Source organism: Panthera onca, chromosome A2 (genome assembly GCF_046562875.1).
Source record: "Panthera onca isolate mPanOnc1 chromosome A2, mPanOnc1 haplotype 2, whole genome shotgun sequence".
NCBI classification, from domain to species: Eukaryota; Metazoa; Chordata; class Mammalia; order Carnivora; family Felidae; genus Panthera; species Panthera onca.
The window spans coordinates 114,855,082-115,353,342 of NC_138340.1; the positions used below are offsets into that span (position 1 = coordinate 114,855,082).

Genomic DNA, 498,261 nt, shown 5'->3' on the forward strand with positions numbered 1-498,261 from the left:
CCCCTCCTTCTAACATCCTCTCCTAATAGCTTCTATCTTCCCTAAGTCTCTGGGGCCAAAGCAGCCTTCTCAACCTGTAACATTCCAGACAACTTTGACTTCACCTTCCTTGAAAACTACTGTTCTTGTGAAACTTCTGGGTAAAGAAGGTGGAGTAATATATCCTACTTCACTGGCCTTTCTCAAATTTTCCTAAAAATAACAAAAATGAAAAATTGATGGAAAATAAAACAAAACAAAATAAAACAGTACATCAGTGAAGCAGAGAAACAAACAGAGCTGCTGTCTGCAAGTACAGTGCCCCAGGTCTGGGGAGTCTGAATGGAGATACAGGAGGAATGGAGCGCCTGCCAGTACCTATATCCCCGAAAGGAATTACCAGCATTCTGAAGGGCCTATCCAAGGATCTTTAGATCAGAGTAACAAGTCCTGGGAGTGGCAGTGGCCCACAGAGTGAGGTATACAGTCTGTTCAGATATAGTGTGTGTTTCTTTCATGAGAACTAATTCAAACACAACTGGTAACTAGGGAAGTGATATAATATAATGCAAAAATTGTATGGGTTTGTATATGAACTTCCCTGGTTGTTTAGATGCTACCAGGAGCAGGATTCCTCACAATTAAGGAGAAAGCGTTAACAGTTTAAAAAAACCCTAAAAGGGGGAGAGGGGCTCAAATCCTTTACAAGTTTAGTGACTGGTTTAGTGACTTCAAAAGCCTCTACATTTCCTACTACATTAAGTATTTAAGGGAACTGAGAATGCAGATGTCAAACTGCAAAGGTATTTGTCCTGTGTTTAAAAAAAAAAAAAAAAATCAGTGAAGAAACACCTGGGTCAGATTTTTATTTGGATACTGTTAGAAGAAAAAGTTCTCAAGGACCTACACTTCAGTTTAAAGCTGCAGAGGATCTAATGAATAATGCTGGATGCAAATGCACATGGCAATTTAACTGTGCTACTGGATTGTTGCTTGTTTGTTTTAATTAGAATTGTTACTGGTTTTATGTTGTGCTAAATAAAAAATTATAAAATTTTGAGTGGTGTTCTAATTCATCTTTCCCAGAAGCCCTATGTTTAGAGTATGATTTGGCAGAACACAAGGTCTTTCAGTAATGTATAAATGGTGTTATAGCAGAAATGCCTTTAGGCCTATGGAGAGGCCGGCTTCAACTCCAGTGATGGCAAAGAAGAAAGGGCAGAGGAAAAGGAAAAACCATGCCCACTGTTGACTCTCAGCATCCCAGCCAAGGGAACTAGGGGTGAAGGGGGTCTCCAAATAAGGAAGAGCGAATGAGTGTGGTCTGAAAAGCTGAATGCTAAGACGCTTTGGTCTCATCCCCCACTCAGGTTCAGAATACTGGAAGCAAGGCAAAATATTAGAAGAATATTCTCTGGGGAATTTGATAGAAGAGTAAAGATGTAAAATGCTAATATCAGGAACTTTCCAACAAATGGTCCACCCATTATCTTGCAAAGTTTAAGAATAATGAGCCCTGCACACACATGCTCAGAGCTTGCAATCAGCGTTTTAGTTAATTCTCTAATATGAGCAAACAACCAAACAGACATCTAAGGAAACCTCCACTATAGAAGATAGGAACAAAACAAAAACAAAAACAAACAACAATTTGAAGGAAACAGGCAACTGGCAATGAAGAAAACTTCAAAAGTAACATTAATATCCTCAGAGATATAAAAGGAGACATTGCACCCATGAAACAAGAATGGGAATCATCAAAGACCAAAAAGGAGCTACAACTTGAAAAAAATTTAAAAGGTAACCAGCCTACGAGATACAACTTCTAAAACAAACAAACAGAAATTACAGAAAGGACAGAGAAAATGAAAAGATGGGAATCAACAAAATAATTCAAGATAATTTTTCAGGATGAAAAGATACAAGTCCAAATTGGAAGGGTCACAACATAATTTATTTAAAAAAAAATACCAACAGTGGTGCCTACTTTGGGGCACCTGGGTGGCTCAACCGGTTGAGCATACAACTTCATCTCAGGTCATGATCTCATAGTTTGTGAATTTGAGTCCCACATCGGGCTTACTGCTGTCAGTGCAGAGTCCTCTGTCCTCCTCTCTCTGCCCCTCCTCCACTTGCACTCCCTCTCAAAAAAAAAAAAAAAAAATACTATATCAAGGCATATTCTTGTGAAATTTGAGAACTTTGGGTACAAATATAGGTTCTGCATGCTTCAGAGGGGAAAAAACAGGTCACATTCAAAACAACAGGTACCAGATGGCTTTAGACTTTGCAACAGCAATACTAAAAACAAAAAGACTGAAGAATAAGAAGAATTGGAGAAATGTCTTCAGCATTCTACTAAATTCAGCCAAACAATCAAGTATGAAAAAAGAATGAAAACATTTTTAGACACTCCAGGAGTCCAAAAATGTATATACCATGCACTCTTTGGGACACACTACTGAATGTTGAGCTTCACCAAAGCAAGAGAGTAAACCAAGAAAAAGGAAGATATGGAGCAGAGGAAAGAGGACAGAACTGAAGGTAATCTCAAGGTAGAATGATGAAGAAAGATCCCAGGTCAATAACTGTGCACCAGGTTTAGAGGACAGTGGTTGGATTGAAGCAGTGTCACCAAAAGAAGCCATGTTGAGGGCTGTCATCACACAAATACCAGGTGCCTTGTATTACCTTTTTAATCAACCATTGAATACCAAGTGAGCCTGGCTCATATTATTATCTATACTCAGCCTATCTTGACTATATGGTAATTAACTGTGCTCCTTCTTTCCTTTCCATATCCTACAACATAGCTCAACTGATGACATGCAGAGTATATGCTTTTATCCACTACATCTCAGTCTTTACCATGTATCAAAATCTTTGATGGGCTTCTTAAAACACAGATTGTTGGGCCCCAACCCCAGAGATGTCTATTCCATAGGTCTTGGCAGGACCTAGAAATTTTCTAACAAGTTCTCAGATGATCCTGATACTGCTGGCCAAGGAACCATACTTTGAGAACCACTGCTTTTTACCTACCCTTGAGTGCTAGGGTTGATCATGGAGAGTTGGGAAGCAACACAAGAATACCACTCTCTCTATCCATTTTTTCCTCTGAACACCCTGGGCCCATACGCCTGGCCTGCCAGATGTTCTGACTTTCCTGGAACTCTTTCAAGCCTTTGCCCAAAGACTTCTCCAGAAGGGTTCCCTGTAAAGCATGTCCAAAATACTCAGTTCAGTTTATTTTATCCCAGGAAATTTTTTTTCTTTTCTTTTTTTAAAGCTTATTTTCATTTGAGAGACAGAGAAAGAGAGAAAGAGCAAGTGGGGAAGGGAAAGAGAGAGAGGAAGACAGAATCCCAAGCAGGCTCCTTGCTGCCCCCACAGAGCCCGACGCAGGGCTTGAACTCACAAACCCTGAGATTATGACCTGAACTGAAAACGAGTCGGACTAACTCTTAACCACCTGAGCTAGCCAGGTGCCCCTCCCAGGAGACTTTTCTAAAAACAGCAGGATAGCTCTTTCCCTATTCAGCCAGGTTTGTACTGACTGATTATGTTTTTATGTATGCTTAGGCATATATACATACATAGGTGACTTTAAAAATTGTTTTCAAGTGAGGAAATAATGAACACAAAAGTCAGCAAATGGTTACCACCAGGAAAGAATGGTATGATCAGGGCAGGGCCCACAGAAGGTTTTTAAGACACTGGCATATTCTATTTATACATCAATGTTCCTTTTATTATTAGCCTTTAAAGACTAATTAAACATATATCTTATTTATTCTTCTGTATGAATTATACAGTTCATAACTTTTTAAAAAGAAGAAATAACACCTTCCTATTGAATAGTCTCTCTCAGTGAAAAGGTCTGGGGGAGAGAAGACAACTAAGGGAAAATGTTCCTCTAAGATGAAGGCAGTAACAAATTTGATGAGACGATGTTTGAGACAATAAACCCAAGTTGGGGTTCAGATTACCACAGTTCACTACTCCACCCACTCCCTTCATCTGGTGGCCAGCCCATTCAAAGATGTGCAAGAATCAGATGGCAATCAACACAGAACCATACACATAAAAATTGCAAAAACATGAATAAAGGAAAAAAGAAATGTAAGCAAAGAACTGATGACAAACAGATGTCACAAAGGGAACTACCCAAAGGCTGCTGTTACTGAATTGACTAAGTACAAATGCTGACACTGATAGAACTTCCTGAAAATCATTGATCAAGTACCCAGAAATAGGGGCAGTGACCCATTTAACTTCCCCAAGCAAAGAGTGGAACAAAAATTCACCAATGTCTTTAAAGGTAGGAAGAAAAAGAAAGTAGTTCAAAGGTAAAATACCCTATGGTAGGTACCCCATGGGGGGCTGCCATGGTTGTATGAGTTGGGTGCTCAGCTGCATTATCTGGACTCGAAGCTATCCCTGGCCACAGTCGATGGGTCCAAGGGGAAACTCAAAAAATGGCTCAAGCCAAGTCTATCCAATTCTCCAGAAATAAACAGAGACTGTGGTTTGCTGAAGCATTGAACATTGATAGCAGAGTTCCACAAACTCCTGCTACTGAACCATCATTCCCTGCTCTTCCCAAGGTCTGCCTGGTCAGTGATTTCTTAGATGGGTGAGATAATTCTGTGCCTGTCCAATGCATTTTCTTTTGGCTTAAGCTAGCCGGAGTCTATATTTGTGTCTTACCACCCAAAGACTCTTAATTCATGCAGCCTTGTAACTATTTTCAGGAGAAGCCTCTCAGAGCTTAACTTCCAAATACTTAATTTATTTTATTTTTTTTTTAATATTCTAAGCCAAACACTTGAGATTCCTGGAAGCTGTATGACACATACTGTTCTCTTTATAATGAACTCATTTTCCCCTAAAGAGAAAGTAATTCAGCTGCACAGCAGCCTCATGGGTAATGGGCTGATAACTCAGCCTGGATAACCTCACTAGTGTCTGATCACCTGAATCACTCAGAGGCACACTGGAAATGGCATCCAAACAAGAATCATTATTTATACTGTGAAAAATGTTCCCTGAAACCTGGTGAACCACTCAATCCAGCTTGCTTGTTTTATCAATTTTATCTTTACTATTTAAATTTTCCTTTTAAAAAACCATGTTCATTTATTTTGAAAGAGAGAGAGAGAGAGAGCATGTGAGCGAGCAGGGGAGGGGCAGAGAGAGAGGGAGAGAGAGAATCCCAAGCAAGATCTGTGCTGTCAGCATGGAGCCCGATGTAGGGCTTGATCCCATGAACCTGGAGATCATGACCTGAGCTGAAATCAAGAGCTAGATGCTTAACTGACTATGCCACCCAGGCGCCCAATATTTTCCTTTTATTATAGGAATGGAATGGATTAAGATAGAGTAGTGCTCATAATTAGCTAGTTGAATAAACAATTTTCAGATGTTATAGTGTATTGATATATTCACATAACTCACAAGTAAACCATATGTAAATAAGAAGCAGCAATTTAATAGTTGATAGAGTAGTCCTCAGTAATTCAGAATTTGAGCAGTTTGGATATCTTAGTCTAAGAAACACTCTCTCCAAACACTACAGTCCCCAGTCCACATGGGTCAGGGATTAAGGGATTAGTGTATATTAACCCCCCTCTCCGGCCATCCTGTCTCCCCACATAGACACACGCATGTTTCTCCCTACCAGAATTTGAGGGCACGTCAAATGTAGATCGGGTTACAGATCAAACATAACTGGAAAAAAAATATTTCACACACATAAATCCTGTCTCAACTCACTCTTCTAAGTGTTAACACCTCTCAAAACGGGCACCCATGAGAGGAAGCTGAAGACAATATACATTCCAATAATGATAACAGATATGTTCTGAGTGCATATTCTAAAGTCTAGCACCATGCTAAACATTTTTCACACTTACTTTAGTCTTTCCAATACTCTGTGAGGTAAATATTACCACTTATGGTGAGAGGAACTGAAACTTAAATGTCAGTAACTTGCCCAAGGCCACACAGCTTGTCAGTGATAAAACTGGACCTCAAGCCTAGGCCCCATAGCTATTAAGTCTCGGAGCCTGAATTCTGTCTCACTCTGTCCTAGTTCCAAGGACACTTCTTTACCTGCCATAGGATTAACCATTCCCAAGATGACAGAGAACTACAGTTGCCTTCAGAAAAATGCCACCCCTTTACCTGAAAACCCCATCTAAATTATTTTCTTGTCCTTTAAGTTAAAAATCTTCACTCTTGGGGCGCCTGGGTGACTTGGTCGGTTAAGCATCCGACTTCGGCTCAGGTCATGATCTCACGGTCCGTGAGTTCGAGCCCTGCGTCGGGCTCTGTGCTGACAGCTCAGAGCCTGGAGCCTGTTTCAGATTCTGTGTCTCCCTCTCTCTCTGCCCCTCCCCTGTTCATGCTCTGTCTCTCTCTGTCTCAAAAATAAATAAATGTTAAAAAAAAAAAATCTTCACTCTTGACGTTAGAAAATTATAATTATGTTATTATTCCAAAAAAAGTTAACAAAGCCTACATTCCCTTGTAAAAGATACAAAACTTTCCACCCAGGGAGGCTTCTACCAGCTTTTCCAACTCTTCATGGCCTGTGTGGCCAGTTCAGTAGTGCTGGCCCACTCAGAACTAACTACCCTCTGGGGACTGGCTGATGGATCTGTCACTCAGCACATCCAGAAATCCAGTGAATAAGCCAGATGTGAAGACCAGGTAGAGACACAGCTTTCACCTCATGGATCCATCTCAAAAATAAAATTCCTACAGTTTTCATGTTATTTTATAGAAACATAAAGGTTACAATTTATACATACAGAGAGAGAGAGGGGGGGGGAGAGATTTATTAAGTGCAGTCTCCCAAAATGAAACTACCTAATCAAGGGCACTTACCATATGATGTTCAATGTCACCTGGGGTCTGGGAGCCTTGGTTCATTCCTGCAGCCCCAGCTAGGAACTGGAGCGTAAGTCAGCATGATTGGGTGAAACCACGTTCCCAGTATCACTCATGTTCCAAAGCTCTGTTACAACTGTTTCAGAAACTTACAAACATAGAAATAAAATATACATGAGCAGTTGGAAGGATGAGGTTGCCATTAAATGATATGGAAAACCTACAGGAGAAACAATTTTCAGGGAAAGATCAGGAGTCCAGTGTTGAACATGATAAATGTGAGATACCCATTAGATATCCACGTGGTGATACTGCAGAGCTGATATGTAAGTCTATAGCTCAGTGCAGAAGACCAGACTAAAGAAATACATATGACCATTGTAAGTCTGACAGATGGTAAGCAAAGCCATGAGGCTGGAAAGGATCACTAAGGGAGAGAGAGAAGCAAAGAAAATCAAGGGCTGGGCTTCAGGGCTCTCCAACACTAAGTATCACCAAGGAGAAAAGAAGGAACCAGCAGAGAGTGAGGTGGACCAGCCAGTGTGGCAGGATGAAAACACAGTGGTGCACAGAAGCCAAGAGAAGAAAATGTTTCAAAAGGGAGGACTGATCAGCTGTGCCAGGAGCTGCTGAAAGGTCTAGCAGGAACCCCTCTGAGAAATGATATTGCACTTAGCAACAGAGACATTTGGGAGCAATCTAAGAAAAATATTCATGACCTGAAAACCTCTATTTCAAAGAAATATTAAAAACAAATATTTGTTTTCTAGGAGCCAGAAAAATAAGTTTTTAAAAATAGGAAAAATTATTTTTCTGAAATCATAAATTAATCAAAAAGGAAAAAGAAAAACCTATAATCCTAGCCTAGATAATACTGAGATGGTTCTGTAAAGATACCAATAAATGAATAAATAAATCTCTGGCAAGACAGAACAAGAAAGAGAAAACACACACACACACACACACACACACACACACACACACACACACTTAATGTTGAGAAAGTAAACATTAACCTAGTTTCAAAGACTTAAAAATTGTAAGAAAACATGTCATGTACAATTTCAGCCAATTAATGTTTTTATTGATAAAATGGATTCTATTTCAGGAAATTACACATGACCAAAATTAACTTAAGGGGAAAATGGAACAGTTCAACAATCATTAAATAGTTTAAAAAGACTACTAAAGACATGTATCTTGAAAAACATCAAGCCTAAACACCCACACTCTTCCAAAACTCAATCAGGAGGAAATAGAAAGCTTGAACAGACCCATAACCAGCGAAGAAATTGAATCGGTTATCAAAAATCCCCCAACAAATAAGAGTCCAGGACCAGATGGCTTCCCAGGGGAGTTCTACCAGATGTTTAAAGCAGAGAGAATACCTATCCTTCCCAAGCTATTCCAAGAAATAGAAAGGGGAGGAAAACTTCCAGACTCATTCTATGAAGCCAGTATTACTTTGATTCCTAAACCAGACAGAGACCCAGTAAAAAAAGAGAACTACAGGCCAATATCCCTGATGAATAGGGATGCAAAAATTCTCAATAAGATACTAGCAAATCGAATTCAACAGCATATAAAAAGAATTATTCACCATGATCAAGTGGGATTCATTCCTGGGATGCAGGGCTGGTTCAACATTCGCAAATCAATCAACGTGATACATCACATTAATAAAAGAAAAGAGAAGAACCATATGATCCTGTCAATCGATGCAGAAAAGGCCTGTGACAAAATCCAGCACCCTTTCTTAATAAAACAAAGTCGGGATAGAAGGAACATACTTAAACATCATAAAAGCCATTTATGAAAAGCCCACAGCTAACATCATCCTCAATGGGGAAAAACTGAGAGCTTTTTCCCTGAGATCAGGAACACGACAGGGATGCCCACTCTCACCGCTGTTGTTTAACATAGTATTGGAAGTTCTAGCATCAGCAATCAGACAACAAAAGGAAATCAAAGGCATCAAAATTGGCAAAGATGAAGTCAAGCTTTCGCTTTTTGCAGATGACATGATATTATACATGGAAAATCCGATAGACTCCACCAAAAGTCTGCTAGAACTGATACATGAATTCAGCAAAGTTGCAGGATACAAAATCAATGTACAGAAATCAGTTGCATTCTTAGACACTAACAATGAAGCAACAGAAAGACAAATAAAGAAACTGATCCCATTCACAATTGCACCAAGAAGCATAAAATACCTAGGAATAAATCTAACCAAAGATGTAAAAGATCTGTATGCTGAAAACTATAGAAAGCTTATGAAGGAAATTGAAGAAGATATAAAGAAATGGAAAGACATTCCCTGCTCATGGATTGGAAGAATAAATATTGTCAAAATGTCAATACTACCCAAAGCTATCTACACATTCAATGCAAACCCAATCAAAATTGCACCAGCATTCTTCTCGAAACTAGAACAAGCAATCCTAAAATTCATATGGAACCACAAAAGGCCCCGAATAGCCAAAGTAATTTTGAAGAAGAAGACCAAAGCAGGAGGCATCACAATCCCAGACTTTAGCCTCTACTACAAAGCTGTAATCATCAAGACAGTATGGTATTGGCACAAAAACAGACACATAGACCAATGGAATAGAATAGAAACCCCAGAACTAGACCCACAAACGTATGGCCAACTCATCTTTGACAAAGCAGGAAAGAACATCCAATGGGAAAAAGACAGTCTTTTTAACAAATGGTGCTGGGAGAACTGGACAGCAACATGCAGAAGGCTGAAACTAGACCACTTTCTCACACCATTCACAAAAATAAACTCAAAATGGATAAAGGACCTGAATGTGAGACAGGAAACCATCAAAACCCTAGAGGAGAAAGCAGGAAAAGACCTCTCTGACCTCAGCCGTAGCAATCTCTTACTCGACACATCCCCAAAGGCAAGGGAATTAAAAGCAAAAATGAACTACTGGGACCTTATGAAGATAAAAAGCTTCTGCACAGCAAAGGAAACAACCAACAAAACTAAAAGGCAACCAACGGAATGGGAAAAGATATTTGCAAATGACATATCGGACAAAGGGCTAGTATCCAAAATCTATAAAGAACTCACCAAACTCCACACCCGAAAAACAAATAACCCAGTGAAGAAATGGGCAGAAAACATGAATAGACACTTTTCTAAAGACATCCGGATGGCCAACAGGCACATGAAAAGATGCTCAATGTCGCTCCTCATCAGGGAAATACAAATCAAAACCACACTCATATATCACCTCACGCCAGTCAGAGTGGCCAAAATGAACAAATCAGGAGACTATAGATGCTGGAGAGGATGTGGAGAAACAGGAACCCTCTTGCACTGTTGGTGGGAATGCAAATTGGTGCAGCCACTCTGGAAAACAGTGTGGAGGTTCCTCAGAAAATTAAAAATAGACCTACCCTATGACCCAGCAATAGCACTGCTAGGAATTTACCCAAGGGATACAGGAGTACTGATGCATAGGGGCACTTGTACCCCAATGTTTATAGCAGTACTCTCAACAATAGCCAAATTATGGAAAGAGCCTAAATGTCCATCAACTGATGAATGGATAAAGAAATTGTGGTTTATATACACAATGGAGTACTACATGGTAATGAGAAAGAACGAAATATGGCCCTTTGTTGCAACGTGGATGGAACTGGAGAGTGTGATGCTAAGTGAAATAAGCCATACAGAGAAAGACAGATACCATATGGTTTCACTCTTATGTGGATCTTGAGAAACTTAACAGAAACCCATGGGGGAGGGGAAGGAAAAAAAAAAAAAAAAAGAGGTTAGAGTGGGAGAGAGCCAAAGCATAAGAGACTCTTAAAAACTGAGAACAAACTGAGGGTTGATGGGGGGTGGGAGGGAGGGGAGGGTGGGTGATGGGTATTGAGGAGGGCACCTTTTGGGATGAGCACTGGGTGTTGTATGGAAACCAATTTGACAATAAACTTCACATATTGAAAAAAAATTAAAAAAATAAAGAAGGATTGATGAATTAAAATAAATAAATAAATAAATAAACAAATAAATAAATAAATAAAACGTTAAAAATTAAAAAAAAAAAAAGAAAAAGAAATATCATAGATTCCACAAAAAGATTTTCGATAAAATTTGACATTCATTCCTGGAGAAGACAGACAGACAGAGACAGACAGACAGACAGAGACAGACAGACAGAAAGAAAGAAAGAGAAAGAAAGACCAGTGCTCATATTCATTCTCTCTCTCTAATAAATAAATAAATCTTAAAAAAATAAAATAAATAAAATTGTAGAATAATATGCATTGCATGATGCCGTTTTTGCTTAAAATGTGTTTGCTCCTAAATATAGAGAAAAAACAGTTTAAAAGGCTATATATACCAAGTCATTACCATGATTACCTCTGAGCAATGGGAATGGGGAACATATTTTCTCTATTTTATTCATTTACTCAACAAATATTTATTGAAAGCTTACCTTGGGCCACAGAACAAATGACAGTTCTAAATTACCTGATGTTTTTTGTATGCATTACTTTAGGTCTAGAGGAAAGTGTTTTCTTGTATTCATTGTTTTAAAATATAACAAATGCACATGGTATAAAATTCAAGGCTGAAGAGTGGAAAGGGTGAAGAGTGAAGGAGTTTAAAGTGAAAAGCCTCTCTCACATCAAGCCCCAAGTCATGAATTAACACCATCCAGAGGCATTGGCTGAATGCAAGTTTCTTAAACAGTCTCCCAGAGATACTCCACATATATAGGAGCATGTGTGGGTTGACAAGAGAATTCCCCTTATCTGAGGCAGATTTGTCTTTTTTCTGTATGTCAGTTTGTGAAGACCGGAAAGCTCTTACTAAGGTAAATAGGAAATACCAGGCTTTGGTGGAATCATTCATAAGAAACATACCACATTGTCTCATTAGTCAGTCTCAGCCACACACCATCACTTCTGTGAATTCATTTAAAATGATCCTTCTGCAGACCCGTCCTCTAACCCCTAACCTCCTGGTAGGGTAGGGCAGGCAGATGCCAGCAGCATGGAGTAGGAGATAGAATGCAGCTTTTCAAATAGCTCTCACTCATTCCTCCTCTACAACTCACCCTAAGAGCTGAGGCATCTTGTTGTTGCCAGTTAACACCTAAGTACCTCAGGGATCTTATCAATTTTCTCCAATAACAGCTCAAAGTTTCACTGTTCATGATTACTCATTCAGTTACCACTCATCTACCTGCTTTCCAGCTTCTAAAATACGATTTTTGTTTTGTCTCCCCCAGTTCTTCCTGCCCTTGTGGTCTATGACCATTTTAAAATCCCTTTATGTTAGGTCTGGTGAAGTTCTGGGAGGCACAAAAATTAAATAGATGTATTAAAGCTGCCATCATAACCCCAAAATTCTCATTCCTTTTTTTTACATAAAATAATTTAAAAATAGAATAGTATAAAGAACTTCTATAACTCAACAAAAACCGAGTAATCCAACTCAAAAATGGGCAAAAGACTGGAAGAGCCATTTCTCCAAGATACGCAAATGACCAATAAGCACATGAAAATGTGTCCAACATCACTTGCCATTAGAAAAGTACAAGTCAAAACCACAATGGGACAGCACTTCACACTTATTGAAAGGGCTATTATCAAGAAACAGAAAACAAGGGTTGATGAGGATGTGGAGAAATTGGAATCTTTGTGCATTGCTGGTGGCAATGTAAAATGGTGTAGCCACTATGAAAACACGTTGGCAGCTCCTCTAAAAGTTAAACAAAGAATTGCTATATGATCCAGCAATTCCACTCCTAGGTACATACTCAAAAGAACCAAAAGCAGGGCTTCAATCAGATACTTGCTACACCCATGTTCATTGCAGCATTATTCACAATGGCTGAAAGGCAGAAACAAGCCAAGTGCCCGTCAAAAGATGAATGAATAAACAAAATATATACACACAATGAAATATTATACAGCTTTAACAAGCAATGAAATTCTAATACATGTTATAAAATGGATGAACCTTGAAAACATGCTAAGTATGACATAATATGACATGAAGATGTGAAGGGCAAATATTGTATGATTCCACTTATATCAGGTACCTAGAATAGGCAAATTTGTACAGACAGAAAGTAGAATATGGGGTACCAGGGGTTGGGGTAAGAAAATGGAGAGTTAGTGTTTTTTCTGTTTTATTTTTATTTTTTTAATGTTTATTTTTTAGAGAGAGAGAGAGCACGCACATGAGCAGGAGAGGAGCAGAAAAAGAGGGAGACACAGAACCCAAAGCAGGCTCCAGGCTCTAAGCTGTCAACACAGAGCCTGACACAGGGCTTGAACCCACAAACTGTAAGACCATGACCTGAGCCGAAGTCAGAAGCTTAACCGACTGAGCCACCCAGATTCCCCAAGAGTTAGTGTTTAATGAGTACAGAGTTTCTGTTAGGAATCATGAAAAAGTTCTCAAAAATAAAGGACTGCCCATTTTGAATATACTTAATGTCCCTGTACACTTAAAAGTGGTCAAAGTGGTAAATTTTATATTACATGTATCTGACTACATGCAAAAAACCAATTTTTTTCCATAGGATTACACACACTCCAAACACCAGAGTAATCACAAGGGTACACTGTTAACTAAATTTTCTAGCAAAGTTAGAGTAGAAAACTTTATTTCACCACTTGTTGAAAATCTTTTTTAAATTTATGATCTCACTTTCCTCCTGATGACCCTAAGTGGCTAAGAACCTTCAGCTGAATAATCTTTAGCTATTGTGTATTGTGAATACACAATAATCTCTGCAAAAGCCAGCAGTAGATGACTGGCTGGTAGCTCAGTCTGCCTGCAGCTGGGTTTCACTGGACTGCACAGTGTGTGAAATATTTTAATTTGCTGCCAACTTTGAAAAAAAAATCTAATAAAAACCTAGATCTCCAACTTCTCTTAAAAATCAAAAGATCTAGTGGCCCCAGGCTCATAGTCATGCATGGTCACAGGAACTAAAGGTGAGCCAGCAGCTTCCCTATTTAAATACAGTGCCCTAGGCAATTCATCATAATTTCACCCAACCTACTTCCCTCCTTACATTACCTGCCAGGCCCTATGGGCATTTTAGTTTCAACCTCTTTTATAAGAGGGGGTCAAAAAATAGAAATGATAAAGTTAATCTATAAAGCTTCTGGAAATATAATAATGCTAGGATACCTGTTTTTAACACCCCGTTTTTCATTCATGCACATAAATGATGGGGGTGGAATACATTTAAGATACATTGAGAAAGATGAGTAAGATTTCATTTTTATAAAGTGACAGTGAATTTATTTTCCTAATTGTATTTTAGGATAACAATAAATTTAGAGAACAAAATTGACTCTAGGACTTTTTAAAGGATCACAAATAAAATCCACTCAAATCTATTTAGAAAATGAATCATCAAAAGAGACTATGCATTCTTTCAGAACTGAGTTGTCACAGCAAATAGCTAGCTGGGAAGAAGTAATAACAAGTACATATTATTTAGATACTTGGGTATCGTGTAGGTATTTAGGAATTGTAGATGAGAGAGCACATTGGACTGGGGTTCTGATTATCTGAGAGTTTTAAGTCCCTACTGCTGCTTCCTAGGTGTGGGAGATTTGACAGCAGGTGGAAATGAGAAGATAGTGCATGTGACAATCTCTGTAGGCTGTAATGTGGTACTCAAATGGGAGCCATAACATGTGTACAGTGTTCTGTATGTTGATAGTTTCCATCAGGCCAGTACTACTCTAAGTGTGGTCCATGAACTGATGATGGCCCATGAACCCTTTGTTACAGGTCTGCAATATGATAAATACCAAAGTTAATTGAGTAAACCTTTGGAAACATCAATTTGGTATTGCTGCATCATCCAAGCATGTGATCAATGGCTCTTCTGAGCAAGATATAGGCCAGTCAATGTTAGTGAATTAATTCACGACAGGAGGTGCATGTGGCATGAGCTACATACATACAGGTGGTTCAAACTGTTTCATGAATGTATAGCAAAAAAATGCAAAACCATTTGTTTTAAGGTTAGTTTATCAACTGAAACCCCAAAGTATATAAAAACCTGGAAAATGTAAGCATCATTAATAATTTATTTTTACAATTAATTTACATATTAGTCAAGCCTTTTTTATAAATCTGATGGCTAAATAAGCTCCACTGGACATTTTTGCCCCCAAAATAATATACTTCTTCTAAATGTGGCAATAGTCATTAACCAAATGGTGACAGTAGGAGTGATTCCAAAAAGAGAAAGGTTAAAAGAGATTGTACCTATTTTATTTGGAATATGATCCCTCATATACCGGGTTTGTTTGGTTTTGTAGCCATAATTGGTGGTCAAGGGCTAAAATCGCAGTGTGTTATCTGTCGAAACATAGCTAGTAAAGCAATAGAGCCACCTATATGCTATACTTAAGTGGTATTTGCACTAAAAAATTAATTTCAAAACCAAAAAAGTAATCTATGAAAAAACATATTGGATTAAAAAGATGACATAGACAAATGTTTAATATTTCATACACAAACATTTGAGCTTTGAGAACCTCTTATAAAAATAGTACTTCAGGTTGTGAAAACTAACAAACTGTATACAACTGACATTAAGTCAAGGACATTAGTGAAGGACTGAATCAAAGACATTTGCTTCAAACTGTATCATGAATGTACAGCAAAAAAAGGTAGCTCTGGTACCATTTTTTTCTAGGGGGAACATAGAATGATGTTTTCAGAAACTGGCTAATGATACAGAAGACTACCTTAATGAATAAATAAAACTAGCAAAGTATTTTTCGTTGCAAATTGATGAATGCACAAATATAATTAACATGTAAAGTCTTTCTTTTGAAGCTGTATGTATTTAATGTATATGACTTGATGAGTTTGGAGAAAAGTATACACTGTGAAACCATCACCACAAGTAATACCATAAACATCACCTCTAAAAGCTTCCTCTCACCCTTTTTATTTTTTTGTGATAGGCACTTAAAAAGCCTTTAAATACATATGCAATTTGAACATGATGGTGATATGAAAGAAGAATTGTCTTCAGCTTCCTTGCCAACAAACACAACTAACTCTTAACTGTATAAAACTATGAAAAAATTACACTGTCTACAAGTGTGTCTTGGAGTTTAAATTTCAGAGAGAAGTACATTCTGATGGCATAGCCACAATGACAGGAAAGCATCCAAAGAGTTGCCCAGACGAAGGGGCATGCACAAAAGTCAATTAACTGCATCCTTTACCAAAAAAACCCTATGAAAAGAATGTCAGAACTAAATATGCTTAGTGACCTAATAAAAATTTTGAGTCATTTAAAATCTAATGCATTAAATTCACTATTAATCTCTTTATTACATAACAATATGAAAGCTGATCATAAGGAAGTATTATTGCTACAAACATATAACAGTCACTGAGAGGAAACATGGAGAAAGTCTGAGGTATGAATAAATCCTTAGTGTTCCTGAAATTAAAAAAAAAAAAAAAAATCAGGGTGCCTGGGTGGTTCAATTGGTTGAGCATGTGACTCTTCATTTCGGCTCAGGTCATGATCCCAGGGTCATGGGATCAAGCCCTGCATCAGGGTCCGCACTGAGTGTGTAGCCTGCTTGAGATTCTCTCTCCCCCTGGGTTCCCCTCCCCCACTCATGCTCTCACTCTCTCTCTCAAATTAAAAAAAAAAAAATCTATTTGGACAGAACATCTTACAGATTTGAATTGAATAGTCTTGCTTTTGTGTCTGGTATCTTCAATATTCTTAATGATCTTCCTACTTTCATGCAAAGAAAAAAGTCAACATGTTTTTGATGGCACATAGCACTGAAGGGCCAAAAGGGAAATTGAATGCCTTAAAAAAAAAAAACCCAAGCCCCTTGGGTGGCCACCTGGGAGCTACTCCACCCAAACCCCAACTGAGTGGGCACATACTACTGGGCTGAGCCAAGTCATTCTAAATGCTGCATGAGGCAGAATGGGATTAGATTGAAAACAAGACTGGAGAGTCAGATCACATTGGATAACTTCTAAAATTCAGGAAAGAGACTATACTGTAGTAGTTTAGACTAAGGTAGGTAATAGATTGGAGAGTTCTCAGAGGGTAAAACCACAGAGTATGGCGAGTGGATGAAAGGGAAAAGAGCTAAAATGACCCAAGTTTCTGACTTACACAAATGGGAAGGTGGTGGAGACATTTACAGACATGTTGGAGAAATAAGGTTAAGGAAGAAAAATGTTTCATTTTTGACATGTTCTTTTTAAGATGTACTTGTAGGATACCAAAATAAAGACATTCATAGAAAGGATTTTTCTTACTCAAAAGAGAAATAGGAATTTGAGGAATGTTTAGAATTCCAGTATTTCATAGCTGACTTCTAAATTAGTTTTATCTAGTGGAAAAAGCTGGAATTCACATATCCTGTATTTTTGTACCAAATATGTTGCAAACTAGCTGTTTATCTGGAGATATCACCCAACCTTTCTTAGCTTCCAGTTTCTCATGGAGATAGAAATCCAACCTCATTCATAGGGTAGGTCATTCAACAATAAGCATTTTGAAAATGGAAGAGGCAAACCAATGTCTAGAGTTAATACGTCTCTTATGCTTTTGAATAACAAAACAAACAAGCCATTTATTTTCTTTGTTTCTATAGGAATATCATTCCCCAAACTGAATGAAGCAAGAAGAGTTTTTGACATTTTTAAAAGAATCCTTTAAAAAAAAAAACCAAACTTTTAAGAGTGATTTTATTGCAATTATTTTTATTTTTTTTTTCAACGTTTTTTTTTTTGTTTTGTTTTGTTTTTTTTTATTTATTTTTGGGACAGAGAGAGACAGAGCATGAACGGGGGAGGGGCAGAGAGAGAGGGAGACACAGAATCGGAAACAGGCTCCAGGCTCCGAGCCATCAGCCCAGAGCCCGACGCGGGGCTCGAACTCACAGACCGCGAGATCGTGACCTGGCTGAAGTCGGACGCTTAACCGACTGCGCCACCCAGGCGCCCCTGCAATTATTTTTAAAGGACTCAGTAACAATTTTAGAAGTCCAACAAATCACAGACTTTAAATGAAAAGCTTTCCTGAGTTGTTTTATTAAAGCTTTTCACACATTTTAAGAATTAGACTGCTCACCACATATTTTTCTGTTAGTATTTTGCAAGATGTGGGAAACATCAAATACAAAAGATGTCATCATTAATGAAAATAGTTTGTAACCCCCAAAAATGGTTAGAGTTATCTGCATGTACTTTTAAGTCACAGGGTCTGAGTTCTAATTCCATCTCTTCAGTTAATAGCTACCTGAACTTGGGCCACATTATTTAAATATTCTGAGTCCCAGTTTCCTAATATGTAAAATGTGAATAATAGGAGCATCATCCTATAGGAGTGGCTAGGAGGATAATATGAAATATGTAAAGAATTTAGCACTATGTAAAAGGGCTTGAGAGCAATTAGATAAATAAGTAATGAAATCAGAATGAAAAATATTGACCAGCCTCAATAGTAATCAAATTAACAAGAGTTTTTTGTTTCATTTTGTAGTTAATAGCGTTCAATGCTGGCTGGCAAGGACAGAAAGGAAAGGATTCTATTATTACTAACATGAGAGTAAATGGATAAAACCTTCCTGAAAACAATTTCATAATATGGGGTCAAAAGCCTTAAAAATATTGATACCTTTTGACTCATCATCCTATCTTTAAAAAAAATTTTTTTAACGTTTATTCATTTTTGAGACAGAGAGAGACAGAACATGAATGGGGGAAGGTCATAGAGAGAGGGAGACACAGAATCTGAAACAGGCTGCAGGCTCATCATCCTATCTTTAAGAACTGCTCTTTACTGGCGTGCCTGGGTGGCTCAGTCAGTTAAGCATCTGACTTCTGTTCAGGTCATGATCTCACGGTTCTGGTTTGTGAGTTTGAGCCACACATTGGGCTCTCTGCAGTCGGGCAGAGCCTGCTTCGGATCCTCTCTCCCTCTCTCTCTGCCCCTCCCCCACTGGCACTCTCCCTCTTTTTCACTCAAAAATAAACAGACATTAAAAAAAAAAAAAAAGAATTGCTCCTTAGAAAATAATCAAATACAGAGATAAAGAATTATATGTAAAAAATCAGAAACTACCTAAGTGTTCAAGTATAGATGAATAGATTCATAAATTATGGCCCCTCACCTTTCTAAAATGATGCACCGAGAAGGTCACAACATTACTTCTGTGGTATTTTTGCCCAAATGCATAACCTGAATTTAATCATGAGAAAATGTCAGTCAAACACAAACTGAAGGACATTCTACAAAATAAGTCAAAGTAATGAAAGGCAATGAAAGATGGAAGAACTATCCCAAATTAAAGGAGACAAACACTACAACTAAATAAAATGCATGATCCTAGACATTAACAGAACACTCAGTGAAATTGGATAAGGTCTGGAGGTTAGTTAATAGTATTATATCATAGCTAATTTTCTTATTTGGACCACTATATATGATTATGTAAGATGTTAACATTTCCAAAAGGTAGGTGAAAAGTATAGTGAAAACCTCTGTACGATTTTTGTAACTTTTGGTAAAACAAGTTATTTCAAGGTGAAAATTTTTTAAATAAAAAATTAAATAATGGTGCTTATGCAATCATTAAAATGTTTATAAATCTTAATAACATTTGAAAATCCTCACCATACAGCATTGTGGGGGAAAAAAACAAAGACAAGAATGTGAATTTGCTTATAAGATACAAATTCAACTAAGTAAATTATACAGTACAGGCACTTAAAACTAAAGGCCAAAGAGAATCCACTAAAATGTTTAAAAAGTAGTATTCTCTAAGTACAGGATTACAGGTGATATTTTCTTTATTCTTTTTGTACTTGTATGTTTCCCAATCTTTTTCTTCAACAAGCATCTATGACTTTTAAAATTAGAGAAATGTATTATTTTTAGAAACACACTATGAACTTTATATCATAAAAATTCATTTAGACACATTTCTTCAGTTTTGTTGTAATAAAAAATTGTTTCAATACTTTGAATTTTTAAAACTATGGTTTTGAAGAGCCAACAATGATCAATCTTGGCTTATGTGTTTCTGAATTTAATATCAGTCACCAAAAAAGCTTAATGGTTTCACCAGCTGTTTGTGAAGATAAAATCTTGGCATTATGCTCTCCTCTCCCCATCCTTAAATCTTGTAGAACTCATAAGTTGAAAGAGTTGCTTCATTTCCACTAACTGGAAGTGGTGGAAAAGTGGTGGTGAAGAGTGCTTCATTTCCACTAACTGGAAGCATTCCCCAGGTCATCAAAGAGGCTCTAACCTATGCCTGAATCCCAATCAAGAATATAATAGAAACCTAATCAGTTCTCCTCAGCCTGCCACAAGTCAAGAGAAAAATGTATTTGTGCCAAAAACTGGAGAAAACAAAAACAAAAACAAAAAACAAAACAGATCTTGCAGAGAGACAATTCAATGTGTCTTGGATGCCTTTGCTTCATATGACAGCCTTCTAAGTAATCAGGATAGTTAGCAATGCACTGTTGAGGGAGTATAAAGAATGGCTCCGTATCCCAAAATACCTCCTCTGTGAGATAATATATATGACAGCTCCTTCCATCCAGTTACTGGGCATTCCATATATACTCCATAACAGTCCCTAAATATATTCCATAAACATTCCCCCATCCTCACCATGGTAAGTTTAAGACTAGACCTCAGTTCATCTCTCCAGACTTCACATTCCCTACCTCACAGCCAACTGTAACCACAGTTCTGAGCTTAGTCCACCTTTGCATCCTTACCCAACTACTCTTAGCTTTCAACAGCAACTGCATCCCTACTACCTCTGTTCCAACCTCATCTCTGCAGACCAAACCTGATCTACAGGCTCCCAGGGCATGCAGTAACTGCTTGGTAATTCAGTCCATGGTTACCCTGGTGGACCCTCTTGGCTTCATCAGCCTGTCTCCTCACCCTTCAGTGCAGCTCTCCTGGCCCATCTCCACCATCTGCTTTCTATACTCTGCCTTGGAGGGGCCCAGTCACCCTACATGTAACATGCTAGGAAAGGACTAATTTATACTGTCTCTTATTTTCTGTTTTTACTTATGATTGGTCTTGTTCTAGAAATGACCTAAGATAAGATATACTCAATTTTTGTAGAACGGATTCTTTTGTTTATTTTTGAAAAAGCACAAGTTGGGGAGGGGCAGAGAGAGGGGGACAGGGGATCCAAAACGGGCTCTGCGCGGACAGCAGCGAGCCTGATGAAGGGCTGGAACTCACGAACCATGACATCATGACCTGAGCCAAAGCTGATCATTCATCCAACTGAACCACCCAGGCGCCCCAATGTCAGATGGATTTTTTTAACTCATGTGGCTTTTCATTGGGCTTCTTACCCCTTCTTAGACAAGCCAACAATAGTGACAGAGGCAATTCTCTCACTCAACGAGAAACAAAAGCAAAGCACTGATCATGAACTACAAGCTAGGAGCCAAGTAAAATACTGAAAAAGCAAAGACAACACTCTAGGGTCTATAGCTCCGTCCTTTTTACCAGGCAAAATGTTGCTCTCCCACTCCCCCTGCTGGACAGCCAGGTCCTGTTGCAACTTATCCAAAGCCCACAGCCCCAGGCTGATCTGACACCTTTATGCCTCTAATTGTATAAACTAAACAATGTTTTTTAAGCCACACTTGCTAATCACATTTCACTAACTTCAATGCCATATAAGAGAAAGGGAGTACCCCACAGTGGAAAAAGACACGAACCACTTGTTAGACAGACTGGCTGTGGCAGGCATCCAATTGTTTTCCTCTCCCATGACCTCTGAATGGCACCCAACTTCTTGGCACCCCAGTGACTTTATCTATGAAATGATGATAATTCCTCCTCAATCTACTGATGAAGGTTGGCTGGGCCAAATGAGAGAACAGATGTGTGTCAAAGAGCTTTGTAAATGATGTGGTGCTATGCTAATAAATCAGTGACAACAACACCTGCCTGACATTTTGCAGAGATGAAATTGATGATGCTAGTTTCCATCTTGTGCAGTTTTATAAATCTGTGGATGAAAGGAGCCTTCACAAGAGTAACTATGCTTCAAAGCAGAGACTAACTGACATATTAGTTCCACAGAAAAAGAACAATGGGATCCCAGGGTGGGAAGGACTGGTTTTTGTCTGAGGTAGAGGGTGGGACAAGAATCACAGAAGGCTTTATGATTGTGTTCACAATGGACCAAGTTCTAGAGACAAGTAAGATCTGAGGTAGCAGAAATGAGGAAAGGGCCTCCCAGACTCAGGAAGGAGTGAGTGCAAAGATGCAGAGGAATGGAGAACACTGGGCACACTAAGAACTCTAGTTTGCCTGCAGCACGGGATGAGGGGCCACAGTGGAAAACAATGTTAGAGAGACAGGTTGGAACAATATAGTGTTCTATTGGACTGAACTTAGTAGCAGGCAAGGATGAGCCATTTAGGATTTGTGAGGCAGCGTGTCTGAGGGAGTTTACTGAAGACAATGCGAAGCATGGCTGAGATGGGAAGAATGAAAAGCAAGAATTGTGATGGTCAAAGAAAGATGAGGGCCTGAAATAATTCAGCAAGGGCAGGGGCAAAGAAAGAATTATAAGGAAGGGACAAATATAAATGGCAGACATTACAATCACAGTATTAAAGACAGAGAGCCACATATTCTCACTCAGGTTTTGCATATGCCAAAGAAAAAAATATGAAAGATCTCATGAGCTCAAATTGGTCCTGTTCTTGAGTCATCTACAAAAAAAAAGAAGTAGTGAGAAGTAGTGAGATAAACTTATAAAGTGCTTCTCTACAGATTTCTAGAATTAATAGGGCACAAGTACAGAGTGTGGTAGAATTACTTAGCATCTGAGTAGGTGAGTTTCAGAAATAAATCTCAGCAATATGCATGACTTTGATATCTGCTTCTGACTAAAATTTCAATAGTGTCTTACAAATTATGTTATTCTTAAAACAGATTCACATGAGAGGAGCAGCATATCTGCCTGTAGCTCTCACGATCATCCTGCACAATGAGTTTACCTTGCTTTTTCCAAGTAGATTGGAAAATGACCAACACAAGGCAAACATTCTCACTTCATCAAATATTATTCACCCTACTGACTGAATTGAGAAAACAAAGACAAAAAAAATATGAAATGGCCAATTTATAACAGCAAGGGGCTCTTACTTCTTCAGCACAGTATCTAATATGTGAATAATGATTAACATATTTAAATAAGCCATCATCTCATTAAGCAAATGCCTCAAATTAAGATCGCTGGTTGCTTATTCCATAACAATTCCACAAGAAAACATATTCTTCAATATATTGCAAGTTTTTCTTTAAAGTCATATCTGTTTAATGTAGAAACTAAGGAGGAAAAAAACTAACAAGCATCATCCAATATACCATGATCAATATGCATTCATCATTTGGGTATACTTCCTTCTAGTCTTTTTCCTATGTTTTTTAAAGCAGCATGTTAAGATCAAATTTTATATATATACACATATATACATGTAAATATTATATATTCATTTGTATATATTTATGTACACATGTTTATATACCTGTTTTATATACAAATGTATATATATATTTTAAAATGTATTTTAAAATATTATATACTATACATAAAACGTCTATATAATCCTATTAACATATATTTTTAATATATTTTAAAACATATTTATATACAATATATATTATATACATATATCTTATATATGATATATATTATGTATATTATATGTTCATATATTAAATTATATAACATACATCATATATAAAAAGTCATCCTAAGTGGCTCAGTTGGTTAAGTGTCCAACTCTTTTTTTTTTCTAATGTTTGTTTGTTTTTGAGAGAGAGAGAGACAGAGTGTGAATGGGAGAGGGTCAGAGAGAGAGGGAGACACAGAATCCGAAGCAGGATCCAGGCTCTGAGCAGTCAGCACAGTGCCTGATGTGGGGCTCAAACTCAGGAACAGCGAAATAAGACCTGCGCCAAAGTCTGACGGCTTAACTGACTGAGCCACCCAGGCACCCCAAGTGTCCAACTCTTGATTGCAGCTCGGGTCATGATCTCACAATTCATTAGATCATGATCCACATCTGGCTCTGCACTGACAGTGTGGAGCCTGCTTGGGATTTCTCTCTCCCTCTCTCCCCCTCCCTCTCTCTTTCTCTCTCAAAATAAATAAATATTTTTTAAAAAGTCACCCTGCTATTTTATTTTGCTTACCATTGTAATAAATATTTTCCCGTTGTTGAAAACCACAAGAGTCCCCTCAGAATCCATATTGCTTTAAGAACATAACTGAGGGGTGCCTGGGTGGCTCAGTTGGTTGAGCCCCACATCAGGCTCTGTGCTGACAGCTCAGAGCCTGGAGCATGCTTTGGATTCTGTGCCTCCCTGTCTCTCTGCCCCTCCCCAACTCATACTCTATCTCTAGCTCTCTCTCAAAAATAAATGAAACATTAAAAAACAAAACAAAACATAACCTAAGAAGCTAAGGTTAAAAATAGTAAATGCAGCCTGCCTCCTAGCCAGATAAACAAACTTAACACTAAAATCCTATTAACCTCAGTTCCTCTTATCCAATATATCATGTCCAACTATCAACAAATAATTACAAGACACACTGAAAAGCAAAACACACATTCTTAAGAGACAAAGCAAGCATCAGAATCAGACTTAGATAGGACAGAGATTTTAGATAATTTTGGAATTATCAGACAGGAAATTTTAAATAACTATGATTAATATACTAAAGGCTCTGATGGAAAAAGTGAACAAGATGCAAGAACAAATGGTCATTAATGTAGGCAGAGAACTGGAAATTCTAGGGCAGAAGCTATAAATCAAAAACACTGTAAGAGAAATGAAGGGTGCCTTTGTTGGGTTTATAAGTGAACTGGACATGGCTGAAGAATCATTGAGCTTGAAGATATGTCACTAGAAACCCCTCATACTGAAAATCAATGAGAAAAAAGGAATGAAACAAAGGGAACAGATTATCTAAAGACTGTGGGACAATTACCAAAGGTGTAACATATATGTAATGGGAATACCAGGAGAAGAAAGAATGTAGAAGAAATATCTGAATTAATAATGGCTGAGATATTTTGCAAACTATATGACAGACACCAAACCCTAGATCCGGGAAGCTCAGAGAACAAAAGGATAAATACAAAAACCCTACATGTAAGTAGATCCGATTCAGTCTGCAGAAAAACAAAGACAAAGAGAAAATCTTGAAAAAAAACAGAGGAAAATAACATCTTACCTGTAGAGAAAAATGAGAATTACATCAGACTTCTCTTCAGAAACTATACAAGCAATAAGACACTAAAGTATTTACATTGTTTAAATAAATGTAACAGGGAAGTGTTTTGGGGGTCCCCAAGACCACCTTCATGTTTCATGACTCAGCACAGGGACTAAGAGAACCCAGAAAAGTTACCATACTAATGGTTATGGCTTATTACAGTGAAAGTAGAGAGATTAAAATCAGCAAAGGAAAAAGGCACATAGGGCAGAGTCCCAGAGAAACCAATACAAACCTCCAGATGTACTCTTCCAGGGGAGTAGGAGAGTGCTTGATTCTCTCAGAAATGATGTAGGACATGTGTGAAGTGTTGCCTATCAGGAAAGCTCACCTAACAGTTGATATCCAGAATTTTTATGGAGTACCCACATAACTGACCTTAGCAATTCCCAATCCCCTCCAGAGGTCAAGCTGATACAGTGTGGCCCAGGGTCCCAGATGGAAAAAAAAAAAAAAAAAAAACAGATACCAAATCACATTGTTCATATATAACTATCTGGCCTGGCCAAGACCCCAGATATATAAATACACTCTTTTCAGGTAGGATATTCCAAGGGCTTAGAGATTATCTCTCAGGTAATGGTCAAGGACAAGTCCTAAAGACATTTTGAATGTATGGGATTTGGACAACCCAGGCCTGATGAATTAACCCTTTACTACACAAGAAGCCATCAAGGAAACAGTTGCCTAGATAGGAAGAAGCTCACTGGATAGTATTGCAATTGGGCACAGAACTCCTTGGTTCTGTGTGCCCCATTCCCATTCAGGCAATATGCCTCCAGGAACATACACCAGAATATGGCCAGTCAGGCAGGAAGAGCCTCAGTGTTCCTATCATCCTTGCTGAAGAGTCCATTGGAAAGAGGACTTTATAGAAGCGGCAAAGTCCAGGTAAGGTATTAGGTAGGACATGGGATTACTGCCTCAGGAAGGCAATGTGATATAGAGAAGGGAACTGCAGGCTCAAAATGTGGACTCCTGATCCTACATCATTTTGTCTAACTGGCTTTAGGGTCCTTATCTATCATATTTTCCTACTTAGAGGTAGGAAGCAATATTGTGTACTAAGTAAGAATATGAACCAGAGCAGGCTTAATGGGCAACAACCTATGTAGTCACACAGAGCCCTACACTCAAAAAAGCCCTCAGCTTCATTTCATGCTCTCTGTCCTAAAAATTTTTAAACGAGAGCCCCACATTTTTGTCTTCCACTGGGCCACACAAATTAGGGAGCCTGTCCTGGTACCAGGTCTGAAGTGAGCCTATGGGTTCAGGCCCCCCACTTAACACCTTTTAGGAGCATGACCTAAGGCATATTACCTAATTCATTTTAAACCTTGTTTCTTTTATGGAAACTGAGAACCAAAAAAAAAAGAAAAGAAAAGAAAAAGAAAAAAACTGGTTGTCATGAGAATTAAAGAAGATAGTGTATGGAAAGAAACAGCATTATACTACACGTGACTAATTAGCCCATGAGTGGTAACTTATTTATTCTCAGTGGGAATGTATTAGCCATTCAATGAGAGTGTATTAGCTACTCTCATTGTACAGAGTTTATAGACTATAACAAAATATATTATTTTATGAGAATATATTAGCTTCTCAATGAGAGTATATATGCTGCTCTCATTTTGTAGAGTTTATAGAAACTCTATAGAAACTCGATATATATATATACATATATATCTATCATATCTTATTATTTTATATTATGAGTGTAACAAAATTCAGTGGCTTGAAACATTTGTCGTCTCACAGTTTCTATGAGTTAGAAATGTATTGCAGTTTAGCTGGGTCCTCTAGCTCAGTCTCTCACCAAATTGCAGTCAAGGTGTTTGGTAAGGCTACAGTCATCTCAAGGTTCAAATGGGAAAGAATCTGCTTCCAAGCTCACTCATGTGGTTATTGGCAGGATACCATTCTTTCTGGGTTGTTGTGGACAGAGGGCCTTAATTCCTTGCTGGCTGTTGGCCATAAGACACTCTCTGTTCCTTGCCAAGTGGGCTTCTCCATAGGGCAACTCTCAACTTGGCAGCTTGCTTCAATTAGAACAAGTAAACAAGCAGAGCCAGAGAGAGATTGAGCAAGACAGAAGTAACAGTCTTTTGTAACCTAATAGCAAAAGTGACATATCACTTTTGCCATATTTGATTTATTAGAAACAAGTCACTAGGTCCATCCCACACCCCAGGGGAAGGAATTATATACAAGGGCATTGTTATGGACTGAATTGAGTCACCCTAAAATTGGTTTCTAAACCCCATTAGTATGTGACTGTATTAGGAAACAGAACCTTTAGAGAGGTAATAAGGTTAAGTGAGGTCATGTGGGTGGAGCCCTAATCCAATATGACTGGTATCCTCCGTCATAAGAAGAGGAAAAGACACCAGGCACATGTGGGCTAAGGAAAGATCAGACGACAATGAGAAGACAGCCATCTGCAAGGCAAGGAGGAAGGCTATAGGAGAAACCGAACCTGTCAACACCTGGATCTTGGACTTGCAGCCTCCAGAACTGTGAGAAAATACATTTCTGTGTTTAAGTCACCCAGCCAGTGGTATTTTGTTATGACAACCCTAGCAAACTAATATAGGAATGAATACCACAATGCCAGGATCATTGGAAGCCATTTTAGAAGCTTCCAAAGAGGATATTGGACTAGTTTATAGTCAAGGCCCTTTTATGCAATAATCTTTTAGAAGGATCCTCTGTTTTTGCAGAAAAGGACACATTGGCATCCTCCAATATGCAATACTAGCCTGATAGTCATTAAAGCAATCTTAACCTGTACTCAGGAAATTGTAAGGTCTGTGATTTATGCAGTCATCTGCAGAGATGTCATTTGCTAGAATTAACATTCTTGAACATTCAGAACTTAAGTAGTCTCAGAGAGCAGAACATTAAAAATGTGTTTAGATTCATCCCTATGTGTCCTGATTTGTTGTATTTCAAAAAGAAATTTTGAGATTACACCTATTTCGTTTGCCACCATTCTTAGATAGGCATACCCTAGGAATTCTCTGATCTAATCAGAATGCAAAATCAGTCATATGCCTTCAACCAACTGTGTTTTTTAAAAAGGGGGCACCTTTTGGGATGAGCACTGGGTGTTGTATGGAAACCAATTTGACAGTAAATTTCATATATTAAAAAATAAAAAAAAATAAAAAAATAAAAAAAATAAAAAGGATTGACGTATGCTGAATTTCCTACAGCTGCAGTCTTTCAGAGAGGAGTTTTGCTTTGTAAGAAAAAGAAATTGAACTAACAGTTCTATGGAAACCTTTTCAATGTAAAATAACTTGTGGGAGTTCTCTTCAAAGCATTTGAAAATTCTTATAATCCAGCTACCCACCCACATCGACACTGTTAATTAGAGCCTCTTTTTACTTGAAAGGAAGTTAACCAAAAAAAAAAAAAATCAAAAGAAAAATAAGATTAAGTCAAGCATGTGCACCAACTCCACATCTCACTAACAAGTGTATCAACTGAAAAAATTAAGTTGTCTTGGCCTTTTGGTTCCAGCCATGACAGAATGGCTGGTATCAGACTTAGCCTTCCTGACATAAGCTAGACAAAATTTATAAAATAACTATTTTTAGGATAGAAAAAAACAGAGCCATGATACTTGAAAGAAAGAAAGAAAGCAAAGTGAGCTTTACGTTCACCCTGCTTGGGAAGTTGATTCCAAGCAGGAAGTTACATCTTCATAGGGCAGAGGAAACAGAGACTGCAGTTTGAGATTACTGCAGTGGCTGGGATTCGGAGGTCAGGTAATGGAAAGGAGGCAAGTGAAGAAAACTTCAGAGGAAGAATTCCTAAAATTTTACAGAAATCTCATGTCCTTAACTTCAACCTGTGTGAGCACATGGTAAGACTCTGGAGGCCTAGTAGAGAATAGCTGCTGGGAAATAGGAGAGCTGAGCAAAAATTTCAGAGGCTGCACAGGGCTGGGAAGAGAATGGAGTTCAGATCCAGTCAGGGTAGGGGGATATTGGTTCCTAGACTTTCAGATGAGTGACCAAAAAAGGTCATGTCCTAGAAATATAGATCATGCTCTAGAAATAAGGGAGAAGGTCAAAACTGAAATACCACCCCCCCCCACACACACACACACCGTAAGATTCTAAATCCAATCTTCACCAGAATCTAAGTGAAACTCCAGTAATTTACCTGGATGCTAGAATAGAATTCAATACTTTTTTAAGGAAAAGAACATAATCCAGAATTTCTACAAAGTACCACCCACAATACCTACCACAAAATAAAAATTTACCAGGTAAGAATCGTCAGAGTAAAGTTACTAATAGCCAAGAGCTAGAAACAGGCACAGAGATGATCCAGACATTTTTGTTAGCGGAGAAGATTTAAAAATAACTAATGAATATGTTAAAGAAAACCGAAGTAAAGATTGACAATGAGGATGACAAGATAGGAGTACATCAACTGAGGATTAAAATATGTAAAGAGATTTTGGGGGGGGAATGCAAGCTGGTGCAGCCACTCTGGAAACCAGTATGGAGGTTCCTTAAAAAGCTAAAAATAGAACTACCCTACAACCCAGCAACTGCACTACTAGGTATTTATCCACAGGATACAGGTGTGCTGTTTCAAAGGGACACGTGCACCCCCATGTTTATAGCAGCACTATCAACAATAGCCAAAGTATGGAAAGAGCCCAAATGTCCATCGACGGATGAATGGATAAAGAAGATGTGGTATGTATATATACACACACACACACACACACACACACACACACACACACACACACACAATGGAGCATTACTCGGCAGTCAAAAAGAATGAAATCTTGCCATTTGCAACTACGTGGATGGAACCGGAGGGTATTATGCTAAGTGACATTAGTCAGAGCAAGACAAAAATCATATGACTTCACTCATATGAGGACTTTAAGAGACAAAACAGGGGCGCCTGGGTGGCTCAGTCGGTTGGGCGTCCGACTTCGGCTCGGGTCATGATCTCACAGTCCGTGGGTTCGAGCCCCGCGTCGTACTCTGTGCTGACAGCTTAGGGCCTGGAGCCTGTTTCGGATTCTGTGTCTCCCTCTTTCTCTGACCCTCCCCCGTTCATGCTCGCTCTCTCTCTCTCTCTCTCTCTCTCTCAAAAATAAATAAATGTTAAAAAAAAATTTAAAAAAAAAGAGACAAAACAGATGAACATAAGGGAAGGGAAACAAAAATAATATAAAAACAGGGAGGGGGACAAAACAGAAGAGACCCATAAATATAGAGAACAAACGGAGGGTTGCTGGAGGGGTTGTGGGAGGGGGGATGGGCTAAATGGGTAAGGGGCACTAAGGAATCTACTCCTGAAATCATTGTTGCACTATATACTAATTTAGATGTAAATTTTAAAAAATAAAAAATAAAATAAAATAAAAGAATACGTGTTCACAGATTCTAGGAAATCAGGACTACTGAACAAAAATTATTGTTCACATCTATAAAGTTCAAATAATCAGAATTCCAAAAGAAAATATTTCTCTGAGGGATTTTATTGATCCTGGCATTCCAAATATCTACAAACTCTTGAAGTAAAACATTATGTGGTAATTTTATTAAGTATTTGGGGCTAGCAATGAAGTTGTCCAAGTCTACCTATATCAGAAGTGAAGCATTAAGACAAAGAACAGAGCCTCAGAACTGCCTAGAAGCTTCACAGGAAGAGCTGGGGTCCACCCAGGAGAAATAAGTTTCTATTAAAATACAACAGGGTATTTGGCTGCACTGATCTACTCTCTTTGGAGATACATTCGATGGGAAGTATTAGTGATGGAGCTCTTTTTACTTTAAAAAATGCTGTTCAAAGCTTTTTTCTCCTCAAAGAATTTTGTCTTGCTTTACAGGCAATATCCACAGAGAAATAAAAGTTACTTTCTGTGATATTACATTGCATTTTACATTCAAGGACACTGTAAGGATTTGTGAATTGTATGAAAATTAAAACATTCCTTTTCTTTTAAGGACAGATAAAAGGTTGAACAATGAAAAAAAATTTTTAACGTTTATTCATTTTTGAGAGAAAGGGAGCGAGAGAGACAGGGCATGAGTCGGGGAGGAGCAGAGAGAGAAGGAGACACAGAATCCAAAGCAGGCTCCAGGTTCAAACTCACAGACCAGGGCTTGAACTCACAGACCATGAGATCAGGACCTGAGCTTAAGTCAGATGCTCAACTGACTGAGCCACACAGGCGCCCCAAGAATTACAATATTTTTTAAAGAAATCAAGTACACAGGGCACCTGGGTGGCTCAGTCGGTTAAGCGTCCAACGTCAGCTCAGGCCATGATCTCGTGGTCCCTGAGTTCAAGCCCTGCGTAGGGCTCTGCACTGACAGCTCAGAGCCTGGAGCCTGCTTCGTATTCTGTGTCTCCCTCCCTCTCTGCCCCTCCCCTGCTCATGCTGTCTCTTTCTCTCTCAGAAATAAACATTTAAAATTTTTTAAAAAAGAAAGAAATTGAGTAGACATCCAATAATTGCAAAATTCAATATCAGAATTAAGAATTTATCAGATGCATTAGCAGCACAATAGAAAACACAATTAATGGATGTGAAGACAAGTCAATAAAAATATCCACACTGAAGCAGAGAGAAAAAATAGAAAAAAACAAGTCATCTTAAATCCATTATTGGGGAAATACTCTCTTATTTACCTCTCTTTTTCTTCTCCTTTCTCCCAAACTAGTTACTTTTCTAATAAGAGAAAAAGTAGGGTTAGGAGTGGGATTTAAAATAATACTTACCTGGTAAGAAATATCTAATATAATAATTAAGAATTAGCCTTGGTTCTGCACAGCGAAGAAAACAAAAAACAAAACTAAAAGGGAACCTGCTAAATGGGAGAAGATATTTGCAAATGATATATCCAATAAATAGTATTTAAAATACATAAAGAACTGATACAACACAAATCCAAAACAAATAATTAACTGGATAATTAACAAATAATCCAGTTAAAAAATGGGCAAAGACATTTCTCCAAAGAAGACATACAGATCGCCAAGAGACACATAAAAAGATGCTCAACATCACCCATCATCAGGAAAATGTGAATGAAAACTATGAGACAACACCTCACACCAGTTAGCATGGCTAAAATAAAAAACACAAAAACAAGTGTTGCTGAGGATGTGGGGAAAAAGGAACCTTCTTCCACTGTTAGTGGGAATGCAAACTGGTACAGCCACTGTGGAAAACAGTATGAGGGTACCTCAAAAAACTAAAAACAGAACTACCCTACAATCCAGTAACTGAAGTACTGGGTGTTTACCCAAAAATACAAAAACATGAATTCAAAGGGATACATGAATCCTGTTTACTGCAGCATTATTTACAATAGCCAAACTATGGAAGCAGCCCAGTGTCCATTAATAGATGAATGGATACAGAAGGAGTGGTATATATAATTCAGCCAAATAATATTATTCAGCCATAAAAAAAAAAAGAATGAAATCTTGCCATTTGCAACAACATGGATAGAACCAGAGAGTATTGTGCTAAGTGAAATCAGTCAGAGAAAGACAAATACCATGTGATCTCACTCATATGTGGAATTTAAGAAGCAAATGAGCAAAGGGGAAAAAAAAAAGAGACAAACCAGAAACAGACTCTTAACTATAGAGAACAAACTGATGTTTACCAGGGGGGAGGTGGGTGGGAGGATGGGTGAAATAGATGATGGGGATTATAGAATACACTTACTATGATAGGTAGGTAGGTAGGTAGGTAGGTAGGTAGGTAGGAAGGAAGGAAGGAAGGAAGGAAGGAAGGAAGGAAGGAAGGAAGGAAGGAAGGTAGGTAGGTAGGTAGGGGTGCCTGGGTGGCTCAGTCAGTTAAGCGTCCGACTTCAGCTCAGGTCATGATCTCACGGTTCGTGGGTTCGAGCCCTTAATAGGACTCTGTGCTGACAGCCCAGAGCCTGGAACCTGCTTCGGATTCTGTGTCTCCCTCTCTCTCTGCCCCTCCCCTTCTCACACTCTGTTTCTGTTTCTCTCTCTCTCTCTCTCTCTCTCTCTCTCTCTCTCTCTCTCTCTCAAACAAATACACATTAAAAAAATTTAAAAGAAGAAAGAAAGAAAAGAAAAAAAAAGAATTAGCCTTGGGCATAGAATTAAGCAGAAAGAATGTCTGGACAATTCAAATTTCCCCCTTTCCATCCTCTCCACATCCAGAAGCCAAACCATTCCCTCATCTTCAACAGGTTCAGGACCTCTACTGGACTGCCTGCTCTCCCAGAATTGGGTCTTAGACCCTCCATTTAAAAAGATGCCCATCCTGTGTCACAATCCTGGAAATATAATGCATAATATAGAGGAGTGAATTACTGAGGTTGGGATTTGATACTCTGAGACATGCCAGTGAAGGATGGCAAAATTTTAATATAGAAACTATTTTAAATAATAATGGTAATGAGGATGAGAATGATAATAAAAGTGATAATACTTCCCCTTTCACTATGCTAATTCTGCATAAGCTCTTGATCCATGTGGCATTGGAACTGATTAATATAAAAAAAATGCAAATGACATAATCTTAGGTATTTTATTTCCCTTCCTTCAATCTAATACTCAGAAGACCCAAATAATAAAAGAAAAAAATGAATTTTGGAAAATGGTCCTGTTAAAGATATTCAGTATTAATGTCGTATCACAGAAAAAGGAGTTCTACAAAGACAGTAAGTACATACTATTACAGAATTTTTAAACTGAACAAATTATTTCATGAAGTTTTATTCTAGGTCTAACAAAACACACTTGTAGCTCTTCTTTCTAGTTTTTAACAGATAACAGCTCTCCAATGCCTATCAGAAGACATCCAGACTCTTCCCCCTGCCATTCTAGACTCCCCATTGTCTGCTTCCATCTAATTTACCCGTATCTAACTACAGACCCCCAAATATAGTTCTCCTCACATTAGTGCTGCACCTGTTTATTGCATATACATCTCATTTAAAAAACATATTAAGTGATGAATCTTTATAGAAACTCTTCTCCAATCCTTGGCCCCAAGCTGTTCAAAGAGCACAGGGTGAGACTTCCAAAGGCCCAACACAGAACAGTTGCTGGGACACCAGAGAAGTGAGCTGAGCAAAGATTTCAGGGACTATATAAAAATGGATTTTAAGTAGACAACTATATTCCATGCCATGTCTGCTTCTTTGCTTACCAAAGGAGTAAGATCCCACTATGTGCCATGCACTAGTCTAGGTGTTAGGGGATATAGCAGTAAGCAAATTGACCGGGTGTTTGCCTTTATGGTAAGAAATCCAAGTAAATGGGTAAGATTGGGAGAGGGATAAAGAATAGTGAGGAAGAATTAATTAATGGGAATTTGTTAAGGCCCAAAGGCAAGAGACAGTATGATGCCCACAAGATATAATGATTCTTTTGGAATTTATTACTAACATCTCTTCTCACTTTACTTCGCCCACACCTTCTCTAATATATTCTATCTATACTAAATGATCTATTTGATCTTATTTCCTCCCTGGAACAATAAGTCAAGTAGATAAAGGTCACTAAGAGAAGTTATGGTGAAGTAAAATGAGAAACTGTCTTAGTTACAATTTAGAAATGGAACAAAATATAGGAATGTAAACCAAAATATAGCATAGTTTGGGGGAAATATTTCTTATAATCTCAAGATAGAAAGACTAGAAGTATGATTTAAAACTCTTAAGGGATTTTAAAAAGTCAATAATCTTATTAGTAAAATTTAAAAACTTCTACGTGGCAACAATGGTCACAATTCAAACAACAAATGGGAAAATGGTCTACAACTCCCATTACAGATATAAGTTCCCTAAAATATCAAGTGCCTATAAATCAATATGGAAAAGATCAGCACTTCAACAGGACAATGGGCTAAAGGAAACACAAATGGCCCTTAAATATATGAAAAGATGGTCTACCCCACTCATAAGAAAAATGCAAATTAAAACTACAAAACACCATATTTCATTTGTTTGGAAAGACTAGTAAAGTTGAGGACACATGAGTCAGCAAAGGTATGAAAAACCAGGGGTTTCTCATTAAAGTCTTCAGAGAACTAGGGACGCCTGCGTGGCTCAGTAGGTTAAGGGTTCAACTTCAGCTTGGGTCATGATCTCACAGTTGGGGAGTTCGAGCCCCGCATCAGGCTCTCTGCAGTCAGCACAGAGCCTGCTTTGGATCTTCTGTCTCCCTCTTTGCTCCTCCTCCCACCACACCCCCAACACACGTACACATACTCTCTCTCAAAAATAAATATTAAAAAAAAAAAATCTTCTGAGACCTAGACTCCTAACAGCAAACCACTCTGCCATTCATAGGGCCTGGTCTTTATTTTCGCAGTCCAGAACAGCTGTAAGCCTGTAATTTCATGTCCATTCCAAGAAACATACTTCCCCAAGGAGACTTCTCAGAAGTACCACACAACACTTCTGCTTACATCTCAAGAATCAAATTTTAGTCACAAAGTCACAACTAACTGCAAAGGAGTCTGACAGCCTTTTAGCTTGATTGCAGTGAGCAGCTAAATGTGACAATTTGAAACATAAAATGGACTTTCGATAGACATTTTCTGACATATCTACTTTGCTGACCAAATATTTATACATACTAATTCTCATATATTAAACACAATAAATCCTCTCCTAAGAATACAACTCTCAAGTCTCATCTAGACATTGCATCCAAAGATTAGGAATTCAGGGAAATGTGAACCTCTCATCTGCTCCAAATGGCTCCCCATGGTCCAGCAATCTAAGAACTTAAAAACAAGTTAACTGCCCCCAACTTACCTAATGTACAGAAAGGTGGCATAGAAGCAAGATAACCACATTTAAATTGTGATTCAGAAAAAGGGAGAAAGGAAAATCCGCCATGACGACTGGTCTGCAGCAATATGAAATTCCGTGAGGCACAGAGACAGCCTTTCCTGGCAGTTTCTGAGGCCTTCAATTCTGCTTTCTAGAAAACTTTCTGGGGCCTCTAATTTTGCTCCCTAGAAGGTTCTTTCCAGTCTCTGGCCTCATTTTCAATAAGCATTAGGGAGCACCAGGGAGCTGCTGACATATCATAGCTTATTTCCTCTTAGTGGAACAAGTCTCAGTTTTCTTACGGAAAAAAAAAAAATGTCTTTTTCCTGTTTCCATACCCTTTTCCTTACTTCCTTTTCTGGACTGTCCTTGACACAACAGGAAAGAACTGCAGTACCGTTCTTTTTCATCATCCCAGTTTTGAGTAAAGCTCTATTATTTACCTTTTAGTATCTTTGCTTACAGGAAAGAGAGCATTAATTCAAACTTCCCTACAATTCATCTGTCAGTCTCAAAAAGCCTTTACACATTGTATCAAAACGTTTGTTGAGCACCTATCATGTGTGATACACTAGGGATCCCAGGTTCAGAGATCCTGGTCCCCATCTTGGTGTGGTAGTCACAAGGTATATAGAGTTGACAATACTCATCAAAATATATATTTAAGATCTATTCATTTTATTGTAGGTAAAATGTACCTCAGTATAAATGTAGCCATCCAAGGAGAGATACAAAGAAATGTTTAAGGTTTCTTATAGCAGACTTAATAATTTCAAATAATTTAGGATGTGAATTTGACTACTCCATGTGCTATTGTGTATAGGGCCCTGGATATTGGGTAAAGATGTGCCCTCTATGGAACTTGAAATGTGAACATTTTGTAGTTGTGATTGTCTATTGTATCATTTCATCAGGTGCAAAAATTATTTTTAAATTTGGCATGCATCAGTACTAAGATCATATGCTTTTAGTTAGCAAATCTGGGTTTAAATCCAAGCTGTCTGTGATTTAGAGGAAATGACCCAAGCCCATTTCTTTTGTGAAATGGAGAGAATCCCCTGCTTCACAGGACTGTTGTGGCAATAGAATAAGTGCTAAGTATAGCAAGTGCTTTCCCATGTTACCACCTCCCAAGATCTTTTGATGTCAAGTCCTTGGCCAGGATTGTATTGACAATTATGACTAACACAGAGAAAAATACTGGCCCTTTACAATGATCCATGTTATGAAAGTTTCCTGTTCACAAAGCACTTTAAACTTAATACATACAATCCCATAATTCATTCATTCATTCTTACTGAACATCTACGTACTAGGACCTGTACTAGCCTCTAAAAATACAGTCCTGCACTTATGAAACTTATATTCTAGGAGCGAGAGTCAAGATTATTTACATACAAACATACAAAATCAGGCTGGTTAAAAATTCTCTGAAAAAAGTTAAGATGAAGGTAAGGAAAACATGATGGGAAAACAAGACAGGTGTCGAGTCTGCTATTTTACATAAGCAAACTGCATCAAGGTGACATTTGGGCAAAGATTAAAGAGAAGAAGCCAAGTATGTGGATATTTGCAAGAAGAGTTCCAGCAAAGAGAAGAGCAAATCAGACACCAAGGTAAGTATGTACCTGGCCTTACTGAAGAAAGAGAGAGCAAAACATTAAGAGTGCAAGTGAATGTGGAGAGAAGAGTCCTAGGCAATGAAGACATCAAAGGCACATAAGGCCGGATTACAGTCTTGAAGGTCACGGAAAATAAAAATTCAGAATTTTACTGCCAGTGATAGGAAGCCACTGCAAAGTTCTGGTGAGGGTATGACGTGATCTTTTAAAAGGATCACTCTGGACATTATGTAAGAAACAGACTTTAATGTGTGGGGGAGGGAGGAAGGCTACTGCAAGTCTAGGGCAGGAATTCTCTAACCTGAATTGCATCAGTCACCTGGAGGACTTGTTAAAACACACACTGATCACACAAAAAGCTGTACACAAATGTTTGTAGCAGCTTTATTTGTAACAGCTAAAAACTGAGAAACCAGATGTCCTCCATGCATATCCATACCATGGTACACTACTCAGCAATAAAAAGGAATAAGCGATACACACAACCTGTGACTCTACAAATAAATATGCTGAGTGAGAAAAGCCAATCCCAAAGGTTATTTGGGTGATTACACTTATATACCTCTTTTGAAATAACAAAGTTATATGGACAACAGATTACTAGCTGCCAGGGATTTGGGATGGGAACGGGGTGTGGGTGAGGAGGATTGGCTATAAAAGGGCAAGATGAGGCTTCCTTGGGGTGACAGAAAAATTGACTTATAGATAGCAATACCCTGACACTGCGCTATAATTTTACATGTCGCCATTGAGGAAAACTAGGTAAAGGGTACAGGGAAATTTCTGTAAATTTCTTACACTGCGTGCAACTCCAGGACAATCTCAAAATAACAAGTTAACAATTCAAAATAATGGTTGAAGTAATTGAATCGCAGAGATTGCAAGGCTTCAACGTTTCCAGACCTAAAAATATACGCTTCTAACAAGTTTCCAGGTGATGCCAATTTGCCAAGAACCACCAATTTAGAAAATAGCACCTTGGGGCAAGTATTATTATTCCATTTTGTGGAAGAAACTGAAGCCTAAAGATTAAGTGACTTCACCAAGGGCTAGGAACTAGGTGGAGGGACAGGACTCAAACCAGATCCTATCAGTTCAGTGTTTTTGCCTAAGTCCATCAAGGTCAGGAATCATCTTAATTGTAAGGACTCTCTAGTGTCTAACACAGAAGAGACCACTGCTTGAATTCGATTGCACTGCCCTAACAATTAAAATTTAATAAAATGTAGCTTAATTGTAACCATCTCACAAACTTTAAGACCTACACACATTCGAGTACGTACGTAATAGTCTTAGTTCTTACCTGTGCTTTGAATCTCTGCTTAAACTCTGTTCCTTAGCTTCCCCAGATGGGAGATCAAGGAACTAGTCCCTTCCTACTTAACTCTGGATTTCTTACTTTAAAACCTACTGGGTTTTTACAGCTACAAGTTAACCCTAAATGAACACAAAACCCTAAATTGCTATTCCTATTAGCATTTTATCAAAATGGACACCTGACATAGTTTACTTTCTCAGTTTCTGAAAATCTTGAGCGAGAAAGGGAAGTAAACATGCACCACAATTCTAACTAAACAAAAGTTCATAAACAACATTAAATTGTAGCCAGGCTGGCGGGCACAGTCTTAAACAATTCTATGGGATTTAAAAACTGCTAAGAGGTTTTAGCATTAAGTGCTTAGCTTTCAGATGTTGAAGCAATTCATTAAATGCTTGCCAAAAATGACTTTCTTGCAGTTAGCTCTCAAAAATTCCACTTTAAAATCTCCTTATGCAATAAGCCTCCATAACAGTCTCCTACGTCTCCATGGCAAAGGTAACAAAACTTAAGGAAATAGGCTTAAACAGCTAAGAGGGTTTTACATCGGGAGTAAGAAAGAACTTTCTGGGAATGATAGCTCTAGTCACCTGAGATTACATTTCATCATCATTCCCTACTTAAACACTGGATGCTTAAAACATTGAAGCCAATGGGCTCCTCCCAAATGGTCTATCTTGTTTCAGGCCTACTTTCCTATGTTAATTACAATTCTCAAAACTAAGAAAGTAGAGCTATTTTGTTAGGTTTACGGAAACAGCTAAATAAAAATAGGATTCAAAAACAGGTAAAGGTCCCAGGAAACCACTGAAAGCTAATCCCCATTAACTGCTTTAGTAGAAAGCTACTCTTCTATTTAACTATCCATGGGCTCTTGCCCAGCCAGTTCTAGTTTCCAAACACCAGTGGGGAAAATCTTAAGATTCAAAATTTAACTGACAAATATATCAGACACACAACTCCCAGAGCCAGTCGCATCCCCTACCAACAGAGACACAGAACCCCTATTTCTTTCAATGACAATTTTACCTCAATGAAGTGCAGGAAATAGGGACATTTTGTCACAAAACTGAGAACTGTTTCCACTTTTACTACCTTAGAACACCCCAGAGGGAGTTATTAATTCAATGCAAAAGGAAAGTGGAACCCCCTTGTTAAGTGAATGGCCAGGATTGAACTTGAAAGTTCTATTTATTTGTTTGAGAGAGAAAGTGAAAGAGAGCGAGCAAGCAGGGGAGGGGACAGAGGAAACGAGCAAAAGAATCCCAGGCAGGTTCTACACTGAATGGGGAACCGGATGCAGGGCTCGATCCCACGACCCTGGGATCATGACTTGAGCCAAAATCAAATGTTGGACACTCAACCGACAGAACCATCCAGGTGCCCCGAAAGTTTTATTTTTCAAGGTAGCATCTAGACACATATATAGATTCACTGTTTAGAAAAAGTACAAAAGGCCAAATTTTTACCTAGTGGTCCATTATATTCAATTCAATAAGGACTCAAGACATAACATTGTTAAAAACATTTATTTAGATACAGTCTATGATAAATAAGTCGGTAGAGGTTCCACTGCCACCGATTCATCTGAGAAGAGCCCTGTGCCATTCAACTGGCGAATGTCTGAACGATGTCCCATCTCTCATCCCAGCCAGAGCGCACACCTTCCATGTTGTTCCTGTTCACTGATTGCTTCCAAATCCAGATGACCTTTATCCCCAAAGTAAGCTAAAATGTTTGCGAAGAGGAGAAATAAATTAAACCCCAAAGTACAAAACTTGAACATAGTTTAAGAACTAGAAGATTTTATACATTTATGTTTGTGTTTACTCGTCTATCAAAATCAGAGATACTTTAAGACAAGGATCAATCTCACCGAGCCAAAAAAAAAAAAAAATCAAACATAGAGACATATATTTAAAGAAACACAGGTTTGTTACTTTTCAGTGTGGTTACCTATTATAAACAAAGAGGAAAACAAGTTGAGATCAATCAAAAGATAAATGACTCATAATTTTCATTAACATGAAGGACTGATGAACCCACAATACAAAATGGCATCAGTATTAGATACCATCTCAGTAAAGCTGAAAATAACACTTACTGAATGCTTTCTATGGGTCACTACTGTGTGGAAAGTTTCCAACTCCCAATTATGACCTTTATTTTAAATACATGGAAACCAAGGCTTTGAGATGGTTACCTAACTTAAGCAGCAGAGTGGGATGTGACCCAGGTGCTCTTAACCTTTGTACCACACAAATCCCAGGGGCAATTATTAGCCTCCATTTCAGCCTCAACTAACTCTTACCTCAATCATTCCAGCCACTAACTTGCCCAAACTTCTAAACTATTTCCTAAGAGGATTCTGGAGGAAGACAAAAGGTGTTTTTTGTTTTGTTTTTGTTGAGGTGTTTTATTTCTATGCCTTGCTGATTAAAAATGTGATTTCTAGTAATATGTCACGTTAAATGAAATCACATTACAAAATGATAACTTGAACATTCTATTTTTAAAAAGTATTTCCCTTTGCCTGGGAAAAAAAACCAACATGCATCTATTTCCAATTTTCAAAAGTGTATTAAAATTTTCCATTAAGCCCCAAGGATTTTTGCATACACTTAAGATATAAAAATAAACTACTCAAGGGAGCCCTGGGTGGCTCAGTCTGTTAAGCATCCGACTTTGGCTCAGGCCATGATCTTTCAGTTTGTGGGTTTGAGCCCCATGTCAGGCTCTGTGCTGACAGCTCAGAGCCTGGAGCCTGTTTCAGATTCTGTGTCTCCCTCTATCCCTGCCCCTCTCCTGTTCATGCCCCATCTCTGTCCCTTAAAAATAAATAAAGATTAAAAAAATTTAAAAAACAAAAAACAAAAAACTATTCAACTACTAAGGGCTACTCCTCTATGGTAAGGAGTATCCAAAATAAAGAGAAAAGAAAATCTTCCTTGGCCTTACACAGATAATGGGAACAATGATCCTCTTGATTAAACCTCAGTGTTCATATATTTTGCCTAAGTGTTTTACTCATTACTGCTCTGTGTTTATTAAAGTACTGCATTTTGAATATAGACTCCTATCAACCAACATTTGCTGACCACATATAATGCACCATCTGGGTGAAAGAGGACACTAAAATAAATATGGTCCTAATCCCTAGGAACCCTATAACTTAGCAAGGGAAACAGACCAGTAAATCATGAACTATATATAAGCATTATAACAAATAAATTTCGGGTTCTGTGTTGACAGCTCAGAGCCTGGGGCCTGCTTTGGATTTTGTGTCCCTCTCTCTCTGCCCCTTCCCTGCTCATGCTCCGTCTCTGTCTCAAAAATAAACATTAAAAAATAATAAATTTATATATAAACTTGACATTAATGAACAAATTTTATATTAATAAAACATTTACATTAATAAAAATCCTAGCTAATTCTGTTCCTTTCAGGGTATAGTACAGGCAACACAGGAAGGTCTCTCTGTCGGCCTCCATAGCACAAGCAGCACGGTATATGAAATTCTCTAACTGAATAACCCTTTTCAGGCCCTCAACCAATTCTTATCTAAATTACAAATATCCCTGGAAGGAAACCAGAAGACGTCCCTAATGACAGAAAAGAATGAGAGAGCAGCAAAGAGAGAGGAGCGCTAAGGCAACACATGGTGAAGAAATGAAAGAGCAGGGGCTGATTGCTTCATCCAGACTGTGGTAGCTGTGAAGGGTCAACTCTTGGTGGGACAATTGAAGCCAAAAAGAAGTACAACAGAAGAGCACATTCTATTCCCATCTCTGGATCCTCTATCACCTGACCTGGGGCACATAAAATGCTTTACCCCAGCTTGCAGATCCATTCTAAAAGTCCTACCACAAGAGCAATCCTACATCAATTCTTATCCAAAAAGCCACTAAGAGGTCAGCGTCATTTAATTAATTCGACTCTTGTTGACAACTACTTTAGGTACTTATAGGACAAGACGTACTTTAAATAAGCAACAAGCATAATATAAGGCAGAGAATGATGCACACAAAAGAATACTATGGGAATGCAAAAAAATGGAGAGGTCTCAGCTAGGAGAAGGGGGAAAAGATTTAAGTGATGACATTTGAGACTGGGCTTTTCTAGACATAGGTTTTCATCAAGTAGAAACAAGGGAAAGAGCACTCTAGGCTGAGGGAGCACAAGCACTGGAGCAAAGGCACAAAAATATAGTTTATTCTGGGAAGCATGCAGTAGCTTGTGCTAGACCAAGTTCTCACATGATAAAGAACTGAAGTAAAGAAGATGACACAGAAAAGATTAAAAATTATTAACAGTATATTGCTTACATATTACTTGCCAAGTACTCATACTTCATATACAATATTTTTATTCAATCCTCATGAAAACTTTATGAAGCAGATATTATACACAATTTATATAGAGGAAACATCACCCTAGAAAAGTTAATGGCCTCTTGGGAAAAGGTATTTGATGGTAATTTCCAGTACTTGGAAAATGTTCACACAGCGTGAGCAGGCAATCCCATCTCTGATGCTTCCTAAGGTAGTTAGTATTTCCCTGTGAAAATAACTGGTCTGAGTTCAATCAGCTAGTAAATAGCAGATACATTACCTCAAGTCCCCATTTCATAGTTCAAAATGTAGAGGCTAAGAAAAAATCAACTTCGTGGGGACCATTTGAAACCAGTTTTAAGCCAAACCATAAATGGTTAAAAGGAGAGCAAAGTGAAGAAAAACAGCAGTGAAGACCATTTATTGAAGAACTTTATCAGGGAAGAAGAGAGTAACTGCAGAAATGGACAAATTGAGGGCATATACAGTGGAAACTTATAAGAAAAACCCCTTCCAGTGAGAAAGGAGAGGCTGGTAAGGTAGAGGGGATGAAGGAAATTCGTTATCAGATGGCAGTGTGCTAAGAAAAGTGGTAAGATTATCTGGGGGAGCCCACATGGCCCAGTGGAAAGAGTGTAGGCTTTGGAGACTGACACACTCCACCACCTACCGACTCTGTGACCTGCTCTCAAGTACTGAAGTGACAATTACAGACACTGTAAATAAACCACCTAAAACAGTGGCTAATGCATTGTAGGTGACTGTTAGAGATATTACTATTATTTTCTGACCATTCTAGGAAAAAAAAAAAGGCTTAGAGTAGGAGTTTGAAGGAACAGAAGACCTAGAATAGCCAGTGAAAAGTCTGTTAGAGCAATCCACAAGAAATATCTGTAAGACAGAAAGTCAAAATGAAATCACGCAGCACCCGGACAGACCCTGGTCATCATCATGCCACAAATTATCAGTCCTTTACAGCAAACCTGCCTATTACAGATTCTGCCTTTATATATAAATACACACTTGTATACAGAAGATGTATATATGTATGTTCATGTGTGAACATATACATACGTTTGTGAGTACACAAACATGTATACTGTGGGTATGTGAAGTTTTCACAAGTGCTTATCCACTACTGGCAAGACTTTCTGACATAGAAATTTGACAATGCATTTTCAGAGCCATAAATGTTCATACACTTAGACTTACTCCCTTGAGAATTTATTATAAGGAAATAAATCAAAACCTATAAAATCTTTCTTAAAATGTTCACTATACTATTATATAAACTACTGAAAATTGAAAACCTAAATGGTAAGTGATCAACAAGTTGAAAATATGAGACATCAATTGTAATTTTAGGTGAAGAAAATAAAATCCTATGTATTCTTGTTAAAATGACATAAAAGGCTGAATGAAAACAGAAATATGGCTAATTAAAAAGTTTATTCACCTTTCAAAGTGGTAGGATGATACGTTACTTCTTTTTCTTTTAAATACATTTAATTACGATTATAACACAGTACAGTAAAATCAAATTAGGAAGGGGAAAGAAAGTACTTACCTGATAACACAAGCTAGACTGGTCTACAAACTGCTGCAATTTCCCAACAGCCCAAAACTGTACTGACTAGTACAGCTCCATTTACAATGCCTACCACTACAACTCTTGCTTCCTAGTGATTCAGTGCTAACAGATGAACATTTGCCCTGCAATGTTTATTTGTAAGAGCAGTACCTCAAAACAGTTGGTTCAGGCATTCCAGGATCTGCACCCCTCTTGAATCCTGGAGGGAAAGGGAGAGGAGAGAGAAACAGAATAAATAGCAATTAAAACCGTAGCAGACAAAACATTTGTAATCAAGAATTTTTCTTTTCAAATCAACCTAGGGTAGGCTAGAATGATATCCACATCTACTAGCACCATCTAAAGTTACCTGTGTGCTATAGAAGTCTTGAGTCTTAACTAGGGTATGAGATTATGTCCAGGACTAACCAATAAGGAGGACAAATAACCTTATCCTTATTATATACACAATTAGCACGTAGCCCTTAGAACGCACTTTCATTATTAGTCTTTACTAAAAAAAGGTGCCACGACTACCATCATACTGGGTAAAAGACTACAAAGAACAAAATGAATTTTTTTTAAATTTTTTAATGTTTATTTTTGAGAGAGAGAGAGAAAGAAAAAGAGAAAGAGAGCATGTGCGCGCGACAGAGGGGGAGGGGCAGAGAGGGAGACACAGAATCTGAAGCAGGCTCCAGACTCTGAGCTGTCAACACAGAACCTGATGCAGGGCTTGAACCCACAAACTGGGAGATCATGATCTGAGCCAAAGTCAGACCCTTAACCAACTGAGCAACCCAGGCTCAGCTTTTTTTTTAAGATTTTTTTTAAACAATATTTAAAAAACTCAATTTTTAAAAAAACAATTGAGGATATCTTATTTTATCCTCTTTTTGATAAACCTCTTTTTATAAAGCAATCAAAGACTGGAAATAAAAAGAGAGGAGAAAACACCAAGTTATTGTTTAACAATCTAATTAAGTCAACACTCTTGTTACAAGCATGATCAAATAAACCTTTTACCATTTAAAATATATTTATTAACTGGATAACATATATCTAATTTGTTGATTAAAATTAAAGTAAGCATCAAGAACTGTGAGTGGTATGAAATTTTACCCCATTTTCAAGACAACAAACTAGACTGCCAGTTTCACAGATGCTGGTAGAAGACACAAGATCGTGAGTCAAAAACAAAGGACAGTTCATTACTCCTAGCAATAAGTATAGTCAGAATATCATCATTTTTAGATGAACCCTGAGTTTAGGGAAACAGTCTTTTGTGATGGGTAGTGACGTTGCTTCCCCTTTGCTCTAAAAGGAGATACTGTTTTCCAAGGCTGTTCACTCCACAAACATCCTTAAAAATATGGAACAAAAGGTGGTCAGAATCTCTACTCACAAGATTTGTAGAAATTCAAGACACCATGGAGAATTGTCTTCCAATAGGTAATTCATTAAAATCTTCCTACTGGTTAATGTCCAAACAGATTATCATCATGCCACTGTTCTATTTTATGGCACTATATTCCCATGTACTCCCTGAAGCCCTAAAAGTTATGTTTAAACCTAAATTCAATCCACAGTTCTAGGTTTTACTGAGAGCTGAGGGGGAGAAGAAAAAGAAACTGCCTGGAAACTAGGTTGGACACAAAATTAAATTTCTATAGCAGCACTGTCAACAACAGCCAAAATATGAAAAGAGCCCAAATGTCCATCGATGGATGAATGGATAAAGATGTGCTATATATGTACAATAAAGTATTACATGGCAATCAAAAAGAATGAAATCTTGCCATTTGCAACTAGACGGATGGAACTAGAGGGTATTATGCTAAGTGAAATTAGAGAAAGACAAATATCTCATGCCTTCACTCCTATGAGGGCTTTAAGATACAAAACAGATGAACATAAGGGAAGGGAAGCAAAAATAAAAACAGGGGGAGACAAAACATAAGAGACTCTTAAATAGGGAGAACAAACTGGTTACTGGAGGGGTTGTGGGAGGGGGACGGTCTAAATGGGTAAGGGGCATTAAGGAATCTATCCCTGAAATCACTGTTGCACTATAAGCTAACTTGGATGTAAATTAAAAAAATTTAAAAAAATAAAAAGAAAAGAAAAGAAAAAATTAAATTTCTACACAGTGAAAGGAAAAAGACAATGATTAACAAGGAAGAATTACTAAAAAGATAGCTCTAACATTACTGTCAACCTGAGTTGGAAGCTAGGGTGAAAAATCATCATAATGGTAGTGCTAAGAAAGAGAATACCTCCAGTGGGCACAATAGGAAAAATAAACTCCGGGGGGGGGGGGGGGGGGGGAAGGGAGGGGGTGAGTAAGGGAAGCATTCTCTTCGGACCAAAGCCCTTGATACACAGAATGTAGCAACCAGCTACAACTTTCTAGCTATAGAAAAGGAACCACAAAACAAAAAAGGGAGGAGCGAAAGATAGATATAAAGATTTATAGAGCAGCAAAGAAATCAAAGGGTCCAAAGTGCAAGCTAAAAAAAGGACCCCCTACATGCATCAATGGAAAAAGGAGGCACAAAGAAGGGGAAGGACCTAAGTCCTCATAACTTTCTTAGCTAAAAGGAGAGCTCGTCCTAGTGTTTGACTAAGTAAACTGGGTCCTTCTACCATTAAATCAAAGTTGGGGGGGGCAGAGAAAGAGGGGGTACACAGCTTGTAAGAGCAGGCTATCACAACTATGTGTTCTAATCCTTGACACCTATACAAAGTTGCTAAACTCCAGAATAATGCTTAAAAACAAACAAAAAAGCATTCAAAATAGGTAGGAAAAGATCTTTTTAAGTCTTTATACCAAAGTATCCCCAGATTACTGGTAGGTTTACATTGCATGGGGAAATGGGAGTGACAGCTACCTGGAAAATATCCAGCAAAATTAAGGGCTCTGTCAAGACTAAGAGTGAACGTACTTTATCTTGAACAATGCAGTACACCTAAAACAAACAGGAAGCAGCACCTTGTTAAAATCACAGGGTTTTAAAAGTGTGAAACTGAGTTTTAGAAAATATCAAACTGTATGCTCAACTGATAGAGCTGGAACCTTTCCTTTCCACCACATTGTACACCTGAAATATAACATTGTGTATCACCTATACTTCAAAAAAACAAAAAAAAAACCCCAGAAAAACAAAAAACTATCCAAGACTAGAAATAGGATAAAGTCCCAATGTACAGCCCTAGGTGTCAATATTTGCCTAAGTACTTAAATGCTTGCAGTACAGCACAGTGGTTAAGAGTATGGGCCTTGAAGGGGTGTTTAGGCGGCTTAGCCAGTTAAACCTCAGACTTCAGCTCAGGTCATGATCTCCCAGTTGGTCTATGGGTTCCAGCCTCCCAGTAGGCTCTGTACTCGGGGCCTGGAGCCTGCTTCTGATTCTGTGTCTCCCCCTCTCTGTTCTTCTTCCAATCGCACTCTCTCTCAAAAATAAATAAACATTAAAAAAAAAAAAAAAAAAAAAAGTACGGGCCTTGATACCCCATTACTTGAGTTCATAGTTCCCCACTTAACAGCTGTGTGTCCTTCCGAAAGAAATTTCTCTCTGATTCCATTCCCTCACCTATAAAATGAGATCCTAACAAAAATCATCCAAACTCTTCACTGTGCAACTAAGAAAGCAAAAACTATTGTCATAATCATGCTTCAGGACAGGGGCATATCCACGAGGTCTACAGGCCTCTTTCTATTTAGGACCACCTGTAGAAGTGAGGACAAATGCCAGGAAAACCCACCTAATGACAGAATGAGGGGTCGCTTTCAAATATATCAGGTCGCCTAACTCTCCCAACAATCCTCAAAGGTAGGTCACCTCCATTTTATAGATGTAAAAATAGAATGAGAATTTTAAAAACTTGTTAAAGACCATTAAAAAAACAGTACAGACAAGAACTTGAACTCAGGTTAGACCGACCCCACTGACTAGACAACATCAAAGGACGTGCACGGCGTGGTCCGGTTTCTGTCTCCCGCCCTAGAAAGCCAAAAATGGAGGCAAGGCCTCCGCATACCCTTCCCTCCCGTCTCCTTCCAGGTTCTCCTCCTACTGACCCAGGTAAATCACGAGAGGAATAAAGCCCCAGCGGATGGCAAACTGGCCGCCCTTAAAGAGCTGCTGCAGCCTCTGCTTGGCCTCTTTGCTCAGCTTCACCATGGCGACAGCCGGAGCGGCGAACTGAGAACACTTCAACACCAGCAGCAGCTTAGGGACTCCGAAAAGGAAAGACGCGCACGCGCCAAACACCGCATTTACGGTAGAAGTCGTGACGCCGCCAGCAGAGGTCGTAATTCATCGCCTATCCAGACAAGACGCCTATCCGCGGCGCTACCTGTGGACGGCGCATGCGTGTCTGGTTCTTCCCCGCCCCGCCCCCCCCCCCCCCCCCCCCCCCCCCCGAGTCCTGATTTTACTTTCCTACGTTTTAGGAATCGCCGGGGTTTGCTGATTACGGGATGCCCGAGGCAGTGCTTCGGGGCTTCCTTCAGCCTGGAACGCACTTTATCCTTACCCATGTTTTATTGTGCACCTCCAAGTGTTCCTCTCCTGAAAAAGAAGGGATATTAACTAAATTCCAAAGGACTATGTTTTAGTCCCGACTCCCATTCTGACTTGCTGTGCAGTCTTGGGCAAAGTGTTAAATAACCACTTTCAGTATCAGTTTGCTGCTTCTACCCGCAGGTTGAACTGCAAGGGAGGTTATGAACTGGTGGCCAACTGGGCCACTATCCATGTTTTCTTTGATTCCCGCGGGGTTTCGTTGTTTTTCTTCTTTGTTTTAACATTATAAATTACTTGCCAACATTTTTAAATTTGGGTAACTTCACATGGAAATTTGCACTTTTACAAAGAAGCTGGCAGATACTATTGCAACAATCAGCAGGAGAAATGACACACCTGTTCACCTATCTTGCCCTCATTGGTTTTAGAATTGCAGTGGATCTCACCCCTGGCTGCACATTAGACTCACCTGAAGAAATTTAAAGACATACTCGTGTTGGGGACCTACTCCTGGAAATTCTGATTACTTCAGGATAGGAGCTGGCCCATTGCTTTGCCATCAGTTTCCCGGGTGATTCTAATGTGTAGCCAGCGTTCCCAATTTTTTTTTTTTCACTAGCTTCCTGACTGACCACTGTTGTTATTTGAACTTTTGATCCTACTCCAGGACTTCTGGATTTCTAAGGCTGTAGGAGATTTCTAAGTCCTTGTCCCTGAAGGCTTTCCTAGATTATCCCCAAGATACATTATGACATTTTCTGTCAAACTCTGAAGGTGCTCAATGACACCTGAAAATTCCCCCTGCCTTTATGGCTTTTCCTGTATTTGGCTCATCTTCATGACAATAACCTGTGACTACTACACCTGTCACTGTGTTAAGTGTTTCAAATACAATAGTTCGTTTTAATCCTTAAAAGAATTTAAGATTGCATTGCATTAAAGTTGTTTTACTAATTCTTGTAAAGAAAAAAATATATATTACAGGCCTCATTTTACAGACAAGGGAACTGTTTCTAATCTTTTTATCCAAATGCCTGATACATATTTCTGCCAGTTGGGCTGAACAAAACCAAAGTCATTTGCCTTCATCAAACATTCATTGAGCCTTACTGTATGCTAGGCGCTAGGTATATAAGATTTTGTTTAAAGGCATTGCCATTAAGAATTTCATGTTTGAGTAGAAAAGACGAGTAAACAGATGATTCCAATGCAATGTGAATGTGCTAAATTCCATAGTAAATTATACACATCTGAGAGGAAAGTGGACAAGTTTTAGGAGGGAGAGCTAGCATTGTGATCTCAGATGATTAGAAAAAAACTTCATAGGGAGCATGGGACTTAGCTGGCCTTGATGAGTATTTATAAGTCCAGAAACTCAACTTTATCTATTGAGGCAGAGATTGCCTCCCTTTCTCCAGCCTTGGCGCCTCAACCCTACCCCCAGTTTTCCCTCCAAACTTAATATCCTGCTGAAAAACTTCGATACTAAATCATTGAAAGATATATAAAAAGCACACAGAAGATATTCTTCTCCTGTTATAATAATAATCACCATATATTTGTTACTGTGTGCATAGAGAGAAAGAAAAATAGAGAAATATACTCCAAACTCTTTGTAGTAATAATTATTTCAGGGGACAAGGGAAGGAATTATTGGAAATCTTCAGTTTCCATGCATATACCTCTGTAATGTGTTACTTGTCTTTTCATAATGTGCACATACGACTTTTATCAAAAGAGGAAAACAATAAAGGTAGATTTTAAAACAAAAGCACACCCCCCCCCCCAAAGACTCCACATTGCCTTTAGGATAAAAGATTAAAGATCCATTGCACAACCTACAGGGTTCTTGAAAGTATCATATTATCTCTCATCTCTGCTGTTACCTCTGCCAGAAATGCTTTCCCACACCCTGTTCTTTATTTAGGGCCAATCAAGTATCTCCTCCAAACTGTAATCTACTTTGACGTGCTTCTGCCCCTGTCTAGGGCAAGTTGAACACTTTCTCTGTTTCTCTGTGCCACCATTTTCAGGTTGATTTATTATTATTTAGATGCCTATCTCCCCAAGTAGATCACAGGTAGAGACTCTGTCTAATTAATCTTATATTCCCAATGACTGTATTTATAAACACTTGTAAAATTGATGAATGAATTTCATCAGGAAATAACAGCGTTAATAATCATGCTACTTCATGTGTCACAGAGCATGTATCTAAAAGCTCATTTGTAAATTTATAATTAGAGATATCCTTAGCAAAAACTGGCATTCTCCTTCCTAGTGAGCAAAAATCTTCAATCAATTAGAAATAACTAATACTTACCAGGCACTTACTATATGCATGCCCTGTGCTAAGGGCTTATCCACCTGAACTTTGAATCCTCACAGCTCTATGAGGTAGAGGCTATATTTTCATCTTCATTTTACAATGAGGAAATTGAGGCATAGGGAAGTGAAGTAAATTTCCCCAAGCTTGTTATACCTCGTAAGTGGTACAAGTAGAGTTTAAAATAAGACACTTTTTTTTTAATTAAAAATTTTTTAAGTTTTTATATTTATTTATTTTGAGAGAGAGAGAGAGCATGGGAGGGGCAGAGAGAGAGGGAGAGAAAGAGAACCCCGAGCAGGCTCTGCACTGTCAGCGCAGAACCTGATGTGGGGATCAAACTCACAAACCATGAGCTTGGGACCTGAGCTGAGCCACCCAGACACTGCGAAACCCAGATACTCTTAATCCAGAACTTGAATGTTAACCGTAACACTAGACTGCCTTATAGAAGAGACATAAACACAACATTAGAAGAAAAGTCATTATATATTCGCAAAGAACATTTCTTTCAAGGCAGGATAGATGAAAAAACTGTTTCCATTGTACTGGAGTAATATACGTGATGAGACCATAAGCTGGTCAGTAACCTAAAGGGATGCTTGACTGGCTGAACCAGGTCAGATTCTAAGTGAGATTTGAACTCAAGACACAAAAAAAAATACCAATTTGACTGAAACTGATAAGACAGAGAGAATAGATGACATTAAGTAGTAGAAGACACGAGTACACAGAAGCCATGAAGTACTCAATATCGAGTTATAATGTTCACAGCCTTCAGAGGGAGAATAACATGGTTTCTGGTGAGAGGGAAACAAGATAATGCCATCTAGAGTCTGTTGTATGCTAAACAACCTTCCATTCCCAGCTTTGGGAATGGAAGACCTGACACTCCTGGCTATGTCATGCTTCCTGTTCTGTGATGTAGAGAAAGTGGAACTAATCAATTACATTATCACCCCTGTGGTCTCATCTAACTATAAAATAGCACAAGAGAGGTGAAGGCATAAAAGTGAGAAAATAAGGGGGGAAAACTGTCAGGGTTTCACAGCACTATCCAAAGAAAAGATGCTACAGACTCTTAGAAAAAATACCTTTAGCAAAGATTAGATGCAAGGCACCTTGTGGCTCAGTTGGCTCAGGTCATGATCTCACAGTTCGTGAGTTTAAGCCCCGCATCAGGCTCTCCACTGACAGCATGGAGATGGAGACTGCTTGGGATTCTCTCTCTCTCTCTCTCTCTCTCTCTCTCTCCCTCTCTCCCCCTCCCCTGCTTGTGCACAGGCTCTTTCTCTCTCTGGAAGGAAGGAAGGAAGGAAGGAAGGAAGGAAGGAAGGAAGGAAGAATTCGGTGGTTGAACTCTTTTTGGTTGTAAGAAGGAAAAAACCCGTGGAAAGAAATACAAGTAGTCAACATATCTGACAACACAATCAGGCTTCATGGAAGAACAGGACCATTCCTTTGAATATCTATTTCCCCATTGGTAAAATGGGAAAAGTAACTACTTATTATGGACTGAACTGTATTCCCTCCAAACTCAGATGTTGAAGCCCCAAGACCCTAGTAAAAGGGTTTGGAGATAAGGCCTTTAAGGAGGTAATTAAAGTTAAATGAAATGCCAGAATTCTTCACAGAGCTAGAACAAATAATTCTAAAATTTGTGTGCAACCAGAAAAGACCCCAAATAGCCAAAGCGATCTTGAAAAAGAAAACCAAAGCAGGAGGCATCACAATCCCAGACCTCAAGCTATACTACAAGGCTGTAATCATCAAGACAGTATGGTACTGGCATAAAAACAGACAGTCAAGGGGCGCCTGGGTGGCGCAGTCGGTTAAGCGTCCGACTTCAGCCAGGTCACGATCTCACGGTCCGCGAGTTCGAGCCCCGCGTCAGGCTCTGGGCTGATGGCTCGGAACCTGAAGCCTGTTTCCGATTCTGTGTCTCCCTCTCTCTCTGCCCCTCCCCCGTTCATGCTCTGTCTCTCTCTGTCCCAAAAAAAAAAAAATAAATAAAAATTTAAAAAAAAATAAAAAAAAAAAAAACAAAAAAACAAAAAACAGACAGTCAAATCAATGGAACAGAATAGAATAGAGAACCCAGAATTGGACCCACATATGTATGGCCAACTCATCTTTGACAAAGCAGGAAGGAATATCCAATGGAATAAAGAGTCTCTTCAGCAAGTGGTGCTGGGAAAACTGGATGGCGACATGCAGAAGAATGAACTTGGACCATTTTCTTACACCATAGGCAGAAATAAACTCAAAATGGATGGAAGACCTCAAAATCCTTGAGGAGAAAGCAGGCAAAAATCTCTTTGATCTTGATCTTGGCCACAGCAACTTCCTACTCAACACCTCTCCAGAGGCAAGGGAAACAAAAGCAGAAATGAACAACTGGGACCTCATCAAAATAAGTAGCTTCTACACAGAGAAGGAAGCAATCAGCAAAACTAAAAGGCAACCGATGAAATGGGAGAAGATATTTGCAAGTGACATATCAGAAAAAAGGTTAGTATCCAAAATTTAGAAAGAACTTATCAAAGTCAACACCCAAAAAACAAATAACCCAGTGAAGAAATGGGCAAAAGACATGAATAGACACTTCTCCAAAGAAGACATCCAGATGGCCAACTGACACATGAAAAAATGCTCCACATCACTCATGACCAGGGAAATACAAATCAAAACCACAATGAGATATCACCTTACACCTGTCAGAATGGCTAACATTAACAACTCAGGCAACATCAGATGTTGGCAAGGATGCAGAGAAAGAGGATCTCTTTTGCACTGCTGGTGGGAATGCAAGCTGGTGCAGGCACTCTGGAAAACAGTATGGAGGTTCTTCAAAAAATTAAACGTAGAACTACCCTACAACCCAGCAATTGCACTACTAGGTATTTATCCAAGGAATACAAGTATGCTGTTTCAAAGGGACACATGCACCCCAATGTTTATAGAAGCACTATCAACAATAGCCAAAGTATGGAAAGAGCCCAAATGTCCATCGACGGCTGAATGGATAAAGAAGATATGAGATAGATAGACAGATATATACACACACACACAATGGAGTATTACTTGGCAATCAAAAAGAATGAAATCTTGCCATTTGCAACTACGTGGATGGAACTGGAGGGTATTATGCTAAGCGAAATTAGAGAAAGACAAACATCATATAACTTCACTCATATGAGGACTTTAAGACACAAAACAGATGAACATAAGGGAAGGGAAGCAAAAATAACATAAAAACAGGGAGGGGGACAAAATAGAAGGGAGTCTTAAATATGGAGAACAAACAGAGGGTTACTGGAGGGGTTGTGGGAGGGGAGATGGGCTAAATGGGGAAGGGGCATTAAGGAATTTACTCCTGAAATCATTGTTGCACTGTATGCTAACTAATTTGGATGTAAATTTTAAAAATAAAATTAAAAAAAAAAAAAGTTAAGTGAAGTTGTAAGTGTGGGGCCCTTGTCTGATAGGGCTGGTGTCCTTAGAAAAGATGCCAGAGCTCTCTCTCCACCTGCAAGCAGAGAGGAAAGTCCACGTGAGGACACGGTCATGGTGAGAAGGGAACTACCTGTAAGCCAGGAAGAGAGGCCTCACCTGTCTGCACCTTGATCTGGGATGTGGAGGAGTCTCCAGAACTATGAGAAAATAAATTTCTGTTGTTTAAGCCACCCAGTCTGTGGTGTTCCGTTATGGCAGCCTGAGCTAACACGCTACCTAACAGGTTTGTGTGTGAGAAAGATTAAATCATATAGTATCACTGTATTAACTAAGTACCATGTATCAGATACCTCCCTGTGCCAGGCACTCCACAGACCTCATTTCCAGTCCTCCAAAACTCATGTTCTTTGTACCACTTCACACTGCCTGCTACATAGTTGGTTTAATTTCAAATCTGAGTATCATATTCTTATTAACATCACATTTATAAGCCACAGTTGTTTTTTATGCATTTTTCCATTCTGGGATATTGAGTTCAGACAATGTCCAGAAACCTGTGCCATAGACAATTATGTGTGAAGAAACAAGAAAATAAGGCACAGCCTTCCACTTGAGGATTTCATGATCTAGTTAAAGTAAGACAAGTATATTGGTAAGTTACTTGTCCATGTGACTAATCTTTGGGAAAATAATAACAACAAGTCAAAATTAAACATAGGGACCCAGGGGCAAAATCTCTGCACTTGAATCCTGGCTCTATCACTCAGCTGTGTGATCACGGTCATGTCTCCTATCTCATCTGCAAAAGTGGGTAACAATAGTGCCTGCCTTAATCAGTTGCTGTCAAGATAAAGAGACAATATAGCTGAAATACAGAGTCTAGTGAAGATTTCATCAAAGATAAGCTGATACTGTTACTGTTTGTTTGTTGTTTGCTTCCTCATTCTTATGGGTTTCAGATTCAAAGATCTATCTTCTTCATAATTTTTTTTCTCTAATTCCAAGGCTACCTATGAAGAGCCTCCTGACAACTGGCTACACTTACTGCATAGCCATCAAATGGGCAAGGGCCAGACAGATGCAACATGTAATCAAGTGGAAGTTCCTGGAGGAATCTATTTTACACTTCGTCTCCATTAAGTCTTAATACAATGCTTTGCAATGAAAGGAACCCAACAAATATCTGTTACTATGACCGGCTAGAAGTCATGTAGCTCCCTGATCTGACCTGCCAAGACTTGAATCCAATTCTGCCATTTACTGAAAATGAGGATGTCAAGAACCAGTTCATAACATATCAAAAAAGCTAATTAATTCACCATGGTTACTAGGAAAATAGGGCCTGTTTTCCAAAACGCATCCAAATACATGAGCCAAAATGCAAAAGAAAAAAATGTTATCATGTATCTTGTTTCCCAGGAATGTTATATTTAAAAATATATCAATATTCAAACACCAGGTGCTTTCTTGAATTTGAACTCATACTTTATCCTCTTTTATCTTTTATCTGCGAGGGTGTTTTTGGATGGATACACAATGTCTTATTGCCTCAATACAGCCAGGAATTCTTTTTTTTTTTTTTTTTTTTATTATTTTTATTTATTTTTATTTATTTATTTATTTATTTATTTATTTTTATTTTTTAATATATGAAATTTACTGTCAAATTGGTTTCCATACAACACCCAGTGCTCATCCCAAAAGGTGCCCTCCTCAATACCCATCACCCACCCTGCCCTCCCTCCCACCCCCCATCAACCCTCAGTTTGTTCTCAGTTTTTAACAGTCTCTTATGCTTTGGCTCTCTCCCACTCTAACCTCTTTTTTTTTTTTTTTTTTTTCCTTCCCCTCCCCCATGGGTTTCTGTTATGTTTCTCAGGATCCACATAAGAGTGAAACCATATGGTATCTGTCTTTCTCTGTATGGCTTATTTCACTTAGCATCACACTCTCCAGTTCCATCCACGTTGCTACAAAAGGCCATATTTCATTTTTTCTCATTGCCACGTAGTATTCCATTGTGTATATAAACCACAATTTCTTTATCCATTCATCAGTTGATGGACATTTAGGCTCTTTCCATAATTTGGCTATTGTTGAGAGTGCCGCTATAAACATTGGGGTACAGGTGCCCCTATGCATCAGTACTCCTGTATCCCTTGGATAAATTCCTAGCAGTGCTATTGCTGGGTCATAGGGTAGGTCTATTTTTAATTTTCTGAGGAACCTCCACACTGCTTTCCAGAGCGGCTGCACCAATTTGCATTCCCACCAACAGTGCAAGAGGGTTCCTGTTTCTCCACATCCTCTACAGCATCTATAGTCTCCTGATTTCTTCATTTTGGCCACTCTGACTGGCGTGAGGTGGTATCTGAGTGTGGTTTTGATTTGTATTTCCCTGATAAGGAGCGACGTTGAACATCTTTTCACGTGCCTGTTACAGCCAGGAATTCTTAAGCACATCAGGCAAGCATATGCATAGAATAAAATCGCTACAAAGAAGAGATTTAGTCAATATCACTGGGCCATCAACCTAGTGTAAGACTCTTCCAGGAAAGGGGAATTTCAGAAAACTCACATACTCAGCCACTATCCACAAGAAGTTGGTAATCTTATTTGGGGACAGAGTATGCATACCCTTGACAAGAGAATATGGGTGAAGGGCCAAATGTGTAGGGCAGACAAGACATTATAGGAATTTGGAAGAGAGAGAAATTCAAGAGGTCTGGACCACTGGGGGACAATGTCCCAGAAGCGAGCTGATTTCTGATGGCTGGGGAGCAGGAAGAGAATAAAGAAAAGTGCATATGAGGAGAGAAAACAAAACACAGTCGGTGAAACAGAAAGCTTCAGGCAGGAAATAATGAGACCGAGTTATAAAAAGAACCTAAATGTCAAGTAAAGAAATTTGGATTTTAGCCAGAGAGTAGCTGAAAAGCCACTAAATATTTTAAAGGGAGAAAAATTACAAGGTAAAAGCAATTTATTTCAGGGTTTGTTTTTTTTTCAATTTCCTTTATTTTGTTGCAAAGGAAATAAATTCACATAGTCTAAATTTAAAAGGTACAAATTTAGAGGTACAAAAGGTCTCCCTCCCACTTCTGTCTGCCCATTTTAATCCCTGGAGGCAAACCAATGGTTACCAGTTTCGTACCTATCCTTCCAGAGAAATCTGTGCATATGGAGGCGAAAACACACAGCTCCCCCCCTTCTTCTTTTTTTTTTTTTTTTTTGTAGATGGGATACGTACACACTTATTTACCTTGTGTTTTTCATTTAAAAATATAACAGAGATTATTTTGTATGAATACATAAAAACTTTCCTCATTCCCTTTTTAAAAATAGATAGATTGGTACAAACGAACACACGGTTCCAATACTCTCTATCCAGAGCTGCTATCCAGTTCTTCCTGGAGGCAACTCAATGTGTCTAGCTTCTTATATAGCCTTTAAGAAATCTTATAGGTATATGGAAGCATATAAACACACATGCACCCTTTCCCCTCTCTTTTAAAATAAATAGGATGCATACCATACCCCCACTCTCTCAGATATTTAAAACTTTCTGAGAAACCCAAATGAAGTATTTATATGAATTAATAGTATTGTACCAATGTCAACTTATGGTTATATACAATGCTATTATTGGGGGAGCTGGGTAAAGAGAGAGAGTTCCTGGCAGACAGGAACTCTGTACAAATTTTGAACCTTTTTTAGTCTTAAAATATGTCAAAATAATAAGTATTAAGAATATTTCTGAGCTATGTTCATCAGATTACTCCTTTCTGCCTGTGGATGCTGCTAAGTAATCATCTTTAAATCTCCCCTCCACGACTGTCATGTCTAAGTCAGAATCTCCCAAAGGGCCTGAACAGCTGCAGAAGCTTTTCATCGGAGGTTTGGGCTTTGAACCAACCGATGAGAGTCTGAGGAGCCATTTTGAGTAATGGGGGAACGCTTACAGACTGTGTGGTAATGAGAGATCCAACACCAAGCGCTCCAGAGACTTTGGGTTTGTCACGTACGCCATTGTGGAAGAGGTGGACGCAGCCATGAATGCAAGGCCACACAAGGTGGATGGAAGAGTTGTAGAACCAGAGAGGGCTGTCTCAAGAGACGAGTCTCAAAGACCTGGTGCCCGCTTAACAGTGAAAACGATTTCTGTCGGTGGCCTTAAAGAAGACCCTGAAGCACACATCCTAGAGATTATTTTGAACAGAATGGGAAAACTGAAGTGACTGAAATCATGGCTGACCGAGGTAGTGGCAAGAAGAGAATTTTGCTTTTGTAACATTTAATGATTATGACTCTGTAGACAAGATTGTCATTCAAAAATACCATACTGTGAATGGCCACGCTTGGAAGTGAGGAGAGCCCTATTTAAGCAGGAGATGGCTGGTGCTTCATCCAGCCAGAGAGGTCAAAGTGGTCCTGGAAACTTTGGTGGTGGTTGTGGTGGGAATGACAACTCTGGTCGTGGGGGAAACTTCAGTGGGCGAGGTGGCTTTGGTGGCAGGCGAGGTGGCTTTGGTGGCAATCGAGGTGGTGGTGGACGTGGTGGCAGTGGGGACGGCTGTAACGGATTTGGTAATGATGGAAGCAATTTTGGAGGTGGCGGAAGCTATAATGATTTTGGCAATTACAACAATCAATCTTCAAATTTTGGACCCCTGAAAGGAGGGAAGTTTGGAGGCAGAAGCTCTGTGCCCTATGGTGGTGGAGGCCAATACTTTGTCAAACCAGAAACCAAGGTGGCTGTGGCAGTTCCAGCAGCAGCAGTAGCTATGGCAGTGGCAGAAGGTTTTAATTACTGTCGGGAAACGAAGCTTAGCAGGAGAGGAGAGCCAGAGAAGTGACAGGGAAGCTACAGGTTACAACAGGTTTGTGAGCTCAGCCAAGCACGGTGGTGGCAGGGCCTAGCTGCTACAAAGGAGCCATGTTTTAGACAATATTCACGTGTATGGGCTAAAACCCGAGGACTACATGACTAATTATATAACAGTTTATTTTAGTTTCTATTCTGTGGAAAGTGTAATGCACTCCAACAAAGGGTTTTAATGTAGATTTTTTTGGTTTTTGTACCCATGCTGTTGATTACTAACTGTAATTGTATGATCATGACACTGAATAAATGTGTCTTTAAGAAAAAAAAAAAGAAGAGCACCTGGGTGACCTGGGTGGCTCAGACGGTTAACTGTCCAACTCTTGATTTTGGCTGAGGTCATGATCTCGTGTGAGATCAAGCCTCATGTCAGGCTCTGTGCTTGGGATTCTCTTTCTCCCTCTCTCTCTTCTGCCCCTACCCCTCACACACATGTTCTTTCTCTCTCTTTCTCTCTCTCTCTCTCTCAAAATAAATAATCTTAAAAAAAGGGAATATTTCTTAGTGGTCATTCCATATCAATACATAAATGCCTTCCCTTTTTATAGATGCATAGTATCACTTTTAATAATTTCACAGGGCACCTGGGTGGCTCAGTTGGCTTAGTGTCTGGCTTCGGCTCAGGTCATGATCTCACAGTTTGTGGGCTTAAGCCCCGCATCGGGCTCTGTGCTGACAGCTTAGAGCCTGGAGCCTGCTTCGAATTCTGTGTCTCCCTCTCTCTCTGCTCCTCCCCTGCTCATGCTCCATCTCTCTCCTTCAAAAAAAAAAAAAAAAAAAAAAAAAAATTTTTTAAATAAAGAAAAATAATTTATTTCACTTGCCCCTAGGTAGGCAAAATACTTCAGATTTCCTTATAATTAACAAACACTAATAGTATCCATCTGAATGTGCACAGTCTTTGACTCTGTGGTTACGAGTGGTCTATACACCGGGGCGCCTGGGTGACTCAGTCAGTTAAGCGTCTGACTTTGGCTCAGGTCATGATCTCCCACTCCGTGAGTTCCAGCCCTGCGTTGGGCTCTGTGCTGACAGCTCAGAGCCTGGAGCCTGCCTCGGATCCTGTGTCTCCCTCTCTCTCTGGCCCTCCCCCCGTGCATGCTCTGTCTCTCTCTGTCTCAAAAATAAATAAATGTTAGAAAAAAAAAAAGAGTGGTCTATACACCAAATGATGTAACCGTCATAAAGATTCCGTAGGCAAGGCCCAGTCAGGCATCAGAAACGCCCGGCCCTCCTCCTAGTCCTGCTGCTCACTAGTGGCGTGACCTTGAGCAGGTCACTTAATCCTCCCGTCATGGTTCTCTTCAAAACAACATTGGGATTACCTGTCCTGATTACCTCCCAAGTTTCTTGAGGGTGAGAGGAGATAATGGGTGGAATACTACTTACATAAAATCCATTGTGCAAATAAAAGGTTTGGCAAGTATGACTATTCCCTAGAGCCTAGATCATAATCCTCTGTCTACAATCACAAGCAGAAGTTTTCTTGGGGTGCCTGGGTGGCTCAGTCAGTTGAACGTCTGACTTCAGCTCAGGTCATGATCTCAGGGTCTGTGAGTTCGAGCCCCACATTGGGCTCTGTGATGACAGCTCAGAGCCTGGAGCCTGCTTTGGATTCTGTGTCTCCCTCTCTCTCTGCCTCTCCCCTGGCTCACACTCTCTCTCTCTGTCTCTCTCTTTCTTTCTCTCTCTCAAAAATAAATAAACATTAAAAAAGAATTAAAAAAAAAAGAGGTAGGAGTTCTCTCATGGCAAATTCAACCTCAGCTTGAGTTTCAGAGAGCTGTATCCTAATCCATGTGATTTTTCATTTAAAATAGAATGACTCTCTGGGCCCTTCTGTTCTCTAATCTAGTCCTTAATGGCCATCAGAAGGTGTGCTACACAGGAATAATGAGAAAGGACAAAATGCCAAGACAGGAAATGAGTGGGGAACACTCCTATTAAACCCAGAGGAGAGTTGCAGCAGACCAACAATGGTGAGAAAGGGTATAATGGAGAAAAACCAGTGCTCAAAAGCCATTCAGGGAATAAGAAGCAACCTGGTTGCCTAGCAATACCAGAAGGTACACTGGAGTTAGGATCTTAGAGGTGACACCTGCTAAGAACTGTGCAGGTCTGAAATTTTACCGTACTTACAAGCTTGCAAATTAGTTTTCCGTGGATGCTGGCAAAAGGCATGAGACCTTTGGGTCGGAGACCAAAGATTTTATTACATATGGCAAAAGAAGTAGCCAGTGCTTTGTGTTGATTTGCAGGCATTCCCTATGCCCCTAAAGTCCATAATGATGACACAACTGACCCATCCAAGATGCCTGTACATGCAGAACACTGTTAAGGGAGAGGAACACTGAGCTGGGGAATTCACTGTTTTTATAGTGAGCAGAAACAAGCCTGGTCTCTGTCTGGGAGCCTCCCTTATGGCTGCCTGCTGCAAACATAACCCTGAATGATGGCCTGGGTGAAGAACCATCAGGGCCTTGCATTCTTGACACACTCAGAAGGAACGTGCAGGGATGCTCCATGCCTATGCTAGACTGTCTCTCCCAACAGCACTTTGAAAGCAGGAGGGAAACTTTAGTCAAGATCAATTCAAAAATGAGGCTGAACTAGGTCAAAAGGAAGGAGATTCCAAAAGTCCAAAAGTAAGGAGCTGGAGGGACAAGGTGAGTCAAGGGCTGACTCTGGAGCCAAAGAGAGACTGGAGACAGGGATAGGGATTTATCTATGGTAGAAGCAGAAGAAAAGATAAAATCTGTGAGGGAGACAATATGGAGAGATAATGTGGCCAGGAAAGCTGTCACATAAAGGGCCCAGTCAAGAGAGTAGGACAAGATGGCAGAGATGGGCAGGTGGCCCGGAAAGGATGGGCAGGAGGACCAATGCTGCTTGAAATTAGAAGCAGAGCACGCTCACACTCAGAGGTCCAGGGAAACCTTCCCAGCAACCACAGGCCAGGCGGGGAAGCCTCCTGCACTCTCCCTTAGCTCCCCCTGAGCCTCAGCTGCCATCCCCACTGGACTGTGACTCCTCCTAGAACAGAATGTGTGTGTGCGACTCTCCTCCATACTCAGCATTTGCATAGGCACCTCTCCATGGTTGGGGCTCAATGTATGCGCTTTGAATCAATGAGTGAGTTAGTTGTGAGGTAGTCAGTCTCTGGAAGCATTACGTGGCTCATCGTGTCAGATCCTGCAGATAAATCATGTAGGATGAGGACTAAGAACAAAGCCATTGCTTTGGGAAAAGGTTGAGTCACAGGTCATGATTCTGGAAGGCAAATCTGACAAATTAAAGGTATGCAGACCATATCTCCAGCGACTGGGGGCTGGGAGCAGGAAAAGTCAAGGCAGTATGCTATTATTCTCTGTGTCCCACTCTCCCAGCCTTTGCCTTGTATGTGACTATAGATAGCCAGCTGGAGGCATTCACACTATCTCAGAGAAGCAGGATTGGTATAGCTGAAATGAAAAGATATAGAAACAATTTCATCTTTTAAAACAACTTCTATAAGTGGCCTTATGAATTAAAATTTTAGGGGTGGGGAGGAGGGAGGATCAAGGTACAGAGCTAATACCAAAGCAATGGAGTCTGGAAGAGAGAAGAAGAGGAAGAGACCCCTGCTTCCACGAGACTTGGGGGAGGGCACGGGAGTAAGAAAAGAGGTCAGAGATGGGGGCCAGGACCCCTGATTTGGAGAGAGGAGGGCCTGCTTCAGGGCCCCAGCTTGGGGGAATCATATCCAGAGATCACCATGCTCTCACCTCCCTACCTCAGGGCCTTTGCCTTTACACCCCTCTGTCCGGTTTCCCATGGCTCAGTCCCGCACTGCCTTCAGATCTCCTCAGGAAGATCAGCTGCTCATAGCTGACCATCCTGTCTAAAATAAGAAGTCCCTTCTCCCATCTATCTCTGTTCCATTTCCCTGATTTTACTTACCTTCCTAACGCATACAGAACACATCAGGGGATCCGTGACCACCAGAGTTCCTACGATCTTATTTTCTATTCCTAACAAAAAAGATATGAGAAAGCAACAAAAATATGACAGGTTCTATAATATCACTTAACATTTTTCTCTCTTCTGAGGAATTTTGCAAGCTTGCTACAGGGTAATGTTTCTACAGGAAGGCAGAATTTCCCCTTTCAGGACCCCAAATGAAGAAAGAAAAGTTGAAATTAGATGTCATTGCAGATGGGAACTTTGGTTTTTAAAGAGAAGGTAGGGTCACCTTGTCCTTTTGGAAACAGTGGCCAGGTCACATCCACAGAGCTCCCCATGGAAGACCTTCCGTTTGCTTCTTGACAGGAGTCTGATGGAGAACAGGGATTCTCCACCGTACAGGCTTTAAAAAAAAAAAACAACAAAAAAAAACAACTCAGCAGAGGGCAAAGCACCAGTGTTGTTAACATCGATGCATAGTCCCTCAGGAAAAAAAACCACATTTTTTTATTTTTAATATTTATTTTATTTTTATTTTTTAACAACTATTTTTTAAATGTTTGTTTATTTTTGAGAGAGAAGAGACAGAGTCCAAGCAGGGGAGGGGCAGAGAGAGAGGGAGACACAGAATCTGAAGCAGGCTCCAGGCTCTAAGCTGTCAGCACAGAACCCGATGCGGGGTTCGAACTCAGAAACTGCAAGATCATGACCTGACCCCAAGTTGGACACTTAACTGACTGAGCCACCCAGGTGCCCCAATAACCATTTTTCTTTGATTGCAGAAAATTTTATACATCTTTCTCCCAGAGAGAATCCATCTCTCACTGTCTTTTAAAAAGAAACAAGTAATTAATAGTGTAAAACTCTGGTAATGAGAAGAGGGGCTCTCTCCATCTCTGGCTACATGAACCTAAACACTAAGCCAACATCTAAAGACCAGCCTGTGCCCATGGACGGAAAAGTCGATTTAATCATTTCTGTCTTTGCTGTGGGGTGAGAACCTTCTGTCAACAGGGGCTGGCAGGATGCCTGTGGTTTTTCCAGCAGAAGAAAACCTCTTATACCTCAATACTTTGCTGATCCGTACCTAACTTCCACATGGGAACTCAACTTTGGTGCCCCGGGACACCCCCGAACAGAATCAGGACCCTTAACGCCCAAAGCGATGGAGCCCTAACACTTCATTTAGGTGGGACCACACAGTGGTCAAACCCTCCCTTGCTACATGTGGGGGCCACTTCCGTGTCCCGTGGGCTGGTTACAAACTCCTACTATAAAAATTACATCAAGGTGGGGCACCTGGGGGGCTCGGTCAGTTAAGCGTCTGACTCTTGATTTCGGCTCAGGTCAGGTCACGATCTCACAGTTCGGGTTTGTGCTGCACTGACAGCACAGAGCCTGCCTAGGGTTCTCTCTCTCCCTCTCTCTCTGTCCCTAAAAAAAAAAAAAAAAAAAAAAAAAAAACAAAAAACCCTGCTCGCTCTCTCTCTTTCTCAAAATAAATAAACATTAAAAAAATTACATCCATGCAATTTTAAACATTTTTCTAAATGTTTTAACTTATTTTTGAGAGAGCCCAATGCGGGGAGGGTAGGGAGAGAGGAACAGAGGATCCAAAGCTGGCTCTGCACTGACAGCAGAGAGCCTGATGTGGGACGTGAACTCACAGACTGTGAGATCATGACCTAAGCCAAAGGGGGATGTTCAGCTGACTGAGCCACCCAGGTGCCCCCATCCAAGGAATCCTGCAGAGGGCTGTGCCACGTCCCATGGAGGCAAAGAGAGGAAAGCCAGCAGAAAGAGGACAAAGGATTCATCACAATTCAAATTTGGTTCAACTTCAATGTGATTGCTTGGGGTTCTAAGCCCCTCAACAAAAAGGAAGTTCATTTGCCTAAGCAGCAACTCCTACCACTAATGGGGTGACCTGGGGCATATCTGGAACAAGAGTACTAGCTAGAAAGTCCAGAAGGCACAGTGGCTAGTGCCACAGAGCCCTGGGGAGAGCTAGCTCCACCAGGACCAAATCTCTCTGCAGCCCAGACAGGTAAGGCCAGAAACCAGGAAGAGACCATCTGTAGAAGGAGGAAAGGAGGCATGGCTGGGAAGATGGCTGCTGATAAGCTGTGAGAGCTGCTCATTGTCATCTGCCTTCCCTCACTCATACACACACAGACACAGATGCACACAAAAAAACAGGACACTTGAAGCACCCCCTCCCACTTCCCTCGGAGTGGGAGAGAACAGCGTTCATGTCAGTGTGAGGAAGCAGCCAAACTCAGTGAGGAAAGAGTAGGACTCCCGAGTACCAAGGGGTAGGACTTCCCCCAGGACCAGGCTGCCCAGCGAGCTCGGAAGCCCTGGGATGGGTAGTTTGGGGATAGAAGAATTCATTAATGACTAAAATCTAGTTCTCGCCTTCCTAGAGGCTAGGAGAACACTAAACAGGAGCAAATCATCTTGCGCGCGACATAAATCTTACCAGACGGAGTGTGAAAGGGTGATAATAGTTTTTGGAATATGTTGTGTTCTTTTCATTTCGTGATCCATTCATTTATTCATTCATCTGACAAATGGTAACTGAGGGCCTCCCCGTTACGTAAGGATGAGGAGATATAACAATAAAAGAGGCAGGCAAAGCTTCTGCCTTTGTGGACTTCGCATTCTAGCAGGAAAGACAGTCGGTAATAAATAGTGGCAAATACTTCCGTGGAGCCTTCCGTGTGTCAGGCCCTCTGCTAAACCCTTTCCAGGTAGGAGCTCATATGTTTACTGCAACCTATGCGGTAGCTACTGTTATCCTCATTTTACAAATAAGGAGCGTGAGGCATAGGTGGGCTGAGTAACTTGCCAGATGTGTACAGCTAACAGTAACAGAACAAGGATTTGACCCCAGGAAGGTGAAATTTAGAGTCCGTATTCTTTTATTTTTTTTAAGTTTATTTATTTATTTTTGAGAGATGGGGGAGTGTGTGTGAGCAGGGGTAGAGAAGAGAGAGAGGGAGAGAGAGAATCCCAAGCAGGCTCCACACTGTCACCATGGAGCCCATACAGGGCTTGAACCCATGAACTGTGAGATCGCCACCTGAGCCATGAGTCGGACGCTTAACCGACTGAGCCTCCCAGGTGACCCTTAGAGTCCATGTTCTTAATTGATATAGATTAGCGTGCATATGGGCACAGGCATGGAGACGGGCATAGAGACGCAGACAGTAATAGAGAAGGATGTAACTGTTCACATTTCCAAGGGACAGAAGTAAAGTATCTTGAAAGGGACTTAAAGTTTTAGTAGAGAAAGCCAGTCGACACCGGTAGATGGATGCATAAATAAGTGCTATAAGGAAAGCAATGGGGTGGGGGTGGATAGGGTGGCCAGGGCAGATGACACTGCAGTTGTCCAGAGCAGGTTCCTGAGGCCTGCCCAACTCAAGAGCAGATGTGACTATGAGTCGCCAGGCCCCAGGTTTCAGTCACAAACCCCAAAGAGCCAGGACTGGGAACAGTCACATCTCAGTGGTCACTATCCGAGGACAGCCCCCACTGCAGCAGAGACCAGCTGGAATGCAGACTATTAGTGTCATGCCCTAAGTACCCCCCATGTACACACACCAGACGTCATGGAGAAGGGAAGGGGAGCAGAAACCTGAAAGGCTGGGCCTTTTACAAAAACAGACTACATGTTTACCTCAAAGGCTCGTGTACATTACCGAACCTGAATAAATTGTCTTGACTCACTAAACACAAAGCCCTCTAGGCACCTCACTCCCTGTCTAGCAGAACACGGGGTCTTGAGATACAACATTTGTGATGCCACTGCCCCACCATGAAGGCTACATTTGGCGAGCAGAGAAGAAAGGACACAGGGTGATCGCAAGAGAAGTGAAACAGTTCCTGTCTTTTCCCTTCCAGGCGGAACAGTTACAGTGGCACAGATGGTCAGTCACATCAAGGGTGAGGAATGAAACACACGTACTATGTGCATCTCTGGAGAGAACAAAAGGATTATTCATTGTTTCATTATAGTTTTTTAAAAGCTCAAAGCATGATTTAGGAGAAGTCATTTGTGACATTGCTGCATTCAATTACCCAGAACAAATTTGGACGAGCCTCACAGCTATTTCTGGGCTTCCAAATGTGGGTCACAAAGACACGTTAATCAAAAAGGACAATGCAATCAGGCAGCTTCACATATTTATCATCATTTCTATGAAAAGCACTTACTAGCAACTGCCTGCTCAAGGTGCAGGCAGCCTGGGTTTTATATAGAGAAATTAAGCAGTCACAATCCCTACCCTCTTGAAATTTCAGCTTGGCAATGTTGATTTGAACAATCACGTAAATAGACAACTGAACAAAACTCATCTGCAATTATTCTCTGTCCCACATGTTCATGCTCTGTGGCAGTCCGTGCTCTCACCGTCCATTCAGGAGTTCTGTATGTGCTGTTCTCACTACAGAAAACTCCGTCCAGATTAAAGTAGAAACACGGAACATGGTGTTTGGGGCTACATTCTTTCAGGATTGAAAATTGAGGAAATTGGTTTTCTTGTGCAAAAGAAGAGGCTCACACTGTTGGATACATACACAATTTCCATTACTCTGTCACTTCTTTTCTACAAAAGCACCCCACTTTTCTTCAGGGTGGTAATATGCCCAGCTTTTTTTTTTTTTAATGTATTTCCTAGTAGCATTTGCAGCTAGAGGAGGACATGTGATATATTTCTAGCCAATGAGATATGAGTGGAAGTCACCAAATAAGGCTTCTGGGAAAGTGCTTTTTAAAAAAAACTACCTCTGTTGGCATTTGCCTTTGCCCTTTACCCTTCCCAGTCATTTGTTTGTTTGTTTGTTTGGTTGGTTGGTTGGTTGATTGTTTGGCCCTTCCCAGTCATCTTGCCTGGGATGTGGATGAGATGCTGGATATGCAGCAGCCATCTTGTGACTGAAGAGCCAAAGTTATATCCTACAGATGGCTAAACAAAAAGACAGAAAGAAACAGGGTCCCTTTGCACCAGTTCTGAATTGTTATGTGAGGAAAATAACATTGCCATTTAGTTGAGCCCTAGTGTATTTATTTAGCATATGCAGCCATATACAATCCCTGATTGATTCTAAGAATTACACAGGTGAGGCTGTATAAGTTAGGGGTCCATTGTGATTAAAGGCCACTTTTTGATAGGATTTTCTTCCCTCTGAGCACTGGTAGTTGTCCAAGGAATCTGGAGCAATTTCAGCATACGGAGGATTTTGTCCCAGTTCAACCTGGAGCATTTAACAACCATTTAGTGAGACTCTAAGATGTGCCACACAAAGTACTGGGTGCTGGTGGGCACAAGTCTCTGCATTCACAGCACTGATACTCTATTCAGGAGAGAGGAACAATAAACAAACAAGAAAAGGAGGTTAAAGCCCTGCAAAGAAAAAACAGGGTCAGGGGGATAGGCCTGCTGGGTGATAGGAGGGATACTGGCACTTTCCACAGGGTGGTCAGAACACGCCTCACTTCTAGGGGGGATGTGTTAATTGGCTTGGGCCGCCATAATCAAATACCACAGACTGGGGGACTTAAACAGACATTCATTTTCTCACAGTGCCGGAGGCTAGAAGTCCAAGATCAAAGTGTCGTCAGAGTTAATTTCCAGTAAGGCCTCTCTTCCTGACTTATAGACAGCATCTGCTTGCTGTGTCCTCACATGGCCTTGCCTCTGTTGATGTGGACACAAAGAGAGAGAGAGACAGAGAGACAGAGAGATCTGGTGACTTTCTCTTTTCTTATAAGGACACTAGTCTTGCTGGATTACGGCGTCATCCTCATGACCTCCCTTAACTTAATTATCTCCCTAAAGGCCCTATCTGCAAATATAATCACAATGGGGGATTTGGGCTTCAACATGAATTTTAGGGGAACACATTTCAGCTATAACAAGGGGCTTATGAACAGAAACCTAAAGGAAGAGACAGTGAAGGCCAAAAGGAAACCTGGGGGAAGAGCATTTCAGGCAGAGGAACAGCAAGTGCTAAGCCCTGTGGCAGAGTACGTTTGGCATGTTGGAGGGGCAGTGAGGAAGCCAGTGCAGCTGCAGGGGGAGATTGTCAGGGGGAAAGACAGAAAAGAAATGGAGGCTACATCCTGTATAGCCTTGTAGACTATTGAAAAACTTTCCTTTTACACTGAAAGAAAGGAGGGGCCAGCCACTCAAGAGGTCTGTGCAAACGAGCAACATGATCTTCCTAATGTTTTAAAGAGTTCCCTCTGGTCATTGTGTGGAGAATGGACTATAAGTGCAAAGACGGAAGCAAAACATCAGCTAGAAGCCTGTTAAAATAACCAGGAGAGAGATAATGGAGCTTGGACTAGGATGGTTGAGAAGTGGTCAGATTTGAGGCAGAGATGATGGGATTTGCTGTGGATCGATGTGTGTAAATGCACAAGAGAAGAGAGGAGTTTGGGACACCTCCAAGATTTTTGCCATAAGCACTAGAAGAATAAAACTGCTATATACACCAGTGGATTAATGGTGGCATGATCAGTTGTAAGTGATGAAATATCAAGAGTTGAGTTTCAGGCACATTCATTTCAAGATGCCTTTTAGAAACCCAAGTGCAAACCTTCAGTGTGCAATTGGACATATAAGACTGTAAGTCAGGGAATGGTCTAAGCCTGTGACAGAAATTTGAGTCACAAAACATATGAGGACTTTAAGATACAAAACAGAGGAACATAAGGGAAGGGAAGCAGAAATAATATAAAAACAGGGAGGGGGGACAAAACAGAAGAGACTCTTAAATATAGAGAACAAACAGAGGGTTGCTGGAGGGGTTGTGGGAGGGGGGATGGGCTAAATGGGGAAGGGGCATTAAGGAATCTACTTCTGAAATCATTGTTGCACTATATGCTAACTAACTTGGATGTAAATTTAAAAATAAAGAAATTATTTTTTAAAAAAAGAATAAAAAGGAGCTGTATAGTTTATATGACAAGAAATCTGTCACAGGAAGTGAGTATGGAGAGGTCGGTAGGGGTAACTCATTTAGGTAGTTGTAGAATATAGTAATTGAAAAAAGGAAAACAGGAACACATGGTCCTAGAATAATGCCTTGCTTGAATGGAGGGTCACTAGGTAGAGTACCTCAGTTATGTGCCCTGCATACAGTCACTTTTTCAAGCCTATCACCAAGGATTGGTGGGCTTTCGAGGTGGTCACCATAACTTGAAGTCATGTGACTCTTCATTTCTTATCTCCATCTTTTTCAAATTAGTTACCATGTCCTGTCAATTCTACCACACAGTATGGAAAAGTTTGAGAGAAAAGTGAAATTTTGAGTCCAAAAACCACTTCCAGTAACCTTCAAGCATGAGAGAAAAGGGACAAAAAGAGCACTGCTTTGTGTTGTGGGTGTAAGAAGTTACACTGACGTTCTAACCCCAGCACCTATGATGGGGATTTATTTGGAAATAGGATTTTTAAAAATGTAACAAAGTTAAGATTAGGTAATACTGGATTAGGGCACCCTACATCCTATGACTATTGTTCTTATAAGAAGGTCAGAAGAAGACACAGGTACACAGAGACGCACAGAAGAATGCCATGTGATGACAGATGCAGAGTCTGGGGCAATAATGCAGCTGAAGGCCAAGGATCGATCATCACCACCAGAAGCTTGGAAGAAACAAAGATTCTCCCTCAGAGCCTCTGGAAGGAACCAACCTTTCTGACACCTTCATGTTGGACTTCTGGCCTTCAGAACTGTGAGAATACAAAATTCTATTGTTTAAGAAAAAAAGAAGAGAAATTTGAGTCACAAAGCAAAGTCAAAACAGTATTTAAAACTGTACATCTAGATGACATCATTACCTAGATAGGAGTAGATCAAGGAGAGTTGAGATCTGAGGACTAAGCCCTGGAGAACTCCGCACAGTAAAGGTGGGCAAATAGAAAGGATCCAGTAACAGGGGCTGAAAAGAAGCAGCCATGAGGTTGGGAAAAACAAAAACAAAGTATGGTGACCTGGAAGACAAAAGAGAAATGTTTCAAGAAGAGAATGATCACACTTGAACTGAAAAGACAACTAAGGTCAAGACTAAAAGCACCTTGGCCCTTGAAAAGAGTTGTTTCCATGGAGTCATGGATTGATGCATCAGTTATCCAGTCCCACATAACAAATTACAACAAACTTTAGCTGTTTAAAGCAATAAGCACGTGTTATCAAACAGCATCAGTGGGTCATGAATCTGGGTGTGGCTTCCTGGTTGCCTCTGGCTTAGGGTCTCCCACAAGGCTGCTATCAAGACATTGGCTAGGACTGGAGTCTTCTCAAGGTCTGATGTGAGAGGATTCACTACCAAGCTTGCTCATGTGGCTACTGGCAGGCCTCAGATCCTTGTTGGCTATTAGCCTAAGACATCTATTCCTTGCCAATTAGTTCTCTCCATAAAGCAGCTCCCAACATGGCAGCCTGCTTCCCTTAGAGCAAAGACTCTAAGAGAGAAAAGGTAAGAGACAGCAGCCCAAGATGGTAGCTCCAGTCTTTTGTAACACAATCTCTGAAGTGACATCCCATCAGTTTTTAAAAAAGACTTTATTTTTCAGAGCAGTTTTAGATTCACAGAAAAATTGAGCAGAAACTAGAGAGATTTCCCACTACACTACCAACATTCCCCACCAGTGCAAAACAGTTTTTACAGTTGATGAACCAACACTGACACATCATTATCAACCTAAGTCCATTACATTAGGATTCACTCTGTGTCGTACATTCTATGGGCTCTGACAAATACATAATAACACGTATCAACCTTTATAATATCATATAGAACAGTTTCACTGCCCTAAGAATCCACTGTACTCCAGCTAGTTATCCTCCCTCCCCCAAACCTCTGGCACCCATTGATCTGTTCATAGATTCCATAGTTTTGTCTTTTCCAAAATGCCATATAGTTGGGATTATATAGTAGATAAACTTTTCAGATTTGCATTTAAGTTTCTTCCATGTATTTTCATGGCTTGATAGTTCATTTCTTTTTTAGTGCAGAATAATATTCCATTGTCTGTATGTACCACATTCCATTCACCTGTTGAAAGACATCTTGGTTGCTTCCAAGCTTTGGCAATTATGAATAAAGTTATGATAAACATCCATGTACAGGTTATTTTGCAGATACAAGTTTTTTCAGCTCCTTTTGGGAAATGCCAATGAGTATGATTGCTGGATCATATGGTAAGAGTATGTTTAGCTTTGTAAGGACTGCCAAACTGTCCTTCAAAATTGCTATGTCTTTTTGCATTTCCACCAGTAGTGAGAGTTATTGATGTTCTACATCCTCACCAACATTTGATATTGTCACCGTCTGGAATTTAGCCATTCCAGTAGATACATAATGATATCTCATTGTTTTAATTTGCAATTCCCTAATGACATATGGTGTGGGGCATCTCTCCACATGCCGACCTATAACTTATGTTCAATTCTATTCAATGGAAGAAATTCACTAGGTCCAGACCACGCTGAAGGGGAGGGGACTATACAAGGGCATGAATAACAGGAGATGAGGCAATTGGAGACCATCTCAGAGGCTGACCAATATAATTAGATTGAGAAATGAAAGGAGGAGACAAATTAAAGACCAATATAGACAACACTTTTGAGGAGCTGCACTATAAAAAGAAACAAAGACCTATAGAAGTATGTGGAGTTAAAGTAAAGAATGTTTTTATTTTCTTTGCTTTACAACAAACCAGATCATTCTTAGCAATAAAGGTAATACATTGGATATGTTGAAATGTAAACAAGTAGAACTCTATTTTATACGTTTATTCATGTACTTCTTAGAAGTATTGTGAACAATGCCAAAGTTTGTAAGTAACACACCTGAAAGGGGATTTTGTTTTCCTTCCAAGATTTTATTTAAATTCAAGTTCGTTAACATGTAATATAGTATTGGTTTTGGGAGTACAATTCAGTGATTCATAACTTACATATAACACCTAGGGCTCATCCCAACAAGTGCCCTCCTTACTGCCCATCACCCATTTAGCCCATCCCCCCACGTATCTCCCCTCCAGCAGCCCCCAGTTTGTTCTCTATTGCTAAGACTCTCTTATGGCTTGCCTCCCTCTCTGTTGTTATCTTATTTTTCTGTCCCTTCCCCTATATTCATCCACCTATTAGTGGATTAGAACTATTAAATTCTACCTATTAGTGAGATCATACATTTGCCTTTCTCTGACTGATTTATTTTGCTTAGCATAATACATTCTAGTTTTAACCATGCTGTTGCAAATGGCAAGATTTCATTTTTTGATGGCTGAGTAATATTCCATTGTGTGTGTGTGTGTGTGTGTGTGTGTGTGTGTGTGTGTGTCACAAGATATATCTTCTTTATCCATTTATCAGTTGATAGACATTTGGGTTCTTTCCATGATTTGGCTATTGTCGATAGTGCTGCTATAGACATCAGGGTGCATGTGCCCCCTTTGAATCAGTATTTTTGTATCCTTTGGTTAAATACCCAGTAGTGCAATTGTTGGGTCCCAGGGTAGTTCTATTTTTAATCCATACTGTTTTCCACAGTGCCTGCACCAGTTTGCATTCCTACCAACAGTGTAAGAGGGTTCCCCTTTCTCTACATCCTTGCCAACCAACATCTGTTGTTTCCTGAGTGGTTAATTTTAGCCATTCCGACAGGTGTAAGGTGGTATCTCATTGTGGTTTTGATTTGTATTTCCCTGATGGGGAGTGATGTTGAGCATCTTTTCACGTGTCTGTTAGCCATATGGATGTCTTCTTTGGAGAAATGTCTGTTCATGTCTTCTGCCCATTTCTTAACTGGATTATTTATTTTTGGGGTGTTGAGTTTGAAAAGTTCTTTATAGACTTTGGATATTAGCCCTTTATCAGATATGTCATTTGTAAATATCTTCTCCCATTCTGTAGATTGCCTTTTAGTTTTAATTGCTTCCTTCACTGTGCAGAAGTTTTGTTTTATTTTGATGAAGCCCCAATGGTTCATTTTTGCTTTTGTTTCCCTTGCCTCCGGAGATGTGTCTAGTAAGAAGTGCTATGGCCAACGTCAAAGAAGTTGCTGCCTGTGTTCTTTTCTAGGATTTTGATGGTTTCCTGTCTCACACATATGTCTTTCATCCATTTTGAATTTATTTTTGTGTATGGTGTAAGAAAGTGGTCCAGTTTTATTCTTCTGCATGGCGCCATCCAGCCTAAAAGGGTTTTTGTTTTTTTTTAATAGTCTGTTTTGTACCCATGTGGGGAAAGAAACAAGTGCATCTATATCTCAGTGCTTCCAGGACATGTACAAGTACACCTTTTAATTGCCAAAATCAGCCACCCAAGTTTATTTAGGCAGATGAAACCAATAAACTTCAGTGGGGGCAGACATTCTCTCTTGGCTTGAAAACAAGCCTACAGCTGCTTGGAAAAGGTAGGCTGATAGGCAGAGACCTGCATGTGGCAACTGGCCCAATGATGCCAATTAAAATGTTACCCAACTAGAGTAATCATTCAAATCATAAATAATGTCTGCAATTGCTTTATCTCCTGACTCTCCAACACAATAAAATGTGCATTCAACACAAAGATGAAAGTAAATGAATGGGCCAATTAATTTGTGAAAGCAAATGCCCTAGATCTGTGTCTGATGTCAGTTCATTGCGAGCAAGTAAGACTTGGGATCTCCTGGGGATAGGATCAGGCAATTGCAGGGTTTGAAGAGGGTGATAAATAAGTTGCTTTCTGCCCCTTCTGCATCCAGAACCAACACAGAATAAAACATAGAATGGAAATTGAAGTGTTGGCTTTACTACTAATATTTACTAGTGTTAGTTCTTCAGAGTTTAGTCTGTTCTTCTCAGGGTCCCAGTCTAGACCTTGAGTCACCATTCCCTTACACTGATCCTGGGCAGTGAGGGAAGAAAAAACACGAATCTTCAGTTTATAGCCTTCTAATGGATTTGCTCTTCCTTGAAGAGAATGAGCCACTGGATGTTATCTGCCATGACATACTTGGGAGCCAAAAATTTTAAATGTGTAAAATGCAGGATCATTACTGCATGGTTACGAGAAATACTACCTTTCATTTAGTTAGGACTATAAAGAAAGCACAGAGGTAAAGGTAATGACACTTACAATGTACCCAATTGACTGTATACTGAACCAAGAAAACCCTCAATGGCTTCCAATGGTCACTTCTTACGCCCTGTTTCCCCTCCCATCAGAGAAGAATCTTAGACTCTTCCATTGAGAACAGAGGACAGGTAGAGAATGAAAGTTAACAAGCCTACCCTAATTTGCATGCTCTCAAAATTCATATTAACACTGGATTTTATTGAAATTCCTTCTTGTTCTGAAAAGGAATGAGAAAAGGATAGGTAGAGGTTTGCGGCATTATCCAGCAGAAGTTTCTCCACAGAGAATCATGGCGGTGGTGGGGATAAGGTTCCCCTCTAGCAGCAGCAAAACTAGCCAGAGAAATGCCCAACACCTCCGGAGGCCCCAGGATACCTTCTCTATAAGCGTGTTTGAACGACAGGCCAAATACATGCCAGGAAAGGAAATTCAGCATGTTTTATCAAGCCCTTACAGCACACCAAGCCCTTGGCCATGTACTGGAAATGCAGAGATAAATTCACATTCAAGGTGACCCAGGAAAGTTACAGCCTAGGATAAGACCCCATCACTACCACCGTTATGAGCCTTCAAGAGTTTGATAGCATGAATACTCAACTATTTGGGGGGATAAATGGCGAATGTCTTTTCCTGGAGTAATTTCCTCCTGACCCAAGTATATTCCAGGCACTGTGCTCAGTTCTGGGGAGCCAGCAGAGAAGGAAACGGAGTCCTTATGGAGCTTACATTCCACCATCATGACAACTCTGCTTCTGGAGATCACCCTAAGGCTGGCTCTACTCCACTAGAGAAAACTCTAGCTGACTTATTAGGTCCCTTCTACTCTATACGTCCTCTTTAATTCTCTTGGCCTCTTTGATTTTTACCAAATATTCTTCAATATTCGAGGTGCAGTCAGATTCCTGCTGGTAATGCTAGACGCACCATCAGTACCCCTCCTCCAAGGTGCCCTCCCTGACCCCTTAGCAGGCTGGGCTCAGTGGTCTGTGCTGTGCCATGGGCACAGTGGGTGGGCTTCTATCAACAATTGAACGTCACTCTATGTTTTCTGAGGGCAAGTGCAGTTTCTCATTCCACTTTATACCCCCCAGCACCAATCACATTGCCTGGCACAGTAAACACTCAAAACATACCTGTCATACTAAACAGTCCCTCCAACCAAAATAATCTCAAGTGCCCCAGTTTAGGAAGCCTCAAATCTCAAAATTCGAAAAACAGATTAAGGATAAAACTCAACGTAAGCACAAGGCTGGAGACTGCGGGTCCTGTCCGGCAGTGCCTTCTTGACTTGCAGACCACCCTGGGGGAAGGCATGGAATTCGGGGCGGGGCGGGCGGTTACATACCTAACATTATTTGATTTGATGCCAGGAGCTTCATGAAACCTGCAGCGTGGTATAAATGAACACCCACACAGAGAGGTGTTCAGGCAAGCGTGCTGAGTCCACCGGCTCCGAAGCCAGGGCTGGGGAACGTGAGTCGCCGGCAGGGGGCGCGCGCGAGCCTATGGGCAGCGCAGGCGGGGCGGTTACTAGGCCGGGAGGGGCGCTGGGGATAATTTTTGGTTGGTTGTCTCAGGGTGCCGACCGCCCAAGCCCCTTTTAAACTTCGTCTCTCCAGCGCCCTCCCTTTTCCGACTCGGTGTGCGACTCGGTAAGTGTCTTCGGACCGGCCCGACGCCGGAACCGGCCACGTGGTCTGGGGTCTCTCTCTGGGTCCCTGTGCCCGCCTCGCCCGGGCGTCCATGACGCGGGTTCGGCCTCAGCTTGGCGCCCCCTCGGGAGAGGCCCCCGATCCCGGGGAAGGTGCCCCCGTGAGGGCTCCTCTGGGGTGAGGACGTCCTCGTGGAGTCGGGGACCCTTACTTCCTGGGAAGCACCCTTGTGGCGCCTTCCCCCGGCCCCCAGCCTACCGCGCCCCCGGTCCCCTCATCCCTGGTGCCTGTGGCCTCGATGCTCCAGGGTTCCAAGCCACAGGGAGTTTCAAGTGCCCTTTTCAAAGAAAAAATAACATTTGGAGAATGCAGCTGCGGGGCGGAAGGCGCCCAACCGGGTCGGAGTGGGCGCTCTTGGCTCGCTCTGGGCTCCCGCCTGCCTGGTGTTACCATGACCCCGACGTAACCAGTTTGGAAAATGAGCCAGATCGTGGATCTGAGCGCTTTAACTTTGCGTGCGGAGCAGCTTAATTAGTGTGCTAGCAACAAACGGCGGCAATTGCTCTCTGACAGCCACTCCCCACAAATGCCTTTCAGTTGCCACTTTGCAGGGTGGTTTGGCTTTTTGAAAGGTCTGGAGTTCGTCTTGCGGGGGCTGATAACTGCTGTGAGTCCTGCCTGCAGTTTTCTGCCCCAGAATCACCTTTTCTGGAGCGACCAGTACCGTATGCAGCGCAGGACCCTCTTCCAACATTTTCAGGGTGCGAAGCCCGTCATGGTTTTCTGTCCCGGGAAAAAATGAACCATTGGGATTCTGATTTGTGTCCACCAAGACGCTGGCACCCATGCTATAGAAACGGTTGTTCTCCGGATTTAGTAAACTTTGTAAAGATCTAAATTTAGAGTAGAGTGAATGAAGGAATCTTTGTAGATATCCTAAGTATCACTTAGCAATCTCTTGAAATGTGAGGCTTCTGGGGGTTACATGTTTGCCCGTAGAGTTATGAAAGACCTTTTTACCTCTTAGGAAATAACTGATATTACTGACCAGGAAACTGAATGGGACATCCATTTTACCGTGCTTTTAAAGGGGCGGGGGGAGCAAGCTGTGCTGTAGGCATCCCTTTTCCAGCCATATCTATTACCCCAGAGCACAGGGACAGATATCCCTGTCCTGAGTCCCTCAGTCTGGTGACTAGCACTGCAACACGGGGAAATGTAATGGTCAGGCTTTGGTTTACAATTGCTTTATTGGGGGGGGGGGGGGGGGGGTCCTCTTGAGCCAAACTGTTTCAACAGTTCCATGTGAGAGAGAAACACGGGCTGAGGGAGCCAGGCACCATGACGAGGAAACAGTAGCTTGAGCCAGTGTCTATTTAAGGGTAGTGGAAACTGAGCAAGTGCCGAGAACTGTTCTCAACTTGCTGGGCTCTGTCTGCTTCTGCTTGGTCAACAAGTTTCAGGCTTCCTTTGGTTTTTAAATCTGTTGAGAGCTTGTTTTAGTGTTTCCTAGGTACAAACTGTTGCCAGTAACATTTCAGGTTTGGTTTTGTTTTTTTTCTAAAATTGATACTGTTCCATGATAATGTAAAGGTCAAGTTGGACAGGTCGTGGGTGCTGACATTATATTACATAGAATTCCAGATGATAGGAACTTAATTCACTGTTCTATTTTACTCCTGGCTGGAAATTACCAAGGAGATTTCCCAAGTGTGAGGAAATTTGGAGAAAGCCTTTATATGGGAATTCTATTCAAAGGTAGCTTTTTAGTCTTTGAGGTAACTAGTAGGTAACCACAATAAAAGATGCTCTTTACATAACAAACGAACAAAAAAAACCCAAATCATAAAGAGTTCATTGATATTCTTAACGTTGTTCTTCTCACTTTTCTATCAGGCACAGTCCAGTTTAAGATGCTGATGAGCTTCAGGTATGGACCAAATGGAGATAATTTGTTATTAAATAGCTGAATTGAATTCTTGGCCAAGGATGAGAACTCTTAATCTGATCGGATATGCTTCTCTGATGGGTTAAAGGATTTACCTGAGGCCAACTTCATAGGAATTGGTTACCTGCAGTCACATCCCTCCTCCCTTTAGAAAGTATGTTTTAGATATGAAGGGGGCAAAGCCTGTAATAAATAGGCAATACTTTATTATGCCAAGAAAAGGTTATTTTTAATGGATTTTTAAGTAATTGGCATTTAATCTTTCAAAGTATCTTTCCCTATGGTGACCATTTTGAGCTTTTAGTAAGATAGGGTTTGAGTTAAAAATTCACTTTTATATGAGAACATTACTAAGTCTGAGTTGAAAATGCGTAGTATGTTGGGGAATTCTATTAACTTACCTGCTGCACAGCTTTTGTAAACATGGTCTAGAAACCACTGTTTATTTTCTTAATAGCACATCTTATTTCATAATTGCCGATCTAACTACGTGTTGTGATACTTCTTTTACAGGTCTGGTGCTCGAAAGACAATAGTGGTGTTTGAAAGAAGCTTTTCAAGTAGATACAGTGTATTTGAACATATGGCGATTGAATAGAGGCTTTTGCTCTCTTTGTCCCTTTCATGGTAGTAGCAGGGGTGAATTTTGAGAAGGTGCCAAATATCTGTAAGAACATATATCTACCAGCACCATAGAGAATTTTGTAGAATTCTGTTCTATTATTTAGCCTTTCTGCCAACCAGCCCTAGCCTGAAGCTTGACATAGTAACTAGACTATTCTACAACTGTCTTAACAACACTGTCACTTGTGCCTTAATTTGCAAAGATTATTTTTAAATTCTATTCCTTTGACTGCCCTAAAGATACATTTCAAAGCATCCTTTTAAAAATACAGTTTTAGGGGTGCCTAGGTGGCTCTTTCAATTAAACATCCAACTTCAGCTCAGGTCATGATCTCATAGTTCGTGGGTTCGAGCCCCACGTTGGGTTCTGTGCTGACAGCTCAGAGCCTGGAGCCTGCTTCAGATTCTGTCTCTCCCTCTCTATCTGCACCTCCCCCACTCACACTGTCTCAAAAATAAATAAATGTTTAAAAAAGTTTTTTTAATAAAAATAATTTTATATGCATACAAATTTTTCCATAATACATTATTTCAACAATTAAATTTGATCCTTTTGACAGAAAACAGATAAATGGCTTAGTAACGATCGGCAAGGGTAGGTTGCAAAGGGGCATGAGTGAGTTTTGAAGAAGTGTTTTATATCTTTTTTAAAAATATTTATTTTTGAGAGAGAGAGACAGAGTGTGAGCGGGGGAGGGGCACAGAGTGAGAGAGACAGAATCCCAAGCAGGCTCCATGCTCTGAGCTGTCAGCACAGAGCCCAATGCAGGGCTTGAACCCACAAACGTTGAGATCATGATCTCACCTGAAGTCGGACACTTAACCAACTGAGCCACCCAGGAGCCCCGGAAGTGTTTTATATCTTGATTATGGTGGCACTCGCGTTTGTCAAATTTCAGGGGTGTGTTTTGCTAAATGTAAACTACACTTCAATAAATGTGATTTTTAAAACTTAACTTTTCTGGCATCTTAATGACATTTCCAGTGAAATCTATGAAAAGATGGTCTTGGGTCAGCACTTGAATGATTTAGGGAGGTGTTAAAAGTGGCAAAAACATCAAAACATTTTGGGGTGTAAGTCACATAAGTGACTTGTGCACACAATATAATACGTGAGAAAATCAAAAGGTATATGTTGGTTCACCTGTCAAGGATATAGAATTTCTCCTTATGGATATTCCAGACAACACATTCCTTGTCTTAACAGCTGCATTTTCAGTCTCATTGGGTCTGTCATGGCACTTTGCCTTCAGTCTCTGGACTGTCCATTCTTAGTGGCCCACATGGAGTGTGGAAATTGCTACCCTGTATTTGCCCTGTAACCTGCTCGGCACCATTTCAGGTTCCTGATAGCCTTGCTTTCCACACTGGCAACTTCCCATTCCAAGAAAATTTAGAATGGCCTTGACTGATAAATGACTAGCCAAGGGATTTGGGAAATGAAGTGAGGTTCTAGCGGCCAAGTTATTGGGCTTGGGTTGATCTCAAAGCTTAATACCTAAGTCACGCGGTTTACTCCTGGAAAAAACCAGTCTGCGCTCTCCCTTTTTCTCTGCGGATGTTCAAGGACGCTTTTGAAAGGAAGGATGGGCCGGGTATTGGTTGTGAGTCATTGTTCTTTACTGTAGGTAACGAGGAGGTGTAATCTCAGAGCCTGTTGCGCCCTGCCCTGAGACCACGTGGACTTCTGACAGCTGTTGCTGTGCTGTGTTGCCTGCAGGAAGAGCCAGCAATGCTCTTCAGATGGCCAGGCTTGAGAACATTCCCTGCTCTGTCTCCCCCAAACCCCCTCCATGATGACAACACAGTTGCCCAATACCTTGGCTAAATAAGTCTAGTAAACCGCAAAGAAGATGGGCTGAGGAGCTGAAGCCTACCCCACAGTCCTGCAGAGTCACCTTGCCCTCCTTGGCACAGCACACACCTGCGTGTTGAGCACAGCTAAGACGAGCCGAGGCCAATAGGACCGTTCTTCCAGCCAGTTTGTGCTCAAGTGCTCTGAGAAGTGAAGCAAGTCTGGAGTTGAATGAAATGTTTTCAAAGAGGGCTTATTAACTCCAAGGGAGGAGGCTGGGCTTGAAGAGAATCTTTCCTTATGACTACAAAAGAAGATGGGATTGAAATATAACTTTATGCCAATCATTATGCTTTCACTGAAAATGAAGTATCTTAAGAACTCCAGTCGCTATCCTCAGATATTACTTGCCCAATATCACAGTTACTTTGTTGTTCTTGTTGGTTCAGGTAGGTAGGGCCCCATAATTTGATTTCAAGAATGGGCATATCCCATTTTTGACCTAGACACTCTATAGTGTTACTTACTACCAGTAATTTTGGGTTCTTAAAAGAAAAACCAACTGTTTGTAGTTCAAGTGAGTGTTCCAAACTCAAGTACTTTTGAGGTTTCTGAAACCTAAAATATTTTCACAATTCGGCAAATATTTATTGTGTTTCTCTTGTGTGTTGGTTAAGCCCTGTGATAGATGATTCCTGTTTTATGGTGCTTTCATGGTATGACTTAGCCACATCACTATGTCAGTTGAAGCCAGTTAGAATGTGCCCCCGTTAACTTCTGTTAGAAGGAAAAATTTCACTTAGTATCTGAGTCAATAGCTGAAAGATTCAGTTGTTGGGACAAGCTATGAAGAGATGATTATATCTATTTTTACCCGCCCTCCCCCCCATCACTACCACATTCCCTGAATGTTAGGGTGGTTTCTAAATAAACAGCAAATAATACAATAATTAGAAAAGGGGATAAAAGCTCAGCAGGAAGAGCAGGATTATAAAGCCAAGCCATTAGACCTCCTGCATTAGTCTCCTGCCAGCTTGGCTCTGAGCCTCCTAGGAGCTGGAGAAAAGAGCCAGTTGGCAAATTTGTTATTTGGCACTTAAATATAAATTTAAAATGGAAAAGGAGGAGGGAGTGGGGTCATTTGCATTCTAGGCTCCCTGGAACCTGGAACCTAAACCTAAAAAACCTAATGCTTTTTTCCCCTCATGATCTCAAGTACCTTGAACAAAGTAGAACAGAAAAGGTGTATGCATGACTAAACAAGGATACAGAGATGGTAGAGACTGATGGATCTGAGTTGTGAGGTCAGTCGGCCAGTGACCCCAGCTCCTTGCCAAGCCAAAGGGATAACACCTCTTTGGAGAAAAGCCATGTTGAGATTGTGTAAACAGCCAGATATGTATTTGAAAGGCTTATTTTTATTTTGCACTCATAAAGTTTCCCTTTCCAAAATTTACTGCGTATTCATGAACTGAAAAGTCCTGATTTAGATATATTGTTATAAAATTGTGATTTATCCCAATCCGGGACTATGCAACCATTGACTAGAGGGCCCCCTAGTGGAGTTTATCTGTATTGTGAGGGGCTAATTTCTTGAGGTACTCCCCACCATCGCCATCTGCATTTCCAGAAGGACAGCTCCACATCAATCTGTTTCAGAGATAGAGGCTAAATCCAGTCAAATCAGGCTGATGGACGTCACAATGATTTGTTTCTGGGAGCAGAGCAGAATGGTGCAGTTAATGGATCGGAGCCTCATACCATTGGTTTCCCAGTTGAACAAATGCCCTGGCATGTTACCCCCACTCTTTAAGGCAGAGTAAAGCACACTGTATCATTTATAGACCTTCTGTGCAGGAGAAATATGTGGAACTTTGGGAATCATCATAGAGTCCAAACTGCAGTCTAATACAGTAGGCACTGGCCACATGTCACTACCGAGTACTTGAAACATGACTACTCCAAACTCACATGCACTGAGGTCTAAAAAACATCAGCTTTGGGAGAATTCACATTAAAAAAAGAATGTAAAATATCTCAATTTTATATTGACTATAAATGATATTTTGGATGCTGGGTTAAAGGAACTGTATTATGAAAATTATATAAATGCTATTTGCATTATATTTCTGTTTCTTAAACATGAATCAAAACATTCATGGGAACCACAGGGATAGTGGTTCCACAATCCAATAGAGAGAAGGATGTTGCCATCCTATTACAGGACCTGGCGGAAAAGCAAGAACAAAATTACCACTTACAACACAGAACTGACAATAGGTAGGCAGCTATTCTTTCCAGGGTGCAGGAGGAGGGAGCCAGTGCCACTTACAAGACTTGACATCAGTTCTACCCTCAGGCTGCTAGCACTTCTGGGGACTGTAAATAAAAGGCTTCAGGATGTATTTATTAAATACTGTTGTTCTAAGACTATGGGCAAGTACTTGTGTGTTCATTAGAATCATCCAGGGACTTGGTGTGCTACAGGTCCACAAAATAAAACTTCCTTAATGAAGAATCCATATGAAGGACATATGGATTTCTAGGTCTGTATGTTTCTGGTTTCTTGACCTACTTAGTTTGGGGCTTGTGTGTGTGTGTGTGTGTGTGTGTGTGCGTGCACGTGCTTGTATCTGTAGTAATCTTTCACTTTTAATGGAAGAGTCAAGACTGGGCGGGGGAGGTGACATCATAACTATTACCAGAACTTTACATAAAGTACAGTTTTTAAAAACTACCTTAGGTTAAGCAAAATGTTCCACAAAATTCTCCCCTTCCCTCATTTCACTTAGGTCTAAAAAGCAGATCTGTGTGTAAAATCCCCTTTCGTAGTTTCCTTACTGGTAACAATGACTTTTTATCATTTGTCTCTTAACAATAAGTGGATTCTTCCCTTGAGACATTACTCTTAAGCAGTGATTCTGCTGTCAAGCACTGAGCCCGCTTTGGATCCTCTGTCTCCCCCTCTCTCTCTGCCCCTTCCCCGCTGGTTCTCCATCTCTATCTCAAAATAAACAAATAAGCTTAAAAAGGGGTGGGGGGGGGCGCCTGGGTGGCTCAGTCAGTTATCCGACTTTAGCTCGGGTCATGATCTCACAGTTTGTGAGCTCGAGCCCCACATCAGGCATTGTGCTGACAGCTAAGAGCCTGGAGCCCGCTTGGGATTCTGTGTCTCCCTCTTTCTCTGCCCCTCCCCCACTCACACTCTGTCTCTCTCCCTCAAAAATAAATAAACATTACAAAAAATAAAAAAAAAAGGAGTGATTCTTTAGAGGAGATGGGATGGGGAAAGACATTTTCACCCTCCTTTGTATTGGGATGGAGACCTTTGTATTGTCTGAAGACACTTTTGACTCTCACAATTGTGTGGGTGAGGGGTGCTCCTTGTGAGCAGAGGCCAGAGATGCTGCAAAATATCCTATAATGTGCAGGACAGACCCCAAAAGGACTGTCTGCACCAAAATGTCAATAGCGCAGAGGCCAAGAAACCCTGTCTTAGAAAATGTCATTCCCGGGGTGGCTCAGTCGGTTGAGCATCTGACTCTTGATTTCAGCTCAGGTCATGATCTCAGAGTTGGTGAGTTCAAACCACGCATCAGGCTCTGTGCTGACAGTGCGGAGCCTGCTTGGGATTCTCTCCCCCTTCTCTCACTGTGCCCCTCCCCTGCTCCCGTCCCCCTCCCCCCATCTCTCAAAATAAACTTTAAAAAAAAGAAAAGAACATGTCATTCCCAACAATACCGGCCCGCTCAGGTGCTACTGAGTGTGCTACAGGCCAGACCCCACACGCACAAAGCTTCTCAGATAGACATACAGGCCTGTAGAGGCTTATTTGCCAGCTTCCTTGTTTTCACTTCTAGGTGAACTTGTATGGTACAACTCTTACAAAACAGCAATTCAGTGTTATTTTAAGCAAATATATATATATATATATATTTTTTCTTTTTCTTTTAAGCCTCTCAAAAGCTAGTTTTACTGTTGATTGTAAGCAGCCAGAAATTCAAAATTTGCTCATCACAAATTTGTGCTTTTCTTAGCCAGAGTTGGCCGAACTGGAAGTCTTAGCTTGCTCACTGAGGCGGAACCTGCCCAAGTCTGCTGGGGTACCATCAGATCCCTAGTTTGTATCCCTAGTTAGATTGTTACAATGATCTACTTCTTCAATAAATAGCTTCAGGCCTCATGAGGAGCCCCTACCACATCAAAGAACATTCTCAATCCACCTGTAAAACAAAAAACTCGTATTAGGGGCACCTGGGTAGCTCACTAAGTGTCTGACTTCAGTTCAGGTCATGATCTCACAGTTCATGGGTTCAAGCCCTGCATCTGGCTCTGTGCAGACAGCTCGGAGCCTGGAGCATGCTTCAGATTCTGTCTCCCTGTCTCTGCTCCTCCCCCATTCATGCTCTGTCTCTGTCTCAAAAATAAACAAACATTTAAAAAAAATTTTAAAATAAAACCCCATATCCAAGGAATTGAGACCAAACATGCTCCACTCTCTCTAGTTTTAGGATTGTCCAAAAGACTTTGACTAATTTTAGAACCCAAAGAACAATAAAAACCTGGGAACACTGTTGGCAAAAGTAAAACAAGCCCCTCCCAGCTGTCTGGAGTGGAATCTCGGTTCAGTTAACAGGCATGTGGTGAGTCAGACCCATTTCCAACTCCCCATCACTGCAAAGGTGCATTTGATGCGGGTGCTCTCTGATGGGGCAGTAGAACAAGGCAGGTCCCCGGCAGCAAGGCGGGGACATCACTGCAAACGCTCAGAATGAGACGGGGCCAGGGTTACCGGAGCTCTGAGCACTCAGAGGTGCTGCCTACCTGTCAGACTGAAGTGCCCTTCTTCGCTGTCTTCTGAGAATAGCCATTTGTAACATTATACTTCCTCGCATAAAAAAAAAACAAGTACAGCACGTGCCCCATGGTTACAAATAGCAACCCCAGTGCGCCAAACTGCTGAGGCCGTGGGGCCAATACGACAGGGACAAAGTGAATGGGGTCCGTGAGGTAGTTCAGGGAGCACTGCCCACCATTCACAGCCCCTCGCTCTGCTTCTGGAATGTTCTCCTGCAGAAGCTGGGTCACAGTGAGGTCAAAGGACCAGAGACCTACAGGGACGCAGTGTTGGGGGAGAGTAAGTGTAAACAGGTATCCGAGACTGCGGAGAGAATTTCAGCTCTGACACTGAATGGTATTGTCTTGTGGATAAATGAAGCTTTCTGTGGCTCTATTTCCTCATCTGTGAAATGGGAACGTTTAGGGCACTATCTCACTGGAAGATTATATGAAACGGTGTTGTGAAGTATGTAGCATCATGCCTGGCCATTTCTGCATGTTACTGTCATAATTTGTGGTGTTGTAAGTATTTTTTTTAAATCACCATCACCACGTCATCACTACCTCACAATATAATTTCATGTGGGGTGTATTTACTGATGCCTCCATTCCAAAAATGGTTAGGACAGAGAGCAACGTCTTCACCTTCCAACCTAGTTCCAATTCCAGACTTTGCCTCATTGCTCCTGGTTTAGCACAGCAAGGATTAGCCTCCACTCTCCTTGTACCCCCACTTTCAACCACACTTTTAACCACTGCTGTCTGTGAGTGACAACGCTAGGGGTTCTCACCCCTGCCTGCACGGGCACTGTCACAGCTGCTGTCTGTCTGGTAGGTCTTCCAGTCAGCTGGCCTTCTAGATTCTCCCAGAGATCCAGCCTTGACTCTATAGAGGCCTCCTGGTTGCCCCTGCCCTGATTCCTGGACTTAGCTCTGAACTCAAGAATTATTTGGATTGAATATGCTTGTGTCCTTCAGTACCTGCCTTTGCAAAGCCCTGGCCAGACCTTCTGTCCTCCTGCACTGCCCTTGCCATTCTGCTGTGGCCACCACCTGGCTGTGGCCAGCCCCCCAGCCTCAGGGATACACTGACCACCCAGCATGGCCTCTCAGTCTTTGGGGGTGTGGACCGCCAAAGGCCTTGCCCTGCCCTAGACTCTGACCTAGAACTTACCAGTCAAATCCCCAGCCCCAGCCCTTAGCAAGCAGTGCTTACAAAGGTAGAAAGCATTTGTAAAATGCCCCGGTGGTACAATGGGAAGCGCCCACAGAAGTGAGAGCTAATTATGCACTGACAGAATTATTTCTACAGTGAAGGCATAAAGAGTTACAGTTCCTAGATTTTAAAAAGCAAAGTGACTTTTGGGCAATGTGCCCAGTCTTCTTGTAGCCAGAGTTCTGTAACTTAGTTTCCATCAGAATGGAAACAAGTATTTACTGAACAAATGCCTCGGATGAACCTGGCCTGGGGATACCCAGTCGAATGCCAAGGCAGGCCACAGGCCACCCGTCCTGGTGAGAGAACCAGTCACCACAGAGACCTGACCATTCTGACCATGCCAACCCACACACAAGCAAGATATACTTTTGGGCACTGGTGCTTTTCACGTGTGCAGTTTCAACAGCACACAACCCCAAGGTCATTTGTGATTCTGCTAGGGATAAATGTCAAGGGCACCTGTGGGCAGTGAGTGTGCAGGAACCACACAGCATCCATTTCACTCAGCATCGTGGTTCGGTCTCATGGCCCAGACCACACCCACCCTTACACAGCAACGCTTGTGAAAGCACCAGAATTACAGCCAAAATAGAGTAATGATGACGACTGAAGATGAGACCTCATATTCATTCTAATAAGTAGCTCCTCTGCTTGTCACTTCCCTGACAGGTAGGCACTCTCATTACCACCCCGTCTGACGGAGAAGGAAATGGTGACACAGGGAATGTAGGCGACTTCCAACATCATCAGGCAGGCTGGCTTCAAGTCCTGAGCTGTCTCCTTCATGAGTGTCAAGAGCGTTCTGTGCCTCTGGAATCCTCATCAAGGGCTGGCAAAGAAGAACTGCTATTGTGAGGGTGCCTGGGTGGCTCTGTTGGTTGGGTATCTGACTTCAGGTCAAGTCACGATCTCACGGTTCGTGAGTTCGAGCCCCGCGTTGGCCTCTTTGCTGACAGCTCAGAGCCTGGAGCCTGCTTCAGATTCTGTGTGTGTGTGTCTCTCTCTCTCTGCTCCTCCCCCACTCACACTCTGTCTCTCTCTCTCGAAAATAAACATTACAAATTTTTAAAAAAAAGAACCACTATTGCAGTAGAGAAAAGCCAGAAGCTTCTGTCATGCTGCCTCTCTAGATTACAGGCATTTCTGATTATATTTCACATTCTCCAAATGTGATCATTTCCTTTGATTCAGGAAGAGTCAAGTGGACTTCACTCCACCCCCCCCCCCCTTCGAACTAGTTTATTTTCACAATGTGAATTGCCTAAATCTTAAATGGCCAATCTGCTTTCAGTAGTTCATGCAATTAAAGGCTAAAAGTGCAAGCCAAATGCCCTACTAAAAAAAATAATCTACTTGTCAGGTACTTCACTTAAAATATCTTTTTAAAAAAAAAATTTAATGTTTATTTTTGAGACACAGAGAGACAGTGTGAGGAGGGGAGGGGCAGAGAGAGAGGGAGACACAGAATCCGAAGCAGGCTCCAGGCTCTGAGCTATCAGCACAGAGCCTAACATGGGCTTGAACCTGCGAACCGTGAGATCATGACCTGAGCCAAAGTCAGACAGTTAACTTGACTGAGCTGCTCAGGCACTGTCCCCTTTAAAATATTTTAGAGGTTAGGTAAACTCCAGATGAATGAACAGGTTTCTAATCAGTCATTTAGAATTAGGAACACAATTTCTTTCTCACACACATATTTTACATCAGAGGAATGGGGTTTCCAGGCTAGCCCATGGTTCTATAGTCTCTTGAATCTGATCTACAAAAACCTCATTTCCCCTCTCCCAGTGTTCCAAAGCTTCTGTGGACCAAGGGTTTCTGGGTCTCCCTGGCAAAAATAATGAAAATATCCCCCAGCCCCATGCTCTCACTCCACTATGGCTCCAGAGGTGAGAAGGTAAAGCTCTGAGTCCCTAGAGGTCAGGGACCTTCCCGAAACCTAGGACCTAGAGTTAGCAGATGAGGTTTGTTGAATGAATGGAGAAGATAGATTTGGTTTTCGATCCACACTTTCCACCACCCACTACCACACGTTCCACTCCTTGCATTTCTGACCTGCTTGAGGAATCCACTGTTTCTGGGCTGCAACCTCAGGGAGGGGCTTTGAAGGTGATGACTATGGATTTGGGGGATAGAACAAGGTTTGGGTGGAAACAGGGATCCCATGTCTAAGAGCAAGGCCCAGATTCTGCCCAGGCTGGGAATCTGCAGGTCTAATCGTTGGGTCTAAACACCTTATGCTGTTAAGCTGTTTCCATTGCCATCACTGCTGATCCCAACGTGTCACTGATGGAGTCACCATGCATCAACAGATCAAACTTTAATAAAAATTTAGGGGCGCCTGGGAGGCTTAGTCGGTTGAGTGTCCAACTTTGGCTCAGGTCACGATCTCACAGTTCATGAGTTAGAGCCCCACATCGGGCTCTGCTGACAGCTCAGACCCTGGACCCTGCTTCGGATTCTGTGTCTCCCTCTCTGCTTCTTCCCCACTCATGGTCTGTCTCTCTCTGTCTCTCAAAAATGAATAAACATTAAAAAAAAATTTTTTTTAATCTAAACACCCTTACCAAATTAGGTAAGTTCTCACTGCCACATATGAACAGCATGTGGTTGGTGGCAAAGTTCCAAGACCAGCTTCTTAGAGCAGGCAAGCTTGTAGAGCCTCAAAGTTAGGCACCTTGTCCTGGGAAAGGATTCCCCTCCATTCCCCTAGGCAGCTAAGGAAGGTTTGAACTCCACCAAGCTGCCCTCTTTCCTGTCCCTCCACCCCAGCTCCATGGAGAAGGATCCAGATCAAAATCCTCCTTTCATGTAGATGCCATCTGGAGCATTTATGTGCTTGACAGCTAGGAAATAGCTACTTTCACTTCCCCAAATTTCCATGTCTTCACATTTCAAAAAGCCTTTGTACAACTGTACAACTGCCTGTCTGGTCTAGAGCACTCTTTCTTCTCCATGTCACCTGTCCAGCTTGTTCTTCAGGGATCTCTCAATTGTGCCTCCCTCTAGGAAGGCTTCTCTAATTCCAAAGACCAGGTTTGGTGTCCCTCCCACATGTCCTCAATCTTCTGCCCTCCCCCCAACATAGCTCCGATCACTTCATATTGTTGACTGTAGTTAACTATTTACTCAATGGCCTCCCATCCAGAGTGTATGCTCCGTGGGGCTAAGACTTTGTCTGATGAAACCACTCTAGTATCCCCAGTGTCTAGGACAGCTCTTTCCATGTAACATGTTCTAGGTGCATGAATGATAAAGACTTACAGTGCACAGTGGTGAAACCATCAAATGCCTCTAAGATTCCTCAACATCATCACAGTCTGCAGAATCCCATGTCACACATGACCCATACTCACCGATTCTTGCCAGGATCATACCCTAGAGTAACGACATGGTGGAGATGTAAGACTCGGAGCTCCAGGTCCTGCCTGCCTTCAAACAGAAATGTGATTTGGTTCAACGGATGGAGGAGCAGTCCAGAAGGATAGGCTGGTTCATGTTTCTTCCAAAGAAATAAACATGTACCTCATCCTCTTTTAGCAACTCGTGGTTGGAAGAAGAATTCTGGCTTAGTGCAAGTGAGAAAACAGATCTAAAGGACTTCCGGTAGCAAAGACAAAGAAGACGCAGTGTCAGACAGCCTACCTGGGGCCAGCTGGATGTGATTCCTGTGCTGATCAAGCCATAGTGCCCCTGAACCTGCTGAAGAGCATTGTGCCCGGCAGGCCGGATAAAGCTGAAAGGGCCCTGAGGATGCTAAGCAGGGAGTCTCCAATCCCTTGGGTGTAGACATAGCCGGTGGTGATGCAGTTGAATCCCAGCACCGTCATGTGGAGGAAGTCCAAGCCCAAGCCAGCCAAGAAGACAGTCCGCCTGCAGTATGCGTCCCATCCCTCCTGGCACATGCACAGCAGTTTTGGAGGCAGAGAGGAAAGCCGGTAGTTGAGGCCTGTTGTCCTGCAGGGGTAGACTCGTGGTCCTTCAGTGTTCCCAAAGTTTTGGGCTTGTTGATGAATCCATCAGTGATTTCCCAAGAGTCTTTTTTACCCAAAATAAAATCCAATAAGCTTTACATCGGTGCCCTGCCCAAATGCCCTCGGCCCGTCCGAGGAACCACATCCGCTTCCTTGTTGGGCAGTTCCTATGTGCAACAATGGCTTCCTATCCCAAGCACTCATGTCTTTCTAGTGGAGAGTCTCTCTCCAGCCTCAGGAACACAAGGGCAGGCTGTAGGTGCCCAGACATCATACCTCTGGGAACAACCCTCCACTAATAAATGACACCACTTGGAGAAACACACCAGTTTCCCTGGCCCTTGGTGGGACAATCCTGAGGTAAATCCTACACAGTGTGTCCCAGGACCCAAACAAGACTGAGGCCCAGTGGTAGTAACCTGTCCATCAACACATTCTTTATCAGCTCTCTTCCCTTCCCTGTCTCATTTCCCATCCCCCCTCCATGCTTCCTAGGGTCACCTTCCAAAAAGATTACTTTCCACCCCGAGTTCCTCCTCTCAATAATTGCTTTTGAAAGAACCCAAATCAAGACACACAGTGAAGTCAGGAAGGTAGCCACTGACAGGAGAGAAATTATAGCAAAGCATGAAAGATACATTTTCACATGCTTGAAACATGGTAATAAACTCTTAAAAACAGTGATGGATATTTTCTTTGGTTATTTTTCTGAAGAAACAAATACTTAGAAAAAGCAAATGATAACAGCTTTCAGTCTTCCAGGATGGAACAGGCAATGACTATAAGCAGATTGAAAAGACATTATCCTGAGAGGTGTTTAGCACAAATTAAGACAAGCTCTGAAAAAAAAAAAAAAAAAGAAAGAAAGAAAGAAAAGAAAAGAAAAGGAAAGGAAAGAAAAGAAAAGGAAAGGAAAGAAAAGGAAAGAAACACAACAGAAGTCAAATAGGTCTGTGAAGGAAGGAGAGAGGGTCAGGCCAATCCATTCTAGCCCAAGAACTATGGGGAGGGGGAAGCTCTTGGTTATAGAAAAGAAATTATTGCCAGAGCAGCTTTGAAAAAAAAAAACTAATAATAATAATAACAATGATGAAAAACAGCTATCAACTTGTTTTACTAGATGCTAGGGAGCAAAACGGGGCTTTGCATAGGCAATCTTTCTGTCACAGCATTCCTGCAATCAGTTCTGCTATTGTTATCCTTACTGTACAGATAGTGAGACAGGGAGTCTGAGTAGAATGACTCTGCATGGTTACACAGCTAAAAGTGACAGATGGAAAGATGCCGTACTATTTATCTATTTGTGTATATCTATCTATTTGTGTATATACCTCTATAAATACATATATTTTATTCAGACAGTGAGATCTGGTGGGCTTCAATTGCAAAACAACTTGAGAGAAAAGGTGCAGAAAAAGAAACTGATGTCAGAAGTAAGGCCTGGTGTTATGACAGGCAAATGGGTAACACTGTCAGCAGGCAGGAGAGTTCTTATCTTGAGGTCATATTTATTGGCAGGTCTCCTTCTTCGCATCCTCACCCTAATGTTAGGGAACCTCTGATTGAAAAAACACTGCTGATAGCAGAGGTGGTTGATTCATTATATTCTTTTGACCCAAAGACCAGTCCATACTCACTGAGATGGTTGTCTTTCAAACTTAGCATCTTTAAGGAAGATTATGAGTGAGAAAGGGAGAAGTAATTTGCCCCCAGGACCATGAAACAGGTTGTGCAGGTTGAATACCCCACAGTCCCATGGGAGTGCTACTCACATTGGAGTCTCTCTAAAAACAGCTCCTGGAATTGGGCAGTGTAAAACCTGTGTAACTGCACCTGACAGCCCCACCTGTCCCACCAATGAAATCAGCCATATGAACTATATGACCAATGGCACAGTTGGAACCTTCTCATTTTTTCACTGTTTCTAGACACATTTGCAGACAGAATGTGGAGATTATAATCAGACATAAGTTCTGGAAAGAAGAAATGAAACACTGACATAAAGGAGAAAAAAAGAACGAGAGCTGTCTCTGAGTTTATATTACCTTGAATATTCACAGCTTCCTGTTGCCTTTTTTGGAAGCGCCCCTCTGCTTGTTGCTGGGTTTTTACAACCAAATGGGGAACTAGGTGATAAATCCTGGACCGAAATAGAAACTCCACAAGAAGTGAAAGCAAGTTCCATCCAAGAATGAAACCTCAATTGATCACATGAGATGCCCATGTCATCACCTGGCCCACGGACAGGAGAACAAATATATTGATGATCTGGTCCAGCCACCAGACCACTGCATTCATCCCTGTAAGTGAGGGGAAAGGAACATTGTGACTCAGTGGCAGAGTCCTTCCTCCTGGTGAACGTAACGTCGTGCATTTGCTAGATATGTCAGCCTTGCCCTGGGTGAACTGAGGTCAAAACAGAAAAGATCCCTTTCAGTCTAACAATGAATTCACCATGGGATTTTCTTTTTTTTTTTTTTTTTTAATCATAGGATTTTCAACCTGAAAAAAAAAAAAAAAAAAAAAAAAAACCTTCAAGATCAGTCCTATTGAATTTGAACAGTTAATAGATGAATAAGCTGAGGACAAGGTTACTCAGAGCTAATTATTCCAACTCCTGTCTCCTGTCTTCTCTTTTCTATCACATCCTGCCATCTTAACCCCAACAATATTAACTAGTCGTAATGTTATTACGACAACATGCTAACGAGGAGAGGAGGATGAAGGACAGAATGACTAAAGCTTCTCAGTGCCAGGTGCCTAGTTCTAAGCCTTCTCCAGACATCCGGCTCGCGTAACCCTCACAACAACCCTAAGAGGTCGACAATAGCTGCCGTCCACAAATTAGGAAGTAGGGGTGCAAAGACGTGAGCTTATTTGCTCAGGGTCACAGAGAAGGTGAGTGGGGGAGCTCAGAGTCAAACCCAGGCAGTCTGACTCCAAAACTTACTCTCTTAACTCTTCCACCACCACTGAAGAACATATTCGCGGGATTGCTTAAAAAATCATAGTGAACCTTGAGCCGCAATCTGCGTTTTGCTTTAGATTTCTTTGAAATTAATTAACAGAGGCTAGGAAGATTTTCTCTTCCCCAGAGACAGAGGGCAATTTCAACACCATGTCACCTGGCTTTTATCCACATAGCCGTTGTGTTTTGGGTGGTGTTATTGAAGCCGCAGTACATCCACGAAGACATGATTTAAGGGGCTTCTACTCTTTGTAAGGAGTATATTTTAATAGACTTCTCCATGAGAGCTTCCTTTATCTTGGCTACCAACTCCAAACGTTTTTTAGCAGAGCGTACCAATCACACAAATAGAGGGTTGGACAAGATCTCCAGCTTTAAGTTGGCAATTTGAATATATCACAATGTGAATGATCCAAGTTTTATAAACGGAAGAAAAAACAAAGATGATGCCAGATTCTTCCATTTAGCTCCATTGTTGAAAAAAATTCTACCTCTCACTGTCAGTGATAAGTGATAATCAACAGTCAGATTTGGGGATGAATTTTTCTGGGGGCGGGAGTAGAAGCTTATCACTGGCCAGAATTAAGAAAAATTTTAATTCACTTATTTTCCATGTCTAAAATTGCCATGGAACTTCTGTTATGTATTCTGAGGGGCTTCTCTCCTTCCTGAAAGTACAGTTTATATATCTTTTTAGTAATAACAATGTTACCATTTCTTCCGGTGCGCAGATATACTACTAAGTGCCTTACAAATCCTTTATCTCACAGAATTCTTCTTCAAACCGAGCAGGCAGGGGATGTGGGCATCAGGTCTATTTCTCCCATTCTACACATGAGGAAAGTAGAGTCTGGAGAAGCTAAGTAAATGCAGCTGGTAAGAGTCATAGTTGGTTTTACCTGGACTCAAATCTAGGTCTGTTTGTCTCTAGATACATTTCTGTTAAGGGCTACTTACTGCCCCTCTCAGAGCCCTAACTGACTCATCAATTCTGTTCACTAAGCCAGGTCTATTTCTCAACTGATTAGAGGACCGTGATGCCCAGGGTGACCCAGCTCACCAGCCAGGTGGCCTCTGTTGTCACCTGTGAGGCTCACAATCCAGGCCCTCTGAATGGTGATGGTCAGTGCTGTCCTGGCCAGGTGGCCAAGGCCACCATGGGTATCACAGCCACATAGCAGGCCACCTACAGAAGGGTGGTAAAGGGAGTTTGGAATCAGCCCATTGTGATACACTCCACAGTTATTTATCTGACAGCTCAAGTACATCTACAATGAACATAAAGATCTTTGGGAGGGGGGCGCCTGGGTGGCTCTGTCGGTTAAGCGTCCGACTTCGGCTCAGGTCATGATCTCGCCGTCTGTGAGTTCGAGCCCTGCGTCGGGCTCTGTGCTGACAGCTCAGAGCCTGGAGCCTGTTTCGGATTCTGTATCTCCCTCTCTCTGACCCTCCCCTGTTCATGCTCTGTCTTTCCCTGTCTCAAAAATAAATAAAAAACGTTAAAAAAATTTAAAAAAAAAAGATCTTTGGGAGAAAGTTCAATGTAGGTTTGAAGCCAAGTGTTATGTGTTGTTTCTACTCATTTTCTTCTTCCCATCTCCATTAGCACCAGATCTGATGCTAATTTGTACCCTGCAGACAAAGACTCTGCTGTTCTATTGCCTTCATGTCTGTGGGATTTAGGCTCTGACTCACAAATTAGGGGTAAGAAGAACACTGACTAAAGATTAGCCAGATCCAAAACCAGTCAGCGGGACCATACGGAGACGACTCACTGAAGGGTATTCAGGGCTCGTCTCTGACACTCACTCTTACTGCACAGCATGCACAGTGAGCTGGCCAGGCCAGACTTGCTCCTTCTCCCTTCTGTAGGAGAGCACAAACATCAGGACGACACAGCAGGCCATAAAAGAGGCATTCTGAGTGAAGAGCAAGGTGTGAGCAACTTGGTTTTAAGAGACAGGTCGGGGCTACCTCATCATTTAATGCAGAGTAACTACATTTGGCCAAATCTCTGGGCCAACCAGAGTTATTGTTTTCATCAGTAATCAAGGGTTTGAGTAGGAGGCAAAGAGCAGGCTGATATGCTCACTAAAGGCAAAGCCTTTGCAACCAAAGGAAAACAAAACAAAACAAAAAACAAAACAAAACAAAAACTGAGCTTTATAAGTAAATGAAAACATACTTTGAGAGAAGAATTATATGAAAAGCAAGATACTAGATACATCAAAGAACATTTTAAAAAAAGAACATAAAGTTTTTCTATTGATACATCATACTTTAATTTGTGACTGAAGTTATCAAAATGGCCAAAGGACCAACTTGAAATAAATTAACTTTTCCAACAGCATGGCTTCAGAGAATGCCTTTCCAAGCCTCCTAGCCAGAATGGAAATACTCATGTCCACTAGTAATCAAAAGAATAGGAAAAACTTTAAAAATCCTACATTCTTCCTTGGTAAAGGAGGGTTAAAGAGCTATTAGGGCCCAAAATTAAAAGTAAATCTACATTTGAATGACTAAGTCTCCAGATATTAAGTCCTAATTTAGACAGATTACTAGGTATGAAAGATACTTTTTACACATGGACACTGCCTTTAATAAAAAAAAAAAAAAATAGTAACACAAGTATATTATACATAGGTAGTACCAGAGTGTTAAAAAGAAAGCTTGTTTTCCAGGAGTTTGATATTAAAAATCTGTGATGGGCAAGAATCTAAGAACTCGAATAAAATATTTTAAACATAATATCAGAGACTATACAAACATGTATAACTCTTCTTCTAGTTTTTAAAAGTTATGCTCTCTTTCTCTTAAGTTGATATCTGTATTTTATTTCACTAAATAAACCAAAAAAGCTAGTGAGATCATAACTTACCTCATCATTATACATCATAGTTGAAAGTATTACCTTTGTTTCTTGGTTTCCTGTTGATCTAATCACCAATTAAGACCCCAAATATTAATAGAGAGCTAGCCACCACTAAGTCAAACAATACTAGTAGAAGAAGATTATGTCCATATAATTCTATCAGGAACACAGAAATGGCAAAGTGCCACATTTGGTCTCCTTGCAAGGCAATGAAGCAAATCATGTCTTAATTATTGAACCTAAAAGATGGAACAAACTTAAAATCCAGAAAGATGCATTTCTCCTAAAGGACATGTAACATGCAGGATATAAAATCAGAATATCAAAATTATACTTTTATGCAGTACAGCTATAATGTACTTTTAGAATGCAATGTAGTTATACCTTAAAAAGCTGGACAGATTATTTTTAAAACCTTAAAAAGAGCCAAGAACCCCATGAGAAAATATCAGATAAACTCTTCTGAGAAGATGAGAGCCCCAAGAAGGAAGCCCAGGTCACCCTAAGGTATCTGCTTATTCAAAAGAATGCTATAAAATGCAAGTGCAGTTTGGGTGATATCAGAAGGTCAGGTTATAGAAACCCATGCCCACCAAAGATGAGACAAAGACAAAATAATTTCTGCTTTAAACTGAGATCCCATATAACTCTACCCTAAAGGTAAGAAAGGGTAAACTACAAGAAAACCAGCTCATTCCTGGACTTGTAGTGCAGGCCTTACCTTATCTGGATGGTCCAGGAAATCACAAGCCTTGAACTTGGGTTAAACTGGCCCAAATGGCTAGTGCCCACCATGTATCAGGTAAAAGCCAATTAAAATACTCTCTAAAGAAAGATACTATCACCTTAGGCTTCAAAATACTCCTACGATAATTTTTAAATACAATGCCCAGTGCATAATCAAATATAACCAGTCATACAAGGAAATGAAGCACCATGAGCAAGATCTACATAAATAGAATAGACAGACCATAGAAACAGACCTATTGAGACTTCAGACATTTAACTTATCAGACATAGGCTGTAAAAAAAATAATGATTATTATATTTAAAGAAATAAATCCCAGGTCTGAAAATCTGAACAGGGAATTGGAAACTATAAAAAGTGACATAGCCAGTTTGAAAAAGAACTACATAGAAATTCTAGAACCAGAAAAATGTAACAATAGAAATTAAAAATGCAATTGATAGGTTCTATATAGCACATTATAACTAAAGAAAAATCAGTTGACTATAGATATCTGTGAAGAGAAATCCACAATACAACACAGAAAGACAAATTGAGGGAAAAAGTGGTAAAAACAGGGGACTCCTGGGTGGTTCAGTTGATCAAGGATCCAAGTCTTGATTTCGGATCAGGTCACGATCTCACAGTAGTGGGATCAAGCCTGGTGTCAGGCTCTGCACCGACAGCATGGAACCTGCCAGGAATTCATTCATTCTGTCTCTCTCTCTCCCTCTCTCTGCCCCTCCCCTGCTCACGTGCACATGCATGAGTGTGCTCTATCTCAAAATAAACACTTTTTTAATGGTAAGAACAGAAGATGAAAAAGAAGAGAAAGCCATAATGAGCCAGACAAATAGAAAACACAAAACATCATGGTTTGTTTAACCTAAATATAAAATTAGTTATCATTAAATGTAAATGAATTAAATATTCCAGTTAAAGGATAAAGATTAAAAGGGTGTTTGGGTGGCTCAGTTGGTTAAGTGTCCAACTTCAGCTCAGATCACAAGTTTGTGAGTTCGAGCTCCCTGTCGGGCTCTGTGCTGAGAGCTCAGAGCCTGGCGCCTGCTTTGGATTCTGTGTCTCCCTCTCTCTCTGCCCCTCCCCCGCTCACTTAATGCAGTACAGCTATAATATTTTTAAAATGCATTGTAGTTATACCTTAAAAGCTGGACAGAATATATTTTAAAACCTTAAAAAGAGTTTTGTCTCTCTCAAAAAAAATAAAAAATAAACATTAAAAAAATGTTTTAAAAGGATGGATAAGGATATACTATGCCAACACTAACCAAAAAGAATTCCTGTCACTAAACTACTATCAGACAAAATAGAGTTTAAAGAAAAACAAAAGAGCATTACTTAAAGTAAAACAGGACCTATTTCATAAGGACAAAGGGTCAATCCATGAGATAGATCAATCGATACATAGATAGTATGTGTGTACATGTATTCTACCTAAAGATTACATAAAAGACACTGTACCCATCAATATCAAAATACACATACTTTTTTAAGCACATGAAACATTTGTAGGAACTGGCTAGGTAAAGGATCATATGGCAAATCTTACTCTCAAAGTATTGAGCCGCACAGAGGATATTCTCTGACCTCAAGGCAATTAAGCTAAAACTCAACAAGAAAAAAATCAGAAATTCCTTATATGTTTGTAAATTTTAAAATATGTTTATAAATAATCTACTGGTCAAACCAGCAATCTCAAAAGACATTATGAAATATTTTTAAGCAAAGCATACCATAATTTGTTAGATGCAGCTAAAATACTGCTTAAAGAGAAATTTATACTCTTAAATACAGATATTAGAAAAGAAAGGCTGAGTTTAATGAGCTAAGTTATCTATATTAAGAAGTTAGGAAAGGAACAGCAAATTAAACCCAAAGAAAATAGATGAAAAGTAATACTAAAGGTAAGAACAGTAATTAATGAGCTAGAAAAATGAAAATACAGTCAAAAGGCTTCATAAAGCCAAAATTTGGCTGTTTGGAGAAATAACTTGTGGTTTATTATACAGTGAAATACCAAACAGCAATGAAAGTCACCAACCCCAGGGCTAATTGAACAACATGGTTATTACAAAAATAATGCTGAACTGAAGACACAATAGAGTATATATGGTAGGATTGCATTTCTCCAACATTCAAATTCAATTTGAACTAAACTCAACCATATCATTTAGGGATGCCTACACCAGTGGTAGAACCACACAGAAAAGCAAGGAAAAGTGAGGGTCCTGGCTCCTTCTCATTGGGGAGGAGGGAGTGTGATTGGGAAGGGCTCCCTGAGGGACTTCTTAGGTGCTGGCTACTTCTTATGGTTTTCTCTTCTTTATATGACGGGGTGGTTTCATGGATTCGCTTTATAATTATTTATTATAAGCATTCCTCATACATATGTGTTTTATGCACTTTCCTCTCTATGTACTATAGCTGGTAATTCAAAACACTTTTTAACAAAATCTACAGGGACTTTATATCAGATATTTTGAGACATTCTAATTGTCTATTACAGTTCTCTTAACCATTCAAAACACATCAGTTTCAATTTGAGTGATCTTACTCATATCGATAAGGCACAGCTTACATAAATCAAAAATCTTAGACTCAAGAGGTAGATCAAAGTTGCTCCTAAAACACATGTATCCAAGTGATAAATGTTATTAAGTAGTAAAATATATGTGTATATATTTCTTTAAAGAAAATATGGCAGTTAACTCAGAGCGAGTAAAATCCTGCTTGATGTGAATTTGCTAACTAAAAATACAGGCAACAGAGAAGCACGTGGTTTTATTAAACACGTTAGGGGATTCTCAGGGCTTCTATCTTGTTTTTGTTTTGTTTTGTTTTGTTTTTAATTATTTTATTTTTCATTATGGTAAGTGCATACTTTAATCCCCATCCCTTACCCCCCTCCCCCATCCCTCCACCTTCCTCCCCTCTGGGAACCATCAGTATGCTTTTTATAGTTTACAGTCTGTTTCTTTTTTTTTATTATTCAAGTTAGTTAACATACAGTGTAGTCTTGGCTTCAGGAGTGGAACCCTGTGATTTATCTGTTACATATGACACCTAGTGCTCATATGAAAAGTGTCCTACTTAATGCCCATCACCCATTTAACCCATCTCCCCACCCACCTCTCCTCCAGCAATCTGTTTGTTCACTGTATTTAAGAGTCTCTTACAGTTTGCCTCCCTCTCTGTTTTTCTTTGATTCAAAGCAGTCTTCATTCCCCTGAGTGACCACTAGGGAAATGTTCAACCATATCCCATTTCTCTAGTCCAGCGATAGAGGCAGAGAAAGGAGCAAGGGGTTACACTGCAATCCATGATTTAAAGGAAGTAAACTGGAGTGTAATGGAGTAATATGGAAACAACAGCAACTCAAGCTGGGAAGCCAGAACAGCAGCATACAGTGGATGTCACCCTTGAGCAAAATCTGAGTACCAAGAGGGAGTTGAACTCATAAGGAGGTTCAAGGGTAGAGATAGCTTTCTAAGTTGGGAGAATCATGGGCACAAAAGCCAGGAGGAAAGAGAAAGCATAGCTGCAAATAAGAAAATGCAGAGGTTGCAAAGTGCAAAAGTTAGAGTGGGAAGTAGGGAGGCTGAAGCAAGTCCAAAGGGAGGTTCCCTCTTTCCCAGAAGGAACAGGGAGGGGAGGTGGGTCATCAGCTGTGCCCCTCTGTGGATTCCCAGCAGCAGGGACCCTATCCCTGCAGAGCTGTGAGCCAGAGCCTGCCTCAGCTGTTAACACAGGAATCCTCTCCTCTTCTTTCCTGACCACCCTTCCTCATTCTTGCCCTTCTGACATTCTCACTAAATTGGCACCTCATCCCCATCTATGGCAGCCACGGACAGCCCAGGCTTCCTGGTCTCCTCCTGCAACCCCCAGTGTGTCTTCTTTGTTTTAGCAGCTCTGTTGAAAGCCCTGTTCATCTGCTCCCACTACTCTCTCCCTGCTTGCATTGCTATATTTTCTTTCTTTCTTTTTTAATGTTTATTTTTGAGAGACAGACAGACAGAGCCAGCAGGGAAGGAGCAGAGAGACAGGGGGACACAGAATCTGAAGCAGACTCCAGGTTCTGAACTGTCAGCACAGAGCCCAATGTGGAACTTGAACTCTGAATGGTGAGATCATGACCTGAGGTGAAGTCCGAAGCTTAACTGAGCCACTCAGGTGCCCCGCGTTGCATTATTTTCTATAGATGCTAACACGAGTTCAGATCCATCTTTGCCACCCTCCCCCAGAATATCCCTGGTATAGCAGCAGGGATTCCATGTCTAATCCTGCCTGCCTGCTTGCCTACCCACCCTCTTTTATGTATTCATGCATTCAAAATTTAATGAGCATCTACTATCTTTCAGGTGTTTTGCCAGGCACTGGGGATAAAGTGGTCAAAAGTTAGACGAGTTCTTAACTCTTCTGTTATTTAGGGCTAACAGACTTTAGACAATGAGTTATAACCCACTATGATGAGTTTCATGTGAGATGGGGCTGGGTGCTATACAGTCACCCCATAAGCCAATCTTGGAGGAATTACGGAAGGTCACTTAAGAGGTCCTCTGGAACCCAACGGCAGCATAAGGCACTGAGGAAGGACGTTAAAGTTGAACACACCATCTCCTGACACAGAATCACTACCCAGCAACCCACCCTAAAGCTGGAAGACTACTACCTTGGTCCTTCGCATCTTAGAGACCACTAGCCCTGTGGCCTGTTCCCAGGCCAGCCCCACTGGCCCCTAGCTGGTAGCAAGAACTTCTTAGAAGCTGACCTCTCACATTAGGAATTCTCTGGAATGTTTCCAGGTCTTCCATTTGGCCCATTCCGGGAGACAGCGTCTGGGCAGTGGTAGATTACCTCTGCCTGGCTGATCTCACTTTGAATTCAAATCACTAACCATAAGTGCTCCTCCAGCTGCCCCACCCTCATATGGCATTTCTCTTGTGCATTTACTTTCCCACTCACCCGACTTCTCCTTTTTCCTGAAATCTTTCCCACCCTTACTGTGCTGGTGACCTTGTTTCCTATGCCATTAGATACAAAAGCAGGGGCTCCTGGGTGGCTCAGTCGGTTAAGCGTCTGGCTTCAGCTCAGGTCATGATCTAGCAGTTCGTGGATTTGAGCCCTGTGTTGGGCTCTGTGCTGACGGCTTGGAGCCAGGAGCCTGCTTTGGATTCTGTCTCCTTCTCAATCTGCCCCTCCTCCGCTCATGCTCGCTTGCTCTCTCTCTCTCTCTCGCTCTCTCTCTCTCAAAAATGAATAAACATCTTTTAAAAAAAAATACAAAAGCAATGGAAGAGGACTTCCTTATTCCCATCACCACACCTGCCCACACCTGTGATCTACCTTCCTTCCTGTTCCTATGGGCTCCTGTCTGCTCCTAGAAAAGTCAACTCCTCACCACAACTCTCTACCCTCTCTAGGACATATACCCCCTTTTTAAAAAGTGATGTCTCCTTATTATATTAAGGTTAAATTAAAAGGAAATATTTCATATAAAAGATAGGATAAAATCACTTGAAATATTTATCCTAAGGGTTAAATCTAAGTTTGGAGGTAGAGGAGTCACATGGTTTCCATCAGGGACGGGACAGCTCCAAGGGGCCACTGAAGGGAGACAGACACGTCATAGGCTACAGGTGCAGATCCAACAGGACACTTGAGTCAGGAAGCCTGGTAGGCCCTGCAGCAGAACCCCCATGTAGTGGTCAATGTCACAGTCACACGCCAGAGGTTACCCAGAAACAGGGGAGAGCCAGCTATGGTATACTTGAGCACAATGCCAGCCATTAGTATCAAATGCTAAATTGTCAAACAAGCCATTATAGTGGTGAGGGACTCCTGGACACTAAAAGACCTTCTGAGCCCAGGCCATACAATTCTGTGCCTTCCAAGGACACATGGCAATTGATCCCAGTCACGGCTAGGTGGCTATCGTTGGTCTGGGAATTCATTCCCACACATCTACCGTGAGTGTGCCCATTCCTTCTAAAAAGAGAGCTTACTTTTGTACGAAGGGATGGGGGAGGGGACAGGAGGGAACTCTAGTTAGGACTATTACTTGCTATGGTCAATAAATAGGCTTCCAATTGAAGAGTCCAGAGGTCAAGAGTATCCTATCATATCGGCCTCATGCAGGTTGAGGAGAAAGTAGAAACTAGAGCAGTTACTGAAAGCTTTCAGTTTTCTCTTTCCTGATTAAGCCTGATAACTCAGACTGAATTGGGGCTTTTCATAACAGGCAGACACATCTTTCCTGCACGAACAAGAGAACATGTGGCCCACCTACTATAGGGCCTTGCATATAGAGGACACTGGATCAACTCCAGCTTGTGATATAATAAGACAGTATGTATTCTATTCTGCTGTATAATGTCCTTCACAAGGAGAACAACCTTTAAAAGTAGACTGTACATTGAAATTTATTACCAAACTTGAAAGTGAAACAAAAGATAGTTTTCATGTATGGTTAAAACGTTTCTATTGCACTGGGCTGAAAAGACCGTGAGCAGAAAGACAAGAAACCTAAAGTCTTTTTTTAGATACCATTCATCTTTCTCTTAAACAGCAACATGATGAAGAGTGAGTTTTAGTTTTACTTTCATCTAAAATCATTTCTGTTCCCTAGAAAAAAGAGCCATTTCCCCTCTAGAGAAAAGGGGCATCTGTTCAACAAATGGAAAGTAGCTGCCATTTTCCCTTTTTCTTGTTAGGAGAACATCAACTTTGTTCAGGGAGACAGCGCATCCATAGCCAAGAGGATGAATCACAACGGACCGTGTTATTCACTGTGATGCTATTTCCTAGACTCTCTGTAGCTAGGATTGGTCTCTGACTGTTCTAGCTACTGAAGTGTAAGCAGAAGTTTTGGGGGGTGGAGGGTGCAGGGGGGGCTTCTGGGAGAGATTCTGTGTTCTGATAAAAGAGGCAAATGCAAGAGGCCTTAGACTGTGGCTATGATGCTTAGAGCTGCAGCAGCTGCCTTGCAGTCATGCACTGACAGTCTCAGAAACCAATCGGCTGACAGTGACAAGGCAGCCTGGCAGCTGGGATCTTGCTGGCATCACTGAGTTGCTCGGACACCCCTGAAGGGAAGACTTCAGGACTTCTTATGTAGTAAGTAATTAAATGTTCTTGAAGTCTCTGTCAGTTGCGTTTTCTTTTACTTGCAGCCAGAAACATTTCCAAATGATACACAGACCTTCAATTGCAGGTTCCATGACTGCCCACATACCTGGTATCAAAATTTAACTATTACTAATATTTACCACATTTGTTTTATCTCTGTGTGTATGTGTATCTTCAATATATGCTGAAAATAAGTTGTCATAGATCATAACACTTTAACACTTCAGTACACGTCTCCTGAAAATAACCACATTTTCCTTCATGGCCACAATGCTATGTCTCCTAAAAATAATACCAATGCTCTGAGAGCTAATTCATATTCGGTTTCCCCCATTTCCCCCCAAACATCTTCTTGTAGTTGGAGAAAACTTCCATTTAAATGGTACAAGTGCAACCTGAGATTTTGTTTTACTTTTTCTTCTTCTTTGAATAAAAAAGATTTACCACTCCCTTCCCCTTGTAAAAACTAAGTTTCACTCTCCAGCCCATTATGGCTTCCAAGACCAGAAGAGTCCCTGAGAAGATGTGAATAAAGCTTTGGAGACTATAACCAATCACCTAAAAGCCTCAGCCAAAGGTGCATTAAGAATTCCCATTTGGAAGCTTATTTCAGATTGAGTTCCTGGTGAACTAATGTTCTTGTCAGTTGGTGAGGCAAAAGACTCGGACATTTAGTGTGGAGTAAAACGTCCTCTTTCTGAGGCAAAGCTGCTCTAGTTTGGGGACCTAACTTTAGGCCCTCCTACCCCCCTTCCCCCTGATGGCCCTACACATCCACTCCACAACTCACATGTAACTAAAAAAATGGACAGGAGATGACATTTTTTACCCACAACGGTGGTAATAACAACATTAATTGTGTAGTTGAACTACCAACACTCTAAAAACATAATTAGATAAAATTAAGATTCACCCACACTCTGGAAGAGACAGATGAGAAAACAAAGCTAATTGTTTTGTGACATTTAAATTAGTGAAATCAATTGAGATTTTTGTAGAACACTGTTATGTAAAAGGACAAATGTTGCTTATCTTTGCTGATTTTCTTAACCTCCCATTTTAATTGAAACCACTCTGCTCAGAAGAAGTATGCAATTTCAGATTGATGATGTGAATGCAACAGTGTCCCCCGACCCCCACAGAGGCGATGTGACCCCTTTCTCAAGCAGAGCTAAGGGGATGTCTAACCAGAGACTTACCCAAATGACTCTCCTCTCTTTTCATTCCTCAGGGGCTTGCATATTTAGTCAGCTTCCTCTCATCTCTAGAGCTTTCAGTGTCATTTAATTCTCCATTACTATGTACTGCAAGAAAAAGATTTCAAATATTGAAAAATACATTTAAACTACTGTACTATGGTCATAAACTGGAAGAAGTTAATGTGCTTTAACTTACTTCCAATTGGATTCCTCTAAAACCATTAATATTTCATTTATTTCAATGGCAGAGAGTTAATTGTGTAATCTATTAGGGCTTTATTGCATACGAAAAAAGTCATAGCAACTGCTCTTGACAGAAGCTTATTATTAATGTTCAAAACCAATTATTTGGGGGGAAACATTCAGCCAACTATAATCAGAGACTCAAACTTATCACACACACACACACGGTTAAAGCTATGTTTAACTAAATTATCTGTGTTGCCATTCAACTCAAGAACAATGGTGTAAATAATTTGTGCTCCTTTAACATGTTAGTTTTCCAACTTTAATTTTTCAAAAGGGCAAATTTATTAAGCTTGGTATAACTAATGCAAATCATTAATTAATGCTTTGATACATTTTCACGATCATATATCCCCAAGAGCAAACGCTTGCTTCTGAAAATGACTATTTTACTTCTAACGAGAGTTTTAAAAAGAAAGGAATTTCTAAAACTTCAACATTTTGCTTACCGAACAGAGACAGCAGGAAGGTTTGGATCTTTCAGTGGACTCCCCACGGCGTTATAAAAAGGTGAATTACAAAGCACTGTGGGAAGAGCTTCTGATTCCACATGGGCATAGCTACTGTGGACCACTTTGAGCACGAACGTGCTGGAGGTGCAAACGTTCCCTGCGGCTGTTGAAAGGGAGGCCGGAAGTTTCTGCCACCTGTGACCTTGCAGCACGATATGCTCTGGCAGGGGCCCTTCTGGGTCCCCTCATTGGGAGAAGCAGACACACCACGTCTCTTGCCTCAGCTTGGACAAGGACAAGAGATGCCCAAAACATTCCTGTGGACACATGCAGGAACCTGGGATAAGATGCACTAACACCCATTAAGATTCTTAAAGAACAAAGTTTTGTATTGCACTTTAAAATAGGTCATAAATCGCTTAGAGGCAAACAAGAGCTGGCCCTCTGCAGAGTTCAGTGGCAACAGGTCTGCAGATTGCCTCCATGCTAGAGAATGCCCCTCAGGGCTCTGGCCCCCCACACCTTTCTCCCTCCAGGCTTTGAAGCATTGATGCCCATCTGTGGTGCCTCTTTCCCTCAGCAAACTGCTGGCCAGGCCCTGCACAGATCAATCCAATAAAGGTTAATGCCAAGCATAAGTTTGGGGCTGGTCCTCCTAGGTTGACTCACCCTCTTTCCAACAGCAATGCCAACCTAACCAAAAGGATTCCATTTTTTAATGAGCATTTCAGGAATCAGGCTTTTCTTTTGGGTGGAGAAGGGTAGGATTGGGGAGGTTTCTGATTCTTTGGTTTATAAGGTAATGAGTAACATTCAGTTGCAGCTGTGGCCCAACAAAATCTTTTTGTGTGTTTTTTTCAGTCCCAAGACCTTAGAGCACTGGGTAGACTTGAAGTTCTGATTTACTTCGGTAACGAGCTAAAATACTTCTCTCAGATAGGCTCAGATTCTCGAGCCCGCCTCCATGTTTAGTCCATACATCTTGTTTGCAGTTAATGGCAGACAGTTGGTTGAGAAATCCAAGATAACAAAGCTTTTACTTTATAAAGCTTCTACCAAAGGATGCCAAAAAGATATCTTAAAACATTCAATCTGACAAATTCCAGATAAATTATTTAAATTTTGCTGCAAATGCTTCAGCCTAAAATAAATGGCTTTGCTTGTAGAAATGTGTATGGTACCACACATTTGTCAGAGCTCTGCAGCCGTCTGAAAGTGCTGTAGTCCTGGCCACTGGAAAGCTCGGCTAGCTGAAAGTCCTGCAGCCTGGCAGGGTGTGACCTAAACCCCATGAGGGCAGGGCTCACACCCACTGAACTCCCCACCCTTTCTCAGGTCCCAGGCTCAGGGCCAGGCACAGAGCAGGCACTCAAGAAACGAGCTCAGGGGCGCCTGGGTGGCCAGGTCAGTTAAGCGTCTGACTTCAGCTCAGGTCATGATTTCACAGTTCATGAGTTTGATTCTCACATCGGGCTCTCTGCTGTTAGTGCGAAGCCTGCTTCAGATCTTCTCTCCTCCTCTCTCTGCCCCTGCTCTCTCTCTTTCAAAAATAAACATTTTTTAAAAAATGAGCCCATGGGGCGCCTGGGTGGCTTGTCAGTTAAGCGTCAGACTTCGGCTCAGGTCATGATCTCACAGTTTGTGGGTTTGAGCCCCGCATCGGGCTCTGTGCTGACAGGTCAGAGCCTGGAGCCTGCTTCGGATTCTGTGTCTCCCTCGCTCTCTGCCCCAACCCACTCACCCTCTGTCTCTCCCTCTCAAAAAATAAATAAAACATTAAAAAAATTAAAAAAAAAAACCCATTTGCCGTATTCACAAGTGTAATACAATAGCAATATACATACATAGCATGCACATAAGTGTATTCATGTGTATTTAAACAAAGATTCCTGTGATTTACCTCAAATTGTCTATGATGAATTAGAAATGCTTTGGTCACAAATAGAGAAATAATGAAATAATTCCCAACGTTTGGACAAGAGTGGGGGCGGGGAGAAAACGGTTCCTTATTTGGCATAAGACGACCAGCTACCTGAAGAGTACCTTTCTCTACATAAACTATAAAAATCACTTCAAAACTTACCACTTGATGGCTTTTCATACCTTTAAGGAACAAAACTGATATAAATAGAGTCAATATTTAAAAAAAAAAAAAAGGAAAGCAGTTATTCACTGACCCCTCCCTGTCCCCCCGCCCCAGGAAATTAGCCCTTCTCTCTTTTCAAAGCTGTTTTTTTGTTGCTGCTGTTTTAGGTAAGAGGAGTTGGCAATGGAGAAATTGTGAGGCTTGTATATGATAGTAGATGACATTTTACTCTCCAAAGGAGACTATTTTTCCCCTCATTATGCATTGCCTGATAGAATTATTCACTTGATGTAGTAACACAGCGCCAATTGAAACCTTAAATTAAAAGGCTCAAAGGAGCACAAGGAGGAAGCAGTGGAAAATCAGACTACACAGAAGGTCTCTCCAAAGGCAGGCACATTCTAATTCAGACCAAGTAAATTTTCCAACCTGGAGGCACTCCTCCCACAAGATGCTGGCGGTGGGCGTTTCTCCAAGCACAAGAAGGCTAACACCTGTGCCTGAGCACGGACTCAAGTCAAACTGTCTGGGTTCTGGCCCAGCCTCCTCCACTCACCAGCCAGGTGTCTGCAGTCAGGTTCCCTGATCTCTTCAAGCCTCAGTTTCTCACCTCTAAAATGGGGATAACAATAGTACTTACCTCAGAGTGATGTTAATAAAGATTTAAAAAGAATGATAATGCATGAAGGTGCATAGCTTCCAGGATAGAGTTAGTGTTCATAAGAGCATAGCTATTGTCACTTATTATTATAAGTACTTGCATATTCAATTACCATCATCATCATCATTATTATATTCAAGGAGTTTGGCTAAACCTGAGGTAAAGGTGTGAAAGGGCAACCATCATGAGGAGGAAAGTAACGTGTAGTTCTGAGGAAAATAAAATTCACACTCTCTCACTTCCCCCCATATCAGACCATCAGCCCTAAAACTTTGGGATTAATCAGGGTGCCTGGGTGGCTCAATGGGTTAAGCGTCCAACTTTGGCTCAGGTCAGGATCTCACGGTTCGTGGGTTTGAGCCCTGCGGCGGGCTCTGTGCTGACAGCCCACAGCCTGGAGCCCGCCTCGGATTCTGTGTCGCCCTGTCTCTCTGCTCCTCGCCCCCTCCCCCCCCCCCCCCCCGCTCATGCTCTGTCTCTCTCAAAAATGAAAAAAATAAACATTAAAAAAATTTTTAAAACTTTGGGATTAATCTAGGCCTTCCACCGGGATAAAGGTTAACAGAGTGAGTCCCTCTGAGCATGATCCATGGTGGTAGAAACAAAGCCATCAGGGTGACATGGGGTATAGCAAAACAATGCAGCTTTACTCTTTGGAATTAATTCTTAAATAATTACTCCCTAAATAGTCACTCCTCAGAAAAATTCAAACAATACAGATAAGGAAAGACAAACTTTCCTTTGACTGCTATCCCCTACTTCTAGAGTTCTCCCCTGAGGTAATTATTGTTATCAGAATGGAATGCATCCTTCAGATTTTGTCCACAGAAAATACACTACTCGTTTTGGTTCACTTAAATGGACTCCTACTCTATGTAACATTTGGCAACTGCTGTTTTCATTCAATAATGTCTAGAGGTGTTTCCATGTTAGCATGTATAAATAGTTCTACCGTTTTCATTCTTCTCAGCGTGTATCTATCCCTAATAACTGAATGGATTGCTTTAACAGGTTTGATGACAGCCCATCTCTTGCCCCCTTCTGTCTGTTCTTTGTGGGAGACATGACCCTAGCTCGAGAGTCTGGAGATTTGTTCTTTGATTCTAGTACTTTCTTAAGAGTTTATTTTTTTAAATGTTTATGTATTTTTGAGAGAGAAGGAGAGACTCAGAATCTGAAGAGGCTCCAGGCTCTGCATTGTCAGCACAGAGCCCAATGTGGGGCTCGAACTCATGAATGGTGAGATCACGACCTGAGCCGAAGTCAGATGCTTAACCAACTGAGCCACCCACGTGCCCTGGTTCTAGTACTTCTAACTAGAAGTAAGACCTTGAGATAATCATTAAAGCACTCTGAATTTCAGGTCCCTTATCTACCAAATGAGAAAATTGAAATACATGAGTTCTATTTTCCAACACAGCTACAATAATCAGTGTTTTGGGTACTGAGACAGAAAAGCTGTCTCTCCACAGCTGTGGAGAATGTGTCAGAATAAGGAAAGTTGTGGGGGTGGGCAAAAGCTGATGATTTCTGAAGAGTTTCTTCCTGCAAATAAGTATATGCTTTCCACAGAATTAGGTCCATTCTTAAACTAAAGTCTGGTTTCCCTCATTCTTTTAATGTATGCATAATATTTGATTATTTATGGGCTTTGTTTGATATTACAAGAGTTGAGATATTTTTGAGTAGTCATGGATACATAAGTTAGTCTGGTAGAATTTTGTTGAAAATATGTGCATCTAGGCTGGTTATTGGGGATGGAATTAGGATGTGAGAGGGAAGGTTTGGTGAAGTGAGTACTAAAAGGGAGAGATCTGAGTGCCCTAAAAAGGTTTGTGCATTTAGTCAACATTTAATGAACACCAACTATGTCCAGTGGTGAGGAGATTAAAAACAAAGAACGAAGATGGTTAGCCTTTGGCTTCTAGAGTCTTAGCCCATGCCTGTTCCCCACCTGAAGGGTGTCTGCCTTATGGAGTACTTTCCTGGCTTTCCAGTCCTTCACCAAGGTACTTTGCTGCTGGATTGTTCAGATGAGACCTTAACTGCTGCTTGTCAGCATGTCTTTTTAATGAGGTTCCCTTCAACCCCACCATTGATGTTTAAATCAGTAGAGAGGGATGGTTAACAATAACCATTTTATTACTATGAGTGTTACGGGGATATATAAAGAAATGATCATGATTGACACCAAAAAGAAAGATGATTTCACTAGGAAACACAAAACCAGAACCTGTTATGGCATGGATGGGCAGTGATAGAATTTGGAGTGCATGAGAAGGTTGAATATGAAGACTGTGTTAGAGGAGCTGGAGAGGAAGACTCAGCAAACCATCACCTACCTTTTCCCTTTATCCTCTGAACTGCTGTGGGTTGTAAAGACTTGGGGTGTCCTTAGCATGACCCGTGCCACAATGCCTGGTGCTGAGCCCTCAGGGAAGCTAAGTTCTGCTCCTTTGCCCCCCCAACCCCTCTGATATTCTGTTGGACCAGCTCACATCCCCAACCACGTCCCCACTCCCTAGCTGTAGTCCCAGAACTCCAAGACTGGGGTCTGTGGAACTTACTTCTTACTTTATTCCCAGGATCAGCCTTGTCTATGGAGTTAGAGATACAAAGCACAGAACCTGTCAACCCCATCTTGTTCTCTAGTTGACTAAGGAATTCATTGCTTAGCCTCCACCCCTTAGACTCCTTACATCAAGCAGTTACAGTTAAGTGGGCATTGGAATAAGCTCTCATTTTTTTTCCCCACATAATGCTAAACATCAATTCATGAAAACCTAAGCAAACCTTCCCTTCCTCCAACTCCCACCACCGTCCCCCCAGCCTCCTCACACTATTCACAACAGTTTAGAGGCTGCAGAGATCAAGGCTAGTCTGGAGTAAAACTATAAGGTAGCCCCGTGCCTGGATGGATTTGGAGCCCCCTTTCCCTTGCAGTGACTTGCCTCTGCTGTCCCACTGCAGAAGATCCCTGAGCCTCACCAGTCATCACAGGCCCTTCCCAGAGTCCTTGGTCATGTCTGGACCACCAAGAAAGGATGGCCCAAACATGTATTCTCATCTCCCAGCCTTGGGAAAGGAGGCCTGCCCTATACCCCCAAGGGAGTGCCACTGTAGAAGAGGGTCCTTGGAGGCCAACAATGTTTTTAAAAATTTTGTCTTTAATTGTATATTTCAAACACTATGGGGTGAAAAGGGGTTGAAGTTTTTTTAGGTGGTGGAACATTTCAAATCTCCCCATGTTACCCTGCTAATAATGGAAATTCATTATTCTATAAATTTCCCTGCTATCTCTTTTTGTCCTTAGAATTTGAGGGCTAAAATCAGGGAGTGAAATTGCTCTATGCCTATAGTTCAGCAAGATAGAATAGACTGCAAGCTATAAACGATCTTTTATGTAAACTGAAAAGCTTAATTGTGAGCAAGTTAAAACTGGATTATAGGGACGCTTTGGCAAAAATACTCAGGATTTTAAAAAGTAGTCATTAAAACTACTGTGTCTGTGTTAGGCTGAAATTCTCAAAAATATTCCATACAGATTGCTTATGTACAATGCACTCCTGATAAATCATTCCTTTCATGATTTATCATGAAAAAGCTTTTACTGGCTTAATCTTGATATTTCCTTTATAAGTGAAAATGCTTGAATTATTGAAAACAAATTTCATTTTGGATAGTTAAGCATGCTGTTTATATTGCATGGGTGTGCATGTGTATTTAATAATCTCTTTAGAATTGCAGTTCATTTCCTCTGTGACTAAGTAGAGCATTCTAAGTATGGTGGGAAGATGGGCATGTGAAACTGAATAAATGTCTAATGTGATTTCTTCCTCATTTTTATTCACTTGCAACCCTTTCTACAGTACCGCTCTCTGTTAAAATTTAGTTCTATTTGAGGCATTTATATGGAAATGATATCTTGCCAAGACATCTTCAGAGGTGCTGGAGGGAAATTGCAGAAACATAAAAGCTCTGCCAATAGTCCAACAAGTGCTGAAGCCCACCACGTCATCCTTCTGGAAGCCCAGACCCCTGAATCCCACAGGTGTGTGGGCCACCTCAAGTCAAAGGCTTTCCTTATGCCTTTAACCCTCCCTGTGAACTGCTTTGCATTTTTGTCTTAAACCCTATGTGACATTCAGCCATTCTTACCACTTTTTTTTCCCTCACATAAACTTTTTTTTGCCCCTAACAGTGAGGCAAACAACCCTGAAAAGTTTTGGAAGCATCATTTCCATATTGCAAGTCCTCACATTGCATCGGATAAAATCCAGTCCTTGCTTCTTAGCTAGTCATTGTGATTTAGATCTTTCGTGCACACTGCTATTCTTCTAAACAGTAACATGCGGGAGACGGTGTAGGGCAAAGATATCACCAAACACCAGCAAGGTAGAGAGGCTGTTTTTATTGTTTTGATTTCCTTTAGGTTGTGCACTCTGTGATATCCAGCTAGAGGAGCTCTGTGGTTAATATTATATTTGAAATGAAAAAGATTCCAAGTTCTTCAAAATTTGCATTTGCAGAGGCTGTCTTCTTTAATTTTTATATTTTAAAGGCAATCTTCTGACAACTAAGATCATGCTTAAATCGGCTTTGCAAATTCCAGCAAGAAACTGGGTCCACATCACTTGAGACTCTATTCTGTCGGCTTCCCTTGCTTCCCCCTGGTGAAAAAAATAAACCATTCTATTTATTTATTTATTTTAATTTTCTGTATTTATTTTGAGAGAGAGGGAGGGAGAGAGAGCTCAAGCAGGAGAGGGGCAGAGAAAGAGGGAGAGAGAGAGACTCCTGAGCCAGCGCAGAGCCCGACACAGGTTTCAAACCCACAAACTGTGAGATCACGACCTGAGCTGAAACCAAGAGTCAGACACTTAACTGACTAAGCCCACCCAGGCATCCCAAGATAAACCGTTTTAATATTTTATATAATTAAAAAAAAATTAAGTATTCAATATAGAGCTAGCTAGGCTCCCCAGGGATTATGGTATGGAAGGAGAAAGGGACAAAAAGACACAATGCCAAGAACTGAAAGGGGAAAATTCATAAATTGAATATAACTCTAAAGCAATAGAACAAAGCAAAGATAAATGGGCAGACTGCAATTCTGGTTTTGTTATTTTTTAACTAAGCCTGAATTAATTTGTTCAAAATGACCCCTACAGAGCTATTTTAAGGGCACACAGCTCCCAGTTGCAATAACTCCTTTAATATAACAATTAAGGACCAAGGCTGAAGCATACAGCTATCTAACAAAGTGCACAGCCCAGAAAGAGAAATGGGCTTTAGTTCTAGTTTATCTGCAGACTCCTGACTTGAAGTCTGTGAAAGTGTCTTCACTTTAGTTTTGACTTTTGTACAAGTCTCTCTTGTTGAATGGACTCAATTAATCAATCAATCAATCAATAAATAAGGAGTTCCTCTGGACATCCCTTGGAGAGAGGAGAAGAAAGGCCTTGTTCTGTTCCTATCTCCCATCCTAAGCTTCTCTGCCATCTGTAGTTTTTTTTCTTCCTGAAGAAGAGTCTTCTCTGACATTCTTGGGAGTTCACAGGGCAAATCTACCCCTTATTGGCTCCGAATATGTGGCAATAAACTTGACTTCTCTAAGCCACATGTATTCAACAAATATTGAGTTACTATATGCCAAGCAATTTTCTAAAGGGTGAGCAAGACAAAACCCCCACCTACCAAATTCCCATTCTTATGAAAGGAGGAACAATGAGCAGATGGATAAAGAAGCAGTCTTTATAACGTCAAGTGACACCAAAAGCTGTGAAGAAAAGTAAAACAGGATGATGGGAAGAGAGTGAAGAAGGGAGGCAATTTTAGAGGAAGCCTTCAGGAAAGGGCTCTCTCGGGTGTCAGGTTGGGTCAAAGGCTAAATACATGAAAGGACTGTGTCCTATCTTGGGGAAAGAACATCAGACAGGAACAAGCTTTGAAGTAGGGCAAGGAGCTGTTGTGGCTGCAGAGAGGTCCATGTGAATCAGAGGATGAAGACAGGGAGGGGTGTGGGGCAGCGTATGTGTGCCCCATGGGCCATGGTGGAACTTCAGATTTCATCCAGTGACAGGAAGTAATTGGAGAGTCTTAACAAAGGAGTATTATGATCTGATTTCATGTGATAAAAATGGCTCAGATTGATTTTGTGGAGAATGGACTACATGGGAGTAACCATGGAAGTAGAAAGACCAGAAAGGAAGTTATAGTAATGGCTACAGCAAGGGATGATGGTAGCTCACTCTTCTATAACATGAGGACAATTGTAGCAACAACCACATGGTGCCGTTGGGAGACTGAAATCAGATAATATATGTAAGTGGCTTACCACAGCACCTATTACATAGCAATAACTCGATGTTAGCATTATTGTTGTTATCATCATGATTATTTGGGGGGTGATTCTTCTAACCCAGTTGGTAGCTTCATTTCTAAACTTTGGCACTCCTTTTGCTTAAAGGATTTCAAATACTCCTTTATTCCCTCTAATCATGTCCTCCTGTGTCCTAGAGCAGTCTTGCAAACAAGAGGGTATATGTGTTGGGTCAAAGATGTTCAAAATGCTTTATCAAGGCGGTTTTTATTCATTGTGGTTGTCAGTCCTGCCATTTATGATGACAGAGAAGCAGCCTGGGGGAGAGCTCTGGAACAGTGTTGCTTCCCAGGGGGCATCAGCAACGTGGAGGCCATATCTGGATGTCATAATGACAGGGGGACAGTGCTGGCACTTAGTGGGTGAGGTCCAACAAAGCTAAGTAACAGAACCCTACACAATAAATGATTTCCTACCCAAATGGCCCATGCAGTCCCTCTAGGAAACACCAAGGTGGCAGGAGAGTATCCATCCAAACTGTATGCAGCCCAGCTCCAGGAAGATTGTGCAAAGGCAGGGGAGAGGGGCCTGAGGATGCTGGGGTAGAGGACAGAGTATTGCGTTGAAGAGCCAGTTCCGGTTTCAACCTGAACAATTCAAGTCATGTGAATTGAAATTTTTCATTCATTGTTGGACCTCAGCTTCCTTATCCATAAAGTTGGAGAATTCCTTGGAACGTTAAGGAAATTCAATAAGATTACGCCTGTGTAAGCATTTATTAAATTGTAAACCATCATGAGGCTCAACAACCTGTCTCTCTGCACGCATAAGTTGTTAATGAGATAGAAAATACAGTCTCTGCCCTAGATAATTTATAATTCAATCATCATTGATGAAGAGCTGTAAGCTTCCATTAGAGAAGAAAGTAGGAAATGTGTTTTCAAAATCACAGGCCTGGTTTTCACAAGCGAAACATTTTATATTTAATTAAACTTTACAAATGCCAATGCTTTTGTCCCCCCATTTAAGCTTATTTACTTATTTAAGCTTATTTACTGTTACTTACAAGTAACACTGTTTATAACACCTACCTTCTTTTAAAAATGGGAAAGGAAACCACCCACTGGCACAAATTAAGCTTTTTTCCTGCTTTGTTTTTGTTTTAACTATGACTGTCTCCTATATAACAAAATAATCTCATTGGAAGAAATTCTGATCCACTAGGATAAATTTGATCTTTTATCAAAATTTATTTTTATAGTCAGAAAATAGCTGTTTATATGCATCCATTCATCGTTCACTCACTCATTAATAGATTATAATTATTGTCTGCCATAGGCCAGTTTTGTGCACACTTTGTTCCAAAAAAAATTTTTTTTTAATGTTTATTTATTTTTGAGAGAGATACAGACAGAATGCGAGTGGGGAAGGAGCAGAGAGAGAGGGAGACACAGAATCCGAAGCAGGCTCCAGGCTCCAAGATGTCAGCACAGAGCCCAACGTGGGCTCGGGCTCGAACTCAGGAGTTGTGAGATCATGATCTGAGCCGAAGTCAGACGCTCAACCGACTGAGCCACCCAGGCGCCCCTGGACACACTTTGTTCTAAATGTCACTCCTAACCCAAACAAACAACACTGGGAACAGGAAGTATAGTGCCAACAAATACTAAAAGCTAGAGTTTGTATAGTACTTTGAAGAGGATAGCTTTCCTTAGTAAAACAATTATTAATAACAAAAATTAACAAAAAAAGAATTGTGTTAAAATGTACTGAGATTAAACATTTGGCAAATCAGGTATATTATATAAGATTAATCACTGTGCCAGGTGCTGACTCTTGTTTATCCTATATTCACTCCCCTTCGTTCCTGCTAGAAAACACCAGTTTATTCAGGTAGCAGGTAGAGACCCCTCAATTTCAGTGTAGATGGATTGCCCTTCAGAATATGAATTTTAATTTGTCTAATCTAGTCACTACCCGTGGACAATGATTGCTTATAAATGGGCAGAGATGAAAACCAGTTTTAGTCAATGAGATATAAATAGACATCTGAGGTGGGTTTCCAGGATAACTTTTGATCCACTGTATTAAAACAAACTCTGATTAGGGATGTATATTTTAATTCCAAGAGCAACGACTAAAAATAGTAATAACATAAAGGAGTACAGCCTAAATGCAAGCAGATAAATTAAAATGGAATACTAAGAAAAATTTTTAAAAAGCAAAAATCTGAGAACAGAAGAACAAAAAAACAGGCTACAAATGATGAGATGACAAAATGATAGATCTAACTCTAACCATGTCAATAATTACATCAGATTTATGATCTAAACACATCATATAAAAGGTAAAGATTGGCAGAGTGAATAAAAAAGCAAGACTCAACTATATGCTCCCTACAAAAGGCACACTTTAAACAAAAAGCTATAAAGAGGTTTAAAAGAAAATAGAATTTTTAGGGGCACTTGGGTGGCTCAGTTGGTTAAGCATCCGACTTCGGCTCAGGTCATGATCTCACAGTTCGTGAGTTCAAGCCCCGCATCGGGCTCTGTGCTGACAGCTCAGAGCCTGGAGCCTGCTTCGGATTCTGTGTCTCCCTCTCTCTCTGCCCCTCCCCTGGTAATGCTCTGTCTCTCTCTGTCTCAAAAATAAATAAAAACATTAAAAAAAAAAAAAGAAAATAGAATTTTTTAAAAATGTGAATGAATTCTAAAATAATGTTTAAGCAACCCAGGCTAAGTAAAAAAAATAAATATAAATAAAAACAGAAGAAACTGATAGAAAACAAATAGAATGGCAGACTTAAGCCACAACATATCAATAATTACAGTAAATGTAAATGGTGTAACACATACCAATTAGAAGACAAAGATTGGGGGGCAACTGGGTGGCTCAGTCAGTTAAGTGTCCAACTTTGCATCAGGTCATGATCTCATGGTTTGTGGGTTCAAGCTCCACGTTGGGCTCTGTGCTGACAGCTCAGAGCCTGGAGCATGCTTTGGATTCTGTGTCTCCCTTGCTCTCTGCCCTTCCCCTGCTCATGCTCTGTCTTTCTCTCCCTCCCTCCCTCCCTCTTTCTCTCTCTCTCTCTCTAAGATAAATAAACATTAAAAGAAGAAGAAGAAGAAGAAGAAGAAGAAGAAGAAGAAGAAGATTGGCAGAGTGAATTAAAAAACATGATCCATCTATATGCTGTCTACAGTGGGTGCAGAGCATTGGATAAAGGCCAGAAATTCTGTTAAACACCTTACAATGTACAGGATAGCTCTTGCCTCTCCCACAAAGAATTATTGGAGCCAAAATTCAATAGAGCTGAGGTTGAGAAGCTCTGAGCTACAGTAATCAAGACAGTTTGTTATTGGCAAAGATGTAGTCATATAGACCAATGCAACAGAATACAGTCCATAAAGAGAATAATACATATATGGTCAGCTGTTTTTTTGAGTGCCAAAGTAAGTAAATGGGAAAAGGAAAATCTTGGGATTCCTGGGTGGCTCCTTTGGGTGAGTGTCCGAGTCTTGATTTCAGCTCAGGTCATGATCACAGGGTCATGGGATCAAGACCCACATCCAGCTCCACACTCAGCGTGGAGCCCGCTTAAGATTTTCTGTCTCTCTCTTCCTCTGCTCCTCTTCCCCACTTGCACTCTCTCTCTCATTCAAATTAAAAAAAAAAAAAAAAAAAGGAAAGGAAAGGAAAGAAAAATCTTTTCAACAAATGGTGCTGGAATAGTTGTGTATCTATATGGGGAGAAATAAACATGGACCCTTTCTTCAAATCACACACAAAATCAAGTCAAACTTAAATGTGAAACCTAAATCTATAAAACTTCTGGAAGGAAACAAAGGAGTAAATCTTTTTTACCTAAGGATAAACAGTGTTTCTTAGATAGGAATACTAAAACATGGATCATAAAGGGAAAAGTAATAAATTGTACTTCAACAACCAAAGAAGATGTATCAATGGCCATTAAGTACACAAAAAGATCCTCAATATCATTAGTCATTAGGGAAATGCAAATCAAAACCATAGTAAGATACCACTTCATATATACTAGCATGGCTAGAATTTTAAAAAAACAGACAATAACAAGTGTTGTTAAGAAGGTGAAGTAATTGCAACTCTTCTAACTACTGGAGGGTGTGTAAAATGGTGCATTCATTGTAGAAGAGCTTGTTGATTTCTCAAAAGGTTAATCATAAAGTTACCATACAACCCAGCAACAGCACTCAGCTATGGCCTAAATGTTTGTGTATCGCCCCCCCCCACCCCCAATTCATATGTTGAAATCTTAATGCCTGATGTGATGGTATTAGGAGGTGGGGCCTTTGGAAGGTGGTTAGGTCATAAAGGTGAAGCCCTCAGGAATAGTATTAGTGTTCTTATAAAAGAAATGCCACAGAATTCCCCATCCCCTTCCACCATGGGAAGACACAATGAGAAGTCTGCAACCCTGAAGAAGTCCCTCGCCTAACATGCTGGCATCCTGATCTCAGACGTCCAGCCACCAGGACTATGAGAAAAAAATTTCTATTGTTTATCTCAATCAGTGGTATTTTCTTATAGCAGCCCCAACAGACTAAGACACATTCCTAGGCATATACCCAAGAGAAATGAAAACATATATCCACATAATAGCTTGTATACAAATATCCATATCAGCTTTATGTGTAATATTCAAAAACTAGAAACAACCCAAATGTCCACTGACAGCTGAATGGATAAAAAAATTGTGATATATCCATACACTGGAATACAATTTAGCTATCTTACCTACAAAAAGGATAAACTATGATTCCCACCATAAAATAGATGAATCCCAAAACAATTATGCTGAATTAAAGATGCCAGGAAAAGTATGCATTTTATGATTCCATTTATATAATTCTAGAAAATAGAAACTTATCTTTAGTGACAGAAAGTAGATCAGTGATTGATTCTTGATGCAATTGGACAAAGGAATATATTTTTTTAAGATTTTTTTTTAATTTTTAAGTAATCTCTACATCCAACATGGAGTTTGAATTTACAACCCCAAGATTAAGAGTCACATGCTCTACTGACTGAGCCAGCCAGACACCCCAGAAGGAATACATTTTAAAAAGGCACAAGAAAACTCATCTAGTTTTCCTTTGAGGAAAAAAAAAAGTGTAGCAGCAGTATTTAAGCTTTTGTAGAAATTAAATAATCTGAATGCAAAGGAATTGATTAAAATAAAATGTCGTTTGGCTAAGGTTCCTTTTTAAAAAAAATTTTAAGTTTATTTATTTATTTTGAGAGAGAAAGAAAGCAAACTAGGGAAGGACAGAGAGAGAGAGGGAGAGAGAGAATCCCAAGCAGGTTTTGCACTGTGAGCGCAGAACCCGATGTGGGTTTCAAACTCATGAACCGTGAGATCATGATCCGAGCCGAAATCAAAAGTTGAACACTTAACCAACTGAGCCACCCAGGCGCACCTGGCTAAGCTTCCTTTTAAAAAAGATAAATATTTCACACCCCTATGTTTACTGCAGCATTATTTACAATAGCCAAGATGAAACAACCTATGGGTCCATCAATAGATAAATGGATAAAGAAGATGTAATGTATATAAACAGTGGAATATTACTCAGCCATAAAAAGGCTAAGATCTGGCCATTTGGAACATGGATGGACCTAGAGACTATTATGCTAAGTGAAATAAACCAGACAGAGAAAGGTAAATACCATATGATTTCATTATATGCAGAAGCTAAAAAAACAAAAACAGCAGAAACAGACCTGTAAATACAGAAAACAAACTGATGGTTGCCAGAGGGGAGGAGGAGGAAGGATGGGCAAAATGGGTGAAGGAGAGTGTGAGATACAGGCTTCCAGTAATGGAATAAGTCAGAGGGATAAACGGTACAATGTAGGGAATATAGTCAACGGTATTGTAATAGCATTGTATGGCAACAGATGGTAGCTACACTTGTGATGAACATAGCATAATGTATAGACTTGTTGGTTCACTATGTTAAACACCTGTAACTAATGTGACCTTGTGTATCAACTTCATGTGTGTCATACTTCCATGAAAAAAAAGATAAATATCTAGATTCAAAAGAAATCCAATAAATCTGATGCTTTCAAAGGGCATCTTAAAAACCAAAATACATACAGGAAGTAAAAACTAGGATGATCTAAATTGAAGATGAAGAAAATTGAATTTTTTTGATACAAGAAAAGTAGGGATTACTATCATGATAGTGAATAGGGTAGATTTCTTACCAAAAGAATTATGAAGTAAACAAGCTCCTTATATAATTATATAAGGTATATTAAAAAGAGTTGAGGGAGGGAGGCAGAAAATAGAGGCAAACCAAGAAACAGACTCTTAATTATAGAGAACAAACTGATGGTCGCTGGAGGGGAGGTGGAGGGGGGTGGGTCAAATAGGTGATAGGGATTAAGGAGGGCACTTGTGATGGGCACTTGTGAGGGTATTGTATGGAAGTGATGAGTCACTAAATTCCACACCTGAAACTAATATTACACTATATGTTAACTAACTAGAATTTAAATAAAAACTGGAAAAAATAAAATAAAAAGAGAAAACCTAACAATACTGATATTACATATCTCAAACAATATAGTAACAAAATACATAAACTAGAAAGTGCCTGAAGTGCAAAAAGAAATAGGAATAAAAATATACTTAAAAGACTCAATACTCCATTATGAGAAAAAATATGACAAGACAAAACACATAGACAAATGTTTTCTTAAAAACAGAAAGTTGAATAAAATAATACATTAGGTAGTAATAGTCCAATTCACTTTAAAAAACCTTAATGATAAGGCAAGAAAACATATTTTTTCCAAGCTATTGTAGGCTTTTCCACAAAAAGTAACCATATTTGGGAAACAATGATATAACTAGGAAATGCACAAAGGCAGAAATCTGCAAACCACATACTCAAATCACAACAAAATGATACACAACAACAGTAGAAGTTAAAAGTGTTTGGGGCGCCTGGGTGGCTCAGTCGGTTAAGCGTCCGACTTCGGCTCAGGTCACGATCTCACGGTCCGTGAGTTCGAGCCCCGCGTCAGGCTCTGGGCTGATGGCTCAGAGCCTGGAGCCTGCTTCCGATTCTGTGTCTCCCTCTCTCTCTGCCCCTCCCCCATTCATGCTCTGTCTCTCTCTGTCTCAAAAATAAATAAAAACGTTAAAAAAAAAAATTAAAAAAAAAAAAAAAAAAGTGTTCAAATAGAAGGGGTGCCTGGCTGGCTCAGTTGGTGGAGCATGTGACTCTTGATCTTGGGGTTGTGAGTTCAAGCCCCATACTGGGTATGGAGATTACTTAAAAATAAAATCTTCTTAAAAAGTGTTCAAATAGAAGTATATTTCTATACGCTTTCCTAACGTTTAGCTAAATTACAGAATAACAGGATATACAAATGCATTATGTCAAAATTTATGGACTATTGCAAAAGCAGAACATTATGGAAAATTGTATTGCTCTAGAGGTTTCCAGAACTAAGAAACAAAAAGAAACATCAACTGGGTTTCTACTTTAGTTTGAAAACAAAACAAAACTAAACTAAACTAAATAGCAAGCCAAGAGAAAGTAGGAAAAGGGAAATAATAAAACTAAGAATAAACATATTTTGAGGAGAGATAAAATTAATAACACCAATAGCTGATTCTGCCAAAAATTTTAATAAAAACCCTATTAACTCAAATAATGAAAAAAGAAAAAGAAAATCGAATCAATGAAACTAACTTCTGCATTATTAAATATTTGTTGAAGAACAAATTAATGAGAGAAAACAGCAAATACAAAAGAGAGTTAAAATAGGAGAAATATAATTTAAATGGGCAATATACATAAAGTGAACATAAATAATAATTGTTGATTCTAGGAATCAACATTTCTGAATCAATCAACTTCTTCTCATAAGAATTTAATAATATCATTAAAGAAAATTTGCCAAAAAGGAAAAATTACTGTAATCTCCTAAGCCTTTACTTTGTATAATTCTTTCTAACCTTTTCCAAAATGCAGATATATTTTTTACACAGCATTATGTATTCTGGCTTTTCACATAGGATACCAAATATGTTTAATTTCTACATGTTATTTGATAAAAATGAAATACATAAGTTATGAAAGTCTTCTTTAACCTGATTATTTCACCATCTAATAGAAGGGACTTACTTACAAGAAAACGCAAAACTCTAATAGAGGGAGGGCAGATAAATTTATGAAGACGTATGACTTTTTCCTATCTAAGAAGTCTAAGTAGAATATTAACATGTTAGATTAAATTTAAGTTAGATTAAATTAAATACCAGTTACAGTCTCCAGCCCATTCTCTTGACAAATTAATACTGAAATTTGTCTAGAAAGAATAGTGAACAAGACTATCATATGGTGCCATTATTTGATGATGATGATGATTAATAATCATAGTAGTAGTGGTAATAGCAATATTATCATCATAATCTTAAGGCTGGCATCCTTTTTTTCCAGAAAGACATTGGTACTCACTGACTCAGATCAGTTAATGTTTCCATCTCCACAGTCTCCTTAGTAAAGAAGAGAAAATTCGCATACCACTGAAAACAAAGAGGAAGTGTAGGGCAGAAATAATTCAAGAAGAGGGATAAGAAATTTTTTAATACATCAAAATTTGATGTACTAACTCTGAAAATAATTCCAAGTAGTCTAGCATTAAACATTGAACATTATTTTTAAATCTAGAAGGGAAAATGGACTGATGTATTTATTTACGCTATGGAAGAACATGACAAAATGGGAGTCCATTTTCAGATATACCTAAAATATATAACTTTTGTAAAAATATAGAATATTAAAAGAAAGTTAGTCAAAGAGAGAAACGTGTAATACAATATTGATAAAGGTTTACTATCCAAATTATTGAGCAAAAATCTCAAATGTATAAGATCAGTACGTTACTCTACCTGATTTACAGTCAACATGGACAAACCATTTACACATGCAGACTTGCAGACATCAGCTTACCAAAATGAAAAATGCAGTCTTGCTGGGTTTCTTTAATAAGGAAATGGACATTTGAGGGCACAATTACATATCTATTAAATATTAAAAGTAAATTAAAGCTTAAGATTGGAAGCACTTGTTGGTAAAAGGGGGGTTGGAGGGCAGAGGAGGAATGCATAGTTGCTAACACATAGATGTAATGGATAATTTGCAGCAATGCAATTTTTTTAGTTTTCATAAAATCTACCCTAGCAATAAACCATAAAAGAGCTAATATCCTTAAGCTGGTAATTCCATTTAGGGGACTATGCAGGTAATCATTTGAACTAGTGTATTCACAAAGTATTGATATAACCCTGGACAAGTCATTTAACTCTCAGTGTTCACTATACATGATGTGTTGGTCTAAAGCGATGTTTCTCAACATTTAGTCTGCAAGTCAATTACCTGGCCAAGGCTGGTCCAAGCTCCCACCAAAGAACAAGGGTGTCTAAGAGAAGTGAGGAAAATTCCCTCATCTCCTTACTCGCTTTAGTAGGTAAGACATGCCTGGGTTTGTAAAAAATAAACTCTTATTATGATGAAATAAAGGTAAAACGTAACAAGAGTATCACCACCTGGTGACATCTAGGCAGAGACTGAGGCTAGTTCATTACCTTAGTCTCTCCAGGTGACCTCAATACAGAAACCCTCCACCCTTCTGTCTAAATCCTTGAATCTAGATCTGTTAGGAGAGTTAACTGAAAACACTTACTGAGGGCTTTCTAGGTGTCAGATACTCCATTGAAACAAATATTTTCCTGAGGCTTGTCTAAACAAATCATCATGAGGAAGTAATTGTGTGCATAAAATATTTTGAAGGAGACATAGGTAGAATGAGAGTGGCATGCTTATGAAAATGGAGATTGCTGTGTTCCATCCCCAACCCCTCTCACCTGCTGAACCAGAATCTCTGTGGATGAAGCTGGGAAATCTGCCCAGAAGATTCTTACACAGGAAGTTCGAGGGCCAGCTTTAAAATAAAAATTGGACTTAAAGGAGCTTTAAGACCTTTCTTGCTCCCAAATTTTCTGAGTCTAAAATTTTGTTTTTAACAATTTATAACTTAGAAATAGCTTAAGATGAGGGGTGCCCAGGTGGCACAGTTGGTTGAGCTTCCAACTCTTGATTTCAGCTCAGGTCATGATCCCAGGGTTGTGGGATCAAGTCCTACATAATGCTCCATGGTGAGCATGGAGACTGCTTAAGATTCTCTTTCACTCTCTCTCTTTCTCTCTCCCTCTGCCCCTCTCCCCTGCTTACACTCAATCTCAAATAAAAAAATAAGGGGCACCTGGGTGGCTCAGTCAGTTAAGTGTCCGACTCTTGATCTCAGCTCAGGTCATAATCTCACATTTCATGAGTTTGAGCCCCACATCAAGCTCTGTGCTGACAGTGCGGGTCCTGCTTGGGATTTTCTCTTTCCCTCTCTCTGTTCCTCCCCTGCTTGTACTCTCGCTCTCAAAATAAATAAATAAACTTTAAAAAATTAAATAAATAAATAAAATAAATAGCTTAAGATGAAAAATGAGGAAATGAGTAAGACGTATTTCTGTACAATGGAGTAGCACAAAGATCCATTTGACACATTTTTTTGGAGGATTTGGTGCTTTTCATTTTATCACATAACAAAAGCTTTGATGCCCATTGCTGTAGCTCTTTGATGTTTATTTCTGAGAGAGAGAGAAAGAGAGAACGTGAGCAGGGGAGAGGCAGGGAGAGAGGGGAACACAGAATCCAGGGCAGGCACCAGGCTCTGAGCTGTCAGTACTGAGCCTGACACAGGGCTCGAACCCATGAACCACGAGATCATGACCTGAGCCAAAGTGAGACACTTAACCGACTGAGCCACCCAGGCACCCCTTTAAGTTTATTTTTTTGTTTTGAGACAGAGTGAGAGAGAGAAAGAGAGAGAACCAGCAGGGAGGGGCAGAGAGAGGGGAATAGAGAATCCGAAGTGGGCTCTGTCTGACAGCAGAGATCCCAATGTGGGGCTCAAACTCACCAACCACGAGACCATGACCTGAGCTGAAGTCAGACACTTAGATCGAGCCACATAGGTGCCCCATTGCTGTAACTTTTTGCTATAAATTCCCTTTATGCTCAATTTAAGCAGCTTTCCTTGTTTAGATATTCTGTCATGGCACTGTTGTAAAACACATACCCCAATCCTCTAGCAGAGATACAACTTGGCTCTTCTTTTGCTTGTGATTTTGGTTTTATTATATCTCTATTGTGGTCTTCCTGACACTATATTGAGGGAAGTAATGATAAAAAAAAGCTGATTAATTCCATGCATGTCTTTCATCTATGTCATGTGTTAATGGCATTTATCCCTTCTTCATTTGTCACCTCATCAGTAATTCTCTAACCTGCCACTAGCCACCTTTACACTCGTGAATACACAACGCACTCCCACCAGCATGGAAATCTTCACACTTTGTGTAGTAAAGAATTAACCTTGCCCAGAAAAAGGTCTGGCCTTTGCCCTGAGCTCCTGGAAGGTGATCTCTAATCCCTTGAAATGCCCTGCCTAATAAGCGTCTTTGTCTACCTGGGTGCCTTGGACCACACTGGATAGTCTCAGAATGTGATTAAGAGCCGAGGCTTCAGCCCCACTGACTTCCAGAGGGACTGTGTGCATGTCCAAGGAAGTGCCCTCCAAAGACTGATACCACACAGTGAGAGAAAACAGACCTTACTAAAACAAGCTAGCTAATTCTCATACACACACCAATCTCTACCACCACCACCAAAAATAAATAAGAACAAAAATAGGCCCCGGAGGGAGAGGAGGGAAATCAGAATCCATAGCCACAAAATATTACCCAAAATGTCCAGTTTTCAGAAAACACATTGAGATATGCATGCAAAGAAAGAGGAAAGTACAGACTACACACGGGAACAAAAGAAACTGACTAAGAGGGATGAGATGTCAGATTAACAGACAAAGACTTCAAAGTACCTCTTATAAATATATTCCAAGGACTCAAGGAAATGATGTATAAAGAAGTAAAGGAATTTATGATGACAATATCCCATCAAATACAGAATATCAATAAAGAGATAGAAATTATGAAAAAAACCCAGAAATTTTGGAATTAAAAAGTGGAATAACCGAAATGAAGAGTCATTAGAGGGTCACCTGGGTGGCTCAGTCAGTTAAGCATACGGACTCTTGATTTTGGCTCAGGCCATGATTTCATGGTTCGTGAGACTGAGCCCTGAGTCAGGCTCTGCACTGACAGTGCGGAGCCTGCTTGGGATTCTCTCCCTCCCTTTCTCTCTGCCCCTCCCCAGCTCACACATGCACGGGTACTCTCTCTTTCTCTCAAAATTAATAATGTTTTTAAAAGGAGAAAAAAATCGAAGAAATAATGGCTAAAATGTACTAAATATGTTGAAAAAATATTAATCTACATATCCAAAACTCAATAAACTCCAAGTAGGATAAATACAGAGATATAATCTGGCATACACATATTCTTGCCTTCTTTGTCCGAGATTAATTGACCATATAATTATGGGTTTATTTCTGGGATTTCTATTCAGTTCCATTGATCTATATGTCTATTTGATGTCAGTACTATACTGTTTTGATTACTATCACTTTGCGGTATAACTTGAAATCTGGCATTGTGTACTTCCAACTTTATTTTTCTTTTTCAAGTTCACTCTGGCTATTCAGGGTCTTTTGTAGTTCCACACAAATTTTAGGATTATTTGTTCTAGTTTTGTGAAAAAATGCTATTGGTATTTTGTTAGGGATTGTATTACATCTGTAGATTGCTTGGGCAGCATGGACATTTTAACAATATTTGTCCTCCCGATCTAAGAGCGTGGGGTATCTTTCCATTTCTTTGTGTTGTCTTCAATTTATTTCATCAGTGTTTTATTGTTTTCAGAGTGCAGGTCTTTTACCTCCTTGGTTAAGTTTATTCCTAGGTATTTTATTATTTTTGGTGCAATTGTAAATGAGATTGTCTTCTTCATTTCTCTTTCTGCTGCTTCATTATTAATGTATAGAAATGCAACAGAGTTCTGTACGTTGATTCTGTATCCTGCGACCTTACTGAATTCGTTTGTCACTTGTAGTAGTTTTTCAGTGGAGTCTTTAGGGTTTTCTATATATAGAATCATGTCATCTGCAAATAGTGAAAGTTGTACTTCTTCCTTACCACTTTAGGTGCTTTTATTTCTTTTTGTTTTCTGATTGCTGTAGCTAAAACTTCCAGGACTATGTTGAATAAAAGTGGTGAGAATGGACTTCCTTCTCTTGTTTCTGACCTCAGGGGAAAAGTTCTCAGTTTTTCCCCATTGCCTGTGATGTTTGCTGTGGGTAATCTAATAGCTATGTTCTGGTTAAGGAGATTATAAAGAAGGCATTACACTGCTTTCTGGCCCTGCTGAAAGTATCTAGTTAATGCGTATTTAAGGGTTGGGTCCTGCCTGTGCTCACAAATTCCTTAGACCATCTTATCTATGGAATATCTTATCTTGTTCACCCTACTTTCGGCATCTGCTCTTTTGTACTCTTGGGAATGCCTTGTTTTTTGCATGCTTTCTATAGTTCTTACTGGCACGGACATATTGCACAATGTTTTCCCTATAATGTATGACTAATAAATACAAGAGCTTGAATGCAACTCAGAGAGTCTTCCCTTAGCCTCCCTCTCACCTCTCTTGACTTGCATGGAGTCTTGAGTAATCCTTTCTGCCGTCCTTGGCTTTGCTGGACAATGTTGAAAGCTGAACCCACAATTGGTGACCCCAATGTGATAAGTCAAACCCACAGTTGGGGACCCTGACATGGTCCTACAGTTCGCTGTGGGCTTTCCATATAAGGCCTTTATTGTGTTGAAATATGTTCCCTGTAAACCTACTTTGTTGAGGGTTTCATCATGAATGGCTGTTGTACTTTCTCAAATGCTTTTTATGCATCTATCCAAGTGATCATATGATTTTTGTCCTTTCTCTTATTACTGTGATGTATCACACTGATTTGCAAATCTTGAACCACACTTGCAAACCAGGAATAAATCCTACTTGATCATGGTGAGTGATTTTTTTAAATGTATTGTTGGATTCAGTTTGCTAATATTTTGTTGAGGATTTTTGCATCTATGTTCATCGGAGATATTGCCTGTAGTTCTCTTTTTTTGTGGTGTTTTTATCTGGTTTTGGTATCAGTGTAATGTTGGCCTCAATGTAATGCTGGCCTCATAAAATGAATTTGGAAGTTTTCCTACTTCTATTTTTTGGAAAATTTTAAGAATAAGTATTAACTCTTCTTTAAATATTTGGTAGAATTCCCCTGTGAAGCCATCTAGTCCAGGACTTTGGTTTGTTGGGAGTTTTGGGGTTTTTTTTTAAGTTTTTTTAAAAATTTATTTTATTTTGAGAAAGAATGAGAGAGAACAAGTGGAGGAGGGGCAGAGAGAGAGGGGGACAGAGGATCCAAAGTGGGCTCTGTGCTGACAGCTGAGAGCCTGATGCATGACTTGAACTCAAGAACCATAAGATCATGACCTGAGCTGAAGTCAGACACTTAACAGACTGACCCACCCAGGCACCCTAATTCGTTGGGAGTTTTTTTATTACTGACTCAATTTCATTGCTGGTAATTAGTGTGTTCAAATTTTCTATTTCTTCCTGCTTCGGTTTTGGTAGGTTATATGGAATTTATCTAGGAATTTATCCATTTCTTCTAGATTGCCCAATTTGTTAGCATATCATTTGTCATAATATTCTCTAATAACCTTTTGTATTTCTGTGGTGTTGGTTGTTATTTCTCCCCTTTCATTTGTGATTTTGTTTGAGTGTTCTCTCTCTCTGTCTCTCTCTCTCCCTCTCTCCCTTTTTTAATGAGTCTGGCTGGAGGTTTATGAATTTTGTTGAGGTTTTCAAAGAATCAGTCCCTGGTTTCACTGATCTGTTCTATTGTTTTTTAGTTTCCATATCATTTATTTCTGCTCTAATCTTTATTTCCTTCCTTCTGCTGGTTTGGGGTTTTGTTTGTTTTTCTTTTTCTAGCTCCTTTAGGTGTAAGGTTAGGTTGTTTGAGAATTTTCTTGCTTCTTGAGGTAAGCCTGTATTACTATAAGCTTTCCTGTTAGAACCACTTTTGCTGCATCGCAAAGATTTTGGACACTTGTGTTCTCACTTCCATTAGTCTCCATGTATTTTTCTATTTCTTCTTTTATTTCTTGGTCGACCCATTTACTTAGTAGCATTTTATTTAACTTCCACGTGTTTGTGTTCTTTCCAGGTTTTTTTCTTGTGGTAGATTTCAAGTTCATAGCGTGGTCAGAAAAGATGCATGGTATGATTTCAATCTTTTTGAACTGTTGAGACTTGTTTTATGACCTAATATGTGATCTATTCTGGAGAATGTCCCATGTGCACTTGAAAATAATGTTTATTCTTCTGTTTTAGGATAGAATGTTCTGAATATATTTGTTGAATCCATCTGGTCTAGTGTGTCATTCAAAGTCACTGTTTCCGTATTGATTTTCTGTTTAGATTATTTGTCCATTAGTGTAAGTAGGATGTTACAGTCCCCTACTATTATTGTATTACTATCGATTATGTTTGCTATTAACTGTTTTATGTATTTGGGTACTTTCATGTCGGGGACATAAATATTTAAAATTGTTATATTTTCTTATTCATTTGTCCCCTTTGTTATAATAATATAATTATATATAATCCTTCTTTGTCTCTTGTTACAGTCCTTGTTTAAAAGTATTGCTACCCTGGCTTTCACATCCATTTGCATGACAAATGTTTCCCCTCACTTTCAACCTGCATGTGTCTTTAGGTCTGAAGTGAGTCTCTTGTAGGCAGCATATAGATGGCTCTTTTTTTTTTTTTTTTTAAATCAACGCCATCACCCTATATTTTTTGATTGGAGAATTTAGTCCATTTACATTCAAAGCAATTATTGATATGTATTTATTGACATTTTTATTTGTTTTGTGTTTGTTTTTGTGGATCTTATCTGTTCTTTTCTTCCCTTGCTCTCTTCTCTCACTGTAAATTGGCATTCTTTAGTGATATACTCGGATTTCTTCCTCTTTATTTTTTGCATATCTGTTACTGGTTTTTGTGGTTAACATTAGGTTTGTATATAGCATCTTCTGAATATAGCAGTCTATATTAAGTTGATAGTCACTTAGTTTAGAACCCATTCTTGACTCCTCTCTTTCCCATGTTTTAGGTACATGGTGTCCTGCTTTTTGTCCTTTTATTTTGTGAGTCCCTTGACGGAGTTTTACAGATATACTTATTTTTACTGCTCTTGTGCTTCCTACTTTTTGTACTTTTACTTACGGTCTTTCCTTTCCACTCAAAGAATCCTCTTTAACATTTCTTGTAGGGCTGATTTAGTGGTCATGAACGCCTTTAAATTTTGTTTGGGAAACTCCTTATCTTTATTATAGCCTTTATCTTTATGATAGGCTTGCTGAACAGAGTATTCTTGGCTGTGGATTTTATTCCTTTTAGCACTTTGAATGTATCATCCATTACCTTCTCGCCTGCAAAGTTTGTTGAAAAATCCACTGATAGCCTTATGGGATTTCCCTTGTATGTAACAGTCTACTTTTCTCTTGCTTTTAAAAATCTCTCTTAATCACTACTTTTTGCCATTGAAATTATTATATGTCTTGGTGTGGACCTCCTTGGGTTGATATTGTTAAGGGATCTCTGTGCCTCCTGTATCTGAATTTCTGTTTCCTTCCCCAGATTTGAGAAGTTTTCAGGTATTTTTTCAAATAAATTTTCTGTCCCCTTTCCCTCTCTTCTTCTTCTGGCATCCCTATAACGTGAATGTTATTTTGCTTGGTAGAGTCCCTGATTTCCCTAAGTCTATTCTCATTTTATGTATTTTTTTTTTCTCTCACCTGCTCAACTTGATTACTTTCCATTGCTCTGTCCTCCAGATCACTGATTTATTCTTCTGCCTTCTCTAATCCACTATTTATTCCATCTAGTGTATTTTTATTTTCAATTATTGTGTCTTCATCTCTGATTCTTTTTTATCTCTCTGTTAATGGTCTCACTGTTGTCCTCCACTCTTTTCTCAAGTCCAGTGAGTATCTTTATGATTAGTTTAAATTCTCTATTAGATATATATTTCTGGTGTGGTTTTGTCCTATTCTTTCATTTTGGAAATATTCCTCTGTCTCCTCTTTCTATACCTTTTTGTCTAACTCTCCATCTTTTTCTGTGTGTTTGGAGAGCCAGGTGCATCTCCTGCTCTTGAAATTAGTGGGCAGGGCACATTTTTAAAAAGATGCATGCTGCTCCTCTTCCACAGGAGACATGCAGCCTTTGCCTAGATTGGAGCCAGCTGGGACTGATCTGCCAATGCACATGCAGCAGGGTGCTCAGTTTTGACAAGATGAGGGCTGGTCTTCCATGGGAGGTGACTGGTGGCCACCACCAGGACCAAGACCCTGCAAAGTATCCGGTCAGGAGATGTAGTGTTGGCAAAGTTTGTGCTTGTCTTCTAGGGGAGGGGATGCACAGTGCAGCAACTGAGGTAAGCCCTGCAGGAAGGGCAGGACACAGTGTAAGCAAATTAGGTAATGAATGCCGGCACAGATTGGTTCCCACAGGTGGCCGTGTGTGTACCGTGGTGGTAGGGGAGGGAAATGGTGCCTGCTGGCAACTTTGTTCCTAAAGGAGTCTCCCAGAGATCTCTGTTCCTCTGGGACACACTCTGAGGGGAGTAACTAACTCCCTCCCCTATGCCCCAGGCATTTTTTCAAATTGCTGTTTCTCTGGTGTTTTTCTACGTGCTGTTTGTTGTGCAGTCTCTTTAAGGGTGGGGACTTTCCTATCACCTTCCAGGCACTCCCAGGACCTAGCTAGCTGATTTTTAAAGTCACGCTTTAAGTCCCCCTGGTTGTAAAAACTCACAAAATTCAGCCCCTCTGGTTTTCAGAGCCAAATGTTATGGGGATTTGTCTTCCCCACAGGGGCTCCCCAGTGTGAAGGTCTGTTTCTCTCCCCTCTCAGCAGTTTTGGCTATTTAGCTCCTGACCACATCTCCACCCCTCTTACTCTCTTTGATGCGGCCTCTTCTCTACATTTAGTTGTGGAATTTGTTTTGCCAGTTCCGGGTGTCTTCTGGATTATTTACACTGATGTGATTGTTGTCTAGTTATATCTGTGAGACAAGGTAGCTTAGGGTCCTCTGGAAGTCAAATTTCTGTTGTTTTAAGCCACATTTTTGGAATTTGTTATAGCAGCTCTAGGAAATTAATACACCAACCTTGAATTACTAGGGCAAATTCTTGTTGATCTTCTGCCTCATCATTATATCCATTGTTGAAAGTGGGCTACTGAATACACCTGAAACTAATATAACATTGTACGTTAATTATACTTGAATTAAAATAAACAAGAAAGCGGGGGTATTGAAGGCACAAACTCTTATTGAATTGTCTATTTCTCCCTTCAATTCTGCCAGTTTTTACCTCATAGATTTTGGGGGTTTGTTTTTAGTGAATATGTTTATAGTTGTTACATCTTCATGATGGATTGACACTTTTGTCATTATAAAATGCCTTCTTTGTCTCTTGTAACATTTTGTTGTTTTAACATCTAATGGTTTGATATTAGTGTAACCATTATGGCTTTCTTATGGTTGCTGTTTGCATGATATATCTTTTTTAGATCATTTTATTTTGAAATTTTTGTGCTTTTGAATCTAAAGCATATCTTCTGTAGTCATCATATGGTTTTATTTAATCCAGTTTAACAATCTGTCTCTTTTGTTTAGAATGGGTTGTTTAATCCATTCTCCAATCTGTTTACACATATATATTGAGTTCTTTTTTTTTTTAAGTTTTTTTTAATGTTTGTTTATTTTTGAGAGAGAAAAAGAGAGAGCCGGGGAGGGGGGTGTGGGGGGTGCAGAGAAAGGCATAGAATCTGAAGCAGGCTCCAGGCTCTGAGCTGACAGCACAGAGCCTGATACGGGGCTTGAACTTATGAACTGCAAGATCATGACCTGAGCTGAAGTCAGACGCTTAACTGACTGAGCCACCCAGGTGTCCCAAAACATGTATATTGAGTTCTTAATTTTAGGCTTTGCATTTTTCAATTGTACAATTTCAAATCAATTTTTTTAAAAAAAGATACTGGTTCTGAATATATCTGTTAGATCCATCTTGTCCAATGTGTCATTCAAAGCCACTGTTTCCCTGTTGATTTTCCATTTGGATGATCTATGCAGTGATGTAAGTGGGATGTTAAAGTACCACTTTTGTATTGTATTGTTATGGTTTGTATTGTATTGTATTGTATTGTATTGTAAATGTTATTGTATTACTATCAATTACTTCCTTTATGTTTGTTTATTAACTGCTTTATGTATTTGTGTGCTTTCATGTTGGGTACATAAATATTTACAATTGTTATAAAAAAAAAAAAAAGATACTGGTTCTCATGAAATTCTCCATCTTGACTCATTAATCAAAGCTACTTCTAAGTCTGCCTCTGATAACACTAATAACTGGATCATCTGTGGATCTGGTTTTATTGCCTATTTTTCCTCATGGTTCTGCTCTTTGGTATTCTTTGTAATTTTTTACTTAATATTAGGTATTGTATATGATATACTGTACAGTCTCTGGATGTTACCTTCCTACAGAGGGGGATAACTCTATTCCCTGGTAGGAAGACAGTGTAGGCAAATCACATTAATCCAATCTATAATTCAGTGAATGTGAAACTAGATTGCAATGTTATAAGGTTTAATTTACTTTACTTGGATTCTTTCCTGTTCCTAAGGTGTAATTCTCAGAGTTCTTATATGAGATTCTGGAGTAGACACCAGTGCCTCTGTTGATGGGTTCTAGAATGTAATTTTTGCTTCATCAATACCATGATGCAATATACATTTTAAAAAATCTTTGTTTTGGCCTTCAGGTTTCTGCCTTTTTGTTTTTTTAAAAATCCTTCTGCTCTGACCAATCCAAGAATTCAGCAAATACTCAAGGGAGGGAATCAGCAGAGTGTGAGACTCACTTCTCTGAACCTTCCTGCTTTATGAGGATTTTAGGTCTCCCAAGTGCTGGTTGGCTCAATTATCCTAAACTTTTTATCTCTTCACTCTTGTGGGGTTGCAATAGTTTGTTTGCTTCTCTGATTCTTAGCAGTAACTTTCTTCCTTCTACCCAGATTTGTATCAAAAACTGGCAATCCTATAAAGGAAGACATAGCTGAAGAATGTTTACTCACTTCTCTGCTGTGTTGTAAATCTCCAGGACAACCCACAGGTTCAGTGATTCAGAGGGACTCACAGGACTCAGCATATGGTCCTACTCATGGCTATGCTTTATTATAGCAGAGACATACAAAGCAAAATCAGCAAAGGGGAAAAGTGCATGGGGTAAAGTCCAGAGAAAACCAGGCATAAGCTTCTAAGAATCCTTTCCCTGTGGAATCACACAGGATGTGGAATTGTGATAACATATGTGAATTGTTGTCTGCCGTGAACACTCGTTAGACTTGTTGCCCAGGGTTTGTATTGGAAGTTGGTCATAGGTACCTTCTGCCTAGCACGTATCATAATTACAGACCCCCAGAAGGAAAGTAGGTGTTCAGCATAAGCCATGTTGTTTGTGTAAATAGCTTACACTTAGTAAGCTACCTTCTCAGTTAAAGAATGGTAGGAACATTCCCATATTCCAAATTCGCAGATGCTAGCCGAAGACCAACCTCGCAAGCAGGGCTTTCTAAGGATAGTGTCTTGGGCCTGCTGTGTTAATTCTTTTCTGCATACCTTCTCTCTGAGCTTTTTGTTCTTAGAGTCTTGTTTGCCTAAAAGTTCTTAGATGGCTTCAAACACTGGTTTAAAATAATTTTATCCCATGTCACTTGTTATCATTGAATGTTGCTGTGCTGTACAAGTGTCTGGTTATTTTTTCTTCTCTGTTGGACATTTAATTTGAAAACTTACAGAACTTGAGGCTTAAGATGATGGTTTCTTTGTTTGTTTGTTTTTTCCTCCCACCAGGGAGTATTTATTTGTTTATTACTGGGCACCTAGGGGATTACTTTAATTCAATTTTGGGAGCTGTTATGATTTGAGGTTTCACTGAATTCCCTTTGTATGTGTGTAGGGGGGGTTAGTGTAACTTCAAGTCACTTTTACTTCTCTGATGGAGCTTTATGGGGTCTAGAACCCAAGCATGGGAGTTTTCTAAGTTCTCTCTCATAACTTGGTAGGCACTATCCAAAATTTGTCTTCCTAGCCTCCCAAAGGTAGTAAAACCACTGTTTATCCCCCTCTAGAATCAGCGAATATTTCCACGTAAGAAATGGCCCTAATGATGGGCTTGCCTTCCTAGATTTTTATATTTTAAAAAGATTTTTTCCAGATTATCTGGTTGTCCATAGAAATTTTGATGTTAACTACATGGTTTGCCATTCCTGGAAGTGGAATTCCCCCTCTACCTTATTTCTTATGTAATAAGCTCCTTAGATGCAACATTTTGAGGAAAATCATGAAGGTGAATAGGGTGCTTAGCACTGCACACAGATATACAACATACAGGTAAGGCAAATCCAAATCCAGATTCACATTGCCCATTTTATGAGGAAAAATAGCGACCTCTCCATGAGAAAAGAGATTTAATTAAAATCAATCTGGTACTAACCAACTATTTGGTCACCCTAGGGCATGATATCTAAGGGTTGGTCCCTCCTGCTTTCAGACTAGGCTTTTAGCAGTAGCAGCCGTTAGAGTAGCCTTGATGAAAGAAGAGCCATATTGTTGAAGTCCATGTATAGCCCCAATCTTTCCAGGATAGCCACGTTGTTCATAAGCTGATTGAACATGGATTGAGGTATTTAAAAAAAAACAAAAAACTGTCAACATCTTCAGAATCAACTTGACCATCTGCTTATGAAGCATCTCCTTCACAACAGGGCCTTTGCTTAGTATTTATGTGGGAAATGATTATTCTTACCATATGAGCCCATTTTGAGAAGTCCAACCATACGTTTACATTTACAATTAGTCCAACCATGCCCAAATTTTATCACTCATCTTCCAAGGTTACTACCATGGAATTTACCACCTGGTCAACATGAGTCATAAAATGGTGTAGACCTAGAAATCTCACCTTCTGTGCAAAGCAGACAACAAAAAATACTGCCCACATTTATTCTCACTGTAAGGAGTTCCTTTTCTTACTGTCCTCCACACCATCATTGACTGACGTTGAAGTACCACAGTCTATTTCTACCTAGTACTAGCATACTGCGCAGTACCACTTGTATAACCAGACTCAATTTTTTCCTCCTTGGTGAACTGGGAAATATAGTGTTCTCTTGCATTATAAGTGTATAGTTCATGGATTTGCTTGCTTGCTCTTTTTTTTTTTTTTCTCCTTTCAAGCATCCTGCCTCATTAAATTCAACTTGATGGATATAAATGGATATTGAAACAAGATTCTACACTAGAGTAGAATTGGAACAGAAGAGGAAGTGGTGACATGTTGTTCCTTAGGGTTATATTTTACAAGATTTGGAGAAGAAAATGTTAGTAAAAATTATAGTGTGGGGGCAAGATAGAAGTAGAAGCATCTCAGCTAAATGAGAAGAGTAAAAGTTTTAAGATAAATGAACTACGAGCCTTCATGAGGCAGTAGTGGACCTGGGATACAAAGTTAAATATACTTGTAGCTTCTATAAAAGGAAGCAAGTGAAATAAGAAGTGAGGATTTATAGTGTTGAAGTTAGGTCTTCCCTACTTAATTTTCTGAAAAGTATAGACATCACTCATGTATACCATAGATACATAGATACCATATATACATGAGATTCCTCATAAAATGGGCAATGTGAATCTGGATTTAGATTTGCCTTACCTGTCTTTATGTTGTATATCTGTGTGCACCCTATTCACCTTCATGATGAAAAGAAAAGAATCTGATAGAAGAAAAAAATAAATTTCAAATGCTAGACCAGAAATATCTTCATGCTATTCATTACTTTAAGTAAAAAATCCATGATGTAATGTATCATAATTTGCTTCCCAAAGAACTTTTATGCAGATACACTTTAAAAAACCAAAGCAGTCAAGTTTTATAACTTTCACCTTTATCTCTGTGTGGATGTATGAAACAAAGGAGTTTCACATACTTCTCTTGAATCGAAGAAAAGTAACACAGATCTCCTATTTGCCACCCATTTACTGGATTGGATTCACATAGTATATAGTAAAACAAATCTTCATTTACTATCATATAATAGGTTTATACTAAACTAACACACAGGGCAATGGCCTAGTGTGGAAGAGTGTGAAGAGATAATTATTGTGATGATGATTATGTTGGAGCACACACCAACTATGAGCCAAGTGTGATATAGGAGTCAAGAAGCTTCAAAAGAAATCTTTGATATCTTCAGTAGAGCCATAAGAAGTCACTAAGGGACATTATGAATATGCTGTGTTTATAATATTGACATACAATTTGAATAGGGAGAGATAAACAGATCTGAAACCATCAGTGTCAATGTGACCCAGATAAGACTTTAGCCCACCTATGTCAACAGGACTTAGTTGTTTATTCCAGGAAACCTTTGCCTAGGAAAGACAGGATTGTAAACTAGGCAAACAAAAAACAAACAGAAGCAGTCCCTAATTTTTTGTTTGTATAAGGAAATTCCTATAGGATGGAGACAATAATTTGCTTATCTGGACAAACAGCTGGCTTATCAAACAACAGTTTACCAAGACTTTTCAAGGCTCTTGCTTGCTGTGTCCACCAATCCTAAACCATTTCATTAACTTTGCCAAATCCAATCAGTTTTCTCTCTTGACAGACATGCCTCAAACCATTTGAGCACAGATCCCCAAGTTCTATCTATTACCTAATTTTCTGGCTCTGAAGCACAGCTATGCACATCAAGGCAGTGCACTCTCTTACTGCAGTCAGTTTTCATACTTAGTTTTACTTAATTAACAAGATCTCTTCAAGAAGTTTGTCCTTTCTCAACAACCTAAGTGTCCATTGATGGATGAATGGATGAAGAAAATGTATACAGCTAACTCTTGAACAATGAAGGGGTTAGGAGTGTTGACCTTCCCCATGCAGTCGAAAATCCACATATCACTTTTGAATTCCCCCAAATTTACTAATAGACTACTGTTGACCACAAATCTTACCAATAACATAAACAGGCAATTAACACATATTTTGTATATGTATTATGTACTGTATTCTTAAGATAAAGCAAGCTAGAAAAAAGAAAATGTTATTAAAGAAATCATAGGAAAGAAAGAATATGTTTATTGAAAAAATTTGCATATAGTAGATCCATGCAGTTCAAATCTGTGTTATTCAAGGGTCAACTGAATAACACACACACACACACACACACACACACACACACAATAGAATATTATTCAGCCATAAAAAAGGACACCTTGCTATTTGCAACAACATGGATGGGCCCTGAGGACATTATGCTAAGTGAAATAAAGTCAGAAGGTGGGGATAAGAGAGGGTAGGCAAAATGGGTAAAGGGAATCAAAAGGTACAAACTTCCAGTTATAAAATAAATAAGCCCTGGGGATGTAATGTTCAGCATGATGCCAAAAGTTATTAATATTCTACTATATGTTTGAAAGTTGTGAACAGAGTAATCTTAAAAGTTCTCATCACAAGAGAAAAAAAAATCCTGTAACTATGTATGGTGGCAGATATTAACTAGATTTGTGATGATTATTTTGCAATATATACAAATATTTAATCATTATGGTACACGTGAAACTAGTATAATGTTATATGTCAATTATACCTCAACTTAAAAATTAATCTATCAATTAATTATTTTTTAAAAAGAAGTTTGTCTAGGGGCTCCTGGGTGGCTCAGTCAGTTTGGCGTCCAACTTCGGCTCAGGTCATGGTCTCACAGTTTGAGTTTGAGCCCCGCGTCGGACTCTGTGCTGACAGCTCAGAGCCTGGATCCTGCTTTGGATTCTGTCTCCTTCTCTCTCTGCCCCTCCCCCACTTGTGCTCATGCGCGCGGGCGCTCTCTCTCTGTCTCTCAAAAATAAATAAATGTAAAAAAAAAGTTTGTCTTTTTTTTTTCTTAAGTTTACTTATTTTGAAAGAGAGAAAGCACAAGTTGGAGAGGGACAGGGAAAGAGAGAATCCCAAGCAGGCTCTGCATTGTCAGCAGGGAGCCCGATGCAGGGTTCGAACTCACAAACCATGAGATCATGACCTGAGCCAAGATCAAGAGTTGGACGCTTAACTTACTGAGCCATTCAGATTCCCCCAAAAGAAGTTCATCTTTCTACAAACAACTACCAGAGACACAAAGATAATCAATTCATTTCTCTCAGCTACTAGGCCAAATGTTAAGTTTGTATAAGAATTAACTGAGGAACTTGTAAGAAATATAGGTTGCCATGCTTCACACTTCAGTTGTTTTGATTCAGGGGGATTAATACAAGGCCCCAGAATCTGTATTTTAAAAACCACAAGTTTTTTCTAATGCATGCTATATTTAGATCATGCTAAGAAAAATAATGCTTTCCTCCCTGCATACCAGCAAACATATGTGTATATGTATTATTGTATATATACACACATATATAATATATACACGTTATACACTTGCTATATATGTATATAGAAACTTACCATACATACAAAACACCCATATTAAATGTTCCACACACTTCTTATGAAAATGGGATCACACACACACACACACACACACACACACGTATGATATGTGTGTGTGTATGACATGATTTTTTTCAGGGAACATTATATAATACAATCTTTCTGAATCACCACATACAGATCTGCCTTGTTTTTAACAGCTACATTATATTCCACTATATGCAAGTACCATAATTTATCGAGTTCTTTATTATTGGTCATTTAGTTGCTTTGTTTTGTTTTGTTTTGTTTTTGCTATTATAAGCAATGCTGCAATGAATACCTTTGCACATTTGTGCTAAAATTTCTGTAGAATATAAGGACTGGAATAGACACAGAAGAGTAGAATTGCTAGGTGGGAGGGTGTATGTATTTTAAAGTTGGATAGATCCTGCTGAATTGCTCAATGACTTAGTTGTATCAATTTACACTCCTGTGGTAAGTTAGCCGAAGATTGTTTTCCCCACACCTATACCAATATGAGTGTCAATCTCATTTTTATCTATCTGACACATAAAAAAAAAATGACAAAATCTTAATTTGCATTTTACCATGTTTTTAACATCAGAATAATCAGCACTTGGTTTACCACCGAAACACAATTATCTAAAGTTCTACAAAACATATCACAATTTATTTTTGGAAAACTTTTATTTTTATGTTAAAAATTAACTCTCTCACCTGTAAGACAGATGGGATGAATGAATTTCAAATATATGTCCACTATGTAGTATTTACTTAGTACCTCCTTTTACTAAGTAATACAAAAGGAAAGTGAGAGTCATAGAGCTGTGTTCAAGCCCTAGCTTTCCCACCCAGAAGCTATGTGACCTTGGGCAAGTCACCTGCCCTTTAGAGAGCTTCAGTTTCCTCTTTTGTAAAATGGGGATTCTACTCATTTTGTAGAATTGGTTTGAAGATGAAATGAGATTATAATTTTAATTATATATATTAGCTATTACCACTGCCACAATAACAATGCACGGGAAATTAGCAAATGACTAGAATTGTTTGTAAAGGCCTTTCTTAACAATTACAAAATAATTATATCAGTATTACCAAAGTCAGATTCTTTGAGATCAGTCAACGATTTATTGGGATTACTAAAGTCACTAGGAGAATATATATTTCATAGGGCTAATATACTGCTTACAACATCACTGTTGTGCTTCTCTCCAAATACTTTCCTAATAGTTCAGGAAACATTTCCCAAATTACATAGTTCCTTAGCTAAAATGGAATTAGCCAAATATACAATCAAATCAACTACACACCAGGAACTTCTTTTCAAGTTTCTGAGACAGTCTTGTTTCTAAGCACACACAATAAAGCAATTCAAGTAATGCCATAGAGATTTCCTAGAGCCAATAAATGAAATTCGAAAATTTTATAGTAGTATAATATATTAGAGACTCCATCCTTCATTCTTTCCCAAAACTAATCCCAACCTAACTCACACATTCCTTAAATGGCTCAATACCCACTATGCAAAAAGTCCTATGTTCAGAACTAGGGGCATAAAACCTCTGTACTCAAGAGATAAAGACTCATATTAAAGATAAAAGGGCAAAGTTTTATTATCTATATTTGCCTGTGCTTCTGGTTTGATAAATAATGAGTCAATGGCACATGACCTACGGAGCTCATTTTCTCTTGGATGGACACCAATGAACTTACTTCCTATCCTTGGGCTGTGTAAAACATACAGCTGGAAATGAGATGTCATTGTCCTATGGCTTACTCCCAAAAGTTCTCAATGGCTCAACTCACCTAAGTCTTCCTCCTTTAACTTTCTTCCTCCACATCATGACTTTTGCAAAAATTTATGATGATTTTTAATGAGTAAAATGATCTGGAAAACATATTTTTTCAGTTTTTATTTCAATAAAACAAGAGGCAACACTGCTGTATAAAGTACTGCATAAGGACATTTACACAAATATACAAAACTTCAAAAAACTAAACTCCAGTTTATTTCCATAGCCTTAAAAATGTAGAGAGCACATAAAAATATGCAAAGTCATAGTTTATTCTTTAGGAATGTAAACTCCTGGAATACAATTAGAAACAAGTACATTTACTATGAAAAGATTAGTATCACTACAGGATTCGAAATAAAGATAAGCAGTACACAAAAAACCCTACATAAGAGAAAGCAAAGGTATGCAAAATAAGATCTTGAGTTTACTAAAAGAAACTTCATATTAAGACACAGGTACTCTAGATCTCTGCTATAAAAAAACACAAAAACATCTTCCAAAATGTTCACTGCTAGTCTTTTTAGATATGCACAAGTTACAAAATACATAGGATAACATATTTATGTTCTCTGATAAAGAATTTAACAATATTAAACATAAATGTGAATAACTCAAGTACTGAGTATAATTTTACTAAGCAACTAATCTAAAAATATAAATTTCATGCTAAGTAAAGGACTAGAGAGTTTATATTTTTTATCCAAAGACTGGGAAGACACTATTATACATTTATTTCTATCTACAATGCTTAACTTAAGTGCCCATCAAATTATTCTTCTCTTTAATGGCTTTTTAAGAAACATTCTTTGTTATATTATTTATGATATAGATTTCCTTGATGTGCTTCCCTTTAACAAAGTGTAAATTTATTGTGCCTATAGAGTCAAATGTTAAAGTCTTATTTTAAATATCTATTTAAAATTATGTCTCAGAGTACAATTTTTTTCTCTATAATTTAAATGTAAAGGTTTTAACATTGTAATTTGAGTCTTCCAAAATAGGCAAAATCCCTTAAAACTGGTATCATTTTTATCTATTTTGGTTTAAAAAACATATTTCCCTTTAACTTTTTGTTTTGTTTATTAAGCAGTTGCTTCATAATTGAAAAGGGCAACAAAATACTGCTTTTTCAAAACAAACTTTGTCATCATTTAAGGACTGAGAATTTCTACCCTTCAAATCTACAGAGCTGCCTCAAAAAGTTCCATGGTGGAGTACAAGGGGTTCCAGGGTGCTCACCTGTCCTAGGTCCTCTGGGGACACTCCCTTGAACTTGATTCCAAAGGCAAGTCCCTACTCAATTCCAAAGGCAAATGCTGGGACCTACCTTCACTAGAATACCCCAGGTAGTTGAGTAGTTGAAGAGTGAGAGGTTGGGTAATTTTAAGACTCCCTAATGGCTTAAAATGTGGAATGGAACTATCATTTTTGTTCAGATCCTTTGAACTATGGGGTGCAATTTCCCATTTGGGGCAGAATCCTTTTTGTGATAAAGATATAGAGGAGATCTGTGACCAAATGGTTACATTAGCATCTTTGTGAAAAAATGACCTAAAAAAGTCACCCCAACTTTAAAATCTGGAAAGCTGAGTAAGAGGGATAATTTTAATTGTTACCATAGTTAGCATTTATCCAATATTTATAATTGCTATAAAAATTTTCAAATGTATAACCCTTATTTGAAATAGTATCAAAGGTGCTATTAAATAATTTTACTGTCAACATAACTTCCAGGAAATCAACTCGTGCAAATTACTTGAAACAAAAATTCAGAACCACTCCACTAAGTAAGCCTTCAGAGTTCTTTAAAGAATATACACATGAAGATTTGTTGTGCATTGTATAAAACGGTGGTACCTCTTTCATACTTAAAATGGTAGGCATCTACAGCTCTGATTCCATTTATAGTTAATATGAAAAATATAAAATGTTATAATTTTATTGTAAAAATAAATGAAAATCATTAAAAATTTAGAAGTAAGGATCTAATAAGTGTCATAGACACTATTAAAAATTTATAAGCTATTAAAAACAATGAAGATTATAATATTTAGTATCTAACATATTTGATCTAGTGTTGTGAGACCACTGAAAATTCCAAATATTAGGTAGGTAATTTGTACTTTTGATACTCTCTTTTTAAACTTTAATGCACATAAAAAATCACTTAAGGATCTTGTTAAAAGGCAGATTATGATTCGGTAGATTAAAAGTGGCTCTGAAATTCTACATCTTTAACAAGATGCCTAGTGATGCCAATGCTACTTACTGGTCCTCAGACTGTAGGAGTAGCAATGATCTAGAATAATACCAAAATGAGGTTCCATTACAGCAGTTGATCATTAAAATCTGATCTCTCATTTCTGCCAGCTGTTTCCTCAGATTTATTCTACAATGTTTCCTAAGCACTTGACTTGCTTAAAAGGCCAATCTTCTAAAATTAATTCTTAAGACTATTAATATTGTTAGTAGCTATATGCCTGAGGGAATTTTTTTGTTAAAGAATTAGAAAAAGACAAAAGGAAATTCACAGTGACATTTTACAAATATTTTAAATTGTACACAGGATTCCTGTTAAATTAATACAATATCAAGTTTCACGGTCTAGTCTTACCTTTTTTTTTTTCTTTTTCTTTTTTAAACTACAGTTTATGGCAATAGATCTTATTCCATTTCTATTAGTGGAACTAAAAAACTCAAATTCACTTCTAATAAAAGCCATATTCTATTCAAGATTAATGAATGAAAACTAGTTCATGCTTTTTGAAGATTTAAATTTAAAATGGTAGCCAAAGCAGTTATGATCAAAACTGCATTCATAGCGTATGCTTTAGCACTCTTTAGGACATACAAATTTTTCACATTTGAGCTCTGCATAAGCAGGCACAAAAGGAAAACTAACATTTTCTGTGCAACTACAGCTAGGGACTGTGAATAAGGAAACCACTGTGCATTAATAGTGAAGGAGACAAAGAGGGGACAGACAGGCCTTCCCTCCCAGTCAACTTACCCTTATCCTCAGCCCTGCTTTCTTTCTCTCCCCCTGAATTATTAGTTACGTACATTTGATTTACAGGGAGCCTTGACCACAGCTAAAAGGACGAGCACTAGCAAATACCACATTTTACATCTATCTAGAGGTCACACAGTTCTCTACAGCTACATACAAGTTTGTTTAGCTTCTGCCATATTGCCTTTTTTATTTTTATTTTTTGGTTGGGGCCAACTACATTGATTATTCTTTCTACCATGACAAGAACATTTAAACTAGGCCTGTTCACAAACAAATTATTTAACTTCTTTCATATTTTACAATTCTAAATTTAAGAGCACAAACATAAATAAACCTAAATTAATTACATAAATGTCCTTTCTCCATATTTCATTATGCTTTCTTTCATGACATTTTAGAGATGAAAAATTTACCTAATTTCCTTCATTTGCTGACAAACAATTCAATATTATATGGTTGACACCGGTGTCTTGAGAGCTGTGTTGCACGATTTACGATGATTTCCAGGAAGACTTCAATGATGTATACTTTGAATTCTAGGAAACCAAACTACCTAGGATTTCCAAAGTCAAGCAGCAGGGTAAGTCAGCTTCATGGCTGATTACGTTTTAGGAACTGAAAGGGATTTTCACCTGCTAAATCCAGATCAAATACTTCAAAACGACACATCTACTGGCAATCTGATTTTTATATAAAAATGTTCCAAAGATAACAACAGAAATCCCTCTACCCTTCCCCTGGAATTACATAATAGTCTAGGTACTGAGTTACGAGGCTTTTTCCAGTGCTTTATATAAATGATTCCACTAATCTTAAGGACAATCTGATTACAAACATTTTTATCAGGCACTTTTCATACACATCATTCTTGTTTTTTTAACATGCCTGATTTTCAGACTGCCCTGTTGTGCAGTCAGCGACAGAATTCCTGGAGTTGCACCCTCTGCCTCCTTTCAAAAACAGCTCCCATGCATGAGATTCCCTTTTACGCTGAAGGCCAAACATACAACTACCAAAATAGGAGTTATTAAAAAATAAGAACTCACAACCTCACATGAGATGTCCCCAATTTGATCAGACAACTTGCCAAAATGTATTGTGATACTGACCATCTTAGACCATAGAAACAAATAAGAAAGAAAAAAAAAAAGACTCAAATCAAGGGGGGAAAATACACCCAAGAAATAACAGAACCACGTTTGACCTTATTACAACCTACACGTTATTCCCTTCATAAGGTCAAGGTAGCCTTTAGAATTTAAGACACAAGGGCTCCCGTCTGGGACAGGGATGAAAGACGATGGGTGCTTTCATAAAGAAGCAGAGTCGTATTTCTAGATTCACTAGTTAGGTGGGAAAACTATTACAAATTAATCTGTAGACAAGGTAATGCTGATACTAGGAGGTCTCTGCTGACCTGATGGATGCTTCACTGGAAGTTCAGTCCTTTCAGAAACGTAAATAAGCTTTTCTTCTTGGAGACTACAAGCAGAAAACCTATTGGCATCTGTCCCAGGCCCACAGCCAACAGCAGATGATGGGTTATGTGGGACTGTGACACCACTGACTTGTTCAAAGGATTTACTGAATACAGTTGCAGCTGTCTTAGCCAAACCATGGCTACAAGGTTTAGGCAGAGATTGGCTGGTAGTTAATGTCAGTCTCTTCAAAGAGAGAAGCTCAAGATTCTCACTTTGGGCTCTCTGAGTTTGTTTTCGGGCAAAGTGGTCTTTGCAAGACTCCCCTGTGATTTCTTTTTCTTTTCCTCCCGTTTTGCTTCCTCCTGACCGTCTCTGAGTCTTTCCTACACTTGTCTTGTTACTAGAATTGTTACTACTGTTTGATAAACCCGATTGGCTAGTACTAGACGCAGCCCGGGAATAAAATCCCTCGTCAACTTCAGATATCTCCATGAGTTCTTCTTGACCTGTTAATTCTGTATTTCCTAAACAAAGAAATAATAAAGATTAATTAATATTAAGTATCTTAAATAATTCTTATTTCATGATTAATACCAAATCAATGATACTTTAAACTTTAGCATAATTACATAAAACAACCCATTATAGACCGAAATTAAAGGATAAATTGAAACATTGTATAAAATGTAAAAAATAGTTCATTGTAACTAAATAAGAGTAATTTAGAGTGTATTAAACAAAAAGCATGCCGTAACACCCCCCGCCCCCCATGTTTTAAGAAAGATTTCTCTTCCAGTTCATGCAAAAGATCAGAAACAATTAAGGAAAATATCACACAGTAAAACTAGGGGTAAAGTCTCCCCAAGTAGCAAAGCAATATAAAATCGAAGCTCTTACCAAGGAACTTTAAAAAAATGGTATTAAGATATTTTAAAGATTTTTTTAAAGGTTGCATTCTACATTCTAGATTATTTTACAAAGATGAAAAAAAATAGACCCTAAGTATCACAAGTTCAAACTTGTTAAAATTCTATATACATTATCCTTCAAATCAAAGATGTTAAAAATATAAAGATAAAATATAATTTTAGATCTCAAAATATAAGCAGAAAATTACTGTGGAAGTAATCTTCTGCCTTAGTTTTTATAACAGTTTATTCAGAGAAAATATAGGTACGACCATTCCAAAGAACATTAGATCATTGAGAAATTGTGGTGCATAATTCATGCATTTTGATTATTAGATGACATGCAAAATTTCTGTGACTGTGCAACTGTTGCTTAAGACATGCAGCAGTGGCCCTGTGCCATGAGATACCTTGGAGGGCAGCTAGAAAGTGCTCTGCTAAAACTGCACTCTGCCAGGTGAGTTTATTCCATCCTCCATCATTTTTCTTACAGATTTTTGCCTCCTGATCTCTGGCAAGCCTTTGCTCTCAGTTCTAGGATCTGTGGCTGTTTCCTGCACACCCTGTATATGCTGAGCATCAATCTCTCCTAGTGTTCTGCCTTTTTCCCCATTCCCGGTTCTCTCTCCGGCCACATTTGTGACACTAATCTCAGGAATGACAAGGATGCCCAATTCACTGGTATCATTACTGTTGTCAGGTTGCTCTAGAATTGAAGATGATAAGACAAAATGATGGCTGAAAACAAAACAAACTAAAAATGCAAAACAAGAAAAACAAAAGATCCCAAACAAAAATTGGACAACTGAATGTTATGAATTAAGCCAAATATCTGCACTGTGGAAATTTCCATAATTTTCATTACTTTGACAGTACTGGAAACAGCAGGGTCATGTTCTTTAATTTTAAATGACAATGAAAAAACTCACGGAGCATCAATTCATGTTCTGCATTTTTTCACACACACATTTGACACGGACCATGAAACAGAAATTTTTTTGTAAATCAAAATAGAATTTCTATTGTTTAAAGATAGTATTGTAACCACTGGAACTTAGGTCAAGCCCTGGGCAAATGTTCCAGGATGTGCAGCCAAAACTCTGGCTCTTGTCAACATTAGGAACCAAGACACCTAGGAATTCCCCTTGTACATTTAAAATTCTATTTTTTTAATTAAATTACAATGAGGCTGACTTAATAAACTAAAAAATTGGGAAAATGATTATTCACTCATAATATCAAGGTTACTAATGCTGCAAGTCAGTTTTTATCTCACACACCAATCATTGTGTGCATTAGTAAATATTAATGCAGCTATAATACAATTAAATATTCTATTCCTTCAGATTTGTACTCACACCATAAATTTAGGTCAGCCTATAACAGTTCATTACTAAGCTGGAGAGAAATAAAAATGGATTGGAAAAACAACTTGGCTGTTGGTCCTTTATTCTGAAAATAGCCATTGTAATCAAAACAAAGGAATGGAACTCCTAACCAGCTAAAACTTGTAAACATTTTATTCTGTGTCTTAAATCACAAAGCATGGCTTTATTTAAAGTTGCCAAGGAAATATCTGTAATAAATGGAAAAAAATAACATAAATATATCTACCATGGGTCATAATGAAAATTAAAGTTCAAAACAACACAAGACTATGTAAAACAGTACATACTCTTAAAAAAACATGGAACACAAATCTGTTTGAGAGATACTACCTACTACTTTCAAATGTTCCTCATGATAGGATTATCAAGCTCCCATTCATGGTGCTAAAGCACGTGAAACAATAATAGGTAGTAAAAGAATGGAGGCCAGAGCCACATACTCTTAAGGGTCTCAAACTTTGCTACACACTGGTATCACCTGGGAGTCTTTAAGAACTACTCCTACCAGGCTCTCAAGCTAGACATTTTGATTTAATTAGTATGAGGTATGACCTAGACATTGGGATTTTTAAAAGGTCCTAGTGACTAGTGTGCAGCAAAGTTTGAGAACCAATGCTCTATTCTAACAAATTCTTTCAAATTTTGAAAACTTAAAGCAAAAGTTATTATGAATGTCCTAGGTACTTCATACCCAGCAGCAATACGCACTTCAGGAGGTCCTTGAAGCTTCATGTTACCCTGGGCTGGGGGGCCAATGTGCTGGTATAATAATTTCCCATTTACTTAGAGCTTCACAAACCTCTGACTAGAGGTTCTCTAAATGAAATGTTTATTTCCTAAACAGGCCAAAGCATGTTAGTGAGGTAGTTTTACCTCAATGAGATTAAAAAATTCCAACAGAGCCTATTTCCCCTTGCTAATAGCTATCTTCAAAGTAAAGGCAAGTAAAAATCTGAGGTAAATGCCAGAAGCCACTGCAACTGAGAGTAAAATCATCATGGCGCTGTTGGGTGACAGGCAAGACCTGTCCATTTATGTTATAGAAGCTTTTTCACAAAAGATCTATTAAAGGGACTATCTAGTCCAAAAAAATTATGAACTGTAGAAATATCCAGACATAGCAAAGCCAATGAATACTAAAATTTAACAAATTTTAAAAGATATTCATTGGTGGCCTAACAGAATAAAAAACAACACAACTTACATTTGAACGGCAGTAAACAGTTTTTTTTAGAGTATTTGGGTATATTATTCAATTATATTCTCTCCCATTTACAGACAAGGAAACTGAAGTTCAGAAAGAGTTAACTATTCAGCGGGTGAGCTAAACAGCAAAATCTTTTGACTCCAAATGTCAATTCTAACATATTATAGTCTAACTCTAACATATTATAGTCTAACTCTTCAATTCATTCAAAATCAATTTGAGTTAAATTCTCAGGAAAATTACAGAATAAAGATAACTACATAACTCCAACATTTGCTACATGATTTTGCTCTCTATTTTTTCTCCAGTTTCTTCCCCCACATGTGACCCAATCCCCCGGAACACGCTTTCTTACCAGTCTTGCTATTCCCTAGACCTGGAATGCTCTTCCCCACATAGCTACTTCCATGGCTCATCTCCTTACTTCTTTCAGGTCTTTTCTCAAAAATGTCCTTCTCAGTGAAACCTTCCCTGATCATCCCATCAAGTTTCAATGTCCCCCATATTTCATACACTCTCTTCTCTACTTTGTTTATTCTCAGCACTTAATCACTCTCTAATACAATTATTTATGTATCATGTCCCACGAGGGCAGGGACTTTTGTCTGGTCACTCCTGCATACCTTGTACCTGAGAAAGTAGCTTGCATATAGTTGGTGCCCAATTAACATTTGCTTGATAAATTAAATGAATGTCCTGTTACATGGTGATATTATTATTAAAAACAATAAAGGTGAAAAATCATGGAGAAGACATGACAAAGGTAAACTAGGAAAGTGTTACCTGACTACATAAAAAGAAAAAAATTATATACAGCTTATGCTAATAAGAATTTTTACATGGCAGAGAAAAGCAAAGTCTCTTTTGGAAAAGTGAAGTAGCCGTTTCTAAATGCAGGTTTAGTAAAATGCTTAATAATGTCCAAAATATACATTTTTTAAATTTACAGTTCATAATAAATTATATTATGCTCTAGATAAAATAGCAAAGGAGAAGAAGTTAATCTTTCTTTAAGAAAATTAGAGAGGAGATGTTTTAAGGGAATAAAGGTATTAGAAAATAGAACATAATGTTTGAAAGCCCAGAATCTAATGTTAAATCTATGCAAAAGGTGTCATGGTTGTTCTATGCCTATAAAAAACAATACTTACATTTGACTTCAAATAATTCGAAAAGTTCAAAAAAGATCCAAAGAGAAATTTCTCAAAGAATAGTTTATTTGTATAACCTCTACAAACAGGTAAACTTCTCCCCACATACAGAAATAAGGAGAGTTAAAGAATACTTTAAAAGACATTTCCAAATTGGTTCTCAAAGTCACTCAAATCATTTCTCCCTATAAAATTTCTTCCAGCTTTGAGGGAAAAAAAAAAGGTAAAACAAATTGCAAATATCATTAAAACTGATCACGAAAAGTTGTGATTTCCCTCATATGTAATCTTATAATCCCAAATATCTATCCCATTACATCACTCATGAAGCTCCTTATCCTAGCTATAGCTTTTTTTTTTTTTTATGGCTTCCCTATTTACTAAAAGTGACAACTTAAATAAAGGAATATCATTTATCCATAGACTCTACACAGCTTTGTACTAAGACTACTTTGTAAGTCAAAAGGAATCTGGTTATGACCCAAGGCACTTACAGTATTTTATAAATATGTGTGAAAATAATAAAACAAGCCAAAGCTTTAAAAATTAACCTATCCTTTAAACATCTGCATCATGCCATTTTGACATTATGAAAAGTATTTTTGAGTAAGCTCTAAAATAAAGTGATATACATTCCTTTGCAATTTATAAGATATAAATATTTTAAATGTCATAATATATTTGAACAGCTTCATACCTTTTAATCCAGTCAGTTTATGTTTATAATTTATCCTATTCAGTAGAAGAAAAATGCTATCTATAGTCATTAAGCTATTCATTGCAGTGTTATCTATAATAGCAAAAAGTTAGAAACAAATTATTTAACATGTTAAGGAAATGGTTGAATAAATGATGGAATATCAAGTCAATGTGGTATTATGTAGCCATTAAAACAACTGGACTTACTAGGAGAACTTAGGAAAATGCTTGACAACATTAAATGAACAAAAGCAAAACATCAAAAATTTTAAATAGAGCACAACTATGAAAAATACATATACATATGGAAAAACCTATAAAATGATAATTCTTTAAGAATTGGGATTATAAGTGAATATCCCTCTACTCAGTTTACTATCATGTTGTTACAGTGTTTTTCAAAAAAAGAAGGAATGAATTGCTCAGTCTATACTATAAATTTCTTTATCATTCATTCACTCACTTATGCATTCAACTACTATGTATTGAGCACCTATTATATGCCAGACAATGTTTTAGATGCTGGGGATACAATGGCCAACCAAAGACCCTGCCCTCCCAGAGCCTACACTACAGTATGGGAATTAAGGAAACAACAGAATTTTAGATGGAAAATGCAGTGAAGAAAATAAGCATAATGGGAAAGAGTAAAGGAGGATGGTAGGGGAGAAAGTCTACTTAAGATGAATGGTCTGGGGAGACCTCTTTGAGAAAGGGATATTTGAGATGTGATCTGAATGATGAAAAGTCACTGTCTACATAATGATGTGGAAGAAGACAGTTCAAGCTGGCACTTTCTTCTCATCTTTCAAACCTCAGCTCAAATATCTCAAATTACTAGTATGAACCTCCTAAGACAGAAATGGCTTAGTGTGTTGAAGAATTAGAAAGTAAGATGAGTCTGGTCTTCACTTCAGGTCAAAGTGATAGGCAAGATACCATATCACCTATGCCAAAGTGTAGACCTTGTATTTTGTTCTGATTGCAATGGGCAGCCATTGACAGGTACATAGATACACTGTGTGTATTTTATTAGCATTTCCTATCAACAGAAGTCATACTTATGTAACACAAAATATTGAGTATGAAGCGTGCCCTGGGTTAGAAAAAACAGCACTGTAACAATCTATAGCCTGGGCCAGTAATTTGCAAGGCAGATTAGAAGAAATCAAAGCTTCCATAGAAACACGGAATAAGGACCCTGCAGTTAATGAGCTGCAATCTGAGTAAAGACATCAACAAACATTAAGACTTAGAAATATGGGTCCTGAAGCCAGAAGTAGATGTTCCAGAAAAAAAAGAGCAGTCTGGGGCACCAAGAAAAACACAGTATGGACTAGAATGATTTATTTTTTTAATTAAAAAAAAATTTAATGTTTATTTATTTTTGAGAGAGAGACAGACAGAAACAGAGCATGAGCACGGAAGGGGCACAGACAGAAGGAGACACAAAATTGGAAGCAGGCTCCAGGCTCTGAGCTGTCAGCACAGAGCCTAATGCCGGGCTTGAACTCATGAGCCATGAGATCATGACCTGAGCTGAAGTTGGATGCTTAACTGACTGAGCCACCCAGGTGCCCCTAGAATGATTTATTTATAAACATACTGCTTAGGAGCTATTGCCTGTTTCCTTAAGTAAGTATCAGTCAAGTCTTTAGCTTTTGTTGCATATATAGGAAATGATACAATTCTTCTTACTGAGGCGGATACAGTCATTCTCAGTAACTTCTTTTGTTGTCCTTATTAAGTCTCAGGTTAAAAAAAAATCTCTTTGAGATGTGCAACATATGGATGCTGCCAGAACAGGTGAATCCTTCATGATGATAAAAAATCCTCATGACCAGACATACCAAAACCAGGTAAGCAACATGTATTACAAAACTATCTATAAAAGCTTTTTTCTTCTTCTGTGTGCAATGTGTAACAAATGCTCCTAAAAGTGTGATGGTTGGGGAGCGGGGAAGGGCAGTGCTCAATGATAAGTAACAATAATAAAATCCTCAACCATAGCAAGAACTCTTCCTTAATGGAAGGCCTCCTTAACAAAAAATGTAGAACACAATGATTTACAAATAAGTGTTTTTGCCTCATAAGACCAATAATTTTGAAATATTTTGCTACCCTGTGTAGAAAAGCATTTTTATTTCATTTTCCCTAGAAATAGACTAAGATTTTTTTGTTTTCTTCTAAAGTTGGCTAAGCCAGGATATCTGAGGCTTTTCTCTTTCAACCTAATGTTTATTTATATGTGTCAATTGTACAACATGATATTTTAGCTCTGGCTAATCTGTCCTTTTTCTTGTGATCATCTAATATTTCCTAATATTTTATTTTGTCCTCCATGACCATAAAGATTCATACCAAGAGTGCCAGTTAAAATTCACGCAGAGCTAATTTTGGTTAGAAAGAAATGCTTATTTTTGGCCCAAATGTTTTATCATCTATATCAGGAAAGAAAAATTTATTCCTCAAATAGTATTTTAGAATCTGAAAATAATGGAGCATCTCAAAATGATTCTAAAAACATTTCAACCTTTTTATAAAACTGCCAGATCATTTTTTCTAATTTCCTTAACAAGTAAGGCAACTTTTAAAATAAATACATAAGCATTATACATTTCTATCTACAGATGTGAAATTCCGATAACCAATTCTTAAGAGTTTGCTATGTTTGGTTTAAAATTATGAGTTCTGTGTTTCTCAAAATGCTTTCATAACTATTAGCAATTTTGTTTCTCCTCAATTGAATGTTTTTCTCATAAATTCATAAAATCAGATTCACAAAATAAATGTGACATCTCAAGACTTATGACATTCATGGGGCGCCTGGGTGGCTCGGTCGGTTAAGCGTCCGACTTCGGCTCAGGTCATGATCTCATGGTCCGTGAGTTCGAGCCCCGCGTCGGGCTCTGTGCTGACCGCTCAGAGCCTGGAGCCTGTTTCAGATTCTGTGTCTCCCTCTCTCTCTCTGCCCCTCCCCTGTTCATGCTCTGTCTCTCTCTGTCTCAAAAATAAATAAACGTTTAAAAAAAAATTTAAAGAAAAAAAAAGACATGACATTCATAATGTCATAATATAGGAAGAGTCTACCTTAAATGTTTGGAAATATTTACAAATAATTATTTTCTAAAATATTTAACTGAAATACACTTCTTATAATTATTCAGACTTGTTCAACAGTTAGATATTTAGTGATAATCAAATTAATAATAATTTCTATATCAATAAATTATTTTCCAACATGAACTGCATCTTTTTATTGTTCTTTTTCTTTTCTCATCTAATATGTTAGTACTAAACCACTAGAACAAATTAAAACAAATCACACTTTTCATCATTTTTAAAAAGTATAATCACAGATCTCTTTGAATTTTGCTATAATCATTTAAATTTATTTAAATATCCATTAAATAGAAACTTAATGCTAAAAATGTGATCAAACTGCTATAACATGAAACTTCACTTTTTTAGACTTAATCTATGTAAACTGTATTTTATTTTATTTTTCACTTAAACATTTCATATAATTTATTAAGTACCCTAAAATCCTCAGTGTACTTATTTTGTATTATTAAGTTGAAGACTTAAATATATATGTAGTTCTTTTTTTTAGTTCTTTTTCACTACTTAAAACTTTGTATTGTTGACTAAATCAAAGTCATGAAATACAATGTTATAAAAGGACCTAATTTATAAATACTGTTCTTATTATTGATACCTACCTGGGCAAACAGTTGTAACAACAAATAAATGAGAAATACAAATTCAATCTATTCTATTTTCATGTTAATTTGGGATTAAGTGAGACAACAGGTATTAAAACAACCTTCTAAAAAGTCCAGACTGTAACAGTAATATAAATGTCAGATTAGGATACTATACTTCAGGGCTGCAAAAATTACAAAAAAAAAAAAAAAAAAAAAAAAATCATTAAGTTGGTTGTTACTATTATATAACACATGTATACTTTTGTGTCTGATACTCACACTAAATGTTTATCTCAAATTGAGAAAATCCAAACTATAAGTTTCAAAAAAACATCATTTTATGGAAAAGCTCAAATATAGGACCATGCGAACAGCAAGCTAGCTAATAAAAACTTATCAAGAATACAATTATGGTGTAGCTAATGAAGCAAATTAAATAGTCCTTAATGAGTTAACAATCGGCTTTTATGTAATGCTTTGAATCATACCAAATGTTTTTCACTTACTTGCCTCATTATCTCACAAATAAATGCACAAGTAGAAACAATGGTGGGCAGTAATAAAGAATTGGGATTTCACTAGATAAGCCTTTTTATTAGATAACCAGTTGGCAAAAATTATAAGCACTCATTATTTGCAACCATAACTTAATTAGGGGACTTTTCTAGAACAAAGAAGTGATATTTTAACAAGTGTTTTAAAAGAACAGAGAAAAGTTGGTTACCTTCTTCCAAGTATAGATATTTTTTTTTTTAAGTGGAAGAAGAATGAGTCATAATGGTTGGTGGGGGTGGGGGGTGCAGGGAGACAGACAAAAAAACAGCAATTAAATTTGTTCTGGAAGAGGAGAGGGAATGGAAAAAGTACAAGGAAATAAATAAGTACAGATTGTATAATAGAACCTTAAAGTGGTGGAAAATCATTCAGGGATTTAAGAAAAAGGTCTATTAATAGCTGAAATGGTAGATGACGAAGAAAGCTTTTAGAAGTAACATTTAAGAATTACTATAGAATTGAAGCACAATTGTAAAGAGATATTTTCTGTTTTCTTTTTAGCTACTTATGTTTATTTTTTAAAGGAAATATATATGTAATAGAATTGCATTTTTATTATTAATTTAAAATTTTCAATAATCTTTTTCACTGTTTTATCTTCTTTTTAATTGGAGTTTTCATTTTGATTCTTGCTTTGGTTATAATCTACTCTTTCTTCCCTTATCTTAATCCTTTTTAAGTGATTATTATTATCCTTTCCTAGTTGCATTTTACTTTCAAATTATAACTTCTAAATAGCCTTCAATCTGTAGGTCATCTGAAAATCTAGGTTTAAAAAATATACACTAAGTAAAACACAATATACTCAAAAGAATTAATAATATATAAATAAAACTATTAATTCTGAAATGATGACCCTTAAAAGTCAAAAGCAGCAGTTCTACATTGTAATTTTACTTTCCAAACATATGTATTGGCATGGAATTACAAAGTCATTAAACTTTTCTCAGAAATGTATACACAAATTTTAAAAAGTTTAAAAACACAACATTAAGTTAAGCCGTATCAGTACAATAGTAAAATAATCAAGTGAGAAGTGGGGGGAAATTAGGCAAATGTGCTAATCGTCAAACATGTCTAAGTTAATAAGTCTGTAGAAACCAAACTTTCCTTAAAAGTCACCCTATTTAGTTGATATGAGGATACACTGTCTGGTCAAAAGTAAAATTACAGGGCCTTACAAATGTACCTCTCTGCCATAGGATGTTGATAGTGGAGGAGGACATACATGGGGGGGAGGGGGACGTGGCAGGAGTCACAGGGTACATGGACGTTGCACTTTCCATTCAATTTTGCTGTGAACCTAAAACTGCTCTAAAAAATAAAGTCTATTGTTATTATTATATAAATAAAGGGCCAAGCAAATAAAACTGATCAAAATATAATCCTAGAAATTTGGATTATTTTTCAATAGTAATAAGAATATAAATTCTGAAATGTGTGGAAATGTTAAAACTATTAATTTTTTACCTTCCAAAAGAATACTTTCCATTAAAACATAAGCTTTGGATCATTCTTAACTTAAAGAAAAGAATGGCAGATCTGCAATACATTCTAGAAGAGCTCAGAAAAAAAAAAAAAATTAATGTAAGAAATTAAAACTGTTCCAAATTAACTTTAAAATCACTAAAATATCAGTTAGCATTTGCTGTAAAGATAAAGTTTTTTTCTGTTACAATAAGAGAAAAGAATATATGTGATTAATTGTTCTAATTTAATGCATTTGTTTGCATATGCATATGCATTGGTGACCCAGATATGCAAACATACTAATATATGACTTAATTATCTATATTCTTTAATAACAAGAGATGGAAAGAAAATAAGCAAACAAAAAAAGAAATTCTGCTTGGCTGCTTCCATAGGAGAACCTCATTTACTCCTCTCCCTCTTCTCCCCAGATAGGTTGGAAAAAGGAGAAAAAATGTCCATCAATGGATGGATGAAGAAAATGTGCTATGTATACAACAAAATATTATCCAACCATAAAAAAGAAGGAAATTTTGTCATTTGCAACAATGTGGATGGACCTTGAGGGCATTATGCTAAGTAAAATAAACCAGAGTAAGACAAACACCATATGACCTCATTTGTATGTGGAACACAAACAAACACACCAAACTCATAGATACAGAGAACAGATTGATGGTTGCCAGAGGCAGAGGTCAGGGGTGGGGTGGGGTGGGCAAAATGGGTGAAAACAGTCACCAGGTATAAACCTCCAGTTATAAAATAAGTAAGTCCTGGGGATGTAAGGTATAGCATGGTGACTATAGTTAATAATACTGTATCATATATTTGAAAGTTGCTAGATCTTAAAAGTTCTTATCACAAGAAAAAAAATGTGTAATTATGTGTAGCAATGGATAGTAACTAGACTTGGTAGAGTCTAGAGTGGTGGTCATCTTGCAATATACACATATATTAAATCATTATGTTGTACACCAGAAATTAACATAGTATTACTAGTCAATTATATCTCAATTTTTGAAAAAGACATATATATAAGAAAACAGAAAAGAAAAAGGGAAGAGACCCACGGAAAGAAAAAAGGGCCAACTGCTTTCTTCTTTCCTGGCACTAACAATAACAAAGAAAGAGACAAGGAAAAAAAAAGAAATATGTCTTAAGTTCATGTGTCTTGTCCCTTCTCTATCCCCAGCCCTCATCATCACTGTTTTAAAGTTGCATATTCCATGTTCCTACTGTGTGATACAGTTTGGGGTCTGATATGAAATCCCTCCTCCTGCGAGGGTTGGTGTGGTAAGGGAGTGGTAAGGATACAGGTGGAACAGGAAACAGTTTCATAAAATAAAGAAGCTCTAAATGTGCTCCCACAGAGTCATAAACTAAACCTACATCCTATAGCACTATGCTTCAGAAACATTATGGGATGAAAGCCTTTTGTGGTTCACCCTGAAGTCTACAAACCCTTTAACATTGTTTCTGCAAAAATTAATGTAAAAGTAAATTTTGTTAAAATTTATATAATTAATATATAAAAAATCCATTTATAACTTAAGAATTGCCTATATATTTAACAACCAAAGCACAGTTACCTATCTTCCCCACAAGAAGCCAGTGGGCTAGAAAGCCCAAAACAATAAGGTGTTCAAGTAGGAATCAGGATCACAAAGATGGAAAACAGTAGTTTTTAATTCAACAGGATGGGATTAACAATGAAAAACAGCGCTCTGGGAAGGAAAGCCAAGACTACCCTTAAAAGGGAGAATGCAACCTACCTGTAGAGATAAATAAGTATCTTAAAGTAGGAGTATTTTAGTCACTGGAAAAAGAGAATTCACAACTACAGAAGAGTGGTAAACAAGATAAGCCATATTCTATATTGCCTCCGTGAACCTGACTTGCTTTTTTAATAGTTCATTCTCTTCTAAATCCTCATCTGTGATGTTTTTTGTCAACATAAGTGGGAGTTATCCAAGTGTTAGAGTTTTGAGGGTTGAATGAGCATAAGGGGTAGCTGATAAAAGAGATTATTTTAACAAGGCTATTGCATTAAGACACAGGACCAACTCCTCAAACAGTAGCCAAATGGAATCTGGAAGATAGTAAGAATCAAATAGATACAGCATATTCAGGTAGTCTTATCTCTTATTTTGGTAATTTATTCCTATAAAATATTTCTAGAAAATTGCTTTTATTTTACTGCAGGGTGCACATCTTGTTCTGTTAAATGCATGCATGAAAATATACATATACCTCTTTCTCACACACACATGCATAGATACAATTGAACTTCAATATTTCATATTTTTAATAGCAGAACTTATATACTCTTTTCTAATTCCCCATACAGTCACCTAACGAGCAAGAAGGGAATGTGGAAAAGGAATTAAAACTCATTCTTTGCATTTCCTACAGTAGTTTGGGAGCGATTACGGCCACAGTGACCCACATGATCTGGTTCGTTGCCTGTAAGCCTATTTTCACCTATTAATGCCAAAACACAAATCTGAAGTCTAGGGTGCCATCATACTAATTAAACAACTTTTTACCTGTAATCTAGTCCCATTCAGTAGCATAATTTTCACTGAAGAAACTGAAGTATGTTTAGACTCTGTATGTTTAAATTGTAACAAAATTTGCCTTGTTAATGGCAAACATTATCACCTCTTTTATGCCTTTCTAAAGAAATTTCAACAACTGTCACAATACTTTAAAAAAACAAAAATGATCATTGGGTAAGCTGGAATTTTCCATCACCATTCCCTTTTGACACATTATCTCCTAGATTTCCTAAGTAGGAACAATGTTCTTATTACGAACTTTCTATTTCACCATGAATAATATTCTTCTCACTTTTGCATTTCTCTGCAGAGACCATAAAAACAACTGGAACCAAATATAGGAGCTACCATTTTCATCACAGTTTACAGGAAAAAGAAAACAGTAATATATATGTTTGCTTGGGGCACAGAAGTGGCTTTTTGCTTCTGGTCCTATGATTACCTTCTGAGAGAGGTGATAGTAATCTTACACTGATTCTTGCCACTACAGTAACTTGTAGGTAGGGGGGGAGTTACCAAAAGAATAAGAAATTAAATTAAAAATAATAAATCTTGAGAAAAGGGGGAGAAGTGAGAAAGCATTAAGAAGGCCACGGTAAATAAAATAAACTTCTAGTAGAATTTTTAAGTAGTAAAATGAAGAAATCAAGGAGAAATATTAAAACAAAAAATCTTGTAAGAAAATTAACTTCCAGTAAATAGAAATGCCCAGCGTTGTATCAATAAGATGGCATTCTTTGCCAGGAAGTACAAAAGAAAATGTCAAAGTCCCTATTACTTGTTCTGTTTCAATATGCAAGTTTACTTGCCAAAGAGTTGAGAAATAAGAAACATTTAGGAATATTTGCCAATAGTTTTGAACAGAAACCCATGTGTGAATAATTTTAACATGCATTTTCCTACTCTCCTACTCTATTGAAATAAATTTAAAAACAAATACAATGTTTAAATAAATTTTCATTCATATATGTAACATAAGGAGCTGTATTCCTTACTGCTTATCACTTGTGGATAATGATTTAGGAGTTGATCCAACAGCTTTCATCCATGCCACTATGATATTATTTACTAAAGTTAGAAGTTATAGCCCTATAAATACAGACAAAAATGTGATAGAATCAACAATCCTCTAATTTGAAGACTTTTTTATTTCTTACCATGTCTTTTCCACCTATGACCTCTTATTGACATGCTGGTTACTGCATTTCTTGATATTCTAGAGGAAGTTGGTGTGATTTCAACTTGAATACACCTTGTACCCTCCTTACTAGACTTCATGGCACCATGAGGCAATGAAGCCTTTATGGCATTAGCAACCTAAGGAAAAAATAGTTTCAGATTGGTATTAACAGACGTATTATACCCTTACATCAAATAAAATGCCAAATTTTAACAGGTTTTATAAAATCATACTTTCTCCAATGTATTTCCTAAAATGATATGTAAATCTTCTAGGATAAGGAGTAAGAGCTCAGAAGGAAACTATCGGTTTTTTGTTTTTTAATGTTTATTTATATTTGAAAGAGAAAGAGACAGAGTGCAAGCAAGGGAGGAACAGAGAAAGAGGAAGACACAGAATCCGAAGCAGGCTCCAGGCTCTTAGCTATGAGCACAGAGCCCAACACAGGGCTCAAACCCACAAACCGTGAGATCATGACCTGAGTCGAAGTCGGATGCTTAACTGACTGAGCCACCCAGGCACCCCGGAAACTGTGGTTAAAAATAATATGTAAGTGATGAAATTTAAAATTCCAAAATATTGAAATTATATTTCTAAATGCTTAATGCCAATTCATAAGTGCAGCTCTAGCATGTTAAGGAGAACATTCTTGTAAGTTTAAAAGACTATTAAATATCTCAGAAGTTAGCTTAATGAAATTCTCAAATTCCATTATATACACCTTTTCAAGCATAAAATATGTCTAGTATAACAGCATGAATCACTGAGTTTAATGGCATCAATGCACTATGAATGGCTACTTCTCAATTTATAGTTCTAAAATGAGAAATCTTAAATTACAAAATTTACATAAACAAGTGAGGCACCTACCAACAATGGCTCTGGATATAATTCTAGCTGAGCTCTGTATATAATATCATCCAATGCTTTTTGAGCTAGATCCCATTCTCCATTATAACTATAAAATTAAATGAAGAAAGTATTAATTATTTTTAATTGATTATGTATATTTGAACAAAATACAATGAGAAAATGTTTGCTGAGTAAAATAATAGATCACATTAGCACGCTGCTTAGCATGCCACCCTCCTGGAAAACTTATTTTTATATCTCTGAATTCCTTTCAATTTTATCCGAAAATGCTATTAATAGCAAAGAAAATTTTATAGATCTATATTTCTTCTCTAAAGAACATGTCTATTTATAGCCAGATATCAAAAAAAAAAAAAAAAAAAGAGGCAATCTCAAAGCATTTTACACTTTCAAAACAAGTCAGAGCATAATAAATTATATATCATAGAATAATGTTCAGAACACTTTATGGTCAAATTACTCTGTAACTCCCACAGATTTTAGTGAGAATCTACAACTACTGTGGCTTGCAGTATCTTAAGTAATTACTTCTTTGCATTTTTACAGTCATTTAGAAGTGTATATGATATATGCTGCAAATATCAGGTAGATACTGGGGGGGAGGGGGAAGAGTGTATGTTATGCATATTCATTTTCAAAGATATGGCCAAACTCTAAAAATTAGATACATGATAACAATGGACACAGAAATAATGATTTGGTCATCTGCCAACAAAAATAAAGAAGTATGAATTGTATCAAGGGTGCAAGTGAGGCCTAAAAAGTAGAAACAGCATTGTTATCCACCCTAAAAACAAGATAAAGTCAGATAATCTAGAAAATCCTAGGTTTCCATGAATCCAGCAAGGAGCTAAAGTCACAGGGCAGCCAAGTAGCCTAAAACCTAAGGGCAGACAGATACCTCTGAAGATAGACAGGCCACAATGCAAGCAGGTTAGAAGACTTGAGCTAAACTTTTTAAACAAATTGCTAAAAGCCAAGTATGGGCCAGCACTAGAGTATAGAATCTCTAGGAGCAGATACAAGGGGAGCTCATAACCACTCACAAGCTCTTTACCACAAACCTCCTCTAGGCACTCATAAGAAAAACTGGGGGCAAGGCAAGGGACCAGAGGAAGTTGCTCTGGTAGTTCGGGCCTAGAGGAAAAGAGGAGCCACCTGAGCAAGAAAGGCATGAAGACCCAGCCACCAGCCAACCTTTTTCTCAAGTGAAACCAAAGTTTTAAAGCCTCTGGAGAAAGAGTATCAAACCCTTTCACCCCAAGGGCAGAGGTGAAGATTGACTGTGGCAGTGAAAGAAAGAAAAAGAAAAACTACATGTGGGAAAGGATCAGGAAATTGTCCTATGTTGAGACCACTAGGGTCTCTTACCACTGGAGGAGGGACAGGACCACTGAAGAGCTACCCTCCTTTCCTGAATCCCAGATAGAGGGACACAGGGCCTGCTTATAACTGAGGCTGGACCAGGCAACAGAGAACACCACTTCCTCCAAACCCCCCACCTAGACTAGTACACATTTAGAAACAAGCAACAGTACTCTATTGCTGAAGGAGGAACAAGACATGAAGAAAGATCGTCTGCGAGGTACAGACACACACAAAGGAAAAGCTAAAAGCTGAGGATGGAGCAAGAACATTGAGAAAAAGCCTCCAGCAATCCAGCTCACACCCTAACTGCCAGGGACCATGACAGGAATCTGAGGTAGGTGGTGCCATGAAGGTAACCATAGCAACAACAAAATCCAACCTCAGCTCATTCCTGCCTATAATAACTCCACTAGAAGCCTAGAAGAGGCATGCCCATTTCTAGACATAAACAATATTTACCTCAGTCACTATTGTTCTATCCATGAACAAAATGATAATGAATCAAATTTACAAGGCACACAAAAAGCAAGAAGAAAACAACCCACTGTCAAGAGACAAAAAACAATAGAGCCAAATTCAAAGATGATTCAGATTCTGTAGTTATCAGGGAAATTAAAATAACTATGATAAATAGTTACACGGAAAACATGTGTGAACAGATGGTGATTTAAGCAGAGAGATGGAAACCATAAGAAAGAGTCAAATGAAAAGACTAGAAATAAAATAGTAACAGAAATGAAGAACCCCTTCAGTGGGCTCATTAATAGACTCAACATCACCAAGAAAAAAATCAATGAATGTGAAGATAGGTCAATAGGAATTACTAAATCTGAAACACAAAGCAATAAAGAGAGAAAATAAAATAGATCAGAGCATCCACGAGCTGTGGGACAATATTAATTGTCTAATGCAGGGGTTGATAAACTTTTTCTTAAAGGGCTAGATAATAAATATTTTAGGCTTGTGGGCCATACAATCTCTATTGCAACTACTCAACTCTGTCACTGTAGCTCAAAAGCAGCCATAGGCAATATGTAAACAAACAGGTGTAAATGTGTTTTAATAATAAGGAAACAGGCAGCAGGCCATATTTAGCCCAAAGATCACAAATTCTGCCTTTAGTCAAGAAGCTTATAATCTACTAAGACAAATTAAAGTATTGAATGAATATAATGTAAAGTATAGTAAAATATATATAGTAGAAGATAGGGTTCAAAGACAAATACCAGTATCTAAGGCACTAAGTAAGACTGAGCATCAATATTAGAAATTAATAGTAAATTAATAATAAACTATGATCAAAGAAGCGCTAAGTGTTTTTCAAGATTTAAAATTTCTGGAAATGGAAAAAGATCTTCATTGGGAAAAAAAAAGCTATTTGGAAATTACAGCAAAAAAAAAAAAAAAAGAGTAATGAAAAAACTGTGAGTATATGTGGGTGTTGCTAATTTTCATTCTGTCCTTGAGTTAAAGAAAGATGAAGTGTTTTAGTTGGTTACAAATTCTTCAGAACATTAAGAGATATGTTTTAAATAATAAAACTATTATCAAGATCTTGATTCATATTCTTTCACAAAAATATGCTGATTGTTTATCCAATGAGATTCTAATATAATAACTATAAAATAACAAAAGCAATAACACAACAGACTATGATTTTCCAGAGAGATCAAAGATTTACTTTGTATATGAAATGAACTTACAAAGCAAAATAAATTCCTGTTAACATTTGTACCATGAACCCTGAAGAAACTGGTATCCTGCTACTTATTCCTTTGTATTTTCTTACATGTTGTCGGGGATAGCCACAAACACAGATTCTAGAAAAAACAAAATAAATATATTTGTCAAATTGGTAAAAATTTAGGTAGTTTATTTTTTTTAACATTTATAAGGAAACAATGTACTAGATACGCTCTCATAACAAACCTAATAGGTATGAAACAAAGAATCTATCCAAACAGAACATTTGTCTAGAACATTTTCTTAGGTAAGTGAAACTGAGGGGAAAAAATATATAAAGCTAGAGGTACGTTATTACATAGTTATTTCACTAATTTCAATCAATCCAATAATTGATAATTTTTAGTTACCATAAAACCTACTACATGAAATTTGGTATTATTTATCATAAATAGATCTATGGTATGATCTTCTATTCCTGACAAAGTTCTTGACACAAACTGCAGGCTCCAAGAAAATACTCTAAAATTAGACTCAAGTCCCATATAATACACTATAATAAATTTCAGGTAGATTGAAAATTTTAATGTTAAAAAACCGTAAGAGAAATAAAACAGAAGCAAGTAGTTACATATTCTTTATAAGTTTAAACATAACATCAAAGGTAGAATCCTAAAGACCAACAGATTTTACTAATTTTTGTAAAGAAACTACCATGAACAAAGCTAAAATTTAAAGTATTTATTATAATGAAGAATATTTAAGGAGTACGTGTATTTACTATAGTGAATAGGAAGTCACCTAAAGGTCCAACACAGAGAACAAATCATGTAAATCCTTCAGAGAATACTATGAAACAATTAAACATGACGTTTTGAAAGCTTATTTAAATGGCAGGGGTAAAAACTGTACATAACACATGTTTGGAATAAACAAATAGGTGAATGATGTGTGTGTTACTGCCCAAAGATCATACACAAAGTTAGAGTTGTCTCTGGGCCTTGAGATTCTAGATTTATTTTCTTCTTTATATGTATTTTCTAAATTTTCTATGATCAACACGCACTGCTTTTAAAACAAACAAAAGTAAGTTCCTATTTTTAATAAAATTAGAAAATAGCTGTTTTCTCATAACATGTTGTGGTTGATATAATAAAACTTCACTTATGATAGTACTAGTCAATAGATTGTCATTATTTACCCCCTCCCACATGCAATTACTACCTAGGACTTAATATTTCCTCCACTCAGTGAATCTGAGCCTTCATTTAAACATGCTAAAGTATATCACAGACCATTTCAAAAATATACCCTTGAGAATATCATTTATTCAATGTAACTTTATTTTTTTTCAATTCAAAGTAACTTTAAAGTAAAAATAAAAATTCATTTAATACTGAGAAGGATCTTAGAACTCTTTAGAACCAAGAGTAAAAAAGGAACAGGGATACTTATGGACTGAATATTTATGTTCTCTCCCAAGTTCATATATTGAAGCCCCAATTCCCCAATATAATGGCATTTGGGGACCCTTGCGAATAACTAGGTTTAGATGAGGTCATGAGGATGGGAACACTCCTTGATGGGATTAGTGCCCTTATTAAAAAGAGGAAGGGGGCCAGAATCCACTCTCTGACATGGAAAGATACAGTGAAAAGGTGGTTTCCTATAAGCCAGAAAGAGGGCCTTCACCACAAATCAAATCTGCTGGTACCCTGTCCTTAGATTTCTTAGCCAGAAGTGTGAGAAATAAATATCTATTGTTTAAGCCACCTAGCATATGGTACTTTATTAAAGCAGCCTGAGATGACTAAAATAAAAACTGAAAAAAATTAACTGTACTTGAAATAAAACCAATTCAAATTTTGTTTGATATCATAAAGACTTATATCCAAACTAGAATAGAAATTCCTCTTACTATCTAAAGAAGCAAGCTCAGAAAAAATTTTTTTCCTTACACTTTATATACCTTTATGATAGGGATAGTAGTAATTAATAGAGAATCAATACACAAAAGATAGGGTTTTTTCAATTAATGCATTTCTTCATTCAGTAAATAATTTTTAAAGATTTACATTGTGTCAGACACTAGGAATGTAGATGAAAGACGTAGTTCCCTCAGGGATTTACCATCTCATCATGGAGACTGTGTAGTAAACAAATATCTGCAATGAATAAGTTATAAAGGTGGCAAAAGGAGAGAGTGGTAAACTCTAGTGGAAGAAGCAGAGGGTCAGAGAAGGCTTCCCAGAATGAGCCTTGAAGAAAAAGTGGCATTTTCCTGGTGAAAATACAGCAATTGGCAAAAATACAGAAGGATTAAACAGAACACCACCAATGAGATTGAGAATAGAAAGACACTAGAAAAGTAACAGAGATGCAAACTAGGGGTCAGATCATGGAGTATCTTATAACCTGCCAGGCTTTATCATGCAGGCAATTGAAAGCAACTGAAGGTTTTTGTTTTGCTGTTTGAAGCGAGAGAGTGACATGATCAGATTAGTCTTGATAATAGTGTTCCTCTGGAGAGGAGAGTGTCAAAATAGCCCATGAGTGAGATGAAGGTGGCTTGAGGTAAAGAAGTAATGTGGGGAGAAGGTGAAAGGGTGGGATTGGAGTCCCACTTAGGAAGTATAATCATGGGGTAAGACTGAAGAAACAAGAAGAGTGTGTAATTTTCCCACATTTAGTTTGGATAGCTGGCTGGATGGTAGTGTTATTAAACGAACTCGGACAAATAAGAGATACTGTTTTGGAAGATGCTAAGTATCAGATATGTTGATTCGTAGGTATATGGTATAGATGTCACTTTTGTCTGCCATGAACTCTCCCCCTGACACTAATGTTTTCCATTAATAGCACCTCTAACCCTCTTACTTTTAGGAACTAATCTTCTTCTATATCATCAAGTATAACCATGTGATTGTGGTATAAATAAAATAACAAAATTACCTGTGACAAGAGGTCAACACCCTAACATCTATTTTTACTTCTTCCCTTTAATGACATAAGGTATGCTCTCCTCCACTCTCCCCAACCAATTTTAAATAGAACAATAGCCACCTGCTAGAGATCACATTTCCGAGTCTTCCTAGCATCTAGGTGTGACCATGTGACAAGTTCTGGCCAATGATCTGCTAACCAATGTAGTGCAACTTCTAGATTGTACCCTTAAAAAGTAGTTGCCTTTCACTCTTTTTCTCCATGCTTGCAGGATACAAGGCACATGTAATAATAGTGATCCATCACCATACAGAGAAGAGTAACATCCTAGGGAATGGCAGAATCTCAAGAAAGAAGTTGTCTGAACACCTTAGAAACATAACCAATCTACCCCCAGACCATCTACCAGCTTGGACTTTTATGTGAAAGAAAAATAAATATCTATTTAAGTTACCATTATTCATCTTTGTTACAACAGCCAAACCAATATTTAAACTGATATAGTACTCTTCCAATAAAACTACCAAATGTGACCCCAGAGGGGTTTGTGAAGCTTCAGGCTTACAACATCAAAGCCTTTTCGCTGCCTTGTTTTTCACAGTAAAACTGGGAGAGAGGTTCTTTCTTCTGAGTTCATTAAAGGTAGACAATGTAAGCTTTCAGCTGCTTGTGGTCACTGTTCTTACAACCTAGAAGCCTTACACAAAGAAAATACAAAGCTAACAGATGAAGAAGATGAGATGAGAGAGAGATGGTAGAGAATATCCAGATTAACATTTGAGCCTCTGGATCTAGTGGATCTTGAGGTCAGTTCCATCCCTGATCTTCCCAGGAACAAAGAGCCAAAAAATTTTCCCTTTAGCATAATCTAGTTTTATATAGATTATCAATTAGTTGCAGCAAAAAGAGTTCTAACTTTTACAAGGTAAGGCATCTTTTTTTAAATGTTTAGTTATTGGTATGGGGGAGGGTAGGCAGAGGGAGGGGAGGACAAAGGATCTGAAGCAGGCTCTGTGCTGACAGCAGAGAGCCTGATGTGGATCTTGAACTTATGAACCATGAGATCATGAGCTGAGCCAAAGTCAGACACTTGACCAACTAAGCCACACAGCTGCCCCTATAAGACATCTTGATAGAGATGGCTACAGGATTGGATATATAGGTTTAGAATCAGGAAGTATAGGATTCAGGATAGAAGATATAGACAGAAAAAGAAGTTATTGCTATTTATACACAATTTTTTTAAAAAACAACTTTGCCATAGATCTAGAATGGTCAAACAACTTTTTTTTTTTTTTTTAACGTTTATTTATTTTTGAGACAGAGAGAGACAGAGCATGAACGTGGGAGGGGCAGAGAGAGAAGGAGACACAGAATTGGAAGCAGGCTCCAGGCTCTGAGCCATCAGCCCAGAGCCCGACGCGGGGCTCGAACTCACGGGCCATGAGATCGTGACCTGAGCTGAAGTCGACGCTTAACCGACTGAGCCACCCAGGCACCCCATCAACTTTTAAATTTACTTGAGGTAAGAACTAGAGAGACAATTCTCTCAAACACCAACACATAAGTAAGATTCACAAGGGAAATAGGATTCCAGGTTCTCTGATTTTCTGTATCAGCTACCCATACAGAAGTAAACAATCATATGTTAAAGGATGAACTACAACCTTTATTTAGAAATGCAAAGGATTAGTCTTGGTCCATTCAGGCTGCTACAACACAGTACAACAAACTGGGTAGCCCCCTCTTGAGGGTTGTAGACTTTTCGTTGTATCCTCAATGGCAGAAGGAAGAGGGAACTCTGGCATCTCTTGGTTATGACAGCACCTCCTAATACCATCCTAATACCATCATCTTAGGTGTTAAGATTTCAACATGTGAATTCTGGGGGGGATACAAACACTCAGACCGCAGCAGTTAGTTTCTCATAACTACTAAAACTTTACCCATTTGTAGGAATTAACTGCAGGAATTTTGCATTTATCAATGTAAGATTTTTAAAAAAATGAATTATTTTACTTAATCATAGTTATACTTAATGGATCATAAATTGGAAGTGGAAGAGGTCATCTATTTTTCATTCATTCAACAAATTGTTATTACGTTCTACTGTATGCCAGGCACTTCTCTAAACTCTGACAGCAGTGAACAAAACAAAGTTCTTGAGCTCATGAAGTTCCAGCAGTTGACAGACTATGTATCAAATGAACAAACAAGGTGGTTACAGTGTTATAAGTGCTAAAAGAACATAAACTCAGTAAGGAAGGTGTTATTTGAGAACAATGGTCATGGATTCCAAAACCAGACAGAGACCTCACTAAAAAGGAGAACTATAGACCAATTTCCCTGATGAACATGGATGCAAAAATCCTCAACAAGATATTAGCCAACCAGATCCAACGATACATTAAAACAATTATTCACCACAACCAAGTGGGATTTATACCTGGGATGCAGGGCTGGTTCAATATCCACAAAACAATCAATATGATTCATCACGTCAATAAAAGAAAGGACAAGAACCATATGATCCTCTTAACAGATGAAGAGAAAGCATTTGACAAAATACAGCAACCTTTCTTGATAAAAACCCTCAAGAAAGTAGGGATAGAAGGAGCATACCTCAAGATCATAAAAGCCATATATGAACGACCCAATGCTAATATTATCCTCAATGGGGGAAAACTGAGAGCTTTCCCCCTAAGGTCGGGAACAAGATAGGGATGTCCACTCTCACCACTGTTATTCAACATAGTATTGGAGGTCTTAACCTCTGCAGTCACACAACACAAAGAAATAAAAGGCATCCAAATTGGCCAGGAGGAAGTCAAATTTTCACTCTTCGCAGATGACATGATACTCTATATGGAAAACCCAAAAGATGCCACCAAAAAACTGCTAGAACTGATTCATCAATTCAGCAAAGTGGCAGGATATAAAATCAATGCACAGAAATCGGTTGCATTCCTATACACCAACAATGAAGCGACAGAAAGAGAAATCAAGGAATCGATCCCATTTACAGTTGCACCAAAAACCATAAAATACCTAGGAATAAATCTAACCAAAGAGGTGAAAAATCTATACACTGAAAACTATAGAAAGCTTATGAAAGAAATTGAAAGGGACACAAAAAAATGGAAAAAGATTCCATGCTCCTGGATAGGAAGAACAATATTGTTAAAATGTCGATACTACCCAAAGCAATCTACATATTCAATGCAATCCCTATCAAAATAACACAACATTCTTCACAGAGTTAGAACAAATAATCCTAAAATTTGTATGGAACCAGAAAAGACCCCGAATAGCCAAAGCAATCTTGAAAGAGAAAACCAAAGCAGGAGCCATCACAATCCCGGGCTTCAAGCTGTACCACAAAGCTGTAATCCTCAAGACAGTATGGTACTGGCACAAAAACAGACACTCAGATCAATGGAACAGAATAGAGAACCCAAAAATGGGCCCACAAACGTATGGCCAACTCATTTTTGGCCAAGCAGGAAAGAATATCCAATGGAATAAAGACAGTCTCTTCAGCAAGTGGTGCTGGGAAAACTGGACAGCGACATGCAGAAGAATGAACCTGGACCACTTTCTTACACCACACACAAAAATAAACTCAAAATGGATGAAAGTCCTAAATGTAAGACAGGAAGCCATCAAAATCCGAAGAGAAAGCAGGCAAAAACCTCTGATCTTGGCCACAGCAACTTCTTACTCAACACGTATCTGGAGGCAACGGAAACAAAAGCAAAAATGAACTACTGGGACCTCATCAAAATAAAAAGCTTCTGCACAGCTAAGGAAACAATCAGCAAAACTAAAAGACAACCGATGGAATGGGAGAAGATATTTGCAAATGACATATCAGATAAAGGGTTAGTATCCAAAATCTATAAAGAACGTATTAGACTCAACACCCACAAAACAAATAATTCTGTGAAGAAATGGGCAAAAGACATGAATAGACACTTCTCCAAAGAAGACATCCAGATAGCCAACTGGCACATGAAAAAAATGCTCAACATCACTCATCATCAGGGAAATACAAATCAAAACTGCAATGAGATACCACCTCACACAAGTCAGGATGGCTAACATTAACAACTCAGACAACAACAGATGTTGGCAAGGATGTGGAAAAAGAGTATCTCTTTTGCATTGCTGGTGGGAACACAAGCTGGTGCAGCCACTCTGGAAAACAGTATTGAGGTTCCTCAAAAAACTAAAAATAGAACTACCCTACAACCCAGCAATTGCACTACTAGGTATTGATCCAAGGAACACAGGGATGCTGTTTTGAAGGGACACATGCACCCCAATGTTTATAGCAGCACTATCAACAATAACCAAAGTATGGAAAGAGGCCAAATGTCCATTGATGGATGAATGGATAAAGAAGATGTGGTATATATATACGATGGAGTATCATTCGGCAATCAAAAAGAATGAAATCTTGACATTTGCAACTACGTGGATGGAACTGGAGGGTATTATGCTAAGCGAAATTAGTCAGTCAGAGAAAGACAAATATCATATGACTTCACTCATATTAGGATTTTAAGAGACAAAACAGATGAACCTAAGACAAGGGAAGCAGAAATAATATAAAAACAGGGAGGGGGACAAAACATAAGAGACTCTTAAATATAGAGAACAAACAGAGGGTTGCTGGAGGGGTTGTGGGAGGGGGGATGGGCTAAATGGGTAAGGGGCATTAAGGAATCTACTCCTGAAATCATTGTTGCACTATATGCTAATTAATTTGTATGTAAATTTAAAAAATTTAAATTAAAAAAAAAAAAAAGAACAATGGTCATGGAAGGCCTCTCCAAGAAAGTGACATTTGAGCCAAGACCCAAAATCATCTAATCCTATCCACCTGCATCATTAACTGATAAAGAGCATCTCTTTACCTTCTTTTCATCATTCCTTTTAATAATCAAGAATTCTCTGACTTACTTTTCAGGTCTCAGATCTCTCTATTTAAGGATATTCTTTTCTCAGAGATCCCTCATTGAATTTAAATAAAATGCAGAACAAAATAAAAATGATCAATGCCACATGAATGCCTGACTCTTCATCAAAGAAGTATCCTGAAGTTTCTCTGAATTTTACAAATTCAAAACATAGGCACCCAGCCCTACAAAAGAGCAGCTGGGTGATATTACTCCTATTTCTGTATTAAATTTACTCTTTGGTCACATATAGGTATCTCCCCAAGTCATAAACCACATTAAAACAAAAATACTTTGGGGAGGCATATTTTGTAAATACATCTCTGGGAGTTCTAAGTATCATTTTTTAAGTGAGGAAAACTCTTGCCATGATTCTCATTCTTTGTTGGGCTGTCTCATTCCTAGCCAAAAGTAAACTTTTGAGAGTGTTGTCAATATATTTTGAGTTACCACAAAATAATTAGAAGGCACAATTACAATAAGGCTAACTGCAGAGAGTATTGATTCATGAATATACCAGAACCTAAAGGAGAAAAGAACATAGATTAGCTACTGCCAGATCATCAGACTAGTAAGTAAAATCTAGGTAGAAAAAGGGAAAAAATGTTTTTCTAACTTTTAATTTGAGAAATATTTAAAATTTGGTCCAGTTCTACTAAATTTGGTCCAGTTCTACTTCCTATCCATCTGGGTAAAAGTATAGACTATAAAATAAAACAAACTAATTTCAAATCCTGTTCCTTTTCTGCTCTGCTTTTCAAGTGAGGAGAGGGGAGATGAAAAGGCCAGGCAAACAGAAAAAGGGAAATAAGAACTGCCTATCCAGTAATGAGCACTTTTCTGTTCTCATGCTTCTGCTTTTTGAAATTAGGAGCTTAATAAAGTCTAAATCTTCTATCACTTCCCTCAAGAGAACAGCACATACGAAAATTGTTCTCAAGTTGGAGGAGATGTATTTTAATTGGGATGTAAAGGATGGAGAAGATTTAGATAAGTTAAAAAAAAGGTTCACAAATAAGAAGCAATGAAAAGTCAACTGTAGGTTCTTTCAACAAGGCATGATTTAGTATAAGACATGCTCTCTAAATGTCAGAAATAGCAAACAGGCAAGAAAAAAAAAGATGCTATGCATCCACAGTAAGCATGTGTGTTCAGCATTAGTGTACAATATATAATAGCTGTCATTTATTGGATGATGACAAAGTGGCATACACATGTTAAGTGATATATGTAAAAACATATATTAAGTGGTTTGTTGTATGTAATATAGGATATACACATATAATTTTATCAGTCAGGAGAATTAATCCACAGAATGGCTTAATTGCACTAAGGGTATCCCTCACAAAAAACAAGAAGAAATCTGTTTAGGTGGTCAGGAAAGCTGATGTAGAAGTGCAGAGAGGGGCAGGGTTTTACTACAGATACACAAGAACAAATACACTGATCAAGAATCCATAGCAGTACATATCCAAGTGATTCACCATGTGAACAAAATTAAGAGTCCCTTAGACAATGAGAAATAATTTAACTTACTAGCTTAGTAGTTTCATCTTTAATATTTATATTGCACACCAAAAGCAAGATAAGCCATCTGTTAAACAGCCTTATATTATAAGAGATGTCAACAGTAAAAAAAGAAACTTATTTCCCACAATTTAGAGGATTTGGGTATATACTAACAAAACTCATTTGCAGTATTGGTGATTATAGTCCTTTTAGGAGGGCCATATATAATGTTTAGTATTAGTGAAAATAAAAATTTGACTAAAACTCATTCAGTCTAGTTCTTGCCTCTTTTCAGGTCTCTTCTTCAAGTAGTCCATACACACTGCACAGGAGGAAAATACAGGCTATCAAGTTGGCCTTAAGTCTGAACCAGGAAAGCAAAGCTTATAGCAACCAAACATTTTTGCTGAGTAGAATGGATTTGCAAATTTTCTTTTTTTTTTTAATTATTATTACGGTGTTGTTTTTTTTTTTTTTTTTAGAGAGAAAGCACGAGTGAGAGAGAGGGGCTAAAGGAGACAGAGAGAGAGAGAGAGAGAGAGAGAGGGAGAGAAACTCAAGCAGGCGCCACACTGAGCTTGGAATCCAGCAAGGGCTTGATCCCACGACCCTAGGATCATTACCTGAGCCAAAATCAAGAGTTGGACACTCAACCAGTGGTGGCCCTAGAAGGGATATGTATGTATGGGTGGAGGGTGGGAAGCAACCAAGATTGTTTTAATTACTTCCATAATTCATTACAATCAGAAGGTTAAGGAAAGAATGGGATACATTTGTCACTGAATCTAGCTCAAATGTTCTATGAAATTTTTCTGGTTGTATCCTTCCTCCTAGATAACACAATCATTTTGGCATAGTTATCATCAACAAACTGAGTAGCAATCTAAAACAACTGCCACGTGGCCAAAAGGGCTGGATTAGCCGTAGTGTGATACTAGGACCAATATCATCAGGAAGCTCCTTCTTTCACTATCATAACCATTTATAACTTACTTGCCATCACAGTGCTGTAATCAATTTTCTTTCCATAGACATGGACTAGGCTTTGCTTGATCGGATACAAGTGTTTTCTAATTCTTTTCTATTAGTCTTAAAAATGTACAAAATATCTTAATCAGAATATTTGATAAACGATTCAGGAAGTCAGGAGTTAAGAGAAATTAATAACTAGATTTTAAACCATTGAGAACACAGGAATAGGGAATCTAAAAAAACAAAAGCAAACTAAAAAAGACATGTATGACAAATTTGATAGAGTTCCTCTTATATATCTTCTGTGGCTTAAGAGTTAGCATTACTTAAATAGCGTAAGTCTTTTGAATTACTTAGATCTCCTTCTTCCCTCATTCTCTTCCAGCTGGTGAACATTCGTACAAAGATTTCCTTTTTTCAATTTTTCTTTGGTGGCATAGAATTAATCTAATGTGTCTCTACTAAAATCTTGGCCAAAATCCTACAGCTAGTTTTTAATCTGTATTTCTCCTTGTTTTTAAAACCAGATATTACTTGTGCTTTTGAAGGATTACGCAGTTCCCTGGTTAGTTAAAATTGGTATCTTAGCAATTTTCTATCAAAAATGTGAAAGTAATTATATTATAGGGCAGTCCATAGGAGTCACACAGGACAGAAACCAGTGCTATATGTTCTTTCCTGACATTTCCATCAGTGGTTTCAAGAAAACATCAATAGTCATTCTTATTTAGGAGGTTGTATTATCTGTCTGTATTTGAATATTAGAGCTTCAAATGTATTAGAACATTATTCCTGGGTCCTACCATCTAAGACACTGCTTTAGAGTATACTTGGGCTTTATAGTGTGTTTTAAGTTCTACAGGTAAAAGTTACTACATCAAGTTACCCCTTAAATAAATGTTTCTGAAGGGCTGGTCCTCACATTCATTTTAGTCCATTACAAAGTTCTCACTGGATCATAGTGAAATGAGAAACAAGAAAAGCTAAACATCCTATGTTTAATTTATAAATTGTTGTCCCTCACTTCCACTCTCCCCACTTCTTTTGATGTTCAAATCGTCTTTTTGTTAAATAATGTTAACAAAACATTATTAGAATGGTAGAAATTCATAAGATAATGACTTGGCAAAATAAAAAGTTGGCAATGCTATACAGATATCCCACCCACTCTAACTTTTTGAAATTTTACAGATCTGTGAAATTCAAAACTCTATATACCTCTCTCTTTAAAGGATTTAAAATAAGAAACATTAGAAAGCCTCAGTAAATGGGAGGGACGGCACATTGGTGCCATCTTCTAAGGTCTGGGAAACATAACCAAATTCCAATCCAGGAATTATCTGAAAGATTCTCCACTTCTCTATCTTCTCTAATAAGTTCCATGCCTTCTTACTTCCTTTCTCCCTCTGGTCCTATCCTATTCTGGTCCTATCCCTATTTCCTATCCTATTCAGTATCAATTTATGCTTTTTTGGGTTTTTTTGTTTTGTTTTGTTTTGATTTTTAAGTATTGCTCTATATACCCTCCCTCTTACTAACTTTCCAAAGTTATGTCTTCTTTTTTTTATTTAAAAAAATTTTTTTATACATTTATTTATTTTTGATAGACAGAGAGAAACAGAGCACAAGTAGGGGAGGGGCAGAGAGAGAAGGAGACACAGAATCTGAAACAGGCTCCAGGCTCCGGGCTGTCAGCACAGAGCCTGATGCGGGGCTCAAACTCACAAACTGTGAGATCATGACCTGAGCCAAAGTCGGACACTTAACTGACTGAGCCACCCAGGTGCCCCCCCAAAGTTATATCTTCTAAATAAGTTCCCCAAATCTAAATTATTCTACAAGTTTCTTAAGTCCATATTTTCCCTTATTACTTGAATTTCCAAAGGCATTTTCTCTGTTTTCTCTTTTGTTTTCTTTTTTAAAAAGGTAATATGTTCATCACAGAAAATTTAAAGAATGACAAAAAAAATCACACAGAAAAGATGAAAACAAACCATAATTCTACCAATTAGATATAAGTATTATTAATATTCTGGTCATATTCAGTCAATGCTGGAATGATACCCTATATACTGTCATTAAATACCTTTAAATAGGGATTTTTAAATGCTTGTATAGTCTACCTAAGGACTGTCATAATTTATTTAAGCAACCTCTTGGCTCAACCTTTTTTTTTTTTTTTTAACAAGGAGAGTTTAAAAACTAGTATCTCTTACTTATTTCTTGATACCAAATCAGAGCACAATAAAATTAATAAAAACAAAGTAACAAACAAAACAGAAACCAGCCACCTGTCAAAAATCTAAAGGTCATAACAGTTGCATCCTTTTAATTATATAGAATAATACCTGATTAAATATTCCATTGAAATGTTATTCAGCTTTACCCTCTTCGTTATGTTTTTTGGAACTTCATTTATAGGGAGCTTTCTAGTGTTGACTAGGCTAAGCTTCATATTAACCTCTCGAATGTTTTAAACAAATGATTAAACAAAACAAAAATAAGTTAGATATGTAACAAACTAGCAATCCTAGATTCATATATTTGAATATTAAAAACATTTGAATTTTTATTTACCTTGAACAAATCTGACACAATGATTGAAGAGAAACACTGGGCATATAGGTTAAGGCAGCATTGTAGCATAACAAAAGGAATGTCAATACTTCAAACCTAAAGATAAACCAAAAGAATATTTATAAATCTTTAGAATTCCAAGAAGTCAATCATAATTTAGCAGGCATTGGGGAAAAATACTATATTACAGAACAGACTTATACAATATAATTATACCAGTAACAATACAAAACTAAAAAGAAAAAAGACTTCCCAAGTAACAGTCATCTGAAAACGATCTCAAAATTTTAGTGTTCCAGATGACATCCGAATCCAAGTACAAAATAACAAGTTAGGAAAGCATGTTTGCCCCTTGTACAAAATGACCCAATATTTAAAACAACAACAACAAACCTGTTACATACAACTCATTAAAGATTACCTATAAATCTACTGAAATAATTTTTTAAAAACCAGTGTGGTAGATTAGAATAGCAGGTTATGTCTCCACAGTATACCTATTCTGTGCTGTCAGCATCTCCCTTTGGGGGTGAGGTCCACTGTACACAACTTTCGACAAACCATGCTGGGATAGCGCACTCTCAGTCAGAGCCATGGACCCAATGCTGGAAGGCTAAAGAAGAGACATTTGAATAAAGAAAAAAAAGCCATTCTGTTGAAAATGTGATATTAAGAATATATGCGCCACTAAGAATGATGGCCACGAACATCATATGTCTTAAAAATATTCCAACTGCATACTAAATTTTCTGCTCAAATATTTCACAAATAATTAAAATACAAACCACAAACGGAAATAAAATAATTTACTTTCAAAAAGTCTACCTCACCACTGGTGAATTAAAATAAAAACTTAATTAAAAAATTCTACCCCAGAAATACACAACTGCCACACATAAAAATATTAGACTAGTTTTATTGATCAGAAGAGAAAATACTTCAAAATGATTATTTTTGATAGCTTTCTTGTAATCAGATTTTAAAGCTTTATGATACTGAGTTCTCATTTTACTTTGGGTATAGTAAATACTTTGTGTGGTGTTTTACACTTTTTAAGGTACTAATAAATCAATCTTTTTTTTTTTTTTTGCCTCAATAACCAGACCCTAATTTATAACACCTTCAAATCTTAGAACTAAAAAATTTACTTTGATAAAATATTACTTACTTCATGATATACAGATGGTTTGGATAAAGACGGAATCGTAAAACTCAATACTTTGCTATGTCCCTGTTTGTCAACTATTTCCTATAAAAGTGAAAAAAAACTTAAAATATTTATTTTTTACACATAAGTTTAAGAGCTAACTTTAAGCTGTTAGTCTAAAAAAAAAAAAAGATCTGAGAGGAAAGGAATTTTAAAGTTGACTAAAATCATAAACTAAGACAATCAATGATCAATTATTTATAAACAACAGGAGTTAACCTTCCTTTTTAAGATACAAGTAAGATATAAGTAAAGAAAGATACAAGGTACAAGAAAGATATAAGGAACACAGTTTTAAGGAAAGCTGAGATAGAGATATGTAGTGTCTTAATAATCACTGATTTTTCTCATGTAAAAAGTCACATTTTCTAAATCCATTAACATAGTTATGAAATATGTCAAGAAAAGGCCCTTAAATTTCTTTTTAAGAAAGTACAAATCTTAAATATGTAGAATATCATATTGATTAATAAACAAAGAGTAATGCAAACTATATGTTAAATCAATGGTTTGAACTCTGGCGATAGTCCAGATTTTATGAAATTATTAGTGGCACATATTAGACTAGATCTTTTTTTCCAAGCTTTTTGTGAAGGTCACTAACAGACAATTTATAGACAATAGATTTTAAGTTTAAAAAAATTCAGGGCGCCTGGGTGGCTCAGTCGGTTAAGTGTCCAACTTCAGCTCAGGTCACGATCTCTCAGTCCGTGACTTCGAGCCCTGCGTTGGGCTCGGGGCTGATGGCCCAGAGCCTGGAGCCTGCTTCCGATTCTGTGTCTCCCTCTCTCTCTGCCCCCCCCCCCCCCATTCATGCTCTGTCTCTCTCTCTCTGTCTCAAAAATAAATAAACGTTAAAAAAAATTTAAAAAAAAAAATTCAACACTGATATTTTGAGATACCTCTATAAAAGAACTGAAATGGTCTGATTTTCAGTCTTCAATCAATTCCAAAAAATATATTTACATATTTATATGTATGCCTGTATAGCCTTCAACCTCAATAAAGTTATTTTTAGGAGAATGAGATAGGAGTCATTTGATGTATGAAAAACAAATACTAGCTTCACTAAAATGAAAAGTAGTTGCTATTATGTATTCACGTTTGCTATAAAAGTTATAGATCTGCTTTTGGCAAACACTTGTTAACTACATTAAATACAAACCAAATTGTAAACCCCTAGAAGAAGAGCTTCAATACATCCACTGCTATGCACATTTCTGCTGGCTGAGACTGCAAGGTAGCACCAAATCAATTCTGGAAGAAATTGCAGTGTAAATCGAAGCAACTGCTCTTCTCCACTGCGATAGAATTCAAAGAGCTGGTGACAGACGGGTTCTAGCAACTGGAAAAAAGACGGAGTGTTAATTCAAGGGTTCCACTGCATTTGAATAGACACTGACATATGAAATATAAATGGTTTTTCCTTGTTGGTAATTACTGAAATATATAAATGTTTTCATTTTTTTGGAAGCAAAACTATTCACTGTTAAGCTATTTAGCAAACCTTTGAAAGTTTACTTCTAGTGGAAGGTCAAACAGTTCAAAATAAACGTATTTGAAAGCACTTAATAAACTTTTAAATATCCTATAACTCTAAAGTAGTATTGGTATTTAAACCATATCTTTTTAACTTATTAAAATAGCTAGGCTAGGGCTCCTGGGTGGCTCAGTCGGTTGAGCGTCCGACTTTGGCTCAGGTCATGATCTCACAGTTCGTGGGTTCGAGCCCCACATCAGGCTCTGTGCTGACCGCTTGCTCAGAGCCTGGAGCTGCTTCAGATTCTGTGTCTCCCTCCCTCTCTCTTTGCCCCTCCCCTGCTCACGCTCTGTCTCACTCTGTTTCTCAAAAATAAATAAATGTAAAGAAAAAAAAATTTTTAAATAGCTAGGCTATAAGAAGTTTCTTCTTTAATATCCTTAATATCCTACTTCCTGATAAAACATGCCAATATATACATGATTGGCTACGGGGATGGAGAAATTGAAATGGGAATCCTAGGTAGTTATCATCACATCACCCTCCTGAGCTTACAATTAGGCAGCATACAACAGCTATGTGTGTGGAGTAGCTGAATAATTACTACACCCCTAAATCTAGATCCCTATTGTAACCATGGTTAATTGCCCCTGGATAATCTAAACATTGCTGCCATTTTGTTTGAAACATGATTTAAAGTTATTTATAACCTATTCCTCTCCCACCACATGCCAGCATTACCCAGTCAATAGAGCTGACTGTATCTGTATCATAGACATTTTTTTAATCAGAAAGTTAACATAAGTGACTCATATGTAAGTATTACCTGAAAGCATATACAATGATCACACACAAGTCATAAATATGTCACAGGATACTGATTTTTCAAAGCATCAAGCTATTATATTTTCAATGGACTATAGTTCATTCATTTTGTTAACTTAGGCAATAGATTTAAGTCAATTTACTAAACTGATTTTCTACTTCCAGTAATTATAATAAACAGAAACTAATTTACAGTAGATGTTATGATTTCAAATATGCTAAATATGTAATGTATACTGGGTATAATTAAAGTCAGTATTATTTATAACAAGGTACAGCAAAATTTACACTTTAATGAACATTAAGTCAAACTGGTCTTTCCTACTGAAAAATTATCTAACTTCTGACAGTTAAGGAGTATTTTTTTTCACTCTCAAAATGGTTGTTAGAGGGCAACAGGTGTCCACTGTGGTATGACAAGGGTAACAGGAAACTGGAAGGTTAGAGGCAAAGTAACCCTACTCATATATAGCTAGAGAAGTTTTCAAGGTAGAAATTTGGAATAATTGGGTTGGGGTAGCAGGCAAAAAGAAAAACTGGTAGGGAAATGTTTAGCTTTCAGGGGGGAGTTTTTAAAATTTCTTTGTGGGCCAGTGTCAATAATCTTGTATTATTGTAGAACATCCGTCATCTCTAAATACCTAGGAGTGTTTTGGTTAAATCAATTGATATAATCTAACAAGTATCTGTAAAATTATAAAATCTTATGTTAAAAATTTATTCAATAATCTGTATGAACACATAAATAAATTTTAATCAGAACACCCTCCAAAGACCTTATAACCAATTTAAAATCCAAAATTAAAAGGGCTTTTGCTTTACGAAAGCATAACCAAATGAAGACAGATTCAATGGGGTGGAGAAATTATGATACTGCAATGAGATTAAATGAAATTATGTATATCAAACCAAGAGAGAGAGAAATACCAATTATCTGTGCAATGTTTTATAACTTGCAAAGCACTTTCAAAGCACTTGAACCTATTCAATTCCCACAACATTGTAAGGTAGAATATCATTATCCATACTTTCTACATGGAAATTGAGACAAAGAGGCCATCTAATATGACCAAAATTATGCAGCTCACAAAGCTCAGAACTGCAGCCAACACTTTTTGACTCCTTTACAAACATACCTGAAAAATATCAGAAAAGAATAGAAAAATACATAATGTATGAAATATAGGTAGTATTTGGCTTATCTAACTTGAATATATTTGAGACAAGTAATGGAGCATTAGAACATGCTATGTTACTAGTGTTTGGTTCGAATTTTTGTATGTATTTTCTCATGGATATATTGTTCTATTTGGTGGGTGGATTTTACAGTACTATTAAGAAAGAACTGTACCTCAAGTATATTTTCAGGTGTTAAATGGGCTTTTTATGGATCTAATGAGAATCTAATCATAACCTTGTTACCATTCTAAAATATATTCTGAATTCTAAAACAAGTTACAAATGAAATTTTTACAAAAATCTATTTTTAGATAAGAAGTCTGTATCCTAAGAGAAATTTTTTCTTTCTTTCTTTCTTTCTTTCTTTCTTTCTTTCTTTCTTTCTTTCTTTCTTTCCTTCTTTCTTTTTTTGTAGGTTCCACACTCAGTGTGGAGCCATAACACAGGGCTTGAACTCATGACCCTGAGATCAAGACCTGAGCTGAGATCAAGAGTCATATGCTTAACTGACTGAACCACCCAGGAGTCCCTCCTAAGAGACATTTCTAATGGTAATAGAAATGTGACATAAAAATGCCTCTAGGTGGCTCAGTAGGTTAAGCATCTGACTCTTGATTTCAGCTCAGGTCATGATCTCACAGTTCGTGGGACTGAGCCCCACATTGGCTTCTGAGCTGACAGCACAGTCTGCTTGGGACTCTCTCTCTCTCTCTCTCTCTCTCTCTCCCTCTCCCTCTCTCTCCCTCTCTCTCTCTACCCCTCCTCCGCTCATGCCTGTGCTCCCCCTCCCTCTCTCTCAAAATAAGTAAACATTTATTTTAAATACTAAAAAAAAAAGCCTTTGAATGACTAAAGCAGGGATAGAAGTTAGGAAAGAGTTAAGTTTGGGTATATTTACAAGAAAATCTTTCACATTTTTTACATTGAACTATTAATGAGGCACATAGGTAGGAAAAAATATAGAAGTTGGAAGGACACCACTATTCAGGTGCCAATAGCCACTGAACTGATCTCTCCATACTCTGGGCTCCCTATGCCTAGAACACCAGACTTTATGTGACTCTTTCAAAAAATAGCTGGCTTCATAACAGACTTGAGCTCTGTTAGCCTCTAATCATATGCCTTTCTTTCTTTTTTTTTTTTTTTTTAACGTTTATTTATTTTTGAGACAGAGAGAGACAGAGCATGAACAGGGGAGAGGCAGAGAGAGAGGGAGACACAGAATCAGAAGCAGGCTCCAGGCTCTGAGCCCTCAGCCCAGAGCCCGACGCAGGGCTCGAACTCACGGACCGTGAGATCGTGACCTGAGTTGAAGTCGGGCGCTTAACCGACGGAGCCATCGAGGCGCCCCTCTGCCTTTCTTAAAGTTACAGCAATTAAAAGGATCAGTCAAGGGGCTCCTGGGTGGCTCAGTCGGTTAAGTGTCTGACTCTTGATCTCAGCTCAGGTCTTGATCTCAGTGTTGCTGAGTTCGAGCCCACTTTAAAGAAATAGATAGATTAGATAGATACATACACCAGTCAAGCAAACTGCATTGTACCCATAAACTGCTTCTACAATTTCTTGAATATAACACATATTCCTATCTCAGGGTCTTTGCATTTACTATTCCCTCTCTTGGAAAATTCTTGCCCCTAATTTTTATGTTCTCCCCCTAATTCATTCAGACCTGATTCAACCAAGAGCTCCTGAGTCTCAACACATACTTTACCTACTCCACTTTATCTTCATAATTTTATCACTAATTGACACTGTATTATACATTTAGGTATTTGCATAACGTCTATCTCACCTAAAAGTTCTGATGCAGAAGGTCAAGAACTTAGTCTATTTTGGGGCACCTGGGTGGCTTAGTTGGTTAAGCGTAGGACTCTTGATCTCAGCTCAGGTCATGATCTCACATTGCAGGGGAATGGGCCCTGCCCTGCATTGGACTCTGAGCTGACAGTGCAAGGTCTGTTTGGGATTCTCTCTCTCCCTCTCTCTCTGCCCCTCCCCCACTTGTGCATGTGTTTTCTCCCTCCCTCTCTCTCTCTCTCTCTCTTTCTCTCTCTCTCTCTCTCAAAATAAATAAACTTAAAAAAAAGAATTTAGTCCATTTTGTTCACTGCTACATTTCTAAGTGATTTCTGGAACATTTATGGGTTCAAAAAATACTTAATGAATTAAACTAAATAATGAAAAAGTACTATTACTAAAATCCAAATACCAAATTTGCTAAACTTCAAATAACACCCAAACCAATGTCCCAAATTTCAAAAATGCCAAAAGACAATGAATGATATCAACATTTTGGGAATATTTCCAAATTAGGATACAAAATATTCTAAAGAGAAAAAGGAGGGTTATGATGTTCAAATAGATTACACTGTTATATTTTAGAAGCCCTTCTAAGTATATTTTTTTAAGATTGAGTTGGGTTTTAAGAATACAGAATACACACTATCTTCACCACATAAATCTGGCTAAAAACATAAAACAAACTTAAATGCAAAATCTCCTAAATTAGTGATTCTAAAAGCATGGCCCATGGACTGAAGACCAGCCACAAATGTTATCAGTAATTGAGAGGAAACAATGTAAATACCGAAATTGAGAGGAAACATTAAGAGACTTTTATAGCAACTTGATATTGCTTCACCATCCAAGTTGGTGATCAGCAAACTTACTTAACAGGATATAGTATAGATCAGTTAGGGGTTATCAAATTTATGTGGTACCTCACATATGATGTGAGTTTCATGTTAATCATGTGCACTAGGTACACTTATTAGTCTGCAACAGACTGAAATTTTTTTAAAAACTGGTCCTTCACCACAAATACTTTGAGAAATACTGCTCTGAACCATAAGAGTTGTATTTACTTTGAATAAAAGAAATGCTATGAACCAAACTAGTCTATCAGAAATTTACCTTACAAACTATATCCAACATAGCCTGGTTAAATCAACCTTCATCACAGGGTAATTTCAAAATATAAAGCAGTAAATTAGAAACAAGATTTCATTTATTAAAAAAATAATAAAGCTATACCTATACTTACTCTGTTTGGTGAAATAATTCTTACACATGGAAAACCTTAAAATAGCATCCACCGAAATACTTTGAAAACTAAAACCCTTCAAGAAAACAAGCTACCTATACATGTTATACAAATTAAAGAGCTTTGGCGAAAAGGAAAGAACAAGCAAAATGTGATTATTCTATTCAGTTTTCCAGGTCAAGTTTGGGGTTTGTCAATTTCACCCCTAGTCTTGTCTTTTGCACATAACAGTCGTGATGCACTTTATAGCATAATCAGTAGAAGCTGGGTTTTCCAGACCTCCTTCCTGAAGAGGTTAACTACTCAAATAACAACAGGCTCTAGTTTTGGAAGGTTAATCCAAAAGGCACATAGATCCACACAGGACTGGACTCCAGGGTATAAGTTATTTTACCATCAAGTAATAAGACTAGTGGTGTCAGAGCTGCCATGTCATCTACCAAACTTGTGTACAAAAAGAATTACATTCCTCGTATCCCTCCCCTCTATTCCACCTCTTTCCATTCTTAATAGCTTCCTCCTAGGCTATTATCCTAGTACCTAGTCTTGCTTTCAATTTTTCCATTCTCCTATCTATCCTCCACATAGCCACCTTCCTGAAACAATAATCTGATCAAGTCATACCTTCAGTACAAAAGTCTAAATTGCTTATGATGGAGTTCAAGGCTCACCATGGTTACGACCTAAACCAATCTTTCCAGCTTCAGTTCAGTACCAGTCTTATTCTCTTGTTTACTATTGCATTAGCCTATTTGCTATTTTCCAAATGCCATGCCTTTTATTGTCCACACTAGTTCCAATCCTTTTCTATTCTATTATGAATAGTGGGATTTACAAGCACCAGAATCTGAAGTATAAATCATTTTATCACCTTCAAACTAAATTTTCTTTCTAAAAAAAGAGAAGGAAATGGGGGCGGGGAGTGGGGGCAAGAGAAAAGAAGTAAGCACAGAGAAACATCAGCCAGACAAAACTGCTTGCCATTCCTTGAGTGTTTTGCATTTTCTCAGACCTCCATATACTATTCCAACAGCTTAGAATGTCCTTTCACATTACATATCTGGAAAACTTATGCATATGCATCTAAGCATTCCCTTGAAAGCATGTATTTACTTATTTTCTCTCCTTTTCCTCTTTCAAGATAAAGACCATGTGTTACTACTCTTTGATTTTCTATTGCCTAGCATTAAAGCTGGTTTATAGTGAGCATACAAATATTTGCTGAATGAACAAAGACATATAATGACGCTGACTTTCTAGGCTACCTCTAGCAAGATAGATAGATAGATAGATAGATAGATAGATAGAAAGAAAGAAAGAAAGAAAGAAAGAAGAGGAGGAATATGTTCAGAGATGGCTTTTAGAATATAGTAATAATCTACTTCTTGGCCTAGGGGATGGTACAGTGAAGTTCATTTTATTATAGTTCTTTTTTTTTTTATTATTCAACCATTTTTTTGAAAATACAGTATTCTACTCTCATCCCCTCTATACCACTTCCCAAATGTAATCAGATAAACAATCCATAATATATATTAAAGTTCTTTAAACATATACTTTTTCTAATTCTTTTATATATATGTGATATTTCACAATAAAAAATTAAAAATCAATCAATTGAATACTACAAGCACAATAAACTATAAGAGTACTTACCTCACTTTGTGGCTCCTGGATAACTTTATACAGAGATGAAACTAAAGAACTCTTGTCTTTCAAATTTGTGGCATAATTTGGTAAAGATGTTTCTGGTAGTGTCTAAACAAATTTAAAAAAATTTATTTTTATGAAATATCCGTAATAGGCAAATCCATAAATAGAAAGTACATTACTTGTTACCAGAGGTTGGGGGGTGGGGGAGATTTGGAGTGACTGACAGGTATGGAATTTCCTTTTGGGGCGGTGGAATTAGATGCTGGTGTTAGTTGCATAACATTGTGACTATACTAAAAACCACTATATTTTCAGCCTAAAACAATGAATTTTATGTTATGTGAAATATATCTCAACAAAAAACATATTTAATTTTCTTGTCATCAACAAGGATAAAAATTAACATTAACACTTCATCTTTGATTGAACAGTTTGGGGTTAGAAATGAGAATACAAAACATGTAAACCTAGAGATATATTTTTTGTAGTATCATACAAATTCAAAATCTCATTAGTGGTATTGATCCTACCTCTTAATAAACATGTTGTATATGGATCTAATGTTTCAAACCTTAAAGCCACAGATTATCTACCAAAGTAACTCCTGAGTTATATATGGTGACCGTTAACTTAGATAAGGCTGTTCAATTAACAGAGTTGGGGGCAAATTTTAGACTTCTCAGAACTGGTGAAAAAGATAGCCATACTACCAGCAAACTAATTTTCCTAATGCCATTTAAAATATGGATAACTAGGGGCACCTGGGTGGCTCAGTCAGTTAAGCGTCTGACTTCGGCTCAGGTCATGATCTTGCAATCCGTGGGTTCGAGCCCCATGTCGGGCTCTGTGCTGACAGCTCAGATCCCGGAGCCTGCTTGGGATTCTGTGTCTCCCTCTCTCTCTGCCCCTCCCCTGCTCACTCTCTGTCTCTCTCTGTCTCAAAAATAAATAAAAACATTAAAAAAAATAAAATAAAAATAAAATAAAATAAAATATGGACAACTAATTACAGCTTGCCAGTACCACCCATTCAGAAAAGACACCATGACCAGAGAGGAATGGGAAGAGATCAAACTCCAGTATCAGACGGTTTGGGGTAAAAGTACTAGGGAAATCTGAAAAAAACAAAACAAAACAAAAACAAAACACTTCATTATAACAAATGACAAAAACCTACCCTTCTAGAGTATACCTCTTCCTTAATATCTGTCTCCAAGTCATTATTTTTTCTCATGCAAATTACCTCAATTAATCAGTCAACAAATGTTAATCTTGCAGTAGATACAGTGTCTCAGGATATTGCTAATAGTCATTCCACGGTATATACTATTTCTTATTTGTCCCATCTCCTAGTATTTAATAATTTAAAAGTTATGATTAGTGCATATGCATGTACATGTGCATAAACAGACACTGAAAATTAAACAGCATAAATGTTTGTACTAAGGATATATGATTCATTTTTACTTTACCATGAGTTCCTTAAGGGCAAAAACTATCTTATTATCGCTCCATCCACAGCACTCAGCACAAGGCCTCATACTCAAACCTCCGCTGAAGGGATTTAGTATAGATGAACAAAATGAGAATAAACACTGCCACTATTTACACTTCAGTAGATTCTTTAAAAATAGGTCACATTACATCTTAAGATATATAAATGAATAGATTCTTTTTTTAATTCAATAAGATAGTTTTGTTTACCAGAACAGTAAGTAAATATGAACTGTCTGGAAACCTTCCACCATTCTCCAGAGTAAAAAAAGAAAGTTTCACTGCAATTGCTTACATAAAGAGGAGATTAGGGCATTCTTCAATATTTCAAAAGCAAGTAACAAAAGATTTCCAGGCAACATTCCATTTCCGTTATTTGATCAAGAGTAACCTTACACTAGGGGAATTTATATAAAAGGGAATAACGGTCAAATAAACAACAGATTTCTTTTTTTTTAAGTTTTTTTAATATGTTTATTCATTTTTGAGAGAGACAGAGTGTGAGCGGGGGAGGGCAGAGAAAGAGGAAGACACAGAATCCAAAGTAGGCTCCAGGCTCTGAACTGTCAGCACAGAGCCAAGTGTGGGGCTGAACCCATTAACCATGAGATCCTGACCTGAGCAGAAGTCAGATGCTTAAACGAATGAGCCACCCAGGCATCCCTATAAATAACAGATTTCTAACCCCCTGAATGGAAATGAACCTGAACTATATATATAAAATACACTATTATATAGATGTGTATGTCTAACTATAAAATCTAAAATGGAGTGAATTGAAATTTAAATTTTAAAAATGATTAGTAAATAGAAAGATTATTATAATGTTACATATACTATTTAGGCTAAAACTGGAACATTCATTAAAAATGTTCATTATAATTTTCAATTTATGTACCAATTAACCTTCATGAAATAAAACATTGTCTGTGAAACAGCCAAAGACAAAAGGATAGCTCTTCTCTGAAGAAACAAATTCCAGAAAATATCCTGGACCCAGGACACTGTGCTGCTAACTGAGAGGAAGTGTCTTCTAAAACTTAGTGCACAAGTCTGTCGTTAATTCCATTTTGTGAATGTGGGAAAAGCTACTTTTGTCTATAGAAGGGGAGAAAATATAATTTCTGTTTTTATAAACAGTGTTTTGAAAAACTTAAGATCTAACCATGCCTAGTGGACTTAAGTACTACTATAGCAAACCTTTGAATTTTCTTGCACTGTACTAGTTCAAAGGTACCGGCCTTCTTAAATACCAGCTAAGTTTTCTCACTTTTCAGAAGGCAGAATTTTTGTCAGAAAACAAAAAAACAAACAAACAAAAAAAAAAAAAGTAATGGGAAATTAGTCTTGGCAAAAGTTGAAGAAGACAGATGCTTCATACTAAAGTATCATTTGGCAGATGGCTTTTTAAAAACGTAAGGAGGTGATATGGGTTGGGTAGAAGAGAATTAATGAAGATAGACAGATGGATGGAGAGCCAATAAATAAAACAACTCTGTTCAACAACATTACACATAAGACTAGATTTTGAGATTCAGTGACTACCAGAAAATTGAAAAATTAGCAGTCTAGAATTCTGCTAGATAAATCTACACATAGCATTAAGGAAAACACAATACAATCTGAAAGTTAATACTTTACAAATCAATCTTTGAAAAGATAAAAACTGAATGATTCAGAAAATATTAAAATAATGAAGTCTCAAATCGAATCACTTTGTTGGTATATAAAGAGAATACTAATGAGGGCCTATAGCTAGAGTATATACTGAAAAGTTTTTCCAAAGGCAAAAAAATTTCTTTTTTTTCACACAACAAATTGTGTTGTCTTTGTGCATTTGAGAGCATAGTGAATGAAGTTAGGTTGGGAGTTCAAACTGTGGCCATGGAACAATGTAAAACTAAAATCATCTTCACAGACCACCCACTCACTTTTTCTGATGAGGATATTGAAACCCAAAAAAGTTATGTGATTTTTCCAACATCAAAAAACCACATAGCAGAATACTTATGATTAGATCAAACGGTTTCTGACTTCTCAGCCCAATGCGCTTTGTACTACTTTATCAAACTGATGATCTTAGCTTTAATAGTACCATGGTTGTTAAATTCAACAACCAAGCAAAGGCTTTCTCCTCCAACCCCTTCTCTCCCTCAATACCCCCCTCCTTTTCCCTCTCATTCTCTCCCTCTCTCTTTGCCTCTCCCTATCCCTCTCTCTCTATCTATATATATATATATATGTGCACGTCCAAACTTCCTTTCTTAGTTTAACCAAAATATGTAATTAACATTACAAATCATTTCAAAAGACAAAATACTTTTTTTTTTTTTGAAGTTTATTTATTTTTGAGACAGAGAGAGACAGAGCATGAACGGGGGAGGGACAGAGAGAGAGGGAGACACAGAATCGGAAGCAGGCTCCAGGCTCTGAGCCATCAGCCCAGAGTCCCACGCGGGGCTCGAACTCATGGACCGTGAGATCGTGACCTGAGCTGAAGTCGGACACTTAACCGACTGAGCCACCCAGGCGCCCCAAGACAAAATACTTTTAAGAGATACGTTCTCAAGTACTTTTCTACCTTTTATTACCTTTAATATGCTGCTGATTTTGCCTGATAACCTTAATCTCTTCATTAAACATAAACAGAGCTGAATTCAACATACATGAACACAATTCAGAATAACATTCAAAATAATTTTCAGGAATGCTTACCAAATTAACCAAGAAACAGAAAATGTCTTCTTAACTAGCTATAATACAGACTTGACAATAATTTAAAACATTTACTGAGTTAAATTGACTGGAAATTGGGTAAATTTAATCTTGGGGGTTAGAAGAAAATTAAATTACTTTTTAATTCATAGGGCCCAGGATTTTACTCCCATCCTCCCAATGGAAAGGTTTCTTTATCCTTGAATTAAACTTATAAAAATTTTGATAAAATAGCACTACTCACTAATACACTATAGATAAAATATTATTTATATAATACTTTATTCACATCCTACTTTCTTTTAGTGGAAAATGGTACTTAGAAAATAAGATCTGGGTGCATAATATACTCATTACTACTGGGGTGTAACTGTCATTGTTTCTCAGCCCTCCCAGTGAACAAACCTGGGAAATATATGTATGCATTTACATACGGATATACATGTATAATGATATCACATACATATTTAGATCCATGAGTCATACTGATTCTTACAATTCCAATCTAACACCTTAAGGTTCTTTCTTGCCATTCCCCATTCCATGTTTCTAATTCCTTTCTCAGACACTGAGAAACCTAACTCCCATTATCCTCCATATATTTATTTATTTACTCAGAGTAACCAACCTACCAATGTAACCCCTCTGGCTGAGTCTTCTACATGTCACCTCTGCAACCCTCCACCCTAGCTACCCACTTCTTCAAGCACTAGGGCACAGTGTTGCCCATACTGCTGCACTGCCCCTTTACCTTACCCTTCACTGCTACGCTTGCTAGGGTGCTATGTATCCAAGCCAGGAGGGGAAGGGAATAAACAAACAGGCAGGAAGGTAAGGAATCAGTCATGATTTTCAATTACTTGCCTTAACAGTTGACCCCTCCCCTATACCATCCTTTAACAGGCCCTCTTTCCACAACTTCCATATTAAAAAATGGCTAACTGGCTATATCTGCTTTTGCAAATTTGACTTCACTATCAAACATAAGAATCCTTAATAGTACTCAACTTTTAAATTTGAAGATTTCCATCAACTGTCAAAAAAAAAAATCATGGTATAATGAACCAAATTAAATACTCCTAAAGCAAAAAAAGCTTAAAACCTTGAATACTTACTCACAAAAACAACATAGGCAGGGAAAAAAAGCACATACAAAATGTAATCAAATTATTAAAATATGTAGAAGGCACTATATACAGTGCACTTTTATAAGATTCTACCTCACGTTATGATGATTTAGGGGATCTGTAGAAGGATACTCAACTCATGACTATAATAAAATACAAAGTAAAAATCTGCCCAGACATTTGTCAGAATGAGATAATAATGACTGATAAGACCAGCTGCAAAATTAACAGGAAACACCACTTCTCTCAAGGACACACTGCAGCTAAAGTGTCATAACAACCTCCCTTTTTTGAGCGACTAGCTATATCCTCATTCACTGAGAAGCCTTGTTATCTAAAATCACAGATATCAAAAACTTTGCTGTTTAAACATATATCAGCAAGAATGAAACATCCCACTCTTTCCTGAAGGATCTAAGTCACCTTGAAACAGAGAAGCAGGCTTGATTTCCAGTCAAGGTGCAGAGCTTCATATAAGGGGTTTCTGAACACAACATTCCACATGGATGTTAACTGTGTAGTTTCCAAGACATTATCCTGGGTCCACTCTGAAGTCCATACCAGATTTTAACTCCATTACACACAGCTCTGCTTTGTGTTAAGCCCATCAAAATACTACTCCATTTAAATTTCATCTAGGGGCACCTGGGTGGCTCAGTTGGTTAAGTGTCCGACTTCAGCTCAGGTCACGATCTCACGGTTTGTGAGTTCAAGCCGCGTGTCAGACTCCATGCTGACAGCTAAGAGCCTGGAGCCTGCTTCAGATTCTGTGTCTCCCCTCTCTCTGCTCCTCCCCTGTTCCTGCTCTCTCCCTCTCTCTGTCTCTCTCAAAAATAAATAAACATTAAAAAAAATTTTTTTTTTAATTTTTCATCTGAATTTCACCCTTCCTCCAAACACTATAATAATTTTGTCTTTTCCTCTGTTTGGTAAGTTGGCCATACAGTGCCTGTTGTAGTCTCCTTCACTGAAACAAGCCAATTAAGTCTGACTTTGTCAGACAATACATCTGTCCCAGAAAGTGGTGGGCTCATTAGGCTAGACAAAAAATTGATAGTTGCATTACAAACTCTTCATTCCTCTGGTTCATGATCATGAAGTTCACGTAATTATGTGTAACAAGACCCAGAGGACAAGGAGAAGGTAATTAACTGGTTAAAGAACACAATTTTAGCAATTATAGAGAAAACTTCATAAGACAAGAAAACAAAAGTTAACCAGCTAGAGAAGAATCCATTGGTAGAAAGGTGGGCAAATATCTTTCCATCTTCTCCTCATTGTTGATCATGCCCACTCCCTTTGCCCTCTAAACTGGGAGAAACATTTAAACATTGAATTTTTAATGGTGGTTAGAAAGGGTAACATTAATAATCAGAAACTTTAACCATTCTTTGTGGTGTTGCTGTGAAAAGGAGAAAACAAAATCTTTTAACCACTTGGGAGAAAAAAAGGAATTGATTTCCTAGAAAAAACTATTGTGTATAAATAATTCCCTATTAAGATTTGTTGGAACATATTTCTGCTTCCATAGATATTTAGCCTTTCAGTCATTAAAAAGAATAAAAATTACAAGAAGTAAAATAAAATATTTTTTTTAAAAAGCCACTGTGATTTAAACCCCAGACAAAACTTCTTTGGAGTATAATTATAATATTGAGACAGTAAATATTACCTTAAACTCTGACAACCATTCCTCCACAACCCCTTTCTCTGAAGTGAACATCTTTCCACATCTGTTCTAGACCTTCAACCTGGAAGTTAACACAGAAAATGTTAAAATTTGTAATATATTTTATTTTTAGATTACTATGAATAGAACTAATCCTATAAAATTGTGTTACTTCTTCTTTGTGAAATTAAGGCAGATTCAAACATAAATTAGCAGGCTCACTTCAAAACAATGTGCACAAACAAGTATTCAAATGCAAGAATTATAACAAAAGTATAAATATCACAACATAATTAAATTGGCTCTGCAATGTTCATTCAGCTTTTAGGAATGCCAGCTGCAAAACATACTGAACACTCCCCCAGTTTCAACGAAATAATTCCAAAATATCATGCATCTTATGAAAATTTCAGAAAATAATTTAAAACTGCAAAAATATAAAAAGACATGCTACAAAACTGACTTTGTACAAAGCAGTTTAGTAATTTAATTTGTTTATATTTTGATTCTTTACAATCTATTTAGGCAAGCCAATTGGCTCCCTGAAAGCTTAATATTCATAAAACAAGAGTAAAAGTGATAATATTCAAGATAATGATCACATTCAACAATAGTTATTCAGATTGGTATTTAGTTAAGTAAAAATAAGGGAAAAAAAGAAGCTAAAGAACATGCAAAACAAATTTAGCTCAAGCAAAATTGCTGTGAAAATACAATGTTGTTTTCTTCACCCATCTATATGAACGTAGACCCAGAAACTGTTTCTTGAAGAAAACCTTAGCTCTATCTGAATTTCCTAAACCCCTAATTCAGGCACAAATCCTGCATGAGACTTAATTTTTATCAGCATAATCATGTAGTAGAAATAGAGGTATAATTGCCCAAAACTTAATCTTGATTCTATTACTTATTTGTAGTAGAACCTTAGGCAAGTTATTTACCTTAATTTTTTCATCTGTGAAATACAGATAACCATAGCACCTACGGTCAAGGGTTATGATTAAATTAAAAATGCAAATAAAAGCACTTATTACAGTACCTGGCAATAAGGCTTTAAATACTATGCAAAATTTGTACCATATTACTGATTTTATAGAACTGTCCATTCAGATAAATTGGGCTTTGGAATTATGTCCCAAATGTTACCAAAAACACTGCTATCTCACATGTTATCACCTTTAAAATCCAAAAAAGGAGAAAATTCACATCTTCAGTTTTTACGACCAGGAAAAACTCTCCTTTAGAGTAACTGGTTTGCTTTTACATATGGATACTGTGAATCTCATAACTGATTCTCTTTGCTTTGACTCTAATAAAATGGGAGTTACAGTTTCTGCCCTAACTCTGTATACAAAAAAGCAGGCCTGAATTAATCTTATCTGTCGTTTTATATTATACTCTTATCCTTATTTTATTTCTGCATTTTTATTTTTATCTTGTTACATTATACTTATTTGTGAAGCAAAATGAAGGAAAGTAAATTTAAATACGCATGTTTTCTTTTGTATTGATTCACTGTTTACTTAGTAAATTAAGATAGAAAATTATCACAAATAAAACGATGTTACATCAAATTACAGAGAATTGGGGAGGTGAAATTTTTACAAAAATTCAAAACAACTCCCTAGTTAAAATTAATTTTTAAAAGGTTGAAAGGAATCAAGAGGGACTTGACTATCAAGAATACTCAAGCAATCTTGAAGAACCACAGAGCTACAGGACTTGAACTTCTAAACATCAAGGTTTACTAGAAAATTTAACAAACATTATAGTAGTTAAGCCAGTGTGTATTATCAAAAGGGCCAAAAAGAATCAATGGAATGAAACAGGGTGGCCAGAAAAAATATATATATATTAAATAATATATAATATTATATAATTATATATATGTTATATTATATAATTATATAATTATTTTTCTGGCCACCCTGTTTCATTCCATATATATATATATGTATACATATATATATACATACATATATATATATATATATATATATATATATATATACACACACATATACATATGGAGAACCATGACCTAGTAGTTCATACCACATGCAAAAATCAGTTCCAGTTGGATCTTAGATTTAAGTGAAAAAGGTAAAACAAAAAGCATTTGGAGAAAAACATAAGAGAATACATTCATAACCTTAGAGTAGGCAAAGGTTTCTTAAACAAGAAACACAAAAGCACTGTTCATAAAGCAATTCAAAAATAAATTGGACTTCATTACATTAAGAACTTCTGTTTGTCAACAAATGAATGAATAAAAAAATGCAGTGTACAATGAAATACTATTCAGCCTTAAAAAGGCAATCCTGCCATTTGTGACAACATGGGTGAACCTGGAGGACATTATGCTAGGTGAAATAAATCAGGCACAGAAAGATAAATACTCCAATATCTCACTTATATGTAAAGGCTAAAAAAGTCAAACTCATAGTTAACACAGAGTAAAATGATGATATCCAGGGGCTACGGAGGTGGGGGCAATGGGGAGATGTTGGTCGAAAGATGTACATTTTCAGTTACAAGATAATTCCTGGGGATCTAATGTACATACAGCATGTTAACTACAGTTGAAAATGTATATTTGAAATTTGCTGAGAGAGTAGCTCTTAAGTGTTCTCACCACACACACACACAAAGATAACTAAGTGAGGTAATGGATATATTAATTAGCTTGATTGTGGCATATCAAAATATTGATACCTTAAATACATACAACTTTTATTTGTCAATCACACTTCAATAAAGCTGGTGGGGTTTGGGGATGGGGGGAAGGGAAGAACTTCTGTTCATCAAGTTACCACTAAGAGAATGAAAAGACAAAGCCAAAGGGTGGGAGATGATATTTGCATTTCATATATCTAACAGAAGTCTCATATACAGAACTCAAATTAGTAAGAAAAAGGCAGATAATCCAATAGGAAAAACAAGCATAACAGTTACCCAAATGAAAAACCTAACATATGAAAGGTGTTCAACACACACACACACACCCACATACACACACACACACTTGCAAGTGTGGCTAGAATGAAAAACAAAAATCCCAAGTGTTGAAAAAAGATATGGAGCAAACAGAATATTCATAAGAGCTGGTATGGATATAAATTGGTACAATATCTTGGAAAACTCTTTGACAATATCTTCTGAACTTGAACAAATGCATCTTCCATAGACCAACAATTCCACTCATAAAAATATACCCTAGAGAAATGTGGATATATGTTTTCTGAAAGATGTGCTTAGTTAGGAATTCTCAGAGCAGCAGTTTTTGTAAACAGTTAAAAACTAGAAACAAACCAAATGTTCATCAAGAGTAGAATGGATAAATATACCACATGGAGTTCTATACAACAATGACAATAAGAAAACTATAATTATATCAGTGTCACAATGTTGGGGAAAAGAAGGCAGATGAAAGAGTACATGCTCTGTAACTACATTTACATACACTTCAAAAACAGGCAAAACTAATCGATTGTGTTAAAAGTTAGGATAATGCACTCTGGAAAACAGTATGGAGGTTCCTCAAAAAACTAAAAATAGAACTACCCTATGATTCAGCAATCGCACTAGTAGGTATTTATCCAAGGGATACAGGTATGCTGTTTCGAAGGGGCACATGCACTCCAATGTTTATAGCAGCACTATCAACAATAGCGAAAGTATGGAAAGAGCCCAAAGTCCATTGATGGATGAATGGATAAAGAAGATACGGTACATATATACAATGGAGTATTACTTGGCAATCAAAAAGAATGAAATCTTGCCATTTGCAACTACGTGGATGGAACTACAGGGTATTATGCTAAGCGAAATTAGAGAAAGACAAAAATCATATGACTTCACTCATATGAGGACTTTAAGACACAGAACAGATGAACCCAAGGGAAGGGAAGCAAAAATAATATAAAAACAGGGAGGGGGACAAAACATAAGAGACTCTTACATATGGAGAACAAACAGAGGATTGCTGGAGGGGTTGTGGGAGGGGGGATGGACTAAATGGGTAAAGGGCATTAAGGAATCTACCCCCGAAATCATTGTTGTACTATATGCTAACTTGGATGTAAATTAAAAAAAAAAAAAAAGTTAGGATAACGGTTCCCCTGAGGGAGTTATTTCTTGGGTTCTAGTAATATTCTGCTTCTTGATGTATGGGCCAGTTACACAGGTGTGTTCATTTAGTGAAAATTCACCAAGCTTAACACTGATTTGCACATTTTTCTGTGTGTATATTATACAATAGTAACACCAAATAGCCAGACCTCTTATCTTCCACTTGACAAGAGATCAAATGGGAGACCTCAACTGTATACCTGAGTTCATCTGTATCCTCATGTGTTTCACAGGCATGCAAGCTCAAGTAAAACTTGAGCCTTCTTCTGTAGAACTCAAAAGAGAGGTCTCAAAATACCTCCTTATCCTTGAAACTTTCACAGCCTCACCACCACTATCTGCCTCTGGTCTACCAAAACCAAAGTCATTATTCCCTTCATCCCTGATTCCTGTTTAAATTGGGAACCACAAGAAGCTACCACTCCCAGGTTACACTCTGCCTTCACACACTAAGGTTTATAACTCTTGCACACTCTGTTTTACCGCCATCTCCCATCCCATCTTAATTCTGGAAGGAGGTTCTTTCACTGTGCCTTCTGAAATTAACAATCTGTTAGCAGCAAAATCCTCTACATCTTCAACAATTCTCTGTATGTCTCTTTCTTCTTATTCTAACACAAAGCCTCGTTCTTCTCTAAAGACACTGCTTTCCCTGTGATCTTCTCAGAGTGGCTGCTTTTCCTCACGTAGCCCTGGAAGAAACCACTGGGCCTAGAGGTAAAATAAGTGTCCTTCTTCCTCCTTATTATCATTCCAGATCATTCTCCTTCTCACTTTTTAAAACATCCACCCAACATTACCCTGAAACTCCTGTAGCTGTCATCTATCAATCAATCCCATCACTATCCCTCCCCTTCATTTGTAAATGACCTTAGCTCTGGCTCACTGTCCCTCTTTCAAACTACTCAGACTTAAATTCTTGGTGATTATTTTCTCACACCCTGAACTCTTAATCCCTAAAAATCTCCAACAACACTGTCTTCTTCCCTGCCTCAGCTACTCAATCCTATGATCATAACCTAGACGAGCTATTCTCAAACATTTGGTCAGAGCCATTTTACACTTCAAAATATTGGGCCAACCTAAAGGAATATCCAATGGCCAAAGCTGGAACAATTTCAGCAATGAAACAAATAACTTAGTACTGAATTATTACCCAAAGTATAAAATAAGCATACATGCATCCATATGGAAAGACAAGACATACATACATACATAAATACATAAAATTTAGAGAGCAAGAGACAAGGCTTCCTTTCATAAGAATTCCAAATGATATATCCAGGAGGAGTTTAGTCCCTGCCTCCCTATTGAGAATGTGCTGTATATAGTGATTTGTTTCCAAAGAATAAGATATAGAAAGGGGAAAATAGTAACTTTATAAGAGAAATCTGTCAAACACTGACTTGATCAAGATTAACCTCAACCATGATGTCATGTGAATATCACGCACCCCTGATATGATATGATGAGAAGGGCACTTAACCACTGTGGTATTCTTTCCAAAAACCCATAAACCCAGTATAATAATGAGGAAAACATTAGAGAAAACTCAATTTAAGGGATGTTCTACAAAATTTCCAATCTGTACTCCTCAAAGGTAACATGGTCATAAAAAAACAAAAAAGACCAGGAAACTCTTAGAGACCAGAAAGACTAAGGTGACATGACAACTAAATACAATATGGTATCCTGGAACAGATCCTAGAACAGAAAAAGGACAGTGATGAAAAAACTGATGAGATCCCAATAAAGTCTGGAATTTAGTTAATAGAAATGTAATAGTAATGACAAATGTACAATCCTAAAATGACATTAAGAGAAACTGAATAAAAATAGAACTACCCTACGACCCAGCAATTGCACTACTAGGCATTTATCCAAGGGATACAGGTGTGCTGTTTCAAAGGGACACATGCACCCCCATGTTTATAGCAGCACTATCAACAATAGCCAAAGTATGGAAAGACCCCAAAGTCCATCGATGGATGAATGGATAAAGAAGATGTGGTATATATATACTATGGAGTATTACTCGGCAATCAAAAAGAATGAAATCTTGCCATTTGAAACTACGTGGATGGAACTACAGGGTATTATGCTAAGTGAAATTAGTCAGAGAAAGACAAAATCATATGACTTCACTCATACGAGGACTGTAAGAGACAAAACAGATGAACATAAGGGAAGGGAAACAAAACTAATAAAAACAGGGAGGGGGACAAAACAGAAGAGACTCATAAATATGGAGAACAAACTGAGGGTTACTAGAGGGGTTGTGGGGGGGGGTGGGCTAAATGGGTAAGGGGCACTAAGGAATCTACTCCTGAAATCACTGTTGCACTATATGCTAACTAATTTTTAAAAATAAAAAATTAAATTAAAAAAAAGAGAGAAACTGAAGCTGTGTGTGTGATATTTGGGAATACTCTATACTATCTCTGTAACTTTTCTATAAATCTAAAATTGTTCATAAAATTATTTTTAAAAATTGAGGCTCTGAAAAAGTTGTCTATTTATGTAGGTTAATATCTATTGATATTTACTATATTTAAAAACAAAACAGAAATTTTTAAAAAACAAGAACACATAAGCACACATCCCATTAGTCATCACTTACCATGTAGCCTCTGGAAAGAACCACTGTTTATTTATCAATGGGAATGAAAAAGACAAATAGAAGCGTTACTATTATTATGAAAATAGTTTTAAGCTTGTAGACTACATGAAAGGGTCTTAGGGACTCCCAAGAGATCCCCAAATGATCCTTTGAGAGCTACTGCTCTAGTCCTTCTCATTACCCACTTTGATCTCTCATATCTTTTCAGCACACCCCTTTATGCACTCAAACCCCAAAACCTTTCAACCCTACTGGACGTAATGTCATATCCCAATATTCTTCCTCTCCTTGCCCATTTAAATTATTAGTCAATTCTAATCACCATTTTGAATATACTTTCTCAGCTATTTTGCCTTTAATTGTTTATTCCTCTGGAAAAATACAGCCCTGGTAAAATCCAACTCTCTACATGGTCCATGTCAGCACCACTCAGCTGAACAAAGTGGAGAAAATGACTAAAACAACACTTAAAAGTTATGACCAAGAACCTTAAGCATGCCCTTAAGGCTACCTGGCAATCCTGCAGAGTTCCCCTATAGTCTACTCACTTTCCCACTCTCCTACTTAATTGTTTCATGTATTGTATCTGATCCTCAAAACCCCAAAACCTTCTCCCCATTCTAACTCTTGGCTGATAATCTTAATTCCTACTTCACTGAACAATCACAAGAAAATTACCACATATTCACAAATGTCTACATACCTAAAGCATCTGTATCTATATATTCCATCTTTCCTTCTGGTAACTATAAATGAATTGTCCATGAACCTATTTGAGGCCAATCCTTTGAATAATGCACTACAATTATCCTCTCTTGCCTACCTAACAAAATCACTTTAACAAGTCTCTGTCTCTTCCTAATTAAATTTGTCCCTCGCTACTAATTCATTCACCCCAAAAAGCTCTTAACCTCATTTCCTCTTTAGCTATCTTCACATTTCCTGTTCCAGTTTTACATTAAAACTTCTCAAAAGAGTTGTATGCTTGTTTCTAATTTCTATCTGCCTTTACTATTTTTTTTTTTTTTTTTTTAGTTTTTAAAAATCAACTTTAAGGTACAATTTATATACAATAAAATGTACACATTTTAAATGTTCAGTTCTATATATCCAACCTTTCCAGTCAATCCTCCAATCCCCTATCTCAGGCAACTACTGATTTGATTTCTATCACTATAGATTATTTCGGTCTGCACAAGAGCTTCATATAAATGGAGTCATATATTATGTACGTGTGTTTCTGGCTTCATCTTCTCAGCATAATGTTTTTGAAATTTATTAACACTGTTGAGTATATCAATAGCTTATTCTTTCTTATTGCTAACTTTTATGAATATACCACAATGTATTTACCTGTTTACCTGTTGATTGACAAACGGATTACCTCTAGTTTGGACCTATTATGAATCAAGTTGCTATACACATTCACCTGGCAGACTACTATCTGAAGATGACCACAACATAATCTCCTTACAAGATAATTTGGACACATCTGTCTCATCAAGAAGTGGAATCAATGTAACCTCCCTTTCAATGTAGGTAAGCTTGTTACCATGGCTAGGTCACACAAGTGATATAGTTTCCACTTGATTCTCTGTGGGACCATCATTCTCGAAACCTATCCACTGTATTATGAAAATGCCCAAGGACTAACATGGAGAGGCCACACGTAGGTGTTCTCCATTGACAATCTTACTGAGTCCCCACTAATAGTCAACATCAACCAGCAGACCTATGAGCACACGAGTCTTCAGATAATTCCAGCCCCCAGTCACCCCTAGCCTTTGAGCCCTCTCAGCTAAGGCCATAAACATAGACAAAACAGAAAAGTCATCTTACCTGTCTTTTCTCAAATCCTTAACTATAGAATCCATAAGCATGATAAAATGGCTTTATCCATGCTACTAAATTTGGGATGGTTATGCAGCAATAGCAACTGGAACAATATGTATACAAATCTTATGGGCACATTTTTATTTATCTTGGTAAAACACCTATGAGTAGAATTGCTAGGTCATGTAATAACAAAATGTTTTAAATTTTTTTCTTTTTATTTTTTTTATTATTTTTTAATATGAAATCTATTGTCAAATTGGTTTCCATACAACACCCAGTGCTCATCCCAACAGGTGCCCTCCTCAATACCCCTCACCCACCCTCCCCTCCCTTGCATCCCCCATCAACCCTCAGTTCTCAGTTTTTAAGAGTCTATTATGTTTTGGCTCCCTCCCTCTCTAACCCTTTTTTTTCTTTTCTTTTTTTTCCTTCCCCTCCCCCATGGTCTTCTGTTAAGTGTCTCAGGATCCCCATAGGAGTGAAAACATATGGTATCTGTCTTTCTCTGCCTGACTTATTTCACTTAGCATAACACTCTCCAGTTCCATCCACATTGCTACAAAAGGCCATATTTCATTCTTTCTCATTGCCATGTATCCCACGGTGTATATAAACCACAATTTCTTTATCCATTCATTAATTGATGGACATTTAGACTCTTTCCATAATTTGGCTGTTGTTGGAAGTGCTGCTATAAACATTGGGGTACAAGTGCCCCTATGCATCAGCACTCCTGTATCCCTTGAGTAAATTCCTAGCAGTGCTATTGCTGGGTCATAGGGTAGATCTATTTTTCATTTTTTGAGGAACCTCCACACTGTTTTCCAGAGCAACTGCACCAGTTTGCATTCCCACCAACAGTGCACATCCTCACCAGCATCTATAGTCTCCTGATTTGTTCACTTTAGCCCCTCTGACTGGCGTGAGGTGATATCTCAGTGAGGTTTTGAGGTATTTTCCTGATGAGGAGCGACATTGAGCATCTTTTCATGTAACTGTTGGCCATCTGGATGTCTTTTTTAGAGAAGTGTCTATTCATGTTTTCTGCCCATTTCTTCACTGGATTATTTGTTTTTCGGGTGTAGAGTTTGGTGAGTTCTTTATAGATTTTGGATACTAGCCCTTTGCCCAATATGTCATTTGCAAATATCTTTTCCCATTCCGTTGGTTGCCTTTTAGTTTTGTTGATTGTTTCCTTTGCAGTGCAGAAGCATTTTATCTTTATGAGGTCCCAATAGTTCAGTTTTGCTTTTAATTCCCTTGCCTTTGGGGATATGTCAAGTAAGAAATCACTGCGGCTGAGGTCAGAGAGGTTTTTTTTCCTGCTTTCTCCTCTAGGAATTTGATGGTTTTCTGTCTCACATTCAGGTCCTTTATCCATTTTGAGTTTATTTTTGTGAATGGTGTAAGAAAGTGGTATAGTTTTATCTTTCTGCATGTTGCTGTCTAGTTCTCCCAGCACCATTTGTTAAAGAGATTGTCTTTTTTCCATTGGATATTCTTTCCTGCTTTGTCAAAGTTAGTTGGCCATACTTTTGTGGGTCTAATTCTGGGGTTTCTATTATATTCCATTGGTCTACGTGTCTGTTTTTGTGCCAATACCATACTGTCTTGATGATTACAGCTTTGTAGTAGAGGCTAAAGTCTGGGATTCTGATGCCTCCCACTTTGGTCTTCTTCTTCAAAATTACTTTGGCTATTCGGGGCCTTTTGTGGTTCCATATGAATTTTAGGATTGCTTGTTCTAGCTTTGAGAAAAATGCTGGTGCAATTTTGATTGGGATTGCATTGAATGTGTAGATAGCTTTGGGTAGTATTGACATTTTAACAATATTCATTCTTCCAATCCATGAGCATGGAATGTTTTTCCATTTCTTTATGTCTCCTTCAATTTCCTTCATAAGCTTTCTATAGTTTTCAGCATACAGATCTTTTACATCTTTGGTTAGGTTTATTCCTAGGTATTTTATGCTTCTTGGTGCAATTGTGAATGGGATCAGTTTCTTTCTCTTTCTCTTGCTTCATTATTAGTGTATAAGAATGCAAGTGACTTCTGTACATTGATTTTGTATGCTGCGACTTTGCTGAATTCTTATACCAGTTCTAGCAGACTTTTGGTGGAGTCTATCGGGTTTTCCATGTATAATATCATGTCATCTGCAAAAAGTGAAAGCTTGACATCATCATTGCCAATTTTCATGCCTTTGATTTCCTTTTGTGGTCTGATTGCTGATGCTAGAACTTCCAGCACTATGTTAAACAACAGCGGTGAGAGTGGACATCCCTGTCGTGTTCCTGATCTCAGGGAAAAAGCTCTCAGTTTTTCCCCATTGAGGATGATGTTAGCTGTGGGCTTTTCATAAATGGCTTTTATGATGTTTAAGTATGTTCCTTCTATCCCGACTTTCTCGAGGGTTTTTATTAAGAAAGGATGCTGAATTTTGTCAAATGCTTTTTCTGCATCGATAGACAGGATCATATGGTTCTTATCTTTTCTTTTGTTAATGTGATGTATCACATTGATTGATTTGCAAGTGTTGAACCAGCCCTGCAGCCCAGGAATGAATCCCACTTCATCATGGTGAGTAATTCCTTTTATATGCTGTTGAATTCGATTTGCTAGTATCTTGTTGAGAATTTTTGCGTCCATATTCATCGGGGATATTGGCCTGTAGTTCTCTTTTTTTGCTGGGTCTCTGTCTGGTTTAGGAATCAAAGTAATGCTGGCTTCAAAGAATGAGTCTGGAAGTTTTCCTTCCCTTTCTATTTTCTGGAACAGCTTGAGAAGGATAGGTAGTATCTCTCAAGATTATGAGATTTTTGATAACTGATTCAATTTCTTCGCTAGTTATGGGCCTGTTCAAGTTTTCTATTTCTTCCTCTTTGAGTTTTGGAAGTGCGCGGGTGCTTAGGAATTTGTCCATTTCTTTCAGGTTGTCCAGTTTGTTGGCATATAATTTTTCATAGTATTCCCTGATAATTGCTTGTATTTCTGAGGATTGGTTGTAATAATTCCATTGGGTCATCTCCCTTTTCTTTTTGAGAAGCCTGGCTAGAGGTTTATCAATTTTGTTTATTTTTTTCAAAAAACCAACTCTTGGTTTCATTGATCTGCTCTACAGTTTTTTTAGATTCTATATTGTTTATTTCTGCTCTGATCTTTATTATTTCTCTTCTGCTGGGTTTGGGGTGTCTTTGCTGTTCTGCTTCTATTTCCTTTAGGTGTGCTGTTAGATTTTGTATTTGGAATTTTTCTTGTTTCTTGAAATAGGCCTGGATTGCAATGTTTTTTACTCTCAGGACTGCCTTCGCTGCATCCCAAAGCGTTTGGATTGTTGTATTTTCATTTCCATTTGTTTCCATATATTTTTTAATTTCCTCTCTAATTGCCTGGTTGACCCATTCATTCTTTAGTAGGGTGTTCTTTAACCTCCATGCTTTTGGAGGTTTTCCAGACTTTTTCCTGTCATTGATTTCAAACTTCATAGCATTGTGATCTGAAAGTATGCATGGTATGATCTCAATTCTTTTACACTTATGAAGGGCTGTTTTGTGACCCAGTATGTGATCTATCTTGGAGAATGTTCCATGTGCACTCGAGAAGAAAGTATATTCTGTTGCTTTGGGATGCAGAGTTCTAAATATATCTGTCAAGTCCATCTGATCCAATGTATCATTCAGGGCCCTTGTTTCTTTACTGATCTTGTGTCTAGATGATCTATCCATTGTTGTGAGTGGAGGATTAAAGTCCCCTGCAATGACCACATTCTTATCAATTAGGTTGCTTATGTTTGGGAGTAATTGTTTTATATATTTGGGGGCTCCCCTATTCGGTGCATATTTATAATTGTTAGCTCTTCCTGATGGATAGACCCTGTAATCATTATATAATGCCCTTCTTCATCTCTTGTTACAGCCTCTAATTTAAAGTCTAGTTTGTCTGATATAAGTATGGCTACTCCAGCTTTCTTTTGACTTCCAGTAGCGTGATAGATAGTTCTCCATCCCCTCACTTTCAATCTGAAGGTGTCCTCAGGTCTAAAATGAGTCTCTTGTAGACAGCAAATAGATGGGTCTTGTTTTTTGATCCATTCTGATACCCTATGTCTTTTGGTTGGAGCATTTTGTCCATTTACATTCAGTGTTATTATAGAAAAGTATGGGTTTAGAGTCATTGTGATGTCTGTAGGTTTCATGCTTGTAGTGATGTCTCTGGTACTTTGTGGTCCTTGCAACATTTCACTTACAGAATCCCCCTTAGGATCTCTTGTAGGGTTGGTTTAGTGGTGATGAATTCCTTCGGTCTTTGTTTGTTTGGGAAGACCTTTATCTCTCCTTCTATTCTGAATGACAGACTTGCTGGATAAAGGAATCTCAGCTGCATATTTTTTTCTGTTCATCACATTGAAGATTTCCTGCCATTCCTTTCTGGACTGCCAAGTTTCAGTAGATAGGTCTGCTACTAGTCTTATCGGTCTCCCTTTATAAGTTAGAGCATGTTTATCCCTAGCTGCTTTCAGAATTTTCTCTTTATCCTTGTATTTTGCCAGTTGCACTATGATATGTCGTGCAGAAGATCGATTTAAGTTACATCTGAAGCAAGTTCTCTGTGCCTCTTGGATTTCAATGCCTTTTTCCTTCCCCAGATCAGGGAAGTTCTCAGCTATGATTTGTTCAAGTACACCTTCAGCCCCTTTCTCCCTCTCTTCCTCTTCTGGAATTCCTATTATACGGATATTGTTCCGTTTGATTGCATCACTTCGTTCTCTAATTCTCCCCTCATACTCCTGGGGTTTTTTATCTCTCTTTTTCTCAGCTTCCTCTTTTTTCCATAATTTTATCTTCTAATTCACCTATTCTCTCCTCTGCCTCTTCAATCCGAGATGTGGTCGCCTCCATTTTATTTTGCACCTCATTTATAGCATTTTTTAGTTCCTCATGACTATTTCTTAGTCCCTTGATCTCTGTAGCAATAGATTCTCTGCTGTCCTCTATACTTTTTTCAAGCCCAGCGATTAATTTTATGGCTATTATTCTAAATTCTTGTTCCATTATATTGCTTAAATCATTTTTGATCAATTCGTTAGCTGTCACTACTTCCTGGAGTTTCTCTTGAGGAGAGTTCTTCTGTTTTGTCATTTTGGGTAGTCCCTGGGGTGGTGCCAAACTGCAGGGCACTTCCCCTGTGCTGTCTGGAGTAACTTGGGTTGGTGGGCAGGGCCACAGTCAGACCTGATGCCTGTCCCCAGCCCACCGCTGGGGCCACAGTCAGACTGGTGTGTACCTTATCTTCCCCTCTCCCAGGGGCAGGACTCACTGTGGAGTGGTGTGGCCCCTGTCCGGGCTACTTGCACACTGCCAGGCTTGTGGTGCTGCTTCGATGGGATCTGGCGTATTAGCCAGAGTGGATCTGGAAAGTGCACAGCGGCAGGAGGGGCAGGCTTAACTCGCTTTGCCATCGGTGGTCCCCTGCAGGAGGGGCCCTGCAGCACCGAGAGGGAGGCAGACCCATCACAGGGATGGATCCACATAAGCACAGTGTTGGGTGTTTGCGTGGTGCAAGCAAGTTCAGTGATGGGAACTGGTTCACTTTGGGATTACAGCTGGGGGATGGGAGAGGGAGATGGCGCTTACCAGCGCCTTTGTCCTGAGCTGAGTTCTGTCTTCCAGGACTCAACAACTCTCCCTCCCAGTGTCCCCTCGCCCTCCCGCTCTCCAAGCAGAGCTGTTGATTTTAACATTCCAGATGTTAAGTCCCACTGGCTGTCAAAACTCATGGAGTCCGCCCCTCTGCTTTTGCAAGCCAGACATCAGGGGCTCTGCCTTGCCTGGCGGGCTGCCGCTCCACTGCCCCGGCTCCCCCACACCAGTCCATGTAGCACGCACCACCTCTCCACCCTTCCTACCCTCTTCTGTGGGCCTCTTGTCTACGCTTGGCTCCAGAGAGTCCATTCTGCTAGTCTTCTGGTGGTTTTCTGGGTTATTTAGGGAGGTGTGGGTGGAATCTAAGTGATCAGCAGGACGAGGTGAGCCCAGCGCCCTCCTATGCCGCTATCTTCTTCTCCTAACCTCCTGTTTTAACTTCATGTACACATATACAACAACAGCAGCAGCCATTTTACACTTCCAGCAACAATCTGTAAGATTTTCAATCTTATCTCTAATCGTCATCAACATTTGGTTTTAAAATTTTGACCATTGTAGTTGAGTATGTAGTAGTATTTCATAGTTTTAATTTATAGTTCTATGATGACTAACATTAAATACTTTTTCATGTACCTATTGACTATTCATGTATCTTCTTTTGTGAAGTGTTTCTTTAGGTTGTTTGCCCATTGTTAATCAGGTTATAGGTCTTCTTATTGAGTTGTAAGTGTTCTTAATGTGTTCTGAATTAATATTTATTTTGCAAACATTTTCTCCTAATTTGTGACTTGCCTTTTTATTTTCTTAATGGTATTTTTCAAATAGCAGAAGGTTTTATTGTGATAAAGTCCAATATTTGTTTTTTTTCTTTCATGGTTAGTATTTTCTGTGTCCTATCTAAAACATTATTGCCTACTGAAAGAATTCAATTTCTTTAATAGATGTAGAGCTGTTTAAAATTTTCTATTTCTTTTTGGGTCAGTTTTGGTGCGTTGGACATAAACATTTCATATATGTTGCTAGAGCTCTGTGCAGGAGGAAAACGTGTCTCCCATGAGACCACCATGAGAGAGGACTTTGAAAGCTTGTGCCTGGTTTCCTCTTGATTCTAGCTGATACATCTTTTTCCTTTACCTAATCCAGCTTTATATACTTTCATTGTAACAGAGCATAGTAAGTATAACTGCTTCTGAGTCCTGTGAGTTCCAGTGAATCTTCTAACATGTGTATGCCATGGAACATCTGAAATTGACTACTATCAAGATTTCTCTTTATTTTTGGTTTTCAGCAGTTTAGCTACGATAAGCTTATGTGTGTTTTTCTTTGAATTTATCCTGTTTGGGGGTAGCTGAGTTTCCTAGATCAATAAATCAATGTTTTTGATCAAATTTGAGAAAATCTCACCCACTGTATCTTCAAATAGGCCTCCTACCATTGTCACTCTCCTCTTCTGGGACTCTAATTACACATATGTAAGACTGATATTTTCCCACTGATCCTGGAAGCTCTGTTCATTTTCCTTCAATCTTTTTTTCTCTGTGTTTCTTAGATTGGATAATTCTACTGATGTCCTCTTTATTCTTCTATCTCCAATCTGCTGTAAAAATTTCATACAGGAAAATTTTCTTTTATCTTTTTTCTTCCTTCCTTCCTTCCTTCCTTTTTTTAAGAAAGGCAGACTGCCACATGCAGCACCTCATTTGGATGTGTCTGGAATCTTGGAATTTTGACTACCCTGTTCTCCTATAAATGGACCTTGAGAGCTTGTTTGGGGGTTCTAGCAGGGGAGCACAGCTACTTGTATACCCTTGACAGAGAACTATACTCCTTCATTGGGGAAGGTCGCCCTCTTTGACAGAGCACACAGCTTTGTGAGGAACACACATGAAGTAGTGAGGGAGGAAAGGGCCACCCGCCTAGCCAGCCGGATCAGCCAAATCAACCCTAGTGATCAATGGGGTGAAAGATGTCACAGCCAGATAGCCCTCACATCCATAAAAGAAATATTTATTTATTTATTTATTTATTTATTTATTTATTTATTTCTCCTCAGACCTAGGATTTCCATTTGGTTTTCTTATTACACTTTCCATTTTTCTCTGATATTCCCTATCTATTAATTCATTAAGGTTTCATTTTCCTTTAACTCTTTAAACGTATTTTATTTTAATTTTTGAGTATATTTATCATAGCTGCTTTGAAACCTTTCTCAGCTAAGTCCAATTTATGAACCATCTTAGGGTTGATCTCTATTGACCACTCATTTTTCTTGAGTTCCATTTTCCTTCTCCTTTACGTGACTATGAACTCTGATTATATATTGGACATTATTGATGACAAAATGTATTCTGATTCCTTTTATAATCCTCTAAAGAGTGTTGACTTTTGTTTTAGTAATCAATTCAATTACTGGCTGATCACTTTGAATTGGTGTAAACTGACATAGACTTGGGGGATCAGGAAAATTTTCCCTAATAACTGAACTTCAGCTGAGATTTAACTGTGAGTTAACTAGGACATGATGAGAAGGTATGGTGTGTAGCGTGCCAAGCAAACTGCATCTTATAGGAAAAGACCCTGGAAATGAACCATTGGGTTTGTTCAAGGAAAAGAAAAAAGTCTGTATGGCTAGAGTGCAGAGAGGGAGGGGGAAACCTAAATGTCCCAGATAGAGGTTGCTCCTTTATCCTGGAATGAGAGACATGTAGGCAAAGCCACAACTAATTAACAATCACCTACAGGTAATGTAGGCAAGAAATAAATTGCTGCTCTGGAGATATAATGGTCAGTCTGTTTTTGCATAGGTGAATAATATACCAAGTAGTTGTACTCTGCCTTAGGAGCAGGAACTAAAACTGGTTTTGCCCACATTCTATTCTCGGTACCTAATCCAGTAACTATCAGATAGGAGATATTCAAGAAAGATCTCTTAAGTTAATAAATGGCCCCTATTTATATACACTGTAAGCCCTTTTTAAAAACAAATCTAGCGTATTTTATACATATATTATAGCTAATGTCAGTATAATAAAGCTGACGCATATTGGTTAAGCAAGTTCAACAAATTTTCAAAACTGCTTAGATTTCTTGACTCTGACCTGAACCAAGAATTTGAAAGCTAATTCTAAAGTATTATATATATAGTAGTATATAACTATAGATTTTTATTTTATTCTCTACAAAGAAGTGACAAGTGTTAAGGGGGAAGGGAATCAATAAAAAACGTCAATAACCACTAGTGAAAAGTAATTAATGGGATGCCTGGCTTAGTCGGTTAAGCATCTGACTCTAGATCTCGGCTCAGGTCATGATCTCATGGTTGCTAAGATCAAGCCCCATGTCAGGCTCTGTGCTGACAGTGCAGAGCCTGCTTGGGATTCTCTCTCCCTCTCTCTCTGCCCCACATCCCCCACTCTCAAAAATAAATAAATAAACTTTACAAAAAAGAAAAGCAATTAAGCTGGGTATTAATTAAATCCTAATTGTACCTGCCTTACTTGCTATTCATATCTATTTACCCACCTTCAATATAGAAGATATCCATAAAATGTCCTTCAAATTCCACTTTACCATATCATACCTACCTCTTCAATATCCACAAAAGGGTATTATCCAGGTGACGCTTGAATTAACACAAAACTGTCATTGATCTTACCAGAATGAGATGTGACTATGTTAAGAACTGGGGACTCAAGAACAGAAACTTAGAGATCTTCAAATTAGGGTAATAATCTCTACCTCTTTCTTCCAATTCCTCTCTTGCTGTCTGCCACATTCTAAACCAAATTATTCAGGAGAAAGAAAATACTTTCTATAGCTAAAGTCTGCACACAACCACAAAGACTATTTTTCTATGAATTTATAATAGCTCATTCCTTAGAAGGTCAGAAAATTGGGATAAGTTTTTAAACTTCTAATTTTGAAATACTCATAAATTTATAGGAAGATGCAAAAACTAGTACAGGAGTAATGTCGACAAAAATGGAGTAGAGCATTCCAGAGCTCTATTTCTCCACAGAAGCAACTAATAAGCTAACAAAAGCTGTCAAATCAACTCTTGCAGACCTCTGTCAGATTCAATGTAATTCCTCTCAAAATTCCAAATGCCTTTTTACAGAAATTGACAAGCTGATCCTAAATTCCTATGGAATTTCAAGAACTCAATAGTCAAAACAATCCTGAAAAAGAAAAATGGAATTGGAGGACTCACACATCCCAATTTCAAAACATATTACAAAGCTACAGTAACCAAACCACCGTGGTACTGGTGTAAGGATAGATACATAGATCAATAAAGTAGAATCAAGAGTTCAACTGATTTTCAACAAAGATGTCAAGATCATGCAATGGGTAAGGAACAATCTCTTCAACAAAGGTGCTGGAACAACTGGATATCTACATGAAAAAGAATGAAATTGGCCCCATACTTCACACCAAATAAAAAAATTAACTCAAAAAATGATTTGAAGATCTAAATATAAAAGCTAAAACTGTAAAACTCTTGAAAGAAAACATAAGGGTTAATCTTCATTACCTTGTGTTTGGCAATAGTTTCTTATATATGACACTAAAAGTAAGAGCAAACAAAGAAAAAATAGACTTCATCAAAATTTAAAATTTTTGTGCATTAAAGGATATCATCAAGAAAGTGAAAAGAAAACACAAAGAATGGGAGAAAATATTTGCAAATCATGTATCAGATAAAGATCTACTATAAGAAGATATAAAAAAAACTCTTACAACTCTGGGTGCCTGTGTGGTTCAGTCAGTTAAGCATCCAACTTTGCTTCAGGTCATGCATGATTTCATGGTTCATGAGTTCAAGCCCCACGTAGGGCTCTGTGCTGACAGCTCAGAGCCTGAAGCCTGCTTTAGATTCTGTCTCCCTCTCTCTCTGCCCCTCCCCCCCGCCACTGCTCAAAAATAAACATTAAAAAAAATTTTTTTAAACTCTTACATCTCAATAACAATAAAAAAGACAGACAACCAAATTTAAAAATGGAAAAAGACTTGAATAGACATTTCTCTAAATAGAATACACAAACGGCCGACAAGCATATGAAAAGATGCTTTAGTCTTTGGGGAAATGCAAATTTCCTCCATGAGAGGAAATCCACTTCATATCCAATAGGATGGCTATAATAATTTTTTGAGGTATAATTGACATATAGCATTATGTTAGTTTCAGGTATACAGTATAATGACTCAATATCTGTATATATTGTGAAATGATCACCAAATAAGTCTAGTTAACATCCAACACCATTAATAGGTACAAAAAAATTTTTTTCTTGTCATGAGAACTTTTAAAATCTAATCTCTTAGCAACTTTCAAATATGCAACAACTTTTCTTTCAAAAAGGAAAATAACACATGTTGGCAAGCATGTAAAGAAACAGTAACCCTTGTACACTGCCAGGGAAAGTAAAAGGGTTTAGCCACTATGGACAACACTTTAGCAGTTCTCAAAATTTTATTTTTTTTTAATGTTTATTTATTCTTAAGACAGAGACAGAGCGTGAACAGGGGAGGGGCAGAGAGAGAGGGAGACACAGAATCTGAAACAGGCTCCAGGCTCTGAGCTGTCAGCACAGAGCCTGACGTGGGGCTTGAACCCACGAACTGTGAGATCATGACCTGAGCTGAAGTTGGACGCTCAACCGATTGAGCCACCCAGGCGCCCCAAATCAAAATATTTTTAGTAAAGGAGGGACAATCTATTTTTTTGTTTATTTTTGAGAAAGACAGAGCATGAGAGGGGGAGGGGCAGACAGAGAGGGAGACATAGAATCTGAAACAGGCTCCAGGCTCTGAGCTGTCAGCACAGAGCCTGACGTGGGGCTTGAACCCATGAACTGTGAGATCATGACCTGAGCTGAAGTCGGACACTCAACCAACTGAGTCACCCAGGTCCCCCAAGCAGTTCTCAAAATTTTAAACATAGAATTACCATATGACCTAGCAATTCCACTCTTAGGAATATACCCCAAAGAATTAAAAGTAGATGTTCAAAAACGTGCACATGAATGTCCAGAGCAGCACCATCCACGATAACCAAAAGGTGTAATGATCCATCAACTGGTGAAATGAGAAACCAAATGTGCCATATTATTTAGTCATAAAAAGAAATGAAAGATTGATTCATGAGCAACATGAATATACTTTAAAAATATTATGGGGGCGCCTGGGTGGCTCAGTTGGTTAAGCGTCCAACTTCAGTTCAGGTCATGATCTCGCGGTCCATGAGTTCGAGCCCCGTGTTGGGCTCTGGGCTGACAGCTCAGAGCCTGAAGCCTGCATCAGATTCTGTGTCTCCCTCTCTCTCTGCCCCTCCCCCATTCATGCTCTGTCTCTCTCTGTCTCAAAAATAAATAAACGTTAAAAAAATAAAAATTTAAAAAATAAATAAAAATATTATGTAAATAGAAAAATTCAAACCAAAAAAAATCACGTACTATATGATTCCATTCAGATGAAGTATTCAGAATAGGTAAATCCATAAAGATAGAAAGCAGTTTAGTGGTTGTCAGGGCCTGGAAGGAAGGTGGGGGCAGAAAGGCTTAATGGGTATGGGGTTTCCTTTTGGGATGATGAAAATGTTTTGGTATTGGATAGAGGCAAGGGTTGCACAACAATGTAAATGTACCAAATACCTCTGAATTGTACAGTGTAAAATGGTTAATTTTATGTGAATTTTACCCCATTAAAAAATAGCACAGGGGCGCCTGCATTGCTCAGTCAGTTAAGCATCCGACTCTTGATTTCGGCTCAGGTCGTGATCTCACAGGGTCTTGAGATCGAGCCCCAGGTCAGGCTCTGCACTGACTGTGGAGCCTGCTTGGGATTCTCTCTTTCCCTCTCTCTGCCCCTCCCCTGCTCTCTCTCTCTCAAAATAAACAGATAAACTTAAAAAAATAATAATACAAGAGATCAATGTACTCTTTATTCTAGTTTCTCTTAATCATTACACCATAGGTAAATTTGATATGATATCAAACCTAGGAAACTGATACTGGTACAAAGAGAATGTTTCATTCTATGCCATTTTATCACATGTGTAGATTAGTATAACCTCCAGCACAATCAAGATATAGAACTATTCCATCACCACAAAGATCTATCTAGTGATATTCCCTTAAGTCACACTTATCCTCTTCATCTTCATCATCCCTAATTCCTGGTAACCCCTAATCTGCTCTCTATCTCTACAATTTTCTCTTTCTAAGACTGTTATATAGATACAATCATATACTATATGACCTTTTGAGATGGTCTTTTTTCCACTCAGCATAATGTCCCTAAGATCCATCCAAGTTGTTACATGTATCAATACTTTGTTCCTTTTTATTGCAAACTAGTATTCTATGGTATGAATATACCATTTAATCATTTACCTGCTGAGGGACATTTGGGTTGTTTCCGGTTTTTTATTATTACTGCTGCCATGAATATTCTTATACAGGTTTTCTTGCAAATACAAGTTTTCATTTCTCAGGGTATCTAGGTAGCTCAGTCAGTTAAGTCTTGACTCTTGATTTCAGCTCAGGCCATGATCTCATGGTTCATGAGTTCAAGTTCTGCATCGAGCTCCAAGCTGACAATACAGAGCCCATCTGGGATTGTCTCTCACCCTATGTCTCTGCCCCTCCCCTGTATATGCTCTTTCTTGCTCTCTCTCAAAATAAATAAAACATTAAAAAAAATTTTTTTTAATTGTCTGACATAAATAAATATCCAGGAAATTGTTGTGATTGTTGGTTCATGTGATAGTTACAGGTTTAGTTTTTTAAGATACTGCCAAACTATTTTCCAGATATACTGTCTTCCAGGCTATACCATTTTATATTCTCACCAACAATGTGTAAAAATTCAGTTTCTCCACATCTTTGTCAGCATGTGGTAGTCACTACTTTTTATTTTACTTGTTCTAATGGGTGTGTGGTTGATCTCACTACAGTCCTAATTTGCATTTCCCTAATGACTAGTTGATGTGCAATATCTGCATAATGTTTTAACTGCAAGAGTACACTCAAGAACTTCATTTCCAAATCTGTAGAAAGATATTAGTCACATATAGGGCAGATCTGAAATGAAAATTAGTACAGATATTTCTAATTTTTTTAAACATTTATTCTTTTTTGGTTTGTTTTTTTTGTTTGTTTTTGTTGTTTTTTTTTTTTTTGAGAGACAGAGAAAGAGAGAGAGAGAGACAGAGTGTGAGTGGGAGAGGAGCAGAGAGAGAGGGAGTCACAGAATCCGAAGCAAGCTCCAGGCTCCGAGCTGTCAGCACAGAGCATGACGCAGGGCTTGAGCTCACAAACTGCGAGATCATGACCTGAGCCGAAGTTGGATGCTTAACCGACTGAGCCACCCAGGCGCCCTGGATATTTCTAATTTTTAAAGGCAAATTTATTTTATTTTACTTTAAAGTTTATTTACTTTGAGAGAAAGACAGAGAGGGAGAGAGACAGTGTGCACAAGCCAAGGAGCAGCAAAGAGGGAGAGAGAGAATCTCAAGCAGGCTCCATGCTGAGCCCAATTCAAGACTTGATCCCAAGACTTGATCTCACATCCTGAGCTGAAATCAAGAGTAGGATGCTCAAACAACTGAGCCACCCAGGTGCCTGGTAAGTTTATTTTATTAAACATAGAATAATATAGCATATTATCTGCCACAAATGTAATTTGAAAGCACCTTCCAGGGGCACCTGGGTGGCTCAGTTAGTTAAGCAATCAACTTCAGTTCAGGTCATGATCTTGCAGTTTGTGAGTTTGAGCCATGCATTGGACTCTGTGTTGACAGCTCGAGCCTGGAGCTTGCTTCAGACTCTGTGTCTCCCTCTCTTTTTCCCCTTCCCTTGCTCGCATTCTGTCTGTCTGTCTCTCTCTCTCTCTCTCTCTCTCAAAAATAAATAAATGTTAAAAATGAAAAGAACAGCAACATACTTAAGCCTTTTGTCTTTATAATAAAAAAGGTTCAGTACAATGTAGAAATATTTTATTTTGGTTTTGTTTTTTGTTTTTTTATTTTTTTTTTTTTAATTTTTTTTTAACGTTTATTTATTTTTGAGACAGAGAGAGACAGAGCATGAACGGGGGAGGGTCAGAGAGAGGGAGACACAGAATCTGAAACAGGCTCCAGGCTCCGAGCTATCAGCACAGAGCCCAACGCGGGGCTCGAACTCACCGACCGGGAGATCATGACCAGAGCCGAAGTCGGACGCTTAACCGACTGAGCCACCCAGGCGCCCCTGTTTTTTGTTTTTTTAATATGAAATTTATTGTCAAATTGGTTTCCATACAATACCCAGTGCTCATCCCAAGTGCCCTCCTCAATGCCCATCACCCACTTTCCCCTAATGTTGAAATATTTTAAATTAAATCTATAATTTCATAGAAATATTAAACTGCCATAAAATGCTAATAATTGACAAATTCAAATGGTATTCATATAGTTTTAGATTACCAAATCAAGGTAGTTCAAAGCAAATCTAAATATGGTAAAACTTAACAAAAATCCTTTCAAATGGCAAGTTTTTGAAACTTTATAAAAAGGAGAAGCATCTTAAGAAAAACATAAAACGTATAAATATTAAAAATGTGGGGGGTGCCTGGGTGGCTCAGTCAGTTAAGCATCCGACTTCGGCTCAGGCCATGATCTCACAGTTTGTGGGTTCGAGCCCCGCATTGGGCTCTGTGCTGACAGCTCAGAGCCTGGAGCCTGCTTCATATTCTGTGTCTCCCTCTCTCTCTGTCCCTCCCCTGCTCGTGCTCTGTCTCTATCTCAAAAATAAATAAACATTTAAAAAGTTTTTTAAAAATGTGACCTGAAATATTAATGTATTATATGAGAAAGAGAACAATAGAATTTTACAAAGTGTAGGATAGGCATTTAAAGAAATAGGAAGTGAAAAGCCAAGTGTTTTCCAGTTGACAGAACCTTTTCTTTGTCCTAACCACACATTATAATGTTATTTTTTTTAAAAAATGTTCTCTCCATTAGCCCTGGGCTCCAAGATGAATAACAGTAATGACTAAAGGTACCACTAGAGACTAGGTAGGGCAAAAAGCAAAGTGACCACAAAATAGAAACTATGATTTAAAAAACTGTTTCTACCAACACTCAGCAAAGAGATTCTCTACACCCCTACATTTCATATTTAACATGTAGCCCATTAACATTTATGGCAGTCTTGATTATGTAACTTTGTAGCTTTTTAAACCTAATTAGACACCTCAAGTAATATTCAAAATACAGTCTCACATTTAAAATACCTTTATTCTGGGGCACCTAGATGGCTCAGTCAGTTGAGCATCCGACTTTGGCTCAGGCCATGATCTCATGGCTCATGAGTTGAAGCCCTGCATCAGGCTGTGTGCTGACAGCTCAGAGCCTGGAGCCTGCTTCAGACTCTCCCTCTCTCTCTTTCTCTCTCTCTGCCCTTCCCCCACTTGCTCTGTCTCTCTCTCTCTCTCTCTCTCTCTCTTTCAAAAATAAAAACATTAAAATTTTTAAAAAACAAATAAAGTATCTTTATTCTTCTCAAAGGCAGAAGAAACAAAACTAACACAGATGCTTTCTGCTGTGTAACTAACTTCCTATCTTTCTCAAAAATATCTTGAAATAGAATATTTAAAGTTATATTAGAAAGCTTGCTAGGATTCTATGTTGTATTTCACAAGCAGACTTCATCTGTGTGAAATTAATTTTTTTATATTTTTTAGTATATAATAGGACCTTTCTATAATGTGGGCATTATATTCTTATTTTAACAACAATTCCTGAATTCCTCAAGAAGTTTTCCAGAAAGCATACCATAAAAGTGTTGTCATCAGAGACACACAATTTATTGTAATTGTTTTATTATTCTCCAATTCGGGAAGAAAATTAAAAGAAAAAATGTACAAAAAGATAGTACATAACAGGTGTTGGTAAGATTGTGGGGAAAAAGGAACGCTTGTGCATTGTTGGGAGGATCATCAATTGGTGCAGCCACATAGAAAACAGTATAGAAATTCCTCAAAAAACTAAAAATAGAAATAACACGAAACCCAATAAATAATTCTACATCTGGGCATTTATCCAAAGAAAATGAAAACACTAATTTGTAAACTTATATGTATCACTATGTTTATTGCAGCATTATTTACAATAGCCAAAATATGGAAGCAACCTAAGTGTTCATCAGTAGATGAATGGATAAGGAGATGTGGTGTACATATATACAATGGAATATAACTCAGTCAGAAAAAGAATGAAATCTTGCCATTTACAACAACATAGATGGACCTAGAGGGTATTATGCTAAGTGAAATAAATCAGATAGAGAAAGATAAATATCATGATTTCTTTTATACAGAGAATCAAAAGATAAAACAAATAAACAAATTAAAAAGAAACAGGCAGATAAATAAGAGAATAAATTAGTGGTTGCCAGAGGGGAGGGGGGTGAAGGAGGATAGGCAAAATAGATGAAGGGGACTAACAGATACAAACTTCCAGTTATAAAATAAATAAGTCTGGGGACAAAAAATACAGCACAGGGAATACAGTCAATAATATTGCAATATCTTTATATGATGACAGAGGATAATTACACTCATCATGGTGAGCATTTTGTAATGTATATAATTGTTGAATCACTGTTACATATCTAATATCTTATTATATGTCAACTAATATCTCATTATATGTCAACTATGCTTCAAGTGAAAAATAGAAAGAAAAATGTATTTACAATGTTTACTAAAAAACTCTAAAAATTTCTTGATTTTTGCTATTACTTTACATCATCCTCTTCATCATGAAGTTTTAACCAAAAATTACTACCAACTCATTCATAACCATTTGGTTTTTTTTTTAATTTTTTTTTACATTTATTTATTTTTGATAGACAGAGACACAGTATAAGTGGGTGGGGGGCAGAGAAAGAAGGAGACACAGAATCCGAAGCAGGCTCCAGGCTCCGAGCTGTCAGCACAGAGCCCGATGCGGGGCTCGAACCCACAAACCACAAGATCATGACCTGAGCTGAAGTGGGACACTCAACCAACTGAGCCACTCAGGCGCCCCATCATAACCATTTGTTTTTTAATGTCATTATGAAAATCAAGCTTCTATAAATCTATAGAAGTAAATTTCTATAAGTGGATTATGACACATCATGAAGTTTTAAACTTCTGTTTTATGAAATGGAGCCATAGCAATAAATTAAGTGCCACAAGAAGATTATCAAGATTCTTACCCCACTCACACCAATGGACAGATCACCTAGTCAAAAAATCAACAAGGAAACAATGGCTTTGAATGACACACCGGACCAGATGGACTTAACAGATATATTCAGAACATTTCATCCTAAAGCAGCAGAATATACATTCTTCTCCAGTGCACATGGAACGTTCTCCAGAATAGACCATATACTGGGACACAAATCAGCCCTAAGTAAGTACAAAAAGGTCAAGATCATACCATGTATATTTTCAGACCACAATGCTATGAAACTCGAAATCAACCACAAGAAAAAAACTGGAAAGGTAACAAATACTTGGAGACTGAAGAACGTCCTACTAAAGAATGAATGGGCTAACTAAGCAGTTAAAGAGGAAATTAAAAAGTATATGGAAGTCATTAAAAATGTTAACACCACAAACCAAAACCTCTCAGACGCAGTAAAGGTGGTCATAAGAGGAAAGTATATAGCAATCCAGGCCTTCCTAAAGAAGGAAGAAAGAGCTCAGAAACACAACCTAACCTTATGCCTTAAGGAGCTGGAAAAAGAACAGCAAATAAAACCAAAACCACCAGAAGACAGGAAATAATAAAGATTAGAGCAGAAATTAATGCTACCGAAAGCAAAAAAAAAAAAAAAACCACAGTAGAACAGATCAATGAAACCAGAAGCTGGTTCTTTGAAAGAATTAACAAAATTGATAAACCACTAGCCAGTTTGATCAAGAAGAAAAAGGAAAGGACCCAAATAAATAAAATCAAGAATGAAAGAGGAAAGATCACAACCAACATAACAGAAATAAAAAAAATAATAAGGAATATTATGAGCAATTATATGCCAATAAAATGGGTAATCTAGAAGAAATGGACAAATTCCTAGAAACATATACACTACCAAAACTGAAACAGGATAAAAGAGAAAATTTGAACAGACCCATAACCAGTAAGGAAATTGAATTAGTAATCAAAAATCTGCCAAAAAACAAAAGTCCAGGGCCAGATGGCTTTCCAGGGGATTTCTACCAAACATTTAAGGAAAAGTTAACACCTATTCTCTTGAAACTGTTCCAAAAAAATAGAAATGGAAGGAAAACGTCCAAACTCTTTCTATGAAGCCAGCATTACCTTGATTCCAAAACCAGACAGAGACCCCACTAAAAAGGAGAACTATAGACCAATTTCCCTGATGAACATGGATGCAAAAATCCTCAACAAGATATTAGCCAACCAGATCCAACAATACATTAAAACAATTATTCACCACAACCAAGTGGGATTTATACCTGGGATGCAGGGCTGGTTCAATATCCACAAAACAATCCACATGATTCATCACATCAATCAGAGAAAGGACAAGAACCATATGATCCTCTCAACAGATGAAGAGAAAGCATTTGACAAAATACAGCAACGTTTCTTGACAAAAATCCTCAAGAAAGTAGGGATAGAAGGAGCATACCTCAAGATCATAAAAGCCATATATGAACGACCCAATGCTAACATTATCCTCAATGGGGGGAAACTGAGAGCTTTCCCCCTAAGGTCAGGAACAAGACAGGGATATCCACTCTTGCCACTGTTATTCAACATAGTATTGGAAGTCTTAGCCTCTGCAATCAGACAACACAAAGAAATAAAAGGCATCCAAATCGGCCAGGAGGAGGTCAAACTTTCACTCTTCTCAGATGACGTGATACTCTATATGGAAAACCCAAAAGATGCCACCAAAAAACTGCTAGAACTGATTCATGAATTCAGCAAAGTGGCAGGATATAAAATCAATGCACAGAAATCGGTTGCATTCCTATACACCAACAATGAAGCGACAGAAAGAGAAATCAAGGAATCGATCCCATTTACAGTTGCACCAAAAACCATAAAATACCTAGGAATAAATCTAACCAAAGAGGTGAAAAATCTATACACTGAGAACTATAGAAAGCTTATGAAATAAATTGAAGGGGACACCAAAAAATGGAAAAAGATTCCATGCTCCAGGATAGGAACAACAAGTATTGTTAAAATGTCGGCACTACTCAAAGCAATCTACATATTCAATGCAATCCCTTTCAAAGTAACACCAGTATTCTTCACAGAGCTAGAACAAATAATCCTAAAATTTGTATGGAACCAGAAAAGACCCCGAATAGCCAAACCGATCTTGAAAAAGAAAACCAAAGCAGGAGGCATCACAATCCCGGGCTTCAAGTTATATTACAAAGCTGTAATCATCAAGACAGTATGGTACTGGCACAAAAACAGACACTCAGATCAATGGAACAGAAAACACAACCCAAAAATGGACCCACAAACGTATGGCCAACTCATCTTTGACAAAGCAGGGAGGAATATCCAATGGAATAAAGACAGTCTCTTCAGCAAGCGGTGCTGGGAAAACTGGACAGTGACATGCAGAAAAATGAACCTGGACCACTTTCTTACACCATACACAAAAATAAACTCAAAATGGATGAAAGACCTAAATGTAAGACAGGAAGCCATCAAAATCCTCGAGGAGAAACCAGGCAAAAACATCTTTGATCTTGGCCACAGCAACTTCTTACTCAACTCGTCTCCAGAGGCAAAGGAAACAAATGCAAAAATGAACTACTGGGACCTCATCAAAATAAAAAGCTTCTGCACAGCTAAGGAAACAATCAGCAAAACTAAAAGACAACCGATGGAATGGGAGAAGATATTTGCAAATGACATATCAGATAAAGGGTTAGTATCCAAAATCTATAAAGAACTTATTAAACTCAACACCCAAAAAACAAATAATCCAGTGAAGAAATGGGCAAAAGACATGATTAGACACTTCTCCAAAGAAGACATCCAGATGGCCAACCGACACATGAAAAAATGCTCAACATCACTCATCATCAGGGAAATACAAATCAAAACCACCATGAGATACCACCTGACACCTGTCAGAATGGCTAACATTAACAACTCAGGCAACAACAGATGTTGGTGAGGATGCAGAGAAAGAGGATCTCTTTTGCATTGTTGGTGGCAATGCAAGCTGGTGCAGCCACTCTGGAAAACAGTATGGAGGTCCCTCAAAAAACTAAAAATAGAACTACCCTACGACCTAGCTATTACACTACTAGGCATTTATCCACGGGATACAGGTGTGCTGTTTCGAAGGGGCACATGCACCCCCATGTTTATAGCAGCACTATCAACAATAGGCAAGTATGGAAAGAGCCCATTGATGTCCATCGAAGGATGAATGGATAAAGAAGATGTGGTATATATATACAAGGGAGTATTACTCGGCAATCAAAAAGAATGAAATCTTGACATTTGCAAATACGTGGATGGAACTACAGGGTATTATGCTAAGTGAAATTAGTCAGAGAAAGACAAAATCATATAACTTCAGTCATATGAGGACTTTAAGAGACAAAACAGATGAACTTAAGGGAAGGGAAACAAAACTGATATAAAAACAGGGAGGGGGACAAAACAGAAGAGACTCATAAATATGGAGAACAAACTGAAGGTGGCTGGAGGGATTGTGGGAGAGGGGATGGGCTAAATGGGTAAGGGGCACTAAGGAATCTACTCCTGAAATCATTGTTGCACTATGTGCTAACTAATTTGGATGTAAATTTTAAAAAATTAAAAATTAAAAAAAAAAAACTCAGTGAGATAGTAAAAAGAAAAAAAGATTCTTAGCTGAATTACAGGAAAACAGTGTAGAAGGAAATGCTCAGATTATGTTACAGAATAAAATTAATTTAATTTTAAGGATTTCACTGCTTAGAAACTGACCAATCAACTGGAAAATCCTATGAAAGAATAGGGTATCTGTGCTATTGTTTGAAAATAAGTGTTGCTCATGGCCTCACTACTTACCTGTGTCCTCAAGTGAATAAAGCTTCCTCTCAAGGCACAGAGAGAAGAAATAGAAACTTATAGAACCTGATGTGGGAAGTCAATCCAAAGACCTGTAACCTAGGCCTATTCTCCCTGTAAATCATAAAACAAGTATCTGGTTATCAAAAATAGAGCAGAAATTTTTACTATGGGAAATGGTATTTGACTAAAGCATCTTTTGTCTACCCCAAGAACAACTATAATCATATTAGGATATCAGTGTGCTATGGCAACCAGGCCAGTGTGTTTCTATTGGAAAAGATAGGGCAATTAGAAAAAATACAGCAATCCCTCTTCTCATTTCCTATGTCTATCTTCCTATTCTTCTCAAATCCTTCAGGACTTCAGAAGAATATTTTATCTAGGGAAAGGATATTTGATTTAAACTGAAATAACAAAGTTAAAAAAAAATTATTTGTCAACAACCATTTTGATATCTGGACTGGCCCTATGAATTGCTTTGACCAAGAAAATGCAGTGAACTAAATTCTGTAAAACTTCTAAGGCTAGGCCTTAAGAAACCTGCAGCTTCCACTTCCAGGCATTTGGAATCAGGCTACCACACTGTAAGAAGCCCAAACTACCAAGAAAGTCTGCATGGAAAAGAACAGAGGCCACTGCTAAGCTATGAGCTGAGAGTTAACACTAAGTACCAGCCATGTGACTGGGCCATTTTGGACATTCCAGCCAAGTCAAGTCTCTGGATGAATGCAGCTTCAGCTGACAACATGGAGCAGAAGACCTGCCAAGCTAAATTTAGTCAACCTCAGATTTGTGAGACATAAAATATATGTGCTGTTTGAATGCACTAAGTTTGAGGTTGGTTTGGTAGGTAGCAATGGATAACCACAATACTGTCTTAATCAAACATTTAGGGTATACCTTTTGAGTGCAATGCATTGTGCTAACTCACATCAGAGAATATTAGGTTGAGCAAAACATGGTCCCTGCCATCAAGGAATTAGATTTTTCCATTAAAACTCATAGTAAAACCCATTGCAACTATGACATAATCTATGAATGTTCAATAAATGTAATTATATTCTGCATATGTATACTTTTTTGTCTGATCCTATTGTTAATAATGGCAGATATTGTGCACTGGTTGGATACAATTCAAAGTCTAGAGAAAAAAAACTCACTAATAATCACCCTATCATAAGTGCTACGCTTAATCAATGAAACCAAAATACCACAGTAACCATCACATTTGCCACTATACTACATAAAAATTACTTTTATTCATCAGATATAAACAACCTCATTTTGCATATATCCTGATGCCAACACCTCAAAATTCTCCTGAGAGGTCAATGATTCCATTTAAACTTTCAAAAATGAGTTAAGAAAAAATGAGGTTTCATCTGATCTTTCTGCTTTATAGTATAAGATATTTGCAATTTTTTAGACAATTAATATAATATAAATTTTTAAAAGTCAAATGATACAATAAGGGATTCAGGTTTGATAGAATAATTAATAACTCTTATTACTGGGAACTTCAATATAAAACAGGCACCTGAGAGAAAACATACAATTTCCAAAATCCTTTAAGACCGTGATAGATTTCTCTACACATCTGTCTACAAATTTTTAAGTAAACCCCCCGTGAAAATTAGGGAATAAATTAAAAGATTCTTAAAGTGCCTCCTCATCCTACATCCATATATAAAAATAAGTTATTCAAAACAAAGTTTCATAAAATGTTATTATACTGTTAGACATTTTCAGACAATACACTATCTTAATGTTAGATAAGGATATACGTAGAAGACCACAGAACCCACATGTCCAATACCCATATCTCAAAGCATAGGATGAATATAGGTTGCTTTCAAAGTGTTGATGTTTTCCAAAGGGATAATTTTTATTAATCTGATGGCAAAATACAGAGCATAATTCTTTGTAAAATACCTTTAACCTGAATAATCCTGAATATTGGATTCTACGAAAGGTGGGGGGAAAGATAAAGACTACAGATGGTTAACTATATAATAAAACCATCAAGAAACACATTTTCACCAGGAAGCCACAGTTCATAAAACCCATCACAAATCACAGTATAAAATAGAGCACTTAAAAATATGTTGAACCACTGAGGCATATGTTATGTTAATGTAAAAAAGAAGTGGCTCATCTTAGTGATGGGGTTCCCAGAGATCTCACCATCCTAGCTGCTCTTACCTAAAAGAAATCTAATTTGTCAATAAACTGCACATTATTTTAGTCAAGGCTACTTGAATGCTAGCTTAAAAAAAATAATATTTGCAAAGAATCTTGCAGAAATCCAAGGCGAGAACTGTAGCACAGAAGGGGCTTAAAGAAATTGAACCTAAAAAACCAGAAACTAGAACTTAAATCCTTATCTTCTAAAGGCAATCAGTCTATTTTAATTCCTCTCATTCTCTCGGTGCCATTCTTTATTTGCTGAATGGCTTCCTAACTTACTCATCCTACCTATGGCCCGTTATGGTTATTCTAGTCCTAACTATCATGGTCTTTTTGCTCTAGGCGCACACTCTCCTCAAACCAAATCTATATTTCTTAATTTCCACAATCTAAATTCTTTAAATAAATCTGTGACAGATCCTTACTTTGATCCTGACTACAACTTACTAGCCAGGCTGGAGATTGGCCATGCATGGGAAGATATCTCCCCTGGGTCCAACAGTTAAGATCACTGATATAGACTCATGTAGAGACTGGTTTTTTAGAAGGGGCTGTGCATGGGTAGAATGGTAAACATATCTAGTATCTACTATAAATATAACACCCCAGAAGAAATCTAACAAACTGATTATGAGGCACATTTTAATCTGGGAAACCTAAACACTTTTAACTTTCCTTAACAATCAAGCCTCACAGAAATAGCTCATTTTATGCTTAAACTCAGCTAAATCCCAACACCTTTTTCATTCTGACCCAATCAATTTGTAAAAATCTAAGTTAGGATCAGGGCACCTGGGTGATTCAGTCGGTTAAGCGTCTGACTTCAGCTCAGGTCATGATCTCACAGTTCCTGAGTTCAAGCCCCATGTCAGGCTGTGTGCTGACAGCTAAGAGCCTGGAGCCTGCTTCAGATTCTGCATCTCCCTCTCTCTCTGCCCCTCCCCTGCTCCTGCTCTGTCTCTCAAAAATCAATAAATGTTAAAAAAAAAAAAATTGTTTTTTTTTTTAATCTAAGTTAAGGTTGCTGGAGGGGAAGGGAAGTGGGGGGATGGGCTAAATGAGTGATGGGCATTAAAGAGGGCACTTGTTGTGATAGGCACTGGGTGTTATAATGTAAGTGAAGAATCACTAAATTCTACTCCTGAAACCAATACTACACTATATGTTAGCCAACTTGAATGAACATAAAATCTTGGAAAGAAAAAAAAAAAAAATCTAAGTTACAATCGGCCTTTTTAAATTGGCTCACACATAACAGGTTCATGAGCCATTGAATAAATAAGAATAAATCTTTGAATCTTTATAGTTTGGGCCCTGAATTCTACTCAGAATTTTTAATGTAATATTTACCTTATTATTAGCCCTCCATGGTAGTTGACATCATGGTATGCAGTAAGTCACCCTGAATGCAAGGAATTTTATACTACAAAAAAAGTAAGGAATCGGAGCTGGAGATCTCTTGAAAAGCTACCCACGTATTAATTATGAGTGCAATAACAATAAATGACTTTTCCCAAAGTGGACATACACTAAGTATAGGAGGCCCCAAACTAAGTAAATATTCACAGTGAAAAGTCATTTTTAATGTTTAGTATAGAGAAGGAATACAGGTCTAGGCTGAGAAAGGTTCCAAATGGGCCAATGAAATAGAACTCAATGAAACAGGAAACAGGAGAAATATCGAAGAGGAAAGCAATAAAAGTATACAAGAATTACAACAAAGAATCTGATGAATGTTCAGGAAAACAAAACCGGAAACAATTCCAATGGAATGAAATCATTGAACACCAGGGCTTTCATTGGGATCTAATGGAGAGAAATATAAAAGCAGTGGTGTAGGCAGTGTAATTTAAAGTTATGAAGGTAACAAGACAAAAGTATTTGCTTGTTGTAAATGAAGACAATACCATTAAGTTGAAATTTTCAAGTCTGACCTCCCCATCAGCAAAGTAGAGGTAAATTATTTATAACACAATGATTTACCTCCATTGTCTCACTTTGCCCTTATGTTCATATCCCAACATGCAAACTATTACGTATTATCTACATTACTTAAAGAAAATGCTCTTTTATCTTATAAGAATAATTAATGTGGCTCTTGGGAGTGGATGCATACATACTTCATGTCATTGGCTTTACCAGAGAAAACAACCTTGAACTTAAAGATTTTAAGATAAGTATAAACATTTCAAAGGATAAAAATTACCTCAATACCATTCACTGAGCATTCAATAACAATATTCAAGATATTGCATAAGTAGTAAGTAGTATGGTGCTTAGTAAGGCTTTTACGGATTCAGTAAACCAGAACCTCAAGATGGCAAATTTTTATTCATCCCCTGTCTAGCTCATACAATTTATCCAGACTATAGGCCAGGCAGGGACAGAGTGGGAACAAAGAAAGAGAACAAGACCAGGCAAAAACAGACATAGGATGGGAAGTTATGTGGATAACCCACACAATGTTTTTACTTATACAAAAAGTAAACATTACTATGCATTCAAATTGCAACATTAATAATTCAACAAGCCCTTGAGTGCCTACTGAGTATAATGCAAACTATGCCTATTACTTTGTACTAATAGCAAAAGAACAGTAAGATATGCTCTGTGTCTATGGGAGCCTATAATCCAGATAGCAAAGGAAGTGAGGAAAATAAGTGAGGGAAAAATTGAAACAAGGTAGCACCTTTATTTTCCAAAGGAATAATTGCAAGTGCTAGAATCATGATAAGATCATCAGAATTACACAAAATCAGCAATGTAGAATGTAAAAGAAGGGTTCTGTTTATTATGCAATTACAACAAATTACAAATTTTCCAGTAAAAAAGAAAACAAAAAAATATAAACACTTTGGTAAAACATTGATCTCCCACCTTCATCAATATTTTTCTATAGTAGAGATTTTTTTAATTGCTATTCTTAGATCTTTCCCACGTAATTAAAAGAAATGTTCATCCTTCTCACTGTTGCTATCCCACTCTTCATAAGAAAGCACTGTTGTACCATTGTGTATTATTTCAAACTCTTTTCCATGCATATACTATATAATCAGCAATTCTGAAAATTCTTTACTCTTAAAAATTATTGAGAATCCCAAATAGCTTTTGTTATGGTGGTAGTTATATTTACTGATGGTTATCATGTTTGAAATTTTTATGACAAAACTTTAAACATTTGTTACAATAAATCCAGTACATGTCAACATAACACTTTTTTTTTTTTTTTTTTTTTTTTTAGCATTTATTCATCTTTGAGAGACAGAGAGAGATAGAGCATGAGCAGGGAAGGGGCAGAGAGAGGGAAACACAGAATCCAAAGCAGGCTCCAGTTTCTGAGCTGTCAGCACAGAGCCCGATGCTGGGCTCGAACTCACAAACTGCAAGATCATGACCTGAGCCAAAGCTGGACACTCAACCGACTGAGCCACCCAGGTGCCCCACACATTTTTATTTAAAATAACAATACTCCATGAATAAGTCACAGGAATAAAAACCAGGGCATAAGGAATATAGTCAATGACACTGTAATAGCAATGTAAGGGACAGATGGTAGCTACAGTTGCAGTGAACACAGCATAGTGTATAAACTTGTCAAATCACTAAGTTACACACCTGAAACTAATGTTACATTATGTGTCAGCTATACTCAAATAAAAAATAATCATAAATAAATAAATGTAAAAATTTTCCCACAAACAAAAAAGTTATTGAGAAGAATGGTTTTGCTTCATATTTTCATAAATTTCTTTAATGTCTTGGCTTAATAGGACACAGCTGAATCTTCAAACTGCACCTGCATTCAAACTGATATGATATGATAGTCAAATTGTGTTTTGATTTTTTCACCAAAAAAAAAAAAAAATAGAATCACTCTCTCCACGACTTGATTTTTTTACCTAATATATTCTGGACCTGGACTTCGTTTTTTTTGTTGTTGTTGGTGGTGGTGGTGGTGATGTTTTAATCCATGTGTGATAGACTATTACCATTATATTTATGGCCTTCAACAGTCTGTATACTTTTGTGCAGTCCTCTCCCACACTGGTACTGGGCTTGGCAATGTGACCTGTTTTGGTGAATGGACTTTAGGAAGCATGATGCCAGCAGAGGCTCAATAAGTGCTTGCACCTGAGGAATGTCCTCTTGAAATACTTTCTCTTAGAAAGTAGCCACCATGCTACAAAATCTCAGGGATAGGCATGTGGTTGAGAAGCCACATGGAGAAAGATCTTGGAAGATGAGAGGCCATCCTGGGGATTTCAACCTCATGTAAGCCCCCAGAAGAATGCAGCTGCACAAGTGATTTCAACTAGATTGATTTTAGCTACACAAAGGCAGAACTGCCCATAAAATCATGAGAATAATAAATCTTTGGGGTTTTTTTTTGTTTTTGTTTTTGTTTTTAACGTTTATTTATTTTTGAGACAGAGAGAGACAAAGCATGAACAGGGGAGGGTCAGAGAGAGGGAGACACAGACTCCGAAACAGGCTCCAGGCTCTGAGCCATCAGCACAGAGCCCGAAGTGGGGCTCGAACTCACGGACCGCGAGATCATGACCTGGGCCAAAGTCGGCCGCTTAACCGACTGAGCCACCCAGGTGCCCCAATCTTTGTTATTTTTAAGCTACTAAGTTTTGGGGTAATTTGTCACACAGCAACAGATAACTAATATACCTCAGAACACGTATAGAGAAATCGGTCTTTTGGAGAAAAAAACCTTCTGAATATTACAATTTTAACTAAATCTATTAAGTTAGGGGTATTTCCCATTTTTGAAATTTTTTTCCAGCCCTTTAAAATGGCGGTTTCCAGTTTCCACTATCTGAACAATGCTATGATAAACTTTCCTGAATCTGTCCAAGTATTTCTACAGGATAGACTCAGGATGCTGGATCAAAGGTTACTTGTGGTTAAAACTGCCTTCCAAAAAGATTATATCATGCTATACTTCCATTAAGAATAGATGGAAGTGTCATTTCCCTATACCCTAACCAATCATAGACATTAATCTTCTTAATTATTGCCATTTTTATGGGCCAAAAATGCCACATTGCAAACATCTATTTGCATTTCTTTTAAAATCTTTTCAAATGTTTATTATTTCTTCTTCTGTGAATTGCCTACTCATATACTCTGCCTATTTTTTTCCTTCAAATTTTGTAGAGCTTATCACAGACTATCCTTTCTAAATGTTGCAAATATTTCCCCAGTTTTGTCATTTGCTTTTTAGCTTTGTTTTTGGTATTTTCATTGTATAGAAAGTTTTACATTTTTATGTACTCAAGTCTGATAATCGTTTCTTTTATTAATACTGAATTTTGCTTCATAAAATTTTTCTCCAGACTTTTCCTCTAGAGTAACCAGAGTTTTATTTTCTATGTGATAAATCATTAATATTTCTGGATTTTTTAAAATACATACACACAGTGTGAATGTAACTTATTCTCCCCAAGTGAATAACCAGTTATACCAGCACCATTTATTGAACCATTTCCCAGAGATAAGAATTGATACATTTAATATATATTAAATTATCATATACTTGGGTCTGTTTCTGGACTCTATTTTATTTCAATGATCTTTTTGATTATTCCTGCATCTGTACCACACTATTTTAATTACTATAAATGACATTTTTTTTAGAAATTTAATTAAGTGTATATTATAGTAAAATCCAAAGTAACAATGACTTAAACAAGATAAAGTTTATTTCCTTCTTATCAAAAATGAATGGGAAGAGGGTGGCAGTCCAGGGCTAGTATGGTGGCAGCTGCCTGTTTTGCTCTACTACCCTAGCAAAATTGCTATCCTCAAGGCTACTTCACATTTCAAGATGGCTACCATAGCCATCCTGCCCACATTCCAGGAAAGAAGTTAAGCAGGCAAAAGAACGTCCTCCTTTCTTTTAAGGGAGACTTCTTTCCCTGTGCCCCTTTTAACTTACACATATAGCTCACTGGCCAGAATTTTAAGATTGATGGACACACAGCATTATGGGATACTAAGCAAGATCATCTTTAGCAGGGTGACACAGAGTTCACTAGTTAATTTAGTTTACCCTATTCTCAGAACTCTGATATCTGCTTCCAAATGATGAAAGGGCAAGTGTTCTACTTTTGTATATGTTCAAATTTTTCCCTTTCAGCAAAGTATCTCAAAACACTATAAAAGAGTTGACTAAACAAATCACGATTTAATATATAGTCCAATTAAAAAACAAGAAATAAGTGGCAAAAAATGCATATATATTTAGCTTATGGCTAAAGCGTGTGATGACAAAGTGCTGACAATAACTGAGACAACTCAGTATGACTGGTTGCTGATCAGGGGTTATGACAACTATCAAAGCAATAGGCATGAGCCAAAAGATACATTACTCTGCCCCTATTGATCATAACACAAGCAAAGTAATGTTGCTAAGATTATGTACAAGCAATTAGTTCAAATTAATATTAAATTAAAAAGTATTTTATTCAGTCTTCCTCTTGCAGTTTCTACTCTGAAAAAGCAACCAGGTCTATTGGCAGAGGCTCTTGAACACTTAAGAACACAAAATACCCATAAACACTTTTTCCTTGCCAAACCAAATAAATCCAATTGAACTAAAGAATCAGCCAGCTGCTTGCCATTGACCGTACTGTGGGGGGAGGTGAAAATAGACAAATAGTTATTACTTTCTACATTGAGCCATCCAAATTTCTCTCTACCTTGTTTGTCTTGCCTGAGGGAAGAGTCAAAGTTTTAAGGTTCTGGCATTCGGCATTGCAAATTGATCCTTGGGGATAGGCAAATTAGGGGTATTTGGGATTTCACTAAATCCAAGCAGACAAGTCACCCATATTAGTTTGTTAGGGTTGCTGTAACCAAGTACCATAGACTGTGGCCTAAACAACAGAAATCTATTTTCTCACATTTCTGGAGACTAAAAGTCCAAAATCAAGGAGTCAGCAGGGTTGGCTTCTACTGAGAGGAAAGGATCTGTTCCAGGCCTTTCTTCTTGGCTTGTATCTTCTCCCTATGTCTTCATATCATCTTCTGTCAGTAGAAGTCATGTCCCAACTTCCTCTTATAAGGACATCAGTCATATTGGATTAGGGCCCACCTTAATTATCTCATTTTAACTTAATTAACTCTGCAAAGACCCTATCTCAAATTATGGTTATATTCTAAGGTCCTGAGTATTAGGATTTCAACATATAAAAAGGGGGACAGAAGACACGATTCAGCCCATTAACACTTTCAAAGCTGCAATAAAGTAGGGCTGTAGAAAGTAATCTGACTCTCTTTTCTTGTACTAGAGGTTTTTAAATATCACCCATTTATTAATAAACTATTGAATGTCTGTATGTCCTAGATGCTAAGTTTACAAAGCTGAATACGACATAGCCCCTGACCTGAGGGATTCTCAGTCCACTGTAGGAGACAAGTAAATGTGGAAGCGAGTGTCCTTTAATCCCTTTTGAAACAAAGCAAGGCAAATCAGGGTATAGGCAAATAAAATAAAATAATAATAACAAATGCTATGAGGAAAATGGGGAGGAATATAAAAGAAAGCCCAATGTAAATATTGTCTTGGAATCATTTTGTTACCATTTGGTCCTTTTTCCTCTCTCTTTCCCCAAAATTACAGCGTACAGAAATACACTTTCCGAGGCACAGCTCTACTTTAATTTCTTTAAAGCTTTTTGCATTCTAAGTGGCAGTTTTATCTGCTCTAGTGTTGAGGACAAAGGAAGAGAGAAATGTTAAGGGAGCCAAATTCCAGTTGACTTGTGGGTTGGGTTGATGTTTTAGAGTGAGTCACTGCCCTTTCGTATATTGGAATGAAACTCTCAACCGTTAATAAAGTCTGAGGGGGGCCTGGGTGGCTCAGTCAGTTAAGCATCCCACTGTGGATTTCAGCTTAGGTCATGATCTCGCAGTTCAGGAGTTCGAGACCCGCCTGGGGCTCTGAGCTGACAGTATGGAGCCTGCATGGGATTCTCTCTCTCCCTCTCTCTATGCCCCTCTGTGCTCTCTCTCTCTCAAAATAAATAAATAATCATTTAAAATAAATAAAGTCCACCAATAGAGGCTCCAATGTTCAATTAAAAAATGATGGGGGCAAAGGGAAGGTGCAATGAGAAAATGCAAGTAAACATAGTTAATGATGGCAATGTGTACTAGCAGAGCCATAATAATAAAAGCAACAGATCTTGACTGTACTACAAAATTCTACTCGGTTCTTCTCAATCAGAAACTTGGTGGATCTTATTAAAATAGTTGTTTATCTTTGTTTAAAACTTATAGAAAGCAAAGCAGCAATAAATAGTTCAGTATGATCATGCTGATGCATATTAACTGGGGTAAGAGTCAATTTGTTTTAGCAGAGACTGAATTAAAAATTTTTTTAAATAAAGTTTTCAAGGGGCACCTGGGTGGCTCTGTTGGTTAAGCTTCAGACTTTGGCTCAGGACATGATCTCGCAGTTTGCAAATTCAAGCTCCACATTGGGTTCCCTGCTCTCAGCACAGAGCCCACTATGGATCCTCTTGTGCCCCTCTCTCTCTGACCCTCCCCTGCTTGTGTGCATGCTCTCTCTCTGTCTCTCACTCTCTCTCAAAAATAAACATTACATTTTTTCTTTAAATAAAGTTTTCAATAATATTAACTTTTATATGAGTATAACAAAATATAACTTATATGTTGCTTTACAGCTGAATATGAAACAAAGTAGTACAACAAAAATTTCTATCTTGATTCCTCCCCCAAGTACTTCAAAGTCCTGTAAGAATGTTTAAAATCCCTTAAAGTAGTTTAAGCATTTCTTTTTCAATTATGCATTGTTTCTGAAAAAAGGGTTTATAACAGAAAACAGAACATCTGTTTGGACCCTTTTGCCAATAACCAATTCCTGACTGATGGAATCCGAGTGCCATAAATCACATAATATTACTGTAAACTCTGGAGCTTTATAATCTGTTGACATGAAAAGTATCTGCCCTGATTACATCAGCAACAAGCTCAACACCATTTCCACGAAGAGGCTGGCCTTCCTGAGTATAACATACACCTGTATAACATATTTGAAGTTCTCATAGTGAAAAGAATTAAGTTTTACTCTTACTTTTCTTGACATCACCTTTCTTAGCCTGTCTTTCCTTTCCCCTCAACCTATCATTATCATGGATTTAAAAAAAAAAAAAAAAAGCATATCAGCTCCCCCAAAAAAGGGCTTGTTAAAAATTAAATGTTGGATCGCCTGGGTGGCTCAGTCGACTAAGCGTCTGACTTCAGCTCAGGTCATGATCTTGTGGTTTGTGAGTTCGAGCCCTGCGTTGGGCTCTGTGCTGACAGCTCAGAGCCTGGAGCCTGCTTCGAATTCCGTGGTTCCCTCTCTCTCTCCACCCCTCCCCTGCTCACACTTTGTCTCTCTCTCTCTCTCTCTCAAAAATAAACATTAAAAAAAATTGTTTTAATTAAATGTTATATATATATGGCAGAGAAGTGTGTTGAAAGGAATCCTTTTATAAAATATTTTAAGGGGCGCCTGGGTGGCTCAGTCGGTCGAGTGTCCAACTTCAGCTCAGGTCATGATCTCACTCTCCATGAGTTTGAGCCCTGAGTCGGGCTCTGTGCTGACAGCTCAGAGCCTGAAGCCCGCTTCAGATTCTGTGTCTCCCCCTCTCTCTGCCCCTCCCCTGCTCATGCTCTGTCTCTCTCTGTCTCAAAAATAAATAAAAACATTAAAAAAAATTGTTTAATATTTTAAATACAAAATATAGCTAATACAAATTATAGCAAACATAGCTAAAATTTCTCTTCCACTCCTTTCTATTAGAAGACTATCATACCTTATAGTCCTTTTACACCCTTCCCCTCTAGTGTTTTGACACAATTCAACAAATAGAAAAAGCAACATGGCACAATAAAAAGAGTCCAAAAACTCATGCCCAATTTCCAGCAAATTACTTAAACTCTCTAAGTCTCAATTTCCTCCAACGTGAAAAGTAGTGATTACATCTATATCACAGGAATGTTTTAGGGATTAAAAATAATACACTAGCACACCATAGATGTTCAATAACAATAGCTCTAATTGTCACTAACAAAATATTTATCAATTGGACAATTGAGAATGCATCTCAGAAGCTTACAGTTTCTGAAAAGAAGGGAGAGGGGTGATGGAAGGGAGGCTTCATTAGATTCTTATGCTCTCTAGCTACTTCCGTACTTACTTATTCTTCACCGATTAACTTTCTGATTTAGTAGCCTCATCTACTGCTACTGCCTCCAATTATTTCCCCACCAATTTATTCCTTAACCCCCTTTACAGTATGTATTTGGTTCTCATCGTATACTTTCCATCAACTTAGAAATGACAATCTACTGATTTTTTTCTCAATATTCTTTCCCTTTAACCTTGCCACACGCATATTCCTTTCTGAAACTCTAAGAAGACTTCACTGACCTCAATATTCTGGTTCTATCACCCATATAACCATTCTGATTTTCTGTACTTCTTGAATAGTCCATTCCATATGCACATTTCTACTTCCTTTCTTAGTTTGACACTTCTCCCCTCCCCTCCTGATTCCTAAAACACTTCCACCTTCCTCTCTATTCTCTTATCAGGACCCACTTGAAGGTTCATAATTTCCCAAAATAGTCTCCCCTGCTTTTCCACTACAAAAGTGCGCACTGCCTGGGGGGCTATGTTGCCACTCCATCCACCACAGTAATATCTATGGATTAACAAGTCAGCAGGAACCTTGAACTTTAAGTTGAAAAGGGAATGTATATATCTGGCAAGTATAAAGAGGTCAGACTGGCAACTTTCTATGCCCCCATGGGCAGAAGCAGGGGAGTACAGTATGTGTATGTTGCTTAGAACTAATCCCCTAATTAAATTAGTTAAATGTTCTTTACATTCAAAAGGGAAAAAACAAACAAATAAAACCAGGCAAGCTCCAAAAGATTAAAATAGAGTTCGTAATTGCTTGCCCAATTTAGGCAGTTTTAAGGCTTACATTATTCTTTTAAATTTCCAAGCCTAAACATCATTCTATAAAAGAATAAATGCAAATCTTCCAATAGCTGATGCCTCAAATAACTTTCATAGTACAGTTTAAGAACTCATATACAATGTTTTCATTAAGTCAAGTACAAATAACTGAATGAATCCTTAAGCATTTACATGAGAAAGCAACTAATGTTCATCAGCTAATCAAAGACTCTTTGTTCAGGAAAACACACACCAAACAAATATCACTTAACATTTACTACTAAAAGTCTACTCTGATGCAAGCTTCAACAATGACAAATGTTTAAACTACAGTGGAAAAGTACTATTTTCCAAAACTCCTTGATCTTTTATCTGTGTTGCACTTAACATTCTTTACAAGGTACAAACAGGATTCAGGAATGCAAATTGATCTTGAACCTGCATTAAATTAAAATGTAAATTATATAAAGTACATTATACATTTATTGTATTTCAATTCTGGGATCTTCTACCATAACCACACTTGGATGTATTTATTAAAATAGCAGGAGATATGATATTACATAGAGTGACCAGTAATAATTATGATAGGGTTACCAAAAACTGAGACTAATTGGGCAGAAAGGAAAACAATAAGACACTCAAATAAAGTGATTAAATTAACTTCTCAATAATAGAGAATAAGGGAAAAGTCTGATTAAGAAAAAATTAGGGTACTGATAAAAACACATGATCTTTGGCATCAGATAGGAATTCAACTTAAACTCTCTACCACTAACTAGTTGTTGATCTTGAACAAGTATTTTAAACCTCATTGAGTCTCAGTTAATCTGTAGAGTAAGGACAATACTACTTATGTCTCAAAATTGTGCATGTACATAAACTGTATTTAATCCAAAAGGCCTAGACATTTTTATAGCTAAACTATTTCTGACCTTAAGGAAGAGATGAATTGCCAGGGGATATAAAAGAAAAATGGAAGGTTTCTCTTTCTTTTTTATTTTGCGAAGCTAGTAATATATAAGGTAATATAAGAAGAATACTAAAGATCAATCTTACATAGCAATCAAATCTAGCACTACTTTAAAGAGGTATGCTAGGGGCGCCTGGATGGCGCAGTCGGTTAAGCGTCCGACTTCAGCCAGGTCACGATCTCGCGGTCCGTGAGTTCGAGCCCCGCATCAGGCTCTGGGCTGATGGCTCGGAGCCTGGAGCCTGTTTCCGATTCTGTGTCTCCCTCTCTCTCTGCCCCTCCCCCGTTCATGCTCTGTCTCTCTCTGTCCCAAAAATAAATAAAAAAACGTTGAAAAAAAAAATAAATAAAGAGGTATGCTATTACCAAGTTGCCTTTACCAGCAATTGTTTGGTGAAATCTACTAGGAAGTCCTCTAATATAATTCATCAGCCAGTAGGTAAAAGAAGAAAAACTATATGATCATCTCAGTGTACATTACAAGGGTATGTGATCAAATTTAATATCTTTTCCAATTAAATCTCAATTCCAAAAAGGAATTAAGGAAGATTATTTCCTTAACATGCTAAAAACAAAAGTTGCCAGAAAGAATACACAACTGTGAAACCCTAAAGGCATTCTCACTCAAATGAGAAGTGAGCCAAAGATGCTCACTATTCACTAATATAATTTAACATCACTCCAGACATTTAATGTCAAAAATGAAATAAGGATTAGATATTGGCAAGAAGGCAAAATTACCATCATTTACAAATGCTATAACTGCTGTATCACAAAATCCAATAAAAACTATAAGAAATTAAGAATTTTAGGGGCACCTGGGTGTTCATTCAGTTGGTTAAGCATCCACTCTTGATTTCTGCTCAGGTCATGAGATCAAGGTCATGAGATCAAGACCTGCATTGGGCGCCACACTGACAGCATGGAGCCTACTTGTGATTCTCTCTCTACCTCTCTCACTGACAACACAGAGCCTGCTTGGGATTCTCTCTCTCTCTCTCTCTCTCTCTCTCTCTCTCTCTCTCTCTCTGCCCCCCTCCTGTTTACATGCACAAGCACACATGCTTTCTCTTTTTCTCAAAATAAATAAACTTAAAAAAATGAAATTAAGAATTTTATAAATGGGGGTGCCTGGGTGGGTCAGTTGGTTCAGCATCTGACTCTTGATCTCAGCTCAGGTCTTGCTCTCAGGGTCATGAGTTCAAGCCCTTATTTGGGGGTTTAAAAAAAAAAAGAATTTCATAAAATGACCAGTTAGAAAACAGTATACCTAAATTACCAACTTTTCTATATTCCACTGAGAATATGCAATCCTCATTAAAATACAATGAGGGGCACCTGGGTGGCTCAGTCGGTTAAGCGTCTGACTTCAGCTCAAGTCATGATCTCACAGTCTGTGAGTTCAAGCCCCACGTCGGGCTCTGTGCTGACAGCTCAGAGCCTGGAGCCTGCTTCAGATTCTGAGTCTCCCTCTTTCTCTGACCCTCCCCTGTTCATGCTCTCTCTCTGTCTCAAAAATAAATAAATGTTAAAAAAAAAATTTTATTAAATAAAAAAAAAATACAATGAAAAAAATTCCATTCGCAATAGCAACATGTTTTAAAATACCAAAAATTTACTTTAAAAATAGGCAGAACCACATCAGGAAAACTATAAAACACTGAGTCATTAAAAAATGACTTGGGGGCACCTGGCTGGTTCAGTTAGTAGAACATGTGACTCTTGGTCCTGGAGTCACGAGTTCAAGCCTTACGTTGGGGTAGAGTTTACTAATAAAAATAATACTAATTTTTTTTTTAAATGACTTGACGAAATGATGAAAATATTGTAAAGGTATCACAACTATCTCAAAAAAATTAATTTGAAATTCCATTGGGGCTCTTTTGAGATCTCAATAAATTGAATTAAAGGTAATCTGAAGGGGTGCCTGAGTGGCTCAGTTGGTTAAGCATCTGACTTGGGCTCAGGTCATGATCTCGCAGTCTGTGAGTTCAAGCCCCACATTGGGATCTGCGCTGACAGCTCAGAGCCTGGAGCCTGCTTCAGATTCTGTGTCTCCCTCTCTCTCTGCCCCTCCCTCAGTCATGCTCTGTCTCTATCTCAAAAATAAATAAAACCTTAAAAAAATTTTTTAAGGTAATCTGAAAAGATTTAGAAAATTTAAAAAGAAAGAAAGAAAGAAAGAAAGAAAGAAAGAAAGAAAGAAAGAAAGAGAAAGAAGGAAGGAAAATAAAAGAAAGGAAAAAGAAAAGAAAAAAAGAGGAGGGGGTGGGGATATAAATATTACCTTTCTCAGGATAGGAAGTATGGGCCTTTGACAACTCCCTAATCACAACTCTTCCTGGTCTCATTTGGGAGACATAGAAATGATTTCATCCTCCAAAGTATTTAAAAGGCATATATCCAAAGGGCAAGCAAACAGAATTTCTTCTGAGCAAAAAGATGTTTTAAACAGAAGATTTTCAAATGTTAAATATTCTCTTTCCTCAGTGCAGCTATGCAGCCTAACTCCAACAGGGCCAAAAAGACTCTGGCAGTACTTGGCTCTCAATAACAAGCAATAGTCAAACTGTTAGTTCCATCTGCTCCCCTCCAAAAAATGACAAAGCATTACATGGTGGTGCCAGGGGTCCCAGGCTCCATTTAGGGAGATTTCCTGAGCGGCATCCATTTTCACAATATTAATATGCTCTCTAACTTTGTTTGAATACTTTAGAAAATCAGTCTTGATACTACACGATGACAACTTGGATGCTGATAACAAAGACATGTGCTGTCTTTAACATCAGATTCTTTGTCGCTTCCAAATTGTCTTCCTTTCTTATTTGTCAAAGCTCTGAATTTCAACCACTTCCATCTCCTTGGGGACTCAATTCCAGTAAATATCTCATCTTCCCTACTTCTTACTTCTCACCTTACTTATGCATGTAAAGAAACAAACATAACATTCCTTCACCTTGTATCCCTCTTCAGTGGTTTTCAACCTTGCCTGAACATTGGAATTACCCAGGGAACTTTAAAATACCTGTCCAACTAATCTATAGTAACAGAAAGTAGATCAGTGGTTTCCTGAGGATGAGAGGGAGAAATTACAAAGGGACACAAGAAAACTTTTGTAGGTGATGGATATGTTCATTATTCGGACTGTGGTGATGATTTTACAAGTGTAAATCTATGGCAAACATTAAATTGCACACTTTAAATATGTGTGGTTTATTAAATGCCAATTAATTTCAACAAAGCTGCTGAAATAAATACTAATGCCTGGGGTACTACCTCAACCTCAAATTGGTATGGGCTTTCCCCTGGAAACCAAGATTCTTAAAAGCTCCTCAGATGGTTGGAAATGTGCAGCTAAGGATGGGAACCACTGCTCTTTAGCTATCATCCTCTCCCTTCTTCAGTTTTCTTGAAATGCCTCACTCAAGCACGTCTACTTTCTCATCACCCATTCTTTCTCAATCTTCCAAAGACTGGTTTCTGAACCACTACTCAGTTAAAACTGTACCTGTTCAAGCCACCTATGGAATCCTGATCCTTAGGTCCCTGGAATCCTCTCCTTCCTTGACACCTCTTTACAACGTTCAAACTTGTTGACCCATTCCCCTCTATTTGAAATTCTCTCCATCCTTAGCATCTCTCCTGATGTTCCTCCTACCTTTCTAACTAGCACTCTTCTCTCTTTCACACTATTCTTCTTCCCATTTCTGCTTTTTAACAGACTGTTCTCTAGCCACTGCTTTTACAACACTAAAACCTTTCCCTGAATCATTTCAATATCACCAAATCAATACGGCTTCAATTCAACTGCCGATCTGCCCTGCAATCCTGATTTTTTTTATAAGTTCCACATCCATGGATCCAAACATCTAATGACATCTTCACCCGAATGCTCCACAGCTTCCTCAGATTCAGAAAACCCAAAATAGATATTATCATCTTCCCTCCATCTTCCCTCACTTCCAATCACTAGAACCAAGTCAAATCCTCAGGGTCCTGATTCTTCCTTCTTTCTTCCCAAAGGTAACAGTACCTGTCAGATTCTACTACACTCTACTAGAGTGAGGATCTAAAACAAAAATTCATTAAATGGCTTCTTACTCATCACCGCCAATCCAATCCCCATAGCCAAGGATACAATGCCCTGATCTGGAGTTCTACCACCCTCACTATTTTCATCTTCCACCATTTCCTTATCTAACCCCAGCATTCAAGTCATGTTAATGTCAATGTTATTGACTTCGGACTTGTCATTGACAATGACTTCTCTAAATTGCCATAGTTTCTCATGCCTCCTTGCCTTCTCACTTATATTCTTCTCTTGGAAAGTTAGTGACCTCCTGCACTTGGCTAAATTATATCAGATCTCCAAACTGTACTGTGTGCTCCTGATTCTACCTACATCCAAGCTGAGTTAGCCATCTCCTACTCTGCTACCTTCCTACACTAGGCATATCTCTATTCACATTTATCACATGGTATTATAATTGTTACTTATCTGTCTTGTACATCAGACAGTATTTTCCTTGATGACAAGAGTTATGCCATTCACTTCTGCCGTAGAACCTATTCAGCCTGGGGCAGTGCAAAATAAATTTATGTTTGGCATAATTTCAGTTAATTACAAAATGTAAATATGATACCCCCAAAATGGTACTGATATTAACATTTTTCAAAGTTTTTACAGTTTCATTATAAAATAAATATCATGCCACAGGATCCTGAATAAAACAGTTGACTATAAGACATGTTTAAACTCTGACTGTCAAAACGACACCACTCTGAGAAATGCAATCAAGAGCAGATTTCATAAAATAGAAACACAACAAAGAAAGAAAGCATAGTAGGAATAACATACTGACCCAACCAACACCTTATCTGGGTGTCTATATCCAGGTGCTGTTAATGTCGATAACTAAAAGGTTTTATAATACCTCTATGGTAATAACTATAGTAAGTCAAAAGGGGATAAAATAAGCCAATCCAGAATATTTTTAATCTAAATATGTGATGGTTTTCCCCTGAGCCACTTTATTTAAATGAATTATTTGAATAACTGACTTTAAAGCTACTATTGGCCCAGCAGATCCTTTTTTTTTTTTTTCTTTCTTTCTTTCTTGCCTTTCCCTGTACTTCAAAAAAATGGTGTTTGGAACCAACATGCATCTCGTAAACCTTAAAAATGTATTAACCCAAAGAAAAGATGCTTAGAAACTGGAGGGGAGGGGTAGCCTGTGGATTTTAGGAAAATGTTCTTATGGAAAACAACCCTCCCGGGTCTATCACATTGACTCAAGGTTACACCGATCCTCATGACTTTATGCAGATAAGATTTTAAAAGCCGAAAATTTCAAACTGTCAAGTGTTACATGAACCAAAGGAGTGGCATATCGGCTCCAAAAACTACTGTGTGACCCAAAGGACACACAATTTGCAAAAGGACAGCTTGGTCCTACTGCCTGTCGTGTGGTCTCTGAAATTAGTAGCTGCCTGTGGAACAAACTCCCCCTGCCTGAAGAGCGGAGCCGCTGCGGCGTGTGTGACAGCGTATTTATCAGAGACCCGATCCAGTGCAGCACGAAACCACTAGGGCAAAATTAAAATCTTTCAGGAATGCCTGAACTTGGAGGGCACAAGAGCACAACTGTGCACGCTCAAGGGCGGATACGCAGTTTTGCTGAAGCGTGCAAACTTGGGGTCTTCCAATGCAACCATATTCAGACAAAACCCCGACGATTCTCGAGCACGTTAAAAGCAGCCTCAAGAGCGGAATAACTCCTAGAAAGAAGGGAGCAAGTGCTGAAGAGGGGATCTCCAGTGTAATAACCAAGGAAGGAATCGTAGCTGCTTTCTGAATCTCACTGCCCTGCGGGGGACACCAAAGACCAGGGCGAACGCTGCTTTTAAAGATGGGGGGGTGGGGGGGGAGAGTCGACGGTGACCATTTTAGCCACTAGACTGGACGTACAGCTGTAGCCTCCCCGGAGTGGGAGAGGCCCAGGCCCGAGCATCAGCTGCGGCTGGGTGGGGGTGGGGGGCTCCCCGCAGAGGGGCGGCGGGTCCCGCCCAGGCGGCTGCCCCCTAGGCACGCCCGGAGTCTGGGTTGCTCCTTGCTGGGAAAGAGAAAGACCCGAGTCCACGCGCACAAAGCTGCCGCCGCCCAGGCAGCACACGGGCTGCGCCCAACTTCGGGGCGAGCAGCCGCCGGCCGCAGCCCACTCACCCGACGCCGCTGCTCCGGCCCCTCGGACGCCCCTAGAGCCCAGCGCCTTCTCGCGCCCACCCGCGGCGCCTCGCGAGGGAGCCGTTACCCCCAACGAAGGCGCCGCCCCGGGGACAAAGTCCCGGTCCCCTCCCCGCCGCCGCCTCGCCCCGGCTCCTCCCTGACAAAAAAGTTATCGGTCGCCGGCTGCCCTGGGGGCCCGGCGTGGGTCGCTGGGTCGTACTCACCAGAGCGGCTTCCCGAGCTCCACCTCCAGAACCTCGGCTTGTTTGACTCCCAGCGACAGCGACGGCGGCTGCTCTGCTTTCTCCGGAGTAGAAGCACCACCTGCCCCCCCTTCTTCCTAACAGAACGGGTCCCAGCGAGCCATCTTCCCCCTCTGCTCACTGACTGACAACCCAGCCCGGAGAGCCGCCACTGCCGCCAGCCACTCTGACAGGCACGGCTACCGACCCGTCCCCAGGCAGCCAACCACCACCGCCCCACTCCGGCTCGGCCTATCGCCGTGCCCCGGGGCGGAACCAGGACAACTTCTTCACCAATAAGAATCTTCCTCTGCTAGGCCTGGGGCGGAGCCATAAGGTGGGAGGGAGGGAGACTTTTAGGTAGGCGTGGTCTAATCAATGGGCGTGATCCGGGCGCCAAGGGGAAGATGATTGTACGATTTGCGGCACGGCTAGATTACAGTGATCGGCGAAGGTCTCTCAGATCGGAGCCAATAGGATTTATAGCCCTCTCAGAAGGAAATAAGCCTTTCAGAGTGATGTTAACCATGATCGCAGAAGATAAACTAACTGATACTTTAATTTCTTGGTCAGGAGCATTTACTTCCCAGTAATTCGAGTCACAAGAATTTATTAAAATCTCATCAAATACCAGGAGGGAAAAATATGTACGTTTTTGCAAAATGGTCATAAAAATTCTTCCCATCTTAATTGCTTTTGGCCTTGGCCTGGAAAAAGTCAAACATAAATCCCCAACTTCTTTCCATGGGCTGTTTTTATTTTCTCCATATTCCCTCCCTACTCTTTCCCAAACACATACTATTTTGTGTGGCCACTGGAACCTGAGCACATCTGAACCAGGTCCTACATACAGTCCCTCTGTTTTGGACTTTGTCAATTCCTCCTCTCACATCCCTCTCAAGTCCAGTCAGAACTAATTAGAAGAGAAATGGACTTCAGTCTGGAAGACAAGAAGTCATTCTAGGTTTACACCAGAAAGGGGAAGGACTTCTAAAGCTCTAAATGATCCTTTCAAACATGCCAAACACATAAATAAGAAAATACATGATTTCAAACAGGCATCAAGCAAACAATTTTAGATAACCATTAGAGCAGATCTCTATAACAGTCAGCATCCCCCTTCCAAGAACATAGCTGACTTTATAAGCAAATAACAATATACAGTAATAAGGGCAATAGAGCTACGTTCAATTAGCAAGGAAAACAGAGGAAGAAATCATCGTGTTTAGGAATGTCAGGGAACTTCACAAGGAAGGTAATGTTTGAGCTGGATCTTAAAAGGTAAATAGGAATTTGCCAGAGGAGAAAGTCAAAGAGGATTTCAGTAAAAGGGAAACAGCATTGTCAAAGGCATGGAGTTGTAAAAGGGCACCCACTGAGAAAGTCGGTGGGACTGAAAGTGAGTAGCAGCCAAAAATTTAGAGCAAAAGATTGAGATGAGATTATAAACGGCCTCATGAGCTACATTAAGGTATTTAGAAGAGCACTGTTCAGCAGAACTTTCTGCAATGTTGGAAATGCTCTGTATTTTTGTTGTCCAGTGCAATAGCCACTAGCCACTTATATGGCATAGCTGAAGAACTCTTTTTTTTTTTTTTTTTAATAAAGGCAGACTGCCACCTGCAGCACCTCATTTGGATGTGTCTGGAGTCTTGGAAGCTTTATTAGTCTACCTTCTCCTACAAATGGACCTGGAGAGCTTGTTTATAGGATCTAGCAGGGGAGCTCAGCTACCTGAAGAATGGTCCTCTATCAGGACAAGTTGTCTTCTTGGAGCTATGTTCAGCTTCAGGAGAGAACATGTAGAATGGTGAGGGAGAAAATGGATACCCACCTGGCCAGACAGATCAACCAAATCAACCTTGGCAATCAATGGGGTGACAGATACCACAGCCAGATCGTTCTCACATCAGGAACTCACTTTTTTATTGAGTCTTAATTACTTCCATCTTGGACATCTCAGGTTTAAACTTTATTCTGCAGGCAATAAGGGACCATCAGAAGTTTTTAATCATATAGACAACTCAATCAGTTTTCTTTTAAAGAATGATAATCTAAAGACAGTATAGAGAGTGTTCTCTTTGAGGGGAATCTTGACAGATCAGACAAGGGTACTGACAAAATAATTTAGGTCAGCTGGGCCAGAGCCTGGCAGGGGAAGTGTTTGCCCAAAGGAATAGGGACAAGAAGCCCCAGAAAGTATATTATACTCTGACATCTTAGCACAAGAGGTCAAAACCTGAGAAATTGAATTTTGTCATCAAGTCCTGGCAGGATAGGGAGTAAAAGAGTGAGGGAACAGAAGGGCGGGGGGGGGGGGGGGGGGGGTGATGTAGAAAGCCAAAGGGTCACCTAGCTCATAAAATAGGAAGAAAGCAAGAATGAGCAGAGTACAAGATACAATTAGTCTTACTGGACACTAGCCATGTGATCCACTGATGCATTGGCCTGACTTAAAAAAGCCAAAGACTCTGGAGTCAGGAAGGCACAGTAGGACCAGGGCAAAACTCCAGGAGAAATGAAGACCTGAACCATACCTGTGGAAGTGAGGATGGAAGGGAGGGGAGAATATTTATTGACTTCCTACACTGTGCAAGGCACTCAGCTTGTCAAAGACACAAAGTAATGCTAGAAGCTTTACAGAGGTAATACCTGTACAGAGGGTATGAGAGGCTAGTTGAGCTGTCCACTGCCTGATAAGTTAAACTGGGGATAGAAAATTTGTCTTGAAGGCAAATGCAAATGTTCACACTCTGTCTTTTTGCCTAGTGGCTTCCTGTCTGCTGCTTAGAATTACTTAGGATGCCTCTCAAAAGCATCAATGCCCAAACTGCACCCACACCAAATAAATCAGAAAATTGGGGAGTGGGGCCTAGAAATAGGTTTTCTTTTAAAAGCTTTCCAAGTGATTCTAACATACAGCCAGAGTTGAGAATAGGGGAACGACATTATATTTTACTAATGCTAAATCAAGACTGTGCATGGGATAGACTGAGTAGAGAGAAAGACTGAAGGCTGCCTATGCATATTTATATATTTGTTTCCTCTCTGCAAGAAGACAGGAAGCAGTTCTTTGCCTGACTTCACTTCCCGTTTTACAGTGGTAAGATGATATTGAAGGCAATTTAAGTCATCCTTCTAAATCAGAATAAAACCAAAAACAAATTTATGTTTGCAATTCACTCTCCATCATAATTTGTGCATATAAAAATAATTTCCAACAATAACAGTCTGCAGTTAACCATTACACATAACCATTTATATTTTAGCAGCCAAGGGCCAGGAAAATGCCTGAGAACATTCTGTTTCAAAAGGGAAATGTTTTTAACCTACTTTACGAAAGTCAGCATATTCCAGACCTTCCCTACCCATCTTTGCTATTCTCTGATATCTGTAGGCACAATTCTATATTAACTATTAAAATGCATTTACTTTCTTTAATAAGCAAATAAGCTTATTAAAATGCCAGTTGAACATTATAAAGCATGAACATTTTCTCCATAATATTAAAATTTAGGAACTTTAAGAAATATTTAGCTCAAATATATTTCTATTAGAGTCAGCTGAAAAATAGCTAGGTAACATGACTGTTTTTTTCCAGCTTCATTGATATATAATTGACATATAAGATTGTATATGTTCAAGATGTACTACATGATGATTTAAGATACATATATATTGTGAAATGATTACCACAATAAGATTAGTTAACACATCCTTCACCTCACAGGGTTACCTTTTTTTTTTTTTTCCTTGTGGTGAAAACACCTGAAATCTATTCTCTCAGCAACTTTCAAGAATATAGCTCAGTATTGTTAACTGTAGTCACCATGCTATATATTATATCCCCAAAACGTATTCATCGTACAACTGGGAATTTGTACCTTTTTACCAACATCTCCCCATTTCCATCCAACCTCTAGCCCTTGGCAACCACACAAATCTACTTATTGTTTCTATGTAACATGACTATTTTATTTTTTAAATTTTTTTTAGTGTTTATTTTTGACAGAGAGAGAGAGAGAGAGAGAGAGACCGAGCATGAGTGGGGGAGGGGCAGAGAGAGAGAAAGAGAGAGAGACGCAGAATCAGAAGCAGGCTCCAGACTCCAAACTGTCAGCACAGAGCCAGTCATGGGGCTTGAACCCACAGACTGTGAGATCATGACCTGAGCAGAAGTCAGACGCTCAACCGACTGAGCCACCCAGGTGCCCCTAACATGACTATATTAAATGAAAGAGTTAGGAGAATTTTGTCTCCGGGAAAAAAAAAAAAAAAGCATGAAAAATATATTACTTTAGTGGTATATTAAAATTTTTGTCTTTAAACCCAAAACAAAAAGAATGGGCCTAAGAGGTCATTCTGTGCTGCTGTGCCAGATTCAGATTACCCTTTAAGAGTTTTACTCTAGCCAGTGTCCCCAGGTGAGGCAGCAGGCTGAGGCATGATCTATATCAGACAACCCCCTTCATAGAAACATATAACCTGAGGCAGCCAGGCCTAAAATGTGACCTGATGTGAACACTCTAGCCAAACAAGGATGGCAATGACTAACTACACCCATTCTCTTTCAAGAATTTGAACTGGAATGTGAAGACAAAATCAATCATGTATTGGGAAAGACAGCCCAAGAAGCCCAGAGAAGGGCAAGTTATGAGTAAACTGAAGCCATTAGGCAGAGAAGAGACATATAAAGTAGAGAATGAAGTAATTGGTAACAAAGGAAACGTAGAAGTAGAGACAGAGCAGAATGAGTCACTGTATAAAGATAGAGATCAATGAAATCCTGCTGTCGAGGGAAAAATAAGATAACCCATTCCTACAGCTGCACTGAATCACACCAATTCTCACCTGTGTTCAACATCTGTGAGGTCCCAGCTGTTCCCAGAGTCCTATAAGATTCCCATCTGCATCATTTAAGGTATTGGTATTCTAAGTAAATTGTACCTTTCACTCCTGTATAGACCAGTAAGTAGACTCCCAGATTTGCGGACCAAGCGAAAGAAGCTGGATCAATTGTATTTTGCAAAGAGAACTTTATCCTTCAAGGTTGATTATGAATTTTTCTAGAAATAACATCTTAGAGGGGCACCTGGGTGGCTCAGTTGGTTAAGCGTCTGACTTCAGCTCAGGTCACGATCTCGCGGTCCGCGTGTTTGAGCCCCGCATCGGGCTCTGGGCTGATGGCTCAGAGCCTGGAGCCTGCTTCCGATTCTGTGTCTCCCTCTCTCTCTGCCCCTCCCCCGTTCATGCTGTGTCTCTCTCAGTCTCAAAAATAAATAAACGTTAAAAAAATTAAAAAAAAAAAAGAAATAACATCTTAGAAGGGAAAAAAAGACATTCTTCACATCTTAAAAAAAAGATTCATAGAGGTGCCTGGGTGGCTCAGTCAGTTGAGCGTCTGACTCTTGATTTCAGCTCAGGTCATGATCCCAGGGTCATGTAACTGAGCCCCACATCAGGCTCTGCAGTGAGCATGGAGCCAGCTTGGGATTTTCTCTCTCTCTCTCTCTCTCTCTCTCTCTCTCTCTCTTCCTCTCATTCTCTCTCCCTCTGCCCCTCTCCCTTACTCGTGCTCTATCTCTCTCCTTCTGTCTCTCTAAAATAAAAAATTTTTTTAAAGATTCATAAATTAAAATTTCAATATCTTTAAAACAGATGTTTTAAGGGGGAAGAGTCTTTCTCTTATCTCTTACTAGTGGAGCCAATCTGGCTCCTATGTATGAGAAAGCCATAGAGGTAGTAAGGATGGAAACCTAATGAGTAGTTACTACACTCAAGTGATTGGAAATGTAAAATGTCCACATGTATCTCCTAAGACATTTTATTCACCAATGTCTTCTAGAAGAATTATTTTTGGGAGATTCTTGTTATATAGCTTTTATCAATATTATTGTTGTAAAAATATTTTATGACATGGGAAAAAGATGAAAAACATGGTAAAAACTGCATATATTACATGACCACAACATGAATCACATGTTCGTGCCAGGAGGATATATCAACAACATGTAAGCTTGAAGAAATCATGGGAGGATTTCATTTTCTTCTTCATATATGTTTTTGATTTACCAAATATTCTACAATAAAGCAGATAGAGCTCTACAACCAAAAAAAGAAGTGCACGTTATTTTTTAAGATGAATAGGCAACACACTGTACACAGCTTATTGTTAATTCTGCCCAAGTGAACCTCAGTGAAACATTCTTCCTGTTACTTGTGTCCAATGCATTATTCAAAATTCTTTAAAGTGCTGTCATAAATTCCACAGAGAAGATCTTATTACCGTTGACAAACAAAAGACCTCACTAGTATTTAGTATAAGAGCACAAACTTGTATGTAGATTTTTCTCTTCCAAAGGGAGACCCAGAGAACAGAAAACACACAAAAAAAATCTATAGATGACTGTGATAAACAGTGACACTCTCCCTTTGCTCCCACCCCCACCCCAGGGGAAGAGGAACTGTGTTTTGTCATTTCTGGCTCTCCTACAATAGAGAAATTGCTGGGCCCAAGGAGGAACTTCAGAAACACAGGTAAAAGGAGAACATGAAGAACTGGCAGTTTTTCTCCACAGTCTAGGTTTGGTTTATGAATCATTTTCAGGTTCCATAGGCCAAATGGAAACATGATTTCTTCCCTTTCTGACCGCTCACTGCATTCATTGGACGCAAATTACTTCAGTAGTATTCAGTGTAACATTTCACTGTGTATCACCTTGAATCCTCCCAAAATTGTTTCCCATGTGTTAACCTCTCACCCAGAGAACAGAAACGGCTCTTGGGCCACATACTTTCTAGGTTTTCTTGCCAAGTGGTACCCCTGAAGCAATTCAACAAGCTCAAGTACTGGTTGAAGGGTAAATAAGCCTGGGACCTTGAAGCCCAGCTGCAAGGAGAGGAACAAAAAGGAATGGCAGGAAGAAGCACATCCCCCCAAAATTCTGCCAGCCCATTCACTCTGGTCTGTAACTCCTGGGTTCAGAGAGTCCAATGTATGAGTAATACTTCCATTTTTCAATTTTGTTCTCATCTACTTAGTCATCATCACCACGCCCTGATATTTATGCCAAAAAGAAAAAAATGCCAGTGAGTGAATTCAACATCATCACTGCTGTTCAGTAAAGACAAGCCCAGCACCTGTTTCCTCCACCACCATGTTGAAGTGACCCAGCCCACCATCAAGCTGGTCTTTCTCGATACCTGTTGTGCCAGCAGAACCCAGGAAAGGAACACCGTGTCTGGACTTCTCTGCTTACCTGAGGCAAGTCCTAAGCACAGGCTTGGGGTATGTGTCCAGGCCCATTTACCCTGTGTCATTTAGATGGTGTCACCTCCCAAAAAACCTCTACTTCTATGGGCTGAACCATATGATTACTTCTATGGGCTGAACCATGGTACTAATCCCTAAAGTCACTCTTAAGGATTTTTTTCAAATTTGAATTTCCCCAGGAAGAAAAGTCATTATCATCATCAGAAAATTAGCAGAGACTACTTGATCATGTCCCTAAGAAAATGCAGGGTTTTAGGAAAGATAATGGGGAGGGCAGAGGGCAGGATGTAGATATCTGAACCTGGGACAGTATCTAGGAGTCTCTCATTCTGCAGACCACGGGTTCCTGACACTATCAGGAGCTGAAAACAGAGGGTCTACTGAAGGAAATAAGATATGCTAAAAAGGCCAAGAAGCAGCAGGCTGTATTAACTTGGATCAGTCCTCCAGCTCTGCAATTATATTTTATTTTATTTTATTTTATTTTATTTTATTTTCTCATTTATTTATATTTAAGAGAGAAAGAAAGAGCATGAGCAGCAGAAAGGAACAGAGGGACAGAGAGAGAATCTTAAGTATGTTCAGCACGGGGCTTGATCCCACAACCCTGGGATTATGACCAGAGCCAAAATCAAGAGTGGACGCTCAACTGCCTGAGCCATCCAGGAACCTCTATTTTTTTTTTTAACTGAAGCATAGCAGTACGTATAGAAAAATAGATAAAGCAAAAATATGATTACATCAGCAGATTGTTACAGGTGAACACTGCAACCACTGCACAAGACAAAGAATATTGGCAACAATCCAGGAGCTCCATGGGGCCTGTTTCCAATTACCACTCCCTTCCTCTTTTCCAAAGGCAACCTCAGTTTTGACTCCTATTGCTTTAATGTACCTATGCCTCCTACATTTTATATACGTGGAGTAATACAGAACATATATTTTGAGCCTGACTTTTTTCTCTGCATATTATGTTTGTTGAGTCCATCCATATTTCTTATTGTAATTGTATTCTTTTCATTGCTGTATGATATTCTAAAATATGAACATGCTACAAGGTATCTGACAGTTCTACAACTGATGACATTTGGGTTGTTTTCAGAGGAGGGCAATTAATTACGAATAATGCTTCTGGGAGCAGTCTTGTACATGACTCTCAGAATACATGTATGTGCACTTTTGTGGTATACATTCAAGAGGGGAATTATTGAGTGTAAGGCCAGCACACACTGTTCTTTGCATGCTGTCAAACAATTTTCAAATAATGGTATCATTTACACACCTGTCAGTGAAATATAAAAGTTCCGGTTGCTCCACATCCTTGTCAATATCTGCATTATCAGTCTTTTAAATTCTAGCCATCCTGGTGGGCATGTAAAGGCATCTCACTGTGGTTTTAATTTGCATTTCCCTCATGACTAATGCAGACCTTTCCATGCTCTGCAATTTTAAAGCATTTCTGCATATCTGTTTCATTGCAGATCACTGCTCAGCCACATTTTGATTCATAACAACCTTTTTTAAATTGAAATATATTTGACATATAACGTCATGTAAATTATGACGTACACCATGTTGATTTGATGTATTTACATATTGTAATATGATCATTGTAGCTATAGTAGCACCTCCGTCATGTCACATACTTATCATTTCTTGTTTGTGATTAGAATAATTACAATCTAGACTCTTAGCATGTTTGATGATCATAATACAACGTTGTTGTCTATATTCACTATACTGTGCATCAGATCTCCAGGACCTACTTGTCTACCAGTTGCAAGATCAATAATCAGTTATTAACTCCCTACTGTAAACCAAAGACTGCATGTGTTAGTTACCTACATGTACATGGCCTGAAGGTAGCAGTGAGAAATTCTGGACTAGGTAATTTCTGGTCAGTCCTGCTGTTCGGCTCCAGTGTATTATCACTAACATTATTGAGATAACACTTTCTGGGAGAAGGATGTGCCAACAGAGGCTAGGGCAGAGGGGTGGGAAAGAGGTTAAGTACAAAGAGTGAAAAACAGCTGAGCTTTCAAATTTCATAGCTTGAAAATAGGTGATGGCAGTTTCTCCAACTAATTTAACCATCAGCCATAAAATATGATGATGATTAATGCTGGTACAGATAATATTAGTTCTTATAAGCAAGGAAATAGTGAACTTTGACAGGTGTTTGGTCACTGTGAAATAAAAATCTCTCAGAAAGTTCTTTCTTAGAATGACCCATAGACACAACAGGTTCTCTGAAAAATGTATGTGAACCTCCAGTAACATGATGTTTCTTAGATGGCCAAAGAAGAGTTTACTTGACCTCCAACTCTACCTGGCAGAGGTTTGTTTTTCCATTGCTGGCAACAGGAGTCAATGAGAAGCTATTTTTGCTTTATAAAGAGGCTGCAGGGGCACCTCGGTGGCTCAGTCCGTTGAGCGACCGACTTCGGCTCAGGTCATGATCTCACAGCTCATGAGTTCAAGTACCGCATCGGACTCTGTGCTGACAGCTCGGAGCCTGGAGCCTGCTTCAGATACTGTGTCTCCCTCTCTCTGCCCCTAACCCACTCTCATTCTGTCTCTGTCTCTCTCAAAAATAAGTAAACATTAAAGAGGCTGCAAGTTACCATTCGCTGCATCTCAACAAAGAGGTGGTGGCTAGATGATCTTCCCTCTGCTGCCTCTGTCACAGGTTGCCTGGAGTCTCAGATACCCCTTCATGGGCTCTATCTAAATGTAGAGAATCTGTAAATGGAGAGGCAGTGGCCAGGAATGAGAAAGTGGGGAGAGTATTTGGGAAGGGTAACACATTAACACACTAAGTAACAACTTTGGACAGTTAGACACAGGTTTTTTTTTTTTTTTAGCAGATCTCCTGTTGAAATCTCCTGAGAGAGAAACCCTAAAGGACAGATGGGCTTTGACTGAGCAAAGGGCCAAGGACAGTCTGAAAGGCTGGGCCACGTTCAAGGAAGTCATACTCAACGTGTGTGGGGGAGGGGAGAAGACCAGCTCCTGGGTAAGCCGGGAACTAGCTCTTCATGACAGGGAAGAAAGGAACCTTGGAAGGAATGGGTATCAGGAGACTTAAGGCAAAGATCAACATTTCCCAATTTTCTCTAAGGCAGACCCTAAAATACTGAAACTTAAAGTGCCTTGCCTTCCTTGGGAGGACAAAGCTGCCACCTAACCTAATAATAGATGCAGCATTTTGACCACATTAATTAACCGTCCAGATTGTCACACAACACACCTGTGATGCATTTGAAAGGATCCAGTTGACCTCTCCTGGTAAGCCAGTTTTTGCTTATCCATCCAGCTTGCCCAAAGAGATGTAGCTGCACATTAACAAACGCACATTTTCATTTCTGTGCATTGTGCACCTTATTCAGATGAATAGCCCAGTGTTTGCGGCATATGTCTGCCTGGAGAAGAAAGCTTCATCTCTATTTTTCCTTCCCTAAAAGACACAAGAGATCTGAGAACTGAAATTTGAGGCAGAAGTAAAATAATGAGTAGACACAGAGGGTCTGAAATATGAGAGTGGGAGAGTGGAAAAGACCCCTTGCAAAGCTAGAAGTCAGGACTGGGCTGAAACCTTACATTGATCTCATAAGATGTCTGACTTTGACTAAGCTTTGTGGATCTCAGTTTTCTCATCTATAAAATGAGGGGGTTGGACTCTGATCCAAAAGTAAAATTTCCTCTTTATTGACATATTTCGGTCTCGCTCAAAGTTTTTACCCAGAGGTTAAACCTCTTTTGGTTTACCTCTTTGGTAAAAGAGGCCTGTTATTCTCCATTTCCTCCCCAGAGCCTTTCCTTCCATGGTATCCGAGTGGTCTCACTATTCACACCACATCTCCTGGACTCTCTTGTTTTCTGGTTCTATTTCTTTCTAGGTTTGGACAGTGGAAGATACCTGCAGGAGAAAACTGAGGGCTGAAAGAGAGAAAGAACAGACAGAGAGAGAGAGAGAGAGAGAGAGAGAGAGAGAGATTGAGATTTCTTTCCTGCCTCCTTTTTGTTTTGGTTCCTGCATTTACCAGTCCAGCTTCTATGGGGTGGTCCCTCCTCAAACTGGTAACACCTTTGTTTTCCTTGCCCCTTCAGGGCAACTAATGGTAATAGCTTCCCACTGTTGCTAATTCCTGGGTATTTCAACATCCTTGCTGGCTCCCTTAACCATTCCCTCATCTCTGTAAATAGTCCCTTTACTAAAACCTCTTCCAATAAACAATTTGGAATGGGGAATTCAGTTTCCTACCAGGATCCTTGCTCATGCAAAACCTTTCTCTTTGAAAAGGAAGCTATGGATTACAGAATTCCACAAGTCCCCCTCTCCCAGACTTGATGCTATTACTCTTTTTCTGATTTCCAGAGATCTGATGGATGTATTTACTTGGAAGAGGGACAGGTGTCCAGAGTTAATAGGTTTCCTTTTGGGTTTTTTTTTTTTTTTTAATTACCGACACTATTGTTTCCCAACTGGGCTTCATTAGTGCAGCAACTCACAACAATATGCAGCTATACACTTCACACAGCAGAAATCCGGGTTTTGAAATGATTAAGTTATTTCGCTAACATCAATGCCAAATTAAACGATCCAAGTTCCAAAGACCATTTCTTCCCTCTCCACACCTCCTCTGACAAGAATTATCGGACTTGGCTTTGAAACATGTCAAGATAAAGCAGGCAGTTTCCAAGTTTTCCCTTTCATTTTGCATCCAGGATAAACACGATTCATGACTTTAATTTTTATACATTTTGGTTTCAGTCGGGAGTTGGCAGTTTTTCAGAAGAACCATGCCAAGTTTCACTTATTTACTGAAATATACATTTTTCCCTTCCTGGTTGTAACCTTCCTCCCTATGTCTTCTTCTTCCCTCCTCCCCTTGTCGCTGTGGATCAAGGCCACTATATCATCCAGGAAGGAAAGAATCTGAGAAGTGAAATGTCTGTTACAGATATTTCAAATTTAACCAGACATGTCTGTGGGTTCTGGAAACCAGATGTGTTGAAGGTGTAGAAGATTGGCAGGGGGTGGGAAGTTTGCAGTTGTGGGGCTTTTCAGCACTAGAGAGCTTTGATATGGAGGGAGGAATGAAAAAAACTTTTGAAACCAAAAATAGTTTGGACCAGCCTTTCCTGAAGTATGTGCCACGGAACCCTAACACTATATGTCCTGTGGGGGTAAAGGTGGGAGGGGGTTACGGTCAAATAAGTTTGGGACATCATGCAAATAATGCAGCACCTTTTGGGGCACCTGGGTGGCTCAGTCACATAAGTGTCCAACTTTGGCTCAGGTCATGATCTCGCGGTTTGTGGGTTCGAGACCTGCGTCCGACTCTGTGTTGACAGCTCAGAGCCTGGAGCCTGCTTCTGATTCTGTGTCTCCCTCTCTCTCTGCCCCTCCCCCACTCATGCTCTGTCTCTGTCTCTCAAAAAATAAAAAAATGTTAAAAAAAAAAAGATTAAAAAAATGTGGCACCTTCTTAGAAAGCCCCAAAATATATTAAAGGCACAGAGAATGCCTGTAGTCAAGAATTGTGTTTCATGATTGAATCCCCTATTTCCCCTCAAAATTTTTAGTCATGAAGACTTCTAAAGTAATACCTATTTATAATTCTCTTGTGGAAATATCAAGGCACAAACTTTGAGAAACACAGTATATCACAGTGGAAGTAGAAACTCAGTGAATAAAAAGGAAAGAATACGATTTCTATCATCTCCATCTCCTACCTCCTGAGCAATGCGGCTCTTGCCCTGGGATCCAAAATCATACTTCTGCTTTTTTCCATCCTGATGAACATTCTAGCTGAAAATGGTCTGTAGTACCAGAGTAGCAAATGTTAGGTGTTCTGCAAAAGTTTGTTGAATGAATTAATGATTGAATGAAATGAGAAAATCCCAGTAGAGCACTTAGCACAACGTGTAACCCGGAGTAAGTAGCAATAAATACTATTATTACTACTCATCATGATCTTTGGTTTAGAGGAAACAGAAAAACTCAAAACTTGTTGTTGGCCACTTTCAAAATAACTTCAAGACTTAGGCTCTGTCCCCAGCTAACATACATTGTCTGAAAGAGAACCAGCTGATTATGCTACAATAAAATAACCTTCCACACAGAGAAGACTTACATGGAAATGTATCAAAATCACAGACAAAAATGTTTGCTTATAGTCACACACAACAAATGGCATGTTTTTACAAGGAAGAAATAAGCTGGGTAAAAAAAAAAAATCTGTTCTGTGATCCTTTTTAAAAGGAAGAGCTAATATGTTATTGAGAGTTTTGCTTTATATTTTATAATATGCTTATCATAGTTGTGGTTGCAGTAAAAGTATAAAACATGAAGAGGTGAAGTGATTTATGTCACTTGTGCTCCTTTCTGGACTTATGAAACAGAATGGAAACTATAACAAACTGCAATTATTAAGGTTATGTGGATCAACTTCCTTAGGAGGAATTTATCTTGTCTAAAAATTTCAAGTGTTTCCTAATTTAGTAATGTACTGGAGTATGTTTCTTACTGAACACTACTAACTAATCACATCAAATCTTTTGAAAGAAAATTGGTTTTCCTGTCCATGGTATATCACGAAAGCATTAAGAATAGGGCTGTGCTTTTTTTTGAGCATTTTCTGTGATTTTTTTTTTTAATTTTTTTTTTAACATTTATTTATTTTTGAGACAGAGAGAGACAGAGCATGAACGGGGGAGGGTCAGAGAGAGGGAGACACAGAATCTGAAACAGGCTCCAGGCTCTGAGCTGTCAGCCCAGAGCCCAACGCGGGGCTCGAACTCACGGACCGCGAGATCATGACCTGAGCCGAAGTCAGCCGCTTAACCAACTGAGCCACCCAGGCGCCCCGAGCATTTTCTGTGATTTAAAACACAGAAATAGATTTTATTTTTGTATTTATGAACACATAATGAAAGTTAAAGTGGTCAGTTATTTGGAAAAGAAAATGCTGGAATCAAATAAAAATGTTACTTACTTCAAATACATTTACTTTCATTTTATTGAGTTTTAGGAATGTATCTGACATTAAGTACCGGTATCTGGCCAAAGTAACAAGCTCTGATCTGGTGTAGCTTAAACAAGGAAAATCTGTACAACTTCACATACCAGGAGGTACAGAGGAAGATAAAGCCCCTGGTTTGGCTGATTCAGGTGCTCAATGTGATCAAAAGCTTGGGCTCTCCCCCTCTCTCTGTTCTGCCATCTACATACTGCCTTTTTGCTGAGGCTGGCTCTGTCCTCGTGGTAGTAAGATGGCTGCCAGCAACTAATAATCGTTCATTATTCATCTGCAACAGAAGAAAGTAAATCCCCAACCAAGGAGTATGAATCTTTGCTTTTAGTCAGATTGGACCAACTCACTACACTCGCCCAGCCCCAGAACAGAGGAATGACACTGATTGTCCTCAACCAGTGATTCTTAAACTAGTCCCCAGATCAACAGTTGACACTTCTGAGAATGTGGAACTCTGTAGAAATGCAAATTCTTATACTTCACTCCAGCTTTACTGAATCAGAAATGCTGGAGATGGGGTCCAGTGATGAGTTTTAACAAGCCTTCCATGTACTATACATCTTCCATATAGTCCACCTCCACTGCCTTAAACTCTATAGAATTCTCCCCTAGAGATGAGAAAGGGGTGGACACCTGAACCAATTTGGGGTTGTGTTAGGAAGGAGGAAGAGGAAGATAGGTCTTTTCAGATACTAATAGTATCCGTATCCGGGGTGTTTTAAGAAAAGATCTCAAGCAGTTTCTTATATTTCAAACATTCTGTTCCCTCAGGTTTGAGAAATGTGGTCATCATTAAGATAACTCAGACACTTTCTTAACATCCTCTTGTGAATGTGCTACATCTTGGAAAGACAACAAGGATAAACAGGACTCCAAAGAGTGGAGTTCCAATACTAGTTTTGCCTCTGATGAACTTTATGGCCTTGAGAAATTCACTGAGACTCAGAACCCCAGCTTTTACTTCCTTAAAAGTATAGGAATGGGGGTCTTTAAATTCCTGAAAATGAAAACAATTGTAGCTAGAATTTATTGAACACTTATGTGTCATGCACTGCCAATGATTTTATTTAACACACTTATCATTTAATCCTAAGAATACCCCCTGTGAACTATATAACTTGCCCAAACTCCAGACTGCTGAATAAAGAATCTGGGTTTCAAGTCTATCTGACCCCACAGTTGTTTTGCTAAGCCACTACTCATAACAGTTTCACTTTCATATGGTTTAGTTCATTGTGCTTTTTAAGAAAGATGCAGTGCAGTATAATGAAAAGAATGTGGACTTCGAATTCAGGCTGTAATTTGAATCTTGGCTTCACCATTCTCCTGATCTACAACTTTGGGAAAGCTTCTCTGAAACTTTAATTTATAATCTGCAAGGTAACATTTTTCATGACATTTGTAAGGACTGAAGGAGTAATACATATCATAGTGCTGAGCACCATGCCTGGACTACAATAAGTATTCAACAAATGTTCATTTTCTCCCCTGCCACTGTTTGATAGAAAGTGTTATTTGCTGAATGAGAGGGAAATATTTTGGAACATACCTTTACTCTTTTTTTATTTCCCCCAATATTTTCATTCACAAGTGACCTTACTAATAATATTAAGTAGCACCAAGAATGGAAAAATTCTGTCTGTGATGTCTTGACTAAAACTTTTCTAAATATAAGAACCCAGATAGGCGAACTTGTCTAGTACAAGAACAACCCTAGACCTTCCATCAGCAACTCCATATCCATGGTTTCCTAACAATCTCTTCCCTGAGCCTTTTCAAGTGGGTTATGCAGGTCCATATTTGAATTTAAAAGAGCATGTCAAATTTCAGAAGTATTTCTCTTAACCTGTGCTAATCTCAAAATAGACCCATCTCTACAGGGTGAAGAGCCCACTCTTTCCTTTCAGAGCTCACCCCTTGCAATGGAAACACAGACAGAGTTTGGGAAGAGTTACTTGACAACAAAGGTCCTGGATTCCAAGGAAAGAATGCTCCCTTTAAAGCATCTACATTATGGAGAGAAGAATTTTACTCTCTGAGCTCAGAAAGTGTGTATTGTAAATATTTCATGATTCACTTCCATGAGGTTTAAAGGATTCTTTAGAACAAATTGATTTGTGGCTCTATCATCACATCATTTTTAACTGTGAGAATTAATAAAATTAAGAAACACAGCCCTTTCAAATACTTGAAAAGTAAGAAGCACCTATCTTCTAATGCTATAGTTCATTGTGGGCTGTTTAATTGTGTCATCTTGAAAACAACAGAGACTTTTGGAATAAATTTACAGTAAATGGCTTCTGAATTTATTTAATGCTTGTACCTTCCTGCAACATTATTCAAGCAGAGTGGACATTTATGGGCTTGTGGGTTCCAAGACCATGACCAATACCCTTTATAGTTATATTTTGAAGCAAATGTTTGACATCAGACAATTTGCCCAGAGGATAACTCTCTAAAATGCCTTTATTGTAACCAGGAGGCAGGAATAGATCATGCAGATAAATGTATGTTATTATCCCTTGGGTTGATAAAGAAAACACAAAATGATAAAAGTTTGTTTTATGGCCCCTCCATATCTAACACAATGCCAGGGAAGCCTATGGCCATTTATCTTGGGTCTTCATGAGCAGAGAAGAATATAAAATTGAGAAAACATCCAAAAATGTCATTATCAGCAGTCATTCTTAATAATTCAACTCTAGAATTGTGTCAAGTTTCCCTATATAATTTTTATATATAATATACACATATTTTATATATGTATATTTATATAATACATAATTGTTCAAATGTTACAATGTGGATATACGTTTTTAATTAAGATACCAGAGGTGGGTTAATAACAAAGCATTGTCAGACCTCTGTAGGGTGAAACCCAGGCACTGATATTTTTTATAAAGCTCCTCAGATAATTACAATGTGCAAGCAGAGTTGAGAACCACTGAAAAGGTTCTACCAACCACATATGAACGTGAACACATATATTTTCTTAACTTCATTGGGAACACCTAATACTAGTAATATAATGTCACAGTAAGGACAAGTTCACGGGTCTTGCTGCCTCTTCCTTGCCTGCTTCCTCTCCCCATTCTCCTTCATTAACTTTCCCTTGAGCAGAATATCCAAAACAGTGGTTTGCCAGTGTGTTCTGTGTGTGCGTGTGTGTGTGTGTGTGTGTGTGTGTGTGTGTTTAGTAGCAAAACTGTGTCCTTTTTCCAAATATTTCCATTAGACTCAAAGAACAAAGTAGAACTTACAGAACAAAAATGGAGTGCCTCTAGACCCTCTGGTGTCCTACCCTCTTCTCCATCATCATTGGAACCCAAGGGCTTCCCACAGCACCATTTTAAAATCTGCCTTGAAGAGGCTAGAGAATTGGGTTCTCACTTAGTGGCTGCCAGAAGAAGGCTTATTTCAAATGTGACAGGAAGGACCCCAGAACAATCTACTGAATCATACAATAAGCAACTCTACTCAGGCAGTCCTGGATTCACCTCTGCTTGCCTATGGCCATGCTATGAAATACCAATAACTGAATATTTAAAAGATTTTTTTTCCTCCAATTCCTGATATGAAGGCCCTATGCAAGGCCTTTTCTAGTGGTTGATGAAATGAAGCAAACCTCCCACCTCCAAATCAGGTCTCAGAGAACTTCTCAAGGAATCTGAAAAGGGAATACAAGTTATGAAAGGGGTGTGTAGAGAAAAGGAGGGCAGTTAGGTCTACTTTGCTTTGGTGATTTGAGGCAGTAGCTGTGGGAAGGTGGCATATGAGTCTCGGTCTTTTTAAAAAACAAAACAAAATGAAGAAGGGCTAGTTGACAGCATGTTTCTCTCTGCCCACCTCTGAGTCTCTACCACTACTCTATGTACACACGGAGCCACCCATCCAGACCTTGGAACCTGGACTGATCTTTTTGATTCGTCATACAAAAGAAGGTTTGGTTGAAGGTGCTACCTGAAAGTTAAAGGGTGCATAACTATTCTATTGCTGCCAACAACCCACTAGTTAATCTCAAAACCAATGTTTAGAAAGTTAATCAACTTGGACAAGGTCACAGAGTAGTAGAGATGGGATTCCACTTCATTCCTGTCTGACTCCAAAGCCTACAGGCTTTCCATTACATTTGCTTATCTTTGGGAAAAGGGCTTTGTACTGGAGGATGAAGTAAAGGATGGGCAATTTAGACAATGGGTGAATTTGGAATCAGATCAAGACTAACTAGGTGTTTTTAGTAGGGGAGTCTCTAGGAAGACATAGGTAAACATGGACCCCAGCGAAAAGGGAGCTGGGGAAGAAGGACAAAGAGAAGGAGGGCATTAGAGACAAACATTACGTAAGCCAAAAACTTGACCACCATGAGACAGATTCTAATACCTGAGCATCACTAGATGTTGTGGAAAAACTACATATGTACAGCTTTTACATTTTTCTATTGTGTGACATTTTAATCTGATAGAAAATCTACATTAACATTCTGCCCTTGGTTAATTCCTCATCTTGTTTTTAAAGCAGTTAGCAAAAGAAATGAAGATAATTTCATTTGTCATAGGTGGTCAAACACCATGAAACTTTGCATATTGGTTAAGGTGTCAAAATAATGATTCACTTCACACAGATCACAAAGAGGATTTGACTTCTGCCCATGTCTGCCCTGGTCTATATCAGAAATAGGTAAAGGGGGTCAAAAGGTTCAGATTTCCAGTTATAAAATAAATAAGCCCTGAGGATGTAATGTACAGCATGATTACTATGGTTAATAATACCATACTATATATGTAAAAGTTACTAAGAGAGTAAATCTTAAAAGTTTTCAGCACAAGGAAAAAGTTGTAGCTGTGTGATGCTAAATGTTAACTAGACTTACTGTGGGGATCGTTTCACAATATATACTAATGTCAAGTCATTATGTTGTATGCATGAAACTAATACAATGTCAATTACATCTCAATTTAAAAAGAAATAGAAACCTACAAATCACTCACTGATTCAGTAGTTCATCTACAATTTGACACTGAGTTCCTCCTAGCTCCCATGCATGTGGATGTGATGATAGACCAAAAAGAGCTGGTGTTTTAACTAATTTAACCTATGTACCTCAAGTAAAAATTAGTTCCAATGACCCTAATACAAACAGCCAGCTATTTAAAACAATGTATAAGACAATCAGGGAAATAGAGACACTGACTACAGATTTCATGATGTTAAGGAATTTATTGCCTATTTCTTTTGATGTAATAATGGTATTGTGATTGTTTTTTTTTTAAAGAATATTTATCTTTTAAACCTGCATACAAAAATATCTACAGATGAAATGATATGATGTCTGGGATTTGGTATAAAATAATTCAGTGGTAGAGGGAGAGAGTGGAGAAAAAATAAGTGTGTAAAGATGAAACAAGGTTGGCTATGAGTTAATATTTGGAGAAGTTGGGTGAATGGTACAGGGAGGTTCATTATACCATCCCCTAATCTTTTGTTTCTGTTTAAAATTTTCCATTAAAAAGTTTTTATTTTTCAGGATTCTGGTTGGGTCAGTTTGTTGAGCGGCTGAGTCTTGATTTCAGCTCAGGTCATGATCCCATTGTTGTGGGATCAAGCTACACATCGGGCTCCACACTAAGCATGAAGCCTGCTTAGGATTCTCTCTCTCTCTGTCTGTCTCTCTCCCTCTCTCTCCCTCTCTCTCCCTCTCTCTCTCTCCCTCCATCTCTCTCCCCAACTTATATGCACTCTCTCTCAAATAAAAAAAATAAAATAAAATAAAATAATTTTATTTTTCTATATATAGAAGATATATATTATTTTCTGTATACATCACACTAATCAGTGTGACATAATGGAAATTTCAAGGGCTTTAGAGTCAGCCAGACCCAAGTGCAAATACTGGTTCATTTCACTAACCAGTTAGGGAATTTGGGGCAAGATTCTTCTTTTTCTTTTAATTGTTTAATTTTATTTATTTATTTTGAGAGAGACAGAGACAGCGTGAATGTGGGAGGGGCAGAGAGAGAGAGGGAGAGCGAGAATCCCAAGCAGACTCCGAGCTGCCAGCACAGAGCCTGATGTGGGGCTTCAACTCACAAAACCATGAGATCATGATCTGAGCCTAAACCAACAGTTGGATGCTTAACCAACTGAGCCACCCAGGTGCCCCTGGGACAAGATTCTTAAACTCACAGAGTTTCTTCATCTTTTAAATAAATAACTTGTACCTCCTAGTGCTATTGAGAATCAAAAGAAATACTACCTCTGAAGCACCTAGCACTATGCCTGACACGTACTAGACATTCTATAACTATTGCTATAGAAGATATTGAAGACAGAGGCATTGAAAAGAAACTTGGAACAAAGTGTTTTGAGATTTCTTTTGAAATGAAGAATGAAGTGAACCAACAAAGAAAAAGGTGATACCGTTTCACAGAGAGCTCAAGGCTAGAACTTATCATCCTAGGCAACAAGACAATTACTCAAAACACAAAAGGAAACAACTTTCTATTTATCTCATTTCTAAGGTAACCATTGTATCACTAGTGAAACAGTTCAGGAGTAATTGGACATGGTTTGCAAGGTCTTAGATTCCGTTCTGTTTTTGTATGTCAGTATGTATTTGAATGTGAAGGAGCAAAGAAATATGTCCTTAGCTGGGAAAGAGGAGAATAGGATCCAGAATATTTTTTTACATTATTCTCTAATTTAAATTTATACTGTTTTTAGACCTCCTATGTGAAAAAATTGATTTTATTAAACAACCATGTTTAGAATATGCTCTTTTGGGGCACCTGGGTGGCTGAGTCGGCTAAGCATCTGACTTCGGCTCAAGTCATGATCTCTCAGTTCGTGAGTTCGAGCACCACGTCAGGCTCTGTGATGACAGCTCAGAGCCTGGAGCCTGCTTCGGATTCTGTGTCTTCCTCTCTCTCTGCTCTTCCCCCACTCATGCTCTCTCTCCCCTTCAAAAATAAACAAACTTAAAAAAATAATAATAATTTTCTCTTTCTAGGGTGCCTGGGCAGCTCAGTCAGTTAAGCATCCAACTCTTCAGTTCAGTTCATGATCTCGTTCAGGTCATGAGATTGACCCCACATCAGGCTCCAAGTTGAGCTGACCATGGAGCCTGCTTGAGATTCTCTCTCTCTCTCTCTCTCTCGCTCTCTCTCTCTCTCTCTCTCTCTGTCCCTCCCTCACTTATGTATGCGCTCTCTCACTCTCCCTCTCTGTATCTCAAATTAAAACAAAAGAGAGAGAGAGAGAGAGAATTTGTTCTTTCTTCTATAACTTAACCCAGTTAATGGCTTCACCATCCCACCACTCAAACCAGAGCTGTGGTAGACATACTGAATTCCATTTCTCCCTCACTGCTCCTCTCCCCCATGCACCTGCAGGTGATTCACAAGTCCATCAGTTTGTTCTCTCAGATATCTTTTGAAAGTGCCCCTTAATCTATACTTGCAGGGTCACTCGCCAGGTCTCCAGCATCCCACAATTACATTTTGCAGCAATTGTAAAACTGGTTTCCCCATTTCTACCTTCTTCTATTTTTGAATCACATTCCAAAAAGCTGGAAAAATTGTATTTTAACACTTGAATCTGATCATGTCATTACTTTGAGTAGAATATTTCAGTAGCTCCCAACTGTCTGTAGGAGAAGTCCAAATTCCTTAGCTTGGCATGCAAACACTTTTGTCCACTTTTCTAGTCACATTTCTTTGTCTATGCATTCAAATGCACCTTGCCCTTTGCTCTCTAGCCATATTTAACAACTCATCATCTTCTCCAAGTGCCATGTTCTGTTCTGCTATGTTTTTACATATGCTATTCCTTCCACCTTGCAAGTCTATTTGACAGACATTCATCATACTTCAAGAGTCAGCTTGAAAATCCTTTTTTTTTTTTTTGTCAAGTTTACTCTTTCACTACTGGTTGCTCACAGCCACCATTTGAGTTAGATCCTCTATTCTCTGAGAAACTTGCATATGCATGCACATGCCCCTATTTAAAAATCTTGTAACACTTTGGGGGGAGTGGAGATGGGGGGAGAACTGCTTGCCCATAAGCTCCTGGAGAACAGAAATTATATCTTATTTATCTTTATCTCCCTAAGCTGTACCTGGTACCCGGCACAAAGTAGATAATCAAGAATGTGTGGAATAAATGAATGGAACAAATTAAGCAAGATAAAAGTAATAATTGTGTAATACAATGAATAACTGCATTTTAAGCTTTCAAAAATGCTTATTACCTTTCCTAGAAGATATCTTACTCTCTCATGTCTTAATATCTTAGGTTGTTCCTTCTTCTACAATGTCTGTCTCTTCAATTTTATTCTTTTTTTTAATGTTTATTTATTTTTGAGAGAGAGAGAGAAACAGAGTGCAAGTGGGAAAGGGGCAGAGAGAGAAGGAGGCACAGAATCCGAAGTAGGCTCCAGGATCGAGCTGTCAGCACAGAGCCCAACGTGGAGCTCCAACTCATGAACCATGAGATCATGACCTGAGCTGAAGTTGGATGCTTAACTAACTGAGCCACCGAGGTGCCCATTTTTATTCTTGTCTCATCCTTGAAGAAGCTACTCAGCAGGTAACATCATTATCTCTGTTCAGCTTGCCTGAGCCTCTAGGCAGAGCTACTTACCTACTCCCTTGGATGCCTGCAAGTCTCTTACGTGAAAAATAGATTATTAGACTCTTGCACTTTATGATATACACCATAGACCCTTACTATTCCCTGAGACTTCATAGATCCAAATGTTTGAACATGAAAATGTTTATGTGGGCTTCTGAATTTCTTCTAAATTTCTAGCTTGAATTAGCTTCATCTGTTTTGAGTTTCCTCCCAGCAGCAGTTAACCAGCTTTTCAATGTTTACTCAAAATCTTTTTTCTTACCTGGTAGCCATTTTTAAATAAAGTTTACTGGGATATAATTTGCATAGAGTAAAATGCACCTTTTTCAGATGAATAATTTTATGAATTCTGATAAATACATTCAGCCATATAACCACCACTACAATTAAGATATAAAACATTTCAGGGTGCCTGGGTGTCTCAGATGGTTAAGCATCAAACTCTTGGTTTCAGCTCAGATCATGATCTCATGGTTTGTGAGTTTGAGCCCCATGTGGGGCTCTATGCTGGTGGTGCGGAGCCTGCTTCAGACGCTCGCTCTCTCTCTCTCTCTCTCTCTCTGCCTTTCCCCTGCTTGCACTCTCTCTCTCTCTCTCTCTCTCTCTCTCTCTCTCTCTCTGCCTTTCCCCTGCTTGCACTCTCTCTCTCTCTCTCTCAAAATAAATAAATAAATATTTGAAAAAGACATAAAACATCTTTACCACTTAAAAAATTTCCCGGGTGCCCCTTTATGGTCAATCCCTAGCCTATGGCTGTCCTATGGTTTTAACTTTTCCAGGGTACCATATAAATTAAAACAGATAGTGTGTGGCCTTATAAGGCTAGCTTTTCTTTGGTTAGCATAATGCAATTAAGGTTTGTCCTTTTTGTTGTGGAGTAGTATTGCATTGCATGGAATTCATGGTATGGGATGTATCACAGTATATGTGTACACAGTACAGATATACCATAGTTTATACTTATCCCTTTACAAGTTGATGACCATTTGGGTTGTTTGCAGTTTGGGATGGTTACGAATAAAGCTGCTATAAATATTCACGTACAGGTTTTTGTGTGGACCTATGTGTTTATTTCTTTTGGGTAAAGACCTAGAAGGTAAGTTAGGTTGTGTAGTAAGTACATGTTTGATTTTATAAGAAACCATCACACAGTTTTTTCAAAGTGTCTGCACCATTTTATATTCCACCCACAATGTATGACAGATCCAGAGGCACAGCATCGTTGGCAGCACAAGAAGTCTGTAGTAATATCTCACTGTGATTTTAATTTACATTTCCCTTATGACTAAACATATTTTCAGTGTTTATTTGCCATCTGTATCTCATTTTGTGAAATGTTTGTTCAAATAAGTTGTCGATTTTTTAAATCAGGTTGTCTGTTTTCTTATTATTGAGTTGTGAGAGTTCTTTACATATTAAAGAAATCAGTCTTTTATTAGATAGTGTTTGTAAATTTCTTTTTCCCCAGTGGCTTCTTTTTTACTTTCTTAGCAGTCTCTTTTGAAGAATACGTTTTTTAAAATTTTAATCAAGTCCAGTATATCAACTTTTTCTTTCCTAGTTTGTACTTTTTGGATGCTAATTGAGAACTGTTTGCCTAGCGCAAATTTTCACATGTTTTCTTCTAGAGATTTATAGTTTAAGATGTACATTTAGATCTATGATCTATTTTGAGTTAAGTTTTTAAAAGGCTGTAAGATATGGGTCAAGGTTCCTATTTTTATACATATATGTCTAGCATTTATTGTTGCAGCTGCATGTATTTAAAGTCTGTACTTTCTCTATTGAATTGCTTCAGCACATTTGTCAAAAACCAATTGACCATATATGAGATTCTATATCTGGATTCTATTTTAGGAGTTAGACAACCTTTCCTGTAAAGGGACAGATAAGAAATATTTTAGATTTTGCAGGCCATACAGTCTCTGCTGTAACTACTCAATAGCCAAAGACAACATGTGAACAAATGAATCTGGCTATATTTCAATAAAACTTTACTTACAAAATAGGCAGCAAGCTAGATTAGGCCTTCAAGCTGTAGTCTGACAATTCTTGCTGCAGTCTGTTTCATTGATCTGTGTCTATCTGTTTATCAATACCACACTATCTTGATTACTATGGCTTGTAAGGATTTTTTGTTTTGTTTTATTTTTCTTTTTTTCTGCCACGTTTTTATTTAAATTCCGGTTAGTTAACATACAGTGTGATATTAGTTTCAGGCATAGGATTTAGTGATTCATCACTTACATACACCCAGTACTCATCACAACAAGTGCCCTCCTTAATACCCATCACCCATTTAACCCGTCTCCTCACTCACCTCCTCTCTAGCAACCCTCAGTGTGTTCTCTGTAGTGAAGAGTCTGTTTTAGGGTTTGCCTCTCTCTTCCACCCACCCCCCATGTTCATCTTTTACATTTTTTAAATTCCACATATGACTGAAAACCATATGGTATTTGTCTTTCTCTGATTGACCTATTTCACTGAGCATAATGCACTCTAGCTCCAACAACATCATTGCAAATGGCAAGATTTCATTCCTTTTTATAGCTGAATAATATTCCAGTGTGTGGGGGGGGGGGGTGGATGGGTGGGTGGGTGTGCGTGCGTGTGTGTGTGTATACACTTCTTCTTTATCCATTCACCAGTCGATGGACATTTGGGGTCTTTCCATAATTTGGCTCTTGAAGATACTGCTGTAAACATTGGGATGCATGTATCCATTCAAATCATTATTTTTGTATCCTTTAGGTAAATACCTAGTAGTGTAATTGCTGGGTCATAGAATTGTTCTACTTTTAACTTTATGAGGAACCTCCACAGTGTTTTCAGAATGGCTGCACCAATTTGTATTTCCACCAACAGAGTAAGAGGGCTTCCTTTTCTCCACATCCTTGCCAATAGCTGCTGTTTCCTGTGTTGTTAATTTTAGCCATTCTGACAGGTGTGACGTGATATCTCATTATAGTTTTGATTTGTATTTCCCTGATGATGACTGATGTTGAGCATCATTTCACGTGTCTGTTGGCCATCTGTATGTCTTCTTTGGAAGAATGTCTATTTACTGCCTATTTTTTAACTGGATTATTGTAAGAACTTTTATTAGGATTGTACCGAATCAATAATCAATTTGGGAAGAATTGGCATCTTAACAATAGTGATTCTTCCAAACTATGAACACAGATACTTCTCTCTTTAGAGATTTTATTCTATTATCAATGTTTTATAATTTTCAATATACAAATCTTATACATATTTTGTTAGATTTATACATAAGTATTTAATGATTTTAGTTCTATTGTTAAGTAAATTGAAATTTATTTCAATTTCAATTGTTCTTAGCTAACATATAGAAATACAATTGATTTTTATGTATTAAGCATGTATCCTGCAAGCCTGCTAAATTCACTTATTAGTTCCAATAGCTAATTTATAAATTCCTTGGGATTTCTTTTCTAGACAATCATTACCTGTATGTAGAGACAGTATTATTTCTTCCTTTTCAATCTCTTTGCATTTTTTTTCTTTCCTTATTGTACTGGCTACAACCACCAGTGAGGTGTTAAATACCAGTGGTAAAGAGTATATATTCTCCTTTGTTCTTGATCTTAAAGGAAAGCATTCAGTCTTTCACCACTAAGTATGATGCTAGCTATAAGTTTTTCATAGATGTCCTTTATTATATTGAGGAAGTTCCTTTCTATTTCTACTCTACTTTGAGTATTTATCATGAATAAATACTGAATTTTACCCAATGTTTTTCTGCATCTATTGAGATGATCATTTAAGTTTTCTTTCTTTAGTCCATTGATATGGTGAATTGCAGTGATTTAGCTTGACTGAGCCACCCTGACTTCTTTTGCTCAAGATACATTATCTTTTTGATATATTGCTGGATTTGATTTGCTAATACTTTGTTGGGAACTTGGGGGGTCTATGTTTATGCAGGATATTGGTTGTTAGTTTTATTTTCTTGCAATAGTTTTGTCTGGTTTCAGTATCAGGATAATGCTGACCTCACCAAATTAGTTTCCTATGTCAACCTTCCCACTACAAATTAGACAGCTTTTTGATTTTCACCCACTTACTTGATGAACACTTTGAAACAAAGTAGCCTCTTTTTTTTTTAATTTTTTAAACATTTATTTAGTTTTGAAAGACAGAGAGAGACAGAGCACGAGCAGGGGAGGGGCAGAGAGAGAGGGAGACACAAAATCTGAAGCAGACTCCAGGCTCTGAGCCATCAGCACAGAGTCCAACGTGGGGCTCAAACCCACAAACCATGAGATCATGACCTGAGCCGAAGTCGGATGCTTAACCTACTGAGCCACCCAGGTGCCCCAACACAAAGTGGCCTCTTCAAGGTGACTCCCAACATGAAAAAGAGTGTGCATTGGCAAAACCTCTTTAGGATATGGGGAGAAAAAAGGGGGGTGCCTGGGTGGCTTAGTCAGTTGAGCATCCGACTTCAGCCCAGGTCATGATCCTGTGGTTCGTGGGTTTGAGCCCCACGTCAGGCTCTGTGCTGACGGATCAGAGCCTGGAGCCTGCCTCAGATCCTCGTGTCCCTCTCTCTCTGCCTCTCCTCCACTCTGTCTCTCTGTCTCCCAAAAATAAATAAATAGTAAAAAAAAAAAAAAAAAAAAAAAAAAACCTCTTTAGGATATGGATGCCCAGCAGTAAGTTAGACGTATTCATTGGTTTAGTAACTGAATCCAGAACCTTAACCCCTTAATATTAAAGAAAAATTCTAAGCCGCAGAATTGTGTATTAGTGTATCTTACTGATTTCTTAATGGCTTACTAGCTAAAACACATATTAAATCGGATTGAGTCTGGGTCTATGTAATTGCTAATCTAATTTTTGTTTTCAAAGATAAAAACAGAATTCACTTTCACTAGAATAAAATCTCCTTATAGGCAGGGTATATAATTTATTCACCTTTGTGTTTGCAATGCTTGTAAAAGGCTTGGAAAATCTTGGGCATTAGCATAATTTATTTAATCAATGAATGAGCACTCTAAAAATTAAAACAAGACTTCTGATTTTTAGTTCATCTTTTCCTTGTAAAAAATTCTTATTTCACCATTGAATACTCTCTGAAACAACATATATGACATAACCACTAAAATTTAAATCTTTCACTGCTACTAGAAGCATTCAATTTGTCTCTGGGTTTTATAGGAGAAAAGCCAATGTTGTTAAATGATTATTATTGTAATGATTATTATTGGGTTTTCTTCACATGGAGGCTTTAATAAACCTCAAGATCATGTTGAAAGTTTAATAGGCTCAACTTGCCAACTACACTATATATTAGGAGTTATATTGTTGGTTATACATATTCCCTTTGCATAAATATTTTTTTATTTAATCTTCAAAATCTCCTTTAACTTTCAAAATAACCATGATTTAAACTCATGGCAGCTCTATGTCTGTGTCAGTAGGAGAAAAAAGTCCACATGATGCTTTTTTAATATGTATGTACACCATGCATCAGGACACACACACAAAAAAGACCTTTCTCAATTCCATGCCTTCATGTTAGCAGATCAGTTAGTTGGCCTACACTATAATGACATCTACTGGCACAACCAGGACTGAGCACCCAGAGTTAATCTTCAACATGACAGAGCGATTTGAGTCTTCCTCTATGATTAATGATAGCATGAATTACACCAGCTTGAATTTCTTAAGAACAGACATCATGAATTGTTGAGCTCTATATCTCTAGTATCTAATATTTGTGCTTGTCACCTTAAAGATGCTCTAAAACATGTTGGATGATAATGAACACAATTGCCCATGATCTAATCTTTTAAAAAGCCTGGAATCTGAGAAATAATCTAAGAGTTAATTGGATTAAAAAATAATAATAGTACAATGCTCTAAAATGGATTGTCTTTGTGGTTGATAAGCTTCCCTTAAATTCCAACAATAAATATAAGTCCCATGTTCCCAAAAAAATCACACGCAACTTTACACACAATTGCACAAAGGTCCTAAATCTGATCTGTCAACTTCAGGTTAAGCATTGTTGATCAAAAGGTAGCAATATGTTTTAAGACACTTTAAAATGCATGTACACAAATTAACACAATAGTGAGATGTCACTATGTACCTACTGGAATGGCTAAAGTCTAAACACATTAACAACACCAAACGATGCCAAGATGTGGAACAACAGGAACTCTTACTCGTTGGTGGGTAGTGAAACATTACAGTCACTTTAGAAGACAGTTTGACAGGACCTTGTAAAACCAAACATGTCTCCTGTGTGATCAAGCACTCACACTCCTTGATATCTACCCAAATGAGTTGAAAACTTATGTCCACACAAAAATCTGCATGCAAATGTTGATAGCAGCTTTATTCATAATTGCCAAAACTTGAAAGCCACCAAGACATCCTTTAGTAGGTGAACAGATAAACAAACTGTTATGAACACTATGAAACACTATGAAACATTATTCAGCAATAAAAATAAACTGGGGACACCTGGCTGGTTCAGTCAGTAAAGCATGCAACTCTTGAGCTCAGGGTTGTGAGTTTAAGCCCCATGTTGGATACCAAGATTACTTAAAAATAAAATCTTAAATAGGGGACCTGGGTGGCCCAGGTGGTTAAGCGGCAATTCTTGATTTCAGCTCAGGTTTTGATCTCATGGTTTGTGGGATCAAGCCCTGAGTCAGGCTCTGCACTGACAGCACGGAATCTGCTTGGGATTCTCTCTCTCCCTCTCTCTCTACCCGTCCCCAACTCATGCACATAGGCTTTTGCTCTCAAAATAAATAAATTTTTTAAAAAATCTTAAAAAAATTAAATAAACTCAGGTCACAAGAAGATGAATGAACCTTAAATGCGTATCACTAAATGAAAGAAGCCAGTCTGTGGGGCACCTGGGTGGCTCAGTCTGTTGAGCATCTGACTTGATTTTGGCTCAGGTCACGATCCCAGGGTAATGGGATTGAGCCCCACATCAGGCTCTGTGCTGAGCATAGAGCCTACTTAAGATTCTCTCTCTCTACCTCTGCCCTTCTCCCCCACTCGTGCTGTTTCTCTCTTAAATTTTTTTTAATTAAAAAAAAATAAAGAAGGACAAGGGCAGAGCCACAAAGACAGAGTGGAATCTTAGTCTTGTGGCACTTCTCTGGTAAACCGTCACTAGAAGGACGAACCCCAGCAGTCCACAACAGACCTGACAGCAAGAGCCATATGACAGAAATCCGTGCACTAGACTTAACACTGGAGGAGGGAAGATGGCGGTGTAGGAGGACGCTGGGCTCACCGCACATCCTGCTGATCACTTAGATTCCACCTACACCTGCCTAAAGAACCCAGAAAACCGCCAGAGGATTAGCAGAAAGGAGTCTCCGGAGCCAAGCGCAGACGAGAGGCCCACGGAAGAGGGTAGGAAGGGCGGCGAGGCGGTGCGCGCTCCACGGACTGGTGGGAGGGAGCCGGGGCGGAGGGGCGGCTCGCCGGCCAAGCAGAGCCCCCGAATCTGGCTGGCAAAAGCGGAGGGGCCGGACGGACTGTGTTCCGACAGCAAGTGCGACTTAGCGTCTGGGAGATCATAAGTTAACAGCTCTGCTCAGAAAGCGGGAAGGCTGGAGGGAGAGCTGCTGAGCCCCCAGAGGGGAGAGCTCAGCTTGGCGGGGAACAAAGGCGCTCGCCAGCACCATCTCCCTCGCCCATCCCCCAGCCAAAATCCCAAAGAGAACCAGTTCCTGCCAGGGAACTTGCTCGCTCTGCGCAAACACCCAACTCTGTGCTTCTGCAGAGCCAAACCTCCGGCAGCGGATCTGACTCCCTCCCGCTGCCACAGGGCCCCTCCTGAAGTGGATCACCTAAGGAGAAGCGAGCTAAGCCTGCCCCTCCTGCCCCCATGCACCTTGCCTACCCACCCCAGCTAATACGCCAGATCCCCAGCACCACAAGCCTGGCAGTGTGCAAGTAGCCCAGAAGGGCCACACCACCCCACAGTGAATCATCCCACCCCTAGGAGAGGGGAAGAGAAGGCACACACCAGTCTGACTGTGGCCCCAGCCGTGGGCTGGAGGCAGACATCAGGTCGGACTGCGGCCCCGCCCACCAACTCCAGTTATACACCACAGCACAGGGGAAGTGCCCTGCAGGTCCTCACCACTCCAGGGACTATCCAAAATGACCAAACGGAAGAACTCCCCTCAGAAGAATCTCCAGGAAATAACAACAGCTAATGAACTGATCAAAAAGGATTTAAATAATATAACAGAAAGTGAATTCAGAATAATAGTCATAAAATTAATCGCTGGGCTTGAAAACAGTATACAGGACAGCAGAGAATCTCTTGCCACAGAGATCAAGGGACTAAGGAACAGTCACGAGGAGCTGAAAAGCACTTTAAACGAAATGCAAAACAAAATGGAAACGATGACAGCTCTGATTGAAGAGGCAGAGGAGAGAATAGGTGAACTAGAAGATAAATTTATGGAAAAAGAGGAAGCTGAGAGAAAGAGAGATAAAAAAATCCAGGAGTATGAGGGAAAAATTAGAGAACTAAGTGATACACTAAAAAGAAATAATATATGCATAATTGGTATCCCAGAGGAGGAAGAGAGAGGGAAAGGTGCTGAAGGGATGCTTGAAGAAATTATAGCTGAGAACTTCCCTGAACTGGGGAAGGAAAAAGGCATTGAAATCCAAGAGGCACAGAGAACTCCCTTCAGACGTAACTTGAATCGATCTTCTGCACGACATATCATAGTGAAACTGGCAAAATACAAGGATAAAGAGAAAATTCTGAAAGCAGCAAGGGATAAACGTGCCCTCACATATAAAGGGAGACCTATAAGACTCGTGACTGATCTCTCCTTTGAAACTTAGCAGGCCAGAAAGGCTTGGCACGATATCTTCAGTGTGCTAAACAGAAAAAATATGCAGCCGAGAATCCTTTATCCAGCAAGTCTGTCATTTAGAATAGAAGGAGAGATAAAGGTCTTCCCAAACAAACAAAAACTGAAGGAATTCGTCACCACTAAACCAGCCCTACAAGAGATCCTAAGGGGGATCCTGTGAGACAAAGTACCAGAGACATCCCTACAAGCATAAAACATACAGACATCACAATGACTCTAAACCCGTATCTTTCTATAATAACACTGAATGTAAATGGATTAAATGCGCCAACCAAAAGACATAGGGTATCAGAATGGATAAAAAAACAAGACCCATCTATTTGCTGTCTACAAGAGACTCATTTTAGATCTGAGGACACCTTTAGATTGAGAGTGAGGGGATGGAGAACGATTTATCATGCTACTGGAAGCCAAAAGAAAGCTGGAGTAGCCATACTTATATCAGACAAACTAGACTTTAAATTAAAGGCTGTAACAAGAGATGAAGAAGGGCATTATATAATAATTACAGGGTCTATCCATCAGGAAGAGCTAACAATTATAAATGTCTATGCGCCGAATACCGGAGCCCCCAGATATATAAAACAATTACTCATAAACATAAGCAACCTTATTGATAAGAATGTGGTCATTGCAGGGGACTTTAACACCCCACTTACAGAAATGGATAGATCATCTAGACACACAGTCAATAAAGCAACAAGGGCCCTGAATGATACATTGGATGAGATGGACTTGACAGATATATTTAGAACTCTGCATCCCAAAGCAACAGAATATACTTTTTTTTTTTTTTTTTTTAATTTTTTTTTTTTTTCAACGTTTATTTTATTTTTGGGACAGAGAGAGACAGAGCATGAACGGGGGAGGGACAGAGAGAGAGGGAGACACAGAATCGGAAACAGGCTCCAGGCTCCGAGCCATCAGCCCAGAGCCCGACGCGGGGCTCGAACTCACGGACCGTGAGATCGTGACCTGGCTGAAGTCGGACGCTTAACCGACTGCGCCACCCAGGCGCCCCAACAGAATATACTTTCTTCTCGAGTGCACATGGAACATTCTCCAAGATAGATCATATACTGGGTCACAAAACAGCCCTTCATAAGTTTACAAGAATTGAAATTATACCATGCATACTCTCAGACCACAATGCTATGAAGCTTGAAATCAACCACAGGAAAAAGTCTGGAAAACCTCCAAAAGCATGGAGGTTAAAGAACACCCTACTAACGAATGAGTGGGTCAACCAGGCAATTAGAGAAGAAATTAAAAAATATATGGAAACAAACGAAAATGAAAATACAACAATCCAAACGCTTTGGGACGCAGCGAAGGCAGTCCTGAGAGGAAAATACATTGCAATCCAGGCCTATCTCAAGAAACAAGAAAAATCCCAAATACAAAATCTAACAGCACACCTAAAGGAAATAGAAGCAGAACAGCAAAGGCAGCCTAAACCCAGCAGAAGAAGAGAAATAATAAAGATCAGAGCAGAAATAAACAATATAGAATCTAAAAAAAACTGTAGAGCATATCAACGAAACCAAGAGTTGGTTTTTTGAAAAATAAACAAAATTGACAAACCTCTAGCCAGGCTTCTCAAAAAGAAAAGGGAGATGACCCAAATAGATAAAATCATGAATGAAAATGGAATTATTACAACCAATCCCTCAGAGATACAAACAATTATCAGGGAATACTATGAAAAATTATATGCCAACAAATTGGACAACCTGGAAGAAATGGACAAATTCCTAAACACCCACACTCTTCCAAAACTCAATCAGGAAGAAATAGAAAGCTTGAACAGACCCATAACCAGCGAAGAAATTGAATCGGTTATCAAAAATCTCCCAACAAATAAGAGTCCAGGACCAGATGGCTTCCCAGGGGAGTTCTACCAGACGTTTAAAGCAGAGATAATACCTATCCTTCTCAAGCTATTCCAAGAAATAGAAAGGGAAGGAAAACTTCCAGACTCATTCTATGAAGCCAGTATTACTTTTAATCCTAAACCAGACAGAGACCCAGTAAAAAAAGAGAACTACAGGCCAATATCTCTGATGAATATGGATGCAAAAATTCTCAATAAGATACTAGCAAATCGAATTCAACAGCATATAAAAAGAATTATTCACCATGATCAAGTGGGATTCATTCCTGGGATGCAGGGCTGGTTCAACATTCGCAAATCAATCAACGTGATACATCACATTAACAAAAAAAAAGAGAAGAACCATATGATCCTGTCAATCGATGCAGAAAAGGCCTTTGACAAAATCCAGCACCTTTTCTTAATAAAAACCCTTGAGAAAGTCAGGATAGAAAGAACATACTTAAAGATCATAAAAGCCATTTATGAAAAGCCCACAGCTAACATCATCCTCAACGGGGAAAAACTGAGAGCTTTTTCCCTGAGATCAGGAACATGACAGGGATGCCCACTCTCACCGCTGTTGTTTAACATAGTGCTGGAAGTTCTAGCATCAGCAATCAGACAACAAAAGGAAATCAAAGGCATTAAAATTGGCAAAGATGAAGTCAAGCTTTCGCTTTTTGCAGATGACATGATATTATACATGGAAAATCCGATAGACTCCACCAAAAGTCTGCTAGAACTGATACATGCATTCAGCAAAGTTGCAGGATACAAAATCAATGTACAGAAATCAGTTGCATTCTTAGACACTAACAATGAAGCAACAGAAAGACAAAGAAACTGATCCCGTTCACAATTGCACCAAGAAGCATAAAATACCTAGGAATAAATCTAACCAAAGATGTAAAAGATCTGTATGCTGAAAACTATAGAAAGCTTATGAAGGAAATTGAAGAAGATATAAAGAAATGGAAAGACATTCCCTGCTCATGGATTGGAAGAATAAATATTGTCAAAATGTCAATACTACCCAAAGCTATCTACACATTCAATGCAATCTCAATCAAAATTGCACCAGCATTCTTCTCGAAACTAGAACAAGCAATCCTAAAATTCATATGGAACCACAAAAGGCCCCGAATAGCCAAAGTAATTTTGAAGAAGAAGACCAAAGCAGGAGGCATCACAATCCCAGACTTTAGCCTCTACTACAAAGCTGTCATCATCAAGACAGCATGGTATTGGCATAAAAACAGACACATAGACCAATGGAATAGAATAGAAACCCCAGAACTAGACCCACAAACGTATGGCCAACTAATCTTTGACAAAGCAGGAAAGAATATCCAATGGAAAAAAGACAGTCTCTTTAACAAATGGTGCTGGGAGAACTGGACAGCAACATGCAGAAGGTTGAAACTAGACCACTTTCTCACACCATTCACAAAAATAAACTCAAAATGGATAAAGGACCTGAATGTGAGACAGGAAACCATCAAAACCTTAGAGGAGAAAGCAGGAAAAGACCTCTCTGACCTCAGCCGTAGCAATCTCTTACTCGGCACATCCCCAAAGGCAAGGGAATTAAAAGCAAAAGTGAATAACTGGGACCTTATGAAGATAAAAAGCTTCTGCACAGCAAAGGAAACAACCAACAAAACTAAAAGGCAACCAACGGAATGGGAAAAGATATTTGCAAATGACATATCGGACAAAGGGCTAGTATCCAAAATCTATAAAGAGCTCACCAAACTCCACACCCGAAAAACAAATAACCCAGTGAAGAAATGGGCAGAAAACATGAATAGACACTTCTCTAAAGAAGACATCCGGATGGCCAACAGGCACATGAAAAGATGTTCAACGTCGCTCCTCATCAGGGAAATACAAATCAAAACCACACTCATATATCACCTCACGCCAGTCAGAATGGCCAAAATGAAGAAATCAGGAGACTGTAGATGCTGGAGAGGATGTGGAGAAACAGGAACCCTCTTGCACTGTTGGTGGGAATGCAAATTGGTGCAGCCGCTCTGGAAAGCAGTGTGGATGTTCCTGAGAAAATTAAAAATAGACCTACCCTATGACCTAGCAATAGCACTGCTAGGAATTTATCCAAGGGATACAGGAGTACTGATGCATAGGGGCACTTGTACCCCAATGTTTATAGCAGCACTCTCAACAATAGCCAAATTATGGAAAGAGCCTAAATGTCCATCAACTGATGAATGGATAAAGAAATTGTGGTTTATATACACAATGGAATACTACGTGGCAATGAGAAAAAATGAAATATGGCCTTTTGTAGCAATGTTGATGGAACTGGAGAGTATGATGCTAAGTGAAATAAGTCATACAGAGAAAGACAGATACCATATGGTTTCACTCTTATGTGGATCCTGAGAAACGTAACAGAAACCCATGGGGGAGGGGAAGGAAAACAAAAAAAAGAGATTAGAGTGGGAGAGAGCCAAAGCATAAGAGACTGTTAAAAACTGAGAACAAACTGAGGGTTGATGGGGGGTGGGAGGGAGGGCAGGGTGGGTGATTGGTATTGAGGAGGGCACCTTTTGGGATGAGCACTGGGTGTTGTATGGAAACCAATTTGACAGTAAATTTCATATATTAAAAAAAATGTATATATAGTATCTATATACATATATCTATCTATATATATATATACATATATATATATGTATATATATATATGGGTCATAAATGTAGTGAAGTTTGCCTCAATATGCAGAAAACTTTTTGATTAAAGCAATTTACCAATAAAAAAAAATAAAAAAAAAATAAAGAAGCCACTCTGAAAAGGCTACATACTGTGTAATCCCAACTATATGACACTCTGGAAAAGGCAAAACTATGGAGACAGAAAAAGTTCAGTGGTTGCCAGTGATTAAGGGAGAGGGGGGAATGAATAGGTGGAGAACAGGGATCTTTAGGACAATGAAACTATTCTGTATGATACTGTAATGGTGGATACATGTAATGATACACTTGTTCAATCCATAGAATGTACAACACAAAGAGTGAACCCTAATGTATTCTATGAAGTTTAATAATAATAGATCAATATTGGTTCATCAATTGTAATAAATTTGCCACACTAATGCAAAATGCTAATAATAGGAGAAATGGTGGGGGGGTGGGGAGGGGAGGCAGTGAGGGAGGGAGTAGGAAGAAGGGAGATATATGATAACTCTCTACTTTCTGCTTGATTCTTCTGTAAACCTAAAACTGCTCTAAAAATAGTCTATTAATTTAAAAAAAATTAAAAGAAATAAACTTTTATCATACTGAGACCTACTACACAGTCTCTTTGTTACAGTAAAAGAAAAAAATGCAAGTGGTCCCATAAAGAATGAATAGAACAGGTTTACATTCCCATATTTTTCTCTGCTATAATTTTAAATGACACATAATCTATGCCAGAAGTTTATTTTACAAGTGTTCGTGTAAGCAAGTCTCTCTAACAGAGGCTATTTTGCTATTGTAAGCCCTAAGGAGAAAAAGACTTTTTACTTAATCCTTGGGTTGATGAAATTAAACATTTCATTTGGTGGGCTTTTCATTTTGATGTCCCTTAGGACTGAGAATTGCCTTTCACAGAAAGCATTATAAATCAACTGTGAATTGCTAGGGTGATAAAGGGAAAAAGGATGATTCCATTATAGCTTCTGCCAAGAGCTCTCAGGCACATCTAGCAAGGCCCTGCCAAGAAATGTTTAATAGCATGGTAGGGAGTTCTACATCCTGGATCCTTGTGAAAAACTGAAAATTGCTTTTGGCCTGTCAGTTCCATTGTAAAAAGTCTTAGGCTTTAAAATTGATTACATTTTATCCCAGAAAGCAGAATGGCAGTCCAGCAAATCATGATTTCTATATGCCCTCATCTGAACCCCTGATACCCACCAAAGTGGAAATATTTTTCATTCATCTCCATAAAACTCAAAGGGAAGTGGACATTTGGGCAATGGCTTGAGAAATTTCAAGACAAAAATTTGTCTTTTGGCCTGAGTTATTTGGAGTTTGGGTCTGTTATAACAAAAATTTCACAGGATAACAACTTTCTGTCTTCAGTACCAAGCAGGCCTAACCTTAGTGAACAGAAAAAATAATAATTGTAAGAGAAGATCATGGCTATAACTGTTCACATTATTCAGGTTAAAACATATTATTTTGGTCTCAAGCTATTAAATGTGGTTGGTTTGTGTCTAAGGAAAAGACCCTGTGCCAAATGGAGACATAAAGCCAAAAGAAGTGAATCTCTGCACACCCCTTGGAGTCCTACCTTGCACTTAGCCTGCTCTGGCATCACCTGGTGCATTTACAAAGCCTAATCTACTGGGGCTTCTGAGAGAAAAACAGACCACATGAGATGTGGGAAGCCTTAGAAAATCGCCTACCAGCCTAAACTCAGGTTAGAAATGCATTTCTTTATCTTATTTTGTAAATTGCAGTTCTTTCTGGTTGCTCATTGTATACTGCAGTCACAGCGGTCTCTAACACTCTTGGGTGAATCCTTTTGTCACATTTCCCTCTTCTGTAGCATCTGGTTAAGAACAGGGCCCTAAAGAAATCACAAACTCTTTTCTGTTTTTATTCAATTATAATTAACCTACAATGTTATATTAGTTTCATGTGTACAACATATCATTCGACAATTCTATACTCTATACATTACACCATGAAAAGTGTATCACCATGCAACATTATTACAATATTATTGATTATATTTCCTATGCTTTACTTTTCATCTGTGTGACTTAATTTATTTTACAACTGGAAGTTCGTACTTTTTAAATATTTTATTTATTTTTATTTTTTATTTTTTTAAGTTTATTTATTTTTGAGAGAGAGAGAGAGAGCACAAGATGGGGAGGGACAGAGAGAGGGGGAGACACAGAGTCCAAAGCAGGCTCCAGGCTCCGAGCTGTCAGCACAGAGCCCTACATTGTATATACACAATTGTACGATGGAATATGTATGTTTTTGTTTCTATCCATTTATCTATTCGTGGATGCTTGAGTTGCTCCCATATCCTAGCTATTGTACATGATGCCACATTAAACATAGGGGTGCATATAATTTTTTGAATTTGTGTTTTCCTTTTCTGTGGGTAATCATCTCTTATATATCTATTGAAGAGAGAGAGGAGGAATAATTTTGGAAGAAGTATTGGAACACTTAGAGGATTGTCCAGTGCACCATAGGAACAGCCATTCTGCTTCAGGATGTTTATTACAAGCAGCAACAGCAGGTAGTCAGATATCTTTGCCTCCTACCTAGAATCCAGATTCCTTTGCTGAGAAGTTAAGAAAATAAAATACCTAGCAGATAACTATTATCACTTTTCCTAATGTTTCCCTCTTCTTTTAGTGCCTTCTTTTACTTGTGGCACCCTTTCGGCCAGATGTTAATTTCAGATACTATCCTGAGGACTAGTTATCTTTAAGGCGGAGGAGTCTGAGCTACTATAGTCCAAGCAGCATCAGCTTGATTTTAGTCATCTGTCATCAATCAGACTTATCAAAATAAGACAAATGAGTATAGAAGAAGAGGAAATGCTGCAGACACAGTATTAATAGCAGGTCATGTTCTTAAAACCCATTTATTAACACAAGCCATGTATTGGGCACAGAGAGTCTAGAATTTCAGCCCAGGTCACACACCTATTAAGGAGCAGAGTCAGGATTCAAACACAAGCCCATCTGATTGAAGTCCATATTATTTCTACATCCTCTCAATGACACATTAAGTTTCAACTACTGTTTTATGTGCTTTATATCCACTAACTCACTGAATCTTCCCTGTAGCTCTGTGAAGAAGATATTTACACATTTACACATGAAGTCAAGGCGGCAGCAGCAGCTGAAATAACTTGCAGGTAATAAATGGTAAAGCTTGGACTTGACTCCAGGTAACCTTGAAAATACAATAATGATTCTCTAAAAACTATAGATCAAGATTTGTCTTCTTATACATAGATCAATGGAACAGAATAGAAAACCCAGAAAGGAACCCACAACTATATGGTCAATTAATCTTCAACAAAGCAGGAAAGAATATCCAATTGGAAAAAGACAGTCTCTTCAACAAATGGTGTTGAGAAAACTGGACAGCAACATGCAAAAGAATAAAACTGGACCACTTTATTACATCATACACAAAAATAAATTCAAAATGGATTAAAGACCTAAATGTGAGACCAGAAACCATAAAAATCCTATAGGAGAGTACAGGCAGTAATTTCATTAACGTTGGCCATAGCAACTTCTTTCTAGATATGTCTCCAGAGGCAAGGAAAACAAAAACAAAAATGAACTATTGGAAGTTCATCAAGATAAAAAGCTTCTGCATGTGAAGGAAATAATCAACAAAACCAAAAAGCAACCGACAGAACGGGAGAAGATATTTTCAAATGACCTATCAGACAAAGGGTTAGTATCCAAAATCTACAAAGAACTTATAAAACTCAACACCCAAAAAACAAATAATCCAGTTAAGAAATGGGCAGAAGACATAATTAGATATTTTTCTAAAGACATACAGGTGGCAAATAGACGCATGAAAAGATGCTCAACTTCACTCATCATCAGGGAAATACAAATCAAAACTACAATGAGTTATCACCTCACACCTGTCAGAATGGCTAAAATCAACAACACAAGAAACAACAGGTGTTGTCAAGGATGTGGACAAAGGAGAACCCTCTTGCACTGTTGGTGGGAATGCAAACTGGTGCAGGCACTGTGGAAAACAGTATGGAATTTCCTCAGAAAGTTAAAAATAGAACTACCCTATGATCCAGCAATATCACTACTAGGTATTTACCCAAAGAGTAAAAAAAATAATAATAATGATTCAAAGATATATATGAATTATGATAAATATTTGATATATATATTCAAAGATATATACCAAATTATGAGAACAGCCCAAGTGTCCCTTGGATGATGAAAGGGTAAAGAAGTGGTGTATACATACAATAGAATATTACTCAGCCATAAATTAGTCAGAGAAAGACAAAAACCATACGATTTCACTCATAGTTGGAACTTAAGAAAAAAACAAACAAACAAGCAAAGGGGGAAGAAAGAGAGAAAGAGAAGGAGAGAGACAAAGAGAGAAACAGAGAAACAGACTCTTAACTACAGAGAACAAACTGATGGTTACGAAGGGAGGTGGGTGGGGGGATGGGTTAAATAGGTGATGGGGATTGCAGAGTGCACTTGTTGTGATGAGCACCAGGTGATGTGTGGAAGTGCTGGAGCGCTAGATTGCACACCTGAAACTAATATTACATTCTGTTAACTAATTGGAATTTAAAGAAAAACTAAAAAAAAAAAAAAAGATTTATCTTCTTACAAATGAATTTTGAATTCCCCCTCAGTAGTGATCAGTTTCAGCCATTAGAAAACATCTCTCTTGGGGCGCCTGGGTGGTGCAGTCGGTTAAGCCTCCGACTTCAGCCAGGTCACGATCTCGCGGTCCGTGAGTTCGAGCCCCGCGTCGGGCTCTGGGCTGATGGCTCAGAGCCTGGAGCCTGTTTCCGATTCTGTGTCTCCCTCTCTCTCTGCCCCTCCCCCTTTCATGCTCTGTCTCTCTCTGTCCCAAAAATAAATAAAAAACATTGAAAAAAAATTTTTTTAAAAAAAAGAAAACATCTCTCTTCCTATTGCTTTTTCCCACCCTGGCTCTTCATCTGTAGCAGGTGATGTCATGAACTTAGCGAAAGCAGCACACCACAGACATTCAGCAGGCTCTCTCTGAGTCAGCAGACAGGATTCAGAGCCTAGCTCGCAGCTGTGTAAAATTGGGCAAGCCCTATAATCTCTCTTTTAGTTCTCTTGTCTGGAAAATGAGGATATTCAACCCTATCTCATGTAATTGTTGTGAGAATTAAAAATGCGTGTATGTATAAATATTCTCAGCCCAGTGGCTGGCACCATTCAATAAATGGTACATGTCGTCACCATCACCATCACCACCATCATCATCATTATCATCACTGTTGTAATTATATTGCTGTGTTACCATTATACCAGGAACATGAAACGTGATGGTGAGGATGCTTGCGATTTTTGATGTGTGCTATTTGTGTGCTATTCCAAAGGGAAGTACTTAGATTTCTAGTCCTGTGAAAGATGACTCATACTGTTCTTTCCTCAAAAACATTTGAGCAAAGAGTGGGAATTTAGAACAATAGTGTTCTTTATGTTAAAAACACCATGTACCAAAGAATGGCAGTTACTTCTCACAAGTGCAAACTCAGAAACTTGAATCCAACTTTTTGCATTAATCCATGGGGCAGGGGTGAGAGAGGAGTGTTAGTTATTAAGAAGCATCTCCTGGGGTGCCTGGGTGGCTCAGTCGGTTAAGTCGCCGACTTCGGCTCAGGTCATGATCTCGCAGTCTGTGAGTTCGAGCCCCGCGTCGGGCTCTGTGCTGACAGCTCAGAGCCTGGAGCCTGTTTCAGATTCTGTGTCTCCCTCTCTCTGACCCTCCCCCGTTCATGCTCTGTCTCTCTCTGTCTCAAAAATAAATAAACGTTAAAAAAAAATTTTTTTTTAAATAAAAAAAAAAAATAAGAAGCATCTCCTCCAGGGGTGCCTGAGTGGCTCAGTCGGTTAAGCGTCTGACTTTGGCTCAGGTTATGATCTCATAATTTGTGAGTTCAAGCCCTGCATTGGGCTCTGTGTTGACAGCTCAGAGCCTGGAGCCTGCTTCAAGTTCCACTTCTCCCTCTCTTTTCCCCTCCCTCTTTCACACTCTGCCTGTCTCTCTCTCTCTCAAAAATAAATAAACATTAAGAAAAAATTTTTTTAAATTAAATAAAGAAGGAGGGGCGCCTGGGTGGCTCAGTCGGTTGAGCGTCTGACTTTGGCTCAGGTCATGATCTCACCGTTTGCGAGTTAGAGCCCCGCGACGGGCTCTGTGCTGACAGCTCAGGGCCTGGAGCCTGCTTCGGATTCTGTGTTTCCCTCTCTTTCTGCTCCTCCCCTGCTCACACTCTGCCTGTCTTTCAAAACTAAATAAAGATTACAAAAAAAAAATTTTTTTTCAAGAAGGATCTTCTCCAGCACATAAGAACAGTGACTTATCACAGTAGCCCTGCTCACACAGATCCACCATCATGAACCTTTGGCTGAGAATCCTGTAAAAGACACTGTAGATCCAGGTGCTGTTCTTGCCTTCCCCATCACGCCTAGAATTCAAATTTGTTCAAGTGTCGGGCAGCAATATGCTCAAGGAAGGTCGATTCTGCTTCTGGGAAGGAATCATAAACAGCCAAAGCCAATCACAGTAGTCCTATTTCCCTTTATTTACATTGGTGTAAGAATGAGTTTGTAGGGTGCGTGGGTGGTTCAGTCAGTTAAGCATCCGATTCTTGATTTCAACTTGGGTCATAATGTCACAGTTCATGAGTTCAAGCCCCGTGTTGGGCTCCACGCTAACAGCATGGAACTTGCATGGGATTCTCTCTGCCCCTACGCTGCTCATGCTCTATCTCAAAACAAATAAACTTAAAAAACAATTAAAAAAAAAAGAATTATAAACAATGGGGGTCAAAGAATTGTAAGGAAAAACCAGCTGACAGTTATTAAAAATATTTTCTTCCCTGATAAAAGAGAAAGTCATATGAGAAGAAAACCCTTTCTTTTTGCTGGTATGGTCAGATGAGGACAGAACATTTGGATCAGTGGCAACTGTCATGTGACCATGAGGAGAAAGCCAAGAGAATTGCAGTCTAGATGACCAAGAGCTCAAACATCCTTAAGCCTTCCAACACCTTCCACTTCCATATTTCTTTTTATGTAAGACCCTTACTGTTTAGCCATGGTTAGTCAGACATTCTGTTACTTACAGTCTCCTAATTAATTCAAGCCATAATCCATGTGGTTTGGAGCTGAAACCATTGATGCATAAATTTAGGAGTATTCCAAAGCTGTCTATGAAAAGGATATGTTATGGGGAAATACACAGTGCACAATCTAACTAGGCTCATAACAACACTGTATTGTCATATATCCCCAAAACTCCTCATACATTAGGATGAAAAAAGAATGAAAAGAAGATGAGCTTTAGAGTGAGACAGGTATGAAGTTGAACCTTAGCTCTGTCACTTACCAGTAGTGTGAACTTTTAAGCAAATTATTTAACATCTCTGAGCCTTATTCCTGAAATTTGTCAAACAGAAAAAAAAAAAAAAAAAAAAAAAACTTACTGGTAGTATTTGTGGTAAGGATAATATAGAAATACATAGAAAGCATTCTGTTACTTAATCTCTCTTTTGAATATGCAGACTCTAGCACATAGGAGGGCCTTAATTCGATGACTGTAAAATTTGTTGTTTGAACTGGGATTGTTGCAGGCAATCAAGACTATGGTCATCCTATAGGCTTCATAAATGCATGTCCAGACTGCCTGGGTGACTCAGTCACCTGTGCATCTGACTCTTGATTTTGGCTCAGGTCTCAATCTCGCAGTTCATGGGATCGAGCCCCACATCAGGCTCTGCACTAAGCATGGAGGCTGCTTGGGATTCTCTCTCTCCCTCTCTCGATGTCTCTCTCCCCCATTTTCTCTCTCTCTAAAAATTAATTAATTAAAATAAAAGATTCTCTCTCCCCCTGCCCCTCTCCCCACTTGTACTCTCTCTCAAATAAAAAATAAGAATAAAAACTTCTAAAAAATAAATAAAATAAATAAATGTACTTCCTTCCTTGTCCCTAACGCCCTCTCCCTCTCTGTCTCCCTGTCTCTCTCTATCCCTCATCAATTTAGGGATAATCTTATTTAAATCCTTCATTTTTACATGCAATGTAATTTATGCCTGGAGGCATTCCCAGCCCCTCCTGCCAAGGGAAGCTCAGACGCCTCTCCAGGATTTCAGTGAATTACCACCTCAGGACTTCTCAGGTCCAGTCTCCAGTGGCCTATTGAGCTGCTCTATCCCCCCACATCTCATTACCTCTCATGTCAAATTTGTGACCTTCTTCAGTTTCCACCAAATCAATATCAATATCAAATATCACATACCAATATCAAAACCAAAATCGTTCACATACAACATTCCAGAATACAATAGATTCCACCAAAGATTTCAAGGAAAACAGGGAAGGTTCACACTCAGGTAATCTAGGCATTTCATTTTTTTTTTTATGTTTCATTTATTTTTGAGAGAGTATAAGTGGGGGAGGAGCAGAGAGAGGGGGATAGAGGATCTGAAGCAGGCTCTGAGCTGTCAGCACAGAGCCCAACGCGGGGCTCGAACTCATGAACTACAAGATCATGACCTGAGCCAAAGTTGGACACTTAACCAACTGAGCCACCCAGGTTCCCCAAAAGGATTTTAAAGGCCCAGGGAGATATATGAGAAAGAAAATATCTTCTACTAAGAAGCTTGTAACTCTCAGAGGATCACTCCACAGGTCATGATGCTATCAAAGTGTCTTGTATCAAGGTGTCTCTTAGCATAGATGCCAGCACAGTAATAGAATAAAAGCAGTAGGTGCAGTGTTTCCTTTTCATTTGAAATCAGTTCATCTCCCAGACCTTAGCAAGTCCTGGTGGAGTTGGGGATTGTTTTGAAATCTCCTCTCGGAGATTCTACAAAACTCTACTCTGGATAGGATTTGAGAAGCTAAATGATACGTATGAAGTGCTTTCCATTTCTTAAAAGCCCTGAAGAGCAGGAGCAGCATTAATTCTGTGATTTATGGCATTTACTAGAATAGTGCTCCCAAACTTCCCAGGGGCTGTCAACCAAGACAAGAGGTGATATCTCCTCCTGAGGTGCTTAACCCCACAGAGCAGCAGCTCATTGTCACAAAGTTGCACAGCCCAGCGTCTAGCCCCAGAAAGAAGGCTCAGGGAATCAGGACAATGCAAATGAGATTTCTTTTGATCAGAGAGCAAGGGTGGCTGATAAACATGGCAAGGGTTTCTATTGACCAGCCTATAATGACAGCTAATTTGGAGATGACTAATTTATTTTTCTTTTCTATTCTTAGATATTTCTCACCACTCCCTGGCTGCCTCCCAATCTCCAAATACACACGTACAAAAAGTTAATGACTGTGTTTACAAGTGAATATCAAACTTCACGTCATGTACGCCCTAGATTCCTCTCTAACATGTTGCCTAAGAATGTAATAGATCTGAAAGTGGAAACAAATCTGTTTTTCTGAAATATTATTCAACTTGAGCCCTGACAAACACAAAGTGTCAGTAGCAGCAGGACTTTGAAACACCCACGTGTTTTTGTCTTTTGCTTTTGCTAGTCCTTTCTCTTTAATGATCTAAAAGCATTCATCTGGGTGCCTGTTGGGGAGAGGATGGTAATTATGAATGAAAGAAGTAACACTTAGCTTCTGACATGTAAACTAGGATTTTGCAGTGAGAAACTGTCAAGGTGAAAGAGGTTTTCTATTTCTCTTTGGCTCTACTTAACCTGTTAGAAACTAGACTTGGCAAACCAAATCATAGAGCTTTTCCTCCTTTTCCTATAAACTATGCCAAGAAACTTCCTACTCTGTGGTAGAAAGAGAAAGGGATAGAGAAGTAGAGGTAAACCTTTCTCTTATGGTCCAGGGGATCAGGAGAAGGAAAAGAGGGGTCAGAGGAAAGGAAAGGTGGGCAGTGAGAAACTCATGCTCCAAGTTGGTCATCTTACCCATGTGGGATTCTGGGACAGCTACACTGAGTGGCTTCATCTCAGCCTGAGATGCCCCAGCATGAGTAGGAAACTGGAGTGCTGGGGTCCCTGGGAGAAATGGAGATGTGGGTAGAGAACTTAGTTTGCACTCCAAAGCCTACCTTGCTAACATGGACAAATTGTTGAGAGCCAGCAGCCTGCCTTGGGACTGACCTGTTGTGGCAATGAGAGAGACGATCCCACAGTAAAAGTATTCAGGAAGGATAGCCTGGCCAGGGGCTGGATGGGGGAGAGACTTGGAAAGGTCTATAAAAAGAGAGAGCCAAAATGGGGCCAAGCCAATGAGGAAGGGTAAATAGGCCTGACTGAACCAGGAAAAGATAGACAATTTAGTAGCTACTGATGTTTTCAGCCAAAACCTGGATAAACTGACCAGTACAAAATCAAGAACCAGGAGAAAGCTATAGAGGCCGCTTTCCCTGCCCCATACTATAATACAGTAAGTTCTACTCCTGCCCCATATACTTTCAGATAAGAGAGCAGTGAGGAGTAAAAATGTGGGAAATCTGAGAACCTGAGAATTACCTAATGAGGTGGCTTAAATGACTGGATCAGAATACACTTTAAACCAGATTTGTTTACACTTTAAACAAACCAAGTTTGTTTGGTTTTGTTTTCTTTCCCAGCACCTACCCGGCCATAAGACCAAACAGCTATAGACAAAATAAAGAAACTAAATCTCTTCTAAATGTCTGTGTCATGAGTAATTTTGCAATCCTGCTTCAAAAACACTAAGATCAAATAATGTTAAGTTCACATCATATTACATTTGACCCCAGAAAAATAATCTTTCACTACTTGGAATTTTGCTTTAGATAAAGTCTTTTGAGAGGCTTTTGTGCATAGGAAATGGTAACTATTTGTGCTTTGGCAAATATCCAATATTTTGATCTAGTATGTTTTAAGTGTGATTATGCTATTTGCTTAGAATTCTGCTGCCCTCCTCCTTTTGCCAAGGTTCACTGGAAGCTAAGTGTCCTTCCCTACCTGTTGGACACTGGCCATAGCCATCTGACTTGGGTTAGATAATGGAATGTGGGCAGAAAAGAGAGCCTGTCAGTTTTGAGCCTAGGAATTAAGGTAGTCACATGTTCCCACTCTCTTCTCTTGCATTTCTATTTGCGTTAAGAAAAGCCCTGAATAGGGGCGCCCAGGTGGCTCAGTCCGTTGGGCAGCCAACTTCGGCTCTCGGTCCGTGAGTTCGAGCCCCGCGTCAGGCTCCGAGCTGTCAGCACAGAGTCTTTCAGATTCCGTGTCTCCTTCTCTCTGACCCTCTCCTGTTCATGCTCTGTCTCTCCCTGTCTCAAAAATAAATAAAACGTTAAAAAAAATTAAAAAAAAAAAAAAAAAAAAGAAATGCCCTGAGTAGCTAGCTACTGGTCCCACAACAGAAACACATGGAACATGTCTAAACTCAACTCACAGTGTGAAGGAGAGCCACCCAGCCCACCTGCAGACCATGAGTATGAAATAAGTGATTTGGGGGTTGTACTTTATACATCAGTATTGCAGGAGGAAACTGATGCGTTAAGCATTTAGCAATTCTTTAAATATTCGGTGACCAACATTATTCTAAACATTTACACACAATTCATACAACTGATAAACAAATCGACAGATGTAAGAAGTTAAAGCTTCCCAGATATTCAAACATTGACTAGAAACTTCTTTAACTGCACTCTCTACATAATTACTTAAAATTACAAATTTAACATATCAAGTTCTTATAAATGCTTTAAACAACTTAGAGATAAAACAAACACACAATATACTGATTACTAGTACTACAAGGGTTTGGGTAGTCAAGTGATTACTTCTCAATTGGATTTGGAATCTGATCACATAGTCTAAATGATTCCATCCTTAGCCACTAGTTATTGAATTAAACCTCTATTATGTAGATATTCCTCAACTTATGATGGGTTTACATCCTCAAAAATGTCATAAGTCAGGGGCGCCTGGGTGGCTCAGTCAGTTAAGTGTCCAACTCTTGATCTTGGCTCAGGTCACAATCTCACGGTTTGAGCCCCACACCAGGCTCTTCACTGACAGTGCCAAGACTGCTACGGATTCTCTGTCTGCCTGTCTCTCTTACTTTCTCTCTCTCAACAACAAATAAAAAGATAAATAAATAAATAAATAAATAAACTTAAAAAATATATCATAAGTCGAAAATGCGTTTAATACCTAGCCTACCAAACATCACCGCTTAGCCTAGCCTACTTTAATTTTTTTATTTTTTTTAACGTTTTTTTATTTATTTTTTTGAGACAGAGAGAGACAGAGCATGAATGGGGGAGGGGCAGAGAGAGAGGGAGACACAGAATCGGAAGCAGGCTCCAGGCTCTGAGCCATCAGCCCAGAGCCCGATGCGGGGCTCGAACTCACGGACCGCGAGATCGTGACCTGGCTGAAGTCGGATGCTTAACCGACTGCGCCACCCAGGCGCCCCAGCCTAGCCTACTTTAAACGTCCTTGTGTCTCCCTCTCTCTGCTCCTTCCCTGCTCACACGCTGTCTCTCTCTCAAAAATAAATAAAGATTAAAAAAAATTTTTTTTAAACTCACTTTTACTTTGAGTTCATTGCTTTACCTATAGATTTGAATTTTTTGATTCATAGTGTCTCTCTACAAAATGGCACATGGTTTCATGTTTTCTTTTTTTTAACGTTTATTCATTTTTGAGAGACAGAGACAGAGCACAAGTGGGGGAGGGGCAGAGAAAGAGAGGGAGACACAGAATCTGAAGCAGGCTCCAGGCTCTGAGCTGTCAGCGCAGAGCCTGATCTGGGGCTTGAACCCATGAACTGCAAGATCATGACCTGAGCCGAAGTTGGACACTTAACCGGCTGAGCTACCCGGTCACCCCCTGGTAGTTTTATTTTTAAGGTTAACAACAGACATAGAAATAAGGACATTTATATACTTTATAAACAGACTGTCGGGAAAAATTGCGAGGCTTTGAAATAGGCAAAAAATAAAAATTATTGGCTGTCCTGTCTAGCACACATTTCCAAATTGCACTGTCTCTTAACTTGATGGGGCTCAGGACACACCACCCCAAAACGTGGCATCTTGACATATGGAATAGTTTAAGCTGAAGGAAGTTGAGAAATGGCATGTGCAGGAAGGACTTCTCCTGAAACAAGTTATAAAGCCATCATGTAAGAGGTGCCCCACCCCCCCACCCCCCCCCCCCCACACACTGAGGAAAAGAACATCTTTATCTCTAAGGATGTCCAAGAGGGATCTGAACAAAGAGGTCTTGCTATTTACCCAGTTTACTATACTAAGTTCATACTTTTTTTTTTTTTTTTTTTTTTGTCCTATCACATTTTTCTACATCTCTCCACTCTTCATCAAACCTAGCACTAAAACCCTCAGGTATAACCATTTCTTCAGGCCTTCATTTCCTTATGAAAGCTCTCATGTCACACAGAATTTATAGTAAACAAACTCTTGTGAATGAATGTCTTTTGTTACAGAGGTCCCAGCCAAGAACTTAGAATGATAGAAGAATAATATACTTTTCCTACACTACAAACTATTTTACAACTCTGTAAATTGCAGTGAACTAATAATAGTAAAGATAATTTCTGTCCATTGAAATGCAAATTAACAGTTGAAGGCAATTTACTACTGCCTCTAGATATACCCATGTTGCATCTGTCTGTAAATTCATTTCAGCATTCCTATTGCCTACAATATGTGGTTTTTTGAAATCTTCTTTAACCAAGTGGTAACAGAGGGCTGATTCTCTCATTAATGAGTGAAATAAACTCTTTCACATAGACTTATTTTATATCTATATGAGGAAATCATATAGATATAATGCCCTCTTTAAAAAATTATCCTAGGGGCACGTGGGTGGCTCAGTCGGCTAAGCATCCGACTTCAGCTCAGGTCATGATCTCACAGCTCATGAGTTTGAGCCCCACATCGGGCTCTGTGCTGACAGCTCAGAGCTTGGAGCCTGCTTTGGATTCTGTGTCTCCCTCTCTCTCTGCCCCTCCCCTGTTCACATTCTCTCTCTCTCTCTCTCTCTCTCTCTCTCTCTCAAAAATAAATAAACAGTAAAAAATATATATATATATTTTTTAATTATCCTTGGGGTGCCTGGTTGCCTCAGTTGGTTAAGTGTCCGACTTTGGTTCAGGTCATGATCTTGTGGGTTCGTGGGTTTGAGCCCCAACTTGGGCTCTATGCTGACAGCATTGAACCTGGAGCCTGTTTCGGATTCTGTGTCTCCCTCATTCACTGCCCCTCCCCCCTCCCCTCATACTCTGTCTCTCTCTCTCTCTCAAAATAAATGAAAAAATAAACAATAAAAAAGAAACCATTAGCAAGACATATAAATTGAAAAGAAAACTACTCTCTTGACCAATTAAATTCAGTAAAAGGTAAAAATTGAACAAATCTATACATCTTCACCATTCTTTTGTCTTATATTCACCTTTTGTAACATTTATTTTAACTTTCTTCGTTTGAGTATTATTATGAACTTAATAAAAATAATCACGTCATTCTTAATTTTTCAAAATTTAGTCAGTTGAACACCTTTAATTTGGCTCCTTTGTCCTTTCAGCTCTGGCGCTAATGTGTTTTTTGGGTTTTTTTTTAATTTTTTTTTAAACGTTTATTTATTTTTGAGACAGAGAGAGACAGAGCATGAACGAGGGAGGGTCTGTTATGCCCAGAATTCGTGATCCCCAAAGACCACCAGGGAGCCGAGTCCGATGCAAAAGCAGAAGAGCCTTTATTCGAGCTAGCTTGAGCTCAATCCCCTACCTGCACCTACACAGCGGTGAGATACCAGGGAGAGAGCGAGTTTCAAAAGGACAAAGGTTTTATTGGGGCCTAGGGGCAGTTGGTGAGGTAATGGCTATGGCCTCAGGGTCCGAGTCCTGTTAGGGCAGGTGAGGGGGGGGGGTTACTCAAAGGGAGGAGGTGTGGTCAAGGTGAAGGACACAGAACAAGATGGAGTCGGCCGGCGTAAGCCCATCCTTTCAGGTCAGAGAGAGAGGAAGACACAGAAGCAGGCTCCAGGCTCTGAGCTGTCAGCACAGAGCCCAATGCGGGGCTCGAACTCACAGACTGCAAGATCTTGACCTGAGCTGAAGTCCAACGCTTAACCGACTGAGCCACCCACGCGCCCCAGCTAATGTGTTTTTAAAGAATCCTTGTTGTCTGGCAATGGAAGGATATTTCCTGACCCATTAAAATTTTTTTTTTCCTGTCTCTAATCTTGGAAACTGCAGTCCAAGGAGTGCAGGTCCTTCTAGTGGAGAAAAGTATCAAAGAGACAAATCTGAGCATTTCTACACAGGAGAGTTGGTGAGGGAGAAAACACTACTGCCCCTGGGGCATTCGAGAAGCCAAGAAGCCAAGAGCTGGTGAATACAGAGCTTTCTGAAGTCTTGAGTTCATACTGATTTTCCCAAATATATTAAGTTACTATGTCCTACTTTTCTTACAGGCCAGGGTTTTACTGACCTCTAAGAATTTCTACCATGTTTCTGCTAAGAAAAATATGCTAGACCCACAGAAAAATACAGAAATATAGGTTTCCAGATGCAAAGAGGAAGTTTGGAGGATGGCTGAAAAACAAAGGTTTACATTTCAATTGTCATTTATTTTCTTGCTCTAATCTTGTATGGATAGTTATTTACATACAACCAGAGAAGGGAAGAGGCTGGTTGGGAAACCACAAAGATTTGGGCAAATTGTTTTAGAGACAGCATGAGGACAACACATGACCCATGAGCAAGAAATCAAATATTCTGTCTCAAACAATCTCCATTCCTCTGGGTTCAAACTGGGTCCCCAAAATGGATGAAGTAAAATATTCATTTTAACCTCATCCCTGGCAATGACAGAGAAGTTAGTGCTCTCCAAGGACACTGTGGGATACAAAGTACGGGAGCTTTCCCTAAAGCAGGAAATACATTTTTTTCACGCTGGGGTGGGGTGGGGGGATCAATTTGCCTATGAAAACCAGGTATCACCTGATTCTAAAGAGTTTTCCTTTTACCAGCTAATTCCTCCCCTTAGGTGCAGTTTTCACCAGAACAAATTGCATCCTGCCCCACCCAGAGGACGAGGAAGCAGGACTAATGTAGGATTGTTGGATATAAGTTTAAATACAGCCACATCTGAGTTAGAGGACTCAGCATATCCTCCCCATCCTCTTGGAAGATAGCCAGAGGTGGAGGAGAATACGGCTCCAGTACCATGGGTTGGTTTGTGCCCTAGTACAGAGATCCTGTAACCTGAGTCAACCTTTCCTAAAATTTAATCTGGATTGTTCTTCAAACAAAAACAACAAATCAAACATTTAAGTGCTCTCTCTCTTTCACACACATATGCATGCCCTCCCCCCCTCCACACGAGAGTATACACAAAATAGGTAAATGCTGTTGCATTACAATAAGATTCTTCCTAAGACTATATCACAGATTACCAGGTAAAGAATAAACTCAAAGGATTTTCATCAACTTTGTGGGAATACTATAGGGTCTACAACTGATAATATATTTCAGTCTTGAAAATGGCTTCTTCCCTGCTTGTCCGAAGCAAGTAGCAGTTTATACCAAGGAAGCACGAAGCAACAAAGTGTTGTGTTCAATCCCAATCACTGAGAAGTTAATATGGCCCCTAGAGAACAGAAGTTATCCTCAAAAAATCACAAATGAACCAAATTTGGGTTCTCTTCTTACTGTCTCTTTCAAAGCACTTATAAGAACAAAATTTTGAGGTATTTAGCCTCAGAGATGCAGGAGGAAGAATAAATGTATAGAAGATTTTTCATAATGAAAGTGAGGTTAATAGGATACCTGACTCCCCTACTTTCTAGAAAGATTACTAAATTTTAAACAGAAAATTCACCAACTCCATTTATTCAATTTCATCCCATTCCAGTACTGGATAGTTTGTGGACAAGTCATATTTATTGTCTAGTTAAGTTTGTTTATGCTTACTTCACTTAATGCCTACTATGTGCCAGCCCCTATGTTAAGAGAAGGGATACAAAGGTAAGGAGGAAAAAATAAATCCTTGCCACCAAGATCTCTCTTGGTCCAGATTTTATAAATGGTTCTCTAACTCTTGCATTGAAGAGAAGCAGCTTTGGTAGTGAAGGCAGCTAGAAAGGGAACCGTCACTTTGCCTAAATAGACTTCAGTGAGGAATTAGCTGGTGAGCCAAAGAGGTTCCTGAGAAGCCAAAACTGATTTCACACATTCCAAATACTGAAAGTCATGGGTTGAATCCCTAAACATCCCTCCTCCTATTTATTCCTACTTTACACACAAGTCTAGCAATGCTGGTATAGGAAAATACCTTTACAAAGGCTCCTTTACAAAGATAAATACTGACAGCCTTCACAGATAATACTAGGAGTCTCTCCAGAGGGATGGAGAAACCATGCAGTCCTGGTTTACCCTCAACTGATTCTAGTGATCATTATAACTTTGTTTTCAAAGTATAGTTGACTAACAACTCACCACCGATAAAAGGGCTACAGCCTTTAAAGTTGGAGGTTACCCTCAAAGGATTTGATATAGTGTTATAATTATGATTTTATAGTCTTCAGAGAAATTAACACTGAAGATGTTTATTGCCCTATAGAATGTTAACCAGTTTTGTGTCTCAGTAATGTTTTCTTTGGCTAACTGTACAGACATTTGTGTATGTGTGTGTGTGTGTGTGTGAAAGAAAGCATTAATGGAAACCAGCTCTTTTGTCTAATTGTGTAATTCCTGGTTCCCACACCAGTAATTTAAATTAAAATTAGGCCCATTCTGAAAAAAAGACTTTGTTCAAGAATTTTGCTTTTAAAAGCTCTGTATTGTTCCACACCTTCTCTGACATATTTACCTTCTTTTCAAAGACTGACAGAAATTCACAGGTACTTGACCTATGTCATTTTCTTCTTAGTTCCCACCCTGTCTATGAAGAAGGGAGCCATCTTACATTCACCCCAGAGTATTGCTTTCTTAATAGTTCTGATGACTTTGTGGTTGTGCCCAATAGAGATAAAGTTTTTGCCCACAGTAGCTCCCTGTAGCTCTCCTTCTCAGCCTATCATCAGCTGTCTGCCACCACGAAGGACTTGCCTGGACCATTTAGATACACCAGTATAACAATCTTACCGTCATAAAATACCAAAGTCTTATTATAATAAAATACCAAAGCTCTGTGCCAAGAGAAATGAGCCCAAGGACCTTTTCTGAAAGAATTTTGCAATATTTGTCACTTCCTTGTATTTGCTCTTTCTGTTATTCCTTATTTGTTTTCCTAAAATAAATGGTAAAACTTAAAATAAGAAGAGCATATGTTGAGGGATTATGAGAATATTTTCTCTTTTTTATTTCTGTTCAAATATCTCTCATCCCCTTTGTATAAGCATTGTTAGCAATTTGGTTTATAATTGCTTTCCAGACAGATTTTCTGTGTATTTTCCTTTTTTTAAACACTATTTTTTTTAATTTTGTTTATTTATTTTAAGAGAGAGAGAGCAAGGGAGGGGCAGAGAGAGGGGAAGAGAAAGAGAATCCCAAGCAGGCTCTGCACTGCTTCATGTGGGCCCCATGTGGGGCTGCAACTCACGAACTGTGAGATCATGACCTGAGTTGAAATCAAGAGTCAGACGCTTAACTGACAGAGCCACCCAGGTGCCCCTCTGTGTATTTTCAATATGTTCTGCTATCTTGCCAAGAGGCTGTCTTTTTGAAGCCTTTCCTCACAATTATGAAAGACTTTCCCAACAGACTTTGAATGTTGGTATAGCAATGAATTGTATTCAACCTATTTGGAGATTTAAAAAATCATTGTAATTTTCCATTTGTTTTGCCTATTGTTGGAAATGCTTGTGAAATATGGGGAAAGATAGATCGAAGTGTGGAGGGGAGGATAGAAAATAAGAGTAGAACCACTTTCTTACACCATACACAAAAATAAATTCAAAATGAATGAAGGACCTAAATGTAAGGCAGGAAACCATCAAAATCCTAGAGGAGAACACAGGCAGTAACCTCTTTGTTATCAGCCAGAGCAACTTCTTACTAGACATGTCTCTGGAGGCAAAGGAAACAAAAACAAAAATGAACTATTGGAACTTCATCAAAATAAAAAGATTCTGTATAATGAAGGAAATAATAAACAAAACTAAAAGGCAACTGACAGAATGGGAGAAGACATTTGCAAATGACATATCAGACAAAGGGTTAGTATCCAAAATCTACAAAGAATTTATCAAACTCAACACCCAAAAAATAAATAATTCAGTGAAGAAAAAGGCAGAAGACATGAATAGACACTTTTCCAAAGAAGACATCCAGATGGCTAATAGACACATAAAAAGATGCTCAACATCACTCATCGTAAGGGAAATACAGATCAAAACCAGGATAAGATATGACCTCACACCTGTCAGAATAGCTAAACTTAACAACTCAGGAAACAACAGATGTTGGCAGGGATGCAGAGAAAGGGGAACACTTTTGCACTGTTAGTGGGAATGCAAACTGGTGCAGCCACTCTGGAAAACAGTATGGTGTTTCCTCAAAAAGTTAAAAATAGCACTACCCTATGACTCAGCAATTGCACCACTAGGTATTTATCCAAAGGATATAAAAATGCTGACTCAAAGGGGCACATACACCCCAATGTTTATAGCAGCACTATCAACAATACCCAAATTATGGAAAGAGCCTAAATGTCCATTGACTGGTGAATGGATAAAGAAGACATATATATATATATAATACACGCGTGCGTGCACACACACACACACACACACACACACACACACAACGGAATATTACTCAGCGATGAAAAGGAATGAAATCTTGCCATCTGCAGCAACATGGATGGAACTAGAGTTTATTATGCTAAGTGAAAAAAGTCAGAGAAAGAGAAATATCATGATTTCACTCATATATGGAATTTTTTAATGTTATTTTTATTTATTTTTTTTATTTTAGAGAGAGAGAGCCAGCAAGGGAAAGGGGAAGAGGTAGAGAGAGAGAGAATCTTAAGCAAGCTCCACACTGAGCGTGGAGCCTGACACAGGGCTCAATCCCATGACCCTGGGATCATGACCTGAGCTCATGAAATCAAGCATCATATGCTCAACTGAGTGAGCCACCCACATGCTCCCACTCACATGTAGAATTAAAAAAAAAAAAACAGATGAACATAAGGGAAGGGAAGGAAAAATAAAATAGGATAAAAACAGAAAGGGACTCTTAAATACAGAGAACAAATTGAGGGTTGTTGGAGGCAAGGTGGGTGGAAGGATGGACTAAATGGGTGATGGGCATCAAGAAGGGCACTTGTTGGGATGAACACCGGGTGTTATATATTAATCACTAAATTCTATTCCTGAAACCAATACTACATTACATGTTAACTAACTTGAATTCAAATTAAGAAAGAAAGAAAGAAAGAAAGAAAGAAAGAAAGAAAGAAAGAAAGAAAGAAAAGAAGCCTAGAGAAGGTGGAAATTAAAATTGTGGTCTACAAGGTGTCAGTGAGAAGGGAGTGAGAGGGCAGAATTCCCACTGACCTTACAGAGCCACTCTCATATGTGTGTTTGTGGGGTTGAGGGGAGGGCAATGTGGAAGAATGAAGATAAATATAACTTCAGGAGAACAACTATTCTTGGTGGCGGGAGGGTGGTACTGGAAGAAGAGGCAGCAGAGGTGTATTCAAGATAAGTCCAGGGTGCCTGGGTGGCTCAGTCGGTTAAGCGTCCGACTTCATCTCAGGTCATGATCTCACGGTTTGTGGCTTTGAGCACCGTGTCAGGCTCTGTGCTGACAGCTCAGAGCCTGAAGCCTGCTTCAGATTCTGTGTCTCCTTCTCTCTCTGCCCCTCCCCTGCTCACGTTCGGTCTCTCTCTGTCTCTCAAAAATAAATAAATTAAAAAAAAAAAAAAAAAAGATAAGCCAGACAAAGATTTTGAAGTTCAGTATTAAGGAATTCAGAAGAATGTGCTTCCTCCCCCCAGTAGACCTGAGTTCTGAAACAGAATTAAATGCCTTGGGCTGAAATCCTTTCATAGAAGGATTCATGGTCATGTTGTCTTCTTAACTAAAACAACATTTCAATTACAAGCTATGGTTACATAAGTTACTATGTGACCCACAAGCAAAACAGTCAATTAAGCAATTATAAGAAATTACCCATCTCCTTAGGTTTCTTCTGTGTTCCAAATAACTCCTTGAGTGTATTTGAGGTATTGTCTTTCATTCCTGAGTCTTTTTTACTAGAGCACCTATGTGTATACTCCATACTTCTTGATGAGAAAGCATGGTGCAAGCTGAGGACAAAGTACAGGCTAACAGCAACCCCCCTTCCCCAGGTGGGATATGTGTGATATTTCTCCAATGCTCCTGGCTACCCAAGTCAAAGGAAAGGGGTTTAAGTGCTTGCCATGGTAATTAAGGAAACTAAGGCAAATGAAAAATTAAATTCCCTTACTGTCTACAGCCCATTGACAAGTCCTTGAAACAGGCAGAATGACCTCCTTCTAGGAGCTCAGCTGCCTTGACGATGACACTTTGCTAGATGCAAAAGGGAATCTGGGCTTAACATTATCCTGACCCCACAGGATTCTATGAAAGTCTACTTTAACATATAAAAATTCCTTTGGAAACTCCTTTTATCCTAATTCCCCCAAGACATATGCTGGCAATCATACTCCAAGCTTATGGCCCCCTGATATATACTTGAAGGGTCTCAAGACTGAGGTTTTCCGAAACGGTAATAAATGGCTTCTTTTCCTAACAGCAGCTAGCCCCTCAAGGTCCTGGAAACCTTGTTTCCAAAATACCTTAGAGACTTACTTTATCCCTAACCCCCTCCCAACCTAAGAATATATAATCAGTTACTTGTCACACGCTCAGTGCAGCTCTTTCTGCCCACAGGTCCTGTCTCTGTGCTTTAATAAAATCACTTTTCGCACCAAAGACGTCTTCAAGAATTCCTTCTTGGCCGTCGACTCTGGAGCACCCCACCATCACCCCAAAACTTCATCATTTTTAAAACAAATTTTTAATGTTTATTTTTTGAGAGAGAGAGACAGAGCATGAGCAGGGGAGGGGCAGAGAGAGAGAGGGAGACACAGAATCCGAAGCAGGCTCCAGGCCCATAGCTGTCAGCACAGGGCCTGATGAGGGGCTAGAACCCACAAATTGCGAGATCATGACCTCAGCCGAAGTCAGATGCTTAACCAACTGAGCCACCCAGGTGCTCCAAAACTTCATCATTTTTTAAACTGAGTATGTGACTAAATTATACTTTTCCCCCTTTGCATAAGCTTGAAAGACTAAATATGTTTGGCACTTTAATTAAAAAAAAAAGAACCACTATATTCCTGGGCATGGCCACCTGTATTGACATATTGGCACATGGGCTGAAGACCTACCACCTTGTCCCTTTCCCATCACATTTGAAAGAATGTTGACTCATTAACCATATTTTCAATATCAAATTACCTCTTTGAGATTTAGAACCAAAGTAAATGGTTTTGAAAGACATTTTCTAGCCTTCTTACCTAGATATGAATTTTATTTTATTTTATTTTATTTTATTTTATTTTATTTATTATTATTTTTTTTTTTTTGTAGTATAACATTGGTAAAGTGAAGGCAATCTAGTCAATAGTGCTTGACAACTGAATTACTCAGTTAAGAGTTCAGAGCAGAGCCCCATTCTTCCGGGTTCTTTCATGTTCAAGGGTCTTTTTGATCAGGCCTAGATAAGAAGAGAGAATACATAGATATGTAGGAAATGTGGGAAATAAGTACCCACCTCCCCAAAGAAAAGATCTTTTTGCGGTTAACAAAGTAATAATAAGAACCACAATAACACACAATGCTTTTGATTAATTACTATGTGCCAAACACTATGCTACGTGCTTTAATTCCCATAACAATCCTGCAAAGCATGGATTATTACCTCTGTTTTTCTAGCTGAAGAACCTCAGGTTCAGGGAAGTTAAGTAACATGCCTAGGATTACACAGCTAGTAAGAAGTGGAAGCAGGGATGGAATTAGATTGGCTTGATTCTAATACTCCACTTTGCTTCTTAAAAGTTAGACAACAAAAAAGTTCACAAAGTTTTGCCCAAGATCAAGAATAGATCCAGGTTTTGTGGAGCCTAATGGTCATATAACTGGGGGGAGAAAACTTCTTTAAGAAAAACAATACAAAAATATCTTACTTTTGTGATGTGTACCAAAATATGTGAGCACGTGAACACATTGCTAGGGCCTTTCCTATCACTTGGAAGGGGTAGAAGCAAGTAACACTTAAGCTTCATTAACATCATAGCCCACCTCTGTTGGGGATTCAACATTTCAGGTTAACTTTGCCTGGTTAATAGTGAGAGAAGGTGCTTTTTTAAAAGGACATTTTTTGGGGCGCCTGGGTGGCTCAGTCGGTTAAGCGGCCGACTTCGGCTCAGGTCATGATCTCGTGGTCCGTGAGTTCGAGCCCCGCGTCGGGCTCCGTGCCGACAGCTCAGAGCCTGGAGCCTGTTTCAGATTCTGTGTCTCCCTCTCTCTGACCCTCCCCCGTTCATGCTCTGTCTCTCTCTGTCTCAAAAAATGAATAAACGTTAAAAAAAATAAATAAATAAAAAAGTAAAAGGACATTTAAAAAAAAATTTTTTTAACGTTTATTTATTGTTGAGAGATAGAGCATGAGCATGGGAGGGGCAGAGAGACGGAGAGACACAGAATCTGAAGTAGGCTCCAGGCTCTGAGATGTCTGCACAGAGTGCGACACAGGGCTCAAACTCACAAACCGTGAGATCATGACCTGAGCTGAAGTCGGACGCTTAACTGACTGAGCCACCCAGGCGCCCCAATGCAACAGGACATTTTGATAATACCCTCTCTCCCTCAACCCCCACTCTGTGCCTAAACATATCCACTGCTGTTGAAAACTTAGATACTGCTGGGAATGAGGGTGTATTGGTCAGAGCCCTCAACACATCCCAGTACTTTGGGGAGGAATGGAAGCGAGAACTTCTTTCTTTCCCTCTCATGTTCAAATGAATCAAAATTGTTTGATGGATTTGGATAGCCCAACCCAACAGGAAAGAGCAACAAGATCCCTAGGAGATAATTTACCACGAGGACAGGGGAAAATAGATGAAGAGATGAGCTGAGAAAAGTGAATCCTGAGTCTGGATTCATTAGTGGATATGCTCCCAACACAGTCGGCTGGAGGCAGACGCGGGCCCATGTGTATCATAAGCATTTGAAGGTGGTAAGGCTGGGCTATATTTGGTGTAGATCCCATTTGACAATAAATTGTGCACTTCGTCCCTGTACAATGAGGAACCTCCATAGCCTGGACTAGGATCTACAACATCCAACATCCTTAGTGGCATAATTAGAGCCACAGCTTGAGCCACAGCTGTCTTGCTTGGCCAAGGTCAGCAGACAGCAACCCTGAGGTTCAGCTTTGGCAACAGTAGTGATAATGCAGATGGTCACTGGCCAACATGGTCACATGGGACACATGGCCTAGTTGGGGCATGTCTTCTGACTGCTCTGGTTTCAGAAGGCAGTATACTAGGCATCTTAGCCAAAAATGCAGCAGCAGCACATTCTGGAGTTATACCACCAGGGCAGCTCTGTGGAATCCTCTAACCTCAAGGGGGCACACTGACTTTTGGGTTTGCTAAGAAAAAATAATAGTCAGAATGACAAACATCTGAACATGAATCAGCACCCTTGGGTCTTCTTGAATATACTTGGGGAGGAAGAATATGCATGTCACACTAAATTATGTAGTAAAAGGAAGTGTGACTGGTAAGGATCATATGAGGACATGTTTTTCCAGGTCACTCTGAATATTTCTCTTTTGCCTCTGCCAGATCCTTTTTCTCTTTGAGCTGTGAGTTAGTAATCTACTTTTGCTCATTTGCATTCTTTTCCTGGAGACTTCATCCTGCATCTTCAATGACTTACTGGACATTTTTACACATGCATTATTTCAAACTCAATTTGCCTAAAACCCACCTCAACAAAATCCAAAAGTAAAATGAACTAAGGACATAAACAGGCAATTCACAATAGAAAAAACACAAATGGACAATAAACATATGAAAAGATGTTCTATCTCATTAGGAATTTTTTAATATTGTTTTAAATTTATTTATTTATTTTGAGACAGAGAGAGAGAACCAGCAGGGGAGGGGCAGAGAGAGAGAGGGAGAAAGAGAATCCCAAGCAGGCTCCACACTCAGAGCAGAGCCTGACCACGACTGTGAGATGATGACCTGAATTGAAATCAAGAGTCAGATGCTTAACCAACTGAGACTCCCAGGTGCCCTTCATTAGGAAGTCTTTAAATAACATTGAAAATCTTTTTTTTTTTTTTTGGCCTGTCATATTGATAAAGATTTCCCCAAAACCTAAGCCTCTACTGTTACAATCCATATCTTAAGCTCTTTTTAAAATGTGACCCCAATGTCTACAAGCTTGTTACCAGCTTCCTCTGTCTACTTGGGACTCTTCTCTCCAGGTGAATGATCCCTCCATTCATCAGTTATCTTCACAAAAGGAACAGAGGAGTTTCTGACATTTAGAGAAGCTGAGAAAACAGTATGGGTCCAACAAAAATCAACTGATTTCTTCTAAATGTTCATTCATTCACTCACTCCTGAGAGCAGCAGAGGATCTGGATAGATGAAAAGACACTCATACAAACCACTCACCTATTTTCACTTGCTACCATGATGCCTTTGATGCTTTCAGGTGTCTTGTAATCCTAAAAGAATCTAAGCTTTTGGGGGGAGGTGGAAGGAGCCTAGAACCATGTTCTACTTCTTTGACTTCTCCTACGGTATTTCTCACATAGAAAATGTGAGATAAATGTTTGTTCATTTCTTGATTACCTTCCACACAGTATAAAAACTTCAAGAATAAATTTAATTCAGAAAGGTATATAGCATGGTTGTTAAGCACCTGAATGCTGAATGCTAGAGTTGGGCAGATTTAATTTCCTATCTTTTTTTTTTTTTTTTTTTTTTTTTTAGAGAGAGAAAATGTATGTGCGAGTGTGAGTGGGGGAGATGGAGCAGAGGGAGAGAGAGAGAATCCCAAGTAGGCTCCACACTGCCAGCAAAGAGCCCAACTTTCTGGGGCTCGACCCCATGAAACTGTGAGGTCATGACCTGGCTGAAACCGAGAGTCAGTGCTTAACCAATTGACCCACCCAAGTGCCCCTGAAGTATTTTAGTTTTATGTAGTCCCACGTACTTATTTTTGCCTTGGTTGCTTGTTTTTAGTGTCATATCCAAAAAAGTCATTGTCAAGACCAATATCACAGAGTCTTTGACCTATGTTTTCTTCTAGGAGTTTTACATTTCCAGTCTTAACATTTCATTCTCTAATCCATCTTGAGTTAATGTTTATGAGTGGTATAATTTAGGGTTCCAATTTCATTCTTCTACATGTGACTATCCCATTTTTCCAAATCATTTATTAAAAAGCCTATCTTTTACGCATTGAGTATTCTTGTCTCCCTTGTCAACTATTAGCTAGCTTTATGGGTGAGGGTTTATTTCCATGCTCTCAATTCTATTCCATTGGCATATAAGTCTATTTTATGCCAGTACCATACTGTTTTGACTACTATACCTTTGTAGAATAGTTTGAAATTGGGAAGTGTGCTGCCTCCAGTTTCATTCTTCTTTTCTCAATATTGCTTTGGTTATTCAGGACCTTTTGTGGTTCCATAAAATTTTAGGATTGTTTTTCTATTTCTGTGAAAAATGTCATTGGAATTTTGATAGGGATTGCATTTAATCTATAGATGGTTTGGGGTAGGAGAGACACTAACAATATTAATTTTTCTGATCCATAAACATGGGGTATCTTTCCATTTGTTTCAACAAAGACTAATAGTTTTCAGTGTACCAATCTTCATCTCCTTGGTGAAATTTATCCCTAAGTATGTTATCACTTTTGATGCCATTTTAAATGGGATTGTTTTCTTTATTTCTTTTTCAGATAGTTTGCTGTTAGTGTAGAGAAACACAACTGATTTCTGTATGTTAATTTTGTAGCCTGTAACTTTACTCAAGTCATTGATTAGTTCTAACAGCTTTTGGGTGGATTCTTTAGGATTTTCTTTTTTAAAATATTTATTTATTTATTTTCAGAGAGAGAGAGAGAAAACAAGCAGGAGAGAGGCAGAGAGAGAGAAAATCCCAAGCAAGCTCAGCGCTGTTGGCGCAGAGCCCAACATGGGGCTCAGTCTCACAAACTGCGAGATCATGACCTGAGCCAAAATCAAGAGTCGACGCTTAACTGACTGAACCACCCAGGCGCCCCATAGGATTTTCTATATATAAGAACATATCATCCTCAAACAGAGACAATTTTACTTCTTCCTTTCTAATTTGGATATCTTTTATATCTTTGTCTTGCCTAATTTTACTGGCTCAGACTTCCAGTACTATCTTGAGTAGGAGTGATGAGAATGAGTAACTGTCTTTTCCTGATCTTAGAGAAAAAACTTTCAACCTTTCACCATTGAGTATGATATTAACTGTGAGCTTGTCATATTATGTTGAGTTACATTCCTTCTATACCCACTTGTTGGGAGTTTTTCTCATGAAAGGATGTTGTATTTTGCCAAACTTTTCAGCATCTATCGAGATAGTCATATGATTTTTTTCTTTCATCCTATTAATGATGTATCACATTTATTGATTTGTGTATGCCAAACTATCCTATATCTCAAGGATAAATCCCACTTGATCAAGGTGTATGATCCTTTTAATATGCTATTGAAGTCAGTTTTCTAATGTTGCCAATTTTTGCATTTGTATTTATCAGGAACATTAGCCTGTGGTTTTCTTTTCTTGTATCATCCTTATCTGACTTTGGTATCAGGGTAATGCTAGCCTCATAAAATGAGTTTGGGAGAATTCCTTCCTCTTTTACTTTTTGGAAGATATTGAGAAGAATTGGTATTAATTCTTCTTAAAATGTGTGGTAGAATTCACCAAGAAAACCATCTGGTCCTGGCCTTTATTTGTTGCAAGGTTTTGATTATTTTTTTTTTAATTTTTTTTTTTTAACTTTTATTTACTTTTGAGACAGAGACAGAGCATGAATGGGGGAGGGTCAGAGAGAGGGAGACACAGAATCTGAAACAGGCTCCAGGCTCTGAGCTGTCAGCACAGAGCCCGACGCGGGGCTCGAACTCACGGACCACGAGATCATGACCTGAGCCGAAGTCGGCCGCTTAACCGACAGAGCCACCCAGGCGCCCCAAGGTTTTGATTATTGATTCAATCTCCTTACTTATACTGGTCCATTTAGCTTTTCTATTTCTTCATGATTCAGTCTTGGTAGGTTGTATGTTTCTAGGAACTTATCCGTTTCTTACAGGCTATCCAATTTGTTGGTTTATAATTGTTTATAACAGTCTCTTATGATCCATTGTATCTCTGTGGTGTCAGTTGTAATGTCTCTTTCTATTACTGATTTTATTTACTTGAGTCTTCTCTTTTTTTTTCTTGATTAGTCTAGCTAAAACTTTGTCAATTCTTTTATCTTTTCAAAAAACAGCTTTTATTTTTGTTCATATTTTTTATTGTTTTTTTTTCTGGACTCCATTTTATTCATTTATTCTCTGATCTTTATTATTTTCTTTTCTTTTTTTAATCCAACATTTTATTATGAACATTTTCTTTCTTTTCTTTATATAATTTATTGTCAAGTTAGCTAACATATAGTATATACAGTGTGCTCTTGGTTTCAGGAGTAGATTCCATGATTCATCACTTACATACAACATCCAGTTCTCATCCTAACTAGTGCCCTCCTCAATGCCCATCACTCATTATTTTCTTTCTTTAGTTTTTCTGAGCTTAGTTTGTTCTTTTTCTAGTTTCTTCAGGTGCAAAGTTAGGTTGTTTGAGTTTTTTTTCCCTTAAAGTAGGAATTCATCACTAAAAACCTCCCTCTTTGAACTGCTTTTGCTGCATCCTTTATGTTTTGGCATGTTGTAGATTCATTTTCTTTTGTTTCAAGATTTTAAAAAATTTCCTTTGTGGTTTCTTTTTTTGACTCATTGGTATTCAGGCATTTTTTAATTTTCATGTATTTGTGGATCTTCCAAATTTTGTCCTGTTATTTATTTCTAGTTGCATACCACTATGGTCACAAAAGATACATGGTATGATTTCAATCTTCTCAAATTTGCTAAGACTTTTTTGCGACATACCATATGATCTATCCTGGAGAATGTTCTGTGTGTGCTTGAAAAGAATGTGTATTCTGCTGTTGCTGGATGGAATGTTCTGTATATGCTGTATATGCTATTAGGTCTATTTGATCTAAAGTACAATTTAAGTCCAACCTTTTCTTTTTGATGGTATATCTATTCTTGAAAGTGGGGTATTAAATTTCTCTATTATCATGTAGTATATTTTTCCCTTCAGATCTGTTAGTATTTGCTGAATATATTGGGTGCTCTAATGTTGAGTACATATGTTTTTACAATTATGATATCCCCTGGATTATTTTTCTCCTTTATCATTATATAATGACCTTTTTTTGTTTCTTGTCACAGCTTTTGAGTTAAAATCTATTTTGTCTGACATAAGTATACCTACCCCTGAACTCGTTTGTCTTCCACCTGCACAGAATCTTTTTTTTACATCCTTTTCCTTTGAGACTCTGTGTGTTCTTAAAGATGAAATAAGTCTCTTGTTGGGTCTTGCTTTGCTTTTGTATCCATTCAGCCACTCTATTCCTTTTGATTAGATAATACAATTCCCTTAAATTCAGAATAATTATTGATACAGGAGACTTAGTAGTGCCATTTTATTCATTGTCGTCTGCCTGTTTTGTCATTCTCTTGTTCCTTTCTTTTTTTCTCATTATCTTCCTTTGTGAATTAATTCTCCTAGTGGTATGCTTTGACTCCCTCTCCTTGTTTTTTGTGTATCCGCTGTAGGTTTCTACACTGTGTTTACATGAGGTTATATAAAACATCTTATAGTATATTTATAAGTACATTTTATATTGATAACAACTTAACTCCAATTGCATACCAAATCTCTACACTTTTACTCCCCCTTTTATGTTTTAATGTCACATATCTCCCCTTTTTATATTATTTATTCATTAACAAATTACTGTAGCTATAGTATTATTTTTAATACTTTTATTCTTTAACCTTTTTACTAGAGTTAAGTGGTAAACACATCACCATATTACCCTATTAGAATATTCTGAATCTGACTTCATATTTACCTTTACCTATGTAATATATTTGCGTATGTTACTTATTATCATCCTTTCACTTCATCTTGAAAAATTCCTCACAGTGGCACCTGGGTGGCTCAGTCGGTTGAGCATCCAACTCTTGATTTCGGCTTAGGTCATGACTCCGCACTGAGCTGAGCACGGAACCTACTTGAGATTCTCTCTCACTCTCTCTTTTTCTCCCTTCCTTTGCCTCTCTCCCTGACTCATATGTGCAAGCACTCTCTCTCTAAAAAGAAGGAAGGAAGGAAGGAAGGAAGGAAGGAAGGAAGGAAGGAAGGAAAGAAAGAAAGAGAGAAAGATTCCTTGCAGCATTTCTTGCAACGTAGGTCTAGTAATGACGAACTCCCTGTTTTTGTTTGTCTGGGAAACTCTTTATCTCCTTCATTTCTAAATGATGATGTAGCTGGATTAGTATTATTAGATAGCAGGGTTTTGGGGTGGGGGGGGGGGTGTTTGTTTTTTTGTCTTTCAACTCTTTGGATATACCATCCCACTTGCTATTTTAAGATTTCTGTTAAAAAATCTGCTGATAGACTTATGAGGATTCCTTAAGAGACATTTTTTTTCCTGCCACTTTTAAGGTATTCTCTTTGTCTTTTATTTTTGACAGTTTTATAACACTGTGTCTTAGAGAAGATCTTTTTGAGTTGAATTCTTAGGAGGACCTATAAGCTTGATAAACTTGGATGGCCAAATCTCTCCCCAGATTTGAGAAGTTCTCAGCCATTATTTCTTTAAATAAGCCTTCTGCCCCCTCCTCCCTCTCTTCTCTTCTCCTTCTGTGACTTCAGTAATTCACAGACTGCTTCTTTCAATAGTATCCTATAGTTTATGTAGGCTTTCTGAAAATCTTTTGTATTATTTTTTCTTTGTTCACCTCTGACTAGATAATTTCAAAGGTTTTGTCTCCCACTTTATAGATTCTTTCTTCTGCTCTATCCATTCTATTGTTGATGCTCTCTATTGTATTTCCCCCCTACTCCATTCATTGTATTATTCTTCAGTTCCAAAACTTTCTGTTTGGTTCTTTTTTATGATTTCTATCTGTTTGGTAAACTTTTCATTTTGTTCATGTACTGTTTTCCTAATTTCATTGAATTGTCTCTGTATTTTCTGGTGGCTTATTGAGTTTCCTCAAAACAGTTGTTTGAATTCTATAGCAAGTAAATCACAGATCTTCATGTCTTGGGGTTGATTACTGGAAAATTGTTGTGATCATTTGGTGAGATCGCGTTTCCTTGATTTTTTATGTTTCATGAAGTTTTGTGTTGCTGTCTTTACATTTCAAGTGGCAGTCACCTTCTCAGGTCTTCACTGACTAACTTTGGGAGAGAGATACCTTCCATCAGTCCTGCTACAGATTCTAAGGCTTTCTCAGACCTATGAATATGCCTGCTTCATGCCTATTGCTCCCTCTTGTGGCAAAATTCTTAAACTTGTCTGGGTCTTCCAAAGCAACAGGTCAAGTACTAATAGTCTCCCTTTTGCTTTTATAAAGGTGGTACTAAATTCTCAAGTTTGTGGTCTCTCCCAGGCTTACAGATTTGGGCTTTCTGCATGTGCTCACTAGCTGTCTACAAAAGCTCCCTCTCACTGCCATTGGGAGTATACACAGGGAACTGGCCATGGGATGGGAATGTGTGTGGTTGAGACAAATAGAGTGCTGGGGGTGCCTGTGGGCCAGCTGGGGGGATCTGCAAGCAAGGCATACCCAGTGGTTCATGGGCAAGCCTCCCAATGGAATGCTTGTCACTGTCGAGGTTCTGTGTCCCTTTCATACAGTCATCCTGAGTCCTGGATGCTATTCTCTCAGCTGTTCACCACCCTCCAGTCATGCAGCTCATGACTTAGTACTCCAGATTGGGACTAGGGAGAAATGGGGTCTTTTTTAAAAGTTCATTTTTGAGAGAGAGAGAGAGAATGAATGCATGAAGGAGGGGTAGAGAGAGAGAGAGAGAGAATGAATGCATGAAGGAGGAGTAGAGAGAGAGAGAGGACCCCAAGCAGGCTCCATGCTGTCAGCACAGAACCTAATATGGGGCTCAAACCCATGAACTGTGAGATATAATCCAAGCTGAAGCTGGATGTTTAACTGACTGAGCCACTCAGGTGCCCTGAGATAAATGGGTCCTTTTGGCAGCATCCTGCACAAGTGGGAAAGCCAGGTGTTCATTCACATGCTTTCACTTTCCCCTGTGGGAGAAATCATGTGCTGAGAAGGGCTCTCTTAGTACTAAGCTGTGTTGCTTTGTGGGAGAGTTGATACAGGTAGAGTCAAACTGTTCCTCTTACCCTCACCACTGCACTGTCTTGGATTTGTTTGTTTGTCTGTTTGTTTTTGGCTCCAACATTGTGCTGGATCTTATCTGCTGGACACTTGAACTTCCAAAAAGGATCTCTCGTTGTCGGTGATTGCTTAAATCAGTGTTCTCCAGGACCTCCCAGACTATAGCTAAGATAGGCAGATGCCAGTTCATGGGCTACTTCAGGTTCCACAGCCCAAACCAAGGTCTACTACCTGACTCACAAGTGGGCAAGTCCTCTCTCAAATCCCTTGGTATACAGTGCTGGTAACAGAACTAAAGCCAAACAAGGCTACAGCTAAGTCTTCAAGGATATGAAACTGTTTTGGGTCTACAGCTGGGACTACAGTAGATAGGTCAACTGCCTGGGTGCAGGCCTGTCTTCTCAAAATACCCCTCCTAATTCTTGGACTGTACAGGAAATTCACAATCTCCTATCTTCCACACAGGCACTTTTGTTCATGGATAGATGTCAAATTGTTATTGTTGAGGACGGAATACAAGCAAGGGAGGTTTTATTCAGCCATCTTGCTGACATCACCATTAGAGCTTCCCCCAATTTTTCTCCGTGCCCCTTTGTAATCTTTCCCTTTTGTCCCTCCCTGTCCCCAACCCATAACCTAGGCAACCACTGATCTACTTTCTATCAATACAGATTAGTTTGTATTGTCTAGAATTATAAAATGGAATCATACAGTGTGTATTATTTTTTGCCTGTCCTGTTCTACTCAGCAAAATTATTTTTATATCCATCCATTTTTTTGCATGTATCAGTAGTTCATTCTTTTTTATTGGCACATAGTATTCCACCGTATGGGTATATCACTTTCTTTTGTATCTTCACCTGTTGAATATGGAGTTTTTTCCAGTTTCAGGCTATTACAAATAAGTCTTCTATAAACATTTTTTACAAGTTTTTACAGGACATGTGCTTTCATTCCTTTAGGATAAATACCTATAAATAGAATGGTTGATTTATCTAATGGTTGATTTATCTAATATCGAATCTAATGGGCATATGTTTAATTTTAAGAAACTGCCAAACTATTGCCCAAAGTGGTTATGCATTTAACATTTCCCACTGGCAGTGTATGAGAGCACCAGTTTTTCCAAATCCTCACACACACTTGATATGGTCAGTCTTTGTAACTTTAGACATTCTTTTAGCATGAAGTGGCATCTTATTGTGGTTTTAATTTGCATTTTCTGACATCTACTGATGCTTATTTCCTATCCATATATATGCTTCGATAGAGTATCTGTTCAAATATTTTGCTTTCTTGGTTTCCTGCCTCCGCCCCCCAATTGTTTCTTTTCTTCCTATTGAGTGTTCTTTTATATTCTGGAAATGAGTCATTCATCAGGTATGTGATTTACAAATATTTTCTCCCAGTCTGTAGCTTGTCTTTTCATTCTCTTAACAGTGCCTTTTGAAGAGAAGTTCTTGACTCTTGTGAAGTGCAAATTATCAGTGCCTAGTTCAGAGGGCCATGAAGATGAAGGGAATGATATAGAGAAAATAGGTAACAGTGATTGGAATATAGTAAGTGCTCATTAAATGTTAATCTTTGTTGACTTCATTGAAGGAAAAAAATGGCTTAAATAATAAAGACTAATTGTCAGCTTAAATCCCCCACTTCCTTACCACTTATGATTATGAGCTGTATAAACAAAATTTGGGGTTCTGAAATAGTTGAGCACTTATCCATTGCTGGTAAGAATATAACTTGGTACAACCACTTTGCAGAACAATTCGACAAAAGCTAGTAAAGTTGACAATGCATATTTCCTCTCTAAGCAATTCCACACCTGGACCATAGAATCTCACACATATATCCAAGGAGATATGTATTTATATATGAATAGCTATGTTTTGGTGATAGAAAAAAAGTCTAAACAACCTAAATGTACCCTAATAGGAAAATGGATAAAGGATGGATATGGACACAACAAAAAATTACATTGCAGTAAAAAAAAAATGATAAAGCTGTAAGTATTAAGAGTGATGAGCTTCATAAACATAATATTTGAGGAAAGAAAACAAGATACAAAAAAATACTCCTTAGATTATTTCAAGCCTTTAGCTAGTTTCTAGCAACCTGAAAAAGCTGATTTTGACAGTTCCCTAGTGTTCTTGTCGCTTTCAGGGAGGAATCGATTTTCAGAGGTACAACTTACTCCACCATTTTGCAAGCTGAGGTCACGCTTGTAACTTATATGCTGTATTATAAAATGTATGCATGACAAGCATATTTCTACCATTTTTTACTAGAATTCAATGAACACTAAATCTTTTTTGCCTACCATTTTACACAACTGAAGATTGAAAGAAATTTCCACAGACCAGCTTCTGGCTTTATATATTTCACACTTGTTTTTCCTCCACTCCTTATGGTATTGGGCACTGTAGAATATATTGTGATAAGGTCTCTGGCCCTACATCTTTACATTGCAGCACAGAATTGGCACAGTGGGCACAAGGACTATGCCTGGAAGTCATACCTACATTGAAGGGCTGAAAATAACCTAATTATATAGAAGTAACTATGATCCACAAAAGTACATGCTACTAAACCCCAACAAAATGTATCCCAAGCTCAGTTTGTTCTTAGTCATGTCTCAAAAAATCCATGTCCACTCCCACACCACTTTATAGTAAAAGAAATATATAGAGATAAAATCAGAGTAGAATGAGACAACAGACTCAACCTAGTATGGTTACAATATCTTTTAGAAATTTTACAAAACCAAATGACTATATGAACACATTGCTAGGACTCCAACCTTGAAAAGGGCCTATTAGAGATCCTGAATTTTAAGCTTAACCTCACTATATGTCTCTGTCTCTGCCTCTATTTCTCTCTCTCTCTCTCTCTCTCTCTCTCTCACACACACACACACACACACACCACCTGGTCTCTCCTTTGATTTCTCTCTGGATCTCTGGGTTTCTTTTCCTCTATGTAGTTTCTGCAGACTGCTTTACTCGGCTTATCTATGCACACGGCCCTAAGATGGCTGCCTGAGCCCCTTGTACATATACCCTGTAGAATTGCTAAGTGCCAGCTCACTAACATCTATTTGTCCAGTTTCCAGAGAGAAGCTAATTGCTCTCCCCACCAGTTTATTAATTGGCTTTCTTCGGCTCAGGTGTTCAACTTTGATCCAATAAGCTATACCAAGTATAAGTCTCATAGGACAAGGGTAGCTTTAGAGTCCCATACTGTAAGTGGATAGAATATCAAATAATTTGTGGATGGAAAATAGGAACAGGCTAACCTGATGCCCAAGGCAGTATATTATGGAAAACTTGATTACGTTCAAGCAATAGGTACAGCAAAGTCTTTGCCAAAAACTTCATATGTAAATATATTTGGGATTTTCTCTAAGAACATATATCTTATTTCCCAAAATTGTATTCACAGGGATCCTATTTCAGGGGGATAGGGATTGTTCATAGCACTAGAATTCTGAGGAACACATTTTGGGGAATTCTGGATTAAATAATAACAGTGAAATTATTACTCAGTAAAGTAATATTGTTTGTCTCAGCGTGGCACCAATCTAAGCATTTTTGTAATCCTTATACCAGTTCCATGTGGTAGGTTCTATTCTTACAAATAGAGACGCTGAGGCATAAGAGAAGTTGACCAATTTGCCCCAAGTTGAACAACTAAGGAGCGGGGCTGCTTGACTGGCATCCAGGCAAGGTTTCATGCTTAACCTTGTGCTACATAGGCATACCTTGGAGATATTATGGTTCAGTTCCAAATTACTGAAATAAGGCAAAAATCATAATACAGTGAGTCAAATGAATTTTATGCTTTCCCAGTGCATATAAAAATTATCTTTACACTATAGTGTATTAAGCATGCAATAGCATTATGCCTTAAAAAACAATGTACATACATTAATTGTAAAATTCTTTATTACCAAAAATTGCTAATCATCATCTGAACTTTCAGCAAGCCATAATCTTTTCGCTGGTGGAGGATCTTACCTTGATGTTGATGGCTGCTGACTGGTCAGGGTGGTGGGTTGCTGAAGCCTGGGGTGGCTGTGCCATTTCTTAAAATAAGACAACTATGAAGTTTGCTGCTTCAGTGGACTCCTCCTTTCACAGCTGATTTCCCTGTAGCATGTGATATCCCTGTTTGATAGCATTTTACTCACAGTAGGAGTAAAATTTTTTCAAAATTGGAGTCAATCCTCTCAGACCTTGCTGCTGCTTTATCAACTAAGTTTCTGTAGTATTCTAAATCCTTGTCATTTCAACAGTCTTCACAGTTCCTAACCAGGAGTAGATTCCATCTGAAGAAACCACTTTATTTGCTGCTGCATAAGAAGTAACTCCCCATCCATTAAAGTTTGATCTTGAGATTGCAGCAACTCAATTACATCTTCAGTCTTTATCTCTGGTTCTAGTTCTCTTGCTGTTTCCATCATGTCTACAGTTCTGTCCTGCACTGAAGTCTTCAACCCCTCCAAGTCATCCATAAGGGTTGTAATCAACTTCTTCCAAACTCCTGTAAATGTTGACATTTTGACCTCTTCCCATGGGTTATGAATGCTCGTAATGGCATCTAAAATGGTGAATCCTTTCCAGAAGATTTTCAATTTACTTTGCTCAGACTTATCAGACGAATAACTATCTATGGCAGCTATAGCCTTATAAATGCATTTTTATTTTTATTTATTTTAAAGAAAAATTTTTTATTTTTATTTTTAAAAAATATTTTATTACTTTTATTTATTATTTATTCTATTTATTATTTTCTTCTCCTCCATGCATGAGAGGGAGAGAGAGAAAATCTTTTATTTTTAAAGACATAGTTATTCAGCATCATGATTAGATTATTACATTGAGAAATCAACAGCATGGGTGCAAAAAAAATATCTACATTAAAACCCTTTGTTGGAGTGCATTACACTTTCCACAGAACAGAAACTAAAATAAACTGTTATATAATTAGTCATGAATATAGTCCTCGGGTTTTAGCCCATACACATGAATATTGTCTAAAACATGACTCCTTTGTGGCAGCTAGGCCCTGCCACCACCGTGCTTGGCTGAGCTCACAAACCTGTTGTAACCTGTAGCTTCCCTGTCACTTCTCTGGCTCTCCTCTCCTGCTAAGCTTTGTTTCCCGACAGTAATTAAAACCTTCTGGCACTGCCATAGCTACTGCTGCTGCTGGAACTGCCACAGCCACCTTGGTTTCTGGTTTGACAAAGTATTGGCCTCCACCACCATAGGGCACAGAGCTTCTGCCTCCAAACTTCCCTCCTTTCAGGGGTCCAAAATTTGAAGATTGATTGTTGTAATTGCCAAAATCATTATAGCTTCCGCCACCTCCAAAATTGCTTCCATCATTACCAAATCCGTTACAGCCGTCCCCACTGCCACCACGTCCACCACCACCTCGATTGCCACCAAAGCCACCTCGCCTGCCACCAAAGCCACCTCGCCCACTGAAGTTTCCCCCACGACCAGAGTTGTCATTCCCACCACAACCACCACCAAAGTTTCCAGGACCACTTTGACCTCTCTGGCTGGATGAAGCACCAGCCATCTCCTGCTTAAATAGGGCTCTCCTCACTTCCAAGCGTGGCCATTCACAGTATGGTATTTTTGAATGACAATCTTGTCTACAGAGTCATAATCATTAAATGTTACAAAAGCAAAATTCTCTTCTTGCCACTACCTCGGTCAGCCATGATTTCAGTCACTTCAGTTTTCCCATTCTGTTCAAAATAATCTCTAGGATGTGTGCTTCAGGGTCTTCTTTAAGGCCACCGACAGAAATCGTTTTCACTGTTAAGCGGGCACCAGGTCTTTGAGACTCGTCTCTTGAGACAGCCCTCTCTGGTTCTACAACTCTTCCATCCACCTTGTGTGGCCTTGCATTCATGGCTGCGTCCACCTCTTCCACAATGGCGTACGTGACAAACCCAAAGTCTCTGGAGCGCTTGGTGTTGGATCTCTCATTACCACACAGTCTGTAAGCGTTCCCCCATTACTCAAAATGGCTCCTCAGACTCTCATCGGTTGGTTCAAAGCCCAAACCTCTGATGAAAACCGCATCTGTTCAGGCTCTTTGGGAGACTCTGACATGACGGCGTCTACAGGCAGAAAGCAAGAGAGAGAATCTGCTTGATGCAGGGCTCAACGCAGGGCTCTACCTGGGGCTTGCTCTCACAACCATGAGATCATGACCTGAGCAAAAATCAAGAGTAAGTAATCCAATGGATTAAGTAATCCATTGAGCCATGCAGGTGCCCCGATATGTGTTTCTTAAATAATTAGTCAAAATTCTCTTTGACCCATGAGCTGCAGAATGGATGTTGTATTAGCAGGCATGAAAATCTTGCTTTATATCTCCATCAGAGCTCTTGGGTGACCAGGGGTATTGTCAATGAGCAGTCATATTTTGAAAGGAAGCAGATCTCAACAGTGGGGCTAAAATATTAAGTAAATCATATTGTAAACAAATGTGCCATTACCTAGGTTTTGTTTTTCCATGTAAATTTAGCATAATTATTAAGGGTCCTAGGATTTTTGGAATGGTAAATGAGCATCGGCTTGAACTTAAAGCCACCAGCTTCGTTAGCTCCAAGAGAGTAACGCTGTCCTTTGAAACTTTAAAATCAGGCATTGACTATTCTTCCTTAGCTATGAAAATACCAGGTGGCCTCTTTTCCAATAGAAGCCTGTTTAGTCTAGATTGAAAATCTGTTGTTCAGTGTAGCCACATTTCATTAATTGCCTTAGCTAGATCTTGTGCATAACTTGATATGGCTTCTACATCATCACCACTTCACCTTGCACTTTTGTGTTATGGACATAGCTCTTTCCTTAAACCTCATGAACCAACCTCCGATAGCTTCAAATTTCTGCAGCTTCCTCACCTCTCTCAGGATTCATAGAATTGAAGAGGGTTAAGATTGTGCTCTGGATTAGGCTTTGGCTTAAGGGAATGTTGTGGGTGGTTTGATCTTCTATCTAGAGCACTAAACCTTTCTTCATATAAGCAGTAACGCTGTTTCACTCAATCATTTGTATGTTCGCTGGAGTAGTACTTTTAATTTCCATCAAGAACTTTTCTTTTGCCTTCACAGGTTGGCTAACAGTTTGGTGCAAGAGACCTAGCTTTTGGCCTATCTCACTTTCAACATGTCTTCCTCACTAAGCTTAATCATTTCTAGCTTTTGATTTAAAGTGACAGATGTATAGCTCTTCCTTTCCCTTGAACACTTAGAGGCCCTTAGGGTTATTAATTGACCTAATTCCCTCATTGATGCATCTCAGGGAATAGGGAGGTCTGAGGAAAGAGAGACAGGGAAACAGCTGGTTGGTGAAAGAGCCAGAACACACGTATTTATCAAGTTCACCATCTTATATAGGGACAGTTTGTGGCACCCCAAAATAATTCGAATGGTAACATCAAAGGTCACTGATCAAGAGTACCATAACAAACATAATAATAATATAAAATACTGCTAGAATTACCAAAATGTGACCCACAAAGTGAACAAATGCAGTTGGAAAAATTGTGCTGATAGACTTGCTCACCACACTATTACCACAAACCTTAAATTTCAAAAAGTGCAATACCTGCAAAGTACAATAAAGCAAAGCACAGTAAAAGGAGGCATATTCTGCAATACGTAAAAGGATTGTTTTAACATCAAATAGGTGATTACTGTTTCTTGGGTTTTTTTGCCTTGTTACAGATGAGTATTCCATCTCCTCACCTGTATTTCTGCTTTGGAATCATGGATCCTTAGTGACTCCCAAGGCCTTAAGAGTTAGAAGACAGGTTTCCACTTCCTTTCAATTAAAATAAATATTTAAATGCACTCATATTCTTCAGTGTCCTGGGGCATTTGATGAAGTACGTAGGGTTTTCCTCATTTCTAATTTCATGAGGAATAAATGGTTTCTATTGCCAGGCTCCAGTATAAAACCTCAAATTATGAACTAGCTAAAATACAAGATCTGAGAACCTCTAGATTAAGAGAAGAAAGATAAAGTGCACAGAGGCATAAATGCCTTAGACTTTCGTAAAAATGGAGGCTTATATACCCCTTGCTTTTTCATTTGAGTTATTGTATAGTTTGTCTTCATGAAGAGAAAGCATAATACTTCAATAGCATGTTATTTTCCATAAAACATGTCTCCATATATACCCATATAGACATAGGTAGAAAATCTTCTACCCTCTGGGTTATGTAGAAATTTTTCAGAATGTGAAACAATGTATAATTTCAAATGATCTTGTATATTATCATGCACTAGAAAGATTATTAGAGTCACCAAAAGTCTTTTCATGCGTTCTGTGATTGAGTTCCGGTAGAACATTTGGGTAAGACTAACTGAAGATTTCTGGTTTCTAACCTGATCCTCTGGTTTCAAACACAGTAATCCAGCCTAAGTAGGCAGGCGTTCCACATCAGGGAGACGCCAACGGTACTGTACGTTTTTGCTCTATGAATCCCAAGCAAATAAATCTTGTATTCTGTGTAATACGCCTTTTACTGGCAGTACGTGAACATCTTTCATCATTTAATAAATATATATTGAGCGCCTACAGTTTGCGTCTGATGCTGCAGTGAAGAAAACACCAATCCTGTTCCTAAGGAGCTTACGCTAACGGGAGACACCCTAATGTGTCCTACCGCCTACGCTTCCAAAAAAATATATATAATCTCACCACATAACCTAAATTTATAAAATCTGACTTGGGGAAATGGAAGCGCAGGCTCGTCCTTGGGGCCGCTGAAAGTCAAAACCGTTCCTGCTCCCGGGGGCGACCCAGGCTCCCGCCCAGCGCCGCGTCGCAGGGAGCGGCGCGCCTCTGTGACGCGCACGTCCCGCCCACCGCTCCCTTCATAGTGCCCCGCCCCCGTGAGCGAAGTGCGCAGACTCCTCATCCCGGCTCCAGTTCGGTCGGGACGCCGCTGAGCCCGCGACGTCGCCTCCCGGTGAGTTTCTGAGGGGGCCGCCAGGCCTTGTCCTTCCGCAGTGGCCGCGCCGGCAGCAGGGCACTGCAGCCGCAGTCCCGGCCGCGGTGTTTGGTAAGCAGAAGCCCCGGCGTGCCCTGAGCGTGCAGCCCCCCGCCGCTCGGCCCGGCCACAGCCCCGGGCGTGAACGGAGCTGACGGAGGATGGCAGCCTCCGGGGTGGAGAAGAGCAGCAAGAAGAAGACCGAGAAGAAACTTGCTGCTCGAGAAGAAGCTAAATTGTTGGCGGGCTTCATGGGCGTCATGAATAACATGCGGAAACAGGTACCGCCTTTGTGGGAGTGACGGACGCCAGGGGGGAGGGGGTCCGGGACTCGCGCCCCTGGCTCCCTGGGCCGAAACCGCGCCCGGTGGTGATCGCGACTCTCCTCTGTCCTCGCCTTTCCTTCCATTTTCGCACGCCAGCCGAGCTGCTGTTAGTAGAGGGTCGCGTTAACCATTTGTCGAGCAGAAGCGTCTCCTCGTCTGCCGGTGCTGCGTGGCTCGCAAGTCAGGCTCCTGGGAGACTCCTGGGCTGGCATATTCAGCATCGCGTATCGGTTGTGTAACAGCTCTGCCCTAGTTATCTCTTTGTGAGGCGAGGATCCTTCCATTGGCGAGCCGCCGCGTTAAGGTGTCGTGAGATCTCGTGCGAAGAAGCCCATTGGCACAGCCCAGCCCGAAGCCCCCTCAGAAGGGAGAAGCATTGCTGGCCTGAAATCAGCTACTCTTAGATAAGGATCCCCGCCCCTCGTCTGTGTTCCCCGGGTGGAGCTAGTTGAAGGCAAATCCTCCTGTACGTGTTAATTTAGAGCAGAAACAGTCACCGATAAATACCGCGCAGTCTTTTAAGGCTCCTCTGCGCCTCTGTTATTAAGAGGAGCTCTTTGTTCTGTCCTTGACGTGTGGCGCATTAATGACCGTCTTCACGTCGGCGAAAGGTGGGTGATGAAAAGAACGGATTTTAACGCGGAGGATGTAGACAAGAGAGGTTTTTTGGTGGTTTTTTTTTTTTTTTTAATTCCATAACATCTTATACCAATAAGTATAGAAAAGTCACTTGGTTACCGTAAGCTTTATTTATAGCAAATAGGCTTCTTAGATGTGGGAATGTTTCTGTTCTGTAACTGTGGTCCTGTTTCCAAAGAAGACAAAAGCAGGGTGTATGAATAACTGCAAAACCTGGTTTGCTTATCTAGTGGTTTTGATGGGAATATGGAGAACAGTACAGGAATTTGAGATTTGTAAGAAGATCCTAGCTTCTGATTTCTTGAAGCAAACTCTGACTGCAGGGATCTTGTCTTTGTTCATCAGCTCCTGGCATGGTGCATGAATGCGGTAGATCTCTGTCTGAATGCCTTTAAATCTTCCCCGGCTTTTGTGCCGAAGTCACCGTGAATGTCTGCATTCAGTATTGTATGTACCTGACTTTAATGTATCTATTTTCATGTATACATTCAAGTTCCTTTCATGTAAACCTTTTTATATTTGCAACACCGGTGACTTCAAATTACTGGTGCATTTAACAAGTGTGTGCTCCTAAAGGGTAGTTGAACACAGTTAACCAGTGCTCAAATTTGTTTCCAGCAATCCTCCCCCCCCCCCCCGCCCCCCTCCCCCATCCCCAGAGAGGTGGTTTCATCTGTGGACTCCAGCATTGTAAAGCTTGCCTCATTCCTTATGTAGATAGGTTGCAGCTGGGTTGCAGCATCAGCTGTTTACTTGAGGAAAAGGGGATTGTATGTTTAACTGTTTGGGTTCAAAAATTGAATTGTATCCATTTCTTAGATTTAGCTTTAGACTATGTTAACCTCTGTTTATCCACTGTTAAACTAGAAATAAAGTTACTGAAAAATCAGGATTCTGTTACTGTGTAGTAGGGGAAAATAGAGCTAGAACAACCAGAGATCTCTTCCACAGTGGTTCACTGATCTTAATCTGCGGGTTCTCTTTTTGTCAATGGCTTTGCATGTTTTTAAGGTATTCTCCAGTACAATTTTCACCAACTTCATGGAATCCTTTTGCAAGATGTGCAGTTTCCTTTGCAGTTGATGTACATTGTGAAAGTGGTCTGAGCCAGAGGAAGAATGTTTGAATGAGAACCAGTTTTATAAGTGTTCTTGTTCTTCAGTGAATATTTTTGTATTGTGACTCTTTTTGCTTTCCCATATGACTTCATTACTTTGGGGATCAGGATAATGAGTGCCTAGATGACAAGGACCCCTCTGTACACACCCAGAAACATTCTTACAAGAACTTGAGAACACTGAAATTAGAATACCTGAATTCAAATTCCTGCTGTACCATTAATTAGTTTTGTGATCTTAGATAAATATGACTTAGGTCATTTCATCTCTCCATAACATAGCAGTCAATTCTATACGTAGTGGCCAAGGAGGTTGTACAGAGCCAGCAGCCTCAGCTTCTTATGGGCCTCTTTTCCTTCATCATCCTTGCAGTCATTTCTAGCCTTTTATTTTTAAGTAAACTTTCCAATGAAGTAGAGAATTCACTAAAAGGATACAAATCATAAACATGCAGCTCATTGAATTATTACAAACTAAACACACCATCAACGATAAGAAATAGAACATGAAGAGTACACAAGAGGTCCCCCTTTACACTCTTCTGAATCACTACCCCCCCCCCCCCACCAAAGGCAACCACTGTTCCAACTTCTGTCACCATAGATTTGTTTTTTCTGTTTTTGAACTTATATAAATGAAATCCTACTGTATATATTCTTGAGTCTTGGCTTCTTAAAGCTAACATTATGTTTGTGAGATTTATTATGTCGTTCTGTGTCACTTTAGTACATCCTCATTGTGCTTAGTATTCCACTGTATGAATACACCACATTTATCCATTCCATCATTATGGACATTTGAGTCATTTCTAGTTTGGCACTATAAAGACAAGTTCTACTTGGAATGTTTTGTATATTTTGTACATGTCTTTGGATGTGTGCATGTCTGCATTTCTGTTGGGAACTACGTAAGAGCAGAGCTGTGGAGTCATAGGTTACACTACATTTAGCTTTAATAGACACTGTCCTGTAATTTCCAAAGTTGTGTCAGTTCATGCTCATTCCAGTTGTGTACGAGAGAGGGTTTTGCTCTCATCTTTGTCAGCACTTAGTATTGTCAGTCTTTATAACGTTAGCCATTCTAGCGGGTGTATTGTAGCATCTTAATAGGTTGAGCACCTTTTTATTTCCCTAACTTTTTGTTTAGATTAATTTTATTACCTGATACACTAGAGAGGGGCTCTACAAAGGAGGCCTGGGTCATAGTCACTACTGCTCCTATCCAGTTGCTGTCACTGTGTTAATGAAGTCTAGGAGACCCTTAACATTTGAGGGATATGTTTTGAGACCTTTTGAAGTACCACTGTAGTTTATAGTTTTCTCATGTTAAGTGAATTAAAGCATAATTAGAATTTAAAAGCTTATGTTAAAGCGCTATTGAGAATTATGTGAGAGAACCAAAAACTGATCTGAAGACTGGATGCTGAGCAGTTAACTGGGATTATTTACCAACTAAAAGGACTCAGCTTCTGTACAGTCACCTCTTAAAGATTGTTGGGGCGCCTGGGTGGCGCAGTCGGTTAAGCGTCCGACTTCAGCCAGGTCACGATCTCGCGGTCCGTGAGTTTGAGCCCCGCGTCAGGCTCTGGGCTGATGGCTCGGAGCCTGGAGCCTGTTTCCGATTCTGTGTCTCCCTCTCTCTCTGCCCCTCCCCCGTTCATGCTCTGTCTCTCTCTGTCCCAAAAATAAATAAAAAACGTTGAAAAAAAAAATTAAAAAAAAAAAAAAAAAGATTGTTAATTACTAGTAGTCATTTTCTTTAGGGTCTCTTGTGAATAATCTAAACCCTCTGCATTAAATCTTCAGTAAGAGAAACACTTCTTGGGCATGTATTTTCTACCAGCTTTGTCTTAATTCAGCTAACAATTCCCATATACAACTCCCATCATTCAGACCTTCCTATTCTTAATTGCTGCCTTCTCCTTTTGTCTGCCCAGTTTAGGAGATAATCATCTCTCTCTTCACTCCCTTTCAAATGCCCCAGGCTTTCTTGACATTCAGCCTTTTTTTCACATCCATCTGGCCAAAAGCATTGATGACAATTTACCTTATTTGTGCAAGGCTTCCAAGCACAGCTGGAGAATATCCCATTATTGAACAGTCCTCTGCTAGGTAAGTCCTAATTTCAACAGGGCTGTCAGTACTGGTGATCAATCCTACTTTCCATTAATTTTACTGTTTTTCTCTAACCTGAGTCTTTTCTCTATATCCTCATTTTCAGTAGGGCATCCCTCTTGTGATATCACAAATAAATAGAAGACATTAGTTTGGAACTATCTAACTTTTAACTTTCTACCACCAAGTCTTTAAGCCTATTTTGTCACATTTTATTTTGCTACCGTGAAGAAGCTGCCTCTTTTCCATCTAAAGCCAGTGATTTCACCTGGGCTTTGACTCAGTCTGGTTAGAAAAGTTATATTGTTGGTTACTCGCATCTCTGCTAAGCACCCTTAACTTCTTCTTTTCTACTAGACTCTAGCCATCAACATTCAGTCATGTTTTAACCTCCCTAGCTTTTAAGCCAACCAAACCAATACACCTATTCTTAGTCTCAACATTCCCCTGTAAATAATACCTCTCTCCCCCTTGTTAAAACCAAAAGGTGGGTAGATTCACTGCCTTTTTTGGCTCACTGTTGATTTATTCCCTTATCTCAGTTTGACTTTCTAACTCAGCCCTTCAGATGAATATTTATTGAGACCCACTCTATGCTAGGCATTTTGCTAGATTGTGTAGTTGCAGTGATGAGCAAAACCAGACAGTCCCTGTCTTCATGTGGGTTTTGTCTAGTAAGAGAGACATTAGTCAAGCAGTCACACACACACAAATGTAAAATTGCAACAGTGGTAGGTATTATTAAAGAGAAGAACATAGTACAGTGAGGGCATATGAATAAATCATTTGACATCAAGAAGATTTCCCCAGGAAACTGGTAAATGAACTGAGAGCTGAAATAAGAGTAAGGGCACCTTAAGGAGGAGCCTCTTAGGTAGATGGAACAACAAATGCAGAGGTTCTGAGTCAAAAGACCTACTTACCATAGAATGGCAAGTGCAAGATACTGATTAAAGGCCAGTGTGACTGGAGCACAGAACATAAGGGGGAGGATGGCGAACATGAAACTGGAGAAGTAGTTAGAGAACTGTCCATGCATAGTCTCATAAGACATTGGGGGGGGTGCCTCTATCCTAAAACCCCTTCAGATGCGGGGTGTGTGTGTGTGTGTGTGTGTGTGTGTGTGTGTGTGTGACAGAAACAGAAAAGGGATCTGTGAGTATTTGTTTTTCTTTTGAAAAAGATGGTGCCTAATCTGTGGCCAAATGGGAGAACTCTCAGAGTGGTTGTTGGCAGACCAAATAGGAAGTTGTTCAGTAACTCAGATGGTCCCTTGGACTAAGGTGGTAGCAGCAGTAGCAATGATGAAAAGATGACATATTCAAGATTTAGGAGGTAAAATCAATAGATCTTGGTGATGATAACTCTCACATGTGGCTGTGATGACTAAATTAGATAGCCAAAGTAAAATAAAGCATGACCTGATGATGTTGGCTATTTTTGTTGCTCTTGTGATATGGTGGTTGATTCGATGCTGAGGGATTTAATACACGTTGTCAGTTATGACCTCTAGGGTTCTAGAATTCATAACTAGATAGATGATGACATTAGCCACCAAGAGAGGAGACACTAGAGAAAAGGATGAAGGCTTTGAGGAAAGGATTATAGGTTGTATTTTAGATATGTTCAGTTCACAATGCCATGAGACAGTAAGGTATATAATGAACTGACAGGTTTGAGAGTTGTGGGTTAAAAGTATAAATTTGTGGTGCACCTGGCTGGCTTGGTCAGTAGGTAGAGCAGTAGAGTGCACAACTCTTGATTTCAGGGTTGTGAATTCAAGCCCCATTTTGGAGATAGAGTTTATTTAAAAAAAATTTTTTAAGTGTAAATTTGTGATTATCTGCAGATAGAAGATAACTTTGTTGAAACTATGGAGAGTCAGGAGTCTGGGATAAAGAATAGGAAGGAGCCTATAAAGGAGACCCCTGCCCTCCCCCCCCCACCCCCCACCCCCCGCAAAATAAAAAGGCCAGAAGAGTAAGAGGAAAGTGAGAATTTTCAGAATCAGGGAAGAAATTGTTTCAGAAGGAGGATGGCAAATTTTGAAGCCTATGAGAAGTCAAGATATGATATAGCAACACAGGGGAGTTGTTGACTGTAGTGTGTTGTTTTGATTGGAAGACAGATGGAAGTCAGATTGGCATGAGTAGGATATGAGACCATTGAGACAATATTTTTGGAGAAACTTGGCCCAGAAGGGAGTAGGGGAGTTCAAATGAAGGTTGTTTGGTTTCATGTGTTTAAACTCGGGAGATATAAGTGTGCTTCAAAACTGAAAGGAAGAATTCATTTGAGATGTTGAGGTTGAATGTATATGAAACAGAATGTATAATTGATAGATGATTCCTGAGATAAGATCTAAAGTAAAGGTAATCTGTCATGGGAGGAGGATAGTTTCTCTTTCATCAGAGTGGGAAGGAAGAGTGGTTGGAAGAGAGGTTTGGAATCAGAATAAAAGACCCTCTGTCAGAGGCTGTCTCTCTGAAAAGTAGCAAATGAGACCATCTGCTGAAATGAAGGAAGAAGAAAATGAAGTTAGAGGTTGAGGAAAATAGTTTTTGTGGAGTGGAAATGGTATGATGGCTGGCAGTATTTTTGAAGGTTTTTTTTTTTTTTTTTGAGGTTAATTACCATGGATTTGTAATTAATATTTATCCTCACCCTGGCCTTCAAAGCCCTGTCTGACCTGATCCCATCCTATTTCAGTCAGATTTCATACCATTGTTCTCATAGCCATTTCACTCCAAGGCACCTGTCTTCCTTCAGAGCCTGAAATGTTGTATCAGTGCTTGTAACTCTTTCCCTCTTACTCATGCTCAGTTCTTACCATAAATGGCACTTCCTCCCTGAATGCCCTTCATTGTGTCAAGGGCATGTACTAGATATACTCTATTTCTTTCCTTCACCTATTGATCTTCTTTATTAGACAGATAAACACTTTGTATGTATGTCTTTGCTACTAGGCACTAAGTTCCTTGAGGGCAGGGACAATATCTGTCTTATTCAGTGCTATATTGCCAACATCTACCACATAGGTGTCAAATATTTGTTAAGTAAATAGTTGATGTCATAGGTATGGTTGATAACACCTAGAGATTGAGGAGGAAGTAAGAAGAAAAGACAGGATGAAATTCTAGAGGAACATCAACATTTTAAAGGATAGAAAGAAAAGTGCATTGGAGATTGAGGTGTGGAAGGAAGAAAGACAGCAGGGAATAATGTCATTGAAACCTAGATATAAGTTACAAAGAAGAGGAGACAGGAGTATCAAATGTAGTAGGGAGGCCAAAAAAAGATAGTGTTCCTGGGTTTGAAAAGTGGTGCATTTAGCAAATAAAGTTTTAATGGAATGGTGGGGGAGGGAGCAGATTTTAGAGGACAAAGGAAGGACAGAATGGTGAGTACATGGAGAGGGACCTGCCTCCTCTGTGGCCAAGGCTTTCCAGGATGAGATTAATGTTCTTTAAACACCAGTGGTATATACCCAAAGAATACAAAAATACTAATTCAAATAATCATGCATGCACCCTAATGTTTACAGCATCATTATCTTCAATAGCCAAACTATGGAAACAGCCCACATGTCCACTGACTGATGAATAGATAACAACACGCATGCAAGCACACACACACAGATGCACACACGCTTTTTATTCAGCCATGAAAAAGAATGAAATCTTGACATTTGCAACAACATGGATGGAGCTAGAGAATATTATACGAAACAAAGTCAGAGAAAGACAAATACCATATGATTTCACTCATATGCAGAATTTAAGAAACAAACAAGCATAGGAGAAAGAGAGAGAGAGGCAAACCAAGAAACAGACTCTTAACTGTGGAGAGCAAACTGTACCAGAAAGGAGGTGGGTGGGTGGATGGGTTAAATAAGGGGAATAAAGAATGCACTTTTGTGATGCGCACAGGGGTTGTATGGTAGTGTTGAATCACTAAATTGTATACCTGAAACTAATATTATACTATATGTTAACTAACTAGAATTTAAATAAAAATTTCAAAAAAGTAAAATGTACTTCCAAATTAAAAAAAAAAAAAAACTCTGGTAGTATAAAGTGCATACTGCCATCATGACACTTACCACATGTGTGTTGAATAAATGAATACAGAAGCACATCTTAAAGGAGACATGATTGTATTAAAATTCCCTGTGAGGAGAAGAAAATCAAGATTTGGGAGCTGCAAGAACCATGCCAACCCCAGAGGCCTCTAGCCTCTCTCTAGGACACTGCCTTCATTGCACCTCAGCTCTGACTACCGCCAGTCTGTTTCTCTTTCAGAGTTTCAAATCCTGGAGAGAGAGGATCTGATAGACCTAGTTTGGGTTGAATGTTAACCCTTTGAATCAATGATCTATGCTAAGGAGAGCAAGGTCACGTAGCACAAACATTATCTTGAAAGGGTTATTTTATGTACTTATTTTATGTATTCCATTTCTGGGGAATGGAGAATTACAAGTTGGGTAGCTACTCCAGTGGGCATCTATTACAAAGATTCATATCATTAAAACAGCTGGCATATTATATATTTTAATACATAATAATATAGTATATAATTTAGTTACATTCTGTTGAACTGTCTAAAATGTGGTTGATTAATATTTAAGAGAGGCACTCTTAATATGCCATCTATGCTAAATGTCATAAATTCTATACTCGGTATCAGGTTAGTCTACTGGCAAATGGTTTGCCAGAATGAAATTAGTTCTTTTTTAGACCTTTGAATTGCACTTAAATTCAATCACAATTTAATATTATACTGTAAGCTTTTATCATGAACAATGATTTTAAAATGTCTTTGTATCTTCTATAAAACTTCTTTTAGTCATGTTGTCTTTAGTCACTCATTGCTATGGGAAACAATATGCTATAGTGGAAATAACTTGAGTTTTGGAATCAAACAGATCTGGGTTTGAATCCTAGCTCTTCCTAATTGTGTGACATTGGGCAAGTCAACTTCTTTAGCCTTTTATGTTTATATTTACACAATAATGATTATAATATCATACTGACCTACCTTACTGATGTTGGGGATAGTGAGAGAGAGAATGTGAAAACTCTTGATAAATTATTTAATGTTAAATATTGTTGATATTGTTATCACAAGGAGTCTACTGGCATTCTTGGTTATCAGCAAAAGAAATATGTTCTCTCTTAAGTCAAAATAATTTATTGTAAGAAGTTCAGAAGCTTATAATGTTGACCACAGGCTGGAAGATGAGCAAGCATGGCAAACAGGCAGAAATCAGGCATTCTCCGTTAGCTAGGCTTCACAAACCCTGGAGTTCATTACAGTGTAGGCACAGTCTTGACTACCTGCTGCTGCTGCCGCCACCGTAAAGAGATTTTTCCTCCATCTTTCTATCATTTGCTCAAGATTCAAAATCCTGAAAGTTGGCATATAATTGACTGGCCTTAGATTGTTTGCCAGGTTTTGGCTCTGGTAAGTGAATAATAGAAACAACTGACTTCTAGTTTCCATAATGAGAGGCTCTGAGAATTGCCCTCTCACCATTTTCATAATGAGAAAATTTTCCAGAAATGGGAGGTTGGGTTTTGTTTTTTTTTTAATTTGTTTATTTATTTTTGAGAGGGAGAGAGAGAGCATGAGCAGGGGAGGGGTAGAGAGAGAGGGAGACACAGAATCTGAAGCAGGCTCCAGGCTCTGAGCTGTCAGCACAGAGCCCGACGCGGGGCTTGAACCCACAGACGGTGATACCATGACCTGAGCCGAAGTCGGATGCTCAGCTGACTGAGCCATCCAGGTGCCCCGGGAGCTTCGGGTTTTAATAAGCAGGAAATTGGGTGCTAGGTTGCCAGAATCCACAAATGTCTACTGTGATCTATATACCTCAAGCTGTTAAATACAAACATGTATGCACTTATTCTCATTCCTATAATTAAAAAAAAAAAGTCATCAGTCTTTTTCACTTACCATATCTAACTTGAAGTTCAGGATTATTGGTGATACCAGTTTCTTCTATAGTCTTTTCAAGATTCTTAGGCCTAAGTCTTAATAGATTTATTTGATTGTAAAGGGGAAAGTTTCACATAGTTAAAACTTATATAAATATAAGAGCAAAAGGGTGCCTGGATGGCTCAGTCGGTTAAGCATCCAACTCAATTTTGGCTTAGGTCATGATCTCACAGTTGTTGAGTTCTTGTGCACTGACAGCACAAAGCCTGCTTGGGATTCTCTCTCTTCCCTCTCTTTTGCCCCTCCCCTGTGCATGTGCATGCTCTCTCTCTCTCTCAAATAAACATAAATGTATGTGTGTGTGTGTGTGTGCAAAGATGAAAATAAAAATGCAAGCCACATTGTTATTATTTAATATTTTTATTATGCATTGTTTTCATGACTTCGTCCTTCCCTGACTATTCCTATTTGTCTTTAGCCAACTCCTCAAGGTTCTTTTTCTGATGGGATGATCTAATCCTTTATTCCTAGGTATCTTGAACCTTTGGTATTACCTATAAAGTCACATTAGTCTTCCATTAATGCTTATTACTAGCTTTAGCAGTACGAGCCTTAGGCAGGAATTTGATTTTATGATATTTATAAGTTGATTAGTTAGCCTGTTGCTGTTTATTTTATTTTTCTAATGTTTATTCTTGAGAGAGAGAGCACGCGAGCGAGTGTGAGTGAGGGAAGAGCAGAGAGAGGGAGGCACAGAATCTGAAGCAGGCTCTAGGCTCTGAGCTGTCAGCACAGAGCCCGACGCAGGGCTCGAACTCACGAATCAGATCATAACCTGAGCCAGTCGGGCGCTTAACCAGCTGAGCTACGCAGGCCCCCCAGCCTGTTGCTCTTTAATGGATGCTGGCAGAAGACATGAGACTCCTAGATTAGAGACAATAGACTTGATTACTCACAGCATAGCATTAAGAGCATCCGTATGTATGTGTCAGTTCCTCTTGCCCCACAAGTACTATGAGGGTGACCTGCCCGGGGCCCAGATGGATATTATACACACAGTGGGTTTGTGTTGTAGCTCTGGAATGAACACTGAGCTTAAGGAATCTGCCATTTTTATAGCAAACAATAAGCAAGCCTGCTCCTTATTCTTGTGAGGGAGAAGGTATCTCATCCCTATGGTTGCTTGCTGGCAACATAATCCTGAGAAATGGTGGCCCAGGGAAAAAGTGTCAGGGCCTTGCCTTCTTGACATGTCCGGGTTTTAAAATATATAGGAATTCAAGAGACCCACAGAGGTCTCTTCTCTCCCAACAGACAAAAGATACCCAAGGGGATCCCCTGAGCTCCAGCTATCTTCTGTCCCATAAAGAGCAATGGTTCCCCACCCCCCCTTCATTGCCAGGTTCAGAGAACTACCCAAATGTAGTAACTTTTGTTCTTTTTACCCAGTGGCAGGAGGAGGCCAAAATGGCCAGGTTGCAGTTTTAACTTCTAATTCTGTGGAAACATGATTCTATCACTTGAATCATTCTTCTTTTGGGTCCTCATATCTCTAAACTAGCAGAACCCACCTCCAGAGACTGATTGCTGAGATCAGAAGCAAAATATTTGTGAGTGAATCATTAAGCATAAGAGTGAGGGGAGTTTCTTCCATCCCTTGGTTGCCAGGCTAACTCTGGCTATAGAGAAAACATTATTTCTGTATAAATTATGTGTAATCACATCATTTGAAAATGGATTCTACTGCTTAAAAAGTTTGAAAACCACTGTTATAAGGCTTTTCCCTGAAAGGAAAAGACATATATATTGTCTGTGTGTGTGTGGTGTGGGCTGGGAAAAATATTTCTGACCTTCACCTTACTGAAAGAGGAAGCGAGGTATCTTGAACTCATCTCTCTCTCTCCTACAAATTTTGCCCAATGAGAGAGAAGTTCTAATGAAGCTAGGATTTAAGACATTGTTGTTTTATTAATGGTAGGATTACTCTTTTGAGACTTACATACTTTTTGCCCCAAATTTTTATTTAAATTCTAGTTAACATACAGTGCAGTATTGGTTTCAGGAGAATTCCATGATTCATCACTTACATACAACACCCAGTGCTTATAACAAATGCCCTCCTTAATACCCGTCACCCATCTAGTCCATCCCCTACACATGGACCCAGCTCCCTCCCTCAGCCCTCAGTTCTCTATCTTTAAGGAGACTCATATACTTCTACTTAAGGTCTCCATCTGCTAAGGAGGACAGGTAGGATATGTCTTGTGGACTCTATAAGGTGGATTTGGGCCCCGCTATCTCCCCCCCCCCCCCCCCGCCATATGAATATGCAAATTTAAAAATTTAGATTATTGGAGTATATGGGTGTGAGTAGGTGGGGATTACTAAGCACTCACCCATCTGTTTTATTTTGTCTCACTTGGCTGTAAATCTTTACATAAACTCCCTGAGTTGAGAATCTCAGAGGGCTGAATAATAGTATTCAGGCACCAGAGCCCCATCCCAACTCCCAACAGAATGTACTGGACCAAGTAGCTATAAGTTCTTATTTCCAAGTTTTTTTTTGTTTTTGTTTGTTTTTTTTTTTTAAGTTTTCTTTGTTTGTTCTTAACCTGTACAAGGAGCGTTTTGTTCTTTTTTTTTTTTTTTTTTTTTTTTAATTTGTGTTGAGAGAGAGAGCACACATGCATGAGCAGGAGAGGGGCAGAGAGAGAATCCCAAGCAGGCTCCGTGCTGATAGTGTGAAGCCTGACGGGGGTTCAGTCTCATGGACCATGATATCATAACCTGCACCAAAATTAAGTTTTCTTTGTTTGTTCTTAACCTGTACAAGGAGCGTTTTGTTCTTTTTTTTTTTTTTTTTTTTTTTTAATTTGTGTTGAGAGAGAGAGCACACATGCATGAACAGGAGAGGGGCAGAGAGAGAATCCCAAGCAGGCTCCGTGCTGATAGTGTGAAGCCTGACGGGGGTTCAGTCTCATGGACCATGATATCATAACCTGCACCAAAATTAAGAGTCAGATGCTTAACCAACTGAACCACCCAGGTGCCCCGGGAGTGTTTTGTTCTATGTTAAAGGCATCCTCTATCAATACCTATTCTTCCATGTGTCTTCTGCAGACCACCTTAGGAAGATTATTTAAATTTTTTACTCCAGAAAGCTTTAAAATGAGTAGATAATCTATTAACTCTAGACTGGAAATTCACTTGCATTTCCCATCTAAAATTTTTCTCAGCCAAGGTGTCATTCATAGCTTTCCAGATTATCTGGAGTGAAACAAATGACAGCTTAAAGCGCTCCATCTAATTCCATACTAGCAATATAAAATCCCCCAAATCTGACTGTTATGAACCCACTCATTATTAAATTCCCACATCTGTGATCTCCCTGTGGGTTAAAATTAAAGGCAGTTCCAAATGTGTGCTCTCTCTGGTTTCTTTTTTTTTTTTTTTTTAATTTTTTTTTTTTAACGTTTTTTATTTATTTTTGAGACAGAGAGAGACAGAGCATGAACGGGGGAGGGTCACAGAGAGAAGGAGACACAGAATCTGAAACAGGCTCCAGGCTCTGAGCTGTCAGCACAGAGCCCGACGCGGGGCTCGAACCCACGGACCGTGAGATCATGACCTGAGCCGAAGTCGGACGCTTAACCGACTGAGCCACCCAGGCACCCCTCTCTGGTTTCTTATATGCCAGGTCTCAGCCAAAAAGCATTCACTTAAGTGTTTGGGTAGGTTCTAGGACTTTGTTCAGCAGCTGCAGCCTGGGCTATCTTCCACTGGCATATATTAAGTTAGTTTAGCACCTCCAAAGCTGAATTTTTCCAGTGTCAAGGTGGTTGGTGCCACATGTTTTCAGAATGTCAAAGGGTTCAGAGGACTCTTAATATGAGTACAGCATCCTGATCCCCACAAACCTGAAAAGATACAAGCAAATCTCCCATCTCTACAATAGATGTTGACACCTTACTATACAGTCCTAACCCACGTTGTTCCCAGACAAAAACAACAGAAACGTCGGTTTCTAGAAAACAGAATCTTCAAAGAAAACTTCAGGATATCTTGGCTTTTGGCTTGCCAGTCTGTGTTGGCTATCTATAATTTATAGACTCTAAACTCAGCTAAGAGGAATCACTTATCAAGAGGCTAATAGGGACACTTTACCATATAGGGAAGAATTTTGTCTATGCATTATAATGTTTCACTGGCATAGGATATTTTGTACTTAAAGCAATTTGCCAGGGGGATTTGCTCAGCTGCCAGGTCTTCTAGAATTTCTCTTGTTCCCCTTTGTCCTGCACATTGAAAGCTTAATTTTTCCTTTTTCAACCTTGTGTTCCTCGCACCCCAATGCTAGAATAGTTGAGTTCTGTCCTTTGAGAGAGGATGATCCACATTTGTAGCAGGCAGTCAGGCAAAGCACAGTCTGTAGCCTTGCATTCTCTACAGTTCTGATCCTCCTAGTTCTGCACCCTTGTGTCCCCATTATGATCCTATCCTGCTGTGAAATTCCTTGTATCTACTAATCCTGCCCCCTGAAGGGGTCTTTTTTCCTTTCCATTTTTCTCAGCTGGAGAATGGCCTTTGACTGATTGCTCTAAAGCCTATGGGGACCAACATGGCCTTTGCAGTGTGCTCCTCAGAATCTTACCTTTCCTCGTTATTTGAGCTTTCCAGACCTTGGAAACTCAGTAGTAGCACACATATTCCTTTCTGTTACCTGTATGTGTCAAAATGGGCTGTGTCCCTGTTGTCTGTTTCTTTCAGGCATCACCAGCTGAGTTGTTAACCTGTTTAAGTTAAATCTTTTCCTTTCTACATAGTGTGGAGCTAACGTTATTCAGATCAGAATAACTTCCTTTTCCTTTCCTTTTGATTTTGGGCCCAAATGTTTGTTTTGCTTCTTCTTTCTCTAGTGCCTTTCTTAAAAGACACTGTCCTAGTGAAAACAAAGAGGGTCCACGTGTTCAGTATTGATTCAGTTACTGCCAACCCTCAGCAGAGTAATTCCAATTATGGACAAGTTCAGTATTAACTTAGGCTTGGATTATGGCTGGGTCATTTGGCTTCCCTTTAATGTGATCTAGTACTCTCCCTTAGAGTCTTATTTCCACACATTTCCCAGATATGTTCCACTATAGCTTGTAGCCTTCCTGTCTTCCCAGACACACCACCTTGCAAATTATGTAATGGAGGAGCTACTTTATTGCTGATCTTCCTTTTCCAAAAGTTTACAAATCTATCTGAATTTAATGTAACCACCTATTATACCTGTCCTACTCTTTAAGGGCAATCCTGTCATTATGTTCATGATTCCTTACCTTTAGCTTTGAAAGAGCTCTTAAAAATTTCCTAGATCCAGGCCTTTTCTGAATTTTATTTCTCTTCCTCCATTATATCTCTTTGGTATGTATCACCTAAATTGAATAAATAAAGCAAAAATAACTCTTTTTCCTAGTCTTATCTTTTAAAGAGCAGTTATACCAAACTGTATATGCTTTCCCTTTCAAAGCTGTTTGACCTAACATGCCCTGTGTTTCCATTAAGGAAGAAGTCCCCTTTTCCCTCTGTTTATCTGGTGTCTAACTTTTTCTTTCCTTTCCCACTGGCCTTATTGTCATTATGTGTGTTTAAATCCAGTGCTGTTTTTCTTGGCTTTCTGAGAAAATGTGATTCTGAAGGCTTTTTAATTTTTCTCTTAGGTTTTGAGTTTATCATAGCTTTGTTGAGGCTTTTCTAGTATCTCAATCCGAGAAGATTTACCCCCATATAATAAGGGCTCCATTTCCCTTTATCTTTTCAGTGATTTAAATCCACCACCCAACTATAGTTGAATCTGCAGTCTACTCAGGGAGTTATACCCAGGGCCAACTTGAAATCACGCTGTGCAGGACTGATTGCAGAACCTTGTTGACAAGCTACATAAACCCAAAGGTTAGTCATTCCCTGGTCCTCTTCTTGGGATACGATGAAGAACAGAATTTGGGACAGCTGTTTGCATGCCTCCTACTAATGCCAGCACACATTGTTAAAAGCTAGAACCTCCTGCAATGCTGCGGAGCTTGCATGGAGCTTCCTACCTTTTGCAGTCCTACTAAGAAAACCTGTAAAGAGAGCAAAAAGGTCATTCTGCCAACACTTGCCTGAAATCCTTGCCTCTTTTGAAGTGAACCTTTCCTGACCGAAGGACGCTTCCCACAGAAGTCCCTAATATTTGCAGGCACTAAAGCATTACCAAAGTTTCTGCCTCTGTCTACAGGGCTTGGAGTGTCTATGCATATGGATTTCAACAGCCCTCTTCCACTGTTGGTTCCAAACATTTGAGATGAGTTATGTTCTGCTTTGGGGCAAAATTATAGAAGAGAATGAGCCAGACCGGGCAGTTTATGGTCAGTGACCTCTGCCTTAACTCTTGCTCATCTTATGTAGACACTCTTCCACAAGTGACAGTGGAGAAAAGGACTGCACTTTGCTTCTCAGTACTTACTTTCCCCAGAGGAAGAGCATTATGAGAGAGATATCTAATTTCCCCTAAATGGGTAACAGTTATACCATTTTTTTCCAATTATCCATTCTCTCATCCCACTTTTTAAATTAATAGACTTTGTTTTTTAGAGAGGTTTTATGTTTACCAAAAACTTGAACAGAAAGCACAGAGTTTCCGTTTTCCCTCTCCCCCTCCCAGTTTCCCCTACTAGTAACATCTTGCTAATACAAGTGTGATACATTTGTTATAATTGATGAGCCAATATTGTTACATTATTATTAACCATAGTTTACATTAGGGTTTTTTCTTAGTGTTATACATTCTGTGGATGTTGACAAATGTATAATGACGTGTATCCACTGTTACACTATCATACAAAATAGTTTCACTGCCTTAAACATTGCCTTCTTACCACATTTTTGAAATAGTATCTTTATGATACATCAAATTCCTGCTTAGTGTAGATCCCTCACATTTCTTAGGTTTACTTCTCAACATTTAATTATTTTGTTGCTGCTATGATGGGTTGTTTTGGTTGTTTTTTTTGTTTTCTCATTTGTGTTTTTTTATGGCTTACTGCTCACATATAGGTTAGCTAATTGCTTTTTCATATTTATCTTATTTGTGTCTAGCCATCTTTTCATTTAGTTCTACAAGTGTTAGGTTTATTTATCTTTATTTTCTTAGTGATTTTGTTACCAAAAAACCCAGGTTCGGCTACTTGTTGCTTGAAAAGCCAATACTCAAGGGAGGAATTTTGATTGGAAAGGAATATGAGCTTTATTCAGGAGGCTGGCCATCTGGGGAGAAGGGAAACTCTTGTCTGAAGACCAATTCTGACTATTCTGCCTGGTCCAAAGAGTTTTAAAGGAACTTTAGGGCATTTAATCAATAAAAAGAGAGCACAGTGGCCTGTAACCCTTCCTGATTGCATGCAGACTTGATGCCAGCTACAGACATCATCATCACAGTGCCAGGAGGTTGTGTATTGGTGCCCCAGGGGGAGGTTGTGCAAGAGGATTTGGTTCTTTCTAGGGAACAATGTATAACCTGTAGATACACAAAGAAAGGCTTAGTTAATCACATGGGCTAAAAGTGCTTTCTGAAACTTAAAGACTACTAAGTTGGCCAGAGGGGCTGAGGTATCAGCTTCAATTTGGGTAAAATTTCCAGAACAATAATTGAAAAAAGTAGTGACAGCATATGTTTCTTAGATGAGAATGCCTCTTCTGTGTCGACATTAAACGTGATGTTGGCTCTTTCTTGTTTTTTTTTAATTTATTTTTTAGTGTTCATTATTTATTTCTAAGAGAGAGACAGTGTGAGCAGGGGAGGGGCAGAGAGAGAGGGAGACCCAGAATCTGAACCAAGCTCCGAGCTGTCAGCACAGAGCCTGACTGAAGGCTCAAACCCACAAACTGTAACATCATGACCTGAGCCAAAGTCAGACACTTAACCGAATGAGCCACCCAGGTGTTTCCTCTTGATTCGAATGATCTTCGTTATACAGATGCATCATTTTCTTTATTAAAGAGTATGAAAGGAAATGAATGTTTAATTTTGCCATCTATTTTTAATAGAGTTTTAAAAGTTCAAGTTTTTCTACATGAGGTTTTTCTCTTTTAACCTGTATATATGCTGAATTATATTAAAGAATTATTGTTCTTGAACCCTCCTTGCATTCCTAGAACAATATTTGACTAGTAACACTTCTGAATTCACTCAGCAACTATTTGACAGATCTCTAAGTCTCTAAAAGAAGAAAAAGGTGCAAAGAAAATGTGACCAAAATAGCAACTGGTATTTAAAGAAAAAAAGAAGATGGGGCGCCTAGGTGGCTTAGTCGGTTGAATATCCAGCTCTTGATTTCAGGTTCATGTCATGATCCCAGGGTCATGGGATTGAGTCCCACATCAGGCTCCACACTGAGCGGAGAGCCTGCTTAAGATTTTCTCTCCCTCTCTCTGCTTCTCTGTCAGGAAGAAAAAGAAAAGAAAAGAAAAAAGCAAGGAAGCATAATAAGTAATGTAAAAGAACATGGCATATGTAAGATGAAACATAAGTTATCAGTAATAAATATGAAGATTAAACTAAATCTGACTTAAAGTAATCTCAGATGGGGGTGGGGGTGCTGAGTGGCTCAGTTAAGTAACTTCAGCTCAGGTCATGATGTTACAGTTCATTAGTTCTCGCCCCTCATTGGGCTTGTGCTGACAGTGCAGAGCCTGCTTGGGATTCTCTCTTCTGTTTCTGCCCCTCCCCCACTTGTGCATGTGCTCTATCTCAAAATAAATAAAACTTAAAAAAAGAAAGTAATCTTAGATGGTGAGAATTTTTAATTAAATCACCTAAATCTATCAATTTATGAGAGGCTAAAAATTCAAAAGCTGAAAATAATAAATACAAAGATGTAACAAATATGGGGGAGTATAAACAAAAAAATTACAAGATTTGTTTTGTTTTGTTTTGTCCAGTCAACATGTATTGTTCAAAAGGTAGTTCTGTGTAAGTTTGTCCTCAGTTCATATAGATAGGACTTGTTATCTTTCATACTGTCTAACGTAATGCAAGTCTCTGTCTTCCGGTTTTCTGTGGTTACACTCTTGCCAATAGGAGCCTCTCTCTTTAAGTCAGTCCTATCTCTTGTTAAAACCTATTAATCTACTGTAGTACAGTCAGATGCACAATTTGGATACAAAAAGTTCCTCCCTTTCCTTCTACAACATTAATATCCAGCTGGAGATTAATCTTAGAGAAGACTGAATTGCTTTGCAGAGATCTGATTTCTTTAACTTTCTTCAGTGCCTGTAAATTCATGCCACTAGAACTCCCTGTTGCTGAGTGTATATTTTGAAAAGGTTTTTGGCTCCGTTTCCATACAGTTCTACATCTTCTGGAACTTCCTGTCAGCAGCCATAGACCCCTCCCTTATCTGATTTGCTGTTCTCTATCAGTGTTCTTTTTCTCTCCTACCTTTCCTTCTTTTCCTTCCACCTTTATTTTTCTTGCTTTTGAGCAACTAGATCAGTTTCTTTTGGTGGTAACCAAATATTTGGCTTGGTTTTGCTACCTGGTATTTTTGGTGTGGTATGTGGCAAAATCACCTGAAAGCTGACCAAAGGAAATAAAAATTTTAAACTTCGAGACACTATTGGGATAACAATGGCTTTAACTATAAATAATCTGCATATAATTTCTAAGCAGTAGACCACAGGCCTTATTTAAAAAATCTTTACATAGCTGTAAAAGTGAAATTTTGTTTCTCTCTTACCCAACTATAAAATATAAATAAAGCCCATTTCTTTTCTTGTTCTAAGCATTACCATCTCATTTGGTAATGAGAATATCAGAAACTGTATTAATAGTTTTAGTAAATATTTAAAATTTACAAAAGGCCACATCCTCTGAGCTACTAACCCGACATTTAGATATGTGATAGATTTTCTTTTACTCTGATAACATTATTTTCCTCATATTCCCAGTGCCTAAGAGAGTGCCTAATATATCGCAAGCATCAAATTTTCTCTGAGACTAACCTGGAGGTTACATATGTAACTTCATTAAGAAATTGAAATTTTGTTTGACAAAAAAGATGTTTTTTTTCCTTGAAATTCATGTTTAAGGGTTCCAATAAACCTTAAATTTTTTCTTTAATATTTCATTTCCTCAGCATCGTAAGTATGTAATCTGACTCTGGCTTCTTTCAGCAATCTAGAGTGATACCATTTTTGCCTTGGTTAGAGATCACAATATAAAAGTGGTTGGTATCCAGCTTGTCAGAAATGCATTTGAGAAAAGTGTTACTTAAGGAAAGAGTGCTGAATGGTCATTTGCTTCGTCCACTCTGTGTATTCTGAGTTGTTTCTGTGAAGGTTACTTTCTTGGGAAATACAGCATGCACACTGCATCTCAAAACAAATAGATAATTTAAAAAGCCCAGATTGTTCTGTTTGAGAAACCATCAAGGACATTGCTCCTATGTCATTTAGTGTCCCCTTAAAATTTTACCATGAGAAAACCCTTAAGAATTTGTGTCAGAAAAAAAAAAAAAAATGGTTTCCCTAACAGATTAGTAGAATACTTCTTTTCTGATTGTAAAGATCTTTTCTTTTTTTCTGTTTTTACTACTGGGAAAGTCAATAGCACATTTTGATACAGCAAATCATGATAGCACCTCTCTAAGGTCTTCCTAAATAGGTCTTATAAACAGATTCTGTGCTGAAAAAAGACTGGATTTGGACAGAAAATAGAGCTAAAACCTTTGGCAAGCACCAGTTTTATATGTGTGCTAAGCCAGGCCCAATGAGCCCCTTTTAATTTCATTTATTTTTCTCTTGACTAGAAAACGTTGTGTGATGTGATCCTTATGGTCCAGGAAAGAAAGATACCTGCTCATCGAGTTGTTCTCGCAGCAGCCAGTCATTTTTTCAACTTAATGTTCACAAGTAAGTATCTTAAAGTAATAAAACATGTTATTTTTTCCATGAGAATGACTTAGAGTCTAAATTAAAATATCTTTCCAGTACCTGGGTGGCTCAGGCAGTTAAGTGTCCAACTCAGTTTCGGCTCAGGTCATGATACCTAGGTTTCATGAGTTCAAGCCCCACTTGGGGCTCTGTACTGATGGTGCAAATTCTGCTTGGGATATTCTCTCTCTCTCTCTCTCTCTCTCTCTCTCTCTCTCAAAATAAACTTAAAAATTTTTTTAAAAGAAGAAAATATCTTTCTAAAGCCCTTAAGATATTAAGGCCATAAAACATTGAAGAGATTGGAAAGGGGTTATGATGATGTTTGATCAAAAGAAAAATGTCCTTTCACTAGCACTACAGGCCCAAGGGCTTTATTGATGGAGATGCAGTTTCTAGTTGAACAATTGTCATTGTTCTCATAGATTGGCTCCAGTTATATCAGATGTAGTTTTGCTCACAGCAATTTAGAAGAGTGCCACTAAGTCATTTTAGGAGTTGGGGAAATACTAAATCTAGTTTTATGTATCTCTGTTTACTTGGCCCTTTTTGTTTTTTTAAAGAAGTACACTAATCCACTAATTTCTTACCTTATTTTAAGACACATTAAGTGTGGAGAATTAATTTGCATTTGTTATAGGAATGTTGGGCTTCCTGGGATCTTTATTAACAGAGAGCTCTCTGTCCTGTTATTCTTCTCCACATTTAACATGGCCTGGAATGATCTGGTCCTCAGTTAACCTGGTGATAGTAGTCATGTCATTTATATTTCTTCTTTTCATTTTAGCTAACATGCTTGAATCAAAGTCCTTTGAAGTTGAACTCAAAGATGCTGAACCTGACATTATTGAACAACTTGTGGAATTTGCTTATACTGCTAGGTAAGTTAAGAAGGATCATTTCTGTTGTGGAGGAGTAAGGTTGGGATCTACTAGGGCAGAGCATTATCTTGACAAATTGATGTGCTCCAAATTCTTCAACAGGAAAAACCATAAGGATGGGGAAGTTTGAGGAGCTTATGCCATACTCATGCAAGCAAGGACCAAAAAGTTTAATTTTTTGTTTAATTTCAGGAGCTAGTAGGATACATTTTACAAAGCATTATTTAAGTAATAAAAAATTATAGGAAATTAAATTCACTTTAACTTCTTTGCAGAATTTCTGTGAATAGCAACAACGTTCAGTCTTTGTTAGATGCAGCAAACCAGTACCAGATTGAACCTGTGAAGAAAATGTGTGTTGATTTTTTGAAAGAACAAGTTGATGCTTCAAATTGTCTTGGTAAGAAGTCATATTCCTATTTAAAATAAAAACCAAAACAAACTTTAATGTGCATTTTAATAAAGGAAAAAAAAAGTGTCATTCTAAGTGTCCTCATTTAATTTTAAAGACATTGTCCACTAGAAAATACACTTAAAATACATTTTAAGAGACATTTAGGAAGATGCCTATTAACCCGGGCAGGAACAAGCCCATTAAAATTTCCAAAATATAAAATAGCTTTAATAATGAGTTTTTGTGTATCTAGAACAAAAAGTAAGGATTGCGTCTGGTGGTGGTGTGGTAATGTCATAAACATGAATGTTTACCTTTGTTGCAGTACTTAGATTGGTCTGTCATAGATGAGAAAACAGGTTGTGTATATTACCTGAGGTCTTAAAGCTAGTATGTGGAGGAGCTGGAGTTGGAATTCAAGTCCTCTTGTTCTTAACTACTGTCCCATGTTGCCTCTCCACATTATTAAATATGTTATTGTATACTAGAACACTTAAAAATCCTAGACTATAAATTAAGATACTAAGTAAGAGACTGCTATAGCACTCTATTTTATTTTTTTAAGTCTTTATTTATTTTTGAGAGAGAGGTCAGTTGCAAGCAGGAGAGGGGCAGAGAGAAATCCCAAGCAGTCTCCATGCTGTCAGTGCAGAGCCTGATGCGGGCTCAAACTCACGAACCATGAGATCATGACCTGCACTGAAACCAAGAGCCAGACAGACGCTTAACCGACTGAGCCATCCAGGTGCTCCAGCACTCTATTTTAAAGCCATTAATAAAGTATTTTATATTTCATGTCAGGAAAAGCAGAAATAGTTGATCAGAGTTTTCCAAGGTGTGATATGGTATGCTTTCCACTGTGAAATAATCTTTAGTGGCACATAAATGAACATCCAGGTCTTTGTAGTTATATTTTCTTACCCTTGCTGTGATTCAGAGGGGAAAAGAATCAGGGTAGGAGTCCTAGGAAGGCAGGGAGGAGAGGAAAGCTGAATCAAGGACAACCAATGCAAAGATTTTTGACATATGAGAGAAGATGAGGGGTGCTGACAAGCCAACAGCTGGGCAAAGGGCTCCTGGAGATACATGAGAAGTTTGCAAGCCTTCTCTTTCCCCCGTTTTTCTAGGCTCCCCTCTAGTAATGAACTAGACGGTTCATTACTCCCATCTGTCACACACCCCTACTGTGAATGCAGAGCAAAAGATCTTTGTAGGCAGGTAGATAGGAAGCAGAATAAATTTTAGGGAGGGATAAAAGGCAGGCAAAGGGGATGGGAATGAGTTTGTGGCTGGTATCCAAGAAAGGAAATGGACCAAATGGAACAGGACAGGTAATAGCTATGCAGGTGAATATACTGGTGGAATTTATTTTAAAGGTGGTTGTAGGTCACAAACGAAAAGACCCATATATTAGGAAATAAAAGGCCAGTCTCTAATCTCATCTGTGCAGCAGAGACACTCTGGAATGAGTCCCTCTATTTCTCTGGGCCATAGTTTGGGGCTCCATTCATCAATAAAATTTATATTCTGAGATTTTACTTATTTCCCCTTATATAAATATGTAGTCTCACAAAATTTATTATAAAAAGAATTCAAAGGAGTTTTTGGAAGATGATGGCTTAAGTACTTCTCCTTAACTCCCTAGCACTCTAAACTTCCAACCAGGTGATTCAACTAGAAAGAAAAACAGCCAGAGTAGGGAGTGGATATGGTGGAACCTGGAGCAAGTTTGTGCTAATCTCATTTTAGGCTTTGGGCTTCTGAGGAGACCACTTGGGAGTGTTACTTCTGGATGCCTTCTGGATCATTGTTTTCAAGAGAGGAAGGATGGTGTAGCAGCCTAGAAGGGAGCCTGATTCTCTAAGCTGGGGTAAAGATAGTGGCCCATCCAGTTGAGCCAAGTGCAGCTACTCTCACTACCCAAGGGAACTGCTGCAGCCTGCATTCTTTTTAGCCCGGGGGTGGCTCTCCCTGTGAACTGATTAGAGAACTCCTTTGTTCTCTGCTGCCCCAGAGATCCCAACAAGCTGATTTCCATGAATTCTAAAGGCACCCATAGTATCTGATGGAAGTGGGCAAAGATATCATACCAGGTTAAAGGAAACCTGCTAGTTCGAGGACAGAAATCAAGTTAAACAGCCAAAATGAATGGCTCCAGTAGAAATTTTCATTTAAGAAATGGAGGAGACCTTAAATAGAAAGGAAAGCCATGATTTTCCATAAAATTCAATTGAATTGAAAAACAGAATGGATATTCCTAAAAATCAACCTAAAGAAAATAAAACAGAGAAAACTGCCTTATGATAACAACACAAAAATGCAAAGAAATGGAAATCATTAGTGAAAAACATAAAAGACCTGAAAGGAAGATATGGGACACTGATGTGAAGTAGGGATTCCACAAGGAACAAGTGGAGGAAAAGTGATATCAAAGAAATCGTAAAAGAAAACTTATTTGAGACTTAAAAAACTTGAACTTTCACACTTATACCAAGTACCAGACCTGATGGAGTGAGATTTTCCTCTCCTAAACATATCCTAGTGATATTTTTTCACCTCCAAAATCAAGAGAGAACTTTTTATTTTTTTTAATGTATGTTTATTTTGAGAAAGAGAGTGAGCATGAGTGGGGGAGGAGCAGAGAGAGAACCCAAGCAGGCTCCGTGCTGTCAGTGCAGAGCCTGATTGGGGCTCAGTCTCACCAACCATGAGATCATGACCTGAGCCAAAAGTTGGACGCTTAACCAACTGAGCGCCCCGGGTGCCCCAAGAAAACCATTTGACGTGATAAAAATGTTCTGGCACTAGATAGTGGTGATGGTGACACAACATGGTGAATGCACTAAATCACTAATGGTAAGTTTTATGTTGCATGTATTGTATCTTAATTTTTTAAAGTATAATAAAAAGAATTTATAAGTTTTTAGAAAGGGTATGTATGATAGGTTACCAGAAATTGGTCACAAATTCTTTTCATCCTTGTATGTATACCCCTTATATATGTGACTGTAGCTCTTCCATCAAGAAGTGGAGTCTTTTTCCCCTTGTAATCTAAGCTTGGCCATGTGGCTTGCTTTAGCCCATGGGACATTTGCAAATGTGACATGAGCAAAAGCTTAAATGTGCTTTGGGGCTTGCCCTGCTTTGCTGCTGGGGACTCTTCTGCCATCATGAAAAGAAAATTAGAGACCATTTGGGACACAGATGAGTTATACTAGCTGATGTTCCCTTCACCAACCAGCTTGCCTATTACTAAGTATGTGAATGAGGCCAATCTAGACTATACAGTCCCCACTAAGCAACCAGCTGGCTGCAGAGATTAAACCAGCCCAGGTCAAAAGAACCACCCACTTGACCCATAGAAGTGCATTGTTATTTTGAGCCACTAAGTTTTGGTGTTGTTTTTCCTGCATCAACAGGTAATTAATATAAAAGTTTACTTAGAAAAGGAGAATCTGAATGACATTAATTTTTTATCTGCAACAGGAAGTTAGAAGACCACAGCATTAGATATGCAAATCATAGAGAAAAAAAGAATTACATTTAAAAACATTGTTCATTTGAGATATTGCAGAGACACAATGTATAATCCACCTGGAGCCTTCTGAGAAAAGTATTGGGGGAACTACTACAGCAAAGTATGGTAAAGATCTCAAGATAGGGATATGCTGCATCAGCTTCCTTAATTGCAAGCGAAATAAACTGACTTTGCTAGTTTAAACAGAAAAGGAATTTGTTGAAAGCTTTTGAGTAACTCAGAATTGGCTGGCTCAGCTCAGTTGGTGAAGCATGCAACTCTTGATCTTGGGGCTGTGAGTTCAAGCCCCAAGTGTGGTGTGAAGTTTACTCAAAATACAAAATTAAATACACAAAATTAAATACACAAAATTGCATAGAAATCTCAAATCAAGCTTAGTAAAAGTCTGAATTTGAACAACACAAACTTGTTTAGGTAGATATCACAGAGTGTTTTACTCAGTAATCAGAGAACACATACAGTTTTCAGACACCCCTGGAGTGTTTACAAATACTGATCAGCAGCCACAGAAAATCTGGAGCACCTAAAAGAGAAGAGAGACAGTCTACATCCACTGATTACAGTGCAATAAAGCTGTGAACTAACCTCAAAAGGAAAGCTGTTTCCTCCCACTCCATTCTGAACACTAGATATTTAATTGAGAAATTTAGAAAAATATTTTTAAAGAGGTGTTAATGAACTTACAGGCCAAATAGAAATATATGACAATATGTACAGAAAAAAAACAACCCAAACCTTTAGAATGTGACCAAAGTATTCCTTTTTAAAAAAAAAAAAAATTTTTTTAATGTTTATTTTTGAGAGAGAGTGAATATGCAGGAGGGGCAGAAAGGGAGAGGGATACTGAGGATCCAAAGGAGGCTCTGCACTGACAGCAGAGAGCCCGATGAGGGGCTCAAACCCACAAACCATGAGATCGTGACCTGAGGTGAAGTCAGATGCTTAACCGACTGAGCCACCCAGACACCCCAGTGATCAAAGTATTTCTTAGAAGAGAATTTGTAGTCTTAAAATATTTTCCAAATAAATGCATTTATTTTTATCTTTCCTTGACTGAGTATTCTACTCAAAGAGATAGGAAAAAACTTTAAACACCTAATGAAAGTAGAAGAAAATCTCTTTCAAAGCAAAATTAATAAAATGGAAAAAGAACACTAATAGACTGTAGACTTGGCCAGGGAAACAAAAGCTAATTATTTCAAAAAATGGTATAAAATAGTAAACAAGTCTAATCAAGAAGGAAAGATCATAGAACAAACAACAAGAATTAGAAAAGGTCAAAGAAACAACAAGATATAAACACAAAAGAAATAGTCAAAATTGTCTTTAAAAGTTGAAAACCCAGAAATAGAAATGTTGAAAAGGTAAAGATTTGTTCCCAATGAATGCTCCAGGTTTGATGGTTTTATGTGTTAATTCTACCAAGCTTTCAAGCAATAGATTAATTCTGTATTACTTAAATCCAGTGGACATGGATAGAAAACTTTACAGCTCATTCTACAAGGGTAGGATTATTGAGATGCCAGGATTGGACAGATAACACACACGCACACATGTGATTTTAGTTTCACTTAGGAACAATGATTTATGGGGCCTGTGGGTGGCTCAGTCGGGTAAGCATCTGATTTAGGCCCAGGTAATGATCTCACGATTCATGAGTTCAAGCCCTGCATCGGGCTCTGTGCTGACAGCTTGTGGACGGAGCCTGCTTCGGATTCTGTCTCCCTTTCTCTTTGCCCTTCCCCCACTCGCACTCTGTCTCTCTCTCTCTCTCCAAAATAAACATTTTAAAAAAAAATTTTTAACAATAATTTAAATTCCTTAAAAATAGCAAATTGAATCCAATGAATATATTTTTAAAAATAATACTTTACCAAAAAAAAAAATATATATTGTAATACTTTACCACCCTGGTGTGAGATGTTGACAATGGAAGAGATTATGTATAAAACAGAAGTATATGGGAACTCTGGTTTCTACTAAATTTTGTTGTGAACCTACAACTGCTGTGGAAATTAAAGTTTGTTAATTAAAACAATAATACTTTGTGACCCAGTAGGATTGACTTCAGAAATGTCAGAATGATTGAATGCTTAAGAATCTAACATAATTTAATATACTACCAAGCTATAGGAAAAAAATATAATCATAGCAACAGATACTGAAGGCACTTTTTCCATTACCCATTCCTGATTTAAAAAAAAAAAAAACTCTTGCACTAGAAATAGAATATCTAATTAACCTGTGTCTGAAGCCAATAGCAAATATTCTTTACATGGAAAGATGCTACTATTCAACTTTTGCTGGAGGTGTCCATTAATGCAATCAGTGAAGACAAAATAAGGTAACAGTAAAAGCTTCCTTATCAGGCATAATCAGAACATTAGTTGGTTGTCTAATTTAAAATGTCATTAAAACAATGAGTGGTTAAATGAGAGGCTCTGCTGTAAAGGTGTTTAACGTAGTATGTAAGTATACCAATCTTCCAGTCTTTGTGAGGCCCAAACCTAGTCTGTCAGTATTGATCCATGTCATGTCTTAAATAAATCACACCAATAATATATATAATTTTTTTTTTTTTTTTTTTAGTTTCCTTGAAATGAATTGAGAACTTAGTCTGAGTATAGAATCCCCTTAGAATTTTGCAGTGTTTTTTCATATCTCACCAGTTGTCTTGGTCATATGCCTAATCTGAGCTTTTCTCAAGTTTGTCTGAAATCTGAAGATTAGTTTTCATAGAAACAACTTTCTTTTCACATTCATATTTTATTGAAAAGCATGATATTTAATTGGGTTGCATAAATACAGAAAATTCAACTGTCAGAAATTAGTTAATAAACAAATATTGGTTCTTGGTGAAGATACCCTCTCTCTGTTGGGAGCATAGATACAAGCTATAGCAGACTGCTCACCATGAGCATCTAGCATGCCATGGCCTTGGTTGGTATTAGATAATAGCAGTTAATCTGACAAGTTCATTACCAGGCATCAGTTATGAGAACCTCTGTGATATAAATGTGAAAGTATCAAAACTCATTATCTTAAGGCAACATGAGTTTAAACAGAAAATCAAAAATAACTGAAAAATATTCAACCTCTGACTTTGAAGGGGGGCCTGCAACAAAATCACACACAATAATCAGTGGATTTATTTAGAAGGGGGATTGGCCAACTTTTTCTGTAAAGGGCCAGATAGTTAAATATTTTAGACTTTGTATGCCATGCACATGTCACACGTGGTCCTTGTCACTTCTTTTCCCTCTCCCTCTGCCCCACTTTTCTTTTTTTTATGACCCTTTAAAATTATGAAAAATGTTTTTAGCTGCTGACCAGCTGGTTGTGGGCTGGATTTAGCTCATGGACAGTACTTTACAGATTCCTGAAACAGAACATTAATAGCCAATTGGGGAGACACTCCCTCTCAAACAAAAATATAGAATAGCTAGGAAAAGGCTGAATGGGAAATGTATGAGGGTTTATATAAAGAAATCTGTGTTAATTATATTGAAAATCATAAAAAATCTGAGTAAATGGAGATACATGTCACGTTCCTAAGAGGAGCTCCTCTTGTGTTGCAGAACAGTCTCCACAGTAATCCAGAAATGCACTGCAGTCCTAAGTAAAATTATACCAGGATTTTTTACAGTAGAATGTTATAAGCTTATTTTTAAATTTATTTACAAGAGAAAAATGTTTAACAGCAGCCAACAAAAATTTGAGAAAACATTGAAGGGGCTTCTCCTACAAAGTATCAATATTGGCCATACTTAATTCAGCATAGCATAGGCATAGGAATAAACCAGTAGAACAGAGAAGGATCCAGATTTGTTAAATTCACTCAGCCTCATTTTTTTGTTTTCAATGTATGTTTGGGGATTTTTAAAGTGATTTTCTATTCATTTATTTTCTTTTATGTTTAGGTATAAGTGTGCTAGCAGAGTGTCTGGACTGTCCTGAATTGAAAGCAACTGCAGATGACTTTATTCATCAGCATTTTACTGAAGTTTATAAAACTGATGAATTTCTGCAACTTGATGTGAAGCGAGTTACACATCTCCTCAACCAGGACACTCTGACTGTGAGAGCAGAGGACCAGGTGACTAAATTGTCTTCTCACTTTTTTCTTAGTAAAATATCTTTTCTGATTTCTTATGTTTCACATTTGGATACATGACAAGGAAAAGAATCATAGTAGGAGAGAATGTGTTCTTTACATTAAACAGAGTATTCCAAAGTCTTTTTCATAGGAAAAGTAAGTCTTGCGTGCTTGTAAGGCTTGCTCTTTGAGAGAGAGACCATTTGGTAGAAATAAAGCTATTGGGTACCATGGTAGGAAGAACAGTGCTTCCCCCCAAGGATATCCACATCCTAATTGTCAGAACCTGTTGTGAATATGTTACCTTACATGGCGGTAGGACTTTGCAGATGTGGTTAAAGATCTTTGAGATGGAGAGATTATCCAGGTGGGCCCAGTGTAATCTCAAGCGTCCTTAAGTGTGGAAGAGGGAGGCAGAAGAGTCAGTGTCAGTGTGATGCAGTGTGAGAAAGACTTGGCTGGATATTGCTGGCTTTGAAGATGGAAGAAGAGGCCGCAAGCCAAGGAATGCAGGAGGAGGCTGCTAGATTCTGAAAAAGGCAAGGAGATGCTTTCTCCTCTAGAGCCTTCAGGCATCCCCGCTGACACATGGATTTTGACCCATTGTGACCTATTTTGGATTCAACCTCCATAACTGTCAGATTAAACTGCCGGAGGTGTAAGCTGGGTGCAGGCATTTGGGAGCTGGGTGGACTAACACTTAGAAATGCTGTCATTCAATTATTCCCTGTTTTCAGTCCCACATCCTTCTCTGTATTTTATTTAATTTGTTAAATCAGCAGTAGCAAACTAATAGAGGTACTGTAGGATCATATGCTTTGAGTTACTTTTGTTCTCGAGATAAAAGATTAGCACTGGGCCATTTTTGTCCAGTCTTCTTCATGGCCCAGCGTATTATATTAGTCTACAAGTTGACAGGTTGGACCTGGAAGACCTGACTAGGGAAAAACAAACAAACAAAAATCTTAGTTCTGTGACCCATGACTAAAATTAACTGACTTATATGCATTATGGAAAGGGAATTAAAAATGTAACTAGTCTGAAGAAACCTGGCAAACATTATCTACAGATTATTATTATATCAAGCCTGATGAGCACTATTTATAGGATAATACCGTCAGTGATAAGTCACGTTGATATGCATGGCACCTCCCTAGTCTTCCTCCCAAAACACAGTGCTCCTAGTCTAATCATGAGAAAAACCTCAGACAAACCCAAATTGAGAGACATTTTACAAAATACCTTACCAGAACTCACAACTGTCAAAGTCATCGGAAACAAGGAAAGTCAGCAAAACTGTTATAGTCCATAAGACCCTAGGTGACATAATGAGTAAATGTGATGTGCTCTCCTTTATGGGATTATGGGACAGAGAAAAAAATTAGATAAAAAACTAAAGAAGTTTTTTTGGAAATACGGACTTTAGTTAATAATGGATCGTTAGCTGTGATAAGAGTATCATACTAATGTAACATTTTAACAGCTGAGTGCAGGGTATATCAGAACTTTGTGTGCTATCTTTGTAGTTTTTCTGTAAATCTAAAACTTCTCCAAAATTAAGAGTTTTTTTTTAAAAAAAAATAGACCAATTCCCATTAAAAATTAATTCATATGGAGGTCAGAACTTAGGCCATATTAACACCAATCCCAAATTAACTAATTTAAGTAACTCAAATGTGGCAGGTGTGTTTTCAGTGTGTCTGAACTAGTGATTTGTGGGGACACCTGACTGGCTCAGTCATTAGAACATGTGACTCTTGATCTCATGGCTATGAGCTCAGGCTGCATGGTGGGCATGGAACCAGTATAAAACTAACAATAACAATAAAAAACTAGTGATTCATAAATCAGGTTGTGTTGATGAACTTGGACAGGTAAATACTACAGTATTATTTTGAAAAAAATTCTTATATAATCTGTAATGTATTTCTTAAACATAGAATTCTTATAAAGTTTCTGGAATGTAGATAAGTCTATCAGTTCACAATTCAGGAATATCATATTGAAATAAAATCATAGATGAACTTCATTTCTCTCGGGATGGACATCCTCTTAGGAAATTAAAGTATTTCCGTGATACCAAGTAAACATATATTGACACTATCATTGACCAGTAGATTTATTTCAGTAGAAATGTACATCACAGCTCCTTCTGAAAAAAGGTTATATTTTGTTTCAAAAAATAAGTTCAATATCCTCCCTGTCATTACATTATATAGTAGTAATTCTAAAAAATATATTACCGACAAGAATCATTAGAGCAGTGTGTAAGCTGTTCTGAAGCACAGGCAAGTGTTGGGGAATGAAAGAAAATGTCTGATAAAATATTGGGAATAAGTGGTTGCGTCTTTATGAGATCCTCCCCTGACCTTCAGTGTGAGAGTAAACATAGGTAATTGGAAATGTTGCTGCCTTGTAAGAACTTTACTGTGCTGTTTTTCCCCCCTTAGGTTTATGATGCTGCTGTCAGATGGCTGAAATATGATGAACCTAATCGCCAGCCATTTATGGTCGATATCCTTGCTAAAGTCAGGTTTCCTCTTATATCAAAGAATTTCTTAAGTAAAACAGTACAAGCTGAACCACTTATTCAAGACAATCCTGAATGCCTTAAGATGGTGATAAGTAAGTTGCCTTAATACCCATTTATAACCTGATCCTGTAGGCAGTTTCTCATGGGCTTAAAACCCTTTAGAATGGATCAGACTCCATTCAAGACTTAGCTCTTTAATTCTTTTTTTTTTTTTTTTTTTAAGTTTGTTTGTTTGTTTATTGAGAGAGAGAGGGAGGGATTGAGAATGTCCAAGCAGGTTCTGAGCTGAGAGCACAGAGTCCAATGCGGAGCTCGAACCCACACACTGTGCTGAAACCAAGAGTCAGACACTTAACTGACCTAGCCACCCAGGTGCCCCAAGACTTACCTTTTTTAGATTAATAATCCACTGGGGTTCTTAGCTGTCTACCTGGAGGAGACTTAGCCCCAGCCCTCATTTTATAGGAATGTGTATGATAGAAGGTAAAAATTACTTATGCCTTGTCTCCTTTTGTGTATAATAGCTTTCATGTACTTTGTGCCTAGTGTTTCCTTTTTATTTTACTCAGCCACATAATATACTGTGATCACTTTTTTTTTTCCTTTTTGACCAGCCAACAACTGCCATATTTTGTCATTTACTTAGTTTTTCTTGGCTTGCAGGCTAAGTCCCAACCCCTCTGTAAAATGCTACTTAATAAAATTGTACAATTAAACAATCTGTTGCTTTTATTTCTTGTAAACATCCTTCATAGAGCCTTCTACGTATTCCAGTGTGGACTATTTGCACTCTAACCCTGAGACACTCTTCTTGTCCTGGAACTTCCCTTCTCTGCCATCCTGGGATGTCCTTTCACTCCTCTCCTTTGTTAGATCCACTGCCTTCCCAGACCTCAGGTCTTCCCCTTTTTTAATTCTCCCTGTTGAATGGAATGTATCCCATAACAGGTTCCTGAGAAAGAGTATGTCATCAGTAAATATTAGGAGACTTGATGAATCTCCTGTATTTATTTTACCATAAAATGTTGAAGGATAGTTAAACTGGGTATATAGAATTATGTTGAAAATCATTTTAGAAAATTCAAGTTAGAATTTCGAAGGCATTGCTCCATTAACTAGCTGCCAGTGTTTTTCAGAAATCTGATGCCAGTCTGATCCTTTTATTTTTTATTCCTCTTTGTAATTTTTTTGTAATATCCCTGATGTTTTGGAGGTTCACGATAATGTAACTTTGTGTTTTTGTTTTTTGTTTTTTTAGTAATCATGTTGGACATTGTCTTTTCAATCACAAATTTCTCATTTCTCTGTTACTGGTATTATGATTCTTCAATACAACTCTTGTCTCTGTTTCTCTGATCTATCTTCCAGGAGACAGCCTTAATTTTTCTATCATCACTTTTATTTCAGCTATTATTTGTAATTTCTGTGAGTTTTTACTTATTCTCTAATTCCTTATTTCATGGTTGTAACACCTTATTCTGAAGTAGCATTATAGTGCCTTTCATGTTTATCTTGTCTGCATTTTCTGTATTACCTTTGAATTTTGTTTTTCTGTTTTTGTTGTTGGAAGCTTTTCTTAATGTGTTATCTGTGAGTCATATTTATAAGACTAAGTTATTAATAAAGCCAATAGCACTGTATATGTGAGTGGGCTCTTGGTTCTTGGCCTGAACTGTAGGGTAGTCAGTGTAAACACACGTTTTTTTGTTTATTTTTGAGAGAGATAGCAAGCAGGGGAGGGACAGAGAGAGAGGGAGACAGAATCCCAAGCAGGCTCCACACCATCAGCACAGTGCCCGATGTGGGGCTTGAATTCACAAACTGAGATGGTGACCTGAGCCGAAATCAAGAGTCGGGTGCTTAACCGACTGAGCCACCCAGGTGCCCCAACACACATTTTGTTTTTAATTGAGGACCCCTCCAATGTTAGTATCTATAAATATTTTCTCGGATAGTTGGATACAGGCATTTGGGAGCTGGGTGGGGAATATTTTGATATGTAGACTTTCACTTAACCCTTGTCATCAGGCTCATACCCTTCTCTGTGTGATTCTCCAAAGACCAGTAGACTTTCACTTAACCCTTGTCATCAGGCTCATACCCTTCTCTGTGTGATTCTCCAAAGACCAGTCATCATATATCCTACTTGGAGAAGGCATGGCAGGTTACTGGACTGTGCAGTAGGGGAAGGAAACCTGACAATTAAAGTGTTGTTTATTCAGAATTTTAAAGCTCTCTTGTTTTCATCCCCACCCCACTTTCTGGGGGTACTTCCTATCTGCCATTATGAATCTTTCCAGGCTTCTGCAAGATAATTTGCTTGCTTCTCATTGGTGTCTCCTTCCACAACCATCTCTTTTTCTTTTTCTTTTTTTTTAATGTTTTATTTTTGAGAAAGACAGAGCACGAGTGGGGGAGGGGCAGAGAGGGAGACACAGAATCTAAAGCAGGCTCCAGGCTCTGAGCTGTCAGTACAGAGCCCGATGGGGGCTTGAACTCATAAGCTGTGAGATCATGACCTGAGCTGAAGTCAGACACTCAACCAACTGAGCCACCCAGGTGCCCCCACAACCATTTCAGGTTAACATTCTATCTGCTATATGTCTTCACTTACTGAGTTTCAGGGTTATATAGATCTTCTAGTATTATCAAAGGTAGAGTTTGTTTCTTGCTTCATTGTTGTTTGGGATGGCTTTCAAGAGAAGAAGAGAAAAAGGTCTTAAAACTGGCACATTCAGTCTCAAGTTCGTTTTATCGTTAAATCTGAATCAGTGTTTTTGTATTATTGACTCTGAATCTAGTGTTAGGGATGTAGTTGGAAATGTCTTCCTTATTCCAAGGTAATTTTTTAATTTCATAAATTCTTGTCTTGTGCACTTAACGGATTTCTTATTTTCTCCTTTTTAAAAAAAATGTTGAAACCTTGTATCCAACTGAAATTTATTTGAATACGTAAGAGTCTAGCTTTTTTTCCTCTTTAAATGTCTGGCAAGATGGCCCAATATCATTATTAAATAATTTATCTTTTCCCACTGATTTGAACATCATGAACTAAATTTCTCCTTATCTGTATACACACAAAAATCAGTTTCTCTTCCATTTCATTCTGGTACCTTTTAATTATTGTTGTACCTCATTGAAATTATATGTCCTGGAGAATTTATAATTTTCTTTTTATAAACTTCTACACTTCTTAAAATCTTTTTTTAGATATTTTTGTTGTTGCTGTTGTGAATTGTATTTGCATTTGTCATTACTCATTTCTTTTTAAAACTTGTTCAGTTGATTTCTCTTGCTTTTTCTAGGGATTTAATCTTTTATCTGCAAGTAATGATAATTTTAGATTCTCCCCTCTACTATTTATACCTTTTATTTTGTTACATTGACTACTTTCAATAGCCTTTTCATGACAGTGTGCAGTTAACTAATAATGATAAATGGCAGCCTTGTATTTTCCTTTCTGGAAATACCTTTAGTCCTAGTGGTGTGGATCTGGGTTCTGACTGGTTGGCTGTGTGTGTGTGGTACTAGATGGATATGAATAGAGTGGGTGTCTATAATTAAGACAGTACTTTCGTTTTCCTAAACTCTAAACTTTAATAAGCACCCATCAGTTTTTTTTTTTTTTTTTCTGAGAGTTTGAGGATTTGGGCAAATATTGCTATAAGTGTTGTTTTAAAATTTAGTATGCATATTTAAGCTGTACAGAAAGGTATAAAAACTAATAATGAAAATATTCATGAACTTACCTAGCACCCTGAGAAGTCAGTACAGATGAAGCATCCAATGTGTTCCTCCCCAGTGACAGCTCACATTCTTCTACCTAGGAGGAAACAATAGCCCTGAATATGGTGTTTGATCAGCATGCAGTTCTTTACCATATATATAAGCAACATTTAGTATTGTTTTGCCTGTTCCTAAATGCTACATGAATGGTATACTGTATGTATTCTTCTGCAACTTGCTTTTAATATATTTTTTTAATGTTTATTCTTGAGGGAGAGAGAGAGACAGTGAGAGTGGGGGAGGGGCAGAGAGCGAGGGAGATACAGAATCTGAAGCAGGCTCCAGGCTCTGAGCTGTCAGCACAGAGCCTGATGCGGGGCTCAAACTCATGAACCATGAGATAATGACCTGAGCTGAAGTCAGACGCTTAACTGACTGAGTCACCCAGGCGCCCCCTGCAACTTGCTTTTTTTTTTTTTTCTTTTTTAATTTTTTTTTTTTAACGTTTATTTATTTTTGAGACAGAGAGAGACAGAGCATGAATGGGGGAGGGTCAGAGAGAGAGAGGGAGACACAGAATCTGAAACAGGCTCCAGGCTCTGAGCTGTCAGCACAGAGCCCGACGCGGGGCTTGAACTCACGAACCGCGAGATCATGACCTGAGCCGAAGTCGGGCGCTTAACTGACTGAGCCACCCAGGCGCCCCTACAACTTGCTTTTAAAAATACTTTCTAATTTCCATTATGTTTTCTCTTGTGACCAATAAGTTTAGTAGAAGTATGCTTTTAAATGCCTTTGGTCATGGATTTTTAACTTAATTGCATTGTGGTCTAAGAATGTTATGATCAGATACCAGTTTTTTAATATTTATTGAAAGTTGTCAATATTTGTAAAGTTGTTTTGTATCTTTTATGACTAATTTTTTGGTCTAGTTAATTTATCAGTTACTGACAAAGTTGTATTATATTCACCCACTATAGTGGATTTCTCCATTTCTCCTATAATTCTGTTAATTTTTCTGTTCTATATTTTGAGGGTTCTAAATATGAGTTTAGAAATGTTATCTTCCTGGTGAATGCAACCTTTTATCATTATGTAATGATCTTCTTTTTCCCTAATACAGATTGTTGCCTTTCTCTATTTTATCAGATATTTATATAACTAAACCACTTTTTATCTGGTTACTATTTTCTTAGCTTATATCTATGCATTCATTCTTTTCAAACATTTTGTGTCCTTATATTTTAGTTAGATCTCTTAAAAACAGCATATAGCTTTATTTTCTTTTTTAAACCCTTTCTTACTATCTTTTAACAGGTAAATTATATTCCATTTAATTTATTGTAAATACTATTATATTTTTAATTATTTCTAATACCTTATTTTGCACTTTTTGTTCATCCCAATTTTTCTATACTTTTTTAATCTCCTTTTGGGTTGAGGTTTATTCCCTTCATTTTTTCCTTCTACTGTTAGAGAAGTTTTATATTTTGTATCAATCTTTTTAATAGTTATCCTTTATATTTTAATATGTGTACCTTAAACATTAATATTTCTACCTGCTTCCATGGGCACCTGGGTGGCTTAGTCAGTTGAGCTTGTCTGACTCTTGATTTCAGCTCAGGTCATGCTCTCATGGTTCGTGGGTTTGAGCCCCACATGAGGCTCTGCGGCTGGCAGCACGGAGCCTGCTTGGGATTTCTCTCTCCCTCTCTCTCTGCCCTCTCCCATTCGCACTGTCTCTGTCTCTCAAAATAGATGAATAAACTTAAAATATATATATTTCAGGGCACCTGGGTGGTGCATTCAGTTAAGCATCCAACTCTTGGTCGCAGCTCATGTCATGATCTCACAGTTTGAGAATAAGAGCCCCACATTGGGCTCTGCTCTGATGGTGAGGAGCCTGCTTGGGATTCTGTCTCTCCTTCTCCATGCCCCTCCCATGCTTGTGCATGTGCACTCTCTCTCTCTCTCTCAAAATGAAAAAATAAACATAGATTGATTTCTACCCTTCTCTAGAAGAAAACAAGGGTCTTAGGACATTTTAATTCAGTGTATCTCTTTAGGTGTTTTGTTGTTCTGTATTTTAGTTCTTTTTTTTTTTTTTTTTTTTAACTTTCCAAGTGGGACATTATAATTTTTTTTATAATTTTTAAAAAATATAGTGAGTGTTTAGATATATACATGTTTACCAGTTTCTTTGCTCACCATTTCTTGTACCTTAGACCTTCCTTCTGAGATTATTTTCCATATTTCTACATTTATGGTCTGATTGTAATAGCCATTGTAAGCGATTATCTGGAAATGTCTTTTTATTCATCCTATTCTTAAATGAAAGATTAAGTGGGCGTATAATTCTAGATTGAATACTTGAAGGTGTTATTTCACCCTGCATCATTACTGTTGATCCCTGCTATTAGTCTAGTTGTCATTCTTTGTAGATGATCTGAATTTTTTCTGTGGCTTTTTACAAGAGCTTTTCTTTATTTGTGGTGTTCAGCACCAAATGTGTATGGGTGTTTATTTCTTTAGTTTATCCTGCTTGGTATTTGTTTTGTTTCCTGAGTCCAATGATCTGTGTTTTTCATCATTTGGAAAATTCTCAGCCATTTTTTTCTTCAAATAATGCCACAGCTTCAGGAATTCTTCAGTTAGAAATGTTGGCAGGTCTTGCCTTTGTGATTTCTAAACTTTCCATTCATCTTTGTCTCGTTGTGTTGCATTTGGGGTAATCCTTCAAGTCTGTATTCCAGTTCACTGATTCTTTCATCTATTTCTATTCTAGTCACTTGTTTAACTTACCCTTTCAGTTTTGAATATTACTTGATATTTCTTTTTTTTTCATAGCAGCCTGGTCATTTTCAGTGGCCTTTCTTTGCTCATGTTTTCAGTTCTTTTATTTCTGTAAACACCTTAAATATAGTTATTTTATGTTTTATGTTTGATGATACCAATATGTGAAGTCTTTGAAGACCAGATGCTGCTATTTGTTGCTTGTTTTGACTCATTTCTGGTTGCTTAATTCCTTATGTGTTTTGTGATTTTTGTATTGTGAGCTTATATTTGTTTGATATTAATCTCCAAGAATATGGGGAGACCTGGGTTGTATTCCTGTGAGTCTTCCCTGCTCTCCTCAAGAGGAGAATAGTATTTGCTTTTGCCAAGTGCCCTGGGGCACAAAAATCCAAGACTACTTTGAATTTTTCTTGGCTTACAGTTTCCTAGATTTACAGATAGGTAAATTCAAACCTCAGCCTTTACAAGGGCAGGACCATCATTATAAATTCTTTGTATAGAATTTATAAAGGAAAGGAAACTTTACCTCTACCTGGAGCTGAAATTTAAATAGGCAAAGTATTATTTCCCCATTCTGCCATAAGGCAGCTTAGTTTTTTGGCATTTTGTTTTGTTTTGTTTTGGCTCATCTTTTCATTAAAGGTATAACAAGTCCAAGTGAATTGGCTTTAGGCAAAGATCTCAGTTCCAACACCTTACTTGTATAAATCTAAGACCTTATCTTCTCTCCCTCATACAGCCAATAAAATAAATTTCTATGTTTCCGATATTATCAAAAGCCCTCAGAGTCGCTCCAGGGTCTCTAAATGCTTACCATTCTAGTGTTTAGTTTTCTCATTTTTCACCCTCTGATCTTGGCTGTGCATTTTTTTTTTTTTTTTTTTGCCACTTTAACTATTTTATTTTATTTTACTCTTCTTACTCTTTTTACTCTTTATTTTACTTTAAGTAATCTTAAGTAAGCCCAACATGGGGCTCAAACCCACAACCCAAAGATCGAGTTATATGCCCTACCGACAAGCAAGCCAGGTGCCCCTTAGCAATGCATTTAAAACATAAAACGATGTTTTAACATTTATTATTTCCAGCATTAAAGTTATTTTGTTTTTGTGGAAGTCAAAACTGTCATGCTGCTATAAGTAGAAGTTAAGCTTATTCTTTGAAGAGGCCTGAAATGTGCAGGCAATGACTGTAATATGCTAAGTTAAGTATACTAATGCTCACTCTCCTGGGCTCTTGAATTCCCAGTCATCCTAAACCAAAAACCACATGGATAGTATCCACAAATGGGACCAACTGTAAGATTTCACTTAATGTGATGATCAAGAAAGCCTCTCATAGGGGTGCCTGGGTGGCTCAGTCGGTTGAGCGTCTGACTTCAGCTCAGGTCATGATCTCACAGTCTGTGAGTTCGAGCCCCACGTTGGGCTCTGTGCTGATAGCTCAGAGCCTGGAGCCTGCTTCGGATTCTGTGTCTCCCTCTCTCTCTGCCCCTCCCCTGGTCATGCTCTGTCTCTCTCTGTCTCAAAAATAAATAAAAAAACGATTTAAAAAAAAAAAAAAGAAAGCCTCTCATAGAAGGTAGCTGGAACCTACTTTGAACCATTAAGTTGTTTTTGGTGCCTTATCTGGACATTTCATTTAAGGTATAGCTGGTTTCAGGCACAAAGTTAAGGAAATAAATGAAAGAGAAAGGAGCATGTTCCCTCCTGCCTAGGACATCTTTCTCAGGAGTGGCATTAAGTTTGAGTGTCCTAGTAATTAAATAGTATCACTTGCCTCTTAATTTGGAAGTTAAGTAAAATTTTCATTAGATTTATCACACTGCTACTACTTAATAATATTGTTATGGCATTAGGTAGGTTGACCCAATATTGTCCCTTAAATTGGAAAAGTATTATGATATATCCATACAATGGAATGCTTTGTATTTACTAAAAATATTTTAAATGAATATCTAGTAATTTGGAAATTTTTCATAAGTGGTAAAAGCATGAAATAGTATATGGTATACTATCTTTTTGTTAAATGAAAATAAAGAATTTTTAAAAGACTAGGAATATTTTAATCCAGTTAAAGTGTGAAGAGAAAAAAGAGAAGAGGGTGTAAGTTAGGGACATATCTTTATGAATACCTACATTTAAGCAGTGGTAGAAGGAAAAGAACCAGGAAAGGAGAATTTATTAAACTGCTTGAACCAAAGGATGGTGTCTTGAAAACCAAGGTATAGAGAGAATTTTAGGAAGTACAGCATAGGTGCCCACTAGTCTCTTAAGTTCATAAAGATGAAAGAAAAAATTGGGACCAAAAAGATACCTTTAGATTAGGGCTTTCACCTTTTGGATTTCACACATGTTAATATTAGATTTTTTGTCATGCCTCCATTCCCACACCGTGTGTTATATTTCTGGTTTCATTGGATAAAGCACTGCACCTGTTTCTTCATACATGATGTGAGCTGTTAAAGACAACTAGCCAATCTCATTCAAGTACAGTATTTAGTTCCTATGTAGATTCTGAATTGATTTAGAAACAGGATGGCAGGATTATTCTGGAAATCCAACCAAGTATAGGGATTCCAGAAAGCCAATCAAGGCTCTGTTATTTATTACTTTTTTTTTTTCTTTTTTAAAAATAAAGACAGTAGGTTATTCTAAAATTCCCTGACTAATACAAGCAGCTGAGACTCTTCTAGGCTTTGGGACCTGGGCAGAGCTAAATGGAGGAAAGAAGACCTCAAACCTCCCTTCTTCAGATCATTAATTACCTTCCTAACATCTGCCTTAGCACTGTCTTTTCAAAGGGAAGCAAAAAGCACAGTCAAAGCCACTGCAAAGGGCCAGACCAACTTCTTACTCAAAATTTGCAAGTGACAATACCTGACTCTCAAGGGAATAACTCCCAAAGCAATAAGCCTAAAGAGCAAAGAGCTCCCCAGGAAACATGTCAGAGTATTTGTTTCTAGCCCTGTCCTTGTAGAGAAAAAGCCTACCAGTAAAGCCCTAGCTTATGCTTCCTACAGAGGTCAACACAGTTGGCCACAGTCAGCCACTTTTACCCAGTGGCCTGTCGGTTGCAAACCATTACCTCCTGTCCCTCTCCTTCCTTGCTACCTGTCTTCTCTTGTTGGGAGTGTCCACAGTACACTTGTGCCTGTGTGGAGCCCTCCTAGAGCAGTAGCTCTCAAATTCCGGCATTTCTGATTCACAAAGTCTGGGGTCAAGTATCAAATTCCAGCATTTCTGATTCACAAAGTCTGGGGTCAAGTACAGTAATTTGTATTTTTAACAAGTTTCCAGGCGCTGCTGCTACTAGTGATGGTCAGGCAAGAACCACTATCTCAGACCAGGAACAGGAGGGCTGAAGGGAGGTCAGCAAACTACACTCCACAGGCTAAAGCTAGCCCTGAGCTAAAAGGATTATAAAAACAAACAAATCGAGAGTATGTGACAAAAACATCTGTGGCTCGCAAAGCCTAAAATATTTACTGGCCCTTTCCAGAAAAAGTTTGCTGACCCCTGACCTAGAGCATGTGCCAGAGCCTTGGCTGCAAAGGTCTCCTGCTGTTCCAATACAAAGTGCTTCTACTCAAACTCTGAAATGAAGGAGGTGCTAAATATTGATTTTCATTCCCTCACAAACTTCTCCAACCTCTTTTTATTTGAAAGCCCAGCACAGCATCATGAACAAAGTGTTTTGCGTGTGTTAAGAATTGTTGACATTATTTTGTCTTTGGATCTATAATACTGCACATCATACATAATTCAAAAAGATACAAAAGGGTATATAGTGAAAAGTCTGTCCCCTATCCCCTTGTTCCCTCATGCGGGAGGTTACTTGAGTCTGCATACACATTTACGTACATATCCTTGTATAAATTATGTAACTGTGTATATATGCATAAAACGTACATTTTAAAACACAAATGGTATCACACTGTGTACTCTGCTACATATTGCTTTTTTTTATTCCATGTTAGTTTTGGGAGATTATTCCATGGGTACATATTCCCTTTTTCATTTTTCTTAACAGCCACATACAATACTCCATTATATGGATATACAGTAATTTTTAACCACTTTCCTAACTGAACTTTAGGTTGATAAACTCCTGGAAGAATTAAGAAGAATCATTGACTATAAAGAGTGTGTGCATTTGTAATTTCAGTGGATCACACTATTGCCTTCCAAATAGTAGTACCTGTTCACATCCCCCACCCCACCCCCCCACCCCCAGCACTGTATAGAAGGCAGCATGTGCTTCCCCACACCTATATTCTAACCTGTGTCCAGACAGTTTGATCTTGGCCAATTTGATAAATGAAAAAGTATGATTTAATTTGCATTTCTCTAATTAGAGCACTTCATCTTTTTGTGTGTTTAAGAGTTAGTATATTTAAGTAGTTCTTTTTCTGTGAACTGTGTTCAGTTACTTAATGGAATTTTCTGTTAGTAACTGGTCTTTATCTTGTTAACGGTATCTTTCAATATTTGTCCCTTTTGTTGATAAATATTTTCTTAGTTTGTCATCGTCTTTTGGTTTTGTTTTTTTTCTTTCTGCCATGCAGCAATTTAACTTAAAATTGTATGTAGTTAAGTCAGTTTTTTTTGTTTGTTTTTTTTTTTCACGGCTTCTGTGTTTTCTGCCTTAGCTTTTCCACTTGGGGCCTATTTTTAAAAAGAAAACTGTTGTATTTTTCTCTTAGTACATTTATGAGATTTTTTGCATATTCGGGTATTCTTTTGATTTGGAACTTAGAATAAATTATGAGGTAGGGGTATAACTTTTTCCTTTTTTTTTTTTTTTTTTTACATTTATTTAATTTTTACATTTATTTATTTTTGAGAGACCGAGCACAAGTGGGGGAGGGGCAGAGAGAAGGAGACAGAATCTGAAGCAGGCTCCAGGCTCCGAGCTGTCAGCACAGAGCCCGACACGGGGCTCGAACTCACAAACCGTGAACTCATGACCTGAGCCGAAGTCTGACACTTAATTGACTGAGCCACCCAGGCGCCCCATAACTTTTTTCTTTATATCATTATCTAACATGATTTATTGAGTAACCCACCTTCCCATGCTGGTTTGAAATAATACCTTAAAAGTTTTTCATTGTTAAATGGCCATTGACAAAATGAAGGAAATGCTAAATGAAAAGGATCAGGTTAGATCACAATAATTCTGAACTGTCATTGCATTTTCAAATCATCTAAGGCATCTACTTTCTCGAAGTGTGTATCTGAATTACCATGGGATTTTGTTAAATACGTAGATTCTGATTCACTAAGCCTAGTAGGTTCTGGGGTTCACTATTTCTAATAAGCTCCCAGATGCTAAAGCTGTTGGTCTTTGAACTACATTTTAAGTGGCAATACTTGTGCCTGGGCCCCTCCAACAGAGTTTTTTACTGTATTCGTCTGTGGTAGTTTCAGAGATTTCCGAGGTGATTCTAATGTACAGTTAGGGTTGAGAACTGATAGATTAGGAGATCTGAATTTCAGTAACTATTATTTTGGCAACTATTGCTTGAAGAGCCAGATAATTACCTGGTGTAAAGTAAGTGGGTTTGGCGTTCTTAGCCTAATAGTGATTGCTGAGAATAATAAATTGGTGAGGACTCCAACCCTTACACATTTTCCTACCTTTTCCCCCTCTTTCCTTAACTGCTTTAAAAGGATAATAGAAAAACAGTTACAGAAGTAAAAGCACTATTATATTTGGTTATTTCCTTTTCAAAGCATCAAAGTGCCTAAAGTTTTTGAAAAGTTGCTATATGTTTTTCCACAGGTGGAATGAGGTATCATCTGCTGTCTCCAGAGGATCGAGAGGAATTGGTAGAAGGCACAAGGCCCAGAAGAAAGAAACATGACTACCGCATAGCCCTGTTTGGAGGCTCCCAGCCACAATCTTGTAGATATTTTAACCCAAAGGTAACTGATTTTTATTGTTTTGGTTTTTGAAAGCTCAGAGCACATAAACACTCATCTGCCACTAGTAATAATAGCTCATACGTTTAGAGAAGTTACAGTTTGTGTTGTTCTTTCACATATCTTTTGATATACACAGTTGTCTTCTTTAACAAATAAAGAAATTGAGGCTACTCAGATTTTAAATGTTTCAGTAATTGCTCTGGAATGCAGGGTAGTAACCACTGTACCAAAGAAAATGGAAAACTAGTTCTCCTATCTTATCTCATTTTGTTACTAACCCCTTGCATTCATTACGACTCCTTGTTTCCTTTAGGTGCTATTTTCAATGACAATATGGTTCTGGAGCTGTATGTGGGTTGTTGTTGTTGTTTTTTTTTTACTTTAGTAATTATGTTTTAGTGTAAATTAATACATACTCATTCTGGAAAATTTGAAAACCTAGAAAATCACAAAGAAAACAGATAAAGTTACCTTTAACTATGTAGAAATAATTATCAATTTTAATGTGTTTTCCAGTACATGTTATACCATTTGGACAAGCAGAGCCTGAGTCATAGGTCTAGAAATACAATTTTTAATAGACTATTAATTATAACCTTGAGAAAGGCCACTTACATTTCTACCCCTCGTTTCTTAGTCTTGTATGTTTTGGCTATGGAAGGGATAATACCATATTCTGTTAGTACTAAACGTGTTGCTGGGGCAGAGCACATATCACAGTCCTAAAATATAACACCCCAACCTTGCAAGGTGGTACCCATAACTGGTGTTGAATCTAAGCATATAATGGTCTCTTTATTATTTTGTTGGCCCATTTTTGGTTGATGATAGATACCTGATAAGTCCAGAGCATCCTCTTGACATCAGGATGCTTATCTGATACTTGTTTCTTTGGAGGCAGTCTATGTCATACTGTAGTAGTGATGTACAAAGCATTTGTAATATGGTGATGTTGTCAAGTGTACAAGAGAGAGTGAAGTCCAAGCCAAGTCCAAAGTATTAGTTCCAATGAGGGCAGAGCATTGTCCCTTTAACAGTGGAGGGGTCCCAGTGCAGTTAGCCTGGTATTAGATAACTAACTGGTTCCCGCAAGGTTTGGTAACAAATCAAGGGCTTAGGATTGATCAATATTCCTGACAAAGTGGGAGCTGACTAGTGGATAGCCACATTGGCCTTAGGGCGGGAAAGTATGTTAGCTTCCATAGCTGCTAGCATATGTAGCCTCTGTCATTGACCCTCTGGTCACTCATAAGCCCATTGAGCACAAGCATCAGATTGAAAAGGGAAGGTATAGATGGCAGTCCTATCCATGTAATTATTAAGAGACTTTACTGGTGGGCGCTCTGTTAAGAATTCATATGGGATGCAAGTTTGTGTCCTTTCTAGAGGGCCATCTACATTATCCTTCCTTGAATCTTTCTGTCAACAGTCTTACATTGTTGCTTATTTCAGGTCTGCATCCATCTGGGTGAACCATTAGCTACTGTCAGAATTGATAAAAACTGATCTTAGCCTGTCTCTCCTGAAGGGCATAATGGAAGATAAAAGGAACTACTTGAAATTCTGCCAAATCAGAAGGTTTCTTCTGAATTGTCCTTTAGTACCATTTTTGAAGGGACTAAAATGCTTTAGCAGTCCCCTCTTGACTAGTACTATCACAAATGATCCAAGCTCAGGTCTTTCAAATTCATCAGCTGATTTATCAGGGACCACCTCCGCAAAGACATAACCCTGGTCGAAGGAGAAGACCTCCTAGGAAGGAGTTGTGATTCGTCCTTTCGGGTATTCTGTGCCTTTGGGACCTCCGTAAGTGCAGGGTTATGTTTATAAACCAAATGACTGGTCAAAGGCATGCTATTTGTGATTTGATAGATCAGGTAAAATGGTTCAAAACAGGTTAATGATATGGTCAACCTGGTTTCCTTTGGTGTCAGACATTTGCTGTCTGTCACAACCTAGTGGCCAGCCAGGAGCTATGTACTGAAAAAAATGGGTTGGCCTTGCTCCAGAATCCCAGGGGCATGCTCCGTGATCATACTGGAACATGCCCCAAGCTATAAGCAGCACACTGGTCAGTACATTGATGCCCCAGGATCACAAAGTAACCTGAGCAGCCAAGCCATTCTACTATAGCCTGTCCTACTTAGAAGGTTGTCTCCTGCTCTAGCTTTCACTTGCAACTGGCAGCTTTTTGGTTTACCCTATAAACATATAAAAGTGGGACACTCAGTTACAGGATCTGTTCCATCTGTAGTATGTAGGAGATACTTGGGGCAGCAAGCTATAGCCTTCGTTTCCAAGGAGCTATACCAACATGCTGTAGATCAGAGCTTAATGAACTTTGTCTATAAAGGACTTCATAATAAATATTTTCAGTTTTGTAGGCTACACAGTCTCTGTCATTACTGGTCAACTCTGATGCTATAGCAGGAAAACAGCCATAAACTACATGAACAAATGGGCATGGGTGTGTTCTTGTTTATTTACAAAAATAGGCAGTGATTTGCCAGCCCAGTTTTGCCATCTGTAGGCCATAGTTTGCCAACCCAGCTCTAGACCTGTGCACATCTTTGAACTTTGTAGTGACTATATTCTAGGCTAAGCTTCTGTCCTGTCAAGCACTTGTCTTACCACTTCCTGTTCTCCAGAACTGATCAGAATTATGGGCATCAATATAGGAAACCAGGGTGTGACAACCTTTGGTAAAGTGAGATAGACCAAGGGTCCTGCAGCTTAGATTATAGCATACAGAGTCCTCTCTTGACTTGAGGTCAGACCATGAAATGATTTTGTTTTCCCTGCCAGCTGAAAAGAAATCCCATCGAATGGTGTGGATAGACAGTAACAGAAATACTCATAGCAGAGTGTTAGCTATATACCAAGTGTTAGCAGTAGTTTCAATCTGGTCCAGTCAGAAGACCACACATGACCCTGCTGCAACAATTAGAGGCATTAGTCTCAGCAGTTCTACAAAGCAGCAGTTCCTCCTCTGTTTTGGTAGAAAAAGAGGCCTTACCAAAGAAGGCTTTTCCTTCTTACTGTAGTATTTAACACCACAACCCATGAGTAAATATACTGCCAGATAGCAAGAAGACCTCTCTCCAAGGAGGGAGGGTTGGGTTAGATTGGTTAAACAGCATCATGTTTGGACTGTCCCTGTTGGTCTGGTCTCAACTCATCCATCCGTCTCTGGCCCATTCTTCCATCTCCAGAATATAGGCTGTATTTTCTTTACTAAAGACATCTGGCTTCCTTTCTCAGAAGACTGGTGTCTGGCAGGTACAACAAGGCTTCATGGCCTATGTGGTACAACCCAGGAAGCACAATGGTGTTGTGCTTAAGTGATTGATACACCTACCCATCTATTTCACATCAGGTAAAGTTAAGACTTCTTGACATTTCACTGTTTCATTGTTTTTTAATTTTTCAGGATCCATTTGAATAAAGAGCAGGAAACTTACAAGTATGATCTTTTTTTTCCAAGCAAAAATTGAAATCATAGGAGTTTATAATTCTATGAACCACAGCTTTCAAGTGTTGATAATAACCCCTTCTTTTAACTGCAGTATTGATTTTTACAGTTAAAAGCAAAAAACAAAAACAAAAAAACCCTAACTATACTTGTGGTGAGCAGAGCATAACATATAGACTTATCAAATCACTATGTTGCACACCTAAAACTAATGTAACATTGTGTGTTAAGTATACTTCAGTTTCTTTAAAAGGAAATGAAACTACATTTTGGTAGAAAATATTTTATATTAAAGTAGGTGGCTATTTTGATGTATGGAGGGACAAGGAGATCTTAATTTCATTTACGAGGCTGAGCATTGTAGAATGTGGCAAATGTGGAATGACTCCCAGCACTTTATTTTTGGTGTGTAGTTCTAACCCTTTCCTTGATTTTTTTTTTTTTTTTTATTGGACAGTGAAAAAGAGACACATATTCTATACAAGCCTGAAAGTAAGACTGTAACTCCAGAATTCTCATTCATTGTCTTACTTTGCTCTTATAAATGCCTGATACATACTTAATGTTCTTCCCTGTATGCAACCACAAATTTTTAGGCTTTCAATGGAAAAATTCAAATAATTAAGGAAATAACCAGAAATAAAATTATACTCATTCCATCAATTCTCTTATGCCCTGAAGCTAACACCATTAGAATTCCACTAAATGTTTATTAAATGTTTCTATTAGAAGTATCACGCCCTCCCTTCTTTTTGCTATAAAATTTTATCTTGAAAAACTCACTCATTACTATTATTTGTATATAATATTTTAATATAAGTTGATTAGTCTTTATTATATCTAATATTTAAATAATTGGGAAGGCTGATTTCATTATAAATTATTGTTATTTATCTTGAATCTCCCAAAGTGAACACTATTTCAGTATTCAAGTAGATTGCTTAATAAGAAGTACTATTCAGAAATTATATTTTATTGAACTTAACCTTTCATCAGTTAGAATTCAGAAATTCAGATTTGACGGTCATCAAGTGGGCCCCATTTGTGTGTGTGCTATATGCACCAAAAATTATCATTTTCATTGAATTGATCTCCTTTAAAGGAGGCAATTTAAGCAGTATTATTACTTAATTGAATTGTCTAGAATTAAGGTGGTATCCCTATAAACTATTATCATTAGATATTCCTTGGATATCACTGGTGAGAAGAGGCAAATATATTAATTGCTGACTGAAAAATGATAAAATCTTATTTTTTTTCCTGAGTATTGACAGAAAAAGGAGTCTTGGGTTGCTGTATTGAATTGAAATGATGTAATTCTTGTTATGATCCTTTTATAAAGTCTGTTGAGTCTTCCTTTCTCCCATCTGTACCTGTTTTTAAAGTTTTCAAGTGCTTAGTGATTACTAAAAAAGTTATTTATGTGTAACCATGCTCTACTCTTTTAGTACTGGTATTCTCAAATTGTAGGATGGGAATGTCTTATGATATTAATGCCTAAATAAAAGTTGACTTAATTGACCAGTTTTTATATGGACTGTTACTACCGGTAAAATGATGAGCTCTAAGGGCTTAGAACTTGGTAAAGGTCTTGGCTTGCCACTTCAGTATAGTGGAGAAATAGGAGACCGTGTCCTAGAGAAAAAGGGATTCTGCCTATTCCCTGCCAAAAACAAATAAGGACTGAGACCTAACAAGGTAAGGGCCAGAGCCTGTAAATTACAAAGGCAGAAAACCGTATGGTGCCGTGTCGTATGAAACCATCAGGTTCAGAAGGATTACCCTGAGTACATTTTCTCATTCAGAACTCTGACAGATTCATCACTGAGCTTAGTGTCTGGCCCAATGTGGACACTCAAGTTTGAAAGGATGAATACACCAAGATAACTTTATATATAACACTTCACAAGCAGTTTTGTCAGTTTTATAGGACTGGGTTTAAACATAGGTGGGCCCTAAATCAAAAGAAATGAAGTTACCTTCCACTCAGAACACATTTTCCTGCTGGAAATATTGTTTGTTATAGGTATCAGTGTGCTTCACAGTGCTTTTTCTCACAGCATCATAGCCACCTTACCTCTTAAACAGGCCTTCACTGAGGAGACAGTCCCATTCTGTGATCAGGGTGGAAATGGGCAGTTATACATTGCATATTATTTTAAAAGACATGTACACGAAGAAGTGTAAATCTTAAATTAAAAAGTTAATAAGGCACATGGGGAACCTAGAAGAGCAGGCTCCTTTGTCAAAGAGCAACTCTTGATCTCAGGGTTGTGAGTTTGAGCCCCACATTGGATGTAGAGATTACTTAAATAAAAAATTAACAAAGCTTGTATGAGAGTGTATCAGTTGTGTTTGCCACCAGCAAAAGAGTGCTGTAGAAGCAGTGCACAGAGGTAAAAGGAAGAGCACTGCTCAAAGGATCAGGAGCGCCCATAGGAACAAAATATCCAAAGTGGGCAGCAGTCATCCCAAGTGGATTGGATCCTGGCTGTGTACCCAGGGGCCGACATTGTTGGAACGCAAGTGTGGGTCACCCTGGGTATCCCTTCAGCTTCGTTAGTTGTCGTTATAATAGGCATCCAGTGGTAATAAGGTCCTCTGCAGCTTGGGCACAGTAGCTGTTCCGTAAGCTTGTTTGCATGCAGTTTGGTTAGAGAGGCGGTACTCACATTCATATGGAAGAGACTGGAGTACATTCTGAAGTAAATTCTCAGGAGAGTGCTCTTCCTTCCTAAAATGTCTTCTAAAATATTGAGAGCCTCAGTTCTTCTCTCTTCAAGCATCTCCACCACACACTATTTTGTAGTTTTATTCTAAAATCAACCTGACAGCCCCTTGCTGTCACCCTTCAGGGATCTGTTTTCTTTTTGTGTTTAGTCACTGCGTCTGCAAGAAACCCCAGTGAAGTACAGCTAACCACAGGAGGGATGATACCAGACTCATTCTCTGTAAGCCATAGTTATCATAAATTAACAGATCAATCCCCTAAAAAAGTCTGGGAGAGAGCAGAAATAGAGCTGTAGTTTTATTATTTTGTTTTGTTTCTGTAATAGAGCAGTAGGTATTTGATTAAGGGGTGTAAGGGGGAAGGAATGAGAAAACTAAACATGGCATCTGTGTGTGGTGGTGCTTTAAAGACTCCAGCCATTCTGAAATGAGCCGGAGAGTAGTGGGCATATGAACACAGGACTACAGGGATAAGGGTCAGGTTGAGGGTAATCCTCAGAGAAGTAGAAAAATTACCACTACCATGGCACTTGGAATTTTCTCTTGGCTAATTTGGGTAATTGTTCATATGATGACCCAGAGGCACAGTAAGATCTGTCATCCTAGAAGTATTAAATCACGTCCAAATAGGTTTGCTGTGATTATTTTCTTTGAAAATTGATGATCAGGTTTTAAGAGAAAATTATCCTCAGTGGTTATAAACAACAGAACATATTGTATGGACTATGTCCAGAAGCAGGAAGCAGTTAGAGGCTGAGGTCAGTGAGGAAGCCACTGAACACAGCCAATCAAAAGTCCCAATATGGGATGGACAGTAATGGCCTTGTTGATATGAAGAGCTCCACCTGAGTTGGATTTGTCCATGGAAGCTTCATGGAGGTTTTCTTGAGGGAAACTTACTGGTAGAGTTTGGATAGGAAGAAAGAGAAAAGACAAGAATATATTGAATCCTAAGTATGTTTGCATCTTTTTGGTTTGATAAGTATGGTTATTAAAATTTTTCATGTGAGCTTCCAAAGTATTACTTAGCTGAATGGAATCTAACTTTGTGCTTTAAAAAAAGAAATTAGATGTAGGTGGAAGAACTGAAGGACTAGGCCATTGGTCATTTTTCTTTTGTGATGCCTTTTTTTTTTTTTTTTTTTGGTTCTTTTTCTTTGTTTTATTTGTTCTGTTGGTTGGTTACTTTTTTTTTGTTTTGTTTTTGTAAATGAAAGCACCTCTTTAGGAGAAAGCGTTTCAAGTTTAGGGTATATGAACTAAGGCAAATCAGTCTTTCTAAACTTCAGCTTTCTGGTCTATTAAGAAAGTTTAAAGCTTCTCAGCATTTGTGTGAGCATCAGTTATGTTCATTTGACTCCATCTTTTCTTTGACCTTCACTCACTCAGCTTCTCCCTGCCACATCTTTAGGATTCTTCATCTTCCATATTTAAACATAAAAAGGCTTCTCATCTTCCTTTGTTCATCTCCTTTGTCTCTTCACCTTCCCTAACTCTTCCAAACCTCTTGCCCTTGTGCAGCATCTCCCCTACTCTGTCCATCTGAGACAGCAGATGTTCATCCCATCTAGTGAGAACAGTTTATTAAAGGAGTCTGTTACTGCATTTCAAGATTTGGGACAGTCATTTAAAGCGTAGTGTGCCTTCCCGTGCCAAGATTTGCAAGTTAGGGCTGTAAAGGCAGATCTTGTGTTGAAGTAACTGGCAGAGCGCTAGCATAGGGGCGCTTCATGGATTCTCCACGCAAAGCACAAGGGCTGTTATAAAGCCTAACATCCTTCTCAGGGTCCACTTTTGCATTGAGCTTCATTTCATAGTTAAATTTCTGAGTAATTCAGGTTTGAGTTTTGTTTTCTGGTGGTATGGTATTCATCTGAGAGTTGAAGGGAAGACATTTTGTGACTTTATAAAGCCGCAGGTTTTTTGTTTTAAAGTCGGTCCCACGCCCAGGATGGAGCCCAATGTGGGGCTTGAACTCATGACCCCCAAGATCAAGATCTGAGCTGAGACTGAGTCTGACACTTAAACCTACTGAGCCACCCAGACACCCAGCAGCAGTTATTCTTAATCAGTAATTCCCTTTCATCAGGTCTCTGCCCTTCCTTCAGGCTCCTTGCTAATTTTAACAATCATTAACAGCTGAGAAATGGCCACTTACATGCTTGTTGTTCCTTATTTATCTCACAGTTTACTACAGCACAGCCATGCCCCACCCACCCCCACCCAGCCCCCACTGTGGAAGCCCTTTCTTCCTAACTACAATGCTGTATTTCTTGAAGAACTTAAATTACAAGAGCAGTTTCTCCTAATGGCTGATTATTTAAATCCCTTTCTGGAGTTTGGAAGGTTAATATGTTCTCAGCAATATTTGTGTGACCCTGTTGAAAATAATGTATTTCAAAATGGGTATGGCCTGAGAAATTACTTGGCATGATCAAATGTTTACTTCTGAAAACCAGAGTGCCCTGGTAAGTGTGCTGTTTGGAAGGAAGGCAGAAAGACTGCTTCTGATCTGTCCTCTAGTTGAAACTCAGCCTCATAGTATAGTAGCTATTTATGTGTTTCAGTTCTTAAAACCTGAAATTAATTTTACTTCCACCTTTGTGTTAAAACATTAGCACTATTATAAACATCTGCTCTGAGAAGTTGTTTCCCTTGTACCATACTTTTGCTACCATTTGCCTGATTGATGTATTTACTTTTTCTGTTTGTTTGTTTTTAATGTTTATTTTTGAGAGAAAGACAGAGTGCAAGGGAGGGGCAGAGAGAGACAGAGACACAGGCTCCCAAGCAGGCTCCTGGCTGTCAGCACAGAGCCCGACATGGGGCATGAACCCATGGACCACGAGGTCATAAACTGAGCCAAAGTCGGACGCTTGACCGACTGAGCCACCCAGGTGCCCCTACTTTTTCTGTTTAAATAAACACATGTATAAAATTCAAATATAGCAAGACATAAAGGAGAAAGCCAAAGCACTCCCAGTATCAAAAGACAGTTCTCAGAAGTTAGTGAATATCATTCCAGTCCTCTCATTTTACATATATAAGATCATACTGTACACGCTATCTTGTAAAAACTATTTTTTACTCTTTCGGCATTTATATTGTGGAAGTATTTTCATGTCAGTGAAAATACCATCCTTTCAAAGGGCTACAGAGTGTTCCGTCATAGGGATATAACATAATTTATCTGAAGCTAAGGATATACCATAATTTGTTTAATGCTTATCTTCTTCATGCACATTTGGCCTAATTCCCATTTTTCCCTGTTAAAATACCCCTGCAGTGAAACATCTTGTATATGCCAACTTTACACTGTCCCAATTTTTTCTGGAGAGTAAATTCCTAGGAGAAGAATTGTTCTAGCTAAGGATAAAGATGGAAACTCTTTCAGTTTACCAAAAAAGTAGATAAAAGCTTGGTTCCTAACATCAGCTACTGTTTATTGGTGGGTCATAGGTTTCCTGTACCTCAGTAGTGCAGCCACCAGAGGCCCAGGGACTAGAGTGACAAGATGCACACTGGAGTCAGTATAGTTTAAAGACATCACTACAATGAGGAACTGACTCATTGGACTAGGAACCCCGTGCAGCAGCATCTACAGTCTTTGACCTTTAGAAAGTCAAAAATGAAGGTGGTTCAGCTGAAAGACATTCCCACAAATCTGGCCTATCTCCCAACAAAAACATTCCCATCAGTACGCTAAGCCTTCGGCCAAATACCATACAAAGACATGGGGGAAATCACTGTTTTCAGAGAGGCTGTGGTTTTAGTGCTCAATTATTATTTTTCTAAGTGATAAGATATGGAGACTGTGCATGAGGACCTCAGTGGCCCTCTCGCCAGCATCTTGATTGGTAGATGAGGGTGGTTCAGGTCCTTTGATGTCAAGTCAAATGCCCAGAGTGACTTAGCTAGAAATACAACAGGAATAAGAAGAACCCAGATTATTCCACTCCCAGTCCAGTGTTCTTTCTAGGAGGTCCTATAAGAAGATTTTTAGAGAGCAGGGCAGCGTAGGAGTTAAGAGCACAGCTTTGGAGTCTTGACAAATTGGGACTTAAATCTTGGATTCACTACTTTCTAACGCTGTGATCTTGACATGGTACTTAACTCTCTAAGATATCATCATCTATAAAATAAGCTCATTCCTCATGGAGTTATTGAGGAAATTAAATAAAATGTTTTAAGATATTTCAGCATAGCTCCTGGAAGGGGAAGTGCTTGAAATAAGTCAGATAATGGCTTTACAGAAAGTGCTTACAATTTGGACATTGTAAACTCAGATTAGATTGACTCCTTGAAGTTTCTGCAAGAAATCTTAAGGGTTTTTTTTCTTTTATTTATTTAATTTTTTTTTTGCTGTTTTGTTAATTTTGTTTTCCTTTTTTTCTAAGACCCCATCTTTCCTATGTTTGCTTGGTTTCCTCTCAAAATGATCCAAAATAAAATTCTCGAGTCTTAAAAATAAAAAGTATTTCTTTTATTTTGGATTTTGCTTGTCTTGATTGTTAAAATATCTGTGTGTGGTGTCTTTATTTTTTGAAGATTCATGTGTTTTCAGAATGCAGATTGTATAAAATCAGTCCTTACTCTCAAGGAAAACAGCAAGCTGATATTTTTGCCTTGAGGGATTTAGAGAGGCGATTACAGCCCCTCACCTCAAGAAGCATTTCACTGTAGTACCACACCACTGCTGGAAAATCATACAGGACACGATGTAATGGAGTGCTCAGTCATCAAGCCCAGACTTAAGTGTGGTGGGGATTCAGAAAAAGACAGGGAAGCCTACAAAAAGGAAAGAAGCCTTGAGCTTGAAAAAAATGTTGAATGTGGTATATATCACAGCAGAGACAAGAAAGGCTAAGGACAAAGGAAGACAGGACTTTATACACGAGTGTATATGTGTGTGGATGCATAAATGAGTGATGTGTCAAAACTTCCTTCTACCTGTGTCTTTTCCAGGCTTTCCAGTTATCCCATTTTCATATCAGCAGTCAGGCACAGAAACGTGCATGAAATTGATACTCAATAAAACTTAACTGAGTTACATTGTTTTTAGAGTAACAGTTCCATGCCCACACATATACAATGTAACTCTAGTGCTATGTATGTGCCTGGACTTACAGGAAAGCTGCGTGTCTAACTTGACCTGTAGCCTAGGAGCTCAGAGCCATAAGCAACCCTTCCTCTACCTGCAGGCCCCAAGTTGGGAATGGTCCTATTGCTAGGATAAGACCTGGCATTCCTACCCACAGAGGCTTTAAGTCAGACTTCTAATCTGTATTTTTACCCTCTCTGCTTGCTCTCTCAACTGCACACATTATCTCCTAGGCAGTATAACAAGTTATTAAAGGGCAAACATCAAATCACCTTCTTAGTATTGTTTTGGATGAAGTGTAGATGGGGGCAGTTAGTAGATGGGAGTGAGATCTACCATACGTACATGTGAGTAAAAAAGCTCCCTTCCCTCAAACATGGATACAACCAAAGCCAGGTATTTTCAAGCACAGGTGCATACCTGTGTATACCTGACAGGTGTATTTAATGAGCTAAAATATAAAATATTAAATTTTAGCTGAAATGAAGTCGGATTTACATTCTAGGTAAAATTCTTGCAAAGGTTATTTCATCTATCTGCCTTGAAGATGAACTCTTAGGTAAGAATATTATATGTAGTTAGTATTTATCAAGCTTAGCGTCTACAATGTACATTGACCAATGACAGTACTTGGAGAATTGAAAAAGATTTAAAAATTTGAGGATTTCTAAAGAAATCAGGGCCCAAATTGCAAGTAGATACAAGCATGTGCATGTGCCTATCTATTCCTGGTCACACATGTGTGCACACACACTGGATAATCATTTTTCCCTTGAGCTTATAGTTCTAAGAGCACAATTTATTTTAATTCTTAAATCTGAAGCCTAAGCCCTATGTGACAGGTACATATGAGAACTCATTTATTCCTTACTCAAACCCTTGGGTAGTATCAAAAGTTAGAACTATTCTGTTATCAAACTCTTGGGAGTTATTTGTTTTGTTTTGTTTTGTTTTCGGAACTTCATATCCTAGCGTCTAAATGTTCAAACTCATCAACTAAAAGAAAAAGTATTTTGTTTGTGTGTTTAATCCCAGCTCATACATGGGCAGTTATTTTTAATTTGAAGAGTAGCGGGTCTTAGAGATCATTTAAAAGGATATATCACCCACTTTCTCATCCTGAAATAAAGGAAGAGCAGGAAAAGATAATGTTCTTGAGAATATCTTTAGAAATTATGGGAAAGTTCCCATACTGCTTTCTAATAATATCAAATAAATTGGGTGTAAAAGTGGCAAGACTTGAGATTCAGTGAACTAACAATGTATTTTATGAATGAAACTGAAGTTCTCTACTTATAAAGTTGGTCAGGTCGGAATTATGAGTAGATTTGCAGAATATGTAAGAGAGTCATTAGTTTACTTTTGAGGGATCATTCCCTGTAGAGTATGGTCATTACTTTCTCTCTTATTTTTTTTTTTTTCATTCTGTGGTATGCAACTCTAAGAAAACAAATTTTTAAAATAATTTTCCCATTTTTCAGTGTCCATTGAGCAAAACAAACTTTGGGAAAATGTTATATTTATCCTATAGGTTTGTATGCCTGCCATAGGTATACCACTGAGTAACCCAGGGGGATCCCAAATTGAGAATAAAGCAAGGATTAAGACTCTTGTTTTTCTAGGGGTGCCTGGGTGGCTCAGTCAGTTAAGCATCTGCCTTCAGCTCAGGTCATGATCTCGCAGTTTGTGAGTTCAGGCCCCACATCAGGCTCTGCACTCAGTACTGAGCCTGCTTCAGATCTTCTGTTGCCCTTTTCCTCTCTGTCTCTCTCTCTCTCTCTCTCTCTCTCTCTCTCTCTCTCTCAAAAATAAAAATAAACATTAAAAGAAAAAGAATTTGTATTAAAAAATAAAAAGTCTCTTGTTTTTCTGGTCACCTAAAGAGCAGAATGTTCATCATCACAAGGAGTCAAGGTGCTCTGCATAAGGGGCTCTTTTTCCTGAGACTTCCTGGTGTTGTATGATGCTTTGATCTAATCTGATGAATGCCTAAAACAGTGGGCGCTAGTGTGACAGATATCCATCAGATTTTCCCAAAGGGCACTGAGCGTTAATAATCACACACACACTGCTTTGCTCAGTGACAGCAGGAATTGTTTGGATTTCTGCCAGTCCCAAATTATTTTTAGACATTTTCAGAAAGCAGCAGAAACACTATAGCTTCCTTGTTCAAAAAAAAAAAAGGGGGGGGGGGGTGGAATCAAAGATGCTGTAGCTTTGGGAGAATCCCCATACATTTACACAGAAAAAGGTATCCTTGGATGTATCAGACATAGTGAGGAAACTAAATGGTGCTGTGAACCACCCTTATTGTGAAGTACTGATTATGTGCTCATTTTTAATCACTGGGAAGAAAAAAGTGAGCTTCCAGCCTAGTTGAAACAGATTCTTCAAGTATTCCATAGTAAATATCAAGCTTTAAGAGTCCATCTGAATAAACTGGCTCAACTGAATATTTTTAAGTTAATATTACAGAAGTCCACAAAATACCTTCTCGCCTTAGATGTCAGGAAGATCACAGCACCTTAAACTTCATGTTAGCCAATGATTATTTACATCTCTCAGTGTATCTGGCAGGGAAGGGATGGCTAGAGTTACATTTGAAATAGGCCTTTTTCTAAGTAACAAAAGTACTTCACTTATTTTAGAATTTTCTTGTATTATTATGCTTAGTAACAGAAGGAATAGGAGACTGGTGGTAGGGATGCATTCAAATGTGTGACAGTTTAATCTGGAGCCAGAAAACACCCAAAGCAGCCACTATCTTCCTCTCGCCCTCTGCCCCCACCTAACCGACATTCTGAAGAAATCACACAAGATTAAGTTAGATAATGTCTCAAGCCAAACATTGTGATATGTACTCTAGTAAATTAACAAACTCATATTTTGTATTTTCTCAACTATGTCTTTGCCTCATCTGTATCAATTTGCCTCATCAGATCAATGCCTCATCTGATCAATAAGATAAGATCATCTTATCATCTGATAAGTTTTGCATTACTGACCATTTATTTCCTGTTACAGGATTATAGCTGGACAGACATCCGCTGCCCCTTTGAAAAACGAAGGGATGCAGCATGTGTGTTTTGGGACAACGTAGTGTACATTTTGGGAGGCTCTCAGCTTTTCCCCATAAAACGAATGGATTGCTACAATGTCGTGAAGGATAGCTGGTATTCCAAACTGGGCCCTCCGACACCTCGAGACAGCCTTGCTGCCTGTGCTGCAGAAGGCAAAATTTATACATCTGGAGGTTCCGAAGTCGGTAAGGACTTACTTGGTATCTTTGTTTGCAAAAAGTGTTTTACCAAGTATCTTGGTAAAGTTTCTTGGCTTTTCATATTTATATAAACAACTGGTATGGTCTTTTTAACATAACTTACATACACATCTGTCACATTGTACAGCCTATTTCCCTGAAGGTTTACCTTACTTCGTTAATTTTACAAGAACTTCAGCTTCCTGAGTTACGTTAACTGTCCCATTTTTCTCTCATGCCGTCTAGATTTTAGTTCTATGTAGATTGCTTTAAGATACGTAATATTTGCTTTAACGATTTCAGAGTGTGGCTCACTCATAGACTCTTTAAGATTTCTTTACTACATTCTTGCTTTTAAAATCTATATTGCCTTTTTAGAACAGCATATGGGCTTGGGTGTAAAACACCTTTCTCTTTAATGGATAATTTGTTAGCATCAGGAGTGGTCTTTTTCTAAATGAGTAGTTTTTCTAAATGAATATTCTAGGCGCAGACTGGATATATAATAGCATTTACATGCTTTCACCTTTTCAGATAATTTCTTTAGCTAAATAATGGGTTTATAAAGAAAACTAGAAAGACCAAGTAAACCTAAGGTACAGAATTTAAATGTTAATTAAGTCTTTATTTTCTTTGATAATTTTTATATTAGGCCAGAGAATGTTTTACTTTTGGTCAGCATATTTATCTGTTTGATGTTTTTACTCCCCCACTAGATGTCAAAAATATTTAGATTCTAAAATATTAGAAAATTTAAAGTTTTTTTTAAGTTTATTTTGAAAGAGAGGGAGCATGAGCAAACACTGGGGAGGGTCCGAGAGAAAGGGAGAGAAAGAATCCCAAGCAGGCTCCGTGCTGTCAGCATGGGACCCCATGCAGGGCTCGATCACAGCCTGAGCCAAAATCAAGAGTTGGACACTCATCCTCGTGACACCCAAGAAACCCAGAAAAATTAAAGATTTTTAAAATGTGACTTAAGAAGTGACCTTTTCCCCCCTTTCTTTTTTTCCTTTTTTTTTCTTTTCCCCCCTTTAAAAGCATTCTTCATAGAATGTCTATGAAGACATTTCAAACACAATAAATACTAAAGATAATAGAAAGTAACTGTTCTATAGATATACTTTTTATAGAAAGTATAATATGTAACTTTACTTCTTCAGCAATTACTGAGTTTTTTACTTAAATAGTAATTTCTTATATCTGCCACATACCCTGTATTTCCCCTTAATATCAACCAATTGAATCTATCAAATTGAAAATGTTCAAGGGGCGCCTGGGTGGCTCAGTCGGTTAAGCGGCCGACTTCGGCTCAGGTCATGATCTTGCGGTCCGTGAGTTCGAGCCCCGCGTCGGGCTCTGTGCTGACAGCTCAGAGCCTGGAGCCTGCTTCGGATTCTGTGTCTCCCTCTCTCTGACCCTCCCCCGTTCATGCTCTGTCTCTCTCTGTCTCAAAAATAAATAAACGTTAAAAAAAAAAAAAATTAAAAAAAAAAGAAAATGTTCTAAAAGTTAAAAAGAAGTTAATGTTAATCAGGACGGTTGCTTCTTCCATTTGTTATTCCCTGAATTTTGCCTTCTGTAGAGACCTTGGTTGTGGTTGAGAATTATAAGGGTGTTGTTAGCATTAGCAAAGTCCAGAAGAGTGGGAGATGAGAAATCATTTGGTTAAATTTTAACGTTTTTCTTCGGAAGGAAAAAAGCACCTGTTTCTTCATTAGTATTATTTCTAAAATTCTCTATTGAGCCCCTATAACTTGCAGAAGTTGCAAAACAGGATGAATATATGTTTTGCTATTAAAACATATAATCAAATTACATCAGAGTCATGCAGTGGTACCTTGAGAATATACTTCAGAATGGCCCAGCATGACTTCAGGGCTTACTCACACAACCACTAAGAGTAGTCAGGAAGAATAGTTTTGTTAATGGTGCAGTGACTATTACAGAATGTTAAATTATAATCCTTAGAATATTATCAGATCATAGTTTTCAGGGTTTAAGGTATGGATTTATCATCTATAAATAACTATGGTTTCTCATATCTCTAATTATCCAAACATTTGAAGTTTGGATAATTCCCATCATGCATAACTGGGCTTGAAGACATACATAATGTTATTTATTTAATTTTTCTTCTGAATTCAAACCAATCTTTTCCTAAATTACCAATAAATAAGTATCTTCAGCAGATCCTTTTTTTTTTTTTTTTAATATTTTCTAAGGTCTATACAAACAGGGTTAGCTTTTTCTTAAGCTATTCCTACATTTTGCTGTTATTGTTAATTAAGTTTAGAAAAGACTCTACAACTGTAAATTCCTCCCTCCAGTAACTAGGGACTTACTTCTACAATCAGCTCACTCCAAGCCCACACACACACTAAGCTAAGTCTGGTTGGGCCTTTTCTTTTACAGGAAACTCAGCGCTGTATTTATTTGAGTGCTATGATACAAGAACTGAAAGCTGGCACACAAAGCCCAGCATGTTGACTCAGCGCTGCAGCCACGGGATGGTGGAAGCCAACGGCCTGATCTATGTTTGTGGTGGAAGTTTAGGGAACAATGTTTCTGGGCGCGTGCTGAATTCCTGTGAGGTTTATGATCCTGCCACAGAAACGTATGTATCAGTTTAAAAGTCCTATTTTAAAATCATGCAAGAACAGACCTGTTCTTAAGTCATTGAAATCACACTGGGTATAATTCGTCTTTTAAGTAACATCGTTCTTTAGATATAAGGGTTTGTAAACTTATGTGTAGAAGTGTGTGGGAATAACCTTATGCATAACTCATTAAAACTACACTGTATAAACAAAAAAAAAGTCTTCTTTCAGTTAATTGTATGTAAGCTCAGAGGAAGAAGATGGCAAAAGGCAAAGGAGCCCAACAGAAGAATTTAGTTCTCGTATCAAGAATGTGCATACACTTGGGAATGTGCTAGGTTTGGGACATTCATGGCCTGGACCACTCCTCTATGCTTTAAGAAATGGCTTGACCTTATATACCCTGTGGGAGCTGCTTTCTTTCTGTTCTTGTTTGTGCAGCAGATGCTGTGAATGGGACAAGTATGACTTGATTCATCAAAGTCATAAAATACTTTTGTTTGAGGTCAGGAAATGTAGGGGAGGACAGGGAAAAATTTATGATCAGTAGTAAATTTGCCTTTAATTGGGAATATCATATATTGATTGGTTTGTATCATTAATAAATTGTACCCCTAGGTATAATGTCTTAATTCTGAGTTTGTATGGGTAGATACATATTTTTCCAGTAAGATTATTCTTAAATCCAGGAAGTAAGTAACTGCTTTTTTAAAGACAAAATGCTAAAGAAATAAATGGTTAGACAGCTTTTCTGACCTTGTAATTAATGATGGAACCTGTTCAATGTAGACAAAGACAAAGCTAATGTGCAAATTACTGAACAGTAGGGGGCGTGGGTAAGTAAAATGCCATTAAACTAATAAGGAAACGACCACGGGTAATATCCAAGTCAGACCTTTTTTTGATACTCAGAAACAGCCAAAGAGATTTGATAAGACAAGTAACTTACTGATTTGAAAGCATTGTTCTTCCTTTACCAGAACCAATTATTAGGTAAATATGTTCAACTTAAACATTATGCCAAAGAACTGCACCATAAGTCTTACGTTCAAGTTTTACATTTAGGAAATATTGCCAGCTTATAAAACATAGAAGTCTTCTACTCCAGCTATTGTTTTTTTTGTTGTTGTTGTTTTGTTTTGGTTTTTTTTTTAGTGAAAAGTAATAATTTAATTATAAAATGTGATTTAGCCATGTACCATTATTTACTTATACTTCCACCCATTTTTAAAGGATTTAAAATCAGTAATTCCTTCCCCAAACAAAGCTGCAGTTACAGTTGTTCTTTTCTCATTTTTTTTGCCCAGCTGTTACCAGTGCTAGTAATAGAATTGAAAGCAACTTATCTTGAAACTTACCTTTGCTGAAGTGTTGAGACTAGAAAATCTCTCAGAGATCATCAAATTTACTATTCCTCAGTGTTTTTCAAAATATACCTTTGTACTTGCCAGAACACACTGGGGATACCCCTTATCTCATCCCATCATCTGTCAGTTGAGCTATCCACCCCATCTTGTCCCAAATTACAGGAGGGGGGTGTATGCCAACTCTCTTCCCTCCTGTATCCCTGAGATACCTCTGCTTTGCCTCTGAGAAACTTTATGCTCAAAGACTAGTACTGCATATTAGTTGGAAAACTGTGGTCTCATTCATCCTGCTGCCTAATTATTTTTTTCATTTCTAAAAAAATTTCTTAAAGTAGAACCCATACCAGATAAACACCAGGATTCTAAATTTTGAGGTCTTTATTCAGGCACTGTCAGTGTAAATTAGTATATTCTTATTCATAGCAGCAGGGAAGAAGTATAAAGGAATTCTGCCCCTCAATATTTTTTTTTTAAGTTATTTATTTTTGAGAGATAGAGAGCAAGAGCAGTAGCTGGGGAAGGGCAGAGAAAGAGAGAATCCCAAGCAGGCCGGTGCAGAACTCTACATGGGGCTTAGTCTCACACACCATCAGATCATGCATGACCTGAGCTGAAATCCAGAGTTGGATGCTTAACTGACTGAGCCACCCGGGCACCTCTGCAACCTCAATATTTTATTATTATTATTATTATTATTATTATTATTTATTTATTTATTTATTTACTTACTTATTTTTGAGAGACAGAGAGTGACAGAGCACAAGTTGGGGAGGGGTAGAGAGAGAGAGAAGGAGACTGAATCCAAAGCAGGCTCCAGGCTCCAGGCTCCAGGCTCCGAGCTGTCAGCACAGAGCCCAGTGCAGGGCTCGAATGCACGAACTATGAGATCATAACCCGAGCCGAAGTCGGATGCCCAACCGACTGAGCCATCCAGGCGTGCCTACAACCTCAATATTTTTTAAAACTGGATCAATACATTCAATTTAGGGGAATATTTTAAAACTTACACAACTTAGCATTTCTTTTGTATATATTGAGCTTATGTATGAAACCTGAATTCTCTATATTCTCTTCAATGCCCTTAACTTTACCCTAAGTGAAAAGCTAGTGTGACTATAATGATTCACATCCCAAAATGAAAAGTTATATGCTACAGTGATTTCCTTTTTTAAGTGTTTTGTAACTGGTTTAATTGGAAGCTAAGGAATGAAGCCTGTGGAAACAACATGACACAGTTTATGCAGTCAGAACTTTAAGAAAAACTTCTAAACACTAAAGTTCAGGTTGGGGAGAGCATGGACACAGTACATACTCCACATATGAAATTACAGGAAGAAGAAAATGTATTTTGGGAAACTTCCTACTCTAAACCTTCAGGAGACTTAGCTACAAAGATCTTCCTCTACTTACAGTGGGGTTACATCCTGATAAACCCAATGTAAGTTGAAAATATTGTTACCTTGCAAATGCACTTACTCCACCTAACCTGGACATCATAGCTTAGCCTAGCCTACCTTAAACATGCTCAAAACACTTACAGTAGCCTGCAGTTGGGCAAAATCAGTTAACACAAAAACTATTTTATAATGTGTTGAATAGGTCATGTGATATATTGAATACTGGACGTGAAAAGCGAAATGGCTGTACAAGTACAGGATGGTCCTAAGTGTATCAGTTGTTCACCCTCGTGATCATCTGGCTGACTGGGAGCTGTGGCTCACTGCTGCTGGCCAGCATCACGAGAGAGTATCATACAGCTGGCCCAGGAAAAGATCAGAATTCAAAATGTGAAGCACAGTTTCTACTGTATGTGTTTCACTTTTGCATTATCATAAAGTCAAAACATCGTAAGTCAAACCATCATTAGCATCAGACCACCCACCATACATACAAATACACTCTTACTTTATATCACAGACATATGTGGAGAAGAAAGGGATATATATTTTGAATTTTTCCAAGTCAAATACTATGTTTATTGCATTTTGACAGCTCACCATATGAAGCTCACTGCGTGGAAAGGCAGTGGAGGTCCAGTGTGGCTCCCATGTCTGAGCTGTTTGCTGGAAAAGACCAGCATGGGCGAGCATGTGTATTTACCCTGAAAAAAAAAAAAAAAAAAAAAGGACCAGTGTTGCCCACCTCACCTTACAGAGTGCTCTGAAAATGAGAGTGGTGACTTTCAAATATCTTTTAAAACAAACAAAATTTATAGATATAAGGCAACAAAACAGTTGCTAATATTTCAGTTAATCGTTATGTCCTAATTATTTTGAAAAAATTATAAATTTAACTTTTAAAAGAAGAGATAGGGGTGCCTGGGCGGGTAAGTTGGTTAAGTGTCCAACTTCGGCTCAGGTCATGATCTCACGGTTTGTGAGTTCGAGCCCCGCGTCGGGCTCTATGCCTACAGCTCAGAGCCTGGAGCCTGCTTTGAATTCTGTGACTCCCTCTCTCTGTCCCTCCCCTGCTCGTGCGCTCTCTCTCTCTCTCAGAAATAAATAAACATTAAAGAAAAAAACTTTTTAAATAAGAGATATAAATAATCATATTAAAGAGTTACACTTATGTCCAATTTCCTCTTTGTTTTTGCTTGGAGACTTTTGATATGTTAGCTGTTGAGACACAAACAAGCCTGTGTGCCAGTACTCCCTTCACAGTCAGAGATGTCAATTGGGTATATTGGATTATATGCAAAAGAAGGGATTGAGTCTCATAGAAAAAAGTAACAGTTGTGTGTATGAGGCTGTTAGCTATGATTTAGTATTCTTCAACACTTGTGTCCACATTTATATTCTCAGTCTCATTACATATAGTAGTGGCTGTGAACAAAATAACATGCTAATAAGGTATTAGACACAGTGACAGTACTTTTGTTACTAGAGCTGCCTAAAATTCGAGTGTACATTTGAAGGTGGACATGTGAATAGTAACAGATACTACTCATTTGCTGATTGCTAGAGCCAGTGTTAAATTTGTATTTTACTCATACATAAATATTAATTAAAACCATGTGTGACAATATTAGTATTTTATACTTAAATACCTTCCCTTTTTTCTTTTTGTTACCATTTTAACAAATTATTGTGAACTACAGGGATTGGATTTCCTCCAAAGACGTGTTAGCAGTCTCCAGATATTCTCTATTTCTCATATTCTATTGAAGTTGAAAGGAGTAAAATCCCCATTTACCTGACCTTTAAATAAATTCCTCAAAACCATGTTAGACTTTTGTTTTCTAGCCTCTCAGGTGTGTGTGTTTGTGTGTGAACACATAGGTGAGTGGTAAATGACCACTTTAATTGGGATAACAAACCTTTCTTATAAATTAGTGTGAGTACTTTACCTCCTGTGAACAAGTACTCTAAAAACTTTCTTTTATTTTCAGATGGACTGAGCTGTGTCCAATGATTGAGGCCAGGAAGAATCATGGACTGGTATTTGTAAAAGACAAGATATTTGCTGTAGGTGGTCAGAATGGCTTGGGTATGTGATATTAATTCACTGTTTAACTTTCCCAGTGAATTTGCTGAGACCTCCTTCTCTTAAATTTTGTAAACATTTCTTAAAATCTAAATACAAGCATTTATCACACACATTATTATACTTATTTTTATAGTTTCTGGGAACTATTTTATGAGACATTGCAGTGTATTTAACATTGCTGTCCATGAAATGTAGGTAATGTCCACCTCACACATTTCCTGGGTAGTAGTATCATAATAACCAAAGAACTTATTGAGTAACAGAAACATTGGAATTAAAAAAAGAAAAAACTTTAAATACAACTTTTAAGATTTGTATACAGACCCTGCATGGCATAATTTCCTAAACATTTTTAAAATTTGCATGAAAATATCAATATTACTATTTTTTAAATAAGTAAATTTGACTTTTTACTTTCTTAAGTAATTTATAATAAAAAATCTTATGGAGAATCTGGACTGAATCTATAGTCCACAGACCTGATTTTAGTACCTTTTAGCATTACTTAAATATATAACAAAGAAATACCTTCTTTCCCTTTTCCTGTCTCTCGCCATTGGTAAATTGATAAATGCCAGAAGGATAATTTGAATAATTATAATCAAAGTTAATCAGGAGAATCCACTGATTTACTTTTCCAGAACAGAACATTTTTAATTTTGCAAAATAAATATAAATATTTAGGATTCTAAACCAACAAGTAAAAATTAAGTTAAATTTGTATTATGTTAAAGTAAAAATAAGAATAGGTGGTAGATTTCTGGGCATTCATTGTAAGATTCTTAACTGTTCTGCATGTTTGAAAATGTTCGCAATAAAATGTTGGGAAAATGCAAAAAAATAATACTTTAAGAGATCTTAGAATTGTTCATATAGTCGTTCATGTAATTTTATTCTTTTGAAGGTGGCCTGGACAACGTGGAATATTATGATATTAAATTAAACGAATGGAAGATGGTCTCACCAATGCCATGGAAGGGTGTAACAGTGAAGTGTGCAGCAGTTGGCTCTATAGTCTATGTCTTGGCGGGTTTTCAAGGTGTGGGTCGATTAGGACACATCCTTGAATATAATACTGAGACAGACAAATGGGTTGCCAACTCCAAAGTCCGAGCTTTTCCAGTAACAAGTTGTTTAATTTGTGTTGTTGATACTTGTGGAGCAAATGAAGAAACACTTGAAACATGAAAAGTGAATGGACTTCAAGATTTATTGGAGACTCAAAAATATGGCCACCAGTGCTTTGTTCCAAGAGTTTGGTTACAAAGGTTTAGTTTGGTGTTTTGTTTTGTTTTGTTTTGTTTTTAAGGAAATTTCAAGTAAAGTAAGATCGCTATAAAATAGATGTTTCTTTTATATGAATTTCCTTACTTAATTCAAAGACCATATTTTAGCTGGCCACTTAACCAAGACATACCTAGTGAGAAAACTTGAAAAATCATAAGCATTTGGTGAAAATACAAATTCTTGAATGAATTTTACATGTGTAACTATGATTATGGCAGAGTGGGGATTGGCTCATCAGTGAAGCAGTCTCATCTTAGCTCTAGATTCTATTTTCATACATCATAGAAGTGCTATGTAGGTAGGTCTACTTGTTTCTGTTCAGTCAAGAACGAAGACATAGTATGAAGTGTAAGTCAAGACAGGCAACTCCGATGAAGCAGCTTAGTCTCACCTAGTTTTGCTTGTCTTCATTTGTTCCATTTAGTGCCAAATTTATTCCATTTTAAAAGCAAGCCAGAGTGAGTCAAGGCATACACATATTCTCTCACAAAACTTCATAAACACATTTTGGGCTTAGAAACATACCCAAGTCCTCATGAAATATATTCAATTAAATATATTCCATCTTTTAAACACAAAATGTCAAGCTTAGCACGCCGGTTAATTTATAGTACTGTTTTACCCCATGGTTAAAAAATGATTATGCCTCTTCACTCACTGTTAAATAAAATAAAATCATAGTAAGAATGATTAGCAAAAGATAAAGCTATTTATAGTAAATTTCTAGGTTACTAGAATAGCACTGATAGCTATACAATATCAATGTTGACTTTGAACTTCTTATGGATTTAAAAAGATACATGATTTCTTTTTGTTAGCAGGACGCATCAGAGAGGTTTGACCCAGGTATCTCCTAAAAGTTTTGTAATAATTTGAGTTAAATGTTTGTCATCTCGTATTAATTGCTTTTATGTGGTCAATAAATCTTTTACAAACCCAACTACTCATTTCTTTCCTAGTAATGTTTTGCCCTTTTACATTATGGAATGTATGGAATGAGCCATGTAAAGCTGTCACCATCAGTGTTTTTATCCAATTATATTAAATATTTTTTAACTTAAAATAGACTGCTAAGTTTTATTCATCTTTCATTTTAAATGTGTTAGGCAACGGTTGTTTTTAAAACTTGTGAACCATTGTTTCTGTTTTGATCTTCTTTGTTTTATTTATATGGGGGTTATAATCTTAAATCCTAAAAATGTTCAAATGAAAAAGAAATTATAAAAAGCATAGTGATAGTATTTTTATTTATGTAGGGTTTTTAATGCACATAACACTTTTCTTGAAATGTAATTTACATATCCTACAGTGCACCCATTTAAAGTATACCATTCAGTGGTCTTTAATATACTCACAGACTTGTGCAGTCAGCATCACAATTTTGGAACATTTTCATCACCACAGAGAAGAAACCCCATACTCATTAGCCATCAGTCCCCATTGTCCCCTCTATTAGTTTCCTGTGGCTCCTATAATGAATTACCACAAACTTGGTGACTTTAAAACAAAAGAAACTTATTCTTTCTCAGTTTAAGAGGCCAAAAGTCCTAAATCGGGTTGTTGACAGAGTTGCCTCCTTCTGGGTAGAGGCTCTGAGGCAGAAAGTGCCCACACCTCTCCCCTAGCTTCTAGTGGTTGTTGGAAACCCTTGGCATACATTGACTTGAAATTGCATCATTAAAATCACTGCCTCTGTCTTCACATGTCCTTTCCTATGTGTCTCTGTGTCTTGGTGTGGTGTTACAAGGACAGTAGTCATTGTATCTACTACAATGTAGATCTAGTAGACTAGATCAGTCTAGTATGATCTTAATAACATCTGCCGAGACCCTGTTTGCAGATAAGGTCACAGTCTGAATTTCCAAGTGGACATGAATTATAGGGGGACATTACCCACCCTGGTTACATACCCCAAACAAGACAACCATTAATCTTTCTGTCTCTGGATTTGCCTATCTTGAATATTTTTATGTTGAGGTGTGAATTTTGTGAAATTGAATTAGAAAAAAAATGTCCACTTTAATTTCTTTGAGGGCAGAACATCCATTTAACATGATTTGGTTATATTAATTTAATACAGTTATCTCCCATATGGAATATGCAGCACTCTTTGAAATATTGATTTGGTTATATTACTTAATTTAATACAATAATCTCCCATATGGAATATGCAGCACTCTTTGAAGTATTTTTTAAATTATGTTTGTCTTTGAGAGAGAGCATGGGAGGGGGGCAGAGAGAGAGAGGGAGACAGAGGATCTGAAGCAGGCTCTGCACTGACAGCAGTCGGGGCTCAAACTCACAAACTGAGATCATGACCTGAGCTGAAGTTGGATGCTTAACCAACTAAGCCACCCAGGCACCCCTTATTTGAAATCTTTTAAACAGACTAGCCTTTTCTTTAGGCTGTATCAACTGACCAGAACACACTGTAAGTATGTAGAGAGATTTGATGTATTGTAATGAAGTGGTTTGGGGGGAGGGGGGTGGTGTTAGTAATCTTAGTAATTACTAATTAGTACCTATTTTCTGCCTTGGAAATACTCTGCAAAATTGTCAATGCCAGGATAATGAGTAATGATGACATGATATATCGGCAAGTATTTTTTCTATTCCTTTTTCCTCCCCACAAAATTCCTGTCCTTCACATAAAGGTCTCTACTTTCTTTTTAATCACCCTGTGATATGTTAATACTATATCCTTTGCAGTGACACGATTTTGATGACAGAAGTTTAGTTGAAATTTTAAAAATCACAAGTTGAACGTAAAAAGTTTAATGTCTTCAAAAAATGTTGCTATAAAAAAAACAGTACTCAATTACAATTTTGACTTAGCTTTCAAAAACCTGACCTACAATCTTAAAGGAAATTTTGAATCACAAAAATAAGCCATTAAATAAACACATATTAACCAAGCAGTCTATGTTCCTTTTGCCTTATATACTGTTAACAGCAAAAATTTGAGATTTGCCGCATAGGCCAGGGTAAGGGAAATATTTGGAGGAAATTTTGTTTTTTAAGGGTGATGCCATCAACATATACCCACAATGTCAGAAAATTCAGTCCATTCCAACATGACACCAAATTAAGCCCCAATAATTTGGCAAAATGAAAGACAATTTCAGGCTGCATCTTTCATCCTGTGATAAATCCTTTAACACTCTTTTTCTTACATTTGCCTCAAAAGACTTAAAAGTTTGAATTTATTTTCACCTTCCTAACTTCCTCCTTTGCAAGGCTATTTTTGGGAGAAATAAAAATTTTAAAATCTGTGCTGGGAAATTGTCTGAAATGTTACTAACTAAAAAGCTTTTTAGTTCCCAGACCTTTAAGCCTCCTCTCATAACAACAGTAATTGGGTTCAGGATCTGGTTTAGTCAGTTCTTGTACGGGATTTCTCTGACTTTATCTTCCAACCCTCTATTGAATTTGTTTTCACTAGCCATGTTTAATTTCTAAGAACACTTTTTAAAAAATATTCTTTCCTATAGGATTCTGTCCTGGGGATACTTTGGTTTCTTTAACGTTTTCTATACACCTTGATGTCTTTCAGTTAACTCTTCTTTTTCTGTTTGCTCTTTTCTGTTGGAGTCTTTACACAAATATCTGATCCCTGGCTGTGTATTTATATTTAAAATGAGACATTTAAAAATAATTTTTGTGTACAGAGGTGGGCTTAATTTTCAGTGAGCTTTGATGCACCTGGGTGGCTCAGTCAGTTAAGCATCTGACCTTGGCTCAGGTCATGATCTCACAGTCATGAGTTCAAGCCCCATGTTGGTCTCTTTGCTGTCAGTACCAAGCGTGCTTCAGGATCCTCTGTCCCCCTCTTTCTGCTTCCGCACCCCCCTCCCCATTCTCTCTCAAATAAACTTGTAAAAATAATTATAAAAAAGTAAAACTTATCAGTGAGATTCGTCATATGATGAGGAAATGGCCACTTATTTTTGTTGGGGATCTATCGGAGATTCATAGATACTTTTCTGAGATGTTTGATTCTCAAAAAAAATAAACTTCCAAACTCCTGGACCTTGGGTGGGGAGGGCAAGTTGGGGAAAAAGGGGACTGTAAGCCTGGCTGCAAGATTTCTGGAGCTCAGGCAAAGGGGACAATAAACATAAGTTGCTTTGTCAGTACCATAATTTCCCCTTTGTCGTTGATGTCCTGGATTCTGAGGCACCTCTGGTTACCCCTGTCACCCCACCTGCCCCTTTTTTTTTTCCAAGAAAAAACCTATCTCCCATCAGGTACAAATAGTTGCCTCACTAGGTGGATTTATGGAGCTAGATTCTAACTTCACCACTTACAGACTTTCAGTCTACTCTTCTCTGGTTACCTAGAGGCTTTTAGTTCCTGAGGCTTTTCAGCCTTCTCTGGGGACATAGATATTTGATCTTCTAAGTAATTGAATATTCTTCCATGTGCATTCAGTCCTCATAAATTGTGGTTTGAGATTTTGGTTATCTCCTAGTATAATGAAAGATGGTGTTTTTGCTTTTCCCTCTTATTTTGAGATGATTTTTAAGAGGAAAAGGGAGGGGTCATTAGTATTTTCACTCCACCATTCCTTCCTGTGACCCCACTCCTGATTTTTCCACCTTCCCCTTCCCTGACTGATCACTACTGAATTCTGCATCCATTGGCCCTACGCTCTATTGTCTCACACAGCACTCCACCAAGATGATCTCCATTGGGATCTGGGCTTGCCCATCTCCCTACCTTCACACACCACCATCTCACCCTCACAGCTTCAGCCACCATTGACATTATTTTAGGTCTTTGATAACCCAGCAGAGTCCTTATACATGTTGGTGTTTGCATAGACAAGTCAGTGGCCACAATGAGAAACGGGTTAATACAAGGGGATTACTCAAATGTGAACAGTGGGAACCAAGTTTCTCCTTCCAATCAAAGGAGGGAGTTAGAAATACAGGAGCAAGATAAATCCTGTGATCTTGGGATAGAATTGGAGGTTATCAGTGTAAACTCCTAGTTTCTAATACACATAGACACAGAAATAATGTGTTGGTGTAAATGTGTGTCTGTCTATAGTACATATTTCCTAGCAATGCCCATGAAAGGGCTTGGGAGCAAAGACCTCACAACAGCAATCAGAAAACTTAAAGTTCAGATCATGGCTTCTAAGTACCATTAAAAGACCCAAGATTCTTGGAGAAATGGCTGATTCCAAGACTGGATCAAGGAATGCATAAGATGAGCCTGGCAATCTTTTGGGCCAAGGAGTAAAGAAGTGCTCACAGAATCATGCGATGTGTCAAAAAACAAAGGAGCTTACAGGGCTCTCGCTGGCCAAATTGGGGAAGATATGAACCTCAAAATAATGACTAATAGATTATAACCCACTGAATAAAACTGGAAATCATGAGGCCATACTGATAGGAATAAATGAATGAATGAACCAAAAAGCTTGAGGAGGAATGACATTTTTATACTTTCAGAGTATCTCCCCACAAAGTCCTTACTAATAACAAAAAGGAAAAGAGTCATTGTAGAGTGAAGTAGCTTAGCACACACCACCTTATCAAGTGATCAGAGTGAGGTAGTGAGACAAATTGAAATTGTGCACAATCTGGGAGGTACAATGTGAAGACCATGGCTTCATTTCTGTGATAATCCTACCAGAGATGCTCAATCTGAATCCAATCATGAGAAAACATCAGATAAATCTGCATTGAGGAACTTCTACCAAATAACTAGCTATCAAGGTCTTGAAGTAGTGTTAAGGTCTTTAATAGTGTTATGCTCTTGAAAATCAAGGAAATACTGAGGAAATGTTCCAGAATGAAGACGACTAAAGAAATATGAATAAGGCAACAATGATTCTAAACTGGATCCTTTTTTTTTTTTTTTAATATAAATATGTTTGTTTATTTTTGAGAGGTTGCACGCGCATGAGCAGGGTGGGGGCAAAGAGATAGGGGAACAGAAGATCCAAAGCGGGCTCTGTGCTGACAGCAGTAGGTCCCATGCGGGGCTCGAACTCACAAACCTGAGCTGAAGTTAGATACTCAAACGACTGAGCCACCTGGGCGCCCCAGTAGTACATAAATAGTAACATCTTGATTTTGGTGACTGCACTGTGGTTATGTGGGAGAATGTTTTTGTAGGAAATACAGGAAGTATTTGGGTGATAGGGCATCAAGTCTGCAATATAGTCTCTTATACTGTATTTGTAAATCTTCAATAAGTTTCAAAGTAAGTGAATTGAATAGACTTTTTTTTTTTTTTTTTTTTTTTTTTTTTTTTTTTTAATAAACTAGGTTAGGGTGCCTGGCTGGCTCAGTCAGAAGGGCATGTGACTTGATCTTGGGGTCGTGAGTTCGAGCCCCACGTTGGGCACAGAGATTACTTTAAAACATTTTTTTTTACATGTACTTATTTTTGAGAGACAGAGCACAAGTTGGGGCAGAAATAGAAGGAGACACAGAATCCGAAGCAGGTTCCAGGCTCTAGGCTGTTAGCACAGAGCCCAACACGGGGCTCAAACTCACAAACTGAGATCATGACCTGAGCCAAAGTCCGACGCTTAACCGACTGAGCCACCCAGGCACCCCTAGAGATTACTTTAAATAAGCTAGGTTGTACCAGTTATTCCCAGTGCTTTGATAGATTCCATTGTACTCAAAATCCAAAGATGTGAGCAAGAACTATGACCAATCATCCTAAACCACCAGAGATAAACCTGTATTCCAACAAATTCATATTCATTGCCTCCTTGCAACTAAGCAGACTGGGAACCAGGGGGAGAGTAGGGTGTCTCACCATACAAAGGAAAAGACAGTTGTAGGATTTTGTGGGGAAGATGGATTTTAGGTAAAATTTGGTAAGCTCAAAGCAAAGCAGAGTTGTGTGTAAAGGCATCAACATCCAATCTGGACTGAGAAGTGGATGTAGGGTCGTTTTCTTGGAAACTACAACATTAAGAAAAATATGGAATGCTCTTTTCAGGAACCTGAAGTTCCACACCTGGGTAGAAATCGATGCTACTTCTCTGTCTTCGCTCCTCCAAGGAAGAGTGGGATGTTTCATTCTTGAAACAATTTCAAATAGCGGTGTTTATGTGGACTTTAAACAACTAACTTTCTCAGTGTAAGAATGTAGTGTTTATAGGAGTTGTTATGATACTTTTCAGTTGCTGTCTGTCCTTGAAGGAACCAGTTTCCTGTTAACCTTATAACTGGCTTTATGTGTTACCCACCTGATGAATGGCTGGGCAGATTTTTGCTTCCTCAACAGCAGAAATGAAAAGTACGATTCGGTCTCTCAAACTACAAGTACTCCTGTCCTACAGGGCCTTGCTGAAGATCTGTTTCCTTAACCTGCTTTCTTCTCATTTCCGACCCTCAAGCCTCCCTTAAAGTCGGAGGCCTAGTACCACGCGCAAACACGCCTCTTCCTCCAGTTAACCATCCAAACATTCCGCTTTCCCAAGACAAGCTCAGTGAGTGGGGGCCGCCCCGTTCTTCTCAAACCCTATTGGTTAAAATCCACGCCTCTCATCCCAGGGCGGGACAAGAGAGAAAGGGGCGCGAGAAGATGACATCACGGTAGCGGGGTGGGACCTGTGGTTGCATTGGGCTCTCCTTCCGCTGAGGGTGCCGCCTGAAGACCGTTCCGTGGGCGACGCCGTCGCTATGACCATTTGTCAATTCTTCCTTCAAGGCCGGTGCCGCTTTGGAGACCGGTGCTGGAACGAACATCCCGGCGCCGGGGGTGCGGGCGGGGGACGGCAGCAACAGCCCTCAGGTGACGTTCTCCCCGGTCCTACGCCGGTAGCCGACTAGGGGAAGGCCTGGCCCGCGGGGCTCGTCTGGTTGGGACCGGGCGTCAGGCGTGAGGCCCGCCACTAGGCTTTGCGGCGCTGTGCACTAGTCCGGTGACGCTGAGTTGCTCGCGTCGTCCCCTCTTCAGCCCCGCCCACCGGGCTGGGTTCAGGTTCTCTCCGACGCTTTTATTAGCTTGTTAGCCCCTGGGTTGTTTTTTGTTGAGGGGATGAAGACAGGGACTTGGCCTTTGTTACTAATGCGAAACAATGAGTTTTTAGGTCGGGAGTACGTGGAAAGCTACCTTGTCTGTGGGTGGTAATGGTCCGGAGAATTGGTGTAGGTCGACCCAGATGCCTCCTTGCTTTACTACCCTTCTGAGTATTTTTTTCCCTTGTCACCTTAAATATAATTTTTACCAAACTTTTTTCCAGAGAGAGGCTAGCAACTGGGGTCAGAGCCTGGATTCTTAACTTTGGAGAAGTTGCAAACTCCTTTCAAAATCTAATAATAGCTACAAAGGTATACCCCAGGTGAATGTACATGTTCATAACATTGGGGGTAAAATTAGAAGGGTGGGATGCCCAGTTAAGAACTGTGAGTTATGAGGGAAGGGGGGTGGAGGACCGCGTTGACCTACTATCTGGGCCTTAGTGATTGTCAAAGTTTTTGGAATATTTAAGCCAATCGTGGATGATGTGAAAGGATGGTGTTCAAAATGAGGAGGGAACAAAAATGAAACCATATTACAATGCAAAGTTTTAAAGTTCAGATGAATAGTTAGGTTTTATTTTCTAAGGATTGACGGTAGCCCTTGACAGTGTCACAAGTTGCTGACCACCTCTCCAACTCTTCCTTCCCTTCCCTCTTGTAGGACTGTTCATCCAACTCTTCATGTTGCATTGTGGTTTCACGTCTGATCCCTCCTCGTCTTGGAGACAGTCCTTTTGCATCACCCACCATTAGTCTAGTGAATATTCCAAACCAAAAATTATGACTCGGGGTTTGATAAATGTGAGTGTATTTCCTAGAAAAACCACTTAATATTTGACATTCTTTGAAGACTCACTCTAAATGTAGTAATTAAAAAATAAATGTTGAATGGATTAATGGTTGAAGAAACTCATTAAATAAACAGTGTATTTAGTTCCCAGAAAGGAATGCTTCTAGAATTAATAAGTGAAGGCCAAAAGCTATATACAAAAGAAAGAATGAATTTCTTCAGGGTGTCATCCCCCAAAGGATTTGAAACTTCAGAAAAATAAAATACCATTAACCCTTTCATGAGGAATCTGGCCCAGCAATCTGCTCCTTTTTATCATTGGTTTTATTAAGTAGTTTTAGAAATGGGAGATGAATTTTCAAGAAGGAATATATCTCCCATCACTCCAGTTTTTAATATATTTCATGGCATATCTCCTAATTCAGTCAAAAACAAGGTGAATTATCTTGGCCCCAACTAGGAAGTGATGAGTAAATGAGGTACTTTAAGTGAGAAGATTTTTTTAAATACAGAGAGATGAGAGAGTCCTGTTGGTTCATTTCGATAATTATGAAATATTAGAATCTGCTCATAATAGAACTCAATGCATTTTATTCACATGTAAATTATAATCTCCCTATGAAAGAGAGGTGGGTAATGGTGTTTTCCCAGAGGGAAGATGGAGTCAAATAGATTTAAGCATCGGGGCGCCTGGGTGGCTCAGTCGGTTAAGCGTCCGACTTCAGCTCAGGTCACAATCTCACCGTCCGTGAGTTCCAGCCCCGCGTCGGGCTTTGGGCTGATGGCCCAGAGCCTGGAGCCTGCTTCCGGTTCTGTGTCTCCCTCTCTCTCTGCCCCTCCCCCATTCATGCTGTGTCTCTCTCTGTCTCAAAAATAAATAAACGTTAAAAAACAATTAAAAAAAAAAAAAAAGATTTAAGCATCTATTCAAGGAAGGAGGGTAGGATCTAATTTTTTATATTCAACAAACTCTTTAATACATTGTTCATTTTTCAGACTTTACTGCTGTGTAAGGGCCCAGTAGGAGAGCAAAAAATGGTAAAGACAGAACTTTTTATCCTGAAGGAGCTTATGGTTTAAGATAGATCCTAAATCCATTATCAAGCAATTATTTATTTAATAAGCTTATATCATCTTAACTTAGTAATATATCATTATTTTTCTGTGGATTTACAGTCCTCTCAATCTTTTTAAGCAAACAAACAAAAAATGCCACTAGACCATTACATGATGTGTTGGTTACAAGTAAATATATAAATCAAAAATGAAGAATTTTGTGATTTAAAATGAGTGGAAATGTGCTTCTTAAATCTTTGCATAATGTCTGCACATAATAAGACAAAATGTAATGAAATTTTTAGAGTTTTAAAAAAGGAGTTGCCAATAAAATTGTTTTGTTTTCAGGTAGTAACAGACGTGGATGGAATCCCTCCAGCCAGAGATACTCCAGTGTTATCCAGCCATCCAGCTTCTCCAAATCCACACCATGGGGGGGCAGCAGAGATCAAGAAAAGCCATCTTTCAGTTCTTTGGATTCTGGAGCTTCAACTAGCAGGAACAGGGGATTTGGACTATCCCAGAATCCATTTGCTTCACCCAGCTCTGATGAGCAGAAAGATGAAAAGAAACTTCTGTAAGTGGAAGCCTTCAGAAAAACTACCCATTTGCTTATTTTTTTCAAAAGTACCTATAATATTTTCTTTAAAAAAGAAGTAATACATTATTAAAAAATCAGAATAAGCAAAAAGAAGAAAAAGCACCCATGATCCTATTACTCAGAGATAACTATTTTGCATATGTCACAGTAGACTTTATTTCACTTAAAAATGTACCACCTTGGGGCACCTGGGTGGCTCAGTCAGTTGATCATCCAACTGGATTTCAGCTCAGGTCATGATCCCAGGGTCATGGGACTGAGCCCCACATCAGGCTCCACGCTGTGGAGCCTGCTTGAGATTCTCTCTCTCTCTCTCTCTCTCTCTCTCTCTCTCTCCCCCCCCCCCTCTCTCCCCCTCTCTCCCTTTCCCTGACTTACACACTCTATATCTCTAAAGTAAAAATTAAAAAAAATATTGGTCACCTTACCATACCAGTACAGTGACTCTCAGGGCTAATTTTTTTTCCCACTTTTCTATGGCTAACACTATATTGTGAATATCTTTCTAAAGTAGTTCTGTTTAAATTTGTTGCAAATTATGAGGTCTTTGCAAAGTATGAGGTAATTTAAGCTATTTGTAATCTTGGTGGTACTTACAACATCTGGCATTTTTCTTTCTAAAATTTTTATTTCACCTACCCCATTGAAACTGATTTCATTTGATTTCCTTCATTACTGTGGAGTATATTCCTTATGATTTCTTGATCATGGTAGAATGTATGACTGGTGCCAAAATATTCCCTGACTCTCTGTAACTGTTGCCTCAGCTACCCACTTGAGGACAGAACTTAAATATACTTGTTAGTCTTTTATTTCCCATAATAAATTCGAACAAGTGGTAAACACTTTGAGCCATGTACTACATACAATTGAGTTTTTAAAGGTAAAAGAGCAAACAAAGCCTTCCTTCCTATATTTGATGTTGTAAAATAATTTAAAAATTATTTAAAATTCTGTGATAGCTAAAATTTTATTAATTGTGGCTTTTTGGATAGTGGAGGGAACCATTTAATTTAGAGTCAAATCTATCCACACCTTCGCCAATAAAATAACTATATGGACATGGGTCTGTTTTCTGTCCTGCAAAATATGAGAATTAAACAAAATGGTCTCTAAAATCCTGCCCACTTTATTTTTTTTTTTAATTTTTTTTAACATTTACTTATTTTTGAGACAGAGAGAGAGCATGAACGGGGGAGGGTCAGAGAGAGGGAGACACAGAATCCGAAACAGTCTCCAGGCTCCGAGCTGTCAGCAGAGCCCGACGCGGGGCTCGAACTCACGGACCGCGAGATCATGACCTGAGCCGAAGTTGGCCGCTTAACCGACTGAGCCACCCAGGCGCCCCAAATCCTGCCCACTTTAAAAAGTTTAAGCTTCTGGGTGCCTGGCTGGCTTTACGTGGCTAAAGTGTCTGATTTGATCCCAATTCAGGTCTTGATGTCAGGGTAGTGAGTTCAAGCCCTGCATTGGGCTCCCCGCTGGGCTTGAAGCTTACTTAAAAAAAATTTTTTTTTTAACAAATTAAATAAAGGGACATCTGAATGCCTTGGTCAGTTAAGTGACTCTAGGTTTGAGCTCAGGTCATAATCTAACAGTTCGTGAGTTTGAGCCCTACATCGGCTCCTCACTGATGGCACAGAGCCTATTTGGGATTCTGTCTTTCCCTCTCAGGGTTTCTGCCCATCCTCTGCTCATTCTCTCTCTCTTTCAAAATAAATAAATAAACTTCAAATACATACATACATACATACATACATAAAATTAAAATGTCATGGTTCTGTATTACTCATATGGTGCTTTGTGTCTTTTTCCAGTTAAATGGCCGTTGACGTTTATGATAACAAACAAAGATTAAAGTTAGTATTGTATATCTTATTGTATTTTAGTTCTTTAAATATGTATAGTTGGATAGTTCTCACTTAATAAATGTATTGGTTAATGGTTCAGCTTACTAGAAAACCAAAACTATAAACTTTTTTGGTATTATATTTTTTTGTTTTAATTTTTTAAAATTATTTTTTAATATTTATTTATTGTTGAGAGAGAGACACAGAGTTCAAGCAGGAGAGGGGCAGGGAGAGAGGCAGACACAATCTGAGCAGGCTCCCGGCTCTGAGTTGCCAGCACAGAGGCCAACACAGGGCTTAAGCTCACGAGCCATGAGATCATGACCTGAGCTGAAGTTGGCTGCTTAACTGACTGAGCCATGCAGGTGCCCCCTATTTTCATTTTTAATGTTTATTCATTTTTGAGAGAGAGAGAGACAGAGTATGAGTGGGGAGGGGCAGAGAGAGAGGGAGTCACAAAATCTAAAGCAGGCTCCAGGCTCTGAGCTGTCAGCACAGAGCCCGACGCAGGGCTTGAACCCAAGAACCACAAGATCATAGCCTGAGCTGCAGTCAGACCTTTCACTGACTGATCCACCCAGGCGCCCCTAATTTTTTTTTATTTTAAAGAGCGCTCGAGCAAAGGAGAGGGGTACAGGGAGGGGAAGAGACAGAGATAGAGGATCCCAAGCAGGCTCCCCACTCAGTGTGGAGTCCAACACAGCTCAATCCCACAATCCTGGGATAATGACCTGACCCAAACCAAGAGTCAGATGTTCAACCAACTGAGCCACCCAGGCACCCCAATATTACAATATTTAAAATCATGAAATATAGTTCTTATTCTATAAATTCTGCTTTAAAGAATACTCTTCAGAAAATACAATTGAAAAAATCTGAAATTATATGTTTACTATAATTTAAGATTTGAGTCATTGAAAATTATAAACAATAAATTTTAACAAGCAGATTAAAAAGTTCCTTTTCTCTTTTTTTTCCAGAGAAGGAATTATAAAAGATATGGAAGTTTGGGAATCATCAGGGCAGTGGATGTTTTCTGTTTATTCGCCAGTGAAAAAGAAGCCTAATATTTCAGGTAATTGAGAAATTGTATGTTTATAAATTGTGTTTTATAACTCTTAGTTTCTAAAACGAAGGTCATGCTTAATAAACTAATCTCAAACTTAGCTACAGTTAGGAGAGTTTAGACATTGTTTAAAGTATTCCATTTTTCTGGCGGAACTTCATAATTCAGAGATAGAGATTAGAAGATACAGTTTTTTGAGGGGGCGCCTGGGTGGCTTACTCGGTTGAGCATCCGGTCATGATCATGACTGGTCATGATCTCGTGGTCTGTGAGTTCGAGCCCCGTGTCGGGGTCTGTGCTGACAGCTCAGAGCCTGGAACCTGCTTCGGATTCTTTGTCTCCCTCTCTCTCTGCCCCTCCCCCGCTCATGCTCTGTATCTTTCTGTCAAAAATAAATAAACATTAAAAAAAATTAAAAGAAGATACAGTTTTTTTAAAGTATGTAGTTCTCATGGGAAAATAGTGAAATCAGGACCCTCCCCAATTCCAATTCTGTAAGCCCCCAAAGAGTCTCTGCCTTCTTGGTTCCCTATAGGTACAACTTTCAAAACTCTTAGCTGCTAACAGTGAATAGAAGATTCATATCCTTTTTGTCATTAAGGCCTTGGCTGCCTGATTCTCTTCTCCCTTCCCTGTATTTCCTTCCAAAGATAGTTATTTTTTGTAAAGCGTGTTGAGACCTATTCTGGAGATAGCATGTAAAGGTAAAGAGCTTTAGCTTGGCTACAGGGATAGCATTTCTTTAGAATACCCTTTTTCCTCCCTGTTTTCTTTTGTGCGTAGTCCCTAAGCCTTTTCTGAACTCAAACCTAGAGCACCACACTTTTCTAATCCTATTTTGGGTGGTCCTGGGCCCTCTGTGCTGTTGAGTAAATAGCAAGTACCTCGCAGATGAGAGCCCCTGCAAACCCTCAGAACTCTGGGATCCCTACTCTGTCTCAGCTCTGCCTGCTTATTCCCTCTGAGCATTTGTCACACCAGTCCTTAGTTATTTATTCACTCAGCTGTTCAACAAAATATTTACTGAATTTCTTTTGTGCCAGGCCCTATTCTAAGTTCTAAGAATATAGTGATGAGCAGGATAGACAAGCTCCCTTGCTTACAAAGCTTATGTTCTTGAGGGAGGGAGACAGTAAATAATACAAATAAATCAGATAGTTTTAGATAGTGTTTTCTATAAAGAAAATAAAGAAGTACTGAACCTTTTTTAATCAGTTTGGAATTAAACCTAATGTCTAATGCCCTAAAGCAATGGTTCTCAAACTGTGGAATATAGATTCCTACGTAGGATTGCCAGATAAAATATGGGACACTCGGTTAAATTTAAATTCTTTTTTATTTAGGTAAACAAAAAATATTTTTAGTATATGAAATCCCATGTAATATTTAGGACATACTTATACTAAAAAAGTATTTGTTATATATCTGACATTGAGATTTAACTGGGCATCCTGCATTTTTTTTAATGTTTATTTTTTTTTTTTAATGTTTATTTATTTTTGAGACAGAGAGAGACAGAGCATGAATGGGGGAGGGGCAGAGAGAGAGGGAGACACAGAATCGGAAGCAGGCTCCAGGCTCTGAGCCATCAGCCCAGAGCCTGACGCGGGGCTCAAACTCACGAACCGTGAGATCGTGACCTGAGCTGAAGTCGGACGCTCAACCGACTGAGCCACCCAGGCGCCCCTTTAATGTTTATTTTGAGAGAGAGAGAGAGAGAGTGCTTGTGCACGGGGGAGAGGTGGGGGTGGTGAGGACAGAGGATCTGAAGTGGACTCTGCGTTGACAGCAGGGAGCCCAGTGCAGGCTTTGAACTCTCGAACTGTGAGATCATGACCTGAGCCGAAGTCAAACAATCAACTGAGCCACCCAGACACCCCTGGGCATCCTGTATTATTTGCTAAATCTGGCAGCCCTATTCCTGAGACCCTTTTAAAGGCTGTACAAATTTGGGGTGCCTAGGTGGCTCAGTCAGTTGAGCGTCCAACTGTTGATTTGGGCTCAGGTTATGATCTCACAGTTTGTGAGATCCAGCCCCACAGTGGGCTCTGTGCTGACAGCATAGAGCCTGCTTGAGATTCTCTCTCTCCTTCTCCCCCTGCCCCTCCCCTTCTCACTTGTACTTGAGTGTGCACACACATGCTTTCTGTCAAACTTTTTTTAAAAAGCCTCTACAGGAGCTCCTGGGTGGCTCAGTCGGTTAAGCGTCCGACTTTGGCTCAGGTCATGATCTCAAGGTATGTGAGTTCAAGCCCCGCATTAGGCTCTCTGTGTCAGCATGGAGCCCACTTCAGATCCTCCCTCGCGCTCCTCTCTCTCTCTGCCCCTTCCCTGCACTCTCTCTCTCTCTCTCTCAAAAATAAACTTTTAAAAAAAATAAAAATAAATTTTAAAAAATTTTCGAAAGGCTCTACAAATTCAAAAATATTTTCATAATAATATCAAGACATTAATTGCCATTTCACTCTGTTGACATTTGCACTGTTGGTGCAAAAGCATTGATGGGTCAAACTCCTTGTATCTTAGCATGAATCAAGGCAGAGGCAACATAACTGTACTAGCAGACTACATTAGTCAATAAAAAAAATTTTTTTTTAAATTTTTATAAGTAATCTCTACACCTAACATGGGACTTGAACTCCGGACCCTGAGGTCAAAAGTCATATGCTCTTCTGACCAAGCCAGCCAGGCACCCCAATAAAAAAACTTTTTAATGCCATTTTCACTTACAGTTTTTGATGAAGAGGTAAAAATAGTGATTTTATTAATCATGACCCTTGAGTGTACACCTTAAAAAAATTTTTTTTTAATGTTTATTTATTTTTGAGAGAGAGAGAGAGAGAGAGAGACAGAATGTGAGCGGGGCAGGGGCAGAGACAGAGGGGGAGACACAGAATCTGAAGCAGGCTCCAGGCTCCGAGCTGTGAGCACAGAACCCAACGTGGGGCTTAAGCTCATGAACTGCAAGATCATGACCTGAGCTGAAGTCAGTCACTTAACCAACTGAGCCACCCAGGCGCCCCACACTATTTTTTAGAGAGAGAGAGACAGAGACAGAGAGAGAACAAATCAAGCAGGCTCCACACTCAGCACTGAGCAGCATGCAGGGCTCCATCCCATGACCCTGGGATCATGACCCGAGCTGAAATCAAAAGTCAGATGCTCAACTGACTGAGCCACCCAGGTGTCCTGTATGCACACTTTTTTTAATCTGTGTGACAAAATGAGAAGCACACATGAAATGCTTCTGCCACGTACTCAGATATGATGGTTATCTTCCTTGAGGGAAGACACGAGTGATCCTTTGAGTTGTGAGCTGAACCAGCCACTTTTTCCATAGACCGTTTTTACTTGAAAGAATGACTGACAGCTATGGTTATCTAGACTTAGGAATTTGTAGCATTTTCTAAAAAAACAAATGGAGTGAGTTTGTTGCTTCAAAGAAAACAACTGTTTATTGCCAATGACAAAATTCAACTTTCATGTGAGAATTAGAATTATGGAAAACTGTTTTCTGCCACTGTCAGCTTGATGACTTAAATATCTCTTAAAGTCTCTTCTGATGAGATGGACAGTGACATTAACAAATAAGAGTTTTTTGATATTGTAAAATGGCATGTGGCAATATTTGAAAGTTCTAGATGACTCAATGAACCAGTAGTTTCTAAATGACAATGTACGATGTTATAAAAATATGCATGGCTGAAAAATTCATTCTAAGCACAAGATAAACCACTAGATTTAATATAATAATACAAAAAGTTAATTAATATTAAGGCTTAAATTTACATTATAGCTAAACTTGTAAGAACCTAACACCACAATTACCTGAAAAGATTATTAAAGTCCTCCTTCCCAACTCCCTATCTGTGTTAGAACAGATTTTCTTCATACACTTCAGCCAGGTAGTATATTGCAACAGACTGAATGTAGAAGTAGATATAATAATCCACCAGTCTTCTCTTAAAACCAAACATTAAAAAAATTTACAAACAGACCCTCCATCACCAAAGAGATGATGACTCACTGAAAGCTCAGAAGAGGGTTAGCATTTTTTAGCAATAAAATATTTTTACATTAAAGTATGCAAAAAAACATTTACAAACATAAAACAGTGCCACTCATCTCACTAAATTTTTATTTTTTGCTTGAAAAATAGTTTTTTCATTTATGTTGATATGTAATTGGTTTCTTATTTTTATGTGAATTAATAAATATGTTCTATTATTTCTTATTTTTCATTTTAAATATGGTAAATATGTATATTATAACCTATATAAGCAAAAGCTCTTTGGCATTGTTAATGATTTTTAAGAATATAAATGGGTTTTGAGACCAAAAAGTTGGAGAACTGTTCTTAGACATCAGTTGTAATGAATTAACTCTCTATGCATCTAAAATGATACTGCTTTTTTACCCCCTTGGGATAACTGTGAAAATAGTCACTCAGATAATTTTCTGTGTTCTGTGGTTCAGATGAGGAACAGCTGGAAGGAGGATAAAGTAACTGGAGAGACAGCTTTTCTTTAGAGTAAGTTATCCATTCTTACAAAGCAGGATTGGAGCGGAGTCCTAAGTGAGAACAATGTGTCTCTTATGGGAAGATTTGGGGAAAGCATTCCTGGCAGTAGGAATAGCTAGTGCATAGACCCTTGTAGGAACAAGATTGGCAAGTTTGAAGACAAGTGAGGCCAGAACCCCTGGAGGAGAGTGAATGAGAGAAAGAGTAATAGGACATAAGGCCATAGAGTCAGCCAAGAGCCAGATCATGTTGGACTAACTGTAAGGACAGCCATGTGGAGCTTTAAGCAGAAGGACATGATCTGATTAGAAAAAACTCAGTCGGACTGTTGTATGAAAGAAGTGGTCTGTAGGGAGTGCTGTGGGGTGAAAACTAAAATAGTGGCAAGGAGATGAGTTAGGAGACAAATGCTGGTGACTGACTGGGTTAGAATCACTAGCAGTGGAGACAGAATTGGTCAAATTCGTAGTGTGTTTTGGAATTAGAACTTGGCAGGATGCTGATTAATTAGATGTGGGGAAAGAGATAAATACAAGGAGATTCCTAGGTTTTTTGGCCTGAACAGTTATTAAAGATGGTATAACGACAAGTTGTTAGAGGGAATCCAAGGTTCTAATTTGAACATTTAGTCTTTTCTTTATTCTGGGGTGTAGAAGTCCATGGAGTTAATGATATCTGGGTTACAAGTAATTCTCTGTAGGAAATATCCTGAATGTTGTTTTTCCTTTCTTAAAAAGTTTCCTAATTATAAATTTACAGCTGTTGCCATAGAAAACTTGAAAAACACAGAAATACATAAATAAAATAAAGATCACCTGGTGTCACAAACTATAATATTTCAGATTATTCCTTTCAAAATATGCACACACAACCATATTTCCTGTTTGTATATATATAATTAGGACCATAATCTAGTTTTGTATTCTACTTTGTTGTTTTCAGGTTGTCTCTATTACTAAAAATACTAGAATGAACACCTTCATACATAAAACTCTTTGATTATAGGTCTCATTATTTTCTGAGGTTAAATCCTAGAAATTCTATTAAGGACAGAAGGTACAAACATATTTAAGGCATTTGACACGTACTGACAATTGTCCTCCTAGAAAAGTGCCTTTCTGGTTGCCTTAAAGGCAATTTAGGAGAATGTCAATTTTACCACACCCTTACTAACAATAAATACCATCCATTTTTAATTTTTGCCATTAAGTAAAGTATCTTATCTGTATTTTAAGTTGTATTTTTAAATTGAACTTTTTTTTTAAAGAATTTTTTTTTAAGTTAGTCATTTATTTTGAGAGAGGGACAGAGAGAGCAAGTCAGGGAGGGGCAGAGAGAGGGAGAGAGAGAATCCCAAGCAGGCTCCACACTGTTAGCACAGAGCCCTATGTGGGGCCCAAACTTACCAATTGAGATCATGACCTGAGCAGAAACCAAGAGTCGGATGCTCAACTGACTGAGCCCCCCAGGCGCCCCTAAACTGAACTTTTTTATTTCACTTACTTACTGGCTATTTGAATTTTTTTGTGAATTGCCTGTTTCTTATGTTTGCTCCTATTTGTTTGTCCTATGGATTTGTAAGTGCTGTTTACACATTGACATTAGCTCTTTTCCTGTCATATATGTTAAAGTTACTGTTTTCCATTTGCCTTTTAATTTTGCTTATTATAGTTTCTGGCATACAGAATATTATTTTAGACAGAAATTTGAATGTATATGTAGTTAACTCTTGTATTATTCCTTACACTCCATTTATCTTTAGAAAATTTCCCCCTTTAAAGATCAAATATCCAACTATATTTTATTTTAATCTTATACTTTATTAAACATATAGGCTTTGAAATTTTTCCTTATGATTATGAAAACTTTCTTATGATCAACATTAGCATATATTCTTGTCTAGGACTTCTAGCTTTACTATACTATCAAAAGTACTGGTATTTATTTTAAAGATTCCAATTGATTCCTCACTTCAGGTTTTACAGACATTTCACCAGAGGAATTGAGGCTTGAATACCATAACTACTTAACCAGCAATAACTTACAGAGTTATGTAAGTTTGTTTCCTATTCATCTACCTTAATACCAGATTAGCTGTTAATTATAGTCTTCTCTGTTTGTAGTGGCTTGCTTGTACATTGGCAAAGTGGATGAGGTCTAATAATTTTTCTCAAGACAAGGCTATTTTTATTTTCTAAATTACTTTCTTTGAAATTGGTTGGTTATCTAAAATGGTAATAATATATTTTGACTATATAACTAGGAATGTCACTATTTTTCTTGCAAATTATCCAGTGATCAGTCATAGAAGTCAGACCCTTTCATCATTTGACACTTATGGAGCATCTATTAGGTACAGACACCATGATGAATTCTAGAAAAGCAGTGAAATAAGACACAGTCTGTGGTACGGATTAACATTCTCACAGATATCAAAAGATAAAAAAGCTGGACTTCAATAAGTTAGTGCTTAAAAGAAATGACATAAAGTGTATTTTTGTGTTGTCTACGGTCATGATCATGCATTTCAACTAGTATACATGTTTGTTCCCATCCAGATATAACTACCTCTGTGCTGCCACATTACTTGAAATTCTAAACCAGGTGACACAAGGTTTTGGAGAACAGGGAGGGAACTATAGCTGGAACATCTTGGGCAAATTGTACGAGTAATGGGCCATAAAAATGTTTTCTAAACTTGTGATTTTAGCAAATAAAGACATGAAGTTAGAGAGACTAACTTAAACACTCAGAATTGACTGATTATTTTTGTCTTCTCTCTTTAGCTAAATTCCCTCCAACAGTTAATAAATCAGTGGAGAAACAGAGTAAATGAACTGAAAAATCTAAATACATCGGCTAACATAGCTTCGGTGAGTATTGGGAGAGTTTTCTACAGGGAAGTGTCTTATCTATTACTTTTTTTGCAGAGAATTTCACTTCGGATTTAGAAAGCAAAGCTAAAGTTCTCTGTCAAGAATTATGATTCACATTCTCAGGATTGTATCATTTAAAATCACAGTCCTGGAATTGCTTTCTCTCTGTTCCTCAGTCTGAAAAGCACAGGTAACTTTGCTTTCCTTAGGGTAAAGTTTTTGACTTAAGTAGTCTAGTTTTGAAAATGTTACATAAATTCAAATATACCAGGTTATTAGCATTTACAAAGAAATTGCTTTGAAAAATGATCTGGATACACATTTAGACTACTGTTTGCTTTTGTGACTGGAAAACACTCACCATCTATTCCCTGACCTATATAGAAATGCCTTTAGTAGATGTATACCCACTTGTCTCCAAAGATACATGATCCTGACTATAGCATATTCATTATCTTGGTCAATAAAGTTATGATGTTTCTATTCCCATTAAAACTTCTTAAGGACCTTATTTTGAAATAAGATATTTAGAGTTTCCCAGACGATTTATATTTCTACCTTCTAAAAAGGATATGATGGTTGTCACTGCCTAACTTAGTAAATGACTATGTGACAGTTGCAGTGCTCCACCCCTTTCTTAAATATGTACTTCCTAAACAGACTCTTGTGTAAGCTAATTTCTCCACCGTTTAGTTGTTATAATGCCGTTTAAGTTTAGTAGGACTTCTTGAAGGATTCTGTCCGTACATGAGAGGTAGCCCACCATCACCATTACCGATGTAAAGGGGATAACTGAGTCCAAAGAACTACACAACTACCCTCAGGGTTAGAAGTTCCTTGCTCTTTGCCACTTTTCTAGGTGCCCCTCCATAGGTTAAGATCTTGGACAGCCCCACCCACAGTGGGCTTAGCATATATGAGTAGTTCATTCTTTATTCTTTTAATGCAGTGTATGAATATATGTTTATCTGTTTACCTGTTAATGAATATTACACTGAAGGAGAGAAGCTGGACCAAAAAAAAAAAAGTACATACTATGTGATTCCGTTTATATGAAACACTAAAGAAAACAAACCTCATCTATAGTGATAGGAGATGAGTTCTTCCCTGTACCTAGCGTTTGGGAGAGAGTTGACTGAAAAAAACACAAGGGAACTTTTAGAGGTGATGGAAATGTTCTAAATCTTGATTGTGGTGGTGACTAGAAGTTTGTCAAAACTCACTGAAATACATATATACGATGGATGCATTTTATTGTGTATAAACTATACCTCAATGAAATTGATTTTTAGAAAATGCTATTGAGGCTTCCAAATAAGAGAAATTATATCTGTTTGAGTTAGTTAGGAAAAACTTCTTGGAGGTAAGGAGTAAGGGAAAAGTTCCTTGAAAGGGATTTTAAAGGAGTGCCTGGCTGGCTCAGTCAGTAGAGCATCCGACTCTTGATCTCAGGGTCATGAGTTTGAACCTACATTGGGTGTAGAGATCACTTAAATAAATAAAACTTAAAAATAAAATAAAAGAAAGGAAGATTGAGATTTCACTATGCAGAGATGAAAGACATTTCTAGAGTAGAAAATAGTAAGAACATAAAGTATTTTCAAGGAATAGGAAATGTTCAATAGATTTTAGTAGTAAGTTTTTAATTATGTAATTGTGAATCAATTCAGTTCAGGCATCAGAATAAGTAGACTAGGTAGCCTCCAAAGGCCCTTTGCCTGAAGTCTAGATTTTTTGATAATCAACCTAGTCATTAAAATGTATTATTAAATTTTTTTTTCTGATTTTAATACAAATTCATTGAAGAAATTTAGAAAATATTTTAGAAGCATAAGTAAAATTAAAATCACCCATAATTCATCACTCATAATTCATGAGTTGCTCTTAACTCATTGAAATTAGTCCATTTTTTCCTATGCATATTCATATTGTGGGCATTTTTCTATGGTAAACATTTTTAAGTGCACATTTAAAAAAATTTTTTTAACGTTTATTCATTTTTGAGAGAGAGTTGGGGGGGCTGGTGCGCAGAGAGAGAGGGAGACACAGGCCCAAGCAGGCTCCAGGCTCTGAGCTAGCTGTTCACACAGAACCCGATGCGGTGCTCAAACTCACAGAACATGAGATCATGACCTGAGCTGAAGTTGGATGCTCAACGAACTGAGCCACCCATGCGCCTGGTAAGTGCACATTTTTAAAATTTAATTTGGCTGTGAATTGAGAATTATTCATCAACTAATTTATTATTTGCCTGCTTTTTTTTTTTTTTTTTTTTAACAGCTCTCAGATGTAAAGGGTGGAGTAAATCAAGCAGCAGCTACATTTGGATTTGGCAGTATGCAAGGAATAACATTTGGGCCACCAGGTAAATGATAAAGTGATGCAAGACTTTATCCATTTTGGAAACAGGATTTTAGAGGTTTCAGATCATAAAGTCTGAAGGTGTGTTAAGGGACATTAAATTACCATTGCAGATTCTACTGTCTTCCATAATGGAGTTTCAAAGAATTTGGCTCATCAGTCATTTGTGAAATGGAGGTCAGATGGAGCATGTTTTTTGAAAGACCCTATGGCTCAAGCTTTCAAAGTGTATTTTAGGAGTTTTTTCAAAAGTTTTATAGGAATACATAGTAACTGTTGTAGCAGCACCACAATTGAGGACCTTCTTTTCACTGTGTATAACAGCATAGTATTGTCTCACGTGGCAATACTGTGTCACTTTTTGTTTTTGGTTTTTTTTTTAGTTTAAAGGACAAATTTTTTAAGTTGGGACACAGGTGAACAATGGTTCTTAGAGACAAATAAAAATGCAAATTAGGACTGAGGGTTTCAACTGTCATAAAAAGTATGCAAAAAATGGCAACTCAGGAAAAATTTAGGCAAAAACTAGAGATGTCGATTATTAGAGTATGATTTCATCATATTCATCTTAGTTGAGAGCTGGAAGGGGCTTGAGAATCACTCCATCAATACAGGAGGAAACTGAGATGAAGTGACCACTCTATATTTGCTTAAAAGAATATAGCTGGCGCGCCTGGGTGACTCAGTCGGTTAAGCATCTGACTCTTGGTTTTGGCTCAGGTCGTGATCTTGCGGTTGGTGAGATCACATCCTGCGTTTGTCTCTGCACTGACAGCATGGGGCCTGCTTGGGATTCTCTCTCTCCATCTCTGTCTCTCTGTCTCTTTCTCTGTCCCCCCTCCCCAAAATAAATATCTTTTTAAATTAAAAAATTTTTAAATAAAAGAATATAGCTGAGGAAAGAGTTACTTCTTTGATAATGGATATAGCTGATTTACTTGGGGCACACGAGCACAGAAAGCGAAAGTCCACCTCCTAATCCCAGAGGTTTCTCAAAGCTGTTTCCATGAGTGTGGATAATCATGGTACAAATGAGATCAGTACAGCAGAAAGACAGGACGACAGGGTTTTAATGGGTTTGTTCTAGCTTCTTCTTTTCACTTTTTCCAATAAAGCTTCTCAACATTCAAACATGGCAGAAATAAGAAAAAAAGGAGGGGTGGTTAATATGGTTACATTTTCTGACTTATCATAGGTTATTTTTTCCTTTTTCTGTTTTTTTTAGGTTTTCCAGTGCATAACAGCAGCAGTGCTAATGCTCAGAATTTTAGTTTTAAACCAAGCTCTGGATTTGCCTCTGCCGCTTCTGGAAGTCCTTCTGTGTTTGGGAATACTCCAGCGTTTGGAGCCGCACCCCCTGCCAGTTCTGCCATCACTACTTCCACTCCAACATTTGGATTTGGGAAACCTGCAATCACATCTGCTGCTTCATTTTCTTTTAAAAGTCCTGCAGCTTCCAGTTTTGGATCACCTGGATTTTCAGGATTTCCAGCTCCCATGGCAGCAGGCTCTGTTGGAGCCCCAGCCTTTGGAAGTGGCAATTCTGTGGCTGGTTTTGGTAATCTAGGCTCACATTCTCACAGTGCTTTTTCCAAGTCATCCAGTGACACCTTTGGAAATAGCAGCATATCCACCTCTTTACCAGTCTCAAATGGCAGCATCACAACAGATAATGTGTTATTCACACCCAAGGATCAACTAACAGCAGAAGAACTGGAGCAGTTTCAATCCAAGAAATTTACTCTGGGAAAAATTCCATTAAAGCCACCACCTGTGGAACTTCTAAATATTTGAAAGGACAATTTTAAATACAGAAAAGAACAGCTCTTAAAGTTGTTTTGAGTGGTTCATATATAATTTCTCTGAGTGGTTCACATATATACGTATATATGTACATATATACGTTTAAGGAATATAAGCTTTCAATAGTAACTTCAGGGGTTTTGAAATTCAATATTTTTTTCATAAAAAATACTCAAGAGGTTTTTTTTTTTTTACTTTAGTTATGAATGGAACTGGAAAAACTGTCAGTGTGCACTGAATAAAGTGCTTTTCTCATTCTACATCACTTTACTGTCATACCCTTTAAAGGTTTACCTGTAAACATTTTTTTTTTTAGGAAGGAGATCTTTCCTAAAGCCATTAGGGGAAAAAATGCTTAAATATGTAGCTTATTTACCAAATAAACATCAGTAACATCACTTTCCTTTATGTTAAAATTCTCTTAAAGAGAAATAAGTTTTTAAAGGGCAAAAATGTATTTTTCAGGTCTGTGGAGACATTTTCCCCTCATAATTTTGTTTCCCCCTCAGTTTTAACTTTCTCATGGACCACTATTTGAGTATTCTTCAACAGTTTTAGGCAAATTCTTAAATGGGCCCAGGATTGTAAGAGAAATGGGAATTGTGGTCTCATGTGAATAGTGTCTGTGGTGGGGTCAAGATTCACCAGCTCTAGTGAGCTTCTCTTAGAATTCTCATACATGTTGGGTCTCCCTGTGTCCTTAGATTGAGAGAGGAATGCTTCTATCTCTTATGTACAGTTGACACAAGAAGCCAAAGACTCGTCATGAGTTGAGGCATATGTATCAGAGTTCTGTGCTCCTCCCTCAAGCCTCCAGAAGGACAGAGCTAGCACTACAAGAGCAGTTACCTGACATAGATCTGGTGTTGAGCTGATATAAGTGAAAACAGAATCTTACCTAATAAAAGGCACCCCAAATGATTTTAGCACATATGCAAAGCATTCAGTCCTCAGAGGATCCAGTTGTTACTTCTTTCAAAGAACTCTATGACTCCCAGCTAACACTTCTGGAAACCCAAAGTTTGGGATAGAATCTATAGCCAAGGGGTATATGTTTGGAGCCATTCTTGGTGTAGAAATGGTAAATAGATCCTAAGTTTCTGCTTTGGTCTCAAGCTCTAAAGACTTTTCAATGTTTATTCCAACTTACAGGTGACGCCAGGAAATTTCCTACCCTAATGGAATGAACCCTGTGCTACCAGACTTCCCAGTCTCCCATGGGTCCCAGCTGAACTTCCCAGTGTCCTGGAGGCTCTGAGGATGCAGGTTAAGGGTCTAGTGTTTCTAAATTTGCCTGATGAGAAGGATTACCTGAGGTATTTGTTAAATTATATATCCAGAATAATACATATCCACAGGGCTAGACCCGGGGATGTGTTTCATGAGATTCTACATGCAAATTTAGGAAACAGGGGCCTGTCTAGTTGCATATACACTACTCAGTAATATGTGATTTGGGAGTTCTGTTGTAATTGCTGAAGTGCATTTTATGTGCTTTCACGCACACGTGCTCACCTCCCCCACCCCCCACACACGGTGTGGTGAACTTAATGAGATTCAAGGTTGTCAAATAGTGCTGCTGTCAAAAAGCACAAAGAAGTGCTATGGGTTACTTAACAGTGTGAGGAACTAAAGCAAAGATGTTTACACAGTAGAAACCAGCAGTGTGCGTGCATAGCAGTATCAGGAGTCAAAGAAGGCCAGCTTAGACCTGGCTAAGAGGCAGCAGTGCTTCAGAAAATAGAAACAGGTACCAATGAGGTGGTGGCCAGGTAGATTGAATTTCAAGACCCTGAGAGCGAGTGGAAGGGAAAAAGCAACCCCAAGAGCATGTGCTACCATCTAGATTTATTCAGTAAGGCAGGAACCAATTCTGGGTGAGCTGGTCTAACTGGAAGGTACACCCCCAAATAAGCAAAATCCACCTCCCTTCACAGCTGCTGCAATGGCTGTCCCTGTTTACCCAGGATGAGAGCAAATTACAGAATTGCAAATAAGGTTTTATTACAAGTAAACTTATTTAACCAGCTTGGTTGTCTGATCACAGATTAGAAGTCTAATAGCTGAGAGCTGATTAGAAAAGGAGAAAAAAAAAGCTGAGATTATCACTGTTCAAAAGGCATAACGTGATTTAGCTACACAGTATTATTCATAAGAATAAAATCATTCAGTCTAGTGTCCAACAATACTAGACACCCTTTCTAAATGGCCTAAAAGAGGGGCGCTTGGGTGGCTCAGTTGGCTAAGCATCCGACTCTCGGTTTCAGCTCAGGTCATGATCTCACAGTTTCATAAGTTCATGCCCTGCATGGGGCTCTGTGCTGACAGTGCAGAATCTGCTTGGGATTCTCTCTCTCCCTTTCTCTCTCCCCTCCCCCTCTGTCTCTGTCTTTCTCAAATAAACTTAAAATAAATGACGTAAAAGAGAATAACTTGGAAAAGACTTTCTTCTGTAGTCAATGGACAAAAGCCTGTTATAAAATAGTATGTACAATGTGGTCCATTTTAGGGGGAAATTGTATATTCATAGGGAGAGGAAAGCCTGAAAGTTCATAATAGCTCAGATTTATTACTGTAAAAAAAAATTCACAACATTAAATTTATCATCTTAACTATTTTTAAGTGTATAGTAGTGTTAGGTGGTGTGTACAACATTCACATTGTTGTGCAACAGATCTCTAGATCTCTTTCATCTTCCCACACTTGAAACTATCCCATTGTTTGTATGAACCGCATTTTCTTTAACCATTCATCTGTTGATGGGATTTGGGTTGCTTCCACCCAATGGAAGCTACTGCAATAATGCTGCAGTGAACATGGGTGTGCAAATATCTCATTGAGATCCTGCTTTAAATTCTTCTGGATATATTTCTAGATGGGGAATTGATAAGTCAATGCAACTCTTATGTTTAGTGTGTTGAGGAACCTCTACACCACTTTTCACAGCAGCTGCACCATTTTACATTCCCAGCAGAGTTCCAATTTCTCCACATCCTCTCCAACACTTACTTTCTTGTTTTGATAGTAGCCATCCTAATGGGTGTGAGGTGATATCTTATTGTTGTTCTGATTTTCATTTCTCTTGTGATTTGTGATATTGAGCATCTTTTCAGTTGCTTCTTGGCCATCTGTATATTTTCTTTGGAGAAGTGTCTATTTAAGTCCTTTGCCAATTTTTTAATCCAGTTATCTGTTTTCTTCTTGAGTTGTAGAAATTCTCTATATAGTCTGTATATTAACCCTTTATGAGATATATGATTTACAGATATTTTCTCTTATTTCATAGATTGCCTTTTCACTCTGTTGATGGTTTCCTTGGACAGATGGAAGTTTTTTCGTTTGATGTAGTCCCATTTGTCTACTTTTGCTTCTGTTGTCTGTGCTTTTGGTATCATATTCAAGAGACCATTGCCAACTCCAGTGTCATGAAGATTTTTCCTATGTTTTCATCTAGGAATTATATAGTTCTAGGTCTTACATTTAGGTATTTAATCCATTTAAATTTATATATATGGTGTAAGGTAAGAGTCCAATTTCATTTTTTTTGCATGTGGATATCCAGGTTTCCCAATACCATTTGTTGAAAAGACTGTCTTTTCCCCATTTTGTAGTCTTGGCACCTGTGTCAAAAATTATTTGGGTATATATATATGCAAGAGTTTGCTTCTGGGTTCCATTCTGTTTCGTTGGTCAATACATCTGCCTTTATACCAGTACCACACTGTCTCATTAGTGTTGCATTGTGTTATGCTTTAAAATCAGGAACTGTGAGGCTGCCAGTTTTGTTCTTTTTCAAGATTGTTTTGTATATTTGGGATACTTTAAGATTCCATATAAATTTTAGGATTTTTTCCTACTTCTGCAAAAAAAAAAAAAAAATACACACACACACACACACACACACACACATATATATATACATACATGTATGTATGTATACATGTATATAAAAATATATATATATGCCATTGAGATTTAATATAGATTGCATTGAATATTTACATCACTTTGGATAGTATGTATATTTTAACTGTATTAAGTTTCCCGTTCCATAAACATGGGATGTCTCTATTCATTTGTATTTTCTTTCTTTTCTTTAGCACTGCTTTATAGTTTTGAGTGTACAAGTCTTTTACCTCCTTGGATATGTTTATTCCTAAATATTGATGCCATAGTAAATGGGATTATTTTCTTCATTTCCTCTTTGTATTAATTATTGCTAGTGTATATAAATGTAACTGATTTTTGTGTTGACTTTGTATCCTGCTACTTTGCTGAAAAATTTTTTAAGTTTATTTATTTTGAGAGAGAGTGAACATAAGTGGGGGGAGGGGCAGAGAGAGAGAGAGAGAGAGAGAGAGAGAGAGAGAATCCCAAGCAGTCTCCACACTGTCAGCACAGAGCCTGACTCAGGGCTTGACCTCACAAACCATGAGATCATGACCTGAGCCAAAATCAAGAGCTCAACTGACGAGTCATCCAGGTGCCCCTTTGCTGAAATTATTCATTGTAACAGTTTGTGTGTGTGTGTGTGTGTGTGTGTGTGTGTGTGTGTGTGTGTGTATTGAGTGTTTAAGGTTTTGTACATATAAAATCAAATAATCTGTGAGCGGAGATAATTTTACTTTTTTCCTTTCCAATTTAGGTACCTTTTATTTTTTTTGTCTAATTGCTTTGGCTAGCAATTCTAATACTATGTTGAATAGTAGTTGAAAGGAGACACCTTTTGTAAAAATATTTTTTAAGTTTATTTTTGAGAGAGAGAGAGAGACAGAGTGCTAGCAGGGGAATGGCAGAGAGAGAAAGGTAGAGGGAGACACAGAATCTGAAGCAGGCTTCAGGCTCTGAGCCTGACGCAGGGCTCATACTCATGAGCCATGAGATCATGGCCTGAGCTGAAGTCAGATGTTTAACCTACTGAGCCACCCAGATGCCCTGAAAGGAGGCATCTTTGCCTTGTTTCTTTGGGTTTTTTTTCTTAATGTTTTATTTTTAAGACAGAGAGAGACAGAGCATGAGTGGGGATGGGGCAAAGAAAAAGGGAGACACAGAAACTGAAGCAGGCGCCAGGCTCTGAGCTGCGAGCACAGAGCCCGACGCAGGGCTCGAACTCACGAACTGTGAGATCATGACCTGAGCCGAAGCTGGCCACTCAACCAACTGAGCCACCCAGGCACCCTGGCCTTGTTTCTGATCTTAGAGGAAAAACTTTTAGTCTTTCATGGTTGAGTATGATATGTATTCACTGTTGAGGTAGTTTCCTTTTACTCCTAGTTTTGAGTGTTTTTATCATGAAAGAGTGTTATATTTTGTCAAATGCTTTTTCTGCATCAATTGAGGTAGTCATGTGGATTTTGTCCTACATTTGTTAATGTAGTGTGTTACATTGATTTTTTTTTATTATTGAGCCATTCTTGCATTCCACATGTAAATCCCATTTGATTATAGTGTATAATCCTTTTAGTGTGCTGTTTAGTTCAGTTTACTCGTATTTTATTGAGTATTTTTACATTGTTACTCATCAGGAATATTTTTCTACAGTTTTATTTGCTTGTGTCTTTACCTAGGTTTGCTATCAGAATAATGCTGGCTTCATAGAATGAGTTTGGAAGTGTTTCCTCTTCTTCAATTCTTTGGAAGGTTGTGAGGAGGATTGGTGTTACCTTTTTAAATGTTTGGTAGAATCCTTCAGTGAGTCATCTGGTCCTGGTTAGGAGGTGTTTGATTACTGCTGGAATCTCCATACCAGTTATAGGTCTGTTCAGATTTTTTATTTCTTTATGATTCGGTCCTGGTAGGCTGGTTGTTTCTGGGAATTTATCCAATTCTTCTAGGTTATCCAATTTGTTGTTTTAGAATTATTCATAGTAGTCTCTTATAATCCTTTTAATTTCTGTGATATCAGTTATACCCACAGTTTCAATTCTAGTTTTAGTTATTTTAGTCTTCTATCTCTTTTTCTTAGTCTAGCTAGGGCTTTGTTAATTTTGTCAATCTTTTCAAAAGACAATATCTTAGTCTGCTCAAGCTACCATAAAATATCATAGACTAGGTGGCTTTAAAAAACAGGCATTTATTTCTCACAGTTCTGGAAGCTGAAAGCCCAAGGTACCAGCATGATCAGGTGCTGGTGAGAACCCACTTCCTGGCTTGCAGATAGTTGCCTTCTTGTTGTGTGCTCACATGGCCTTTTCTTGGTGCATGTGCATGAAGACAGAGATTTCTCTCTCCCTCTTCTTACAAGCCCATAAATCCCAACATGAGGTTCCCATCCTCATGACCTCATCTAAATCTAATTACCTCCAAAAGGCCCCACCTCCATATACTATTGCATTGGGGATTAGGGCTTCAATATATGAATTTGAGGAGAAACAGAAACATTCAGTCCATAACACACCAACTTTTGGTTTCATTGATTTTTTTCTTTTATTTTTCTGTTCTCTATTTCATTTGCCTCTGCTCTAATCTTTATTATTTCTTTCTTTCTTTCTTCTAAATTTAGATTCCGTTTGTTCTTTGTCTCCTCAAGGTGTAAAGTTAGGCTATTGATTTGAGATCTTTTTTTTTTAATTATTATTAGTTTTCTTTATTTTTGAGAGGCAGAGAGAGCACATGTGGGGTTAGGGTGGAGAGAGAGGGAGACACAGAATCCAAAGCAGGCTCCAGGCTCTGAGCTGTCAGCACAGAGCCTGATGTGGGGCTTGAACTCATGAACTGCGAGATCATGACCTGAGCCGAAGTCAGACGCTCAACCGACTGAGCCATCCAGGTGCCCCGAGATCTTTTTTAATGTAAGCACTTACCATTATAAAATTCCCTCCTAATACTGCTTTTGTGCATCCCGTAAGCTTGAGTATGTTGTGTTTGTTTTCATTTGTCTCTACATATTTTCTAAGTTCCCTTGTGATTTTTTTCTTTAACCCATTCATTAAGAACATTGTTTAATTTCCACATATACGTGGATTTTCCTTCTATTGATTTCTAGTTTTATTCCATTGTGGTCAGAGAATATACTTTGTATAATTTCAATCTTCTTATATTTGCTAAAACTTGTTATGTGGCCTCGGGCACCTGGATGGCTCAGACAGTTAAAGCATCTGACTTTGACTCAAGTCATGATCTTGCGGTTTGTGTGTTTGAGCCCCACATTGGGCTCTGCTGACAGCTCGGAGTCTGGAGCCTGCTTTGGAGTCTGTGTCTCCCTCTCTCTCTGTCCCTTCCCGGCTTGCACTCTGCCCACCTCTCTCTCTCTCTCTCTCTTTCTCTCTCTCCCCCCAAAATAAATAAACATAAGTATATATATATTTTTAAAAAACTTGTTTTGTGGCCTAATGTGGTATACCTTAGAGAATGTCCATGTGCACTTCAAAAGAATATGTATTCTTCTTCTGTTAACTGTTCTATGTATATCTCTTAGGTCCAGTTGGTTGATAGTGTTGTTCAAGTCCTCTGTTTTCTTACTGATCTTCTGTCTGGTTGTTGTATCCATAAATGAAAGTGGAGTATGAAATCTCCTAATATTGTCTTGCTGTCTATTTCTTCCTTCAGTTCTGTCAATGTTTGCTTCATATATTTGGGACCCCTAATGTTAGGGGAATATATATTATAATTGTTATATCTTTTATTTTTATTTGACCCTGTTAGCATTATATAGTGTCCTTTTTTTGTATTGTGTGATAGTTTTTGTCTTAAAGGCTATTTTGTCTGAATATGGCCTCCCCTGCTATTTTCAGCTTCCTGTTTGCATAAAATATCTTTTTCCAACCTTTCACTTTTAGCCTATGGTGCCTTTAGATATAAAATGTATCTCTTGTAGACAGTATATTAATTGGATCTTGTTTCTTACCCATTCAACCAATCTGTGTCTTTCAGTTGGTACATCTAAAATCCCTTTACCTATAAAGTAATTGCTGACAGGGAAGGAGTTACTATTGCCATTTTGTTCATTGTGTTCTGCCTATCTTATGGCTGTTTTATCCTTCTTTTCTTCCTGCTACCTTATTTTATGTTTCATTAATTTTTAAATTTTTTGGGGGGTGCCTGGGTGGCTCAGTCAGTTAAGCGTCCGACTTCGGCTCAGGTCGTGATCTCGCAGTCCGTGAGTTTGAGCCCTGCGTCAAGCTCTGTGCTGACAGCTCAGAGCCTGGAGCCTGTTTCAGATTCTGTGTCTCTCTCTCTCTGACCCTCCCCCGTTCATGCTCTGTCTCTCTCTGTCTCAAAAATAAATAAAGGTTAAAAAAAAATTTATAAATTTTTTTAGTGACATATTTTGATTCCCTTCTCATTTTCCCTTTGAGTGTATTCTATAAATAGTTTCTTTGTGGTTATCATTGTAAAAGCATTTTAAAGTTGTAACAGTATATTTTAAACTGTTAATAGCTTCACTTCAATCACATAAAAACTTGCCCCTTTACATCTTTGCACCCCCCCTTTGTTGTTGAGACACAAATTACCTCTTTTTATATCACATATCCATTAGCCATATATCTATATATAATTGCTTTTCATGTTTTTGTTTTTAAAATTCTATACCAGAAAGTGATAGATGCACCTGCATTTCAACACTACATAGTTCTACATTTATGTATTTACTTTCACCACAAGAGTTTTATATTTTTGTATGGTTTTGGTTGCAGTCTATCATCCTTTGACTTCAACTTAAAGGACTCCCTTCAGCATTTCTTTTTATTCCCAGTTTATTGACACTGCAGTGCTCAGGTTCTGACCACATACATCCACAGTGGGCACAGCAGTGTTTTCCATGGCTGCTTCTTAGTCCTCAGTTTCTTCAGTCCTCATGCTTGTTGAGCCAACAACATCTGGCACACATTTCCTTGGGCTGCAGTTCCAGAGGCTTGTACTACTTGCCCTTGTAGAATTCTCTGAGATTCTCTTTCTGAGTCTGGTTAATGTGGCAAGAACCCAGATGATGGATTTATGAACAACTTTGATCTTAGCTTGGATGCCAATCTGTCACTTTGGTGACACACAGCTGGGATAGCTTCATCTTCTAGTTGTCCAGCTATTTCAGCAGTTCCTCCTTCTTACCTTGAAGGTCTTGGGGCTTAATCTTGGCCATGGCTGCACAAGCCATCTCTGCCACCTCCAAGGGAAAGAGCGCATCAGCATTTCTTATAGGGCAGCTCTAGTGATGAGAAACTCTCTCAGCTTTCATTTATCTGGAAAAATCTAAATTTCTCCTTCATTTGTTGAAGGGTAGTTTTGCTGGATATGGTATTCTTGGCTGGCAATTGTTTCTATCAGTAATTTTTTTTTTTTTTTTGAGAGAGAGAGTATGCATGAGAGGAAGAAAGGCAGAGGGAGAAGGAGAGAGAAAATCTTAAGCAGGCCTGACTCAGTGTGGAGCCTGACTCAGAGCTTGATCTCACAATCCTGATAGCATGACCTGAGCCGAAATCAAGAATCAGACACTCAACTGACTGAGCCACCCATGCACCCCTCTTTCAATACATTAAAGCCTTGGATTGTGAGTAACTTATTCTGTGAGTGTTCTGCAATATGAACAAACATTTCTAATAAATTTTAACTTGATAAACGAGCAGTGTCTTGTAATACGAGTAGCACATGATGCCAAATGTCACATGATCACAACTGAGACAATGGTTCTTGAAATTCGATTTGATATACAAGTGCTTTGGATTGCAAGCATGTTTCTGAAATGAATTATGCTCACAAACCAAGGTTTTACTGTATTTAAAAAATGTTTTTTAAATGTTTATTTTATTTTTGAGAGAGAGAGAGTGTGTGAGTGGGGAAGTGGCAGAGAGAGAGAGAGAGACACAGAATCTGAAGCAGGTTCCAGGCTCCAAGCTGTCAGCACAGAGTTCGATGCAGGGCTCAGACTCACTAACCGTGAGATTATGACCTGAGTCGAAGTCAGACACTTAACTGACTGAGCCACCTGGTGCCTCTACTGTATTTTTAATATATCATCCTACTGCCTTCTAGCCTGCAAGGTTTCTGCTGAGAAATCTTCTGATAATCCAATAGATGGTCCCTTGTACATGACAAGGCACTTTTCTCTTTCCACTTTCAAGATTCTCTTTGTGGCTTCTGACAGTTTGATTATGATATGCCTTGGTATAGTTTTCTTTAGATTTATCTTAGTTGGAGTTTTTTTAATTTCATGAATTTGTATGTCCATTTCTATTTTTAGATTTAGGATATTTAAGGCCATTAATTCCTCAAGTAGGCTTTCTGTTTCTTTCTTTCTTTCTTTCTTTCTTTCTTCCTTCCTTCCTTCCTTCCTTCTTTTTCTGAGGCTTCCATAATGTGTGTGTCGTTCTGCTTTATAGTATCCTATAAGTCACTTAGGCTCTCCTCATTTTTCTTCAGTCTTTTTTCTTTTTTACTTCTCTGCCTAAGTAATTTTGAAATTCCTACCTTTGAGTTCATTGATTCTTCTTCCTGGTTAAATCTGATGCTGAATAGTGAATTTGTCAGTGCAATTATTGTTGCTTTCATTTTCAGAATTTCTGTTTGACTCTTCTTCATAGTTTCTATCTCATCATCGATATCCTCATTTTGTTCATGCATTGTTTTCCTGATTTTGTTTAGTTGTCTGTGCTCTCTTTTAATTCAGTGAGCATTTATTTGATGCTTATTTCACATTTGTTAGTAACTCATATGTCTCCATTTATTTGGGGTCAGTTTCAGGAAATTTAATTTTTTCCTCTAAATTGGTCATATTTCCTTGTATGTATGTATGTCTTGTTATCTACTGTTGAAATTTTGGCATTTTAAAAATCACCCATCCCTCTCAGACTTCTTAGTCTGGTTTTGTACAGGAATGACATTCTCAATTCAACCTTGCTAGAGATTCTGGACTTCTCAAGCCTTTTCTGGGGATGTGTCCTTTTTGGGCTTGTGTGTAACTTAATTAAAGAGGTTTGCCTATGTTTAAGCAGTACTTCCACCTGATGTCTGCTGGTGGCCACCCTGGTGCTGTAGTATGCCACATGACACTGGAGCTCCACCTAGTGTCTATCTGTGGTACTGCAGACTGGTGCATGTTGATCACTTGTTCTCAGAGTCGAAGCTCCCAACCTGGCTCCTGGTTGTCAGGCAAAATGTAAACTAGGCCCTTGGGCAGTCTACATAAAAGAATGTTGGACATACATTCTGCTTCTTTCTTCCACAGGAAGGAGATGGGAATTAAGTGTTTCCTCCCAATAGTGCTACACTATTAGCACTATTAGAAGGAGGGGCTCTGGCAAGAGAAATTGCCACATATTTTCCTACCAGGCTTTAATATTATTGACTTTGAACTCACCTGGAATGCAGGAACCTCTTGACTGAATTCTAGATTTTTTAGACAATTGGTTCAGGCATTACTGTTAAATCTGTGTCTCCATAGGGGGAAGAAGGGGGAAGGGCTTCCTTTTCTACATCTTACTGATGTCATTTCCAATAGCTCCATAAACCAGTAGGTTTAATGAGCTTTTGCAGTGTTTCAAACAGTGTCCTAAATATTTTACATCTATTACCTAATTTAATCCTCAAGCCCTATGATCTGGGTCCTATTATCATGATGCTTATTTTCTAAGTGAGAAAATGACCTATCCAAGGTCACTCAACTGGCAAATGGTTAAATTGGAATTCAAACACAGGACTTAGAAACACATGCTTTTCTGATGAACATGTATACAAAAATTCTCAACAAGATAACTAGCAAATCGAATCCAACAGTATATTGGGCTTCATGCTGGCACTGGGGAGCATGCTTGGAATTCTCTCTCTCTTCCTTTCTCTCTGCCCCTGCCCCACTCACTTTTGCTCTCTCTCTAAAATAAATAAACTTAAAAAAAAACAAAAAAAAACTTCTGCACAGCAAAGAAAACAACCAACAAAATTCAAAGGCAACCAATGGAATGAGAGAAGATGTTTGCAAATGACATATTGGATGAAGGGCTAGTACCCAAAATCTATGAAGAACCTATTAAACTCAACTCACAAAAAGTAAATAATCCAGTTAAGAAATGGGCAAAAGACATGAACAGACATTTCTCCAAAGAAGGCATACAAATGGCTAATGGACACATGAAAAAATGCTCAACATCACTCATCATCAGGGAAATACAAATCAAAACCACAATGAGATACCACCTCACACTGTCAGAATGGCTAAAATTAACAACTCAGGCAACGACAGATATTGTCGAGGATGTGGAGAAAGGGGAACATTTTTGCACTGTTGGTGGGAATGCAAACTGGTGCAGCCACTCTGGAGAACAGTATGGAAGTTCCTCAAAAAGTTAAAAATAGAACTACCCTCAACCCAGCAGTTGTACTACTAGATATTTATCCAAAGGATACAAAAATACTGATTCTAAGGGGCACATGCACACCAATGCTTATAGCAGTGCTATCAACAACAGTGAAACTATGGAAAGAGCCCAAGTGTCCATCGACTCGTGGGTGGATAAAGAAGATGTGGTGTATGTGTGTGTGTGTGTATGTATACCTCTCACCTGCTCTACAGGCCCTAGAAAGTTCATGCAAACACCCTCTTCCTCCTGCAGCAGCGTTGTTCAGAATGACTGGGTGGAGGTTCCAGCAGTCCTCTGCCACCCCAAAGTTATTGGCTGAGACCCCAGGCTTCCTCCATGCCCATTGGCCTACTCTGCCCACAGGTCCCTGGGCTGCAGAGGGGCTGGCTACAGTGGTCCTGACCTTTATTGCCAAGGGTACGCCTCTTTGCTGGGTTGTTCCTTTCTAGCATATGTGTGTGATTGTATGGAACAGTTTTAGGAATTGTTTCTAGCTTAGAGGGACTAGTGTCCTCCCAAGTCGAGCATTTGGGGTATGGAAAATTGTGGTGTGTGGTAGGGTTTTTGTTTTCTTTTGAGTCTTTATTTTTTCCTTTGGTCTTCTGTCTTTTTCCTAACCCTTTCCTTTCTTCTACATTGGCCAGCTTGGGCCCCTTCTGTCTGCCTATAGCATGTATCCAAGGCCAGAGCTCAGGACTGCAGGCTGGGTTGGTGGCTCCTCTGCCTCAGGAGCGTGGGAGCTGAGAAGGGGCTTTTAAGAAATAATAAGAAAAATAAAGTGTTTGACAGTTTCCACCTACTCAGATCCTCAAAGGCTGCAAGGTTTTGATGACGTAGATTCATTAGGAATGTCTCCTTGCCAGCCAGGGCCAAGCCCTAGACCTGCTGAGAGCAGAGGTCCTCCCAGTACCCAGGTTGCCACCACCCCAGGTACCCTGTCTTACAGAGGCCCAGGCCTGAGAATGCAGAAATCTGGGGCAGTTACCATTCCTTTTCAAGGGCCAGAACTCCTTTGCCAGCGTGGATTCAAGTCAGGACTGCATAACTAAACCAGTTGCAGTTTTATTTTATTTTTTTACAGCTTTTTCCCCCAAAATGATTTGTAGTTGTGTGTGCAGCACTTTGCCCTGATGTGTGTGCTCTGCAATAAAAAAAAAATCTAGTATGTTTTGGAAAAACAACAACAAATAATCCAGTGAAGAAATGAGCAAAAGACATGAATAGACACTTATCCAAAGAAGACATCCAGATGACTAACAGACACATGAAAAAATGCTCCACATCACTCATGACCAGGGAAATACAAATTAAAACCACCATGAGATACCACATCACACCAGTCAGAATGACTAAAATTACAACTCAGGCAACAGCAGATGTTGGCGAGATGCAGAGAAAGAGGAACCCTTTTGCACTGCTGGTAGGAATGCAAACTGGTACAGCCAATCTGGAAAACAGTATGGAGTTTCCTCAAAAAATTAAAAATAGAACTAGCCTACGACCCAGAAATTGCACTACTAGGTATTTATCCAAGGGATACAGCTGTGCTGTTTTGAAGGGGCACACGCACCTCCATCTTAATGGCAACACTATTGATGATAACCAAATCTTTCCATTGGTAATGACGTGGATGGAACTAGAGTGTATTGTGCTAAGTGAGATAACTCAGAGAAAGACAAATACCATATTATTTCACTCATGTGGAATTTAAGAAACAAAACAGGTGAACATAGGGGAAAGGAAGGAAAAATAAGAAAAACTGAGAGGGAGGCAAACCATAAGAGACTCTTAGGTATAGAGTAGCTATAGAGAACAAATTGAGGGTTGCTAGAGGGGAGGTAGGCAGGGGATGGGTTAAATGGGTGATGGGCATTAAGGAGGGCACTTGTTGTAATGAGCACTGGGTGTTATACGTAAGTAATTAATCACTAAATTCTACTCCTGAAACCAATACTACACTATATGTTAACTAACTTGAATCTAAATAAAAACTTGGAACAAAAAAAAAAGTGTATGCCTTTAACTACCATGCTGTTCTAGATATTAGATTATGGGGGAGATATTTCTTTTTTGTTTGTTTGCTTGTTGCTTTTTGCCTTTTGCTTTTTTCTATAATACATGTGCATTACCTTTGCAATACATGTATCTCCCATTTTTCTTATAGGCATGGAATTTGTAGGATGGAGCATAAGACTTTTTAGATGCAAAGGCTTAATTTTAGCAGGATTAGTTACTTAAGTTAAATTCATTCCCCTAAAATTCAAGATAAATGAGACACTCAGAAGGTACAAACTTCTTAGCCCTTCTTTCCTCCCTGAGCTTCCAATTCTGTTTCTTTTACCCTCAGCAAAGAAACAGTGTAGGAAAAAGACTAAGACATTCTCCCAGCTGGGGTGATGGTAGATGCTTCTCCTGGCTCCCTTCCAACCCCGTTCTTTCACTTCTGCCTTTCCACTTTTGTTTCCATTCCTTAAAAAAAGAACACTCGAAGGCTTTAAAAATGTGATGGAATCTTTTAAGAAGGAGGCTTTAGAGTATGAAACAAATGAATGAAGGCATTTCTTTGCCCCAAATTTTAGTTTACGTTTAGAATTACTTTAGAAAAAGAAACTCAAGTGGTCCAACTTCAATAACTCTCATGAAAAACAAATTAATACGAGATACCACTTCTTGCCCATCAAATTGGCAGAAACTAAAGTCTGACAACAACAGGTATTGAAGAAGATGTGATGTTGTCGAGACCTTGTGAGCTGTTAATATGAGTGTGGATTGGTGCAAGCACTCGAGGCAACAGTTTGGCAAAAGTCCACACCATTTACAGCCTAGTGGTTCCACTCCTCTTTGCTTCTCAGAAATGGTTCTAGGACCAGCAGCATCAATACTTCCTGAGAACTTGATACCAATGCAGAATCTCAAGCCCCGTCCCAGACCTATCGAATCAGAGTCTGCGTGTTAACAAGATTTGCCAGATGATTGGATGCACCTGAATATATGAGAAACAATTGCGTGTGGAGAAAAACGTGCAAATCTACGCACAGTATTGTTTGTAGTACAGAACATTGAAAACAGCCAGAAGTCCATTCATAGGATAAATATCCGGTGAAATGGCGTTTATCTGTACAGCAATTCCAGTCATATCTACGAACAGCCAAAAAAGCACAAGTACAAATTGATATGTAGGGTATACCCTTTAAAGTACAAAATGCAAGAATAATATTCTGTTATTTATGCATATATAAACATAATAAAGGAATAACTGCATGAGAATAAGCACCAAATTCAGAATCAAATTGACTTAGGGAGGGAAAAAAGGAATGAGATTTTGGAGGCATGTGACATTTAAAATTTTTTTTAAACATTTATTCATTTTTGATAGATGGAGAGAGACAGACCATGAGTGGGGGAGGGGCGGAGAGAGAGGGAGACACAGAATCCAAAGCAGGCTCCAGGCTCTGAGCTGTCAGCAGAGAGCCCAACACAGGGCTCGAACCCATGGACCACAAGATCATGACCTGAGCTGAAGGTGGATGCTTAACTGACTGAGCCATCTAGGCACCCCTATCTCTGTGACATTTACTCTAAACTTAATATGACAGTGGTGACATTTGAAAGTACAAATGATGAGTACATAGTTATTCATTATATTATTTTCTATGTTTTTCCATATATTTTAAATAAGTTTACACATTTATAAAGATTTAATTTAGGGGGGGAAAGGAATCCCTTATTTTCCACCCTAAATTGTGTATTATCAAGTAACTTTTAGATTTCTGAAGTGATCACTACGGATCAGCTGCTTTGTCAAACTGTATCCAAGTCTTTTGGATTAAATATGCCACCCTGATGAAGCTTGTCTTCAAACACCTAAGCACAAGAAGGAAAACTACTCTAGGAAACTGACTGTGGATAGAGACAATGTAATTTTTGCTGCCAGACTGATGAAATGTTAAGGGTACACAGATTCTTATGGAGCAAAATGAAAATTATATTTGATTCACTAGTTTGGGTATGGTCATGTGCTTGTCTCTCTACTTATACCAGACAAGGTAGATAATCTAGAATCTATGTTAACTAGCTACTTTGAAGCTCTTTTCTCAACCACATGTCATCAACCAGCTGGAAGTCTCATCTTATTTCCTTGTCATTTATAATGTAAACAGTATTTAATCCTGTCATCGGTAAAGCAGTGGAATAGAGGGATTCTCTGCCATTAATACTTCTTTTGACATGGTGGTTGTCAAGCTTTTTCCATTTGGAGAAGTTCTAGTGACTGCATGACTCACATCTCCTTTCCACCAAAAAAAAAAAAAGTCAAGAGAAGACAGTACTGGAATTATTTATTAATCAAGAAGCTACTCAACTCAGGGACATTTACATAATTCAGTAGAGAAAACACAGTCTTGTATAAGAAAAAGATTGCCTGGTTTATTGGAATTGTTGCTCTCTGATATTAAGGACCCACCAAATGCAAATGCTACACTAAGGATTCAGTCCTAAAACCTACTGAGCAGGTTTGGAAATGACCCTGAAAGATTATGGAAAGTTCCAAAGTATCAAGTCTCTCAAGGAGCTCATCATCAAAATGAAGATGAGCAAGAATAGAATCATCTATGCAAATTCAGATGGTAACATATATTCAAAGGCGCTGCAGTGAGAACATCAAAAAGCCACAGAGTAGAGTTAATGGAGCCATCATCAGCCGGTGGTAATTTCCCAGAGGAAATGAATTTTAATAGTATGCAGAGGGAAAGGAAATCATAATGGGAAGGAGAAATAGCCAAAACAGCCAGGAGTGAGCTTCTAAATAGAGATAAGCTGAGCCCGGGAAGATCACATTAACTTTATTATATAGAGTTTGAAAAGCTTCTTTATCTCTTTAGATAAAGAATCTTTACTAACTGGGTGAACTTGGGCAGGTTAACTTTCCCAATCCTCCTGTCCATAGAGTAGGTAATATCCACCATCTAGTGACTGTGTGAATCAGTAATGAATGTAACATGCTTAATTGAGAAATTATGTTCAATGATTACATTATTTGAGCAAAAATAATGCTTGTACACAATAGAGAATTCAAACCACACAGAAATTCCTAAAATAAAAGTTATTGTCCTCTTTCACAATAGCATTGTCTTTAACATTATTGGGCGATTTTCTCATTTTTATATATATTTTAAATATTTATTTATTTATTTATTTATTTATTTATTTATTTATTTATTTATTTTGAGTGTGAGGGCAGGAGCAGAGAGAGAGGGAGAGAGAGAATCCCAAGCAGGCTCTGCATTGATAACTCAGGGCTTGATTCCACAACCCCAAGATCATGACCTGAGCCGATATCAAGAGTCAGATGCTTAACTGAGTCACCCAGGTACCCCTCATTTTTGTATTTTATACACATTCTAGTAGTTATTATCATTATCAGTACTATATACTGTTTTTCATCTTGTTACCTTAACAAAATGTCTTGAAGAGCCTTCCAAATCAGCATGTATAGGTTTACCTCACTCTTTTTTTTTTTTTTTTAGTTTATTTATTTTGAGAGAGAGAATGAGTAGGGGAGGGGCAGAGAGAGAGAGAGAGAGAGAGAGAGAGAATCCCAAATAGGCTCCTCACTGTCAATGTAAGGCCTCACTCAGGGCTCAATCTCACGAACCATGAGATCATGACCTGAGCCTAAATCGAGAGTCAGACACTTAACCAACTGAGCTACCCAGGTGCCCCATAGGGAATACTATTTTTAAAAAGAGTGGGGTGTGCCTGGGTGCCTCACTTGAGCCTCCAACTTCAGCTCAGGTCATGATCTTGTGGTCCATGAGGTCTAGCCCCGCATCAGGCTCTGTGCTGACAGCTCAGAGCCTGGAGCCTGCTTCAGATTCTGTGTCTCCCTCTCTCTCTGCCCCTCCCCTGCTCGTGCTCGCTCTCTCTCTCTCTCTCTCTCTCTCTCAAAAATAAATTAAAACATTAAAAAAAATTTTTTTAAAGAGTGAGGTAGGGGTGCCTGGGTGGCTTAGTCAATTAAACATCTGGCTCTTGGTTTACACTCAGGTCATGATTTCACAGTCTGTGGGTTCAAGCCCACATCAGGCTCTGCTGACAGTTCAGAGCCTGCTTGGGATTCTCTCTCTCTCTCTCTCTCTCTCTCTCTCTTTCTCACCTTCTCTCTCTGCCCCTCCCCTGCTTGTGCACACTCTATCAAAATAGTAAAGATAAAATAGTATTCCACTGTATACATTAAAAATGTATAGATAAAATAGTATTCCACTGTATGTCCATTACTTAATTTATTTAACTATGTCTATTCATGGGCCGACAGTTCTTCAATAGGACATTCTAGAGCGTATATCTTTGCACCATTGTGCAAGTGTTTTGTCAGAAGTGAAAATGCTGAGTTGAAAGTATGAATAGTTTTTTATTTTAGTAGACTTTGTTAAATTGATCTTTGACATGTCTTACTAATTTATCCTTTCTTCCCCCATCCCTCCACCATGTAGTCCTGAGAACAGAAGACAGCCTACTTACATTTCAGAGGTAATGAATTTGTTGTCATTGAGTATATACAGCATATGACATATATATATGTCATTGAGTATATACAGTATATACATTCCCTACCAATGAGCCCCCTGAACCACTACTGTACGGACAGTGCTTCAGGTCTTGTTGGGTTTTTTCCCATCAAAGTTAGAAAAACCCAGAGAGATTGGATTTCCAAGTGCTCTGAAGATGCCATATGTCCTGTAAACAGGTTTGCATAATGTGCGATGGTTGAGTGTACAAGCCTGTCATTGACCAGAGAGATGAATCTCATCAAAACACAAAGAAAACACAGCGCACCCATGGGGGCAGAATTGAGAGAGGTGATTCTAAGAAACAACTCCAGCTTCCTAACTGGCCAGGTAGTTTCTAACAAGCCAAGTCTGAGACCAAAATGGGCAAAGGGAGAGGAAAATGAGGCTCTATATAGAGAACTATACAGTGAGGAGAACTATCCCCAAGTGTCTGAGACACCTCCTGGCCTCACAGCTTTCTTCTTCTAGCTTAGATTCCATAGTCCATGAGTCCAATCACTCTTGAAGGTATATAATTACAACTCCTCTGCGTTCCTTCCTCCAGGCAATTTCCTGCCAACCTGAGACACTGGCCAGCTGTCTTCCATGGCCAGCACACCTGCAGAGCAGTGTAGCTGCTACAGAAAGCTACACCATGAAGTCACGACCTTCCCTCTCAGTAATGCTGCCCAGAAAGCCACACAGTTCCTCCAGGCACCTGCTCCCAACTAAGTTTTTCTCCCTTCCTTTCTTCCTTCCTCCTTCCATCCCTCCTTTCCTCCTTCCATCCCTCCTTCCTTCCTTCCTCAGTAATCTCTACATCCAACATGAGGCTAGAACTCACCACCGCAAGATCAAGAGTCGCGTGTTCTACCGACTGAGACAGCCAAGCACCCCGACCTAAGCTTTTTTTTTTTTTTAGCATTTATTTATTTTGAGAGAGAGAAAGAGAGAGTATGTGCAGGTGGGGGAGAGGGGCCGAAAGAGAGGGAGAAAGAGAAAGAATTCCAAGCAGGCTCTGTGCTGTTAGCATGGAGACTGATGTGGAGCTAAATCTCACCAACCATGAGATCATGACCTGAGCTGAAATCAAGAGTCAGATGCTTAACTGACTGAGTCACTCAGGTGCCCCCCACATAAGCTTTTCTATACCTTTTCTATATCATCTCATCTGTCTTCTCTCTGAAGAAATGATCTTCCTCATCCTTCACTGAGAAATTAGAAGCCTCAGAGAGGACATTGGTCATTCTCTTCTGTACTCCAAAGCCAGCCCTTCACACATACTATGGGACACCACCAGTGGTCCACTTTTCTCTTGAGTCACCTGTTCTTTGCCTTCAGTAAGTACCCCCATAAACATTTCACATGCTGTAGCATCTCCCTGCTGGGGGAAAACAAATACAAAATGCTCTTGACCTTGTCTTCCAAAAACCACTGCCCCAGCTCTCTGTTTCCCGTAAAAGCCACACTTCTCTAAATGTTGTTTCACTCTACCACTCTCCTCCCCCACCCATTCTCACCTCACTCTTCAACCCGTCCCAATTTGTCTCAGCCTTCATTTCACTGAAACTGTCCTTGCTAAGTTCTCGGTACTGGTCAGGCCTCTTTCCGGCTCCCTTTTCACACTGACAACATTCCTGCAGCAGCTCCAGACCCTACATCTCTCAGAGAGTTAGTGAAGAAAAAGAGTCTCTCCCAGGATTCCCAACAGAATCCTCACAGCCTCTCACTGGCTCTGATCAAGACCATGTGTCCATCCTGGGTCAGTCACAGAATTCACCGAGGCTCTTCTGATGACCTGACCAATCTCCGATACAAAGGTCTACCTTCTTTTTAACAGCTGCATAATATCCCATTGCATGAATATATCATAATTTATTTAACCTCTCCTTTGCTGAAGGACATTAGGGTTTTTCTACCAATTTCCTAACACAAATAAAGCCATTCCAAGATGCACATTCTAGGACCCTGCCCCCCTACATACACACTCACACTCACACGGTTCTTTCTTTACTAACCTCACCAAGCACATGACTGCTGAATTGTGCTTTTTATGCTTTTAAGGAACTTTCCATCACACCACCAGCATGGCACAATGTAAGTTCCTGTGACCACTCTGAGAAAGAGGAAGGGGGAGGGGACCCCGGAGTCTGCAATGTCTAGACATTTTCTTCATTGTCTTCAGGTCACCAAAGGTAGTCCAGCTGTCAATAGAGGGGCTCTTTGAAGCTTCCTCTAAAATTAGAAGGAAAATAATTTTTCAAATTTCTATGGAAGCCTCACTTGCCTTCTGATCTTTCTGAGTCGACCTTTTGTGGGTGGTAGGGTAACATTTCTCCTAATCTGTTCTACCTCTGCTTCTACCTTAACAGTTCAAAAGAACTGCAAAAAATCTTGGAATTTCCAATTTCACCTCTTTTACCATTGTCTAAGGGCTGCTTCAGCGCAAGCCATAGGAAGAGCCACTACCATGACCCTCCTACCTCCATCTTCAAAGAGGTGACATTGCCCCCAGTCCACTACGTGACTTCTCAGCCCTTCTCTTGATCCCCTGGCTTTGTGGCAAAAGCCCTTGCCTGTCCTATGATGCCCTTATCCAGCCAACCCACCACCTTGAAGCCATGAATCAGCACTCCTAAGCTAAATGAATGGAGCATGTCTCAGAAGCATGTCATGTATCCTTTCTGCTTCTGATGCCTGATTTAAAATAACAACAACAACAACAACAATAATAATCACTTTACAAACCTTTCTGGGCTAACCTCAGTTTTGAAGTTCTAGTATGCAGCTCTACCACTGACCAGATAGATCTCCAGTCAATACCCAATTACACTTTCCGTCCTTGTTTTGTTGCTGATAAATAAGCTTTCTCTTCCCTGACCTTGCAGAACATTTATTTTTGCAACTGTTTTCTCTTTTGCCTTTATATCCTCTATTGCGCCATGAGAAAACACCAACAATGCTATTTGCCACCCCTTACAGCACAGGTCCTCTTCTTCCTCCTGCCCTGCCCCTCCCACATCTGCAGTATGGAGTGAAAACACACACTGAAAATATTCTCTCTCCAGCCTCTCTGTGATGGGATCCTCACCCCGCTTGTAGTGTGCTCAACTCCTTGGGGGCTCCCAGAGGAAGTCTCAGCCCACATTGGAATATGGTCTTCCCTCAGGCCACATTTGCCGATGTTTTAAAACAAAACTTCCTTTTACTGGTGCTTGGTAAGCTGAATGAACAAGTACCACTCATAAAATAGAGAATTTATTATAACTGCCAGCATTGTTTCTAAACGGCTCTACAGACACTGTACTACTGGCATTAGTAAACGTATTTGTTTTAAAGACAATTTTACCCAAAGAAGCCTTGATATAGAGGCAGGAAAGGTGTACAAGTTATAGATCCTACCTTGTGATTATTTTGATTATTTTCCAAAACCCAATTTTTTTCAGGCTATAATAACGTGTGTATGTACATCTGGTGCTTAAAACACAAGTTCTCTGCTCCCGTCAAGTCCCATCACCGACAGCACTGCTCTGGGCAGCCCCATGAGACCCGGATCAAGTTTCTCCTTCCGTGTGTCCCAGGATGCGGCATGTCTACCACTTAGAGGTACAGGAGATGACTTTACAGTACATTATCTTTCTATAGATAGAAAAAGACACAACCAGTGCATCAAACCCCTGCATTTGGAGTACTATTGTTTAGGATGAGATTAAAGTGTTGATGTGGATTCAAAGATAAATATTAAGTAAAAAGTACACAGAGATGATAAAAACCATAAAGGTGGTACAAGAATGAAGTTGATGACCCTGCTCTCTCTCATGCTGCGTAAAACATGGTGCTTCATCAGAGTTCATTAATGTGATGCCTGACCGTCTTCCATGCTTCTTCCAGCAATATTCTTTTTTACATTTTTCAATGTTTATTTATTTATTTTGAGAGAGAGAGAGAGAGCGCACAAGCAGGGGAAGGACAGAGAGAGGGAGAGAGAATCCCAAGCAGGCTCCAGGCTCACCACGGAGCCCCATGTGGGGCTCAGTCTCATGAACTGTGAGATCATGACCTGAGCCAAAATCAAGAGCCGAACACTTAACTGACTGAGTCACACAGGAGTACCTTAAATTATTTTTTAATGTTTAAGCAATTTTCTTTTTATTTTTTTATAATTTTTTAAGTTTATTTATTTATTTTGAGAGAGAGAGAGAGAGAGAGAGAGAGAGAGAGAGAGAGGGAGGGAGGGAAGAGAGAGAGGGAGAAAGAGAATCCCAAGGAGGGTCTGTGCTATCAGCACAGAGCCCGATGTGGGGCTTGAACTCACGAACTGTGAGATCATGATCTGAGTCAAAACTAAGAGTCAGATGCTTAATCGACTGAACCACCCAGGCGCCCCTATTTTTTTTAAGCAATATTCTAAATAAGCTGCTGTAGGCAAAGCACATTAACCTAGTGGCTGGCTTTCTGTGTTTGCCTGCTTCCTGCATAGCTGGTGCAACAAGGCAGAACCCACCGGCTGGAATGACTGTGCTGCACTTGGGTATCAGAGAAGGCTATCAGGCATTTATCTGTTCAGTGGCCAGTGAGTTGATTTGGATTTGTTTTAGTTTTGAGAAAGAGGAAGAGGTTGGTAGTGATCTTCTCCCCAGGAGCCCTGGACAGCTGACTCAGTGTCACGGGCTTGTTGGCCTGGCAGCATTTCAATGGCAGGCTCAGACTCTCGCAGAGCAAATCCCATGACTTCATGGGACTGCCCGGGTCACTGTTGTGCCAGAATGTTCTTGTGGATGATACTGTTGAAGTGAGTAGGTCCTGAAAAATCTTTTTATCTTAAAGGAATGTTATGAGAAGAGTCCACTTGATATAGGGTTTTATTTATTTTTTATATTTCCATTTTTTAAATGTTTTTATTTTTGAGAGAGAGAGAGAGAACAAGTGGGGGAGGGGCTGAGAGAGAGGGAGACAGAGGATCAGAAACAGGCTCTGTGCTAACAGCAGAGACCCCGATGCGGGGCTTAAACTCACAAAATGTGAGATCATGACCTGAGCTGAAGTCAGATGGTTAACTGACTGAGCCACCCCAGTGCCCCTAGGATTTGATTTCTTTTAACAATTGTCATTTAGTTTATTGCATTACAACTTTTTTCTAGAAAGGATATGAAATGACTTATAAAAATACATACAATAAGATAAAACTTTAATAGATGAGGAAACTGGGGCAAAAGGAGAAGGAGGGCAGGAAAGATAAAATGGAGCCAAGAATGAAGACAGTCACAAATGTATGCATCAGGGGCTCCACGGTGGTGGCACAGCTGGCTCACCTTCCTCACAGCCAGACAGCAAAGGCAACAATGACGTATATGGTCCATGGTGACCCTAACGTTTTCTTTCTAAAAACAAACCACTGCTCAGGAGAAGGCTAAGCATCCCATGTGCTGAGATCAAAAAGAAGTTTCTAGTGTACATGTGATGCTGTTAACAGGGTCCTCAATGATTTCTCTGGGATGCACCATAGTGGCTTCACAGGGCTGTTTTTTACCACATCCTTCAGCTGAGTTGGGGGCTTCAGGCCAAAGCAAGCATTGGAAATCAATGTTACAGGGAACCAAGACTATGCCTTTGAGGACACATCTCAGCTGGTTAGCTTAACCCCTCGGTGGGTTTCAGAGGGCCTGGTGGCACGGCCAGATGACACCTCCATAGCCATTATTTCTAAGCCAGCTCTGCAAACTCTTCAGCACCGAGGAGTTCAGGGAAACACTCCCTGACAGCCTAGGATGTGGATGTGGCCCTTCCAGGCTGCAGTGCTATGTGCTCTAAGGCGCCAACTGGAGGCAGGACCCAGAATAGCTCCATAATTTGTGGGCCAAGGGCAAAATGAAAATACAAGTTTCCATGTGCAAAACTTAAGAATTTCAAGATGGTGACAGCAGAGTGGTGAAGCAGCCACAGGGCCCTTGTAAGGATGGAGCCCCGTGGGACTGCACAAGTCACACACCTATGGAGCAGCCCTGGGTGCATTGAATAGCCTCATGAAAAGCTGGAGAAACTAGTGAGGACACAATATGTGTTTGTGTTGGCTAGATAATAATTATTTTAATTAGTAATTATTGGTTTTTTTAATTAATTTATTTTTGAGAGAGAGAGAATGTGTGTGTGAGCAGGGGAGGAGAAGAGAGAGAGGGGCGCCTGGGTGGCGCAGTCGGTTAAGCGTCCGACTTCAGCCAGGTCACGATCTCGCGGTCCGTGAGTTCGAGCCCCGCGTCAGGCTCTGGGCTGATGGCTCGGAGCCTGGAGCCTGTTTCCGATTCTGTGTCTCCCTCTCTCTCTGCCCCTCCCCCGTTCATGCTCTGTCTCTCTCTGTCCCAAAAATAAATAAAAAAAAAAAAAAAAAAAAAAAAAAGAAGAGAGAGAGAGGGAGAGAGAGAATCCCAGGCAGGCTCTGTACTGTCAGTGCAGAATGGTGAGCTCATGACCTGAGCCAAAATCAAGAGTCAGACGTTTAACCGACTGAGCTACCTAGGTGCCCCTAATAATTATTGTTTTAATTAATGGTATTGCAAATGCAGATACACAATACACTGTGTTTATTTTATTAGTTTTTTGTTGTTACTGTTTTCATTATTATTATTGTTGTTATTATTATTGTTATTTATGTATCTGAAGTTTAGCACAATGGACCAGGCTGGAGATTGTTTGGAGTCAGCAGCATGCAGTAGGCCTTTAAAGCCACGAGAGTAGATGGGCTCACCTAAGGACTGCATGCAGGTAGAGGATTGGAGCACCATGACAGCTAGGGGTCAAAGAGTTGGGAAGAAACCAGCAAAAGAGATTGAGAAGGAGGGAGAGGACAGGAGTGGGTGGGGTGCTGGACTCCAAGAAAAGACAGTGTAAAGAGGAGGAAGGGGATCAGCTGTGTTTGATGATGCTGTTGGGTAAAATAAGATGAAAACCCAGAATGGACCATCAGATTTGACAATATGGAGGTCACAGTGACCTTGGTAAGAGCTGTTCTAATGCAATGGTGGGATGGGGACCCTGACTGAAACGATTTCAAAGAAGAATGGGAGGAAAGGTTGTGGATGCAATGAATGTGGACATACTTTTTAGGAGTCGTGCTGCAAAGAGCAGACAACAGGGACAGCAGCTGACCAGCAAGCATGGGAACCTCAGTCCTATAACCACAAGGGACTGAATTCTGCTAACAACCACTTGAGCTTGGAAGAAGACCCTGGGGTCTAGAAGGGAGATGCAAACCAGCTAACACCTTAATTGAAGTCTGTGGGACTTTGAGCAGAGGGCCCAGGTAAGCCGTGCTCAGACTTCTGACCCATCAAAATCAGGAGACAATGAATTGGTGCTATTTTAAGCCACAAAGTTTGTAGTCATTTGTTATGCAGCAACAGCTAACTAATATAATGGACTAAGTATAAAATGATATTAAGGAATTATTAGAACTGTCACAATTTGGAATTACAAAAAATGTTCTTGCTTTTTTAGTGACGGGCATTGAAGTATTCAGGAAATGTCTGGGATCTATTTTAAAATTATAGCAAAAATAAACAGATGAACAATATATGAAGAAAATATGGCAAAATGCTGTTAGCGTGAGACCCAGGTGATGGATATACGGGGAATCGTTGCGCTGTTCTGTTTTCATGTATGTCTGAAATTTGTCATAATAAAATGTGAACATATAGACATAGATATGGGTGCCTAGACAGAAAAGTTCAGGCTTAAGTCTCCTTTCTCCTCCCTCTTGTCCTCTTCCTCCTCCTCCTCCTTCTTCGTGTTTTCTAATTGTCACTTTCATTTGTCTCATTTACGAGGCTGCCCCCTACATTGGCCTGCTGTCTTTCTGAAGGATGTACCTGTTAAAGAATATTTTCATAATTCTCTCCTCTTAAAAGTTGGATTAAGCCTCTCAGCTGCAGCCTCGTGTGTCACGGAGCCCAGCGTGAGCTGACCCACAGGGACGGCCACCTCCCCGCAGCAGGTCTGCTGCAGGCCCTGGGGCTGAAGTGTCGTGGAACAATGGCCCTTATTCGCAGCAGGGCCCCCTTTCAGGAGCCTGGTGTGTTCTCCTGATGCCAGCCCCAGCTGTCTTTTTCACCATTCTGAGCTCTCCTCACCACCTCTGATGGGGGCCTTGATTCTTTCTCAGAAACCCGATTCCTTCGGCAGAAGCCACGTGTTCCCCTCAGGCCCCATCTGACAGCTGTGGCCCCTGGCCTGGCCCCACAGACACTCACTGTTCCCTTTCACAGACTTGGAGGTGTTCCTGCCAGAAAAGTCCACTTCCTTTACGCGTCTCTTTCTCATGGTGTCACTCTTTTTGGCCTTGAGTGTCATGCCAATTCCTTGCACACTTAATGAAAAGATGCAGGGGCAGAGAACTTGAATCAATGGGGTCTTTTTATTTTTGAACATCAGTAAACAGCACAAATCAGTTCAATGAGTTCAGACTTTCAATTATTTCCACACTTGCTGCAGTCTCTACCCAGCATTAAATCCCGCTGAAAATGCTTCTTGTTATCTCCAGCTAATGAAGAATGTCGCTCTTTTTTCTGGGTTTGAACACACTCCAAAACATTGGCCTGAAAGATCAATTTAACGCTGGAGAGCCCTGAACACAAGAATCTTTAACTTTGCCTTTTATGCAGTTCACTGGCATTATTCTAATCGTTTTCTTTCCTCTTCATTTTATTCTGCTCACTGACGGTATTTTTATGTTTGGTTGTGTAAAACGCAATCATTTATTTTCAAGACCAATGAAGACATGCCAGATCTTTTCCATGGACTAAGTTACAAATGACATAATTTGCAATTAAAAGCTCCAGCTAACCTATTAATTTGCCATGTTTGTAACTCCATCAAAATGGACTCTTCCCACTGTTGTCATTCTCAATATCCAGGCCCAGGAAGGACACTTCATGGTATATGTGTGGCACCAGCAAAGAACATGGCCCTCTGTCTCTCTCTCTCTTTTTTTTAAATGTTTATTTATTTTAAAAGAAAGAAAGCACACAGTGGGGAGGGGCAGAGAGAGGGAGAGAGAGAATCCCAAGCAGGCTCTGTGCTATCAGTGCAGAGGCCAATGTGGGGCTCAAAACCATGACCCTGAGATCACGAGCCAAAATCAAATCGTTAAACCGACTGAGCCACCCAGGCACCTGGCCCACTGTATTTTTTATTTAAAAGTAGTCAGTGGCATATTAAGTTATTGAAAAATAAAACCATAGAGCAAGTCTTTTTGAAAAAAGATTTACGACAAAAAAAGTCTATGTATTGTCCCTGGTACTACTGAATGCCCTCATATTTTAAAAAAGTTAAGCCTTTTATAACTAGACCATTAATACCAACAGCATAGTTAAGTGGTGCAAGTGATATAGTGAAGCCCTCAGCACAGGAAGAGGATTCACTGGCAGATTCTGGAACCAGACTGCAGGGGATCCAAATCCCAATTCCAGTATTTACTAGCTGTGTGAACTTGAGCAAATTACCTCACCTGTCTGTGCCCTGGTCTTCTCATCTAAAAAATCAGAACAATTAAAGTACCTACCCCAGGCAGGTTGCTATGAGATGTAAAACACTTAAGTTATGGTCTAGCAAGTGAAAAGCAATCAGCATTGATTGCCATTGGTGTCAGGGACATCTTGGGTGAACGATGTTAACTCTGATCTATCTGGCCTTACACTCCTGCCAGAATGGTCCTCCTGCGGCATTGCTCCAATCCTTCCTCACACATTTGCTCCCTAACACCCGCCCACATCTCACAAACCTCTGGCATTTTTTTACTCATCAAGTGGTCCGCCACTCCCCTTAGGAGGAAGCTGCCTTGACAACACAAATAATCCAGTGAAGAAATGGGCAAAAGACATGAATAGACACTTCTCCAAGGAAGACAACCCATCATGTGCCAACCGACACATGAAAAAATGCTCCACATCACTCATCATCAGGGAAATAGAAATCAAAACCACCATGAGATACCACCTCACACCTGTCAGAATAGCTAAACATGAACAACTCAGGCAACAACAGATGTTGGCGAGGATGCGGAGAAAGAGGATCTCTTTTGCATTGCTGGTGGGAATGCAAGCTGGTGCAGGCACTCTGGAAAACAGTATGGAGGTTCCTCGAAAAACTGAAAATAGAACTACCCTACAACCCAGCAATTGCACTACTAGGTATTGATCCAAGGGATACAGGGATGCTGTTTCAAAGGGGCACATGCACCCCAATGTTTATAGCAGCACTATCAACAATAGCCAAAGTATGGAAAGAGCCCAAATGTCCATCGATTGATGAATGGATAAAGAAGATGTGGTATATATATACAATGGATTATTACTTGGCAATCAAAAAGAATGAAATCTTGCCATTTGCAACTACATGGATGGAACTACAGGGTATGATACTAAGCAAAATTAGTCAGAGAAAGACAAATATCATATGGCTTCACTCATATGAGGAGTTTAAGACACAGAACAGATGAACATAAGGGAAGGGAAACAAAAATAATATAAAAACAGGGAGGGGGACAAAACATAAGAAACTCTTAAATATGGGGAACAGACAGAGGGTTACTGGAAGGGTAGTGGGAGGGGGGATAGGCTAAATGATAAGGGGCATTAAGGAATCTACCCCTGAAATCATTGTTGCACTATATGCTAACTAACTTGGATGTAAATTTTAAAAAAAAGCGGGGGGGGGGGGGGAGGAGGAAGCTGCCTTGCTGTGGCATGATAAATTACCAAACTTTTACTTGGAAGGCAGTCATGATCAGGAAACCGCAGGTTACAACATGAACCAGGTCTGGTTTTTCAAGACGCTTATTACTTTTGTTAAAAATATTAACCTACATGAGGAGAGATCACTTTATTCCTCCTTTTGAAGCATATGCTTGTCATAAATCTCCATGTAAGTCTTTTCCCTTGCTTTATTTATTTATGTATTCCCTTATTCACTTTCCTCACTACCATATCCCTCCACACACATTCTGTGTTGAAGGTGTCTCTCAGTTTCCCAGTGTTTGGTAAAGGGAGTATGCTGGTGAATGCACTGGTCTTTACGGGTCCTTACTTACATGCATGTTACATGTACCTTTTCCCTATGGTCTTAAGATCCCTGTTGCTATGAGGATTTCAAGGCTTCTGTTCTCCTTGCTGCCTGCATCCTAGATACACATCCTGTCATTTGACGTTCCCCTACCCCAGGTGACAGACACCTAGGTTGCCCCCAGCCATCCTCCACAACAAACCAGGGAAAAGAGGAGTTTCTCAGAAGATGGCCTTGGAAAATCTTGGGACTGCATGGATACAAATAAAACTGGAGCACCACCCAACACTGCATACAGAGTGAACTGCAACTCGATTAAAAACCAAAATCTCAAAGCTGGAACAATGGGATTAATAGAAGAAAGAGCGGGTGAATGCCTCCGTGGTGGGGGTTAGGGGGAGATTCTCAAACCTCAAACACAGAAAAGCACTTGAATATCTCTTCCATTCACGATGACTTTCAGCCCTCTCCCATCTCTGAGCCCTTGGCAACTGCCCAGACCTTTTCTTCTGTGTAAGGACAAAAGTGGAAGAACAACAAAATTTTAAAGCTTGTCTTTTCCCTACTTTCAGCTTTCCCTTCCTCTAAATCAAAAAGATTTCTTTTCTGTAGTCCTCCCCTTTTTCCTGCACCAGGGTTGGTGATCTACAGCCCACGGGTCAAATCCAGCCCATCTTCAAGTTTAGTACAACCCACTAAGAAAGGTTTTTACATCCTGGGGGCGCCTGGGTGGCTCAGTCAGTTAAGCGCCTGACTTCAGCTCAAGTCATGATCTCTCAGTCTGTGAGTTCGAGCCCCATGTTGGGCTATGTGCTGACAGCTTGGAGCCTGGACCCTGGAGCCTGGTTTAGATTCTATATCTCCGTCTCACTCTCTGTCCCTCAAAAATGAATAAATGTTAAAAAAATTAGAAAGGTTTTTACATCTTTAAATGGTTGAGGAAAAAAAAGAACATTTTGTGACCCTTGAACAATATGTGAAATACGAATGCCAGTGTCCTTAAACAAAGAACTTGACCTAGTATGTCCTTCTCTTATAGAAGAGGAAAATATTCCCCGAGACTCCCCAGCAGACCTCTCCTCATGGTGTGAGCCAAAAGTGGATCACACACTGGACCAGGGGCCAGACCTCCCTCCCCCGAGAACTAGAGATCTCCTCCCAAAATTCAAAGATCATCAGGGAATGAGGAATAAGAGAATGGTTTTGGGGTATGCAATAAAAAGTGTCCCCCGAGGCTGACAAACAGTGAGGCTGATGTTTTACCTTGGAAAGGCAACCCAGAAGTTTGAACAACGTGTTATGAATGAAACCAAGCAGAAGCTTAATTCCCATCTTTCCTAAGACTGTGACTCGTTTTACAAAAGCGTATCTTTACCAAATATTTTCAGATGGTTTTCAAACCATAGAAGCACCAGAGTTGGCTGAGTAGCTTTTTTAGCTTTTTACTAGACAGTTGGCCCTTTCTAATAAATTGTATTGTTCCCCAGTCCCCAGGACTCTCTGCGGCTGCGCACTCGTGGGTTGAAAGGCTCTTGTCCTCAAAACCCTCCTATTCTTAATGTCTGGCTCATCGGGATTGCCAGAGTCCTCTTTTGCAATGGTTAAGCAAGCAATCAAACACACTATTATGTGTAAGTGTAAGTAATGGCTTACAACCAGAGTTCTCTGCTGCATGTAGAAATGAAAGAGTAGGACAAGAACACACAGGCTTGGAGGAGACAGGAGCCGGTGCCCAGCCTGTGATCTGGGGCCTCGTGAGTCAGAGCTGTGGGCCCGTGAACATGCAGTGACAGATGGCTCCTTTGATCCTCCAGACCCCGTGCTACACGTTCTGTTTATGTGCCTCTGCTCACTCGATTCAGTACATGTGCAAATGAAGGCACCGTCAAACAAGGACTAGCAAGGAAAGTAATATTTTCTTATACCTTTTAAAGTTAGAAATGTTTAAAAAGTTAGAAATCCTGAAATGCCAACTCCAGAAGGAGAGAAGTGTGATAGGGTGGGTTTTATATACTTTTAAAAACATTGGGCTGCTCTGCTTGCTCCATGGCACCGTTTCTCAATGACCGTTTAGTCTGGTGACTCCAGTGGGATCTGTCCCCACATTCTCTCCCTGTCCCGTTCTGACAACCCCACCTGCCTTAGATCCAGGCATGAACATAAAGGAGTCGATCCACACAGTCCTCCCCACGGAAACTTGGAGGGAATAGGGGTGTGATGAGAAGTTGCAAACTCACACATAGCAAATAAAACACTGCTTCACAAAGGCAACTGCCTTGCCCAGCCCTGTGCATAGCCCTGACTTTGTAGATGTTTCCTAACGTCAGAAGGTAGTGAGGAATTGGTCAAAGGAACAACAAAACATATTTAAATATTTAAACTTTAAAGCATCGATGACTGCCATGAACTATAGTCTCTCCAAACCTCTCCCAGAAATTCAGATATGGCTATGGAGGCCTCTCTGCTTCAGTCAGACTTCCATTGTTATCAGCACCTCAACCCACTGCACAAGCAGGCACTCAAAATCGTAATCGAATTTGTATTCCGTGGCGAATGGGTGAGAAGGAAGGGAGCCAAGAGAGCCGGCACAGCTTGAAGGCATATCCTCTTTCCAAGCTGGGATCCGCGGATCCTGGGAGAAGCGAGGATGAGGCCTGTGGTGCTGGACCTTAAATCTGATCCTGCTCAGAGGTCTTGGGCTCTGGAACGCCATCCTGTTTTATTTTATAACTGAGCACGCTCTGCACTGAGTTGTGTTACTTTTGCATTTCCATATTTAGAGGTATTGAGCAAAACCCCCGTTTCATTTTTTTTTAATGTTTATTTATTTATTTTGAGAGGTGGGAGGGTCAGAGGGAGAGGGAGAGAACCCCAAGCAGGCTCCACACTCAGCACAGAGCCCCTCACGGGGTTCCATCTCCATCACAAGATCATGACCTGAGCTGCAATCAAGAGTTGGTCACTCAACCAACTGAGCCACCCAGGCGCCCCACCCGTTTCATTTTATAAAGTATGAATGAATATGTACCATTCAGCTACAAAGCTACATAAAATTTACAATTTACATGATTAATAAAAGAAAGGTAAGTAGATGTTTTTCAAACCCAAAGAACTAAGCAAATGCTGAAGGTAAAGAGGTCAAGCTGGAAAACTTCTGGAATGTACCCTCTTATAAATATTGATCTGTTAGAATAAAGGAAGAGAGTATTCTTGTGTGTGTGAGCTATGTCTCTTTATACCCAGGTGAATGTTTTCAGTGAAATCACATTCTAAATATGTTCAGAATTTTCTCATACATTCTAACATCAGAACAAGATTGCTGCAGTTTATGTGAATGAAACTTTAATTTGTTTTATAAATTTCATGTGACAATTGGAGTAGCCCTCTCTTAGTGACCTAAAGGCCTCCAAACCTCAATCAACAATGCTCCAGGGCCTACTCCATGCTTCACCCTGTGCTAAGAGATTGCATGAATTTCTGGTTAAATCATATCCTCTTAATTTAATGAGCTAAAAGTGATCAACAGATACTGGAAGATGAGATGCTCTGAAAAGGGAGGAATATTATTTATGTGGTATACCTATTCAGGAATACCTCAGCACAAGGAAATACCAGACAACTCCAAAGTGAGGGGCACTCTATAAAAACTTGGCCAGTAGTCTTCACAAATATTAATGATATGAAAGATAAAGTGGGCCGAGGGATTGTTCTAGATTAAATGAGACTAAAGAGGCATAACAACCAAATATAGTGCACGATCTTGGATTGGATCCTGAATGGCGGAGCCAGAGGGGGAATTGCTCTAACGGAGGTTATTAGAGGGGCGCCTGGGTGGCTCGGTCAGTTAAGCATCCGACTTTGGCCCAGGTCATGATCTCACTGTGCGTGGGTTTGAGCCCCACGGGTGTGAGCCCTGCATCAGGCTTTCTGCTGTCAGCACAGAGCTGGCTTTGGATCCTTTGTCCCCCTCTCTCCTGCCCTTTCCCCACTTGAGCACACTCACTCTCTTTCTCGCTCTCTCTCTCTCTCTCAAAAATAAATAAACATTTTTTAAAAAGGGATGTTATTGGAGTATAGGAAAAATTTGAAAAAAACTGGGGATTGGATAGTATATATTATGTCGATGTTAGATTTCCTGATTTTGATAACTGCACCGTACTTATGTCAACAGATTGCCCTTGATTTTAGGAAATGCTAGCTAAAGAAAAGAAGAGTAAGGGAGCGTAATGTCTGCAATTTATATTTCATTAAAAAATAATAACAGGAATAAATGTGCATATGTATGTATGGGCACATGTATATGTAAGTCAGCGCACACATGTGGCAGAATGTTAAAACTGGTAAATCTGGGTATAGGGTATATGGGAGTTACTCTTCCTGTAACTTTTCTGTGCGTTTGCGATTATTTTGAATTGAAATTAAAGTTTAAAAAGTTACGGGTGGGCGCCTGGGTGGCTCAGTCGGTTGAGCATTGGACTTCGGCTCAGGTTATGATCTCGTGGCTTCTGAGTTCAGGCCCCGCTTCAGGCTCTGTGCTGACAGCTGCTTTGGATTCTGTCTCCATCTCTCTCTGTCCCTCCCCTGCTCATGCATTTTCTCTCTCTCTCTCTCTCTCTCTCTCCCTCTCTCTCTCTCTCTCTCTCTCTCAAATATAAGTAAACATTAAAAGAATTTTTTTTAAGTTATAGGGACATATGTTACACTTCTGAAATCACTTGCCTTGAGAGATACCACTCTTGGCTAACACTGAAATATTCTCTTGAGCAAGGCACTGATGATTAAGTTGAAATGAACAAGTTTTACAACCAAGTTTTTCAAGATTTATTGCCACTTTGAAAAGAATGCTGGAGACGGACAGTCGGGGTGTTGGGGGTGGGGAATAGTCATTAAATCAATTTTGTGTAAGAAAAATCAATTATGCATAATGACAACTCTGCCTCTCTTCTTTATCTCCACTCCTGGGAAATCAGAGAAAAAAAGACCAGATGTTCATTAAAACATACTCCCTGTTATACTCACTTTCCATCAAAACCAGACTGGACCCTCTACCCTGGCTGCTTGTCACCCTCACAGCTGGCAGACAGCAGCCCTCCTCCAGCCTCTGCTCCCCTCTGGGCTGTGGCCTCCACAACTTGCTCTTCCTGGAGCAGCACAAGTCCCAGGCCATGCCTCACCCACTGGAGAAGCTTCTGTCCCTCCAGGGCGGTGCTGTCCCACACACCAGCCCCTGGCCCATGCACCAGTGAGCACCGGCTGGTCTAAGCGACATGTGCTGTAAGTGCAACCACTGAATTTCAAAGACCACATGAAAAAAAGAATGTAAAAGATCTTGTTAAAAATTTTATACATTGATTACAGGCTGAAATGATGTTTTAGATATATTGAGTTACATGATGCATAATAGTATTAAAATAATTTCAACTGTTTCTCATTACTTTTTTTAATGTGGCTACCAGGAAGTTTTATGTATGTAATATGTGGCTTACGTTATATTTGTATGGAACTGCGCTACCCAGATGGAACAAAACAGCCACTTTTTTCTGCCCCTACTATGCACCCTGACATATTCCCCCTCTCAGCACCTACACGTGCTCCCTCACTGGGCTGCTGCTTCCAACAGGACTGGAAGCCCCAGAAAGCCAGGTTCCTTATTCTTCTCTGTATCCCAGTTTCTGGTACCACACCTGGCACACCTGACAAAGGGTACTGAGGAGTTGATCATTAAAATTTTTTAAAGAATCATAATTTTTTCTTTTTCTTTTCTTTTTCTTCTTTAAATTTACATCCAAGTTAGTTAGCATACAGTGCAACAATGATTTCAGGAGGAGATTCCAGTGATTCGTTCCCTACATATAAACACCCAGTGCTCACCCTTAATGCCCCTTGTCCATTTAATCCATCTCCCCACCTAAAACCCCTCCAGCGACCCTCAGTTTGTTATCTTTATTTAAGAGTCTCTTATGTTTTGTCCCCCTCCCTGTTTTTATATTATTTTTGCTTCTCTTCCCTTGTGTTCAACTGTTCTGTGTCTTAAAGTCTTCATATGAGTGAAGTCATATGATATCTGTCTTTCTCTAACTAATGTCGCTTAGCATAATACCCTGTAGTTCCATCCATGTAGTTGCACATGGCAAGATTTCATTCTTTTTGATTGCCGAGTAATACTCTATAGTATATATATACCACATCTTCTTTATCCATTCATCCATCGATGGACATTTGGGCTCTTACCATACTTTGGTTATTGCCAATAGTGCTGCTATAAACATGGGGGTGCATGTGCCCCTTCGAAACAGCACACCTGTATCCCTTGGATAAATAAATACCTAGTAGTGCAATTGCTGGGTCATAGGCTAGTTCTTTTTTTTTTTTTTTTTAATTTTTTGAGGAACCTCCATACAGTTTTCTAGAGTGGCTTCACCAGTTTGCATTCCCACCAGCAGTACAAAAGTTCCTCTTTCTCCACATCCTTGCCAACACCTGTCGTTGCCTGAGTTGTTAATTTTAGACAAGGAATAGTAATTTTTTTAATCAAGGTGAAATTCACATAACATAAAATTAACCATTTTAAAGCGAACATGTAGAGGCATTTAGTACATTGGGGTTCAAGCCCCACGTTGGGCTCTCTGCTGACAGCTTGGATCCTAGAGACTGCTTCGGATTCTATGTTTCCCTCTATCTCTGCCTCTCCCCCAATCTGCCTCTGTCTGTCTGTCTGTCTCAAAAATAAATAAACATTAAAAAAAATTTTTTGGAGGATTCCTAGGGTTAAGCGTCTGACTTCAGCTCAGGTCATGATCTCATGGTTTGCGAGTTTGAGCCCCACATCCGACTCTGTGCTGACAGTTCAGAGCCTGGAGCCTACTTCAGATTATGTGTTCTCCCTCTCTCTCTGCCCCTCCCCCACTCTCTCACACACACACACACACACACACACACACACACTCTCTCTCTCTCTCTCTCTCTCTCTCTCTCTGTCTCTCTCAAAGCTAAATAAAATTTGAAAAAAATGAAAAAAAATTTTTTTTAATTTCGTTAAGAAAAAAACAAATTTAGGTATAAGAGTAATGATCCAATATGCTTTTCTATCTTCAGTTTCCTGGCCTTTCTTCTACAGTCAAATCCCTTTTTATTTCTCTTCTAGCTTCTTCTTTCTTGGACTTACAATAGATTTCTAGTGAATGAGTGCAATGCACTTACTTGCTCCAGTATTCTGAAACATTTCTAGATAATCCCTAATTATCATAAAAGTGGAAGCCAAGTTTCCATTCAGATTTCTATTTTGGCCCCCTCCTTCCTTTCTCTTTCTATAGATCCATTCTGTTCCTCCCTTCTCTGTCCCACTGTTCTGTGGGCACCAAAGGTAGAAAGGAAAGGAGCCGATTTTTCTTTGCTACTGCATTCACACAACAAACTTGTGTCTTAGTCTCCTGTTACACTAAGAATACAGAGAAACGAGGACTTCGGTAGTGTGATAATCCACACGTTTCTAAACCTACTGATGTTTTTCATTTCAAATGGGGCCAGTAATTCCATAAGAAGAGTCATGTCAAAAAATATTTGCCATCAGCACTCAAGAAGAAAATCCCTTTGGCCAAATCAAGTAGCCAATTCCTTCAGGCGCAAAATCAGGCTAAAAATACAACAGCCGTTGATGCTTTGTGATTGCTGAAGTGACCAGAAAAGAAGGCATTTACCTTGGTGGTTCATTTTCTCCTCTTTCTCTGAAAATCTAGGAAAAATATTTTGGTGGAAGAGTAATTTCAAAACTTAATGAACCTGGAAACAAGGGAGTTTAATTACTTATTCATGTGGAGAGAAGCCAGACAGGAGAGCCCAAAGAAGTAGACAGTAAACAGAAGTCTGTGAGTCATTTGTTAATGCTTAAATCTGAAAACCATGACTCTGATTATAACACGTTAAAAAGCCCACATTAGGACAAGGCAGTCACATGAGCCTTCTCTCTCTCTGAACTGATTCCTTTATCTTTAGTTTATTCTTGCCTTTCTGCTCTGCCAAATATCAAAGCCTTTGTTTCAACAAGTCTCGTAATCTTTGAGAAGTACTTCCCATGACTGCTCTCATCACAAACTCTTCTTCACAAGAAGAATTTTTGTTAAGTCACCTGTTGTATGACTGTGATAAACAGAATAATGGCCCCTAAAGATGTCTACATCCTAATCTCTGGAATTTGTGAATATGTTATATGGCAAGGGGGGATTAAGACTGCAGATGGAATTAAGGTTGCTAATCAACTGACTTTAAGACAAGGCAAGTAACTGGATTACCCAGGTGAGTTCAATGTAATCATAAGTTCCTTATAAGTGAGAGAGAAAGGAAGGAGATTCAGTGTCAGAATGATTCCATATGAGAAAGACTCAGAGGACTGGCCACTGCTGGCTCTAAAGATGGAAGAGAGTTTTGAACCAGGAAATGAGGGGAGGCCTCTTGAAGCCGGAAAAGGCAAGAAAACAAATTCTTCACTAGAGTTTCCCTGCTGACACTTTGATTTGGGCCCAGTGAGACCTACTTCAGAAGTCTGACTTCCGGAAGGTAAGGCAACAGATTTGTGTTGTTTTAAGCTTCTAAGTTTCTGCAGTTTGTTACAGTGACAATTTATAAACAAAAGTTTATAAGAGTTGGGGAAAAAGACCTTAATTTTTATTGTCTTACTTAAAAACACCAGTTTGAACTGAGAAATTTTTAAAGTTTATTTATTTTTTGGAAAGAGCAAAAGAGAGCACGAGTGTGAGTGGGGCAGGGGCTGAGAGAGGAGAGACAGAGAATCCCATGCAGCCTCTGCTGACAACACAGAGCCTAGTGGGGCTCAATCTCAGGAAGATCATGCACGATCATGACCTGAGCAAGATAATGAGCTGAGCCAGTATCAAGAGTCAGATGCTTAACCAGCATGCTGAGCTACCTAGGCACCCCTGAACTAAGAAATTTCTAAAATTAAAAGTGTTAACTCCCTGCCACCTGCCACTGCCCACATCTCCCTTTGGGTGGCCGCTATAGGGACTTGGGGGCTGCTTCTCAGGTTAGGACTGTGGACACCACACGAGGGGCATCAAGAACCAGGACCCTTAGAGGAAATTTAGTACATTCTCCAAAGCTGACTATTTTCTCAGCATCATTTCCAAACAGAATAATCATGTTGTTAATACCAAGTAACTGAAGGTTCCCTTTTTTCAAATAACTAAATTCAGAGTATGATTTTATAAAAACAAACAAAACACTTGAGCGGTACCTGGGTGGCTCAGTTGATTGAATGTCCAACTTGGGCTCAGGTCATGATCTCACAGTTTGTGTGTTCAAGCCCCTCATGGGACTCACTGTTACCAGTGCAGAGCCTGCTTCGGATCTTTGTCTCCCACTCTCTCTGCTCCTCCCTCACTCACTCTCTTTCTTCCTCTCTCTCTCTCTCTCTCTGTCTCTCAAAAATAAATAAACATTAAAAAAAAATTTTAATAAAAAAAACACTTGAGAATATTTTTGTATCCAAAATAACCCCGTATCTACATCCTACGAAGTAAACTACTTCATATGCCATCAGCTTGTGCTAATCAAGGCACAGGCAATCCATGCAATTAGTAGTGCTTTAGAATGAACAACTAACTTCTGGTTTCTTCTTCACCTCCGGCCAGCTGCTCCCGGTTTTTCCTATCGCCCTAGTCATTGCCGTCTGCCCTGGAAGGAGCAGGAAGGAGAGAAGACATAAAAGAAAACTACATCTGTCTCCTTATTAATTAAGGTTTTATAACAGAAGACTTTGACACTTCCAATTTAGTTAGCAACAGAGGTAGCTAATGTGACCAAACATAAAAGCTGGAATTGTCTGTAACAAAGGGCAATAATATTTAAATATCAACAGTAAATTTTCCCTAAACTGAAAAGCCTTTATTATAAAAGTTACACGTTGGTTGGAAAAAAACAAACAGAACTATATAGATGATTCACATTACATAAAATAAGTACTTCCGTTAATTTATTCATCCATATTTGAAAATAGTTTTGTTTCAATCATGAATATGTTCCTTGGGATGTTTTTTTTTTTCTTTCATACTGTCTTCCAAATCTGTAAAAGGAGCTTTAAAGAGCTGCGTTGCAGCCTTAGGGTAGGGGGCTAGCCTGCCACACCTGCTTGATGGGCTTCAGTTTCTTTTTTTTTTTTTTTTTTTTTTTTAACGTTTTATTTATCTTTGAGAGAGACAGAGACAGAGTGCGAGCGGGGGAGGGGCAGAGAGAGGGAGTCACAGAATCCGAAGAAGGCTCCAGGCTCCCAGCTGTCAGCACAGAGCCCGATGCGGGGCTAGGACTCACCCTGAGATCATGACCTGAGCCAAAGTTGGACGCTTAACCGACAGAGCCACCCAGGCGCCCCTGGGCTTCAGTTTCTATTCCTTGTTAGCACAGGCGAAACATAAGCTAATACCCTGAATTTTACCCGCACCCCCACTGGGATTTTTATATGTACTGAAGATGGTCATGTGGACGTGACCTAGACAAACATCACATGTAGTCAAGTGTTCATGTTGCCACATTTTCTGCACACTCTATAACCAAACACGATTTGCTTATGTAAAACTCGTGTTCCAGGCAAGAGTGTTTTTTCACTCAGTGCCTGTTCTCTGTAACATGAAATACACAGTATGTTTTATGCAGTTGGCCTTGCGTGGTATGACACAGGAACGCTTGGAGAGCAGTTACCAGAAATGATGCAGGTTTTTCCAAACGCTGTATGGAATTCCACAGATCTCCTAAAATGGGCTCATAAGTACATTTTTCAGCAACTGGCAGCCTGTGCAGCTGTTTCCAGCACCTTCTGGTGCAACATATGCTATTATCCATATATGTCATCCCCAATTTCAAGTGATGGAAGAGATAACTCCCCCACTTGTGTCTCCTCTTGGGAAGGGAATGTACAAGCACTGGGAAGAGCTGGTCATCTGAAGCACAGCTAAAGAAGCGCAATTGTGACATGGCCACGTGCGCTGTGGGTGAATGACTCAGTAAAGGAACCGCATCAAGTTGACAATGAGGTTGGAGATTGAAATTTTGTTTGATGAAGGATATTAAAGTAGGGTCCATAGGAAAGGAAGTCCGTTTAACTAGAAACGTGGAATCACAACATTGAAACGGTGCACATCTGAAAAGAGAGAATAGATGCTAAGAGTGAGTGAGTCAGAAGCACATGAGTTGTAAGAGCTTGAACTCCAGAGACCAGATCAGGCAAGACTGCTTAATACCATCACATGATCTGCCCTGAGGCACCCTGTATTTAATTAAAATAAGGAGTGGGGCGCAGCAGAGGCCAGAAGAGCACTGTTGTTCTTAGCGGGTGGAGCCAAGGGAGTTAAAAGTTAAACCTTGATTGCCTGGGTCTGTGAGAATTCAGCATGGAATGTTTCTCCTGTTTCCTGGGGTTGCTGCTGCTGCTGGCTGCAAGATTGCCTCTTGATGCTGCCAAACGTGAGTAACTGAGTTTCTGTGTTTAACCCGTTCTTTGTCAACTAAAAGGATGGATTGCCTGAAGTATTGTTACCTAAGCCAGAAGGGGACTTCCTGAATCTCCTCAGGAAACTTTCGTGCTCATTCATGTCTTCTGGAAACACTTGGGAATGTTGAAACCACAGCAAAATGTCTCCAGCTCCAGCTTTTGCTTCCGGCTCTTGGAAAGTAATAGCCACGCAGACCCTCTCTTAAGGAGCTTTTTTTTTTCCATTGCACTGGCCACCTCCTCTTGCCACACTCAGGGATCAGGGAGCGTGGAGGTGTGAGGGGAACAGTCTCTGGCCTGAGAACAAAGCAATGGCTCCCACGAAATTTGGTCTAGTTTCTATCCAGTAGCGTAGTCAGCTCAAATGAAATGAGGCCTAAAATCTAGATCTGCTCACTAATCATCCCAGCCCAGAAGCCGTTGCTAGTCTTGTTGAGATTTTTTCACAGACCTGCAGGAGCTCCTTTTCGAGTGAGGTTACTAAGAGAAGAGCCGAAGCCCTGGGTCTCAATTCTAGTCCCACGTTAGAGGTTAGAGATTTTCTAACCATGCTGAGAGGCTCGGATTGATGAAACCAGAATCTTTGGAGATGGGCTTGGAGCCTCCTTGCTTAAAAAGCTCCTCTTGTAATTGGAATGCAAAGCCAGGGTTTCAGTTCCCTGCACTTGTGTGTGGCCCACTTGTCTGTCCAGGGGATAGGTGGCTGTGGTGGCCCCCCACGCTCCTGCAGGTAGTTTGCAGTGGGAGAGGGAAGGTCTCCCAGAAGGTCCACCCCACCTCACTGCAACAGAATAGGGACATTCAGTGATGAACAGTCCGGGGGTCCTTAGGCACCTGGGTGTCTCTGCTTGACAGCTCAGACCCTGGAGCCTGCTTCTGATTCTGTGTCTCCCTCTCTCGCTACCCCTCCCGCACTTGCGCTCGCGCGCGAACTCTCTCTCAAAAATAAACATTAAAAAAAAAAAACCAAAAAAAAAAACCACTTTAAAAGTCCAGGGGTCCTGATTGTGTCAGACCATTCCATGGGGTTTACAGGGTGGGGGGAGGATGGTAGGCATAGGGAAGGGGCCAGTGTCTACCTCGTGCCCGTGTGTAGCCACTCTGCAGCTATTGCACTTACATCACTCAAGTACTCATCCCCACAACCACCACCGAGGAGCAGATGGTCCTCTCCCTATTCCACAGGTGTGGGAACCAAGAGCCCAGGTTTTTGCACCCGCTGGGCCCACTTGTGTGTGAGCAGGATCCTGGACACATGGGCTAGGCGCCCACACAAACCCTCTTTTCTCTCCCCTTCCTCCTTGTGGAGGGAAAAGTCCTTTAATTAGGTTGTCCTTGCAGGGTGGGATCCCAGCAGGAATGCTGAGTCTAGAGAGAGGAAGAGGGGGAGCTGCTGGTACCCGTGGAGTGCAGGCGAGGTTCCCCAAGACTGGAGAGGCTCAGGAAGGGGTGAGGCTGAGAAGGGGCTGCTGGGGGCCACAGGGCCCCCCAGGTGAGGGTGAGGGGTAGGAGCAGAGTGGCCAGAGGCACAGTCCATTTTCCTAGTGGCTGAGCTCTCAGGCTTGGGCTGTGCTGGTCCCCAGAGACACCAGCCCTGCCATTTCTTGTGACTGGGTCGGGGAAGAGGCACTCTGTCGTTGATGAGGGAGTCCAGACCAAGGATTTCACAGGGTGCCGAGGCTGGGAGGCTGGCACTGTGATGATCGTGTTTCCTAGACATGGAGCCTAGCCACAAAGAAGGCAAGTAACTTGCCCCAGGCTACACAGCAATTAAGAGGAAGAAAGCTCAAGCCAACCTTGGTCCTTCCTGCTGTTGGACAGACTTGGGTTCCCTACCAGCTGTGGGACTGGGCCACAAGTGACTTAGCACCATTGAGCTTTCATTCCCTCATTTGAAAAATTGGGTAATGGGGTTCTTGTGACATTAGCTAACAGAAGGTGCTTGGGGTAGGAGTCCTACAAGGTAGCAATTGTATTACCTCAATGTAGCTCCCAGGACAGAATTCCCTAGAGTCTGCAGTCGTAGGAGATAGAGGGACAGAGAAGTTGACAGTCAATGGAGACCTGTGCCTAATTCTAGCCTTCTTTCCATCAGTGCTAATTTGTTCTGCTCAGTGAAACAGATTAGCCTGATCTTAAATATTGGCTGTGGGTTTGAGAAGAGTCCCAACTTATTAAGCAAAATGTAACAAAACCTGTCATTCCTGTCTTCACCTTGCCCTAGACTAAATATTCTGTCCAGAAAAAAATAAGGATGGGTAGAATTTATCATTGTATCAAACACCACGGGATTCCTTGCCCCTGGTAAAAAGGAGGCAAGAGTAGGTATCAATAAAGTTAACAGCCAACCTGGCCACCACCTGTCTGCTGGTACACACAGCAGAGGTTCTAGAGTGGAGACAGAAAAGCCACAGGGGTGCTGCGTGGGATCCATTTCCCTTCACTTCTAGCCCTGCCCTCCCCCCCCCCCACACACCTCTTTTTTTCTTTTAAAACCTGCTTACTGTTAAGTATGTCTTATTTTAATTTTTTTTTTAATGTTTATTTTTGAGAGACAGAGTGTGAGCAGGGGAGGGGCAGAGAGAGAGGGAGACACAGAATCTGAAGCAGGCTCCAGGTTCTGAGCTATCAGCACAGAGCCCAACGCAGGGCTTGAATTCACAAACCATGAGTTCATGATCTGAGCCGAAGTTGGACACTTAACTGACTGAGCCACCCAGGTGCCCCGAGTGTCTTATTTTTTTTTTTAATTTTTTTAATGTTTATTTATTTTTGAAAGAGACAGAGCAAGAGCAGGAGAGGGGTAGAGGGAGAGGGAGACACAGCATCTGAGGCAGGCTCCAGACTCTGAGCTGTCAGCACAGAGCCCAATGCAGGGCTTGAACTCACAAACCATGAGATCATGACCTAAGTTGAAGTCGGATGCTTAACCATCTGAGCCACCCAGGTGCCCAAGTGTGTCTTATTTTTAATTTCACCTCTTGAGGTCCTTGTAAAGTCACATGCAGTTTTAAGAAATAATGCAAAGAGATTCCCCTATACACTTTATCCCATTTATCCCAATGGTAATATCTTGCAAAATGATTATACAGTATCACAGGCAGGGTATTGATACTGATACAGTCAAAATACCAAACTGTTCCAACACCACAAGGGGCCTTCATACCCTTTTAAACCTACAACCCTTTCCTACCCCACCTCCTGCTCTGGTAACTGCTAATTCATTCTCCATTTTTATAATTTTGTTACTTCAAAGATGTTATATAAAGGGAATCATTACAGTATGTAATGTGAGGGTATTGGGTTTTTTTACTCAACATAATTTACTGAAGCTGTTGCATGTATCAGTAGCTCTTTTTTATCACTGGGTAGTGGTCCACAGTATAGGATATGCCACAGTTTAAACATTCTCCCATTGTGGGACATCTGGATTGTTCCAGTTTGAGCCACTATGAAGAAAGCTGCTACGAACATTCATGTACAGGTTTTTGTGTGATGATAAGTTTCCATTTCTTTGAGACAAATACCCAAGAGTACAATTGCTTGGTTGCATGTTAATTGCATGTTTAGTTTTACAAGGAACTGCCAAACTGTTATCCAGAGTGGCTGTACCATTTTATGTTCCCACCAGCAATGTATGAGTGATCTGCTGTCTTTAACCCATGCCTACGTTTGGTATGTTACCATTTTTTATTTAGTCATTTGGATAGGTGTATAGTAACATCCCATTGTGTTTTTAATGCACATTTCCCTACCGTTTAATGATACTGGACACGGTTTCATGTGTTTCTTCTGTCATCTGTACATTCTCTTCAGTGTAATATTTGTTCAGGTCTTTTATCCATTTTTAAATTAGATTGTTTTTTAATGTTGAGTTTGGGGAATTCTTTATATATTCTAGATATCGGTCCTTTATTGGAAATGTGGTTTGCAAATATTCTCTCCTAGTTTGTAATTTGACTTTTCATTTTCTTCACATGATATTTCACAGAGCAAAAGTTTTTCATTTTAATGAGGCCTAACTTATCTCTTTTTTTCTTTTATGGATCATGTTTTTAATGTCAAGTCAAAGAATTCTTGCCTAGTGTAGAGACTGAAAATTTCTCCTATGCTTTTCACTTTTTCAGAGCACCATTCATTGAAAAGGCTGTCTTTCGAAACTCCATTGGGTTGTTTTTGCATCTCTGTCAAAAATCAGTAGGGTGTATTTGAGTTGGTCTATTTCTACATTCTCCATTCTGTTCCATGGACTTGTGTATCTATTCTCTGTCACTCTTTTAAGTTTGTATTTTTCCTTCACTGCTGACATTTAAAATCAGAGGAGAAACCCATGTTTTGATTATGTTTCCGGAAACGCTGGCTTTCTCTCTGGATCTGAGGAAGAGGAAGACTCTTTGGAGCATTGAGAGAAATAGGTCCTGGGAATCAAAAGATGTGAATCTTCATTTCCACTCCATGAAAGGTGACCTGAGTGAATCCTGTCACTTCTCTAGGCCTGAATTTCTTCATCTATAAACTGAAGTGATTTGAACTAATGTTAATTCTTTCCACATTGAGTATTATAGTACTCCATGACTCAATTCAAATGAATATCCACTTATAAACATTGATTGATAAACCTGCCTTCACCTAGTATCTGTTTCCAAATAAAAACAATCTCACAGAATCACAAGACATTTGGGTTTTGTCTTACTTGTTTTTTCTCTGATTTGGAGGTCTTGAGAAGAACTGGCCTGAGGTTACACAGCCTGTTTAATAACAAAATCAAGACTAGAAACCAAGTTTCATAACATTCACCCATTGTGAGACATCTGGATTGTTCAGTATTCATTTCAATATTCTTTTCCATTCCATCCGCCTCCCTTATAAGATGGAAACAACAGGCTGTTCCCTCCACCTACCAAAAAGGAGAAATAAAAGACAGAGGTTAGTGGCATCCATTCAAAATGGCTTCTCTTAGCACCTACCAAATACCACACCTTCTGAAAGTTCTCTTTCAGTATTTAAGAGAAGACGGGATTTCTAGTCCAGATGACACAAGACCGTATGAATTGATGAGAGGAGAATTTAAGCCAGTGTATGATTAGGGGCTGGCTGTGAGTTATAGACAATGAAGCTTTTGGTTGTGAATAACAAAATACTAAAAGGGTTTGAGCAAGATATATGTTACCTCAACCAGTACAGATGCAGGCAAGGCTAGATAGATAAAGAGCTCAACAGCATCAAGAACTCTTTTTGCATCCTCAGTGTATTGGCTGCTTCAGATCTGTGCCCTCATGATTAAGTATGGCTGTCACAGCTCTGGGCCTCACATTATATTACCAACTCCCAGATCACTTCTGATGTGAACAAAAATGGAGGCTGTTCATTTTATTTTATTTTATTTTATTTTATTTTATTTTATTTTATTTATTATGAAGGAGGAAAACCTTTCCCAGAAGCCCTCAGAAGACTTCCTCTTAGCTCTGAATGGCCAGGTTCTAATCACCTGCTCCTGCCCATACTGTAAAGAAAGCTAGGAAAGTGAACCTTTGGAATTTTGAACTGTTAGAATAGAAGCTCTGTAACAAGGGGGGGAGGACAAGCAGGGGTGCAGGCTGGAATGGCTGGTAGGTAGGCAACCAACAAATCTGCTACAATCCTCAAAGAAAGGAGAGACCACGTGAACCCTGGAATTGTCAGGCAAGGCCAAAAGACCAACTCAAGATGAGAAAGAATTTCAAAAGAATTAGAATTTTGTAAAGCCTGGAACAACCACACAAAAGGATATAGCTAATAAGTCAGAAGAAGAGATAAACTCAAAAAATAACCTCATAATAATAAAAAAAAAAAAAAGGAACAAGGAACAGATAGGACAAATGGAAAAAGAACAAGATGGTAGATTTAAATCCCACAATATCAATAATTACATTAAATGTAAAATGACCTAAACACACTGAAGATTAAAAAAAAAAAAACCCAATATGTTGTCTATAAGAAACCCACTTCAAATATAAAAACATAAATCAGTTAAAAATAAAAGGGTAGGGGGCACCTGGGTGGCTCAGTCGATTAAGCATCTGACTTCAGCTCAGGTCATGATCTCACAGTTGTGTGAGTTCGAGCCCCGCATCGGTTTTGCACTGACAATGCAGAGCCTGCTTGAGGTTCTCTCTCTCTCTCCCTCTCTCTCTCTGCCCCTCCCCTCTTTCCCTCTCTCAAAAATAAACTTTTAAAAATCTTATAAAAAAATAAAAGGATGGAGAAAGATGTACCAGTTAATCACTAAACATTACTATCAAAGAGTTCTTCAGACAAGGAATATTACCAGACATAAAGGGCAATTCCTACTGGTAAGAGGATCAATTCATGAAAAAGACTGCACAATTCTAAACCAAGCTTCAAAATACATTCAGCAGGGGTGCCTCGGTGGCTTAGTCAGCTGAGCATCTGACTCTTGATTTTGGCTCAGGTCATGAGATCGAGCCCTGCATCAGGCTCTGTGCTGGGCATTGAGCCTGCTTAAGATTCTCCCTTCTCTCTCTGCTCATTCTGTCTCTCTCTCTCAAAAATAATAAATAAGCAAAAAGTGATAGAACTGAAGAAATTGGCAAATCCCATAATTATAGTTGAAGATTTCAACAATCCTCTCTGAGTAATTGAAATAACAAGTGGACAGAAAATCAGTAGGAACATAGAAGTCTCAAAAAGCATTATCAGTGTGCCTGTGTGCTCATTCTGTTAAGCGTCTGACTTTGGCTCAGGTCATGCTCCCATGGTTTCTGGGTTTGAGCCCCGCATCGGGCTGTGTGCTGACGGCTCAGGCCTGGAGCCGGTTTCACATTTTCTGTGTCTCTCTCTGCCCCTCCCCCACTTGTGTGCGGTTCCTCTCTCTGTCAAATAAATAAATAAACATTTTTTAAAAAGCTTAAGCATTGTCAACCAGCTCTTAACGTAAATGATATTTAAAAACCAACAACCGTAGGGGCACCTGGGTGGCTGAGTCATTTGGGCATCAGACTTCGGTTCAGGTCGTGATCTCACGGTTTGTGAGTTCGAGCCCCATGTCAGGCTCTGTGCTGACAGCTCAGAGCCTGGAGCCTGCTTTGAATTCTGTGCCTTCTTCTCTCTCTGCTCCTCCCCTGCTCATGTTCTCTCTCCCTCTGAAAAATAAAGATGAAAAACAAAAAACAAAACCCCCAACAACTGTAGATTACACATTACATATGGAACATTCACTAAGTCAGACCATATACTGAGCCGTAAAAAAATTAGATCGCTCAACAGTGGGCTCTCCAGTACTGGTATGCATCTCTTGAAAACCTGGAGGCATTCCTCATCCTGGCATTCTTTTAGCCAAGAGAACATTTATCATTGGCAGCAGTGTTTTCCTAATTATATTGTATCAAATCCAATATTCAGAGACTATGTACTGAGAAACCAAATAATGGCTAAGAAATACTAATTTTCAAAAATTTTCCTTTGAATTTTACTCATTTAAACTTCAGAAAGAGGACCTGATTAGTTTTATTTAAGCTATTTCCAGTAGAAATTAAAAAACAAAAACAAAAAACAGGAGTGCTCGGGTGTCTCAGTTGGTTAAGCATCCAACTTCGGCTCAGGTCATGATCTCACAGTTCATGAGTTTGAGCCCCACATAGGGCTCTCTGCTGTCAGCTCAGAGACTGCCTCAGATCCTCTGTCCCCCTCTCTCTTTACCCCTCCCTGCTCACTCTCTCTCTCTCCCTCTCTCTCTCAAAAATACATATTAAAAAAATTTTTTAATACAAAAATAACTTCTATTTGTTTGACATATTGGAAATATCAAGTATTACTTTCCAAGCTTATGAAATGAAAAATTGCTTTATTTTAAGGTAAGTACTAAATGAAGAATGAAATAGACAAAATAATTTGTTTTTCAAATATTGATATAGGATTTCATGATGTGCTGAGCAATGAAAGAACTTCTGGTTATATGAGGGAGTACAACCAACTCAATGGTTGGTCTTCAGATGAAAATGAGTGGAATGAAAAACTGTATCCAGTGTGGAAAAGGGGAGACTCGAGGTGGAAAAACTCCTGGAAAGGTAAATCAGAAGATTCAAGGCAAACAACTATCATTTCCTATCTAAGTCAGTCTCATAGATTGTAGACTTGGAGATCCCATGGCTTGTGTTGCTTCCATGAACTACAGTACTCTAGTAAGTGGGAGGAACCTGAATTTAGCAATCTTTATCTGAACATGATCACTTTCTAAGTCACACACAAAAAAGTTTAATCGCCTCAGAAACTGGTAAGTTTGTAGTTCTTGGAAGATTTTGGAGAGCAAGCAGGTTTAGCCTCAAATCTATTTACCTAATATGGGAATGGTCCTCTTCAGAAGATCAGAGACTCTGGAGTAGTTTTGACCATCTCAAAAGTGTGGTTTATCAGAAAGTGAGTATCTTGCCATTTGCATGAAAGAATGAGTCCTTCTGAGTTTAAAAAATACAAACCTTTAAAACTTGTTTTTGTATAATCAAACAGGTTTTTTTTTTTTATTTTAAGTAAAGGTTCTTTCTATGCTTAGATAATTCTTTAATTGGTTTGACTTTTTTTTTTTTTTTTTGTCTTCTAGAATGTTGTGCTCTGAAAGCAAAAGTTAGGAATCCAGAAAATAATTGATTGTAAAGAGGCATAAAGATGGGAGGGTGCCTGCTGACTCAGTAGAGCACAGGACCCTTGATCACAAGAGTCACAAGTTCACAAGGTCACAAGTTCAAGCCCCACACTGGGTGTGGTCCTTATTTTAAAAAAAAAGACAAATATAAAATAAAATAAAATAAAATAAAATAAAATAAAATAAAATAAAATAAAATAAAATAAAATCAAGGCATAAGGATGCTCTGGTCCTTATTAGTGGATTTAACTCTTCTTTGTTTACTTATCAGTGAAAGGAAAAAGGTGCTTGATCATTAAGCTGCACTTTTTTATGTCCTAGGTGGCCACGTGCAGGCTATTCTGACCAGTGATTCACCAGCACTTGTGGGCTCTACTATAACGTTTGTGGTAAACCTGGTATTCCCCAGATGCCAAACGGAAGATGTCAGTGGCAACATAGTTTATGAGAAGAACTGCAGAAATGGTAAGGAATGTTACTCATGCCACAGGAACAGGCTAGTTCTCCTATTGGAGACCTACCTCATAAACCTAAAGGCTCACAGGTACCTCTGTACGTGCAAGATGCTATTATCTCATGTCACCCCCTACTCAAATTGGGTAACAGGGAGGGGTTCCCACATCAACATTAGCCAAACCCACTTGAGCAAACAAACTAATGGCTTTCTGCCTCCTGGAACTTTCTTCAAAAGTTACATTATCACGCTCAGCCTTCTCTTAGTGTCTAGTTGATTAGCCAGAAAATACATTGTTGATTCTCAGATTTTGGTTTGATTACTTGGAATTCTTTTGGCTACTCAGAGAATAGCCAGTTTGACAGATGTTTACTGATGAGATTAATTTCTGCTCACAAGTATCACTTATGCAAATGTGTGGCTAACACAAATGCTCAGATGTGTATATTTTGGTTTTGCTTTGCTCTTAAAGCAGGTCAGCTCTTTGTACATGTTAAAGAGTGCAAATGAACACAAACGCATCAAGGGAAATTATCTTGAGAACTGCACAGTCTCAAAAACTCTGAGCTAATTACTGAGACTCTTTGATCATTGACAAGACTGTTAAATGCACTTATGATCTGATTTATTTATTTATTTATTTATTTATTTATTTATTTATTTATTTTGAAAGAGGGAGCTTGTGTGAGTGCAGGGGTAGGGGAGAGGGACAGAAGGAGAGAGAGAATTCCAAGCAGGCTCTGTGCTGACAGCATGGAGCCAGTTGCAGGACTCAATCCCACAACCCTGGGATCATGACCTGAGCCAAAACCAAGAGTTGGACGCTTAACTGACTGAGCCACCCAGGCGCCCCATGATCTGATTTTATTACTTACAACTTCTAATAGATTGTCAGTGTGTTCATTCCTTATTATCATCTTCCTATTAGGAATTGTACATTAGATTCTGTACAAAAAGGGTTTGATATTTTTAAACTGTTAAGTGCTTAATATTTTGTAGTAATTTTTCTCTTTTCTAAAAAAGCTGATTTATATGAATATTTCAAATGACAATCTATCTCTCTGAGCATTTTTATATAAAGGAGTCTCAGTGACTTATGAAAATGTTTATATAATATCTATTACCATGAAAAAGAACTAGGGGATGGGGCGCCTGGGTGGGTCAGTCGATTAAGTGTCCGACTTCGGCTCAGGTCATGATCGCAGGGTCCGTGAGTTTAAGCCTCGCATCAGGCTCTGTGCCGACAGCTCAGCTTCAGATTCTGTGTCTCCCTCTCTGTCTGCCCCACTCTCGCTTGTGCTCTGTCTCTCAAAAAAAATGAAGAGATGTTAAAAAAAAATTTTTTTTTAAAGGAACTAGGGATCTTTGAGGAAAATACTAATTCCAGGTCGAGGACAGGGAAAGTACCAGGTGAGCCTGCCCCAAAGTGCAGAAATGCTCAAGGACCAATGGAGACACATCACAAGGACACAAGAGCTAGCTTGAAGGGACTCTCACTAGCTATTTGGGACAATTTAAGAATTAAAAAACAATAATAGATTAATAAATAAAAAGTTTCTTCAAAAATGTCAGTGACATAAAAAACCAAGAGGGTGAGGAAACTATTCTAGGTGAAAAGATATTTACCATAACCTGTTTAAAATGAAATATGTTGGGACACCTGCCTGGTTCAGTCAGTAGAGCATGCAACTTTTGATCCTGAGTTCAAGCCCCACATTGGGTATAGAGCTTACTTTTAGAAAGAAAAGAAGAAATATATCATATATACAAAAAAGTTGAAATCAGGGTATACTGAGTACACAAATACCTTCTACCTAGACTCAACAATTGTAACTTTTTTCCATATTTACTTCTATTTTTTTTTTCTGATCATTTGAAGAGACAAAATAGCCACATGCTGTATGTGACCCTTGATTAGACTTTAGTAGGAGTTTAATGATACTGAGGTTATGTAGGAGAATGTCCTTATTTTTAGGAGAAGCATGCCAAAATCTTTAAAAGTAGAGAGTCATTTGATGCCAAATGACTCAGGAAAGAAAAAAAGAAGAAGCTACAGAAAGCAGTACCAACATAAAAAGATAAAGAAAGCATCCTTCCGTTTGGTTTGAATACAGTTGTGATTCAGAGAACCAATATTAAAAATAAATATATTGTGATATCTCTAGATTGAACCTTTCTAAATAATTGCTTTAGATGAAACTTTTACTAAAATGTAACCTATCTGCAGGAAACAGGCATACATATGCACCACCAGATGAATTCTGAATTTTAGGGTTTTAGTTGTCCAACTGTATTTATATTTATGAAAAATAGGAAAAGATGTTTAATTCAGTGATGAGCATTGAGCATTCTGAGCCCACATGACAAGCCTGGCTTGTGTCTTTCTCTGTTTAGATACTGGTCCATCTTCTGACCAGTATGTTTACAACTGGACGGAGGAGGTTGACTCGGGAAATGGTAACAGCCCAGGCCATCATAACGTGTTCCCTGACGGAAAGCCTTTCCCTCACCACCCCGGATGGAAGAGATGGAATTTTGTCTACGTCTTTCACACACTTGGTTGGACTTTTTACAAAACTCCCTTATCTGCTTCTTTACTTTCCCTTAAAAATTTCCTTTTTTTTCTTTTCTTATTCCATAATCAAGAATTCTAACACTAAGAGTTTCACAACAGTTACTTTGTTAACTTTTCTTAGCTGGGGTGGAGGGTATGGAATAAAAATAAAATCTTGTTTAGCCTTAGCAAATCTTTGGGACACTATAGAATTGAAAGATGGAAAAAAACAAATTCAGCTTTCTTTTTTAAAATAAAACTACTCAATTTATTTCTGTCTAAAACAGCAATATGAAAAAAATATTAGTATTTCTTTGAATGGCACACAGATGGGCATTTGATTTTTTCTTTTTTTTTTTTTTTGTCAAGAGAATTTTTAAGAAGGAAATTTATGCTCTTTATAGGAAATTTGGAAAATACAGAAAAGTACAAATGAAAAATGCAAAGTATATAATTAACACCAGATGTTACCACTGTTAACACAATGGTGGGTTTTTTTTTTTTTTGCTAGTATTTCTTAAGATTATACTGTATACACATTTTTGTTGAGTATCATGAGCATTTGGCTATTATTAAAATTATGTACATTATTTTAACGACTGCATAATATTCCATTGTGTAAAAATAATATAATCTAACTACTATTCTTCTTTGACATAGTCTACCTTCTTTTTTTTTTAAGCACAAATGTTATCCACTTTTGTTTTATTATTGTTGAAATGATTGTTTTTAGGAGGAGCAAATTTAGGTTATAATTAGCAAAACCACTAAGTTCTTAGTTAAAAACATCACCAGGTCCCACCTCGCTCTGACGTACAAAGACTGCTACCAACCGTACAGGCTCTAAACTTCTAAATGTTTTGTCTTCATAAATTAGAGAAAGTTTCTTTGTCCAATTAACTCATTTATAAATCAAAACAAATATTAACAATGCACATCAGTTTAATGAAGTACAAAATATAGATCAAATATTATGCCCATCTAGTTAAATCAGGGGATTGAAGGCTGGCTTTGTTTCACTGTCTTCACGGCCCTGGCAGTCAACTCACCAAATGTCATCATTTCTTTGACTTTACCATTTGCATGGAGTCGTGTATGCTCACTAACACTCCATTCTCTTCTTAGCCCAGTTAACATCCATTAATTTAGCTAGTTAGTATGTCTTTATTAAAAATCAGCTTTCAGCCCAGAAATTGCCATTTTTCTAACAAGACTTTTGAATTTCCATATTCTGATGTCTCTGAGTTAACTGGTAATCTCCTTCAACTACCAAGTGCTTCTGTGGTCTTTCAATGCCCAGGGTAACATTTTCCTCACGTATAACTAACTCCCCAAGAGATACCTTCTTCCCCTACAACCTCCAACAGAACTACCCCTGCATTTCAAGATAAAGGGGATCCCACATCACATCTCCCTGAGAAGATTAGTGTATTTTTCTGATACCTTTGACCATGTGATAAATATGGTCCTTAGTCATCCCCACAAGCATCCATCTTACCATCTCTGTTGTTCCAATCACACATCTATGCTGGGTGCCTCAATGGGATTAGAAAAACATCCCTGAATCCTGAAGGACAGAAATTACCTTCACTAGCTAGCCAGTGGTAGTTAGATTGATGTGAAGGCTGGAGAAAGAAAAAGAGTGAGTCAGGAGTGTCCTAGGAATGTGTTTATAGAACCACTGCATTATTTTTTATACTCTTTTTAATCACTTACTGACTGCATTTTTATACATGAATACTATTAGAAAGTGGAAGATTCTAGTCCCCTAAAAAAAAAAAAAGCTGCTCAATAATAGAGCTGAAATAGTAATATTGTTACAACAATAAGGTAGATTTTTGGATAATTTGTTTTAACTCCCTTGGACACTTTTCTATGAGAAACATATGTATTTCAAGTGCCTGATCACTTATAAAAACTTTTTTATTTGTAAACTAAGGACTAACTGTATTATCCCACCAAACAGCTCTTTTCATTTTGACCAACTACATACAATTATATTTATTTAGTTGTGGGTTTGTTATAGAAGGTTTTACATGAAATAAGCACTATCTTCCTTTCTGAACCAGTTAGGACCACATCCCCATCCTGTTTTTCTTTTTCCAGAGCACTCTCTAAGTGGCAGTCACAAGTCGTTAAGAAACAACAACTTCCTAAAATGATCATGTAATGTGCCAATAACTAAAAATTTCCATCTTTTCAAAGGTCAGTATTTCCAGAAGTTAGGACGGGGTTCAGCAAGAGTTTCTGTAAACACAGCCAATGTGCCACTTGGCCCTCAACTTATGGAAGTAACTGTTTATAGAAGACACCGACGGGCATATGTTCCTATTGCAAAAGTGAAAGATGTGTACGTGGTAACAGGTGAGTCGTGTGAACTCTAACTGATGGTGAAGCACTTAGTTCTGGTGACTAGTTGGTTAAGAAAGAGTTAGAGCAAGTGTTCTGGGTTAGGTTGTGATTCATATAGGTTCCTTCCCAGACTTATCTATTATATTGTACCCCATCTATGATTCCAGAATAACTTGGGAAAACTTGTGTAGGAAAAGGGAAAATGATGCTGAATTATCCCTAATTTTAATTTTTTAACCTGAAAACATTATTGAAGTCATCCACTTAAAATCAAGCAATCATGTGTTCTTTCTATTTTGGGGTATATTTTTTAGATCACATTCCTGTGTTTGTGACTATGTACCAGAAGAATGATCGAAATTTATCTGATGAAACCTTCCTCAGGGACCTCCCCATTATGTTCACTGTCCTGATTCATGACCCCAGTCACTTCCTCAATGAGTCGGCCATTTACTACAAGTGGAACTTCGGGGATAATACTGGTCTGTTTGTTTCCAACAATCCAACTTTGAATCATACATATGTGCTCAATGGAACCTTTAACCTTAACCTCACTGTGCAAGCTGCGGTGCCTGGACCCTGTCCTTCACCTTCACCCAAACCTCCAAAACCCACCTCTTTTCTACGTAAGTGTTTCCAGGTGATCTTTGAGTGGGGGGAGGGGGGTTCCTTAACACCTAAGAAACACACACACACACACACACACACACACACACACACACACACAAGAACATAGGTTACATAATTACATCACTAGCTTAAAGGATTGTGTAGAAACTCTGCAGTGATGCCATTCTGTACCTGTTATTCTTTAACTGCTTTATCACCATTTTAAGCTGTTAGAATAGAGAAAACAGGAGAGCATGTTTAAAGTCATTTTGCAAGTAGAATTTCATGACTTGTGTGCAGTTCTTTGAACTTCCTAATTTGTACTGGTCCTCGTTATGTGTAGAGATGCTTTCCCGGTCTGGCCCATCACATTTCTGTTACTCTCCCATTTTTTCTAGCTATGAAAGGACACCTTGTCCCCTTATAAACATTCAGGCCATCCCCACTTCCAATCTCCTCCCTGCCCTGCCCACATCCACCTAGTGTCCCATGAAACACAGCCATGCTTGAAAGTAGTTTCCAAATGGCCCAAGAAAGAATGTACCTTGAGAGTATTTCTCAGTGAGCAAGCTGGACAGACTCCAGACATAAAAATTGTTCTGGATATAAGGCATAATTAATTAAATCCCACGCTCTACTGATAGTATATAAGGACATTCAGGAAGTTGTTAAGAGTCTACTTTGGAAAGTGTTAGCTTGCATCTGATGCCCCATCCTACCCTACATTATTACATCTTAGCATAACTTTATCAGGGGAATGGTAATAGACTGGCATCCCCCTCACTGGTCACAAGAGGGCGCCATCCCCAAGCCCAGAGGAAATACTCCATCACGGCGTCTAGACTTGTTGCAATTCTTTTTTTTTTTTTTTAACCAAATAATAAGCGTTATAATAGTGTGTTATTAATAAAATGAAATCTTGTTAAGTCTCTGGCCTAGCTAAATCAAGACAATACAAGTCATTACTGATTTTGATTCATTCTTCTTTGAAACGTTTTAAATTACAAAATTAATGCATGCTCCTTAATAAAAATTCAAGCAATAGAGAAGTCTAGAATAAAAGTGAAAGTCCCTATTCACATTCTCCTCCCAAGCATTAAACCTTGTTAATAGTTGAGAGCGTTTCTTTCCAGATCTTTCTCTATGCATCACGAACATATTCTATAAATATACATAGGTGTTGTTGGTTTGATTTTTATGTAAATGAGCTCATGCTATATATATGGTTCTGTAATTTGCTTTTCTGCACTTAACAAACATCATAGATCTCGTTCCCTTGTCAGTTCATATAAATATAATTCACTTTATTCAATGGCTACATAGTATTTCGTTGTAGGTATAAATACAGTATGTAAGTACATAGGGTGTATAAATGTATAATTTATTTAACCATTCTCTTATTGACACTTGATTAGGTTAATCCTAATTCCAGTTACAAATATAACTGCACTGAACAAATCTAATCATATAGCTTCATTCTGGTATTTCTGTAAGAATATCTTTTTCTATAATTATTGACGATCTTCTTTATAAGTAAGGAGACCAGGTATAAAATTCAAAATAAATTGTAGATGCCTGTAATTTTAGAACTGTCCAGAAATTCCTAAATGGTAAAGGATGTAATGTTAGTTTATTTAACATTCATTTTTTTAAGTTGCATTTTTATTAAGCTGTTTTTCTTAGAATATATTTATATCATACAGCATTTATTTAAAAAAATATGTTTTAAGTCACTGAAAGGGTATTTCAAATTTTTGTTATTATTTCCATAGGTTGGATCACTAGATATAAGGTAGTAACCTTATGAGTTAGTTACATTTTATAGTAAAGGGAAGCTTCACTATAAAGCCTGGCTTTATCTAATTGGTCCTTTAATTATGCCTTGATTTTACAGATACATGGATATAGACTTGACCTTATAGATATGTCTACAAAATTCCATATGCGTTTTTACAAGCATTCTACCAAAGGTAGAATCCTTAACTTTTGTCATTTGGGCGTTTTTTAAAAGAAGTTTTATTTTAAAAGATGGCAGGGTCATGATTCCATGTTCTAACTTGATAATTTCTGCCTGTTAAGGGGTCCAGCCATCTTTAATACCCAACACAAAAGAAATCTCTTGCTGTGTCTCTTTTCCAAAGTGTGTGCCATGCAGCAGTTGTTTCCAGAGAAGCTCTGGGAATCACTCAGAGAAGGCCCTCTGAACAAAGGAGAGTCACAGGGCACATCCATCTACCCACTAAAGGCTCAGAGGAGCCCTCGAGAAATCTCCCAACCAGCTTCATACCCACATGTCACTACGTTAGGGTGCAACTCGTCTGAAGTTCTGATGCCCTTCCCACCCCCCAACTAGGTTCACTTTCATGCCTTTTGAAATTTTCATTATCCTATTTTCCTTCCAGTCTTTTTATTTTAGTAAAGGAATACCAACACCATAATTAGAGCTTTTAAAATTGCGACTAATAGAGCATTAAATTCTTTGCCTTAATCATGTTCGACAAGTCATTTTCTTTTTTCAATGTTTATTTATTTTTTTTGAGAGAGTGTGTGTGTGCACAAGCAGGGGATGGGGCAGAGAGAGAGGGAGAGAGAATCCCAGGCAGGCTGCACACACAGCACAGAGCCCAATTCAGGGCTCAATCTCACGACTGTGAAATCATGATGTGAGCCGAAATCAAGAGTCACCTGCTTAACTGATTGAGCCACACAGGTGCCCCTGGGTTATTTTCAAAGTGTCTGGTGTTCATTCCTTTCCTTCCCCACACCTCAGCCCATCAATTGCTACAAGACTTTTAGAATGTAAGCTTTGGAGCTATGAAACACCCAAACAGGAAAAGAACTACCTTTCTCTTTGTTGCTTGCTTCTTAATCTCTTTTGCACCAAACTTCCCATCTGTAATTATGTATCTATATATGGTATAGCATATCTACATCTAAATAGATGTATGGAGACACAGCTTGGGACAAGGAAACATATTTATTAAGGACTTCCTATATGGCAAGCATAGTTCAACCTCAGTGGATCAGGAGGTGTTGTTCCTATTTTATAGATGAGGAAATTGAAGTAAGGACAAGTTAAATGATGTGCCCATGGTCTCAAACAGCCAAAACCAAGAGACCTGAAGTCGAGCCCAGAATACCTGCCTCAAAAATTAAACTGTGCTTTTATCGATTACGGCCTGCTTGATTTAATCATGATTGCTGTATCACACATTTTAATATGGCTTCTACCTTTCATTTGATTCCTGTGTTTCAAGAAGATACAGGATTTGGTTTACTTATATAAATTAATAATTATAATGCCTCAAAGCTTTCACATCTACATGAGCCATTACATGGTTCAAATTTCTGCAGTGATTTGATAGTATAGAACTCTTGATGTTTTTCTAAAGGGCAGGTAGATGTTTAAATTTTTGGTTGTCATGTACCTGTTTATATTTTTGGTTATTATGAATTATGTACGTCTTTTACATTCTCAGCAACTAATCTAAAATCTTATTCCAACTCTCCAGCATCAGCTAATGACAACCCTCTGGAGCTGAGGGAGAATCCAGATGAAATGTGCCAGATTTACAGATACGGTTACTTTAAAGCCACCATCACAATTGTAGGTAAGAGCAGCAGGGGGAAGGATGTTAGAATCTACCTTGGGCCACCCTCCTGCTCTGCTGAGTCTGGAGAGATGGGGGCAGGGGCACCCACTCTGTTCAAGGTGACATCACATGTGCCCAGGCAAAGACTCTACTAGTGTCTAGATTCCCACCTGTGTCCCTGGCCTTCCTTAGACATTCTGGTGGAAATGAGCCCAGCATAAGGCCCACATGCTAAGGAGCCTGATCCCCACACTGTGGAGTCCAGAAATTTGAATGAAGGTGCTTTGAAGAAAGGGCAGTAGCAAGTTTCCAAACATCCACTTTGTTCCTCTAGCTGATTTCACAAAGTCAAACTTCTCGTGTGTAAGAAAGGGCCACCAGAGATGGCTGTGCACCATGGGCACTGCCCACAGGTACCCCACAGAGAAGACAGGTGGGGGCTGAAGCCCAAGTTGTGCACGTGGGGCTGAGAGAAGGTGGCCAAGGCCTGAGCCTGAGCACTACATCTTCCCAGGAGGTAGCTTTTTCTGAAATTCTTGCCCAGAAGGAGTGCTGCCTTCTGACACATCCACAGACTCCAGAAATGAAGAGCTGGGTTGGAACGAAGAACAGTTCAGTTCAGTTCAGTTCAAGCTATGGGGTAGATTCCTAGGTCTGGTGTGCTTCTGGTACGGGGAGAAGGCTGTGTCTCCTCCATTTTGTGTGGCTTTCTGGTTTATTAGGTAACAGTTTGGTTTGGCATCTGTTGTATTTTGATTTGTTTTTCTCTGGGGGCTGTTTTGTTAGAGGGAATTCTAGAGGTTAACATCGTCCGGATGACAGATGTTCTGATGCCCGTGCCACAGCCTGACAACTCCCTGATGGATTTTGTCGTGACCTGCCAAGGAACGTGAGTACATGTCAGCCAGAGGAGCGGGTCAAGGCCTGAGCAAAGGCCTTAACGCCGTCTCCCCTTCCAAGTTGATTTAGATTCCTGATTTATCAGTCAGCCACGACAAGGAAGGGCCCTATGAGGCGCTCTGACGTGCACAGTTTTGCTCGAGTTAAGCAATGCTCATTACCTTTAACTGTTGATGAAATTAAATAATAATGATTGATTGAATACTTAACTGTGTTCTTAACATCTTATATCTGTTTTCATATTGAATCCTTACCCAATCCCGAGTCTCCTCATTTTACAGATGGGCCCACTGTGGCACACGGTGCCCCGAGATGGTGGGTACCTGCAGAGCATGGTTCATAGGCTGGGACCTGGCTCGGAACCCAGCTCTTAGGTCCCTGAGGCCCCTCTGAGTGGTGGGAAACCAGTGTGGAATGGCCATGTCCTAGTGATAATTAATAAGAAGGGACAGATAAGAAGCTTGGGAGAGGGGAGGGATGAGGATGACAGAAAATTGGGAAAAACCTAACGGAGGAATGAAGCCAGCTGAGAAGAGTGCTTGTCCTCCATGCCACCCATGCCTCACCAGCCCCAGCATCAGAGCATGGTCTCTGCTTCCGGGAGGGCCACTCACGGGTGACACAGTGGCTAAGACAGTAATGCATGGCCACTTTGCCTCAATGGTCGTCAAACCTCACTTATTCAAGTCCCAGATCCACCTCTGCTTGTGTGACCCGGGGCCAGTCTCTCCCCTTCCTGAGCTGGTTTGTCACCTGCTACACTAGGCTAATCTTACTTTCTTTGTCAGGTCATTGAAAGGAATAGGCAAGGTCATGTCACACATCTGCAGCTCTGTGCCTTGCACGTAGTAAATACTGCATAAATAGTTCCTGTTGCTGTCACTGTTGTACCTCTGCAGGGACCCAGGCAGGGCCAGCTCTGGCATTTAATAATATATTTGCCGAACACCTAAGCTGTCTGTATCTGCAGGCATTCTAGGAAGCTCAGATGTGGAAGAATGACTTGGACTTCACACAGTTTCCAACAGCCCCTTGCCTTGGGGGTCATGATTTCTTTCTCCTCCACCCCCAGGGCCACACCTTTCTGAGGATACAGGGGAAGGAGTAGCTCACACCCAGGCTTTTTAGGAATAAATTATATGTGACAATTTGACATCATATAGTTTGATATTCTTATATTGTATGCAAGAATAAAATAATAAAGTGAAATTCAGTTTTATAGATGCGTAATGATTGTGATTGTCCCTTCTAAACTGATATGACATCTCTCTCCCTTGGTGCCATTTGTACCCTCAGAATCCCCACAGAGGTCTGTACCATAGTTTCTGACCCGACCTGCCAGCTCGCCCACAGCACAGTGTGCGACCCTGTGGATGTGGACGTGGCTGGTATGTGCTTGCTGACCGTGAGAAGAGCCTTCACTGGGTCTGGGACATACTGTGTGAACCTCACCCTGGGTGATGATACCAGTTTGGCCCTTACGAGCACCCTCGTCTCTGTCCCTGCAAGAGGTAAGTTTTGTTTTATGTTGTATGAACATTTCATACTGTAGGTACAGTGTGTGTCTCATAATAAAGCCATTCAAGTCTTTGTTGTCACTGTTTGATATTCAGTGCAAAAATCATTGAACTATCGTTAATGTGGATTTCAGAACTGGCATTAAAGTCCAACAGCAAATCTACTTAGGGCAGGGATGAGAGAGAGAGAGAGAGAGAGAGAGAACGAGAGAGAGACCCAATGAAATAATGACCAAAGGAAAATCGTTTGATGAAAAAAATCAGCTGTGATCATGGACCAGTAATAATGGGATACGATCACTGCATGTTCAAAGAGATTTATGTTTCAAGGGAAAAGTGTAAAGCCCAACATCAAAAAATAACAATGTTCTTCAATTAAACTATAAAAGGGGGAGACTTGTGTCATGTTTTCATTAGAATCCACCTCGGCAAAGACATGAAGCCAAGAAGAAAAATGAGAAACCAAGTGGACTCCTGGCTCCTTTCTAACTTGCCATATGTCTCCTCTTTCCCTTCCCAAATTCTAGCAAGCATTACAGCGTGACAGTGACAAACCAACCTACGTAGTCCTCACACGTTCACCAGCAAATCTCCTCTCCTCTCTGCCCCCTACTGCCTGGAGAGCTAAAATGGTAGCAGAGTGGACTAAAGGATTTCTTTGAGAGATGTTCATTTACTGGTGGCTTCTAATTTTCCCCAACCACAAATTAGAACTCCACCTGGTGAGCCCAACTGAATTTCACTTGTAATCGACTTTGTTAAAAGATACTGCTTTATCTCCTAGAAGAAATGCTTTGTGGTGGAATGGAAAGAGAGATTAAATTGTGTACACATTACAGCACTTACTTTGCTCCTTAATTTGAATCTTGCCAGGTACAATCTAATGACTAACTCACAAAGAACTCCTTTGGGGGGGCGCCTGGCTGGTTCAGTTGGTTGAGCGTCCAACTCTTGGTTTTGGCTCAGGTCATATCCCAGGGTTGTGGGATTGAGCACTGCATCAGGCTCCATGCTGGGCGTTGAGCCTGCTTGGGATTCTCTCTCTCTCCCTTTGCCCCTCCCCACACCTCACACGTGCTCGTTCGCTCTCTCTTAAAAACAAAAACAAAAAACCAGACAAACAAACAAAACAACTCATTTGGATCTGGAGCCTATCTCATAAGGTAAAATGTACTGAAATATATATTTACTCATTAACCATATAAAAGGCAGCTTTAACTTCCTTGAAAGAAGAGCTTAAGTAGTCATACATATAATTATTTGTATGAGAGCTTACAGTTGGTGAGATCTAAGGTATAGATTTAAAAAAAAAAACAAGGATACAAAGGTACCCTGCTTCCTCCAGGACTAGATGCACTGGGACCGGGGTGGAGAGCGGGGAGGGCAGGGAAGAAGGAGGCATGCTGGAGGCCCTGGACCTGAGTGAGCCCCTGTCTTCAAAACTATTGCCTCCAGGAGCTGCCACAGTTACTCCTCTTGTGCTGCTGCGGGGTTTTTTTAGAACAACGTTTTAGGGTCATAACCTATTCTATGAAGCTTTCTCAGTGCTGGCAAACCCCTGTTCTCTTATCTGGATTAGATGTTTAGATGTTTGCTTTCCTTTAATTCTCCTTGCAGTGAGTGATAACTTTAGGTGACCTGAGCCATTTTCAAAATCTACATAAAGGAAGCTCAGAAAGAGAGCCTTTAATCCAGTGGGGATTGTAACTTGATGGCTTGGGTTTCAAAGTTGGAATTTCAGAAATATCCTTGTTCAAAGGCAAACCCATATACTTTGAGCAGAAATGACTTTTATTCATTGATCCCATGAACATTTGTGAAGCACCTGCAATTCTTTCAACAAATATTCATTGAGCATCTACTCTGTGTCCAACAGAGATCTAGGCAGGAGATACACAGTTCCAGACGAGTGAGGGAACCAGATGAAGAAGATTCCCGCTTTTGTGGGCAGAAAGGGCCAACAAATAAGATGACATTGTGAAGAGGGGTGCCTGGGTGGCTCAGTTGGTTAAGCGTCTGACTTCAGCTCGGGTCATGATTTCACAGTTTATGAGATCAAGGCCAGCATTGGGCTCTGTGCTGACCTGCTTCGGATCCTCTGTTCCCCTGTGTCTCGGCCCCTCCCCCATTCTCTCTCTCTCTCTCTCTCTCTCTCTCTCTCTCTCAAAAATAAATAAACATTAAAAGAAGAAGAAGAAGAAGAAGAAGAAGAAGAAGGAGAGGATGGAGAGGAAGAAGAAGAAGGAGGGGGAGGAGGAGGAGGAGGAGGAGGAGGAGGAGGAGGAGGAGGAGAAGGAGAAGGAGAAGGAGAAGGAGAAGGAGAAGGAGAAGGAGAAGGAGAAGGAGAAGGAGAAGGAGAAGAAGACACTGTGAAGAACATAAAACCAGGCGGGGACATGGAGAGTAATAAGTATGGGAGAGAAAGGGGTCAAGGTCAGCTCTCTAGATTGGAGGTCAGGGAAAGTCCTGCCCACCCAGCAGCATCTGCTTGGTGAAGGGCCTCCTTTGAACTGAAACCTGAATTTCAAGAGTGGGCAGCCCATTTAGATCATTGTAGACCAGTGGTAGGGCTTGGGTCTTATTCTGTGTGTGAGGGTAGCCACCGGCAAGTTTGAAGCGTGATCTGATTGATGCTTTTAAAGATCATTCTGACTGCTGAGTGAAGCAAGGATCCCTGGAAGGTAAAAGTGGAAGCAGGTACACAAGAGGTCCTCTTGGGGAGAAGGCTGGTGGCTGGGACTGCAGTGGTGGCTGAGGAGATGGAAGAAAAATAGATAAACCCCAATCATACTTTAGTGGTAGTGATGAGACTAGTTAATTTGCCAGTTTCCAGGAATACAGAGAGTACATAACCCCTGTTTTGTGGCTCTTATAATCTAGTGGGAGAGAAACATGGGTAAAGCAGTAATTGCAACACAATGTGATCGAGGCAGAGGAAGAGAGGCAGGTAGAGGAGTGACACAGCCAGGTGTCGTGACCCAGTGCCCTCATGAATGTCTGGAAGGCACCCTGAGGGGTGAACACTTGAGAGGAGCCAGGGGAAGGACAGTCTTAGCAGAGGGCATGGGGATTTGTAAGAGCACGGGGAGGATAGGCAACTCCCAGGATTTTTAGAGCCGCTGGAAAGGAGGTGGTGGGAGATGAGGCCTGAGGAGTGGCCAGGAGGGGCATGGAGCCCTTCACCTCGTGGGTGCTGCAGGGTCAGCTGAGACCTGAGCAGGTGTCTCCAGGACATGACATCTCTCTTCGGAGCCCTTTAACACCGTGTTCCAGACATGCTAACTCATTCTCTAAATGGAAGATAACCTGACCCAAAGACTATGTATTATTTAATGGAAAAGATTACTGAAAGCCCAGAGGGAGCCATGTATCTTCTGATAGCCACTTTCTTCATTTATTTAATTGCATTATGAGTAGCATGTCCTCTAGGTGGAAGATGTCACTAATACTGTCTTGCTTCTGTTTTAAGACCCAGCTTCCCCTTTAAGAATGGCAAATGGTGCCCTGGTCTCCGTTGGCTGCTTGGCCATATTCGTCACTGCGATCACCCTTTTGGTGTACAAGTAAGTTGCTGCTTTTAACACTTTAAGTTCCCATAGTATATTGTCAAAACTTCTGCATATTTCTGCATAAATGGGCCATTTTCCCTATTTTTTGCTTTTAAACATTCTGTGTAGGTGAGGAAAATCTTCCATTGAATGATGAATACCAAACTAGATTATTAATTTTTCTATGGTTTATTTTTAATCCTCAAAATGCTACCAGACATGAGTAACTACAAAATTGTGTCAGCTTAATGTTTAACATATAATCACAAATTATAGTAGGCAGGCATATTTCTTGCATGAAGAAGGGAAAATAACTATACTTTCATAAGACATCAGTGTTTTAAAAGCTGTGGATTCGGTTAAATGGAATTAACCCTTTTACACTTGGCATGTAAGATTGTAGAAAGTAACAGTTCCAGCTGGAGATCTATTTTTAATCTGTCTAACATGTTGTTTTCAGAAAACGCAAGGGATACAAACTGATAGAAAACAGTACTGGGATCGTAGTCAAAGGCAATGGCCTCAGTGTTTCCCTCAACCGTGCAAAGGCCATGTTCCGCCCTGGAAACCAGGAAAAAGATCCACTGCTCAGTCACCAACCAGGAATTCTTTAACTCTTCAGCTTTATTTCTGACCAACAGCTTACTCCAGTGCCATTTATGTGAGCTGTGCCAGAATCGATGACTATTAACTTTTTTCCCTAAAAATTATTATTAGAATATATATTGTGGCTTAGGGAGGTCCAAAGGTTTTTTGGGGTTTCGTTTTGTCTTGTTTGTTTGTTTGTTTGTTTGTTTTCTATGGGCTAAATGACATTTTAGAGAAGTAGAGAGGAATTATACTGCGCACAACCTCAGCCATGTTACAGAACTGATAAAACCAGTTAGCAGTGCTTTTTTTTCATTATGATGTATGTTTCAGTTATAATGTGTTAGGTGATTAGTGGGATAGATACACTCCAAAGAATAGGGGGAGAAGATACTATTCATTAGAGTCTTGCCTAGGTTCACTGGAAGGAGAGGCTGGACACTTTCTAGCTATCCGTATAACCAAATGCATAACTCCAATGTATTCCTGTCCTTAAGATCATGTTCCAACCTAACTGAATTCTACTTCAATGAACATGCATGAGCTCCCAGCAAAACAGTAACAAGCCAAACATGCTTCTTATACTAAAAAATGTGTATATACTAATCTCATAAATAGGTGTGAATATTTTTGTGACAACCTACCTTGCCCAGGTGTGTAAAGGAATGGTATTCACCCAAGGGGTGCCTGGGTGGCTCAGTCGGTTAAGTGTCCGACTTTGGCTCAGGTCATGATCTCACGGTTCATGGGTTCGAGCCCCACGTCAGGCTCTGTGCCGACAGCTCAGAGCCTGGAGGCTGCTTCAGCTTCTGTGTCTCCCTCTCTCTCTCTCTCTGCCCCTCCCCCACTCATGCTCTGTTTCTGTCTCAAAAATAAATAAACATTTAAAAAAAGTTAAAAAAAAAAAAAAAAGGAATGGTATTCACCCATTTATTCCATGGAAATTTATTTAGCACTTTCTGTGTATCAGGCATGTTGCTAGGTACCCGGCCCTGCACTCAGAGTGTTTACATTCTTGTGTATATATCTGGATTTCTGTACACTCTGGTGCATGTATTTGAAATTATACATTATGATTTTCCAAAAAGGAGGCCCATGCTTTTCCTATTGGTTTTCCTATTTAAATGATATAGTAACTTGATCAGTAAGGGTTTTACCTCCATTTGTAACTAAAACTACCATATGTCAGACAAGGCATTCTTTTTCTCTCCTTCCTGAAAAATAAAGTGTGAAAAGAAATAAGATCTTAGAATTGTAATTATTTTTCCAATTTGTTGTTTGCCTTTCTATTGCATTATAGTTTTGACACATAAAAAGCTGTTTAATGCTGCCCCATGGAGTACTGATAATTTCATAAGTATTTTATATTTAAAAATATATAGAGTATGTTAAACTTCAATAAATTTAATATATAAATGTATATAATCAGATAAATCAAAAAAAAAAAGATTTTCTGTAATTGTTCTGGATTCTTTAAACAGTATTAAATTAAAAGTAAAGGCAAGGAAAGGGAGAGGGGAAAATGGGTGATGGGCATTGAGGAGGGCACTTGTTGGGATGAGCACTGGGTGTTGTATGTAAGCAATGAATTATGGGAATCTACCCCCAAAACCAAGAGCACACTGTATACACTGTATGTTAGCCAACTTGACAATAAATTGTATATAAATAAATAAATAAATAAATAAATAAATAAATAAAGGCAAGAGGATAGTTCTAGGTCACAGATCAGCAAACTTTTTCTGTAATGGGCTAGGGAACAAATATCTTAGGCTTCATGGGCCATATAGTTTCTGTTGTAACTACTCAGTTCTGTTCTTGCAGCACAAAAGCGATCATAGATGTAAATGAAAGAGCATGCTGTGTTCCCGTGAAAGCATATTTACAAAGGCAGGTGGTAGGAAATTTGGCCCATGGGCCATAGTTTGTTGACTAATGTTCTAAACTAAAAAAGACCAAAGAGACACAGCAACCAAAAGAAATTTAGGAATCTAGACTGCATGTTAGCATCAAAAAAACAAAACAAAACAAAACAAAAACCAGTTAAGATATTCCTGTGACAACTGAGGGGAATTTGAATGCATAATGAATACTAAATGATATGACAGAATTATTATTGTCAATTTTCTTAAGGAGTAGTCAAGATTTTCTGAAACGCTTGTTGTACACCAACATTTAGTCTAGTTCCTTCACTTCATAGATGTCCTGGAGGCCAAAAAGAAGCTATTTTTTTCTGAAATCATCTCCAAAGAATGCAAAATTTGCAGAACATGGACCGTGAAACTTCTCTCCAATGATGTGCTGGCCATAAGTCAGTGGTCCTCAGCCAAAGGTCACTGTGCCCCTCGGGGGCATTGGCAATATTCGGAGACATTTCTGGTTGTCATAGTTAAAGTGGGGGTGCATCTCGTGCGTAGAGGCCAGAATCTACAGGACAGCACCCCACAACAGAACACCCCATGGTATCTGGCCCCAGATGTCAGAAACCCTGTTGTGGACTAAGTGAAGAGGTCCCGGACCTCTTGTAAATGTGTGTAAATGGATATAAAGATAGAAGACTTGGATTTGGATCCTGCCCTGCCACTTAGAGCTGAGTAGCCCTGGGCAAGTTTTTTGGCCTTTCTTGAACCCCGGTCTCCTCATCTATAAGATGCACATGTGATCCTTCCCTTACTTACTTCGCAGAGTTGCTCCAAATCCACCTGAAAGAACAAATGGACGTGAAAGCACTTTGTATATGGCATAGTGGTATATTCTCCAAGTGAGGCCTCGGGCCACAAGCAATGTGAAGAGGCTGTATCATTTTGATGATTAGGAGCCCAGAACGTTAGTTCCTAAAGCAGAAACAGAATAACAAGTTATAGCAGAATCACTTGCAGGTTTGTTAAAACACAGACTGCTGAGCCCCACTCCCAGAATTTCTAATTCAGTGTTCCGGGGTGGGGCCCCATAATCTGGAGCTGTCACCAGTTCCCAGGTGATACGGGTCCTGCTGGTCCAGGACCTAACTTTGAGAAATACTGGTCTTGAGATCCACTCTTCCCTTATCATATCAACAGGGGATATAGGAGAGCCACAAACACACAATCACCTAGGAAGCCAGTGGAAATCCTTAAAACTCCCTCCATTCCAGTCTAACAAATGGCAGAAGAGGGGGCTGAAATCATGATTTTTTTTTTAGATTTATAGTCTCCATGTGACCTTGGCAATAAGTCATTTAACTTCTGCTGAATCACCATCTGTAAAATGGGGGAAATAACCTGAAAGACAGTGGGATGACTTGATTAATGTTTGCTGAGAATTAGAACTTCCCAAGAAAATTGAAATGCATAGGTCATAAATTATTCTGGGAATTCCTTATTCCGAGGACTTTTTAAAAATGCCTGCACTTTGAACACTTCCAACTCATCCATAAACATTGGTTGCCGTCATTGAATTTCCAATTGTTGAAGAGTTTAGAGGGCAATACTTTCAATGCATTCATTATATCCAAAAGGGATAATAACTCTAGACCCAAGTGACAGGCTAAGAGCAGATGAGAAGACAGTCATTCAGGGGGTGAAGGTGACCACCTTCTGATGAGGCTCCTGGTGGGGAGGAATCCTTTAAGGTTTTTTTTGTTGTTGTTGTTTTGTGAGTGTGTGTTTTTTTGTTTTTTTTTTTGTTTTGGTTTGGTTTTTTTTTGTTTTTTTTTTTTACAAAGAAGCATCCCAAAGCTTCTGGAATATGTACTCTAAAAATTCTGAGGTCAGTTCTCAGGAAATATTCTTTGTGGACTGATTTAATCCTTCAACCATCATTTACTGATCCCCAGCATGTTCCAGGCTCTGGTCTGGAGGGGATACAGCTATGAACAAGAGATAAAGACTCTGCTGTCCTGGGCTTGGGTTCCAGATGTTCACTGAAATGAGGGCCCTCATCTCTGGCCTGGGGGCCCCTCCCCCCATCCTGGCCAATCCCCCATTGGCCTCAGTCTAATCTATGAAACTATTCCTCTGCTACTTATAACTGAACTGCCATTCCTTTTTGAAATTCAGGAATAATATTCGCTTTGGAGATCATCCATTGGCTTTTTGGAATTTGGGTGTCTTAGTGATATTTTAGAATATCACCAAATTTAATTCTCTGTAATTTCCCCACAAGTATCATCATGTCATCTCACTAGGCAAAATTTCTAATGCAGTTGTCACTGCTGTTTGCATTGTATAGGTTTTAATGATACAAATTAAATATCAGGACTTGAGCTTGGTAAGTCCTTAATTTTAAGGTGTTTATTAGAATAAGTTCTATTGGGATTAAAAAAAAGATTAATTGCTGTTGAGAAGTGGTGGAAGGATTTTGTGGCTGTGGATATAGTTTTAGGTTTTGTAATTGAGTTGAGGAAGGTAGTTAGGACTTAAATCAAGACACATGAGCTCCAGCCTGGCCTTGTCACTCACTAGCTATGTGGCCTGAGGCCAGTGATTTTCTCTCTCTGCACCAAAACCTCCTCATCTATAAACTGGAAGAGAGGGAAACTAAACTGGATGAACTCTAAAGTCTAATGCTCTACTGTGGGAAATGCGGAGGATGATATTACCCAGTTTCCTACAGTGATGTCAAGAGGATTGTATTCTAAGTCAGAGGTTGGTGCATTATGGTTTATGGGCCAAATCTGGCTTTCTGCCTAGTCTCCAATGGCCTGTAAGCAAAACTTGGTTTTTACATTTCTTAATGTTTGGGAAAGATCAAAAGAGAACATTATTTTGTGCCACATAGGAATTGTATGAAGTTCAAATTTCTGTGTTTATAAATAAAGTTTTATTGGAACATAGCTACACTCATTCATTTATATATTGTCAGTGACTGCTTCTGCGTGAAAGCAACAGAGTTGAGTAGATGGGACAGAGACCTCCGGTCTACACAGTCTAAAATATTTACTGCTTAGTCCTTTATAGAAAAAGTTTGCTGATCTTTGCTTCAAAGCATTGTTCAAGTCTATTCTGAACTCAATTGAGAAACAATAATTCTTCAGAGAATTTCAATTACATGAATGTAATTTTCTTAACTGAGGACTTTGAGGTCTTACCCTCAATTTCATATCACATTATTCTGTAATGACAACAAATCTATATTTTCAGACATAGTAAGTTAAGTGTACATTGCATATCAACCACTGTGGGGAAATATCAAAAAAAAGACCTTTCTGGGGAAAAAATATCTAATAATCCTCTCAGAAATTTCAAATCAGAGAATCACAACATGAAGAACCAAGTGATGTAGGATTTCATAAATCCCCAAAAGCATCAACCATAAAGAAAAATATTGCTGTATTGGATAATGTTACAATTTTGAAGTTCTATATGAAAAAGTCACCACAAACTTCTTGTTTAAAAACAAAAACAACACAGAATTCTCCTATACTGCTGGTCGAAGTGCCAGATGGAAAATAATTCAGCTGTTTGGAAAAACAGTTTGACAATTTCTTATGAAGTTAAATATACACATACCATATGACTTGACCCTTTTACTCCTAGGTATTTATCCAAGAGAAATTGAGACATGTTCACACAACATCCTGTACTTAAATGTTCATAATAATGTTATTTGTAACAACCTAAATTTCCATCACTTGGTGAATGGATAAACCAATGTAATACGTCCATACAATGAAATACTACTTGACAATGAAAAGAAATAAACTATTGATAGATGGAGTAACATGGATAAATCTCAAAGTATTATGCTAAAGGAAAGAAGCCACACATACTGAGTTATGTATTCATAAGAACATGTATTCAACAGGCTCATACTTATGACTCTGTTGATATGATATTGAGGAAAAGGAAAACTGTAGTGACTGAGAGCAGATCTGTGCTTGCCTGGGACTAGAGGGAAGGGGAGAGGATTGACTGGGGGCACAAGGGAACTTTGAGGGCAAGGGAAACTTTTTTTTTTTTTAACGTTTATTTATTTTTGAGAGAGAAACAGAGTATGAGCAGGGTAGGGGCAGAGAGAGAGGGAGACACAGAGTCAGAACAAGTTCCAGGATCTGAGCTGTCAGCACAGAGCTGGACATGAGGCTGGAACCCATGAATTGTGAGATCATGACCTGAGCCAAAGTCAGACACTTAACCAACTGAGCCACCTAGACACCCCACAAGGGAAACTTTTTATACCATAACTGCTGTAATTACATAACTGTATGCATTTGTAAAGTATCAAATTGTAGGCTTAACTTGATTACGTGTGTTTTATATAACTATACCTCAATAAAGTTGATTAACAATGGAAAGGTACAGGGGCGCCAGGGTGGCCCTGACGGTAAGCGTCCAACTTCGGCTCAGGTCATGATCTCATGGTTCTTGAGTTCGAGCCCCGTGTCGGGCTCTGTGCTGACAGCTCAGAGCCTGGAGCCTGTTTCTGATTCTGTGTCTCCCTCTCCCTCTGCTCCTACCCCACTCACACTCTGTCTCTCTCTCAAAAATAAATAAACATTTTTAAAAAATTTAAAAAACAATGGAAAGGTACAGACTAGAATATGTTTGCAATACATGTAACTGATGGAAGATTAGTACCCAGATTATACAAGAACTGTTAGGCAAATGAAAAGCATCACGCAATGAGACTTCATTTGCCAGTAGATTGGCAAAGATGAAAAAAATCTGACAAAGTTAAGTGTTGGCAAGAAAGAACACCAGAACACTTCTACTTTGCTGTTGGGAGTTTAACTCAGAACACTGGTTTTTGGAAACAATCTGGCATTATCTGATGAAGCTGAAGATGCGTATACCTGCGATCCAGCAACCTCACTACTATATAGTATGTTCCAGAGAAACTCTTGTGCATGTGTTCCTGAGGACAAGAACATTCAGAGCAGCATGAGGAACAACCCAAATGCCCCTCAACAGTAGAATGCATACATCACTTGTGACATACAATGGAATACTGATCATCAGTACAGATGAATGAATCTACAGCTATCAACACCAAGAAGACTCACCAATGTAATATTGACAGAGAAGAGAAAGTTGCAAAAGAATACATGCAATATAATGCCATTTACATAAAGTTTTCAAAAGCAAGGAAAACTAAACAGATGGGAAAGTATAAAAACATGTCATAAACCTACAGGAAGGAAGCAAAATAATCATTACATGAAATTCAGCCCAGTGGTTGTCCCTGGGGAAGGGGAATGAGGTGCTCTAGGGAGCATCAAAAGTGCTAGCCGTGTTTGATTAGTTAAGCTGACTATAGGTTTGTTTTATTATTCTTCTTTATATTTTATCTACATTTACGTGTATTCTTTAGCAGTTCTCGAATGTTTTAAGTGGAATAAAATAACTTCTAAAAAGAATTTTAAGATAAAGACAACTTAATAGAAAAAAATTGGTTATGAGCAGATAATTCACAATAGAAAATCTAAATGCCAATACACATGTGAAAGGATGGTCAACCACACTAGTAATTGGGGAAACACAAATGAAAAGAACAAAGCTATGTCCATAATGAGCCATTGGTATAATATGATAAATAATCAGGTAAAATTTAAAAACAATACTGTAAATTGCTTATGCATATATGGAGAGATAAATAATAGAAATGCATTGGAATGGCACACATCAAACTCAGGGCAGTGGCTACAGCTAATGATTGAGAAAGAGAGACACGGAATTAGGGAAGATTGTAAAGGGGCTTGAGCTGGATCTCTAACATGTCTAAAGGGGGAAAGATCTGAAACAAATATAGCAAAATGAACATCTGGTAAATCTCAGCTCATTTGTTTTTCTCTCCTCTCTTCTATAGGTTTGAAATATAACTTTATAACTTATTAAAAGAGTGAGTTATTAGCAATCTTTTCATTCCTCACATGTAGTCTGGACAACCCTGTAGAAATGAAATTTAAGCCATTGTATTCAAAACTGTCTAGAGTTTTGAAACTCAAAGCCCTGACTTCCTTGTCTTTTCCTACAAAATCTACCCTCCAACTTAAAGATGTTATTTCTTGTTGGATTCACATTTTTCGGTGGCTAACCCAAAATATTACTTCACCTCATATAGGCATACCCCAGAGAAACTGTAGGTTCAGTTCCAGACCACTGCAATAAAGTAAATCAAATTAATTTTTTGGTTTCCTAGTGCATATAAAAGTTATGTTTACACTATACTGTAGTCTATTACGTGTGTGATGGCATTATGTCTAAAAAATAATATACATGCCTTAATTAAAAGTAGTTTGCTGCTAAAAAAAAAAAAGTGCTAACCATCATCCAAGCTTTCAGCAACTTTTTGTCATCTTTTTGCTGGTAGAGGGTCTTGCCTGGATGTTGATGGCTGCTTACTGATCGGGGTGGTGGTTGCTAAAGGTTGAGGTGGCTGCGGTAATCTCTTAAAATAAGACAAAATGAGATTTGCCACATGAACGAACTCTTCCTTTCATGAAGTGCTATGGTGTTTGAGAGCATTTTACCCACAGTGGAACTTCTTTCAAAATTGGAGTCAATCCCCTCAAATCCTGCTGCTGCTTGATCAACTAAGTTTATGTCATATTCTAAATCCTTTGTTGTCATTTCAAACTTTGTTGTTTTCTAAGCTTTGCAACCAGCCACTGAATTCTCTCTGGCTCTGAAAGTCCTAGATGGCATCTTCTTCCAATATTAGGCTGTTTTGTACAGACTGAAAGTCTGTGGTTTAGTGCAGCCACTGTCATCAATTATCTGAGCTGGATCTTCTGGAGAACTTGCTGCAGCTTCTGTGTCAGCACTTGCTGCTGCACCTTGCACTTTGATGGTATGGAGACGGCTTCTCTCTTTAAACCTCAAGAACCAACCTGTGCTTCAAGCTTTTTTGTGCTGCTTCCTCACCTCTCTCAGCCTTCACGGAACTGAGGAGAGTTAGGGCCTTGCTCTGGATTAGGCTTTGGTTTAAGGCAATGTTGTGGCTGGTTTGATCTTCTATCTAGACCACTAAAACTTTCTCCACATCAGCGTAAGGCTATTTCGCTTTCTTACTCCTGTGTTTACTGGAAAAACACCTTTAATTTCTTCTAGTAACTTTTCCGTTGCACTGACAACTGGCTAACTGGCAGAAGAGGCCTAGCTTTCAGCCTATCTCAGCTTTTGACATAGCTTCCTCACTAAGCTTAATCATTTCTAGCTTTGGGTTTACAGTGAGAGACGTGTAACTCTTGGTTTCACTTTGAGTGCCATTGTAGGGCTATTAATAAGAGACGTGTAACTCTTGGTTTCACTTAGAGGCCATTGTAGGGCTATTAATTGGCCTAATTTCAATATTGTTGTATCTCAGGGAATAGGGAAGCCCGATGAGAGGGACAGTCAGAACACACACATTTATTCAGTTTGCCACCTTGTATGGAGGCAATTTGTGGCACCTAAAACAATACAATAATAACATAGAAGATTGCTGATTACAGATCACCATGACAAATACAATAATAATTAAAAAGTTTGAAATATTTCATGAATACCAAAATGTGACACAGAGACGTGAAGTGAGCAAATGCGGTTGGGAAAAGGATGCTCCCGGACTCGCTCAGCTCAGGGTTGCCACAAACCTTCAATTTGTGAAGAAAAAAAAAAAAAAGCATTATCTGAGAAGTGCAATAAAGGGAAACACAATAAACTGAGGTATGCCTTTATAACAAAACCGTCAAATGCTGTAAATGTTATTGGTCCTTAAGTAATTATACATTTGATGCTACCACCTTGCTCCAGACAGCAGCTTCTTGCATCATCAGCCGGAAATGGCTGAAAGAGCCTGGAGGAAATGTGGTGTCCCCAGAAGCCACTCATATCATGGCTAGACTTGGCCTGAGACCTTTCCCCAGGGAGCTAAGAAAGCCTTTCTGGGGGCGCCTGGGTAACTCAGTTGGTTCAGTGTCTGACTCTTGATTTTAACTCAGGTCATGATCTCACGGTTTGTGAGATCGAGCACCGAGTGGGGCTCCTCCCTGACAGAATGAAGCCTGCTTGGGATTCTCTCTCTCTCTGCCTCTCTCTCTCCTCCTCCCCCCTTAAAATAAACTTTAAAAAAAAAGAAAGCCTCTCTGTATTTTAAGTGGTTTGAATGGACCAGCCCACAGGGCTCCTAATAGTTGTGTGTGTGTGTGTGTGTGTGTGTATATATATATATACATACATTTCTCAGAATTCTATTCAGCACGGATTTGTGAAGCTCCCAGGGACATAGGAGAATGGATGTACCACAATCATGGCATGAATGCCTATTGTCAATTGCTTTCCTTAGGGGTGGTCTAAAACTGTGCAGTTGTGGGACGCCTGGGTGGCCCAATCAGTTGAGCGTCTGACTTCGGCTCAGGTCATGATCTCACAGTTCGTGGGTTTGAGCCCTGCATCAGGCTCCGTACTGACCGCTTGCTGAGAGCCTGGAGCCTGCTTCGGATTCTGTGTCTCCTTCTCTCTCTGCCCCTCCCCCGCTCATGCTTTGTCTCACTCTGTTTCTCAAGAATAAATAAATGTAAAAAAAAAAATTTTTTTTTAATAAAAATAAAAAATAAATAAAACTGTGCAGTTTTAAGGATGAGATTCCAAGTTCAAACTTGACCAATTGGTAAGCTGTCCCCTCACTACCTATGAGCACCCTCCTGTAGTGGTGACTTGGCACCAGCCTGGAAACAACCCAAATCAGAGACCTAATCAGGTCTGCTGAGGAGGAAGTCTGTTTGCTTTGAACCCACTGTCTGAAGTTTAGCCATCAGAGGCTACACTCATCTGCCCTTGCGAATTACTGAAGTCTTGTAATAATTATGAAATAGAGAAAATTCATAAAACTGGGATTATTATAAGGAAAAGCAAACAGAATTTTTACTGAATTGTCAACAGATCTGAACAGAAAAATCAGAGTCCAGTCAGAAATTGGGTTTTGGCGAAAAGAAAACAGCCCAAGATATTGTTTGTGGGGGGTGAAACTTTGATTTACCTTTTGGGTCAAAAGGGCCACAGAGCTTCTGAATCATTATTTAATGCCACCAGAGAAAGTCCATGGATCTGCAGTTCAATTACTCAGAAGGGTCGTGGGGTCTGGGGAGAAACCATGTCCTGTTAGTAATGTTGTTTTAGGTTCCATTAGGGATGTCACAGTTTCATTACCAGCAGAGCTGAGATGCAGACTCAGGGGGCTTGCTCCCGAGAAATGTAAAGTTGAGATAAATGTGGAGAGTTGTGTCTGAAACCCCTTTATCTAAAGTGTTGTACCAGGGATGGAGAGAGAGTTATCAAAACTGCTTCTCGGTGTGAAATGACCCATGTGCCTCTGATGCTTCAAGCAAGCATGAGGTCATCATGATCAGCTCAGGTCATGATCTCATGGTTTGTGAGTTCGAGCCCCGCATCGAGCTCTCTGCTCTCATGGAGCCTGCTTCAGATCCTCTGTCTCCCTCTCTCTCTGCCCCTCCCCTTGTCACACTCTCTCAAAGATAAATAAATACTTAAAAAAAAAAAAAAGAATTACAAACAGCAGTTTCTCATAATCTATGATTTCATAGGCAATATTTGTCAGCTCTGTGTCCTTAATGTTAGTTAACACAAGTTTTTTTTCACAGATTTTCCTTCCTACCTCAGGTAAAGATTTGGGGGTGGGGATATTACCCATTAGCGGGACCCACAGAAATACAAAATGCCCCCACTTGAAAACAGGGCTATCTGCTGTTAGGCTTGGATTTTGTTTTCATTCTGTGGTTGCTTCTAAAAGGCAGAATCAGAAGGGGATGATGGCTTGGTAATCTCTACCTTTGAGGTGCTGAGAACAGAGGGTTAAAGCAGCTTACTGAGGGATTCAGGAATTATAAATTAACCAGAGCCCATGACTAAAAGGACTTCCTAAGATTATAGACCCTAATAACATCCTTGGGGTGTTGATTCAGGAGCCTCCCGTTTGCCCTGTTTGCCACAGTCAAAAGGCTCCCAAACTTGTTTCCTGAGGCTTCATGGGAAGTTAGGACAGTGGGAAGCAGCAGTCACAGGGATGTCCTCTGCAGCTAGTCTCAGTGGCTGGAGAGGGTGAGGGTGCTACTTGGGGTGACAACACCTGAGGGGCCTCAGGGACTTGCTTCAAAGAGAATAGAGAGGAAAGAAGAACAGAGCAAGTTGGGACAAAGCAGGGCCCAGGGGCTAAACTAGAGAAAGCCTGAGAAAGCTTCCCTGATGTACACACACACAGGGCACTTAACATCACATCTGACATATAATTGTTTAATAAATTAATGATTAAGGGGCACCTGGGTGTCTCAGTTGGTTAAATAACCGACCCTCGATCTCAGCTCGTGTCTTGATCTCAGGGTCGTGAGCTCAAGTCCCCCATCGGGCTCTATGCTGGGTGTGAAGCATACTTGAAAAAAAAAGTTAATGATTGAATTCATATAGTTTGGGGACTGAGAAGTTTATCAAGTCCAACCTTTGCTGATTCTATGCGTTAATTTCTTACACATCTTTGTTTCCTAATCTGTAAACCATGAGCCTCCTGTTGGTTGCAAAGGATCCTCAAATCCATATATGGATCAAACGTTGTCTTTGGACAGAATAAACATGTTTCCCACAGCAAATGGATGTAGATGCTAATTGGAATTCAATATGATTTTAGTTAAAAATGTTGCTTAGCTCATAGCAGCTTTTTGTCATGCATGTATTCAAAGAGCCACAATTTTTCAAACAAAAGTTTATTAAAATTTAAAAAGTTGGGACCACTACTTTCCAGACTCAGCTGTCCTTCCTGACCTCATAGGGCAGTTCATTTCATCGCTGAGCAGTTGTGGGTGAATATTCCTGCCTCATTTAAGTGTCATCCTTTCCCCCAGATTTCCACTTTCTTTGTACTAATCCTGCCCTCAGGAGACCATGCAGAGAGAAGGGCTAGGATTAAAATTACCTCTCTTACAAATCCCATTAGTTACAGCTACTCTAAGTTTATGTATTTCTATTTAAAAATTGTTTTGTCTGGGTGCCTGGGTGGCTCAGTCGGTTGAGCATCTGACTTCAG

At 38.8% G+C, this 498,261-nt stretch overlaps 5 protein-coding genes, 2 long non-coding RNA genes, 1 other non-coding gene and 2 pseudogenes across 15 annotated transcripts; 6 read left to right on the forward strand and 4 right to left on the reverse strand.

Moving 5' to 3' along the window:
* Positions 1 to 40,494: 40,494 nt before the first annotated feature.
* Positions 40,495 to 49,143, reverse strand: TOMM7 (translocase of outer mitochondrial membrane 7). The gene is made up of 3 exons (XM_078441408.2): positions 48,967 to 49,143; positions 45,057 to 45,105; positions 40,495 to 40,712 (listed from the first exon to the last, which is right to left on the reverse strand). Exons 1-3 carry the CDS (start codon positions 49,067 to 49,069, stop codon positions 40,697 to 40,699), a joined length of 168 nt encoding a protein of 55 aa, XP_078297534.1. The 5' UTR covers positions 49,070 to 49,143; the 3' UTR covers positions 40,495 to 40,696.
* Positions 49,144 to 59,035: 9,892 nt separating this feature from the next.
* Positions 59,036 to 60,140, forward strand: LOC132676690 (heterogeneous nuclear ribonucleoprotein A1-like 2; annotated as a pseudogene).
* LOC132676712 (heterogeneous nuclear ribonucleoprotein A1-like 2) lies at positions 59,975 to 323,125 on the reverse strand (annotated as a pseudogene). Its single transcript, XR_014137298.1, has 2 exons — positions 322,005 to 323,125; positions 59,975 to 60,022 (listed from the first exon to the last, which is right to left on the reverse strand). The product of XR_014137298.1 is annotated as a heterogeneous nuclear ribonucleoprotein A1-like 2 (transcript).
* On the forward strand, positions 77,512 to 81,341 carry LOC132679272 (uncharacterized). Its single transcript, XR_009610058.3, has 3 exons — positions 77,512 to 77,813; positions 79,710 to 79,743; positions 80,275 to 81,341. It is a non-coding gene; the product is annotated as an uncharacterized LOC132679272 (long non-coding RNA).
* Positions 79,794 to 79,865, forward strand: LOC132679990 (small nucleolar RNA SNORD93). The gene has a single exon (XR_009610467.1). It is a non-coding gene; the product is annotated as a small nucleolar RNA SNORD93 (small nucleolar RNA).
* HYCC1 (hyccin PI4KA lipid kinase complex subunit 1) lies at positions 115,132 to 248,097 on the reverse strand. 4 transcript variants are annotated; one of them, XR_013553330.2, is made up of 13 exons: positions 247,845 to 248,094; positions 196,919 to 196,997; positions 189,914 to 190,015; positions 182,896 to 183,075; positions 181,692 to 181,772; positions 181,021 to 181,136; positions 180,524 to 180,619; positions 167,582 to 167,698; positions 164,508 to 164,595; positions 163,615 to 163,774; positions 147,807 to 149,338; positions 144,391 to 144,472; positions 115,132 to 115,239 (listed from the first exon to the last, which is right to left on the reverse strand). XR_013553330.2 is itself a non-coding variant. In XM_078441407.2 (12 exons), exons 2-11 carry the CDS (start codon positions 196,967 to 196,969, stop codon positions 150,160 to 150,162), a joined length of 1,260 nt encoding a protein of 419 aa, XP_078297533.1. In that variant the 5' UTR covers positions 196,970 to 196,997; positions 247,845 to 248,097; the 3' UTR covers positions 149,228 to 149,338; positions 150,133 to 150,159. The 4 variants fall into 4 exon arrangements, 3 of the variants coding, with proteins under 3 accessions (XP_060488677.3, XP_060488678.3, XP_078297533.1); XM_078441407.2 differs by lacking the exons at positions 115,132 to 115,239; positions 144,391 to 144,472 and adding an exon at positions 150,133 to 150,428 and having other exon boundaries at positions 149,228 to 149,338; positions 247,845 to 248,097; XM_060632694.3 differs by lacking the exons at positions 115,132 to 115,239; positions 144,391 to 144,472 and having other exon boundaries at positions 144,483 to 149,338.
* A 2,686-nt stretch (positions 323,126 to 325,811) lies between the features above and the next one.
* KLHL7 (kelch like family member 7) lies at positions 325,812 to 395,266 on the forward strand. Of its 4 annotated transcripts, none has more exons than XM_060632702.3 (12): positions 325,831 to 325,905; positions 341,864 to 341,994; positions 346,890 to 346,992; positions 347,801 to 347,894; positions 348,170 to 348,294; positions 355,747 to 355,922; positions 358,373 to 358,547; positions 370,762 to 370,904; positions 385,232 to 385,472; positions 387,879 to 388,080; positions 392,819 to 392,916; positions 393,821 to 395,266. In XM_060632702.3, the coding sequence occupies exons 3-12, from the start codon at positions 346,914 to 346,916 to the stop codon at positions 394,102 to 394,104; spliced, it is 1,617 nt and encodes a 538-aa protein (XP_060488685.1). In that variant the 5' UTR covers positions 325,831 to 325,905; positions 341,864 to 341,994; positions 346,890 to 346,913; the 3' UTR covers positions 394,105 to 395,266. The 4 variants fall into 4 exon arrangements, with proteins under 4 accessions (XP_060488686.1, XP_060488685.1, XP_060488682.1 ...); XM_060632700.3 differs by lacking the exons at positions 325,831 to 325,905; positions 341,864 to 341,994 and adding exons at positions 326,099 to 326,207; positions 327,237 to 327,338; XM_060632703.3 differs by lacking the exon at positions 341,864 to 341,994 and having other exon boundaries at positions 325,812 to 325,905.
* LOC132679278 (uncharacterized) lies at positions 351,883 to 401,696 on the reverse strand. Its single transcript, XR_009610062.3, has 4 exons — positions 401,423 to 401,696; positions 362,205 to 362,278; positions 361,070 to 361,147; positions 351,883 to 352,349 (listed from the first exon to the last, which is right to left on the reverse strand). It is a non-coding gene; the product is annotated as an uncharacterized LOC132679278 (long non-coding RNA).
* A 77-nt stretch (positions 401,697 to 401,773) lies between these two features.
* On the forward strand, positions 401,774 to 419,390 carry NUP42 (nucleoporin 42). The gene is made up of 7 exons (XM_060632705.3): positions 401,774 to 401,970; positions 404,395 to 404,623; positions 407,478 to 407,572; positions 414,062 to 414,138; positions 414,872 to 414,958; positions 417,242 to 417,326; positions 418,548 to 419,390. The coding sequence occupies exons 1-7, from the start codon at positions 401,859 to 401,861 to the stop codon at positions 419,114 to 419,116; spliced, it is 1,254 nt and encodes a 417-aa protein (XP_060488688.2). The 5' UTR covers positions 401,774 to 401,858; the 3' UTR covers positions 419,117 to 419,390.
* Positions 419,391 to 460,285: 40,895 nt separating this feature from the next.
* On the forward strand, positions 460,286 to 486,510 carry GPNMB (glycoprotein nmb). Its single transcript, XM_060632710.3, has 11 exons — positions 460,286 to 460,487; positions 468,429 to 468,581; positions 469,475 to 469,618; positions 472,002 to 472,166; positions 474,367 to 474,525; positions 474,828 to 475,139; positions 478,635 to 478,733; positions 479,502 to 479,604; positions 480,912 to 481,126; positions 484,602 to 484,695; positions 485,141 to 486,510. Exons 1-11 carry the CDS (start codon positions 460,415 to 460,417, stop codon positions 485,292 to 485,294), a joined length of 1,671 nt encoding a protein of 556 aa, XP_060488693.2. The 5' UTR covers positions 460,286 to 460,414; the 3' UTR covers positions 485,295 to 486,510.
* Positions 486,511 to 498,261: the final 11,751 nt, after the last annotated feature.

Coding starts and splice junctions, on each gene's coding strand:
- NUP42 (XM_060632705.3), top strand. CDS start 401,859: ATGACCATTTGTCAATTCTTCCTTCAAGGCCGGTGCCGCTTTGGAGAC. Junction 404,624..407,477: donor AAAGATGAAAAGAAACTTCT/GTAAGTGGAAGC, acceptor TTTTTTTTCCAG/AGAAGGAATTATAAAAGATA. Junction 414,139..414,871: donor GCAATAACTTACAGAGTTAT/GTAAGTTTGTTT, acceptor TTCTCTCTTTAG/CTAAATTCCCTCCAACAGTT.
- HYCC1 (XM_060632694.3), bottom strand. CDS start 196,969: ATGTTCACTTCAGAGAAAGGGGTTGTGGAGGAATGGTTGTCAGAGTTT. Junction 167,699..180,523: donor TTGTGTCAGATTTGTTCAAG/GTAAATAAAAAT, acceptor TGTTTTTTCTAG/AATCTGTGTTTGTGGCTATC. Junction 163,775..164,507: donor TATATCCAGAGCCATTGTTG/GTAGGTGCCTCA, acceptor TTTTTTCCTTAG/GTTGCTAATGCCATAAAGGC.
- KLHL7 (XM_060632699.3), top strand. CDS start 326,088: ATGGCAGCCTCCGGGGTGGAGAAGAGCAGCAAGAAGAAGACCGAGAAG. Junction 347,895..348,169: donor GAATTTGCTTATACTGCTAG/GTAAGTTAAGAA, acceptor ACTTCTTTGCAG/AATTTCTGTGAATAGCAACA. Junction 388,081..392,818: donor TATGATCCTGCCACAGAAAC/GTATGTATCAGT, acceptor TTTTATTTTCAG/ATGGACTGAGCTGTGTCCAA.
- GPNMB (XM_060632710.3), top strand. CDS start 460,415: ATGGAATGTTTCTCCTGTTTCCTGGGGTTGCTGCTGCTGCTGGCTGCA. Junction 474,526..474,827: donor AGATGTGTACGTGGTAACAG/GTGAGTCGTGTG, acceptor TATATTTTTTAG/ATCACATTCCTGTGTTTGTG. Junction 479,605..480,911: donor GTCGTGACCTGCCAAGGAAC/GTGAGTACATGT, acceptor TTGTACCCTCAG/AATCCCCACAGAGGTCTGTA.
- TOMM7 (XM_078441408.2), bottom strand. CDS start 49,069: ATGGTGAAGCTGAGCAAAGAGGCCAAGCAGAGGCTGCAGCAGCTCTTT. Junction 45,106..48,966: donor TCCTCTCGTGATTTACCTGG/GTCAGTAGGAGG, acceptor CTTTCCCTCCAG/GATTCAAGAGGGGTGCAGAT.